The sequence below is a fragment of the Bombus fervidus genome, chromosome 12 (genome assembly GCF_041682495.2).
Source record: "Bombus fervidus isolate BK054 chromosome 12, iyBomFerv1, whole genome shotgun sequence".
Taxonomy (NCBI): domain Eukaryota; kingdom Metazoa; phylum Arthropoda; class Insecta; order Hymenoptera; family Apidae; genus Bombus; species Bombus fervidus.
The window spans coordinates 783,707-1,332,269 of NC_091528.1; the positions used below are offsets into that span (position 1 = coordinate 783,707).

Sequence of the window (548,563 nt, forward strand, 5' to 3'; positions counted from 1 at the left end):
TCAGGGGAACGCGTCTATGTAGGCAATATAGTGATTCTTTCAGAGTTACATTAAGGTGGTTTAGAGTTTAGCAAGAAAAATAATTGTAGAGAATATTAACAAAAAATCTGTAAGCCTTAATTTTGATATTAGCGTAAAGATAAATTTATCGATGGATAAAAACACGTACTTTGATTAATCAATCGGTATTAAATTTACAGTAATGATGGCCATTATGTATGGAATACGAGTTTCTAAAATATGGATGTTTACAAGAAAGCAATATACACGCACATAAAGGGTATAATCGCGCCGTGGAAAAATATGACAGAAAGGATATGACATAATATTGGAACTGTAATTATTATCGGTGAAAAACGTTGCTTCTTCCGATAGTTCTCTGATAGTTCTCTCTGAAGAAACTTTAATCTCTTATTAAGGATTCATGCAAATCCGCCTTGAAAGAATAATAACTTTTATAGTTGCAAAATTTGGAGATTTTTTAATTTTTCTATACTTGTTATTGTACGTACCACGCGTACGTTGTAATCTATGTTTCTTTAACTTTTTTTTCCGCATTCTTCGTCTTTCATACTCAGATTCTGTTATCAGGCGATGAACAATCTTTGTAAGTTTCGAGCGAGGGTTTCGCTCCTTCATCTGGAATATCTCGTCTTCTTGCATCACCGCTTTGAACCAACGGAGCATTTGAATAATGTTTATACGACACTGATTGCTCATAGAGATACCCATGGTAGATTCTTGGAAATTCTAACTTCCTGATTTATTACCGGCCAAACTTTCTTTCGAAATTAAAGTTTTCCTTGTATGCTTATTTGTAGTTGAAATCAGCAAAAAAAGTATTTCGGAACATCTCTGGCTGGTGGTTCAAAATTTATATAATTATTCTCTCTAGCTTGTTTGCTAGTGATTGATGCTGGCAAGTGTATATCTCGACATTAAAAAAATTTTCATGTAGTATCATAATTAATCATAAAGCTTCAATAAGAAATTTTTAATTCGCAGAATAAATAAATACGCTTTATGTCGACGAAGAAAGTAGAAAAAATAACGTTAGAATAACTTAATGTTTAGAATAAAAACATTCAGTCGGAAAAATTGGATATTTCACATATTTCATTCAAAAAGTAAACAAGAAAAAAAGGTTTCTATGTATATCCTTCTCTAACTAATATTTCTGCTTATTATCTAAAATAATGGAGACAGTCGATACGAATAGAATTGCTATAACACACTGCACACTTACAGCATTTGGGGGGGGGGGGGATTTAGTAATTGTAGAAGTTTTGGAACTGGATCGCATATTTTATAAGAATTTTTCTTTCGATGCAGTTAGGTATGCCGCATCTTCTTTCTTACTAAGTTGGTGAAAAGGGAGTTAATGGAAAGGGACGATGGATTCTATCGAACGTAAGCATTGGCGGGTGCGCCACTAAATCATAATGCGATTCTAAAGGGGCGGTTCAGCTCTGAATGCTGGTTATTCAGACAAAAGAGAGAGAGAGAGAGAGAGAGAGAGAGAGAGAGAGAGAGAGAGAGAGAGAGAGAGAGAGAGAGAGAGAGAGAGAGAGAGAGAGAGAGAGAGAGAGAGAGAGAGAGAGAGAGAGAGAGAGAGAGAGAGAGTAAAAAATGAAAAAGAATCATCCTATTTTTTATGCTTTTTAGTCTACTCTCTAGTTTTGATGCAGTCTTTGGTATTATTAGATGCTTTATTTCGTATCATAATTATTTAAGTATATAAATTAAGTATACACGTTGTTAAAGAAAGCCTGTAATCGGCCTTTAACATGTTCGTAATTGTTTTCCAAGTTGAAATTTTTACATCAAAACATTGACAGGAACCATTAATATGTAAATAATAGTGAAAGAATAGCAATGTCAAAAGATTTTAGATTTTCTTAAAAATTGTTAGATATTAATCAACAACCGCGTTCACAATAATGCGTGTAATTAAATTTGACAAAATGTTAAATGTACTGCGATCAAAATCATTGCATACATTTATAACATTCGTAGACAGGAGCGTATACCTAATTACGCCGGAAAGATTAACACGCGAAATTAATTGAATTTAAAATTAACATGTATGTTTATTTATCTATTTATATACGAGATTGACCACGTGGGAATAAAGTCCGTAGATGAAACGGAGAGTATTCTATTTTCTCTTGACAAAAATTTGATATTTAAGATACGCCTTGTGGCTTTTGCCAAGTTATAAGACGATCGATCATAAACATTTTAATGCATTTGTCAATGTTAATGCGCCGCAACATTGATAAATGATGATGAGGGCTGTTTTCTTCTCTTGACAGCATTTACAGTATGAGAGTTCGAACGTGTTGATGAGGTTCCAATTTCTACCGACTTAAGTGAACCATTCGTTATGGGAGGTTTAAAATAGAGAATATTTTATAACAGTATTATAATAGTTATTTAAAAGAGACTTCTTGTTGTCTCCTATTTTTTTCGTAGCAAGTATGTAAAAGTGAAAATGCGATAATTTTGATAGAATTTGGCATTTCAAGAAGTCCACTTACATATATAGGCTGTAATCGATCAATGAGCAGTAATAATGCGGATTACTGCGGTCACGTTATCTGACATTACTAACTGTAAACGTTGCGTAAAACTTTAACCAATCGATAATACATATTTACGTACCCCTATGTATATAGGTATAAAAATATTTTTTCAAGGAAGAACGCAGCAATATCGTAGGAAGGGTAGAAGTTAATGGAGTTTGAAGAGGCGAGCTGCACTGCACATGCGAATGAAAGTAATAAAGTAACAGACATCGAGATTAGGCATGAATAAGAAGTTTCATGGTGTAAGAAAGTTTCCTGGCTTTATCCACCAAGTAATCGCTTAAATTCAAACTGCGTTTCCAAGGCAGTAGATTTTACAGCGCACAGCTGCTTCATTGTCTTCCGTCCACAGTTTTCAGCTTCCTTCTTTCGGAGAGGAGTACAAAAATACGGTCACGGTCTGCACTTCATAATGCAAAGTGACGTTACATATAAGTATAATCGATGCCGCGATGAGTATCTCGCGGATGCTGCTGGCTTTCGAGGTCAATTACAAGTCGTTCTTTATCAACTGCCACCGATACAATCTTATTCCTCATTTGCATCGTGTCTCCTGATTAACATGATTTTTCGTACTAACACTGCGACCAACATTTTTAGATTGTCTATTTTATCTTATTTATGGTGTCCTTTGTTTAACTTTCCAAACACTTTTATAAATGCAAAAAAATGATTCGCGTGCCGGAAAATGTGAAAACGATGACGTGAAAATGATGATAATGAAAGATTGTTCAAGTGTTCGACAAATCGAGACAATTGTTGCACGAATTTAATCTGTCAATTCGTTACATGCGTTGTTATTATCCTGTTTCCGTCAATAATTTTATCGATTTTGGTGGTTCAATTTTTTAATGGATCGGTTCATTTCTGTTAAAATACATGATATTATAGGAGCCTTTTTATTTATTTAGAAATATTAGAAATTAGGGTTTCCAATGATTTCTATCCTACATGATAAGTTTATTGATCGCTAGATCTATTTACAATGGGTTAAACAGGAAACGATGGTTATTTAACGTGAACTAAATACAGTAATGTGCTATAACTAAGACAACTAAATAGTTAATTCACAACTCACAACAACTTGGCAACTCAACTCTCGACTCTTCATCACTCGACTCTCAACTCACGACTACTCCATTCGACTCTCAACTTACGACTACTCCATTCGACTTTCAACTTACGACTACTCCACTCGACTCTCAACTCACGACTATCTCAACTCGACTCTCACCACTCGACTCTCAACTCACAACTCCCCCACTCGACTCTTCAGGTGATGACCACTCGGTAAACGGCACTTAGGCCTTCTCGCAATATTGTTTATGGTTCATCCGATATTTCTTAGGCCATTTGTCCACGAAACTACAATATCATCACTTATATACGCAAAGATGAAATGTGACCTAATTAAACCTGATTATCATCCATCAATTTTAATTTTATAATTAAGGATACGCCTAATTAAGAAGTAGCTCAATTAATAAATTAAAATTGAAACAACTTTTAAATTAATTAAAGGAACGTTATCGCATAAAAACACGTTGGCTCGCAGCCTGGAAGTTCAATTTTTTTGTTGGAAGATACTATATTACGGACTGCAGTGTCCGTCATTAATGGAATTGCTCGGTATCCATGGCTATGTACGCCGTAATTTCGAAACTTTTGAATTTATTAAATCATCCGCCACGCAGAACAAATTTTGCATTTACACAGACCGAGTGCGACAATCATTAACCTTCGTACAGGGACCTGTCCGCGTTTGACGGTGGTTAATCACCTGCAAAAAAGATGTCTTAGACTATATGCTAATTGCTCCGTAATTAGTTAACGAGAGGGAAGATTACCAAATGGAACGTGGCAGTGTAATTTCTCGAACGTGTCGACTGTGCGAACTAATAGAATTTTGATGAGAATAAGTAATGCGCTTGGAAACAAAACGGTCTAAATTGCTCGTTGTCAGACGCTAACGCATTTCGTTAATTAACTAACGATAATTATTGTAAGCAATTAACGCGAACCATTTTCGTTACATCGCTCATCGACGTGCAGTCGTAGAATAATAATGGTATTTTTTAAATTATTATTATATTTTTCATTCATGATATGTATATTTTGATTGCTGACCAATGTAATTACTAATTTTGTTTTTACGTAGGCCGATTGTTTTGCACTTGGAATGAACTGATATAAATTGCTTCGTTAAATTCATTAATTTAATTACACATTTAAGTGAGTTCTGTTTGATGGTCTTTCTCCGTTCTTTCTCTGTTTTGATTATTTAAGAGCATCTTGGCAGAAAAGTATGGACAAAAATTCTCAAACTACCAAAGGTAAGATACGATAGTAGCAAAATTTATTTTTCTTGTAATTGCATTGTTCTCTGTTTTTGAGCATTTCGTATCGAAAGAAAGTCGAGCCGTTTAATCCCGAGACGGAGGAGGAACGAAAAACAGAGCGAGCATACGTTTTATTCTCGTTTTCTCTTTCCTTTCCTTTATACACTTTCTAGATCCTCAGTGCCATCTCACTTATTTATTCTTCTCATCCTTCTATTTTTTCTTTGATACATGACCTGAAATTTTCTAAATTTAATAAAGTAATTGATCGAAAACGTAGTACCAGAGGAATTATGGACGGACCGATCCTTCAACTTCGTCGATTTCACGATAAAATTATTGTCATAGGGTCGATTCGATTTCATGACGATTTGCACGAAATACGGATTTCAATTCAATTCAATTATTCAAGAGAAGCTTAATGTCAATTGCCCAACATTGATCAACAATTGCTCATATTGTTGTCGCTATATGTATATCTATGTGTCCGCAACAATGGTAAACATATAAAATCTAAAATCTACAGTTTTGGCGAGATCTAACATAGAATTACTCTTGTCAGGAATACAATCTACTTTTTCTAATCCAATACTATAATCTTCGGCACGAGCATAAGTTGACGTTATAAAGGTAAGGGATTAATCTTAACAACTCTGATTTTGTATCAGATTCATTATTAATAGGTGAAATTGCTTAGACGTTTAATCTTTGAGAAAGAACGTCCGCGTATTAGACGGCGTTGATAACGTCGGCGCCACGTCAGTTTGAGCGTGGGATCCCTTACTTATTTATATGTGCTCAGTTAGTTCGAAAGGACCCTTTTGACCTTACCTCGCTTCAGACCCTTCCATTCATTGTAGCTCACCAAAGACTGCATTCGTATTTCTTGGAAAACCTCGACGTTGGATTTTTGCCGACGGCAATTCGACGTTCCCTTGGCATTCGTTGTATAGCCAGATGGAGAAGAATGATCTTAAAGGAGGATAATAGGGTAGAATGAATCTCGGTTGACAAATGTTGTTAAAAATGGAATTGTACATCTGATTATCTTGGAAAAATTATCGACCTTATTAATTCCGTCAGAGGTTTCGTTAAACTTAGAATTTTACGAAAAGCATGAACGCTTCTGATATAATAAATGGAAAGAAAACGCCGTTCGGTTAAACGCGTACACTGGCGAAAGGTGGATTGTGCACATTTCTACAGTAAAATTTGCATATACGAACTTTTCTTATTATTTTGTTTAGAATACCAGTTTTAAATACACATCCTACACATACTGGGTATACATCCTATATAATATAGTGGTCATGTGAAACGTATAATCTTCGTTCGTAAAGAGCTGGGTTCTACAAGGTTGAATAGACGCATATGGCTTGAATGTTCGACAAGCATAGATATCGGTACGGGAAATTCGCAAACTACGTTCTAGGGTCACAATACCGCATAGCTGGAAAACTTGGGGGACTGGATGGAACGATACGAGTCTCATGAGAACTGTCTCGTAGTAGGTATACCGACGTTTTCCACGTCCTATTGAATAACTCAGCGTTAACATCAACCGCGTCTCGCCAGCCCTCGCTTTGCCCATGTCGCTTCGCGCCCTCTGTCATTTGGGGAATATCGGGACAGAAGCGAGGGAAAGGGAGAATCGATGGAAAAACATTCATTCCCCGACGTGTGAATGTAACGCACGCCAACATTCCTGCGTTTACTAGCCATGCAGAGAATGTTCATTCAATTTTGCGTCTTTTTTCTTCATCTAATTCCAGTAAGTACCAAAGAGATATTGTTTCCACTTGAAATTTATGTTACGATTTACGAATCTTGTGGCTTACAAATAGCGGTTTCTCTTCCCAGACGTGTCATAAATTTGCCAAAGAACGTCTTCATGTATTTTTTTCCTTTGGGTGGCACATAAATCAAGTATGAACACAAGGGTGGAATAGATTCTGTTTGACTTATTAGACTTCGACCGGATTCAGAATAGATTAAGACGGAGCAAGTACGATTAAGATATCCAAATGTGTCTGATCTTATGCTTTATTTTTGCTTCGAAGATTAATTGACGGATTCTTTTTGGGAGCAACTCTTTGTGATTAACCGTGCAATTAAATATAGTGACGATTCAACGATATCTGTATTCCAATAATACAATTGTAATTCACGATCACGAATATAAACATACCGCCTTTCTCGGTTCAAATATCTTTTTAACTAATATTTTAACATGCTTTGAAATATCTGGAGCTGCATGTGCTTTTTAATTTTTATCCAATGCAAAATTTTGTAAGAAGCTATTTTAATTTCTTGGTGACCGAACAGTGCGCGAAGCAATTATTACTTTCGATGTACGACACATAATTCATGCAGGCAGCGAAGTTTGAAGGAACGATAGAACCAGGGACAAACGTTCAATGTACTAAATTATCGTTGCGTCGCGCAAGGATCTCGCCAGCGTTTGCAGTTCCACAGTTTCATGGCTTGCGAATTGCGAATTGCGAATTCGGTGCAACTTCGTTTCCATCTCCGTTGTAACATTGTCCGATTTTCCCACGAATGAGAAAGGGAGAGAGAGAAAGAGAGAGGGAGAGAAATAGAGTGAGCCGAGATGAACGAATACATACGTGTATTACTTCTAGAAACAGGCAGTTATTTGGCTGCATTCAATGTGCACTGCATACCTCAAATGCAAATACTCGGATAGCCTATTCTGCTCTCTCACGATTCCTATTGTTCCATTACCGCCTGTCCGATCTTCTTCCAACTATTACAGTCGCCTAAGATCGATGATATTCGCTTTCCTTTGAACTTTCACAATGGTACATTGTCCGTAACAATGAGATGTTTTTTATTTGATATATCGAATTCAGTACTATCTAATTCCTGTAACACGTTTGTGAGTCGATTAGATTAAAAATATAAAGTAAATCGACATCGTGTAGTCGGTCAAAAGTTAACTTAGTACGATCGAGATTTCATGGTTAATACATGTATATTACACTTGTACGGATATTTGTTCTTCGTTAGTTTAGCACGTAGATATCATTACGTTAGAAAAGATACAGATAGTCTCTTTATTTCTCTTTCTGGCCAAGTTAATGTTCTACAACCTTTTCACTTTTCTGAGTATCCCCGTTTCCACTAATTTTCAGTCTCTATGGTCTCAGCACTTCCATTGTTATTCTCTAAAAAAGAATATTTTACTCGGTGCAAAAGAAATTATGCCTTCGGTGTCACATCGTTCTTACAAAGCGTTTTATTTCTTTCATTCTTAATCAGGAGCAATAAGGTAAATTCTTGAAACATAACGGTAGATTTCCTTCGAACGTGTTGTATATGTGTATCGTCTAATCGTCTAATATTTAAGAGGGTAATTGTAAACCTTAGCGTCAAGTTATTTATAGCTTCCGGAAGAAGTTAATGATATGTAAAAAGTTATTTAAAACCGATTTCCTGTACGTTAACTTTTCTGAAGTAGTAACAGTATGTTGTTGCGATCAGTGAAATATGGTTGTAGTTAATGGCAATCGATAAGTTTTATGAACCGGACCGTATGAAAGGAACGTAAAAAGATAAACGAAGCAACATTTATTATGAGCTTTGACATTTGAGAAAATTTATCAATGATTAATGTTGAATTGGTGGTTAGTTTTTGTTCCGTAGATTTATTTGGGCGGTAGATATCTTTTGAAATATGAGTATGAAGATAAGTAACATTTTATACTCGCAGTGCATACTCGCACTTGAAAATTTCATGACATCAGTTATATTTGTTAAAACTAATATTCGATAGTATAAAATGAAAGAATATCCTTTCTATCTAAGTGTTAACATAATTTTTACATAACTTGCGTTGATAGAAAAGAAATACCGCATTTCTGCAATTGATATACTTTTTATTGGTGCTTCTGTGTTACTTCAATTTCGTAATTTATCAAGGAAAATTGTTTCCTGGACTCACGGAGGAGTGTGATGGAAAATTGCAGGGAAAGCTTGAAGAGTCCCTTACAGTTGGTAACGGCAGCTTTCACTGTACGCTTTTCAATGTATCCTCTTATATACGCATAATATTTCGTAGCTCGGTGACTTTCACACGCAGACGGAAGTTACTTATACATATGTGGTGAAACAAATGAGGGTCTTGCGTCTTGGAGGTTTAAAGCTCGACAACGCAGCAGAGAGTTTCGACATCACGGCCACCACCTCTGTCTTCTTTCTCCTTCTTTTTTCTCTTTCTTCTTCCCTTTGTCTCGTCCTCACCTATACCCCTATTCGTCTCTGTTCTGCCACGATCCGAATCTCGACATGAAATAAGATGAGAGTAAATACTCGAAGTCGTCTCCGAGTACATGGGCGTTTGGCACTAAACCAAATTCCACCGACAGAAGGTATATCATCGCTAGGAAGCGACCCAACATACTTGTATATACAGTGTCCCTTTTGAAATCATTCTCGTAGCTTATTTCCGAGTGACGACGATAACGATATTACTTCATGGAAACGTTTAAACTGTGAAAAGTAGAACACGAAGATATTTCACTCTTCAATTAAGTCTTCCTTGTTGGCCAGGAGAATAACGTGCTTTATACTTATAAAGATGGAATAATTTGTTTTATTGTCTAATTACATTAAGAGAAAATTGATAGTTAAAATGGCAAATGATATCTTTAATGAGAAAGGATGTAATTTCGATAAAAGTTGAAGTAATAGAAATTGGTTGAAATCTTTGTTGTTAGGATTAATCGAGTTCACTGATAGTAAAAGAGCTCGGTATGTAGTCAGACGCGAATCCTTACATGGTACTTTATATAAATTACTAAAAAAGAGAAGCACAAGCTTTTTTTTATTAATTTTACGTAAAGAAGCCTTTAGTTTTCAAATTTCATTTGCTTAAAACTCGATAAAAACAAGCTGAGATACATAAATTGAATTCCATTTAACTGTAAATTTGTTATATTTAATTTTTAATAGTTTCGCGGTTAACGGAATATCATTCTAGCGAGAGATTTCGTGTAAATAATTTATACACGACGTATAACGATACTAACGAGTAATATTGTGGTTTACAATATGCAGGCAAGAGCTCGGTCGTACTGAGATGGTCACTTGCAACAGTTTGCTAATTATCGCCAATTAATCTGACTGTACAGTGTTTATTCATTTGTCATCGTAGCGTGAAATATCATCATAGCGTGGATACGAATGCTATAACGACGTGTTTCCCGTGTGTTGAATTCGTTATTGATCATTTGGCTATTGAACTTATACCCACGTGGCTATGGTATATTTTCCATTATTATAGCAATCCTTTAATTAACGAAGGGAATTACCTTTATGTTAAAATAATGTATTGAAAATGTTACTTTGTTTTTATTGAATTTTAAGATTATTTGTTTAATCAACATTTTTTGACGTAAAAATGTAAGGAGATCCGTACTTGAAAAGAATTTATCATGTGAATGATGCTTTTATTTAATTTGTATTATTTGAAATTATTTAATACTATTTAATATTAAGTTTGTGCAGTTACATATACCAAAATACTTGTACCGTTGTGTGTTGTATTTAATTCTGTAGTTGTGTTATCGGTAACTTGTTGCATATTGGTCGATCCGTAATTAAGCTGCAAATAAAAATTTAAATGATCATTCATTTCGGAAAAAGATAATTGACAAATGAGTTACTATGTATTTGTTAGTTATCGAGGTGATTTAATAATGTTTTATTATATCATGAAAATATTTTAATCCGTGATCGTATAAAGGAAATAATAAAAAAATAAAGGAAAATCTCAATTACATTCCTATTGACATTCCTACAATTGACATTTCTATTCAATATAATGTCTGTATATTTCATTAAGTAGTTATATCGTCTTTGTTTTAATATATAATTTTTTCACATTTATGGAGTTTATTGCAAACGGACAAGTAAAATACCCGAATGCCCCTTAATTTTATTTTAAAGTTAGTATCTTACATTACATTTGAATAACAATAATAACTAGTTAACTTGTAAACTTTAATAATTAGCTTTAATATTCATAATACTTGTTTGATCTTGTTATATACATCTAAAAGTCGCTCTAATTGAATAGCAGTGCAACGTTTAAAGTCTTTGGTCGTTAGGAAATGCTACTATATCTTATTCCGTCTTATATCTTTAATGTAATTTACGTAAGTAGTATCGCATGGTAATTTCGCTGGTGTATAAATTACAATGTGCTCTATGTAGTTAGGAACTCGGTTAGAAAATTGTGTTACAGTTAGTTACAGAGCATAATGCAATTTTAATTTTGATTATCGACGAGGACGAGACATTAGACGGTATAATTTAGTTTATTCCCGTAACGATAATTGAAAATCGGCTACGCGTACTTAATTATTAACTGTTAATTGGCTGAAAATTCAAACTTATTAAGCGTATTTGCATTGCGATACGTTTTATTTGTATCGCGATTAATTATGACTCAATCAAGAATTTGGCCACTTAGGCATCAAATTTAAATTCCGGGCATGAACTTTAACTTTAATTTTACTCTTAAAGAAATATTCGATTTTGAACACACAAATGCATTTGTAATTGTTTAATTTGGTTAAATAACTCGTTCACACTGAGTTGCGCTTATTCACTTTGTATGTTATTAATTCTATCCTTTACTTCATCGTGTTATTGGTGAGATTAAAATACAACGTGTTAAAAAATAATGATCTAAAACGCTTTTTTTTAATATTCTGCATATTTTCTCGAAGCATCACAACGTAGATAAATGCATTATAAAATTCGATTACATTAACTCGATCGTTTCTCTGCATCCATATCATTCACCGAGAGATCACTAACAACATATTAATTCATGCTCGTCAATTATACAGAAGGACGGAATCCTCCCGAGTATCGCCACTGCTTAAAATATTGTTAATATCATTAACGTCACTAGTAATCCATTGTTGACACATTAATTATATGACAAACAATCACATCGAAATTTCACAACAAACCGGTAATCACATGCTTGTTCATTCCTATTTCCTTTTATTTTCTCTCATCCTTCACTTTCTCATCGAAAAATCTCTTGAGCGTGTAATCTTTTGGATTTTTTGTTTCTCTCTCTTCTCGACCGTCCACAGATTTATAGCATTACACTCATTTTCTAATTACACAACCAGCATCGGTTGCTGTTTATTTTCGTCTATTTTCTTTATTCACTATCAGACGAAGAGGCATTTTCTTGTAATTTATCTTTATGTGCGTCTCCATTACTTGTATATGAAACTTTACTATATCCGTACATTAGCGAATTCCTTCTTCGCAAATACCACTTGACAGCCACGTATAGAATTATCAGGGTGATTAGGACGATGTTGATCGAGAACAAAATGGTCATGTGATAGAACCATAGGGTGGAGTGCATCGTCCACGAAAGCTCGCGAAGGATGCATACAGACTCGCCAAGGTTCATAGAAAGCTCGGCATCCTCGTGACAACTGGTGCACTCGGTATTCGAAGATCCTGAACAAGTTAGGCAGGAGTAATGGCAACTGGAGCAGACTGCCTTTGTCTCGTCAGAAATGCCGTAAGTTCCAGTTGGACACTTGTACACGCAGATTCCATTGTTGTAGTACCAGTTCAGCTTACACTCTGGAAAATTACATACGGTCTTTGACAATCTTCCATTCTTTGATTCTGTGTATGTGGGATATCTTGTTGAGTGTTGGTTCGTTTTAGTTCTGTGCGTGTGTTCTTACGATATGCCGAATAGACTCGAAGACATACGAATGATAGTGGTGAATTTATTCATGGTAGGTTTTAATTTACCTTGTAAAACATCTTGATCTTCGTTTTTTCGACTTAAACAAATTTTGATAAATATCTTTTATACAGAAAAAAGCACGAAGAGTTGGTAAATTTGGAATAAGCAATTCGTAATCACGTGAAAGCTTCTTAGTCGATCTGTAAAGTTTTCAAATTATCTTGCAATGTAATTTGAAATTTCAAGTAATATGCTCACTGAGAGTGAATTTGGAACAGTCTTCGGATAGGAGGTAGGTATGTTTAGAACATCTTGATGAAGTTAATACCAATGTTGGTAAACCTATGCTCAACGGGAAACAACCGAGAAACCTGAATTACTGTTACAATTAATGGCGATGGAAACCGGAAGCGTATCTGATTCCTTGCAGCTTGGTTTCCCACATATTACCGGAACCTACCTTCTCCGTATTTAATTAATTTCATATACAAGGCAAACATTTTTCCAACAGAATTGTCATCCATAGGTTGGTCGTGGATATTTTGATGTTACTTGTGTGTTGTTTTGTGTTCGTTGTAGTTCGAGATGTAGGTACTTTAAATGTAGCTCTTACGTTAAGGAAAGTTACGTTAGAAAATTTGTCTACTTAAATGTAAATATAGTCTACAACTAAGTACATAAGTATATGTGTGATAAGCGATGTGCTATATTATAAATAAATATACATTCACTGTGTATTAGGCCTTGGTGAATTTTATCATAAACGCAGTAAACGATTTTTTTTTAAATTTTTATGTTATGTATATTTGTTACATTTTGTAAAGATGGACATTCAAAGCATATCCAGATTTTACGAGTATATTCGCCCAGCCCTAATGTAAATCTATTTTGACATTTACTACATACATATTACTATTTGCGTTGTCTTTTAAAAAAACTAAGCACAGAAAATAAAATTATAAATTATTAATTTTGCCAATCGTTATTTGACTTAACTATAAAATAATATAAGGGTCAAGGTGCATGCTGAAGCATATATTTACTACAACATTTGAACGCCTTCCTTTAAGTTTAACAAGATACTAAATTTGTTTTCTTATGATCGAATGAAAAGAAAATACTTGCAGTTTGTAAATTTTTGAAAAGAATGAATTACTAGAACACATTGTCGAAAATATTTAAATATAAAGTTCTCGATTCAAATCTGTATCTAGATATATTTCTACAAAGATGTACATTAAAATCTCTCAGAAATAAAAATCTTTGCGTCTTGTTCAACGCTGAGCATAAAATTAATCTCGTTAATATTCAATTCATTAATAATTCAGCAAGCAATAAAGCATAAAGAAAATGTCATTACCGCAAAGAACAACTAATTCAAGCACTATACAAGGAGCAAAAAAAAAAAAAAAAGAAAACGATGGGAAAGCAAAATTATTAATAAGACTTTTAGTGGAAAAAAGAAAGTTTAATGAATCGAAGTGAGTTGAATCCAGGCAAGTAAGTAAAGTAATATAGTAAATGAATATAGTAAAGTAAGTAACATAATCAAAAGTTGAGAAAGTGTTTATCAAATTGTATATTACTAGCACACTAATTCTGGTATTTTCCATCAGTCACAAAATTAAATCTCTACACTTAGTAAAAATTTCGATTTCTGAATAAAAAAAGAAACATTGATGATCCGCGTTAATATTGCCTATGATTCGAGATACTTGATTCAAACCAGAACAATAAATTATAGCCAGAGGATATAAATAGGAACATTATAGAACGATAGAGAAGTAAGACTCACCGTGCTGGTGAAGCAATCAGGGATAGGTCTTTTTATTTTGATTGGTTGTACGTGTGTGGTTGTGGATGTGGATGTGGTTGGTGATGGTGGTTGGTGATGGTGGTAGTTGGCTGGTCTGAGAAAATCCGCACCGCAACTCGCCCACGGAGAGCCCAAGTACCTAAATACGTTTTCAGAACCTGCTATGGAGTAGAGGGATAAAGCGACACGTGACACTTTAGGACAAATAATCTTTCTTTTTTAGTTCCATCGAAGAACAGAGAATTAAATTTTGATCTCCTGGATAAGCGATTACAATAATCTTTCTGCTTTACTCGGATGGTTCATAGGATTTCTTTTCTCTTTTCTCTTTTTTTTTTCTAAGAAAACTCGATTTATCGCGTGCACATTGCTTCCAAAGTTTTCGTGAAATTTATTTTCTAAACTACGCGCGATCACGAACTCTTTTATCGATTGAATTTTGTTATCTTTTTTTCGATTTTTCGATCATCCTTCTTTAATTTTCCGATTGATATCGTAGAGTTATAAATGACCACGTTATTACAGAGATACTTTGCCGTTTACAATACCTATTTGTGGGACGTTAAAAAGTTTATCTGTCAGACAGGACTATCGCGAATATTCGTTCAGTTCGAGGAAAGTGAGCAAAATACAAAACACGTGCGAGATATGAGAAAGTAAAGTTGAAAGGATACAAAAGAAAAAGACAGTCGTAGAAATTGAACGCATTATTAGAAATTAACAAAGCGATGCTAGATTTAGAATAAAATTTTTATATGTATAAGTAATCAAGTTTTATGGAAACATATATATTGGCATACAATTGATTGACATGTAATTTATCTCAACCGTTTATGCGATAATTGCTGACGATCTTATTATTAGAAGAAACAAGAAATGAGAAAATTAATTTATGGCCGGATTAAAATTGCATTATTTCAAGAAACACTATATTTTCCTTAGTGTCAGTTATTTTTTTTATGAAAATTAGTCTAGGTAATGTGCAACTCGTTAAACATAAATCTATAAACATAGATTATTACCAGAGTTTAGAAATTTTGAATCAGTTAATATGCAGGACGAGACATTAGAAATTGTATACATATATTACACATATTTAATAGAATACCAATGTAGCATGTGCTATATATATTATAACGTAATGGCGAAATAGTCATTTGTGCAGGAAAAATCACATGCAAAATTGTGCAATGGTAAACCAATTTAACAAAACCTTTTACAGAAGCTTTGAAGATTCAGTGACGTAACAAATTTACAAAGCACGGAGTATGGACAAATTTTGTAATGAAATATCTTATTTGGAAAGAAATATTCTAGATACAATCTGACGTTTAATCATCTCTACGACAGTGTAAAATTCCAAAATGAATCTTGCCAGTGATGACAAAGAACTGAAAACTTGAAATAATTTATATGCATAGTTTTGTATGTATGTATATACAAGATTTCGTTAACCAGAGCTATTAGGTAATGTTGTTTAACTAGGCGCACTGCTAAATATTTTAATTATTCAAATGCTGGTATTATAGAGACCTTCTCAGAGTTCACGTTAAAGTTCACTGAATTATTCATGAAGTGCAAGCAGAAAACTTTCCGTACACACGAAAGTTAAATTAAAATCTATTTCTCTGTTAACTTTTAACTGATCCACCCCTTGTGTAGCGTTTCCCATCTCCTGTGTCTCCGGTACTCTCAAATCTTCCCAGATCCCTTCATTAGCATTTAGTTTTCGGCGAGGTTTATTGCAAGTGGATGTTTAAATCCGTTCTTGATAACGCAATTAGTGGAAACGTTAGTGTACCTTTGGCTAACGTATTTATTAATAATATCTTGAAACGCGTAACCAATAGTTGATTAACAGTACTACGAATTATAAGTAAAACATTAATTTCCAATGGTACACAACTTGAGTTTGCTTTGCTTATAACTAAAAAAAAAAAAAAAAAAAAAAAAAAATACATCATTGAATGCAAACCTACGAACATTCGTAATTAAATTTCATTTGAGATTTCACTTTAAAATTTCAAGAAAAGTATGATAGGATATTAAGTAATCTAGTGTAAGGTATTTCATCAAATATTTCGTACGTTTTTCTATTTTATTCTTTTGCGTATGAAATATTCAACGCTAAAGCAAAGAAACAGGTGTCATGTTACAAGTTTTTAGGTGCTCGAAGCTATCTTAGCTTTATAATACGATTCGCTTTAGCTATGAACAGTTCTTACAAAAGAATCACTTTTCATGCGACGATAAAATTCAGATCACATAACCAGATAAAATTAAACATGCAAACCAATTATAGAGCTCTAGAACGTCGTCCACCATCCATAGAAAAGTGGACGGAAGCATGCTTTATCGACACATACCTGTTTTCCAATAAATAAAAAATCAGGTTAGTGATTGCATCCTAGGGCTAATTAAATTGTCAACATATCAAAGTAAGCTTCCTTTTTCTCTTCTTTTATACAAAAATTTCGCTCGAGATGAATAATGTCTGGTAATATCTTGTTTAGGATATTCTCCTCTTTTAATTCATCCATGATATACAAATTTCAATGTCGCATATAATGGTTCATAGTAGTTGCAATTACTTATACAATATATTATGTATATGTGTACATAAATGTACGTGGCAAGCCCTGAACGCCTTTTTCACCGCCGATTCTCTTCCTTCTCGTCGTTTTTTCATTGTATCACATTGCACAAAAAGGGTGTTACGAAGCAGAGCTTCATTTTCTTTCCCGTCTAGTGACCTTTGATCGTTGTTTTACGGCTGAACAAGACGAACGAACGGGAAAGAAGAAAATGGCGCGAGGTTGTGGACAAGTCAGGCAACCTTATATCTCGTTCTTCTTGTCTCAGAACTCTATAACTTAGGATATGTCGCCTTTTCAAGCAAAGATACATTTTACATTACATACAAACATTTACAATAGATACATTAACAATATGGTGGACCAAGCCCACTGCTGGACAGTTCCGAAGATCCGATTTGATAGAAATATTCGTTTACGGAGTTTCATGGTTGGAAAATTAACCCTTGGACGGTAATGACTTGGTCATCCTTTGACCCAAACTAAGTAAAATTTCATTCTTTAAAATAATTTTCGGAAGACAAGAAGTTATGAATACGAATTCTATTCGAAAAATATATTTATCTATCATATTTTTGTTGCAAATTTACGAAAATTATAAAAGTATACATAAGTATCGCATAACAAATATTACAAAATCGAATTTCTAGCTATTAACATATCTTTTCTTTTCAATGCCATTTTGAAATATTAAAAATGCATTTCTTCGATTTTTCAAATGATCCAACTATAACCGAGCGAGGGTTAATAAAATTGGATTTCGCGATGGCAGGTTATATCTTTTAACTATAAAGTTTCGAGATACACACACACACACACACACACGCACGCACGCACGCACGCACGTGTACGTACGCACGCACGTACGCACGCACGCACGTGTACGTACGCACGCACGCACGCACGCACGCACGTGTACGTACGCACGCACGCATATATTTAAAACACGTTGTTAGTATAATTTCTACGAATCAGAAATTAAATACCGATGCGTTGGAATATTTTCTGGGAAAATTGTATCTTTTCGTTAATTAACGAATTAAGTATTTCTCATTTTTTGTAATTCGATTTACGCTAAGAAAGACATTCGTTAAGTACAAAATTACGTTATGGAAGCATTTCGAAAAATGTAATAAATGAAAACATAATTTAGGATATTATTGATTACTATAAGAAGGGTACGAGTAAAATGTAATTTGTCATTCGCGAAGCAAAATGGATCGCGGTTGTATGGAAGAATTTCATTTCTTGATTATTAAGCGAGAAATTACGAAAATTATCATTCCAGAAATAGTATTCAAACGAAGGAAATTTAATCTTCGTAGTAGTAAAAAAGTTCACAGCTTAAATTGAAATATGCCTTTTTCAAATGCAAATTATGATACGTATTTATCATTGGCTATGATCGACGTGCGTCGAGATCAGCTTAATATATCCCTTCTATCATGTGAATATTTATTTCGTTCGTAACACGTGAAATATAATTTATTATTGTCATACAAAAACCGCACACGACGATTTAGTAGCATTAAATTTATTCTTACCTCTGATCACATTGCAAAATACTAAGGATCGATTCTATCAAGCTATTAAGTACTTGAACATGATCACGATGTTAGCACTTTGTTACATTATAGCATATTACTTTCGGATCCCTCGAAATTTCTTATTCATACAGAATGAAGTTTTATTAAGAGGGAATATTTACCGTGAGACGTGTGATCTTTAATAATATATTACGAAAAATTTATACCATTTTTTCTGTTGTCACTTTACAGCTATCATCATATTCATTCGTGTTTTAGTACTATTGAAAAATTTTTTTAAGAAGAGATGTCTTCCCATAGTTTTCGGTCTTGGTTATTCTGCTTGTTCGAAACTAAGGCCTATAGTAGAATACACCTCTCAATAAAAAATTTCTGAGCCACTGAAGGTTCGATCTTTGCATTAAAAGTATGAAATCGGCACAAACGAAAGGATTTCGCAGAATATCGAAAATTCAACTGTCCAGCCGTGTCGTCCGAAGTATTGTACATCTTGGAAGATATTTTTTACACCTGAACGAATCGAAACATCCAAAATCCTACATAGTACTCACGTTTATACCATTCATATCCCTTATACATGACTATCATCAACACACCTCCACGTTGATTAGAATAATTGACTCTTATTGTAAGAACCCAATATACACGTATAGTCGAGATGTACTTTCGTTTCTTAGGATTCGAACTCGTTGAGTCCACTTAATTTAGTCCACTAATCCTTAACTCATCTATCTCATTTCTTTTGCTACCTTTTTCTTTTCTTTTCTTTCCTTTTTCTTCTTTTTTCTTTTCCTTCCTTTTCTTCCTTTTTCTTTTCTTTTTCAGGGAAGCTAGACCTTTTAATCAATTGTTTTAAAGCGTGAAACATTTTTGGTGAATCCTTGTTGCGTTAAAATTTATTTCGACGGGCTAGTTTAATTTTCCAGATCAGATCCAAGATTCTTTCACTCGATGATTTTTCGACTCGAAGCATGTCTTTTTGAGGTTCTCTCGAAAGCAGAAATTTATTTGAGATATTCTATAAAATTCTATGAAATCTTTGGAACTTTACGAAACACATAGCAAACATATATAAAATAGAATTATTGAGTTTTAATTTTGACGATTTTTCATCGATTCGGTCGCCGAAGTTTAGTACATATTCCATTTTGATCGTGATTAACGTATGATTAATGTCGGAGGAACGATAGTCGATGACTTTGTTATTAAATCATTTCGTGTATGTTTGATTCGTATCGATATTTCGTCCATTATTGCACGTATATACACAATTATTATACATTAATATATGGGTGTACACGCACACAACACACGTACACACACGCACACATACACGCATACGATTAAATCTCCATAAATCAAAATTTTTACTTGGATGGTTGTAAAGTATTATAAAACATTGAGTTTGTTATCCACGAAAAGAAATTTACATTACCATGCACGATTTGAAGCGTAAATTAAATTTACAGCGGATTATTGAGAATTTAATGAGCAGTAAATACATACGTAATGGCACAGAGGACCATTGAAAGTATCGAAAAGATAAAAAATAATTTATTGCAGATACTTATTAATTAATAATCTGGTTTATGATTGTCTGGAAGCAATTTTATAATTTTAAGAGAAATGAAATTTTTATAAATAGAATAAAATTATTACTAATCGTGTTATTAAAAAATATTTCGTATTTCGTACACTCTTATACTCATTACGTATGGCTCTCTTATCCGAATTATTGCATTATACTGCGTTGTAATACCTATACAACTAATAAATTAAAAGCTAAATATACATATTCGGAACTGTAGCTCCTATTTTTAAATGATCACGAATGGGTAAACGATTCTGAAGAACAGATTATCTTTCCTAGCTCGTTTCTAAGTACACGCGAACGAAAGCTCAACGAATATATAACGATCTCTTGCAAAAAGCGTCAATTATTAATATATATATATTTATATATGTATATGTATGGAAGCGTATTTTGTTGTTTTATTTGTTGCGATTATTTCCATGTGATCCACGACACATCGTTTATTAATTTCTTCGTACGTGAATTTTCTTTTAGACGAATGCTGTAAGAATGTTTTAAACGCGTTGCCTTCGTGTGAGAGTCCAAAGAGAGAATTTCGAGGAACTGTTTGTGCGTCTATGGTAACTATTATATTTGAAAACCTTACGGGAAGAACATGATAAACCCATTTTTGTTGATTTTCTGCATCTTATGTTAATCTGTATTACATTCCAAAATCGAATACAATTGTTTCGATAATATATGAAAACTGAACGAAAAACCTACCACGTTCTTCCTGTGATTTTCTTTTGGTATCGATGAATCGTCATAAGTACAATGTGAAGTGATTGATTCACGGAGCGTGCTTGAGCACAGGCTCGTCAGCTTATCCGGTCAAATCATTCGCTAAAAATTGTCTAACTACGAAACGCATAATAACACGAAACTAGAAATAGAGTAACATTTACACGTCAAACTGGAATTATCATTGCCTTCGTCTCGCCTTGCATCGCTCATTGTCAAATATATGTTCGATTACTTTCATCAGCATGGAATTCACCAGCGTTTCGCGAGGACAATGATAAATCTGAGACATTTAAACCGTAAATATATCCGCTCGAGAGAGTATTATATTAGGCAGAGCATTTGCCTTGACATCGTTGCGACTTCCAATAATTTTTATATGGTCAAGAAGTTTCGAAAAATCAAAGGTCAAAGCCCAACTGTTAGTTCAAAAGGTATATGATTCGAGAAACGGGACGAATCAAATGAAGTTGATTTAAAATTCCACTCATCGGCCAACATGAGGGTTCCAGTGAACAAACCAAGGTTCTGTTTTTTCTCAATGAAAGTTCACGGTCAACTCATCACCCAATTCGAAAGTTAAAATTGAAAGTAGAACTCTCGAGCGCGGATGAAAAGCTTGAATTTAATATGGCTGTACCTTCGCGATGAAAATGATATGTGCTTGATAGCGTATGTACCCGATGGATCGCGCTAGATGCTTTTGCGTTAGGTGAAAATGACGATAACAAGTCGTGCATCTCACACTGATGTTGTACAGCATCTGGTTACAATGATATGATTCGCAATATAATATAATAACAAATAACAAATAGACGCTACTACTGCTAAACAGGCGAAAAATGATAACGATCGAAGGGATTGCAGTAATAAGGGGCCAGCACCACTATACATATACTGTATAGGATCTTTCCAATTTTTCAAAAAGAATCGGACCACTCAACCGAATTGCTCAAATTGTCAGAAAGTTGACTCTCTGTGCCTACAATCCTTTCGATCAACGATTAAGCGTTGATAGAGACCTGCCTTCTTTATTATCTAGTAAAAAATATATTAACATTAGTTCGATGTAGCTTAAACGAACGAATAAAGGAACCATTGTTGATGTTAGAAAATAAAATAGGACAATAAAATGTATTTGAGAAAAAGAATCGAAGAGATTTCGTAAGGATAAGAGTACAAAGAAAATTATGGAAGAATATTGTTTTGTGTTTTCTGATGCGTTATTATTGTTATTCATGAAACTCGTTTCTTTTCTGGGATTCTTTTTGCTATATCATTATACTTCCTCGAGTCTGTAAAAGTTCTTTGTTTGTTACGAAACGGTTATTTTATACGACACTATATTTTCCAAGAATAGAGTAAAAATAAATTAAAGCTTGTGAGATAGATTTCAAGAGCGTATCTGCGGTAAGTAACAAATCTGTATGTAAAACGCGAGATTCGATCACAGACGATAATTGAATGTGACAGAATGTATTTTTGTATCATTCGATCTGTGCGTTTCAAGGTAAAAGAAATTGAAAATATTCTTTTTTGCATGATAGAAAGGAAGACAGCTAATTTTCAATATTACTTTGATTAGGATATATAGGGCGCTCTAGTTTTACCAAGCCAAATTTTTTTTCGGTATAACTTTGAAAGGAAAATTATATCGAACGAAAATTAACAAGTATGATGAATCGTTACAAAAAATTGACGATCGGTTCACTGAAGCGGAACAAATCGAAATTAAAATCGAACTTTATAGATCCTTTACTTATTTGCGTCTGTTGAATACGCTGAAAAGATTTGGATAGAAAAACGGGATCCACCCTGTGCTATAGCGAAGAGAACAAAATAATTTACACATAAATTATTACGACCTAACTTTAATAATAATTGCTATAAAGAAAATAAAATATATCGAGATTATAGATAAATTTCATTAGATTCATTATTTCGCTAGAATTTAAAGTAACAACGTTAAACTAAGTTATTACTTATTAGAAAGTTAAGATCGATATGTAATAATGAAAATAGAGGTATATATTGCCACGGTCAAGGGAAAAAGAAATTCGCTTTAGTGCGAGTCGTTCCTCCGTCGTGGATTTCTCTATTTGATGAAAGAAGGGATTGCTGGTATTTACACCATTTGATTCTTTGCGGTTGAACGCTGGCGAAGCCAATTAACGTCAAATTAGGTCGTTTCAACTTTTGTCGGGTCTGGCTCTTTTTTTATTTTATTCTCATCGTCTGAGCGGTCATTGAATTCTCTTGTCGAAAAATCTTTGTATGTCGCGTACCGCTCGTCTTTCTCGAGAGAATTTTTCCCGACAGATTTTTGGATATGTACTTCAATTTTCTCTCTCTTCGGTAACTTTTGACGGAATTCGATAACTGCTGGATCATTATGAAACACGAAGAGAAATAATCGATATCTAAACAATTAAAATTATTTCAATTTTTTAAAAAAGAAGATATGTCTTGGTTACAAAAGCACATTTTTCTTGGCACCCTATAAATATAATTTAGGATTCTCCAAGAGAAACTCACTTAATCACATCGAATTTTCAAAGAGAAAATTTCTATAGTAACATTTCATAGTTTAGCGAGTAAATATTTTTTCCAAATATATCTTCCGGTTCATTTATATGAACCACTAAAAAGATTGGTAAATTACATTAATCGTTTTACCACTTTCATTACTTTCTAACCGATATTTCTCGTATCTTCATTAACTACATGATACACGTTCCTATGTGTATATGTATTTATGAAATATCGAACTGGTAATAATAAATAAGGTTCTTATTGCAATCAAGGCAGTGTTTTAATTAAAATTTTCGCCGCTTACTCATGGAAATTAATTTCGCGAATTTCGTTCGACCAGAGCATCGATGATTTTGTATTTATTCTCTCGTCTTGGCGGAATCATGATTTCATAAAAATGAAAAGAGCATAAAGAGGTTAGTTTATGAGCATCTGCGAGCAATTGGTGTATTTCGGAACCAAAACTCCGAATTAAACGATCTCTTCTGTCTTGATTAGTGGTCCAAGCCAAGTGGTGAAACCACTTCAATGAGAAAGGACTCATTCTGATGTTAGCTCGTCTCGTGAAACGTTTGCAAGCTTGAAACCAAGAGATTACGTTCAAGGGGCATAAATGATGTCCCTTGTCAACGGTAGGGTAACTCCAGTTTCATGCAGTTAACAAAATATTTGGAACAGTCTCTGTACATTGTGGATTACTCTCCTAATACATCAAGAATGATTTTCCATGATGACAGCCCTTTTGCCATTTTAATTTTCACGCGTTATATTTGTTCAAACAAGAACGCTATACTTGATATCATTCAGAATATTAAAGATTGTAGAATATTAAAGAATATTAAACATTTTAGAATACAAATTCGGTCGAGAAATTGATTTGAAAATACACAATAGTATATTTTTAAACATTCCGCAGCCTTTTTTTCTCGTACAATTTCAACAAACAATCCGCATCTCTTTTGTTTCCATTTCCATTTATTTGATGCAGAGAATCGAATCATCGATCGTTACACAAACATCGATAGAATATAGTAAATAATTTTTCTTTTTTCGAGTGAACAAATCATAGTACGTAAAACGATCATAGGCTATATTTTTCTTCTCACGTTTTTCGCCCGAATCAGTTTTAATAATTCTCTAGAAAAAGTTTTGTTATTCGATGAATTATTCGTAATTAAATTTTCTCTTTAGCATTATTCATAGAAAGATATTGCATATTGGATAACTACTTTATCAAGTAATTTGTTAAACATCAATCCTCGTCTTGACGAACTTTTTAATCACTATTCAACTGTTTCGATATTCCAAGATGTTTGATAAATATCTTCGAGTTTTTCCCGAATTTTCCATGAAATCTAGACTCCAACGTTTACGTTGTCAGAAATAAATTGTTGTTACCTCGTGTAACTGTCTGATAATTCAGGCTGTTCAAGGGCGAAATGTTTTCGCAATGTGTAATCCCTAATCGCAGTATACATTAGTTACAAAATATCAGTGAAAGTCTGCGAAAGTACTGTTAAAGGCAATTTACACTGACGCGATGGTAATATTGAATAAATTCTACGAATTACTTTAAAAGCCTGCTACTATCACGTGACATCCATAGTACAGATTATCGTCCGAATTCAACGAAGACAAATTCAATTTATAAGAAATTCATAATTACTTTCACAACAAAATCGTTACAAAACATATATGTATCGTTCGAGTAATTAGAAGTACTAGACCTATATAGTTACCGCTAGGTCTTTGAGAGTTTCACGAAATTGTAGATATTTAGCGAAGTAACATGTAGTGTTCCGTTTAGAATCGAAACTGGGAAGGAAAGAGGGGAAAGAGAGAGAGAGAGAGAGAGAGAGAGAGAGAGAGAGAGAGAGAGAGAGAGAGAGAGAGAGAGAAGAAAGGATTTCGCTGTTACATAAATATGTACTTTACAGGCCAGCATCTAGTCTTATGTATCTTCTTCTCGGCTGTTTGCATCAGCCGGTCGTAAACACTCTGTTACCTTTTTGTTTCCGGCAGTGTTGATAGCCCCAGCTGCTGTCCCTCTCTCTTTAGGTAAGCAAAGTTGCAGAGACAGAGAGGGAGAAAATTCGACAGAAAAGAAAATGAAGTAAAGGGACAGAAGGAAGGAGTAAGATAAAAGTAGAACGTTTGGAAAAAAAACGGAGTGGTGGAAAGGAAAGAGATGAAAAAGACGTGAACAGAAACTCTTTGGAACACGTTTGGTCGTTTCATCGATCGATGTACTCAAAGAAACCAACATTACAAGCTAGCATTACCAAATTATTAAACTATATTTCCCTGTTCTCCTTTTTCGAATTTTTCTGGCAAATTTTACTCGGCTGTGCGCACCACAGGTAGAGCAAGTGATTTAGCGTTCAACTTATCAAACGATTAATATTTTCTACGCACACTCTTCGTTCGAGTGTTTAACGTTCACTGTTTCTTAGTTTTAGACTGGTTTATTAGAAGATTGATGTATACAAATCTTTGTTCTTTGAATTGAAACTAAGCGAGTCCAAATTTGTGAAGGGCAATATACGTTCGTAATAGTTGGATATTAATCGCGTACGAATCGAATCTCCGAATTTAAATAGCTAGATTATCCCCATCGAATGTTTGCGATAAACGGATTATGCAGTCGAGTAGCTTCTAATGATTAATTGGCTGTTTAGGAAATTGAGTGGGAACGATTCTGCGGAATGTGATTTTATCGATGAAGATAGAGTAACGCGATGGTTACGCGAGGTAATTTCACCAGGATCTGTCTGCGTGAAGTATCAAGTCGAACTTCACTGTATGGACGCGGTCTATCGATGTTGAATCTCTGTAGTGGCAGTTTCGCGAATTGGCTGTTTTTGCATTACGTAGAAAAGTGTCATCAGATGTTTCTGAACAATGTGGAACGTCATATCGAACGTGGTTATTTTTTTGCTGAAAGGAAATAATTTTATTTTCAATCGCACTCAGAGAAAATCGACATCGATCTCGGTGGATAGATCCTTCGTTAAAATTTATTGCTGGTAAAAGCGTAACTCCGTGTTCTTTTGAAAATAGTGGCTAAAATAATAGTTAATGAAATAGAGAAATATCAGAAAAAAGAGACTTTGGTATTTCTAAAGCTAACCTTCTTCAAGAGCAACGGTCGGAACTGAACAGTCGTCGAAGAGTAGCAGAATTCACTTTTTCCCGCGTAGTTCGATCAACAATGATTATTGAAGCGTATCGCTTTCAGAGAATATATATGACCGATTGAATATCCATTTTAAATAATTCATCGGCATGAAAAATCAAGAGGCTGCTGCATATTCAAAAGAACCGAGTTATAAATGTTCCAATTCGACGAGGTCCCGATGGTCAAATCGATTTTCTCATATGCTAGATCCGCTAGCTATCGCTCAATTACAGTCTGAACTCTTTTCTATCGAACTGTTGTTTAGTGCTTCTCTTGTACGTTCAGACAAAACTTTTTCTACACGCATACTCTTCCTACACGATGATAGAAATTCTCATACACGACACTTAATTGGACTAAATCCTAACCCTAGAACGACATACGTTAGTGAGCGAATCGGGTGTCCACTCGAGAAATCATGGTGGACAAGGCCCGTAGGACATTTTAAGCTCGATGTTCGGCACATCATCAGAGTTCTTTCTCCGGACGGGCAGAAAAAAGCGTCTAGGAGAAAGCGGAGTTGACACGACGCTCGACAATGTTTTATCATCGAACGACGATTATCTTCGACTCATGTGGTTAGGGAAATCACAAACACACAATATTGTTCGAGCGAATCGCGAGCGTCGACACTTGGCTCGAGCTCTCGTTTTCTCATTTCAAACTGTGAACCGAGAGGCCAACGCGTCGATGTAGGGATATTATCATGAGCACCATGGAAACCCTGACGACCTGTCGATCGCTAAGCTCTTGCCGAAAGTGGTCATTCTTACGCGCGACAATGTCGTCGTCGTTGAGAATGAACCCGAGGTGTTGTCAGCCACCTCGAGATCACTCTCGTTCCGAACACTCAACGAATCCTGCCAACTGGTTGCCAGGTTCCCCCAGCTGACTCCGGCGAACAGGTAGGCTAGAACGAGTAGAATGAGGCACCCACCTAGGCACCTGCCACTTCCAGGATCGATGCTACTGCAACCGCTGGTCTGGTTTTCGGTCGTCGGTCTTTGTACTTCCTGATGGGACACACATTCTACCTGCTGGCTACCTGTCCATGGATCGGTCATCACAACGTTGTGCCTTGCGCCTATTGCCGAGTTGTCCACACTCACATCCTGATGATTCACAGAGGATAGTGGTTTGTCCTTATCCAGGTCGTCGTCCAACTCCAACGACGTCTCTGTGCCGTAGAAGATTAGCTTGAATTCTTCGAGGGTGTCTGAAATGTCGTGGCATACCATTAGATTCGCTCTCGTGAGATCGCAAGTACAGAGTCGCAGGGAAATCGTCAAATGGACACATATAAGCATGCTGAAACTCAAAATGTCGAAAATTGACAAAATACCTCAAAATACCAATAGTGATATGAAAATGTAAAAGTACTTAAAAATATATGTATTTCGTTCAATCGGGTATAGTATATTACATTGTGATAAGTGTAATGGTAGTGATAATTATTCTTGACCGCGTTATTTAAGACTCAATTCCTCAACCTGTCTGCTACGCTCCTTAACAAAATCGTAGAAATGCTTTCTAGCAAATTTTGCATAAAATTCCATCATAAAGACATTTACCATCGTTAGGAAATAAATATTTTGAAACATCTTGTCCTAGAATATTTTTCTCTCCTATTAAAAAGTGTTTATGTTAAAGTTCTTTTGGTTCGAATAGGGAAAAATGCATGCTATTCGATTCTTACAATAGGGATTCGTAATTCGAAAAGGGTCGCGAAATTTTGTCTCCGAAAGTATAAAAATTTTTATACGGCTTGTCCTTTTGGCAATGATAACGAATTAGAAAAAAGGTAGAGATAAATTATATTTTAAACATGCTGTTATCAAAGAGCGTACTTATTATATTTTGACCATAATATTTTAAGCATCATGTAGAGCGAATTTTCGAACGATAAATATGTGATTTAGAAAAATAAAGAGGACTGTGTTTGAGTAAAAAAGAAGGATTTAAAGAAACTTAAAACAGTATTGTTTCAAACTTAATGGTACGTAGAAATTATTCAATGTATTGATCTTTTTTGTCTTGTACTATATGGTGTAATAGCTCCACGCGAAAAATACTTTTGAATATGTATTTCATAAAGGGTTTCATGAAAAGAGATTCCAATTAAAATTTAATTTCCGGTGTTACAGGGATTCTAATTTCAATTTTCTCCCCAGACACGCAGCGTAGAAAATAAAAGCATATTGAGCTCTATAGCTTTTGTTTTAGTATCTTTTTGTATATCGATTTTCAAACGAATCGATTAATATTTTCATTGAAATTCTATTTCAATTTTTCTTCGCAGTGAAGTAATTCAATAAAATGTCATTAATTAAGAAGGATTAATGTCCTTCCGAATCATTTATCTTCTCAACGTGATATATTTGAGTTTCGTTTGTCTATCTTGACAAATTCGGAAGAATGATAAATTATCGAAAATAATTTGCGGCAATTTTAAGTTTTAATTATCACCGTACATTTTGAAGTGACCGGATATTAATGATATTTAATAATTACAAACGACAGTTAAAAAAACATTATACGTTATAACTTGTACTAACATTTTCACTCGGATACTTTAATTTGTCATTTTATCTCGCAAATCGTACATTTAATGGGTTTTCCTTAATCAAATATTTATGTGTTGACGATATTCCCAGCAAATAATTTCATTTATAAGGTCTAGATTTCTTTTCATTTTCATTATCAATATTTTATGCCCATATTGAAATAATTATACATTCAAATAATGTATATGTGTATATGAAAAAGATTTAATTGGTAGAAGTACAAATGGAACTATTGTGGATTCGCGATGCTTGGAAGAGTCTTTCACGTTTTCTTAATGTCACTACGGTCTAACGATAGATAGATACTTCTATTTGACGTGACACAAGTGCACTTTGCATTATCCATACACATACACACAAGCGCGAATCTGCGTGAGGTTCATTCGCGTGAATCATGTTTCATACAGTAGATGTTTGATGTATTCGATGCAAGTGTCTCGAGGTGTGGTCTTGGAAAGATGATGGCAGTGAAATGAGTAAAGTGAAGAGGGTGTCAATGTTGTTGGCGCCAGGAAACTAATAAAGCGTTACGATGTTGCTTAAGGAATTTTATTCTTACCTTCAAGAACAGGAACAGGAAGTGGATTAAAATGAAGTAAATTAGGGCGATAAGAGAAATATTAATAACGGAACCTGTATTTATTATTGTACTAATGCAATTTTGTACAAATGTCTATAACGTGATTTCTTATGCAAATGTAAACCAAAAACTAAACCCGAATTTCCTTGCAAAATATTAGTTCGTTTTAATCGAACGTTTACATATTTGTTGGTTTTTCTTTCTTTTTATAACTTTTTGCCTATCGATGGTAGTAAAAATTTTGTTACGATGATAAACGATGGCCCTCGAGTATCCGAGTATCCGATGAAATGCCAACGAATGTAACTTGAGGACAAAATGAAAATATTAAAGGCCAATGAGGGGTTAGAGGCCCATAAGTGGATATCGTTATTGCTGCTATAAAAGATCAATATGATCTGTAAGACATTTCTGTACATTGACGTTTACATGATCTACATGAATATTATCTGTATAAATGTAGATTTTTGAAATATCGGGAATCGAGTAATAAAGTTTTTAATAGCTTTTCCCATTATAAAAGGCGTACCGTGTTTGTTATTTAAAAAAATAGTGAAAAATAATTAATAATTGAATAATCGTTTTAACATAGTTAACAATGTTTATGTGCTATGCAATCTGCATACTTCTAAGCATACTTCTACTAAACACACATATTCATGCATGCAAGCGAACGGCTTAGTTCAATAGCTTTAACAACTTTGTAATTGTAATACTCATTGAAAGGCTAAATTTTCATCTTAAATTTACGGAAAATAAAGTTTCGTTCAACGATACTGAAGAAGAAACGTAAGAGTACATGCAGCAAAATTAGTTAAACATTTTTATTATGAAATCAACATAAAAAGATGTTAGCAAATAACAATTTAACGAATGCAAACTGATACGCTATTCGATAATTGTAGAGTTCACATAGTAAAACCGACGTAAGTACCAGTTTCTTCGATTATCTTTTTTATGCTATAAAAAGATATCTTAGAAACATTAAAAGATATGGATTTTTATACAATAAAAAGGAATACATGAAAATAAGGAATAAATGAAAAGTACCGCTGGAAATACTTAAAAATTATCTCAGAGAATACACAGATACGAGTGATAAGGAGATACAGAGCATATGAACAAAATGAACAATAATTACACCGAAGTGCGCTTGCAATAATATAGGAACAGTAAGGATAAGAGACAAAAAACTAAATCATATAAAAGTTCACTGAATTCTGTAATTTTTCACATGGATGCACTTCTATTTTACACAATTTGACTACTTTGGCGAGATGCGACAAAAGAAACTGCACGCAACGTGCATCCGTGGATGGTGCATGCACCTTAGATACAGTTCTCAAATTTTTGTATCATCAATTTTGACACTAAAAGTGTTTTCCCAAGCAATCTCAAAAGGGAATCGCTATCCTAGTAGAGTTTTAATTCATTCTAAACCATTCACGGATTGCTCGTTACGTTAACGTAGGCCTACGTCAACTAAAGAAGAATACCCTTGTCTAAGTTCTTTGAATCGAACTGTTCGTCCTGGAGCAATTCCAGACCCTTATCCCTGGTTGCGTGCTGTTGGCCAGCTCCTCTAACTCCAGCGTAGACGGGATAGAGTGGATAGAGCTGTTGAATTTTAGGATATTGCTGGAAGATGGCTGGCACGTTGTTGATAACAGGTTTCGCTGGTGGCTCCAAGAGAATAAGGCCTCTTTGAAGGGACGAGGCCGTCGCTATGTCGACGATTTTTTGTCTGCTGGTCACTTTGGTGGTTAAAATCGTGGTAGGTGGACTGGTCTGGGTAGTAGTGATAGTGATTGGACTAGGCGTGCTTCTTCCTCTGGGTCTGGACGTGATTAAACGAATCTCCCCAGCGACGTTAGGTCCCCTGGCTACTGTCAACCCTCTTAACGTTTGCACGGTGGGTTTTGGCGTAGGTTTATTGGCTGATTTGCCATTTTTGTGCTGACCACGCGCTTTGCTCTTTCTCTGAGATTGTATCTGCGCATTGACCACATACGGCGGACTAAGGCTTCCGGATTTCTCCGACTTATGTTGAGTCTGCTTGATCTTCGAGCTCGTCAAGGAATTTTGTGCCTTCGAAAACACAGTTTCCCGTGGTTTAACGAAAGGTCTTCTCGGTATGTTCATCCCGGCAGGATTGTACAACGCGTATTCCGTGCGATCGGGCAGTGTTGACGTTCCATAGAAGATCAACGCCCATTCGTGGAGCGTTGCACGACCTGATGAATGGTTGGTCGTCGGAACAGGATGCAGCACGAAATTCCAAATTATCATTATAGTTTCAGTGATAAAATCAAATAAAAGGTAATGGTAAGGTAATGGAAAGATAAATTATACGGTAAGAAAGATAGGAGCTGTTCAATTCTTTCTAAATTCTTTTGATCATTTATAGAGTATCTTCGTACAATCTTTTCGCATCCTAACCTGAAATAGTTGATTATTTATTTATCATACGATAATTTTCGATTATTTATCAAGAACGAAACGTTTCGTCTATATAGATCCACCTTTCTTCGAATGATTCAGAAGCAGGTGATGCAAGTAATCCTACGGGAGAATATTGTACAATCGAGCTTATCAGTGGTTGGGGATTAGAAAATCATTGACGACCAACAGGTGCAATTCCGGGGCCGGCACAATATTGTTGTTGGTCGACGACGACGATGCTGAAGCGGATCTCGCTAGCAGTGTACAAGGACTCAACGCAAACGCGACGTGTAATGGTTTGAATACCTGTACTTGGAATGTATCCTGCATATTACGTGGCATAATAGAGCAAGGTTCTATCTTGCGCATGGATACATCAGACTACAAGACTGTATGGGATTACAAGCTCGCGTTAACTCAAACTTTATGCACATATCGGCTTTAACGGGCTTCTAGCTTCAAGTGGTTCTGATGATTTCACCCTTGCACAAGGTCAACTTCCCCTAGTGGTTCATGAGATCCATTGCTGGTGAATGCCACCGCGAGGGAACACGCTTCGAACTGGAAATTACGCCCTTGGGAGATAATGCAGCAGCTTACGTGGTCCCACGTGCATGGTTTACGAGAAATTCCCTTTACGTCTTCCAAGATCAGATGATAAGATAGCAGCTGGATGTTACTGCATACGCCAGGCGTTAGAACCTACGGATCTGGTCGTGTAACCCTATTAACCTACATCGCGTTTCACGGCTAATTTTATAATTTCAAGTGAAACGAATCGTTGTCCTATTACGAGAATATATACGAAAGATCGTACTTGTAATTGTTTTTCAATCCTTTCGGTACTGTTGATCCTTTGAGGTAATGAATTTTGAATACGTTTAGGATGACAAGAAAACTCAAGAAACGTTCATTTTGAGTTAGTTCGTATCGTTATTTTATACATTTTACTTTTGGTGGCCCAGCCATGACGTTGCACTGTCAGATAAGAGCATCCCTTGATGACCCATAAAAAATTCATGCCATTCTAAACATGTTAAAAGTGGTGTGGTATGTTTAACATATTTATCTACCTTGGTACTGGACTCTCGAAGATTTCAAAACTTTTGATACCTACTCAGCAGTTTTATCCTATCGCGTTACTTTAATGATGACGGCGATGATGTGCAAAACACCTCGGCCGAGAATATATCTGATATAGAGAGGATGTTTGGAAAATAAAGTTTAGACAAATAGATGTGAGAAACAGATGAAACCGATCTCTGGGTAGAGTAAATGTATTTTGGAAACACAACGAATCGTTATTAATATTAGAAAATTGAGAATATAAATTACGATTTACTATTTCGTAAGATCGTAATTTGTCTTTGTAGTTGGTCTTTGCGAAAAGCGTAACAGGATATAAGCTCTTGAAAAATTTCTGATACGAACGAGGTTACATTCGATGTATCTGGAAATGTATGCGATGAAAGGAAGGAACAAAAAGCCGGATACAATGGACTTACCTTGGTATCGACCCTCATTGTGGATTTCAAGCTTCCACGTGCCGTGTGGCCTTTCTCCCCAAGTGTGAACCGACATAAATGGCCATTGATTGAAACCAGCCTTTGAGATGTCGTGAGGCCTTTTCGCAAGAAGAGTACTCTTTGTACCTTGCGGAGATGTTAGCTGTATCTGAAGATCTCCTCTCCTCGAGGCCATCAGTGAAACCTTTGCCTAGAAAAAATGTATCGTACGATTAACAATTTATTTAATCGGTCCAGCAATGATTTTAATATCACATAAATATTCAATAATTTTAAATGTATATATTCTTTTTGAAACTATGTGAATGAAGTGCGATACGTGCGCATAGAAAAATTTAGAGTAATTCCACGTCTAAACGTGATTGAAAGCATTCCAGAGGAATACTATTAATTAGCCCTCTATTTATGTGAGTGACACAGTACTTACCTGCACGTGCTCGAGAAAATTAACGCCGCTACACTCCTTGACGTGCAATTCCAGAGATAGCTGGCTCTTTGGTGGTATTGGCCTGTACGTACATATGAAATTTAGGTCAGCTGTAGAAACGAAGACAGGGAATTCCACGACCTTATTTTTCCTTTCTTTTAAATTCTCATTTCGTCGACTAGGTTAAGAAAAATAATCATACACCTTATTTTTATCGTCGATAAAATTCGTTTCCATTTCGACAGCGAATGATCTTCGGAATCGTCTGTATTAAATCGGGTGCACGCGTTGCAGAAGCTATTTCCTGGGATCAGTTTATCGTTATCACGGTAACGCAAAGCGAACAATACGTGGCGGAAATAGTGATGGATCGAATTGCACCGTCACGTCTCAAATAGTCATTTATTTCACAAAAGTACTGGCTTCTAAATTGTATTTGATATTTTCCGGTGACTTAACTTTCAGTAAATCGTCTTTTTATTGAAGAAAGAAAGTATAATCTCGAAAGGAAATTACGTTTCTACCTTTCGTTGGATTTTTAAAATCTTTCTAAGAAAACCCATTCGAACGTTTCAAATAGTCGTACTGCATAAAATAGCTAACCTGCCCATATGTGGTGCTGAAACCTCGCATTTGTGTTGTTCCGGTACCGTTCGCCATCTTCTGGCCAAGCGAACCATGGCAGCGGCATCCATCAGCCCATAGCCAAAACTATGACTCACTAAACAAAGAGTGGACAAATTTTTAAATTAGATTACAATGCGTATTTTATACTTATATTTTTTTTTAATACTTACCGTTTCTTCCAACACCGTTGGTTACCCAATCCATAGCTTTGAGATTAGCAGGTTTCGCTGTTCTGACGACAATGTGTTGCATATCCCTCCAAGTTAGCTCTTTGTTCGCCTCGAGAGCGAGAGCGCAGATACCAGCAGCCAAGGGAGCCGATGCAGACGTGCCCGTATGACTGCTCGTGCATAAATGATGCAGGTCAGTGGTCACTACTTGTTTCTCTCCCGATGAACCGGAACTGTAGGTGGTAGCGAGAGTGGAGGAACAGGCTTCACTGTACCAAGGCACCTGACCATTCTCTGTAGCGCTGCTGATGGACAACGTCCAGATGCTGTTCGTATAACCATCGCAGTTGCAGTTGTCGTGATCCCTGCCGCCGTTTCCTGACGCCCAGACGAAAATTGACCCTTTACCGTTGCGACCCTGACGATCAAAGCATCGAATTTAGCGAGGCGTCACCAGCCGTCTGGTCAAAGAGCCTTTCATACGCTGTGAAAGGTTCGATTGATCGCTTCATCTTAAGCAAACGCTTTTAGTCTTCGACTTTCCTCGATAACGAACTTACACGTAATCGTTTTTATTAATCGAATCGCTTTTTTTATATCTAATCGTTCTGGATAAATGGATAATTGAAGATGAGTTCTTTGAGTGAAACACACGAAGGAGAAATTTATTTATAGATTTTTTTTTAACTGTTTATTTTAATGTAAAATGTATTCACGTGTATCATATACCTATACAGATTTCAAAGCAAAACGTATAACGTATAATTTTATTGTAAATCGATAACGTATGTCCTTGCTAACGAGGAAATATTAATACGAGGACAAATTCCAATGCTCCTTTTAGTTAGATATCAAGTTTGCACCACTTCCGATATCACTACAGTTATGACCATCAAAGGGCCATCCTTGAAATTATTGGAGTAGTTATGGCGGTGTGTTAAACGCAACTTCGAGATACTATATGCTCTCATTATTAATACACACAGTACATACATACCTGACGACCTCCTTTAACGTAGTTACAGTCAGTATACTAGTACGAAATGCACCTTGATTTCATGATATTTTTCCTTTAGAGATAATTTTTTATTGTCGTCAGAAAATGTATCTTTTGTATGAAATCACTTTTTTTTTAGATCGTTTTTAACTAAAAACATTGTATCGCGTCTCTAATGTATTAAATTTGAGGGAATGAGTTAGAAATTCATTCCACTGTCGTCTCGACAATTGCGTCGAAATATCCCTCGAAAATTTTAAGCTATTTCAAATATATGACATATTTCGCAAACTACCGTTAGCAGTAACTGTCTTTATGAATATTTAACGGTTAGCTTCCTATCGAGCAAAAGTGCTTTAAATTCAGAAGTAACAGTAATTATACTGGAAAGATAAATTCATATTTGGCTACGACACTACCGGGTAATATCGTTGCATTAACACGAAAATGGAAGGTAAAAAGATATATACATTCAACTATTATCGAATGCCGCAGTTCTTTCAATAGAAATTTCTTATAAAATTATTCGTGAAATAAAGCACATAAAACATGCGAGTGAAAAATGAAACATCGATACTACAAAAATAAAAAAAGAAATGAGGAAAGATAAAAATAGGACTCATATAATGTGTTTCTCTCTCACACACACATACTTTTTTTTGCAAACGAAACTTTTTGTATTAACTTGAGTACTTTGTTATAGAGATATTTCAAATAACTATAACTATGCTTGAAATACATTTTTATCGTTAAAAAGAAAAAGAATGACAAAAGGAAAAATTTTCCTCAATACGGTCGACCCGTGATGTACCGTTCTTCGAGTGTTTGCTTGCTTTCATTCTAGACAGAATTTATTTCTGCATATTTAATAACAAGCAGCTTCTGTGGAATATAAACGTTTATCCTATAAGCCCGTTGACTCCTTAAGGATTTACCAAATGAACGACAAAATGAAAACAGTTTGCTTAGGAATATTCAATGTATGTTCAACAGTCATTTTTAAAACAAGCATTTACACAGTGATTCATAATACGAACATAATATTCACAGAGAGAAAAAATTTATAATAGTATTCTTTCTCTCACAGAATTTTTGTTATACTATTATCTCTATGGTCAACGCTAGAAAATGGAGGAAATGTATGGTTTTAAGGGCTTTATATGTTTAAAGAAAATTTGTAACGTTTCTTGAGTAAAAAGCTTTTTAAAATCCTTAATGTTTCACTTTCGTAGTAAATGCACTGTAAATACTATATATGTACGTACTGATATTGTCAAATGCTTTTCTTGCTAACAATTATTATAATTTAATATATTATAATATAATTTATAATACAATATAATATAATTTAATATAGTACAAAAGACAGCTATCTTTCCTAAATATTTGTACAATTAAAAAGTTTAGAAGAAAAATTATTTGTCTTCGAATAAAGTGAAACCAAAATTCATTGAATTCAAATTGGAAAATTAAAAAACAGTGGTCAATTCTAAACACGGTAACCTTTATTATCGGTATTATGCACAGAATGGTTAATTAATCGTTCTCTTACAAGGTGCCATGACCATAACGAGTTAAGACGTTACTTTCGCAGTTTTGAAAATTTTGCCTCGAAGAATTCTATTTTCTGACTTTTCGGTACCGTTTTAACGAATTCCTCTTTCGGGCAAAAGCGACTTTCAATATTTGCATATGACTTACGGCTACTTCGCAGTGAGCAAGGATAAAATGGTAATGCGTGCAGGTACGGAAGCCGACAAGTCGCTTAAAAGCACTCAATTAGAAACTTTCCGTGGGCTGATCTCATTGACCGAGTCTGTTAAGGTAGGTCTAGGGAAAGAACTTCCTCGTTGTGATATAATTGTATCATGGTTTTTCCCGGCAACGCAAATGATTTCGAAAGAATCATTTTTCGATTAAGTTCGTAACTATCGGTACCGTTAATCTTCCTTTAGCAATGGTTTTTACCGACTAGTTTCATCTTCTTTATATTGTATTATTATATACACACGACAAAAATTATGTCTTTTATCTCGTATATAATCTAACACTATAATTTTGTAAATAAATTTGTGTTCACGTTCTAGAACAGAGGTTAGTAACGTAGGTTTCGTGGGCACCTAAGTGCACTTAGGCACTATCATGGGCAATCACCAATCGGCGATTCGATTCGGCCCAACTCAATGGTCGGCGACCGATCTTTGAGATGGTCCGCGACCGATTGCACTTTGATGTGCCGTGGGAGATAGCCCAGAAACGCGAGGCGATAGCGATTAGCGGTTTAGAAAATCTAAAATAGTCTGTAATGAACTCTTGACAAGAAAGATACAAATAAAAAAAAGAAAAATAAGAAGCCTGACAACAGTAGCCTTTTTTTCTATTTCTTCTTTATAGTGATAAAGTGATAATCAGTTTGTGTTATTTCTAATAATTTTACTATATTTTACAATTTCATAATACTTTAAAACTTATATAAATAAAAAGAAAAAGGCATATCATTTTAATATCGGGTGAGAAGAACAGTTTGGTTTTATATTTTTTTAGGGGAAGTATGCATGTTTATTGTTGTAGTTCCTAAAAAATGTAACATAATGAGACACTTCAACACTATTCATAAAAGCTGTAATAAAAATTTTCCAATAAATTCTATAATTACAAAAAAAAATTTATGTTGGGAAAATGAACTTAGCTAAACAATGAAACATTTTTACGAAACCGGCTTCACGGTCGAAGAAAGCAACCTTTTCTATCTCTTTTAAAACTCTTTATTTATCGGTAAAGAAAAAGAAATCAGTTTTAGAAGGTAATTTAATAAAACAAGCCATGTTTTTGGTTCCTGAGTCAATTCTTGATGAGTAGAAAACTAAAAATGAAATAATAACAGCAATAAATAAAATCGAATTATCAGCGGGAACAGTAATACGATGAATCGAAATTACTGCAACTGATATTGAGACAAAGTTGAAAGAGGATTTAGAAGAATACATTTACTCTTTTATATTTACTTTTTTTGCAATTAAAAGAATCTACTGATATATCGGATACTTCTCAATTAACTGTGAAGGCGACAATTATTGTTTTCGATAATTTTACTACGAAAGAAGAATTTCTTAAGATTCTTCTTTTGGTGAGGCCAACAAGGGAAGATGATATTTTAGCAGTTTTCAAAAATACGCGGAGGAAAATAATTTACCATTATAGAAGTTGACTGGGATTACAATCGACGGAGTTCCGGCAATGGGAGAAACAAAACAAGGATTTATCGCGTTATGTAAACAAGACCGTTCATTTTTCAGATTTATGTCATATCATTGCATAATACACCAAGAAATGTTATGTGCAAAGATAATACCTCTTCAACGTGTCATATAGACAATATTATAAATTATAAATTCGATAAGAACTGCATCAATGTAACACCGATTATTTAAATTACTTTTACAAGAAGAGAATGCTGAATTTAATGATTTTACTCGCATGGAAGTGCGATGGCTTTATAGAGGAAAAATACTTTGAAGATTTCTAAATTTATTAACTCAAGCTAAGAAATCTTTAATGTCGAAGAAATATCTAATGTAATGAGAAATAAATCTTGCCCACAGTTAGAAAATAAAATATCGTTTTTTTGATCTTGGATTTCGTATTGATTTTATAGAAAAATTTAACGAATTAAATTTAATATTTCAAGACAGAAATCATCACATCGCTCGAATGATAAGTGCAATAAATTCATTCAAAGAAAAATTGATACTTTGAAAATGGTATCTTTTAAAAAAGAATTTAATTCATTTTCCAAATTTGAAAAATATTGCCGAAAACTTTATTAACAGTAATGTTTTTTTTTGCTCAGTTTGCACTTCATGGAAGAATTTGGTATTAGATTTCAAAAGTTTTCTGAATTGGATTCATTTATGATAGTTTTCAAAAATTCTTTCACCTCTACAGACGAGGATGTATCTACTAAAATAGCAGCTTATTTCCAAATTAGTAACTCGGAAGATTTGGAAGTAGAAATTACAAATATAAGAAATGATATAATATTAAGATCACATCAGAATGATAAAACATTTTGGAATTTAATTAATAAAAATACTTATCCGTTGTAAGTTAATTGAAGATTTGGATTGCTAAGTATCACATTTATGTTTTTTTTTTCTTTAGTACACAAGTTTGAAAGTAGACTTTTGTATCTTGTAGTAATAAATTTATTTACAAATTTATGCAAGATAAATAGCATCAAGTACATTTTAATGTTACAACTTTCCCTTTGTCAAAATTAAGTAAAATGCTCTTTGTCATAAGTTAATCATTCGAGACTAACCGAGGGTTATCCTCTGGGATACTCTGTATAGTAAAAAGATTGTAGATTACTGTTCTAGATCGAAAGTACTTTTAATTAGTCACCAAATCATACTAGTTGGATATTGTCATACCTCCCGTCCCGCGTATCATGTCGAGTCGTTCTCCTGAATCGTCTGTCTTAATTATAGATGAATATATATCTATTCTAACGATCTATGTGTTAGTTCGATGCAAATCGGCTGACATGCTGAAATTCCTTGTTCAAGGAACAAGATAAAACATCCTCGTGTCTCCTCTAGCAAACGTAATCGAACAGAGTCTGCTTTCGAGCGACTACTAAGTATGTAGCATCGAGATAACAACGAAGTACTATCTGTCTTCCAGTTGTCGCTCTACGGAAACACGCAAGAAATGTTTCTAAGAGATAGATTCCGGGAAATTTCTATCCGAAAGACGGGCACAGGACTTTTGGTCTATTCCAAACAATGTAACGAATGTATTTCATGGGGTTTTAATGAAACGCGAGAATAAAGGATCCAATTTTACGCGCAACAAGACTTATTTATTATAACGTGGTACAGAGAATGACGCGGAAGAATTGGAGCAGAAATTGGAGTAAAAGACAACAAGGAATAATTTCGTGTCGTATGAGTTATTTATCATTTTGTAAACTTTTCGTTACCGATTCCAAGCATGGCACTAGTAGTTGAAGATCTGAAGATTTTTGTAAAGTGTAAAAAATTTACCAACCTTTGTGATTCCTTCGATGAAAGCTCTAGTAGCAAGTTCACCAGGACCATCGACGGTTTTTCCATCGTCATCCGGTCCCCAGGAGGCACTATAAATGTCGATGTGTTGGGGATTTAGACTCAGAGACCTCGCTTCGACAGCGTCTGTCACGTCTCCGTCTAACATTCTCACCCCTACGTAAATAAAAAATTAAATCCTTTTAATTAAATTACTCATCCGGAATTGGATTGGTTTATTTCTTAATATCTCGTTATTTAATATGTCAAGTTTTAGCAGAAATACACGTATTTTTTTCATTTCTCCCAAAATACTGCACCGGTTTTTCAAATAACCGAAAATAGCTGAGGTCCGTTCTTTGAATACACTTACCCCCGACGCCAGCTCCGAATGCAACTCCCACCGCGCACATGGAATTGTTAGCAGTTGCAGCCACTTCACCGGCGCATCTGGTGCCATGTCGATTACTGTCTAGAACATCATATCTTGGCATGGGATCCTCATCATGATTATTAACGTCGTAGCTCGCTTGTGGATCCTAGAAAGATCGTTCATTCGATTATTCCTGTGTGAATCATGTATTCTTTTTCTACCGTACAGGTTGTAACGATTTAAATACAAAAGAAATATATTTTCTTCGGAAAATTTATAAAATCCTTGGTTTAATATCTTGCGATATTTTTAACATTTTCGAGATCATGAACCTCAACGCTTATTTTATAGTTAAATCGTTGAGCATTGTCATTCGCTAAGCTCTCGTTGAGATTAGATGCTTTTTCTTCTTGCCAATCGATAAGATGTTTAATTAATATCAAGTGAACTACTTCTGTAATTACCGAATACAACTTGGCTGCACTTTTACGAAGTTCCCAGTGAATATCGACTTCCTACAGGGCCCGATGTAATTGCTTTTTCCTTTAGGCAGTTAGAGGATTGTTTTAAAGTTCCGAGTTTAGTATTACGGTTTTTCGTTTCCTTTCGTATATAATATTTTTCTTTACAATCGGTTAAATAATTCTCGTGACGGAGTTACAAAGCCACGAAGATTCGATATTTTACATTTATACGAATAAATAAATTTACGTTCATCTTGGATATTCTCTATCGAAATAAATTGTGCGGTTTCCAAAAAATCGAGTGCTAACCATACACATATACATACACCCATTGAATGTAAGGAAAGTAGAAAGCAGAAGTTAAAAATCAATGACAAAAATTTGCAGGAGGTAAGATCGGAAGAGCTGTGCAAACTGAAGGCACGTAGGAAAAATCAGAAAAAGAGAGAACAGAGAATATGGTGGAAATAAACCGAAGGAATTTAACTGATTAATTTGGATCGCTTGTTTTGATATGTAGGTATAAGAGCTGTTTAATTTAGCTACATAACCCAACAATTTCTAAAATATTGCGAAAGAATTTTAAACGTCGTTTCAATAAAATTGTAAAAAACGTGATATTTTAAATGATTGAAAATTTCAATTTCATTGACGAAACGTATCTCGTTCGGGTCGATATCGATTACCGCCAACTATGTCTGATTATAGGAGATCTGTATCCACTGGGAAATTGTGGAGCTCGATACACGTTTGTCCGTGGTTGCCTTATTAACCCCGGCCATTCACTAGTAAACATACGCGTTTCTCTCGTGCGGTTCAAGTCTAGTGTTTGACTCTATGGTTGGCTCCCAGCACTCCGCTGGTAACTTCGACAATTTCGGTAGCGTGGCACAAACTTGCTTCCTGCAGTCCACTAACGAGAAATAGAGAAGCAGGGGAGTTTTATATGTGTAAATAGTTAAAGAGCAGACTGCGTTTAGAGAATTTTGTGTGAATCGTTGTAGCGTAGCAGGAAGATCGTTGTATACGTTGTAATCGCGAATGCACGAATCTTATTACATTTATAGCGCACTGTCGTTCCCACGAATATCATTCGTTGTGTCTAACACGTTTCTTTACGATAATTTCTCGAGCTGCAACGTTATTCGTTGCAGTTATGTGAAAATAGACGTTTAGTATGTGGAATAGATGAGAGTTTCTAAATACAGGTATAGTTTTTGGCACCGTTCCGAAATCCGTCTGCCCTCCATTTTGTAGGGTTCGGTTCGTCCTGTCTGTTCTGTTTGCTTCGTGGAACCTGTCCATCTTTTGTGTAAATTGGAACGTACTCTGATAAATTGCTGAAAAACTGATTTTCTCCGTTACGAGCGAAAAGATTGAATATTTTCCGTTGTACCATGGTGAAATTAAATGTGACTGTAGTTGTTAAGAATTTTATTTCTAGAATTGCTTTAGAGATTATAAATTTTTATCGTGTCAAAGAATTGAGTTCTTTTCTCGAATTATCTTCTTTATCAAGCGTTTTATTGGATTAGGACAATAAGTAATGGAACTTACGTAGTTCTTATAGAGATCAGGATGATTTTTCTCCAATCCATCATCAAGGATCGTGACCACGATTCCGCGTCCTGTAATTCCTTCAGCCCAGGCTTCCTGCACGTTCATATCTAACCCCTTTCCCCTATTCTATAACCAATCATCGATAATCGTATTTTAATACGTTTGTCTTCAATTTTTCGACGTAAACAAGTTAAAAAATTTCTATTTTATGCATAATGTACGAATATTTGCATGTTACGAGATTTATGAACGAAAGTATAATTTTCTTTAACTATACATTGAATTTTTTTTAATTTACATACCTAACAAAATAAATTTATTACGTTGGTCAACAAAAATTTGGCACGAAATTGAAATTCGACCGAAAAAAAGATCGTAAAAAGAGACAAGGTAATAAAGTATTTTTATCTCATAGTATTGGCCTTTGTTTAATTTTCCGTGCACATTCGATCAATTCAGCGAGAGGAAAGAAATGAGATTTATCTGATTCAACTAACCAAGTACCACATTTGAGGCCACATCTCGTCATTGAGAACGGTTTTCAGGTTGGACGGACCGCGTTTGATTATCAGATCCCGTTTCGTTCGCGATTTCACTCGCTGCTGCTCCGCTCGGCGCACTCTGCGGTCTTCTATTAGCCTCCCTTGTACTCCGAAATGTGGTTCCGCCGACCTCTTCACCACTGACGTGTGCACCATATGGTACCAGTCGTCTACTATCTGCAACAAAGAACAATTTCACCTGAATATCTTCGTATAATAATCACGCAGCCTTTTCTACTCACAACTCTTCTCGCTTAATACACCAAACGATAACGAACGAATTTTAATACGAGATACCGTTTCCGAGTCCCGACTAGTTGCTTTATATGGAATATAATTTGTTTTATGTTTCACCCGTTTCGCGCAGTCAATGTATTTCAACGAAAATATATGAGAATACGTCTTTAGTCACTGAGATAATATTTATCGAGGTTTGTACTCTAACTTGTTCGACAACTAAAATGAAAGAGATATAAGTAAAAATCACTGAACATTTAGGATGACCGAACATTTGAAACTTTTCGATATGGACCAGAATATTTACTATTATTGTAATTTAACGGAGAATAGTTTACTTAGATTTGATCGGTGATGTTTCATTTCGTACTACATACGTGTACATCGCTTGGTTGTCGAAACGAGAAGTAGTGAACTAGTTACGACTCTATGCTCTGTGGTTGGTTACGGCACAATCATGGCACAATACATAATAATTCGGCGATAACAATAATAGATGTAGCGATTAGTTAAATTTCACGTCTGCAGCTATTTTTCGAAATTTACATATCTCGTTTATATTGTACATATCGTAAATATATTGTAAATATTTATTAATAGGAAACATCACTTAGTACATTAAATATAAAGAATATAGGATGAATAAAGTAGGTGAAAAAAGAACACAGTAAATAAGATAAAGAAAATAATAATTGATAGAGATAATTGAAAACAGTTATTACAAACAAATAATTATAAATTATAATTATGAATAATTACAAATAACTAATAAAACCAAAGTTATAAATAACAATGGGTGGCGATAGTTTGATTCGAGTCTGTTATAGATTCATGGAAAATATCAATTATGTTATCAATTAATTATTATTTTGTTCGATATGTTAGAATATAAATTTTATTATTGAACGAAACAACGAAGCCTTAATTGCAGTTTCGAGATAGTAGAGATCAATGTTCAGAAGTTAGAACTCTCGTTAAAATAAATTTTCTATTTAGCGCAAAAAGCTTTTCTTATATGCACAGCCGTTTAAAAATTTTGCTGTTTTCCTGATAATCGTTAGAAAAAGGAACGAAAAATGGGTGCGTCGTATATTTTCTACGGTTTTCATTAAGGACGAAGTATTCATCATATTTTTGTATCAGGGGAAAAATTTAAGCTGCTCGTGGAGCAAGATTATTTGATGCACAAGTTCGCTGCCCGGTATGGCGATATGCAACGGTAAAGATATATGGTGTAGGGCAATGATAAATGTGAAAAGTTGGCAACAGCTGCTGCAGGCGAGCTTCTTACTCCTTCTTTTCCGGTGACAACTTGCACTGCATTTTTTCAAGCTGAACATTCTTTGTTTGAAGAATGTAGCTTACATTCCACGATGGAACTATTATTTCGCTTGCTTTTATCGAGTTAAAAATAGACACGTTTGTATTGTTACTACCAGGTATTTATTTCATTCCTATTTTTTTATAACCCAATTTGTAATAACACGACTGTTGAAATAACATTGACATGTCATTGCAGCTATATTAAAATCGATACGGAGAATTTCTATAAGTTAAACCAAAGATTAAAAATATGCTTATTAATTACATTAATGAATATGTTTACAGAAAACTAACACACGAGAAAACTGATAATTTAGAAATAATGAGATCACGGACATTTTGTCCTCTTTGTTATTTTCCCTTTTCCTTTCTTTATACATTTCTTAATCTTGGCAATATCGTCGAGACGACAACACTTGAAATTACACGGATGTTCTAGTAACTTGGAAATTTCACGATGCACCGGGCTTAACCTTGGCCTCTTTATCTCCTCTATAAATGAACGATCGTTGCGTTGCACTTCGATCACTGTAGGTGGACATGGATCCAAGCCATTTTTCGACTTAAAAATCTTCAACCGAACTTGATATTTCTGTTTTTTCCATTCGCCACTTCCCTTGAAACACTTTCGCTTCTTTCGAATGGGCAAATATGTCTCTTCCAATCTTTTTAAAGATCTCGCTTTAACTTCGTGTGGCTTGCGATTCATGTAAGTAGTCTGCATCTCTTTTGGATTGGGACGCTTACTCAAGCCATACTTCAAACTCGATACATCACCTTTGGAATCGCTGACGTTTTCTACTTGACACGGGTTCTCTGATTTCTCACAAGAGCCACTTTTATATGCAACGAAAGATGTTTGACTTTTCGTATATTTTCTGGTGGAAAAGCACTTTTTGTCACCATCATCGTATCTCGTTTTCCGAGACAAGTAACTATCCTGCGTGGATGAATGAGCGTTACTGGACCCACGTTTCGTTCGATATTCCACGCACGAAGGCGAATCCGTTGACGAATGTTGTAATCCCTCAGCTTGCAGATCTCGAGATACTTCAGTTTTTGGCATCTTTTTACTCGATTGTTGATGGGGAATAAATACTATGGGGGAGGGACAAATAGGAGGGCTATGTTTCTTCTTGTATTGGCCTATCCTCATCTTCTCAGACCAATGAATAGATTTTGGTGGTGCTGGATCAGGCAGAATATCTTCGTGCAAATTCGATGAATTACTGCATTCGTCCTTCGAGCATCTGGAATTCTTTTGCTTTAAATTCTCTGCTTTCTTGGGTAAAACCGATTTAATTGTGTCGGAACTATGTTTCTGTACGCAAGCCATAATTCTATCCATCTTCGATAAAATTTTTGATTCTTTTTTATCCGCCTTCTGAGCTGGTGATTTTCTATCATCCTGATCATACGCATGGAAGACCTTACTGCTTCTCGTTTGATCAATTTGTCGTTGCTCGTAGTGCTCGAAATCTTTTGAGCTTCTCTGGCAATCGGTCTCTGTCAATTTTTTATGTTCGCCGAAACATTTTGTCCGCAACTTTTCGCTTTCTGCCGACTTCTTACAATCTTCGAAACCTTCCACAGATGCCTTCCCACATTTTCTCACTTTCTTACGATCGTCGGAATGTTTTGTCGGTTCTTTTCGGCAATCTTTGTATCTTTCAGGTTTATTAAAATAGGATGGACTTGTCTGTTGTATTGAGTAAGAATACTCAGAGTGTACATTTTGTGCGTCATTTTGAAGATGATTTTCCGAACCTTGCTGGAAACATGTTTGGGAACGTTCTTGTATCCGAAATTTCTGATCATTTTTGGAAACCATTTTTGGTTTTGTCAAAGGAGAACGTTGCTCTTGACAGTCCGATTTCGAGGGCTGTTTATTTCTATCGGATCCTCTTTTGACAAGTTTGAAGGATAGGTTTCTTTTCGTATAATTAATCGCAGGCATGTTGCTAAATCGTTTCAGATAAGTAGGAATCGTTTGATTTAGAATGCCAGTGGACAGGTGTGTTCTTATTGGAACAATTTGTCGTTTAATCCGAATGAGATCTTGAGGATCAATGATGATATCGATAGACTTGTTCAGAGTCGAGTATTTTTCGAAAGCAAGTTTCAACGAGTTATTCAATATCTTTATAACAGAGAATTTTCTGTTCGAAAAGAAATCGTTTACTTCCTGCAACTTGTTCCTAGGCAAATGTACTCCAACTTTCTCTTTCGAGGTATTTTCCGAATATTTTACTACGTCGGATGATATCCATTTTGACTGGATGTTTCTTATTCTTCTTACTGACAATTTTATTCTCGAAGAAATCTGTCGGTCATAATAGGTATTGGTAAATCAAAAGTTAAAAGTACAGTAAATAAAAAATAAAATAATTGTACGAACTATTCGTTTCCAAATGATTATAAATGAAAGTGAAAGTTTTCTTTACTTAAAAATAATAACACGAAAGAAAACAAAAATAAAGATACATTTTTATCTGAAGGAGGAGAAATGGTAGTATAGAATTTCTTTCCTTCTCAATAACATCCCTGTCTGTATTTTTTACTTTCATCTTTATCTTTTGATCTCAATATTCTACATAAATTGAACGAGTGCTTAGAGTAAAAATATATCTATAAAGGGAAAAGATCTTTGAACGTAATATTTCTCTGGGTAAATATTCGTTAATGATTCATCTTTTGCATAAAATGGAATATTTCAAGTAAAATAAATTGTTCCGTTTAAAATGTTGCGCAAGAACAACGTCTTTGATCTCCTTTTTTTCTACCGGTATACTTGTCGAACAAATCTGTGTTTAATTGCAAAGCATTTTCGAGCATCTCGATGGATTTGAGAGGAGATCCTGGCAAGTCGAGACGTTTCTCGCGTTCTTTGATGCGGAGAACATCTTTACCTTTCGGGATAAAAGTCTCAACATTTCCTACGATGAATCGTTGATGTATCTTACATCAAGACCTTACATCTTTCCTTTTTCTTTGTTTTATCTTGTTACGGTTGGTTCTCTTTCTAATTACTACCTTAATTTATCTACTCGCCCCTTATCATTATTACAATTCCTCGTTCGAGCCGGGGAGGATATCAGCATAGATTTTGTTGCTTTTGAGGTTAATTGCTCGTGCAATTCTCTCGAGTAACTTGTCGGACTTCACTCAGTGGTAAATGCGATGTCTTTCGTTTTTTAGCGTTACATAATGTTCAAATTTAATTACCGCAACATAATGGTCTCATGAAGGAACAAATGATTTTTGATAATTTTACTACTAAAATTTGGACACTATCATGGTGGATACGAATAGTCGAGTGGTACTTATTCGTTTATATCTTCAGATCGAAGAAAATGTTATATACACATAGTAATACGTTATCTTTGAATATTTTGTTTATTTATAGAGTTCAGTTATTTCTAGAAAGTAATTTATAATAGAATTAATTTATTACCTATATCAAACCATCACGCAGCGTATCGTGAAATTTGTGTTCCTATTTAAAACAATTTTTCGAATGAAATAAATTTAATCGATAATAAATAATTTAAAGTTTGGCCGTTTTATTCATTGGAAATTAAATAAAATTTAATTATCGAAGTCTTGACGCCGAATGCACCGAAATTCCGTGGATATACACCTGTTTTGGACGGTTAAATTCTGCTAGAACTTCCGCCGCTAGGACGTTTTGGAATCCAATGCTAGATTGCTTTAGTTCCGGGATGCAAGTTCATCTTCGATATGTGGCTCGACATACGCAGACACTGATCGATCTGATTCATTGCCAGTTTGGCTTACGTGGCTGCACAACTCTCTCTCCGTAAAGGCATTCCCCGATAAATTTCGTTTTGCAAGTTAACAGCGATAACTAGACGGCTAAGCTTGTTTTATCATGTATCTGTGGACAATTTCAATGTGCGAGATTGTACAGAATGCACTTAGTATGTAAAATATATGAAATATACAAAGTAGGGTATTCCTTGATCGAGCGAGGATCGGAAAATTTGTCTTCGTGCTTTAAAAGAAAAAGGAAGAAAAAATATTATCAAAAAATGGAAAGATATAATTAACCTTTTTAATAATTTTAGGGTACAAGATATAGATACCATGGTTAAAAAAAAAAACAAAATTATTAGGATGGGAAAGAATAATTAAGCGTTGAAACAATAGTTAACTTTATATGGAAAATTTCGAAATATAATAGCACAGATTCGTTGTATTATAATTTTTAGAGCAGCACCGAGTTGTGTCGTGACGTCATATCGACAGAATGAATTGATTACGACATTGATGGCACTGTACCAAATCAGCTTCGTTAGCGACAGTCTCGTGTTAGTGCATACAATATGGAGAGTCATGGTGACTGCTGAACTCGGAATTAACTATGCGAACCTTCGGCTACGTGCTTTCAGATTTTTTTTATCGAACCTCCGAAAAAATATTGTTTAACGCGGACATAAATCTATAATCAGATACTGTCGATAAGTTGAAAGTAGTAATGTAAATAATTTATAGCGTTATTTAAATGTCTAGTATTCTTTTCACAAATATTTCTATATTGTCTGACGGCCATTAATAATAGCCATTTTCTTATAGACTTGCACAATTTGTTAATGGCTAATTAGATTTATCCGATTTTCCGAAAATGTCCCGATACTTACGAACGCGGATGTATGTACAACATTCGATCTTGATGGCAGCAGAGCTAATTGATTAGGAATAGCTTTCTAGCCCATACCATCAGCACGATGACACTGATTAGTGGGTTCCATGTTCTATTTCCGGAAATACACGAACCATCAAGATTACTCTAACTTCTTCGTTGATTCACGATCAATAGTCGGTTGTATGCTGCAAATTTAGAACAATGCCTTCGTCTAGTATTATTTAAGTTCTGTAGTTCCTTCTATTTTTTCGTGAAAACAAAATCAATTATGAAACGACTCAGTAATTTATCAATCTGACCTTTCAATTTTCCCTACACCATTCTCCAATTTCTCTGATCTCTCCGAATATTCTCATTATTTATAGGAGATGGCCTAATTAACTAATCGAATTACTCCAAATTGGAATGTTTATCGTGGTACATCGTGGGACGTTTATCAAAAAAACTAGTCTCCGAACGCGTATGCAGCGACTCCACATCGGAGATCGACGCGGACATTGATTTTCCACGTAAATGCACCTAAATGGGTAGAGATAGTTCGAGCGAATTTTAGTGCCGGATCATTTTCAGCCCCCCCCCCCCCAATATCCATTCTAGCTTATGCGTTACCACATCCACGAGCCAATCGATCGTGATTTCGACGGGACTGCATCAAATATGATTTGCTAGGAAGAGGACTCTCTGCATGGCTTATGCGATTTACGGAACCGTGTGAAAGCATTGATTGCCGGATTTCGCCAGCGAATCGCCAGCGGATGGGTAGCGTGTGGCTGGCAGAAATTGCAGAAGGTCACGAAGGGATAATGCAGCGATGGGGCTGAGAACTCTGGTAGTAATTGTATAAAGTGGGATTCGGAGATGCAACAGTCGAAAATTGAATCTTTGATGTGCGAAAGGAAACTGAGTAGAAGAAATTAGCGACTAAAAGAAATCGGCGATGCCTCCGAAAAAAGGATAAAAGCGTCAGCAAGTTCTCCTTTTCTTTTCATGGCTTTAAAAGGGCCAATAGCAACCAATGGTGGTTCTAGACGGTTTTTCAACGGGCTCGAATCTTCTAGAGAATGGAAATTGGCGGAGAAATTGTGGTTGGTGCTGAAATATTCACGAGTGTATCGAGGGTAACAGGGTTTCTCTTACAACGGCTATAGGATTAAAGTAAATTAAAGTAGAGAAGTGGTAGGTTTTTAAGTATCGATCGTAATCGAATATTTACTTAGTGAAACGATAGTATATATTTTATGCGTAATAGACGATTCTACGTAATCGTTGATATATGACTCGCATGATACTGAACTACGCGTTAAATCACGAAGTTGTTTTGTTTTCTGATCTTCTGTTCGACTTAGAGTATCGTCCTTTTTAGACTCTGTACCAAGAATTTTCTATAATTTACTTTTGGCATCCTTTTTATTTCGTAACTTATACATGCTTTTACAAGACCTAATGAAACACAGTGGCGAAGATGCTGACGCAATACACGTATATCAAGCCGCGATGTCAGTTCGGAAAGCAATGCGTTTTCAGAACCGACCGTGTTGCCGAAGAAAACATCCAGCCGGAGCCGAAACTGATGCAAGATTACGTCTACCGTCCGTACACTCATCGCCAAGTGCAACTGTCTAAACAGTATGCGGTCCACGAAGTAAGAGCCGATCAGAGTAATCAAACGAAACTACTTTAACGATAGTGCTCTCATATTTTAGGTTAGATCCTAACGGAACGTCAGTTGTAGCTAGTAGTATAGGGTAACTCGTTTGGAATCAATGCATCTGAAATCGATCATCGTTCCTTTATACATTTTTTTTTAATATGCTAACACAGTGTATCTCGTGCTTCGTTTCAGGTACAAACGATGAGAAAGATAGAGATAAATACGGGAGTACATCATACGGAAGGTGGCTGGCCAAAGGAAGTCAATGCTCGAGATGCCGAAGTCGTTCAAAGGTTTCGTCGCCGCGTGGAGAAGGATGATAATTGGGCGATAAACATGAGATGTTTGCTTTCTGTAAGTTTCAAGAGAATTACATTAAATATTTGCATATATAGGATTTATTTATTCAGAAATATTAGAAATTAGGGTTTCCAATGATTTCTATATGATAAGGTTGTTGATAGATGGATCTATTTACAATGAATTAAACAGGAAACGATGGTTATTTAACGTAAACTAAATACAGTGATGTGTTATAATTAAGACATCTAAATAAAAATATGGATAATTCACATAAAATAATGTCATTTTGTGGGTATTTAGACAATGGAGGACTATGTACTTCAAAACAATGCCGTCGATATCTATCAGAATTTCTTCGACGATTTGATTGTAACACCTATGATCAAGGACCACAATATCAGGTACATTTCATAATAAATGTTACGAAATATTTTGACTCGATATATTTACGTACCTATTAAAAATCATATTAACATATTCGAAATTAAAGGTGCGACATATGTCTCCCGTGAACGGCTTTGAACGCATTAAATTCTAAAAACGAGTTAAGTAAATCAACAAAGCAATCGTTGATTTAACGCGTAATTCCATCAAATTCATTAACGATACAATACGATTATCCGTCCAAAACTCCAACACAAATTCGCAAGCAAAAAGTGCAGCGGGCGATCGCTATCGATTTGGCAATGAAAATCCGCAGGCTCGTAAAATTAACGATCGAACTGTGCTTTGTCGTGATAACATCGGTGTGGTGATATATGCTCGCTGTGCCCCAAAAATCCGTGATATTATTTCGTTCGTTTTTTCCTTCTTTTTATTAAATATTTGAAATCTCGATGTAATACGCATATATCATACGCGCATAACGTATCGTAAGTGTAATATGTGAAAATATGGATGGATTTTTCTTTTGCGAATGAACGTCATAATATAATAGTACTCAAATCGTTAATTAGTAGAATAATTAGTAAATTAACAAAATCTCGTATTTTTTCCTTCTTTTTTTATTCAGGGTAGTGAACTTGTACGAGGACCCGGAGACGAAGGTGAGACCAATCAAGGATATATCGTGGTCTCCGAACTACCCTTATCGATTGGCCGTTGCGTACGGGTTTCCGGAATCTGAGCAGCCTTCGGCCGACGTGAGTCCGTACTCCTACGTATGGGACCTCGGTACTGGGTTATTCCTTATGTAATTCGGTGACGAACCGCGTTCAGTCGACGTTATTTGCCATAGCACTTCGCTGAGAGGTGGTATTTCATCGATTCGATTCTGTGTATGTCCGTTCGTACATACGACCAAGTTTTAGATCATTTTGTTGAATTTAAACGGCTCACGATTTTGTTATAAACATTTTGCACACAAATTTGCTATCTCTTCCCGTTCATGAAATATTTTTGTATCATGAAGTAGCCGAGTGTTAATAGGATATTTGAAGACACCATCAGACAAATTGTATTTTATTAGTTATAGTACGTGTGCGTTTTATCCATATATATTTTTTTTATTATTTAATTTGTACTTTACAATTTGTCCAGCTGGACATTTGGTAAATAATCCATATATGAGTGATTAATTCGGTTAATATGTACAACACACGCACTGAAATTGAACCTTTTAAATTGTTTGTCGTACAATATATTACGATCCAGTTTCTATAAAAACGTATAATCTTCGTCTTATGCAGAGAATCCCAATAAAGCTCTCTACACGTTGAAACCACCCTTCCATTTAACGACAGTTAAATTCAATCCTCGCGATCCTGTGATGTTAGTCAGTGGTCTAGTATCTGGCCAAGTGTGTTACTGGGATATTCGAAGCAATGAAAAACCCATGGAAACGTCTCATCCTTACACCAGTCACAGGTATAATAGTTTGATTGAGAATTAATAACGTACACATGTATATATGTCAAACACCTTGTATACAGGATAAATATGGATTTCGTGTATCACCGCTATTTCGTAGTTTTATTTTTCGGAAAAAATGCATTTATGTCACTTTTCCAATTAAAGCTTCTTATATAGAATTTTCATAAAATGGAATGAAATCGAAACAAAGTCTTTAAGAAATTATACAAAAAGTTCGACGATATTCCACAAAATCGAGAACCGGGCTAACCGCAGTTTTCTTTTTCCCACAACGTAACGGTGCAGCGTCATCGAATTTCTGTATTTTTTCAAAATAAAATTACGATTCTTTCTTCTCGTCTGCCGTTCATTCTTAGATATCCAGTGACTCAGACCCTTTGGATCCCTTCCAAGGTTAACACCGACTTCTTCTCTTGTTCTATCGATGGCACAGTTTTGTGGTGGGATGCCAGATTTATGAAAAAGCCAACAGAAACTTTAGTGATGGACCTCGAGCAGCCACAAAGAGCAGACATTTACAAAGCGGTCGGTGTCACTGCCCTGCAGTTTGAACAGACGATGAGCAGTAAATTCCTAGCTGGTACCGAGGACGGTATGGTTGTGAATGTAAATAGGAGAACCAGCAATCTCGTGGAAAAATTGGCGATTAGATTCCAATGTTACACGGGACCGGTTATCGCGATCGACCGAAATCCCATTTATACGAAGAATTTCTTAACCATTGGCAACTGGTCGGCCAATATATGGGCAGACGACACGAAAGAAGGAAATTTGCTCTGTACTAGGTACGACCGAAGACAGTAATATTGTACCAATTGATATTTTATACGTTTCTTCGAGATAGAAATTTTTTGTATCTTTACGTATATAGTGACAAATACATTGATCTGAGCGGTGGTTGCTGGAGTAAAACCAGATGCTCCGTATTCTTCACCATAAATAAAGAAGGCTTACTGGAAGCGTATGATATATTGGCAGGTATCAAGACACCATTGACTAATATTCACGTGTGTAACGATAGCCTAACAGCGATTAGCTCCCACGAAGAGGATGGATTTCTTGCTGTCGGAAGTAGTAACGGTAATGTATACCTACTGGAGTGTACGGAAGATCTTGCAACGTTTACGAAAGAAGACAAAGCCGCTTTGAGTAGCGTAAGATTCTAGTTATACTGTCAGTTTACTTAAAGACTCTGTTACGCTTTCTTCTCGTTACCTTGTGTCACATTTTGATAATGGTCATTGAAATCATTGAGCTGAGTCTCATTAATTACCAGATGTTCTAATTAAACGGTATTCTTCCTACCGAATCTCGTTGTCTCACACTTCATGAAATTTTAGTTTAGTTCGCTCTTGCTCCTCAAAATTTTACAATGAGTTTAGCAAGGAAAGGCGGAAATTCCAAGGGCGGTCATCTCGTCAAGTAGACGAGTTCGAAAATATCGGTAACACGGTTTCGTCCTTATTGTAGTATCTGGAAAGGTGTAGTCGATACGAAAAGGCGATTGACAGCCGTTTGAAAGAAATACGCCTGGGTCATCGTGTCTCCAAAAATGTCGGTATACTGGAGTCAAAGGTGAAAAGCAAGAAGAAGGAGAAGGATAGAAAGAAAGAAAAGGTCTCCATGGAGAAAGAAAGACTGGAAGAGCGGAAGAAATCGAGAGCCTCGAAACCGAAAGGAAAGTCTTGCGTCAAGATGACCTATCCTGAACACAACAAAGCACAGATGGAATATTTCGACAAAATAAAACAGGTAAATTAGCATGTCGCGTCGTATATTCTAAATTCTATGTATTTTTCTTTTATCACCGACATTTTCATATTACACGATGAGCAAACGATCAAAAATTCGTCAAGTATCGACAAAAGTAAGTTGATCTGTTTTTCTAAAAAAGATATCCGCGCGATACATGGAACTCGACGAAGCCGACGTGCAAGCAGCGCAGGAAATATTAAAGGAAAGAATAGTAACGAAATACATGGAAATGGAGGTAGAATCCGAGAAAGAAGACGTGAAGAAACAACGATCGATCAAAAGGTTCAAAAGTAGAATAAGGACTGCAAGAAGCATATCGAAGATCGGAGAAAAGGAAGAAGAAGAAGATATTGCGGATGTCGATCTAGATTCGATAAGGATAAAGGACAAAAAGCAACGAGCGAAGAAGATCCTGAGAAGTAGTTGTGCGAAGCAAGTGTGCAAGCCGGAAATTTGTTGCGCAGATATGGAAGGTAAGACCGTTCTGATCAGAGGTATGAACAATTGCTTACACGAAATGCGATTTCTCTAAAATCATACGTTCGTTCCTTTTTTTCTGCTCTTCCTATATCGCAATGTTATTCAACACGTATCTGAAACTGATCTGGATCGCGATAAAGAGGGTTTAACTTGTCGTGTATCCAAGATCCAAATTGTTCTTTGTCTTGGAGAATGGTCATGTTTAGTTATTCTTGGTCCATGTATTTGCGCGTTAGGTTAATTTAATTAGGTTAGGTTAATTTAATTTGGGTTAATTTTAGGACTAATTAACAATAAAAGCATCTGTCGTCGTTTTAAAGGAAAATTAACTAAAAAAGGAGAAACATGTACTGGCAATAGTAGTCAGCTTTTTCTTCGATTAATTTTAATTTCTGGAAATAATCTCTTGGTAGCTGTTTCGCAATGAGTCGGGAAGCGTAACTGGTGCGCACGAAGGGGTCACTGAAGAGCCAAGGAGAACTCCTACAATTGCCTGGAAGCGACCTGCTCAATAATTTCCAGAGAATTTCATTTCATCGCTCAGCTTTCGGCGTAGTAGCGAAATTTTACAAAAGTTTCTTGAGTTGTCGCTGCGACTGTACGTCACTTGTAAATTCTACAATCGCGGTACAAGGGGAACTGCAAACAAGGTGTACGCTCTGTCGCGGCCGTATTACGGTACACTCCTAGCGAATTAATTCCGTCCCGCGTTTCCGGTATTTCGCCACTCCCAAGTCTCCCCCTCTCGTCAAGTTTCTCCGTTAGCTACAATTAACTCGGAATAACGCGTCGGAAGCCATTTAAACGATCTGGAAGTTAATAAAAGTAACGGGGTGGAGACTTGTTGGCCTCCCGGACGGTGCTACGCTATTGCTGCCGTTGCTGCGGCTCATGGAGTTAAACTCGGTGGTTCCGTTGTGTGTGGTACTTCGATTGGAAGTAACTACGCGAATAGTCGAAGAATTCAGGCTATTTGAGGCTTCTGGGTGTAAATTGTAAACTTTCAAAAACGTTACAGGTCTTTGAACGTGTTTTAGTTTTGTCAAAATCGACTGGTTCATTGATATCGGCGCGAGATTTTTACTTGCAAAGGCTCTCTCGCACGATTTGACTGATAATATCAATAAAACTTTCAGAGTGAATTTTACAAAGTGCGAATCGTATTAAATATAAATTTTTTATACGTGACATTCGATTAATTCCATGTAGCTTTGTTCGAAGGCGCAATTCCTTAATCGTTTCAATTGGTACGTTTCCCACATTCGTTGAAATCTTTAAATCCATGAGATTTAGCGCGGTTTAGCAGAAGTACACTATGCATCGTCTATGTCTTTTTTCTCTGCATTTTTTGTCGATGACAGAAAAATAGCACGACGTCGACAAATCTTGTCTCGCAAGCGCGATTAGCTTAGCACATAGAGGGAAATACTGTCTTATCGCGTGGTGGCGAATGCACTAAGCGTAGAGAAATATTCACAACCGCTGGTGTTCCAGTTAATGGCAGCGTTGGTTCTCGCACGTGCGGGATTTATTTCCATATTGACTATGTACGACGGCCGTGAAAGCAATTTTGGTATTTTTCCTCCCTTTTTTGCCACGTAAAATCTTAAGCAGTTGATCCAGTGTTTGATACGTCGATTCCTCATTTCGTTTCTGCTATGTGTGTAAATTAAGATATTTTTTACGATTTCGTATTACAATGATATCACGGCCTAAAGAATACCGTATGGGACATCGGATTTTCTTATTTCTGTTACGTCAATCAGGAATCAATTTGAGGCTATAGAAATGAAATAACATTGCGTGGTCCTCAGAATTACGAAGAACGATTGGGTCTATGCGACACTAAGCTATGCAACTATAAATTGATAGTATTAATTACAGTCCGGATGAAGAATCGCGTGCGCGGAATAGTTTGTTCTGGGTCGAAGGAATCGTGATTAGCGTCAACGTACAGTACGTCGATATACATCAATGTACAGTAGGTACAAAATACAAAGCGGTACAAAGAACGAGAATTTGTAATTTAGATTTGTTTAAGGTAATCGAGAAATTAGGTTTACGCGAGTATTTGGAGTATTACTTGTTACGGGTTACACATTGCGTCCTAATCTTCCTAGTTAATGATTAATTATTGAAAGAATGAATTTGTCATTGCAGAGAAACGAAGATTAAAAAGAAGGAAGGAAACGGACGAAGTGGTAGAAGAATCTCCCGAAAAATGCAGATCGTTCATCGTAGATAATAAGTGGTTCAGACGATTAACCGACTATATCGTTCATATTCCTCAACCTTCGCGCGCGTTCAAGAGAAAAATCTTGGCGCTGAAGAATACTCCGCCGAACGTACTTCGAAAAGAATTGGTTGAAGCCAAGAAGGAAATACGCGCTTGGCAGGAAACTGCAATCGCAAGAAAGCTCGCCTCTTGGGCCGTCGAGAGGAAACTCGAGAAGGAGCCCAAGAAACTGCCCGAAATCAAGCTGGAAACGACGGAAGAGCGACAGGAGGAAGCTGAGGAACATTTGATCAAAACGGACGAGTCGGTCGTGGAATTTGGAAAAAAAAATAACACGAAAATCCATCCAAAAAAGAGCTTGCGTAAATTCAAAAAGTTGAAATTGACGGAAGAGGAGATCGAAATGGAAAAGAAGGAGAAACAGATGGAACTGTGGAACTTGTTGAAACAAAAAGTTCAGGAGTACGACGAACAGCATAGCACGAAGGTGTTTTATCCTCGAATATCCACTGCGTTCGTGAGAATGTATTCCGAAGAGACGCTTGACGAGAAGCCCGGGAACAGAAAATATTAATCGTTTAAAAATTTCCTTTCACGTCATAGAAACATCTTGAAAACCAAGAAGAACCGGAAAAAGATTTCTCCTCCGAAGAGCTTTCCTCGGGAATCTATGAGCTAACTGTTTAATTCATCTGTACAAACGGCATTGTGTCGTTAGAATTCAAAGTGACATCTTTGTGGAAAAGGATCAGCCCGAAGCATTTGTCGCTCGTGTTCGAGATATTCCCAGCAGGTTCGGAAAGCAGACAGGAAGGACAAACAACCTCGTCGAAAAGTTTTATCGTGGAAGAAATCCAAGCTGGCTCGATCGAAGAATCTTCCTTCTTTCTTTCAACGGAAGTTCTTTCGACGTTATTACGCATTTGTTGAACGAAACCATAGTGCAAACGATGCGTTCAACGTTTCCAACAGAAACTTTTTTACGCTCGCGTAGATCTGTTCCCGTCGAGATCCATCGGTTTTTTCTTTTCGGTAACCGCATCAAATTCTGCTTAGAAACAGGTGGGTTCGCGCACACGTTTCACGCAGAAGTTACAGGAACGAGAGAGCAGCGAGAAAAAGGGATAAGGCAAAATGGAAGTTCGATAGAGTTTGTCGTTTTTCTCGTCGCTCAGGATCTCCAAGGGCCACACAGTCAGTTTTCCATTTATTGCCTGAGTTTAAGAGAATGTTCTTACAAAGTTAAGCGAACACGACGGACTGGAAAACACGGAAGATAATCCATCTGGAATTTCAACGGATGAATTGACGGACTTATGATGCACAGTTCGAAGAAAGTTTTTAGAATTCTCGTCTCTTTACAAAGGCGATTCTCCTTGTTCATTCGTTCGCTCGTTGTCCTCTTAGAACTTGGAATTTCTCAAGAGTGCACGGGATATAGGGATTTATTAATAACCGACAGATCGAACGAATAAAAACTCGGTTAGACGGCGGTACTATGGAAATCAAGTACAGTCTCCAACTTCTTGCATCTATTTCCTTGAGAAAAAGTATACGTTTTCTGGCAAGTATACTTTGTTCCGCGAGAAACTTGTTTCCTTGCAAATTTGTTACTTCCGAAAGCGCTACATGTTGCTGGTTAAATATCGTATCGTGGAAAAATATCTTTTTTATTCGAAGGCATGATCGAATCGAAAGAATCGGATTTCACGGGAAATATTCGAAAGCAGACACATCATGGGAGAAAAAGCTATGAAGAGCAACTTAGACAGGGGAAGATTAAATTAGAGGGAGAATGCACGGAAAGAGTGATGGTCGAGAGGAGATTTTGGAAGAGAGTTGCGCGTATTTTGACCAGTCATCGAGGTGATAATCTTCTGATTAATTATGCATGTCCAGACTGACGATAACGCATCGATGCAAAGTGGCCACGTAATTTGCGGCTTCCGGTTGAAAGCCTAAGTGCCTGTTAGTCTGGATATTCTCGAATCGTCTGTCACAGAGAATTGGGACGCTTCGTATTTATTATCGATTAATAATTTTTTCTCCTCGGAGACTCAAGGACTGCGCACTTGAAAAACGAATACACGAGACTTCCGTGTTTTTTTCGATAAATCGGTTACGCTTGCGCTTTACTAATATTTTACTAGCGCTTTAATAATAGCGCGCTTTTTGATAATATAATATAAGGAGTTTATTTTACGAAATTTTATGACATTTAATTATGAATTATTTAGAACAGTAAAAAGTAAGAGAGAGGAATGCAATTAATTTTTTCGTATGTTAGTGAAAACGTATTTTTTAAACTGAGATATTTTACATTTGAAAGAAACGAAGAATAACTAAAAAACAGTGACAAGTAAAAAGATGTCCTTTTGCTGTTACAACGATCGAATTTATCTTTTCTTCAACAAGTGTAATTTCTTGACAACTATCTTTCGACAATTTCACTTCCTGAAATTTTGATTCTGACTGCGAATGGTCAATGTTTAATAGCAGCGTCCTCCTGAACGCACACATTAATCTAAAAAGTTAGTTCAAAGCCTGTGATTCGATCTGAATTAACCTTTGAGCTAGTGAACACGGGAATTACCAGCCTGATACAATACTTCCAATCGACGGAATGTTGCAGCCATAAAGCTGTTTCGATGGCCGCGGCGGTACCGCGCTGTGTAAACAAGCACGAGGGGAATTCTGGGGAAAACCAAAACTCGGATACGGATTCCGATCTCTCCGTTCGGATTCCAATTTCGCTGGCTTATCCAGCCGAGTCGAGCAAAAAAGATCTGGCCGAAACAATCAGAATCCTTTTTCTCGCTTCACGGTACGCTCGATTGACGACCAGAGGAAGTCGGCAAACCGGATGTACATACGTACGTGTGCATTAGCTGATGAGAGCAACGGTTTATCAGGCTATCGCGTGCAGGGATCGTGAAGCGCCAGCGACAGAGAGAATGAGGAGGAGAGAAAGAAGTCAATCGAAAAAGGACAAACGTTAGAACGCAGAGGCCAAACAACGTTAGGAATTCCTCGGGTCAACGTGAAACATTCGCGGAAACAGTCACGGCAGAGAACTTGTAACAGCGGTAGCGGGGAGATTCGTTTTGTGGCAGCGAGAATCACCTACAACGTGTATGGGATCAAATAAACTAAAGTAAATGACATATGTTGATAAATAACAATTGGAAGTGAGGAAAATTGTGCAGGTGGTGTTATAAAACGAAAAGATATTTCGTTATTTTGTATGGCTGTGCATGATGCGGATTTAGTTTCGATGTTATGAGCATGGCGAGCCATCGGATTTTCCAGAGGGAAATTTCGGAATCGTCGCTTGTCAAACTCCAAACTAGCATGTACGTATGCTAGGATAATGTTCCGCGTCGATCTCTTCGAGCGATGTGGATTTGCGTTCCTACGGAACTCCTTTACCATTGGTACATCGGATTTCTGATACTTGGCAGTATTCTCATAATTATTCGATTTTATCGCGATCGAGTCGACACGCTAATCGGTGCTTTAATTAATAGCGACAGTGCACAGGAACAATCAAAATGGTTGGTCAAAAATGAAAATATAAGTATACTAATTGATTCTCAAATAGGATTTAAGACAAAGAAACAGTCATTGAACTCGAAGAAAAAATGTAAAAACCTGGAAAATAATTTTTTACATGTCCCCTAAATTGTAAAGATATACATTACGTAGGATTTTAATACATATTCAGACGTTGGTGAAGCAAGTTCATGTGCAAGGTTTCACGAATAATTTTAACTCTTAGAATTTTAGCTTTTTGCTGTCTTCATCTATAGCCATGTATTACTTTCATTAAAAGAATCAATTAGAATGATGTGTACTAGTTTTTACGAATTCTCTGTTTCCGAAATAAATTGGACGTGTGCCTATGGAACATCAAAGTTGCTCGATGTTCGGCCGAAGGCAATTAGAGGCAGCCTTTTGTGACGGTCTGCTTTCATGCAGGAACCCGGCAATTTTCGCTACATTGACGAGGATAAAGCCTGGTCCAAGGGAAACTCTTACGTGATTCGCACAGACGAACCGTCCGCAAATTTGATTTACGATTAAGCGGAGATCGATAGATAGAAATTACTTTCCGCGTATCACCGCGAAATTTTGATCAAACGCGCGTTCAGCTCGTTTTCCAGAAATTATTATACATTAATTGACGATAGTGAATTGTACGGTAATTTCCCTAATTATAGACGGTCAGCGACCGATAAATGGGCAAAGCTCTTGCGTAATTTTATATTACGTCGTTTTTGAAATTATCGATACTTAACGAAGTATTATTTACAAGATCACATTGCCTTTAAACTGTCCATTTCCTTAATTAGTATTTAATCTTTAATAGTGACAGATTTTAAAAAGATCGACAGGATAGTAAAAAAAATGGCACTCAAAAGCCATAATTAAGAATATTATTAATTTCATGGATAAAATTGTTTATCCGAAACGAGAGACTAGAAAGTTAACGAGTAAAATACAATTTTCGACAATTTCTTCCTTCAGCGACATATTCGAGCGTTAAGTTTGAGAGGAAAATCTTTTATCGTGGAAAGCGTGATGCGAATGCAAGGAACACGTGCAAGCAACGAAGCTCAATAATCTGAAACGATCGATTCGTTAAGACAGAATGATTGCATCAGCGGTTCTTGATGAAGTAAGTATTAGCAAAGAATCGAGGAGCCTTGATTGCAATCTTCTGTCGGCGGTCCTCCCTTTTCTCATCGATCGGGTCAGTTTTACAGATTGCTGAGTAGAAGAATCAATGGTTTTATGACTCGGCCGGAAAAATTATTGACAAAAACAAACAGGGTTCACGAATCGTATCGAGCTTTCGTTTTCATTGCTCCAACGCAACGTTTCGTTTTTTTCGATAGATGGAACCGTTATTCTATCTGAATGTGTATATGATCTGAAACTTTAATTTGTATTTAATAAATCTGTGGTTCGCAACTTGAAACGAATATAAGTAGTGTGATTTAATTTCAGAATTATAAGGTATAAAATTGACGGCCCCTACTTCAACGTTATCATCCGTACGTCGAAGGATAATTGAGGTAAAAAACGTCTTAATTACCATGCTGCATTGAAATTCGCCAACTGTCTTTACCATTCCAAATCGACAAAAAGTAGAATCGTTACGATCCAGCATTAATTCCTGAAAGAGAAGTGTTCGTAAAATTCTTCAAAATTAGACAATTTTCAAATTGTAATTGCACGCTTTTAGAGTTATCCACCGATATTTAACCTCGGAACGAAGTTTCTCCGATAAATTGTCTGAACACACTTCAGATCAGAGTCGAGATGGTACATGAGCGGTTAAACGATCAACTCGAAGGTCCACAAGATTGTGGCGATATATTCGAGCATAAAGCGACGTCAAAGCCACGCGTTTGATCCCCGTGAGATAAGTTTGATCGGACTGTTGCCTCGTCCCCGAGACCTCGCTAAGTTCTGTTTATGCTCGATTCACACGTAAAGAGGATCCTTGGCGCGAGAAAGAGAGAGAACGCCGTTCGGGGGCGTTTGCACGCGTGAATCTTCTCAGTCGAATTCTCGGGTGTTTGTCGAAACAAGGCAAATATCGTTCCGCCTGGAACTTTATTCGCTTGGTGAATTCATGAATCTTTCAGCACTTGCTGCCGCTCTTCTCTTTCGACGGTGAACCCAGTCGGCGTAGCGAGCGCCGTTATAGACCCGCGAATTATCGCGTCGCTTTTTGCCACTCTGACGCGCTCTTTCGCCAACAGAGAAAAAGGTTACGGAGCTCTTCTCGACGTATGAGTTTTCCGAAGGCTGCGTTTCTTCCGTTAAATCAGGTTAGATGCGTCACAGAATGCTGCCTTTTTTTGTTAAGTTAATACAAGCTTGAGAATCTAATGAAATGTTTGAAAACTCATTATTTAAGTAACGTTATTTTGAAACAATTAAATAATCTCGAACATATAATTTCTGAGCCTATTACGCCGATATTGTTTACCGCTTCGAAGAAACGTAAAGATTCTGCCTTTACATTTATGTACACTAAATGATCCCCGTTCATCATCATCATCATCATCATCTGTATTAATAAAGATTATATATATATATATATATAACATTATTATTATATAACGTTATATAACGTTATTATATATATGTATATAACAACTTTTCTCATAGTATCTTACATATGTAATTGAAACTGAAACAATTTTAAGAGCAAATGTTGTGAAATCGTATCGTAAAATTTTAATTTACGCAGATTTGATCATCCTGTGGGAATGGAGATCAAACGGGTGTACGTGAAAACGCGCACCCAGTTCGGAAAGCATTGCATATTCGATGTGCGTGGGCCGCAAATGGATACCATTATCCATCCAAACCCCACCGATATGAACGACTATATCAAGAGGAGTCACTGTCACGTCGAGGTGCAGCACTCGAAGCAATTGGCATTGCACGAGGTTAGGTCGACGTCATTAAAGAGATTACGGTGCTGGTCGAACTGACTTTGGTTTGATGCATTCAGCGTATTTGCATCTACGTGTGCATCGAGCTGAATCGACGTCACACACGCGAGACCTATACCTTTGTTATTGATCTCGATATAGGATTTCCTTTTTCTTTTGGAAAATGGTAACGCGACGAGCGATGTAACCTGAGCCATGATCTCATTAGTTCTTACCTTGCATGAGATGATTAACGAGCCTCGCTTCAACCGTTTTATTAACAACTTAAACGACGCCTGACATTTTGCTTAGTGTTCCGAAAATTCGGTGAAAAATCAAAATCAGTGCTAGGGGTGGAATCTGTTTGTTTTTCACGATTGAATTTGCCAATAGTTTCTGTGCCAATATTGAAAAATGAAATTTTTGGCAATGAATAGGTGAAGTTGTATAAGGTGTTTTACAAGGAATAGCCCAAAAGGGAATGAAATACTTCTGTGTATAAGAGAGAGCAAGGTAAACAGAAATCGATATCTTGAACCATGAGAATAAAAATATTTTAACGAATTATACCACGGTAAATCCGAAGTGTGAGCTCGATACGTGTTATTATGTCCGTCAGTATCCCGGGTAATTTATTCAATTTCGTTTTTACAGAGCTTAAGAACGAAGTTGAGGTAAAGCTTGACAATGTAACGCGAAAATCTCGCGAACGTTTCGCCTCTGCAAAACAGGCAATTGAATCCGTAGATCGGATATGTTTTGTGTCCGCATTTTACCGGGTTAGATATCTTTATATTCTTTATTTCACAAAAGAACCAAAGCAAGCGTAAAATGTCCGAAGGAACAAGGGAAATCCAAGGAAGCGCGAAAACTGAAGAATCAATTTTGTTTGTTACTTGGAAAGTTACAAGGAAATTTATATTTATCCCAAAAAGTCTATGCTCGTTTCCTGTTACGATAACAAAAACGGTATCAACTTGTTGAAAGCATTCAGTCAGATTGAAACGACTCAACGAAGGCGCACAAATCCACCGAAAACTTTGTTACTTAAGGCATCAAGCATGCAATTTTATTTGAGACTATAGTTTTCCCGACATCTCCAATAACACGTATAGACAAGCAGGACGCAGTTTTATCAATAGACGTTACATCGATCCAATCACAGGCGAAAAATTTCAACTCGCAATCAGTCGTTCTCCTTCTGTGCGTTTTTCAAATTCAAATATGTTTCTCCAAAGCTGACTAATCACGATAACGTTCCTTTGAAAAAGTTTCATGTGTTTATAATCGGTGCGGAGTAGCACAAGGGTAATCGTTATTCGATCGTGTCGAGCATCGTATTATGCATACTGATTAATCCGCACAAGTGTACGGTTGATAATTTACCTATTAACAAGCATGGAATACTAGAATACGCGAGTAATATCAATTAGAGTGTTGAAACGATTTTCCCGTGAAATCGCTACGTTTGCACGATACATTCGTGAAAAATCATGAAGATGCCAGATAAATTATTCGTTGGTTGGTTGTTTGGGTCGAAAGTATCTCTCGATTTGCCTTAGATTTTCTAGATTTTCTAGATTTTCTTCTCTGGCATAGCTTTCGTCGAAATGTAGGTTCAAACGGACAGTAAAACGATGAAAAAGAGCGGAATGTTTCACTTCGAGGGCGGATGGCCGAAGGATATCAATCCGCGAGACGAGGAAACCACCATGAGGTTTCGACGAAGGATCGAAAAGGATGACAATTGGGCACCGAAGCTACGTTACTTGTTTGAGGTAAATTATTAGTTCACTGAGCACACTAGAAAATCGGTGGGTTATCAGCCAATTAGCAGGAACTTCTATACTTACGAAAGTGAAAATAAAAACAAATCTTTCAATTTCATCTTATTTATTTGTTGCTGTTTTGCTCTTGAAACTCGTTTATTTGTTAGTCGCTGAAGTGATTTCATTCTCCGAAAGGCGATAAGATTTTCACATTAATTGTCCTAAGTCATCGATTCTTATTAGAATCGTAGAATCGTACAACTTTTACAACTGTATTGGTAATTAAGAGGAAGGTTAAATTAAATTTTCTTGCAGACGATGGAGCACTATGTTCTTCAGAATGGTACGGTGAACATTCACGAGTACTACTTCGATGATATGATACCAACACCTTTGGTACAGCCTTTTGGCTTTAGGTGAGTGACGTTAAAATTAAATCCGATTTAGCTTCAGCTCCTTCCACATATCACACGACTTGGTGTCTCTCACGTAATCAATAACTCTTTGTCGATCAATTTCCTTTGTACTAATCAAAAATCTTTCTAAAATTCTTTCGAAAGCAACTTATTAACTTTCTTAAAGAACCAGAAATTAATCTTCCATATTTTTATTATACGTATTATAATTCTGCAACTAAAGTTTGTTGTAAAGTTACAACTAAAGTACATTTTTAAAACTATGTTTACCAGTATAAAATTCAAGGAGAATTAATGACACAACCATTGTCAATCCTAAACACACTTTTATAAAATTACTTCTTCTTAACTTTTAATTTTAAGTTTACTGCTGGACCGCACGATATTCGCAACAGCTTAGACAAAATCTCGGAAGTTTAATAACATGGACCAACCTACGAACAAATTTATATTCCTTATAAACTTGATTAACGTATCATTGTAATAGATCATCCCCTTAAATCGATCCCTAGTCGGTGATGATCTCGATCTTTAGTTTTTGGGGGATGCAGGCTTATCTGACACGGTTTGTCATTCGACACGATCGTTGTCGTGCCAGAAATGCAAAGATGGTGTAATATTTGGAACGATCATTTTCTGGAAATCGCTTTTCAGAACCGTGAACTTGTACAATGATCCAGAGACGTCGAAGAGACCGGTGACCAATATCTCCTGGTCTCCGGATTCTGGCAGCAGGATAGTGGTATCTTACTGCTTCTTGGACTTTGGGAGGGTGCCAGATTACAGTAAAAAGCTGTACATCTGGCAGGTCGGTAGGTAGAAGAAAAGCTTCACTACGCTTTCCTATCTTAGCCCACCGGCACCATTTTCGCCGCATTAGGAAGATCGTGGGGCATTTGCATCGCTTTGCATCCCTTAGCGTAGGTCGTGTAGATTGTAGACACTCACGATAGGGAGGGAGGAACCGTGACGAGATACGAGCTCTCCCGGATTTCAACCGCTCAGATTCTTGCCTATCCGCCGGTTTTTAACTGCGAGACCATAGCTTCGACACATAATCTACCGTTGGGTATCGGTCTCTTTGTATCGCGCTATATCGTAACTAGGGATTAATTACATCATTGTATTCGTATAATCTCGATAAAATTGTTTGCAATAGTAAAAAGACGCGAGTTGAAAAAAAAACACGAAATAACATATATGTTCCATTCACAAATATCGTATCCCTCCGCATATATCGATGAAAGAGCGTAACGTGTATGAAAATCACGCTCCGACGCTTAAATCCAACTAGCTCGGTCGACGCGGCACGCAAAGATTCGTCATGATGCAACTCAAAAGAATTGATGAAAATCACTCGAGATAGCAGCCTTCTTTTTTTTCTTTCGCATAATCCGGATTATGAAACGCTTCTGTCATTCTACGAACAGACAATCCGAACGAACCTTACATGGGCCTGCAGCCTCCTACACCGTGCGTGTGTTGTGAATTTAATCCCCGAGATCCTTCCGTCCTTGCCAGCGGTCTTATGACGGGCCAAGTCTGTAATTGGGATATCAGGACCGGGAATACGCCTGTACAGTACTCTAATTTGCAATACAGTCACAGGTAAGCGACGAAAAGAGAACGCGTTTCATCTCGTGATACGTCAGACTTTGTTTCATCGAACAAAATTCCGAAGGCTTCTCCTGGACTTTTGGTGTTCGTTCGTCGGTGAATGTTTACCCGAGAGAACGCTTTACTCCGAGTCTTAATATCGAGGAATTTCTATGTCTCCATTGTTTATCCGTAAACCACCGTAACGCGAGTCCGCAGGATGTTTTTCGTAGGTTTCATTTTGCTTTGTGTCGAATGTGTTTCTAGTGCGAAGGTCCCCTTTATTGAGTTTCGCTTCTGTCTTTATACCGAGCAATATAGAGAATGTTCGCAGATACGATAGCTTCGGTACCTTAGCTAGTTCAACACGGTTTTAATGCGTCTAAGAAAACGAGATTTAAATAGAAATTCATTTAATCTCTAAATACTATAACGACGAATTTTTCAGGGAATTCGCGAACGCGGTGAAGTGGTTACCATCGAAAAGCAACACGGAATTTTTCTCCACGTCGACCGACGGTTGTGCGATGTGGTGGGACACACGACATCTCCAACAACCAACCGAAATTCTCATGATCGATTTCGAGAATCCAAACGAGCCAAACATGGACCACGCGATCGGTGTTTCATGCCTGAATTTCGGCCCGATGGTGGGCGCGAAATTTATGTTTGGTTTGGAGAACGGCGTTATTTTAACCGGATCGAGAAAAGCGAGATCGAATGCAGAGAAAATGGCGATTAGGTTCACAAGCCATTTTGGTGCGGTCAAGTCTGTCGATCGAAATGTCTTCAATCCATCGATATTTATGACCGTCGGAGATTGGAGAGCTCGAATCTGGGCAGAAGACACCAGAGAAGATTGTCTGCTTTCCACTCCGTATGTTAGTTTTCGCGTGTTATTAATTTCACCTGTTCTATTTTTGCCAGTACATAAAGAGAACATTCGTTGTCGTATTTAATCGTGGAATTTTCTACTTAATTCTTCGAATCCTGATAACGGAGACAGCGAATTTGGAAATTCACTGTACGAGCTAAATGTTCTTTCAAACGACACTATATTGGGACAATGATGCAAGATCCTTTTAAAAGATGCGATAAAATTCTTATTTCGTAAATTTTACTATTCATGTTCGACTTATGTAATTGTTCCACTAATAGATTTTTACGAGAATACCCAACGGGTGGCTGCTGGAACAAGACAAGGCACTCTGTTTTTTACGTGACGACCGCCTCTGGACAATTGTTAGTCTGGGACATTCTTCAAACTCTTCGAGAACCAGTTTTCACGCTGCAGTTATGCGATGAAAAGCTAACTTCTCTCGCGCCGTGCGAAGAAAATGCTCTTTTGGCGATTGGCAACTACGTCGGCAAGGTATTCCTGGTTGAACCAACGGATTTCTTTCAGTCGTTCGACAAAAAGGACAGAGGTGTCCTTTCAGAGGTAAACGTACAGCCTGTTCTTTTTATCATTATTCAGGCAAATGCGTCTTATCAATGACGTGATTCTTCCGAATCACGCGAAATAAACACAAGATTCACTCTTAAACTTTCAAATTGTATCTCCAAATATCTGTTGCACTTGCGATTAACGATGAAGTTCTCTTTTTCTTTTTATTTTCTATGCGGTAGTTTAATAACATGCGTAATTTTTTTTATGTCATAAACATTTTTGTCAGTTTGAGAAAAAACGGTCTTTTTACCAGTGCTTCGACAAATGCTCGAAAATTACGAAGGCAGTGGATTCACGATTAAAGGAAATCAAATTGACGCAGAAGATAGCGGCTGAGGATTATAATGCAAGCGTTAAAATCAAGGACAAATTTAAGGGGCCAAAGAAAATATCGTTGAAGGCGAAAGACAGGGAGCCGAAATCTAAAACGAACAGGAATCGAGAGAGAACTGTATATAAGGAAAAGAAAAAGATTCGAGACAATGGTTTGCAGATTTCGGAGGCCGAGAGGAGATACTTTGACGCTGTACAACAAGTAATGCAATGGATTCAATATTTCGTTGTCCGTCTCAACTTTCTATAAATTTTAGAATGTTGACGTTCGGATTTTTATTGTCTTAATATAACGAGATTTCTAAATAGCGTGATAAACGAGTAGAGACGAAATTGGTCGATCTTACTCGAATTATGGTTTTAGCGGAAAATTATCCGCGAACTGTGACCCAAATCTATTTTAAAAGTTAAAAACTATCGAACATAACTCGTGCGCGACAATTCAGAAAGATTTCGAAATGGGAAAATAAACTTTCGTCGAGTGACAAATTTATCAGCGCTAAACTTCCGGGTTAAACTCCTACTAAAATAATCAGATTCCTACCGTTTAAAAGCAAGGGGATTAAATTTATCATGTCGGAACGATGTAGTAATGAAAACCTTTTAGGAAAATGAGACCCGCATTGATAAGCGTAACGATGTCGAAACGAAACGCTTCCAAAAATATGTAAAAATGAAATTTTTACTCCATTCAAGCGAAGAATGAATGCCTTGCGTCGAAACTTGATTTAGATGAAAGCTAGAAATAGGAATCAACGTCGTTTTGCTTTTGAATCTAGCATATAAGATTAGAAAACACCAAAAGAGTGGGTCGACTATTCTTCATCGAACATTGATCTAAACGTTATTTGTTTGTTAGGGTGTAGAAGCTTACGCGCTTGAGACCAACCCAGACATAATCCCTGTTGTACATATATTTGCCACAACGAAGAAAGCCGAAAAAAAGCGAAAACCCTCGCGATCAGCTTCGGTCGGTCGCGGTCGCGGTTCTATCGCCGTCGAAGCGAAGAAGACTGCAAAAAAGATTGTGCCAAAGGAGCCCATTGAAATTCAAAAAGCGGAAAGACTAACCTGGAAAAAACCGATATCCCTATTTGAACTATCGGTACAACGTTCGATACAATCGATGAGGGAGGACGTATTACCTGATCTCAGTTTAAAGATAGACAAGAAGACAAAGAAGAGGAAAAAGCGCAAGCGACTCTTCGTGCTGCCACGGCCTTGCGAAGGGGAGATTTGCAAACCGAAAGTCTGTTGCTGGAGACCTAGCATGGCAGGGAGAAGGAAAGAGAGGCCGAAAGAAAAGAAAAAATCGACTTTGGACAAGGATTCTACCGTTTCTATTAGATCCTCGACGAATGGGCGGAGACGCCGTAGGATGAAAGGCGATGTGCTTAGGGAAATGCGGGCTCCGCCTACGCAGCTCTGGGAGGATGTCTTGAAGGCCAAGGCAGAGATTCAAGTAGCTAGAGAAATGTGGAAGAGGCCCACTATCCGATTGTCCGTGAAAGCCAGGTAAGATGCTATTGTCCAGTGTACCGTTGATACTTTTAATAAGCAAGTTACTTTCACTAAAACCGAGGTTTTCGTGTCCGATGTCACGCGATTATCAAAATTTCCAATTTTTTCTTGGGCAATCAATGTTCTACCATGATATTAGAACGTAAAAAGAAGAGATTTTGATCTGATTCGTGCATCAATTACAAATGACTCATCAACACACAAATTTTGCGTGATACGTGTAAAGATTGGCTCTTTTTGTTATGCATAGCGTGCTATTTGAATTGTTGATTTAAGAGAAACTTTTATTCATTCTTTTTTCAGGAAAGGTCGGAAACATCGATCTCGGGAAAAAGTTAATCGAAGTTTCTTTCCTGTTTTCTCTTGTGCTTTTTACGAACGAGTTTTGAAATTGCAGGATCCGTAGAAAAATACTGATTTACACTTTTCTTACATTTTTCTCGAAGTCAAGGGGAAATTAATCTTTCCGCGTAACAGATTTGCATCGACTTTACATGTAAAACAACAATTCCGAATTATAAGTGATACGCCAACTTGTTCGCAAAAAGATGTTTATCAAAATTTGTAAAATTTCGACTTCTTTTTTCTCAAAATTAGGAAACGACGTCCCAGAAAAATAAGAGTGGCAAAGAAATCTACGGGAGATAAACCAGAAGAATCAGACAAAGAAGAGAAAGGGGATATAAGAACGGAGGAATCGAAGGAAGAAATGGCGAAAGTGAGAAAAGCGGAAGTACCGGATCCTTGCAGCCCCCCGTCGGTAAAAACTACCGAAGAATTATACTCGGATATCCTTGGTACTACCCCGCCACAATTACAGAAGGAGAGAATCGTAGGCAGAGATTACCTGGAAACGTACGCTCGTAGAAAGGCCAGAGTTTATCCACGAATTTCGGAGTTCGGGCAAACGAAGTGACTGCCGCATCGGAGCGGTAGCACTCTACGTTAGTGGTAGCTGTTAGTATTTTTCCGACTGGAAAAATACGAAACGATAGTACTCGATGAGTGACGATCGATTTTCAAATTTCTTGATGACACGTTCCTCCTCGATTCGGTTCTCGATGATCGAGGATGGATCGCAGTCTTAGACCTAATTTTATCGATAACCGTAGATTTCGGTAGTCGCTGTACATTTTGACTTGGCAATTTTGCTTAGATACATTAAACAGTTTGCTCGTTAATAAACCTTGTAATTTAGGATGACATTTCTTTTGTACGGTGTAATTTATTTTGGCCGATGTGGAAACGTGCCAACCGTTGCATGGCTAGATATTTATCGCGTTACGTTTTGTTCCCCAAGAATTTGAATTAAATTCCTTGCGATTTTCCTTCGCTTTCTTTCATTCCGTGTAAACGTGGAATAGTCTCGTGCTCGGAGAAGAGTAGGGAGAAAATAATTTGTACTCCTCCTCGATCAAACGATAGACGCTGCGTTAGGGAATTTTATTATTAATAAAATAATTACGATTAAGAGCGAGAATATTAGGTTTGTGTATATACATATAATTGTAAGAATTTTATACGTGTACTGTATGCAAAGTAAAATTAAAGAACCGACTTCCAATGATATTCCTTGAATTTTTCAAATAGTTCATTGAAATGACCAAAAAACGAGAGTTATTTAGGACATCGGAGAGAAGAGTATTTATTTTCAAAGTTCGTTGAAAAGAAGAATATGTAAGAAAGACTATAGCAAAGCTTCGAAACATTTTCGAAATCATCGCGTGATAAATTCGAGAAGGAAGGTCTAACAATCAAAGCCTAGTTCCGGCCAGCAATGCAAGGAGACATTTCCTGGCGACCATGTCCAGAGACCAACTTCCGGGATACTAGGTAGTATCTTGCATACAAAGACGTGGTCGTGTGTAATGAAAAGCTACGCGAATGTTGGCGAGAATACACAGTTGAAGAGACTCCGAGTTGGCTTTAAATTCGCTTTGCAAGTTGATGCTGCGATCCGAAAATTTCGACCAATTTCACCCAAGAATTTTTAGTCGAACATCGTGAGTCGCAAAAATGAAACATAGAAACACAGAAAACTACCGTATCAAGATCATTTGTTAGAAACGAAACATCGAACAAAGGGGAAGTTTTATCCGTGTCAAGTTTCCGCCGGAATTCTTCTTTTCTCTTACCCTTTTCTACAGTATAATTCTCACTCCTTCGCAAATTTCCGCGTATGTGTTCGGCCACTCGAGGAACTCTGTTCTTTTACATTTAAATGTTACGCGAGCAATCCAATTAATCAGGATAAGAACGTTTTACACGTATTAAAAAAGGAACTCCGAAGACGGAGTAAAGATCTGAAATACGAGGTCCGCAAAGCGTTTGGCATAAGTCCAAATTCCACGATGGATTCACGATCATGCCCATCGCGCAAACCTTTCTCTCGAAACGGAGCTTCTAGTAATCACCGATTTCCCCAACGCACGGAATATTCGATTTCAATGGATACGCGACTTTAAGCGACGCCGATCGCCGGGCAACTAACTCCTATTGTTTCGTTTATTGCAACGAGTTTAGTTTCATTTCAAAAGGATCAACTCCGAGCCAAAGAACCGAAAACTTTGCTAATTTAATGTCCAACGTTCCATTTTGCTATAAGGTGCACAATTCTTTGGGTAAAGTAGGTTTTAGATTTTAGAAGACTGAAACGACGATTCGATCTTTTGATCTGAATTTCACTGTGAACTAATGGATGTTTGGCAAATGATTATTCATCGTATTCAATAATAATATTAGGTTATATATTAGGTTCAATAGTAATATTAGGTTGTCTGAAAAATTTCTTTCGTTTCATAAGATGATAATAGATGAACAACAATTTCTGTTTTATATTATTTTATTGAATTAGGTATGGTCCATTTCGTTCCATTTCTATTATTATGTTCGTGTATAATTCAATAAACTAATATAAAACAAAAAACATTATGCGTCTATTATTTCCTTATAAAACGAAAGAAACATTTCGAACAACCTAATATATTAAAAATCATTGAAATTGGGGAATTTGTCCTTCGGGATGAAATCCTAAATTGCGTGTCATCTAAATTACACGTTTCTTAATTTAAGCTTCATTTCTGAAGCTGAATTTCTTCTGATGCAGGTTCCACATCATTAAAAATTCAAATCATCTTCGATTTCTCTACCCCTGAACATTAGTCCGCTTTCTTTAAGTTAAAATCGCTGCCTCGTGAAAGTCTGTGGAACGAAGCTAATCGGATTCAATTTTGGCTTATGTATTTCCGCAATATTCCTCGATCCGTTTACGGGGTTGTGAAAATTCTCGATCGTTCGACGGCATTAGTACGACTCGAGGAACGCGCATCTTCGCAAGAAGAAGGATACCTTTTTTTTGAAGATTGAAACAAATTTCCTTCTTTGGTAAATGATGTAGCAAAGATGTGAAAAATATACTTTGTAAAATGATATTAGAAGATTATCCAGAACATTCTAACTGCAACATCATCTCGAAATCATGCGCACTTTGAAAGCGTCGTAATTGAGTTTGGATCGACGTCCAGCATCGAGATAGATCGTCAAGTAACATCGCGATTTACATAATCCACGTCTGCTATGTTACCGACGTTCGATAATCATAATTGCGCGTTCGTGCTTCATATTTAATATCTATCTTATGTTTTCGTTTTGAACCGTGGGAAAAAAGAAACAACACAGGCAACCTTGTTCCCCCATATATTTAAGAAAAATTTTGAACGAATTATTCAAACTGAAAACAAGGAAAGGAAACTGAATCTTTTGAAAGTGAAGTTTTCAATATAAAGGAATTATTGAAAATAGAAAATTACTGTGTAAAAACTGAAAGGAATTACAATCGTTCGTACTAGCAATCATTCATTCGTTATCGCTTTAGCATTTCACAATTATTTCCCTTTTATCGTTGATAGGAATTCGTTCTTCCGAGTTTTTGATCCAGCTTGGGCAGCCTCGTTCTTACTAGTGAGGAGATTACAGTGAAGAAGTGACAGTAACGAATCAAAGGGTATCGTTCTTTGTATCCTGTAATCCCGAAAGTAAAGCGGGTCGATCCTTTGCTTAACGTTTTCCTGTCTGTCCCACTGCACTGCAAGGAAATCAGAAAAATAGAGAAGCACCTGGTTTTGCCGACGATTTATATTTTAAACGTTTTCACCGATTTCTCGCATTACTTTTTTCGTCTGGATTTTCGGACTTTTTCTTAATCACCGCAATCTTTTTGTAACTAGAAGGTATTTCAAATAAACAAGAGCAAAGTTATTTTGAAAAATGTACGCAAAAGGTCCGGGAGTATTCGAATTGAAGGAAAAGGGAAATTTTTACGCTCTTTCGAGTTAACCATTTGCAATTTTATTCCACTTCTCGCTTCGATTTTGCAAATCCAGTCGCTCTTTGAAGGTAACATAAAAACAAGCAGACAACAATTTCTCTAGTACAGGCTGTGCAGCAAAATAGGACTGGAAACTAGATAGGAAAACAGAAAAGACCTCTGCCCGTAAAACAACTGGAACCGGTCGTGGGAGTTTCATTAACTTTTCTATACAACGAAATGAATAGAACGCAATATCGAGCCACAGTACGAGATACAATCGAGGCAACTCGACAATAATTTTCATCAAGGCTCGAGATTTCCATGCTTTCTATCCAGCAAATCGAACGAATCCTTTGATGCAAACGAGTTTGACCGAGTTTGCAGGTGATATAGGTGGATACGGCCGAGCCGAGCCCATACTGAAACCCAGGCAACTGTAATCGCGAAACACCACCGCGACATTAATGCAATCGATATCGAGTACATTGCTCGCTTACTGGACCGAATAGTCGCGGATTACGATGATCAATTTACCATTTAATCACAGAAGTTGATACAACGCCACGGTGTGGCACGACATCGCCTACTCGCTGCCCGATATTAGATAGTCTCATTATTTATCAGACGTCATTGATTTACCTGGAAACAGTTAACTAAACTGATTAACGATAACGTCGCAGGATAAGTATTGTGATTGTTCCTTTCACGGTGAGATATTCTAGTGCACCATTTAATTTGTCGTTGAATGATTAAAGCCTTTTTGAGGTCGATTCTCTACTAATCCGATCGAGCTCGCATGACAGAATCGAATGTTGTCCGACTTCGATTGCCGCTTTTGCGTTGTTCGGTTGTTATAGGTATATTCGATGTTCTATGACGTTTAGTTTGCGATCGCAAATAGTGCCGAGTTTCAGCTTTATCTCGTCGATACAGGGCAATTTGCGTTTTGTATTCCACATGTGGTATCGTATATCGCGAAACTATGTACCAACTGGATTTGAAACCCGGTTTCGAACTTGCTAAGAAAAGAAGAGATCCGAGAGGACAAGTTACGAAGCATTATATTTTATTCTACTATCTCTGCATGTTTGTAGTTTACACGAGGCAATCTTTATCAGCAGGCAGACTAGACCGCTGCATTAAGCAGATTCGCAATTTTTCACGAGCAGTCCGGCGTGAAAAAAAGCCCCGCGGCCGGTATTATGCAAATGGGCAAAGTATAGGACAAGCCATTAAAACGGAGAATGACGAATGAGGCGGATAGTGGCACCTGTGCTGCGTCTTTTAGGATAATGACTGGTGTCCACTGCACAAATAGATAAAAACCACGTATTCCCGAAGGGAATAATCTCACGAACATATTTGACACGCTCGACGCTTATGAACATTTAATTAAGTTATTAAAGTCATTGGCTTATTTATGACCTGGAGAAGGTAGCGAGGCAAACCTCGATACTGTGTATTCAATTTTAATTATATATTAGACCATTGATTAATATCAATATTTATCATCACCGTATTACGTCTTTTTTTAAATTTGCATGATTGAGATTCATTTCTTCTCTGTCGTATAACGTCCGTTTCAGGAAATTTTGGTTTAAGGATAATTTTACAGACTGTGCGTTAATCGTAGTCGCTCATTATCGTAATTTACTTTAATATCGCTCTATCGTATAATTCTTCGCCTGAGATTTATTCAGTTTTAGTCATTTACAGTCACGAATGCTCTATTTTAATAGTTTTAAATTTCATACTTTGTTAGAAACTGTGTTCCCTCCCGTTATTTGTACGACAAAGTGGCTTGAACTTTCACATCTATTGTGTGACAAGAGATGAACACTTGGCTCTGTTTTGATTCGTCCAACTAGATACCCGTGTTATCTTTTGCCCTAGCGTTTTCGGAAGGACAATATTCGAACAGCGTAGAATAATTTACGACATTAGATAAGATAACAGGGCGAAATATCGTAATTTCTTTAAATAATTGTTTAATGCTTACGTTAATGGATCGTGCTGTTTTATTATTTGCTGCGAAAATGAAACAGTATTCTACCTTTCTATACTGATTCACGAAAGTATTTGAAAAATCTATATATAAAAGATATCTACAAGTGTTCGAATACTTGTATATTTCATATTCTTAACTTAATGTCTAAATAAATTCCATATTATATTTTCATTATATTGGCACCAAACTATTATCATCAGAAAAACATGCTGTCGCTAACACCAGTCGTGGCTATCTAGGAAACTAAAGAAGCTTCGATTTGAAAGCATTCGATGCCATCTGCGACGGACGTCTCATCACCGGCATTACCAATAATTATCGATAATTCCCTGGTGACCCGGTGTAAGCACACACTTGACCATTCCAAGCGGGCAAGGGGCGTCGTTTTGACACGGACGTTCGTACGTTCGTCGCGCTTGAACAGGGCTGCAATAGATGCACCGACATCGAGTGCATGTCCGACCCAGCCGAGTACACCGACCGCCACTTCCTAAAGCGCTTACTTCGCACACAACGAATTCGATTTTGCCCTCCGCAATCCTGGCTCGATCGCGTTTCCTGTCCTGTGCAGCTTGTTTCCTTTTCATCCTGTACGCGGCCAAATCCACCGAGCCGGTCCAAGCGTCTGGGAATAACGATGAGCTTGCCTCGTTCCGGTTTCCCAGAAAAACCAACGAATAGATTTCACTGTTTTCACGAGAGAAAGGTATGCACTCGATGGCGAAAAATAATGATGAAACTGGAAACCATCCGTCTAGCCGTTCTGTAGCGAAAATTCCATGTAGCAAACACATTGAAATTGGCCTTAGAACGATTTCGACATGGTTAACGAATCTCCATGGATTATTGCCTAACGCGCAAAAACGAGAAGTCGCGTGTACCTTTCAATTAATATCTACCCCAGGAAATGGACAGAGTCCATCTAACTTATCTCCATTGTACAAATCTACATAAATTAAATCTAAGTTCAATGTATGCAATATAGCTCAATGTTCGACGTTCGAGATAAAATACGAGCAAAGTAGTTCGGAGTTCGAACTTGGGACTTGGTCAATCCAACTCCAAACTGTCGCTAAGAGTACGAGCTGTTCCCAATTTCAATAACACTTCCAGCATCAAGCTTTCAACTCCCGAGTCGAAATTAAGAGCACCTTGAAGCCGAGGACAGACCGGAAGTTAGCGACGTCTTACGCTCTATACGTTCGTTAACGGACTTTAATTAAAGTCCAACTGAGGTGTCCAGTCACTTGGCTGGCATTTTGATCGATGTAGCGCCGGATCACGCGCGATTTTCCCGCCCAAACAGTAGTCATATCTGAATGGCTTGCTGTGCGAAACTCGGAGGCCCGCCACGTCGCGATTCCAGCATTCCATTGTACTGGCAAAATTGGCCGTATTAAATCGCGTCCACTGACGCGTAAGAGTACTACGATTTATGGGACACGCGATAATGCGGTGCGCTGCAGGTGTTGCAAGAGGTACTACGTTCATATAAAGGGTACGATACGATTTCGTTAAAACTTTTCTATGGCGATTCGAGCCTTTGCACAAGTGCCATATAAATATAAAAAATAGCAACTCTCGGCACTCTTTCGAAAAACCGCAAATGAACTTCTTACTCGGCTCAATGCTTCAAGTTGAAATCACGTTATATTAATTATTATCGTACGCGGTTCTCTTTCTTGAAATTCGCAAAGCCTCGACGAAAAGAGAAATCTGGCGAGAGGTAGGGGCAAGCCAACAAGCTGTAAAGAGAATTTCATCAGTTTCGAAACGACTTCCTTGGTCTTCTGCGCACTCCTATTTTCTGACAAACACACCGGTTTGCAGAAATGATCGCCGCGAAATAGCAGTCGCTTGTAAAGGGGTTAACAAGCGCAGCCACGTGATGAATAAGAGGAAAATTCTAAGCTTGGCGCAGTCGCGCGAACCCTGTTTTTCATCACGTCGATTGTAAACTACCTCTCTAAACGTGCCACCTCTTTATCATTGAATCCACGATAAAAACGAAAACGCGACGCATTGTTCGACGTCTAAAGCGCTCACGCAATTTGTTTACTGAACGCTAGATTTTCCGGGCTATTAAGAATTTTACATCGGTTAAAATTCGATTAGAATTTGGAAAATCTTTCATAGATGCAACATTGTGTAAATGCCAATTGCAATTGAAAAACGGGAGTAGTCAGCATTAGGCGCTTAGCTATTAAATCCATCTTTTGGCTCCCAAACGTGGCGTAATTCTATATCGGCCGTTATTTATAATTTAGAAGAGGACGTAGTTCGTCATGTCGTTGGTTACCAATCTTAATTCGCTTAGTATTTAATTTTCTCGATTTTAGAACGTTAACGGAAACGATGGTAATTGAAAAATTCGCGGTAATTGAAAATCTCGCTATGATTCGGTCGCAACAGCAACGAAGATCGTGCTAAAATGCAACCCTCATATTTTTGAACCGTGACTGATCTCTGATTCCCCCTGGTGTGCGGCGAAACAGTTGAATTGTGTTTGGCTTGTTTCTTCGCTTTTATGCAAATGCACCTCTGCTTCGGTGGCGCGGTGAAGTATGCGACTCTGACACGACTTGGACGCGATTACTTTCAATGACGTTTGTCTCTTTCCTTCACCCATTCTCTTTCTCTCTTCGTTTTTCTCTTTGTGTGTCGTGAACGAGTTGCTTTATGGAGTGAAGAACGCTGTTACCGCTTCGGCACTTTTTCCCTTGGAAAGATTAATCTTCTCCCTGCGACGTGTACAGAGTCGATGTGCGAATGTATCCGAAGAATAGTGGAAAAATCGAAGCTCTTGTTTAGAAATCAAAGGGCGTGGAACTGTTCATTGTTAGATGGGTGAATGGAGCTATTAAGCTGATAGCCTTAGCGTTTTATGTTATTCTATATTGGAATTTGTTAGAATTTCGGAAAATAATGGGAAAATTTGAGTATTCTTGGCAATAAAGGATGGCTAAATGTTGGAATGTCAGATAGAATCAATTTTTGTAGAACTTTGTATTCAATTACGTTAACACGCCATGCCATAACGATCGAGTATTAGAATGGAATGTTTATAACTTTCCAGATGACTGCTTCTGTTTCAAAGATATCAATAATAAAAAATCTACAGGAACAAGGGTTTCAATTTAATGGTTGGCCGAAATACAGGAAAAATTTTTAAATAATCACGCACATTTTCTTCTTTTTCGTGTCTATTTACATTCTTCTGATCCACAATAAACTAAATCCTAATAAACTACTTCGCTCGTAAACTACTTCGCTTTATAAACTAATTCCTGGAGTCATCATATTTCACCAACCTCGTCAAAATATATTATCTCTTTGCAGTCATATTAGGTAAACTAAATACAACGTTTCTTTCAATTATATCACGACTAAAACTGCGTAAAACATATTTTCCCGCCTTAAAAAATGTATATGATCTAGAAGAATAGGTGTACATGGTATCATTTTGTATTGTAGAGCGATCTTCAATACTAAGATTCTGTACCAGGTAAGGCAAAAGATTAAAAGATGTTTGATAATTGAGCGGAATTCATTTGTACGTATCTTAGGTGGAACCTATCGTAGAAACTCGCTTCTTTGTCCCATTCTTGGAAACACCTTTCAGCCATTGATCACCGGAAGTCTCTTTGTACCGTGAAACAGAACACATCGAAAATTCGTGGACGCTGGGACACCGCTTTCCTCAGCCGAGCAATAATACAAATATGTCCTTGTCAACGGCATTCGCCTCAGAAGGGATTCTGGTCTTACCAGTGACAATGCTTTATGGGGGTGTACAAAGGGCGGACAAACGTGACCTCGGTTTTCTTTGCTCGCAGGGAACGCTGTTGAATTCGTGATTATTGTTGTATCGCGACATGAAATTCATAAACGCAGCGAAGCAACCTTTTCCCGCGTTTTCGAGACCGCTCGTAATGAAACACTCGTTTGTAATTTCGACATATCTTTTCATAATACTATATTACATTCAAGTTACAAGCACAAAGTATAATACGTTTCATATAGGAACTACTCCCGAAAAGTTCTGCTAACGTGGATTTATATGTATTTAAAGATCGAGAGAAAGAATTCGAGGTAGTTTCAATTTATTTCATATTGTAATTTGAAAAGGGAAAGCATTTTAAAACGTTCGATAGATTCTCAAAGTAGTACGAACATGTATAAGTATGCGTTGTTTTGACTAATTAGTATTCGTTGGTCTTCGTTATGTCCGGTTCAGATTGCAACATTACAAGGGTAGAAGATGTTGTTTTAATGGAAAGTATAATTAAATGAAGCGACCTATTATCTTTACCTTATTAACCATCGTCTCACCATCGTGTTTCATTTTCTTTAGCTCCCATTATTTCGGAACATAAATCAGCCTGATTTACGCCAAGTATCGTACGGCCACGCCAAATTAAGTTCCAAGCGCAATTTTCGCGAAAGTTTAACTTCGTTAGATCATCCAACGAACCAAAAATTATTCGGTAATTATGTTTATATCTTAATATATATTATAATGATATAAAAAATATATTAGAATGTCACGAGAGAATAAATTTTAATCGATTAACTTAAAAATTGATATAATTCACGTCTAAACACACTAAAAATAGTAATTGGATCACATATATCTGAATCTATCGTTCGACCTACATTATAATAAATTAGCAAATGAATACAGCTCTGTTTTAAAAATAATAACAGAAGCTTTAGGTGCGAGCCCGATCCTTTTAAGAGAAGCAAATGAACTCTATCTCCATATCAAAGTAGTTTCAGACTACTTTGTTCTAGCCTGGGCCAATTAACTCTCTATAAACGGAATGTTGTTTGATTATGAGGAAAAAATTCCAATATTCATAGCAATCTCTTGAAATCTTGAGATCTTGAAATCTACACATTAATAGTTTAAAAGAATGTTACATGAATAAAACACAAATACACAACAGGAAAACAATAGTCTTATAGTCGACATTTATAAGAAAAAATAACGACAAACTACTATAAGCTTCCCAACATATTCGCAACATATTTTAATTTAATTTAATTTATTTTTTTTAATTTTAATTTAAAAGTTGTCTAACTTTCGCCAAGAGTAAGTTTCGATTAATATTGCTAACGACGAAAAGGAAAATTATATGACGTTATGAAATTTTATTGGATAATCTTTATCGTTAAAAACCGACATAAGGCTGCAAACGAGAATTAAAGAATACAAAGGGGCAAGTAGTTTAAACGCTATTGGAAAAGTGCACACGAGTTTCCTTGCTTGTCTATCCTTGATAGAATTACTTCCTCGGAAACTTTCTGCCTGAAACTAGTTAGCTAAAATGTAATGCTCGTGACATTGCTTGTCCAAAGAGTATCCGAAGAACTCTCGTGGTCATGCTTTTATCCTACTTACTTTCGTAGAACTTGGGCCAGCCGCAATCAGAATTCATTGGTTTGTCAAGCAAGTTGTTCCACTCACCTGAAATACGAGAAAGAACTTTCTCTTAACGTGCTTACTCGATGTGTAATAATATAATATATATATTGTGTGCAAAATTAGGGCAAAAGAAGCTAGAATATGATTGTTGTTTTTGATAGAATAAGAATACGGAATATACAATTTAAAGTAAGAAATATAAATTTGTCTTAAAGTGTGTATAAATATTGAGATAAAGTATTTCGCACGAATATTATTGAAGTTGAGAAATTTATCTCATTTAATTCTATTCGATAAATTATTCATTATTTACCCTTATGGTATAATTAGTTCCACTAATGATCGTTAATTAATATTTCCTTTAACTACAAAAGTTGGGAAATTGCAAACGTAAAGTTGCATGTAATAATTTCTGCTCTAACTAAATATGTAATGCTAAATATGCAAACTAATTAATTTTTAATGCGCATCTTCATCAAACATGCATATTTCGATTCAAATTAATTCGATATTAAACACGCCAATACATTAATAAACTACAACATAATTTTCGAAACTTGTGTTGAATATCCAATCTCCCCAATTCTCCTTAAACAATATTATTAGTATCATCATTACCAGTGATACCAACAGTATTTCGCAAAATCAATACAAATTATATTTCCGACACAAATTAAATTACAAAAAATGTACAATACGAAATAGATCGATGCCAAAATTTCCAAAACTTCAAGCAATTGTAATTTGAGACCTAAGTATTCCGATTCGTTCAACGTGACTAACATAACTAGAAGCGAGAATTCTCCCCTCTCAAGATCACTTGTTGTTTATATCGATAAGATTTCATCGATTTTATTTTCATTATATCGATAACACAGATATCGTTTTAAACGAAACATGATTTTGGATAATTCACTGTCGTTCTCTTACATGCATGCTCGGATCTCTCACTCTCTCGTATCTTGTTACTGATCTACGATAGGCTGAACATCTGCACAATGGCCAGTGATAGATGCTGACTCAACGCTTTCTTACTACTGTCTGGTGTACGCATTACCAAGAAAAAAATGTAGGTCACCGTATCTCCAGGAATTTCGACCGCTATTTACCACTCGCGTGCAGTTCGAACGTTCCATTTTGAAACCGCATATTTTGGCAACCGATTGAGATATCCGCTTTGAATAAAGTATAATAATTCAGAGCAGCCGTTCTCTTACCCATATTATGTGAACGTATTTATTGCATCGAGACGGTAGGATTGGTAAAAATATTGTGATCTTACACCAACTCGTTAATTGGTGATTATCGATTCAAGTGGCTTTTGTAGCGTCGAATAAAATACGCGAAATTAATCGATAAAAATGCAAGGGCTTACGGGATATATGAGCAAATTGCAATTATCGAGGATCACTGCAAGATCATACACTGTTCGTTTGAATAGACATTCGTAAATCCGCTGACGTTCACAAACGTTCTCTGGTCGTTCTTGGTATCCGTTCACGGAGAGCAGACAAGCCTAGGATACATTCACGTACGTGGACAAAATTTATGGGCGGTGTGCAGTAGCTAGCGAATATTATGCCCGCCTAATGGCTGCTGTAACGATGCCACGTATACGGTTAAAGGAAAGCGATCTGCCTAAATTCGCTTATTCGTGTAGCCAGGTCGAATGAGACGCGACCTATTTGTGAAGAATTACCGGCAAATCTTTTTTTTCTGTTTTTCCATGTAGAGACAGAGATCATGCGTTGAAATATAATATAAATATGAAATTAAATAAATTAGTAAAAAAGTATTCGAGTATTTCGTATTTTGTAATTGATCTATAGAACAGAGATAGCATAGAACGAATAAGTTGATAACAAGTTTTATTATTAAAAGCGACTGGTAAGGTGCAATTCTATATTTAGAAAATCTTCTGGTTAATTTTCGATTCGTATTAAGTACACCTACGTATAACGAGATATATATCTACCCACGCGATGAAACAAATTAAAGCCTGAACTATCTGTGAGTTCGGTAGGTAGTTATGTAATTGCAATAACCGTGATCCGGAAATCATATAATGGAGATATTCTGGTCCAATCAGAAGATCGTGCAGCCTAGTTGTATTGTATTAATTCTGAAAGCCTATCATAGCAGGAACTATTGAGCCTAATGCCTACTCACGATAATTATACTCATGATTATGTGTACCCTCTATTCTCGTTTCCTCTCGCATACACATGTTTCTGCATGCTTATGTTTATGTTCCTCGATAACGTTGTTTCATCTCTCATACTACAATCGCTGATAAATGATGTACGTTTGCGAACAACGAAACTTCCTGCTAATTTTATATTCGAAGTTTAAAAAAGAAATTTTTGTTATTTTGGCAGGATATTAAATATTGGCTCCCAAATCCTTACGATTTTCCGTTCCTCGTCTCCTATTATTTTGTCCATGACACGGATAATCTAAAGGATAAGTTAACAGATACCCAATTTCAGAGATCTAATCACTGAAAATTCATCGGATATGTACAAGAAACGTATCGACGATCGTTTACAGCAATTTACGATTGTCGGGAGATTGGCTAATGTACACGATCGCGATTGTCGTGCAGCTACGATGGATTTCGAAACTCGACCGTCGCGAAGAATACATGCATCCATCGATTTCGCGTTAGCGGCGGCCAATTACAGCGCGTTTGCAAACGAACCGTGTACGTATCGATGCTCCATTGATTTTCCATTATCGAATACTGTGTAAAAAATGTCTGCGATCGGCGGCAACGACCATAGAACAACGGTGATAACGAGCCCTGTGGACAGACCGTGTTTCATACAGAATCAAGAATAAAAGTGTATAAAACTAAACTAGGAATTAAGCGTTTTGTGCGAAACTGCTTTTTGTGATTATGTCGTTATGTGACTATCTTTTTGTTATTTTATTCAATACCTTGGAATTATGTTTCCATTGCAATAAAAGTTAGCGTCAATTTTAAGACATTATCCATTGCTAGCAAATATTCCTTCTCTCCTTCCGTTTTTTTTTTTTGGAAATGTCAACAGATTACAACGCGGCAAAGATGTTTCTTCGTTTGCCTCTCCCGTTTATCTCGCGACATCTGCCACGTCCGCCCCAGCACTTGCAGAGACCGAGTCGTGGTCGCTAAACACTGGTGCGTCAGCTCGCAATTATCGCGCGTAACTCGCTGTTTCGCGAGTGAAACAGTAGAGTACCGCGTTGCTGTTTTTGTTATTAGCGGAAGGGCAACGAGACGGGCTTTGTGTGCAACAACAATAAGTACCGAAACAGCTTTGTTTTTTCAGTAGTCTTGTTTTCGATTAATCGCGCTTGCTATTTGGCCCGCTGGGAAAGAATTATTTTACCGAGTCTGCTTTGTTTAAAGGTGGCAACGCGTTATTTTAGCGCGTGCAACAACCGTCTGTGCACGCTTTCGTGCATAGGTGAGCTTTTGTTCGGCGTCTGCTCGTTCCTTGTAAGCTCGCGATCGAGCGTGACTGTTTCCCTGCGAGGTAAATACGTCTGTTTCGTATGTATGTCAAGTTTCGCGGGATCTTGGCTTTGTGGAGATTGGTTGCGAAGCATGGATCTTGTTTGCGTAAGACGAAAGTAGGCCACTTTTCTTTTTAAGGGAATTCGATGATTGAAATGGTATGTGATATTGGGTCGAATTCGAATTACGTTACAATTTTATCGGCTCGCGTTACGAAGTTCGCTTCGTTATATTTCAATCAAATTACCAAATAAAACGATAAGACGTAGTTTTAGAACGGTGGCAAGACGATCGGTGATGTTCCGAGTTTAATTTGCGACAAAGTGCCTGAAGCATTCGTCGCTGAATCGAAAATAGCCTGAATAACAATTCAGGGTAATTAGTCGAAGCTCATTTTCATAATTACGAAGCCGAGAGATACGAATGACGGCCGGCGGCGTCGCGGCGTCCTTTCCGCTTGAGATTATCACTGATTTAATATAAACGCGCACGTAATGATACGTCGCGCTTAGGAGAGATTCGCCTAGCTGTTTCCGAAATATTTGCTTCGAATAACGCCGCACAGACTTAACGTCGGTGAATTAATTAAACCGCGAGCTCGCGTGTAAAAGCGAGCGATGCACACCACGCTCGTGCTGCTTTTAATTAAGGCGGACCCGCCCACCACTCCGCGGTAAACGTAAATTTGAAAAATAACACGAAACGAAACTGAATTCGATTCTCGACAGCGTTTTTTGGGGCGTGCAATTTTGATCGAACTACGTGAAAATTTGTCCGTTTCCTTTTCCTCTTTCTTCTTTTGCTAAAAGTATTGTATTTGACGTAGGTATAGAGGAAGGGAGAAAATGGTCAAGATTTTCCGTATAAAGAGATTTCATTCGACGTGGATTGCGTGAATAACGTAAATCATTTTAAGATGTAGATTCGCGCGACTTTTTTCGTCCATTTAATCTCTCGAACGTGTATCAACTTGGCACTTAAAATTCCAAACGTTCTTCATACGAGACGACTGTTTCGTAGTGATTTAGAAGCGGAGAAGGAACGCGACGATTCAAGTACAATGGCAGTATCAGCGAAAAAGGCTGGTGGTAACGACGAAAGGATAGAGAAGAGACGCTAATTTAAATCAGTCGTTGGCTGGGTCGCAGCCGGAAATTGCCAGAGATGCGAAAGTCGCGTTGGCCATTACTCCCGCAATCGTAAAAGAACTGCCTCTGGTCGGACGGCCATGTTTACGGTGTCGGGATTCGAAGGACGTAAAAGCGTATACCGACGAAATTACACGGGACGGAACAGGGCTGCGAAATGATAGCACACCGGGGCACGTTAATTTTGCCCCTTGAAATTCCACCTCCTTTCCTTTTCTCTTCTCTCTGAGAGGAAGTTTGACACGGAGACAGCTACGCGTTTCCTCCCAGTTTCTACCACTCGACGAGGTTACATTATGCAACAGCGTCTGTAATTGACTTCCCTTCCGGCGAAATTTCTTGCAAGATGTCGAGATTTACCGGTAAGACGTATTTTTTTGCTTTTAATTCGCGAATGATATTAATGGTTTTAATGCGACAGATGTCATTGCGTTAATGACCTTTGGCTTTGAGACAAAAAATAAAAAGATTTGACCATCATATATCACAGACGACTTTAAATTCCGTAGAAAACTAAATTTTCGATCTGTTTTAAAGTTCTTATGAAATTCGTGAATTCTTAGATAAACATATGCCTAGTTGATTAATTTATCCATTAATTTATCCAGATATATATATATATATATATCATATATATATCATACATAATATATATATCATACATAAATCTCAGATTATGTTTTCTGATATATGTTATATTATATTTTCTATATTATATGTTATATTATATTTTCTGATATATATATATATCAGAAAACATAATCTGAGATTTCCTGACCGCATCAAGGAAGGAACGCAAGTCGTATAACAGAAGAAATGCTCAATTTCGTAGCACACGATACAATACATCATCGTAGAAACCGAAAGGAAATAATAAGGTTCGTGGCAATACGAGGGTCGGCTCGAATCATTCGTCCCTTAACAGCTCGGGTTTATTGCATCCTTTCTACGCTGCGAAGAAACGAGAACGAGACATCGGGGTGTGGAGGATCTGAAACGCGTAATGATGGCCAGGGTGCGTTAATGTGGGTCCACGATCGTAATAAAACTGCAAGGAGGGTGGTCCGCGTCCGTGGTCCATCGTGCACCCATTTCCTCCCTTCCAACGTCTCCTATTAGTTCCTCGAAATGGAATCCCGCGATAAAACGAAGAGAAGCGACGAGCGATGGCTTTGTAGCCACAAATATTGCAGATTGTAGATCATAGGCGTAGCCACACATACAAACGGATTCATATATTTTTTTTTCTTTCTTTTTTCGCTGAAATGGAAATGGATACTTGTACAATTTTCACTCTGTGTTGTTTCCTATTTTCGGATTTAATTGGCACGCTGTAGGTATAATTAAGAATTAAAAAGTTTGCAGTCTATATCGTTGGCTTTGTTATCTTAATGAAACTTCCTTCATACCTTCTAGCCGTAAAATGGAGCTTGAAAAATTTGAAAAATATAAGTGCCGGACCAATGTAATAAGAAATTTATCGAGAGAAAATAGCTCGTTCAAATATCCGTAATTTTATTTTCGTCGCAAAGTGAATTTCGAGAGAGTCGACGTTTCTGGCACTTAGGGCTACTTTACGAGGCCACTTGGCCTGAAAATTATCGCGACCAGTGTATGAACGGTTCGCCCTATTTGCTTTCAAAGCCATCGTGACTCGGTCATACAGCAAATGTGTTTGTACAATGGCAATGGATGCACGGAAGGATCATTAACGCTTGCACGTGTGCAACAACACCTCGGAAGCATTCGTTGTGGCCGACTGCTACTGCCATCATCGATTATATTTGTACCGACATGTTCATAAACGGAGAACTGTGGCTATCTAACTGTGTGATTGCCCAAGCGAGATCCATTGGCGCATATGAACGTTTCTTTCATTGTGTCTATTGTGTATCTCGATATCGATGCCGTTAGTCGAAGTCTTTCAGATTTTGTTACAACATTTTTTAAAAAATTTGTTAAATTTGCAAGATACGAATATTCGGAATGCCACTGAGAAATGACGAATAATATAAAGCTAGAATATTTTTCTTTTGTTGCTTTGGTTTTTGTTAATTAAGAGCATTCGTATAGAGAAAAATACAATTTTTGGAATGTTATCGAGAACTTACAGACAATAAAAAAGTAAAAACGATTCGCTTCTGTCGTTTTCGTTAAACAGACGAGTTCGATTGCATTTGTTAAATTTGGCAAGTAGGAATATTTGAAATGCTATCGATAAATTCGGAAAATAGTAAAAGAAATAGAGAGATTTCGCTTTTAGCGTAATGGTTTGGTTTAATTGAGTGAGTTCGATTGAATAAAAGTTATTGAAACGTCACATTAAAAATATACTTTTTGTTGATGCTGCAATCTCTGCTGTATGTGTTGCTAATTAATTATTAAAGTACGTATCAGATATCCTTCCGTTTCATAAGATTCGCAAATGTAACTTATAAAACCATGGATTATATATCAAGTTTGCGTTTTATATACACACATACGAGTACCTATTTGGTTTCTTTAATTCTTAGCTTAAAATCCACCACGCGGAAAACCCAATTATACTGCGCTAGAACATTTGCCAAAGTCGTCAGCGACGAGTAAATACAGAGAAATCCGCGAGGGAAAAGTAAACCACGGTTTTCCGTTTACCCAAAAAACAATTAGCCCAAAAGAAACGGGAAAAAAAGAATAATCGTGGCAACTTCCAAAACACGCTTCGGACCAGCGATCCACGAGAAGACCAGCGGCGAATTAAAAACGAGTTAAAGCGCAGCCATCGATAAAAGGCAAAAGGAAAAAAACACTCACACACACAGACCAACCAACCGACAAATAAAAGAAACGAAAAAAAGACACGTCGGGTCGAGTTTACCATGTTGATAGAGAGAAAGCCAAGGGAAAAGAACAAGATTTCCGATCGAAAATTTCCATTTTTCCCCACAATTTCTCTGACTTATTTATTTTAAATCGTCTCTTCGACAGAATCCAACGGGAAAGGTATCGACGCCTAATAACCGTGAAACACCCATTTCGTTTCATTTCTTTTCTTTCTTTTTGTCGAAAACGGACATTTCGTTAGTTAGTCGATAAATCCATAAATACAAATAAGCTAATCAGATAAAATCAGCTATTTTATTTATCCTCTCTGAGCTCCTTGCTCATCACTTTAATCATACCTTCTAATCGCATGATTTTGTGTTACATTTCCGCCCAGTTGATGGCTCTAAAACTTATCCAAGCTTTTGAAAGCATCGGTGACTCGAATATCTAGGCTTGCTTAAATTTCATCGCAGCCTCGTTCCAGTTGATGCTTCGCGCGGTTATCCAGCCAGATCGCTTTGATTAGCGGCGCGCATTATTGGCAACGCGATACATTTAGGTAATAAAGTTCCAATATTCCGATGGTGAATGCCGCACGTTCATAAAAATCTCAAACGACACTGGACCGCGTCTCTCCATGCCGCACGGCGTCGCACCGTTTAATGTTTCACAGCGGTCTTTCGCTCGTTATGGATTTTTCAGTTTGCCCCACGGCTCGCGTTTGTTCATTCGCTGCGTTTACTCTTCCACGAATTTTGGTTTTTCTTTTGCTTTATCGACGATTCGCTTCCTCCTCTTTTCGCTCTTCTCACACGTGTGATATTAGCGTTCAGAACTACGTACATATTTGAATATTTTCTTTATTACTTTTGACAGAATATAATTTAACAATTTATAATAATCTGTATTTCCACAAATTCGTTGTTGATACATCTTTTCGCTTTATTATCGACATTGAATAAAGAATTTACTTTGCTATCGGAAAATATCAAAATAACTCAAGAAATCATCGAAAGTTGCTGAAAAAAATAATTCTTCATGCTTTCAGCAGCAGAAGTCGGAACTTTACACGACGTTACCCAGACAAACTCGGGAAACTCGAAACCTGAGGGAGCAGAAATTCCGTGTTCAACGCTCAACCTTCCCATTCACCGTGGCTGGCCGATTCTATTACGATTTTTCGTAAGGGGGTAGTGGTGTGTACCCCTGGCAGCGGTCTAATTTCACGGCGAACCTAATATCTTCCGCTAGGTTAACCATGTTTCGTAGGGACCTCACCCTTACGAAATATCCGCGAGAATAGCATGGCGGAGGGAAAGAGTCGTAAAGACGTAGCGCAGGGTAACAACCCCTAAACGTTACCCTAGCTACTTAATCGAGGGACGAGCCTTGTTTTCCTCCACGGTCGAGACTTTCGCGAACTGTAGAATTTCTGAAACTGTTTTCTCTTTCTTCGCCACGTGAAAAAATAGGTTCGTAATGTTATTTTTTTCAAACTTTTTTCTTTTATTAAATGCTCAATATCGTTTATTTCTTAATTCAAGTATTTATTTTTAAATAATTAAGTTTTACATTTTACCCTTGTTCGTATGATATTTTTTGTTGAAGTGATCGATACTTCTGAGAAAACTCTACATCTGGTCTTCGGCTTTCACAAGGCGCCGATGTCGTCTATAGCGCATAGACAAAAGAATGCGTCGACGACAGACGATAAGCGGCACACGTGCGACGTTTTTTTCGGCGTTCCTTTAGTCATAGGGTAACACTGCTAGCGTGCGGATCTGGACCAGCTTACATATATATTCCTACTTGTATTTACACTTCTATATTAAATTATATTTTCTACCTTACAATCTATCCACACGTTTCTTTGTTCACACATCTAATAACCTCAACATTTTTACATACTAGAATCGAGGTATAAATTGTCAATTCATTATTTGGTATTATATTAAGCATTATTTTACCGAACAAGGGATTTTATCGTTTACCATAATCATTAATCTCGTTCATGGAAGATAATAAAACAAGACCATTTTCTGACGAAGCAGCATTGATTAATCGTAAAAATTAACTTTGCTATTGGATACCGCACCATTTTCGAAACTTCGTGCGACCAATGAATCAATATCCACTAGACGATTTGGTAAAATTTCGATGTATATGATTTTCCGGAAATGTACAGCTTCTTTACTTTGGAAATCATAAAGGGAAAGTAATCCTTTTAATATAATGAAAAGTACAACTCCGGTTTCCACAAATTTTTCCATGAAACGATATTTTGATCTAGTAGATTGTTAAATTATATACATTTATCAAAAGAATTGTCGTACATATTAAATATAAAATTTCAAAATTTTCTAGTTATTACCAGAAATGTTTCGATAAATATGCATGTTAAAAGCATCATTACAATACCACTATAATATTCGTGTAATACTTTAATACTGGTATTGTTTAATATTTATTTTGTTTTTAATGCTAATATTATATCTTTTACTGCAATTTTAATACAATTAAAACGATTGATATTAAATTGTAATACTTGTTATAATGTTATAATACAATATTCTCTTGAAATTTTTCACATATTCCTTTGTTAATATCTCAATGCATTAAAGATGTTTCTTAAAAAGAAATAGTATAACATACAAAAGTTAATTTTTATTTTGCAACAGAATATCTCAATGATTTCATGATAAAACTGAAAACTTTCCGATACCGAGCTCATAATTAATGACACTTTTTATTTTATATAGCAATTCGAATTTTTAATTTGTAAAACGAACGTATCGCAGTTTCTATTCTAGTTCGTGCAAATAAGTTAACGGAACAGAACTAACAAGAAATAATCAACTCGTTTAATTAACAAATAACACAGCAAATGGAAAAAGGGGGAAAAGCTGGCTGGCTCGAGATTTCCGATCTCCACAGCGAAAGATATGAAATTTTTTTCGGTATAACACGTTCACGAATCTCGACAAGCTTTCGACCGATCGATCGTTAGAGCGTCATGCGTTTCCAGCCCTGGCGCAGTTCCCCGGCTTTTCTTTGATGTTACACCATTGTGTTCCACAGAATTAAAATCGAAGCCGTGAAATTAGTCGATGTAACGAGTGCACCGGAAATGTTTGAATTCATTAAAAATGCTAGTTATTCGCGTGGAAATAGAACATCTCAATTTGTACAGTTTCATTTGAAGGACTCGAAATCCAAAAGTCAATTAATTATATAATTGTTTGAAATGGTCGAATAAAAGCAATATTCGCATTTGGAGAAAAAGTAAATTAGAGTTCTACTTTAGATTGATTTCGTGCACATTTATCCTAATGAATTAGAAACAGTACCGTGCGACAGTTTTAGCCCATTTACCAAATGAAAATATTTCATTTTCAAGAATAAATAGAGGGATTGTTTTACTTTAAAAAATGATTATACGTGACTTTCGTTTTACATTAAACCAAAGCGTGATCGATGCATTGGTCAATGTGGATCACTGAAGCATTCTACAGATGGAAAGAAAAGATAATGGTGAAGGCGAATCAAAGTTTTTGTCTTTGTGAGGCTTGTTCACAAACCATTATGGAAAAGACCATGTGGAGCTGATTATTAACGGCTACTAAACACGAAAACAACCTCCTTATAAAAAGGAGCTCTAACAATTGTCATCAATTAATTACAGAGATTAATTTCTTTTTAGTAATAGTCTTTACTAATTTGGCTCTCACAAGCTATACGTTTCACCTGACTTTCATATCGTTTCAATATAATTGTAAACAGTTACCTAATTTTATTTTTTAACAATAAATGAGTTTAAACATTTTTTAAGTACTAATCTTTTCAACATGTCATTCAGTCGAAAATCTGACACTTCCAACCTTTTAACGCTTTTGTTAACATAACCGTAACTTCTGTAAAGCAACGTAATAATAGATAACACGACTCGGATAAACGTGGAAAATAAATTTTAAGAGTAGTACAGACTTTCAATTCTGAAAACGTTACCCGACACAAAGCTAATGCTCTAGCGTTGCCTCGATCTTCCTTTTTCCTCGATCTATCACATTGCCCTGCAATCGTTTCGAAAGCTTTATCGCCTGTCGAACAAATAGAACAAAAGTTCATATGCGATCGCACGGCAAAGATTTTGTCGCAACTATTAACAACGAGGAGTTTGCTTCTATAAAATATTAGGCGGCTGCCATTTGCCAAGTTTATGGGGATTACATTACGGAAACTTTTGACAGTTGTTCAAAGCCAACATCTTCACATCGTGCGTAAATCGACATCAAAGATAGGCAAAAGCGACCGCTAAGCGCTTCCGCCAAGTTCGCGCTCTAAGTAGAACGAGTACGTGATGTGTCAGACCTGATTAGAGATCGCAAGCGTGAACGTAATAACCGAAATAACTATGGTTTCACGTTGTTCATGTTGCATCAAGGAACATTTACCAGGGAACAGAAATTGATTACATTGAACGAAATAATAGATGGATACGAACCGTGATTTATATGGCCACTTACGTGTATTTGTGTAGTAAAAAAAGTATCAATACGAAAGATGAAAAACCAAATTTTTGAACTGTATCATTTTCGACATTTCGCGCCAATATGAAATTTCTTTACGTTTCTTTTCAAACAATCCAACAACAGAACTTAAAATACTCCAAATATTCATCTGTATAAAAAAACATTTTTATTTGATAAATAGCGTTATACTTTGCAGTACTGGATGTCGGATATTTCAAATTGAAAATTGCTAGTGTCGAGAGAGGAGGAAGGAGGGGAAGAGTTATAAATTTCGTTAGCTTTGCGTGTTAATATAAATTTTATTTGCAGAAACATTTTTCGGTTGCAAATATTTTTTGTTATTTATGTTCCAGATATCTTTTTCCATTACAAATACTTTTCACGGGAAATAGAAACCAATAAGTTTCTTGTGAATAAAACAGTACGTAACATTTTTCACATGCCAAAAGGAGCCGAATGAATGAATGAACAGAAATTTGTAACATTTTGAAGTTAGATAATTTATAATTATTAAAATAATTTGAAGCTGTGTATAATCTATATATATATATATGTATATACATATATATATATATATATATATATATATAAATTTCAGCTGTTCACGTGTATAAACAATGTAAAAGGTTTTATGTTAAGTAACACGAACTAATAAAAGATGAAAGTTTTAGCGAAGTAGCACGAGCTTATCATAATAGAAACTTTATACCACGGAAGTAGTAGAAGTCCGTGGAATGTCAGGCATAATTACACAAGTTGCGGCCACGATAATTGTTGAGAATCTCTTACGTGGCACGATAACCTGTTGGACTTCGATAACAGGCTTCATGCCAAGTCCGATGATGGCAGTCATTAATGTTTACAACTTCTCCGAACCAACTTCTTGAGTTATAAAACATAATTTCTAAAGTTGCAACGTTGACTCGCAACGAATAATAATCTATTTTTAAGGTATTGTTAATTTTTTATATTTTAGTTCTTATTTCACTAATCTCGCTCCTTTCTTAAATTCAAATCTAATTTATTATGCAATCCTGATCTTCATCTTTTCATGGACGATACTCGGTTCCTAGCAGATCGTCGATAGTCGTCGATTTGAAAATCCAGTTTCGACTTTTATCGCGACTAAGTTTCGCTATGGCGAGCGAATGGAATGGTCGCAGTATCGAGTTGGAACGGATAGGATTTGCATGAAGATGCAGGTATTTGATACTACCGATACTATCGAGAAGTTGTCGTCGCAACATTCGACCACATGGATTCCGAAAGTCCAGGTGACGTTACCGTGGATAAGATGGTGATTCACTTGATTCCAGTTATCTAGTTTCCAAGCGAAAGTCGAGTAAAAAGTCTTAGAAAAATCTTTCCACTCTTTTTATAGTTTACGTCTCAGCTTGCTGGCACGCTTCGAAAGTTCACGAGGTTGAAATCGTCCGTTAGTTCCAATTAATGCCGTCGAGTATTGTTGGAGGTCTTGCCAAGGGTAGCTTTCACGAAGGGAAATTGTTTATACTCTTGTGTTCTTGGCTGAACAAAAGAATTGGAACTTTACATTTTTTTGCGTTTTCGCTTCAAATAGAATTATTCTACATTTTCCGTTATCTCTTCATTTTATTTATGAATTATATACAAGAGGGAATACTTTGAGAACCCGTTCCGATCACCTATCACGATACTTAAATCTAAATAATTTAAACGCGTACAATTCACGAAAACACGATGCAGTTGAAGAGTTATTTATAAAGTAATTTAATGTATGTATAATTTCATCAACATTAAATTTATATACGCATTTGGAAAAAATCTCAATCTCAAAAACTCACGGAAATAAAATTTCAGAAAAACTACGTAAACCAACAGGCTTGTATATTTAATTACGCATAAAAAAGTATTATATTAAATTATATTTTTAGAAAAGTAACGCGAAAACGTAAAATCGTTATTTCATCCGTCCGATTTAATGAACTGAGAGATCAATATAGGAACACCGATTTTCCACATCGCGACTTTTTTAAAGCATTTACTTGGATATTTTTCTACGGTATAATTTTTCCAGGTCATTATTTTCCTCCTATATATTTTCTTTTTTGAAACCAGACGTGCTCATTAACCAGAACACTGAAAAGTATACGCTAGATTCTTCTTTGACGATCTTGCTTTTGGTTGCACTTCACAATATCGTGATTCACAAATTCATCCTTGTTCGAATACGTCTGAATCTTTTTGCGAACTTGTTTGATACAAAATAAACTATTTTTCGGTACGATAAGAAAACTTCAAGCTTATTAATTTATTTATTATTAATTCTTTTCTTTAACTTTCACGGCAATATCGGCAAGTCGATTGCTTAACGAATAAAACCTAATAATTTAATACTTAGTGATTTTCGCACAAGGACATAGGTGATATACTGTATATTTTCAATAAAAATATCCCCAGTCCTTAGGTTAACACCCAACTTCAGAGCTCTAAGGAACAGAACAGGTATGTCCACTTTACTTATGTTCGCCTATCAGAGGTGTTAGAACGGGATCTGAAGCTCTCTCGCTCAGGCGTTAAAATAGGAACTATGCTTCATGAGATCGACCTCAAAAAAATTTGATAAGAAGACAGAAGTGAAAAACAGGAAACAGATTAATCCAATTAAGATCGGACGGAAAAGTTTCGTTGTCCCGAATAAAGGCAGATCGCGATACCATCAGTTACCAAAGATTCTCCCTAGCGAGTCTTCTGTTTCTCTTTCTCGTGCGACGGATAAACAGAAGCAAAGAAACGTGTGTTATTCGATTTGAGAGCACTGATTTTTGAGCTAGAGAAATTCTTCTTTCGAAATGGGATTAAAAAGAAGGTCTATCTATACTTTATCTTCTAATTCTTGTTCACTTTAGAAATCACTTTAATGCAAAGTTTCAGTTTAGAGATTAGTTTACTATCCCAGTCCTAGTTTCTTCAAGAACGCTGAAAGATTAACGATTGTTCTTTGTCATCTCTGTATCTAAATCACGTATGTTTGAAGAAACTATCGTTACGTACGGATCAATCGAAAGTGTCACTCATCTCTCATCTGACCTATTACTTCCAGCTGATCTCTTAAACACGTACTCCTAACGTTCTATCGCTTCATCTTTGCTTCTTAAATAGATTTTGAATCCCTCGAGTAGTTTTTATGGAAATGTATGAAATTATAAATATGTTTATTTTTTACGTTACATTGAAAAATGTTAAAAAAGCTCGTCAGTATTCCCTCAGTTTACGAGAACTTTTTAATAAAGTTTTAAATGATTTACGTTTATGTAACATTTTCCCCTATTTATATCCAGAGAACATACTGACAAAGTTTCATTGGATAAAACTGGAACAGCCTTATATATGGTCGAATCGTAACAAAGAATAGACTTGGTTCGCTGTCAAATGATAGTTCGTCGATGTTGCCAGATGTCGGTTATCAGACTATCAAAATAAGAAATGTGCATGAAGGAAAGCCAGCGGCGTCCTCCACGTTCCAAAGGCATCAGCGCGCATCTTCTATTCTCTTTATTGCTCAATAATTCTCTTTTGTCCAAAGAAACGCACTCAAAGTGCTCCACTGGCTCAATTTGTTAATGGCTAGGACATCGATAAAACAAATGCGACAGGGGCACCATAAACATGTAGTTTGCAACGACAATTCTAGAATAATGTTTCCATTGGCCAGTCTACCATTTGCTATTCCCTTCCTGCCTTTCTACACGCGATTTTCAGGCCACCGTGTTTATTATCCTTCCTCCTTTTTCTCCTGAGTTTGTCGCCCTTCAAAGACGAGTTCTTGACAAAATACATGATCGGCTGGTCTACATAATGAATGGTAATTGCTTGGGAGACTAATAAACTTTAGTTTCAGTTTAAGTAGTTGAGACGTTCTTTTGGCAAGATTTGTAGTAAATGGAATCGGTGGTAAAAAGGTTTTCTTGTTGTTACTCTTTGATGAGTACGCAATAGCTGTTGTTCTCAAACGTTGCTTCGCTCATTGTTGTTAAATGGTCGTACAGATATTAGTAGATCGTACCTTGATTGTATTTTGTAAGACAAATTGCATCCTTTCGAAGATATTTTTACACGATGTCAGGAGATTAAAAGCAAAAATTGGAAATTTATTACAAACTGGAGAGGATCTTAGGACGAAGGAAGGAAGGAAAATAGAAAAAAGTGGATCCCAAAGGATAGCAGGACGATATTAAAAGAAACATCGTCAGAGTCTATCTTTGCGGCGATAGCGGCGCGTGTAATCATTATACACCGGCGAAAGGTAACGCCTAGGGGATCCCATTAAGAGTTTCATAAATTGTGGCCCGAGCCTTTGGGAGTAATCTTAAATAACGAGTATGAAAACGGCCTTTAGCGGAAGCGACGAGTTCGCGCCAGTTCCTCAAGGACATTTTACGTCGCTTCTCCCAACCTTTGCCGGAACGACGATGCACTTTAGTAAACGTATCGCCGTCGGAAATACGACGCTAGGTAAAATAAGTTTCCTCCTTGGAAACGACAGCCTGTCCGCTCGTTTAGAGACGGGATCGAGTATATGCCACGTAACGTCCTGACACGATCATGTGAGGAATGTTCCGAATTTTTAGGTACGAGTATCTCAGAGAACAAAAATTATCAAAGTAGAATAATCGAGCATAATAGAATAATGCTTGGTTGAAACAACGAGTGACGCAAGTGACACGTTAATTTCTCTACTTACATTGCTTAAACGCTACAAACTCCAAACACCCTCTGTCTTTAACAGATTCGTAGGAACAATAAACATTAACACTAGAACTATCACACCAGTCAAATTGACTGGGCTTACAATTTTATTTTAAAATTCCTATTTCATGTTATATTTTTTTCCACAATGATGTAATGACTTTCGCAAAAAAACTAAAGATAACTAAAAGAATAATATAATGAATTTTATTTTTTTCTTTTTAATGTATTCAAACTCTAAATAATTTTGTATCAAGTCTACTTATACCAATACCAGTCAAAATGACTGATACTTGTCAAAGTGTAAAAAGGTTCTGCAATATGTTTATCGAACCTCAATTAACCAGTTTTCTCGTTTTCTACAACTCCCCACACATTTTTAAAATTTTTACTGCGTATTATTCAATATGATGATATCAGTTATCAGGAAAATTCCGGATCGATCGCTAGATCGCTAGATGCTAACACCAGAAATATCACACTAGTCATAATGACTGTTCTACAATTTTATAAATGTATCAACACTCGTTTAGGGATCATGGTCTCAGATGGATTAATAATATCAAAAATGTACTACATAACATGGAATTCTTTCCGTAAGAAAGTAATAAATCAATAAATATAAAAATATAAAAAGAACAATCATTTTGGCTTGTTTTGATAGAAATAGTTTCGTGTTAACTATCAGTAGTTCTAGTGTTAAATAATTGACATTTGCGATCATAACTTCGTCCTACGGTAAATCTAAAAATTAAATTAAATTATTCCATTATCCGCAACTTGTTCATTATATTGATCGTATTCTATGTGGAATTTACGTTTTCCTTTCTTAACAAAATCTTTTGTCACTTTTTCGAAATTACGTCTTTTCAATTACTCGATTATTTTTACGCTCATTTAACTCGAGTCTAACCTAAACCTAAAATTTCCCGAACCTAAAGGTTCAAGAGATTAAAAAAAGTATACAAAGGAAAATCACTCGGAACTTTAACTCTCGAACTGGATGACAAAGTTTGTCAAAGCGTCTGCCAAAGACGATCCTTCGCTTCCGGTATGATCCAAAGTCAAGTAATTCCTCTGATTATAAAGCTGAATCTCTCGATCGGTTTGCGACGTACGAGTCGTGGGGATATCGCGGTCGCGAAAGAGAAGAGAAGCTGCTCGCGCAGAAAGGAAATTGCTTTTTTATAGGGAACGCGGAGTGGCTGGATGACGGTCGAGGAGAAAACGATGGCTTTATATCGAGGACCATCAATGTGTAGGCGTCGCTTCGACCGCGATTCTAGTATCGATTCGAGCGGCCACGTGCGGAGAAAGAATATTCCTTTATCGGTTTTATTATCTGCCTTCTTTTCAGGAGCTTTTTCGAATGAACGTCGACGCGAAGAATGGAGATGGTCTGAGTTGCATATTCGCCTGCTTTTTCTTCTGTTTCTCTGCTCTTCTCCCAGTCCGTTAATCCGACTATGGTTCTAAGCAAATATATTTTCTTTTCGATGTCAAGTATTCATTTACGTCAACGAACACAACAGGATGTTGTTCCGTTTCTTTTTTTTTCGTGCGAGCGTGATTTAATTGTTCATATATGGAACGCAATACTGGGTGGCAAATGGAAAAGTGAGAAATACTATCTTAAATAATTTTCTAATTTGATTTTAGAGATTTATCAACTGTTAAGATCTCGAGAACGAAATGTGTTCAATTTTAGTACGAAGTCTCTGAATGCAACCATACTCTAAGAACTTCTTCTGCACGCCTGACGTTAATACTTCGTTTGAAATATGAATTAACGAACTTTTGAAAGAAACGATATTGACAATTACTCACAAAACTGATATTTTTTGAGATTTAATACATTATGAGATTTAAGATAAATTATTCCAAACACAAAACATTGAATTTTATGTTAGCTACTTACAACTAGAATAACTTTAGTTCGTTCCACAGCGCTGTTAAGTTTATTTACTTTTGATATAATATTCCATTAAAAAATTTTGCTTCAAAATCCTTCAAATGTTTAGGAGAGAAAATTATACACGCATGTTCAAAGCAATACTTGTCAAGAGAAATGTTAAGTGACTAGAGAAGGCAAAGGAGTGACGAAATAAAATTTCACAGTGAAGAATTACGGTGAATATGAAAAACCCCGTCATTTCTGCTTCCTCGAGAAAAACATTCTTACAAATCCCTTTCCAATTTACCACGTATTCGTAGAAGTAGAGTCTGTGATTTAAGCGTGTGTGCTTTCTAAAAGTAAGAAAATTTTGTCTCAATTATGCGGTAATTCAAGAACAATGCAGGCCATAGTATTTGTACTAAAATGTTACGCTATTCTCAAGATCATGTTTCACATTATTATTAACAACTGGCTATAACGATGCTCACATTGAAATTTCTGTGGCTGCCATAAGCTTTTCCTCGAACATTAATTAATAGCCAGGAATGCAATTTATTCGCTGGCAGTTATGTGTCTAATTTTCATTTTACCGTTACAGTGAAAGTTGATTAATCGATAGATAGATTATGTTTTGATACGATCATGTCATTTTATTGTTTTCTAATATAATAGGTAATTTATTATCAACTAAATTCTGGGAGTTGTATTAGAATTGCTTGCGTCAAAAAGATCAGTTTTAAGACGCGATGTGTACAGACAAATTTTTCTTATTTCCAGGTTCAAAATCCTCCAAGCCCCTTCAGCAGAAAGAATTTCCATCCCTTAAGAGAAACACTTTCCACCCCTCTAATATCGAGGCAGCTGCGATCGATAGCAGCAGATGGGACAGAACAATTTTTTACGATACTAAGAACTTTATCCCCTCCTTTTAAAAGCCCAGCATTCACACTTGGGCGGGTCAATATTTTTTCTCGTCTTTGCTGTGGTGAAAAACATCTAACGATAAAAGAGATTTCTAAATTTTATTCCGTAGTAGTGTTTCGTCTTTAATGTCATTGCTTTTCATCCATTGTATAAAATACTATTCTACAAATACATATACATGAACTAAACAGTCTGATTTCATTCGTAACCCCTTGAAGTAAAAAGAAAACGAAACAGACGGGAAGGCGAATACCAGGCCAACACCGAACGCGTTAAAAATTGCAATTTAATTCTGGGAGAAATGAATCTTCATAAAGCGACTCTCTGTCGACACCTTCCTAAGCGAGAAAACCGCTTTGTATAGCTGGTGGAAATGAATTCAGACAGAGAAATACAAATTAAAGGAACCCCGTAGCTGGATTATTTCCGACTTCAGGCTCAGTTCTTGCGAGCAGCTGCGACTATCGACCGTAAGATGAGCCGAGAAATTCTACGCGAAAGCTAGTTTCTGGACCCACCGCTCTTCGACTTCCTCCTTCCACAAGTTTCCTCCCTTCCTCGAAGGACACCCCAATCAGCTCGCACGCAAGCAGCCTTCAGTCCTGGCCCTGGCCATTCCTACCCCATTTTCCCCGCTTTCGATCCTTCTTTGGTATGTAGCAGAGGCCATTTTTGCGTCCAGCTGTCCGAATATCCCAAATTCCAACAGGGGATAGATAGTACTGTCCCAGCAAAATATTCTATGCAATTTCGAGAATTTTCTACGGTTTCCATTTTTCATGTTTCTGTTCCCTCTGTTATTTTATTTAATTGCAATGTTTTGCATTTTTTCCAGATCGTAGGAAAAAATTTCCAAAGAACTTTTCCAAAGAATTATAGAACTTAATAGATAATTTCAAGCAAATTGTCAACTTATTAGAGCGATTGACGCGACTGCAAACGATCAATTAAATTTATAATTCAAAATTCGTACGTATGGATTGATTTGTATGATTTGAATGAGAAGAATCCATGAATGTAAATTAAGTAAAGCAAGATACCTCGCGAAGTCTGAAATATTAATTTAAAGCACAATCGGTTTAACCAAGATCCTCATTTTACCAGGAAACCTCAAAATTAATAGATTCATCTCCAGTTGAGGGCTAGTTTCTTTGAATCAATATTGAAGCACAAACTAATACCTTCTTAAATATCTCTACTTCTAAAACTCTCGACTCTTTGATTTTCTTTTTTTCGTTATTGAAGGGAGCTGTGAATTTTTCTGTCATATTTTTTTCTATTTACTCTTACTCAAAGGAAAGTCGTACATAATTATAATTTTGATCGACTTCGTTTAAATATGGACACTGGAGCTTTATATTGTAGTACTCACTTAAGTCAAGAAATAATAATAAAAATTGACTTATGAAACCGTCTTTGAGTTGATAAAAATTATTTTGGAAATCTTTCGTTTACTTGCGTTTAAAGATTCTTTCTTCGCTCTTTCTTTCTTTTAAAGATTACAAAGAATACAGATTACTTAGAAAAGAACTCGTGTCAATGAATTAGCTAATGCCCGAGCTGTGTTTGAAACCCTTGTACTAATATAGTTGCAGTCGGAACTATCTGTCGTGTTCCAAATTTCTATATCGTGCTTCTCGTGAAAAAATGAAAAACGACACGATTGCTGGACGAAATTCTTGGATTTAGTGCTACGAGCGAATAAGAATAAAAGGGTGGAATTTCATACGTATAAACGATTCTCATGTGATAAAATTCCTAGATGGAATTATATATATTTCTCCATTATTCGTATTTAAAATTTTTGTGAGATTCAAAATCAAAGCGACGAGTTAACTCATTTTCTCTGTTTAAATGTAAAACGTTCTTTTACAACAAATTCTCTAAATTATAATTAAAGAGCTAAAGAGCACGACGATAGAGATTAATTGGCAGCAGGCGTTCACCGTGACATAAATCCGACATTGTCTTGTTCCTTCGTTCTCGTGTTCAATCGTCCGACAGATCTATCCTCGTCGAACAAGTTAAAGTGCTTTCGATGCTTACGAGCAGCTTGCATCGACTAATTGTCCACTCGATCCGTGCCGATCGAACACGATATACACACCCATACACGTGACCGTTCCACTCACAGTGTGTACAGTAGTGTACACGCTTTGAAGAAATCGATAGTGTGGCCAAGTCGACGTCGATTGTCGAAACTCGCCGATTAAATTACCGTCCGAACAATTTTCGACTCGAACTCCGGCAACTTTATCGAGGCTGACTAGTCAGCGGTGTTAGTTGCCGGAGAAATCTCGTTGTTTGTCCTTAACACCGATTAATCGATCCTAATTAAAAGTCGTTAATGACGATCGACTGCAAAACCATCAGGATAAACTGCTTTTATTTGTGAATTATCTTTATCTGTGCGATTATTTTAATGCACTAATGGAATCGACGTCATATTTTTTGTATTTAAATAAAGATTAATGACGTCTTTTAATTTCCATTCAGGTATTAATGCTAGTAATTATAAAATTATTTTGTAATAAATCATACGATACACAGAATTTGGCGTTACATAAAATATAATTTCAAACTTTAACAAATCATTATCGACGTATTTTTCCCGACGATATTCCTCATTTCGCATTCTACGTGTCGATTCATGTATCTAACTAAAAAAGGAAACACGGAGGATGTCGAAAGTAGACAAACTTCGTCGTGAGGTTTCCAGAACGTGTCTTTAATGGAATTGATTGGATGAAATAACGCAAATATAAAGTGACAGGGACGGTATTTCAGGCTTGGTCCTTAGTTTATCCAAACCTCCCTTGGTCTTACTTTAAGCCTTAGAGTCTAAGATGATCTCCGAAACGTGCATTACAGCTCCGTAATACCGGTTACATTTCCCACGATATTTAGCCGCAGCCGATGTGCACCGAAATATCGGTACTGTTTTAGATTCACCATACCAGGGTTATTATCCCGAATCCAAATTTCACTATCAGGAACGTTGAGTTTGGATTTTTGGATCAATGGACTCGATCAGCCGGATAAAATTGCCTCCTTCGTCATTTATATTCATCCAGACGCGGAAAAGAAAATGGAATTCATATTACTCAGCTGGGCTAATATAGTGTACCTGTTGGGAGTTTGAGTGTCGTGTTATTAAATTGAAAAGGAAATGTAAGTTACTAGAGATAGAACTGTGCTTTCTCTGTACGTTCTTAATATTTTTCAAAATAAATTGGATTTTAGCTGATTAGATCTTTCTTTAACTGTTATATACGTGAATTGACAACGATGTTCGATTTCCTTTCTCTTTGAAAGAAAAGGTAAGAATCGATGATCTATGGAAAAATTTCTGCTACAATTCAAAGAATCAGAGAGTCAGGGCCATAATTCATATCTTGCTCGTGAAGGGTTGATCTCGCTATTTTCTTGCAACGAACGTTTCATCAATTATTTTCTTGTTTTGTTTGTCGACTCCCTTGGGCAAATGAGTGTTCGCGAGAACCCCCTTCTTCTCGTAGAGAGATGATGGTTTACAGCAATAACTCATTACCGCGCAGAAAATGCATATATATATATTCTTCAAGCAAAATTCTTTAATAAAATCGTTCTCTACAAACGCATTCTATTAGCCGAATGAGATACCGTGTTAGAAGCGACTCGTATATTTAAAGTAAAAATAGCGTTATTGTTCTGGCGATGACCTTTACCACAGTATGTAAAATTCCACCAACCGAAGCGACGCTCTGTTAGGTCTATACCGTGCTGCCATTCATCGGCAAACGTCCCAAATCCCTTTCAGAGCTCCTACGATCACGGACTACCTGGCACGTTTCCGACTATTCAGCCTAACCGCCCAACCGACCGAGTTTTTCCACGACGCGACGGTTAATTCATCGAATTAAGGTGAACGCCGTCGAGGCGAGTAATTGCAGAGAGACGCATAAACGGCATGGCGTTTCGATTAATTATTTGAGCCGAGTCGAGGGGTTCGTGTACGCCAGGCACCCGCCGAATAACGAGATTATTAATTAGCTCGGGATTCCGAGGAGCTGAGATACTTAACAGCCATGACGCGCTGTCATAGTGCAACCTGAACATTCTCGCGATCCCGACTCTTCCGCTCTGATATTGATTCCCTGTGTGATTCCGCCTCAATTCTTAGACAAAAATTTTAATATCGTAGAAACGGCATATTATTAATGAGAAATTCTTAATGTTCCGAAACTGCAAAGATCGTATGTACTTCAGGAAAAAATATAATTATTCACAATAATGCGAACTGCGAAGAATTTGTTTCATACGAAACCCCGGGGCGTTATTAAGATCTACACATCGATCGAATAAAAACGTAAGGAACGAAAAAGCTTTTTCTAATTCCCCTTTTCATCCAGCGCCGATCTTTTGTTTTTACACAGGAAATTTAAGTTCTCTATTCCAATTTTCTACTTAAAAAAACGTACAACTAACGAAACGATATATGGTTGTATACATACAAATATTCTGAATTTACAGCTTTTTAAAGGATAAAGTATCAATACTACATCCTTCACCACCGAAATATATTAATTTGCATTAATTTAGGTTGTAACAAGCAATCGATTAATATCGGAACAAATTCCTTCAATTATAACGTAATTTAAAGGATAATTGTAACGGAAAAACTGAAAAATCGAATAACGCGAACATTTCGGAAAATCTTTTTCCAAAACATTTCGTCGATAGTATACACATAGATACAAGAATTTAAAACACGTTAAAAGATTTTCAATGCCGATAAACTGTCGGTTATTCACACTGTTGTTTTTCCCTACAATATTGCCGTACATTTTTTTTGGTTTGAATTCGCGAAACACGTAACGAGCAGGAATACGTATAGCGCGAATTTTCCGTGAACTGAAATTACAGCAGAGGTATATACGCAACGATAGTACGTGGCATGAGCCGAAAATTATCGCAACGTGAAAATTGTTCAACGAGTGTTAACGCTCGTTAACGATACCGCGCGAAAGATTAAACACGACGACATGACGCGACGCGACAAATCGTCGAATATTTCTTGTTACAGGGAAATGGATTTGCTATTTGAATTGCAGGCTGATATTTTCGAGTTGAAGATTTTCTCGAATCTACGATACAGTATTTATTACGTCGCTCCCTATTTTGAAATTAACGAATAGCATTTTTATTTATCGTTTGATTCCGTTGAAACTTGTATAGAATACTTCGACCTATGTAGTGACAAAAGTTAACGCTGTGAGGCTGAAGAAGTTTGTTGTTGAAGAAGTATCGAGCAACAACTCCAGCACACTTCCACATTGAATCTTTTTGAAAATATGTGAATTAACTTTGTGTTTTTAATGAAACTGATCGGACAGTATAAGAGTTTGTCAGAATGGCTATTCAAACAAAGTAAAATTTTTATGTATCTGATGAAAAGCAAAGCTCGATCAAACTCAATTTTCTAGTGAAATTTTTACAACTATAAATTTTGACTATGAATATTCTTTGTCCTATGAATATTTGAATATTTGGTTTGGTACGAAGTTATTGATCCATTACAGTAACCAAATGGCTCTCGCAATTTGTTCCCTAGTTGAAAATTGTGTTCTAGAAAGATGATTAAGCAGAAAATAGAATGTTTGTAAAAAGATGTTGCTTAATTTTCTCTAAATTGATTACATTTCAGCGTAAGTATATTAAACCTTTTCGTTTACATTTCGATGTACCAACATTCTCCGTTTTCTTGCCTTTAATTAATGTTTCTTGCATGGAGGAAACATCCGTGACTTAGCGCAGCAAACATAACACGCTTCGCAACAAACACCTGAATTATAAATTAATTTGAAACGTCAACGGATAACAACGTACCGGCGAAAAGTTACTACGATGCACTTAGAAGTTGTTGCAGCCCGAGTTGTATTCAGCCGAGCTAGTTAGCGTTTATTAAATTTAATTTCCAATAAGGTCCAATCTCTGGAACCTTTGTTTTTATTCGTATTCTGAAGTTTTTATAAAATTTAAAATATTCTATTCGTCTAATTTCAAGTGCTTCCTATCATAGAAGTAATTTTATTTCTATAGTTATAGTATTTAATTATAGCTTCAATCATAAGTATGAAAATTGTGCAAAAAGTCGTAATTTGCTCAAGACAACATTGCAGAAAAACATTAGGGTACTAGAGAATCAAGTAACCTTAGTTAAGGACTTTTACCAAGCATAGATAGGATACCTTGATTAATGAACAAGCAAGTTTCGTATGCTACTTGCAGACGGTGTAAGTTGCAAACTCATCGAGGTTACGAGTTTGATAAACACTCGAGAAACGATCGAAAGTTGCTATTTAATAAGTTGGCTTTATGGTATGGAGCTATAAACGGATATTCTAGTTTCTTCAGCATACATGATTATATTTGCTAGCCCTATAAATTTATCGTTATGACATAATAGCAACGTGATGCGGATTAATCAAATTTTAAATAAAAAATTACTCCACAAATTACAAAGATTTACGAAATTTACCGCTCCATCTTCGCGGCCGAAATAAATTACCCACATTTATTTTAAACGAACGTCGATGATTCGTCACCGACGATATTAATTTTCTCCTTCAGCGTTCTAATATTTTGCCTCACAACCGTTCCTGGGATTTCGTCTTAAAGCTCGTGATTCATCATTCGAGCATTCCTATCCACCTTGGGGATCGTGATTTATCGTTACGGAAGAAGACGCAAGGCCCGGCCATAGTCTCGTTGAATTATCGTTGCACGTGTCGCTGCATCTTGGTTAGTTGGCGACGTTGCATAGATTCTCATGAGAAATCGAGCGTGCGATCGAATTGATATCTCGCGGCTGACCGGAACTCAGAACTCGCTTCGAAGAAGTCTATCGATTCGCCAACGATCAATAAAACGACTTTTGTCAGCGTTTCCTGATCAGCTCGTTTTATATCTATTCGATATAAATGGAAAGCATAGGTTGCTGTATAATATCAAAAATAAAGTAATTTACCTACTGACAGGACATTTAAAATAAAGTACAAAGGTAAGTTAGTAACAAAAGAGAAAAAAGTACTTACTATCGAACATTGAAACGAAACGATAAACTATAGTTTGCGATAAGCTCAGTCGAGCAAAGCAATTTGCATTCGTTAATGTCCAACATCCACAACCCTATGTTCCCTAACGTGAAATTATTCAACCCTAAACACGACCCTTTTTAGTCGCCTCGTACAACAAACGCGGTACGTACAGTGGATGAATACTCCCTATCTACAGGGAAAGGAAGTTAATTCGACGATTAATCAATCATTTGAATGATATCCTGTTAGCTACCCCAAAATTGGCGTACAGCTTATCATACTTATAAATTTATTCATAGAGTGGAAAGGAATATTTGTCTTAAAAAAATATCTACCGTATTATTAATTATGGTGTCGAGAATATAGGCAACTTTTTAATTGTTATGATGAATAAAATCTTTCTTTCGATATATAGTAATATTATTGTTATTGTTGTTGTTATTTTATTATCAACGGGTTGGCTTCTTTTTTATACATAAACGAAATATTGGAAAGTTAATACTAATATAATAATGTTCATGCTGCTAGCGAATTGGTTTCCTAAATTTGACAATCTGTTCGTAACAGCGATTGTTCGGCATGTTCGAACCGAGAAGCGTATGGTAGAGGTGTGAACGTACGGGGAAACTGATCCTTTTGGCAAGCGTTATTGATATTAATTCCTTCAACTATTTGTAGACAGTGTAATATGACAAAAAATATGTAATTTGTAATTGAAATTAAAAAAAAACAAGGTGTTAAAACCTGTTGTCTCGTATTAGAAACAAAGACATACAAAAGTATAAAAAAGAAATTTGGAAAGCGTAAGATCCCATTCGGAAGAGCAGGTACGACTAATTCAATCGGCGTGCAATTGGAGATAGCAATAGCATTTCGCACGGATAGGATGTATCTTTATAGTCTAGGAATATAACCAACCTGTCGATTTCCTTTCGTAGAATACGTTTTTATCTCTAGCTAGAAGAAACGGATAATGCGAGACGATGTTCATAAAAGACAACTGCTGCGACCAGATGCCCGTTCGTTCGATTCTCTTCTTCGGATGAAATGGTGCGGCGCGATGAAAACAAAACTACGGTCGAACAGCGAAGAAAATTGGAAAAGTATTGTTTCTATTTTTGAACGTGGGATCGGTAGTGGGTTTATTCTTGCGAAACAACGAGTCGTTAAAAGGTTATTTCGGATCTTGGTTCGACACTGGACACTCATTACCGCGCTGCGCGGGGAGGTGCCAGCGATTACTCGGCGATTTCTGTTCAACGAACGTACAACGTTTCGACAGCTATTGCTTCACTCTGTTCGAATTAACATCGTCGAGTGTTCTCTCTCTTTCTCTGCTAATTGTGTAGCAATGACGTTTCGTTCTTCTTCCCTTGTTTCTTTTTTTAGAATGGATAGTCTCACGTTGATTCTTTGTCGAACGACTATCCTGAATTGTAATATTCTACTATCTGATTGATTTATAAAATAAGGGAATCATTTTTGAAGTCTATGTGTGTGAGTTTGTAAAGTAAAATATAGTTGAGAGGCAACGAGTCGCTCAGTCTCTATCGGTCCATATGTTTATGTTTTGCGAAACACGCTTGAGAAGGATACGCGATACGCCACGTGAAAACATCCACGTGAAATACAAATGCGTGAGATAGCAGTCAAGGAACGACGGAGGATTTTTGTATCGAATCGAATTGGAGATCGGCTGAACATATTAGAAATAGAGACAATGATAAACAGTTCAATTGTATAATTAAGAAATATAAACCATCGTAAAACGTATTACATATTTCTTAGAAGTTGCTCGTCAAAGTACAGTTTGCGCATGAAAATAACTTAAGACTGAGCGGAGATAATGAAATAAGCATGGTAATGGTAATTAATGATAATCAATGGCTATGCTATAGCACGATTAACACTGCTTTTGTGTACCTTGAACTTTCATTGGTTATTCCACAGGGAATAACCAACTTCTCTTTAACGAATTTTCAATTTACTGATAAATGGTTTAATGTATTTCAAAACTTGCATATTTTAAAATCGTGACGGTGTATCGAAGAACTATAAATAAATGTATACTGTTTTCTATTATTCGGAACGTATTTAGTTGACAATATATGTTATATTATATAAATGTGGTTATTATTGTAACAAGTTATGGTCTTTATAATACGTATGCAAACAACATAATAATTTCAGAAGGCTTGTAATAATTATATTAACAATACGTAATTATTATATTCCGATAAGCACGATTTATCGATAAAAATTTTATTATATTGGTAAAAGTTATTACCGCATGAATTACAGTGGAAATACCAAAATGAATTATATTGAAAACTAAATGCAGCACAGTAATTCTTGACATTTTTCTTTTTCGTCTGCTTTATCACGTATTGCTATGCTTGTTTCTCTGTTCCGAAATTGTAAAAGTTACCTTACCACTTCTCTTGATAAATTATAGGTACTTATACCTCTGTTCGCACAGTGACGTTGATTTAACTCTCTTGTAATGAAGAGTAGAATGAAATTTTTAATTTTCACAGTGTGGAGTTACGAATTCACTGCATTCTCGCAAGCCGAGGAATGCTATTTAATATCTTCATTCGCCTTTACTTCGTCAAGGAATATGGTTATGTTCCTTTTAGAGAGGAATATTTGCGCAATAGAACGTACTTGGCAAATATTTAATATGCAAAAAGTTTAGTAGACAAAGTTTCATCAAATGCAAAAGATCAAAATTTTTAAAAAGCCATCGACCTGATTGATACATTTCAATTCGACGAGTCTATCGAATCGCTCGCAAATTCACAAATCTGCGATCGGAGCTCGGTTATCAAAGAACCGATCTCTTTCACGTTTTTCTTGGCTCGTTCGCCGAATTCCGATCGAGCCATGCGAAACACTAAATGCACCACGTGTCTTCGAGAGATCGATCAACGTCGTGTGGCCACGTCCCACTATGTTCTACCCCGTTAAATCTCGGTAAAAACCAACTGGAAATTCAATAAGATTATCCGGCAAGCTGTATTCAGATCAAGAATGTTTCGGTATGCAGGAAGTCTGCTCAATTTCTGAACGTTCCGCCAACTATTCCCAAGATACGGTCCTGACAGGAGCTACCTGTTGATTTAACCAAGCCAGCCAGGTAACTCACGCTACCTTATGAACTACGTATAACTTACGCGGCCAGACTTGCTTATCTTATCTGTATACAGACTTTTTATTTGTCAACGTTTTTGTCTGCTACAGGGATGCGATTTTACACTACATTTAAAACCAACTTTTGTGCCATTGATCCTGATGCCACCCTACCACTTCATCTTCACGACTAAACATCAAACTTTCTGCTACACTCATGCGTTATTCAGTGGATCATCTTTCTAGCTTTTCTCTCGATCAGTTAATGACAGCGATATAGGAGGTAACGAGTGTCAGGTGATGCATCAAAGGATGCAATTTTCAATGAGAAGATTCTATTTAGCAGCGAGCATCAGGGAAGCGACGCGGCGTCTCCTTTCAAATGGATGTTTACATCGGAAAGAATGGTGTTTTTTCGATAACCTAATGAAAAGAATACTTAAAAAGATTGTTGAGAAAATGTATTTATTTCTAGTAATGTAGGAACCTCTTTTCTCACAAAGTATTAATTTTCCTAAATGCGCCCTAAATTAGGAACAGTTAATGGTTTAATTACATTTTAGTCATCGATATTCTACACATGTTGGAATACATATTCAAACGCACTGAGGATCGTGCTGCATGTAAACGCTCTTCCATCTGCTGACCTTTAGATCGTACATTCTCTATTACAAAATCGATGCACACCTTAAATGTCATCTCCCCATTAATCGAGTTTCAATCCAGCTCTGTTAGAATATCACTGGCTTTAATATCGATTGCAACAAGCGTGGAATTGAGAATGTTGCTAATTGAAACCTCTCATTTATGTCCTTTGCAATAACAGTAATTTAATAGACGAAATAAATTCTACACGAATATAAATTTAATATTTGTTAAAATTTGTAATTAGGAGAAAATAATAAAAATTTTCAAATGTAATGTATGAAACTTTGAGACTAATTAATATTTTAGATTTAAAGGAGAATTCGATGTAATATAATATGTTTTCTATCGTCTCTAAAATTATAAGAAGAACACTACAGAAATCACTGATGACTAGCAGAAAAAAATCTGTAGGAAAAAATCTATCTATTAAGGGAAAAGGAAAAGAGAAGCTGAGAACTACGAGGGAAAAGGCATCAACACTCTTACAGATTTTTAATATAGACACAGGTGTTTTACTTTTTTCGCAGAGCCTAAAGGGACACTTCGCTCGACGTCGTCACAAAGCGTTTTGCATCGGATATTTTTATCCCAGGCTAGGAACGATATTGCGCAATCGATAGTGAATCAGAGCATGCTAATGTTTCTTTCGAGAAGGTCTGACTCGCGATTAGCATGGTTAGTTTCCGAAATTTCGAGCGATTTCCTCCTCGTCTCGGCTCGTCTCCACTAGAGACTCCTAACCTCTCTATCCTTACCTTATCATCCAAACTCAATCCGGATTATTCAGGTTGCCTACGTTTGTCACTCATACCGAGTCAATGTCGTTTAATCGACTACGTCGACTGGAAGCTAACTCCATGAGAATTTCAATCGAAATCTCGATGTATCGGATAATACAGTCCTACTCTCAGCGATAGATCAAAAACCAATTAAGAGAGCAATTGCTATTCGTAAAATAGGAACGTTCGCCAAAAAATTGATAGTACTGACCAAAAAGAACGAGAATTTATAGTCTAGATGACGTTTGCAGTTTACCTATTTTGCAAAGAATGATTCTAGGTTTTGTTGATGGAAATTTGAAAAGTGTCCTATTTTCAAGCTATGCCTCGATATACAATTGATTCTTCGTGTTTCTGAGTTTGAGATGGGAAGATATTGCAAATTAGTGTTTTATAATATTTATGTTATAAGCACATAAAACGAAGGAAAGGTAATTAAAAATCTATTTAAGAGTTCCACATCATTTACGAAATTATATTATACGCCGTTAACTGCTTCGTACTTTGAAGATTAAAATGTATATGTAGTTATATATAATATACATAGTATACATAGTTGCTAATTAAAAGTTGCACTTTGTTGCTTTGAATGTGCCTTAGTGTAATTCAGAATTATCGAGTGTAGACATTAATTCAGCGCTTCTACATTAAATTATTTATGACTGGTTTTAATTGAAATATTTTCTCGCCATTTTATGATGATGCAATACCAGCCTTCACAGTTAATAAACATACGATAATAACTGATAAAAAATAAAAGGCAGTTAGCAAACACAATGGCGTCTGACAAGATTCATATTTGACATTATCTTCTGTTTGCCATTCAATTGTAAAAAGCTGCTGCCGAAGTCGTATAAATGATTTGTTCTATTTTGAGTGAAGGCGCAGTGACACATAAAACCGTTAAGAAATGGTACCGAAGATTTCGGAGCGATAAATTTGATTTTTCTTATCGAGCACGATTCGACCAACCAAAAATATTTGAGGACGAAAAAGTTGAGCTACTACCGTGTGGAAATTCCGCACAAATTCAACAAGAATTGGTAGTGCAATTTAAGGTAACACGGGAAGCAATTTGTCATCGACTGAGCAAGGTTAGGTGACATGGCCATATGAGCTCAGTTGGTGTAGCAAAGAACGACGACACGAGACGCCTTTATTGTTGTTAACAACATTCAAACGGAAAGATTTTTTATACAAAATCATAATGTGCGATGAAAAATGGATATTATATTGCAACCGTAAACGAAGAAAAGAGTTGGTTCTCTCGGAGAACTGACTAATTGGAATATGAAATCAAATATTTACGAGAAGATACTTTTGTTGTACATTTAGTGGGATATGAATGGAATAGTGTTCTACGAATTGTTCCATCCTAGCCAAACTGTTAATGCCGACTGCTACAAACAACAACTGGTTCGCGTGCATGACGAAGTTGAAAGAAACAGACCCCTTATTGGTCACGGAACACGACAAATCACCTTGCAACAAGATAACGCTTGGCTAGACGTTGCAAAAGAGGCGAAAAAATATCATTGTTCTTTGGACTGGAAAATCTTCCGGCTTACGCTATTGAGCTGTTATCCATAAACTATCATCTATTCAAATATTCCCAGACTATTTAGCAGATACACACTTCCAATTCTTGCAAGAGATGCGAGAAAGCACCGATGACTTCATTGAATCAAAATCACCATCACCTTTTCATTCAGTGATTCAGCAATTGTCTGGAAGATAGAAGAAAGTAATATTTTGAAGAATAAAGATAGGATGGTTTCTTTCTGAATAAATAATTAATTTATTTAAAAAGACATCGAATTCATTTCTACACCTAATAAATAATGGTTATTATGCTTTAATAGAACTTGCTTCTCTTTTGACGCATGATGAACATTTTCCATCGGAATAAAATAATTCCTGTTTCTCCATTCTCTTTAGATTTGATAATTTCGAAATTAAAAGATTTCGCGAAAGAAAAATTCGCGAAGATCTTATGCGATTGAACTTGTCAAATTCGATTGAAATCGAGCAGAGACTGAATCTGCCGAATTAAGGTCGCAATCATATTCCTGAGGTTACGCCATTCGATTATCTTCGTTTCTCTTCCTCCGCGTTTCCCTTAACCTTGTGATGATGGTGATTCCAAAAATTCTACTCGAGAGGTACAATGAATTTAATCTGTGCTACAATGCCGACTTCTCGTATAAAATAGTAAATAGTAAATCACTTCAATCTCGATCTATTTCAAATTTCGAATATTATGGAATATTCCGATGTTGCAACGTGCAATTAATTGTCTTTTTCACGTAAAACGCAAATTTTCTGTGTCTGTATTTCAATGAAATGTTAATGTTGTTCGACAAGAAACAAGTTCGGTGTTGCGATGCTCTGTGACATTTTTCAATTTTCTATGTTCATAATGTCCACGCGATTGCATCGGTGCCTCGTACAGAGAGAAAGTGAGAAAAAGAGAAAAGGAAACAGGAAAGGAAGGTGATGTATACAAATTGTTAAAGGTTTATCGCTATTTTTCTAGCCATTGGATTTGCTGCTATTTCTTTCATAACTTCCGCTTCCGTTGCCTATCGCATACACATCATTAAGTTTCGATTTAACGTGTCGGTACTCAATCTTATCTTGTTCCACAGAATTTCGCTTCGTATCATTTCGTATCGCATGGTAAAGACTCGTATGATAACATTGAGCTAATTAACTATAAATGACTCTTGTTGATCAATTAGAAACATTGTGCGACATTTTCTTGTGTTTAATTGCCTGTATTAAAATCGGTATTGGGCGATTCCATTTATTTGTCGGATAACTAGCACTTAATAATGGGCATCAGTAATTAATTCTGTATTGTGGCAGTTCGAGGAATATATATGTATACATACAGGATTAAACACGGAAACATAATACATAAACACATAATATATGCTTTGGTTAAGAAGGAAGATCGAAGAAAATGTCCAAGACCGAATTGCACCGTCCGAAATAGCACAGGGACATTTTTGAGATGAGACAATCGAGGCTCGATTTAATTTGGTACAAGATTGTATTGTGATACGATGAATATACTATGATTATAATACGTGCAGAAGAATTAACGTTTTCTTACGCTTCTGAACACATACCTTCGTTATCCTCTCCAAATTATTCAAAATTCGAGAACCGGAATGAGGCATTCGGTACAAGTAAAACGCCGGTGTAAGTTTTTCTTACCTGAAACAGAGAAGATTAGAACAGGTTAAAATTATGCAAAAATTAATTATTTACCTCTAAATTAAGAAGAGAATAATTTGTTACTGTTCGACGATCGAGTTAAATCTATTATTTATGGTTACGTTACTCTTCTAGTTCTTTGTTATTCGCTCTTGTCTACAAATAATTATTCGCAGTTTTAACAATTAAAACAGTAACGCGAAATTTTAACGTCGTAGTCAAGGTTCTGAAGCATAGCTAAATTATTTTACAAATAAAGCACAATTCAATTTACAGTCATTAGAAATCCGAGCAATTAATGGCTGTTTGTAGGGAAAGTTTCAAGGAAGTAAAAATTTGTTGAGTGGTTTTGTAACTTGTACTTTTCAAACTCAAAGAAATTTTAAGCGCCGCCTGGAGAAACAGACAAAGCAATAAGCGAAGAAAAGAGAGAGTTGCCACACGAAGCTAACTTTAAACTTTACTCGAGACATTGTAACATGAATACTTCATCATTCTCTTCCTTCATTCTCCTCCTTTTGCTTTTTCTTCCATCACATCCAATTGCGGCAAAATCTTACTTTATGATATAAATTATAACGTGTCTCTTACTGCTTTACGGCACTCATAATAGTCTCAATGTTTTACGGAACTATAGATTTTTCTCTGGAGAAATTACTGTTATAAAAGTTTTATAATACTACTGAAATTTCAATATCCATTTGTGAGAAATAGGTTATACTGCGCTAAAAATTTATTTGTGATCCTTAAACAAACTATTTATTCTGGCGAGGTTTCTATTTCCGAATGTACTGACATTTGTTTATAGTAACGCAGAAGAGGATCATCGGAAGTACACACAAAATTACACTTATTTTTGTATAAATGAACTTTTAAGAAATATATGACATACCAAATATTTCTGAATGTTGTACAGCGCTTGAGAACGCCAGTAGCAAAATCACACTGTAGTCAGACATGCTTATTATGTATCTATATAATAGGTACAAGAATTTTTTAATTCAAATATCTTAATTTACTGTAAACTCTGTTGCATAATTTGTAATAAAAAAGATAAAATAATTAAATATCGCAATGACTGACACATCAAACGCAACCAATGAAAATCAAAGTCCAAATCAAGTTGACAAACTGCACCGTTCCTTTACGACATCGCCTACTTATACTATTTCCATTTGTCTCGACTCTAAGAAGATGAACAGCGATCCGGAGAAACGTGAAAAAGGTATAAAATTTTTGAGAACTGCATATCACGAATACGACTACTAGATTCGAGGCTATAACTTGGAAGCCAAGCAGGCATACGCTTTTATTTCTCTGGCGGCATAAATTTCATTTTCGCGGTTCGAATTGGCAGCGTATCGGTACGAACGAAATCTCGTTTGGTTCGATTCTACGGTAACGGTTTGACTATTCCATAAAACTTGTTCGTATGGATGGCATGATAATGCGCGAGCGACACCTTGCGTAGGATCGTTCACGAAACGCCATACCTTTTTTTCCTGGAGTTTTTCGAACGGCAAGTGGAAGAGGCGGAAAAAATGCTCTCCCCTTTGAAAGGGGAGTGAAACGCGTAAAACGTTTCTCCTTCGGGCAACTTTGGATCTTGTGTCGACTTTTTTTACCTTTTTCCTACGGCTTTCTGCCTGGCAAATCGCTTCGAAAGCACTAACCGGAACTCGAGCAAGTTTACAGCCGAGAGTACGCGCGCTCAGATTTCTCAATGCGTTTCAAACTTGTATGATTCGCATGTGCTGATTTGTATCAAATTTTTGGAACGATGAAAATTATGTTTATCGCTATAGTTATACGACCTTTTGTTTGGGGGTTGGCATTACAAGAGTAAAAAATTAATACGCGACATCCCTTCATTAATTTCGAGATTTCGAAAAACGGAACTAACGTAACAAGCATAAGGCGTTCAACGTTATAATACGAGATGAGACTTTTGGTGGACGAAGCTGTCGGTAACAGTAGCAGAGGCGATGTTCGATACGCCGGGGTAGTAGAAAATCGAGGAAATGTCAATCAGTCGGAAAACGCTTGCGGATTACCGTGGGATCGGTTGGAAATGAGTCCCGTTTCCCTCAGCATCGTTGCATTCTTCAATTTCTGCCTTTCTCCACCATCCTCTCTCTTATTCAATCCCTTCCATCTTCACCACTCATCCCCTTGGTGTTCACATTCCCGCTCCTTTAGTTTTATTTCGCGTAACGGCTCCTTTATATTTCGTTCGTTTGCCTCCGCGGAAATTTCTCGTTTTGCTGTGGGGATAAAGTTTACTGTGGTAGCTCCAGGAAGACCAAGTCGCTGCAAATAAAGGAAGCTCCGTCGCGAGTAAATTTTCCGGTGTTATTCGAATGAATGGCATCGTTGCTTCGTTCGATCGTCGCGTCGGTGCATCAACTACCGCCACGCCGACTTTTATTTCTTTCCTCTTTTCTGTGCGTTTTAAGCCTCCTTTTTCTGGATACCAATCAGGATAATCGTGTTTTTACAGTGATTTCAGTTAATCGAATATCGTTGAGATTTCGCGTCAAATAGATTTGGAGAGCTTGTCACGGTAGATATTTGACTAAAGAATTTTCTAACGTAAAATAATTCTGAGAGTCTGTTTAAAATTTGTAACATTTATAAAATGTATATGGATTTGTTGACATAATTTTCTTCCTCTGAAATAGTGAGATTAAATTTGTTTATTTTAAATATTCCTCTCGATGTTCAATTTTCAACAGCATCGTAGTAGCGATTTATCAATTTTCCATGGATTTCAACGTGTTATTCCAATTTCCATCGCTGCTTGTCGAGCTTCGAGGCACTAATTAACCGATCCGGCGAAGTTGGTCTCCCCGTGAAAGAAGTTTTGACAGTATTCGTTTCGAAGATTTCAAACAAGTTCGGATGAACTCGACGCAGGGATGGTCTTTCCATGATGCTCGCGAGAAGATTCCGGGAAGATAAAGAGAGGAAATCAGCAAAATGGGATAAGTTGGGAAGGAGTACAAAAGAAAGAGCATAAATAGATAGAAAATTATGTCGGAGGTTGACTACGTTGGGAAAATCAAGTGAAGATAATGTTTATGGCAGGCTTCCATAATTTAAACGTTCTCTCCAAAAATATTTGTAATTGTTCGACCGACGAAGATTTTCCCCCAAAATCGTATCGTATTTAAGAATTTGCACTGTGTAATTCTGAAATTTTTAATTCTAAAATTATCTCTTAAAATTTACGAGATCAAGAGAACTTCTCTATTGAACTGCCATTAAATTTACGACGAAATTCAAGTAAGATAGGTTCTATGCAAGATAAGAACCAACTAAAATATGATTGGAACTCGAAACTTTTCAAGAAGTTCGCGTGCCACATTGTGGATTCTAAGAACGTAGTAGCTCTTCTTTTCCACTTTTCTGGCATGATTCTTCGGACGTCGAAAAGGAATATGATAGCTTATGGGTAGCACGGTTTGCACTGCAGTAAAAATTGCGCACGGTGAAAGGTGCATTGGGAGGAGCTGCCAACCAACACGAAATCGAACGAAAAAATGAAGAAACTCGGGGAAAAGAAAATTGCTGACGATACCGTTGTGCAATGAGAACATGTTGCAAGTAACGATCTTTTGGAGGAAAAAACTAGCGAAAAGATGGACACGATACACCCAGATGGAATCGATGAATCGATTGTATATCGCATCGGATCCAAAATTAGAAATTTAGGTAGAAATTAAGCTAATAATAAAATTTATCAAAAAATTTACTTTATGAAACTTAATTTATTAAAAAATTTATCGAGAATATTAAAAAATTATTTTAGAAGATATTCGTCAATACCTTTTTACTTTCCAATATATTTAAGGATACCTGGAAATTGAGATCCGTAGAATCCTCTGTTAAAGAACGAGGAAAAGCTATATGATAAATAAAACACCAAGCTGCTCTTACAGCAAACACCACTTTATCAAATCGATGATACAAGTTTCAGAAGTCAACGATGGAATTTTACAGTTGTAAATTTAGAGTTTAGCAGTACTCAAGAACTGAATTTTTTTAACTATCGCAGGATAAAAGTGGCTGATTTGAAAAATGGTCTTATAAATCAGTAACGATCTCCGATTCTGCTTATGCTACGGAATATAAAAATCTCTTCCAAACTTTACCTTTAAACATCTTTTACACCATCAATCATCCATCTATAAAGCTATATATCACCGAACTCGCTATGTCGGTTTCTATCGCCGTACGAAAGTCTGTTATAAATTAAATGTCATGTCCTAAAACCTTTTTTCATCGTTACTATTTCATAACTGGAATAATATTAATTTTATTTTCTCAGCCTTACTTCTCCAACTTGCAATTTCGTTCAATCTCTTTTAAAGCGTCGTTACTTTTAATTTCTAAAATCTTTTTTTCGACTTTTACGCGTTCTGAAAAAGGAGAATCGGGTAAAAACGATGAAAAAATAATATTCACGAAAGCAAGCAACGGAGCTCTTACTTATCCCATAAATTACGTACGAACGACGAAAATGCTTGTGCATCCGTTACTCGGTTGGACGGTGTTAAACGGTAAATTCCCGGAAAAAACCGTAACAAACCAAGGAACGCTTGAATGGTGACCCGGTGATTAATTCTGGACAAGTTCTGTAGAACAGCATTAATGGAACTGTCTCTCCATACGTCACCGGATCTTTCCGCATCGTAGTTTACATCGACTTGTCACCTAAAACGAGGTCCGTTTTGGCCATGCAGTTACCATTCACGCAAACATACCTATACAGTACTGTGCAAAAATTTTGTACCATTTGAGAACTGAAAATGATTCGTTTTTGCTATTACTGTTACTATTTCTATTACGACTATTTTAACTTTATCCGTAGGTGTCTTTGTCTGTGTATATCATATTACAATATATTTAATTGATGAATCGGCAATTGCCTATAGACAAATCGATTGCTTTGAAATAATTAACGATTAGTTTGGAATAATAAATTTAAAAGTAAACGTAAGCGTCTTCTAAACCTATGTTTATTCACCGCTATAAAATTAGTAATATAAAATCAAAGAATTTTGTGGAGAACTGTAGGATAAAATCAAGCGAGGAACATATAAAACGAGGAAGAAGGGAGGAAAAAAGGACTGTGTTGAGAATTTAGGTGGACGGATTCACCGACTGTCCGGATCAATTGGACAGTGGCGAATATTATTCGGAGTACGAATTCGGGTCCAGGAATTTGCTTCGAAATCCATAAATCTCGGCCGTCCTCTCGTATATGCACCCATTTCTCGTCGTCGTACAACCTCTGTCAACCGACGTTCTCGTTTTCTCCGTTTTCACCCTCGTTCCCGGACACTGTAATCTTTCGCCTCCTTCCTGTGTGTGCCAGACACGATTCCTTTTTCCATCCCCTCGCTCGTTTTTCCCTTGTATTCTTCTCTACCCCGCGTATTGTCGCGCGTACATACCCTCGCCATGCTGTGCTGTTAGCGATTCTTTTTTCTTCCTATGGTCGCTTTACGTGTCTCTCTGATCGTGGTTCAGACCTGGATAATTGAACGCTTCCCTTTTCCAGCCACGTAGGGGAAGTTCTAGGGGACTAGAAAAGAATAGCTAGGGAAAAAGCGTTCATGGTTTATTCAGAAAATTTAGTTTATGGTAATCAAGCATTTTTCCGTGTGTCAAGATAAATTACTCGGAATTACTCAAAGAGATATTTTCAATTTTTTCACTAACACATTAAGTAATAACAAACACTTCGCTTCGGATGTTTCCCATAGCATCAATTCCCTAATTTGATAATAGAAAGATAAATCTATATAAAAAACGAAGCAATAACAAAGAAGACCAGGCAAAAAAGAAAAAAACGGACAAATAACCAAACATTTCATAAATCTACACGCATCAGTGTTGAAACAACTAAAATAGAACAAACTCGTTCGATTGCGATATTTTCCACCGGTACGACGAAGAACAGCATGCGTCGATCGGGCTTTCATTATTGTGTGATGATTAAATATTTACCGATTTGACTGGCGGAAATACCGCGGAGCAAATGAAAAGCTGTTTATCGGATTCCAAGGCTCATCGATCGAAGCGGTTTTTAGATTATTAGATTAAAACACTATTTTTTGCTCATGGACGTCTGCAAATTTTCGTCGAGCCGATATTATACGTCGACATATATTGATAGATGTCTATCAACGTTCAATTTCCAGTTGGAATCCACTGTCGTTTATCGTCTCCTTAGCAAATTCTATTTAACCGATATTCGAATGCTCGCACTTTTTCTATATGATAATGAGTTTATTCAAGAGAAAGAAGATATAATATCGAATGCTATAATATTTCTACTCTTTTCTTGTACGATAACAAAAAGTTCTGTATAATTTTGTATAGTTCTATCTTCGTAGCATAATTGCAATAGCAATCGGAGTAGATTTATCAGTGCGTAACAAATGTTCTTGAAGAAAGTATGCTATAAGGAAGCTTGAAGAATAATGGGTGAAATTTCGTTTTAACCGGTTTAAAAGCGAAAGAAAAGAGTTTTGGAAGTTATTGCGGTTAGCGACAGACTTTTATTCCGTTTCGTTAAATTTATTAGCATATTCTATAACTTTTGATTGCGTGCGAAAAGACGCACGAACTGTAATAAAATGGGAGCTATATAAAGCTGGAAAAAAACAAGAAACATACCGTAACATTTAGGAATATGAAAGTAAGTAATCAGAGATGTTCTCTTGTAATATCAGGGCAAAGTGGATGGAATGGCTAGTTAGTTCTCCATCAAAATTTTTAATTAAAATCTCGGCCAATCGAGAATATAATGATGAAAGTTCGTAGAGGGAAATCGTTTCATGCAAATTATGTTTACGCGTACGCAGTCAACGCATAGCCTTTCGTTGAAATATCCTAAATTCAATTTCCCTTGTACTCGATCGATAGCATGTAAACAGAGCTGTACAAAAGCTGCTCCAAAAACCGTTCGAACTCATTGAAATAAGCGAAACACGATGGAACAAACGCGATTGTCAGAGAAAGTTTTCACGATGATTAATATCGCTTTATACCGATACCAGCCGAATGAGAATTAAATCAGTTGTAGCTCATAATGAGAACTTATAATGCGAGACATTTATTAGGTCGCACATAAATGTAATTGGAAATGCTAATTACTGGGATACTAAAAAGTTTCTAAAAATAATTAAGAAATTCATCTCGTTTAAAGTGTTTATGTACGAAAGAATTTATGAAATCGTAATCTGTAATTTTCGAGAGATTTAAGAGAATGCTCAAACTTTATAAACACTGTTTAAACCACATGAAATAGATTTACTATGTTTGTGCAATATATCCGTACTTCGTTTCGTGTTATTAACAAATTTAACACAGAAACTCGTTCGTGAATTTCAATTTCCATACAAACAAGAACTTTCCAAGATTCCCTATCTGTTAAACGCAACGTTGTACCAACATACGCAAAACTTTGCACGTCGTTGAGTAAACAATTTCCTCTATGCAAAATCAGACAGTCAACAATGCCTCCACTTTAAATTTTTATTGATTTTCGGGTATATTACAGAACGGGTGGTATTTCATAAAATTTTAAAATCTGAAAGTTGTTATTCAAAAAAATTATTAAATATTTGTAATATTTCGATCAGATTCTCTCGGCAACAATTGGAATAAATATTTGAAAAAAGTTGACCAGTACTTTATGTTACGCTTTATGGTTAATACATAAATTTACTTAAACTGATAAATGTTGCAGCGTTAAGCAAATTTGTATATTTAAAAATCCTGGTAGAAACGTGAAATATCTTTCAATGAAAATTATATTGGGATTAAATTTCCAGTTTGGCCTATTAATTGTCCAAGTAATTAAGGATAGATTACATCATCGTAACGTATGTGCATCACAAGGCGTAATCGATCAGGCAACATCAATGGCTAGAGATGGTCAATTAGCTATCAGACGATACTATAGCGATATAATGGGAAACTTGATAATCTTTTGGGCCGAGTCATTATTGCGAGCTTCGTCACCGTTCTTTAGCTTAATGAATAGATTGCATCATTCACTACTTAATGAAGGGACGAGGGAAAAGATATTGCACAAGATCCGAGATGGATCTTGAATCGAGGAGAGCCGCGTTGCTCGATTTTCTATTCATTATACGTCGTCTGTAAATCGTCGTTTTTCTTCCTCAGACAATCTTCTCCCGATTTATTTCGTACGAATGTTTTATTTCCTACAAACTGTTTCTAATCGTATTTCAAAATTAAATAAACCAGTCTAAAACAAAACGAATACATAGAATAAATTGCATTTAAAATAGATCGACGCATACATTTGGATCGCAAGAAAATAACGTACCATTTCCTTTATGCGATTTTTCTAGATCTTTCTACGTGACTGACTAAACTATCTGACAATGAGTAAGTAGTATCGAAACGTTACTAGCCAGACATAATATTACACAACCGAAAATTTCATGCAATAACAAATACTAAATTTAATAATAATTTATTAATAAATTAAACAGATTAAATAATAATGTTATCGTAACCACATGAGATTATTTCGATTATAACTCGCCCCTCTGATACTGAAATATTTAATGTCATATGATCAAATCATATACATCTATACGAATTTCTGCGAAAATCCTAGCAATCTGATTGCTAGATTCAGAATAAAGATCAATTACACAATGACCGTCATCGAGCAATGACTAAGTACGATGAATCAACGCCTATCGGCATTTTGAATATGGTGAACGTTCGAGACGTAAATTACGTAGTCAGGAAACTTATTATTATACGAACGAGTTGTTACAATTACGGAGCATGCAACTTTCTGCCGGATGCTACGTACTACTGCAACTTTCACGGGGTAACACTGTCTGCTATTACCCGTTTCTAACGAGAAACCGTTTGTGGACGTATAACGTGGCCCCTTATCGCGCTCGAGGCTTTCTCCGTGCAACGTCCAAAACTTTTTATCATTATACATATATACTTACAAACAGGTAAGCACGCCGTTCAACTTTATAGTTCACGGGAACGTCGACTAACTGTCGAGCAACTTGTGCCGACAGATCTGAACGTGGAAATCTTTGTTAATTTTCACTCTTTCCTCTTTTTTCTTTTCTACATCTTTCGACTCTGGAGAGTAGTCGACACGACGGAGTTGAAATTTTTTTGATCTATCAAAACAAAGTAGTAATATGATACGATAGGAATTATCAATCTGCTTAGGTTGTCGTTTATTATTTGATTACTAGATAGATCGTTTTAGAGCTTTTCATTTTAAAGTTCGCATACTGTTTCAAACAGGTATTAAATAGTTATATCATTAACTAATCTATAATAAACTACAGTATCTATAATATATATCTATAATAATATATCTATATATATTTATAATAATAAACTAATAGTTATATCACAAACTAATGCATAATTTTAATAAAGATATGAATAAAATCATTAAAATTGTATTATGGCAATACTGCGTATGTATGTTTATCAAATTCTTTTAACAATTAATAAACATGAATAATAAACATTGACCAGACATTAACTTTGTTCTTTTTAAACATGAATACACATTAACTATTTAATTTACATATGGATAATTAATTTCCACGAATATTTTATAACTACTATTCATCCGTTCGTTTCAATTTAATACCATTTACATAAATTGTTTGGTCTTATACATAACAGAAAATTATAATAAAGAGTTTATCAAAACATGTATTATTTTATAAATAGAAATTAATTATATAAAATATAATGAGTATGAAATATTGCATAATAAATGTCGGATTGAAATATAAACTACGTAATATAATCTTCATTACGTACTATCATTTGCCTCTTTCACATGCCCTTGATATGATCACAAATCAGTTTCACAATTTCCGTATCTACCATCCAAATAGTTACAGTACATACAGTAACGTTCTCATAGCTTGTGATTCATCAGCGAGGCAAAACACGATCAACGGTAGGGTAGATGCTTTAGAATCGTTAGTTTCTCTTCGAATGGGACAGTTACAACGCAACGATAGGTTCAACGATAATTAATTTCAGCTAGGTCGCGCGTAGTTTCTATCGTCCCTCAGGTAGGTCGCGCGTAATTTCCATCGTTCCTCGGTTTGCACTTCTCATTAGTAAGTAACATAGTTTTCGACTTAAGGCTTAACTCTCGATAAACTTCGACGTGGCTGGTCGTACCATCTGACGTCGAATTCGTTTAGAACAACGATCGGGTCGCATTTGCATTCAAGTTCCGCTGCGGAGCATCTCACGAACGACATGCCAAAGCGGAGCCGAAATTAATTATCCTCTACGCTAAGACGATACCAGATTATTCATTCTAATGATTCGCTATACATTTTATCATTTCTATATAAATATATTACGGGCCAAAGTTCCGAATATATGTTCCGTCAAATCCAAAAATTTATGAAACATGTCAGTTTAGAATTCTACTGTCTGATAAAATTTTTTGACACAAACATTATGACCAAATTTTACTTCTTTTACACTTTAGGGAGTCGGTGGTTCAAAACGATAAAATAAGGAGAATCCATTATCATCTCAGAATCGCTTACGAATTATCCATCGATATCAAAATTAGTCAGTAACTTTCATGATAGAATCGTTTATATAGTTAACCTAGGTCTTAGAATCTGGCAAAGGTATCATTCTCCATTGCTCAACACGGTCAACTACTGTCTATTATTGTACGCGTTTGAACATTCGCGGTTGTGAGCGGTCTGACGGAGGAAAGGAGTTGCAGGCCAGACAGATTGATTACAAAGTGGACTGTATGAATTAATTAGATACGTAACTATTAAGGGACTGTCTCTTTTAGATATGATACACAATATTGACTTCATGTCGTGTCCGATGGCAAGACCACGACCTTTGAACTTCATAAGACGAAGATGAACAGTACTCTACGACTGACTTTGCGTATGTGATTCTGTCTTGTCCAGAGGTTGGACCACAACCCCTGAACTTCGTGAAACGGAAGACGACCGTACTCGACGAATGACTGGTTGAATCATACCACTACCTGGGAGTGTCGTAAGACGGGGAAACAACCTACTCTTGATGACTGCTCCTTGGCGTCTCTGCCCTTCGTATGTGGCGGTCGATCCACAACATGACAACAACTCTTGAGAATTGACTCTTCGCATGTGCTCATTGTGTGCAGCGGCCAAATCCTTGGTTCTCGTAAGATGGAAAGCAACAGCTTTTGACTATTAATTTCTCGCATCTACGCGCCTGTTGTCGCTTAAGATGGAGGTGAAGGATAACGTTTGCTTCTTTTATCGGATGACTTATTACACTGTTGACTCTTCAACAATTTTCTGGCCTAGACCGCTGTTAGAGCCCAATCAGCAGTATCATAAATCATTACCTTTTCAATGGTTTTGAATAATTATCCTTTAATTAATTCCATATTAATGTAGTAGGCAACTTTCGCGATAGAATAATACGTATATATACGTTTTTATTAACCTGAGTTTTACAACCCTGTAGATGAATCTTTCTGCACAGTTCAATTAGAGGTGAATGACTATTCGAAAATTATATCCTTCGATTCAGAAGAAACCATCATTTTGTCGCGACACCCATTTTGCACTGTCGAAACCAATGAGGGATCGACCGTTGCAAAGCGGAACTACAATGTGACGTCGGTCGACATTGATTGATGAAAGTATGTACGCGTATTTCGTTTCTATGTGCACGTTATATCGTGTTTCTTTATTATGAGATTTCCTATTTTAAGCTAGGACCATACACGATGTGACTCGATATATCGAGACATTCATATTTGTTCGCAGTTTCCTTTTCTATCGTATACTTCTCTACAGTTCCTGGGATAATGTATAACATTTTTAAAAAGCGAATCGTTTCTAGGATGTTTGTTCGAATCTAAAAATAAATCTTTTAAAATCAGATTCGATAGTACGGGATTTGATAGATGAATGTAATGTGGCTTTGAACCAACACTAACTGGCAGTGTGCTGAATAAGCGATAATATAGTTTCGATACGCCGGAAGAAGATTCATGTATTTGATTTGGTTTACGTAGGCGTAAGAAATGAAATTAAAGAAAAAGAGAATGATTTATTTGGGGAAGACTTTTAGAGGACAAAAGAAGGAGGAGTTGATCTACAGAAATGTGTATAGAGTCTACTCTGAAGCATTGATAATTACTCAATATGTGTAGATCTTACCATTAACAGTTAACTGTCTATGATTTGGTGTTTTATTTTCGAAGAAGGACGACTCTAAAATATTGCCAGTTAATTCTTAAACCTGCGCTGTCCTTGAGAATGCGCTGCATAAGAACAGCCAGCATTTTGCAACACGCTCTTAAAGCCATCTATCTCGCAACAAAATAAACCAAGCTCCGCCGTGACGAAAAGCAGATTTTCTGGGTTACTGGCCTACATTGGGAAGATCACAACACCGCGTGAGCTACTACGAACCTCAAAAGAATTGCTTGGAAAAATAAAATTTCATCTCCAAGAAAAATTCACAAAAATCAGTTGCTGTTACAGCTGTTACATCCAACAAAAAATCAATCTCTAATCGTCTGCATCTCGACATACTCATTTTCCCGGTAAATTCTCCGAGCATTTTCCTTTCATAACCTTCTGAACTTTCAATATTTTCATTTTCTGTGTTTCTATGAAACGTCGTCAGAATTTGATGCGCGAAAAACAATCAGCCAAGAAAAGCATGCGACAAATGACGTCTCTGGAACGCGACGAGACGTTAGATCGGAAGTAGCGGAATCCCGTATCCCGAACGCGAGGAGGATCCTCGAGGAAGTGGCAGGGCAGGGCCGTAGCGATGTCGCGAAGGTTCGCTCGACACTGGTATAATACGTTTCTGGGCGTCGTGCCAGCACTCCCGGGAACAGCGTTCGATCCAGTTCGCATCGCCGCGAAACATTGACCTGGTTCGACGAAAATTCCTAGCAGACCAGGAAGACGAGACTGAACGGGGACGCCACGCCGCACCGTCGAGAAAAATGCTTTCCATTTTTGCTCGAATTTATAATACGCGAACACAAGTATTAGACTTCATTTGTGCAATGTCTCGGTTCCTATGAAAAATATTGGGACACCAGTCGTTTAGAGAGTCGTTTGTAACGGAAAATCGTTCATAGAAGTAGATCATTTTTGTCCTGACTCTTCGTTTGGTGGTAATGACGACAATTGATGGGGTAGATGGAGACACAACGTCCAGAAATATGATCGTATCATCGATTTACTGGAAGACTAATGGTCGTTGTTTCGGCCGAGTTTAATTTGTTACAGTTTGACAGAATCGTCCCAGAGGACGATCTTTCTTTTAAAACAGAATTACAATTACAGAAAGTACATTATTAGTAGTTCAACCGAAGATTGAGTTAGTAAAAGTTTTGTTGCAGTGCAACTCCAATGAGATCGAGTTTCAATATCGATTGTAACCTGTAATTACATCTGCACGTTTCGCACTGTGGATTAATACAGATGGGGTTTAGATCGTGCAACATTTATCATGAACTCACATTTAAAGATACATCCGTAACGAGTTGAGGAATGTTTTAAGAAAAAATCTTCTACCTATGCAGATTAACACTGAAGGAAGAAGACAACTTCACGCATTTGAAATTAACTATGATCGCCATGAAAAGGAATGTTTCACTGAAAAGATAATTAAAACGATTTAAATTCTTTGCACAAATGCCAATGACCATCTGACCGATACTAGTATTTTCTCGCGCTTAAAATCATCAGAGAGTGACGAGTTCGATCAAAAATAATTTCCCAAGTATCAGATCATCCCATAGGTCTGAATTTTCCAGTTGAATTCGCAAAAGGGACCGAGAAAAGTCGCATACACCTATAACGAGGAAGAAGAACGACGATCGAAAGGTTTTGCAGATTCAGGAGACAGCCAGAAAAAACTAGCATGGCTTGCAACAACGCAAAAACATCGCAAAATCAACTTCTGCTTAGTGGCAGTCGTGTAAATCGATGGAAGCTATGCAAAACAGATTCTACACGATTACACGTATGTATGCGTATATGTATAGACGTATACGCACAAATACACATACACATTGAAAGAGAGAGAAAGAAAGAGAGAGAGAGAGAGAGAGAGAGAGAGAGAGAGAGAGAGAAGGGAAGGGCACAACAGGAGACACACGAGCGTCGCGTGTCCTGAGTGTAATTACAGACCCAGTTGAATAACGCTTTCCCATAGCCTTGTAATCTTGTGCACAGCTCCCATAAGGGCACCAAAGTTCCTCCACATACGTTACGAAAGTGAACGCGGTGCGGAAATACGTTCTGTGCATATTAACCGGACTAAATTAAGGCCAGCTTATTACAGCTGGTGATTGAAGCCTTTACATCTGTGTAAAGGGATCCGGGTATGAACCGGGTTTTGCTTAGACAATTGTGCATCACGTGCAGTTACTTCAATTTCGAAGTCGGGGAAATCGAAGTTTATGCACGCTTCTCGTGTTTGCGAATTCTGTTATTTGATTTGCGTAAAATGAAACATTGTTTTCGACGAGTGATGATACGGGTTGTTTTGACTGAACGCAGATATTCTTGGTAGCATTTCAAATTTTTTGGCCATTATGGTTATTTGTCGTTTATTATGAGCGGAACTTCAGCTGGATTGTAGATCATAGAACCGTGTTGACAATTATCTCAAACAATTGACAGGGAAAATAATACTGATTGTTAATTCACAAAAATGAGAAAGTTGGATCGTTGGAGAACTGTAACGCCATAATAATGTGTTCCTAATACGTTCATCCTGGCGATAATAAATTTTAAAAAAACAAAAGAAACTGTCAACCGTAAAGCTTCCTTTAGTTGAAAAAATATCTACTCGCCGCTGCGTGGATTGAATTTGTTAATTGGATTTAGATTATAATACAAAGACAAAGCAAAAAGCAAAAGTTTATCCGAAGGATTATGACTTTTAATTAACTTCGCGAAAATTAGACATTTTATTGAAACTTGCTGTAATTAATTTCGATGTAATATAAATTAAATACGAATTAAAAGAAAAATGCAATAAGTATATCATCATATTTTTTAAATGGTATTGGCGAAATTGATTGCCTTGCAGACAAATTGCGTTGGAATTGGAAACTGACTGGGCTATCTCTGTCACAGTACATCGATTTCTTTTAATAATAATTGAAGCTCCGGGTAAAACGGTCATAAACAAATGACGAATCAATCGTTTCCAGTTGACAGCACGTATTGGAGCGTGCGTTTTATCCGCTCATCCTTTAATAATAAATCGCGTTTAACAATCGAGATAAATATTGCGATTGCACACTCTTTCAGGACGAAAATAAATTGCATCTCCGTACAATGAATATTTTTTAATAATGAAAAAATCACCAAGCTTTAAAAACCTTACTCAATTTGTAAGGTTAATATAAATAAAATATCGTTCAAAGTTATAAAAATGTTCTTTTCAGAAAATGATTAATTCTATATTTTGTTATTAATTACCAAAAATATCTTTTAAGAACTAATGTATTCCTAATTTTCTAGAATAATACTGTAATATATATAAGTCGTAACCCTTTCTCTGGTTTTAAAGCTTTAACCGAAACAATTTTAAATGCATTTTGTCGAGCATTTGGAGCGTGAATGATAAAGTAATAGAATAATCTTCATTAATGCTCGAATCACCGATGCATCGTTACAGGAACGATGTTACGCGAGTAATGGCAGCGCACATTATATTGCATTCCTAAAGTCCTGAACGTGATCAAAGATTCAATAATGGCTACGATGTTCCAAAGCGAGTATAAAGTTCCACGACGCAGCCAACATGGCAATAATAACTATACACACGCAACTTCTATGCGATCTTCGTGAATCAGTTTCTTATTTTTGATCCTTAAATCGAAATATTTTCAAACAGATGCTTATTATTTCAGGAAAGATGCTCGTTTATCGTAGCAAAACACTAAACTTCAATCAACATTTCTATATTTCAAATACTCCATAGTAAAAGTTTCATTCTCCAATATCCTTCTCCAATTTCATTCTGGAATTTTGTCTGCTCTTTTACTAATCGTTGGCTGATTATTTATAATACGAGTTTCGTCCAGAAAGCAATGCCCATTTTGAAATAACAATATACAAATGCATTTTGAAAAGTTTTCTTCATTTGTAGCTTTAATACATACATTAAGTTATTTTTCAATATAACCACCAGTCCTATTTGGACACTTATCGTGACGTTATACGAGTATTTGGATACCTTCGTCATACACTTCTGCCGTCAGTTCACATAACCATCGTCTTGCGCAGGTCTTTAAATCATCGTTTCTTGTGAAGCGTTATCGACCAACAAGCTCTTTAAGTTTCGTAAAAAAGAAAAAGATTGTAATCTTGCTCGTTTGATGCGTCTATCATTTACAATGATCTCGCAAACACGTTCTCGAACACCTCTGTAATGAGGGGCAGGAGGCCGGAACGCTTACGATCACACACAGTTTCTCTGTCCCTATTAAATTCCTGCACCCATAACTTATTATCGTAAACTGCTATAAGTCGGTGGTGAATTCCTTTTGAAAGAATGTTTTCAGCGTTCAAAAAGCGCGAAAGCATCGTCGTCGATGGAATTTTTAATTCACATTGCCATTTTAAAAGTGCGATACAACGACAATATTAAATATTTAAACAAAAAATTTGATATGACTTATGCCAATATATGAATGAAGCTAGATGACCTTCTATAAGTACATTCCATCGTCTTATATGGCTTCTATACGTAAACGGGTGGTACTCTAAGGATGACCCTCGTATTAAAGATATTAGCTATCGGTAGGGTCATCCTTTATTTTGTTGTTAAAGTCACGCGTAGTCTACCATATTTGCTTGTTAATTAAAGGACCAAAGACTAGTTAAAAGTGGTATATAACTATGCTACGTAAGCTGCACATGTATCAAGTTGATTTAACTTTTACACTTTGTCCTTGTCGCGTAATAAGTGATAGAAGATGCGCAAGGGATTCTACGCGTAGAACATCAAGTTCGTTAAATTATTTTGGTATTGAACAAATTTTGTTAATGAAATTAATATTGATAAAGAAGAAGTGTTTGACGGCACCCGCTATGTTATAAAAAGAAGCAGCATTACTGAAAATCAAGAAAATTTAAAAATAAATAATTAGTAATAAATGTCAAACAAAATACACATTAAATTTGTATTCAAGAAGAGATCACCAACTAATGTCAATATCAGCGAATATCACATAAATTAAAAACAATATTAATCGATGTATACATATTATCAAGCTGACTAATATCACGAATTGAAATTCCTAAGCGTTCTCGCGCATAGGTAAGCAGACGTATAGAGGAAATTTGAGAATCGATTTCGAGTATGGAGCTGGATAAAAGGGTGGCAATCAGAAATCGGCGATTTCGAATTCTTTTGTGTCATTGATAGCAGGTACGATTTGACTGGGCTCCCTTTCGCAGCCGTTCCGCTGCGGACAGTCACATTTGAATTTAAATAACGCACCCCATCGTGTCACCGTGCTGCTAGGACCGGAAACTACGTTTCGAGGTCGGAAAGGAGCCTCTGGCTATTTGTACTCCAGCAATACCCCTTTGTATCGACCGCCTCAAATATGAGAGATTTGTAATTAAACTCGCTATAACCGACAGTGAATTATTGTGTTACCGGAATTACGTTTGCTACCCCTTTCTTGCGACAAAGGACCTTTCCGACGGTGATTTCTTCACGCGTCGCTTGCGTTACACCTATTCAATGCAAGTAACAAAAAGCAATTGACATGGAAGAAAAGAACAGGGTCCTTTGCAACGATCGTATTAATAGCTTTAGTAATGTTTTGTTGTTTTCCTTTCTGGACTACAAAGTTCTTATACAATAGTTGTTATTCTGTACTTAAACCAGCTTATTTTATTTTACGTTATCTGTGTCTAGATTTAATCGTCCTATTTCTATCCTATTCTTATTTTACTTCTGTCTATACACCAGAATTTTGATCTTTACTGCACCTGCTTTACACCATTTAATCCGATGTCGTTTAGTCATTGTCCGTAGGGACAACGTATTATCCTTCTCCAGGCGTAAACAAATGGGCAACAACGGTGCGTGTACAGATGTACTTATGTATGTATGTAGTAACAATTGTCCGTCTTAAGAAGGAGAATTATGTTTCGAAGATATGTAACGGAAAACGTGGAAAAATGTTGTTTAGGTAAATATCAATATAATATAAAATATAAAATAGATAAATAAAAATTGAAGAAATTAGAAATATTGAAAGAATAACAATACAATTTATTATTATGTAATATGGAACTAAATTAATTAATTAATTAATTCTATGTACAATTCTATATACAATTATAATCTATAATTAATTACAAAATTAATTATATAATTATTACAGCAGTAAGGAATTAATTCCTTTATAACAATTATGTGCTCGAAACTGAATAGTGGACAATCCACATGGTTCTACTCTTATCGCAAGCGTCATTTCCTCACTTTGCTTGAATGTATGTGACATCACTAGCTCACGTCTTTGCCTTCAAATCTACCCGCGGGCGTCGGTGTGTTCCCTTGCCCGCCTCAAGGCTTGCTGAATGACATTGACTAACCTATTGACTGATGAATCTTTTTTTGGCTTTACTTTCATTCTGTTACTCTGCCCCTTCCTCTATCCTTCAGCCCTTTTCATTTTTTTCTTTTCCAAGTTCTCTACTGTCTATCCACTCTTCCCCTCACCTCTTTTAATATCCCCTCTATGTTTTCCTGCCATCCTCCCGATTCTTCCTCGTACCTGCCGCATATCTCCAATACGTATTCCCATGTCTCTTCCTCTTCTCCACATAGCACTTCTTTCCCTCTTTTTTTCATCAATACTTCCCTCCACTAATCTAGTTCCGTAATCTGAATCTTACGATTCTCCTCACTTTATTCTCGTTCCGTGTTTTTTCCAGATATTCTGGTATTCCTTCCGCTGTTATTCCCATGTACTATTTATTGTATTCTGATTCGCGTACTTTCATTCCTCTTTCTTTCTTCTAATTTCCTCTCTCTTCCATCTTTTCTTATTCTTCTATATTCTCCCTATTTTTATTTTCGTCTCCTCCACGATCGCACTAATATTATTAATGGAATGTATAAATTGTAAGCTTTAAATTATAAGCAATTAATAAGTTCCATTTAAAATTCCGATAATTAAACCAAAATTTAATCGAAAAAAAATTTAAAAATTTAAAAATTTAATCGAGAATTCTTCAATATTTCCGTTGATATTCCGTGAAAATATTTATTAAGTTTACGATACAATTTTTTCTGCAACCAGGGATTCATTTAATTTTCGCTGTATCAATAGCTCTCTAATGTCTGATTCCTCTTCGTTTTCACGAAAAAGAATTTACGCCTGAAACTACCACAGAATCTGGACTGTTCCTGTTATTTGCACTTTTCCCCATGAGACACGTAAACGGCAATCCCCAAAGTGCAATCGCACGCGTTACTTTTAACTCGATTTTCATTGTTTCAATGAAATACCGAAATTGCACCAAAAAATTGATTGCTTTACTGCGGCCACACTTTACGCTGATATCTCGTCGTTTTATCGCTTTATTTCAACGGATCGTAAAGCTACGTGAATTTTACCTCTTTTTTTTCAAACGGTCTGCTTCGTTTTAAGTCTGTACTCGTCGAACAAACAAAATTATTCTAAATTTCGCCGCACACGTTTAAGTGCAAAAAGCAGCGATCTTTTATTTCCGTAGTGAAATATAAAAATTTTACAAAAATTTCTCGCTTACCCGTTATTTATCTGAAATTTGTGCAACATTTGTGCGATATTATTACGTTGTCCGGAAAGTTTCTTTCATTTTATAAGGAAATAACAGATGTGCAACATTTTTTGTTTACACAATATATTTAATAACAAATATATATATTCATAACAAATTATATATTAATAATAATATATTAATAACAGATTCAATAAAATAATATAAAACAAAAAATGTGTATCTATTATTTCCTTATAAAACAAAAGAAGCTTTTAAGACAACTTAATAGATGTTAAGAAATAATTTTTGCAATCGGCAGATACGATTTTTCCTCATTTCTCTGTGGTAGAAACAGTGACTGATTGATTAATTTTCTATGAAGATCCTGTATTTTATATTGTACCGAGATTGTAACGGGAATCCAGAATCAAAATACACGTTTCATTATTACTGGTGTCTTGTGAAAAAATTTGAAGATCATTCCCTGGTTTTAAATTATGCTCTTGAATAATATTTCATCTTAAATAATATATTTCTATTATGATTGCAATAGAGGCGTGTTCATTTTTGAGTCCTTCACAGCAATATCAATGTATGTGCATTATTGAACACGTATCAACGTGTACATTTTGGAAAATATTTTCCATTCCAGTTTCTCAGAAAGAGGTATTAAAATAAATTTCAAAATATTATCGCTGGTATAAATAACTAATTCTTCATCCAAATGATGAAATATTTCTGATGATGTATTTAAGAGCGGAATGTTGGATGAAAATATTGTCTTCATATAATTTATTACTTTATAATCAAAGAAGAGGAACACGTAATATTGCAGGTATTTGTATTAACAACACACACATATAACACACAGAACGAAATAAATTATTTCGACAGATGCATTCGTGTATTCGCATTATTAATTCTTCATTAGCAAATGTGAAAAAGGAAAAGAAGTAAAAATACAAATTATATCAAGACAGCTAGAATTTACATGCACTCCAATAAATAATTTGAGACACGTTCGGCAAATTTATTTCCCCGACTACTTTCAATGAAATTCGTTTATCTGCATAAAACTAGGAAAAATCGAAATCGTAATCTACTAATTGCATTGAGCTCGTCGATTAGATCGTAAGAATTTGCAAGAACTCGGTATAAAATTTATGACAGACTAAACTGTTTCCAATTCATCGATCTAAGATATCACGAAAAGGAAAATTTATACCCCACTAACTGCACCGGAAATCGGATTTACAACTTAAGAACTGTTTGAGATGTACCGGTCCAACAAATCCCCGGAAATCGTCTCTCGTAGCTATCCAAAATACATCTTTAAACTCATCCATTTACAATCGAGTTCGTCGATGTTTTATCGAGTATCCTCGCTTCGCCTCTTTGAAATTGCGTGCCATTATACCTATATAGGTATATTATTTCACCGCCATTTTCTAGCGATCGATGACATCGGGAAATATATAACCATACGTAATCATAATTCCTAATAACAATAACGAAAGGAGGTAGTAACAATCTATCATAATCTATTACAATTATAGTATTATTATTAATTGTAATTATAGTATTAGGTTGCATATAGAAATACATATTTTCTATATTACTGAATCACGTGAATAATTTAATTTCGATAGCCAAGTCCTTCGCTTTTGATCCTCCGTATTCCATTTTCGTAGCTCGCTTTAACTGAATTACCAACTGTATCGCGAAGTGTATTGTATCCAGCACGGTTGAAAGCGACATGAGCCTCCGTGTTCCGGGCTTTTCTTTCTCTCCGCGATTTTTTCTCGTTTCACGATTCCCTGTATAGTACTGCATCCTTTCGGACGATTAACTCGTCGCTAACAGCTTGCATACGTATCACGGAGACCTCGTTTCCTCTACCGTGAAATCGGTTTAAATATAGCGATTTCGAATCCAAATATAATCGATGATCAGTAATCGATATGCAACTTCTTTCAATTCGTTGTACTTAGGCTCGTTTATGTTTCTTACATTCATGTAAAAACAAGTCATGTAAAAACAGAATTGAATGAATGATAGTGAAAAGCGAATAACAATTTTTTATCTAAGAGAATGTAAACGACCTGAGAAACTTACGATAGATCTTTCAGGAAGTTCAATAAAGATTCTCCGACAAAAATTAGCAAGCTTTGGCTTTGTTATCGGGTCAAAAACAACAGCTAAAGATTCTGCATCATAAATCCGGAAATTTAACAATCCCGTTACGTAGCAACGACGAGGGTCTACTAAATCTCAATTCTCCGTGGAAAGTGGAACATCTCCCGACGATGAACGTGTGCATCCTTCAAAACGCATCGACGAAAGGGAGCAAAACGATGGTGGCTTTTGCACGATGCCATGATTTAGAGATACGAGTGTTTCGTAGCATGTAAATCCCCCTGGTGTGTCCATGAGAAACGACGAGGAACGTCCTACATCGCTGACGCGTTAAATCGTGCGATGGAACGAAATACATTCTCGCGTTTGAAAAATTGCCTTGTCGCGAGCCACCGGATTTCCGCTCGTTTAGGCCTTCGAATGTGTTAATTGCACTGTGAGGAACAAAAAGATCCCCGAGGGAGAACATGATCCGCGGTTCAGGGTCACGTTTCGCGTTTCATTATTCGCAGCCTTGTAATTATAATTATAGACAATACAAATATATGTATGCAGTTATAGTATTAGGTTGTCCGAAAAGTTTCTTTCGTTTCATAAGGTGATAATAGATGAACAACAATTTCTGTTTTATATTATTTTATTGAATTAGGTATGATCCATTTTGTTATATTTCTATTATTACGTTCGTGCATAATTCAATAAACTAATATAAAACAAAAAACATTGTGCATCTATTATTTCTTTATAAAACAAAAGAAACTTTTCGGACAACCTAATATATAGTTATAGTATAGACTGTTATATATATAAATATTGTAGTTACATATATACAAATGTTTGATCCGTGGATATAATCGAGAATAACCTAGTTCAAGGTAATTTAATTCAAATCCCACTGTGCTCATTTATTATCCAATAATACTTGAAGATTAATCTTCGATGTCCTATCGCAAGAAACTCGCAAAACAATGTTTTGTGTATGCGATACGCTTAGAAATAATAGTTGCATCTGCGAGCCTACAATTATTGTGCAACTCGAAGCTCGTGATACTATGATATGTACAAGTACGTATATACATGTAGGTACAGTACGGTAAATACGATGTTGTTACGCGTATGCGTCGCAATAGACTGACATACGGATAAAAAGTGACACATTTTCATGACGATACGGGGTATTGGAAACGTAGAAACACTATTTTCAAACGCGACGCGAATTCGTGATCCTTGAAAATTGCTGCCCCCCTTCCCCCGAATTTTCCTATCCGTGTAACGTCGCTGAATCCGTTCTATTTTGACGCAAAGATTGATCCTTCTTATTGGATTTGGTGGGTTTGCTTCCAGGAGATAATCCTGAAATTCTTTATAAATTCGTAGACTTTTAGAATGAACTGAAATATCTTTTCTAAACTTTCGTTAAAAAAAGCAGGATTACTTTATTAATCTAAAATCGAAAGAAGATGAAAAAGAAGCTATCCACTACAAATTGAAATTCTTTACAATTAATGATCAAAACGTAATCGTGAAAAATGGTTTTAAACTTCCGCCAGAAACTTCTGTATATAATGTGATAAAAATTGCAATAATTAAAAAAAATTTCAGCGATATTTTTCAGATTGAGGTAGATTTCAGCAGAGCTGGCGGAGAGAAGTATTATCTTTCTTCACTCGTTTCCAACAGCTGCACCAAATCTAGTTATACCGGAGGTGAATGGAATTTTATCGGGAAATAGATCAGATATTACGTGGAAATCCTCTTAGTGGCACAATTAGATGTACGAAGACGTTTAAATTTTTTAGTTAGACAAGTCGTTACGGATGATCGTAATACACTCATCAAATATTTAACGACCTAAGCTTCGCTGAAATATGATTGTCATTAATTGCACTCACTTTAGTATTAAGTAACAACAAGAAGATAGATAGAGATGCTTTGACCCAATAATATGCAAAGTTTCAAGTTTATAATTTTTCAATTTTCATAAAACCAGATTCATGCAACTTACATTACGTCTAATCGTTACATTTAATATTAATTTCAAATCACTTTATGCCAAAATGAAAAATTATATAAATATTATATATATATATATATATATATCACATAAAAATAATCATACTCACAAACTACATTGTTTCCATGATACTCTATCAAAACTTTGTTTCGCTATCTCAATTAATTAACGAGCCCATTAGGTAAATTGAGAACTATTCTAGAATATGAGAAATGGCTTTTCGAGACCGTAATTATACAAGACGAGGAATCCAAAATTGTCAGTGGATTAATTAATTGAAAGTGTAGAGAGTGCACAATCGAAGAACGCAATTTTCCACGTTTCCGGGTAGTTGAGCGCTCGAGGAAGCACGAAGAAACGCAACCTAGCCAATTGACGTTTCGATTTCGAGATGCACAGAATTCCGACGCGCCGATCTACCTACTGGTTTGAAAATAGATTAACCTTGATATCCCGGCATTCCAAGAAATTCCAAAAAATCGATAAACTCTAAGGTACAATGACCAAACTTCCCTTTCTCTCTTCTCGTGTACTCTGCTCTCATCTCTTGACACAACGTAAATGTTTCAGCATCAATACCATTTCAAGCCAGGCACAATTCACTTTGGAGTATGTTCCCGTTAACATTTATCATGTATTATGATGTCAATATATGGTGTAATAATGGTATCATTGGACTGAAGTTGAGTATGTTTTAATAATGGTAATAATAACGATACAACAGAACAAACAATAACCGTAAACTGTAGTATCGTGGACCAAAGGCCTAGGAGATATCGAACGAACTATAAACAATGTTGCGAGAAAGCTGAAGTGTCGACAGGCCCAACAATATATCGTCGGTCTTCCAATCGAATAATTTCGCGGAAAAGGCCTGCGTGACCCTGGCCACGAGCGGTTGCGAAACACGTGCGTGGTGGGGCTAAGACAAAAGACAAAAGGATGCTAAGGGACAAAGACGAATTAACAGTGTTAGTTGAAAAGCCAGAGAGTGTGAATCGAGAAGTCAGGGAGTGCGAATTGTTTCGAGTGTGTTGCTAGCGTGTCGAGAGAGTGTGTGGTCCGCGTGAGAGAGAGCGTTGGATCCGTGGTGACAAGAGTTGCAAATTAACTATCTAGTTGTATTAATTATAATACGTTATTGTGATTAGTTCACGTTAAACAACCATCGTTTCCTGTTTAACCAACATCTGTTTAATCCATTTATTGTAAGTAAACTAATTGTAGTAAAGATCTTACAAAACAATGTAACCCGAAGTACTATAATATAAAATTTATACGATAATTGTCCAAAGGAAAGCCTGATTAGAATTAAAGATTCTGATTGTCTATGTAAAATCTATTGACTTCCTGGTCCTTGAACACTAAGGGTGCTTCTAATTCCACACGTGTGCAATGCACGGAGACGAATGGCTACTAGAGGTCCAAGGCAGTTATGTCCAGACATCGCTTTGGCTACAAAACGAAGCCAGCTATCTAATCCGGCTTTCATCTTTACCGCGCAAACCATTGGTGGTACCGATATTGATCAATTGACAATTTGGATTTGTGGATAAAAATATTAAATTCTTGACAATTCCTTAACAAGTATTTGCGATAAAATTATTATATAAAAATAATATCGAAAAATCGAAACTCTTGTTTAATGACTCACCGATGGAAAGGATCCAATGATTTATAACGATGGAAAAATCTACTTCTACGTGACAAATTATTATATGGTGTATCGTTATCTCGTATTTCTTCGTTAATAAACCCTTCAAAAATATAAAATATGTTTGCAACACAAAACTGATTTTGTTTTCAATTTATCGTAGAACATTAAAAAAGACGTATAACGTGTAAGGAATTTCGGTAAAAAATTTATTAACATAGAGAAATTTGGATCAATAGATCCATTCTCCAATTAAATTTACTTTCTATTCACTGAAGCGAAAGCGTAAAAATTCCATGATTCGAATCACGTTCGAAATTTGCATCTCGATCTACCATCTTAGAAAATGAATTATCCAAGCTTCTCGGTCTTGTCATTTACGACAGTCACGAAAGCACTGTTAAATGCATGTAAACTAGTCGCGGTCGAATCATCCGTAACGAGAAACGAGATTTCGGAATAAATTGTTATTAAGACGAGCTACCAGGATCGATTATAGACGTCGGATTATTGAATTAGAAATTTGCCTCTACTGCCATTCGGGGACAAACATTTGCATCGATAATTGCAACCACAACCTTATCACGTCCGTAAACAACAAGTAGGATTAAAGAAATAAACAGAAAAGCAAATTATATGGAAGAAATGGGAATCTCGCGAATATTTTTAACTTTACTAGATTTGTGAATAATGAATTTTTATTTTTTTTATTACTGATATTTTTATTATTATTTTTTTGACACTTGTATAAAAAAACCAAATAATGAACCTTTGTATTCGACGCAGACCAACAAATTAAAACATGAAGATGAAGAACAACCAAAAAACAACAATCTCGTAGCATAAGGAAGAAACAAAGAACCATGTGTATGAGATGAAATGGACTCGTAAAATGTTTGAACGAAAGTGTTAATATATAGATGGTATTTTTCAGCGAAAGCTAAATCAAGTTGCAAGACGGCGTCGCATCAGAGCCAATCGCCTAAGGCGATTCACCTTATTTCATCTGGCACCAATTGTACCGGTGTTTATCTTTACTGAAAACCGAGGGTAGGTCTCGTGGGAAAGAGAGACCGGCTCGTCAATCTACAATCACAATCGAGGGCAGTGCAATCATTAACCAGTTTATCGCAATCGATTTTGAGGTGAATGACTGGGTTTGCGAGAAATTCACGAAAGACAGATTGAGCGAAACTGAAGGTAAGCCAGACGATCGCGCATAATTTGTCTACCCAACGGGACGATTGGATTTGCCGCGGAGATCAATCGTGGACGAGTTATCTGTTTACGGAACGATTAATCCGATTGCGAATCGTCGCTCGGCCCAACACTTCTTTCGCTCGCTTAATGTTATTTTAAGTCGGTAAACTTGATGCCCCAATCGATATTAATACTGGTCAATTATTCAAAATTAATTTATTAGCGTTATGGAATCATCGAGTATCACATTTTAATTATTCAATGATTAGATTTTTGATCATTAATTCGGTTCCGAAATAACTATGTTGTATCGAGAATCGGATTGATTTTTTGCGTTATAGATACTATATTTAATGATCGATCGTTATGAGGATTAGTGTTTATTAATTGTAAATAAACAAATACAAATTGTTGAGTCAAAAATATTCTTTGTGTTATGTAAGTGAAAAATCAATGAGACATGACGTTCCATTCTTTAAAACTGTCGATTCCACAATTTCCATAAGTAGATTATTATCGAACAACACGTATTCTTGCAACGATTCAAAAGCCATCTGAATTCGCTCGGTCTCTTTTCCCGATCGAAATTCGATTCGCGCGACGGTGGAAACAAAAGAAATCGAAGTACAAACGTACGAGGATCCCTTCGTTGAAATGAAATTTTAATGCGTTCGACAGAATCCTTTGGCAATTAGCATTCGTAAAAGGGGTAATTAGCAGGCGGCGGTGGCGTTATAATTTTTCTATGCGAAATTAAGCCGTCTCTCAAACTAAACGTGCACGGGCATCCATGAGATTCATAAAGCGTGCCATAAAACGGAAACGTTGCATTAAACCGTAGCGTTCCCGTGTTTTAGAAAAGCAGCCGCGTTATGTCGTTTGGTTTTAATTAACTCAACGTCGCAGCAGAATACAGTTCTATTAAAGAAATAAAAAAAAAAAAAAAAAAAAAAGAAAAAAAGAAAATAGAAAAGATAAGCGGTCGGACGTGCGATCGAAATTAATTGAAAGCGTTTAAACGCCGTCGATTTTAACGTTGTGACGGAATTCGAGGGATAGATACCACCCTGCACGCCTGACCGCCAATCCAATTGAATTTTTTATTGTCGGCTTGCGGATGTACACACGAAATACAGAATAATTCTTTTTTAACGAACTATTCTCCAATTTTCAACTGATTGTGAGTAATAATCATGACTGTATACTTAGAATTATAAGTTCAGAAGCATATAGAATTTCATATCACGTTTTAACCTGATACAGTAAATAATAAAACTAGAAGATAATGATGATGACATTTTGAAACACCGACTGACATACCGGAAACAAGATTCTTCGTGTGACATAGATTAATCTCTAAAACCGATATGAAGAAATCGTGGATGCAGGTTAAACTTTCCCAGACGATTACGGCAATTAATTCGTTCGCCAACAATTTTCCATAAAAAGATAACACGAACCAACTTCCTACGTGCAGCCGAACTTTGCAAATTAAACCACTCCAAGATAGCTGCGTGATTGCGATTAGAGTTGCGCACGTGGCAACTTAACCTGCAACCTAATTCGAAGAACATCATGCCACCTGGCCCATGATGTACTTCTCAATAACATGGATCAAACATACGAAAAAAACATCATTCTGATTATTCCTTTAGTAATTCTACTTTACGTAAAGAAATATGCAATATTACTTTAAAAGTTACATTCAATTGTACTGTAAAACAGTAAACAATTATTGAAACGATAGAGCGTAGTGATAATATAGAAGGGGAATATTAAAGATTATTAGCATAGTCGAGTTAAGCAACTAGTATCGTCCGTGACTATTAACACGGATTTGCATGAAATCGGGCAAATTTCAAGATTATACGAGTATAGAGGGAATCGATATTGGTTCGAGTAACTTGAATCGCGATTTACACTCCAGGTAGTATCGTGCATACTCTATCTAGAAATATTTACCTAAAATGAAAATCAGTGACCTTTCTACACGCGATTTATCAGCAAGATCGACACGCTGCTACAATTAAGGGCCGAAATCCAATCGATTGCAAGCCAAATAAATATAACCGCTCCTGAAATCCTATCTCATAGAATTCGACGCGTGGCCGGTAAATAGACTTGCACCAATGGTCCAGGGTCTTTAATCCGACAACTTATCGCCTCTGTGTGCTTCCGACGAAAGTTGCCGAGATTAATGTCCATATTAATTCACTTTTTGGCGATCAGTTTATCTTTGGTAAGTAGTATTACGAAGAGAGGTCTCGCTCGATAATAATGTCTGAATTTTTAACAAAATTACGGAATTTCGATGAATTTTGAGCAGTCCGATAATCTGATGGTCAGCTTGGTAAAGATTTGACGATACACCGAAAGTAATCGAGGTTAGCAATATGTAAAATAATTTTCTAACGAAATCTGTGTTCACGTAGACCATCTAACTGCATAATTTGTGCGAGATGATAAGAATAATTTATAAGATAAAGAAAATTATACACTATTGACAATTTGAAATGATTATTAAGCGAATCAATAATTTTCAGGAAAGTCATTGACTAACCGAGATGAAATTTGGTTAATATACGTTGTATAAATAATAAGCGTGAACTAAAATTAATGAGCTATATTGCCTGATCAAAGTGATGTGATCAATATGATCTCACTTTTTACTGATTTAATGTTGATTAGGGATTTGCTGCTGCACAGCAGCAGAAAGTAATACATAATTCTGTATAACGACATAATCTCGGTAAATTCGGTGGGTACATTTTAAGTAAATTGCTTCTATGGGGGCGCATGCAAATTGCGATATTATTTAAATACAACCAGACATACAGTTTTTATCCTCTAAAGAATTAAAATATTCCATTATACGATTTGGAAGTAAAACTGAGAAACTATCGTACTTGGAGATAATTTTAGAACAAAGTACTTTATTTTTTCACGAAACTTATCTAAATAAATAAATGTATATATATCAAACTTGAGCCCAGTTACGAGTAAAACTTCCAAGCCCTATAGATAATTCAATCAGGCTTGATCTATCGATTTAGCACTCTTAACAAGCTCAAGTCCTACCAGTTTGAAGGAGATTCAGCAAAAAAGAACTGAAAATATTTCGATGATGCTTATATTCATTCAGTGTATAATTAAGCGTTATCAAGAAAGGAAAACGCATCTCATCCTAGCTAATTTGTTTAATTAAAACATTTTCTTCTTTGTCGCACACACCTATCCTTTTATTTTTCCCAAAATATTCTCATTTTCATTTATGTATCACATTTATTCTGGGATAAAAAGGATTATTTTTAAGAATTATTCTCCAACTTTATAGAAAAAAGCAAATTTCTACTCGTACCCTTCTTTATTACTATAAAAATATGGATTTGCAAGAAGATTCGCGATTTATCGATCATTAACTATGCAAACAGTTATTTTGCTTATCCATCTTGTTACCGAGGCGAAAAATAGTTATAGAAAATAAAGCGACGACTTTATGATCGGCGAAATAGGTGAAAATCGGAAAATTATCCAGCTCGGAAATAAACACGAGGAAGTTCGTTTGTTCGATGTACGGTGCACGGTAGTCAGAAGCCGATTAAACGGCTGGATAATCACCGTGTTTGAGAATAGCCTGATCGGATAATGATTTCAGTTAATTAGCTCTGAAATCCCCACGAGTGGACGACCAAAGACTAACACTTACATTCGCGCGACCTGTGCTTAAGCTCTTTTGCTGGATTAGGCCATGATGAGTGTTAAACCAGAATCGATTTTGTTTCGATTCCATTTGTTTTCTTTTTTTTTTTTTTTTCTTTGTTTGCTAAGAGTAAAAGGATTTTCTTTCTGGAATAACTGGCGTAATTTTGAGCGACTGTTAATTAACATTAATACTTAACTGTATTTCGGAGATAGATTTTTCGGAAATAGGTCGAGGAATCCAAAAATTGAACACGATATGAATGATGTAATATAATGCATCAGTCGCACAGCAAACTATATAATTTCACGCGCGCACAAAATTTCATCGAATTAAATACGTCCCTACAAAAAATGTTCTACGAATATTAATTTTAAGCTTATCAATATGAATTCTCCCTCTTCCGATCGACTGAAAAATTTTACATTCAATTCTTATATTGAAATTTTTTCAAAAATAACTGACAGATTTCATACGATATTTTACCACCGTTTTACGTTTCACGTAAAAAAGCCAAGTCGACTGGAAGCCGGAAATCGGATAAAGAAACACTCTCCGAATAATGCAATTTCCGTTTGGCCGTAATAACTAGATCAAACATCGCGAGCAAACATTAAAATATTCGTTTCCCGGCATTTCTAACTTTCGACCGTGTTAGGATGATGAAACATGTGGCTCCAACGAAAAGGAGTGTAATGAAAAAGCAATTTGATCCGTAATCTGAAATCTGTGATCGTTCGGTTCACATGTGAGTCACAGTGGCCACGTTTTACTTATTCGATCATGAAACAATCGTATGCTACAGAGCGGAGAATTCGGCTCGTAAATCTTGATCTGTGAAAGTTCGGAAGGGAATTTGATGGACTCGACAGGCGGTGAAGGAAGGAAATTGTAAAAAAATCTTAGTTAAAAAGAGAAATAGACTTGAGTAGACTTTATTGCGAATAAAAACGAAACAAGTGACAGTAAATAACGAATGGTACTTTAACTACTTTATCTATTGTTTTTCACGCATAGCTAGTATGTCCGTTTTAAATTCCTGCAAAGTATGAAACGTATGAAAAAATGTTTCAGAGGAAACTCATACGATAACGTTTATATGTAACCATTTAGAAACAACATCCGTACCGAAATAAGACGATACATTATTTAAGTAATGCCTGATTCAGAATTCTATGGATTCTGTAGAGAGTATCTACTTTCAGCACGAGCTGTTTATAAAAAACATCGCTTTCTCGAGAGGGCAATACGAATGAATATGTAATATTGAACTACACTGTTTTTTTATTTTTTTTTTTTAAGAAAGTCTGTTTAATGTTTCATCTTCCGGTATAACTACTAATTAAAGCAAGTTTCGAAATAATGTGTATCGCCACGATTTTCTTAAAGTTTTCTCTAGTGAAATTACGAACAGAACTTTCGAATTGAAAGAAAATTTAACGAAATATAGTAGACATGATATACTTATGTAGATACCATGAAAGAAAGAATTAAATTGATAGCTAGACACAAGTATTTTGTCACGAGCAGTGAATAAGTATTTGTTAAATGGGCTTTGGTAGAAATACCTAAATGTTTACGACTTACGTAATTTCCATTATTCGTTCCAACCCGATTGGATGTAAAAAATTACGACGGCATCAAAGCGCGAACAAGTCGTACTTTCAAATGACAATATCGATTGAAAACACTCGTCATGTAGCTGAAAAGCCGACCCTCGATTACCCCTTTTAATATTCGCAACAAGGAAGTTAACACTCCTTTCAAACGATCCATCGGTAACCTCCCTTGCCATTCAATGTTCGCACCTTTTCACCCAATCGAAGCTCCACCCTCTGGTAAGCTACCTCGATCCTCCTTTTATTCGAGCCTTTACAGTGACCAGGAGCAAAATCTAATCCATGGCACGTTCCTCGAGAGTGTCACGAGAGATTGATGTAAAACAAGGACTGGTAAATCCGTCGAATCGATCCCTTGTGAAAATTCGGAGAAAAGGAGAGGAAAATGGATCGAGCGGTCGATGTGGAGGGTTGCTTTCGACCACGACGAATCACATTGATCTAAATCGGATTAGCTTCATCCCTGTTCGCCACCGCGAATCGCAGGTGTGTCGAGCTGGACTTGCCACAATGTTCGCAATCGAAAAGCCCATTTCTCTTATTTCCGTGCATTTTATCCCTCTGCCACGTTGCCCCATCTACCTTACGGCCCTTTTTTTCACCAGGAGCACATCCAACCACTCGCTGCAGAGTCACTATCCCTTTTTAGATTTTCTAATCAGGTCGGTTTCCTTTGCCTCGTACGAGTGGTAAACTCCAACGAGATTTCAACGAGAAAATATTGCAACGACACTGACGGCTGTCGTATTCTAACTAAGCGTAACTAAACGATGTCTAGGTATAAAGTAACTTTTTTGCGTTACAATAGTACCAGAGTGAAGAATATCACGAGTTTGTAATTTTTCTTTTCATGCAAACGACGTATAAATTATTCGTCGATGCTGACATCATGTTTTTATCAAGTTTCGTCTGAAAATTGAGATATTAATCGGGATTATGTTGCTCGTTTGAATGAAAAAAGTATGTTGATAATTGTGGAGTGTCTGTTCGAACTTGCACGTTTTTCGGCTCTCTGCGGTTTTTCTCTCTCCGATCTGGTTTCAATCTTTCGTTTTTGATGACTGTTTGTTTGCGCAGGATTATTTCATTTCTCGGGATATCGAATTATGAAGGAAAGAATGATACGTTTGTTAAAATAGTATCTATATATGCGCAACAAAGTAATAACAATTAGTTTGAATAATAATAAATCTTTTTCGATTAAATTTGATTTGTAATTTAAAATTTTGCGGTCATCGAGTATACAACTTTGCTAACGTTTCGACTTTCGTCGATATAAAACGAAATTATTTCAGGGGGAACTAGATGATTTTCGTGACAATCACCAACCGCGTAACAAACTTTATTTATATATCGATTTTGCATTCATTTGACTCTCGACTCCTGTCATTTCGCGTCACTCGCATACACGTTTCGGTGAGCACACTTGTTTCCATGTTTATCAAACCTCGTTTCTTCCCAACGAGAGGACCTGTTAGCGTTCCTTTCATTATTTCGGGACGAGCCTGAAATAATCGGATAAATATAATTTCAGGGCTGGCTCAATAATCAAATGCGTTTCGCTGATAACATTTGCCGTCGTTTCTGGTTGACGTCGAATTATGCACCAATGGATCGCTGCAATGTCGCGAAATCATTCCCGAATTTACCCAACATTTTAATTAAACGTCCTATAAAAATGTTGGAAATAATTGGAAATACCGGGAAGAAAAACGGGAACGCCGTTAATTTGTATCAACAAAATCTCCGTATTTCAATCAAAAATTGTAATTAAAACCGTAAGCATTACAATTTTGTCAAATAACGTTGAGAACGTAGAAATATACCAGCGATTGCGAATATCAAGTACGCAGATTACATTGAAGCAGAAAATTAAATATTGTGCGTGTTTCTGTTTGAAGATTTAATTTATATGTTAAACAATTTATAGCATATAAACCTATATGTTTTAGAAATAACGGAAAGAATATTTTGATATCGTAAAATAACGATAAAGAAATACTGGGAGGAACGGAAATATGGGAGAAAATTAATGTTGAAAGCTTTTATCTTTCATCGGGCCTTTAACAGTAAAATATTTTTACGTAGAATCGTATATACGCCCGGTTATTTGTAATGCAACAAAACATTTGCGATCGAGGACAGAATTTTTTCGCGTTTATCTTGAAGTAATCATTCCATCGAATGAACAAACATTTTTTTTTGCAATGCACGTAAAATACAAATTGAGGCCGCGATCGCGATCCAGATCGATACATACGCGTTCACGTTGATAACACACGCATACACGATCTTCGTACATTGTTCGTTGTTCGTGTAAGTTAGATAACTATGCGATAATCTCAAGAATAATACCATATTTCACAAAAGTTTTTTAAAAAATTGAACAGAGCAGATGGGGTGAAAAAAGAGAAAAAGGTACGTATCAAAGCATAAAATCAGTCTACATCTATCTCTAATTAGTACAACAATTTGCTTCTCATTATTATACGTGAATGAAAAGCGTAGCATGAAATATTAATGCAAGTTTTGCAATTACCGCCATGCTTTCGCAAACATTGATTCTTCCCAGGGAATAAAATTTCCATTCATCATCTACGAAATAAAACAATAACAAGAGAAACATGGTAGAATATAGACCAACAAGAATTTGAATTTTCAACGTGTACACTTTTCTACCAACGAAAATGAATAATTAAAAACGACAAAAGTAAATGTACCAACAATCGACATATGGCAGATCTTAACGTCGTTGAAATCTTGGCTAAAAATATCCTAAAGTACATGATAAGATTATAAGAATTGCAACATAATAATCTTTTTTATGGTCGATTTAAATAGCATTTTATTTTATACTGTTAGATTAATTACTGAGAAAGTAGTTAAGTAATTGTTCGGTACGACAAAGAAATTTTGCTTCTACCAAAGTATCTACAAAAGTACCTAGGTACTTTCAATCTTTTTATTAATCTTCTTCTTTTTTGTACTGAAATTTTATTTCTACGATATTAAGTTTTTCTGTGAATTAAATTAGCAATAAATCTTTGTTGAAAATAAATACTATGAAATGGTTTTGATTTACTGAACATCATTTTTTCAAATTTTTGGCAAACAAAATATGTACCGTGCACACAGTCGAAATGTCTGCTTTGCTTTACGAGAAGGAAAAGGAAGCTATCATTCATCGACAATTTTTCAAGCACCATATTGAAAATTTCGTCGGCAATGAAATTTGCAGGTTTGTTTTACTTTCTGCTTCTACCTGTATGCCAACAACTATATCTTTTTTCAATTCCTGCATGATTACAGATGCGAGTATATTGCGAACTTTGTTGCAAACGCTCGAAACTTGATTTTCCAAATGAAATTCTGAATGCGTGTTACCTTTTGAAGGGAACTAAAATATACATAAACATGAAATATGGATATGTCATCCTATGGAATTATTTGGGCAGTGGACACAAAAATTGTCGATCCTCTTGCAAAATTGTTTATAGAAGATAATAAAAAGAGCAATCTAAAGTGTAAATCATATAGAAATGGAACTTTGAAATTGTAAAATTGAAAAAAAAAATTTGTTCCGCAAAAAGATCAGTGTGTAAGAGTATTGATTAATATACTGACTTTTTTATATTGACTAAAATAATATCCAAGTACATATATTCATAAAAATTAGGATATTCATAATCGACAGACGCACATTAAGAAATTAAAAACAAAAGACCTTCCTAAAAATATGCCTAAAAAATCTTGTGGTGAAGATGAAAAGCGTTATAACGTTATAAATGCATAATATGAGAGAAAATAATAGTGCTATTCGAACAAAATGGCGATCCGTTGCATGTCTATCAAACTATATTCTCTCAGGAGAAACGAGTTTCTACGTCATTTCCAAAGCAATGTACAATCTATTCTATCTTTAAAAAAACGGCGTTACAATGGCATATCAGAAAAATCGTCGCGAAACATAATAAATCAGCCGAGTATCGTGATACACGTTGCCCCTGTGCCTACATAAACCGCTATCATAAGTACGATATTAAGGTCAACAGGGTAATGGCGTTTACCTTGACGGGGACAGTCGGTCGTGGTTCTCTAATATAACCATTATACGGCATTACGTTGTACGGAGAACGATTTAAACTTTTCCCGTTAATACAAGTACGATCGACTTAGCCGGAAGGGACAAGTTCGTCCAAGAAAACAGAGTATTGTACTCTTAAGTAAAGGAATCGAGGTAGTCAACGGCCAGAGAACTTTGCTGGTATGATTCATTCTGGTCTCTTACCTGAAACAAACAGAGAAAACAAATATCATTATGATTGTCGTTTAAATTCTGATAACAATATCTTTTATAATTCTGACAATAACTTCGAATCTATTTCAAACTGGTTGAATCTATCTTTTGAAAATCTCTTAATTTACTACACTTTTTCTACGCTATTCCTGCTCACTTTCCTCAGTCCGCTTAACCAAGATTAGATTTTCAAATAAAGCTTTAGAAATCCTTTCGAAATATTCAATATTCTGTGAAATGTCTCGGTATTCCCTCTGATTGTGTCTTGCGGCATTCAGTAGTTTCTTCCCTTTTTTTTTCCTTTTTTTGATAGAGTATTCTGACATCTCGGCAAGCATCACAGCTTCATCAGTGGTCTGATGACGCACTAATACCAACACCAGACGATGATATCTTGATGAACGTGGCTTCCATGTCGGTGAAACGTCGGAACACTCTTCCAACAGGACACAAACTCCGGACATATTATGCCACGGAAGCCTGAGGCGATAGGTACATATTAACTCTAAGAACCGGAGGCGTGTAAGTCTGAAAAACCTGACTACCCCGTATAACAAATTACTATGTTCTAAGCTTCGTTGTTAATTCTGAAGTGTTTTATTTCGAATTCGAGTTAATACCGGCTTCTGAGCTTTCGAACTTTGAATAGAACCAATCTCCATGTAAAATTCTCTTCCCTAAACCTTCCTTGATTCGAAACTTTTCACTATTTTATATGCTTGTGTTACGTTCTCTTAGAATGTAGAATAAATTCACAAAAGGAATATTCAATATTAATTGGTTCAGTAAAAGAGATCCATTTACAAACTTGCGAAAGTTTAGCGTATTCGCTGTTAAGTATTAACAGACTTGCAAACTTTAAAAGAGTTTGAGGATTTTTCAGTTTTAAAGAACAAGAAGGGTCGATTGTCGATGGTACACCTTTGGTAATTCGTTGCAAAAGTTTATTACAGTATAAAATCTATTAGTTTTATATTGGCAGAAGGTTTCTATATTAATACGAAGAATGATATTCACAGAATTGACCTAACGATGAAATCCAACACGTTCGTTTCGCTTTTTCTATTCTCCCACAGTAATATACCAAAGAAAAATATTGTAAAAAATAAATAGGTAGCGTAACGAAACACCGCTGCATGTGTCCTAGTAACGACATAGTTAATTGTCGAAATTAATTTTCCTGTTATTAAAACTGTTATTATATAGTACACATACTACTTAATTTATGCGGATACAAGAGTTACACGAAGGCCAAACGATGATACAAGGGGGATAAAGGAGAGGGATAAATTGATATAACACAATTTATCGAGGATCATGTTAGAACAAATAATGAAATGTGTGCATCGGATTTATGTGAAAACCTAATAGACGTTTTGAGTGTTGGAAGCTCTTGTAAATTTTGCATTCATAATAATTTATTATAAAATTTATATTTTCTCTACATTTTTCATTTCTTTGGTAAAATATAGATGAATTTTAATGTTCACAGGAAATTTGCCCAAAATTGCAATCATTTGACACATACTTTTAATTCCATATTGTATCATCACAATATTTTACCATTTAATAAAATGTTTGAAATTCTGAAACGAATTAATCATTCATATTACCAATTCCCTTCCGATAGAGCGGAAAACAAACAATTCTCAAACAATATGTTGTTAAAACAGTTTCGTTCGTTTAAATTCGATACATACTGACTTTAATATTCCACATCATCTAGTACTACATTATTCCATAATTCCTAACTATAGTACTACCGTTACTATAAGTTAAAAATCTATATGTTCTAACAAGATTCCTTATTAAATAACCGATAGCGATACCTATGCTTAAATCCACGCTAAAAGCACCACTAATGAACATTCCTAAATGAGCACCAGAATAATCTAAAAACCAAAGCAAATTCTACTTCATAACTTTTTGCGATCGTACATATTCTAGGTACGACGATGCCTCCATTCGGTGCATCCAACAGAAAAAAAAAAGAAAAAAGGAAAAGAGAGGAGAAAGAAAAAGAAAGAATAAATGATTCGCGAAGTCGAACTGTAAAAAAGTTTCTTTAAAAGCGGTAACCTACTTTGATTAATTATACGGCCAAGTAGTAATTGCGTCTGGAATGAAAGGTTTGGGCCTCGTAGAGGTACAAATGGTAGGTAACCCTCATTTCTCGACTCGCGACATAATTTTTGCCATTTCGTTCAAGCAGGCTACTGCTAAAATATCCTTTCACGTTAATTTATAAAGGAAAACTCCTAGATGTGGCGCGTGCAGTCGAGTGCATCGAAGAACCCGGTCATTTGTGAGAACGATGCGAGTCGATAAATAAATAATACAAGCTCTCGATACACTCGGACCGTGCCAGCCAACTACTATTATTTCCATACAGAGTCCCATCGAGGTCATGCGTTTCTTCGATGCACTTTTACCGGTAGCCACACGCAGCATCCTCTCTAGGTTTCGTGTGCTCGAGCCACGTCGACCTAATAACAAGCCATTCCCCGTGAGAACGTTGCATTAAGGCAACAGTTCGCAGGACGACTAACCACAAGAAAAAAAGTCGCGGCGATTTACTGCGAAACTATGATCGCGCAACGGGAAATCGTTTCAACGAGCATTAGGTTACTCGTGAAATATCGAAGCAAGGCAACGAAGACATTTTTTGATAAACGAATAATTAATTTCGTACAGTATATTACAACAATGGTAATTCTAGAGCCAATCCTTAATAATTTTATAATTATGTACAATATTGAAGAAACATGCTACGAAAAAAATCAAAATTCCCAATAAGAACCGACGCTCGATGAAAAATATGGAAAACATCGCTAGTTCGATTTTTACGGAACGTTCGAGTCGCGGGACGCAGAAGCGGCGAGCAGAAAATCGCTTCCGCCATTTCAATTGCACATTTAATTATCGAAAGTCCGCGTCGTACAACGAGGTCATTGCGGTGACGGAGAAAAAAGAAAAAATCCAGAAATGCACTCGCGAATGCGGGTACGTGGCCGGACAGAAAACGAAACGCGACCCAGTTTCGTTCAAACAGCGTGTATACTCCTATACATATTTTGTTCTATATTATGGCGTTGCCCGCTGCAAACGAAACGATGCATCGCGATTTCCATGACTGCCGACGTATCCTATTTCCTTTCTCGAAATCTCAACCGAAGGAAAATCATAATCGGATGTGAGCACATCTCGATGAATCTGACAGGACATTATACTAGCATAGTATCTCTCAGGTTGAGGTTAGATATATTAGGTAATACTAGGTGATATTGGATTTTCCAAATATGATCTTACTTGAATTTTCATATCAATTTATTTCTTAATCACCTGCATACAGTTTATGATTATCTACGACTGCTTACAAAAAAATTTGTCGAAAGCAGAAGTTTTCAGTAGAATTGAGGTGTTTTTGAAAAATAATTCCATCAGAATTAAACTATAGCGAAAGAAAATATCTACGTAATGTTTAATATAAACTTACACAGATTACTAAAGTCACTATGATTTGTCCAAAATCAGTAAGCTTATTACTAGCATTTCCCACCCTTTTGCGTTAAGATATTTTTCGTTTAAAAGAATACACAAGATATCCGATGATTTTGGTTTTAGAGAGAATTTTAAACAATGGCGCACGATATCAAATTCTTGTACTATATGTAGTAGAATTATAACGTTATTCAATTGTATAATATTAAATTCTCGATTATTTGTTATACCATTTCATATGTAATATGCAACAATCTATATCGTCTGTCCGTGGGAATATCACACGTGTAATAGATAATTATTGAAAATTATTTAGCAGAACATTTATTTACATACGATTCTCTGAAATTAAGAATTTCGTCCGTTCCATTATCTTCCTTTCGAGTTCCTTGATTCCCATTTAAAATTGCGATTCGCGCGGCATGTATCTACTTATGTACTTAAAGCTACTTTGACATTCGTTGGAAACATTCGTTACAACGTCTAACTTTGTAAAGCTGAGCAAAATTGTGGGCAGAAAGTTACCGCGTTTAATCAACTCCAATATTCTACAGACCTAATTCTTGCCAAGCCGTTTTACTACCTCAAACCTGATACTGGAATTAAAAGATCGACGTTTGTATGTTGCAGTTTGCTTTGAAAAGGCCAGAACACAGCATCTGATTAGCGAAATTAAAAATTACAAAGAAATGCTTTTTCTTGATATGGAATTTTTAAGAGAATTGCTTTTAAAGTTTCCACGAATTAAAATTTCAAACGAAATGAAATTTAAAAGACTGTTCCAAACGGAGCGAAGTCGACAAAATTTTTTACGTGAAATTTTAATTTCGATTCTTGCACACATGAAACTAGAGATTCGAGTTTTAATTATAGTAAACGATCATGAAAACTATAGAATTGTGATGTACAATTTTCTAGTGCAAACATCGACCAAGTTCCCAAGAGTAAATAAGCAACTAATGCATTTTATTGATCTCAAATGCTGCATTGCGAAAGTAAATTCACGAAACAGCTGTATTGGAAAAACATATACGTAAAGTTTGTAAACTGGTGACCAATAAAACTAGCTAGAGCTTTTACGCGATAAACCTAATTTCCAAAGCCTTAAATTTGTTGATTGTATAACCTTTTCTCTGTCTCGTGATACTTAATTTAGAATTTAGACTGTTTCTTTTCGGATGAATTTCTCAAAGTTCGGTAAAGCTTCCAATATATTTTATAGACTATATTTTACATATGAAATCTTATATCAAACGATACTTGTAAACTACATCATACGTAGTGTACAATCAGCAAAGTATCGTTACTCTTTTAAGTTAAATTATATTCTGCCCAAGTTTATCCTACTAGCCCTGCAATATTTCTACGCGTAATGTATGTAAATTAATTCTGTATAACCGGAATTTTGTTTAGCCAATAGGAGAATGATTGTATGGAAATTGGATGATAACAGAACTGATAATTTCTGTACGTGAACTAATTTGTGGCAGTACAAGGTTGTGACAGCAAGATATGCCTAATAGCATAGTGACAAGTAAAAAAAAAAAAAAGAAAGGTAAGGACATTAATTTTCAAGTCATACAATGCTACAAAGGATTTAGTAGATAAAAAGTTAGAGATTCAAATTTCTAATTTAATTGCCTAATTTCCAAACTAATTTGCCAACCCTACAGAAAGCCCCCATAAATTATTCTTGTTTTATTCCAAGTTAGAGAATGATTTCGCAATGTGTGTCAGGCTTTCAACTAGTGATATTTTTAATTAAATTAAATTCGCATCGTGAGTTCTCAACTCCGCCGTAGAAAGGTTTGCACAATGATAGTTGCTGGGAAAAATTTCCGAGTTTAAAACAGATCCTAAATTTTGTATTCACGAATCCTCTGCTCAAATTGCGGTTGCACAATGCGCGCTATTATGATGCATAGAGTAGGAAAATTCACGTAGCCGGTACTCAAAATTGAATTAGCGAACGAGAAAATAAGTGAGTGGTTCAACAACGAAATCGTTTGTGTCGAAAGGCTTTTGAACAGCGGAAAAGATCGTTGGTGTATCCAAAATCTGCGTGAATAATTCGTTTTGTACTAAAGAGAATATCTCTGTAATAACGGCAGTTTTCAGTGGAGTAAAAAGCGGTATCCCGGCTATTTTCACGGAAAATATTTATCGAGAGGATAATTCCCATTTTGGTTGCTTTTCTTCCTTTTCGTTTCGTTTTTGAAAAATAGGAATAGGCTACTCGAACCCAGTTCACGTGTATTTTTGGAATATGTTGAACTTTTTCAAATGTAACCTTTCAAAAGAATTCAAAGAATTGAAATCCCGTTCGATTTTGATAGAATGATATTGGAAATTGTATTTTGATTTTGCAAAATTGATAATAAGAGAAACATCGAATAATATTTCGAAGTAATTAGAGAAATTAATAGCGCAAACTTATTCTTTCAATTTACTTTTAGGGTCTTCACAGTTTGCCAATTCGGTTAATCTCGGATCTAGTACGCGAGAAAACACATTGAATTTCTGGTAGCGGGCTCAATCTATTTAAATTCCTTGCATTTATGCAATAATAAAAATGCAAACTGTTCGCAGTTTATATAATTCTATTCTATTAGTAACTGGAAGGTACACTTCCACGCGATATAACAATGTCCACCGTTTGCGCGAGTATTAGACACAGGCGATGCGCACAAAGCCCACGGTTTGAATAACATAACAATTCCTTTATGTTTTAACAGCGTTCGTTAATTACAAAGCATAGGAATCATTGTTATCGTCTCGCGTCTCACACAATGTAAGTATAATGCATTAATAAACTAAATACCTTGCTTCCATTTCAATTTTATGAAGTTTCATGGGAGATTGGAAACTACTGCATTTATTTATTTAGTTTCTTCAAATTAATGTTAGAAGATATTAAAGAACTTGACAGTTGAGAGGTTTAAGCTCCACACATTTAGTTTTATGTTGTATAAACAAGTTGATGCATTTTTCTTACCATTATTCCCAGAAATAAAGTTTATAAAAAAGGAACTAGTCATAGTGGACATCGATGAAAGAATCATTTATGCAACAGGCATAGGAACAAAACGATGAATTTATTACAAAGTACAAAAAGGCCAAAGAAAGCCCCGTAAGATTAACGAGCGTTAGTTGACAAACCACGAACGAAAGTCTGGCGGTGAATTTCAACTACGAAAAGGGTTTTCAAGCATGTCACCGATGTCACAGGCCGTGGATTGTCCGCCGATGGACATCATGAAAAATCTACCTTTACCCGGTGAACTTCAGAAAGAGGCTGGTTTTTATTAAAACCTAATGATCGAGCGCGTATAACTTCGCCGTGGTTAAAAGGGGAAAAAAGCCATTTTTTGTTTGACGTGGCTCTAACAGCAGGGATCAGAGCCTTTGAACCTTTTGCGGCCAGTCGGAATCGGTAGAGAACGCTGGGCAGGTGAAAACCATCAACGTACTTCATGGTTTTCGTGTCTTTACGAACTTTTTAACGAAACACTGAAATAATAAAAAACACAGCTTGGTTTTAATTTCGCTGATTACAAAAATTTGCAACGAGTATTTTCTTCGTTTTATATATGTATATTGTCGTATAACTCGTATCACTAGTAAAGTCGAGTTCAATTTGAAAATAAATTTGAACCACAGATCGATAGAAAGGGAAATTTGGCAGCTCCAAATTTTCATGCAAAAGAAAGCTCACACACGTATCGACAACAAACCCTACGGTGCTATACATATATTTCCAGAAAAACGCTAGATTCCTATTTCGTTAAAATAATTTCATTTTACGAATCGAAGAAGCCTCGCCACTATTTCAAACGTAACAATTGCGGTAAAACGAATTAAAAAATCTTGCGTCACTGAAAAATTATCCAGCTTTTAAATACTAAACACGCCAGGAAATTAATTGTATTAACATGAAAAAGATACAAAGTATAATCGACTGAGAATTTCGATAACGAAGAAGCTGCTGTTTTGCAGATAATGAATCGTAGAAACGTGAAAGAGTAGCACTGGCGCACAAATTAAAAAATTACACGGATTTTGTTCACGTGTAATCAAGTATGAAAAGTATTCTGTAAATTATTAAGCCACGTTCATTTTTTCTCGTTAAACGTTGAGAAGATGTTATAAATCTTAATTGCCTGACATTTCGCCGTTGAATATCGACAACAATAAAGATTCGACTAAACACGTGAATACTAACCACGTCAACGGAAAAGTTTCGGAATGTCTATATTTTTAAATGTGAGAGAGAACAAAAGGCTACAAAGTGCTCAAAAATCGACAGAATCGCATTTTCCCTTCTTTTTTCTCTTTCCCTGCTTTTTTCTTTTTTGCCGAACATATGGAGTCAATATCGTGACGATACTACTCCAGGGAAAAGTTATTTCACGGTAAATCAGGTCGAGACTTTTAGTCGCGCACTGTGAAAGCAATCTATCGATGGGTTCAACCTTGTTTCAAATCCTTTTTTCGTTGTATTCACTTCTAAACGGGGTAAAACTTTAATAAGATGTTAACTGACACGATTGCTATTGGCGTTGCTTTTTGGTGTGTATTTATTCAAGGAAACCCGTTCATGCTGTGCAAGAGAAATTTATTTCGCAATAAAATGGTCTCGATACTTAAAGTATTTGTTATACACAGTGTTATTTCTTAGTCTTTATTAATAAAATTACTTTTGACATAATTACTTTAAAGTAGTTTCTCCGAGGTTGATATCGAATGATCGAAAATATTCAGATTAGCGCACGTAAATCTATTTAACCAGAATATTTGCCAATTACAAGCAATAATAAAGCACCTTGGAAAGCACGTGTCGCAGCATGTGTCATGCGGACTGCAAAGTGCGTGTGTTGAATTGCAGAATAGAGTTTGCAAAATCAAATCTACCCCATGCTTTGCACAAACAGAAACGTAATGTACTATCTTTAATATGCATGTCGTTCGAAACTTTCAACGAAATAACACCAATTACAAAAACACACGGATCTGCCGCGTGAATATGGAATGAAATTTTCAACGAGTATGTACATATCGTTGTATTCAGGTAATTTCGTATTCCCGTGAAAAAGTAAAAATTACACCGAATTGTCGCTGAAAATGAGTCGATATTTATCTGTTTGGCTAGAAGGAAATTAACTTTCATGATACGAATCGCATCGCGTCGTTTATCATGTCTTTTATTGCGACATTAAGCTATCATACCGATATATAGGAATCCCATCTAGTTCAATAAATTTTATGATCTTTCCACCGTTCGTTTATTATCGATATCAAGTTGTTATTCTAGAAGAACTATCGTTTCATGTTATGGACATACAATATTAATTGAATTTTAATTATTATATACCACAAGTACTAACATTAAGAGAACTATCTAATCGCGTTATCGACTGCAGATTTTAATGATAATTAATCACATTTTTGAAAGTTTAAGCATAATTATTCTACGCTGTTAAAAAGTAAGACAATACGTGTTATAAAGAATATCTGAGCATATAAAAGAAGTTCGATTGTTTTTCACTTTAACGATAAAAAGTTATCATTAAATATACATTTAATCTTCGTCTGCACTCACGCAACATTTCTTCTACACATTTAATAATCATTATCATTATCCAACACAGTGTCCGCGTAAAAACTTGCACGGTTCTACAGAAAAATATTAACCAAAAACCATTTACATAGCATTAACAGTGTGCCTTGTTTTATTCGTCACGATAACGCGACAGTACTAAGACTTTCTCTTTCTAAATTGTGACGGCAAATATCTACAGGAAGAGCATGGATTTTAGTAAAACCGGCAACGATTCTGTGTTGCATAATGTTACCGATTATGCGCCTTTCTTTCTCGTGAAAAAAAGCGTCGCAAAGGCGGCCATTGTGCCATCGATCAAAGCCGTGAAATAGCCGCTTTGATAGAAAAACGGGAGATTTAACCGGACTGGAACGGATATAATTATTTTATTTCACTTGTCAGGAACGAGCTACAGTCAATCGTTTAACTACGACGAAATCGTATCTACAAACTGGATGGTTTCGATTCGTGCGATAAATATTTAAAATATGTCTATGAGGATATACGGAAAGAAACTATAAAGTGAAGGTTCTTTCACTTATATATAATATGCAATAATAATATTATATATTATATATATAATATATATATATATAATATTATATATATTATATATTTACACACACACACACACACACACACACACACACACACACACACGTAAAGTAATTTTTACGATTGACAAAGACAAATGATCTTCAATAAACGTGAATCAAAAAACAAAAAAGAAAATGACAATGACGTTTTCGTAACAATTCATTCGAGCGGTTAATTGTGTCAAACACCTGTTAAATAACAGACACCGTACGGCAGGTAAAATGCATCAGTTGAAACGACACCCGTTAACAAGGACAATTAAAACATATTCGATTATGAAGCTCGTTTCTCCAAGCTTCTGGGCTCGTTAAAGCAATGCTATTAGAGAACGACGACGCTCCGTCATGGTTCATTAAAAAGTGAATTCATCGGTATTTCTTTTTTTTCACGGTATCCGTATTACCTTGATTAACGATCGATGCCTGTCGCTCTGATAGTATATTGGTCGACGCGCGAAGAAAAGATAAAAGGACAGAAGAAAAGGAACGAGTAGGAGCAAACAATAAAAAGGACAAGGAGAGGACAAAAAGGAAAATAGTGGCTAGAAAACGTGACGATGGAAAAAGTTGCGGAAGAAAATGACCGGAAAGTGGAACACCTGAACGATATCACACGTTCTTCCGGTCAACAAGTCCTTATCGCGCTGATAATGTACGAGCCTGCAAGTTTCAAACAGGCCTCCGGAGCTGATTTCATCGACTAATTACTGTCGACGACGCGTACGACCTACCAGAACGTATATCCCTCTTGCGGAATCGATTATAAGATGATAGCGATCGAATTTGATGAGTGATTTCGACGAGTTTCAGATTAAAGAAGACATTTATTCATGCAATTTATAACATATTTTTCTTTTCCCGATTACAAGACATTAGCGATCGAATTTGATGTATGGTTACGACGAGTTACAAGTCAAAGAAAGTACTTTTATCTAAAGTTTTAAAGATCAACAGAAAGATTACAATTGAAATATCAATATTTTAGCAGCTTAAATACACGGTAGACGCGCGTATGTATCGAACAAAACAAATTTCCAATACCACAAAGTTCCTTCTTCTTGGTGCTTTAAAATTGTAACATCTGTCGAGTCTTATCGATAAGAGAAAAATTTTCGACGGATTAATCTGAAACACTGTGAATAGTACTGTGTAAGAAATGCTGACATGGTTTAAAGTTCAACGAGAAGACGATAACGCGAATCAGCGTTAATTACTCATTTCGTCTCCTATTGATGGGTTACTGCGATGACATTTTAATTACCATTGGAGATTACGTTATACGTGGCCTTGAAATTAATCTAACATCACGTTATATAAAATTATAAATTACTAAAATTGATTTAAATGGAAATAAATATATATTTCAATGCTCAATGTACTGTTCATTATCTTCGTTGCAACGTTTTCCTGAATTCTGCATAAATCGGTACATTAATCATAAGTACATCGAGAAGGCAGTTCCGCCCGTTACAAAGACATTTGCATAAAAATTTGCAGTTGTTCTGTCACTTTACAATCACGTTCGTTAAATTCTTCTAGAAAACAATCGAGCTAAATAGATTCCATGAGAAGTGTCATAGATTTGTTGGTCTTTGTCATAGTGTCTACGGTCAGAAATCCATTCTCGCTTAGGTAACGAGTGAAATTTCCAGTTAGAGTTAGCAATAAACACGATTATTTCTTTGTTGAATTTCTAAAACCTGTGGTTATAAGTTCGCGTAATCATCCGGTTGCGATTTAACGCCGTTTGGCTTTTCGAACGATCGAGGAGAAATCGAATGGATGAGTTGCAAAACCGTCGATTTGCCCTTGCACAATCTTGGCTATTTCGGTAAATTGGTCGCGGTAAATTGAGACATCACGCGGAAGCACGCGATTTAATGCCGGAAAAATTTGAATCAAGTCTTCTGCAACCCATATATTGGCATTTCGAAATTCTCTGATATACCTAAGCTGAGAGAAATACATAATGTGTGAAATAGGATATATAGGACAGAATAAGAAACGAGAGCTACAAATTCTAAGAAGAAAATTCAGTGCTTTCTGTTGGATGATCTCAGGAGTGAATCACGATTTTAAGAGAGAATATCTATTAGATCCAGAAATATGTCTTTTAAAAATAGATGATAAATGGACAAAGTTCTACTAAAAGTCAAGGTTTCCTTTTATAGTACCGTGACATCGAAATGCAATATTAAAATGTATACATGAGAAGTTGGATAGATGGAAAACGCAGAGTGACCTATATCGTTGGAGCCTCGGGATGGTAACACCAATGGCCATTATCATTGACCTTATTATTTCACAGAGGATAGACCAGTCTTTATCAATCAACTTAAATATTCAATCTTTTCCCGTGTTTCTTTCTCTTAACCTGAATGGTATTCATGAGCACGAGTTAATCATCAATTGAACCTTTTTATTTTGACAAAGAATACTCGAGAAACTAGCTCGAAACCTTCCAATAGCCAAAACGGAATTAAAATTTATTATCATATAAAATTTGTACACGATAACTTTTATTTAGAATTTTATTTATCCTAGAAATACGCAGTGCATGCAACTATTTTATAAATGTAGATGTAAATAAGACGTATTTCAATATAAAGAAATGTTATCTAACAAGTGAAAAATTGCGAATATCGGAGTAGAGGATGAAATTTATTTTCGCGAAACATACCGAAAGGAACGAGGCTCTATTTTACCGTGGCAAACTCACCGGACAGTCTACAATCTCGCAGTGTACATTCCGCATCGGTCTTCATTTCGCGTCGTTACAGTTCCCTCGAGCACTAGAACTACTTCTTTCGCCTACGTCGGCCAATTGAATGGGAGGAATGTTCCATGAAAAACGGCCAATCAAACGCGCCAAGCTTTTCAACGCGGGCTGTATACGTCGTTTTCAAAACAAGAATAAAATACTATCGGACTGGTCGAAATTCGCGGGAACGAGATGCTATGTAACGAGGAATCCCTTCGTCGAAAACGAAGTTATACGTCGACTAAGCGCGCTGTGTACTTCGTGAATCGCGAAATTAATAGGTGAACGCTGCGTACAGCGTGGTAAGGGGCATGTTCATTTTCGAGTGACGACCGAATTACGGCGACCAACGCTGTAAAATCGGTTGTTCGACGCGAAACCAACTTACACTGGACGATGAAAGCCGGTAACATCGAGGATACAGACTATGTGTGCCTGTTATTCCAAGCTCCAGATAAAGCGCAATTCGGATTAAGGGGATAGTCGAAATTATGTTTCATTGATGAAATAAACTTGAAAAGAATTATGATCGATCGACGAAATACAAGGAGGTGGGAACCGTAGAAAGACGATCGTTGAAAGATTAATCGATGGGAATCGTCATAGGGTGTAAAATGTATATGTGTGTATACGTATACGTGTGTATTCGCTTCGACCGAACGATCGGAAATTAACCACAGATCGAATTAAAAGGAAAATCGAATAACTTTGTCAAAGATTGGAATATCATACTCGACACCGTTTCGAGAGAATCGTATAAAATCGGATGGGGAAGATTCAAATCGGTCGATAATTGCAATTAGACCGGTACGACGATCAGTCATTTCGAACGGCATGTTTCACTGTCGTGCTTTTAAGCCGATTTCTCACGGGACGAGATGTTCCGCCAGCAGTGTTGTTGACGTAACACTGGTCAATGTGTATCGGTCGATGAATTCATAACTCGTATCGCTTGTAACTGAGCGACCCGAAATGTTCAGCCTCGTGTCAGCACCATGTGTGACAACGTTCTATCATATGAAATAGAAGCGATTATTAAATCGATTTGTTTAGGGATCGCATCAACGCGTCTGAACAATGCCAATCTGCATCTATTTTTCTGCAAACTGGACTCGATGATGGAGGAAAAATATTTAGTGACAAACGATTTATTAACGAAAACCGAAACGATCGAATTACCATTTTCCTTATTTTCCACATATCGAAACGAATTCAAAGTGTAAATTAATAAACGATGTTATTTGTAAAATAGCCTGATAATTAAGTATTATAATCAGACTTGTAAGAACATCGTCAAGGATATACTTTCTAATTAATCTAATCGTCAAATCCTTCGATATTCTCAACTTTTTATTTCTAGCATCGCTTCTGTTGAGGTTGACTGATAGAAGAACGAGTGGATGAATTTGTAATAGAAAAATATATTGAAATAAATAAAGGTATAGGTATAAGTATAATGTATAAGTTTATGCTGATCCAGATCCTTATTCTCTTAGTGTTACAATACAATGGAATTGATAGGGAGCACGTTCATATATTTATAGAAAAAGGACTTTACTAAAAGAGTTAACCTTATAGCTTTGGCTAAAGGTTATAAGGAACATAAATAATAGACCTTGTAAACCAAAACATAATGTATATTGAAGAGCACAATAATATGGATCTCTCCTTATTTAGAATATTTCTGCGTAATAGCGGTCTCCAGGTCACAGATATACATAAATAGAGATGTAGAGTTTTTCTTGAAGTAGTTCAACAGCTTTCACGCTATTGCTCCTTTAATTCACCATCTGCATCCGCCATACTCGTAATTATACCTATAGCCTATAGTTCTAACATTAGCAGATTAAAAGAGTCCAGACGACCTAGGATGTCACTTGAAATATTACAGGATATAAATTATATCTGCGCTGGAATGAATGAAAGAAGGTAGAGAACCCATTTTGCACGACACAGGGTTAAACGAGTACAACCACTGTGTTTGGCGTAAGTGCATGCTATCACCCTGATGCACCGTTAGTCACGACTAGGGGGTGCAAAATGATAGCTCGTCGTAATTGCGAGCCAGACCTCAAAGAGACAAGAGTAAGCTCGAAGAACTGTAATCAAGAAACAGATATGGTCTTTATCTACCGTCTATATATATGTATATATTCACCTTTTGCTAGCATCAAACGATTGATTTTTCTCACGTGATCGAATCTATATTTCCCTTTCAACGAGGAAAGAAAACATCGTGTCAAACGATATTAAAAAATCATTTTCGTGACAATTAAAAAGTTTTACTGCAATATTTAGAATGCGTACTCAAACTTATCGTGTGTTGTCAAAAATATATTCTCCTCGTTACAATCACGTTGCAAGTTGAAAATTGAATTTCGAAACTTTCGGATAATCGAGTACACGAACTAGAAGTTATATTATACACCGTATAACAAAGCAGTATAATAATAAGCGTATTAGAGCGCTCTTGAAGAATAAATTATCAATTAACGATGTTAGTGAATAGAAAAGTTACGAGTGTAAAAAACAATTGTTACAACTTTGGATGAAATTGGTAACTATATAATATCTTGTTTTATACTCTAAAGACTGAAATTTCATATAATGTCCAGAAAATAGCCAATCGTTCTTGTTCGCAATCCGTTCATCGAAAGTTAATCATAACGTCGCGTTGTTTCTATCGAAGTCTCATCGAAACGAAATGAAATGGATACCGACCGATGGAACACGTAACAAAAATAGATGATTCTCGACGAATTGTTCGGCTGTGACAGCTGCCAGGATTTAGAATCGATGAACAAGAAACTTGGAGCTCGAATCGGCTGTAATGTAATTCAGCTTTCGGGCTAGGATGCGGAAGGATTTGCCGATGAAATGGAGGCATATGTGTTTACACTAATACGACCTGACGTGGATTGGAAATTATAACGCGCTGGACACACGTCCATAGTGGAATATTCATGAAATTATATTGATTTATACACGCGTACAACGGATTATTTAGGGAGAAACGACGAAAATCGATGGATCGCGGGTATTATCGATGCTATTCGAGCAAACCGAACGATTATTGCCTGGAATTTACGATGCGTTCAAAGGTTTGCTTGATTAACGATCACAAAGATGTACCTACTTATAACTGAAAATTTGATCTTTTTGAAGGAAATTTTCCCTACAATATATATAACATCGAAATTTTAGTATTTCATCTACAAATAATGCATGTATGCATTGCTGCAGCACAAGATCAAAGAAAGAAAAGACGAAGATACACGAAACATTATACGACTTTTTACGCACAAACATAACGTCATGAATACGTGAATATCGAACCATGATATCACTCTATTCGTGTGCTCCGTTCTAATAAAATATTCAGAACAGAATACGAGTTACATACGTGCAGGAGAACGACATTTTACCAGACTTCCATAGAAAGTATTTCATCCACGAACGAAAGTAAATTTATATTCATATACGACTTGTATTATTTAAAACTGTTCGAAGTTTTAGATTGAATAACTATTTTTTCCTTTACTCACCCACGCGCTTCGTAAATATAGAATTATTCAAGCTTTTATAACCAGGATTCAAAAATAACAATCCATGATTATCAGTTTTATCATTTCCGATCACCATAGACATATAGGAATATAGAAATGTCTGAAGAATTTATCTCGTCATTTCATATGGCCTGCGATTATTTAATCAAAGGCAAGAAATTGGAGGGAATGAGGAGAGATGAAAGGAAGTAGAGGTCTAGAGTTTCGTTTTAGGACACGGGGCAATTTCGAACGTGATCAATCGAGAACCATCCAATCGTACGAACGGCTGGTTATTCATTCGGAAATCGAGTTAGAAATGTCTTTGAAGCTTTTTTAAACAGCTTTTGACTTCGGTAGAGTCGAGCAAACAAACAAAAAAAAAAGAAAAAAAGGAAGAGAAAAAATGGCGAAAACGCAACTTCTTCACTCTTGCGGAGACAGACTATACTCTCTTTGGCATCATCTATATAATTTACGATTTAGGATAAGAAATGCTTCTCAGAAAATTAAGGGGAATGGGGTAGAAACAGTTGAAAAAATGTATTGCAGTACTAACGATACGAGAGAGTTTGAAATACGAATTTGAAATACGAATTTGAAATACGAATTTAAAATAAACGTACATAATGACACATAACCACCGAGAGGAATAAAATTCATGCATGTAAATACAAGTACTTCCAATATTTTTCATCCAAATGCCGCCGGATTTTACATTTTCGGACATATTACATTTACGTCGTTACACGCTTTTTCTTGTTTTTCATTTTATCCATCGTACGTCTAAACATTCGCGAAAAAGTTATCGAGCATCTCTGATTTTATTGCACATTTTTTGCAATTAGCTTGGTCAGCTTGAGTCCGAAACTTTGTAAATGTAAAAAGCACAATCGAAAAATGTATTACCGCGAATGGAAATATCATCGACCGGGTTCGGCTATGTCTGCTTTGCAAACTGAAATATTAAACGTAATGTATATTTGGATGTCTTATATATATATATTCGTCAGCTGTCGCTTGATAAATATTTTATACGTGTATAATTAACCTTATGACTCGCGTTAATCTGCTTCGGAAATTATACGCATATGTTACACTGCTACGAAAAGTCTGTGAAATGTATTTCTTAAAAGTTTGATTTACCTGTGATTGTTAGCATACAAACCACAAAACGAGATAACAAATGGAATGTAATATCAATTATTATCAGAATATCTATTTGTATTTGTAATAAATTAATGCTAATTATTTTCGTGTAATAATATCAGTGTCATGGCTTTCAATAACCATAATAAAAAGTATAAAATAAGAAGAAGTTGATGGGTATAATCAAAGATGTACGTAATGTGTAATCAAAGATTGATTCATTGTTTCTATAGCTTACCGATATAAACCCGAAACGTACTAAAGGGATTAACTTTGCTAGCGGGCACTGATAGAAAATGCAATGTAATAATGCTGCACGTGGTATGACCACATTCTCGCATTAGTTATTGGATACCTATTCATACGAGAGACGTATATACCACACTTCATGTACACACGGTTTAGAATTCGAACGCATGTGAGAGAACATGTGATCTCGTTTAACGTTATCGAATGAATTGTAAATGTGTGGTAAGGTATCTGTACTCTATACCCTTCTAGAGAAATGTAATTCACAGACTAAATAATACGTTGATAAAATATGTCAAACTAAAGGTCCGTGGAATATAAAAAGCGACAGATACTGCATGGCGATTCTTTTATTAGAAGATACTGCAAAATATTATATTTATTTTTAATTAAAACAACTCGTTTCATTAAAAAGCAAGTAAAGATTTAATCCTATTTAATCAGAAAAAGGAAAAACGACGCAATTCAAATCGTTGCTGATACTATACGGGACAATACAGGCACATTTGGAAAGCATTCGCGATAAAAAAAAAAAAACTGTCCGCGTCAAAATTTACCAAAAACATTATCTTCCAATCAGAAACGTGACGAGACGAGTAGATATTTTTAATTTAGACGATTGTCCCGCGCAAAACACAGATATGATCGCGAGTACGCCATTTTACAACGGTGTATCTCACGAAATCCTATCGACGAAATGACTGTCTCCTATTCTGTAAAACGATCTCACGGAGGACGCTAGTTCACTCGAAAAACAAGATTTCGCTGAAAAATGAACAGTAGTGCAATAATTACTTCCCGTAAAACTTATCTCTAAACAAAATATTCGCGATAGAATGTTTCACAATTTCCGTGCGGAAAAACCAACGATTTAAAGTAATTTATGATACGTTCAACTGTTTTATAATGGAACCTGTCACGTCATCAAATTTCCCAATTTTTATTTCTTTCCCATTCTTTTTCGTATACCTATGTATTTTTCTTCTTCTCACATTTTTTGTGGCCACATGTCGGCCAACCGAACGATCGATTTCCTGTGCGCAATTCTCGCGTGTGCACGCGTACGTTCTATCCGCGGTGAATCTGACACAGTAGCGTGTATGTATGTATACGTACGCGAGCGATGTTGGTACCTGACAAGTTTAAATACTTCACCGGATATGAATCTATCTCGGCGGGAAAAATGTTTGCAAGACGCTTAGAGGCTGCATTCCAATATATAGCCCGAATGTTTTCGTTGCACGTGGAAACCTCATCCGGCGCAATATCTTCCTTTCCCTGTTTGGTTCTTTCTTACCGTGCCTCTGCATATTTTAAATCTATTTCTCGTCTAGTAATCTATATCCCTTCTTCCCTCCCCCCTTTCTGACTTCAAAAGCGGCAGGAATCGTTTGACACGATGATTGGTCCGAACGAATATATTTCTGCCGCATCAAGCATGTCTTTGAACGAAATAATGTATTCACAGAAGGCCTCTAAAGTCTGAAGAAAAGTAGAACGGCTCTTTCCATGAATACTTATTTAACTTATTTTAAATGGATAATTCGAAGCAGCACGTGAACCAATTCGAACGTTTCTGTCTCGAGCCTCGGTGGACGGGTTTTCCCTCTAGGGAAGAATACAACGAGCTCTCCCATCGAGGTATATCGGTAGATTCTTTCAAATACTCGATACAGAATCATACATATTAAGGAGAAGGAATTTCAAGGACATGAACGTTTATTGGAATTAATGGGAATGACTTGGGTCGAGTCCTCCTTATCGAGTTTGATGAAACATAGTTCATGTTCCGTATATTTAATAGATACGTTATCTAGGACTATGTTGCACTTTACTGCTAACATTTTAATTCCATTTTCCTTACTTTATCAGTAGTAAGAAAAAATTCATAATATGTTTCTGTTGCGAACCATCAAAATTGTGATTAGAAAAGTTAACAGTTTGCAGAACCAAGGAAAATAAAAAATTGAGAAGATATACAGCGATTGCTTATGAATTCCGTATAAAGTGAAATTGGAGGACCTCGAGGTATTTGGACCAATAAACATTTGCCAGCTAAATACATGCTCAAGTTTTGTTTAACGATATTGTCTTACGTCGAAAGCAATTCGCTCGATCAATCGGCTTGATCCATTGTTTGACACACGAAAGCTGCTACTTAAGCACGGCTCTCAACGTGAAGAGTCGTTCCACTGTAAGCACGACGCTCATTTTCTAGTTTCCTTAAAACAAGAGAGCGCTGACTCTGTTTTCCCTTCGACGTCAATCACGTCTTTCGAAAGCTTGATCCTCGACTTTCCTACTCGAAGTTTGTCTTTCCTCCTTCCATTACGGTTTTTTACTAGAACGCTATGGAGATTTGCGCGAAGTTTAGTAACGGAAAATTTATAATCCACGGATGTTATAAATTTAGACATTGTAGTATTTAAACATAAATTTAAATAATTGTTCCTCCAAATTTTTACTGGTAGAAAGTTATCTTCTGATGATAGGCACGATAAAGAACTCTAAATAATTGCAACGAAACTTTTCCCCACTTGTTCTACTTAGTATTATACATTTTCCTTCCGTGAGTTAAAAGGCTAAACAACTTTTCTAAGGAGTATGAATTACTTAACGATGAAAGCGTGTTGGAAGAGTTTACCACGTTCGAACGATATTAGCTAGCAATAAATGTCCTGACTCATTGCTACGAATATACCGAAACATAGGAAGACATGTATCTCTTCTTACGTCTTACGTGATCAAAAATTTACATAAGTGTCTGCGATAAAGCCGTAATTTATATTACTTTGGCGTAAGAGATCAATATTTACTTAGTTATTACATAAATTCAGTTCCATTGGGAATGGGGAGGCCATCAAACTGGAATCTAAGTGAAACTTTAGGAGTCACATATGATACATACGATACCAGTTGACGATTAAAATTTGAAATTTGCTTTTCCAAATATCTAACCCATTTAAACTGTCGGGAACAAACATTGCGAAACTTGAATCTAATTAAACTTACACGCATCACACGCAATCTCCATGTGTAATTTTCATCCTCAAAATACCCCCTGTTGGAAAACGCATTTTCACGCGACATAACGCCAACCTATTTACAAAAATCTCATTTTCTATGTTGGAACAACTAGACAGGTGCGCCACCAAGTATTTTGGCCGCGAGGTGATAAAATGTGGCCGAACATGTAAACTAGTGCCTGGCTGTTTTTAATGGACCGCAAAGGGTTAATTAAAAAATCGTATAACCACATGGAACTGCAATATTTCTCTGTAAACGTCACCGCAGCTGCACGTGTGCATTGGGTCCCAACAGACGTGGTATTAAACACTATATGCTTCCTCGCGTGCGTACGCCCTGCGCTAACCATAAAATTAGTCTCTATGGACTAATTTTCGTGTTGTTTTCATGCTGGATACGAGGGTATGTCGTATGGAAATTGCACGTCACGGTATATTGGCGTTTTTTACATTCACGCACGCGATCACCCTTTGTTGCCATAAATTTCGATGCTGTTTAAACATGATGAAACGCGCGAACCAGTTAAAAAGACAAATAAATACAAGATTTACCTGTTTATTCGGGGAGTTATACTTAATTAAATTGAATTTCATCGTCTTAATCTTGTTATTCTACTAAATCAAATTTCAGAGATTTGGATTTTAGCGAGGTAAAGCGAGTGGAAGATTTCAGTGCTATCAGAACCATTTGCTAAAAGTAGGATATTGGTACGAAAGCTTCGGCCAATTTTTGGATCCTGTCGAACGGAAACCGTGTTCGCGAAGTAAGTACATGTGATAGGCGGATTAGCAGTATTAGGCAAATCAAATTCTTATTAGCGTTCGACTGTTATACGAACAAGAGGAAACGACCAAAAAGACATAGTCTTCTTTCTGTTCCGCGCAGCTATTACTAAGATAACAGAGTCATGCGCTAAGTAATTTCAACTTTTCTTATCATGTAAATAATAAAATGAGCATCGCATGAAATAGAGAGATTATTTCTGCGGCCAGTTTTTCTACCGCTGAACAAAAAAGTTCATCAAACACGAAAGTGCAGATCTACGAGCTTCTATCGGATGAACCAGCTCTTTACCCTATAACACGCCGTCTTATTATGCATCGACGTGCATCGGCTGCACGTATACTTCTTTCTCCTCGTCTTTTCGCCGAGTTTCCCGCGTTTTTCCCATCCGTGAATTAAGCGAATGGAAATCTTCCTCAGAGCGACGAAATTTCATTCGTTTCTCTGAATTAACGAATCGTAAATAACTCAATTTCACACTTGCATAGCTTTCAGATAGAAATTTGGTAGTTTAAAATTTTCCTTGGTAATTTTCATTCGAGTTGATAAATTAATTATAGTACACATAATACCTGGAAAATATTAATAATTAGGTAATCAAACATTAGAGAACTCTTATTCGAGAAGATTTAAAGTTAGGTTTCGCAAATTTTGCAAAATATAATTTAATATGTCGAAAATAATAAGAGCCTATGAAGCGTAAAAAATGCAAAGCCTCGCGTCAACTTTAATACCTTCTGAAATAATATAATAGGAAGAATTTTTCTCCAATCTCGCATCTCTTTTTACTCTACGCTCTACGCTCTACAATCTAGGCAGGGTTTCTCAAACTAATGGTACGCGTACCACTGGTGGAATGCAAAAACCTTCTCGATAATACGCAAGCAGGTGAATGAAGTTGGCAACTTCAAATGCGAGTTTTTGCAAAAACCAAACGGCATTCGTTTGTCCATGATTTTTTTACGTTTGTCCAACGAAAATATTCATTTGTCCACCCTTCAAAAAGATGTCATCACCAAATGGAAGTTTTAAAAAAATTGTAATCAGCGTCCCATGAACTTTTTCGTTGATTTTTAATGGGGTATGTGTGTCCACCCTCCAGAAAAAATTATCACTAAATAAAAATTTAAAGAAAATGAGAACTCTTTTTAGAAGGGTGGGCAAACGAAAATTTTGATTGCCCAAATGTGGACAAATCGCGAACAAACGAATGCCGTCCAGATTTCGTAAAAATTTGCATTTGGAAATGACATCACCCCACTTATACCACTTTTTTAAATTTGGTCAAACGAAAATTTTGTTAGGCAAATGTGAAAATATTATGACCAAACTAATGCGTTTGTTTTTGTTAGAAACTCGCATTTGTTCAATTTCACCCAGCTTACGCCAGCTACGATTGCCACGCATCCTATATACGACCGTGTTAGTAAATGCAAAATTTCCCACGAGCGTATAAGATGCGTATATCTCGACGCAACAACTAAATATCCATCGTTATCCGAAAAATTGTTGAAATTTTTACTTTCATTCTCCACTATTTATTTATGCCAAAGTGGGTTTTCTACCATGGTGTCAATGAAAAATAAATTTCGTAGTAACCTCGAGCCGAATCTTAAAACTATATTCTACTGAACCCGATATCGCATTGCTTGTGTCTAACTTAGAACACCATCCATCTCATTAATTAGCAGGTGTTTTAATGTGATTTAAGATTTGTGCAATCTTTTTTAATTTTTCGAGTACTTTTTGCGTGTAATAAATCAGTTAAGATTATATCGTCTCTTCCTTTTTTTTATGTTCTAATATTGTTGAAGAGTAGCATAAGCATGTTGCACTGAAATATTCGTCTTAATTTTAATTGGAGGTACGTCACTGTTCGTACCTATAGATATGTGAGTGGTGAAATGAAAAATAAAATTTGAGAAATCCTGCTTTACAGAGAATACTTTCCATACATGTCTATATAAATATACCCTGTGTCATAGTTAGGTCTAAACAAGTTTAAATTGAATTTTAATCGAGAATTGCGATCCGGCTGACCATAATAAAATTCATACGAAGATCTCTGCGAAATCTCGTCGAATTGCAGAACGAAGACTAAAAGAGAAATCAAACCCTTTCTCGAAGTTGTTTGCAAGGAAATGCATGATCAACCCCGTCGAACTGGAGATTATGAAAACAAGCCGTATAAATTCGACAATTCTGACAGCTTTGGAAGTTTCGGAACGCGAATATTATACCTTCTGACCACACACTCTTGTGAAAGTTGGATTTCGAGTAACGAAAGAATCGCAAGGCGACGCGACGTCGGTAAATGTGTGCACGCGCAAAACGTCCGTTTCGCTTGCATCACTTCGGAAGAAACTTTATAGAAACGTATACGGAATCGGAAGGGAGGCTTGGGAGAGGATCGAGAATCGCGTGAACGGAAGATCATGGAAAAAGTCATCGCCGGCGAATATCGAGGACAACTTTGGAACTGCAATTATGGCGTATAAGCTGTTCTTTGCGTCTTTTATTTTTCTAAGTTTCCTCTATTCTCTATCGTCTTCCGTGACTTGTTATCTATTACATGTTGTAATCCATATCGACATGAGAAGGAAAAGCATAATTAAATTAAACTAGATTGCTAAACACTGAATAACAGGACGAGTACATTGTGCAATAATGTGCCATAATGCGCATGCTAATTAGACGCGAATCATCTATTAACGTTTACAACGTAAGTTACATAGATATTCATGTACGCAATATCGACCGTAAAGATCATATCACGTCATTGACAATGAAATTTACATAGAATAATATCGAGCCTACGATATCAAACCATTACATTTATAAAATTTTATTTGAATTACGACTAATAATCGTCCAAGACAAATGACAACGACTGACACGAGAATTTTGATTAGAGGCCACATTACGATATGCAGGATTCCATCTACGATCAAAATCCGATCGAACGGAATCGCAATCAGCGGGAACACGTGTCACCGCAATTTCTCCGCGCCACTACGAATCCACACACGTCCGCAGAATCGAATTCGTACAGGAGTGTGCCCGAAATTCGTGCGTGTGTCTCGACAGATCACGTGATTGGATGTCGAAATCAGGATTACATAATGCATGAGTAACAGAATGAAGATTTTCGCGTCGAACGACGGTTTGTGCCAAACGCATCCGTCTTATAAGAAAAACTCCTTAGATTTTTATAATTAAATAAGATTTTACGTGACGATAGAGCGTGGTTGACCGAGTCGTTTAACAAAATAATATTTCCATTAAAAGTTTTTCTATTGATATTAGTTTTAAAAAAATGTTCATCCTTCCGATATTGGAAATGCAGATATTGCTAGCAGAAATCGCAAAATAAAATGATCGACCTTTTGAAGTAAAGACCGGCGTATTTGGGTTAAATATTTTGAATTGTTGCGTTTTCCCTTTTTTTTTTTTTTTTTTTTTTTATTAAAGTCCAGTACCTCTGGAGTTTCATGATTGAAAAATCGATTGTCCGTCGGCGGATTAAGGGACACGCGATGGCGCGGAGCTTGTCGATATCGAAAAGTCGCGATCGACAGGCGAGAGATCCGATACGGTGGCACAAGAAGGATGCTAATTCCATCAGCTTGCTCTCCTTAGGAAAATCGAAGGAATTCATCGAGGCCTCGATTCCCTGATGTATTGAGAATCCCGGGGAAATGGAATTCGTGACAGAATAAATTTACGTCCGCGGAAAATGATAGACCGCTTTGGTCCTCCGCTTAAAAACTGCTCCTCGCTGCGAACTCGAATTATTCCCAGTGTAGTGCGGTTTATTGATCAGAAGAAGGCTTCGATTTGGAAATGAAGTTGCGAAAAATGGAAAAGTACCCAAGGATTCCGGCGATGCTACGCTGTAATTTAAAACTGATAGAACATACAAGATAAACAAATTTTCCTCTAAAGAGGAAATAGATGGAAGATAGTACAAGGTAACGCAAACACGGTATAAATTTCGTAGGAAACCGAATATAGAATCTCGTTAGAATATACGTACGAGTATAAGTATAGTTAAACATGCTGGTAATTATTTAATGGCTCGAAAATGTACGACACATAATGGCGATAGAAACATCGATTTTCCGATTAATATAATGAAATTCAAACATATATAAATGCATCGTGCAATAACGTAACGTAAAGTACAGTAAAATCGGGCATTAACATATTATGCTTTCGTATAATGGGTTAAGCGTATTAAAGTATTATACCTTCAGGCGGACAGTGACCCAACTGTCGATGCTTAAAAAGTAATTTTATTATACATTTCAAAACGTGAAATGACCAATTTTTAGCGACTAGTTATTAAAAATTAGGACCTCAGGCAGCACTACCAGAAATACACCAACGTCGAAATACCGCATTTTCACTGGTTTAATCCCTTCGTATCAGGGATTGAACGCAAGATTCGTCTAATCAAAGAACAGACATTTCTACCAACTGAAAGAAAAGAGAAACTGTAAATGTCAAGAACTCGCGGCCATCTAATTATGTTTCTATCCGGTTGACAACGACGTGCTCGTTTAAATGGTCGGAGCTATGGGCGAAACATTTGAAAATACAATTACAGCGTTGGTGAACGGGGTGAAGCATTGTTTCCCGCTAAATCGTCGTCCGCTTGAAAACACTAGGTGTGCAGAAAACCGCGGACTCGGTGTCACCCTTTGCATGCAAAAACGACTAGCATTTTTAAATCTGAACCCACGCATACAGTTTCCCTGAGGAAAACGTTTCGCCGTTTCTTCTACCGTGATTTTTCGAGCTACAGCAACTGCACAGTCTCGAGATATCAACGTGTGCGGAAGCTATTCCCACGGCGTTATTCCGTCTTTATGAATAAATGTATTTCTATCTTTGTGTCTTTCATGAATACACGCACGAACAAAATCAAATCCACGCGTTAGACTCGCGGAGAACCTTGGCTGATGAGAAATTCCCGCGAGTCAATGCAGGTAGATGTATCTTTCCATCATTTTCTCGAACTATGAATGTTAGATACCCTCGTCTGCGATTTTATTACAAGGAAATTCAGATAAATACGTGTAGGTGGAAATATGCAATGTTCGACGTTGTCAATATTGCATATTGTTTCAGTTGTTTGTCGTAGGAGTTTCTGTATAGCTTGCAGATCGATAGAGCAAGTGCATAGCGTTCAATTAATAGAATCAACTGAAACTTGTTTACTATTTCAATCTCTTGCTTATATTTATTTCTATTATATGTTTCTTAGAACAAACACCGCTAATTTTTCATAACAAATTTTGTAGGGATATGCGGATAATTGGAAGAAGAAAAATCAGGTGGAAAATCCGAACACAAGTGTTACATAAGTAAATACATTCATTTAATTTTATAATCAGGATCGTTACTTCACTGCGTCGTTATTGAATGAAGTGGAAAAGTGATTATCCCTGTGCAACAAAATATCAGGATTTTACTTTCTTGCATCAAGTGCGATTGAATTGCCTAGTATTTTCATACTCGTTAGATTCTGGAAAATTTCCCATGATATCATACAGTTTAATATGGATTTTATTTAGCATCTGTTAAATAAGCGTGGATATTAAGATTCTTCTATTGCCCCGTTTTTACAGCTGTTGGTCAAATCGCATTGCAATTTCTAAGTTTTAATAACACGCGTGAAATTGAAACCACAAAAAATGGATGATTCCCAAAATCTTTGTGTTTGACTATCATTAGTAACCAGTTTTTTTATCATGAAGCTTCTAGTAGCAGGCGGGGAATACCAAATGTTTGCTTGCAATTACGCGCTTGCTAAGTAGTTTCATATAGTGTTTCAATGCTTCATACATTTCCAAACTTTGCTTTCAATCTTTGATATATTTTTTTAAACGCTCAAGAAAGATTGAAAGAATTCACCAAACTACATTCATCAAACTATAATATACAATTCACATAAATTATAGACAATATTAGAGAAATATTGCAAAATAAAAAATCACAGATTTTCAACCACGTTCAACGTCAGCAGAGTTCTCTACCGATTGTCTATTTCTCTGCTTGATTAATTCTCCACTTGACTAGTAATGTATCTCAATCGCGTTTCTGTTGTACAGTAACAGTCCAAGGTAAAATTGGAAAGTACGTATTTGGTTTGTGTCTATCGATTCATTTTCTAATTTTCAAGTTTACGCGCGAACGAAGCAAGGAATCGACTGGAACAACAATCGAGCTACGAACATCGAGGTGTGATTTTGAGAACGAGCCACGTATCACGAAAATCAAATATCCACGTTTTCACGCAGATGTTCGATCAACTTCGGTCAACACTAACGTATTTTCTTCCGCTCGAAGATTATTGGACACGGCATTGGATAAACAAACGAGTTCGATGATTAAACTTCCGCGAATCTTCTCGATCGATAGTCAACATATCGTATTCATGGTACTACGACTAATTTGGGAATTACGATGCGTCATTCACCAAAACGAAACAAAACATTCCTTGACGTGGCTCGCCGATGTTAGCCCCGCAAATTAGCACATCGAATACCTAACTCGAACTTGTCAAGCGGTTGAATCGCACGCATGTATGTAGCTACAGATGCTAGCGAAGAAAATGGGACGCTGCACTATTCTATGCAGCAAATTCATTTTGTTAAATCAACAGGTTGTTCGTCTCTCGACCGTTGTTGCTCCGTGTGTTCCCATTGTTAATTATGCGAAACGGACAGGAATTTCCCAGTCTCCTTAGAATCCTTTAAGAGTGAGCGGCTGCAGGCGACAGCGATAATTTTATAACAGAAATAAGTCGCAGAACGTTGCATTGCCAATTATTTTTGCCATTTTCCGATTGCATCATGTGGAAATGTCAAGAGTTTATGAATTTTTTATTTGACGGTGCTGCAGGTACATTATATAATTCTTATTCGCTCTTCATTCGATATTCGACAATTTATTACCGCGACAGGAGATCTTCCACCAAAGGACCGTCATATTTCCAGGAAAATAGCTCCGTGGACTAATTGATCTAACGTTCAAAAGGACTCGGTCGAGACTCTTCGTTCGATTTAATTAATTCTTCTTATCGTTCCGCGCAGCGTTAGCTGCTAAAAGTCAGCGAGAGGCCGAAGTAGAAAATCGAAGTGGAAGGTTCCGGTAACTGTAGTCGAACAGAGTTCGAGGAGAATATTCCCGCAAAGAGGAGGAGGGAGGCGGCCATGGTAGCCGTTCGTTCGATTTCCCCGGAGAAAAATCACTAGTCGAAGGCCGTAACGGATGCTCGATAAATGCTTGGCTTACACACTGCTCCGAGTCTCGTCGCGGCTCAACCCCGAGCACTTGCCCTGTTCCACAGCGGAAAGGATGGAATTCTATTAACGTTATCCCCTGGAATCGGCAGCAGCACGTCAAATACAGCAAACCAAATAATATTTTCTTAGAAAGGAAATCTCAGTCCTACAAACTTTTAAGATCGATGCGGGCGAATGTCCTCGCTTGCGCCGTGATCTTGTGTCATTTTTACAGATTTTATCTCGATCTACTGTTGTGGAAGATAGATCACGAACGACCCCGCGATAACCGGGATTCTTTACAGAATCTGAGCATCCAGTAATGTAATTCCTGCGGTAATGAGCCACGCGATAAAGTAAATAAAGCCAGAATAAAAGGGCTTCGCGAGAATGCGTGGATGGTTTTTCGGGTCTGTTATAATTATTACATCTTTAAATACGGTATCGATCCAGTGAATGATAAAAATCGTGACGTGAATGATGGAAGAGATCTGTGAACCTTGCGATATATGAATTATCTATAAGAACAGATTTAAAATTATCGAGTCCACTTGACTTTTAATCGGGTGAAAAGGTATTCGAAGCAGGAAGTAAAATATTCTGCTCCATTGTCTCTTTCATGGCAAAGAAATCAGGATAAACTGGTTAAAAAATATTATTGTATTTGGAGACGTTGATGGAAGATTAAGACAGTTTGGAAGTATTAAGGAAAATAAACCAAAATAAACTAAATTAATCATACAAACGAATTGGTAAATGATGGAAAAATGGAAAGAAAATTCATCATAGAACCTTTCAGTTTCACTCCTTCTTCGTGACTAATTTACCCGATTGAAACGGTTGTAATAGAACGTAATCAAGAATTTCTCGAATAAATAGCATCATTTCCGAGAAACGTAATCGTTTAAACGACGTCTTTCATTGGCAGCTAAATCGAAAGGAATAACGTTAAATGAAACATTTCTGAAAGTAGCACCTTGTATCATAGAATAAATTGGTTTGGCGTAGATGTTTTAGGTTTAATTAACATGATATAACGAGTCACTCTCGGTAGCGTTTCTTAAGACACCGGGTTAAGGAGAAACATTTGCTATTTCTGCGACTGACACTTTTATTTAGCTGAAAGGTCTGTTGGCAGGTGCTCGGCCTTAAAAACCTCACCGACCCACAAAAGACATAAAATTCCATTAAAGTTATCTCGGTGAACTGGCTACTCGACGTCAGCTACAGAACACCGGCCATTATTTCCCTTCTGAACGAATGAACGTTTCAGCCACCTTGGACAAATTAAGAATTGTTCTACTCCTCGTTTTGTCCGTCAAACAATTTTCCGTGTTACGTGTACATAAGCTTAGAAAAAAGTTTTACCATGTGTGAACATTGATTGTGATTAAAATTACAAAATTACGTCGCAGGAAAATAACATTTGAAGTTAATTTGAAGTGATCTTAGAAATAACTTTATTTTTTTATCACTAGATATTACGATTGAATATTTAAATATTATTTGTTATTTCTCAGATTCTACTTGTTTTATGTCGAAGATATCAAGGCTGTCTATTTGATGCATTAAATTTCCATATTAATTACGTATCGTAAACCAACAGCCAATATATGTAAATATTCATAACGGTGGGTCGGTACTAAACAGCCTCTGATACACCTGAATTGCCATTGGCTAGAAAATAAAAGTGATAACAAAATTTTAACGATACCAAAGAATAACGAAATCTAAAGAAAATTGAGCATTTTTAACTATCTATCTTTACGTTTTGATTATAATGCAGGGTTTGAATGCTCGTCATATAATTACATGATTAACTTAAGATAGGGATAAGTTAAAGCTGACTTGAACAGTGAATAAAAACTGATCAGTAATTAAGGTATGATAATACGCCATGGTCTTGTTACAACCCTGTAAAAAGCTCAAATTACGTTCGGACACGATTAAATTTCTCTTCGTTTGAGTTTCCATCAAAATTTGTTCTCAATGCAGTTCATACTCGTCGCTCGAGGAAATTTCAGCTCAAATGAAGTTTTCGCGTTCAACAAAAATTCCTTCACGGAAAACAACGAGTACCGGTGTGCCACGGTAAATACGGTGAATGCAAATTCTCCCTCTGCTTCCTATTATACGCTTCCGTTATTCTTGCTTAAAATTTCTTCCCTCTGCCGTTATCGCCCTTTTCAACAATACCCCTTTTCAACGTGGCAGGGTTTCTTCCATGTTGGATTTCATTCGACCCCTACAGCTTGACACGCGCGAGGCCAAGAATCTTTTACGAATTCTTACCTAGATACATATCTTGGAAAGAATGTGTGTGTATATTTGTAGGTTGAAATATTGTTTGTAAAATTGAAAGGATTGTAGCAATCCACTTTGTATGTATTTTCATACTTCTCTATCTTGTAAAGAAAAATATAACTTTCCGCTTGATGTATGAAGGGGCAAGCTTCCCCAGCAGATGGAAAAATATGAAATCATTATAGAATCGTATAAGCTATAGATTACAAAACGAGATACGATTATGAAATAGAACCAGATTGGATAAGAATTATCCATTCTAACTACCAATTTTACAATTATACAATTAGTAAAAATGGACTTGCAATCTTCACAGTCTAGAAAGACTATAGGAAAAATCTAAAAAATAAGATCTCTTGTGAAAATTTAGAGGATAATAGTAAAAATATCAATACCGCAGAATGTTATAAATAATTTGTGCCAATACTAAGGCTGGCAGCCAATGATCCAGCTAAAAATTTAAATTCCAGCTATATTTTCCATACAGATCCGAGAGGACACAATTTACAACAGAGGATTTTCTGTGCGTCGGAGAAAATATTCTGTAACCGATCCAAGCTGAAGCGCAGAGGGCGCAAATTCTCATTCAACTTACGAACATACATCGTCGTCGATTTTCCAACACACACGCATTTATCTCCTCGTATCTCTGCGCTCGTCTTCGATCGACTTCAAAACTTCCTCGTGGTTCGTAAACGCGTTCGTGAAATTTCTTCGGCTCAACGTCTAGGAAACCTCTATTATCGTCAAACAGTGATACGCGCGTATCGCGGATCCACGAATTCTTTCGTTTTGATTTCCATGATTTTATACTTCTAAATACTTTGTTGGACAGTTTTATCGTTTTATCGAAAATAGAATTTCCGAATTTAATTTAAAAACGACATACCGTTTAATTGTAACTTTGTAATGGCTATAAAGATATAAGAATTGTACCCTACATAATATTTTCTGTAACGTCTCTTTTCACTCTCGCAAATTTTCCAGTTTCCATCATCAGCCACGAATAAATTTCACGTGGTCGTGTTACCAAAGAACCCGGAGAAATCTGCAAGACAAACGCTTTCGTTTCCCCGAGAGCAAGGAAGGACCAAAACGCTATTGGAAAGTCCTGTCGTGCAGCCTCATTCAAGAAACAGCTTCAAAGGCCGATTCCTTCGATCTTATTTCCCGGCGATAGCCGCGATTCTAGGTAAAGCCACTTCAATCCCCTGTCTAATACTTGAAAATCAGCTTTACCGCGACCCATTCAAAAATTTTTCGGCCAACTTGCCGTACGGCTCTGCTTCCGGAGAAAGAACCTTTTGGGAATCCCAATGGGATAACATTCAGCAAGTTATCCTATCGGAAACGGGCGAAACCTGGGGCACAGATCAGCCATCTTCATTCAACTTGCGAACATGTATCACCGTTTCCCGTCTCTTTCTGAGCTCTGGAGTTAGCGGGCACAAACTCTCAGCCACGGCACACGTAACTTCTCACTCTCGCCCTGTACCAAAACAAAACGAGAGCTGATTCGTATCCTCGCCTCGTATACTTTTATACTGGTTGCTCGAGCTCCTCAGTGTGCAGTTCACCAATCGGCAAAATCGATCTTCATTTTTTAAACTCTTAGCAGGTTTCACGCGTCGCTTGTATCTGCCGTGATAGTCGACGTAAAAATTTGTATTAGACAACGAGAAATATTCTTTGACGCAGTGTTTCAGGGAGGCGAAAATATTGACAGCTCTGTACCACTGCTAATAGTGATCCTTAATTAAATATTTCACTTAACTGTCGTCATTTAATGCCTATTGGGTTATTTTTCGATAACGTTCAAAGGATCATAAAACAGAAGATTTTCTTCGTTTCTGCTATGAACAAAAGAAATCAGAGAGATTTGATTAGTAGATATACACAAGGAGATCGCGCTGAATTGCTGTATAGAATAAGCGATCAAAATGAAAGAGATGCGCGCTCGATAACGCGTGACCCTCACACGGTCGTGAATGTGCATGTGAACGTGATCGAGGACACGAGAGAGACTATCGAGGATGCACCCGGGGTGAGGACACTTTGAATTCAATCTAAATCAACCTACTTTCATTGTATGTGTACGCTTCTTCGAAAAACCCTCTGCTCCTATTCGAATCGTGATTTTTGACACGTTAAGCTTCTATTTTCGTAGCTATCTTTCTAATCCTTCTTTCCGCCGTTCTCCTTCGTTTCTACGTAATTCTTCATGTTGGATCTCTCTGCGGTATCTTTTATACCGAATCGAATATTGAATCGATGAGAAACATTTACTTTGAAATGATTTTTGATAATGAAAGTCCTAGTAGAGAATGAAACAAATCACCAAGGAATTGAAAATTGTTTCTACAAATTGTTGAAATTTGATTTATCTCTGAAACTCGATTCTCCAAGTTTCATACTTTTCATTTGGTTCCATGGCAATAGAATTTTCTCTTACTTCGTATCGTAATATCTTCCATCTATCAGCATTTCTCATGATTTTCTTTCGAGTCTCGTAATTGCTCCATTCTCTTTGATCAATCTTTACAGAAATGAACAAAATCTTTCAATTTTTCAGGATTTTTATCGATATCCGTTTATATAGAACCAGTCGTTGAACTTATACATGTATGTAAGTTACTAATATTCTGCTCCATAAGATGAAAAGATCACAATACATGGGTAATTTTTCTTTTTAAAGGTATCAATATGTATTTTCATTTTCATGAAAGTTATTCGAACTATGCACCGTAGGAATGAAGTAAACACGAAATCACCTTTTACCAAGTGTATCGGGGTTTGATTCTGTATTTTCCAAAAGTACGGTACCATCAAAGATGAAGCTTGAATTCAGACTGAAATGGAGCACGTAGCCCTAGATTCCACACATGCCTATATCACTCTGTCTGGACCTACTTATTCTGATTCATTCTGAAAGCCTTCTATCCTGCTAGTTCCTTTATTTCCGCTTTTCCTTTCACACGAAATCCACGTACATGTACTTGCACTCGAACGTGTTACATTCAACAATGCTTCGTCTGAATTATCATTCACTCGACTATTACGCACTATGTAATTCTCGTCAAAAATGTTACATACGAGAGAGAAAAAGATATGAAATATCTATCAAATAGCTCCATTCATCGTTTCGAATAAACAGGTATGAGAAATTGCAAGTTGCATATATATTTTCCTAACTGTATTTCATGTAAGGTATAGCTACTGAATTAGATTTCAAAAGTACTACGTCAATTGATCGTTGGCAGTGAAGGATGACCAGCACAAGAATGGCTAGTTAATTTTCCCTTATGATTTACGAAAACCTATACATAATGATTGCGTGCTTGCACGACTGTTATCATTTCTATCGAGAATCCGGTTTCTTCGATGCAAACAACCGTAACAAATAAATTGACAACTTCCGATAATCACGAAAGTGCAGTATTTGCAACTGTACGCTCTGTTAACGCATATAGAAACTCTAAGGAACATCGTGAAAGTTTTGTCAAGGAATGAAAAATCATATTCTATTTGAAACTCGGACCACCGCGTTGTAAGAATTTCAATTCTTTCGCTGATAAAACCACACCGCCGAAACCAGCGTAGAAAAGTTTAAATTTTGTCTAACAATGACACAGATATTCCATTTAACGACGCATCGGCGCGAAAGAAAGTTCACGTGCTGAGAGGTTCTAACCAAAAATTGGTCCATCGTGAGGAAATTTCGTTTGTATACCTGGCTTTTGCCAGCGGTCAAACGTCCCTGGGCGACATCACGCAGCCGTGATATTAACGAAGGACACTACAACTCCATTCTCTCTCACTCACGCTACTCTACGTTACGTTCTAGTTACGGAAGCGGCTGTTGTTATTTCTACCGCGCATACCGGGCCGTTCTGCGAAACGCACGTAACCATGGCGAACGGACAAGCGTGTTCGAGTAATTACGTGGCCGTTCTTGCACGAATATCGTGCATAACAATGTATGTGACGCATGAACGTGCAATGTAATATCGCACGCTTACTCTACAGTGAAATCAAACAACAGCGACACGTTGAGCAATTTAATTTTCTTGAGATTTGCTTGACTAACAGTCGATCGAGGATGAACCACTTACAATCGACGGTATCGTGAAAGTCTTTAGAGGAAATCTCGGCACACCTAAAGATCATTGCGCGAATTTCACTTCCAAAATCTCATGATACTGCACACAGAGCAATAGTAGGCAATTGGAAGTTTGTTCCTAATTGCTGACGCACGTGCAAATGCGATTTTGAACATTCCACGTTTTAATGATATAATAGTGCGAAGATTTTTATCTAATTTGCTTTTCATGGATAAAAATAAGGAAGCGAAGAAGGCTACTATATAAATAAATTGACAGATATTTGCAATAAAAATCATCGGAGTGCGAAGAGTTAATCAATCGGTGGTTCTTATAATTACTATCTTGTTCAGAAATCGATCGAGGGTGTGTTAAAATTAAAAAATATATCAGTGTGAGAGTACGTTTCATATTCATCAAATTCACGAATCTTTTCAGGGAAAATTGAAAAAAATTGCAATAAATAGACATAGATTCTTTACGAGAAAGTTGTTGTAGGATTACTTTAATGCTTATAAAACTAACAATAAAAAATTTAACTTTGATATAAAAGCACATTGAAATCCAATACTTAGAGAAACACGGAATCATCTCCGCATAAGTTTCTCTCATACATCAAAATTATCTTTTAAAATTTTCTTAAACCTTGAATTTGAAGAAACTTACTATTTTGAATATCATTCCGCGGTCTTACAGGATGTGCGATGAATTATGTAAAATTATGGAATACGTTACATTTAATGAGATCGATTTCCCAATACGCTATGCAGAAACTAGAAAAGTTTTCGAGAAGATGGAATTGAATATTTCCATAGCTTAAGATAATTTAATTTTTCTCTGTCCACCTTGCTGCACACCTCGAAAGGTACGAGTAGAAAATTAATCAAAACAATCCAAGTATTTAATCTCTAGAAGACAAGTGGTTTGATAGACTTAATCAAATATTATTATTTGATAATATTAAATTAATATCCTTCAAATTTCTAAGAATAAATATTTCTACATAAAAGTTTCTACGTCGCGTTAATACTAGATTTATTTTGTTGTTTGCCTTTCTAGTTCCTCCCTTGAAAATATTATTTGTCGCTGAGACGTATCTCGTCTGCTACAAGAAACAAAATCGTGCATCTAATGAACAACGGAAGGATGAATGCATCATAGGAACAAATACATACATACCGAACCCATGAACAACGGTAAGTTACATATAACGTGATAAATGATGCGCTGGGTCGCTTGCAATTCTGGAATAGTTAATACGACGAAAAGGTGTTTTCACGAAAGACGAATGAGTCTCGAGTTTTTCCGTGATTTATTATGCGTGACTGTTGTTCCCATAAAGAGAACGCATTTCTGCCGAAAATAACACAGCAACAACGAATAAAAAATTGAAGGAAACAAGAACAAACAAAAAAGGAAAATACAGTAGGAAAGTCAATGGTACTTCAACGGATCGTACACCATTTGTTTCAATAAATCTTGTCCTATCAGAATGGCAAATTTCGTGTTTTTCGGATTTTTATTTACCTCTATGCGTCGTTGAATAAAAACGAATATTCCATTCCCTCGTGAAAAGCAATTAGTGATATCTGCCTGCTGATCAACATAGAACCGACGAACACAACAACCATCGTCGCGGGAAAAACACTGATTTATTAATTTCATTTTCCGTTAATGCTACGCATGGGCTAATTACACGCCAGACCACGTCATACTTCCACTGCCGATTGAATTTTCCAACTATAAATCACAGGAATGTTGTTAGGTATGAATTTGTATAGTTTCAACGAGATTTTAAAATATTTTATGAAGTATCTAAGAATATGAAATTGATAATAACTGCTAAATATACTTCTTAGAATGGAAAACGTAGAAAAGATCTGAATGGTTGTCAAGCAATCTAATTTGCGGCACATGCATAATCCTATTCGGTTTATCTATAAATCGGAACGACTTTAGATCGTGATTTTTCAGTTACAGGTTATCCGTAGAAAAAGAAATCATTTTTAGTCTTGCGAGTAGAAAATGCAAACCGAGGACGGGCCAGCGGTGAATTTATATCGATAAGTCAGAACAGGTGTCGGATAACCTGACGAAATATTCGCAGAGAGGATTTTACACCTCCGTAAGTCGAAGGGGATTTCGGTAATACCAAAGTCGCGATGAAAATTGCTAAACCTTCGTGCATACTGCGACAAAGGAAAACCCCGGAGAAAATGAAATATGGAGAAATGCTGATGAAAAAATGCACATGTTCCACCGTATGCCTTTTAGGGAATTAGCGTATCAAATCACTAAATGTAATATTACATTTTTAATACCTTTGATACCTTTTGCCATCTAATTTACAAACGAACTATTCCACGCTTTTACTAAAACAATATCATTCAAAGAATATTGTTTTAAAGAAGCATTTTTGCATATTTTTAAAGAAGATATAACATAAAATAACCTAATTGGCATAAAATGACTTAACCCTAACCTAAGAAAAGACATTTGGCTAGAAACTTTTTGCTTCGTGCATATGACGGCACAAAAATTGGAAAATAAGGGAAACGTCATTCAACCGCACGACACGACACGAGACACATGTCTGAAGTAAAAATTCTCTTTAATTCATTTGTTAGTTGCATCTATCAACTTGTTACATGTGCCTAAAAAAAACTGCCACTAGAAACACAACTCTTCACTAGTGCTCGCGAAGACAATGATGACGGTTCGGCATAATGCGCCCTTCCCCAACGCAATAAAAAGACGAATCTTCCTCGGTGGATGCAATTACTGGAAAAAGGCGAGGCGAAGAGGATCGCAATTATGCGGGGTCGGTTGCAAAAAAAGAAAAGGAAGAGGAAGGAAGAGAAGGGAAAATGGAAAAAGCGAGCGCAAGGGTGACGACGAAGGAGAGGATTTCACTCGGCAGAACAGAGGAAAATGTTGGTGGCGCCTTATACTTCAACACGATCCTGTGGAAATATGGATGAAGATATCAAAAAGAAGGAAGTAAAAAATTAAAAATATCGAAATAAAAAAGAAGAGGAGAAAAAGATGACGGAAAGGTGGTTGACGAGAAAGATAACGGAGTGGAAAGGGAGTTTCTTCTAACGTTATCCACTGATGAAATTTCGTCGGTGTCGTCACCACATCGAGTGATTGAAGCTGTTATCCATGCAAAATCCTTCTTCGTTTCGCTGATAAACCAGCTATCTTTCATCTCTGTAAATCATGACACAGCTGCTAGAACGGGATTTATGCAAATGACAGCTGCTATGTCGAAGAGAAAAGTCGCTCGTCTACTTAATACGGTCGCCTTAATTGCTTGAGAAGCGGAATAGTTTCTCTTGCTGCGGTGACAACTTCATTGTGCGACTCGTTAAAGATTCTTTCTTCTCCCTACTCTCTTTTTTCTTAACCGATATTAAAGCAACAAGAATTCGCTGGATCTTCACAGTTGAACGTTTTAACGCGGAGCAACAAGAATTATAAATAACGAACGTTAAGGGAAGATAAGAAATTTATCCGGTGTTTGCAGAGAACGAGTTTGTTCGAGCTGATTTATTAAAGAAATATAAGTCTGGTTAATCTTTTGTCAGAGTGTCTCTTAACCGTAATGATGTACGAATTTATTATAATAAAACCATAGAAAGCCTTCTCTATGAACTTTAGGAGGAGTTTAATGAACGAAGTGAAGCAATTCAATTGCAGGAAGAAATAAGCTTGGAAGCGCAAGTAAAATTACTGCTGTCTCTCGGTATCGAGAACACAAATTACGTAGGTTAAGTAAAATTTGAAATTCACTTTGTTGTTGATGCACGTATGACTAGTCTAACAATGTAAAGACGTTAGTTATGCCACTCACGATTTTAGTTAAATTGAAAGAACTTGAAACCATACGATTAGCCGTCTGCTAAATGTTACTAAACTTCTTGGCAAAGAAAGCTCGCTGGATACGGTGTGTATCATTATTTTCCATAAAAATATACGAATCGGTGCAACTTTTGCAATTTAAATTAATATCGACACATCGTCATTTACACAAGGAAGTTTCAAAGAGAAGGGGGAGAGATAGTATTACGCACTAACTATTAAAGAATATAGAACCTGGAATACATATTCTGATAATATCGTAGAACGGCTAGTAAATTTTCAACTAATGGAGATTCTTCCATATTTTAATAAAATATATGGGAGCTACAAACATTTTCTAACGCGATTGTAATTCTTAGAAATTGTTGACATTCAATATTTTTTTATCTTCCCATTTAGACTTCTCTTTGTTACAAACGTTCTATTTGCAGAGAGTGACAGCACATTACGACTATTCCATGCCGTCGTACACGGGAAGCTGCTTTTTGAATGGACGTGGATGGTGAACAAACAAGAAATCTAAATCGCGATGGAACTTTTATTTGCGCTTGGTTTGACCCGTAGCGAATCCAAACTAATTGCTATCGATTTTATAGAAACAATGGGAAATCTTTTTCTTTCGGATTAATGCTTTACATTATTTTTACATTTCGGTCAATTGACAACACGACCAATTGAAATTATATCTTGACATTTCAGCATAAAAATAATGTAAAAGATCACACGTATCGACAATATTTTTTCATACTTTTCACAAATTTAAGAAATTGTTTAACGATAGGGAAACAAGATCGTGTCGAAAATACTCTAAGCGTGTAACAAGGTAAAATTTCCTTTAACTCTAAAAATACTAATTACCTTTTTTGAACAAAAAAGCTAACAATCAACGTAAAATATATACTTTCGTTCTTCTCTAAGCACAAAGAAGGTATTGAAACATCTATTTACATAACGTTTTACATTACGGTAACGTCTTTATTCAAAATCCTAGTGAAATCCAAATTCTACTTGTTTCGCTATAAAAATCTGATTCAACGTAGGTATATAGTACCAAATAACTGTCAGACTCCGTGAAAAATTCCTAAGTAAATATTTTTTAATATTTCAAGAAGAACAAAGGAAATATATTTTATAATTACACGTGACAGCAAATGTTTAATTTCCATGAAACGTAATTTTATCGAACGTTCTTCGGTGATACACCGAGAGGGAATAAAGCAACAATTCTGAAACGAATTGATACGATATCGCGTGTGAATTTCATTTAACCGAGAGAAATGAAGAAATCCCCTTTTCGTGACGAATTTCCCCGAGAGTTGCCCCAGGCTGCTTTTTCTAGTCGCAGAAAACACAGGAACGTGTCAGGGTATGATCGAACCTGGAAACGTGACTGGCGGACTAGAGAATTGAAGAACGTGAAAAGACCGACAGAACAATAAGGCTGGCAAAAGTTACCGAGAGATTGGACAAATCACACTTTTGATTGGCCTTTCTCCTAATCAGCAACCGCTGACGATTTCCGCGCGGATTAAAACTCACATGGCAGAATGTTTTGACTTGGAGCTGGTTCTCATGAAAGGGTAAACATTCGGTTCACGAGGAAAAAGGATGATTACAATAAGTATCCGATAGTAATTCTGAGAGTGAACACCCCAAGTAAACAGTTTGTTCGGGAAGAATATAAAAGAATGGAGAAATATTGGAAAAACGTATGTCTGAGCTTTATAAAATGGATTTTTCTCCAGCAGATTTTTATATTAAAATTACAGAACGAAGCGAAATATTTGCAAACTACTATGTATTAAATATCGTTATTTATAAATTAGAGCATTCCAGTATCGCAGAATCAACTATGTATCTCACAATGGAAAATTAACTCTCTTCGAGAGTACCCAACGTAACAAAGTAAACTCATTTAAGCAGTTCATCAACTTCCTCAACACTAGCGAATACAAGTATCTGAGATCGATACGTGTTCGAAATATTTCTACAGCGAATATATTACATCTTATTACCGATTACACTTTTTAACAAGTACCTTCGACCCTAACAACGATTGATCCCTCGATCTCTCGATTCTTCCTACTCACCTATGTACGCTGAAATAAATCTTAATGAACCTTGGATGACGAACAACTTTTCGTCGACTAATGCTATGCCAAAGAAATCCAAAGGGAAAGCATCGGAGCACACGAGCCCCCTCTTTTCCTTAGGCGCATAAATCTAAATACACCATTTCGCCGATGTGGCTCTCAAATTGGCAACGGCAGAGAGCCTTGCACTTGAAAACATACGTCCCTGTCCCGTAATTGAAGCGTTTTCAATTCTTCACTATTTAATTCTGCAATCGACGACGTTCTCCCGGAAAATAAGCAGCGGAGGCAGCGGAGGCGCAGAGCCCTCGCTCGGTCTGGCTCGTGTCTACAAGAGAATCGAGCTGAGTAATCAGCCTCATTGATCCAGCTACTCGGTACATTGACTCTCTCTCCAGCTTCGTTCGTATTTGTACCGGCTCCTCGCATGCGTATACGTGACTGGTGTACGCGTGTGCATACCAAGATGTTCCCTGTATCGTCATGTACTGGGAACGTTGCGCGTTAATGCGCCCAACAAGATGCTATCAACGCGCCCCGCGTCCGTTTCTTCGCATAGCTGAGGATTGTGCGAATCACGGAAACAGTGTCAAGCGTGATTATTAACCCCTTCTAACTCTAACAAAACACGTTAGCAGAGTCCCTAAAATCGACTCCATACTTCCTCAAATAGTTTGCTTAGTTGAACACTAGAACCTGGGCTCTAATTATACAATCGGGCTTCGGATCGTATAAGAATGATATAGTTGATTACATGTCATTCAGAGATTATGGAACGTATGGGACGATCAGCAGAAACAAGTTGATCTTTATTCGATCGCTTTTTATAATATTTTCCAAACAAATGGTTTACGCGTGTGATTTATTTCTGACAATGAATTACAAACGTCAAGTTTTCACAATTTTCATTACCGCTTCACATTTTACGATTTTATTTCTAAAACATAACAATAACGTGCTAAGCTTTTAATTTCTGATTTCTAAGTACAGAATTATCTGATTTCTAAGAAATACGATAACTTTTTGCGAAAAGAATAGGTTATCTCTTCTCAGATACTACTGCAAAACTGCAAGTATGACTAACACACAGTACTTAATGTAAATATGAAATGTGAAACAGATAAGGCTTTCGCTATATCTCTGTTACTATATGAAGTATTTTGTTCTAAACTAGATCAATCCGTCGATTGAAAAAATGGTTTTCAACCAACGCCTCTGCAACTCGATTTATTTTTAGTTATACCGGTCCTATCACAGCGTGGCTCTGGTGGTCGAAATCCAGCTAAAACTGTAGATCCAGCTTCGCTATTCTCTCACAATTCTCACGATTATTACTCCTACATTTTTATACTTCAGTCGCTAATAACCTCGCAGTCGATGCAACTTAAAACAAGAACAGAAACAGAAACATCGTCACCAAAAAAGAACTATACGAAAATTTTCTTGTAAAATTTGATAAAAATGCTCAGTTTTTACTGCGTAGTTTTCTTTACGCGCGTAAAGAATGCTGTTCATATGTACGTCTTGTTAAAAGCAGGTTATTCTTGACTATGCTTCCTAATTCGTTCGATCAAATATCAAATAAATGTGAAAGTTCCGAAGTTGCAGCAGGATGCAAATTACCCATGGGATTGTAAATGGCCTCTGGGCCTCGGAATCGTGGCAACACCGTGAATTCCATTCTCTCTGGCTCATTACGCTTTCATTAACGACTTCGTATCGCGTTCATTGTTAATTAACATTTTGTCAGGCTTAAGACGGTTCACGAGCCATATAGCGACAATTAATACGGTCGGTTCCCATGCACGGGATTACGATAGAATGGTGTGCTTGACATTGAGCTAGCGAAGTGAAGTAATAATTGAGATGACGAAGACATGCAGGTTCGCATGTGCGAGGTCCTCAGTAATTGAGGATCACGTGAGCAGCGCAATACGTGCCACGAATACGTTTTAATGTTCAATTACGATAATGCGTTCTTGGAATGATCGTTCGGTGGATTAATTTTTTAAACGATCACTTCCTAATTTATTATTTGCATTATCCTGTCGATCGATATATTTTGAAAGTTCGTTTAAAAAAAAATGAAAATTCGAAATTTTTAATTAAGGATTTGAGACAGAAAACTTATGAAACATTTGCGATTTTGTTCCTAGTTCTAGAAATTATGTATAAACATTGCACTGCTCTTCATTCAAAGAAGAGCAAGGTAAACGTCTAGAGCAGAACGAGCTAAGAAATAAACCGAGGCCATTTACGATGCACATGTTCGAAACTGCTGCTCGACGATCGCAATCACGTTCAAACAATCCCGACCCGTCGGCCATGTGACTGCAAAAGGAGTAACAAGGCAATTTCTTAATGCCACAATGAGACACCTAATCGAATTCTCTGACTGAATCGAGCGGACCGCAATTGCAATAAAGAAACAAAATGATCCGAAAGGTTCAAAGAGTCACTTAGAAGGGCGAAGAGGAGAAGGGAAAGGACGGAAAACGTAGAAAAGGGTAGAAAAATTCTGACTGGAGGAACGGCTCTCTCTCTTTCTTCCTTCCTCTCGTGTGTATCCTTTCCCTATCGTGTACCATCTAGCCTCCCTTCTCTACCTCGACCGTCTCAATGGCCGACTCTCTTCGTTACACCGAGATAAAGAAGTCAGAACAGCAGAGAGCCAAGGCATGAATCTCCCTCTCATTCTGCCTCGCACCCCTCCTCCGATGCATCTTCCTTGCTTATCCACGCCGCTATCTTCCTTCAATTATTTCTCCTTTTCCTTCCTCCTTTTCCAGTTTCTTTTTCTGTTTATCGCGCTCCACTTCTTCGACTCTTCCCCGTGTAATTCTCTCGGCCTGTACTTCGTCCAGGCTCTCCTGTGGAGCTTCTCGTTTCCCTAGCTCGTTCTCCTTTTCCTAGGCAAACCTGCTTTTAACGCTTCGTCGCATTTCAATGTCGGCTCGCCGAGGGATAGAAACACAAGGGTTCCCACCATGGGCGGGGGGGGGGGGGTGAGTGGTGGCCATTGACACTTCGAATCGGTGAAACAGAAAGAAAGAAGAGGAAAAAATTCTTCGGTGCGACTTTAATTTCTGAAGGAAATACGACGAGACGAAAAGATTGCTCGGCCGCGAACGCTTCCATTGTTCTTTAGGATACGCGTAACGATCGATGATAGACGTTCAAAGAATAGGCCGTCTTTTATGTTTCTTCCGTTTCTTCGTTCGTTTATTTGCTAATCGATAAATTACCTTCAGCCAATCAAACTTTATTATCGAAGAAAACTGAAAATAGATATTAAAAGGCGGAGTACGTAAGTGGTCGAATAACGCGTAGTAAGTATCGACGAAATATTTGGAATTACTCTAAACTTCCTATTCTCCAAATTTTGGCAAAATTTCATTAGTTTTCAACCCAGAACTCGCAATAGAATATTGAAACAGTATTTAATCTAAAGTAGAAGTCAATTCTTAAACATCATGAATGTTACGTCGCGTGAAACAATCAGCACGCCATCCTTCACTGCCTGGCTGACAACGGCCCATATACCGCTAGTCCGACCCTCCATAAACCTTAACTTTTTAGTTTAATTACTAACATATGCTTCTTAAGTTAATCTATTTACTCTGAATGAATTTCGAATCCTAGAAATATTTTCGGTTTATGGCTAGCTCTTAGAAAAGTACTTAGGTTTAAATAGGCGTCATCACAGATCGGCAGCCTCACTTTTACTGACGAAAGGCGTGAGCAAGGAATCCGCTTTCTTCGTTAGAACAACACACCCATACCGAACTTTTCTCCGTAATGGCATAAGAGCGGAGAGTCAGTCATTTCATGAAGTCAGTCAACTCCTGATCCAATAACAGGATATCATAATCTTACGACAATCCTCACTACGGTCTACGCGACATCAAGTTAATCTATTCTATACTTAGACGACTCAACTATCAAATACACAACTATCAATTGTTTATATCAAATATATCTATTATAGAACTGTTGAATACAATTTTATTCCAAAATAAACACCCCTATTATCCCACAAGAAATAAGGAGATCGACCTGTACGTGGTGTCGATTGTTATAATCGTAATGGGAATTTACGACTCCCGTTGACGCGCTTCATCGCGATCGCATCTCCCCGCGACTGGAAGAAAATACAATGAATGTACGTATCAATAGACTAGATAAGATAAGTTATACAATTCTTTAGGTCGAATAGATATGATTACAAAACTTTAAAATAAATATACTACGTATAATGTATACGTGCAGCCATGATGCCCCTAATTCTATTTAGGCTGCAGTTTCCGACCTACTTTTGGATAGAATAATCCAACACTGTGCGATAATCAGAAAAGATTTCGTAACTCAAAATGCTGCTTAAATTGAACATTATGGTTTTACTAGTTTACACTTCGCTTCTTTCTTCCGCTTTACAGCAAAATATAACGCATAAAATATACGTAAGACAAACAAAATTAAATTATTTAACAGATACGTAGCACGTACATGTGTAACTAACTCATGAATTTTCAAATCGAATAATCTCCCTTGTAGATAAGACATTAACACGTGAACGTTCTTTCCTATGTACGATCCTAAAATATATGTACAACGGATAATATACACCATTAAGCTAATTCCTTTAATCACAAGTGACGCAAATACCTGCCAATTTATCAATCAACAAAGACGAATGTAAAATTCACGCTATTGAAACGAATATAATAATTTCGCCAATCCATTCTTCCAATCTATTTAACAATTTAATCACCTCAGTCGCTCTCGTTTACTCACTGCCAGTCACTCTGATTCAACAGAAGCTTTGATCGAACAAACATAACAGCCGTTTGGACGATGTAGCTCGAAGAAAAGGCAAGAACGATTTCCGGTAGTCACGGATTTCCCGTGTTTGAACGGGTCAACGCAGCGCCGGAAAACTCATCGAATGCGAAAGAACTCGTGAGCCAGTGAAGAGAATCTTGTTCAGAAATAGGGACAATGGAAGAAATGCAGAGCGAGAACAGATAGATCTTTAAAATTGTATTGCAAAACGCCAACCTCGCTAAATGCTGAATACCATAGAAACGAGAGAATCAGAGACGTCAAGCGAGCTACGTGGCGTCCTGAAGGAAGAATGACCCATCCTATCTACCTGCGGCCAGGTATGTATTTCCGTCCTAGTTGAAATACTTAAGGAAACGTGGCTCGCCCCCGGGAAACCATCGGCGAATTCAATGGCATCATTATTGTGTGTGGTTTTATCACGCGTCTGCTACGAATTATTTACGAAATGGAGTCACAGATGTGACCTCGACCAAGTTACCAGGGATCCGCCCATGTTGCAACATGAAATGTAAATGGACCAGGAAAATGGCAAATAAATTATTGCCATTCTTTTGCGACTGTGACGAATTTTAGAGAGAGGAGATCGTTTTCAGATAGCTTTTATAATTTATAGAATTTGAGAGATCTTCCCGCAGCTTTTCGAAATTTAAATTGGGTTTTTGCGGTACTCGTGTTTTATGGCCACGCAAACGCCGATTGCTATTCATATGGAGTTCATATATATCGTGATTCTGTGAATTACCAACGGATTTAATTTATAATTTGAATTCTAATTTATGCGTTTATCGGAGATCGTTTCGACCATAGAAGCGTAATTGTACCCTGATCCAATTTCGATCTTTTTCTTTTTAATTATCCGTTAAATTTTTTTGATCGTCGATGGAATTTCACTCTTGAATGTTTCTTTAAAAAAAAAAGTATTTTACATAAAACTCCCATCTACAGCAAGACATGTTGTCCTATGAAGATTATTTAATATATTTATTTAATATTAAATTATTCTATTATCCTACAGAAAAACAAAATTTAGCGGTTAAAAAGGGATGTTTCATGAATTTTAGGGATACATTACGCGCATGTGCAAGCGCATAATACTTTATGTTACGTTTTTTGTTTCATAGCGATAAAAAAGAAAGTTCTGCTCGTTTTTGGTTCGAAATTTTTTAGCTCGTTCACCCTCGATCGTTTGATCTCGAGAAGGTATAAGAACCGAAAGACAAAGGGTGCGTTTAGCCTTGCTTGAGTGTTCTCTTAATGTGGCATAGTCACCCTTTTACGTTTAAAGTGGCAAGGGTGGAAACGACTTACAAATATCGAGGAACGATGCTCTTTTGTTCGTGCTTTTCACTCCCAACTAGGATCATTCAAAACGCAATGCTTCTCAAGAGTCCTCGAACCATTCATTCGTACGAAACACACATTACGTTCAATTCGACGTTTCACTCGGATGTGTATCTCGAACAATGCAAGAATACCTTTTGCTTGATACTATCCGATGCACTGTATCGATGCAACATGCTGCTACATACGATACGAGAAACATTACGAACGGACAGAGGTAAACATAACCACTGACGTTGTCAATAAAATATATTCGAAAAATTGATAGATTCAATACTAAAATCACAACTCTAAAGGTAATATTCCCTCTATATTTGCTGCAAAAAAATATTTCCATTCGATTAATCTACATCCGGATTAACTTGTGTTATTGCATGTACATGTATATGATAAATATCGAAAGCAGCTTTCATTTTTATCTTCATATCCGAACGTACAAATCAATATAAAGATATGTCCTTTTTTATGCAAATAGATGAAATTAAAATGAATTTTATGGAACAGGTTGCAGTTTTTCTCCGCCATACACATTCTACAAGTAAATATAGGAAAAGGAATGTTGCATTAAAACATACTAACGGATGTTTTATTGAAAAATTGTAACAAAGGTACGCGAAATATGACAACGGTTTGTTGTATTTCGTTCCATAAAGCGTACAAATGCATTGACAATATTTACGCTAACTCTGTCACAAAGTGTTGCCCAATCTTATAAATATAGAACCGACGTTTATAATATGTTAGCACATTTTGGCGGAAAAACTTGAATATATTTGAATATATTCCAAGTGTGTATGTTATATGTTTGTACGTATGTTTAAAGGGCTAGGCTATTATTTGTTCAACGAGAAACGATATTCCCTGTAGAATACAATATATTCGTGATGTGAATGAGAATTTACTGGATTATATTTTCTTTCAACTTTTATAAAGGAATTTTAACTAATTCTTAAGTTCACGACTATATGCTTCCATTCAGCAAAATCGAGCTATTGTTATATACACATCAATTAATGCAGACTGTTCTCATTGACTTCTTAATTGAAACGTAGCGTAACATAGAGAAAAGAGGAATTTACCGTGGTCTTATAAAATAACGTACACTTTAAAGCCTTTTTCTTTCCCATTGCAATTTTTACAATTTAAATCCAGATTATGAAATTCTATTTTTCATAATCTTTTCTTAACCGGACTACCTCGAAACATCCTTTATAAATTTTTGTTAATTTAAAAGAAAAAAAATGAACGACGAGAAGTGGAGTTCTATCTGTGTTGACCTAGGTTGAATGAAATTCGTTTATTATATGAAAAACACAACTAGCTTTACAACTTAACACATTCGCTGGTAATTGCACTAAATGGCACTAAAATGACAACTGAACACCTGCTTGGTTAATTTAAAAGCAATATGGCGAATAAAAGTCACGTAGAATTTGAGAGGTGTTTCGAAATATCTTTGTATTGGTTTTCCATGGCATATTATAAACCTTGAGGTGTTCGAGCACGCTTCTCGCCGACAAACAGCCGGCAATCACAAATTCGAGACACGCGAAGATTCACCGGCGAAGAGTTTTAAGGCGCATCCCGAAAGTATAATCTCCCGCGACGGTAATCCAGTGAAATGTTGGGTTTCGTAAGATCGCCCTGGAAGATTGGCTTGGAAATCCAGACTTACACGAAAGGATCTATTCTCTGCGAAACTTCCTTCTTACTTACTTCTTTCAGCGAGAATGCGGCATGCCACCACGGATGAACAGCAAACGAACAAAGAAAAATCCCAGGTAACGTAATTCAAGACAAAACGAACTGAGCTACTTTCTTCATTCTCTTTCTATCCACGATCGAAAATCGATTCAAGGAAAATCGAGAAGGGACCAAATTGTTCCATCCTCTCGTTCAAGCGAGCTGCGCTTGACGCTTTGCTGATGTTGATCATCGCGTACTAAGGTATGTGTAAAAACTATTTCAACGTTTCAGAGAGAAACGGCGTTGGGTCGGGTAACGTGTGAAACCCTTGAAATTCTAGATTTATTGAACTTAAATTATGCAACTCTTCGACCGATTTCTTCATCGAAATAAAATTCGCTTTAAGGTGTCTGTTAAGATGTCTATCGGGAGAGATTTTTATATGCGCACGCACGCATATAATGAGATATAATATAATAAAACATAAAACGAGAATGATATATCGTACCGTAGACAATTAAGGTTTATATCTACTTATCGTCATCCGGTTTTCTAAATGAATTTTAGCTCCGTGTAGTCGAATATCCGGTTTAACGTTGTTTCAGAATTAACGGTATTTAATGCAATTGGCGCTTGTCCAATCGCGTTAAATCGATTACGCGAAAGCTTTGCGTGACGATAAAATAATTCAGAATGATGAATAAATATCACAGAAAAAACGAATATATCAAAAAATTATAAATAAATAGATATAGCTTTGAAATGGAAATTCTCCTATTACCAATGTAAGTATACGTATCTGTTATAGTGATAACGCAAAGTTCTTGAATTAAAATTCAACTTTAACGAAGTTATTTGTTACTAATTTTAAACAGATCCTATATACAATAATTCCGTAATCTTTCTATCTTCAAGTCTGTGGAAGTTTCTGTTGCTAAATAGTAATACGGGAATTAATATGAGATTATGAGATCTAATCAAAGGGAACGATTTAATTAATGTTAATGTTATTTCAGTCGCGTAACGTCTTCCTTTCCAAAGTAACACCTCTAATTTCATTTTCCGCAACCGTTACCACGTGTAAAGAGGATTCAACGGCAAACCTTCTTTCGCGAGCAGGACTTCGAACACGATCTTATTGTTGCGAAAATAATCCTTTCGTCCGGAACTTTCAAGATACAAGTTACCATAGCAGAAGAGCTTCAAAACTCTTTCTACAAATCGCTTCCTCTCATTCCCCTAGAATTTTTAAAATCGCTTTACAATAACCAGACCCTTTACCGTGAATACGTCGATAAACTTCGCCACTGGAAGAACTTGAACGGTCAAAAATCTGACAACGCCTTAAAAGGAGAATCCAGTCAGCATGTAATTCGTTATCGTCTTTAAACAAGATAAAATCTACAGGCGTGAGACTGTGCCCATGCATACAATCCTTCGTAGAGAGTAATTCCACAATTTTTATTCAATGCAAATATGTGCCAAGGGACGAGTATGTGATATTTGTTATACCGATATATTTGTCAACCTTAAAAATTATAGTTCGGGAGATTAAGCATTTTCTCCGAACAGACTATGCTCCCATACGAAAACTTGGCTACTTTAAAAGTTTATAGTCTCTGACCTTTTGAAACACTACAATTATTTGCGTTCTCTGGTTCGTGGGTTGTGTTTTCTCCTAACAAAAATTTAAGAGACTCTCAGGGAAAAAGTTTACAAACTACTCACGCAAATCTGGACAGAATCGAAAAATAAGGAATATATTTTAGCTACGTATATACATTCGTAATTTCAAAGAATTACTCTGTACCGCTACATGTCCTGATAAAATTACTCTCGATTCTGAAACGATGATATATATTTTCGAAACTTTAAATGCATCTACCTATAGCACAGATAGACCGTTCCTGTTCCCATTTTTTATCGTGTGACCTCGTTTCAGACACTCCCAACACAAACCTCTCTAAAATTCGTTATATTTCCATTGTTTAAAATTTTGTAGGTGTATTAAAAAATAGAAAAATTCTAAATGCCAACAATAACGAGTTTATCACGCATGAAACATTGGGTATATTTTTTGAGCGGCGGGCATGCATCATAATGCTTGTTATTAAAACTTGAAATAACTTATAAAGAAAACAAAATGAATTCCTCGAAAGAACTTTTGAAAGCCACAAACGGAAATTAAAGTCTGACCTTCGGTGAAAAAAAAAATTTAATTCGTAAAGATTATTTCAAGCGATGACGGTAAGATAAAATAGCTTCCCCGTTTTATGAGTAGATGCTAAATAATCATAGCGTATCAGAAAATCAAAAACGGGAAGAAAAGAACACTGTGTAGAATGGAGAAGCAAGAGTATCTGACAATAAGTGAAAAGTACGCGCTACCGTTTCGATCGGTTCATTACCTAACAGACAATTACAATTTCTGTGATAGTTATGTGATCGATCGTAAATATCATTTTTATTAAAATCAATCGTCACATATGTGGCTAAAAAACTATTTACTCGTCACGCAATTTCAAAGGAATAGAAAATTACACGTTTATCGAAATAATTTTTACGTTAAGCACAATTGCTATCGAGTTTTATCTTTAATATAATGGGTTTCCAAAGGATAAGTTGTACGAGCTTCACGACATGTTCAACGTTATTTTACGTGATACACGCTTGGCTTCCTATTATGTATAATTACAGAACTCAGTTACGAAATCGCTAAAGCGAAGAACAATCGGTCGTCGTTAAGAACATGCCATATAATGCCGGAACGATAAATGCATGTAGTTATTTCCACGAAACTGCGAATTTTACTTGAATGAATAATATCGACAAAAAAAGATGTATCTTTTATGAAATGACTAAGCTTTGGGCGACTGATAAACGATGCGTTGCATCAACAAAGGAAACGATGATCTTGTGCAAACGCTTTTAGGAATCCCCGTTATCACCACGGGTCGCGGTCTCCCCTCCCCCCATCCGATCATGTAAATAGTAAGTACACAAGAAATGTGGTCATGTTATCTGCAATCAGGCATATAAAGAAATTTAACTACTTACAAGTTATATTCCATCTCTTAAACATATACGTATTTAAAATGAAAATTATTTCGAATAGTATATTAAAAATTTGTTCGTACCCTCGTGAATTAGCAAACTCAAAGAACAGTTTTCCTTTAAACAGAAGGGAATTTGGGTACAGTAGCTATCGAAAAACACTTATCTCTCTTGCAAATTGGAGGAATAAAATTGAAAAAGTAGCACAGTTACGCGAATATCCCAATTTCCCACTTCATATTTCAAACAAGTAAAAAATCTAACTCGGAAGGTAAACCATCTGGCGGAAATTTAAGGGGATGCAAATTGCTCTTGAAAACACGGTACGTAAGACAAACCTGTAAACTCGTCGGCGTGTATGCTAGCCAATGTGTTTAGCAAAAATAAGTAAATATACTCCATTACGCAGGTCACTAGAGTACAGTGAAGTTAACACAAAAGTAAGCATCAGCAAAATCAAATTTGCGGCAATATCGACGACGTGTGAAATAAGTCAATTGAATCTGAAAGTTAACAGATTTAAAAACAAAAACAGGCCAACGCTAATGGTATCAATTACCTTTGCACCTTCTCTTTAAGAAGACAAAATACGCGAATTTAGTATCTCTTACCGCAGCAGTGAAATCTTTATCGGCATAAGAACGCGATAAATTATCTTATTACTTATCGTATTGCTTTTGAAACGACTTAATATTACCAATGACCATTGTGGAATTTTACGTGACAACATCGTACTCGATCATGTTTCTCAATTCGTACATTGTAATAGCAAATATTTTTATTTACAATTGTACTGTTTGATGCGTATTAACCTTGCATCAGATGTATTCAATTCAGCGGAGCTATTACGCAATCCTTAGCGCATTCAACGCGCTCACAACCGGCTTCTATCTAACTAAAAACGAGATAAGTGGGAAAACCCGAATGAAACGATCGGCATGCAAGTAAATTTTCTTTGCTGCGCAAACAACGCTAAAAACGAGAAGCCATTGTCCGGGAAGATGCCTTGAAAGCGTGTTCAATTGTTCTAAGTGCAGTTCTAAGAATCAACTTTTACACTGCCAATAGAACGCATGTCAGACGCAAACACGTCTCATCCAGAGATTAGTCGCGACAATAATTCACAGAAGAAACCATCTTAGTCGTAATGCTTATGAATTTACATGCAATAGCTGGTTCGAATTAAATTTTCGTTTCAACGATCATATTTTCCCTTTTTTGCATCATTTTTTTTTTTTTTTTTTTTTTAATGAAATAAGTGGAAGCTACGATTACAAAGCTGAAACAAAACTAAAACGACCGTTCAGAGTTTTAGTTCATTGGATGTTTTATTCCATTGAATCGCGTGGCGGCTCAGGTTCATATTCCACGATCGAATGAGAACTGACGCGGAAAGCGAAGATAGGAAAGACGAGCTTCGATGAAAACTATTTAGGCAGAAATGTTTGTTCGAAGGTTAATTTCCGTCTTCGATGCTGACGCGAAACCAGTCGAAGCGATCTTCGCATCATTTTAACGTGCAAAGACGCGGGAGCAATTGAGTTTCTGTAATTTACAACCAACGAGAGCAATAACGATGAATAAAAAAAAGAAACGAAATATAAGATTGACGTGCAAATTACTAAATTTCCAAATTAATAAACGCTGATTCATCAAACTTCCATCGACATCGCAATAACCCATGAAGTAGTTAAAAAATGACCTAGTTGTACAGCCCCGTTTCCCAGAGATAAAAGTTACTTCGAAATAAAGCAGGATTTTTATTAAATGTGCAGGCATAATTCTACGCCCTCATTTCGGCGTCGGGAGTTTCCTTATTAGGATACTACGAATACAAACATTTTTATCCTTTAAAAATATCATCCGGCAAAGAGTTTCAAAAACGGCGAGCGGAAATGTTTTGTGAAAATTTGTAGCCTTCCTTTTTAAATAAAGAATTACATTTACGCCTATGATAACATCATTTATACCTTGTTTCTTTATTTTCTTTCTTTTTCTTTCAAACGAATATTAGCACATCGTTTTATCTCAAACGATCATCATCACTCATTTTTGGTTAAATCAGATACTTTACCTTTTGCTGTTATAATTTAAAATCTTCGAGTGTGGAACACGACCAATTGAAATTATATCATGAAATTGCAGCATAAAAATAATGTAAAAGATCACACGTATCGACAAAATTTTTTCATACTTTTCAGAAATTTAAGACGTTGTTTAACGATAGGGAAACAAGATCATGTCAAAAATACCTCTAAGCGTGTAACAGGGTAAAGTTTCCTTTAGCTCTAAAAATAATAATTACCTATTTTGAACAAAAAAAACTAACAATCAACGTAAAATATATGCTTTCGTTTTTCCCTAAACACAAAGAAGGTATTGAAACATCTACGCCTCGTTTACAAAATATTGTTTAATATTATCTCAAATGCAGGAAATGCTGAACAAATATCTTCGTGTAAAATGTTGAAAGTGTGTAAAATACTTAAAGTAAACTACCGACAAGAAACTAGTAATTTCCCACTGTGATAGTTTACAAACAGTTTCATAGAATATAACGCAAATTACGCGAACGCAGAGAAGCATCAAAATTACAGTCAAATATTCTCTGATCCTTTTTGAAGGAACCCAGAAATGTTCCTCTTCAACGAGTCAGAGCCGAGCAATATTACACGTCACGGGAAAAGATGAGCCTCGCATGATTGAGCCCACCCACCTCACAGAAATTTCTCACTTTGATCGCGAAACCACGAGAAACTTTCTGGCCGTGATATCAAGGCCGATTTGGTATTCCGAGGAACCGATCTATCCACAGAAATAAACATTAATCCGTCGTACTATCCGAGAAATCGATAACAAACCGAAACGACGATCGCAAAACGATAGAAATACAATTAAATTGAACGCAACGCATATCTGCTTACACGACGGAATGAGAGTTGCGACGATTGGAAAGATTGAGCAACTTTACTTGTCCTTGCAGATAAAGCAAGCAGAAAATTCCGCTAAAACGACTTCCTTGTATTTCTTTCATTTTTAAATTATCATTCAGGTAATTGTTGCGAATATTTCAAAAGTTTTCATATCCTACATAGCACGTAGTGTAAGCGTAATAAAATTATGAATAATTTGTTTTTGAAAGATTCCTTCTCCCTCGATTCATAGAGATTGTTAATTATAAAGCAGAGATAAGAGAACATTCGTCAATGGCTGTTTCAATGTTTTCAAGTGGTTACACAAAGAGAGATCTTTGATGCGCATTCCGAAGGACTTTGCTTATTACCTCCTTCGCTTTGCTTCATTTTATATAATACGATCGCTGAAAAGACACGGTCGCTGCATCATTCGAAGACTAATTGTCTATGTCGGAAAACTTATGGATGAACTCGAATCGACAACTAACAGAAGAATTTAGGATTTAAGATTTGCAGCGATTATAGATTTCGAGGAAATTGATACTTTGCGACAAGGGTCATATTAGATTTGCTCATCAAACAGTCGCCGGGTTAATTATATCCATCGTATTAATAATAAAAGCTAAGCGTGATACTCTGAACAGTTACAAATTAGCATACGTTCCAACGGTTGTTTGAAAGCCAACGCAAAAGTCGCAAATATAAGAAATTTCGTCAAGAAACCGAATCATGCGTTTCAAATCAAACATGCAATGCAACGCTATGCCCTCATCTTTTTAACCAAAATTATTCTTGATACTTGACTGTCTTGTCTATGAATGATTCTCAAAGATTACGAAACGTTTCAAGAGGAATTGCAACACAATCTTCCTTTTCGACAATGCTAATATTGAGTTAGAGTGCGATCGAAGCGGGAAAAAGCCTGCGTATTTCCCCGATTTGCGCAATCACAGCTGTATTTTACACAATACGTACAATATCAATAACGCTTGCACGTTTATACGTTACGTTCCTAGTAATGTGGCACATTTTTTGTCAATCACACGTTAATAAAAAATTAATAATATTGTATAATATAATATTGTATACTATCGCATAATTTATATCCATGATATGCAGTCTTCTACGAATGCGAATAATTCGAAGATATATGGGGCGATGTAATACTAACATTAGTTTCAGTAGAATTCCAAATACTTGCAGCGTGAAATAAACAAGAAATAGTTGTTTGTTAAACTGTGGTTTTTGGCATTGCTGTCAATAAGTTAATGCATTTTTGATGCATTATCAATGCCATCGTTTAATTTATATTTGTCCATATAAATTATATTATCTAGTAGCTTAAGATTAAGAGTAAAATTTTAGCACTACTACTTGATCTATTCAAAGATTGTTGTGCAACAAAGTAAATGAAAAAAATAATAAATCGTGTATCGTATCTCTTCCATAATCTTCGAATTATCGTGAAAAGTATTTCGAGGAAAAAACGCGGGATATGCTCCTACCTTATCGAGATATTGAAATCCATGTTCCCGGGCGACCTGCTTTGCGACTTCCGGTCCTCCTTCGATATGCACTGCCCACTGATTCGTATAGGCTGCCACTCGTCCACCAAGAGTCACCAGCGCGACGATGGCCAATCCGAAGATCTTCCGCGGGCACATGATAGCTCTGCCTCTCGACTGCGACTGTTACCACTAGCGGCTCCAGTTTCACACTCAACACTATTATCCACTATCCACTAAAACAGCCGCTGCTACCGGCGGAGGAGGCAACGGAGATAACAAGAACAACGACAACAAACAACGGCACCAGCACTGCCACCACGAACAACACGGCTCACTTATCTATCTATCGCACGCACGATAGAAATAAACGTCTTTTAGCGAATTGTTCAAAGGCAAGCGATAATAGACCGGATGATAGCGAAGGTGAAGGACAGAGAGACACATAAGAAGGATAGAGAAAAAACGGGAAAAGGTGAAATATGACAGTATAGCTCGCACCTGCTAACCGTCTACGGCCAACTGAACTGCCAACGGAGTATGTCACTCGTTAAGTAGCCTCCGCACTTGCGAACCGATGACTACCGACTCTCTGTTGTTCTTTTTCCCTCTACGTCCCCGTCGTCGTCGTCATCGGTGTCGTCGATGGTTGTCGTTGTCGTCGTTGTCGTCGTCGTCGTGCTCGTCGTTCCCTCGTCGGTGACGTTGCTGCCACTGTCGCCGCTTTCGCTCAACGACGAACAGCGGTAGGTGGGGCGATCGTCAAGTCATGTGGCTGTTAGTGGGGAAATCGACGTGATTGTTGTGATACCGATAATCGTGAACGTGTACGGTACACGTGGCTGTCCTCCGAATCAAGGGCAACGTACGTAGAATCGGTGAGTTCCGCGTTTATCGTCCACTTTGTCCTCATCCGCCTCGCGGACGCGGACACAACCTCCGTAGTATGTGCCCACTTACCTTCGATGTACGATTAACAAACAAAAACAAACCCACCATTCACTTCGTTTCCCTCTCCGCTTCGAGATTAACCGAACTAACCTTTTTCTATCCTCCGCTGTGTTCGAAACTTTTTGATTACGTGGATCGGCAGCGACCTTCGACAAACTGCTATTCCAAACGTTGCCGCTCGTTCCCTCGTTCCCCCGTTCCCGCGTTCCTGTCCGCTTCACGCTTCTCGCGAAACTCCAACGTGGGACTCCAATGTGCTGGTAACTCTCCCTCTCTCCTATCTCTCTTTTTCTCTTTCTCTCTTTTACTCGAACTCGATGATGGATGAGTGGAGTACGAAGAAACTTCGTAGAGAAGACGAAACGATTTCAGCCGTAAACGAACAGCATTTGGGAATGAGGCGATGGAAACGGAATATCTAGAAATGTATCAGTTACAGACGAGATTATCGTACGGTGAACCACGCGGAGGAAACGCACTTAGACACCAGCCATCCGGTCCCCATACGATGGCAAGACAGTCCTCCGACAGCAGTAGCCAAATGGTTGGCCAGCCATTCAGACGTGGCAGGCAGTTATCGACCGAAAAGTCGGTCGATTCACGTCATCGACCGTTGCATCCTCGCTGCTAGCTGCATACCTAGGAAAATTTGTCGATGACGTAGCCTCGTGCTTGGTTCTCTGTCCCTCTCTCTCTCTCTCTCTCTCTCTCTCTCTCTTTCTCTCTCTTTTGCTCTTCTTTTCTTCGTGCACCGCTTAACTCATCCTCCGTCTGTCACTAACCAAATTCGGATCTGAAAATCGTTTCGGGAATTCAGATATTTCGATAAACGAGAATGACGAAAGTAAGAACATAATTAACTACAACAAACAATTTTTATCCGTAAAATACTACAACGAAATAGAAAAATGTTAAGGAAAATAGAAGCTACAAGTAACGCGGGGAGATATTGACCAATACGTAGAGAGGTTGCATATTTCCACGCGTATGATCTTTTATATCTTCTATCGTTAATGTATTTAATAATATTTTTGTAGAGATCTTGAGTTTTAAATTATCTAGGTATTCACAGATATCGTATGTCCGAAAACAATTTGAGCATAATCGAAAACAATTTCCAAATGGACCAGCCACTTGTCCCACGAGGCACAATTACTCCGAGGACAAAATACGCCAAGTCATTTGCCTTTCCATTTCTCTTACGGAAAATTACGTATTCTCGTAAAATTGCACCATCTACGATCAAGGTTTAAATTACGGTCCAGTGAGGTAAAGAGAATAAACTAAGACATCGATGTAAAACCATTGTTTGCATATCAATGAAAACTTAACTGATGTCCAACGAGCAGCGCCTATCTCTCTGATTAGATTTTAATGGTTACGGTTTTACGTGCGACATTAAAATATCTGGTTATATTATTTCCATAGTTTTCTCCAATTACAACAAACTATCCAACAGCAGTCAAGCTTACCACGAATTAACAAACGTTGCGCCGCGTATTTTTGAGAATAATGTTGTCAGTCGGTTTTTATCGATTGCTTTTCCCAACTATCGCGTTTCCAACGGTCACGTATACGCAACTTGCATCACCCTTATGGGAGAAGAGTGCTCGAACGAGTGAGATTTTCAAATGAAAAGAAAAAGGATCGATAGATGTCGGAATAGTTACACAGCATACCAGGAAAAATGCATTCAATGTGTAACTCGCCCTAATTTCCTTCATACGGGAGATTTACTAAGGAAATGTGAATTTTCCTTTTCTTTTTTCCCTTAACGAACTTCAATAGCCACCGATGTGTTTGGAACTCTTAAGAAGAGAACTATTGCTGCTATTTCCTTTGTATTTTTATACGTCCTTCGGAAAAAAAATTACACTTTCCATTGACCGTGTTTAAAACACTACCAATGCGAGAGAACAACTTATAATGCAGCTGTTGAAATGCATTAAAAAACTTGGATAAGATTAATAACACTGTCATAATAGCTTTGCTTCTTTGAAGAGAATTGTGAGAGAAATACTTTGTAAAAGTAATTTAAAAGATACAGAAAGCTTTTTATATAAAATATATATAAAATAATAACATAAATTTATATATTAATCAATAATATAAAGGTACATTGTTTATGCTTATAGGATATATTTTTAAATATTGCAAGGAAAAAATATAAGAGGGATTTAGTGTTGCTATTAAAATCACGTGGGAAAAAACTTGAACAATCAAGTTGCATGAAAAGTATAGAAACACGCATCAGTCGTCCCGGACAGCTACGATTTCTTGGAACGAGAACCGCGTTCCCTGAGGAAATTGTACTTCTGGTGTAACACTGATCCCAATTTCTCTTTTTGGGGTGAGCTTTTATGCGACGCAACATAAATTTTCGTTGACGTCATACATTTTCTTGCATACAATGTTCAACGAGTATGATAAACTACTGCGAAATTAAAATTTCCATTTAGAAAAAATTCGAAATTCAAACATCTACGTTACTGTCTTTATTCAGTATCTCTTATTTTAAACCAACAGTATCGATAATATGTAATCGAACCGATAGTAATTCATCCTTAGTAAAAATTGAAACATTGAAATTCAAATCCATTCCTTGAAAATTGTATTCTTTTTTTTTCGTGAAAGAATAAATACACTGTAACACTGATATTCGATATTCCCTTTAAACATACTTCACATCATTCCACGATCTGCGCATATCTCAATTGCCAATTAATCGAGTCAGCTTGCTTTTTACCGAGCAGTAATTGGAGTTCGAATTTCTATTGAATATTTCTCTAGCCAAAATTGCAATTGATCCTTTTGCATATTCCATGGCAAAGGATAGAGAAGATAAATCTTCGACTTATTTAGTAATGTAAATAATTGAGAGATATCTAAATCGAACGCAAGTTGAGAAACGATATTTGTAAATTGATAAAATTGTAAAACATGTTCAAGATAGCGTGGTACGGTAGAAAGAAGTTGAAACGCACAATGTTCTATTCGCAACTAATATTTCTCGCAAATGTCCACGATCCTGCGAGGATTCGGTATTCGAGTCGTACCGTTCCCAGCAATTCTACGGTTTCAAAGGACGAAATGGAAACGACTATCGCGCCGTATTATCGATGCATTTTAAAGGTCGCTGGGTTTCGTGAAAAAGGGCTCGATTTTCAAGCTGCGGTTCGCCTGGTTACAATTCGATCGAACGTTTACACCGCGATCAAGTGAAATTGCGTTTGTGATATTCGTTCCCCTCGAGTCAGTAAATTTTAAAGGTCTATTTTAAACATGGAAATACGGAGCACAGATTGCAACTAGTACAAACATTTTCCTCGCGTAGCGGCCTTATACCTAGAGGCTGACTCTTGATAAACAGCGAAAAATAGATAAAAATAGAAGTCCTATTCTTCCTCTTTCATTTACGTTCCATCTAACAATGGTTTTACGAGATCCTATCGATCGTGAATTAATTTTTTAAATAAATAAATCTGATAGAAATCGGATAGAAATTTTTAATTAAAATGGCAGCCGGAAGTTTTTGAAATAATTGCGCAGCTGACGTAACGCTTATTGTTGGCTTTGAATAAAACTATTTTTCGCATACTTGTCCTGAATTCTACTCGGCTATATAGCATGCAGAGAAGAATCGTAAAGAAAAACTGAAGATTCGCATTATCGTCACGTTCGAGCGACGTTCCAGACGATTCAACTTCCGGGGAGAGGATATTGGTGGCCCTACAAATACACAACTTCGCGAAAGCTCTATTTTATGTCCGAAACAAGTTACATTTCCTCTCTATTTCGCTTCTGCTATTTCATCCACCAATATGAAAATGTAATTTTATTTAGTCAGAATAAAACAGCCAGTTTTTCTCTTGATTAAAATCAGAAAACGAAAAGGAAAACGAAAAGGAAAACGAAAATATAACTTTTTATTTCGTGAAAATAAACCAGCCAGCTCTTGAAAAACCAATCAGAAACAAAATTGATTCTTTGTTCGAAAGAATAGAATAAGATTCTCGTTACCGACAAATTTCAATTTTTACTTAGAACAAATAAGTTGAAAAATTCCTGGAAATTAGCCAATTAAACAAACATTTGTACACGTGCGTTACTTATGTTTCTACATGCATCGACCAGATATCCATTCAGAAAATTGTTAAAATATGAATTACCCCAAAAAGTGCATAAGTGATTCACTCGATGCCGAATACATACATAAAGGTTAAGGTCGATGCTGATGATTGAAAATTCGCATTATTATATCTTCGGTCATCGATTTTGGCAATGATATATCTCAAATACAACGGTATCTACACTCTAATATACATACATATACATTGTTCTCAAGGAACACAGTCGTACTCAAATCAATACTCGCATCTTCTTAAAGTCCGAACACAAAGATTTTCTATGTAATTTCACTTCTCCCTTTTCGTATTAACGCTCGAAAGTATCCGAATACTCGCTTGCTATCTTTGCTAATTTTATTCTTCATGATCAACTTCATAAGAAGGTAATCAGTAGAACATCTAGTCATTAATTTATCAGTAATTTACACATTTTCAAAAAAATAAAAAAAATAAAAAAAAAATAAAAATATGCATATATCGCTAGTATACATATAATTCCATAGAAGTGTTCGAATACGAATAAAAATATATATCTTAGCAAGAAAGGGAAAAAGTTTCTCTGAAAACTTTAAATCTAATTCAATTATCATTTCCAAGCATTCTTCTTTTTTCTTTTTCATCCTGTATCTCTGCCTCCATTTACAATTACTATCCCTGATCGCTAATCCGCTAATCCAGACCTACGTCCACGCAAGAATTATGAAAATTACCGCGCTATGAGAGCTGACCTGGCCAAGTATCACGACATTACGGGCTCAAAGAAGGAAGAAGCGAGCAGCAGACTTCCGGAAAAAAGAGTCCGCGATGCATTGGCTAGCCAGCGGTCCACTGGAACATCTACTTCATGCCCCGAGGAAATTGCATTCTGCGGTCTTCCTTCTCCACTTCCGCACTGGGTGCTCCAGTGATAAAGAGAGAATAAGAGCGGCTGATGTGGTAGAGGACAGCGTCAGAGAAGTGAATCAAATTTAAGCCGAGTCTCTCTCCGCTTTCGTCTCTTTCGTTCTATCTTCGACCCTTCGTTATTATCGCTTCGTCTTTCGTTCTGACCACGCCACTGTTACCCACCATTTTCCTCCACCGCCCTTTCCTTTTCTCTCTTTTTTAATTTTCAAACAAAGCACGCGAAAGCCTTTCTACTCGCAGTGGAAGCTGTTCGAACGGTCCACTGTCGCGTCGCGTCGGCCTGGCAACCAGCAAATGGAAAGAAGAGTCGAACGCGTACACATGCCATGCCAACTAAATGGAAACGGACCAGGCTGAACCTCTTTGCCAGGTAATAATCGACGACCTTTGCCCCTCAACGAGTCTCTGCCTACCTGCCTGCTACGTGACCGAGTTCTCTTTCTCCAAAGAACACCGATTTTTACGCACGGTCAATGTGTATCAGCCGGTGGTTACGACAAGGAAGCTGGCTGCAGTTGCAGTTCACAAAAATTTCTCTAGCACGACAAAGATATGCATCGGAAATAGGGATAAAGGCATAAATCGATGATTCAATCCCCTACTCCAATTGAGAAATTCTTGGTTTTCGACAAGGTGGTCCTAACATATTGTGGATAAACGACGAGGTATTTAGACTTTCATATCCTACCACTAACGACTATTGGTGAGACATATTTTCTCTTTATGTATCAAAAGCAGTTACTCGATAACAAGTGATAACAGTCACATGGTTTGTTTTGTGAATTAATTTTCCAAATCTTACTGTCCTGAATTCAAACTTTATAATACTGGCAAAGAAATTAACAAGATTACAGAAATATTTACGAGAATTTTAAGCTCTTTTTTATATAATTGTATGCACATGCAAATAGAAACAATACTAACTCGTGTATTTCCTGGTAATAAATAATGCATGGATTGTAGATTCATGATACTTATTAAATATATTTCCCAAAAATAAACGAATAAGTACATTCCAAAACATATTTTTTGAATCCTATAATTCTTCAAAACTCTCATATGATATGTTTTCTGTGTAAAAACTAGTCAATACACGTATAACAGGAATATTGTGTAACGTATTCTGTAACGCAATTATAAAACGACAAATCAAAAACTTCATATGAATAACCTCTTCGCTTGAAATATGCAAGCTCTCGTTCAATGTTTTCAAACATTCAAATATGCATGCTATGTTTTTCAACTGTCCTTCGGTACATTACATATGTATAAGTACAGATACAAACAGTTTAAAATAAAAGTGACATGTAACGCAACATACCAATCGATAACAAAGGAATCAACCACTAAAAACTCCAAATATATTTTAAAATCCTCCGTTAAATAGTAGATAACTTTCTTGCGTGTTTCGAACAGGCTAATTGTGAATCGAAAAGACTAGAATATTTAATGTGAAGAAAAATAAATACCTTTAATGCGTCGACACTTCAAAAATTTTCTGAGTGACGCCTAGTTATGCAATGTTGATTATCGCGGACAAAAGGAATGGCAACGAACCGAGGCATGCAAGGGCCTTTCTCGTAACAGGAAATACTCGGGGTCACGGACTGCCATGAAGTTTATACCGGTGTGGCTCTCGTGCAACGAGAACACGAGACGCGCAGAAAACCGGCTCGTTCGACTCACTCGTTAAGATAACACGATTCTATACTCCAAGTATAATTCGTGCGACACGGGACCAAATAAAAATTCAAACTATTACTTTATCGATAAAAGGAATCGCGGTACGGACAATGGCCGATCTCCGATTGACAATAATCGTGCGCAGTGCTTTACCACGCAGCGTCACTTTGTTAGTTTCAATAATCGCAACTGCGATATCGAACCGCGTGATCGAGATCGTGTTGCCTCCATGAAACATTGAAACGCGACGTTTGAAAGTCAAAGACGGTTGTCGAACGATCGTCGTCTCTATAGAGATAACATTAAGATCATCCGCTCTAGTACGACTTGAAATACGGTCGAGGAAACGTACTGGCTGCTTGCCGTAGCGAAAATAAAAAAAACGTAAACAAACCTGTCCGCGTGTCGACGCGAGCACGTAATAGACGCCATTGGTCTGCATCGTTTTATGTATTTAAATACACGAGGAAATCATCGTGCGATTAAAACTATACATTCGCGGAATCGTGGAGAAGAATGCAGATAGGTTGGAAACGAGACACGACTGCACGTGGGCAGAAGCACGCCCGTCCCGCCACCGGGAAGCAGCGAAAAACGACATTCGCGCAGCAAAGCTGTCAAGATACGTTCCCGTATCGTGGAAAGATGAACGCGACAAAATTGCATGCGTATACATAGTGCGTACATGCGCGCACAGTCGGTTATACATATCGAAAGACGAGCTGCTGGTTGCACTACACCATCTCAAGGTAACAGTTCCCGGACACGCGTTTCGATACCAAAACGAGGAATTTACGGAGTGTCGCTAGGACTGACAGCTAGCGAGGATGTTTATTAATAGATTTCACTCACGATTTCAGCTGGTGTTCCTGTAGCTTTCCTTCAATCGAATCGGGGACTGTGTCGCTGGTGCTATTGGTCCTCGTAGTTGTCGTGGAACCGTCGATGTCGATATACGGTCTCGTCGTGCACGGAGAGATACTCCAATCGAAGCGAGGAATGCGGAAGATGGAGAAACGGGGATAGCACCGCACAGTTGCACAGCCTGGGAAACACGCCTCTCGTACCGTCAAACGGGAATGATCCACGATTAGTTGCCACGAAACGGAACTGAATCCACGATCGTGACACGTGTAACGTGTATGTAGAACAAACCGCGTGCAGTCTTTATACCGTGTCACCGTCGACGCGCGAATGTTGGATCGTACAACGTCATTCCTCGTTGCGATCTCATCCCCACGACGAAGCACGACTGACTGACGGCTTGGTCCGCCAGTCCGTTCCGATCTTCCCCTACCACCGGCAACTTCCTCTCCGCATCTCCCCCTCTGCATCCCCACTCGCTGACTGGCTTCTCCCGCCGTCGTAACTCGCAGCCCCGCGCGTCCCAGTCACCCGCAGCGACGTTCAGTCAGTCGGCAACCGCCTGTCCGTGTATTTCTCTTTCTCTTTTCTCCTTGCCGTATCCGTCCCATGAAACTGAGCGAGAGAACCATGGACACGGCGCGAAAGGTTGAGGAGGCTACCAGTGTCGTCGTAATGTTACGGGTGTACCCGTTAGCCGTTAGCATCTCTCCCTCTATCTCCATTATATATATATCTTATCGTTTTATATATATTCAAATAAGAGCTGAATAGTTGTTAATTAATGAAATAAAATATAATATAATGTTAGTCAATTTCAAGTAAGAATCATAATATATATATAATAGTTAGTAACTAAGAGTTATTCGAGAGGTCATTAAACCTGCAATGTAAGAAAAGGAAGCACACCGAATGAACTCATTGGTTGCAACTGTTTTTAGTAACTATAGGAGAAATCGTTATACAATAAAATGCATCTAAAAATGTCTGGCCCTTTCCACTACAGACATGGGCCCGACAAGGTCCACGATCGTCCCTGGGGGTTCCAGCAGAAACTCGTCCCTCTCCATCATACTGCAACCCTCTTCTTTTCGCTCGTTCGTTTTCTAGCTTTATGCACGTAGCAGTACACCAGTGTCTTCAGCCTCCGTCAACCTGATTTCTCGGCTTGCTTCTTTCTTCTTTGGCCCCTTTCGTTCTTCTTTTTCCCCGTTGTCGGGGCCTTAGCGAGTCGAACGAATCAAGACGAAGAGGGGAACCACCAGGAATATCGAGCAGACGTTCCGATCCCTGGCAGATATTCTCGTTTACGTTCGATTCTTTTCAATCTTACCCTATCCACCTGCCTGGCTCGTACCGATTAACCTTACCAAGTTTATCCCAATGGATCTAGGGACACAGTGTATGAGACAGCTTGTTGTTTGTTGCTGGGAATCTCGCTGACTCGCCACTGGATGCATGCTAAACGAGCGTGTCGGTAACGAGCCCGGATACTCCAGATACTATCCAACGTTGGGACACATCCGGATTTCCATGCATCTCAGTCCGCCTTATTTGTACTGTACCAGAGATCAATTGCCTGCTCAAGGCCACTCAGAGATTATCCCTGTTATAGCGTACGATTCACTGCTCTTCTCGAATGGAATCCCCAACTTTTGTATTTTATTTCCTCTTATTTCGTTTACTGGACATGTATATAAGAAATATACCTATATTTTAAAATATTTTGTATTTTTCAGTTGTACAATTCCAACTTCGTTTTATCGTCGTTATTTCCAGGATGTTCATCTGATTTCCGACTCGATACAATACTATCCGTTAGCCGTCACGAAAAGGGATGAAATGGTCCTTTTACGAAGGCAAGGGTCTCCTTGCCACCCGATCAGACAAATATCCTCCACCGTTACTTGGCCACTATCTCATGCATTTGTATTCTACGTGAATGCTTTCACGCGACATATTGCATATCCTTTCCAAGCGTGTTTACCTAAGCATAAACGTATGGGCCGAAAAATATATTGTATGTTATGTACATATATTTACATTATGTATACTGGAAGATTAATATTTGTGATGACAGTGACAGTTACAGATAAGACCAAACAAGTTCTTTATACTTATAATTTTCTAAATATCTGATATGTCTCACAGTCAGTAGGTAATTTCTCGTAACAAAACCAACTATCGATTTATTAATTTTTAATATCAATTTTATTGTTCAGTGTAGTAAGAACGAGAAATCTAGGAAAGCGAAAAATCAATGACGAACGAAGATATTCAAGCGAAAGACCATATCGGGGAAGACCAAATGAGACAGAGATAATAAAGGGGGCAAGGATTTCAGGTTGAGTAAAAATCGGCACTAAAAAGAAGAAGGAATCTTGAGAGAGATTCAGATCCTGCTTTTATCGAGAATTGATGATGGATTTGTTTTCGACATGATCTACGGCATTGAGTTATCCCTTTATTCGTCCCTATTCCATCACGCTTCCGCGTGGAAGGAATTCAGGTCTTTCTCATTTTTGCGCCCGAGACGTTTTATATTTAAGCAATTGGGTATATGGTTCTGCTATTATGGATTGTCATCAAAATTTTTAGCATTTGATGGTGGTATTATTTTTTAATAATTTTCAATAGAAATTAATTAAAAGAAGAAATTAAAAAGAAAGAAAGATTCATAAATTTCAATTACTACTTTAGGTGCACCTTCTAATGAAGCGGATAACGAAGCAATTTGCACGTAGAAATTTACGATTGTACACGTGCGCTCTCTGTACACACGTTCATGCAAGACAAAGAATGATGTCATCGCGTTCAAAGACAAAGCCATACGTACCTCTGCCAACACCATAAATACTGCTATAAATAGTTACTTAATTACATTAAATAATAATAAATCAGATTTACTTAAATTATTAAACGAATATGATGAATCAGGCAGAGACAGTTGACGATCACAATTTCCTTGTCATTCTTTCTATTAAACGATATCACTTAAATGCTAAACTATATTCGCAGATACACATATTGATGACAGAAATTATAAAATTATTGCTTATTATGAAACGTTTCGACATTCATATACAGATACTAGCGCAACAGATAATATAATTTGTCGCACTATCGAAGAGTTATTACATTTATTGGTAATCCGTTAACAATGAATAATATGCTACTGTAACAGTGACATAATTAATTTCACGAAAATGCCAATTTTGTGCCGGAATAGTTCTGCATAATGAATAGTTACTGTTAGTTTTGAAATCGATAATTTTCAGAATTTCGAGATAACATGCTTTTGGTGGTGCGTCAACACTATGAAAAATTTAGTAGACTAGAAATCGGTCGAGTGTAATGAAGGTAATAGAAAAATGGGTCTCTGAATTTATCAACATGTTCATACATGGATAGCATTCTCATGTGGAGAATTCTGTTGCTGCAGAAATACAAAATGCAACAAGATTATTTTATGTATAAACCATAATCTTATTTATTCGGTATGATGGATTTTATCATGGTAAAATTAATTGAATGTAAATTTTAAAAAATGAAACTGTAATTGAACGATACAAAAGTTTCTTTCATTTGAAACTTGAAGTAAAACTAATAGAAAGTAATAGCCAGCTTCGTATTAAATTGAATTTTATAGCAGGTAATCCTTGGCTATTTCTTGTGGCACCGGAAAGAACACATATCTTAAACTCCACGTTTTAATTTTCTCGAATATCAAGTATTTCCACGTAATATTCTTCCAGTCCCTGTTTCGGTTATGTATCTACCTTAACGTTTCACCACGCTGCAAAGTAACGCGATGCAATAAAGTACGGTTATAATAAAAAAAAGCACTTCCTGACTAAACAATTACATAGTTATTCATGGAACATTTGCCGTGTTGCTTTTTCAGTTTCAACAAATGCGCCACCCAATTTTAATTAAACAAGACTTCGTATTAGAGCGTAAAAGAACGATAAATTTATTTTCATTATTCTTACTTCGTCGATATTAATTGCATGTTAAGTTTAACTTGTTGACTTCCGGCGTTCTAACTTCGTTTGTTTTTCAGACGGTATAAAAATCATTGGGTAGTTAAGGGATAAGGAATCGCGCGTTTTTCCATCGATGGACATGTTGATGACTGTGGAACGATTTGCTGAAAGACGAGATCGATTCCGGTGATCGTGCCGTGAAGCAACGGCGCCCTTATTCCACTCGTCACTTGGCAACCTCCATTAATCTCCGTCAGTCATGTCTGATGGACACGGTAGAGGCGATAACGAACGGGTTATTGAGGATGAAGGACGAAATCCCTCAGCGTTCCCACTCGTTTCTTTTCTTATCTCCGCTGATAATCGAACCATCGATAAATTTGCTAATACTTCACGCTAATACTTGCTAAATTTCCTCATGATGAATAGGAACCCTTGGCTATTCGATGCACACAATGAGTCACAAAATTATTTGCCTACGAAGCAAAAATCCGGAATGCAATTTTTTGATAGCAATGACGACATATGATCGAAATCGATGTCAATTTAATCAAAACATTTACGGAAGACAAAATGTTTTCGATGCAGTTGAACGAAATACATACATAGTGGATTATTTTCTATGCTTTTATATCAACGCATTTTTTCTTTCAGTTGTTTGCGACGGCAAGAACTGTGTGTGATGGCTTCAAAAGTTAATACAAAATCTGTTTATTCTTCCATATGGAAAAATGTCGTTGTCTTGTCGTATATCTATCGTGTCAGCAAGTCAAACTATTAGTTTGATTCTGCTTGTACCAATACCACACGGTATTTACTCGATCGATTCTGCTATACTGTTTATAAAAATATAATCGTGAAATTAAAGCTAAATGAAATATCGATTACTGTTTATTGGTACGTTTTCAAACGTTTTACAATTACTTCCCACGAATTATAGAAACCCTCGGAAAAATTTCTATTAAATACTACCACGTTGAAGCTCCCTTTACAAAAAAAAGGAAGAGAGAGAAAAGAACAAAACATTTTCCCACTACAAATTCATAAAAGAAAAACCAATTACTGGAACAATCTACATTCCCACAAACCCTCAAAATTCGCTCCGGACGAAGTTTCCAAAACTCCGGTAACCCTCGATGCTCTCAACGCAAACAGCAAGAGCAGACTGTCTAAGGAAAGTACGAGCAACGAGTTCTATTCAAAGAGGCCAATCAACAGAGAGAAAGAGAGAGAGAGAGAGAGAGAGAGAGAAAACGAAGAAGAAAAAAGAAAAAGAGAAAAGTAGAAAAGAAAAAAGAAAAAACGTAAAACTAAAGAGATCAGGGTGAATAATGATGCAAGTTTCAAGCAAATATTAATTATCATCGGGATATATTCGGTCACACAGCTGGATTTGGTAAGTAGTCAGAATAATACGATTCTGTCAAAACAGGGCGTCATCAATTATATTTCTTGCGCCTAACCGTGGTCTAGTTTTCACCCTGCGTGCATCTCATCTCTGAACAACCGTGCTGTCATAAGGAAACGAAGGAAAATCGATTGGGATAGCTTTAGAACTCTTAAATCGTGCACAGTTTCCTGGAATCGCGATTAGCTGCTTAAACTGAATAATTAACCGGGCTGGAGAGTTATCAAAGCATATGGTCGAATCGGTTCTCACGAAAGTTCTTGCCAACCAACTTACTTGGATGCTTTGTCGTAACAATTTGTGATAACTTCATTATAAAGGAATATACGGGAAATGATTAGACGAGCTTGTCAGAAACGTCAAAGATATAGAATTGCCTTTTATTTTGGCTTTCCTGACCGCTCGGACTCTTTTTTCTAACCACTCACGAGCTCTTTTTGTCAGTGTTCATAACAGATATTGAATATTTGAATACTTCGACGGTCTGAATATTCATTCCGGTATCGTTTAATGTATTCTGTTGCAGCTTCAGAATAGGGCTTTCTATGAAATCTAGAGCGAAATTGATTCTAGCTCTGTCACATTTTTCTTCCACGATAAGATAACAATTCCATTTTTTGCTTACTTAATTTATTAGACGTTAGATGTTTGGTAAATGCATTTAGGTTTTATAGAATGTATTTCCGATATGAATTTTTTTTCTTCATCCTATTATATTTTGTGTCATGCTATAAAATATTTTACATACTGCACTGTCGTTGTAAAATGCCGTTGTCAGGAATTATTCTCTTCGGTTTCTTCTTCAATATTCTTTGGACATCAGGGAGCACTCTATAATGTCATTTTGCTGTCATCTTCATTGAAGCAACGGCTGCTACTGTCGTTTGAAAGATCTAGGACGACGATACACCGACGAAGTGCCTTGTAACCAAAATTGATTGTTAATCATTGTCGCTTGTCTCCAAGTTCTATGGACACTCCGGTGCGTCGCAAGAATATTATTACTCTTTAATGCAACCTAATCAATATGCAACGCTGATATAAGATAATCAAGCTTATTTGAGTGGAATTAACTTTGTTATTAACTTCAATGTTTATTAACGAAGGAGAGCTTCTTTCGAATCCTGTCGTCCTTGGACAAAATAACTTTTAATATATTCTATACAAATTCAAGTGTGATCTAAATATTTCTAGTTCCGGGATAAGCTTTTGTTCAAAGCAAGATAGCTGGAGGAAGCTGTTCGATAAAATTTCGACAGAAATTTTTCAAGTCCGAAAGGTTAACCGAAAGGTCGTTAATCACTGTTCACGAATAGATAGCAACTAAACGAAAAGTCGTTAAAAGCCGTTGTCTTCATGGATGATGCTTAAGTTCTCTAGGCAAATTTACAAAGCTGAAGCACCAGTGACTTGGTTACTGTAAGTTTCAAACTGATAACCGCAACGATTAAGCGGATAGTAATAGGAATTCTCAAGCCGAGCAACGGCCTGAATCTCGTGGATTCGTAAACGGCAACAACTCTTCTTGTAATGGCTATATTGATGGATAATCATCTTAATGACGAACATTCAGCCAATAAAAATTATCTTCGAATTTTATATTTTACGTCTTATATCGGAATTAGAAATATTTATAGGTATATGTTAAGAGAAATTATAAAGCGTGAGTGAACGAAAACGATTCTTTACCTAGAATGAAGAGTGGCACAAACACAATATGCCAGAGTAGAAAATGTTGAATCTAAAATGTGAAATGTAATGTATAATGTGCAGGATGTAAAAGATAGTTCGTGCGTAGAATTTAAAATGAAGAATTTTTCAATTGCAGAGTGCGAGGCGATATCGTTGTATATTGTAGGTACGACGTAGAATGTTAAAATCGTAGAATGTGGAATAGATTCTGAGCAATGTAAAACGTGACACTTTCAAATCGTTGAACGTAAAATATAACATAACATAATATAAGCATGAACAGTACAAAAATATAGAAGTATAGCGATAAAGTAGTTCATAAACGATGTTATTGGTAACAAATTGTCAGCATAAGAGTGTGAAATAAATTACGCTATATCATCCTAACTGGTTGTATACCTAAAAACTTATGACCAATTTAAACAGTGTATAAGGTCAATAGGCAGGTCTCTGTTTTTTACTCTGGGAATCTACTCGTCATGGTACTTAATCTTCTTCAATTTGGAACGGACTGTATGTTAATCAGGTTCATTAGACAACTAGATTAGTGATCACTGAATATTCTACAGATTCAGATTCTATTTATATAAATGGATGAAAAGCAATTAAGAGGTATCCACTTGATCATATTGTATAATTCGCACGTGTATTGGCAGTGTAATGTGAAAATTAAACTTACCAAATAATAATCGAACAAACATATAGAAATAGTTAAATTCTCTACAAATTCACTTGGTAACTTGGTTAATTGTTTGAATTGTTTACGATCATGTTTGCAACAAGTGACTCTTTCAATACAAACTGTCGTATTTCTATTAAACGTTTGCATTTAAACAACGGATACGTGTATATTTATGTAGGTGTACATTATTTAATGTGAGCGATCATATCAATAACGTTCAAAAATTTAAGTAGATATCGTTCAAATATGACAAAACATTTCTAGAAGTAATTTTTTGTAAATAATAATTGCCAGAAACGAATCTCTGTTTATATCCTAGTTGTTTATTGGTGTCGATAAAACTATGGATTTATTTGACATCCGCAGTCTAGTTATAAATCAGGATCATGAAATGTGGTGCATATTTTGCGATTAGCATTTGGAATATCCGTGGATAGCGTAAATACGAGTCGCAGTAGAAATACCGCAAGTGTTCAAATCAAATTAGATTGTTCCTTGGTGTGTGTTTGTCGATCATTCGGTTTATCTATTGACGGGCTGTGTCGTTCACAAACGAATCTGCAGCTGTTTGCCGTACGAAGGCGGTCATTGTTTCCCAGCACGGTTAATTGATGACGCTTCCGACTGTCTCTATAACTAATAAATTAACACGACCGCAGGGGACCGAACCGGTTTTTCTTTGGTTTTCGTTAATAAAATACGAACGTACGTGTAGTACAACCTCGTTTCCGAGTTATATCGGGAGTTGAAAAAATATATTCCAAGCTATAAAAACGCAATGAAAATAAAATTTAATGAAAAATGTAGCGCGACTAGGAACCAGAAAAGTTATTTGATCTTAATTAATCCTAATTAATTTGTTACTAAATAATAGAACGAAATTACGTTTCAGGTTTTCACTATACAAGTACTTCCAAATTGCAGAACAAAATCTTTTTCTTTATTCTTGTTCGCAGAACAATTTCCTGTTCTGCGTTGCGGAATGTATTCTCAATCGCTTTTACAGCGAATTATCTGCTCGTTAATGTTCCACCCTTTCTCTAATAGTTGAGGAAAAGCGTTCGCTTCGTGGAATTTCGTTAATCCGAATCGGAACAAGTGGTCATTAACTGTTAAACATCCAATGGACGTAATCACAAGGACCCCTGGGAAAATATAGAAAACTGGAAAATTTTCGATCAGGCGTAATTATATTCCTTTGTTCCCCGGCTTCCCATTTATTGTCAATTCTTTTGTGTGCGTGTAATGAGTTCGTATAATTTCTCTAAAAAGCCAATACGCATACTACATGTATTTTATTCGCTCGTCGATCGCTCGTTTAACGAATTAAATCGTTTCCGTCCGAATAATTATTTGTTGCTTTCAACGAATGGTATTTTTAAATTTTTGGCACGAGCAAGAAATTTGGAGTTTACGTTTCGGGAATAGAGTCATCACTGGAAAATTAGGTATGCGTTCAGTAAAAGTTTGCAACTGATTGCTAACATGTTACATTTGCTACATATATTGGCTTTAAAACTTTACCTAGTTAAATGAAAGTTGTTTTGTGTTGAAATTTGGTTGCAACTGAGGCTTTTGGACAGAAGCATCTCGAGTGGTTATTTAAATACCTTTGAAAACCTACTAGAATTCAAAACACACATTACAGAAGAAATGCGAACAATAGAATATCTTTGTCTTTCTTTTCTTTTTTTAATATATAGATGTTACGCCACGAGGCTCAGTAGAGATCGTATTTCTAACCGTCGCTCGCGGACCTACAGCGTCGCAGACATATCCTCTTATCTGCCCGACGAAAAATATACATTGTATCGACGAGCGCATACTTGTCACCAGGCAGCGAGTTTTGGAACCGTCGATTTCGGACCGTTATTTCCAACAAAGAAGTCGGCCTGCGTGATCATCGGCGCGAGCGGTGGCGTGATCCGAGCATATGGGGGGTCGTCTCCCCGAAAGACAAAGAATCGGTCTAAGGAAGTTAGTCTCAATCGAACACTAACCGATCAGTTGTATTCGAAATCTGTAACCGATGAGTCTCATTCAACAACTGTAACCGCATAGTCGTATCTGAACAGTCTCATTATAGAATTCACACCGCATACATAAAAAATCGAATCGAATCTCTGTAAAACATTAACTGTACCTATCACGAAACAATTTGTGACGCTTCTATTATAATTTAATTTATTGTTCAAAATACATGCTATATTAACCTGTTAACACAGTGTTAATTTCATTTAACCACCCCTGTTATCTTAATCGAAACAAGGGGAACGACTATTTCGCGGCGTCGATTATACGAATCGTAGCGAGAATTTACGCCTCTCGCTGACGCGTTTTCCTCGCGACCGCGTCTCTCCGCGAACAGTCGTAACAATAGACGTTTGCATTCTCGGATAAAACTTTCCTTGTATCCTTCGACAACGACCTTTCATTTTTTAATTGAAACATTAGAATTATCATTTGGCCTGACGTATCTGGGTCACGGTAATATCAAAGGCGAAATCTCGAGCTCGTTAACGTTTAAGTCCTTTGTCTAATTGAATATCGTTTGCCTATTGATCCAGAAGCAGTACCTCAATGTCTTCAATTAACTATGAAGATTTCGATGGCTTTGCTATGGAAACTGTGTCCTTCTAATCTCTGACAACACGTTATATCGCATAAAACGTGCTTAATATGTAAAAGATATTTAAAAAACTTTATTGATATTTCGAAATTGTGGTATCGGCAAAGTAATTATCACAGCAAAGAAAAATGTTGTCATTACTATCGTTCGACCATTTGTGAGAGATAGATGCAAATAATTATTGATGATTAATTTGTATCGAGTTTTCTTAGATTTGTGCTTATTTTGCCCGATGCGACCGCTCATGCTGACATCGGCGGTTTTTGATCGGCCCGCATAAAGCTAAAATACCAGCAGGCAAGTCTCGACTAAAAATTGTCTGTCGAAATTGTTTGCTTTCGAGTCACAGTATATACTAAAGACGTCTTCCTATCCGACTGGATTCCATTATGCACATATCCTACGTGTTTCTGCAGACGCAGCTTTGCTCTTACGAAATCACCGATTGTCTCAAGATTCATCCGAAGATGATATTACGCCAATGAAGAAACTTCTGCTGGATATGGACTTAAATTAATTTGGTGGATAACAACAAACGAAACATTCGTGCCATTGGCTTTTATTTTTTACTCTATTTCAAAAACATTTCTGTGATATAAAGTGGCATAGCACAATGACACGAAGATGGAATACAATTCGGAAAATGTGATATGAATAATAATTTTTAAATTTTATAGAACATATTAAGGAGGTTTAATTAAAAATTCAGAGGAGTTTGAAAATTTTATATTACGCTTCTCGTTAATCCACGTATTTTAATGTGTTCGTATCAGGTTCTTATGGAACAATGAATAACAAGAACACCGTTAACGCGGAAGAACTGCGAATTTTGAAATAAGAATTTTTACTGGATGGAATTCGTAATTCGTCGTTACAAAACTTTGTCAATTAAACAGCCTTTGCGAGTGCAAGGAATTTTAGCGCAAAGAAATCTCGCGTGGAACAATCGGGACTCGTCGAACGTAAAAACGGTTTTGTTTCGGTACTAATGACCAGATTACGGTGATGAATTTTAAAAACTAGAACACAGTCTATTTTTCTATAACTCGGCGTTGAATATATTTTCGTCGGAATCGAATGTTTTAATAAAAGCTAGTTTTTCGAAAACGCGGCCTAAATCTGTCGCATATCATAATCGAGAAAATACTTCGAGAAAATATTAATAATAGTAATATACAGGTATATATATATATATATATTACTAAGAAATCTATGAGGGTACAGAAACGTCATAATATATTTCATAACTTGTAAAATTCTAATTATGAATACCAAGCACAACTATAAAAAGATTTTATAGTAACATCCGCTCCATTCTAGTTTTTGTTCTCCAGTAATATGCAGTTGATGACCAGCATAGAAAGTGTTTGAAATAGCCATTTTTTTGGCTTGAAAGCAAGCTCACAGCCGCGTTAGGTATCGTGTCTATGTAACGTACATAGTATATAGATATACGTATTTCGATGAAAAAAATATCGTTAGCCACGAATCGCAGGTGAAAAAGCTGCTGGTTGTAGTTTTTCGGCTCGGTCGATCTGAGTCGAACACGCTGGCTGGATGTTTAAATATAAAAGCGGGGCGAAAGGGCCGCGACAAAGGCTTTTTTAATAATTCGTCTCTGGCACACACGAGAACTCTGTATACGCGCCCGTGCATAGATACATTCCTTTTCTCTCTTTACAATGTATATAAAACTAAAAACGAAAAAAAAAAACAACGTACCTTTCCTTTTTTTATATTATATATACTCTCTCTTTTTTCAGCTTTTTCTTCTGTACTCTTTTTGCAGCAGCAAACGGATCGGTCGTAACAATACGCGGTGCACTCGCATCGTTTGACATAACAATAACTCCGGCCGAATTCACCACACCATGCCAACGGGATCGGGTACACAAACGTAAAACGTTATGGTATACCACGGTCGACCGCAGCAGATTGCCGATTTTCTAGAATCGGCCCGTGTCTCGAGCATTTTACGAATTGCGCGGTTATTGCTTGGTCAGAACTTTCCACCGCGCATTTTTTCACGTTTGAATACGCATACGGTGAGCGGTTATCGGATTGGGCAGGTATAGTTTCTATAAGTTGCGAAACCTTGTAGAGGAATAGGATACGCTCAGTGATAAAGTCGCGAATCGAACTTCGAATCGTTTTCGAGATCGATTCGGATGTATCATGGTTACATCGCTCGATTTTGTTGATGAGTACCGTTTGTGTTCTGGCTTAAGAAACGTATGAGACTCGTTCGACGCTGTTTGTTATCTCCTTGCTAACTGGGTTAGCCAGAAATTCCTATAATTACTAAAAAGTCTACTTTAACTCTTTCAAATACAACTGGTACAATATAATTTGTTTTAAGAGAGACAGAGACAGAGATAGATAGATAGAGAGAGAGAAAGAGAGAGAGAGAGAGAGAATGAAAGAGAGAGAAATCATTGACAACACATACTGTATCCTAAATACTATTAGATAGTTATGGGGATGTTTCATAGTTAACTAGGTTGCGAATGTTCGCGAATTTAACAGTTTCTAAAAGATAATTCTATTATCTACATTCCATCGTGGTGTTTGAAATAATTATTCCCATAGCAATCATCAAAACCGTCGGGAACAATTATTTTCGAATAAATAACGAGCTACACTCCTCACCAGAATTTATAATTATTCGCAAAGCTTTAGTTTCTTGTTAATAGCGACGATGAAAATAATTATGGAAAGATAAACATCATTCTTCATAATATTCCTTTATTTGTAAAATGCAAAATACAAGGCTACAATTCATTTACCTAATGGTTTTGTAGATAAAATCAGACAATAAGTTATTAATTAATTATTAATACATTTGATATTAACTATTTCATTTAATATTATAATATTAACTATTAATACCTTACAAATATCTTATCATCTGATCTTAATAAAATATTATTGCAAATCTTTTTTTTCCGAGATAATCCTTTTCAAGCAAGTCCTCCTTTATCTTATACTTTATCAATGACAGCTTTGCTGGTTGCGCAAATTTACTCCTCTCGTTCGGGAACTGATCTCTATGAAGATCGGTTATTTCCAAATAACCTATGATTGTATCTCTGACAGAGTTTCAACCACGCAGCTTGGCAATCCTGTCGATTTTAGGTTCGCATTAAATGCGGAATGCAGGAAATTTCACGGTAATTAATTCGAGAGCTTGTATGTACAATCCAAAAGGGAAGTTATAATAGTCTCTTTCCGACGAAGAGTTATTCAAACCGATAATTGACTATTTTTTGTTTTATTACTATCGATCTCTAAAAAAATAATATAGATCGAATATAGATCGTCGAGATTCTACATCTGACTCGGATGATCTAATTGAATTTACTAATCTGAAATTTAATGGATATATTTGTTGCAAAATTGTTCGCAACGCGAACACAGAGTGCAGTACCGCACAGCTGCTTATTCTGCACTTCTATGCGTCGATAATCATTTTCAACTTCGAAGAAAGTAGTGTTGAATTAAGTATATTGTACAGTAACCAATTACAAATCAAACTTCAAAGTACGATCGAATCGAAAACAACGCTTGTGTAACATCTGCATTTTTAAATTAATAAATATATAAGTATATTGTATCTTATTAAAAATTCCAGTAACTTTGTATGCATTGATATGTTGTACATACTGGAAGTGCAACTAAGCAACTGATATTTGTTAAAAGTTTCTAATATATATATATATTTTCATCTATAATCGATGCGAGTCCGATAAAATAAACCTAGCACGAACCAAAGCAGGTATATTTTTTAATTTAGCATTAAATCCCGTCACAGAAAAGTGTTTGCGATCATTTTTCTCGCTATCTCGAAACCCTTCAGGATCGAAAAATGATCAGCCTTTGCGTCTTTGGAAAGTCAATTTTGAGCCGAATCAAAGTTCAAAGCGATTAAAAAAGGAATAATTGAAACAGCAAAAAATCCTTTAATCTCGCGAATATTCCACCCCCGATAACCACCCTCACGCCAATGCCCCAACTTGTCCAGAATCCCTCGATAAAGTAGAACCGACTCCGCGCAGCGAGCATCTAGACTGCGCATCTGTGAAGCGTATCGCTTGTGAACAACCCTGCCCATCAACCCTTAAACTCTGAGCGTGTCGCACCCCAGTCACACGTTCCAAGTACAAACATCCACTTACTCCAGTGTGACGCCGCTTTTTCGTACATCGTGTGGAGGAAAGATCGAATTGGAAGAGAAGAAAACAGGTTCGGGCGTGGAAACCAGCGGTGTGAAAGGGTTGTTGATTAATTTCGCAAGCATGGAAGAGGGTAGGCGGCAGTGGATCGGATGGCAAGAGAGGAAATGCACTTATTGGCCAGCGTCTGCGTACTCATATTGATCTGTGGCGGTGGCTGTGGAGTATCTACGGGTGTCTACGGGTGGGACATCTGAAATTTGTCCAAAAATGTATTTTTGTTTGCGGCTCGCGCGTTTTCTCCTCATCTCTGCTGTTTTCTGCGTTGGTAAGCGTCATAAGTTCGGCAACGTGATCAGTTTTATTGTTCTTTTTGAGCTGTTTCTTGAGTATCGAGTTTGGGGTGTTGATCGTCGAATTGTTTCTCAGGTCTCTGCTCCGAAGATGAGGAGAGGTTGGTGCGAGATCTGTTCAGAGGGTACAACAAACTCATTAGACCTGTGCAGAACATGACGGAGAAGGTGCACGTGAATTTCGGCCTTGCTTTCGTGCAACTGATCAACGTGGTGAGAATCTTTGATACTCGAATATTTTAAAGATAAAATTTACTGTAAGTGAAGGTGCTTGTGACAGGCAGTATGAGTGTCGGTTTAAACTATTCTGTAAAACTTCTCAGTAATTTTTTGTAAACACCAATATCATTACTTATGACATAGTGTACGTCACGAGTCATGTAAATATTATCTATGGGTTGTAATTAGTTTATGGAATTATTCATTATATAGAAAAGGATTAATATCAGTTCTAAAATAGAAACACGAATGTGAGTCATTTTTCAGAACGAGAAAAACCAAATTATGAAATCGAACGTATGGTTGAGATTTATTTGGACGGATTATCAATTACAATGGGACGAAGCAGACTATGGTGGAATTGGAGTTCTCAGGTTACCACCTGACAAAGTATGGAAACCGGATATTGTACTGTTTAATAAGTACGTAACCTTTCAAATTTTGTACTTTTGTATTTATATATCGCTACAGTACCATAACTCATGTATCATTCGCACAAATTTTGCTTTAAAGAGACTCCCCGATTCCAAAGAGCTATCAACTTTTACAATTTCCAGCGCCGATGGCAACTACGAGGTGCGTTACAAAAGCAACGTTTTGATCTATCCAAATGGTGACGTTCTCTGGGTTCCACCAGCGATCTACCAGAGTTCCTGCACTATCGATGTAACTTATTTTCCTTTCGATCAGCAAACATGTATCATGAAATTTGGATCATGGACTTTCAATGGCGACCAAGTCTCTCTAGCCTTATACAACAATAAAAATTTCGTCGACTTGTCCGACTACTGGAAGAGCGGGACCTGGGATATCATCAACGTTCCGGCTTACCTAAACACTTATAAGGGTGATTTTCCGACGGAGACAGACATCACTTTCTATATCATCATCAGACGCAAAACTTTATTTTACACAGTGAACTTGATTCTTCCAACGGTTCTTATTTCTTTTCTCTGCGTGCTGGTATTCTATCTTCCAGCAGAGGCTGGTGAGAAAGTGACGCTGGGGATCAGCATTTTGCTCTCGTTGGTCGTTTTTCTATTATTAGTCAGCAAGATTCTGCCTCCGACGTCTCTGGTGCTTCCACTGATCGCTAAGTATCTTTTGTTTACTTTTATTATGAACACGGTCAGTATTCTCGTCACCGTGATCATCATCAACTGGAACTTCCGTGGACCGCGGACGCACAGAATGCCACAGCTAATCAGAAAAATATTCTTAAAGTATTTGCCAACGATATTATTGATGAGGAGACCGAAGAAAACTCGTCTAAGGTGGATGATGGAGATTCCGAACGTGACGTTACCAACTTCTACCTATTCAGGAAGCCCGACAGAGTTGCCGAAACATTTGCCAGCCTCGTTGACCAAATCGAAGATGGAAGTGATGGAACTATCCGATCTTCATCATCCGAACTGTAAGATCAATAGGAAGGTTCACCATACGACTAGCAGTTCTAGTGCCGCTGGTGGTGAGGGTTTGGCAGATAGAAGAGGATCCGAAAGCTCAGACTCTGTGTTGCTCAGCCCGGAAGCTAGCAAGGCAACGGAGGCTGTCGAATTTATCGCTGAACATTTAAGGAACGAAGATTTGTACATACAGGTGAGGAATCGCTCGATCGTTTCATTACAATTTTTTGGTTGTTACTTGTGAGCTAATGTAGTTGAACAGTGGGGTGTAAAAAGCACGAGAATTTCTTGTTAATATGTACACATGTTTCAGACGCGAGAAGATTGGAAGTACGTGGCGATGGTAATCGATCGACTGCAACTTTACATTTTCTTCCTTGTGACGACCGCGGGTACGATTGGGATCTTGATGGACGCACCTCACATTTTTGAGTACGTGGACCAGGATCGTATCATAGAGATCTATCGTGGAAAGTAATTCCAGGAAATCTAGTCGATTAAAGAAGGAATGGCGTGCCATTATCGCAATAATTTTCATTTTACTTCCGTCTTTCGTCATGTTCGATTCTCTCTTTTGTATACTTTACGTGTATCGTAGATCGAATCGAGCACTAAATGGAAAAGATTAATCTCGAAGCGTGGGCGAAGAATAGATATAGGAAATTTTAAAAACGTTGCTTGGATCGTTTTCACGTAGCAACTTAAAAGTTGCTGATAAAGTTATTTCCTCGTTTGCCAAAGTATAATATCGTTAATTTCTATTTATTTTATAGAAGAACAAAGGTACTTCATGAAAAGATCACGAACCGATGTTAATATTATGAAAGTGGAAACAGGAACAACACTCTCATGAATCTTTTATAATAATCAATCCTTTCTTCATTTTATACCGAGGAACGACTATCGAGGTTTCAAATATCACACTCGTGAAACTATCAAGGAACGAAGCTCAACTGCACTCGTCATACAACTACATATATATATTTCATTCATAATACATCATATACCTGATTTTGTTTCAATTTGTTTACTCAACGTGTTGAATTTTGATTTTCTTCAAGTCTTACATTACTCGCCACTTGAAATTTATATTTTGTACGACACACGTTAGTTCAAAACATTTCGTTTATTCCTTATGTTAATCATTATTGCATCCACGATTATAATTGTCTTCCTTGAAAATCTTGGTCAATGAGTATGCTGAAACGAGTGCGGAATAAATGTAAATTGCGAATCTAATATTAAAATTAATATCCCATTGACCGTGCATCCCAGATGAGTAATTGGTTAGTCGGGATTAAGAATAAGCATAGAGCGTAGACATCAAATAATTTTGATATTAATCGTGCGAATTACCGTTGCCATTATTGTAATCTAGCAGGACTCGTGTTTGATGATTCATCGCGACGCAGAACATCGAAGGGCCGTGACAACGTTTACCAACCGACAGATACCTTTTATTTTTTCTACTTTATATATTCTCATCTGATTCATATTAATTATTACTCCAAATTTTATTTGAATATCGCTGAAATTCAGAAACAGAATTTTGCAATTAATCCGTCAGTTAATTAAATAATACATAATTATACATAATTTCCACATTGATACACGCTCTAGTTCTTTGCAAATTTTTCAATGGAATTACAAAGTTGTATTCTTCGATAGAGATTTCAACAGTTTGTAAAAAAAAAAAAAAAAAAAGAAAAAGAAAAAAAGAAAAACAACGACAAAGAAGGAGAAATTGGCTGGTCAGATTCGCTGACGTCACAACGGAAGCGCACATTAAAAGCACAATGTCTCGGCCTTGCGTATTTAATCGTTATTAAAAAGGGAAGAAAAGTAAGAAATTATATCGTACGTCATATACGAAGATATGATACCCATGCTACATGTATATTGTACAGAAAACTGTTAAAACGGTCATGTTTTCTCTAATAGAAAGTTGTCTCATACACAAAGAGTGTTTATGGTTGCCGATTTAACGATCGTTGATTTTCTCATATGTATCGCTTACAGTTGTGCCTCGCGAATCGTCCCAATTGTTATATATGATGTTACTGTATATAATACGTATACGATCTTCGATTTTTATTTCACTAATCTCCATTATTCAGCGTAACGAAACACGTTTCAGTCTTATTAAGCCACGCACGATCAAAGCCGATTTCTTTCCAAATCGAAGTTATCATTTACATCGATCGAAAAAACACTTCAAGGTAATTGCATGTCCTTTTGATAATTTTATATGTAACGGTGAAAGGAGAAAGGCGTATATCGGTTTCCAACCTCCTTTCACGAGGGTTGAACGACCTGGACTTTTATAAAATTTTTAATACCTACAGCGAGGGTATACTCTGTGTGAAGGAAGGACGATCGAGGGAAAAGGATTTTGAGGTTCAGGTCAAGCGTGAAAAGAATATTGCCCGCGTTTTAACAAAATTCATCGTTGAACGTTTGTGATTCGTTGTCCTCGATGCTTGTATGGAAACCTGATGTGTATGAGTACCTATTCCCGATTAGAGTAACGAGTTGATAGGGTGACACGTGTCTTCCTTGAACGAGATACAATAACTAGAATTTAGTCCCCCCAAAAATGAAGTAATTAGATGATGCTTATTGATTTCTATACATTTTACTTCCATATATTTTATAGCGTTGTTCACTCGAGAATGCGAAGGGTGATTGTGTAATGAGAATCACAATGAGACGATTTTAATGAAAATTTTACGAACCACGCGAAATTGAAGATGCCAGTTTTAAATAGTCATCGGGTTATGGATGACTGTATTTGATAGTTCTTGTATTTTGCTTGTGAATAATTTCTTACTTATTACAATTGCAAATCAAAGTTTAAATAAGAATCGAATTTAGAAAACTTTACAACTGGCACCTTCGATTAACCCTAGAATATTAATGCAACTGATTCTTGCGTCTTTTTTTCATAGCTTTTCATATTTTAACATTTTCCAGGTTATAGCCACTCGATGATAATCCGTTAAGTTTTGATAATTTAGCGATTATTGTGAATATACACGTATATAATTATTACAAGTAAAAATAAATGCGACCATTAAAAGAAGAAGGAATGTATCTAGTGATGTCGGATATTCTGGGGTTAATGTCATTTTATGCATGTAGGAATATTTTAAAATTTATTACGCTAACATAATGTTATTGTTTGTACGTTTGTATCTTGGATTTAATGTTTTTAAACTTTTTTATCTTGCGATACTACTGAAATACGTAACTTTTGTTAATGTATATTAATATAGCGAATTCTCGTTAGATCCAGACGATTTTAATCGAAATAAATATTCGTTTAATAAATCGAAATTAAACGAAGAGAATTTTTTTAATGACAGATAACACCATAAGAGAACTATAAGTTCTGGATTCTCTCATTGTTTCTCACGTGCAGCAATTCGAAACTTATCCCACCTGAACTGTACATTTAGTTATCGTTAAAATTGAATAAGTTGAATTATTTTATCAGCGTTACAACAATCAAATGAACGTATTGGAATTTATCGCACAAAAAGAGACGTAATTAGTGTTAATTAATAAACACTTGAACAAATTTTTCATTAATTTTCTTCCATTTCAAATACACGCAAACTTGACAAATGTTGCATCATTAATTTCAAATATAACTGATATTTCTGTCATTTGATATTCAACCGATATCAACTGATATTTAAACGAAACTTGTTTTTCCTTTTTAGATAATATGTATCTTAAATTACCATAAAATCGCAGAAGCACTATCTCGAATTAAGGAATAAATTAATTAAACATTATTAACGATTTTTAGATTCTAAAACGTTCTTATGAAATTTTTAGATTGTAATATTAAACATTGCCAAACCGTTTGAGAAACACGAACGTTGAAAGAATTTTAAAAATTTCAAAAAAGTAGAAAATGATAGCGAGTTAACGTACAATCATCGTGAAAGTAGCAAAGAGAATCTTTATGAAATAGTTTTTGATACAAGGAGTTTGAAGACGAGCGTCCGAAGATGGGAAATCGTTAAAATTTAAGTGACGAAACACAGTTAAATCTCTTGTCTACTAGAGATGAAGATGATCGTACTAGCGAATGTACATTAGTCTATCTTTATGTATTACGTATAAATATATAAAGAAAAAGGTAAGAATACGAAACGAATTGTTGAGCCGAAAAATTTTGTACTTTATTATGCATGAGAAACACCGCGAATATGTTGGTTCGAAACATTGGGTTTTCATTATTAGACATAATATTAAGATAGATTCATAGGTAGTTCTTTTTACAATGAAATAAAAATTATTAAATGAATCGAGAATACATTCTTTCTAAATAAAAATGCGTTGCACCTAATAGCGATGTAAATAAGAATGAGCGATGGAAAATACGAGAAGGAAGTAAATGAAAAACGTCTATATTCATTTCATTTATTTCAACAATTTCATAATAACGTAATAATGTTAATAATATTACAATGCGGCGATTATGTGCTCACCAGTTAACAGGGATTTTCATATCGATCAACGTTTCTGCCTCGAAAAAGAGCCCAGCGTAGAAATATAACAAATTTTTTTATTATTAGTAGTATTAGTACTATTGTTATTATTATTCTTACTCTTATTATTATTAGTATTAATATCATTCATTATTATTATTATTAATATTATTATTAATATTATTATTATCTTACTTAACGTTCTTCAATATGAATTTACTATTATCAGGCCAGGCTGTTGTCGAGGCATAATTAAAAGTCAAGTGAGATCGAGGGTGAGTCAGTTCAATTGCATCGTCCCACCAGGGTCTACGGAAAAGGGAGTATCGTTTTCATCTTTTCTCTCTCTCTCTCTCTCTTTCTCCTTTTTTAAATATTTTGTTTTCTTTTTTCCTCCTATATAATATATTTGCACGGTTAACGCAAATTTTATTTCTCATTTATTTCTTGTTTACTCTTTCTCTTTCTCTCTCTCTCTCTCTCTCTCTCTCTCTCTCCCCCTCTTTCTCACCCTTTCATATTCTCCCATTCTCTCTCTCTCTCTCTCTCTCATACATTCTCTGTTTTAATTCTATTTTTCTTTCTCTCCCCCTTTCTCACCAACTTTCTCACTCGTTCACGCATTTACAGGCTCGAAATATTATTTCTGTTATCCTTCGTTAGACTCGCACGAACTTTTTTCATTTTTTTTCTATTAATCTCGTAACGACTTCGACGACTGGTGTAACGGTGGACAATAAAGAGACAATCCTTCGTTAAAATATATTATCAGGGAAGAAAAGGGCGTAGGTAGAGAAGAAATAGATCTCGTGCGTTCATATCTCAGCGATCTGTGTCGCTGTTTTGTCAACCGCAAGCTTTTTACACACCGGTCTTACTTGAATCGTTTCTCTTCTTATATTCGGTTCAATTTTAAATTCCGTTTAAGATCAATCATCCCCAGCTACGGTCCTTTATCATATTTTTCTTTTCGTTTCGCTTTGGCTTCGTTAAGTTCGATAGATTGTTCTGAGATAATTAGATATTTAGCTTTTTTTTCTGTTAGTTTAGAGAGAAAATGATCTCGATAAAAATTCGAGCCTAACTTCTAGTAGACTATCTGTTGAATCACCCCTATAATTTACTGTTCGAAGTAATATTACTACATTCTCTATTGATTACAGGCTAGCGTTTAATATTCAGTTACTCGATTATTGGTTGATTTAGTTTAGCTTTATTTAGTTCCTCTCGGTGTGTATTACGAATATTTGGCGTTTAGCATTCAAGTATCTTTTTAAATATGCGTAGAGATTATATTTTTTAATAGTACACGTTTAATTCTTCCTTTCCTTTTTTTTTTTTTTGCATTTTCCCCTTTTTCTTTTTTGACTTTAGAACGTGTTCATACTTGTTTTTTATATCTTCTTTTTTTCGCTTTTCCCTCCTTCCTTTCTTTCGTTTCCAAGTATTTGTCTTCAAGCATGAACCTTATCGCCCTGTGGTTTTCTTTGTTTGTGATCTCTTCTTTCCATTTCTTCGACTCAGTCATCGACTACTGATCGCTTAAAGAAGGAAAACAGAGGAGATTTTACAAACGGTGAATCGTTTCGTAGTGAGAGAGTGTGAGAATTATTTCGAGCTGACTAATGTTCTTCGAAATGAAGGGAACGAGAGTTACCTATTCGAAAATTACTTCGAAAGTTGACTTTTAACCCTTTGTCGTCCACGTTGCTTCTTACGGCCATACTACAAACGTCCCTTTGTAACAATTCATTTTAAATTCAGTTGGCTGTGACGCGTTTTCTTTAAGTTTATTTATTTTCTTTTATATATTATTATTATTATTTTTAATTTCCTTCTTTCTCCGTACGTTACATCGAGAGTACCGCTCGGCGACTCCTTGCACACGGAAAATCATGACAGATTGCAAAAATTTCAGTCGAACTCTTGAACGCAGTAAAAATATGTTGATTATTGGTTTTTTCCTAACAATGATACATATTTATGAACGTTTTGAGCGTTTATCTTGCTAGTCAAATTTCCAACCAAATAATTCAGGAAGATACATAAATTCGATGGTAACTTTAAGACCGTTCGAAAGGATATTCGAGCAATCATTGAACTTTCCTTAAATTAAGAAATAGCACGACAATGTTTCTACTCGATAATAACGCCAATAATATCTTTGTATCCATAACATTTCTTTTTTCGATAGACATTATTATCAGAACTGAATTGAATAAAAATCGCGAGTGAATTCAATATTTCTACCCTTTTACAAAAATAGAAAAAAATAACACGTATATTTCAATATCAGTTACTCAAAAATCCTTCGAATCATTCATAGCACATTCCATAATTACACGACTCGCGTACAAAAGGATGCGCCATATCGAAACTCCATTACTAAATCCCTTAATCGTTTTACAACGAATCTCTTAAACAGTCTCGATCTATACTATACAAATTCCTCCGACTTCAGTCGCCAATGCGAACAATTTCTCTCTTTTGTGAAATACTCTCGATTCTCTCTCTCTCTCTCTCTCTCTCTCTCTCTCTCTCACACACACACACACACATTCTCTCTCTCTCTCTCTCTCTCTCTCTCTCTCTTTCTCTCTTGCGCGCGCTAATTAAGCGTCTGCTGGGTTCGACAGGCGCGATAAATTACGTGCTAAAGATAGCTAAAAATTTGGCACTTGAACATTGCGTGTCCGCGCTAATCGTTTATCCTAATTCTGAATAATACATACTGCCATGAAGGAAGTCCGCGGCAGTGAATCGCGAGAAAAGAAACTCCGCCACTCCACGCATTTCACACCCCATCAGCAACATAATCGTCGTCAATCTTTTTACCTCTTCTGTGATCACGTTGCTCCGATGGAGGTCGATTAACTTGTTGCCTTATATGTAGACCGCGAATATTTATGCTAATTCATTTTACGAACCCATGTAAAATAGTTGATCGTGAAAGAAAACTGTTTCGCGTTTTAAATGTTTTAACAATTACTTCGTCTTGGACATGATAAATTCTATACGAATTTCAAGTCTAAGTTCTTAGTTAGTTCTCTAATTACATCTTTGAAAGTAAAAATTCTTCAAGCTCACGTCAAACATATAGACTTTTGTCGTCTACTATTTCACGTGTGAACACGTGTTAAGTGGTAAAGCAGGTTAATCGATTCCATTCAGCAAGAGGATGTGCCCACGGGTTATGCGACGATTCTTCGATGTTTCTTCGTGTTTAAAATACGTGCGGAATAACAGATATCTTATGCGCGATGAGAATATCACGTCTCGACCTCGTTCGCGGTTCATATCGTCGAAGGAAGAAGAAATCGAGCAGAAAGTAGAGAAGAAAGCAGCGGGACGATGAACGTCCTTAATGTTTTCTTCCTCAAACGACGTCGAGCGTGGGAAGGTCCGTGAAAAATCGGCACAGATTATCATTTCGCTGACAATGAGTGTAACAATGGGGACTGACTCGCGAGCAACAATTTCAATTTTTCTAGCTTTTACCTCCGTGTCTTTCTCCGCCGATTTTATTCTTTACACGCTACCTTTCGCCGTAGTTTTAATTCAATCTCTTCATAATACGTATCTAAAGAGAATATACGTACGTATATGCGTTACATATATATGTATATATTCATACGTATACACGAAGTTCAGCCGAAATGGCGAGGTGGGGCGCAAAACCGATTTTTTATCAGATTTCATCCACCTACGTGGCTTTTAGTAAGTTTTGACAAACAAAAATTTATTCGTTTGATAGTATAAATTTTGCTCCCAATCTAAAATAATTTTCGAGTTTTGCTATTGATTGATCAGAATTTTAGTAAAAACAGAATCTGTTTTGTGTATTTTCTTCAAGTTATATCCGTACCGTATTTATTGCTCAGTTTATTGCTCGTCACGCGTTTGTCTTACAGAATATTTGTAACAGAAATCAAACTGTCATTAAATTAATATAACTCGTTTTTGTCAAAAAAGCAGGTGTCGAGCAAACAACTTGATTTGACCAATAACTTAAGCATTGATTTTATGTTAGAATAAATAGAATCAGAAAGAGAATTGCAATGGTACACAAGTTTAGAAATAACGGGACTTTATATTTACAGAAGAAAGTACAAGTATGTATGAAAAGTTGCTTGCAAGTTACAGTAAATTGTAAAGAATAGTTTTTGTATTTTAATGCAATGTAACGAAACGTTCTCTTCCGAGGAACGAAGAAACTTCTTTCGATAAATACTTCGCTTAATTACATTCCAACTTGAATACAACGTTCGTCCTAGAAATGAGAAAACCGCAGACTATGTTATACATTTTCTCTCCTCGTTTTCATAATTATTACGTTTTCTATGCGAATTGCGTCAACCTTGTTCTTCGTTTATACTTCATTTCGGCTGACCTGCTGTATACTTTATGCGTATAAAGAGCGATCTAGTAAAATGGGACAAAGGGTCGTCGATCTTTCGAGTGTCTTCGTGCAACGCGCGATAAACGTCGGCAAAAATTTGTTTACTAATTACAAAGCGTAATATGCACACTTCTCTTCGCTGAAACATTTCGTAATGTTTTCTTCAACTTTGCTCGAACGTTCATAATTTCTAAGCGTTTCTACTTATCTTTCAGCGTTTCGAGATCTACAATAATAAAGCGCATTTCACAATTTATGTTACAAGACAAATTCTCGCGCTTCGTTCGCGTCTCGCTGAAAATTTCGTTAATGGCTCGATAAAGTCTGATTCTTCGCCTTCTTCTTCCTTTCATGTTTCTTTCTCGTGTTCAACTTTTTATTTTTCCTTATTCTCAGTATCCACTACAAAAACGAATCACACGACGAACGCGAGCATCTCTTAAACTTGACAAATACAATTTTGATTCTCCATCGATCACAGTACTTTCACAGTTTCGTGCTTGAAGACAAGGTACGCGACGCGATCGCTACTTTTGCGTGAAAGAAACGTTCCCTACTAAGTTGCCTTAATTAAATATCAATCAGCCGATCAATAAAACCCTGGACTCCGTATGATCGTTCAAGGGGACTTGCGTTTCTTCGAACAGTTAATCAGAGAAGCGTTCGTTCAGCAAATATACATATATCACCAGAGATTTTTAAGACGAGGAATGACGGGTGAACGTCAGTAGTAGGAAAAAAAAATAGAGAAAGGAGGGGAAAGAATATGAAAAAAATTCGTCTGGTGTGTTTTTGCGTCTTCATTTTCCCGTGTGTCTTGTAACTACTTGTTTGGAGACTAACTGCGGAAGACTTTGACGTGCTATAAGTATAATAGACCTTACACGTTAAAATTACGTCAGGCTACAGTCGTTTTTTATTTTTTTCTCTTTTTATCTTGGCTATGTAAATCGGTGTTATACCGTTCGCAACGATTAAGATCGATTTAATTTCACCTAGAAACAGTTATCGATATCTCGCGTAGTGTTAGTAGAGGTAGTATATCATACATCGAGAGAGAAGAAAAATGTTCGTTTTTCTCAACAAACGTCTCAACAATTTTCGTCGTTCGCTTTTAAGTTCCGAGGGGATTGTCTTTGTGACACTTAAACGACACGGTGTCTCGGTGAGCAATCTTATTTGTTTTATTTCTAACCGGTTACCTTAATAAGTTTCTTAAAATGCTTGGATTGAATTACGAGTCGAGTAAAAGACTACAAAGTGTAGGAGAAAGTTTCGAAGACCTAACATGGTCGATGAATCTTGCTTTCTTCCGATTTTTATTTCCTTTATTTCTTTGTTTTCTTTTTCTTTTTTTTTTTCTTTTTTTTTTATTTTCCATGATGGATTCTACGTCGTAGGACGATCGAAAGGGGCTACTTGTCGACAATCTTGCGTTCGATGTCTGACATTTCGAGCGTTGAAGGTAATCGAACCATTGTTCAGCGGAGAGCGTTTCTTTCGGACAATGGGTTAGTCTTTCGAGGATATTTTTCGAGTTAAGGCAACGTTGACGGAGGAATGTATTTGACTCTTACAGGAAGCTCTCACGAGGCTGACATTTCCCTCTTTAATCTCAAAGTAATCTATAAACCGATTTTTGTTACATGAAATTCAAATTTCGCATCATCCAGAATAATTCGATAGAACTATATTGAAAAATAAAATTTCATCTCGAGATTGCACAAGATTTTATCTAAAATTTAATCATCCGTATACTTTGTTATTTGTTATTTGAACAGCCAGTACAAAATCGCGTATGACTTAGAGTTTCATCGACACATTAGCCCCTTTCTAAGTATAATTGTTTCATAATTGATTCTACGTTCTCGATCTCGTTCTTATTTCGAGATATTTCTTTCTTTCTTTTTTAACAGTATCGTTCACATTTACTCGAATAGAACACTCGAAAAATCGTACGCCATATCGATGTCCAAATACATTTTAATCGCATCACCCTGTACATATGCGCTACTACGATCCTAATAGCGTACCAACCTTTTCAATGCATTTTTTTATTTTCTTTAAATTTCTTATTAACCATATAATATTTCCCCCCTTTTTTTTATTCGTTATTGGAAACAATTCTTCATAGAAGTCGCCTTAGTCATAGATTAATAACGTCGTAGAAAGAAAAATTTTCAACATTTTGCACAGGCGGAGAATTAATAATTAATACGTTACCGTTACGCTATTATTTATTTATTATAATTATTATTGTTACCGGTATTAATATCATTAGTACTAATATTATTATTAATATTATCATTGTTTCTCTCCTCTTTCGTGATTTTACTGTTATTATTAATTTTAATTATTATAAGATTAATAGTTTACAATGATAACCCCGCGTGTGACAAGCTGAGTTTAATACATATATGTATTCTTGTTTTTTTTTTTTTATCAAAGGCGCAAGTTGCGTTATTTCTCTGTAAATTCCGCTTCTTCGTTTCGTCCGTTTCCCTCATTTAACCCTTTCCCTCCCTTATTTCCGCTTACTTTTCCGTCTTTTTTCCTCGATTCGTTTTTAAACAAAAATCTTATTATGTCCCGATGGTAGGCTGATACTTACGTTAGACTGTTTTAAAAATCACGTTTCAAATATAATACAACTATGCCAAATATTCTATTCCGTGTAAATCGTCCAAGGTATGCTTATTAACTTTTCTTGAAAGGAAAATTCGATCGCTCTATGAAAAAGCTGACGTCTCGCTCTACGAGAAAACTTTTGAGGAATAATTTCTATCGAAAAACTCGGCAAAAAGAAATTTCCTTGTAAAGGGGATCGAGAATAAACTGGAAGAAAAATTTTGTTCTAATTCGGAAGTTTCGCTCAAAGAAAACTTGCAACCGTTACCCGTAACCGAGCTGCCAGGCAAAGATAAAAGAAAATATTACTTTGAACGGAGAAATGCTCGTCAGAAATTCAAACGATGATCGAGCCTTTAGATCGGACTCTATTTCGCTTTGAAAGCGATTTTTCAAAATGCACGACGAACCTCTGTTTTATAGCCGTGATATCGTTCGATCACGCACAAGAAAGCGTACTTTCGTCTCACTGTCGTGCAACATTTGCTGCGTGATATATTCTTATCTTTCAAAAAGAAGCTCTCGCGTCTCGTTTTCTTTCACAGAGTTCAAGAAGGTGGAAACATTTCTGCAGCACGTGCAATTAAAATCACCCTATCGTATCAGTGTAATCATCTTTACATTTAATCATTGTTACAAAAAGAGAAAAAGAACGAATGGGTCGTCACAGTCCGCTTGAATTTAAATATCATTTTTCTCTTTCCTATTTTTATCATTTAGTTTCTTCGCTTGTCGATTCGATTAGTTCAATTATAGATTAATATAGATACTCTATGCTTTTCTCATCAATACATGTTACGTAGTACGTAAATACAACGTGTAATGTTTATTTCCCTCGAAACAAAACGATCAAACGAAAAGATCCCCGAAACGTGAAAGAGAACACTCCCTTTTCCCGGTGTCTGCGCGTTTATTTATTTCTACTACTGTTTCATCCTCTTCTTGTAATTTACGAATTAGTGTTTCCATTTCTTCTGTTTTAGTTTTTACGAACGTCTCGACAATTTTTCTACTGTTTTGTCTAATTAATCTCTAAGACCCTGAATCTCGTGAACAGCTTAAATGCTTGAACGTTGAGCGTGATAGTTGAAAGTAGTACACTCGAACATTAATTATTCTCACTAAGCGGCCGGCTTACGACATCTCGTAAACACTGAAACCGCGCTGGATAAAAACAATAAATGAGCATTCGTGAGCAACGAATTTAGTTTATACTTTTCTTCGTTATTCTTCATCCTCGCCTTTTATTTTCCTTGTTTAACATTTATATCTTTAAATCATTATTGTTTTTTTTTTTTTTTGTTCAGTGAGCAACTTGTTTCGAATTCCAACTTGACTTCGATATGTGAGAACAAGTAAATTTTTTCATAGAACGAGTATATAATTTCTTAATTATCGAACAGCTTATCGCCTTTACTTTTTATTTTATTTCATTTCTCTTCGCTAGAACGTTGGAACTTCGTTTAAATACGGGCTACGTTGTGTCTCCTTCTTTCACTGCAATTCTATGCATTATTTTCTTCCTTCTCTTGCAACAACAAGTCACCCGTTGAATAATCCAACTGAGATTTCGTAGCACGCGAAAAATTCGGCGTGTGCGTTATACGATTATATTCCCGAATAGTTTTATTATTATGATTATTTTTTTCACGCTCGCGTAAAAACTAATCAATAACAAGTAATATCAATAGGCTGGATGTTAATTCTCCGTTAACAATCAATGTTTGCTCGCTTAACGTTAACGCGTTTAAATACGATTAAAATGGGAGCGTCGTTCAACGCCGCCGTCGCGACATGCAACGAATCTGAGCCGTTCGCAGGCCAATTTCATTAATTTATCGAACACATATCGTGCACCTAATTGCTTCATTTGCAACCGGTTTTTATGGGACACTTTACAGTAGGCTATAAACGGTGTACATCCACGCATAAACCGATATTAACTCTCGTGAAACGAATTATAATTATAATTGTAGAACGTATAATGCTCTTCCTCCCTTCACAGTTTGTCAATAGCAGCTTCAATCGCATCACACCATGGAAATTGTCCCGTTAATAAAAATTTCGATAGACGTCGTTATCCACTGTAATTAGATAACAATAGTGTGCTAATTCTGATTTTGCTTATTGCATATTCGCGTACTTCATGATACGTTTACATGGCGGAACAGAAGCTATAGGAATAATATTATCATGTTAATGTTATCTACTTCTGGAAGCTCTTACATCTTGTGAATCAAATAATCTAAAAATCAATAATGTTACATTCATTGCAGGGATTTCTTGAAAGTTGCTTAAAAATTCAAATTGGCTAACGAAGGGCTCGAATCGGTCGCGCTTTAACAATAAATCGTCGCCATGCGACTCTTTCCACCAACTTGAACTACAGCAAACGTGTTTGCGGAAAAGAACAAAGAACTAACAACCACGGAGAGTCGTTTCGTTTCGCGATTGGCTATCCTTGATTTTGCAGCTGTCGCTGGGAAGAAGGAAACACGTTCAAAAAAGATTCCATCGCGAAACGAAGTCGTTGAAATCGTGACATTTAAACGCATAATTCATCGCATTAATGTTATTACGTTTCCTTTTTTCTTTTTTTTTTTTTATTTCGTTTCATTTTTTACTTGACTCGACACTGTGGCATGCCGAACTATCTTCGTTAATATCTTTTCCGCGATTCTTTTGCTTCTCTAATGACACTCACTTGAGATAACCGTGTTTTTTTTAATACTTTTTTTTGTCTTCCCTACTTAGTACTGTATTCTAACAAAACCTTCCGGCGCGAACCATTAAGTGCTTTAAATTTAATTCATTAGTTTAATTAGTTAGCTGATTTAAAGATCGAGAATGGTTATTCCACCAATCGAGGCATTATCGATTATAGTTTATATCCTCTACGTACTATTATTTTTTTTTTTCATTTTAAATCGTTCCTTTAACACCGTTAACAACGTTTTTTTTTTTTTAATTATTATTTTGTAACCATTATAATAGTATTTAAAAGATAACGTGATTGGTTGTCGCGTCAATGCCAATGGCCAAAACGTGCTATAGTTTTTTTTCTTTTTTTTTCTTGTTTTCGTTTTATTATATGTTTAACAAAACCCGCCTGCGAGACTATCCGTTAACGAGATTCCGATGTTTTTTTCTTCTACTTGCGTTGACAAGCTTCTTCGTCTAAGTTAGTTGTCGAGTATTTCTCCAGTTTCTGTTTATTTAACACAGTCTACAAGATTGCGTTTGCTTATTTTTGTTTTTTTAATTCTATTTTTTGTATTTCTGAGCGTTCGTTTTTTCAGTTTTATTCTTTCGCGAAAGGAATAAATTATTCGGCTCTAAGGGAGCTAAGGTTTGGTTCTGTAACGTGCTTCGTACTCGTATTAAATACTGAGGAATGTTAGGATTAATTTCCTGCGTCTAAAGATATGCTTCTCGTATGCACTGTTTTTAATCGAGATGATCACTCGAAGTCGTGGAAATTTAGGTATATGTAGTATTTAGTTAGATGTAGATAATGCGCTAATTGAACTTCTATCACATTGGAACAACGTCGATTTGTATAATTTCAGGAAATAATAAAACTAACTTTTAAACATTCATTACTTAATACATTTAGGAGAATTGTTCTTAAATATTTAAAATGGATTGCACAAAACACGGAATATTCAAATTGCTATTACATAAAACAAACTGCAACGAGGTTTTATTAAACTGTAATAAATAAAAGAGTTTGTTACACATATAACAAAACTATGGCACCATGTTGTTCCAATGTAAGCTGATCCTGAAACGAGTCGAAGTGAAACAAAACCGTCGAGTTATCGAAATTAACGAACTATGTACAGCATGAAATCTACCGTTGCTCGAAAAACACGGTGACTTTTACAGCTCGAAAAGGAAATGCTATTTCCCGGCGACGTCGATTCGTTCGAGCATCTACGAGTCTCGAATCTCGAGTCTGGTCACGAGTCAAAATAGTAAATGGAATATCGTATTAAATACTGAGCATTCTTATGTATTGACTAAAATGTTTCCTGCTTCTAGACTCGTAGTCGACAGAAAATTCGACGAGACATTACCAGACGAACGACGGTCGCGTGTAGTACGCGTTACAACTTAACTACTACGGTAGCTTCGATTCCGAAAATACGTCAAGCCTGGCGAAGTAATTTTGTTACCTTATCGTCGAAACAAATATTCACTATGAAACTAAACGAAGCGCGACGTTCGATAAAAAATTTCATTCAGCACGATGCAATTCCTAATTAATGCGAATACCAATGCAACGAGACTAATCGTTCTTGAAAACAATTTTTTCTTGTTTATTCGTAAATTTCGATACGCATTGAATAACAATTTTTCAACTCTTTTCATAACTATCGATTTCTCATAAGTTCTCGCAATATACTTTTGTAGGAAAGGGATCCCATTTTGCGGCGACAAACAGCAAAAATCAATCGGAACTGCTGTGCGCCCGTTGACGGATAATCCGACGTGGGTACTTTCACAGACGAACTGCAAATGGTTTGGCCATTTAGGGCGAGTAGCGTGCGGTCGAAGAGCAAGAGATTATTCAAGAATCAGACTTGTGCGATCGCTCGAGACCTTGATATTCAGTTTTGCGTACAGTCAAATAGTATAGAATCGAGTCGGTTGCTGGTTCGAAGAACGAGGGGAAAGTACCCAGAACCGGACTGCGTTCGGGAATATTCGAAAGGAAGCCGCACGGTCGCTCGTCCATCGAGGATCTTCGAGATTCGCATCGTTCGAAGGCGACTCGACTTAAAAAAGTAAATATACACTAACAGCTTCGAGTTGCTTTGGAATCGCGTTGCGAATCTCGGATCCGATTGTGATAAGTAGACGCCTCGTTACCTAGATAGCGAACGTCGAGTTCGCCGGGAGTCACGCGAGAATCTCGAGGATGCGAAAGCCTGACTCCCTAGAACGTTAGATTGAAAAAGTTTTTGCTTGTGTACGCATGTCCGTCTTGTGTTAACGTAAGTGTGAGACATTTGTGGAGCGGGTGTGTAACGTGTGTGAAATTCTACGCAACGAAGTGCGTAGTGTCTATGTACGTGTTGGTGGTGGTGTGAGAGAGAGTATGTACCGTGTATGCGCTTGTACAAGCGTGTACAGAGGGACAACAACAAACGATGTCCGCCGATAGAAGGGAAAAAAACGTGAGAAAATGAAGATAGATGTTGCGCTAAGTCAATCGTCATCATCGTCATCGTTTCATTTGAAGTCATTCATATACCCGCGTTATCGCTCTTTCTCTCCCTCTCTCTCTCTCTCCCCTTTCTCTCTCTCTTTCTCTCCCTCTCTCTCTCTCTTTCTTTCTTTCTCTCTCTCTCTTTCTTTCTCTCTCACTGTTTCCGCTTGCTTACGCCGGATTTCTCTTACGAGCTAACAAAGAACAGTATTTTATTTTTTTCTTTTGTTTTAAACGCCGCGCTATCGCACGCCATCTTATAATCGTAGTATAAATCCCCCGTTTTATTTAAGTTGTCGTCGATTTTACTTACTAGTGATACGGATAATAAAATTCACTGGCATTGTTTTGAAACATTTTGGCAGTTCATTGTGTGTAGTTATTATTTTTACTTATTATTCTCTTTTTTTTTGCTTTTTTTGTTGCTTTTTCAGTTTTTCAGAATATTAACGTGTGCGCTTTGCTCTTAATCGTGTGTTCTCTTTCGTCTGTTTCCATTCTGTTTTTTTATTTCTCTCTACCTTTTTCTCTCTTTTAAGCACAATAAAAGGAGCGGTATACCCTTCTTCAGCTTCTCTCTCTTTTGTTTGTATATCTCTCTTTCCTCTCTCTCTCTCTTTTTCTCTTTCGTTTTTTATGAGATTCTCTGGCTGGTACGGTCGTACGAGAATCGAACGAAAAATCGTTTCGTAGTCGTGGACCGTACCGGACAACTCGATTTATTCTTTAACAAATTCAAACCCTTCGACGGTTCTCGGTGCTCTTTGTTTCTATGTTCTGTTTCTTGCGTGTGTATGCGTGTATATGTGCGTGTACGTGTATGCGTGTTCGTGTTTCACACGCGTGTACGCAGATTTATTTGCATCCCGTGCAACGATTACTGAAGCGTGTTTCAAAAACGAATGTTTTCGTTAAAATTTTAGTCAAACTGTTTGTCACGCCACTTCAGCGAAACAGTTTTCAAAGAATAAAATACTTTCCACAACGTGGTTAAATAGATAGCAAGTTGTGTTACTCAAAAGCGACACTTTAAGGTAACTTAACAATAAGAACAACAATAACAAAGATTTTTCTCCATTCTCGCTATCGCAAGAATTCAAGGAAAAGTAATATCCATGAAAACGAATAAAACGTAATATTTCCCAGCTACCAGGTATCGGAGTAAAATTAACACTGCGATTAATGAGAGAATTACAATTTCCAACATTCGAAAACTTAAATATATTCGTTTGACAAACCTGAAATTGAATGATTTTGATAGAAATTATGCAACGAAGAAAAAATATGAGGAAGATGTAACTACTTTTGCTTCACTAGTCAGTCCAGCGTCAGCATGTTGCACATATCCAATTTTCCGCAAAAAATTGCGTCAGCTCGAACCGAAAGGAACTCGAGGCTCGCGATCGTTCGCGTTCCATCCCTATCGCGGCACAACAAATGCCAGAGATGCACATACCTCGGCGTGGCCGGCATGTTTGTATGCGATCGTGTGTGCATGTAGGTGTGAGCGCGCGCGCGCGTGTCAGTGTTCCTTTAACGCGCCTATATAGGCGCATTTTCAACGTGTCTCGCTAAGGCGTCCTTTTCGAATGAACTACATAAAGATATATATATATGTATACATATACGCATCTTTTTTATGTATACATATATATATATATATTGTAAATAATACAGAGAGCCTAGTGTCCTCGTATCATTTTCTTCCTATGAGCAGTGCGGATCACCCGAAGCGGGGCGTAACATATGACTCTGAGGCTCGACTTCCAATAAGCTGGACATCCAAGCGTAGGAGAAACATCACTGTAAACGTTGTTCGCGTAATCCTAGCATGGACCAGATCGTGGTAGTCGTCATCGTCATTGTCATCGTCATTGTCGTCGTCATTGTCGTCATCGTCGTCGTCATGTTCGCGTTCCTCGCCGTCCGCACCGATGCGCAACGCACGATCCTCGTCGACCGCCAACGTGTAGTCGGCTATCTGTACTTTTCTAAATCACGTGACGATGATGTGCGGCGCCGACAGTAGGACGGTGATGGTTGCGATGATGGTGAACAGAGTAAAAATGATTAGGCACATTCTGTCGATCACCATCGCCGCGAACTTCCAGTCGTTCGTCACCTTGGTGTTCAACTCCTCGTTCTTCAGCTGATCCGTGATTATCTGGAACAGGGAGCCGTGTATGATGTATGACGCTCGTTTTCAGGAAGTACGGTTTTCATGAAAACGGTTGTGTTAGAGGAAATGGGATATTTGTCGTTGGAATGGATATGCTTTACGATTCTTAGACAGAGATTCTTAGGTTATGGGTCAGTGTGGCCGATTAATTTTTTCGATTCAGCAGATTAACGATCGGTATTTATTACTATCGCTTGGCGACTAATTCCACTTAAATCAATCTAGATTTTCAATAATTAGTTTTAATGGTACTCGTTAAAACGGTCTAAAAATTTTAATCGGTCAGTGCCCAACACGTGTATCTTTGTAGAGAGTAAATTAATAAATACGAAACTGATAATAAATTATATAAAAATGAATTTGCGTGTAACATCGTCGTTCGGTAAATAGAAGATGTTTATGTATGAATATTTTAAGAGACGAAGCCGTGATCTAAAACGGAAGTTACCAGTGCATCAACCCCTAAAGTCGTATCTTTCGCTCTTTATATTCGCGCGCGCGTCCCTTGAAACATTAATGTTTAATTGAGAATCCCATGTGTACGTTTGAAATTACGTCGAGCGCATTTGCTGCTCTGTCGAATGCATTAATATAAATCACGATAATAAGCACCGGAAGTCCTAATTTATCCTTTAACAGATAGACTCCCTCTTGAACTGTGATCGCTCTGTGACTTCGAAACCCTCTTACTATCCTCTTCTGGGACCAATTTATTTACTCAGCGTATAATCAGCCTCATGAAAAATTGAAAATCCTATGATTATTATACGATAATCCCCATAATCGCGTGTATAATAATTAACAAGTTAAAAAATTAATTGCATCAAAGATTTTTTGAGGCAAATACTTCTTCAAGTGTCGATAATGGCCATTTTCTTGAGAAATGCTATTTAATCTCTTTCTAACTCCAGGAAGTGCACAATAGAATTCCCGAAACTGGTCAGAATACACAATGACCACGCAATTGTCTAAAATTGTCTCTATCATGGAAGCAGGACCGAACTTGAAGTTTCCATCAAATATTCGGTTTATAATTATGAACACCGATAGATTTCGAGTGTTTGACTTTGCTGTGTCGGTTCTGAAACTCGAGAAACAGACAGGCTTTAATAATCCTGCACAAACAGTCATAGAACAGAGAATGGTTTCACGTTCGTCAGTGAACCTCGTTGGTACATGTTCTGGTATTATACTACATACGAGTTTACACGAAAGTTTCTCCACTTACGGGCAAATTAAAATGAGTGTACACTTGGTAATTAGCCGAAGCACCGTCGCGTATATTTCACAAGAACTCGCTAATTGTCATACTCATTATTATTAATGGCCGACACTTCTTTCTATTGAAAATAAAGCAGTAGCTCAAGTTTGTAAACGTTGAAGTAACTAAGAGTGTATACGCTCTACAAGAGACTTCCTAATTCGTTTTAAATTCCGCTGTACTATGCGTTGTTACTTTTAAGCATAAATAACTTGAGAAAAGAAATTGTCCTTGGAATAAATACTGTACTCGGGCTAAAAATTTTTTATCAAAATTAAGAAACAAAAATATGAAATATAAATGGAACAAATGGATTCAGCACTTTTTTAAAGAAAAACATACGATTAAAGTAATTCAACGTGAGAAAATACGAATGATGGAAACTGTTTCCGTTAACTCACAGCGACAACTTCGTGATAAACGTACCTTAATTTCTTTGAGGATCATAATGAGCTCGTTTCGGGCACAGAAACACGCGTTTTGAAGTATTGTTTCGACCTGGGGACCTGGCGTATCTGGCGGATGTGGATGATGATGCGGCGTGTGACCGATCTGAATCGCCCCCGGATAAGAGGAGTGTGCCAGTGGCGTTGAGTGTTGATGATGCGGTGTTGCAGCGTGGCTATGATGATGATGGGGCGTCGTGTGAATGTGACTGTGCCCATGACCCATCGTGTGATGGTGAGGGCCAGGGGTACTGTACACGTTATTCAGGAGATTATTATGGGACGCCAGAGCGTTGTCCTCGAGATCCAGGACATTTGCTAGGAGGGATTTGCTGCTCCTCTGACGAAGCTCCAGGTCACCGTGACTCTTGCCAGCACCTGTTTTGAGAAATAGTTATAGTAAGTGAAAGCAATAGTTGAATAATTGAATAGTAGAATTTTTATCGCATTCGGTCCACAATGAGAGATAAAATGGGGGTGATCGGGTGAATCGGGGGGTTGATTGATAAATACTATTTTATTTTAAATAACGTCTGAGAATTTCTTCGATTTTCGTACGCGAAAAACGAATAAATAATTTAGCAAGGAAATACTTGGAATGGCAATAGTATAGCGTATGTACATCGTTGGGAATCAGTTTTTGAACAGGAGTAATAGTCGTCTTTGAGAATTCTTTCGACTTTATAAGAACAGAAAATCAAAGAAAAGAAGCAATTTAAAACTACTCTAAAAAAGTAGTAACGTAGTATATGTACAACATAGCTACTAAAGGAGAGAAAGAAAAAAAGATATAAAGGAAAGAAGAAATGGATTCTGGCAACGTTTTACTTTCTTGATAGTACTTGTATATCTTCAAGTATGGTTATATACATAACCTAAAATAAGTCGGGTTCGAAGTGCTTCGTGCACAATTTAGTAGTGTGTGACTGAGATCGGTGTTTATATGACACGGAAAAACATTTATATAGATAATAGTAAATGTTGTCAGTACTTGTGTCGATGCTTTTTCGTGTCACTAAATTACCGGTGACTGGAGACGGTTTCTGAGACTTTTGTGCCTCCCTTTCTTCTTTATCACTAGGTCGTGACATACGAAGTATACAAGGCAGCCAATAAAGGAATACCACTTTCACCTGAAAGTTTGAAATATAAATAATATAATGATAAAATTATGATCGATGAAATACAGAATATGAAACAATTGGCTATTATTCCTGTATGCTTTCAACATTTCTATCGAATTTTTAAACTTCCATATTGCTTCAATTCTAAAATTAAATATTGGCTTTGATACGTGAAATATTATTTAACAAATTAGCAAATTAATAGAAAATACGATTCATGCGATTCTTATAACCCACAGGGTATAATAGACAATAAAACTCGTGTAAGGTGGAAACTTAGTGTTACTCGAAGAAGTATATCCAGTTAATAACTGAAGTAAACCTAAAGCGTATTTGAAAGCACATGAGCTCAAGTTAATTGAAGTCACATATGCGGTGAAATCAGAAGTATATACTCTTTGTACATACACAACACTTAAGTTTTCCGAAATATTCTCAATATGATGTTATAATTTTCAAAAGTTGAATAAGAGTTTCTTTATAATCCTAATTAATCTGATGAAAAACTTGCTTACCCATTCAGACATTTCATGAGTGTCAGAGTTCCGGTGATGATAATTTAAAATAAGAATGGTGCTGACTACACTGCTGGCCACCATAAACATAATACAGTTGAAGTATGTTCCTGTGAAAATATTAAATGTTTGAAGAAAGTATAACCAACGTGACAAACCACCAAATTAAAACCGATCGTTCTACTGACCAACTCGGAAACCGCACATCATTATAAACAACATATCGAAATTGTGAATTAATCATAATTCCATCAGTCTTCATCGAAATATCAACCATAATTTCAAACTCCTCCCTTCAGCTATCCCCGATCAAGGTGTCAATGGACGTTTGTTGTTCCAGCTCCGCGTCTGACCTGTACGATCTGTTACTACTGTCAAGATACTACCACTGTCAGTAGAATAGTTCTGACTGCAATAGGGAATCGTCAGTCGAGGATAAAGGACTGTGCACAACAAGCCTCACTCGTATTACGATAAAGGCATTACGAACAGATGTGTGTGTAACATGATCCAAGATCTTTGTATAAACCTCGAGTACGATAGATCTTATGCGAACAGATTTACAAAACACTAAAGAATATTCTCCGCGTTTTGGAGTACGTCATAAGAATATATTTTGACAGAAAATACGATTCGCTTTTTCCCGATCACAATATTGAATTTTTTCCGAGGGAATATATCAAACTGCAAGCGGAGATGAAATATAGAAAGATGGTTTCTGAAAATAAATTTTGGTCTCATTATCAAAATATACCTGTTACTTCCCGATATTCTAAAAAGCTTGTGTTTCGGATTTAAATACTATATTTAGGAGTACAGATGGATTTTTGAACAACAAAGTTATTAAGCGAGATCCGTGTTAAATATCTTTACATTCATTTATAAAAACAAAACGTTTGATCTCTCAATCTTCGAAACTTTTTAGTTTAAACTTAAATAGAGTTTCATACATTTATCGTTCAATGATCCGATCTATTGAAACACGTTCGGCTATCGACACTGCGCTATAAATTATTTAGTGATGAAAAAGAATGTGATATTGTGTAAGAGAAAATACATTTTCCAAACAATAAGATGTTTGGATGATCGAGCGTTCGGATAACGAACAAAGAACGAAGGGATAATCGAGATTTCGTTGTATTATATAATTCCAGCATGGGCTTCGACCCAAATTTCCAATGAAACTACGAAACCGAGTATGCACTAATCCATCTTTCAATACGCGGAACGTACACATGAACGTTAAATAGCGATAAAATTTCCTGGATTATCTCCAAAAACACCGAGGTGCCATAGAATCTTCCGAATTGTGTTTTTAAAAACGTTATCCGTCTCGCTCTAGGCACGTTCCAATATTTGAAGTCTTAGGTGAACTATAAATAAAAGATCAGCCAACTCGTGTCTTTATATCTATGAAACGCTCCATTGCCCCCTGGACGAATCGTTCAAAAAGAAAAAAAAAAAAAAAAAAGAAAGAGAGAAAAGAAGGAAAAAACTGATATTATCCCACCACGGGAACGATGTTAAAGACACCGAGTAGGTAAAAACGGAGTAGTAAAAATAGGAGTCGGAAATTGACGAACTTACCCAGCAGAGGCACGGCGTCCGAAGTCGCTGGCATTGTCTCGGCCACCATATTCAAGAACACAGTGAGGGACAAGAGAATGGTTACCCCTGCAAAAGAGGTTCGTTCGAGCAATTAATTATCACTGTAAAGCAACTCGATAACCAAACCAGATTAATCCACAACAGGCTGAAAGGTAGGCAGTTGTTGATGCTCGAGGACTCAAAAATATTACGAAGCAGGTAGTCCTGATCTTTCCTATCTTAAACTACACAGACTATGTGTTTCAAACTCCTGCGGCTTGGTCAGTTCTTATTTGTTGCATTCTATCATCGTTGAAGTATTAGACGCTTAATAAATTGACTAATGAATTTGTTTGGCTCTTTTTGTCGTATCTATCTTTTAAGTCTTTAATTTCTTGGATAAATATTTGAATTTTTGTAGATAGATAATAAAAAGACGAAAGGCAGAATCGATTTACCGCTCCCGAGCGATAGAGTATGCTCAAGACGAATTTTATTTTAAACTTTACCAATTATGGTATAAAGTTAAGGAGTGAGCTTAATGTTTCAACTATATATAATCCCTATCGTATAACTAATTTACGTTAGGGTCAAGTAACTGGAAACTAGAATTTTGCCTGTTAATTGGTATCTACAAACTGAATTTTCAACTTTCTAAGACTTAGTTACTTTCACGGGGAACGTTGAAACATAGATATGTTTATCATTTTTAAAAGAATCATTCCGCGTATATGAAACGCGAAACTACAGAAGGTGATCAATAAATTCCAGTATTTCACTGACGTATGAATGTCTGCGATCGACATCGATGCGACGGTAATTTCCCATACAATTCAATACGTTACGAGAACTCGACTGAATCTAATCACGTGAGCTGTTATAGTGTGCTTCGAAGCCTGCAAGGAATTGCAATTATGCTAGCTAGCGATTTGAACTTGCCGAGAGAGAGTAATCACCGGAATCTCGAGTAGAACTCATAACGAAATAATGCAATGACTTCGTGAACACGTTGGCGTGGTCGCACACCAATGCTGAATAACTGGTCAGAGTTTGGCGATATAATTATAATGCTCTAACGTCGTGCCATGCCAATCGACGTTCAATGTAGAATGATCAGAAAAAAAAAATAAAAATTCTTGAACCCTTTACCAGCTTCCTACTATAATCTTAATGATAGCACAGACAACGATAGATACCGTTTAATCTTCTGGCATGCAGAAGCGGTAATCTAACTTGCCTAGAGAAAGTTTCTCGCCAGAATCGGGTGGCAAGGTGAATCCCAAAACGGCCATGCTGGCAATTAGGACGCACGGCACGATGAGGTTGAAGAAATAATAAAGAGTCCGCCTTCTGATGATAACCACGAACGTTATATCTATATACGGTTCTGGGCAGCAATTGTAATAAATTTCATTCCTTTTACCAGGTACTCCTGTAACAAGAAAAGAAAGAATACAATCGTAGATTATCTATGTTACAATCGAAACAGGTTTACGCTTATGCACGCTTATTTATAAAAAATAAAAAAATAATCTGTGATCATACAGTGTTGAGTACAATACAATACAACTCGATATTCAACGCGATATAACTGTCACTTTTAAATGTACTCAATAACTATTCTGTAAATAGATGTTTCGTAGAATGTACAAAATATTCTTTAACTGTAAGGCTCTGCGTTACACATTTATAAAAAAAAAGATGTAATTTTAAAAATATTGTTTTCTTCAATTCTCGCTGATGTTTTTATTTTCTAAAAACTGTACAACTCGTCAGACAACCAGGGCAATGCAACGATGATAGTGCAACGAGCGTAAAAGTGGCAAGTGTTTAGAGACGATGGATTCACCTAGGAAGGAAAAAGCTCGTGGAAATAAAAGGCTACTAGGCTCGATAGCGATGACTCAACTATTTTACGCGACGTACACTATGCACTTGAACTATCTCGAGCAACATAGCGGAAGAGAGACCGCGACTTCATTTTCAAGTGTTTCTTCCGTTATAGCCACATTTTGCACCGGCTGAAATCACTTAAGATACATTTCTGCCTGCTTCATAAGCTCCCTATGCATGTCCCGTATGTACCGGCACTTTGCGCGTATACGTCCCAGAAATAAAACCTACGTGGCCGCAAAACGTGATAGTTTTATTTTATAATTTGCATCTTGTAAACACGTGCGTTCTCTCTAGATACAAGCAATGCTGAAATTGTTAAGAGAATCACAAACATCTTACATTCTATTTTTTACTTTTCCGCTCATATAAAATACATATTTCTTTTAATTTTGATAGTTGAGCGTTTTTAATAACGATATTGTGTTGTAATTTTTCTTGGTATCTTTATACTCTGCCTCTGTCTCGTTGCTTCTTACGTGTTTATTCTCATTCTTTTTCTTTTTTTTGTACATATGCACCTTCTGCTTCTTTTAACTTCTTTTCTTCATTTTTTTCCTGTACCTTGTTTTAATCTGTTATATCAAAGAGTTTATCACATAAATAAATAAATATATAAATAAATCAATAATACCGTAAAAGAATAGTTGACCATCAAACGCGATTATTAATGTGTTAAATGCATCGAAAATTTTGTAAAATATCCGAGAAGTATTTTAAGAGTAACTTAGAGGAAGTGTGCACCAGTTTTGAACGAGATTCATTCAAGTTAGTTATGATTGAAATAATTAGATTTCAGCGAGAACACGGACTTTGGAATTAATTTTCACCCTGGAACTCTCGAAGACGTTACAGCCACATGTAACTCTGATGAAAATCTGGATTAGATAAAGCTCCCCGGTAGTAAGATGCAGCTGGTCTAGACCTATGAAAACGATTGATCACGGGCTCCTTTGTGTCCTAGAACTTGCCGAGGATTTTAGAATTGCTAATCGTCCAAGAACTGCTTTCACGGTGAGCAAACTGCTCGCCCATGCGAGGAAACGAATCCTGATAAGGATTGTAAAAACTCACCTAACAGATCCCACTCGCCGTTAGTGATGAAACTGCTGATGTCACCTCCGCTCTCGTCTTGCAGTTGCAGGTCCAACTGTTGAAAATTTATTGCCATCGATTAGAGAGAAGTTATTATGACTGCAGTGCGCAACAGTTTTCATCGTGCAAAATACAATTTAAGAGGATACGATGAAAACAAAATCGATTTTCTCGATTTTCTGCTCTGTTAACTCGCATTAATTATTAACATTCAATATTTAAGCATCTCGCAAATTTTTCCTGTGATCAGCCCTCCTTAACGTCATGCAACCTGCAACTTATCTTTTATGTTCGAAGGTAATTTCATCATTATACATCTAATGGATATACTTGTATATACGATGTCAGACATAGCAAAAGGGAAAGTTGCATAAAACGAGATCGATGAAATCGAATATAATCTAGGAAAGCGTTATACATATATTTCACTTTCCCTCTTACCCCTCCTACCTTTGCTACTTCGTTCTGCTTATTGTCCTCCTTAATGAACCTTCGAGCATTCTCGAATTCCATCGTACCGTGTAATTCACAGTCTTAATTTTAATTATTCAGAATGATTACAGACGACAAATAAAGATAGGTCGGACGTTTTCAACGTACTATACAATTAGAAGAATTGCAAACATTTTATCCCTTATTGCGTTCCGTACTTCAACAATTGGCGAGTTTCGAAAAAATTTACAAATTTCTATATACCCTACTCATTTTATGTTGAAGTAATTACTTCAAGAAAAACTCTACACCTTTTTCTTCCGTACTGGAGGCCGCTGTTACGAAGAGAATAGAATTTAGTGAAAAAAATTCAAAATAAGGAGAAGTTCATATTATCGTGCCCTTGAATATAAATTTTGTTTTGGATTACAAGGTATAGAAACAAAAGAGCTATAAGTAGATTTCTATTGCTGTTTCTTGTAGCCTTCAGCTAGAGCTACACACCAAGGTTAACTTTTTGGTAATGTCCTTTGCTATAAGCATATGAACATGCTCCCTATCATACCTTCTTCTATTGTATTGTAACACTGAAAGAGTGAAGTTTTGGATCAGCATACACTATACCTGTACTTATACCTATACTTATTTCAATATATTTTTCTATTACGAATTCATCCACTCATTTCTCTATCAGTCAACCTCAACATTTTAGGAAACAAATTACTACTCCGCGTGTTGATAATCCGGCTGGATTCACGAAAATCTATAAACTCAGATACATTGTGTTTACTTTATACAAAAGGTAGTGTTAGTATATGTTTGGAGAATTTTCGAAGTTAGACAAAAGCTGTGAAAAAACAAATATTATATTTATATTTCGAGATACGCAGTAACATATTTTAAGAAACCCATCAAAATTGTCCATTTTGTCGCGCAATTTTACGTTTACCCTACTTTAGCGATTTAAACAGAAACACCACGTTGTAGAAATTTTGGAGCAGTCTATCCAGACATTGTATTAACCAATTGAAACAGCTAGTGAGAAACTGCATTACTGAGAATTCTCCGCACGTTACGCTGTCGCATTTATTGTTACCCGAAATGCACCTTTCACAATTCACGAATTTTCAGGATTCTCCTTGAAATAATGTTTTCCGGAAGCATCGCTGCATTTACATCAGATTGTGTTAAAAAGACGATACTGCACGAACACTTTAACGACATTAACGGCTTATAGGATTAAATGGAGTCTCGTCCAAAAAGTACATCTCGATTCTTTAAATCCTATTCATTTCATATTGTACATAGTCCTGCCACAAATTCTGTTTGCAATAAGAATAACTTTACAGGACGAGTAAATTGAAACGAAAACGATATTATGGACAAGTTTTTACGGTAAGCTTTTTGCTCTAAAGTATTCTAGAAATAATAATCGAGGATATCGAAATTGGAACATTCTGGTCGTCAGACTTCTGGAGCGATAAATTTAGGTATATAAAATCGCTTCCAATCAACAGTTGAACCTCATCGACGGATGCAAAATCTTTCTAGAACATTTAATATTTGCTAGCAAAGGTACACACAATTGAGAAATTTAATTTTTTTTATCTTTCTTATTTTTCCTCCTCGTTATGAGAACAGAACCTGTTGTATATTTCCAAGCTATTATTTTTCAACGTTTTCACGTAATGGGCAATATTCAGTTGCAACTACCTTCTCTGATACTACCTTCTCCTAAAGCAATATTCCCTGATATTTTTTGAAAACACTAGACAACAACAACAACAACAACAACAAAGAATTTCCTAACGTTTTATATACCACGTGTGGTGTCGAATCGTAAAATATCATTGTGTACTTAGAGAAATTTCTTTTCCCTCTTAAAAAGTTTGGCATGTCCGAGCTAAGTACTTCGACTATAAAAACGCAAGCGGAAGATTAAAAAGAAACGGATACGTGCTGACCCATTTCCCATGGTGCGGTATCCCCTACCTGAAAACCGTCGTACGTCCAGGAGCCGAATTTCATCTCGCAGCGCTGATCATCAAAGGGGAACCACGTAATGTCTATCTTGCAAGTGCTTTTGAATATGCCGGGCGGTACGTATAAGCAGGTCCCATTGTTCTTCACGACAACGTTCGTCGGGTAAGTGCCGTCGAAGCCTTCGTCCGCGCTGTAACCAACAATCGTTATCGTTAAACGGGTTCCGATTAATGTTTCGAACAACGTTTAGCCCTCCCATTAAAATCTTGAAGCAGAAAAGTGTTACGCAAAAGAATTTGTTAGCACCGATTACTTAAAACTGTAATATGGCAATTTTGCTGATAATATTAATAAAATCGCGTAAAAAGATCATGGTGAAAAGTAAAAGATGAATATTTTAAACACGAATGAAGTTAGAGATTTTAATGTAGTATATAGAGACAATCAAAGTTTTCGACTTAGCGTCGTAGTCTGTTGAATTTATCGCAGTTGAAAGTCTCGTGTGTTAATTGTGATTGGAATTATGGAGGATATCGGATAAAAGTCGTGATTAATGATTCGCACGATATTAAAATTTGTACGTAGATTCGTAGACATCTGTTTATATACTTCAACATCTTTTCACTAGTGAAATGCAAAACATAGAAAGAAGGGCAATTTTAACTCTTTTGTCTCTAGCGATCCTTTGCTCTCGGGGCAGGTGTTTCCTAAAATTAAAATATTGAATTACGCCGGATCTAGTTACCAATTCCGTTTCGTTGTGCGATCGATTCATTCTATTTGTTGCAAGCTAAAGAGCCCTGAATTCGTTACTTTGTTACTGATGTTAGAATCTTGCAATGACTAATGCTTGTTATGATGTTTAAAAATGATATTTAATTGCGAGATCTGAAGGGCATGCATTTCTCCGAGCACTTGCATAAAATCAAACATCACAATTTTAATAAAGTTCAGGCAGCTATGTCAAATAATAAATTTAATTTAAGATCTCTTGTATTTAACAGATATTATTCGCACGAAGTCAAATGAAATTTTTATAAAATGCAGGTAAATGTAGGAAATAACAATTTCAGAGTCTTTCGTGCAATTCTATTTATCAAAAGTTATTTTCATATATTACTACTGAACTTTTATTGCGCGTATATTTCATTATTGAACAAGAATCGAGAGTAATTTAATTATCAGAATAGCAACGTATTTGAAGAATCTTAATGAAACGGATAGCACATTGAAATATTTAAAGCGAATTGACTTACTCGATCGCTGTCCATCACGTATTATAAATTAATGAATCTCCCAGCCTACTTGTTCTTCCATCTATGGTCAAAAATTTAACGGTACGAGAGCGTCTGCCTTGAAACGGTATATATACATTGTAATTAGCAGACAGGCGTGTGATTTATTCGTCGTTTCTGCACGTAGTTATTGAACGCAATAAATTTATTACCCATTTAGAAAGCACGGTCATCGAGTGAAGACCGATACCCTTTCCTGGGAAAAAGTACGGGATGTTGCATGCAATTAAAAACTTAGTAAAGGTAGGACGTCGCGTGGTATCGGAAAAATGTTATTCATCAATTAAATTAATTAATCTTGAATGCTCGAATACGAAAGAATTCACATATAAATAATAATTTTGAAATCATAAAGAATCACAGAGAAATACATTATCGTTATACTCTACGAGTAAAAAAGATACTTCAAACTTCGACAATTAACGTGAAATTTCAAATTTCTGAACGCAATAAATTCTGCTAGACTACCTATGTTATATACTATTTTTAACTTCTTTTGATCCACATATTTTGATACAGTGTCAAGTTATTAAGCAGTAAATTATTATCGTTAGATCCGCAGTCACTACGGAATGAGTTAATTACAGAAAATTCTCTATGTTCCGTTGTATCCCAATTGTAGTAATATTGTGCCAATCTCGTCTAAAATTCTATATGAATTCGTTACTATTTTAAATCGATACTCTGCCATTTTCTGGACACAGTTACATTTGTGTTCGATGTTTCAGCTTCAAGCGACACGCTGGATAGATAGGACCATGAAGCAAGCTATGACGTTGATCTATCGACAAACGGCTTTTTGAAGCTTCCACTAAAGCTTTTTCTTATCTTAATCTCCTCGATTCTTTCCATTTCCTTATTCGTATCGTTCAAAATACTTATAATAACATCCACGTTTGCTCGAAAACTAACTTAAAAAAAATAATTAATACCCTGTTGTAATTATTATTGGAAAAATTATAGAACACGTGGAGATTTAGTTTCTTCGCATGAAGCTACAATTTATTAGATAAAGGGAGAAAAAGAGAAATACTATTTTTTATTGATCTTTTAAAAAGAAACAAGTCCATACGTCAGTGTACATAGTACGCAGATGCAACTAAAGTTCTTGTCTGGGTATCGTATGAGTCGAATTTTGGCAAATTCTCTTCGCCACTTTATAATTTAAAATTTCAAACCAAAGCAATGATTAGGGAGAACGGTAAGCATTAAACTGAGAATCATCTAACTTGTAGGTTTGATTTCCTTCGCTCTTCCAACTTGCTTCATTTAACCACAATGGCAGCAAATCGGGAATTATTGGAAAGTCAGAGAAAAGATAGATTGCTCATTCGCTATCTTTCTGCATTTTACGCCCAGACCTCCCATTTCCTTCAAATGGTTTTCAACATAGTTGTATCCACAATGCCGAAAGTACATCGACATTTGATTGATCGAAACGTCCATAAAGATGATTGAAATATTTCTGAAAACGTGTCTGCGCTTAAATGAGATCAGATCCATAGAGTAAAAGGAATTCCAATCTTTAGAAGTGAAGATGCTTCTCGTAAATTATTTTTTCTTGGTGCAGTTACTCCACCACTATTGGCCTTCTTTTTACTTCTTTTACTTTGCCGATGTCTGTTGTAGTTGGCATCGAAAAGACTCGTCACAAATAGAAGGCATCTGTTTAAACGAATGAATTTCGACTTCCTAATTCTAAAGTAGTACACATGGCCAAGTTCGTCAGGACTTTTCATTTTTCACGCGACAGTGAACTCCGTCGATGAATAACAGCTCTAAACTTAATCGCCCCGTTCTTATCGCTTAACCTATTCTTCCGTGATCCTGAAAATGGGCAGTTCCTCGACAGTCACGTAACACCCAAAAAAATACGCCAGCAATTGCAAGGAATTCGTACGGAAAATTCGCGCCTCCGCACCAGATGATCCTGCGAGAATCGCTCGAGTATCGTTAATGAACATCGGGAAGCTTCTCGCTGAAGAAGCAACGCGGTGAACCGTTCGCTCTCAATTATTGTTTCTATACTCGACTCGAAGCCCTATGTCTAAGGACGCACAGCAAACAGGGAAATATGATTTTGAATGGGATGCATCGGGACGATTCCACGGGGCACGGATATAAGGCGGGTGAATGGTATACATAATATACTCCCGCATCCAGGCGACTAAGGATTGGTTGGAAGCCGGCCAGTTGGCCGCAACCCAATCCGTTATTTCATTCTTTTTGAATCCACCCCCTGTACCACCTCGTATTCACCCTACCGCCTTGCCACACCCACTAACACGACTACCATCCTCTCAATCCCCATCATTCTGCCGTTTCACACCACACTGCACTCCCTGTGTGCTTGCACGTTTCTTTCCGCCGCATGCTAAATTCGCATAAGCGACCGTCCCCTTTGACGACGAAAATTAAATTCCCATCGGGAGCCCTCTGAGCCCCAAACTGAGGATGATAATGTGTATGCAGCCTGATGTGATGATATTTACGTGCGCCGACCGCGCTATGAATTAGTATCGATTTGCGTTTAAACCTAGTTCCTGTTAGATGTAACATTCGTTCCTGCAAACAGAGTGGCTCAAACCAGGTGTAAGTACCAATCCTCTCGGTAGGGGTGATTTTGAATTTTAATAGCTTGACCTCTCGAGCTGCCAGCCTGGTCGAGTGATGAATTCACTAGTGCGGGATAGATCAGCTTTCGGGATCAATTTGTATTTATTTAGGACAGGATAGGTTCGATGTAACATTAGATACGGCTACTTGTTAATCCTTTTGATCTTGTCAGTGTCTATATACGTTAAGTAGAATCCATTAAACGGACAGAGAAATGAATCTGAAAGGAAAGAAAAATTAAGAAAATTTTAGAATCCGTACCGACAAGCTTAATCGATAGGAGCTGAACAACGTAACTCGGGTGGCATGCTTTGTATTAATTTTTCAGTTATACAATCGGTCGATTTTCCGAGTAGTTGGTTCGAAAGAATCGCAATTCCTGCCTGTATGGTCCGATTAAAGGTACGGCGCAAGAAATAGTAGAAACCGTACTCTTCCGATAGTTAATGTTTCGATTATTAGGTCAGTGGCGTCGATCGATAGAACCTTCGTCTTCGTTTTCATTTTTAACCGAATGTCCTCGATAAAATGCCGCAAATGATATTGGCATACATTAGAGAACATTAACAATTTACCGCGATTTCATGCAACCATGACTACGCTCCGATAAAGTTCGACTCGATACGTTCCGGTGCTCTGGCTCTTGAAAGAAAAGGCAGAGGAAAAAAAGAGAGGAGAAGATTCATTTCATAAAGTTCGTCACGACTGTTCGTGCCAGTATCGTGTCGACGATCGACAGCTATCGTTCGATGCATATACATGTAAAATGCATGGTTGCATCCCAGGGCCGTATGGATTTGTACAAGCCAAGTACGACCAGGTAAATAGTTTCGGTTCATTGGCCTTCAAACCCTTTCCAACGGCGCTCGAACGGTCTCGTGTATTCGAGGTACACACAGGAAGCTGGAAAATCGAAAGGCAAGAGAGATCGTGGTCCGGGTTATAGGTACGGATAGAAAAAGGGTCGACGTTGGACGGGGAGTTGCAATTGGGTTCTTTGTGTCGCGGTATTATTTGCGAGTTTTGCGATCGCCAAAAGAGACAGTTGTGCTCGTAAACGGAACAAGATTAAGTGGAAATGAGTGCAGTTACGCGGAACCCACCAGTGAATCGCATTTCGTTCCGTTCATTTTGTGTGAATGAACTTCTCTCGTACAAAATAAGGATGAAACAGAGCCACTTGTGCTTCTTTCCTCGAATTAAATACCAGTTAAAATGATATCGTGCAATGAATAAGTACTGGTGAGGTAATTCAGAAACAGGAATTTTTAAATTACTATTATCTTAATCGAAATCGATAACACAAAAGAGAGTTGTAAACACGGTACGTAGATAAAATGTAGAAAAGGAAAAAGTTGAAATTTGGAGTTCTTCTTAAAATTTTAACGGAGCATCATTTTCAACATTTTTAGGAATCGGAAAATCTATTTTTCGAAATTCGTTCGGGATAAAAGTAGACACGTAAACGATTCTAATAAAACATAGAATACGAATGATATAAAAAAGGGATCCTTTGTCACATGCTAAAGTGGAAAATTCCTCAAGGACACGTTTGAGAAACAAAATGTCAAATGCAATACGTTAAACAGTCGACCGAGTTTCGAAACGATGGAATATTTGTGACGTTTGAAAATCGCTACGCTGGATTTTCCATTTCTCCCAAAGATCTTTGTCGTTGTAGAACATCATTGTGAATTAAATAGCTGTTTGCACCAAGACACCATTGTCGATCTGAAATTCTCTGGTGCAACTGAATCTGCAGATATAACTCCATTATTGCACGACATTTGGCAAAGCCACTACTACCAGATAATTCTCGAAAATGTTCTCGGATTCGCCGTATCAGCCGAGATTTCCCAGTCGTACCGAGTGAAAAATCACTTTGTACCTTTAGCCAAACTACTTTCCTCTCGTGTTTCTACCTGCTATGTGCTTTGGTGACGAAAGCCTTTCGATTTTCCTGATATTTCATTACGAAGTCGATGTTTGCCTTTCTATTGCGAAGATAATAGAATTGTGTCGTTCACGAAGAGCTTCATTTTGAAGAAACTGAAAGTACAAAATAAAACTCGTCTCGATAAATTTACAGCGTGTTTCGTTGCACTTACACGAGTTACCAGATCCGAGAATCGTTCCAAAAGAGATGTATAACAGTTTGAAGGGTACGAAGTTCATGAACAAGCTGTTGCAACTTCCTCGACTAAAATAAGCTGAAAAGAGCGGAGCTTAGAGCGAAAATGTTATCATGAAAGCTGATAGTTGATGATAAAGTAAGCACGTCCTTTCGAAACCGATATTCTTGAGATTTGTTCGACATACGAAGTACCAAAATACAAAATTGAATGGCAATCTAAAATATTTGGTACATACATCGTCACTTGGTGGTGTACGGCTTTTGTCGTGAAATACTGTACACCGTTGAATTCTAAAAGTGGTCACATTTGAATTCTAAAAGTGTAACCACATTTTCCGGCCTATCGGTCGACGACTATCATCTAACTGTTAAAAACAATATCTGTTTAAATACCCCTAGCTAATATCACGTAGACAATAAGACCTCTTTCGAGAACTCGCGTCAAGCATCGGTGTTTGCGGCGGTCCGAGCGCCAATAATCTAAACATTCCCCAACATCGAACCGTCGATGATCGGTTGGTTTTAGTCAGTCGCCAAGAAAACACCAAGAGGTCCAGACCCATGACTTTGGTCCACTTCGTCACATTAAACACTTAAGTAAACGAACGCAACTTTTTTTAAATCATTTAGCCCTCTTCCTAAACACAGTTTTCTTTTTAAACTTGAATTAAATTCCATGAAAAATTTTCAGGTTTACGGTTATATGTAATCCGAAAGAAATTTGGGTGCAATCGTGAATACATAAATTAAAGAGGGGTGTGGATCGATTAAGCGTTCATGTTTATTCGAAGCAAATACTATGGAGCTCGGTAGGTGGATTATTTAATTTAAGTAGACAGATCGATCGTCTGTTTTACATGAAACGTCAAGGTTCGAAACGACGATTTTCGAAGGAAGTAGAAGCCCAATAGAAACGCTAACGCGTGTCTTATACACGTTGATGAACGACTTCTTGAATAAACAGCTTGGGAAGAGCCTGCCACTGTGAAAATATATCGAGCCACGTGGGAATCACTTTGATTAAATACACGACGTTTCGAGGAGGTAAACCTAATAGTAATGCCTAAAGGAACAAGGACGTGGCAGCGGTCCTGTAATTGTCACCACAAGCTATATACGATAATTTATGAGTAATACACAACAATATACAGCAATATCAACAATATATATACAATCTATATCACATTCACAATGTACGGAATGAATTCCACCTGCTCGATTGTATCTGCGATATCTCTGGCACTGTTCACGCTCAAGAGCTTGAAAACAACTTAATCTTCGTAGAATGGAAAGGGATGAGGGTAGCAAACTGATGGATAGAGGTTGCTAGCATTCGGAATTATACGTTACCGAATCGCACTTTGCGCCACCAACTACCGATATATTGTCCAACGTCCTGGAAACGATCTCTCAATACCTAATTACTGGAAAGTCATGCGGCCATGCCTAGCCAAACTGATTTAGGCCTCAATAAACCGTGCCCGCTGCGGTCGAAACCTGGCCTCTTTCCTTTGGATCTGGTTGGCCGCATTCCACTGAAAACGGTAATTGAAGTGCTCCTAAACATTGCCGTAACCCCGTGTGGCTAAGTGCTATTTACAGTTCGGCACGCCTTGTCAGACGTTTGATGACAGGAAATTTATGGGAGCCTGAAGGAATCTCTAGTTTCGAGGATACCCAATAGAACAGAGGAATTTATGACAAGTCTAAGGTTTCTGCGTAAGACATTGCCATAATTGTGGCGAACTACAATGTGCGATACTTGCATATATTTCGATTATATTCGAATATAATATTGGTATGTATGATACTTGCTTATATTTCGATTATATTCGAATATAATATTGGTATGTATTTATATATAATATTTGCATGTAATGTAATTATGTGGTGTGCAATATAATCTTCAATAAAAGAATTTTTCAATTATAAAAATTTGTATATTCTATTGACGGATACGTAATGTTGCATTATAAAAAGGCGCTCCGCTACGGAAAAAATAGAAAGAAAGGAAACGAAAAAAGCACAAGCGACGGTAGTAGGTATGGAGTAAATAAAGGACTGGAACTTTAGATAGGAAGATGAAAGTCTTGGTTTACCACAGAACACGAGAAACCACCGTGGTAGTTGACGATTAGTAGCCAAAGCAGAACGAAATTTCGGGCCATCTGTAGCAGAAATTTGGGTGACCGCATATCGATTACCGCGGCAATCGAAACGCTATAAAAGTTCAGACATCGAGGTACCAGAGGGTTGATGTTCATTATGTATCCGCAAACAGGACAGTAGGACAGTACGGTTAAAGGAAAAATCGGCGGACGAGGCCCAACATGGGCCGAAGAGGGGTCCAGGGGTAGGATTTAATCTGCTTTGGCTTGAATTTCAAAATACGCGATGGCTAATGCATATTGCCTTTGGCTTCGTTCCAAGTTTCCTATGCAGTCGAACCTCCAGCAGTAGTACTTTCCTTCCTCTTCTCGTTTCCCGTCTAATCTCTCGCTCTGTCTTCCTATACCACCAAACGATTCAACCCCACGGTCTCTATCCTCGTCGTGAATGTAAACTCATTTTATCATACATTAAGCGGGCGTATGCTGCTAACTCTTGACCTTTTCGTATCATCGCGACATTCTCGCGTTCCTTCAAACGATATTTATGCCATATTAATCGGATATCTCCTTTATATGCGCCTACACACGAGTGTCATCCTGGACCGAACACTGTTTGTGACGGTGGCCTAATATCCAGTCGGTGACACTGGTCCGACCAATGTCGGAAGTCGGTCGTCCGAAATGAAATTCTACCCATAGATGTTCACTTGTTCACGGTTACACCCTAGATCGCAAAGTTTGCATCAGTTTTAGACTTAATATAGATCGTGTTCGATCTATCAGGATCGACTTTCGAGAGGATGCGTATATTGGATATCGACAACTAGTTCAATGGATGTATATTAGCTTTCGAAAAATTTTCTGTGCTCTCAGTTTTATGCTATATTTCGTAACTTTGGAAAAACTTTAAGATAAAACTGTGGTTTTTGCATATATAAGACTAAAAACGGCGAATTTTCTTCGAACGCCTAACATCCTACACTGATAACGAATTATGAGGTGCTACATTTCAAAAAAAGCTACTTTGTTCTTTTTCTGTTTTTACTCTTCGCGTAAAGCTATTTTTTTTAATCAAAATGTGTCATAAAATCATTTTTCATCGTAACTTTCTGAGAACATTTGTATTTAAAAACTAAATCTACAATGAATACAAATCGATAGTTCATCTCTAGATAACTTTTTTATCGAATAGAATTTGATTTATAATTGGTTAATTGATTGCTGAGTGTGGAACATTGATTATGGAGGTTGTGCAAAAATTCGATTAACAGCGATTGAATTGTCCTATCGGAACAGCTGAAACAGGTTTAATGTGTTTAGGATCATTTGTTCCGACCGGAAAACGACCGGTAATAGTCTCATCAGAGAACATTCTCATCCGGAAAATGCTTGTGATTGCGTTTTTGCACCCTATGTACTCTACATACGCATCGCAGGAATATCGCCGGAATAATCCTCAACGGAATTTTATATTCTACTTCATCGCATAACGCCATTGAACTTGCTAAGAAATTTATTTAATTTGGATATTTTATACTCCAAAAATGGCCCAAAAGTTCAAGTATAAGAAACTGATTGCAAAAAACCATGCGTAATTAATCTTACTCGATTAACTTGGACATTAAAAAAATTTATTACGAAAGCTCCGCCCTGAATTGCATCTAGATCAATAAGAGTTCAGAGTATTTATTACAATATAAGAATAGTATGACTGTTTTTTAAAAAATGCAAGAAATAAATTAAACTTATATCCCTTGTAATAACTTCATAATTACCCAGTCACAAAGTTTTTAATTTTCTTCAATGAATTAAAGCTTTTAATCCATTCGTCCGAAGATTAAAAGAAACTTTTCACTGGATATATGTTATTACCTCCCTATTTTATATCACGATTCTATTTCCTCGCTTAACACTTCAATTTTAGATAAATAGTGAGATTCTACTGCTATAAAAATCACGATTACGTTGATAAATCAATGTTCGATAAGACAGAAAACAGTAAGAAACTTTTACTGATCTATACAAATGAAAATTTATCATTGTGCGAAGATTATCCGACGGAATGAAACATCTGAAGTCAATAAATCCCGTGACTCATTAATTTCTCTTTCTCTACTCGTGTTTACTAAAGTTGCCCGTGGCCTAATTAATGAATCTCGCACTGCTCTCTGAACACAAAAGACAGCATCGTCAAACATTGGATTTGCATTGGATGGCAGAATGAAAGTAGAGCAAAAGTCGTCTAGCACTCGCTATACGGGGTGCCAATTAATAGGATCAACGAATAATTGATTAACTAAGTTGGCTGTTATTTCATAAGCTTCGCTATACGTATAAATAAATAGATATCCGTGAATCAATTTCCAGTTAATTTCCAACTCAATTGAGTTAATTTCCAAATGAATAATGATAGAGGATCTTTGAAAATGAATGCAATTTCGAAGCACGTTTCTCAAATATGATCTGTCGAGACGTGTTAGTTCGTGGCAGAAATGCAGGAACTATTTGCTTTGCCCTTAATCCCTGGTGACTAAAGGAACGCAAATGTGTATGTACGGATTGCACGACTTCCGATGCGCGAGCGCGAACGACGAAGAATAATTGAATTTAAAATAGCAAACAGTTAAGCGTAGTTAAATTAGAAAGACGTCCTAATAAATTTTCACGATTATCGCGAATGGCAATGAACATATAAATAAGAACAAAATTGCTAAACTGTTACTCGGCTAAAACAGAAGAAATTACAACAGAGATAAATGGAATGAAAAAAAGGCTCGTGTAAAGATCGAAGTTGGCAATTAACGGAAAGAGTATTTATGAAAATCGCACTACGGAATGCATAATTTCGAAACCGTTTCAAATATATGCGGGAAATATAGCGACGGTAAACACTCGTTTATTTGCTAGGCTGTGCACTCGTGAATTAAAAGTCATCGATCGAAAATGTTTATTCGAATGGAAATTAGATGGGGCGCTATGCAAATATGCAAATAGTCTGTTTATATTAACCTACATTATGTTGTATGATATAATTCATATAACCGAAATATCGTAAAAATTTTCATTTCGGGTTTTTTCATCACGCAGCTACCGAAGATATTGTATCGCGACCAAAAATTAAATCTCTTTTCTTGAACACCTCGTATATATTGAACGATATGCCAGTTGGCTGAGGATTTATTCAGTGAAATTACCAATGGCAGCAGATTCTAGAACCGCGAACGATAACGTACGTCTGCACGTGCGGCACGTATGTTCCGATCAGTAGTTCGATTCCAACTAACATACGCTGGAAAATTTGGTCACGTTACCCCGACTAAACAATGACAATTTTATTTTCGTTTTGCTTATAAATTGGTCGCCGTGTCCCCTAAATGAAATTATCGATGTGTGAAGTAGAGTTATAGAGTGACACTTGCTACGTGAGCAAGCTGTTTTACTGCTTTCTTTTACAATGAAATTATATTTGTGGAGCGTCGAACGTATATTGACTGGAGGCACTGAACTTTCTTTGCATTTCTTTTAGCTAATTTATTAAATCGTAACATGCAAAATGTTCGCTGGTACCGTAATATGAAGGAGACGTTGCTAGAGCCCGGTGAAGTGGATGATATTTATAAAACCGCAAACGATAAGTTACATGCTCACGTAAGTGTACCGTGAGCTGATGCTTTTCAACGGAACGAGGATTCATTGCAAATTGTGTTGCAAAAAATATCGTTTATTTTCTAGTTCCAGAGAAAATTACTTTATGCTATTGTACTTGGCACACAGCGGGGGTAGCCTTTCCTGATATCTTTAATGACACAGTAACATAATTGACGATCATGCAGATATAAATTTGTTTTAATTAATTACAGAGATAAACAGTTACGCTAGTGTGAAATGATGCTACTGGTATGAAAAGATGCTTGCTAAAATATTGTAGCGGTTAATAAAGTGAAATAAAAGATTATTGAAAATCCGAGAACATTCTAATTTAAAAATTAGATTAAGGATATATGTTAGTATACCATGGATCAAAAGTTAATAGACAGTACGATTTTTAGAGGTTTGACCATGAATATAATAAGGTTTGCCTGTACGTTAAAAATTTGATCGTTCGCCCTATCCTCGACTATACTACTCCGTCTGATACATCAAATTATTGTTCAGAAAACGCCACGGATACAAAACGAATGAACTCTGATAAAACTGACAGCATAGAAGTCAGTAATGGTAGTGGATAGTTGCTAGTTGCCAAGATGTCAAAGTCGTTTCAAAAGGAATCGTAGCACGCAGGATACGGAAACAATACAACGAAAAAGCATGAGAAAGTCCGGCGACTGCGTAGAAAAGTAGTTTCGACGTGTGGTTACGATTCTCCTGGAAGCGAAGCTGGCTAGATTCGTTGCTTTTAATGCGCCTTAAACTAAACTTTTTGATTCGACAAATACAATGCCGACCCGAAGCCGATACATTACCTACTTAAAAATAATAGGGGCCGCAAGCGTTTTCCGACAATATATTTCCGTGCGGGGGAGATACTTTTCCTGATTCCCTTTAAATGGTGGCGGTGGCTTTGTTTTTAATGCGACTGACCCACTTGGCCCGACGTCCCACTTTTGCCCCACATACCAGCCACCACGAACTTCTGATAGTTCGGAATCTAGATCGTTCTTAGCGGATTGACTGTCTCGATAAACTTTTTTTTTCTCTCTCCCTGACGCGTTTTTCCGACAGATACGAGGTGAAAAAGTCGCGCAAAAGAGGAGGTAAACTTTCGTGTCACCGTTTACTTTACGAAATTTGTGATTTTTATTTCGAAAGCGCGTTTGATCCATCGAGGGTAAACGTTGAACTAGCGCAATATTTTTGGTTCGGTTAACTTGAATTACTAAAAATTGTTTTTTAACGTTACGGTTATGAAAATGAGATTCAACAATTTGGATAAAGTAAGATATTTTCTTTTCCCTCTTGTTTGTTTAGTTTTGACAGCTTGATTGTTTAACAATTTCTTGATTACGTATCGGTCGGGCCTTTATCAATTTCTAATGACGAGCACTGTTCGCAGTAAGTCGGTACAAACAATTCTGCTATTCATCGCAAACAAAACTATAAGAGAGAACATTTCATCCCATTTCCCTCGCTCAACCAGTTTCTTCTAATATATCTTATTCCGGATTCAGCGTCGCGCAGAGAATTACAACGTAATAAACGAGAACGTCTAGTTTAGTTGTTGATTGGGTGAAAAGTGGAACACACGAGAAACGTGACGTGACGAAGCGACAAAGCGGCTAATTGATCGATCCTCAACGCGATTCAACCGTGCATCATCTTCGAGAGTGACCTCACGATCGACGTTGGAATTACACGCGCACCAAGATTAATATTGGTCTCTGCGTTTGAGGCCAATTGTACCAGCAGAAGTTGGCCAGCGACCATTCACTTTAAATGTATGGCGTCTACCATCCACCCATTGCGCTCGAAATGTATTGTTAAATATCGCTCTGAAATTAATAGTTTTGCGCGGTAAACGACACCGGCAGGTGAGAAATTCGCACGATTTTCCAAATAAACTCTGTCGCGTTGAAACTCATATCACAACTATTGTAAATACGTAATATATTAATTAGCGTGGTTCCGGTGTAAAAGTTGGTTCAAATTCATGAAAAAACGTAACATTAACGATAAATGTTCCTCTGCGTTCGACAAATTTCATTATCGCTTGAAAATTTGTAATTATTCACTAGTTTCTATTCTGTTGTTATATTTTTCGTTATAAATTAATGGAAAATTTACTGCGTAAATAACATTAAAAACATCTGTAATCTTTTTCTGGTATCATACAAATTTTCAGAGTTAATTGGGTCAAGATTTAAAAAATTCGAAATTATCCAAAAGGGCATCTTTGAGGGATATTAAAAAATGAATAGGACGTTACCAGGTTTCTTGTTTTCTCTAAGATTACAGGCAGTATGTAACGCTTTTTCGAGGGATTCTTCAACGGAATAAAGTAAAAATTTCCTGCAATTAGATACAATATGTTCCTTACGCGTGATCAATTAAAGCGATGTCGTATACCGAATTTTATAGGTTTTGCGAAACATTTAATAGATCGACGACATCAACAACGCTTTCTGAAAATGAAACTGAGCTGGCGCGATATTACGTAGATACCCGTTTAATATCGGTTCTGGCGTAGAAACGTAATTATGTGTTGGGAGCTCGTAAACATGTGGTAGCGCATTAAATAATGCACAGAAAATAGTGGAATGTCCACATCGATGCAATTAAAGCTGCATTCGTAGTAATGAAGGCGATTAACAATTATTACCATGTTACTATGGTCAGTTAGTAATGCCATGTCCTGAAGGTAATCATAACATAGCTTGTTGATCATTAATTTGTGTTCACTAATGTCGTTAAATTGAAAAATTTCATTGTGAAACCTTTATAGAATAATTCCGGGTTGTTTTTTTCAACGACCGTATGTATTTAATATCTACCAATAAGACTAATATCTAATTGAACTCAGCATTTGACAGAAGATCATAACAAACAGCCCTGTTGCAATATCGTTAAATACACAAAAGAATATGTCAATAAACAAGAACGCTATGAACTTTCCGAACAATCCAATATCTGTCACGATCGTTTACCAAATGAGACATCAAATAATATTTCAACGTCAAAATTAATGTTTTAACCCAGAGACCATATCACTTCGTTATCGTGCTATACTTAAAAAAGTTAATCCTGTAACCGAGGTTAAGAAGACGATTTATTTGCAACGAAGCTTTTTCAATTTTGTCATGTATATTGGACGTTGTATTAACAACCGGGCAAACCGATCGATTAGTTAATCTATTGACACATTACAGAATCCTATCGTAATTCTATATTGATGCTATGTAAGATCAATTACGAAAACATGCTTACATAATCAATATTTCCAGTTTACATATACTAGTAGCATACCAGTAGCATGCAGTGCAGCTCTCTAAATATGGTAAAAAATTTGGCGTAAGCATCAGTACGTAAACGTGTGTATGCAAAATATCATTGACTTTACGTGGAGGAGAGAATTTATGAACGTATTCGTAACACAAGTATATAGTCGTTTCTGGGTCGAGTGAAAGAGAATTGACATACAGGAATTGTTGAATCGTTTTTATTGAGTTTACTAAAATTTTTGGTAGACGGCTGGAAATTGCGAGAACAGGCGCCGGCAATAATATTTCACGAGGGGAATGACATTTTTTTGGAAAATCTAATTGTCTGGAATTCTACGTGAGTATTCAACATATCTTGTCTAATGGCTTCGTAACTGATTTATTTTTTAACAAATCTTAACAATATATATTATGCGTTTTTGTTTTTGTTTAAAAGCAAAGCTCGTGTAAATAATAACGATCATTATTTAAGAAGGATCTGCCAAAGATTCTATTGCATTAGTTATTGTATAGAAAAGTATTCAAGTAGAACATTTTTGATGTCAATCTCAGACATGATGAAAATTGAATGACAGAACAGAATTCTTATTCCGTTGAGTTGAAGTGACCGGAAATAATATTTCTTTTATTTTATTCACTTCACTCATTCGTGAAACCAATTTATTAGTTTATTGAAAAATCAATGAATACAGCAATATTTTATTATAATCGTTTCATGAATACACGTATATCATGTTTGTATATTTTAACATAAAAATAAGAAAAACTTACGTAAGTTCCGCGAAAGAAATTGTCCAAAATATTGTTAGTTATGAGCATGCACGATATAAAGTAGATTGTTCTATGAATATTAAACAGATGAAGGCAGCGTTAAATTACCTGTTATACATGAGAACGTCAGGCTTCCAAAGTCTATGTGGTGGAATCCTGAGGTCTCTCACTCCCCCGTAATCCGACGTATTCCATCTCATGTTCACATCGTTCCATTCCTGTAATTGAAAAATTTTATTTTAAAACATCCCTTGAAAATTTTCAATCAAGTCGAACCACTGATTTCATATAATCTATTATTCGACCCTTCACTTAATCATTAGTCTACATTATTGATCCTATAAATAGGATATACGTATACCTCGATATTTTTACTAAATTAATTTTTACTTTTAAATTCACTTTCTTTTTAATTTGGTCCAAAATGATACGAAATTAATTTACACGTAAAATGTATCGCAGTGAAATTTGTTTTCTCTCTTTAAGTTATTGTCAAATTATTACTTTGTTAAACTTCACACGAAACAAAAGTTCAGTACTTTATTGCGTTTCAGATTTTTTTGTAATATTAAAGGAAAAATGAAAAAACGCCGGAATGTTACGTAAAATGCATTTTTAAAATGCAGGTACCTACTACTCGCAACTTTATTTAACAGTTTAGTAACTTGCTCTCTTCGCATAGACCATGCACTGTCGATTCTACGGTGCTAATATCTTTCATGGCAGAGTTTTCGTGGAAATTTTCTAGACTTTCGCTCGGAGTTAGCGCAACTTTGCGGAAAATACGAGGCGATTTGGCAAGTTGCAAACTTTTGGCGGGATTCTTCATTTTGCTATTTCCAGTTTTCCTTGGCCAAGACAAGTAAAGATGCAAAGAGCCAATCGATAGGGCTAGCAATATACTTTCCCATACATTATGATATTTTAGTAAAATATTTATGGCTAACATTCGGATTTCCTGTATTTTAGATTCTATTATTTGTCAATTTTATCTCATAATCTACCATTTTCCGGAATAGTATAGGCTGATTTATAATTTTTATAAAATTACATTCCGTTAAACAAAACGAACATCCCTTTCCTTTCTAAAAAGGTTTATTCCGATTAATAATGATAAATGGTTATATGTATTTCAAATTGAACCATTCTTTGTCATTTATAGATACATATTTTTCGCGAATAATTAAATATTCCGAATCGTGTATAATTAAACGAAAAAATCAAACGCGAAATGATTTCAGTTTTTCGACCATTGTGGGTATTAAAGCGAAAAGAGATATCGTCGTTAATATGATGAACATGGAGTAAGAAACGAATGGATGAATCCTAACGATAGGTGGAGTTGTCACTCATCGAATACTTGTCCGCAGGAATGCTCGATCTGTTTCGTGTAGGCCATTAGATTCACACCCATTAGTCACCAACTCCCGATTGATTAGCCACTGATGGAGTACACTGGCGGATAATTAATAATGGCTACTGTGTCCGATGGTTTACGTGGCACGCATAGGCCGTTTATTATATATCCATTTCTACGCACGGATGTGGAAGCTCGATATACAGGATCAGCCTCTTGTTTGTTATAATGAAACTGGTTCACAACTCATCAGTCCAGCATAAAATTTCCTTTTGCGCTCAGATTTTGAGATTTCTACTTGATACGAAGGAAGGGAAGTAATCAAATATGGCAATAATAAAGTACAAGATGATTCGCGTAAAAATTGTATCGTTCAAATGATCGAATAATATTTAGATCTGAAATAAAAACAGCTTATAACAAATATATACACATGACATCAAAAATTCATTATACGTTTAACAGATAATACTATCCTCGCCGTACAATATCTCTCCTAATAATATTTCCACGTCTCATTCATTTATAAGGCAATATTGAGAGCCAATATTGCTTTCTCTTAGAAAGGATCCGTTACTTACGGCAGATATTACAAAGCACTGTATTCGCTATTCGTGAGAAAACTGAAAAGACTCGTTCCTTTGAAAAGAGACGAATGCTGGCAATCTCGTCGCATGGTTAGCATACAACGAAAATACATTTTCTAAGAGCGTCAGTATTCTAAGGCAAATAAGGTAAAACAAAAACTGGGAAGAGTTTCGCTAAAATGATTCTTGATTCCCCGATTAACTGAACGCTAAGTGAGAAATCTACCAATTCTCCAGCGACATAGTCAAAACATTTTTCTAGTTTTGAAGTTAAGCAATCAATTTCGCCAACTGAAATTTCCTTCGACAAACTAATCAATCTCTCCAAATTCAACTTATTTCGATTCACATCGATTTCGACCCAGCTCATTTGTGTTTCGTGATTTTGCTGTGTATCAAAAACTCATATTGCTATAACTATTTATAAAGTTGGAAGCTTATATTAAATATCCATTTGAATGCCTTACATTTTTTACCTACTTCGTGTCAAAAAATATTTATTTCGTACACAATACATATGTATTTCAATGGAAGAAAAGAAATCCTTCGTATGTTACAACCTAACATATATACAACATAACATATATATATATATATATATATATATATATATATATATATATATAAGAGAAGCATGCCAAGATGGATATATTAAATAAATCATTCCTTCATGGAAAAATTTCAAACGAGGAAAACACAACACATGTTATACCAAACATTGTATTATCATATAAAGTTTCGTATCTTGGCGAAGGATATCATACATTCTTCTTACAACGTCCCATAAAGTACCATTTCATTGGTCCACATATCACTGTTATTTGCAGACAATTCCGTATGTAAATTCCATAGCGAAGATAAGAAAAGGAGGGAAAATTCAAAATGCACGTGCTACGAATTAAGCGATATAAATGCGGCGACGCACACGCAAATGCCGAGTTTAATGATTTCCATGTCCAATTCTCTCGAAGAATAATTCCGAACTTTGCCCCAATTTTCCCTCTTTTGGAAGTGCAGCACGATTCCCGCCCTTGCAATATCCATAAACATAAAACTGAGTCGTCTCTTGGATTCAAATCGCATCACGACTGTTTTCTACTGTTTTATATTCGTTTCACTGTCAATTGATCTCCGACAAACTAATTAAAATGCTTGACCGATTTTGATCGAATGTACCGAATTCGCCGTAGGATGAGCGAAAAAGCAAGTTAACGGTACCCGTAAGATTCCATTTAATGGTAATTTGACCAAACTGTAGAGAGTGGAAATCGTCGAAAGACCTTCGACTTCTAAGGACCAATCGTAAATTCCACCTTCGGATTTTCATCTCGCCTTCTTCCTTTCTCTCGGTCGCGACACAGATTCCGTTGTTGACATTACACGAAAATCTTGCAAAGGATTCAACGGCACGTCCGTGCTAAATTTGTCGAGCGGGGAATCTTGACAATTTCAATTATCGCTCCTTCGAATCCGGGCTATTCCGATCGCTGTCCCGTTGGTACGCGAATGCGATCAACAGATTTGTCAGAGGACCTGATCTACGACGTCGCATCGGCATACCGCTTTGTCTTCCGTTTTGCTTTTGTCTTCTGCCCTGGAAAATTTGTACAATAGGTCAAGAATACCGCACGTTAATGCATTTGCTGCTACTAAAACACGGCTATCCTTTTCCTGAAACTGCGATTTTCTTTTATCAGAAATATGTCAAAGTTATTACTTAAGGAAAAGTATGTAAAAGGCAAGTTCGCTGAGCAAAAGACAATGGATTTTCTACCTCCAGAACAGGTCTTTCTTCGAAGCACGTATTATTGAATAATGAATATTTGATAAAATACCGCACCCAGGAAGCTTACAGAATGTATTAATGCTAATGTACTACGGCTGTTAATAATAACAGCCGCTTGTGTGACATGAACTAGCAGATATATTGTGCTAAAAATTCGGCGAAAATCTTCGAATCGCCACAAGAGTCGTACATAGTTAAAATTCACGGGACATTAAGCGCTCCTTCCTTCTAATTTGTGTAACATTGTGCTCTTTCTGCAATTCCTTCGAATTCGCGATCTTAAAGCCCGCCGCCGTTCCTAGCGCCAATAAAAGTTGAACTATTCAACGAACTGTAACTAACTAGCTGTACTATATTTTCGCTTGATTTAACTTCTGGCCGATTAGTAGCTTGTGCGCGCTGGTTGTCTTCCAAACTCGTCGATCGAAAACTCTGACCAAAACTTGACTTAGACTCTCAGCGGTTGCACGTGCAGGCTACAGAAGTCGAACCGACTACTAATGGCTCTTTCGATCTTCTATGATGAGAAACGTTAAACGATATTAACGAATACATTGAGCGAATCGCGAATCGAAGGCAGAAACCACTTAAAACCTTTGCTAGCTTTAAGATTTGAACGTTTGATGGAGCGTTTCGCGTATAAACTCGCGAGGCTGATTATTCGGATTCACCCTTGGAATTGGGGCAGCAGTTTCAAACTATCCAAGAAGTTCATTTAAAGTGCTGCGGGCAAGATTCTTTTGCATTTTCCACGTACAAGTTTTTATACTACCTTTTCTGAATTACCTTCGAAAGCATTAACTGCTTAACGGTACGGTCTATTTCTTACTGATGTATTAAAAAAAAAAAAATCTCTGGAACATTCCGAATTTCGTTTTACCGTCTTTTAAATAGTTTTTAAGATTTCTTTTTGTTCTCCCCTCTCTCCTCTTTTCTTCTTTCTTTTTTTTTTGTTGTTGCTTCTCTTACTTTAAATACTGCGGGATGTTAAAACCATAATTTACAACATCTGAGGATATTAAATGAAGATAAAATGTCCTGAGAATTTCGTTGCGCAGTCTCTTCAGGAGGAAACCGGATCGCTGGTTTCGCAACTAATTTTAAGTCTCCATTCTCTTCGCTGAAGGACGTAATTAGAGCGTTTCCCAAAGTTCGTCCAAACGCGAAGAGCAGAGAGCGGCTGAACAGATGATGAGAAGATTATGTTGGAATATAAAGTCGTTAAGATACTTTAGACCTTTCTTCGCTTTTGATTGGATTTCTTCTATAAAATTTATGAAATCTATGTATTCCGATTCCATGGCGGAAAGACTACGTCAACAATGACCATATCAATTTATTCAAACTTGTAATTTCTAATATTCCATAAAAATAATTGTCGGATGATAATTTTGAGTAAATTGATTATTTTCTCGACCTCGAAGATTCTGCGTTTCTCTGAAAATGCTTGCCCTGGAAATACATATATCATCGGTTTCACAGACATACTTCACTTTCCTCGGATGAGTGACTTAATTAAACCATGCCACCAAGTTCATCACAAGGCATATGGGATTGAATCGAGGGTAGTAACGAAGATGGAAACAAAGATACCATAGGTAGATCGAAAGAGATCATCGAGGGAAAAAGAATATGCGAAAGCTAGTTGATTTGACTCGCCTTTGTTCAAGATACCAATGTTTTAAAGCTATTATGAATGCTCGTTGTCTCATTGTAAACGTTTCTACTCTTTATCATTGTTATCATTACCCGTATGTGAAACAGAAATAAAAGATTATCTAATGAATCAAGCGATTCTTAATGAGCTGACTAATATTTCCCAATTTCTGGAGCATGTTAAATACAACATATCAACGTTATACACCCGTTTCGATATGTATAACCGTTTATGAAAACGATCGTTTAATCATCGGTTCTTGATAATGTATATATGCATCCTCTATTGGTTTAATTGTACTTTACAAGCTGACGCATACACACCATTGAACGTGTAGTATCGAAGATGTAACGGCCAATGCATAATTTTGTTTTTCCCTAAAATGAAATTCATCGTAACTGAAAAGCATCGAATCTCTATTTTATTAATGCAAACAAGGGACGCTGATTCAGTCGTTTTTTCGTCGAAGCTTAATTAAACCGCCACGAGCTGAAAAATCTGTTCATTGTTATCTCGAGAACAAGTCGATGAAACTACGTAACTGTCTCGATGTGATGAAAAAGACCAAAAGATAAGAGATAAAGCTAGGTATGGATAAACAACAGTTCGATCGCGTTTCGGTTATACATACATTTGCTGAGAAATTTATATCACCAGATTGTAAAATATTCTCGAATAAAGATCTTCGAATAATAGCTACGTAATTATTGAGTAATAACTTTACTTCTGTACTTCTTTCAATTACTTTACTACTTACTTTGTTACTTCTCAGTAACAAAATATGTTTCCATCTCTGTAACGGTGCAAGGATTAATATGTATGGTAGTACTCTTTGAAAATTCATATCCTGTTGATAATCACGTATCATTGTTTAACATCATGCTTTGAAATGCGAGTATTTTTCAGCTGGCTTATTCCGTTCTACTAATGGCAACATACTTTTTAGGAGTTCATCATTTATATAGTAAAACTTTATTTCGTTTTATTACTTTTATACGTAGCAAGCAATATTCTTGTATATACATATCTTTGGAAGGAAATATTTTATGTTTAAGTTTCCATACTACTGTAAAATTTTATGTAACCCGTAGCGAATTTAATTCCATATTAAAGCAGTGAATAATACTACATAATAACATTTAAAAATACAAAGTTACATTCTTTTCACGTTCGATGCAATCCATGTTTTTAGTTTCTTAGTATAATTTTGTTTTCACAGCAATTCTACTTCGCTGTTTTGATAAATATATTCATTTAATTTTAATACCAAAAAATATGATTAATGAAACTTATTTTATTTCTAATTTTACGTTTTCGTGTCTTAAAGAATTAATTTAGTCTGCCAAATAATTTTCTTGAGCAATTTTCGACAACGCATTTCTTAATTTCATTGTGCCAAAATCGATATACATAAGTTGCGAACGGCGCTGTATTAGAACTTGATGTAAACGAGTGAACGTATTTACGAATTCAGGGAAGGAGCATGAAAGAGAAGAAGAGTTGAAGGAATTCCACAACTAAAACAATCATGTTTTCGACACATGTACCAGGGCAAACATACCATGTATCTAATTTTCTACTTTTAAAATCTGCAAGATATATTTTTGTAAATATTTAAGCTAGAACTAGCTTTGAAACTTAGAGAGTATGAAATTTTTACTTCTAATTCTTACTTTCATGTAAATTTGATCTATCTTTCAGTAGGTATTACAAACTTATTGTTAGTAGATATACAAAAACATGCGTAAGAATACTTCTAACTTGTATGGTGTATTTCCATCTATATGTTAGCAACCTGTGCAATTTCTAACATGTTTGTGCATGTGTGGTACATAAAGAGAAAAAGGAAAAGAAAAATAGCGATTCGTAAAACCGCTGAGTAACTCGGGACCAATGTAAGGCACGTCAAAGTGAAATTGAGCTTGGCACGTAGAGATGGGTTGTTTCGCGCCCCAAGTTTACAATTTTTCACGGTTTCGTACCTTGACGAATACCTGGCGAATTTTATTGAATCAAACACAATTCATTTAGCGCCCTTCCTGCTTCTTATTGAATTATGCCTTACGGTAGAACACCGAAGATTGTTAAGCGATAAATTAATATCGTACATGAAAATGGACGTCAATTGAAATAATGACCCGATCGTTTCTTGCATTTAGCATAATTACGATACGATTGAATTTCAGAGGAATACAGTTTCAACGGTGAGAAGATTGTTCACATAAAAAAGGAAATATGGAGATGAAGTAATAAATACTACGCGTTAATTATTAAAATTTCGTGAAATTCATATAGATATAGTTGGTTTATCTCCGAGCAGAAAACCGGAGACATTGGAAAATCGAGAAAATTTTAGGGTAAGTTGTCAGATAGGATGATGACGAGAAATGTCCAATTGCTAAGAGTCGCTGGCTCACACAAATTTCGTGGCAGAGAGCATGAAATTTTTAGAAATTACTAGTCACAGAGGAGCCGAATCGCGTGAATTTACGGCAAATAGGGTAAAATTTTGCACCTTCCGTTTACAATACATCACTGGCTTTTGATCAGGGACCACGAACTCACGGCGTAACTCAATTCTCGTTGAGAGCTAGTTAATACACTCTCGATTGCTTGTATGACCTGAATTTACCCCAAGTGCCACCGTATATGTATAAGGAATATTTGCTCGCTTCTCTGCGGATGCCAAACCGTTTGCAGGAAACATGCTTCTCTCTGAATAAATATCAGTAATATTAGCACGCTTGGTACTTCGCGTATGTACCTAGTTCATGAATCTTTGCGTTTTTCTGATTTTCTAATAAAATTTTCGACTTGTGTCCGGTTGGATAAAAACTTAATACTTTAATTTGTTCATAAGGTAATATTGTTAATACGTTATTATATAGATCAAAGTATCATTTTATAACGCGGCTGACGGATTTTGTTTATGTATATATATGTATGTTAGATTAGGAAAATGAAGTAATTTGATTTTCCTAAAAGCTTTTTCAATATACATGTTTTTCATAAGAGTTAAATGAGTGTTTGCTTAATACTATCCTCCCAAGAGTAATAAGATGTATCAATCGAATATAAAAAGGAGAAATCCTAAAAATAGAAAGAAAAAATGGAAAAATAAAAAAGGCACAAGATTCACGTACCGTATTGAGATTTTATTATAATTAAAAGATATTATAATAATGATTGAGATTTATAATTAAAATTACTATAGAAGCAACTGTGAAAGAAGAAAAAATCATAAGAATAATCGTATGAGAAAATTACAGATAATCGCGTTCGAAATCTTTATCAATGAAAGACTATGCAATTGGGTTTAATTTAACTTTCATTTAAACGAAATTCTAAGGATGAAACTTTCTGGAACTTATCTTTGATCTCCATTTACTGATAATCCTTTTAGAAATCCCTTTTAGGATCCCTTTAAATCAAGAAAATCACTCATACTATATAGCAGCGATGCATCAATGATCATGACTTTATATTAACCGCATCTATAAACTTTAATTAATGTTAAACATGACAGAAGATTATACTGAGATTTTTGCGAAATGTTTTTTATCATTCATGAATGAATTAATAAAATAAATTTTCATCGTGTATTTTAAAACAGCTTCTCTAATATCAAATTTTTGCAGTTTCTAAAGATACCAATTACAATACATAGGGTAACATCCGAATGACAGTAGTTTTTTAATCAAATATGTATGCAATATATAAAGCGAATACACGCTGATCCGCGCCAATAACATATCAGCCCGATAAGGTGCCCTCAGCGGATTACTAGAGAATATCAGTCCGTCTCAATTGACAGTGGCAGGCACATTAACGAACCTAATCAAACGAGGATTCTAGCTGCCTGTGGTGCTTCTGACTCATCTCGTCCTGTCATTGATAGCTGTTAGTTGGCAGCAGCAATTGCATATTCGCTGTGTGCATAGTATACAAATGAAATGAACTAATTGAAAATCATCTTCGATTCGTCGCACCTTTAAAAATAGAAGGTTGACAACAATTAAGTATTTTAAAATACAAGTATCCAATACGACCGGATATTAGGAATGAAAAATCGATAACCAGCTTTTATTCGGCGTTACACGAGCCTAAACAAAAATTTAAGAAGCGTAAACAATGAATGCCGAAAATAATAAAAATTCTTAATGAATTACATCTCTAAAGCTATGATAAAACGGTAGGGTTTTGTATAAAACTGAATATCATTTACCACACATTCTGTTGGAAAATCTCTTACACGGGCTAAGCCTAGCGGATTATTCTTTTATGAAAACAAGGAAGAAGAAAGGAAAGAAAGAAGGAAAACTTGTTTTCGTCGTTATAGGGGACACTGTACGAGGCAGGTTGAGTAGCTGAACTTCTTTTTCCTCTCTCCAATCCCTCGGTCCATCTTTCCTACTCATCTCTCTTAGGTGAACGCACAAAACTGGGGTGAGAAACGGAAATAGGGACGCGATGGAGGCTAACAGAAGGGTGAAGCGAAGCGAGGGACGCATAGTGAGATAGTAAAGAGGGAAAGAGAGTGCACCTAGCGCTGACTTCGCTCATAATACCATAGAGCCGTTAAAGCTCACAGACACGCGAGCACTCCGCCTACTCGAGTCGTGCTCCACTCTTTTCTAGTGGAGGCCAAGAAGTTACACCCTACCGAGAAGTTCGTTTCTGCAATCGTGGATTTTCACGTAACTATGTATGTCCCGCTACGACTGTGTTAGGCGAATGCACTTCAGCCTTGCCTCGGAACTACTTCGTTGATGTCCCGATCGAAGCGCTTCTGAATTCTGAATTCGCTAAAGTAGGCTAGTACCTACCTCGTGAAACTAATTTGACCAGAAAACATTTTTCTACCATTGACAGCATAAGAACTAAAGAAGGTGAAGCGTTTCGTGCCGAGAAAAATGCTGCTTGTTCTATTTAAACTGAAGATCGGAGAACCCATTTTCTCTGACATATCGTGACTAGACTGCAGATGTTTATGCATTTATGGGTATCGTAAAAGTGCAGGAACGTACGGAACGTACATAAAATGCAAGCTAATAAATTATTAAAAAAAAAAAGAATTCTAAATACAAATCGAAAAAAGTAATGATAAAATATATGAAAATATAATTTGTTTCCTTTATGAAATTAGAATATGACGATTGACAAATTTCATTAGCCGTAAACTCTTGGAAATCGTGTTAAATCAAGAGACGGACGAGATATTTCTGAAATAATAAAACGGTCCTGCCGAATTCAATAATCAATTCCCCCAATCAAATTTGATGAATCTGATGTAGTATTAAAATTCCAATTACGATGGAAATTACAAGACGAGCTTCTCAAACTCTATAGCCGATAAATTCGATATCAATTAGGCCATAGTGCATCCTTGATGGTTAATTGAATTACATGCATCTTAGTACATCGTCTACAAGTGTTTTTGCTCGTTTAAGTAACAGCACTCGACTGGTTGGAATAATTGCATCGAATCCTTTTATATCTTGCCACATTTTTACTGTTAAAAATACCGAAATTTTGTGTAACGATTACATGGCTGCAATGCAAACCTTAATTGAATGCATAAATATTTGCTCTATGTATGAGTATTGTGTAATATATTGGATTTAATGGACGTGTAGTAAATGTTCAATAAGATATAACGAGTTTGTGCATATACGTTTTCTGTTGGCAAGATTTATGTCCATTTATTATATACTCGTTACAATTTTTACACTTTGCACGTTCCTGGAAATCTTCTAAGCTTCATATATATTGTTTTTGTTTGAAGTGATTTAGAATCTGAACAGCAGTAATGGAACACTGTGAAACTTTTTCTATGTACAAGGAAACACCTTTCTCTATTGTAGGATTTTAGTAAGTTTGAAAAATTGTTTCAGAAATTCATTCGACATTTGAGTATAAATAAAATAGTACTTGTTAACAATTAACATAAATGTACGAATTTTATATGTCATATTTAAGAATAAGAAAGTAATTCAAATATAATATTCTCTAAATTTTAATAAAGATAAGAGTAATAAAATAGAAATCCTATTTTTGAAATCTTATTTCAAAGATACAAGAATAAGCGAAATTTTTTCGAGTACATTTGACTTAGATATTGACTTAGATATTGACTTAGATACACAAGAAATTGCAAAATACATTAACCTATGTGAAATACATAGATGATCATTTTTCAATTTAATACATCTTATCGCTTTATATCTATTGATTCCTTTGCACTATCGATTATAAATTTGCACAGTAACAAGATTAAAACTAATAAGCAATTACAACATATGCTGTGTAACTAGCATTTAGCTTGCTAGGCTGCGATCAACTAATTTTGCCTCAAAAGTCAAACCAACATCTTTACATATGCAAATCGAATTAAGAAATGCATATTATTCAATAAAATTGTACATATAATTCATTAAAAAAATCGAAAAATTTGAAAATAAATTTATAAGCAATAATAGTTACTTGTACTTAATAAGTAATTTAAATAATATTATAATTGGTATAATTAGTGTTGTCTAAATGTCATGCATAGATGGGGAACTAGAAATAGTGCCAAACGCACTGTCGTTTCCCGCGCTTCGCGTCATAATAGTGGTGAGAGGCACTGCTTGAAAGAATCGATCAAAATAAAGAAAAAAGTAATAGTCGAAGGTCAAATAACCAAGAATTCCGAGAATGTAAATGTTTGCCTTATTAATTACGAGAAACAACGTCGTGTCGTGTTGACGTTCGCGTATCAACAAATGCCGGCGATATACTCGATTAGGCGGTTTTTCTTAACCTCGTTTTCATTGCGTGACGACGTAAACTGATGCTTCGTGTCGAATGAGTTTTTGATACGTTCGAAATTTATTTCATAGATCAGTTAAAGTCGATACTGTGGTAAAGTGCTTATATGTACAATCACGAACAATAATAACTCAAAAGATTTTTTCTATTTTTATATATACGTATAGTGTAGTGTAACCTAATGTAATATATTCTTGTCGGTCCTCGTATATTTACTGGAAATATAGAGTTTACAGGTTAAAATTGTACAGTGTCCGAATCTTTTTGTGGCCGACTGCATATATGTACTTGCGTTGATTTCGCGAATAATAATTGTAAGAAAGAAGAAAGAAACACGAAAGATGAACGCGACAGCAGCTGACCTGAAAATCTGATGATGCATTCGATCAATTAGTGAACATTATTTTGGTGAGTTATATTATTCATATCATTTGCCTATGAATTTTAAAGCTACGAAAGCACGATATTTATATGCGTGTTTTACTACGAGCTGAGATTTATATAGGTTATGTTCATATTTCCTATTTCTTATAAATCATACTTCTTTTTCATCTGCAAGGAACTGAATGATTTGGAATCTGCTTCTATAGTCAATTTCTAGATATCGATAAAATTACCACACTAGACACACAATGTTTCTTTTTTCTCTAATATCGGGGTTATCGGAAAGTCCTTCTTGTCAGCGAGATTTTTTCGCTTAATCTGTCCCCTGTGTATGATTGATTGCGATGGGAAACTCAGGGAAAGGAACTTAAACATTTCTTTGACGTCAAACGTAAAAACAGTGTAACAGATTCTGGATGATCGTTTCATTAAAAAATTGTTTTCGTATACATATTCTAAGTCAACAATTATTTTGTCGGTATTCTAGTCGTCTAAGATTGTAATTACGGTATAAATACGACATTATGGGTGTACTGTAAATGCATTCGAGTCTTTAATAACTAATCAATGTACGACCAGCTGACATGGAATCCCTTGCACATATGCAAATTACGGGACACTTGGTGCATGTTCGCTTAATACGTATTTCTCGCGTGCCAATGTGGTGAGAACTCGGGAATATGGTACGTACCTTTGCATTCCCTATCCTATGATCTCAATGAAAACTATGCAAATGCGACGTAACAGTAGTTGATATAGATTCACGGAGAATTAGCAGGATTTGAAGACGAAGTACATAATATTGTACTTAACGTTTTCACATTACCTCGCACTTTCGTCAAGTCCCTTCGTATCATATCTTTATTTGCAAAATTGAACCAGTATTGTTGTTTTAAAATGGTAATTGATTTTATTAATATCGTCTACGAAAATTGTTTCTTGTTGATTACTATCTGCGTATCCAAATTTTAATATTGAAAGTTTTTGATTGATTATATCAAGGTTTCCAATTTTTCAACATATTGATTTTTGTTTCTGAAGGGTAATAATTTAAATGGAAAATAGATAGTTTAGTTACTATTTTGTATTATTTCCCCAAGTTTTCAACGTTCATATTAAGGAAGGTATATATTAAAGCAGGTACTCTACTATTTCCACATAATTGCATAAGTCAGAAGTTATACACTGACAGAAGAGCATTTGGATTCGATCGTCCTATTCTTCTTTGCTGAAATACAAATATATTTGATAGAAATGCTATCAGGAAATATGTAGGACGTGGTTTCGATATGTGAAAACGTCAAACATATCTTGAATATCTCGAAGTCTTATCTCGGAGTTGTTGAATATCTCAGTGACTTACATTCAAAAAGATATCAGGCGCTGCAAGTCAAGTGCAGCTGTGCATTAGGTTCTCTCTTATACTACGTGCACTTGACATCCAAAGGTAGGCGAAAAAGATTAAAAAGCGACGAACAAATACTTTCCATTTGTTTATGTACGCTTGCGTTTCTTTTAGTAAAAAGAGTACGTGTAATACGCGGATTGAAAGTGAGAATTGTTCTTAAAGAGGAAAGAAATAATCTAGGTCGTTTAACTTCGTGTGGAATTTATTTAAAAAAAAATCAGAACTTGTATATTACGTTAATCTATTTGCATGTAATCATTTACATTGTGCTTTAAAATTAATGGTATATTATCTAATATACTTAATGAATGATTACAACGTTTCATGTGTCAGATATAGGGATTATTATTCCAGCGAAATAAAATCTCAAATTAAAACAGTTTCTGTTTCCAATCGTCACAATATGGTCCTGTTTTTTATTGCTATTAAGTTACAATTAAATTGCGATATGAATATGCATAAGAATTCTACTATTCCATAAACGAAGAAATCTCCAAAATTAAGTCTACGCGTGCCCTGGATATTTGTAATCATCTATTCAGTTTCAATCCATCTATCGAAAACAGCTCACGTCCGATGATGTCAAAATCATCGTTCTATTTGTAATCGTTCGTTCAATTTATCAACGTCCCAGATCATCTTAAATATTAATCTCTGAATCGTCGAACGACAATCAGTGGCAGGGGATTTGAGGATGGAACGGTGCTTCTGTCTCGTTTTAATTGTTAACATAGGTCGCGGGAATGGCCGGTCGATTTGTCAATCGGGCAAAACATCATCGTCGAATCGTTAACTGTGAATTTGGGTCATCGTAAAGCCGTTCATGGCGCAGCTTGATAGAGGTGGATGAGGGCGAGGATTGACGAGGCATAAGCCGTTGGAAATGAGCAACGACAAGCGTTTTAAAGTGCGGTTCGAAACCTCCTGAAAGGAAATATTACGGTAGTCTACCCTAATAAGGGTGCGCCACTTCAGCCACCTTAGTGAGAGTACCTGTTGCCCGTGACTCTATTAATATTGTAGTTCCAGTTGATAAGAATCTATTATGATCACGATTCGAACTTCGAAATAATGTCACGTGATATTTCCTCTATCGAATTGTAGGATATTCTCATGGAATTCACTCGTTGGTTCTAGCACTGTCGCTTTATTATATCGGTAGGAATTCGTGCGTTTTATGATAATCGAAGATAGCGATCGACTTTTGTAATCCATTATGATCAAGCATTCGAACTTTAAAACAATATCACGAGTTATTTTACCAAGTTCTAGATGTCGAAGATATTCGCGTAGAATTAACACCGTTGGAAACTTTATTAAATGGTTTGAAATTTGTGCAATGCATATATACGGTAGTCAAGGACCGTGATTAATTCGGCCAGGACTTTCTTGCACAATAATTTATTGATTAATAGTAGTAGTTTATTCATTTCAGCTCATTGGCCGAGAAATTAGGCTTGGTTACATAAATTACAATATAGACATTATCCTTATCCCACATTATGCTGAACTTGCTTTATATAATTATTTCTTTGATCACTTTTTGATTAATAGTATTAATTCAAATGTGCAGCAATGTCACATGTTTGTCTATTTGGAAAATCGATTGAAGTATTCGGCATTTCGCGTAAGTCACATGTTAAATACGAATCTTATGACTTGTATATGTTGCAATATTAAATTAATGATCTCTTCAAATTGTTATATCATTGATCAGGCTAAATTGTTTCGGGTACCCTTTAATATATTTTCCTTGTAACGTGAAATATCTTTCTTGTAATGAATTTGATTTCATTTCCGTTTGTTGAGTAACAGAAAGTTCTATTATTACGAGATCACAGAACGATCCAATTATTTCAATCTTATGAGTGGAATTTTTCCTGGATTTTCTTTATTTTCCAATTCTGCATCCACAAACGTGAGAGAAATTGTTAATTATTTCTCTATTTTCATTGTAATTATTGTGTGAAATTAGCTCGTCAAATTTCTAATTTGATAGAACCTTTCGATATGTATGTATATTTATAAATATCGATAAGTATTGGTAATATGTATGTAAAAAAAGGGCTCACCAATTTCAACCAGAGGTTTGTGATGAGCAATTGGTTCTTCTCGTCCTGAAACATAAAAAATATCAATTATACGTGATTGTTATTTTGGTACGGATAAATCATAGCAAAACATCGAATATTTCAAACTAAAACATTATTAACCATTTCATGTACAAAATTGTTTTAATTAACAGTAAGATAAAATGCTTTCAGATACATTTTGAGAGGTTTGAGAATCGTTCTAAAATACAAATGAAGTGTTTTTAGGGGTAGAAGGGACACAAAAACTAGAAAAGCAGATTTTGTAGCAAAACCTTGAAACAACAGAACTAAAGGGGGTCGTTTTAAACAACTGTTTTTGAAACTTCCACATTAATCCTATTTTTTCCATTTAAGAGAATACAAGAGAAATCTATTTTGTACCGTTGCTTCTCTATTCGCTGTAACAAACACAATCTGCTCAGAATTTCCTTAACGAACACGTTTTTCTTCCTGCCTCTGACGTCGATTTTATAAGCAGTTAAAGTATTTGCGAGAGAAGAAATAAAACTAATTATTTTGTGACGTAGAAGTTCTCTACTTTTCGGAAACGTCTTCGTTACTCGTTAGCTTATTTATCGAGCTCGGTCGGGATTACTAACTAGGTCGAGGCAATTAATAAAACGCAATAAGTTGGCTAACTCTGTCTTTATTCTTGACCAGTGATGAAAAGAAAAGAAAATCTCGACCGGTCATTAATAATGGCGGAAAATAGCTTCGCTCGTGGCTACAGGGTTTGACAATTATCTTGTAATCATTTATCGAATTTTGTACCGATTTATGATTTGGATCTTGTTGGATTTGTGAACGCCGCACTAATCGAAAGAAACAATTAAACGGTATGGTATACGCCGCAATATAATGTGTTCATAAAATCGATCAGTTCGTTAAAGCTTAGATACATGTTGGAGGTGTCTGAACAACTGAATTAACAGAAACTTGAGAAAACGACGATCTGAAACTTCCAGAGTCACTGGTGAAATCTTTTTCTTGGTAATATACGTTATTTTTCTACTTACCTTGTGTTTTATTTTTCAAATTTCTCATTCCCTGAAACATTTTCTCATTGTTATAATTTTTCTTACAATTTAGAAACAATGCCCTGTGGTAAAATTATTTTTACAGAAGTTTTTCTAAGTCCCAATTTCATCACAGTGAATTTCACGTTAGTATGATATTACCGAAGGGAAGCCCATGGAGGTATAGATTATTTTCTACCACTGCTCCATAGTAAACTCTAAAAAGTCACAAAAGTAAGTAGTTGGAACCGGAAAGGAAATATTCACAGTAGTCACAGAGTTCGAAAATGGCATCATACGAATGATTGGATCGAAACAAACAGTGTCTATTAGGTTGGATTATGGAATGGTCGAACAAAACTTAAGCTCGATTTATCGTTTGGTTTACCGCCGGATCGGTGTTTGTGATAATATTAGGCCAGACTTAAATTGACCTTAAGCTCTTTCGTGTATAGTAACGTTAGAGAAAATTAAGGACGACAAGGCTTTACCATGTAATAAATGTTTCTTTTAATCCGAAGATAATTGGTTTAAGTGGAAGCATTGGTATGTGGGAGCAAATGGAAAAGAGTTTTCATCGATGATGAGAATCTTGCAGCGGTTTCAAACTTTTGCTAACATAAACTACTCTATAACTTTCGATAACACTAAGTGCTTAAACAGGAACGTAGCTTAACGTAGCTTGACGTAGCTTAAGAGCTATGTGCTATAACTGAGGTAGATTAGTATAGTAAGTCTTGATATTTAATAAATTAGACAAACTTTGTTCATCTTGTTAGTCGATCTTAACCGAATGCTTTGGTATCATTATTAATTCGATCGATACCTCTTTATAATTACCTCACGAACTCAGTATGCTTTATCCTATTTATTTTCGTTAGCCGATTAATGATCAGTCGAGAATGATAAAATATGCTTATACTTTAAATCATACACGAATTATCTATGTATTTCTATTTTTGATGTTTTCTAATATCTGATCTAAAGCGATTTTCCAGCGTGTCTTTGCATCATATATCACAAAGGTAACAATCGGTGCTTCATCTTGCTTCTCAACGTCGCACACGGTGACAACCGGACGTTTCTCCAGTCTACTTCCATTTTCAAGAAAAGTACTGGAAGGTTAGTTTCGGGCTTATCCTTTTGCTCGGCCGTGTGATAAACTGTTTTTCGATAATTGGATCTTATCGTCTGCTCTCACCTCTTTCAAACAGCTCGTGGAAATCATTCGAAAAGTCCTCTAAATCCTTGCGGTTGTGCATTGCGCTTCCTGCATATTTAGAGTCTATTTAGAACTTTTCATTTATGCTGTAACGTTTTTATCGATTTCGAATTTTCCGAGTTACGGAGGGAACTGTATTAAGCTTAAAATGTAATTTTCCATGGATTCACAGGCTCGTAATATCTTACTTTTTATCGAATCATACAGTAAATTATTTTTCAATCCGCGAGGGCACGTTACGCCCCATATCACGATTTCGATGTCAAATCAATATGTATTTGATGTAAGTCGACGGAATAGGAAGGATAAATGAAATTTCTATCGCTTTACTAAAAATTCTTTGATGTTTTCTTTATGACCTCGTTCCTCCCCCTCGTTTTCATTTTCTCGTACTTGCAATCTGGCAAAGGGTCTTGGCCTTTTTTCGTTTTTTCCGTTGTTTTTCGAAATTTTCATGCTTTCCAAGGCAAAGTCTTGAAAGTTTAAGAAGATTATGGCTTCAACGTCACTGGACGTTTATCTTCGGATGGGGAGAGAGAGAGAAAAGAAAGAACTTTGACCACGACATAACAACACGAATAGGTCAGAATTGCCTTGGCTGGTAGGATCTTTGACTGACGAAAAACTCGTTTGTCTTTTGCTACGTTTTCTGTGCTTTTCCTGATTTCTTGGCAACGTTGGAGAAGGAAACCGTACGACGCTATTTCTGGCTGCGGATGTAAATGAATAAGGTTCTTCCGTTCGCGAAGAAGCGAGAAACCAACGTTATTTATACCGAAGTAATACCCTGAAATTTATTCGCGACCGCTTACGGAGAATTTCAGATTCTTTAACCTGTTTAATTTATCGTGGGAAAAGGTATACGATGGACAGACGAATAAATTCTAAAAAGATTCAAACTTCTTACAATCATCCACGCAGGAAAAGAAAGCAAAATTTTCGCTCGTTATAGTGCAGCAATCGTGTACGGTTATGTCTGGAATAACATTGGAAATTTATTCGTGAAGGGAAGTTCTCTGTTGTACGATTTTGTTATCGGTTATTTGATTTGATTCTGCAAAGATATATTCAGGGGGCTACTAGAAAGTTTGATTTATGTCCGCCTTCTAGAGTACAACTTATTCAGATTATTCCGATTTTATGGAACAGAACGGAGAGAACGATCAGAATCTGTTCTAGCGAACTGAACATTGCCGCAGAGCATTGCGGTCATTTCAATCACCGCCCACAAGCTCTGTAACATGTACAAGAGAATCTTGATATCGCTACTTGACACGTATACTCCTTCGTAGATTTGCCGTGACCCAAATTATTATCCTTCCGGTTAAGAGGAATTTATATTTTATCGATACGCATTGCGTATTGATCTCGAGGATGTTCCTATTATTGAAGCACATACAGGTATCCACGCGCGCACAATACAGCATATTTTGATGAATTTGGCACTTCTGAGAATCAAGAAATTATTCAATGTACTTGAAGTTACAAATATACAGAATATGAGTATAGTAATCTTTTATCTTATTAACACATTGTTGATCTGCCACGAGTTAACTCGTGTCTTCATGCCCAAATGTTGCCGACCGGCTACGAGTAAACTCGTGATGCGCCTTTTTTCGCATCAACGTTGTTTTCTCAGTGCGCTGTTGGAGATTATACAGTGCAATTGTTGGTCAGCATACCTCAAGCTGTGTCTCTCGCTTATAAGACCCGTCAAGTCTTGTCAATCAAATAGAAATCGGAAAAAAAATTATTGCATATTACATATTACAATATATGTGCATATTACAATACAGTAAGCACATGAAAGCGGTAGATCGTGCAGATCAGTAGTTAACGTATAGCAGTATTTTACGAAAAACTTTAAAGTGGTCCAAAAAATTAGCATTTTTCTGATAAACTGTACCTTGTTCAATGCATATAAAATGTACTGTACCTATCTACCAGAAAATAAAACAAGATACAAAAAATTTCTACTGGAAGTAGCTAGAGAATAGATAACTGTGGATTCCAAAGAATGCAGCATTGCACCTGACGCTTCTCGAATTTCTAATAATGCTTATAATGATGCATTCTTCAGGCTTTCCGGACAACTAAGAGACCACATCTTAGAAAAAATATTCACTGGTAGAAAAACAAATCCGACTAGAGCTTGTAGAGTATGCTCTTTAAAAGGAAAACGCAGCGAAACTAGATATATTTGCAAAAGCTGTTGTTTACCATTACACAGTAGGTGATTGTTACACTGTTTATCATACGAAAAAGAAATATTAAAAATTGAATAATAAATAAAATTTATTAATGTTTATTTATATTGTTTTACTTCCACATCCAATTACGAAATAATAGTCGGTGACATGAGATAAATTCTCAATAAAATTGCCGGTCAACAATGTGTTAAAAGTGGGAATTTGCAACAAATCGAACAAGGTTTCGTACAAAAAGCATGGTGCCTGACAATTTTAAAGTATAGAAACGAAGTCAGAGTGGTATGTAATTTCCAAATCAATGGACATTGCTTGACAAAGCTACCAAGGCGACTTTGCAAGGAATTTGCGACTCGAATCCTCAGAAACTCCTGTGGGAACATGAATCGCAAATTCGTCTTCACTGTGCCGCGTCTCTAAGTTATACTACACCTGAATATATATACTGTAACGAAATCGTCTCTAAGGATATCTTTTTACTGCGTGCGTCGTAGTCCCACTATACCTCTCTTGGAACTGAAAATCCTTCGAAAATGCGTCTTAAAAATTTCAAAGGTTTGGAAAGCTCCTCGAGAATTATATGCGATACATGTGGGACATATCTCTCGAATCGATATTATTTCGACGTGAAACTTTTTCGTTGATAGTTTCGTTTCCAGGTGTTTTCATCTACATACGAAAATATTTGAGGAATATAAGAAATTTAAAAACAAATAGAGGAATATGTTATGTAACTGAGGAATAATATTATACTTTAGGACTTTAGTAGGACTTTAGTTTCTTACAAAATTTAAACTTGCTTTAGGAATAGAATTTACAAACGCTTGGTGTTCACAAACGATTGGCAAATTTTCGAATTCTAATTGATGTTAACAAGAGAAGTGTTGAGAAGTGCGCGAAAACAATTATTAGAATTTTATTAATGCTTCCTAGGGAGCGTGAGGAAGCATCGAAGAAAAGAAAGAGGGAGATCGTTGACAAATGTACCGTGTATAAAATACATAGATGCTTCTTAAAGCTTTGTAGGTCAGAATGCATTGTTTGTCAGACTGTCGAGAGTGAGAAGCTAGAATAGTATGTACATTCATGTAACAGTCGAGCAATGGCATAACGTGTCGTAGTAGTCATTTGGAGAATGTCATAACGTCGCGTGGTCAATTTACGTGTTCGGCTATGATCACAGGGCGATCAAAGGACGTAGCGACCTCCATTCTGTGAAAAGCGATCCGTCTTCGATTGTTGTTAAAATAGTTTAAGCTTCTCGCCCTGATTTATCGCCGCATAAAGGTATGCGTAACATTCTCCTAGATAGATAACGCATTACGTAATTTCTTCATCGATCGAATATTCCGATTTAAACTGTTTCGTAGGATAATTTTTATGCAGAGTGATAACAGACCATTTAATATTCTTACGGAAATCGCGACTTTCTGATTAAATTTCGAACAAGCTAAGGAATTCTTGTTAAAAAATTCTTCGGTCGCACTATGTCAGAAACAATGATTCAGTTAAAAGATGAAATTCGCTTAAATTTTAAAGGAACTGCAACTTTAAGTCTCTTTAAGTGTGATCGAGATATTTCGTAGGTAGATACATAATATCAATGGACTAGGTTCTAGAGGGAGTAATTCTGACTTGAGAGTCGATGAAGATGTCCTGTCAATAGTCGATGTCACTATCAAATTAGTCCCCCGAGCTGGCGAACTGTGTTTCAGTTACTGTCATCGCGGATATCGTAGCAACGCCTTGCCGATAATTGCCGATGACGAAGAGTTAATCAGACAAGTGCAAACGGTATCCTTCGATTCAATTATTGTATGATAATGCTGTAAATTGACGAATATTCGTTGTTAACACTGTTACGTTAAAGCAAATATTATACAAGAAAGACAATATCAGAAATATTCTATATACTGTCGCATTTTGTCAGGTTACAAAAGAAAAATGATAGAAATTATAATTAAAACGCGTGTTGCACGCTTGGCTATAAAAATTTAATCTTACATAATAAACAGCTACGGATCATTCGAGCCAACATGAGACGCATAAAGTGAGAACCATCACAGAGCCAACTATAATCAATAGGATGAATAATAAATCCAAACTACTGAAAAGTATCGCAAAACTTTCGAGTTTAGAAGAAGATGAGATGAAAGATTGATCGTATAAAGTCATAGATATGAACAAATTACATTTGATGGCAACGCGAAATAGTTTGATAGGAAAATAGAACAAATCACGGAAATTTCATTGTACAGATCCATTGGATCTCGGAAATCCGTAAAATGGGGCAAAATTTGCACTACGTACACTCCGTAAATCACGCTCGCATTCGAATCTACGTATGTGTACAGCATCGTAGATTTGAATTTCAATTTATTGTGCAGGCGATGGGAAGTTAGTTCTCTGAACCTTCTGCCTTACATATCTCAAGTTCTGGTCACCGGATACATAGGAATGCCAACTGATTTACAGTTTTAATGGGTTCTGGAAGTTGGGAAATGCGGGTGGCGTTTGCCAGTAATGTACCAGACTGTTACGAATTATATTTAGAGAAATCGATTCCGTCAAAGTGAATTCCGAGTTGCTTGAAGCATGCTACTAGCTCATTTTCTATTAAAATGTCGTGTCGAATTCACCAAACTTATTTTAGCTACATTCCACTCCTACATACTTTGGGCGAGTTTAGAAATGCACGCATATGTCCGTTTTGCGTTCTTGTTTGACACAATTCTGTTTTAGATTTGCTCCGAAGAAAATGAATACATGTATAAATAAAAAGAATTTTCCTTAACTTCGTACTTTTACCTTTCTCTTTACCATACTTTAATTTCTCGTCACTTAGAACGTGTTTTAGCTCTTCACCCACGGCTCAACAAAGCAAAATTAAAGGCGTAACTACTTGGAAACTTTTACTTCTGAAAACCCCCCAAAGAAACATTTCTTTTTTATTATCTTCTTTTATAGGAGAACTTTTAATACAAGAAATTGCGCTAAGTTGTGATGTTTTATGAAACGTACGATTAGACGCCGTAATGATACGGCTCAAATCCTTATCGTGTGATTTATATTAACGATGTATGTGTCCACGGGCAAAACGTATCTCGCAAAGCATTCTTATTGTTAGAGAAACGTTTAACCTTTTTGAAACAGTATCGCCATGGTTAAGAGGTAAGCAGAATTTACTTCGTCGTCGACCCCGAACTTGAGTGGCGAAACCGCCGGTTGATCTCTCGTGTCTAACTAGAAGTTACACTTGTTCTACGAGAATGTGTTCGTGTTTTCTCTCCCCTTACCTTTCTACGCCCGCTATCCTTTTTCTTGTAACCACCACTTTGTTACTCGTGGTTTTCGTTAACACCTGTAGATTTCCTTTGTGTGTCACAATTAATTTGTGATTTCTGTGTTCCATGACACACAATTCCTTTTCTTATTCCTTTCGTTTGTTTTTAAATGACGAACGTGTCGAAACTTTGAAACATTTTTATTCAAGTAATTAACAATATATAGAGATTTATTTTTCTTTTACATGACTGTTATTATTAGTAATTCATCCTAAGAGTACGCACATTTTTTATGAATATTTTACTCTCTCGTTTATTGCAATAGATATTAAAGGAAACTCGTAAATGCCGCGTACAAATTGTAGGGTAAGCGCAGAACTGTCGCTGATCTTGCGTTTCCGCCAGATGAGTCAAATATTAATTTTTATTTTAGAGACCTTCTGGACAAAGAAAGTGGAATTACCATGGCAATTTCCCGGGGGAAACGTAAAAGTCTTGTAACTTGTAACCGTATGTTTTTCTCTTCCGAGTCCCTGTTTCTCTCCCCCCCCCCCCCCGCCAGGTTTTATACTTGAAAAAACTGAAACGTCGTACATAAGTGAGCAACAAGTTGAACAATTAATGCTCGCAAACTAAGTGAGGATGAAATAAGCGTGTCGCGGCTACAAATGAGTTTTAGCTGAAATAATACTTCGCTAAGCGGTATTAAGATCCCGAATCCAGTAGCATTATTTTAATTTCTTCCTTCCATTCTCCTGCATCTTCTTCTTATAGGCAAATGCAACGACGTAGTATCGAGAATAGTTCGTTTAATAGTGTTATATAGATAATTAAACGAAAGCCAGCCGTCACTTTCAAAGTTGTTTGCTTGAGAATCTATATACGTTCCGGTATCGGATTCGTTGTTCGTAAAATCTCTATAATAGAACTAGAAGCAATAATTCAATTTGTCCGAATTCAGTGCTCCGTTATTGGGCATATATTTCTAATATATATCCAGTCAGTCACATCAGTATACTCAATATTTTCTTCGAAAGTTTAGACTGAACATTTAGACAGAAAAGATTGACTTGGGGAATCTTTCTAGCGAATATCCGAGCACGTAAGATACGAGTAGATGATATTTTTCTTCGCTTCTTAATGTTAGCTGATTAAATGTTTCTCGTTTGACGGCTCGCGAGCTCGCAACGCCAACATTGCAATAAATTAAAGTACAAATAAATCTTATCTCGTTCCAGCCAGTTCCGAGTTAATTCTAGAGAACGAAATCTGCTCACGGCACTTCCATTCGATCGAGAACCCCCTTCTGAACTTGTTTCAAACTTATGTTTAGAGTTTAAGAGGAACTTTAAGCACGATATAGCAGCCAGTAAAGAGCTGTGATTGTGTGAACTTGAATTTCGTGCTTCTGCATCGGACGCAGCTTCTCTCCCCCATTCTTAAGGAACTTGAAAACATGCCCGTGCATTTGCAACTTCTTAACGAATTGATTGCACTTGATCCATTCAGACTTACCGTTGCCAGATGTCTTATGCAATAATATACAAAGTTTCGAACATCTTCAGGAGCCAATCTATAGCTCGATACCTTAAAACTTTGTATTTTCATAGGGACACGAAGAGCAGTAAATTTCAAGGGACCAAACTTTCTACGAGATTTGTTGCTTTGCTAGTCAATGGTATTTTGGTTGTTATTTGTGAATCCTATTAAAAGAAAAATTCATTTTTTTATATTGTCGTATAAGCAATTATCTAGAAAGTAATGGTGTCATTTTGATAAAACTGTAGATGAAAAGGAAGTGTGTGATAATATCTCATGTACTCTTCGCCGTTCCAAGCCGATGATGGTTTTACGTGCAAGTTGCAAAACCGTAGTTGTATTAGCAAGTTACAACATTAAGGGGTCAGTTTTCGGAGAAACGTCTGTTTGAAATTTTTTAGCAACGCGATGATGCGTTGAACTTTCCATCCCTCTAATTACAAATTAACAAACTTTGTGAACGCTTATAAACACGGTTAATGAAAACCCGATATATTTGACCGTGACACCGTCGCTGGTTAATTTTCACGAGTGACTTCTTAAAAACGATTACACTGATGGCCGTGCGATGAGAAAGCACTCGGCGAAGGTTTAATTCGAGCATGGCCACGATTTAAACTCGCGAGGTTAATCTTCCGGAATGCCCGACAGCGTTATATCCCAGTGAAATACTGCCGGCTCGAAGTGAAAGAAATTCGTTTAACGCAAAATCCAAATTTTCTCAAGATTATACACCGGAGACGGGTCACTGAAAATATCTAAAGGGGAAAATATGCGGGATCCTGGGCGCACGTTCCTTCCTTTAACCCGTCTCGATTTGGAGACGATCACAAAGCTTTCTTGGAACTCCAAAACTCAAATACGGGATCCTCTTTTATCCCCAGGAACTGTTTCTAATTTAATTCATTCAATAATACGATACATTTTAGGATCGCTACTGCTAATTTTAGCGTGTATTGGAAGTAAAATTTATCTCAATGATTTGTATCTAACCATAGTATAGGTATCGAAAGGAAATCGCGCTACCCCAGAAATTAAACTAAATATGATTACTGAATATCAACAACTTTGAAAGAAATAACGATGAAAAGTTCGTTGCTGTTTTTTATACTTTACAACGAGATGGGTCATACAAGGTTCTTCACACAGCTTAGTTTGTTTTATATTTTATACTTTATATATTATATTATTATATTGTATATTAGTTTATATATTATATTATATATTAGTCTATTATATTTTATATTTTATATCTTTCTCGTTGCTTGGTTCTATTACAACTCTTGTGACAATTTGAAAAATTACTTCTGTTTGGTGTGAAACGTACAAATCTTATAGGTTTTGCTTCGTATCATATTTCTACTAGTCACAAAGCAATGACATTTCAATTATCTGGCACATAGGCTTATTTTTAAATTTGCTAGATTCTGCTATCTTTTCTAGCTTTATAATCATGCAATACGAAGATAGTTCATTTGAATTTCAAATTTCACATCCGAAATCAAAGAAACTGCCTGAACGAATGAGATTCGTGATATCTTTGTAAGCTCATTGTCAAACAAGGACGTGCTTCCTATTTCTGTTAATGTAAAGGAAATTTTGTACGCGTTCCTTTGATCAAGCAGTCGCTCGCTAGGAATTAACATCATTTATTAGTTATGGGACAAGACTGCTTTATTTGAATTCGTGGAATCATCTTTTGGCGATTGTACTAGGATATATTGTTAATTTCTCTTCACTGTACAAAGTTTAATTACTAGATATGAAAATTTCACTATTTCCCCTTGCTAGCTTATCTATACCATATACTGTGGCTCACGAAAGTATTCTAACGCTTACACTTACATATTTCAATTAATAAAATGAGATGTACTAAACTAATTTGTTAAAACAATTTGGTATCTATAGTGACGGAAAAGTCTCAAGATTACATCAGTAAAATTTTAAAACGATTCAATAATATAGACAGGAGTTATGATACATTTATTAGAAACATTCATAATAAGTGTCTCAGAAAAGTATTCGAACGTTGTAACACTATTGATAGTTTTTCATCTTCCTTTGTATCGAATGTAAACATCATTGCTAAATGAAAATATTGGTACGTTCACTTGTTGTTAGGATATCGTTTCAGTAACAGTAACGTAAAAGTGTGCACAATAGTATTTAAAATGAATACCAAAAAGTCTGAAACAAAAGTGTGAAAGAGAAATAATATTCCGATTACATGAGAACGACAAATCATATAACGAGATTGCCGAAATTGTGAACAGAAGTAAGTCCACAATACATTATATCATAAAAAAGTCAAAGAACGAGGGAACACTTGCAAACAAAGCTCGATCAGATCGACCAAAGAAATTGACTGGAAGAGAGGAGAAAGTTATCATTCGCCAATTAAAAAAAAAAATCCTACTACATCCGCTTCTTAACTCGCAAGTATGGTAGCTGATATGTTTCATAAAGAAGTTCACCCGCAACTATGTCGACGAATCTTACGAAACAATGATTTTCATGGCAGAGTGCCGCGAAAGAAGCCATGTATTAATGCGGTAAATCATAAAAAAAGCTTGACTTTTGCAAAAACCTATATTAATAAAGATAATTCTTTTTGAGACAAGTCATCTTTTCGGACGAGTCAAAGTTTAAGATTTTTGGCTCAGATGGTCAAAATTATGTGCGGAGGAAACCAAATACGGAATTGGAAATTCGACATTTACATCAAACAGTGAAACACGGAGGTGGGTCGGTCATGGTGTGGGGGTACATTGCTGCCAGTGGCACCGGTAATTTTATATTTATTGATGGAATACTTCATAAATATAAGTATTTACAATATTTTAAAAAATAACATTAACAAAATATTAATATTAAATCATTTAATAATATATGTAGCGTTCAAATACTTTTGTGAGTAATTTACAATATGTGTTTCTAATAAATGTATCACAACTCCTACCTACGTTGTTAAATCCGTTTTAAATTTTACTGACACAATCTTAAGACTTCCATCTTCCTACTGACATCTGCCTGTCTAAGCAAATTACTTGAATGTACATTATTTTGGCCATTCAATTTTGCATATGTAAGCGTTCGAATACTTTTGTGAGCCACTGTACATGTAGTTACTATGAGGTGGTATTATTATATGTGTTAGTTTATTAAAGAGACGAGTGGTAAAATTGTAATAGTCAGTATATATTAAAATCACTTTAAATACAAGTACAGAGATATTATATGTCGGTCGTAATCGTCGCCCATTCGATGATGCTACAGTTCAACTATACGTTCTCTATTCGACTGTAAGGCTCTCTATACTGATTCGTTATACAGACTGACTGATTGATTATACTGATCCCTAGAGAGCACATTCGTCTATTTATAATTACAGTTATTATAAAAAGTTCCAATGTAATTCTGGTTGACGATTACGACTAACGGTGATAATATTTTGTCTGGAGTTCGTTGACCTTTAAACCTAGCAACAAACAACGTTGACACTCCAAGCCACAACAATATGAGTCACTCCCGATGACTCATGTACCACTACAACTATTTAGATTTTATTGTTTTTACTATATACGCATGTAAATTAAACAAAAGATACTCGCTTTTTTCGTTATTCGCTTCCTATTATTCTTAGCGCAACTTCATCTCAAGATTTTCGTGAGCTTTCGATTCTGTAACAAAAACGTTTGTGGTCTTTTGATAAGTCGATGTTTAGAAAATTCGATTGATATACACAGATTTTTGTGAGCGACATTACTGTTGATATACATCGCGTCGAGTATCATTGCTTATTCGAATTGCTATCCCCTTACACGAGCAACTTAGCGAAAGGCAAAGAGAAGCGCGTCGTTTAGATTTACTGTCTGATAAGATTCAGCAAAAAAAATTGACAGTGTACGAAGTGTTATAGCATTGTCCCAAACAAATTGCGAATGCTTGAAAATTTCGTTAACAGCCAATACACTTCCCTTTGCCGTGAAATTCTGCGTTAAAATAATTAGTTCTGAACAACGATAGATCATTTCGCGCAGTTAGTACGCAGTGTTCTAAAAGTGGAACGTAAAAAGTGCACTGAATGAATACAGCTCAGGGCTCTTCTCGCTTTCATCGATCGCATCGAGGCAATAAGATTAATCACAGGTTTGGTATTCAGCCACGGCCGGCTAAGGGAAGATGAAATTTTCGAACGATTAATTATTCGAAAGTTCGCTGGCCAATACTTCGAATTGCGGTTCAAATATTCGGGCGCGCACTTCAGCTTGGGAATGCATATGCGTGAAAGGCATTCAACTGTCGGTCGGTATTCCATGAAATTCCCTTTTCTTCTTCGTTCCTTTAAATTGGGGAAAATGTATCGACAGGTCTGTCGTTCGACGCTGTTGTAATTTGCGAAACTGTATTCACAAGTGTGGGTACTGCATTCGCTCGGTGCTACGTGACTGGAGTGAAACCCTTGAATTTTGTTTAAAATAAGAGTCTGTATACCTTTGTATTCAGTTTTTTTTTTTCACGAGATATTCATTGAAATATCATGGAATATGTAAAATAATAGGTAGCCGTTTATACAAAGGTGAATACGTCATATACAATTTTTATTTATCTCTATTGGGAATGGTGATATCATTCGTGTTTTACAATTGTAGTATGTAGATACTGTAAACGTAAGGATTTCAGTAAAAACGTAAAAGAGAAGAACTAAGTAAAACCAAGCTTCCTAATGGAAATTACGTACAATTTTTACGTAACATTTCTAACGTAAATACGTATATTGACACCTCACAGCTACTTCACTGGTTTCGCGAAATCCTGACGGGTTAAGTAGAACAGACCGTCATTAGTCGGACTGAAACACTCCAAGTGTAACAGGGGGATAGTTTTCAAGTAGTTGTTTGCACGTCGTTTGAGAAAGTTTGATCTTGAAAAGAACTCGGACACATAAATGCACAGCTATTAAATGCAAGCGAAAAAGGCGTGATATATTTAATTTATCTTTCCCATTAATACCGTTTATTCAACGTTATATCGCGTTGTACTTTGTATCTAATTAGATATAAACCACTGATATAATCTACTAAGTGTACTATATTATAACCAACTTTAATTAACAATCAAGTAATTATCGTATTGGAAATATTTGCAGCGTATCGAATATTAAATTGTCTTATAAAAAAAAAGTCGGCGGAGATTTGAGTATAATCTCCCTATACTTTTGATTCTTTCACGTCCTATTTCTTTCTTTTTCGCGATGAAATATTAGTTCTTCTTAACGAATTTTAATTAAAATGTTTAGAGGACGAGTTGTGAAGGCAGGGTTCAGGCAATAGTTTCAAAAGTAATTTGAAGGCAGGCTGTTGTTCGTTGCGGATGCAACAGCAACGTAGAGGAACTTTAGCCGGTGTGGTGTGCACGTCATAAAAAAAGCCGTTTTATTACCTCCTTTTAGAGGCATTCTGACGGAAAATCGAAACGCTCATTACAAATAGATACCCAACCATTCTGCCATCGCGCGTAAAGAGTTCTCCGTTAGAACCGAGTGATAATTAGCAAGGTGGTTGGAAGCGTCATTTCTACCAATTCTTCTTTTCAATGTTTTCAGTCGAAATATTGAATACAATCGTAAACTACGATCGATGGCATAATTCACGGGAAAGAATGGTTTGCGTCATTGAGCATTTCTACTCTTCTAATTTTCAAGTTTCACCACACGGACAACGAAGGGAATTTACCAATGAAAAGAAAAATCTGCTTAATAAGAACATAGTATAAAAAGAGCACAAAGAAGAAAAAAATAAAAAGAAAAACGATACAGACCCAACCCCCATTCCCATTTTGATCGCTGTTTATTTTATAATACTTGTTACGCCGATTTTAAAGTGGCGTGTCAATTCGTCAATTTCGTTTTGCTCATACAGGAAAGGACAATGATGAGAATAATAAAATCGAACGTATCTCTGATGCATCGATGCCCAGCGTTTCGTTGATTTAAAGTCTGTCAATCAACGTCAGGAAATTGTTCTCTCGATGGTACATCGAAAAAAAAAGAACATATATAACACGATGTATATTAGCAAATTAAAAAAAATACCGCTTCGCGGTTGATATTCATGTATAGATAAAAATCCTTATAAACTGTTCCTGTATTAACTACGAAAGATTATTAGCAGAAATTAAATCGCGCAAATTCCTTCGTCGATGTGCTTGATTTCATCTTAGGAAGAAGTTACTTTGAAGACGATGGGAAAATCAATTCCAGATTTAATTTGGTGAAGAAATTTTCTGAGAAATTCCAATCACGCGTCCGAGTACTCGCTAAACGAGCCCTGCAAAAGATCCCGGAATCATTTCTTCGAGATTTCTGTTCCAAGTTTCGAGCGAAGCGAGTTGGGCGTAAGGAAACCGCTGGTTAAATCCCTGACAAGGAATAAGTCATTACGGTGGTGTGTTGTCGGTGATAATGAAAAGAAAAATGGACAAGAGGATCGAACATTTCAGCGAAAGAATTTCCGATAGACTGTGTGATCCTCGTCGAACGTTTCCTCGAAGAAACGAGCAACGACAAATTCCAACTGAGGTGACACTCGGCTAGCTCACTTTCTACTGACACCTCCTCTGTTACCTCTTCTAATTAAAAGTTCGCGATCTAAACCGGTCGTACGTGTCTTGGGTTGCTCCTCCTTACCTTCCCTTCAAGCGATGGGCTCATGAAGTGCATATTCGTGGGACCTACGATAATTACTGTTGATGGAGGGAAAATGTGGCCGATCTCGTGTACATAGAAACTTGGTTTTGGCAGTTGACTGCGAATGGAAAACAAAGAGGTCTTTTCGTACGAAACGTTCTACCTCGAAAAATGTCAATAGCCGTGCGTGAAACGCAATAAATTACTGGCTCGTTAAATATCTACGCGTGTAATTAACGAACAGGATTAGCTTATTCACGATCGAATATTTTATCTGGATTTTAATTTTGAAATTTTATTGAAATCCTAAATTGGCGATATCCAACCTCGGAGAATAAAAACAATAAAAGATCACTATTATCAAAAGTAACCAGATATGTACGTCGAGTTAGATCAACGTGACACGAAATTCGCAGTCAGACGGATGGGATTACAAGAAGATGGTAAAATTTCGCCGATGAATTTCGTCTATTAGATCTCTGTTTCACTGCATTTTCCTTTTAACACCTTGAATTTTGTAATTAGCCGAGCGCTGGAAACTTTTCGTGTTATTAATCGCATTCGCTCGAACAGCCGACGGTGTTAATCGACTTAGCCTGGGTATTTTGTTTTAACAGACCTGACAGGGTCGCATTAATCAAAACTTCTTAGAATTAGCAATGTAATTGGTAGATATGCGGCAACTATGCTAAGCTATGGTCGGTGTTTTAGCAGGCTCATTCTACTTTCCCTAGCCGCTCATATTTCTACCGGTTACTTGATCTAGCTATACGTTATTTACTTGGAACAACGCGGCCGGTGCCGCATATACAGTAAATATAATTAGCAGCTCTACCGAGAAACTCATTTTGGAACACGATGCGAACGAAACGAAGCTGCGAGCTGTCTCTTATTACGTAGTTCGTACGCTACGCGCGTACCGCATCGTACTTAGAAAACGCTCGCAAGCGTCGTTCAATTTGGGAACAAACAGATTAAATAAAGACCGGCGACGTTGAATTAAGATGCCAAGAAATCTGGATTTATTTCTTTGAAAGACCTTTTAACGCGCCTGCAACTACAAAACTGGGTTGAGAAAGCCAGAACTATGCAGCCGCGCAACTGAAAAACGACTATTTAAATAATTTTTTGCTCGAATTGCTGTTTTTTAAACTGCATCTAGGTGCTTCGAGTCGACGGATTTAAAATCTAAAGGTTGAAAAGTAACGAATACAGACATAAGATCTTTTGAAAAAAATATGAAAAAATAAGAGATATTTGTTTTTCTGATTTATGAACAATATTTTGGTTCCGTAAATTGTAACATATGAAGCGTTAAAATTATTTCATCAATAATTAATACTGAACTTGTTCTTTTTCCAGGTAGAACAAGCCTCAGTTTTCTACGAATTATTTCGATTATTTCGCTTATATATCAATCGAAGTGATCAACCAACTTCGATGAGTTTCAGTTTATGAATTATATCTTTGCAAATTTTATTTATTTGGAACCGATAACTCCGTCCATTCGATTGATGATTCACTTTAAACCACTTTCATCCCTGATCCGCAATCGCGTTTCCATTCAAATAGAAATATAAAACGTGAATCTGATATTTTATTCGAAACTGTTATGACGAATTAGAAACGTTGGCGCACTGAATCCATTTTTTGAAACGTGACAAACAACGCGGGAAAACGTACAATTTATAGGAAGTCGTCAGCTGGGGAAATTGCCAAGAGAAGGTATCTCCGATATCTTTCGCTTCTTTTGCTTGGTGTTTCTAGCTCTTACGCGTTACACCCAATTTTCCACAACTGGAAAAAGGGAATACACCGCACCGATTGGTTCCGAGTCTAATACCGCCCTGTTTCTCTTCCTTTCTTCTTTTTTGTATAAAGGGAATAAGGTTTCGGTTGTAGTCCGCTATTTCGTCACGAAGCGGATTGATTTATGCGAGGATTCCTCCGGGTCAAAAAAATAAATTCTAGATATTAGAAATAGTTTCTCCTCCGTAAAAGTGTTCCATAAATCATTCGTAACTCCACGTTGACTTCTTTGTTCTTTCTTTCTTTATTATAGCAATTTTGGAGCATAGATAAACCTTTAAAAAAAAATTTTCTCGCATTTCGCTGCATGCCATGTAATTCTTCATACGTCGATTTAGAGAACAGTGAGAAACGTTGTGTTGTAATTTTGTAAACATTGGTATTCATACGTCGTGTCACAATAGTTTAACGAGTTTAGGTACGTAATATACTTACAGTTTGGAATTCTATATTTGACTGTGTGGATAAATACTATTTACAAATAAATAAACGTCGATATTATCCACGTACAAGTGTTGTTTACATGCGACTTACATGAAAGATATAATCGCGTGAAATTTAACGACGATCGCGTTCTCTCTCAGACTACATTCGAATGTGCAGTATATCACGTGGCAAACAGGAAGTAAACTGATTTTATATCAAATTACAAGTAACGACGTTCCACTCCCGCTATTGTACGTGAAAAATTACCTGGATTATACTCAGAAACATTGAACACGTAGCATCCAGTCCTGTGGGATTCGAGAGAGGCTTATTGAATTTTTCAATGCATTCGTCTGCTACCAGTATCTGTCTCTAACAGTCTCTCATCTATATCCTGTTTGTTTTTCTATTGATTATCTATCTCAATGAAATCCCCTACGTGGAAGAATTTAATATACCACTGCTGCAATTGGTCGAAAATTGGGAAATTCGTTTCTTCAACGCAATTTTCTTCTCGAAACCAAAAGAAAAGAAAACCAGAGGAATTATTTGCATTTCGAGGACTTTATAAGGAGGACTTTTCCATTAGACGTAGAAAAATGATGAAAATCAAAGAGTAACTTCTTCTTGTTTGTCTTGTTTCTACTGAGATATGTGTAGTTTTGTGTGCTACACTAGATTAACCGTGTAGTAATGACACACATATATGAGTATGAGAGTGTGGGAGTATGTGCGTGTACAGCGTCTCGTAAAACAGAAGAATGCAACTGTTCCGTTGGTAGTGTGGTAAAGAAGATGGTGAGACAAACAGAGTGCTGAGACGCATGCAAATGTGTATCGACGAATATCTTGTAAATCGCATATCAAATAAATCTGAAACTATTTTGATATCAATTCTAAGTGTAATTTAAGTGTTCCTATACATTTATTTCGGCGATTAAGATCCACAATTCTCAACAGTTTCACTTCACGCCAAATCTAACAAAACGAACTAAAAAGCCATTTATTTACGGAACCATTCGAACAGAGTTTACTACATGGTATAGATACGGTGTTTGTAGCGCATTGCAAGTCCTTCACAATAGCGTCACGGGGATCAGAAATAGAACCGCTGCTTGCATACAGCTATTTTGTATTCCATTGAAAATTTCGCACGGCCATTGAAGCAACTATTCTTACTTAGATTCAAAAGAAACATTCCGGAAGTAAATGGGGTAAATATATTTCTGAACAGCAACGAAGCTACCGTAATTCAAATGCTCTAAATATTCTAAATACAAAATATATGGATGTATTCTAAATAAAATCCTTCCAACGCGTTTAATAAATATAAGCGTAGATCGAGTGTCAGGAATTCAGCACAACTGTTACTGCCTTTCTTCGATCGAATATTCCAATATACCTTTTTCGTTGGAATTTAAAGTAGCATTAATACGTTTTCTTTTCTTTGTGTAAAGTGCACACGGAATGTTTTAAACCAGCTGTGTTTTATTTTCTCAGTCGTTGGAGTTTCGTAAAACCACGAGATAGCCGTGCATATTTCGGTTTCGCCGATGCGGATCACGAAGGCGTTTGAAAATATCGCAACGTGATTCGAAGCACTATTAATTTAATGCAGTTAAATGTGCTTTCTATCGTGGAGAACGCGTAACTCGTTCACGTGGAAAGCCACGGAAAACAGCTGGTTTTCTCTCTCTATTCTCCGTGTTCGTTTGTAATCGTGGCACGACCACGAGTTTCAAGCAAACTTCAGCCACGCGTCGTCGAACTGCTGATATTTTGAATTTAGATACAATCGATAATTTGCATCATTGGCGGCTTGCCAATGGACATAATTTATGGAACGGTCGTGACTCAATGCGGAACGAGTAGCCCCCTTGTTTAATGAAATTATTGATTTATTTACACTCGTGCTGTTAACGTGCGATTAATTTGACCAACTCGATTCGCTGAATTTATGTAGATTCGCAGGATTTCGGCGAAAGGGATTTGGCTTAACGCGGAAATATCTTGGCATTTCGTGTCGTTTTGTTGGAATATTACGGATATCCGACTAATTTCGGTTAGAAGGTAATCCTCGAACGACGAACCGTAGAAACACGATTTTGTTATACATATGTACATTTAGTACCTGGTTAACGAAACGTGGAAATTATTAGAATATTCCCGTTTCTGTCGGTCGATTTTAACGTTATTTTGGTTTTCTTTTATTTCGGTACATTCATGTGTCGCTGTAGTTAACGTATCAATATTGATTATCAATATCGAAGTAAGAATCTTTGGGATTGGCAAACTTTATTAAATATCTTGCATTCTCTGATTTTAATATTCCACATTCCGCCGTATTTGATGTCACCAGTATATTAATTGACATTTCTAACACGTTTGGGTTTCGCGGCGCATTGATATTTTCGGAATTCTGGTTAGGAAGCTGATGTAAAAAAATATAAACGTCACAGATATATATCCTATACGTGGAATGCATTTTTATCAACATTTATATTTCACATATTTTTGCAACTTCTTTTCCATGCTGTTTACGAAGTTCAGCATTTTTAGGGACAAACAAATTGCGTTTCCCAAGTGGAATATTCATCCCAATGAAAAACTTTTTGCCTACGCTATCTGTATTTAAGTAAATAAAAAGGCGAGAGAGGATAGGTGGAGGAAAAAAAAGTTATTTAAAAAAAAATAGCGAATCTCTGTGACTCGTGGTTCGGAATTCAAAGTTTCAACGTCGTTTTCGTTACCACCCTTAATGCCATGTGCGATAATTAAGATTTCAATAGCGACGCGTTATTATTTCATTGAATTTGATCGAAATCTTGGAATAGGAAACACGTGGAAATCATGGTGTGTAGAAAATTCGTTGCCGTGAATAAACTTACACCTTGAGGTTTGGGTTAGGAAAGTGGTGTTGGTTGCACAGACAGTGGTTTGCGGTTTAACAGAGTTAAGAATACGTGGGTGTTCTGTGTCTGTGGTAAAGACACAAGGGCGTGATTTCGGCACTTGAGCACTGCACCAAACTGTTGTCCAACTTCCTAATCATTTCTGATTGCGTTAACGTACAAAGAATAGGATCAAGAACAGAAGTATCTACAATTCTATAGAAGAACCTCTATACGAACCGCATTACCGGCAGAGATTCGTTTCGTTTCCAATGAAAATTGGGTGGTTACCTAATATCACTATCTCCAAGAGACGATGAAAACGTGCTGAAATTTGTGAAAATACTCGGTATACTCAAAGAAGATTAGTTCGATCAGCCTTTCAAACTCTGCTCGATAATAAAATTTGTAAACAATTAAACGTCTTTTTCTCAATTTTTTTATCTTGTTGCGTGTTTTCTTGTCATTTCAAATGGAAATAATTAAAATTTACTCTTATATGGGCATTGCCATATAAAATGTTATTTACAGTTGATAGTTACTGCGAGATATAAAATTGCATTAAATAGCATGTCTCAAAGGATTCCATGATTCAGATCATTAGCTCGGGTTGCATGGAGTTTCGTAACAACCGAAGGTAACAGGCTATTTCACGTTTCCATTCTGTTTGAAATTAATGGCTACAACAGTTAACAATAAGTTGCTTTTTAACTTAGTAACAAATTAAAAAGAACTCTATGAAGTATAATTATTAAATAAAAAATGTTTCCAAAAAAATATTACCGACTTTGAAATGCTTTGGAAAGTGGAAAATAATTTTCTTTGTATCTAGAAAAATGAGATGCGCTAAAAAGTATGAAATAATTTCTATTTAATTTATATCTTATTTACACACATATGCAACGTATGAAATTACTCATGTACTTACTAAACAGCATACCTTTTCCAAAAGCGGCGCAAAGTGCCGTAAATGCTAGTATGGCAATGCTTGAGCGCTGTGCTATAAACTTTCAATTGGTTTATATTTATATTATCCAAATTTCCACATATTTATGTTTACTTGTATTAATTTTCAATATTATAACACAAAGTTACCAAGAATATGTTTTGGTAGTGGGTAAATTGAAAAACGCCATTTGTATCCGTATTGATACAAATTACGCTTAATGTAATTACGTGTACATCAAGTTTCTCACTAACACAAGATACAATCGTTACAATTATTGATGTTATACAATTAGATGTAGAAACAAGCTATATATTAGTAGTATTTTTAATTTTGTGGCGCCTTCGAGAAGGTTGCACAATATTTAGCATGCTGTTTAGTAAGTAAATGAATAATCTCAACCGTTGTTGCATATGTGTGTAAATAAAATATAAATGAAATAGCATTTATTTCATACTTTTTGGCGCGCTTCGTTTCTACAAATACAAAGAAAATCACTTTTCACTTTTCAACGTATTCCTAAATAGGTAATACTTTTTTGGCGAAATGTTTTACTTCACGTCTTTAATATCGCAGCCAATATTATAGCGTCAACATAAACTAATTTTTATTATCATTAATAGTTCATTTCTATTTATTTATTATTTATTTCAATTCTTAATTCTTACTAATGAATAAACAATTGTATAGGCTATTTAGTCCCATGTGCGAATAAGGAATAAATCAGCTATACTTTGCTATCGATATCATACTTTGAACCGTGATAGAAAATGGTATTTCTAAAACTTAATAGTGTGTCGCCATATCATTTCTCGATGAAAGTGCGCTTATGTGCGAAAACGAATCCGCAGAGCAATGTTTCCTGCGACGGAAACACGAATTGCTCATGCGAAGCAAATTATTGTAGCGGCGTTCGCCCAAGCTGCTGCTTTGAATGTAATACACGAAGAAAGAATTAATAATGAATGTTCAAAAGATTCAATCATGATTTATGCCGATGAAAGGATATACGATGTCTCGCTAGATTTATATGAAGACCAACAGCAAAAGATGGTTGCAATGCCGGAAGATGTGTCCCTTAATAGCATTCGAAGTTTTAATATTCAACAGAAAGATCTATTTAAATCAGTTTCCGCAGTAATTGAGGAAGGTATTAAAAGTGATGAAAATACGGAAGAAATGTTGCTTTTTATTACCGGAGGAGCTGACAGCGGCAAGTCATTTATTTTAAAATTACTTGTTGAACACGTTAAACGCTGTTATAATCCTACAGTTGATGCGATAATAAAACTGTCTTTCAGCGAAGTAACTTCTTTGACTGGTGTTACCGCCGGTCAAATATTTGTGAAAACTTTATATTCCGTGTTCTCCTTGCTTAGTGAGAGAGGCACTGGTATGACTTAACAGCGAACGACGAGACAAAGGCGTGGACAGGACAGACGAAAGTGGCGTCATATAAGGAGGTTGATAATTGATAAAATGTCAATGGTATCTTACAAAAATTTGCGAATAATTCATTTAAGATTGCAAGAATTCAAGATTAATGAAGAAATATTTGATGGCATAAATGTGCTTCTCTTTAAAAAAAAAAAAATCTTTTCGGACAACCTAATACTATACGAGCGAAGAAGAGTTGCTCTAACCGGAGAGTTCGACGATGGTGTAGCAGTAGTTATATTTTCGACAGTAAAACTATTGGACGAACATAACGCAAAAATGATTGATGAATTAGCGAAATCTCGTCGTGCATACGAAGAACGTTCGTGATAATCCTAAGTTGGGTAGAAACCGTACATAAATTACAAGGGACTACACTAGATGGGGCTGTAATTGATCTTGAAAGAATTTGCAAAGAACCAAATCTACGTCGCTCTTAGTCTTATGCAAAGTTTAGACGGTCTAGCCATATCTGATTTAGCACCGAACATAAATTCTTAATAAACCGCATGACGAAGGAACGCTTGCAGATATGCAAAAATTACGAGGACTCCTTTCGCAAAGATATCGCTGAAGTCTACTTTCTACGACCAACGTGTAACGAAATGATCCAAGTACGCTGGAAACGACACAGGTCAAATCAGCTTTGAGTGACGAGTCTATGTACAGAAACGGACGATGTACGCTTCCAGAGGTAATTTTGTAAAGAAACTTTCCAATTTCGTCGCTTCCAGCGACAAGGCTGTGGAGAAACGATCAAACATAGTGAAACAAAATCGGCGAATAATAATAATTCATTTGTTCAATAGTTAAGAGCATAGTTAGCGGTCAATTAGTTAATTTGCTCAATAATCAAAAACGAGGAAACGGAAAAAATTTTGCAAATCAATTTGTGAACTACTCCTACAAGATGTAAAATTATCTCGATAACTTATCCAATCCAGTGGAATCGGAGAATATACACAAAACGTAGATTTTTTAAAAAAAGGATAGTTTACAGAAAACTAACTTCAAAAGATTTTGTAAACGTACCCTACGAGATGCATCTTGATTGGTCAAGCCGTTCCAGTGAAATCGGCGAATATACACAAAATCAGAAGAAAAATATTAATTTTTTTGAAAAAAGAAGTTTATGATGACTAAATCGAAATATTTTTTTAACGGAGCCAACGAGAAAACATAAAAAAGAAACCCTACAAAATATAAAAAAAGAATCATTCTGATTGGTCAATCTGTTTTGGAGAAGTCGGCGAAATTATATAAAAAAGAAAAAGAAATATATATACGCGTCTAATTGAGATGCTTTTCTTCTTTTCCGAAGTCAACACAATGGATTTTCTTATCCTTTTTCTCTTCTTCTTCTCTTTTTATTTTTTTATTTTTTTTTTTTTTTTTGTAAACTAAAAGTAAGATAAACAAGAATGTAGAAATAAATATACGATTTATTTGCTTTGAAAAAGAAGTGAAAAATATTTTATATATAGATACATCGGAGAGAACTTTGCCATGTTTTTCTTTTTTATGTTATACTTGTTTATTCTTCCCTTAGCTTGTGTCAGGCAGAACAGAGGTGATGAGATATTTAAGAGCACGAGGTATTGTTGTAAACGGCCAAATGGTTTCAATTAATGAGAAGCACCGAAGGAAATTTTTCTCTCATACATATTAATCACCGCATTGTAAAAGGCTTCACAGCGTGTTAGATTTGAAATGCAACAGAGTAATCAAAGAGTTCTGATAGCAGTGTATATTATTCATGAGCGTCGCGAAAATTTATGCAAAATTATACACGTTTGTCACGATCCTAGTGTGAAAAACGATGCTACCAAAAGGAAACTTTTGCGGCGAATGAATGTTGATTTAGCTTCAAGACAAAATTGGAATAAACGTCATTAAAGAAAATTTCTTTTCTACGCCGAGCTTGTAGCTCGGATGATGTGTATTCTTCATTTTTCCTTGAATACATCAAAGAAGGAAATAATGTTCCTTCGATAACGCTCAATCCATAATTAAATATTATCATTTTATCGTAACGTATTAATTCAAACCAATTACATCAAGAATTGTAGGTGAAATCGTTAATATCTATAACGCTGTTTGATTTTATTAAACCAATATTCTCAAATTTCAATAAGTACTGAGAAAATTTCGTCTCTCTATTGTATCGTACTTTCTTTGCTGATTATCTTTTTCTTCGCATTTTATTCATACGTCGCAGGTGTTTTCTTCTATCCTTGCTTACGGAAGATCATGATACGAACGTCGTTCCGATAATGGACCATACAAAAAGAGTCAACTAAGTCAGAAAGTAAAAAAAGTAGCTCAAACATTTTAAACAGTGTCGAAATAGGCATTGTCGGACAGATCATATGTTTTCTAATGTGGGTCCTCTTTTTCGCTAACATTAATATTCACATTTAAATGATATAAAACAGTTTTTTAATTTTTTAACAAAAAATATTAAAAACTCTATAGTTTGAAACAGATGAACGGAGTTAGAATTTTTCAAAGTTTAATTTCGGTTATGGAAAATCGCAATATTTTAGCATCGAAGAGTCAACGCCTGTTTTAGCAAGAATTACGCGTTGCAGTTGTTTGGAATTCTCGTATTACGTAAGCTGCACGGTGATTTCGCATTAGGGACACGTATTTCTGTTTCTTTTCTCTGTACTGCCCCCGTTTCACTGCCACGAAATCTTGCATCCCCAAAAGCGCGCAGTCGAAGCGAATGCCAACTTCATATTTTTCTTTGCTCGATGTTTGCCCCTTCGTACGTTCCCTTTTTCTCGTTCCCGATATCGTGGCGCAGTGCGAGCAAAGGAATAAGGGTACGATCACATCTGAACAATCAAAGGCGAAGAAATGACGCCGGTGAAATAGAAATCTTAAAGAGGGTCGCGGATAAACCGCATAAAATATTTTAGTCAACGTTATAAACGTTGAAAATAAAATTTGTTAATGTATCGTATCACTTAATAAGGATTAATCGCGCGTTGTAGTATGGCAACAAATTTGTTAATAAATTAAAGTACATTTTTTTGTAAATAAAAAAGACAGACTACTTACTGAAAGACAAGAATTTTCATAATATTTGTGTGCAACATCGATAGGTATCAAGTTTTATCGACAACGTAGATTGAATGTAGTACGACAAAGTCGTTCAGCATCGTGTTTCATTTACGATGAATGGAATTTTGCAATTCTAAATAGTCTGTAATTGCGAACGAGTTCGTCTAAAGCTGTTCATTTTCCAAAAATTTGTGATGCATATATCTACTATTATGAAAAAGAAATTTCGGCAAACGCATCCTGCTATTTTTTGATCGTAATGCGCGCATTAGTCGACGATACTCTTTTTCCCTTGAATATCTCTTTTCCCCCATGTGACACAACTTCTTCATGCCATTAATGGCCAAGCAAAAACGAAACTCGTTTCCACAGAGTTTCTCTCTCGTGATTTATATTATAAAATTTTACTAGAGTGCAGTATGGATGCGAATAGTTTCTTCCTCGTATAGAAGTTATATAAAGGTAATTATCAAGCAGGTTCTCTGTACTAATAGTTTCTCAACAATGGATACGCTGTTAATAATTAATATTAGAAGTATCAAAGTCTTTTTAAGTATTTCTTTTCTATATCAATTCACTTAGAGATCACTAAAGAGCTCGTATTTAAAATAAATTTCAAACATTAACGCGCCATGATTGGGATACGTTGAATATTTTCAATTCGATATCGTTTCGCAATAAACTTGCAGCACAAAAAAGAGGTAGCACATGCATGAATGGCGTTTGCCAATGTAAAGTGTAGCGCGTACAGGCAACGTCTGGCTGGCTTTCCTGGAAAATTTAAATACGAGTAATAGAAGTTTTATAGGCCACAAAATCCGGAGTCCGGTCTACCTACCGCCGTCCGTGTGTCGAATATGCAATAATGAAATTAAATTTTGATCGGCGGAATTTGCGGAAACTGAATCTGGTGATTTAGGCAAAAGCGGAGAGTTTGAACATGCTTTGTCATTACGTCGCATTCTTTTCTTTTTTTAACTTTCCGTGCCGATTGAAGGTGTTTGGTAGAGGAAAAAGAGGAAAGGAAAAAAGATTCCTCTTCGGAACGTTCTGGTGAAATACGAACATTTGCATATCCCGGAAACTGGCCGCGGCAGTTGAGATTTTCCGCTAGCATTTGCATTCTAATTAAACGAAAGATAAAATAACGGTGACTTTTTTAATCATCAGAAATTCATATATATATGATAGGAAAATTTAAATAAGAGCTTTGTTTTTGAAACGTATCGGTAAATGAATCGAGATGTTAAAATTGAAAACGATGTAAATACCAAAAGGAGAGATTTCCAATAGAAACAAAAAACGTGTTTATATTCGCTTCTTCGCTTATATGGTTTAACACTGAAATATAGATTTTCTAAGGAATCTGTTCCACATTTACAAGTTTAGTAACTATATTTTTGCGCTGATATAGGGTATATTTTGGAGCTGATTTGAGTAAAATGCGTGAAGACGTTAAAACAAAGATCTATATACCGTCAGGCTTCCGTAGATTATTAAATTCTATGTAATCAAACCGCAGCACGTCGCTGTCTTTCGTTTCAAAACGTGAAAGAACCTCTGACAGAGCCTGTGGGGAATACTCGTGTTGAGTAATGAGAACTCAAGGCATCAATTGCACACCAGAAATTTTTCGATAATGCTCTTTCGTGTGTTATCCTCGCGTTCATAAACGTGTCAGAATTTTCCAACAATTCATCGAGGATTCGCTTTTACCAGTTTTTACCAGTTTTCGTTACCATTGTTCCGCCCCATTTCACAATTTACGCTGGAGATGTATGAATTTTTTCGAGTGTCTCTTCTTTTAAATATTCGTCCGGGTAGGTGGTACTTAATAACATCCTCATAGTTTCCAAAAAAAAAAAAAAAAATAAATAAATCTTCTACTAGTTACGAGAAAGAATTTTCTCTAGGTGTAAGTAGTACGAACCCGTGTTTAATTAGACGCGCATCGTTTTATGCCTAATTTCGTAGATGAAAGACCCATTACGCATCTTGAATCCAAGCTAGCGCAAGGTATAAACCAGAAGATTGCTTTACTTATTAATGCGGTTGTTGTATCTTTATAACATCCATTTTGCGTAGTTGCGAAAGATTGCCAGAGTTATGAAAAATAATAAATTCTTTGCGAGGAATTTCAAACTTCTCACGCCGTAAACATCGTTTGATCGAGGTAGATGACATCGAAGTTCAAAAGCTCCTTATTTGGTATATACTTTTATATAGTAAATTGTTACGGTAAGCGCTTTATTAATCAGGACACAAGAGACGTCGATTATTTCTCACAAGTAAGTAACACTTTTTGATCCCACGATAAAAATCGCGGAAGTCGCAAAAAATACGAGACGGAGTCGCAGAGCAGCACAGCGGTACGAAAATGGTGGTAATCAAGCTGTATTTGCGGTTCTGCGGAGTTGCACGGTTCGAAAGTAACGGATCGTAAAGGACATAGCGGTAAGAAGATAAAGGAGAAAGAAAGAGAAATGCGGGGACAGGCCTGTAGGGAGTGCTGGCGCCGGTCGACTAATAAGAATTCACCCAGTAATTACACACCGGAGACCTTTTCCGCCGTGTTCTTCTTATCCGCTACCCCTTTGTTACGTTTTTTCCAGTCTCCGCGAGGTTAACGAATAGGTGTCTGCTACTACTCTAAGAAACAAGGAGGTCGTTCGAGGAGATCCACTTCCACGGATCTTCTGTCCCAACTTTATCACGATCAACTACTGCCCTCTCCATTTTAACTTGCGTTTTCGCCTGTTTTTTTTTTTTTTTTTTTTTTTTTTGTCTAAACGTTATTCTCCACTCCAAACAACTATCAACTAGCAACTACCACCGACGCGTTTTGCGCTCTAAAAACCCTGATCGAGTTCTTCTCGAGAAGACCGTGAGGTACGTTGGTCGAAGTTGAAATGAGTTTTCAGTGTTCGGCAAGCGATATCCCATTCGATAGCCGTTTTTCGTGAGCAGAGGAAACAAGAGGATAACGGTGATGGTCTGTTCTGACGCTCAGAAAAGAAATAAGAAGCGAATGCAACGAATGCTGGCGAGAATCGTACATACTCGTACTTTATCTAACATTTGCGGAGTCTCGGTGGCTAAGCTGTTCCACAAATCCTTTATTCTGGTGAATCTTATTTCTCGTGTAATCCTTGGATACTTGGAGACTGGTTGAAAATCGTGTTAGTCTCCCCTCTCCCTCTCTCTCTTCTTCTCTCCCTTTTGTTCTTTCAGAATTACTCGGAGCTGCTGCCCCAGTGTGTGAGTTTCGACCGAGCAGGGAAACCACATTCAATTCCAAATAACAACATCATCGATCGGCCACTTGGTTTAATGTGATCAATGAGCATGCGTTACTGTCTGTATCCGCGACACGAGGCGTGTGCGCTCCGACTAGGGTAGTTGACTCTTTTTTTTCGCGCGAATCAGCAGAGTTTCGTTTGAAATTAGAATTGGAAGGAAAAAGAGACGAAGAAAGGAAAAGGATGAATGGATATCGCAGAGCGACGGATCATCCCTTTCCTTTTCTCATTTGTATACCCCGCTGTTTCAGCAATACACCGGCCTAGCTTTCCGTTCGTTTCAAGGACATCACTCGAAATCCCGCGTGGATTACACAGAGTCGGCCAGAATGATATTCGCGCGCCGCTAACAACGATTTATTCATCGGTCACGACCGTATAGAATACACCACGACGCGACGTCTTTCCAGCAGCGAATTAATAGGCCGGATTAAAACACGTCAGCCGCGCCAATTTGAAGTCGCTCTACTTCCATTAGAGTTAGAAACCACCTCCAGGGACTCGTGTTGTGGATTTGTAGGCGGAAGTCTGGCTTCGATATCGTAAGACCAACTCGCTGGTAATTAAACGGTCGCCATCGTTGCTAGGCGTGATGCTTATGCTTGATTGATCTGTTGATCGTGCGAAAAGTTTGAAATTGAACTCGAGCAGCGAATAAGATTTGCTGGAGTTTACGAATGTACTTCGAAGATATGAAGTAGCTTGGTAAAGTACCGCGCAGAATGATGTATGCGAAGCTTACGTTCCTTTGACTTCGTAATTTATGACTACTGTGGATTTAGGAGTTTCCGAACATCCAGGGATTATATATGTATATTAAGTAGAAACGATAACAAGAATATTAATAGATGCGGAACAAATAAAAAATGATATCTTGGTCCTGGAGAAAATTAATTTTATATTAGGTCCTCTCGTTTTTTCTTTCTGTTCAAGCGCATTTTACATATGTAAAGATATCTTTCGTTACTTTGCTCTCGACGTCTTTTCCATTTCTTTCTTTCAAGTAAACAACGTTTCTTTGATTTACCCCGAAATTAAAGAAAACGAACAACCACGAATGGTACGGTAAATAAATAACGAGGACGAAATTATAAAACGGTTCGAACGAAGCGGGCAATTTTTAAGAGTAGCATAAACAGAATTAAAGATGCACGGTAAATTAGCCCCGAAGGAAATTAAAACCCGGCGCTGAATAGGATTTCTTCCTATCCTTTGCCCACTTAGTTGCGTGCGGAAGCAACTTCCCGATTCACGAAAGCTTGCTTTCAAGGCTTGTTAACTACATGTATCAGGAGTGCGGCCGAAAGCCGAAGAATTGCGCGTTCGTGACGCGGTGTTAATGACATAGTCAAGAATTCGCAGCTTGAACACGCACGGGAGATGATGTCTTCATAAAAGAAGAGACTACGAAGCTTTCTCGAAAAGATTCCACGAGCGAGTTTAGACGGACACGCGACATGTCGTTGAAAAAAGATTCCCTCAGCGTAGAAATATTATTTCTCAACATTATCACGATTGTATTCCCAGAGTGGACGTTTTTCTCTGCACGGATCGTCCCAGGTTTTGTTTCAGTTGCAATTCTCATGCGTCTACTTTTTTGCAATTGGACTTTGAATTTCTTAATTTAAAAAATCCCACAAGAGAATGTTGTCGACTTGTTTCCTTGTTTTCTCCGTATTCCTTTTTCTTTTCCCCCTTTTTCTTTTCCTTTTTCGAAAGATAAAATTACTTTGTCGACGGTTTCGTCGAGCTTCACAGTAAGTAGGTAAAAGACAATGGGTTGTGGAAGTGAACAGAAAGTGGAATTTAAATGATGTATAAAGAAAAAAAGTTACCCGATACAAAATTCTTTTCGTGAAAATCTTTATAGCATTGCACGTTTGCTACTGAATGCAAATAGAGCAGTGCAGATTCAGTAGTCAGTAGTCATAGACTAAACGTTCCGTAATTTACTCCATTTGTATATATTTAAATAAAGTTCATATAGATTCCTATTTTCTTAAACGAGAGTTACAACAAAATTTCATTTTCTCGCAGGATACGAAACACCTTGTCTGAAATACTTTCACAAAATTTTTCTTAAAATTGCTATTCCAGTGGCGTTACGTACATTCCTGATGATGAACGATCTAACGAAGTTTCGAAAGGCGATAGGAAGGCATTCTGCTGAAACCAGATTTGTCGTCTATTGTAGACCGAATAGGTGGCTACACACAAACATTCTTTCACACGAAACTAGATCGTTCCGTATCAAATCTGTGGTGAGATAGATGCACGACTACACATCTATAAATACACAGGGCTCGGTGAACTTGCGCCGAGATTCCGGTGAAACTTTAATGACTTTTTGTACCCTCCAGCCATCCACTTTATTTTAAGGGCACTGTAAATAACTGTAGACTGTCTGTCTCGAAAGTTTTTGTCGAATTTAATTTTCTATTCTACATTTGTCCGAGTATAGAAAAAAGCGGCGTAAATAAATAAACGCCAACTACTCTAACTAGTTGATGAACAATTACAAAAATGGCGAATTCGATGAGATAGAATACTTAAGTGGATAATTAATATCGGCGAATAGAAATATTTCAGCCCTGATGATAATTTTCCATTCAATTATGGAACTCTGGGGCTCGATATTTTATTTCTACGTTGCTGAGAGAATCTCTGTATGTGCATTACGACATAAATCGAGATTCGAGATAAAGTGAAATTCGAATAATTGATCCATGAATTAATTACGAATGTCTGCAGTTCTCTTTTTCTTGAATTGAATATGAAATCTCGATTTGCCAGTATATCGTTGAATATTCTATAAGGAAAGTGTAGAATACGAACATCTATGATCAATCGATAATTCATGTAAGAGATAGACGAAAAAAGAGGTGGTACCTGGTGTGCCATCTGCTGCTCACTAAAAAATTAAAAGGAATTAACGGAGAGCAGGTGGAGAGTATTTGATGCACAGCTGATGGCGCTACTTCGCTTATAATGTGATTTTAATTTTCTAAATCTCGAAAATCATTACGTCGGAAAGTTTCATCGGAATAACTAAATTTTTAATCGGTTCAATTTACTGGCTATATCATCGAGTGCTACCGGAAAAGTTGCGAACTGCTTTAAAACTTCCGTTCCATGCAATTGCCCTTTTCCCGCGCTGACCATTTATCGCAGAACGATTCTTGCATTTTTTAAAATACATTCTTAAAGAAGAAAAAAAAGTAGAACGTAAAAAGAATGTTCTGTGCGATTTGAATTCCTTTTTGTGTTAAAATAGAAAGCTATAATTTATAAGACTCAATCACGGTAATCATTCACGTTTAGAAGGAAATTACGCTTTTACGATATTCGTTTCGCTTTCCCGCGGATGTTGCTACAAACAGACGTAGCACCCTTAATCACGTTTATGAAAAAACGATCAGCACAAAGTCGCATTAAAAGCGTATTAAGAATTACTCACACACTTCCAATCATGGAAGCGATTTGAATTTTCCGTCGTTCGGAGCAATTAAAAGAAAAGGAAGGGAAAAAGTAGAAAAAAAGAGAAAGAATATAATTACCGAATCTAAAAGCAATCGAACGAAATTAACAAACTTTCTACTCGTACTGCTCCCAAGGAGGAACACTTTCATTGCTTCCCTCATTTTCCAGGCGATTATTCGACCAGGTCGGTTTCCATGACCCACTTGAAATTTATGCTTTTAGAGGGGAGGGAGAAGTTTCGAAGGTCCCGACCGTGGCGAATATTCAACGGGACTAACTGTTAAGTGCCCAAAGACACGATTTCTCGGTTATGCAGCGGCAATTCCTGGTACGTCCAGGATGTGTTTGACCTTGTCGTTACATCGTTAACCAGAGATATTCGCTTATCGGGGATTGCTCTCTCGTAACCGGTCAATCAAGCGCATCGTAAATAGATTTAAACTTCCGTCGACGCGATCGAACTAATCGGAAGCTTTTCCCCTTGTTCCGGCCGTCGCGTTGGCAACCTCCTAATGGAAATTAAAATGTTGTAAAAACGTCCGAGTCGAAACAAACTTCTCATTTCGAGTTTGCGATCACGTTTTTGACGAAACGTTAATTTGAAATGCCACTAATCTATTTAATTCGCGGCAGTAGTATAAAAAGCGTACTGTTGACTTTTCACTGGTCGAAATTTTAGTTAGAGTACTTCCATTTTCTAGTACTCTCGCTAGGAATTCTCATCCGAGTAAAAAAGTTTTCCAGCGGGCAACGTGATGTTCCGGCACTAAAGGCAAACGAATTACGGGGAAATTTCGTTTCGAAATGATAAGCAGCAAAATCGTGAAATATTCGATGCATATGGGAAATATTTTATAAATAATATTATTCCAGTCTCAGGAAATTATGCGTTTTAGAAGATAATTAAAAAAGTAAGTTAGAAAACGTGGAGTTGAATTGATAAATAATACAAGTACAAGAAGCAAAGATTTCCAATTGAAATAAGTGCGTACATGACAATTTTGCCAATCACATCGTTTACTTGTTTGGCGTTTTTCGACAAAGGACCGTTTCAAATTGTGACATTTTCATATAGAAAACCACGAAATCTTGTCCGAAAGTTATTATAAATACAGTTGGATGATATTTCTTAAATACATAAAGAAGACGGGGAAACGATAACTTCGGTTATCCTGCGGAACGACTGCGGTGTTCGACGTTCGTTAGACACTTCGTCTTCTGTTCTAGAACTCATTAAACTCGTTAAATCACTTAATGAAAATAAACTTGCTGGAACGTTTCACGAGTCACTATAGGTCATTCCTTATCCGAAACACGTTCAATTATAAAAGTTCCAGGCGATTATTTTGTGAAACGATAGAAAAAGTTATCTCGTCAAAACGGTATTTTACAATCGACACGAAATTGCCACAGCTACATTGTATATTTTGTACTATAAATTTGCGCAGATAAAATCACCTAATTAAAATTCATCTTAAACTAATTCATCTTTCATTTAGTAGCGACAGAAGCTAAATAGGGATATTGTCATTTGTATACAATAATATAATGATATCCGAAATTCTGTGCATCAAGACATCAAAGGTTTTACACGGAAACTTGTTTGAGGATGGTGACAGGAAGCAAACAGCGTAACGATATGACGATAAAGGATGATTAAGTGCTATTCTAGTAGAAACCTACTCCATATTGCATGTTAATTGGATCGCGGTTAATTAATCGTCAAACGTTTCGAAAGGGACAGAAAGCTTTTAAGAGACACAGGATGTCCTTTGTTGCTGTTCTATCTTTTTGTTACGTCCGTGTCCGTGAAATGCATCCTTAATAAGCTTATTAGTTTGATCTATTTTCTGAATCGCGTAATTATCTAATCATTTAATACCAATCTTCCGCGCGCGTCAGGGTACGTATAACAGTTATTTAATCGTAATCGAGAAACACGAAAATAATTTTAATTTAAATGTTAATTCAAACGTTAATTTTCATTCAACGATAAGTAAGAACACGAATCGCTCTTTACAGTACCGGTTCCACTGTATTGTAAATCACGCTTTTGTATTCTACAATGCGTTACTACCTAAGGAATTGAAAAAGTTGATGAAGATTGTTTTCGTTCTGAACTTCCTAATTATAAACTATAGGGATACCCATCGTTCAGGAACAGATAACTTTGCGAAGAGAAACAATTAAATGGAAACGGGATCAGCCTTAATTGGATCATATCGGAATTATGGTTGTCGTGCTTCGCTACAACAGACCACTGGCCGTCGATCGATGAACACACGTTTACTGCTTTTCACGCGATCGTAATTCACAGCAGATCATCCATATAGATGTGTGTGTATATAATAGTATTTGTAGCGTAAGTTGATGCGCGTATTTCCAGGAGTATAGCACCTGTCTACTAATTACTATCAGTGGGGACAGTACATTTGTCCGGGTCCTCTGGTTGGATAAGCCTGAAACCATCCACGACGAACGTAAACATGGAGAACCGTATTGAACTAAACTACCGTCGAGTTTGGCTTACGCTGTCGTACGTTCATTAGGAGCAGGTGGATCTATATATTTACGGATTTCTCTTCTGTTCGTAGTTTCTTACAAGATTACCATTATTCGTTTTGCGAAACGATTCTACGATGATCAAGCATCTCGGTTTTAATTTTTCTCGCGTTTGAGCTTGTATTTGTTAAAACTTCTGCGGCAACATTTAATATTTCATCGGAGTGCTGGTTGTCCGCTTTAGACTCAAGCTGCGATCCTATTTAAAAACTCATTAGTAACCAAACTGTACGTAATATTACGATTGTGTTGGAATTTTTTATGACGGTTCTTCAAATGAAACTTGTATTTTTGATGTTAATATTGCCCATATTAAAACTCGCTTACTTTCGTCGACTGTGCTGTGAGAAACGTTTCGCTAAGTTTAGACGAATATCCCTTGAATTTTCATCGTGCCTCTTCGTGCCTTAAGTCTCACGAAGTTATGCAAATATAAGGTATCATGTGGATGCACTTTCTAGTCAGGTATAGTCTGAACAAAGCTCTCTCTCTCTCTCTCTCTCTCTCTCTCTCTCTCTCTCGCTCTCTCTCTAGTTGTGTGCATGCATGAATATACTACCTGCCTACTAATTACTGCCGCTGGAACAGTGCCTTGGTCCAGATCCCGAGCTAAGATATCCCTCGTATGAAACCATACGTCAAACCAGCCGATTGTAATAACACATCGGTGCTATAGCGCACGCATATCTGAACGCACACATGCTAATATTCGCGGCTAGGTCTGCCTGTATATGAATAGAAATGGCACGCAACTGTCGTTAATTGCGCCAGCTTCGAAATTTCCTAGCAATTTTCGCGTTGTAAAAGCTACGTACAACTATTAGGTTGTCCGAAAAGTTTCTTTCGTTTTATCAGGAAATAAGAGACGCACAACGTTTTTTATTTTTATATTATTTTGTCGAATTACGTACGATCCATTTTGTTCTGTTGAGATAAACTCCGTGACATTTCACAGAGTTGGTTTCACGTTTGTATGAAGGTGCACTGTTGTAAAAAATGCGTTTGCGAAAGAAAGACACTTTTCGGACAACCTAATATGTACACACTTCGGTACTCAGTATTCTTCAGCAAATATTTCTATTGCAAAAATGATAACTTTTTTCGTTATGTAACTGTTTCTGTTGCGTTAAATTTTGTTTGCAAAGTGTGCGCGATTTTCGATAAATTGAGACATACATTTGGGACAGTTCTCTCTATAAGCGTATCAATCAAGCGCATCAATTGCTAGATTTTCATCTAGAGTATTGTCATTTCATTTGCACAGTTTAATCGAAGGCTTGGCGAAACTTTTTTATTCATTTACCGAAGAAAAGGTTAATCATTTGTTAAAAAGATTATACATTTGTGTAAATGAAACGTCAAATAAGAGTTGGCCGAGGGATTAAAAGATAATTATAACCGTCGAGGAACAAATGAAAAAGGGGACAAGGGGCGAAATTGAAATTTCATAAATCAAATCCGACGCAAATCGTGATTGAATCGTACATACTATCATTTCCTAGAAATTCAAGCAACACAGTAACTCTCGGTTATCTGTGGCAGCGATTCACCGGGTATTATGGAAATGTAAAGATATACATAATCGACGAACAGTTTGATTTGCCATTCCCGCTTCTTCCATTGTCCATCGTATGTGCCTTGTGCCAAAATAAGAATGCGAGGTTTATTACAAAAATTGTTCTGCACTCTTTTATTTTATATTGTCAGTCGTTAATTTATTTCCGCGCTACCCTGATTAATAGTTTCAGAACTTGTCCGGATAATTTATAGTAGATTGAAATCATATATTAGCGACTTTGTTGTAGAGTTCCGTATTCGGTAGACGTAGTATAATGAAGTTGGTATAAGTCCATAGATAAAAGAGGAAACGCAATTACCTATATCTGCAGATTTACAGATGTAGATTCAATGGTTTGTAATTGCATCGTGACTTCTCTTCGTGAGCTCGTTGGAGCTACCAGCAAGATGAGGATCTTACAATTTTAAGAACCCATAAAAAGGTTTTATCGACTGTGGTCGATGTAGGTCGTGCAAAAATACAAGCTGGTCGAGAATTACTAGGATTTACTGTCCCCGTAAGATTTATAAAACGTAATCATTAAATTTAATTTATTCTCGTTCTATCTCCAAGTCTGTTGTTAGGTTAATGTCTTTTTCGAAGAATTCAGAAGAAATAATCAAATATATAAATATATAAAATATATAAATAATAAAATAATAAAATAAATAATAATAATAAATAGGAAAAGTTTTTGTCTTTATTTGATAAATATGGTGATATTATAATTGGATACAATTAGTTTCTCATTTTATTGTTCTGCGTATGAAAATTCTCGTATTCTGGCCTTCCATTCGGAAAAATGAACTGCCGGATAAGATCTATAAATCGTCCAACTTTAATTCAGACTGATGGTGATGTAATTAGAGACAACATTCCAGGATCAAACTATCCCGGAACTACTTCAAGTTCAACAGGAAAGAATGCGTGATAGATTGTGGTGGTTTAATCGTTGCAAGAAGAACAAAATGTCGAAAGTTCATTTTCGAACCTCTTGACGGATTATCAGCGCCATTCTGTTCAACCACAAATATTTCACGTGAAACGTGAGAATTTCAAATCATTAATAACCTAGTTTCGTCGCAAGAAAATTAGTTAAAACTGTATCATATATTTTATAATTATTATTGATAACTTTATAATTATATTAGTGCGATATTAATTGGAAAAATGTATACTTTTGACAACTTCTATGTTATTTTTGTTTTTATATTTTTCTCAAATTCGCATGAATGTTCATAGCACTTTATATGCATAATATTTCTCTTAATTTCAATGCATAGCACGATGTCCAATAAAAATTATTTAACACTTCGTAAAAATTACATTTTTGGCAAACGGTAAAAAGGTGTAACGTCGTCGGAATGTACATACTCGAGCGTGAAGATCCTCGTAATTTTCTCGTTCCTGAAGGATTGCTTCAACGTACTCGTAATTCTTATATAAAGTGACAGCTTGAATATAATTTAGTTTACGTCATGTGTTACAGTGATCATGAAATACCAACGTGATAAATTATTTGACATTTCTTTCTGCCGTGACAGTGACGAATAATTGATAAAAACTCGATTGACGAATACGTAGAGGAGAAATGGAAAGTTTCGAGGAATTTGTGTCCATTGAGTTTCGACGATGCATTAATCAACAGAGGAGAACGGAAATTCGAAAAAGGAATAATTTATTGCCGCGAAATTCCAACGACAAACGAATGAGAAACTTTTTAAGGGGCAGAAAAATGGAAGTGGTAATGCAATTAGTCTTCTATATCATCTGTTTTATCGCTTTTTTTTCCTGTCCGACTCCCCATTTTGTTTTTGTCCGACAGCTTTCAGTCCTCTCTTACCTTTTGCGAAATTATTTTCCAATGTTTTCTGACTCGTCTAATTTTTCCGATGTAATTTAAGGTTATAAGCAAAAATATGAATTATGGCATTTGTTACAATTATTTGCAATACGAACTTTTATACTTTCAATTCTCAGTGCTTATCGTAGATTATTTTCTCGTAATATTAAATGTTCCTCATCACATTATAATTAAAATTCTGTTATGCAAGTAGTTGGTTTGTTTTAAGTTTCATATTAAGAAATTTTTTGAAATAAGCAATTCAATTATTTTCGATATCGTTAATAAAGTTTGAGAATTATCCGCTTTCGTTTCGATCGACTCTATTTAAAACTGATACAAAGTAGATACTCGGTGCCATTTCTTCACGGTAAAATTTTCTTTCTATCTTAGTCTACGAAGCTTTATCGCAATATCTCAAGAAGGTAAAATATTGAACGAGAGTGAGATATAATTTTATGGTAATTAAGATCGTACAACGTGCAACGTTGTTAGTTTTTCCCACTTGTGATATTTATACAAAATCCTAATCCCTGCAATGAACTAAATATTTGTTCCTTTATACGTCGATAGACTTAGAAGGTTCCTTATGTTTCTAAGAAGGAATGAAATTAAAAGTGAAATTTCTTTTTAAAACTTTTACAATGTTCGTGAGCATTCACGTTGTATGCAATTTTGCCATTTACTTTCGCAAAAATTCATAAAAAATCATTTTCGCATAAACGATTCTGTTCTTTCAAAAAAGTTACTCCTGTACCGTCAAAGACAATAAAATGAACAGTATCTTCCTTTTAAAAAATTTTCTGCGACATTTTTTGAGCGGAATTCCCATCACAAACGTTACAACGTCAAAGTCACGCATAAAAATGGTATAAAAATAATCTGGAGCAATATAAAGCGAAGTAGGTACAGCACCGTTTTAAGAAGATTCATAAGGAGCCCTTTTTAAAATTTTAACGATCATTTAGGTCTAATCGAAATTCCCATCTTACGAGTTCATATAATCCGTTTTAAGAAAAGAAGATAAAGTTGATATCGATTGATGTTTCACATATTCCGCTAAAATTTTTCCATGATAAAGTTTGTACCACCGAAGTAATTTTCGCTTAAAATATTCGCACCGGTGTAACATAGAATAGGTAACATAACATCGCGAAAACTGTGAGTTATTTTCTTTTCGCGAGCAGTTATCCACGAAACATTTCGCCGCTGCTTACAACGGCTAATGGATAAACAGGTCTATAGTACGGAAACCAGGTTAATGGTGGACGATTTAGTCATATTCAATATGAACACCCTGAACGATATCGCGTTTATCTAGAATGCCAACTTAATGCCCGATAAAATCTGTATGTGTGTCACTATTCATGAGTTACGCAATTTTTCGATGTTTTCGGAGGAAAAACTACATCCATTCGCCTCAGAAGGAATTTAAATTGAACGCGAATATCAAAATTCAGTTACACCAATTCGATATTTTTTTGTAATACGCGGCTTCAATATTTTCGCGTTTTGAAACAAGAAAATTATAAAATTGGAATTTCACGATAAAAATATTTTAAACGAAATATATCGCAGAATATATAAATCTAATTTGTATATTCCATTTCTGTGACGCAATTTCCAATATTTATATAAAATTCTTCTTCTCTGGTTAACCAGATTTAATTTTCTACAATCAACTGCTCCTAAATATTATGAGCGCGGTATATTTTATTCAAATTCAGGATCATTCCCGTTTATCTAATAACATGATAAATTATCTATCATGTGAAAATTCTGTGCAGATCCATACGGTAATTGCTACGGTATTTACATACGGGATGTTTCCGATCGATTGAATCAATGGTTGTTCGAAGTATTATCGTCTAGCGGAGAGCATTGTCGACTTCTTGACAACGTGGTAGTTGCCTCGATGAAACCTGGTCTCGTCTCCTTAAATGTGCCGTGGCGTTCCTGCATTGTTGCCGAAAGATAAACAGTTCCGAGTTACTGTGACAAAGTTAACGTCCTCCCAACAGACTCGTATCTGATCGTGGCTCTACCACCGGTGATATTGAGTTTTACCGGAGCGAACAAAACGGCCGAATGCAGAGTTAAATAACCCGGTGCGGTCGACAGGAGCGCTATTCCCGGAAACGTGAGTCCGTAATTTGAATCTGAACCCCCAAGAGGGCAGCAACTACCGGGAAAAAGGGAAACTCTTCAGCCGTATGCAACAGCATACCCGAGTTCTCTAACTTCGCTTTGATCCCAGTCCCTTTAAAACCAGGATTATTTCCTGCGGGAACAATTTCGTCAGGAACCATCCCCGAATAATTTTGATGCCACAGTAAAAATCATCAACGGCCAACCAGAGATTCACCCATGCTGGGGAATACTCAAAGTTGACGTGCCCTTTTCTTCCGGTTCTTCTTTTCTTTATTGTCCAAATATACATCCTTATTAGCATTTTAAAACTTCTACGCAGGTTGTTTTACAGAAAGTTTTCATATAAGTTCTCCGCTTTCGTGCGGGGAAAAATTGGAAAAATTTTTTGTTGCTCAAATATATGTTCCTATTAGCATGTTAGCAGTTCTTCGCTACTTCATAGGTTTTTATGTTGCCTTCCGATATTCAAACATAAAACAATTTTAACGATCCAATGATTGAAGCTTTTCTCATTTAGAGAAAACAATTTCTATTTGATTTTTGAAGCTTGATTCGTTCGAGATAAATTCGTGCTTCAAATTTACGTCGATCACCTTTAAATCGATCTCTTTTTTGGCGTAAATTAAAGTACGGAATCATGTTTTCTCTCTTGTTTTTTTCTTTTTCTACTCCTAGATTCTTATTTGCACACAGTTAAGCAATAGCAACGTAGGAAAACGGATGTCCAATCGCTTGTGACCGAACGTATTTCATTGGTTAGAACGTACGAGGTTGTTTCACCAGGAAATCCGCCTCGTTCTCTATAAAATTAAATGCAGTTTTATCACGTAGAACGAAAACCGTTATTTGGTGCTTTTTTTTTTTTATTTCGCGCCATCATACATCCGGCATAGGAATCGATCTCCGTCGCGATTATTGCCTCAAGCTAAGTACAACACTTTCCTTTGCTTTTATCAAAAATTATAGTTTCGGATCGAAGAACAAGCTCATTTCTGTCCACGTACCGTTTCACTTGCAAATTGAAATAAAATCAAAATACGTAATCGAAAAAAATCATATCTTTTATTACAATTAATATTTAACATTAATTTATCATGTATTTCCGAAACTAATTAATTGAAATAGGTAAGGAAATTTGCTTATTCTACAACGCTGATGATTATAAACTCCCCATAGTTCAACTACATAGTCTACTTTCCGGTTACAAGTTTCTCGGAGAACATCTTGAAGTAATTCTCACGCTCAGGGAATATAACTCGCGATAAGGGTAATTATAGTCTGTTGTTGATCACGTCTTCGATACAGAATGCTATCTTACTACGGATAGGAACAATTTCCACCCACTATAGTAAAGTAATACTGTGGTTTCCAATGCATGTGGACGTTACGCAAGGGTGGAAATCTAATTAGGGACACAAAAACCGGGTCCGATCGTCATGTATGTAGGTATTTTATAAGTAGATGAAGCGGAAAAAATTGCACGGGAAAGAGAAGTTGCCAACTATTTCGACACGTACCTAGAACGGGATATTGTGCAACGAACAAAATATGGTCCACACACGTGACGATGACATTAGTGGTAAATGGGTCAACGGGGCGGTGGTTATATAGGTACATCTTTCAAAAATTCGAAGGAAACACCTATCTCTGTAAAAATTGAGTTGCCGCGAAAAGAAACCACCTCGAAAACATGTTTTCGAGCCAAGAGTTCATGAGAAAATTGGAATCTTTTGTTAGATACGTCTTTCTTTATTTCCAGACTGTAAACTACACTGAGATATTTTATTTGCGATAGAAGTATAAATATTACAGCGAATCGTACGTTCTGCTTCTAATGTTAATTAAGCAATCATATGCATATATAACGAAGAACTACACAATTGACAAGAATATTGGCGAAGATACAATTGGCGGAAACGAAACCCATTGTTACGAGACCAGAATTTAGTATACGAATTTCTACAGAATAAACGATACTCCCACATGCTCGCACATTCATAAACCAAGCAAGAACTTACAATTCGTTGTGCTATCATATACCTTTCGGTTTCGTATAAATCATAATCTTCCATTCAGAACAAATTTCGTTTCACTTTTCTATCCGCTGAAGTTAGATTAAGTGTCCTCAAAAAACAAGAGAGAGAGAAGAAGAGAAAACTTATATCCGAACAGCGGTCCCATATGATTGAATCGGCCAAAACAGCGACAGCGGTCGTAATTTTACGCTCAAAACCTCTTGCTGGTAACGACGGTACCGAAATGGTTGGCGTTGTACAAATGTTAAAAATCTCGTCGTACCAGACCAATTTCCAGATAACGTGTTTATACGATTGAGTAAAAAGCAAAACTGGATCGAACAGCGTGTGTTTTTACAAGCGAAAATTCGAGTATTGAGTGCGGCTCGCGACGAGGGTAATTAATGTCGGAAAATTAAGCCGATAGGGGTGGGATCGGTTCAACGATCGGAGAACGCGATCATTAGAGGTAAGTGGAATCGAGACGGCTTGCAACGTTTCCCGATTATAACGCTAGAGCATTGACGATTCATCTCGCGGCTGCATCGTTTCGGTGATTGATAGCGATCCTCCCACACGCGCGTATGTGTGTGCATGTCTGTGTGTGTACAAACTCGGATCGAACAGCTGAGACAAACGACAACGACCTCGTTCAGTGTCCAGAGAAACGTGCACAAGAGAACTCTCGTATTCTAATCAGAAAGCGCTAAAAAGGCGTAAAAATGGTTCGTCGTATTTCTCAGATCGGAACATCGGAAATTGAAATTTCTTACTCTCGTTATATTATCGATTGGTGGTCTACGTTATTTACATGTAAAGTGGATGACTTTTGCACTAGTTCACTTCACACGTCGATGATTTTTCTTCTCTCTAAACGTGCGTTCGCATAGAAATTAAGTGCTGGATTTTTGGTAACCAAATATGTATGCGTAAAACTTAAAGTAAAATTTGAAGCTTTGGAGGATAGAAAATCGACTTGCAAAATTAAACTACAACGTCTTATTTCGATGATTTATTAAAAGATGCTTTCTTGAGGATGATAATTATGTGCATTGAATTTTAATTTTTCAGTTGTTTTACGCGGTAAAGGTAGTTGATACTGAAACACATTCATAACGAAATGTTTCAGGATAGGATTTTCTTAAAATGTTCGACACTAAAAGTGTTAAAATTATCAAAATACATCTAGTTTTAGCCTGGCCTTCATACTTCATACTAGATGTTTAATGAAATGTGGTGTTCAGTCTTTCGTACGAAAAAGGTCATCAGAGGATTGCACGCGTGAAAAGTTTACTTATACATGACGTGATCGTAAAGCTTCGTTATTCTATGATTTTACTTCTGTCGCGAAGGAACTCGGTGCATGAAATAATCGATTGTCCAATTTTATTAGTACAATTGGAAATTTATGTCGCTAAATTTTACATGTAGATATATTTACTATTAGGTTGTCCGAAAAGTTTCCTTCGTTTTATAAGGGAATAATAGGCGCACAATGTTTTTTGTTTTATATTACTTTATTGAATTATGCACGAACATAATAATAGAAATATGACGAAATGGATCATACCTAATTCAATAAAATAATATAAAACAGAAATTGTTGTTCATCTATTATCACCTTATGAAACGAAAGAAACTTTTCGGACAACCTAATACTTTACATTCGGCGATTTCCACAAATTGCAAACAGGCAAGGAATTCGCTAATCCATATGCATAAATAAGATGATCCCTCGAACAACGCGGAAGTTAGAGATCCCAACTGACCGCGTAAAGTGAAATCCGCGTAGTTGCGGAGGCACTCTTCCTTAAAGGCTGAAGCAAGTAGGTATATACTCGCATACATACGCATATTATATTTCCCCAATGCATGTGCATATATGTAGCATTTAAAATTTACGTTTGTTATATTCAGTCATTATATTCTTCGCTACAAGACGATTTGATGCGAACTGTCTTTTTGATATCATCACCATATGCATCGAACAGCATCGACTTCGAACAGTTGACAAATTGTTTGAGAAAGGAAAAGATAAGAATTTATTTCTTTTTGCGCATACATACAATGAGACTATAGCTGTGTACCTCGCAGAGACACACTGGTTGTTTAATCTTTCTTCCAAGTCCCATAACGGTTCGTTATGTGCTTGAATTTGATGCTGTTCCTTGTGTGCAAGGACAATCTGCGAGGAATCAGTTCACGCGAACGAATTCGCATTTGTTCTTTCTCGCATCTCGTATTCGCCACGATAAGGAAATTCGTAACGATATGCTAAATAAATTGATTCGAAATAAATGTAAAAAAGAAATGAAATCTGTCAAATAATTGAAACCGCATTGTTCAAGGGAGCACTGTGTACAGTAAAATAAACACATCTAGGATAAATATACAAATTGACGAACGATGGCGCAGCTGGTTCAAACGCATTTACCTTATGCAAACCAGTGTTATTTTGAAACTTCACGCAGTCCAGATCAGATGGTACAATGGGGTCGCTTAAAATTCATGTGTCGCGTTCTTCGCGTAACAACTGCGGGCTTCGATGCAGAAACTGCGGCGTTACGATGCAAGGAAAGTAATTTCCCCTCAACCGGCAGATCCACGCAATAATAATTATGCATCTGACCAAGAGAACAATGAGAAAACTCATACAACAAGTATAAAGTTTCGCGAGTATAAAGTTTGTTATATCTTGTAAAATATATCACGAGTGGAAGAAATTCTGTTTTGTAGAGTAAAGTTGCAATGAAGACGAAAGAAAGAAAATCTTTCTCGCGTGTAAATTAATCTTCTTCCCCTGAAAGTTTAATAAAATGACCTATTGTTTGATATGTTGAAATTTTCATTCGATGAACAATCTTGATTTGAAATAGAATTATAAAAAGTATTTTTTATAATAAAGTAACATTCTACTCCTTTTATTTTTTGTTATTTATTTTTTTATCCTATTTATAATTTATCCAGGAAACCACGTGTCACTAATTCTAAAGTGTACGTAATATTGCGCGCAAGAGCGAACCTTCTATGTAACGTTAAATAGTGGCAGTTGTTTTGTTTATGTAATTATGTACTTTCGTGGAAGATTTGAATGCAAGATTGTAGATAAGTCTGTGCATCAAAAGCAACAAGTGGCCACATATCACGTACAACGAAATGTCGATAAAATAGCACCCCAAATATATGATTTTGATACAGATCGGAAAAATACTTCAAGTCACTGACTATTAAACAACATTTTCGTTTATTTATTTTTGCATAAAGATTCATCTCCTATTTCATGCTTTTCATCGCACTACGTATAAACAATAAAGAACTGTATAGTTGATCTCTAAAATAAATAGAATCGTTAATAAATAAATAAATATAAAGAAAAAATGTCAAGATACAGTATCTTTTGAAAGATAACAGCAATTCTGACTGTGCTCGAAAGAAGTCAAACGAAGTCGGGGGATCGATTGGCTAGTAAAAATAAACTTGACTTGACAAGTTCGCAAGGGTACACAAAACTTTCCTGACTGAAGTTGTCGAAGACAGGCTTGGTCGTCGTTCGAACCTGGAACAGGAAACCCAACCATCGTAATTCATGACGCGGCTGCAATCACCAATACCACACAAGACTTTTCGATACAAAATGTACCTGCTGCGAGCAAATTTCTTTTCGCCACGCAGATTATTCGAAAGGGAAAAAGTTAGTCTAGCTTCGTGAAAGGAAACAATTTTCACACATCGATCGACGAAATCGTTTATCATCTACGAATTCTTGATCGAGTTTTTATTTTCCACGAATTATTTAATGCAAACGACCGACGTTATATCAACAATACAGTCGCTAGATGCGGCATGCAGCAAACACTGCATTAAACTGATTGCTTCACGAATACGAGCTAATACATTAAACCTAATTTCATTTGACGTATATATCAACAGTACAAAGAGGAATAAATGGCCTCGTTTTTCACGTGATTTTTAATATTCACTATGCTAGTATACTAGTTGAAAACTATTAGCCCTTGAAATGGTCGGATGAAATGTATGTTACATAATTGATAGGATGAAGTTAATTTAACTCGCCCGATAAGATTAATGGATTATCCTCTTCATTTATCTAAATACGCAGGTATATCAACCTTTTTGGTAGATTAATGTAAAAATATATTGATATTATTAACATCTATTTTGAAATTGAGAAGTGATCTTCAGATTTAATGACACGAGAAAACGTTTTATTTAAAGAAGTTTCATGAAGAACAGATACACGCTGCGATATCATATATACCGAGAAATTCGTTCGTTATGTAGATATTTTTTTAAAAAGCGTATACAATTAATATTATAATAAACAGTTAATATGTCACGGACGATTCGACGATTTTTCAAGCGGCTCAAACGAAAAATAACGTAATCTGAAGCCCATTTCTACCCTAATCGTGGCTGTGCGTCGGGTCATAATGAGAACTGAGCTAATATAAAAAATGTTCCATTTAAGATAAACTGAGAGCCGAGTGTTTTTATTTGAGGAATATCGGACAAAGCGAAAACTTTTGCAAAAGGATTCCACAGCATTTCAACGGCACTTCGTTGATGCGCAGTTTAATCCATTTTCGCTTTTCTTCCTGGATATTAACCGCACTCCACGGTATTGAATTCCTTTGTCGAACTTTGTGTTTGTTTTCTTCTCGGTTACTCAATGATGAGCTTCGCATTTTTCGGAGGACACAGTTAATTTACGATCTTTTCAATCTTTCTCCCATTCGGTAGATACTACCAGTAGATAGTATCGGTTAATGACATGTCCATCATTACTTAGAATATCTTCTAATATTCTTCTAATGTAATTCTTGGCCTTTCCTTTTTTTTTTTATTAATTTTTATCTCGTGATTTATAAAATATCGTACAAGAGAGGCTATGGAATGTACTAATATTTTAATTATTTTACAGAAAGTTACTTGATATTGTTTAAGTTGCACTCTTAAGTAGTTCTCGGTAGAACATACTCAATGGGTGCTTTATTTCCGATTATCGTTCAATAGCCGAGAAGATATAGGGACTAATCGATTAGCATGAAACAATAATATCACTTGAAAACTCCCTCCAGATTGCTAACGTGTAATTAGACTCTCGTACGCTTGCAAGAGCAGCTCGATATCGTCTGGCTGTTGTAACAATGCGTTCCTTACGATGCATCCGTGCGTTCCGACCTTTTCTACACAGGCTCGCGTATATTTTCACAATGACCCTGGCAAACAGCTGCATCGATTTCTTGTCCCATTGAATTTTTACGAATGGACGATTACTTTCCAATGATCCTTTCTGCAATTATCTCACCGGTATCAAATACGATTTATAATATAATAATATATAATACAGCAACGTTACACCATTCGTGCTTGTTTTAAGTATTTATAAATGGTAGAATGTCTCTATGTAGGTACTTCGTTGCGCCAGAGTTGATAACTTGGAGCATACAATTCTACTTCGATAACTGCATCACTTATAATTAATTTATCCTATGTTCTAGTTAAATACATGTATTAGGATTAAATGAAAGCCGAAACGAGCAAACAGAACGGTATTAGGAAAAAGGAAATAATTAGATATTAAATTGGTTTCGAATCCTGCTGGTTTAATTCTATAGTTTAAACTCCAATAACTACCGGCATTAATTTTCTGTTACTCCTACGGGAGCTCTGATAAAATATTGATTATCGCTAAACCATGCCGAATCATTGTAAACCGAGCGCTAACGGAAAAATTTCTATTAAAAGGGAAACGACCATGTAATTTCGTTCTATAAGAATTCTAAAATTGAAACATGATTATATAAGATTATTGGCTTGTATCGATCTCTACGCCCCAGAACGACTATCCCGCGTTCCGATCGTAAATTACTCGTTGTATTTTACCGATGGTAAAAGTATCGCAGTAAGAATGGGACCCGATTACTGTTACGACCGTTCGCGGGGAGACGCGGTCGCGAGGAAAACGCGTCAGCGAGAGGCGTAAATTCTCGCTACGATTAGGCTAATCGACGCCGCGAAGTAGTCGTTCCCCGTGTTTCGGTTAGGATAACAGGGGTGGTTAATTGAAATTAACACTGTGTTAACAGGTTAATGTGATATATTCAACGATGGATTACAATATTATGAGCGTTACAGGTATTTGACGATGAGTATAGATTTTGCGTTACAGAGATAGGACCCGATTTGACGATATGTCTCGATGCGATAGTTAGACTTTGCAAATGAATTGATTGGGGTTAGGTAGAACCGTGGTAGACTTACTGACTGTTCGGACGATGAAAACGGACTACACTGAGAGTGACGATGCTGTATCAGAGGAGAGCTAGGAAAGGGTGTGTCTAACGCATGGGATCATCGGATTCGTTAATGACAGTTTTTTGGTCAGGAAAGTGAGGGAAATAGACGTTGTTTCTATTGGCTATTACGATTGTTGGTGGACCAGGAGGGGTCTTAGCCGCCCTCGATAGAAGGTTGGTAGTGGGAAGCATCGCACGTGTGCAAATAACTAATTTTAAGTGTTTTCCGGACACAAACCAGAGATCTTAGAAATTACTTTCGTTGAAAAGATCCTTGTTCGACCTGAGACGCTTTGTTGAGATTTTCTAAGATTTATGGTCGGTCCCTGAGATTCTTTAGAGTATGCCGTAAGGAGGTGCAGACACATGGTTGCCATGTGTGATGCAAGGCCCCGTCCAGGTAGAGAGTCGGCCGACGTAACATCCTCCCCCCGTTGAGAGGTTCCCGATCAATTGATATGGTTGATGTCGTGAGGTGGGTTTCTCGTCAGACGTTGTCGCTGTTGATTGTGTCTTGATTCTGGAGGTATCGTGAAGCACCTCTGCCCAGGAAGTGTCATGGAACACCTCTGTCCATGAAGTGTCGTAGAACACCTCTGTCCATGAAGTGTCGTAGAACACCTCTGCCCAAGAAGTGTCGTTGAATGCTTCGATCCTGGAGGTGTTATGCAGCAGCTCGGCCCAGGAAGTATCATGGAACACCTCTGCCCATGAAGTGTCGTGGAATGTCTCGATCATGGAGGTGTCGTGTAGTACCTCGACCCAGGAAGTGTCATGGAACACCTCTGCCCAGGACGTGTCTTGGAACACCTCTGCCCATGAGGTGTCGTTGAACGGAATTCCTGTGTTGTCTGATGCTGAGTCGTCCAACACAATGTGGAGGTTTGTAGTTGATTGGGAGGTTGGGCTCCCCCCGATGATCCGCCCGAATCGCGCTCTCTTGGTGATGATCCTTGGCGGAGAATGAGCGTTGGGCGTCGTAACTGTGACTTGCCTTAGCGTCGGAGAATATGTTGGCGTTATTGGAGCCAGGGGTGACTCCGGTGAGATCTTCGTGGCCCGAGACTTGTCCGATGCCGCCATGGTGGTGACAGCGTGATGATTATTCCGCCTCGGATAATTCGCAGATGTGGCCCCTTTCGGAAATGGCGAAGGTGGCATCTTCGTGTTATGTTCAGGAAAAGGATTCTCCGATATGATACTCCTGCTCTCAGATGATACAGGTAACGTGCTGTAAGACAGACTGAACATTGAGATGCTGATTGAGGAGGAAATGTTCCTAGAGAATCCTATCGTGGATTTCGAAACCCCTGCTGTAGGCCCTGATTCGAAATTGACTTTGTTGTCCTGAACGGGATTCAGTTTTTTCCGGTCCAGAGGATCGCGAGAGGTTGTCTTCATGTCGCGCGTTGGCGAAGAGCTGCGAGTGTCAGAGGTTGTTTGATTCAAGGCGCTTGCTGACGTTGAATCAGATTGTTCGGATAATGATAATGCGAAATTGTTTGTCGTCGAGTCGCGTTTTGGCGCTGAGTAGCGAACGTTAGAGATTGTCTGATTCAAGCCGATTGGTAGCGTTGAATCAGATTGTTCCGATAATGATGACGCGAGCTTGGTTGCCGTCAAGTCGCGTATTGGCGCTGAGTTACGTACGTTAGAGATTGTCTGATTCAAGCCGATTGGTAGCGTTGAATCAGATTGTTCCGATAATGATGACGCGAGCTTGGTTGCCGTCAAGTCGCGTATTGGCGCTGAGTTACGAACGTTAGAGATTGTCTGATTCAAGCCGATTGGTAGCGTTGAATCAGATTGTTCCGATAATGATGACGCGAGCTTGGTTGCCGTCAAGTCGCGTATTGGCGCTGAGTTACGAACGTTAGAGATTGTCTGATTCAAGCCGATTGGTAGCGTTGAATCAGGTTGTTCCGATAATGATGACGCGAGCTTGGTTGTCTGAGCCGTAGAGCGAAATAGATCCGCAAACTCTGGCCAATCCTTGTAGAGTTCCGACAAGGTAGGTAAATGAATTTTCGGCAATGAAATGTTCGAATAGCTCGATGTAAAACTTCGGATTGTCGACCTTGATTGTTCGTTTGCGTTATTAATTATGGTAGTCGCGTGTCCGGTGAGAATATAGAACATTTGTTGTAAGTCAATGCGGTCCTGCTGTGTTTGGCCCCCCTTCCTATCGTCTAATTCCCATTGATTTTCTTTGAATGATGTGAATTCTTCCTCTAATTCCTCTAAATTTCGTTGGATAGTATATATTTGTGTCCCTTCCACATAATTGTTGAGTACTGTGCGAAATGCCTCCAACCCTTTTCTGAACCCCTCTCGTTGTCGTACCAATTTTCTCGTGCGTTCTTTCATATTGGGATCCATGACTGATTTCGATGCCTTGAGCGAGCTTACCTTGTAGTTGCGAGTTTAACTGTTGCTTGTTACCGTGTGACGGAATATTGTGATGTTCGCGAGGAAGGCGTTCTTCCCGAGGATCACTCGTGTTGTAATGAAGCTGAAGTTGTTCCGACTGCAGGTTGTCGCTTGTCCCTGTGCAGCGGAATGTCGTTGACGTACGTTTCGTGAGGAAGGTGATCCTTCCCGAAAGTGACGTGTTTTGTCGTGCGATCGAAGTTGTTGAATATCGTTATGTTCCCGATTGTCCAGTTGCGGCGGGAGGCTGCATGGTTGCGTCTTCAACCATCGAATTATGCCTCTTCCAAGGTGACGGCCCCTTGACGTTACTGACTTCGCTGGAGTGGTAAAGCTTCCGCTGCTGGTTATGTTGGATTCATGTGGCACTGTATGGTAGTGGGTGTCACTGGTGTGCACTTTTCACTTACCACTGAATCCGGCTCGAAGGACCAAATGTTACGACCGTTCGCGGGGAGACGCAGTCGCGAGGAAAACGCGTCAGCGAGAGGCGTAAATTCTCGCTACGATTAGGCTAATCGACGCCGCGAAGTAGTCGTTCCCCGTGTTTCGGTTAGGATAACAGGGGTGGTTAATTGAAATTAACACTGTGTTAACAGGTTAATGTGATATATTCAACGATGGATTACAATATTATGAGCGTTACAGGTATTTGACGATGAGTATAGATTTTGCGTTACAGAGATAGGACCCGATTTGACGATATGTCTCGATGCGATAGTTAGACTTTGCAAATGAATTGATTGGGGTTAGGTAGAACCGTGGTAGACTTACTGACTGTTCGGACGATGAAAACGGACTACACTGAGAGTGACGATGCTGTATCAGAGGAGAGCTAGGAAAGGGTGTGTCTAACGCATGGGATCATCGGATTCGTTAATGACAGTTTTTTGGTCAGGAAAGTGAGGGAAATAGACGTTGTTTCTATTGGCTATTACGATTGTTGGTGGACCAGGAGGGGTCTTAGCCGCCCTCGATAGAAGGTTGGTAGTGGGAAGCATCGCACGTGTGCAAATAACTAATTTTAAGTGTTTTCCGGACACAAACCAGAGATCTTAGAAATTACTTTCGTTGAAAAGATCCTTGTTCGACCTGAGACGCTTTGTTGAGATTTTCTAAGATTTATGGTCGGTCCCTGAGATTCTTTAGAGTATGCCGTAAGGAGGTGCAGACACATGGTTGCCATGTGTGATGCAAGGCCCCGTCCAGGTAGAGAGTCGGCCGACGTAACAATTACTATTGACTAGCCACGAAATCGTCCACGAAATCACACGAACCAGGATAGCATGGATAACGAAAATTGACCTACGAAATTTGATACAGCAAGGCAAACCAAGCCCCCATCCACAACTTTTGGTATATCCCCAACCCCTGGATATGACCCAGGATTCCAGTGATCTCTAGCTGGTACGTGTCGGCTGTGGGTCACGCGCCAACGCTTTCTAAACGCAAGACATATTCCGGTTGCATCTGTATTCGAGGAGAAAAGAGTACACGAACGATATACGAATTGGGTCTTGCAAAGATCCGCATTGCCAACTATAAATCTAGCCGCCAGTGACAGCCTTGATTCTTGGTTTAATCTTCAAATCTCACGCATCTATATATTATTCGACAACCTCGTGTTTGCATATTTTCGGCACCACGCCGGAATGGTTACTCGCTACTGATCTGATTCATAACGTAGCTTGCCCTTTCCATCGTATTGTTTGAATTTCTCTGATTTAGCGAGAAGCTTCGCGCTGTACAAATTCATTTTTCTTATGCTATCGACGCAGTACACATTCGACTACGATACACCGCAGAAGGGATGGTAATCTTGAGGTAAATTATTGTGAAATAATTCCTCGATATTTTGTAAGAATGGAAATTTATCGACCCTGAATATTTCTTTAAAAATGTGGCGCTAATATGATATTGTTATACGTTGTGCCGCGCAACGATCTGCGCTGATATTTTATTTTGATTCGTTAGCCACGAAATCGATTAGCCGACGAGGTGATCCGTGGTTTCATTTTGCGCTAAATAATTTTCAGGCGGTGCACGAGGTGGGTGTAACCGAGACAACGGCGCGGTGGTAATGGCAAGGAGGAAAATAAATTCGTGGGAACAGTTGCGGCCCTATGGGTCACACGTTCACAGCCTTCGGATGTGGAAAAAGTTACAGACGCAGTGGTAGAAAGTCGGTTTATACAGATCACGTACGGCCTGGAATGAACGGATAAAGTTTTGGGATTCACTTTCCATTCTCAACGGTAAGCCAATTTCTACTATAACAAATATTGTAAGTTAGTTAAAAGACGACGAGTTTATGGTTCGAAGAGCGGAGAGTAGTTAGCACTGACGTAAAATTTTCAAGCAGTGTGCAAAGAAGATCGTTATTTGTCATTTTGGATCTCGATTTGTATTCTGCAAAGAATCTCGAAGGAAAAATAACAAAGAAATATACAGGAAAATGTTTCGACTTAATTTCCTTAAACGACTTTAAAGCGCGGAACATTTCACAACAGCTTCCAATTGTCTTTATGCAGAATGGTAAATGGGGGATTCAGAATGAATAGATGGCACTCGTTAAGCGAAAGGAAGTCAGAAAATTAGTACTTCCAAATAAAAATAATCAAACACCCATGCATCGAACTAGTTCAAGGTCTGTGAGATTGAAAGGGTAAGTTATGAATTCTTTGTCTCTTTTCCATAATGTATTCTTCTCATAACATTACAAGTTTCCCCGCGGCATTTTCATCTTTTTCTTCAAATTCTGGCTGAGATATTTTGATGAGACAACGATATATTATATGGACCTAGGGTAGTCGGAAAGGAGGAGCCAGAAACGCCGTAAGCATACAGAAAATTAGATATCATCCAGCACAGTCGGTTAATTCGACGTATGGCTTGAAACTTTTTGCGGTACGTGACGAGGCATAGCAAGTAGAACTGCGAATGCAGTTCCCCATCGGTGCTGTTGTCGCTATTGCCGGTGCACGTTGCGCATTTCCTACTCGAACAAATCCACTTTGCAACCTCGTTTCTGTGCTGGCGCATCCTTGACGCTATGCGTCATCCGTACGTATCCGCCATGGAAATGAGAAACCGATATCAAGAGGAATCTTCTTTGCGACTTCTCGTACTTCGTCTACCATTAACAGGATTCCTTTCATGTGAAATTAGATTCTATTCCCGAGCTACTACTCGCGTTTCTGGCCCGTCTTCTTCTGGCATAAGCAATTTTTTTAGCCTATCGTATTCGATATAGATTGAACGTGCTACCTAAACTAGTTTGATTTCGTAGAACCTCTACGCCTTTAAATTTTGATAAAAATACTTTGCTTGTTGAAATGATTGAGACTAAATGATTGGTGCTTTGATTGCACTTTGATCGTCACGTTATATATAAATCTGGAATTATTTTAGGCAGGCTTTAAGATTTGAAATTCATCGTATGACTAAAGAATTACTCCTGGAAACATTTGATTTTGATCGTTAAAAAGTTTGGATGTTGAATAAAATATTAATGGTTACTATCTCCTCGTATCCAGTAGAATCGGTCCACAACTGGTCAGACACAGCTATTCCTCGTTAAACGCTTGGAACGCGATGTTAAATATAAATAGATGGAGTCTAAAAACGTTTCTAAATGCTATGCATAATTTTTTACTAATATAATAAAAATTAATAATCTACTATTTATCTATTTTCTGTGATTTACGATTACCTTTTTGTGATGATATTTTTCCGGTTTCGTTTGTTCCCACCAAGTGCTACCTTTTTCTTTCTAAAGTATCTAATCGCTTAAAAGCAATAATTTCCTGCAAAGAAATTTTTCGGATGCCTTGAGATTCAATTTCAGTACAGCTGTACATCTCTCTATGTCTGTTTCTTTGACTCTAAAACCGTCTCACGGAATTCATTCGTAATATGGCTGCTACTTTGACGCGTTCTTCCTCTCTAAAGGGTCCATCTGAGGAATTTATCTTTTCCCATTGGATTGAAAGATCTCGCACACATAATCCTGACAAAGGTCTTAATCCTTACCCGCGTACAAAACCATAAATTCCCCAAAAAAGGAAAGATATTTGAAGATATCGTAGAATTTCGCTCAACGCCGAGGCCCATCGCATTTTGATACGATTTCAAAAGTTACTGTGATGTTGCTTGTTATCAAAGCATATCATAGGTTCGCATTTGAAATTTTACCGAATTTTTTTCAGCGACGCTCTTCTTTCACGGTGTTTTTCCTTGAAACCAACAGGCAGAAGTCCCTTATTCTACAAGCTGAAAACAAGACCATTACGAAGGCGAGATCATCTTTTTTTATGAGCCAGCCAAGTTGGATTGTGAGGATGTATTTTGCGACGTTCTTGTTCCACAAGCTCTCGCCGCAGTTAAAATAGCGAGAACGTTCTGAGAAAAACGCGGGAAACTTAAGGTGTCTGTGTAGCAGAACAGTTATTCGCCTTTGTCGTATTTTCTTTCGTGTTCAAGAAAGAACTGCAGAAGACATAATGTCGTCAAAGGATTGTATAGAACAGAAGTGTACTGATGCACGACGTTGTAAGAAATAATTAACTCAAATTTTTTATTAGGCGTTTTATTTCTTTCTCTTTTTGTAAATCTTTGAGTAAACGCTACAAATGTACTTCAGCTTCGTATATTAATGGTAAAGTCGATTCTTCGGTAGAAATGGAAAAACAGATTTGTTTATTACAATTTACATTAAAAGCAATGTATGAAAAATTGACAGGGCATAGTTTTCCGAGAAGATTTCTTCAGAGACGTACTTATAATCGTATTTTTAATATTACGCATAAATATTCCGATCGCGATCGTTCTCAAACTTTTCCAAGACATTTAGCTAATGCTGTAGTATTTTTTAGAAGCTTTTAAGCGTACCCAAAAGTACCGTTTTTACGAGCGTTTTGAAAATAGATGAGTCTGAATATTAATGCAAAGTGCCTTTAATATTTCAACAAGTGAGTGCACGATAAGACCTGTCTGAAAGTCAAGACATTATACAATAATCTAACATAAGAGGAAGAAAACAAAACAACTTTTACAAAAAGTGAAAATTACAGGTCCGAATTTCAGTGTCTGATCTTCCTATTTTCTAGACTATATACTTCCGTATAATTATGAAATGATGTACTTACATTAGACCGTTTTTGCTCTTCACTCTTCACGATTAAGCACACTATTATTTGCTAGTAACCACGCCAAGTAGTCCTGTTACCATGGATTTCCATACCATAAATATTTCATTATCCAGAAGTTCAGCCCGAATACATTTAAACTTATACAAAGTGGAGCATAGTTAATTCGTATTCATTGAATATATCGTTACTATAACTTTAATTACAACTTCAATTTGTTCGGTATAATGGAACTGTAATTAGAATACGCAGAGGTATAAATTATTCAAGATTATTTAGCATATCAGTAACAATATAATCAAGGAATCAAAACGTTCATGACACTCGAAGTACAGGTTCTTTACCTAAATCAATACTATATTTTCCACAATTGAACAAATATCATTAGGACGTAGATTTAAAATAATGATGAATCAATTGCAAGATAAAGGTAGCACTTGTCAACTGATTGTATCATGAAGAAGCCTAAATTATTATACATTACAATATCATCGATCCTAAAATATTGAATTGTCCGGAAAGTTCGTTCCGATTTTTAAGGAATTTGATCGATACGAAAGATCATATTGAAAATTTGTTCACCGAAAAACCTGAGACGTCCTGGAAGGGTGGAGTATTCAAGTTGTGTGAAAGATGGAGAAAGGTTGTAAAACAACATGGTGTCTATATAATTCAATAAATGTGTATCGAATCGAAATGTAAATCGGAACAAACATAGTACAGAGATGGTAGTGTATATCTTTCTCTAATGAATGAAACGCGCTTTGATCTCTATATCCAAAACTGCCTTCAATTCCAAAGGTGGTCGGATTAGCAGCGCAATCGATGTTTCTATAAGCTACTGCACGCCTCTGCTTAATTACGTTAATGAGTAGGAGATTATTATGATTATCTTGTATTTTCTCTAGCGGAAAGCAGCGCGCGCGATCGGTTTGCGAGGTCACATTTAGCTGTGAGGCAAACTCATTGTCAGATAAGCTAACCGACCCTGAGGGAATGTTCTAAAATATATCGCAGACATCGACGGTAACGATGTAAGTTCCTCTTACTTGAGGGCAACTGTTGGTGTGTCGGTAAACGTACACAACCAAAGAAACTAGATAGTCGCTGATATTGCTGGCGAAGCTTTGAAACTCGGCTAATCTTCGGACTAAGTATTGTCCTACCGCAGAAAAGGAACGTTTCTTCGGCAATAAGGGTTTACTGACATTATGTTGCGTTACAAACATTCAATTTCACGGTACCTTGGAAATGCGCCTGATTAATTGTAATAGTTTCAGATTTTATATCCTCGTTAATGAAAATGTGCTTATAACTTTTATATAGTTGTTTCAATGGAGCTTTTTTCTGGAGACTTTCCATCTCGTCGATAGTAATCTTTTTGAGTTTCGTTAAACTATTTTTGAATCGTATAAAATTCAGATTCGGTGAGATCAGTAGAAAACGGTTAGCGTACAAGGAGCTTGTCTAAATATGTTTTGTAATCATTATTGTATCTCACGAGATTTTTATATGTACGCGAACAGTTATGTTGCTTTTATTCTCGCTGAACTTCCTTGCGCGATTATTCGAAACTACTTCATCACCTCACCATCATTTTTCCATCGATTCATCCGTATCAGATTCTTACGAAACCTTCACCGGGATTTCCACGAAAGTGGATATTTCTCGAATACAATTTATAATCGATTGATCTTAGTAACGCAACGAAGTGAAAAAGGTTAAATTCGAGGAGAACACGTCCTCCGGTATCGAAAGAACGGCGAAAATAATTTCTGGAGCAATTAAAAATGATTGTAGAAATGAACGATGCTTATGGTGTATACCGCACCTTTCTTCGCAATCGTTGTGGTATAAAAAAAATTGGAGGTCGAATCTCGGTCGCAATTGTAATGGTCCTATGGAAGAAGGTCACAAGGCGAAAGGAAGAACAAAGGGACGCTGCAAAAACGGCAGCCGCTGTCGGACACGGGAAACGATAAACGGCAAAACAGGCGCAGCGAAACAATGCGCAGGGCATATTTAGCCGTGCCGTTGTACATTATTTAGGTGCCAGTACGCGCCATTTGTATTCCCGCGCACGCGTGTGCTACGAAAATTCGCGATATTTCCTTCCACCCTGCATCCCCTCGACCAGAAGAAACCGATGCCTCGTTTCCATATTGTTGCGATCACGTCCACGTTTTCGGAAATGAAAAGTTTCCTGATCGTGGTGGACACCCCTTAAATTTGCCATTCGATCTTCGATCGCAAGGAAAATGGCTCGTTTAACGAAACGAAGGAAATGTTGCTTGAATTACGAGCATTGAAAATTCATTGAAGTTCCTTTTTCGATGATTTATAGAGAAAAGTAGAAGAAAGAAAGCGATGTTTATTTTCATATTTGAATGAGAAGATTTGAAATGAAGACTTGTAAAGTTTAAGAACGTCATCTTAGATCTCGAGAATGTCCTTTGTGCGAAGCGATTGAATTTTGACGATGTATGAAATCGTTCATTCGTGAAGCGTAACAATATATCGCAAATACGCCTTTACTAGGCCATTTGCGAGATATTCCTTAATCATTTTATGTAACGTACGATATTTGATAGAATTTTACGCGAAAACGTTATGTTTCATAAATGTTGTCATTGTCTGTTGGATTGTAAATTAACTAGAATTTAAAATTAATTCAAACTTTCTGATACAGAACGAGAAGAAGCTACAAAGAGTTGAACTACGCGTCAAAACTAAATATGTAATAGACACGAATGTCTATCGATATAAACGTCAACGGAATTATTGGTCTTCAGGATTTAATTAAACTTTTACACACTTGTCATTACACCGCATGAATATTGATGTACGCGTATCTATATATATGTGATAAATTGCAGTCGAATATATTGTTTATTAATTTGTTCAGTTTATTAGTTTGGAAGTCCGTGTATAGAATTACCGCAGTATGTACTACAGAGTATAGTTTCTCTGCTAATATATTAACCAGATACGTCTAAACTCTAAACTCATCCTCAACTACTCGACGTTTTGATACGTTAGAGAACTATCAACTTGAGAATATCGAAATTGACTGAGAGAGCTTGATTCTCGCTCTCGAGAATGATCGATGTGATTAGCTTAAAATCCTTCGGATGATCCTTCTCCCGTGGAATATACAATTTCGAACGTGAAGTGTATTTCGAACGCGAATTTATAAATTGTATATGGATGATCCGTTAAGTATTTACATACATACGATCGTGGAAAAATAAATTCCCACGAGGTTATCGATATCGAGGTTATCGAGAGTTTCAAAGGATAATAGAAATTTACCGTCTAAATAATTATACGCGTCTCGTAATAATTAGCCCTGAAAATTAATATTTTCCACAAACCTGATATTGCCCACGTTTAAAGATTATAACCATACACTGGTATTAGCAAAATCTACAAAGTAATTACAAGGCACACGCTTGAAATAGAACAACGAATCTGGGCAGAATAGACGACACTGTTAATCCGGCTTCTAATTACACATAAAACCAGCAGTTCGCCACGTGCTGTCTGAAAGGAAATTCCCCGAAGCTTCTACTAATCATTTCTAATGATGCTCGAAACATTGTCCGCACCATACTCCTACAGCTATGGTTTATCGTAAATCATCTTCGCGAGAAATGTTATATCTAAATCAACGTTACACTAAATTTATGAAAGTGTAAAATAAAATGATGTTACTAGTGTTATATTTTAATGGAACTTAACATCTTTTGGCTTTCAGTAATTGATAAAACCGAGGTTTAATCTTCCTCATATCAAGAATTCCTCTAAAATTAAACACGATTGAATCATAAAATTCAAGACTAGAGAGATTTTATTGTTGCAAGTCCAAGAAACAAATGTGCCCCTAATAAAATTGGGAACTTCTATTCGGTATAAACATTTATATACCGAATTGTAAGGACATGGAGAAAATTGAATTGGGTAAACTAACAGGATCTTCGTTCAATAATTTACAAGGGTTAACCGTGAAACTGACAGTGAGTCTAGAGTCCAGACGATGATTGATGAGAGCGTAAGTGCATCGTATGTTACATGCGGCCTCCGAGTGCAGCCAATGAACACTTCCGTTTCGTCGATGCATCCTATATACATCCAGGTTGTACACGCGAGTAGTCGTAATATCAGTGATTGGTCTTTGTTCGTTTTAATGTCATTCCTTCCGTGTGCATGTGCGGTATGTACGTGTTTTACACTGGTGCGTATAAACGTGCAGGAACGGGAGATGCATGTTGGAAAACGTGTATGCAGGGCTGCACGTAGCCCTCGTAGGTAATCACCGATCTGTGTACTTTTTTCCTATATATGCACGTGTATGTGTATGTACACGTTTATCGAAGCCCCGTTTCGTAGCAATACCAGCGCTTCGTTGGCCGGAGAAAAAAGGATACGATACGTTTCTAATTACGAACCAGGTCGCGTTTGGGTACATTGGTCTCTGGCTGTTGACACGACATTTTAAAAAAGAAATTTTATTTTTTCATATTTTCGCAAACGTGAGATATATTAGCAATTGTATACCGACAACTGATCGTTTAGTTTTCGAATGTATTTTCAAATCTAACAAAAAGAAAATTCCAGAAATACAAGAAAAATTTTAGAACCTTCGACGATTTTCAATACTGCGATATACATTTTGAAATCAGAGGTCTCGTCAGATGGATGTCTAAAAGTATATGTATGCATACCTTCTTCTTAATTACAAAATTCATGCAGGGAATAATCATAAGGCGTTACCTGTCGAACAAAATACGATAAGGTTGCATGCAAATAGGAATCTTAAGAAAACTGATCGTGCTACTCGAAGCAGAAAGCAATGCAAAAAGGACGTTCTGTCTATTGCAACTCACTTAACTCGCACCTTGATAAAACGAGCACACTTTTCGTTTCAGTATAATAGATACTTAGAATTCTGTTGGTACTGTGTGCGGTGTGCGTGTTACGTTAGAGAGAAGGTCTTTTATGCGTTTTGTACAGAGGAACTTTTAAGTTGCTGTTGAAAACTTACAACGTCGATTATTTGCATTAGTGTAAGGCCAAAGCTCAACACGAGGGGCTCGGACTCATTGCCAACCGGACGCTCCAGCACGTTGTATGTATCCAGCAGGTCGCTTAGCAGCCGTTTCTCGTGAGAACCGCCGTTTACCAGCCCTGACCAATTATCATTTTTTCAGTCATCTCTGTACAAGCACGATCTTTAAACCACTTTGAGCCCCGACTAGCCTCGTCGACTCTCGAGCTCTTCCGCGGTCCACGCTCGCATTCTTTCGAGAACACCACATTCTCCCTTTGTTCGAAATTCACCGAGAAAAAGTAATGTTTACAAGACGAAAGATATTTTTTCTTCTTTTCTTAAATATTGCAATCGTTATGTAAGAAGGTAGAAACCAATTGAAAGTCTCAGTTGGAATCGAAGATGAAGATTATCATTAGCGATCGTTGTATCGTCTTGTCTGGAAACGTGTGTCGACTAGAATTTCGTAGATATTTTGCGTACGTGGAACACGGAATGTTAGTCGTGGTTCAAAGTGTACATGTTTAAAACTACGTTGCCCCTTTTATAACAAGAATGTAAGTCTGACAAGAATTATATGCAATATAAAAACATATATAGAAGCTAATTTGAAGCAACAGTACACATTTTTGCTAAAAAGGGCACGGGTAAATGTCTCCAGGTATCCGTGAGTCGTTGAATTTCACACGCTTGCATGGGTAAATTTGCAACTGACCTGTGAATAGAAACAAGCATTGATTCCTTTTCTTTAAAACTTCGCTCTAAACGTATCTCGAACAATTTCGAAGATCACGTCGATTCTGTGTAATCACGATAATGGCCACATGTATCGACATGAAAATTAAACAGAATTAAAAGAAAAAATTTCTACATTTTTCCTTGTGTAGAAAAATTAATTGGCTTCACGGTGGTTGCACACGCGATAGGAATAAAGTGCAAGTCCATGTGTCGTGGACATTCAGCCTCGAATCGTTGAATATCAAAGGAAACTAGACAATTTTCACAGACCTGTTATCGACGACTGGCCCTCGTCCTATCGATGTCGTATCGCTTCGTGTCGACGAAAAGAAACAAAAGAAAAAGGAAAATAACGACGATACAAATTTCTGTCGAGTATCTTAAAGAACGTTTATCTTCTTTCGATTTATCCCCAAGCTCCTCTCTGTTCAGCCGCTTTTAGGAGTCACCCCACGGTGACGTTTTGCACTACTTTTTCCGAATATACAACTTCGTAATCTCTCTTTCTACCCGGATCTCTCTCCTATCCACCCAGTCTCCTCTGTCCCTTTTCTTCCTTTCTCTATCCCCTCGTATTTTTGTCTCTGTTTCTCGTTTTTCCTGTTGCTCACAAGACACCATTCGATATCTTGTTCCACGGAATAGTTTTAAGAAGTTGCTGAATCAACTTGTCGCGTCAGTATTGCCGATACTGCGCTTCGTTATGAGCATAGGATTCGAGAATAAGGAAACGTCGGAAAGTAAAATAAAACAAGATGCATTTTATTATACTTTATGACCTGGCGTAACAATGTCAACGCAAGAACTAGAATGGTAGAGATGACCAATTTATAATGGATTCATTTCGGGAATATAAACAGTTTCTTGTAAAATATATGGCTAAAGATTTACATTACGTGCTTTTTTCATGTGCCTCCCATTTCAATTTCTTTGATACACGCTTTAAACATTAGTTGCTAGTAGTTCTAAGGTTAAACGGTGATATAATCATTAATTCGAACAGAATATCCATCTTCGATTATAACAGCTTTGGCTTCCAAGCCCTTTCGGAAGCAATTCAAATCATGAGAATTCCATTCCCTAAGGGAAAATTCCGTGCATCACCGATACGTCGTTGCATTTGGCACAGTACAAACGTTATCGTTAGCATCCGCGTTCACAATTAGAATGCGGAATGATCGACATTGGAGTAATCGTGTGTGCACGCATGTTTCGCGTCTCGACATGGAACTGTAGATACCCTCTCATTGGAATGCAAAGGCAAAATATGAATTATGAATCCCCTCGACGAGAAAAAATTCGATTCACCGCCGTATGATTGTATCGTATAATACCGGTTATCTTTCTGTTTGACGTTGCAAAGCAAAATATCTGTTTCTTTGATATCGTACGGAAGATACTTAGAATTTAAAGAAATATTTGTGAAGAATAATTTATAAAAGAAATTCTTTAGCTTTTTGCAAAAGAGATTATAAATTCGAAGAACTCGTTTCGTTTAAGAGACAATCGATTAAAGAGTAGTGAGAGAAAATAAATAGTAATAAACGTTCGTAAATATATGGACTGAAAAGATATGTTCCTCCTTCACGCTCTTTTGATAATAGACCCTTTGACTTCCTTCGTTTCCACCTGCCCAAACAAAATAGGATACAGCAAAGCTAAATAGCGAAACATTTGCTGTTCATTGTTTCGAGAGAACGTACCCGGTAATTGGATTCACGAACACGAATTGAATACGTAAAGCTAGTTAAAGAGCAGAAGCTTGCTTCTAAGAATTTCATAAAATCGTTCTGCAGGACATGCTGCGACTTTGCAAATCGACGAGAGCTGTGTGAAAAGACTAGAAAAGGACTTGCTCTTTCTGTGTTATAGAGTTATTTTCTCTCGAATCGCCGTTATATTTTCAACTCTCTGCTTTTGTAACTTCTTTTTTGTTTACTTGAATGCTTATAGCCGCGACATGATCGATTGAGTTTCATAACTTTCAAGACAGGATAATTTATTTCAACAATTTTGGCGATTGCAACGTTTGACTTTAATTTTTCAAGCTATCTTCCATCGCCCTGGATTAATACTTGCATTAAGGTACGAAAACGTATAGTTGAAAACTTGTGGTGATCGTCAGCATTTATATGAAAATAAAAAACATAGAATGGATGTAAATGGGATACAAATGATGCCATGGTTTCTGCTTTTCTCTGAGAAAAACAAGAAAGGAAGAAAAAATGCCATTATCGGAATCGAACCATTTTCACGCCGATAATTTTACCGCGGAATGAAGTCCGTTCTCAGTGAATGCACCGTTCCACTGGACGAAACAATAGGGTGCAATCGACCCATTTTCATTAACACGATCATATTTCATAAGACGCATTTCATAAATACGGCATTAGTAAACAGGAAACGAATGGCAGACAAATTTTTTTCTGGATCATATATAGCAGAAAATTGGAATTGATCTTCGAGAATCATTTAACTATGGATTTGCAAAATCATCTGACAAATCTTTTTAAAAGTTTTTCACCTTGCTTTAAATATACAACAATTTTTAATAAATAATTTTGGCAGTACGTATCTAATAATTTTCAATCTATGGTGTTCCGTCTAAAACTTGCGCACGAGTTTCTAGTAATAAAGGAGTTGAATACTTTGCAAATCATCACCCATATAAATAACTAACCAGGAGTTAGTCGTTCTTTAAACTTACACCCCATCCGCAAAGTTTCATTCACCAAGTTGTGCATTAATTATACTACATAAGAAATTGCGCGAAACCCGTATGTTTCGTTAGTGCTGTTACCATGTTATTTTGTCATTGCTAAACGATGTTTATAAGTTCGATTAATAGAGAGATTGTTCCCTGGGTAGAACCTTAGGAATTCATACGTGAGTTGTTCGCACACTTTCAGATTTATGGTCTCTCGGGATCGAGGGAACCCTTTATCTTGGAGCCGCGCAAAATATCAGCCAGAGTAACTTTATGAACCAACCGTTGCTCGAGACGAAGAAAGAAATCGCTGATGCGTTCGAGGTGGCAGCGATTTTCAACGATTCTACTGTTAGTCTTCATGATTTCTTTAGCCCGCGTTCAACGAAGAATTATTTGGAAAGTTTTCCTGGGAAAATGTGAGATTTTAATCGACAGCAAACGGAGAGAAAGGTCGGGGCGAAACGCAGTGGAACGATATTTAAGTGGGAACTGGTTTGCTGACGTATAGCGCGAACAAGGTCGTGTTATAAATTGTCTAATAATTTTCACGCGAAAGAAAAATTGCACTGCTTTATACACGCGTGTGTACATTTTATTCGATACCTTCTGAGAGCAACGTGATTTTTTTAACACGCCTGTGAATTCTTGTAGTACGATACAGACTTGCGAGGATTTGAGTTATGACGCCGACAGGGACGTAACGTTCCATATTTTTCGCCGCCGGCGTAAATAAAGATCAACTGGGAAAGTTACACTGCTCTAAGCACATCAGGGAAGAGAAATGGATTCGGTGATGTTACACCGTTGGTGATGCACCAGGATTTATGCATCCGTTTTGAGATTACCCTGCATATTTTACTACAGAGTGTTAAGATATTCTCGCGTGCTGGAATTATTGTACGTTGCACCTTTGTATAGAATCGTCATTTATTTAAGCATACACAGTTTGGTAATATGAACACATCCCTAACCGATCGAGTTATGCTTTTAGTTAGATATTTCAGAATAATTAATAAATTATCTTGTACTATGAAAATATAACTGAGAGGTTGAAGTGGTAAATCTCACAAGTGCCAAAAGCGACTTGAAATCTTCTGAAATATTTTTATTTCATCCTTTTCAAGCATGGAAAAGTATAATTTTAGCTTAGTCTTGTGAAGTTTCTAAAAGCTAAAATAGATTATTCAGCCATTTAAAGTGTTTACTACCGTATTCAACATGAAATTTACATCCTTCACTGAATAAATAAACGTTTATCTTACTAACACCTCCTTTTATAGTGCAGCTTTTGAACCGCACAATTCGCGCGATAACAGAAAATATTTTCCGAATGTAAGACGAGTATATTTTGCCATTTTTCCGCAGAGACGCATTTAATAGGATTTTTTAAAACCCCGCTAGAGAAACTCTTTTTCGGTTGGAGGTCGATTAAGAATTTTTCAAGCTTTTGAACATACGTTGACCGCTTAATATCTGCGCGTACCGAATCTTTCGCAACACAACAAGTCGCCAGGAAGTGGACCTAGGTTTCTAGCAATATTTCATGTTCGGTTAGACACAAAGTAACGGCTCGTGAAAACTAGTAGTCTGTAAGGTTACGTCCTACACCAGTAGTCTATCAGGATTACGCCAGGAAAACGAGAGCATGTCTGTCAGCGATTTTCCCAGAAATCGGTTTCACTGCATCGTTTCAGACCTGCCCGTCGGTTTACAGGCCAATTTCAGATCGATTTGATTCGCTCGAGAATTTTCCGGTGTATGACAACGGACTAGCATGGAAACGTGACTTTTTCCAGGGAACTCGCCCGGAAATGTCTTTGGCTGCCTCGCTGATGTAATGTTCACCGGCGAACGTTAGGGAAACGAATAGATCTTTCCCAGGAACGAAGAATTTTATTCCTCGGAAGGTTACGGAGCGTAGACAACGTGAGTATTTCTAGTAAAAATATAATTGATCTCCTGGTCTGTGGTATTATTCGTAAAATAATTACTTTTTAAATAGTCCTTGTCAATATTTATCTTTTCCCAGGAAAATCAAAAGATAATCTTCTTTTTTTAAACTTTCTTCAATCTGTTCAAAGATTTGTGATATTTAAGAATTTAGGAATATAATCACTTTTCGAGTTCATTCTCCTAGACATTTTACAATTGGTGATTTTTTCCAGATGCGCCAGTCTCCTGGTTTCCCGAACAAGCGAGATTATTTATTACAATTCCTACGAATGGACAACTTAATGCCAAAATCCAGACACAGATGAAAAGACCCGCATTTAAACTCAATTTCGTAAGATCGTCCCGGTAATCTCGTGGACTGAATTCGGGGAAGAAGATCGGTATCAGTTAATAGACGGTCGATATCTGGCCGAAATATCGGAGACTGGTTTCGCTTTGTTAAAATTCACGCTGACTGTCGACAGAGAAATTACGGGGACGATAATCGGTATATTCACGAATTCGTTTATTAAACCTCCACGCGGTTTAAGCGGCGGGCAAAATTACTCGGCTGTATTATCGTTTTGTTATCCGTCGGCTAGCACTGCTGTAGCATGCTAATTGAGTCCGGAGCAAACGTTTTCGCGACAGAAAGCGGACCGCCCTGACGGAACCGTTCATTCACGGCCGTTTAACACGTGTTAACGGGGTAGCTTGTCACGCAACGTCACGGAAGCTCGTCACACACTGCTGACCGCCGCCTGTAATACGTTATTTCCGGTTGTTGCTTTTAATGAATCGTTAATACCACGCTCAGATCTACGATGCTTTGGTCGATTAGTCGTTAGGAAATCACGCGCTGCGTCGAAGAATTCCATTCAAGTTGACTCTAAACCAGCTGTCAGCTGACATCGATTAGAGACAAGTTTCTTAAAACATTTAACCAAACGATTAAGCGGTGCGTGAGATACAACGTTGTTGTTATGTCGATGTTTAAACGAGTTCAGTAATTCAATTTATAACGCGATACAACGAAAATAATGTTGTAAAAAGTGTAAATAGTTGCTGTCGTGTACATCGCGTCGTTTTGCGTTACGTTACAAAGTTGGATCGCTATGGGAAAAGAATTCGCTGAATATATGATGCATAAAGAGAATCCCAGAACACAAATTCCCAACGTCGTTGACAAACTTCGCTTGTTAAAGGATAATATTGCTTGATTATTTCTAGTTTGTCATCCACGATCAAAGCATTCTTCCTTAAAACGTATAAAAATTGGCAATGGTAGAATAGGTGTAGAAATTAAAAATTGGAAGGGTATTCGAAGCAGAAGATTTAATTTTGTCGCGAAATCGTACTCGGTAGAATTTAAGAAATAGGAGAAAAAGTTTCTCCAACGCTTTGTCACTATTTAAGAATTAGCAGTGTCGAGAGAACTAAAGAAACACGTCTGCCCGTGCAAGAAAGAAACCGTAAAGAACATGTATGTGCCGCAAAGTGTTCTCCACGGAGCGCACCTTTAAACTGATTACGAGGCCGCAGAACTCGTTACGGGTTGAGTTGCAGCATGAAAACCGCATTCCAAAGAAAGAAATTGATTTAAAACTTCTGTTACTTGGTATACCGACCGCGATGGCGGCCAGTTGTCTACAACGTACTTTGCGGAATGTAAGCTCAATTAAGGAACAGATGAAAGAACTCGATTACTTATCACACCTGCGTCGGCGTCGTCCTTGCTTTTGTTCCCCCTTAACACCATGACCAAAGAATGCTCTTCGCCGTCAATTCATCGAGTATCGTGTTTTATCTAAATAGGGAAGGCTCTTGAATTATCTCATTAACAACCCGCGTCTTCTTTCTCGATAATTTCCCTCGTATTCATTTCACTTTCCTCTTGGATCTTTTCTATTCCTTTAACAAACATGCGATATAAAGTTTATCCCTTTGTGAAAGATTGAATAGTTTCGAGAATCTCAAACGAAGTCGAGTTGGCTAATTTCAAGTAATTCTGCTTTGAAAATTATGCGCACGAAATATCATTAGACTATATTTCCATAACAAATAATGCTCGTAGACGGTGTTGTTACAGCAAAGGGTGTTATGAATTAAATATGTCCTCTATTAAGAAAGCGCGAAAGCTATCCTGAATCGATTATAATCTTCATCGTATAATTGGCACCGTTACAAAGTTCTTTTCCTCCTTAACCTTCTACCTTCAATTTTCTGTAAAGATATATTCAATTAACCGTACATCGTCCGTCATGGATGTCATCGAATCATTACACGCGCAAAATAGACACGCTTTGACGAAACTGTTTTATCGGATACGATGTTTCTCATTATCATCGAGTGCAATCGGTCTTCGTTCGAATCGGTTGTACAAATTTTTATTTCTTTTTACAAATATATTTCTTTTGGTCTAGATCCCTCTCTAATATTTGAGCTTCTTTAAGTAAAAAAATATCGACGACTTTATTTTTACTGGGAAATTTTCGTCGATAATGAACATTTTTGTAACAAATGAAAGAATATGTTGAACTTCTTGCATGGAGCTATGTAGGAAATAGCGAATAAATGTCTTCGAGTTATCGTAAACTCGGGAAACACAGTCTGACGTGACCGTGTTATTTTGAACACATCTAGTGCTACGATGGTCTCATGGGAACCAGAAGAATTTTCACCAAGACATCACGTACATCTCTTGGAATCTGCAGGATATTTCAAAGTTCTCGAACCTTTATTTCACCTCCTGACTCGGTAATAATACATTGGAAACGAAAAGAGTGCCAAATGTTAAAATGGTTTACCACGATTATTTTTAATTAAACATTTCCAAAAATTACATTTAAACAATCTTAAGTAACTCTTGTTAAACGTTATACATTTAACTCTATATTTTCAGAAGAATCCGTTTTATCTTTCTCTCTCTATATATATATCTTTTCTTTTAATTAAATCCATTATTGTGTTTACAACATTCGCTAGTAAAAACGAAACAGTCATCTCGTTTTTATCGAAAAAATTACATGATTTAACTTGACTCACTCGTACTGGTTCATTATTTGATTGAATGAATCGTCAAATAGTGATTGTATTATACTTCATATTCGAGAGATACGTTTCCCTTTTGTTCCTGTTAGAACGCCTGAAATAAAATGAAGAATAAAGAAATACGATTCGAGAAAAGAAATGCTAGGTTCGTTCTTGGAAATAAGTATCCATTAAGAATATTGTGAAGGATGCAGTAGAAAATCTCATGTCGTATATGGTAGAAAATCTAATTTCAGAGAGAAACGAAAAAGTGTTCCGCTATTCGTTGCTATTAGCGTTCCTTCTTCTTTGCAGAAAAAAAGAAGAGAAAATAGTAAACTTCTATTAATTATCGCAAAACGATTGAAAGTTCGCTAATTTCGATTTTGGTTTCACCTGTTATACCAAACATAATCGAACTTGTTCCAAATACTTTTAACGATGCTTTTGAATTGTTATTGGCGAACGGGAATTTATTCTATCGTGCTTGAATCAGCTATAAAAAGAAAAAGGAAATCAACTCGAGCATAAAAGAAAATGCATTTACGCGATCCATTTGACATAAATCTCGGCTGTTTCAGATGTAGATGCATACAAGGTGAAAGCGACTCGTGTCTGTGGCGATGTGCTACGTGAATGTGACAACGAAGAGCATAAAATTTCCTTGGTGCAATTGCAAAGGGAACGTTACATCTTCTTCGTGAAACTTTGTTGCGCTCAGTATTTCTTTTTGCATTCTCCAATACTAAAATATACTGTTCTTTTGATAAACATTTGCATGGAAATAAATTTTACATCGGTAACATACCTATATTTCTCCTACATGAATTATTTTAAAATTATACAGTTACAACCTATCCATAGGAAAAATATGGAATTCGTGATATATTATAAAACAATGTTTCAATCTACACTGTTGTACTTATAAAAGTAGATTATCTTTACATTTTTCTTAAATTGTGTCATGAATTTTTCGAACGACGTGATATTTCATTTTGTTTCTTAAAAGATGTAAAATCCACGAGTTCGGAGTATTCCTTGAATAAAGAAAATAATTTGATCTTCCACTGTAGGGATTTCGTTCTATAAATATGCATGAAATCTAGTTTATACGTTTCACCCGAAAAAGAATGAAATTGAGCAAATCGGCAGAAAATTTTTATATTAACTTTATTAATAAATTTCAATAAGGTAGGAGGAGGATATTATTTTTCAAATGAGAGATATTCCATTGAAAGTGATCTTTCCATTATTTAATTGGACGATAATATATCATAGAAAGCCGGTTAAATAAAATGCGCGTACAGGTTTTTGTCGCAGTTTTCGCGCATCATACATTTAATACCGAGGCAAAGAAAACAAAAGTAAACCAACCTGGATAATTTTTAATTGATAAAAGGTGTATTCAATGAGCGGAGAGAAATTCAACGAGCTTTCGCCGTGAATGAAACAACGAGGAAAAATAACAAACGAATTTTAATAATATAATTGCGAAAGTATTGTGTAGTGACTTCTCAAAGAATTATAATTCTTTCACAATTTCCGAATATCTGTTTTATAATAATTTATAGATATGAAAAGAATATCATCGTACAAAATTTTATGTGAAATATTTGGCCGATAAAATCGAAGATAAAACCGAGTTTGGTTTATTTAAAGTGTTTATCGAATCGACGACGAATGATGAGGTGACGCTACGAAAATTGCTTGTTTCAAAACCCGCACAGTGTTGCTGAGATTTAGACGACGGCTACTGGAAATTGCATCATGATTTTCCTGTCGAGTGAACGAGAGAAAGTTTATCCTCGGTCTGATCATCGTCAACTAAAATCCTTTTCCAGATATCCGCCAGTCAGAGTGATTAGGAAATTTAATTACTCCGTGAAGTTCATTAAATTAATGTCATTTTCGTCGAGCATTCATGATTTTGTGGAAACTTAATCATCGTACTTCGTTTTTCGCTCTGTAATTTCTGTTACTTTAAATTCACTTATAATTATTGCTACCTCTATTTTCGCCAATTTCTCATACCTTTTTTTTTTTTTTTTTTAATAACTCGAGTACATTATTAATTTTATTCTAGTTTAAAATTTTCAGTCTGACCGAATTTTCTGATTTTGAATTTTTTTATTTAAGACCTAAAATTTGAAAACTGATATTTTATATTAACTGGTAATGGATAGTAATTCAATTTTTTATGTTTCTATTCATACGTGATTAAAAATTCTTCTATTCTTGTCTCATGATCTATCAGTTTCTTAGCTTCCATTATACTAAATTATGCAAATTTATTCGCGTATTATCAACAACATACGGTATTTGTAATTGTAAAACAAATGTAAAACTGTTATCGTTAGGTTTCGTTTCGCGACAAAAACTTTAGCAAGATTTACTGTTGCGAAAAAGTAGCGTTCATTCTTCCTGATAATAGAAAGAGCAATTCTTCCAGGTCTGGAAAGAATTGAATTGACGTGAGCGCTCGTCTATCGCGATGCACTTTTGCAGCAGATTCTCCTTTTATTGTCCGTAAGTTTTCTAGTTTTAGGAGATTCCACCGATAGTTTCGCAAAAAAATGACTTCTTCGGCTTTAAAAAGGAATTTAACCATCCTAACAGTTGTAACAAAACGTAACAAAACAGTATCTTCCGACAAATCTGCCAACTTTTCGCTGTGCAAAATGTTCTAAAGTTTGTAGTGCTCGAAAGGGACGCTTACAAATAGTTTAGTATATTTTCTCGAAAATATAAACAAACAACAATAACAAATAACAATAAACAAAAAACAATAAATAAACGTGTAACTAACTTCAATTTGCTGGAATTCACCGTAAATCACGGTTGGACTGTCGATTTGCATCATCAAGAAACTTATATTCAACGGTGTACATACATTGAATTAAAATACGCTTAACATTCAGCAGATATTTCGTAGTTTCTGAAATATCGAATAAACAAAAATCATCATATTTCGAACAATAATGCATAAAGCAGAGCATGTATGAACGAAGCAAAATAGTATCAATTCTCGTTAATTATAGCATCGATTGTCGGGAAAATCAGTTTACCAGAAGCTAGATGCGTCGAAGTTCGAGTTATGTTTATGGTAATAGCCAGATTCGTAGCCAACAGTTTTCAATTTACTGGCTATTGACAGCAACATATTACTCGACACCCTTTTCACCCTCGTGTTTCGCTACCGGTGCTGTATCCCCGAAATTTCTTCTTCCGATGACTTCCTACTGCTGTCGTAGACACGAGTCTATCTCCGAAGCAATAAATCATCGAACGCTTTTCAACGTCGTCGTGGTGCACCGGCGAGATTTCACCCCGTGGCTACGGATATTACTTTAGAATTTTGTCAGTGACGCCACTTTACGACAATGATAGTTTCTACTATCAATCGCATTTACAAAACTGCGTGATCGATACGAAAGATATATAGCGATGATAATTTCCGAACAAAATGCTACGTTCTATTGATGAGTGACATCATCAGACAGTTCTTTAATTGACGAAACAGATACAAGATTTAAGATCGCGTAATTTCTGTAAATCATGGAATTTATTCCATGCGCAAATCATTAATCTGGATTTTCAGCTTACTTTCAGACTCCAATTTTTGTTGTACTTTTTAAATCGTATTACTTTTGACGTGAAAGGTGCACTTTATTTCGAAATCCACTGTAAATTATACATCGCGCAGGTAAATAAAAATAGAACCGTATAAAACTCGAATAGAATTTGTATTTTTCACGCTGTTTGTATCAATAAATGATATTACATGGAGCGTGTTACAGGTTGGAACGAAAGCACTATAAATAGTTGAGCTAGATACATTTTCTTGCATGGGGAAGAATAGCGTGTTGTGTGCGGGTAGAATAACCTTGCACAAAGACATAACAAAACTAAAGTGAGCGAGATAAACATCCGCAGTGTACACACTGCGCTAAATTACCATTTGATTGAGATTTACAAGGAGCAACGACTCTTCACGGTATCCTCTTAAATAAAATCGTTTCGGTTTCAATGAACCGTCGATGAAATTTCGCGAATCGATCCGGACATTTGCAACGCGGTTTGCGGAAGGTACATTCGGTTGGATCGATGCCCAAAATTGAATAGGAAAGCGTCATCGATGTGTAATCGCTTGACAAATTCCGCATCGAAGATTCTAATTTGGTACGAGACGGCAGCTGTAATGCAAATGACATTACGCAGTTTAGCGAAATGAATTTAACGATGTGTTGCGTTGCGAGATAATTACGTTGAACTTTGCAGTGCGTTCTTCCTTCCGTGCGCAATTTCCCTCCATCCTCTCTACCGCCTTATCCACGGCAACGGCGTTGCGATTATAGTAATTAAGCAAAGAAATGCAAACCTCCTTCCCGGAATTGCCAGATATGGGAGGAAATCGCGTAGTTCCAGTCGGCTAGTTAAACGTGGCAAATTAAATTCCGTAATGTTCTATCAGCGGCAAAAACAGTTTTGTACAGATATCTTCGTTGTTCTGCGTTTCTGTCTATATATATGGTGTCTGAGTTAATTCGAAACACTCAAATATTTCTTAGATGAATGAAGATAAAGAAAAAGTATTGCTGCAATAATTTGTGACGATAATCAGTGAAACACTTGATCACAACACTTTAATTCTCATTTACCAATAATACGTTTTTGGTCTTACCGACAGTGAATTTTCAGCGGATTTAATGCGGGTGAAAAAGTTTTGGTGGAAGCCTCGTACTCGAATGATTTGTGTTAGATTAGGATCATCGGATTTACATTAAATTAAGAATGGGAGAGATTTAGAGTCTCGCTAAGTCCTGAGGACTTTTTGTTGCCAATAAATTTAAAACTTCAACGTTGTCAAATAATTGTACGTAATTAGAATCAGATCATGTAGGATAATTTAAGACTATTTAGATATTTATAGGTTTCAAGGGTTTTTTGTCTTTGCTAAATTGTGTTCTTTAATTGTTTTTTTTATTTATGTTCTTAATGTATTCGCGAAACAAAAATATTTTCATAAGGTTTGTCAGCCTGTTTCCAACTCAGTCTTTTTTTTTTATTCAACAGTCTGTAAGCTGACGTAAAAGTTTTAATTGCTTCACACATTTCGATGTGTATAATTCTACTTTTATGGAAAGAGGTCTCATACCTCATAGACAGAGGTTTTCAATCTCTCTATTAATTTTAATGTTAATCCTCAACTTGTATCGTTGGATGGTGACTCGTAACAAACTGTGTTAAATTATTAAATTTTTTAATGTTTCATTTTCATTTCTATTCCCTATTTTATGCAGAAAATTAAAATGATATATCTGCTAATTAAAAGTAATATAGCGAAAATGTAATTTGGGCTATTGTGATCATCTATAACCAAACGATATCGACTTAATTAATCTGATTGTAAGCGAGTATAAACATCGGCAAATAACGCGAATTGTTCTCTAATGCAATTAGGAAAGAATTACATAAAGCGGACGTAATTTGCAAATACCTACATTTGCATTGTTTCTTTATTGTTCTCCCTCGCGAAAACATTACTCAAACTGGTCCGCCAGAGTGTTATAAATTGCAGCGGAAATCTTTGCTCATGAATAAAACATTATTAGAACGGAGGTGGCACGTTAGGTTAGGTGACAGAAACAGGTTTGCAATGAGAAATTGTGCATATAGGTAATTAGAATCTCCATATTTACCAATTCAGTCGAAAATGTATAGAAAATACGTAGCCACTCTTAATGAATAAATATCGTTGTTCGGGAGCGCACTTCAACTATATTAATCTGGTATGGTTTATAGCATTACAATTAACCGAGAATTTGCGAAACAATTTTATTACAATTTTTACTACCCCCAGAGATATATATTATCCTATTATTCTTGTATTGTTTCCTTCTGAACTGCTTATATGCTGACACGACAAATATTAACCAGAATTCTATTTGCTTGTAAGAATAGAAATTATAATTAAACGCAATTTCTCACCTTGTAATTTTCATGTCATATCGCTGCTTTGTTTTCATAATGACACAACTGAAAAAATGTAAACTTTAAAGGAGAGGCGTTTTCAAATTTACAAAGAAATCTTGGCGAGTCGTTACAACGACATTATAAGACTGTCTTAACACAAGATACGCCACTTTTCGCAAAAGCAGTACGACCGTCCACTTGTAGCGTCACGAAAACAACTGAAGGTCAGCCAGTGCTGTTAAACTAAGGCCAGGTTGATAACGGCATAAGAATAATTTTTCCTTCCAACGCAAAATTGATGAAATAATAAATATACCGTTTTACGTAATAAAAACAGAAACATAACTCTCGACCTTCTATTCGATAAAAGCAAATTTGAAATTTGTTGGGATGTGCCACTATTAAAGCAAAGCAGCGATACAGCGTTCTAAAGGGTTGAAATAACATTTACATGTGTGAATAAACGAATATCACTGCGTTGCAAATGTGAAACACGCTAAGACGCCAGATAATAGACCAACTAACTCGTTGAAGTTTACGTTTACTGCTGGATTTAATTAAAATCCGAGTTTGCTCGATACACATTCGATCCGTCTTGTATGCTACTTGCTAGAATGGGGAAAATTTCTTCTTTGCTCAACGCTCACCTCGTTATCGGTTTAAATGTCTAATCAAGAAACCACGGGTTCGCGTAGAGGGTTCTGTAAATGTCGTTCGTCGGAAGTGTGGAAATTTCGCGAACACTGTCTTCCACTCCATCGAAGCTCGCGTTTCATTTGAAAACTTGGAACAGTAACGGCTAAAGATAGTTAAACACACAAGACTATATTGCAGCGTCTAAGTGTACTGCTAAGGGCAGTAAACGAAGCTGCACAGAGGGGGATGAACGTTCGCAAAGAGTAGTCGACTCGCTAAAAGCGAATACCAGAACTCCAGGGAACAAAGTTCGCCAAATGACTAACTTAACAGACAAAAATTTCGCGTCTCATCGTAGAACGCTGCGGTTTCCATTATACGATTATAAGTGAAATATCGTAGGATTTTACGCCTATTATGTCTCCATCAAGAAAATTAATTTATTTTGCAAAGAAAAAATTGATTGATTATGATAATTTATTTAACTTAAAGGTACAAAAATCACGGTGAATATCATACGTAAAATGATTCATTCTATAAGGACGCGAATATTTAGTTCATAATTAATTGCTAATTAAATTCCTTGGTAAATTTTTAAGAAATTATTAGCAGACGAAGGAAATCATGAACATTTTGTTCCCTTAGTCCAAAAAGTTAGAAGATATAATAGGCAGTTGGTGATAAAGTACCGTTTATGGGCGAAGATTACAATCTAGCAGTCGCGAGCTTTATCCCTCTTCCTCTCCTTGCTTTTCGTGGTACGAGGCACAGAAGTTCTGTAGTTTATACCGCCTCGTAAATCCCTTATGACTCACTGTCAACGACCATCAACCACCGCATCATAATGGCTATTGATCCTCCGCAGTAATCAATATCTAAAATTATCAAGATAATAATAGCTTGTCATCAAGTTTAACGCGTAGAAGCCTCCTTGGAAGTTGATAACTACGATATATTGATAATATAATATTCGAAACAATAATACGTTCATTTAGCATAGTAACTCCACTAGTGCACTAGTCATACAAATTAAAATGTATTACTTCATATGTTTTATACTCTGAAAGCAAATATCCCCGGAGTAACTTACAGTTAGAACAATGATATTTAAGCACCCTATAGATTACACATATTACATCAAAAATATTAAAATTATCACTTGACTTTCAAATAACCGACAAAGCTTATAAAAAGAAACTATTTACCGCAAGTCCTCGGATATTTTCCACTTTCACGTCGATATTTGAATTTCCTATACTGGTATGCATGTTGTAAATTTACTGATACGTCAAGAGTTCAGATGTTTTCAACATAAACAAATTCCGTATGTTTTATCGTGCATAGGTATAATTCTTTAAAACATTTCACTCTATTCTAAAACTATTGACGATTATTGCTGCGATATTTTATTCTATTTGTTAAAAATGTTGTTATAAAATTTTTCTAAAAAAAGGATCGACCTTATCGTCGTGAAGAAATAACAGTGTTCTATGTGTGGAGACGATGGTTTCCGCCCGGCCGCGACAATACGTTCAACAAACGGACTGAAGAGGTAAAGAAGAAAAGAAGACAGCCGGTACGGTAGCTCCTTCCACGAGGTTTCGAAACGATATTAGTTGGGTTTGCCTGTTGTTACGGTCGCGTTACACCGGCACTTTTTGACCAATAACACCGAAATGTCCGGCGCAGCGGTGGTCCGCCACCGGTTACACCGGTTACACTAGAAAAATTGATCTCTCGACGCTGAACCGAGTGTGGCAGTTCGAGGGAGAACAAAAAATAGAAGAAAAAAGAGAACAGAGGGTGGAAAAACAGTACGCGATCCTCAATGGAGCAGAACGTTAATGCCATATTTCACCGTGGCTCTGAAACAGTCACCAAGAGACGCGAAACGACCGACTGGTTGGCGAGGATCGATTTTCCAACTTACCCGCGACCAGATATCCACCTTGTTCTTCGCTCTTTCCACCACTCCTAGTTCTTTTTTCTTGAGAGGCCAACAGCAGCAGCCACGAGCATCGAACGTGCAGCGACGCCTATGTGCGAAATGCAAACGGATTGCCTCGCCTGCTTCTGACGTTAATGCACGAAGTTGAATGCCGAGGCTCTCTTTATCTTAGCGGAAAGAGAATAGCACACCAGGTGGTTAGGAATGCCAAGCATTCACAGAAAAATTAGTGCGATTAGTTCCTTGCGGAAGTGAAATCGTACGAGAACTTGCATTTTTCTTTCAAACCTTCCACATGAACATAGTGGTGCTCGTCAAGATCGATTATTCCTTTTGATTGTGGTCGAGTTTGTTTTAGAGGCTCGCCATAACTGAAGGTATGAGTTATCGGTTGGAAGGATATTTTTTAAGTAATAAGTTAATGATTTTAAACTGTGTAAATTTTCTTGTCGTTTTTCTATTGTTCTTTTACAATTTAATCTAAAATTACGTGATATTTTCGCGCAAAGTTCGTAAAGCTTTGAAAAGTTATTAAATTTCTTTTAGCAACACCAAGAAACACTACGATATATCAATTAGTTTAAATCGATTGAATCTTGAAGCATAGACCATCGCGCTCGATTTGTATCACGTGATCATATCATGGCTGTTACTATATCGCCAATATCGATGAAAATACTATCTATAGTCGATGTGATTGTTGTGGTATAACTCGAATTCTGCGATTTAATTTCTGGTTCCATTAGAGATCGCTGTGTGCACGCAACCTCCACTTCCGGCACGTTGTTGCTCATTCTCTAATGTTTCATGGTTCGATAGTACTTCGGTAAGCGATGCAATAATTGTTCTCGTAACAATTGAAAGGGATTTGACTCGACCATTGTTGGTGTATATAATTTCGACGAATTTCGTGAACATAACGACGATGCTGGTACATTGTTCGAAATCGCAAAATTGTAACTTTTACATCTGTAACTACTCTTTGCCCTTTCCCTTCTTATCAAAATCAACTTAAATTACCATATCTTCTAATCTGACTGAAATTAATTCGTGTCTATTAATTTTTAATTCCACGACAGAACTTTCTGATTAAGAATTTGCTTAATATGCTACCATTTATAATCGCGTGTAACACCTACCGTAGAAAGATCTGAATTTCTTGGATCTTAAGTTGAGGGCGATTTTCAACACTTAGGTTGTGAAATGTAGCCCTGCTATATCCTAGAAAAAAGTGAACAAAAGAAAGAGAATCGATATAACATTCCCAAGATTTTTCTTTGCCAGAATTAAATTATCAAGGTAATAACCAGAAAATTTGCTCTGGATTTAATTTTATCGCTAGAGAAGAAATTCAATTATCCGTCTTGTAACAACGTTACTTACCTACTGCCTACCCATAGAATATGGATTCTAAACGGCGAAGAAGCCTAAACGCGCTTATTCCTTTGTGGTATATAACTCTATCGGTAAATAAAATGCGTCTCCGTAAAGTGGAAGCTGAAAGAAAAAGGAAGGAAGAGAAAAGGTATATTGCATCTTATGTGGTTTTAAGTCGAGCAGGCAAAACCGTCTTTAGAAGAGTTATCGCATGTAGAAAACGTATTCGATTCTTTATATAAATTCTACCGGCGCATTGAAACTTGCCGCGGCAAAGGCGGTTCGAAATAAATTTTATCGAGAGGTTTCCCCTGAAAAACATTATCGCCTTTCTAACGATTTCACGTTTGTTGCAAATAGGAATGCATGGTTTGTTCAAAATAGGAGCTTTCTTTAATAAAAATTTGGAATAAAGGAAAAATGAAATAAATATCTATGATATCCATTTGATATTTCTGGAAAATTATTCACAAATATTTCTATAACATCATCGTTAGCATTTTCAGTCTCTATACTTGAACGGTTTTAAAAATTAATTTACGTCAAACTTTTTCTCTTTTGCACATTTCTGTTTGGCCAAGTCGACAATCGCTGACCACTCAGTAATTAGCACACTATAAAAGTATACGCTATAAAGTCACTGGTGTAGTAATCGCGATAACAGCGTTATGTGCGTGATTTGTAGCGGCTAGCTGATTTTCAACGCGATCGTTTTAAACGTTATCCAAGTTATTTTACCCACGGGTGCCACTCGAGGCGTAAAAGTTACCAAATCTGGCGATCCAATATTCATCCGAACGAACGCAAGCGCGCTTGCAGGCACTTTCGGTAATTGTCGTGGGGTGGACTCTTGTTCGCCCGCGAAGAGAAGTGCTTGGAACTCTAATCCACGCTATTACAGAACTTTATCGGTTAAACCAGTCGGCTTCTGTTTGCCAACTCTCGCGACGTTGTAACCATTTCACGGCGGTGCAGGAAAAACGCCGAGGAAAAGGAACTTTTTCCCCGAATTGTTGGCGAATCTAGGGCGGTCCAAGATAAATCTTCTAGAGACCTACGACGAGATAAAAATGTAAATGTCTGTGCAGCCGTGAGATAATTTTTCTCCGACTTGTTACTCTACCTTTTTCTGATAGTTCCGGCATTATTTTAAAGCATAAAAATTCGCTGGTTCGTTAACGCAATCTGTAATAAGATTTCACTGGAATTTGCAGTTTTGTCGAAGGTAGATAAAACAACTGGAATACAAGATTGAGGGAAGGGATATACCGCGGCGATAGGGTCCAGAACAATTTTTTCCCCGAGGTTGCAGAACAATCTGACAAAGAGGATCAAATACTCTTTTGGATTTGGCTCCGGTTGAAATAAATCCCTTAGAGATCTATGCTATGATATTAAACGGTACTAGCGAAGTAGCAGTTCGAAGTTTTATCCTGTGTTACGTGATTTCTCTTTTACGTTATTCGATCGATGTGAGTTTATCTAACCATGAAACAGCCCAAAAAGCTTTTGATCGCTTACAATACAAATATTTTTATTTAGAAAGACATCTGTCTTATTGTAATAGAAATTTATTTCACCTTCTAAGTTATGACGAGTGTACTTTACTTTAGATATTTCGTATATTTTTGGTCATTTTAATTGCTCATAAATGCATAAACATCGGCAGTTTTGATAATGATGAATAAAAACACAGTTTTATGATAAATTGCAGTTTTACGATTGTCAGTCTTTGTGAAATAGAAACATCAAAGTCGAAAAATACGAGATACTAGCTAAAGAGATCTTGGAATAATCGCACGGTTTTAGTTGGTAGTTCGCAATGTCGCATCGCAACAATGCGAACAGTTGCTGTCTCCGCGAAACTACAAGAACACTAATCCATGCTATTACGAAACGTTACTTGGGAAGATATCTTCTAAGTAGCGAGACCGCGATTCCTTCGGGCCGGCAGCAGAAATACTACAAAGAGAACTACAGTTTTCGTTTCGTAAGAAGATCTGGTTCAGTCCGGACAAATATATCAGAGATGTGTGACGAAATAAAAATGCAAGAAGAGAAGCTTTCTTTCTTGATGTTTTTTTTTTCATCGTTGAGCCGGAATTTGTCGGTTTTTAAGATATATCTACACTTAGTCGCCTAACACGATTTCTCCTCTCGAGACTCTTTGAAGCTTACTTAACGTTTTTCACTCCCATCTCTATGCTATGATACTCTTAATGCCATCAAGCGGAAAGCTTAAGTAACGAAATGTCTCATCGTAAATAAACAAAATTGTTTTCTGTTAAGTTTATAAATTTGACAAAATGCAACGTATGTATAACTAAAAATGTATTAGGTTGTCCGAAAAATTTCTTTCGTTTTATAAAGAAATAACAGACACACAATTTATTTTGTTGTATATTAATTTATTGAGTTATGCACGAACATAATAATAGAAATATAACGAAATGTATCATACCTAATTCAATAAAATAATATAAAACAGTAATTGCTGATCATCTATTATCACCTTATGAAACGAAATAAACTTTTCGGACAACCTAATACATCTACAAAATAATGGGGGCTCGTTATAGTTACAATTCCTCTGATTCTCAAATTATTTATCTCTGTTAACATTAATACACCTGGGCTCCGTAAATATCCAAGCCTAACAAAATTACGCGTCTTATCAACGGTAAATACATTGCTCGTCGATTTTCACGCGCGATATGAAAATGAAAGGAAATTTCTGCATGAAGCAGAACATCGTAATACAAATCTGTAGATATCTAAAAATAAATCGCCATACATTTTCCTGCTATGAGCGATCATTTTTAAACGTTCGAAATTTACTTTTCCAGATAATTTTCTAATATGTATAAGAAAAACATATGTTTGGCATCTGCCGCAGATTTTATTTTCTTTCGTTATTTTCGTCAGAAAAAGATTATAGTAGCATGGGCGCATGAAAAGTTTCAGAGTTTTAGTACTCGTCCAAGTTATCGTGGTCTGCCGAACATCAGACCGCGACTAAGAGAAATACTCCGCTCGTGTTTCACGAAACAATTCTTTGGTGGCTCTCACACGAGATCTCGACGCACAAATAACCCGATAATCCGACAGGTTAAAATTTCCCTGATACTTAGTACATTTTCTTCGGTGCAGCAGAGAGTGGAGATTGCGAAAAGTAGCATGGTGGAAAACACGAAGTGAGAGCAGCAGCGAGTTGAGAAGGAGAGGGGGGGGGGGGTAACTGCTTGTCCATTTCACTTCGCAGTTTCTCCCGCGTCATTGCACCAGATCGAATCAATTTTCCTTGTCGACTTCCGTTCTCGTTGGCAACCCCGTTACCACGGCCACGAGATCTCCCGAGGAAAATCCGTGATACTTCAGCGTTCACGACGTTTTTCTCCGGCTATTCTCCTTTTTTCTCTCCACCGCACCGCAACGTCACCCTCTATCGTTCCACCCCGCGTGTAAAGGCGAACGTTCCTAGCAAGGGGGTAAGCTCAGGCAAGGGAGGAGGGAATCACCAAATCTGGACTGTCGCGATAAGAGCAAACGGGGACAGAGAGTGAGGGAGGGAGGAGGGAGGAGGAGGGCATGGGTTAGTCTATGGAGGATGGGAATATGCTGCGAAATGGTTTCGTTTGACTTGACAAGGTTTTGTACATTTGTTAATTAGACCTCCCTGTTACACGCGATGCTTTTTTTCTCGTTTGCTGGCCTGTCCTTTTTCTTTAACCCCTTCGTTGCTGCGCGGTGAACTACTTTTTCCGCCATTCGCCCCTCTACATGACGAATTTTTTCGGGAACAGAGAGCAAGGAACTTTTAACCTCCGCGATTGTCCGCGGCTATTCAAACTATCGTATCCCTCGTGGCTTCGTTGATACGCTGGTTTCCCGAATTGTTGACAGAGGTATCTAGATAGAGATTCGTATGTTCACAGCTCTGCGTGAAACTGGGATGTACTGTTTGTTTAGAAGAAATGTATTGTACTATTCTTCCATTTCAACTGTTCCAAATGACGTTAAAAGGTAAAGTACCTGATTAATGAACTGCAGACGTTGGAGCAATTTCATATTTTTATGAACGTAACTAAAGAAATGGTACTTGAATAGAAATTTATTCCAAACATTAAACGTTATAATGAACCACTTACTTTGCATGTCTTTTTTTTTATATTTTTGCATATTGTGTGCATTCTGTACGCTTTTACACGTTTAAATTTTCTATAAATGAATAAACACTCACGATCATTTGTTAGTCACGAAATATGCGAAAAGAAGGAAAACCAAATTTAGATAAAATAACATTATCGGCGTGTTCCCAATAAATGTGTTTCTCATCTGCTACAGCTAGTGAAACATTGACTTGTATCGATCTCCTGCAGCGCCAGGTGCAACATTTTCCAAACAAACGCGAACAGAAGGAATAGGAAAAAGCACGTGCAATGCATTATACTGACATGTAAGATCGCAAAGTGCATTAGTTCGAAGGAATCATAAGGTGCTACACCCTGCAGTTGGTATTTCTTGCCAATTTAAATGATATACTTTTTATGCGAAGAAACAGGTGCACTTCGTGTTTCCGCATACACGAATTCACCGCAGATTTCGTTTTTGCCTTTGTACTTGCAAATAGGTTCAGACCCTCCGATTTGGAAACATCAGATAAACGTATCAAAAACGAAATTCCTACTTGGTATTCCGACAAATCCTCAACGGAATTCTATGTAAACAAGCGTTTGAATCGACTCGGTATAATTTCTTTCGCAAATTCGACAACGGGAATTCGACGATCACGTACACGCAATTCCCCGGAGAAATCACTTTTAAAAATTACACCTGAGAGCTCTTTATATCTCTCGATTTGTTCGTGCAAATAAGAATTTACCACGAGACGCCGATTTTGAACGAATCTCGCTAGAAGCAACTGACTACGCAGCGGAACTAAAGCGATTGCTTTAATCGAGAACCAGTTGCACTTGCTTACCAGGTAACGAGTATCGATCTGGGTGATTGTAAAAACTCCATGAGTTAGAAAATGAGTTAAGATAGATAGATAAGTTCCAAACTAGGAACTTCTACTTGATTTAGGAGCAGTCACGTGCGTAATGATTTAATCAAGTTTTCGGTGAGCATTTAAGATAAGCGTTTAAGATAAAAGTAATTTGCTACTACTCGAAGTAAGAAACGATGTTTACGACATTTTTTACGTTTTTAGAGGACTTCCTGACGTTGAATAAAAAAAATTAAATTTTAAAGTTTTCTCCGACTAGACTTGAAATATGCTTAAATTGAAAACAAGTATGCAGAAATTTTGTGAAATGAGAATAGTAAATTCCTTATATAGTTAATTTTACATCAGAACGCTTTATTCCGAAAGAAGAGATGCAATTCGGTTTGCAATGATCTGCATGCCAGGAAAAAAAAAGTGATAAAAATTCAGTTTATTTCGTTTTCTTACGTCGACCGGTAATTCCAGGTTCCATGGAAGCCAATATATCTCACGTCGTTGCGTCTTCCGCGTCATTGGATCCGGTCGAATCATCCCCCTCTTCAACGTTCATTCGTTCCGAGCATCGAGTATGGAAACGGAATTTCGTGAGAAACCATACTTATATAAAGCACGTTTCCCCTTCAGGAGTTTTCGAGAATGTGACTCGTGTTCGTTGGGCTGGGAAATCGAATTCGTACTTTTCGTATCATACAGATCCTGCATATTTCTAATCCCAGTATCACGAAATTAGCCACGTTTTAAATAACATCGAATTTTAAGAAAATTCCCAAGTAAATCTTCACTGATAAAAAATTCCATGGAACTTGATGATTTTTATCCCGTTTTTATCCGTTCTGTAAACATTGGAAATAAAAAATTTTGAAATTGTGATAGTTTCCCAATATTGCTAATTTGGTTGATGTTGAAATAGTAATAGAATTTATCTTGCGCGTAGAAAACAAGCAAAGTTGTTTCACCGTCATCGCTTCTTAAAATTCAAAGACAAATATTCGTTCATCGATAAACATTCTCTGAAATAAAATGCTAATAGAAGTAGATAGAGGTTCCAACTTTTGTTTGAGCATTCGATACAAAGCACGAGAGCACAGCCTTTACTTGCAGTCATACAGTGAAAAGAATTAACATACTTGCACCGATGAATCTATGCATTGTTTTACATAAACTACGGAAATGAACCACACGAAGAACCGCGTCATGCATATGCAAAAATCACTGTAATTAAGAGTGTAACATATTACCACCGTGTACAAGACGTGTCGTAAAGTACAAATATTTGACACTCGCGGCTTTTTCATTCTAATATTTCCCTAACATTCTCATTCATCTAAACATCTACTTTAAAATAGTCTTTTTATTTATTCCTCGTCACATTCTCTATTCACACCCTCTAATAAGGTATTAATGACTACAATAACATGTATTCTATAAATATGTGAATATTTAAATACTATTTACATGCTTATTTTGGTGCAGTTAGTTAATGTTGTTAATTAATAAATATGTAGTTAATTATTAATTAGTTAGCGAGCTAGTACAGTTTTATATTTCTATAAGCGGTGAAAAGATCTATTTCTTTTACGAAACTTACATTGCTTTTTTACATCGTATTTCTACTTTTAATTAGAAGTTAGAAATGGTTGCATATTGTTAGATATTTTTAAGTTGCGTTTTGTACCTTCGAATTTAGCACAGTAGCAAAGCAGATGTTCGATGGTGTTGCAATATTTCCAGAGTTTAGGATTCTGTTTTTTGATAAGATGCGAATGTATACTGTTGGAGTAACCTAGCTTGAGTCTGGTTATTTGTGTCTGGTCCTGTGAGAGTCATAACCGGGCTTACTTCCTGTATGTTTCTTCCGAATTTATGTAAGAAAGCGTTGTGAGTTTGCCAGAAGTTATTCCATTCTTGTCTTACCGTTGTTCTTACGAGGCGTTTATCTTTTAAGTCTTTATTACTAGTTGGTTGTTGCACTGTAATGTTGCTTTCCTGCAGATATTGTCGAACTCTTACGTGAAATGGATTGGCAGCATGTGGTTTTGTGGTATAATGGGAAACAGTGAAGGTTTTCAGTAATATTTTATGAACCTGATTATTGAGTGTTGCAGATATAGTGGTCACATAGAACAGTGAACATTCGTAATTGTGAAATAACCTCTTCCTAATTGTAGGGAAAACATATATTCAAGGTAAAGGAAAATACCTACAATCATGTTTTAAATGAAATACGAATCCGTATGCTTAAGAAAAATGTAAAACAGCTGCATCTTGTTATCGATAGGAGTTTTGAAAATCCTCGCGTGTAATTGAAAGCTCACGTGGTACTCGTGTAAAATATACCTTTACCTCCTCAGACTTATTTTCAGCTTTAAGTTATCGTCCTCCAACATCCTGCGGAGAACTCTCGAGCTGTGTTTCCTGTGTCTCGCGGTGACCGAATACGACCGGATGTCGAGGCGAGCACGTAGAACAACTCTCGATACAAATCTCCGATTCTTTATGACCTCGTTGAGTCCATGTAAACACGCTCGTTTCGATCCGTCTTTTGGCTAGGTTGGAGGAGAACGAACGAAAGGCGGAGATAAAGCGAGATATATATATATATATATATATATATATATATATATATATATATATATATAGAGAGAGAGAGAGAGAGAGAGAGAGAGAGAGAGAGAGAGAGAGAGACATACAGAAAGCAATAACCCTTCTCTGTACTGTCACGAGAGAAAAGAGAGTGCATCGACTTCCAACCGCCGAAATATCCCTTCAATGCCCGTTTGTCCCACCTTATCCATGTCGTAGGATCAAAAGAGAGGGGTAGAGGCTAGTGGTAGAAAACGAGGGAACGGGGGAAAGAGAAAGCGAAGAAAGAGGATAAAAAAGCGGGTAGAAAATTGTAACACAGAAGAAGATACGGTTGAGATCTCGTCTGGGCCCATTGTTGGCCCTTTGTTTCGCAGAGCCAGGGGACGCGGAATACGCGGATATCGCGAAACAATGCCCGAGCCTCGAGCAACGCCGTAGAAGGGACCTCACAGCCAGTCAGAAGAAAAAAGGCAGACGCTCGTAGATAGAGAAGGATGGAGGCGGGGGAGGAGGAAAAAAGGGAGGAATAGACGCGAAACATAGATGGACAGTCGGAACGGAGGAGAGGGATGGATAAAGAGATAGGGTGGGAATATATCGTTGGCACGATGCAAACGAGTGGAAAAATGCTGGCTATCATGCAGTCTCGCGAGTTCGAATTCAATAAGAAACGGTCGACGGTGTGTAGGACGGCATTCAGTTTCGAAATCAAGCGGCGCTTCCTCTTGCCAAAACCTTCACGGCGAATCGATAGTCCAGTAGGTCACGTCGGCATGGAAAACTGTGCCAAAGCCTTTTCTTTCTCGTCCGGCTTGTATCTTTGTCGTTACGTCTGCCTGTGTCCCCCTTTCTCTCTATCACATTTCTCTTTCACCCTCTGTACGTCGTTTAGCGCGCCTTTTCACCTTGTTGTTCTCCCCTATTTTTTTTTTTCCTCCTCCTGCACCTCTTCCTCGCTCTCGCCTCCCTGTTCTCTGTTTGCTTTTTAAGTCACTCGCGACGCATCTCGAACTCTCTTTCCTGCCCGTTTATGATTGAAACACCTCGAATGACAAACATCGGAGACACACTCGGTAAATCGAGGAGCAAAGATTCGAAATTCAGCATCAACTTTGTTTGCTTTGCCTGAATCCGTCCATATTTTGCTATACGAAGACGCAATGCATTTTTGTTTCATTCGTTTGTGTTTGATTTAATCTCGACACGTGAAAATTTTAAAATTATTTACGTTCTACGTCGCGTATGAAAAAATTGTAACATTGTGAACGACAGCAAGATACGTAGAAATATGAAAAAAATATTCGCTTGCATGCTTTAATACACTTTTAGCCAGAATACCAAATTCGTAGAAATTCGAAAAATTGTAATATTCATTTTTTACAACGGGTTAATATTATTTAAAAATAGTTTTAAGTCCGCGTCTAGCGGACAGAAAGAATATTCTTGACTTGAAATTCTATTTAAAAGAAATACACGCTTCTCTATTTGCCTTTATAGAGCTTAACAAACCCTTAGCCGTGTTCCAACAAAGTAAAATAAAACTTTATCTCGTTAAGAAACTCACGAATTGTTTTGATTGACCACAAAGAGGCTTTGTGAATATGCCATTGTACAACCAAAGAAAAAAAGAATCTTGAGTCTCGAAAAAACAGAGTCTTGAAGATGGCTTTTCACGTTCATTAATCATACAACCTTTGTCTTACATATTTATTAATATCATCAGTATTCGTTGATTTATAATGACGTAGTTATCGCAGGTAAGTGAAACATTACTTTTCCTTCGATTTTACGTAATTGACGTATTTGTAACGAAACATTAATTCTTGTCCTGAAAGGTATATCTCATTATGGAAATTTCTAACAATTGGAATTAATGTTCGTATTTTCCAAACTTGTTTCAAGTTAAAATTTCATTTATAAAGAATTATGTAAAGAATATCTTTCGCCAAGTTACGAAGATATTTGAAACGCGAATGATTCTTTAAAGGGTTTAGAAATGCACGAAATAAACAGTAGCTGCAACAAAATAAACTGAAAAGAAATTCATTCTTTCGTCTCAGAAAAATGTTCATCGACCATATAACCGTTATGAGATTGTTTGTGTGATGTAATATTATATTTCGAAGTAAGTTGTGCGTGACAAAGGGCAGAAGTGAGCAATGGAAAGAAAAAAAATAGGTTACCGCGTAAAAAGAAAAAGGTCTTCGCACATATGCTAACGAGAACGGAAGGGAATAATGACTAAAATTCTTTTCTTCGCTTGAAATCGATGCGAAACCCGTGATAACTCCAGCGTTGGTCCTCTTAGTCATTTAGTAATGTAAAAGTTAATTGGGTAAACGACCGTTACGAAAGACGAACGAAAGAATTGGGGCAAATAATTGGATTAACGGTCGTTCCACTTTATGTAAACACGCTTATTGTTACATGCTGGCAAAAGAGAGAAGAATAATGAAATCGCGGAAAGAATATATTTGCATACGATTTTAAAAGTACATTAAATATTAAGTTGCTCTGAAAATTTGGTCCGCCGCGATATTTTTTCGTGACGTAAACGAGACAAATAAAGATATTTTTTTTACTTGAAAACACAAAAAAGCAGACGATATTTCATGTTTCCAGTACTATATATTGTGAAAGTAACTGAAGGGAAATTATTTATAAATTCTTCTTTTACCTTTTGTAGTTACTCTACTAGAATGATAACATTGATATCGCTCGAAGCTACCACATGTTAAGAGTTTTATAGCTGCTTGACGTATTTCGTAGTTCACAAATAAACTTTCGGCAATCGACAATGCACGCTAGTAATTGGAAATATATTGCGTTTCGTGTATGTCAGTAAAGTCATTAGGGAATTGCCATAAATAAATATCAAATAAAACGAAAATTATCAAATATCTGTGTTCGATCACTTGAATCGTCAATTTTAATTTCGTTAGATTTCCAAAATGATCCAATCAGATGTAACGAAGTTTGATAATGATGTTTAGTCAAAATTATTTGAATTAATTAGATAAAAAGATTTATTAAACGTACGATGATAAGAATTTTCATTCAATTAGCAAATTCATATGGGAAACGCGCGATAAGTCGAGATCAGAAATTGTTTTTCACGAAATTCACGTTCGTTGAAATATAGTAAAGTGTAAATTCGTCTGGAAATTCGCACTGGATTCGGTCGCAGATCAGACGAGGCTCGAAATAATTCGACTAGAAAATTCAATTTCGAAGCCATTCAGTTCGAGAGAAAAGGGAATCCAAAAATCATAGGTAGTTAAAAGAGAGAAGAACAAAGAATAATTTTTTAATTTCGTAAAAAAGACCCGAGTTGATCGAATAATCTTAATAAAAGAACTTCTAAAACTTACTATATTAGTAACTAAGTAGATTCTTCCGAGAGATATTACACTGACAGAGACAAATAATTTTTCGAAGATAGTGGACCATTTGTTGCATAAAAAGGTCAAGACAGGTGACGAAAAAAATCCAATTTCAAGCAACCCTGAAGGCTCCTAGAGCAATAGCAAAGGAGAGAGAGAGAGAGAGAGAGAGAGAAAGCGAAATAAAAGGAGAAAAAACCAAATATATGGATTTCCTTTCGAAGAACGTCTGTTCTTGAACGCTACTTTGCGGCACGTCGCTGTTCATCCTCGATTGTCTTGTTTTTGTGTGTGCTTACGGACGATATCTTTGCCCTTTCGACAACAGTCCTATCCCGTCGACAGAGTCCAACTGATTCTTCAATCTTGAGGAGAAGTCAAGCGTTTTTCTCGGACTTTCCTGAAGATCCTTGGAATCTCCTTTAGCTAGCAAAGAAAATGTGTGTCACGGTAAATGGAAATTCCTACCTAAATATACTATATTCTTTTTAGGAGATTTAAGATCCATTATACCATTATAAAAATTATACGATTTACAAGGTTTCTAAAAAAAAAATTTCCTCGGATTATTAGTGAAAATGCAAGTTCGTTCTTGTTCGTTCTTTCGTTCCATGGTTCGTACGCACTCCATCAATCGGCGTATCATCGTACAAATAAAACACGTTTATTTATAACGCAGTAAATCGCTGTCAATATCCATTTCGACATCGATAAAAAAGAGGCAAGGCAGGCAGGAATTTTGCTTCGGAACGAACGTTTGACTAAACGCGGGGCTATGGCAACAACTGCTGTTTACGACGCCTAGATATAGACATATACATTTGCCCTATAAATTTAGTTCCATCTGGCAAATAGTTGAGGACAAAAGAATCTCTCATCCTTGAAAGGAACTGATCGAGTGTGATGCAAAGACCGGGAGAGACGATGAGGCCTTTCGTCTCTTGAGTTTATACTCCCGTCGAACTTATCGGATAACCGTAAGTTTCAACAGACAAAGTCACAACCCGTTCATCGACGATGTTGCCACGCTGTAGGCACGTGAATCTAATGATGGCTCGTCATAAAGTCTGGAGACTCCTTGAAAAGATACCTTTCCCGGAAAAATGATGCACTCAACGATGAGTTTGCATCTTCTCGACAACTGCGAATAGAAGCACCTCTGCCTGACGTGTTTTCAATCGCTCCTTTAGCCTGCATTTTACGATCCACTAACCTCTTCCGTTTCTTTTTTTTTTTCTTTTTTATCTCGAATATTAATGCCATACGTTCGTCAGCCAACATTACAATTCGATTTGCATTTCTCCAACGTTAAAGTACAACGTTCCTTCGTCGATAAAAATCTACTTAGCTTTCAGAAACGAGTTGAAGCTTCCTATTCAGACTGTGGTTTGAAAAATTATAAATCCTGGAGCAACGAAGTGGAATTTCATCGAACTGTGTAACGTAAGTTCTATAGATCTTTCAAAAAGTCAGTTTTTCCTTTTCTGCAGTTTCTTCGCAATGAATGTACATCTGACTTAGTCTTAGATGTATTTACCTTTTCAATTACATCGCGTATTTCGAAATAGAAAATCTAATTCATACATTTTCGCATGTCTCACGCAAAAAGCGATACCAGACTGCCGCAAAAGCCGAATGCAGACGAGGAATGAATATTAAATATTGATACGAAGATGGAAAATATCGAAAGACGCTAGATCTTCCGTAAAAATTGCGTTTCTTTAAAAGCAAAACCTCGATTTGGACGCCGATGCCGGCAATACATACGACATTGCATACAAACGAAGAGTTCCAATGGAGAAGGAACGTTTCATCTTGGTTGATTGACACGTGTATTTCCTAGACCTGATCTTTATGATCGATCGCGCTACTGTGCGGTCTACTTGCCTCGATAGCAAAAGGTAGTCGAGTCCTTTCCTCCACGAACAGCAGAAAATTCATTTCCCGCTGATTCGGCCGACCTCGTTTCCGTGGTACGCGAATAAATTGTACTTACATTTTCGTTGGTGATCGTAGCGTACGAATACCGACAAACACCTAGGGAATCAGTCACTAAAGGAAATCGAGGGTCTTAAATGGTCATGTTATTCGATCGATGATACTAGACCGTCTTAGAAAGATCTGAATAGCAGAAACTTTTCAGCGGTTAATGACACTCGCGGGGATCGATCCACGTTCATCCACGATGGAACATCGTTATGAGGTTAACAAGAAAATTAATAAGAGGCTTGTTTCTTCGATACGGCTCGTTAAATTATTAAACGATTAACAGAACTTCAAAATTATTTCATGCAAAGTAATTTTGCTATTACGCTGTTCAGGAAAATTAAGATTACAGCAAGGTAATAGAATAATGATGTAGGCGATAACATGCGTCGTTCAAACACCGAAGTTCGTAGTCAGGTATCAATCGATATTATTTCTTCTATTCGTAATTTTTAAAATACACAAAGGAGCAAACTACAATGACAACAAAAAGATGAGTTTAACCTCCACGTAGAAGTTAATTAATTGATCAGAAAGAAGTATTTCTTCGCTGGAATTGAAGACTGAACGTGGAGGTTTGCATGGCAAATAACAGAAAACAAAGGTTTTTAACCAGATTTTTTGCGGTCCTTCGAACGACAAGACATACTGTAGTGGTCGTTACTTGGATACGCCGTAATCAAACGTAAACAACGTAACCTGTAACAATCGTGCGGAGAAGAAAAAAGAAAAGATGTATTCAGAAGGCTTGTTTGTGTTGCCAAACTTCCCTCGGAGTTTTACTTTTACAGGCATCCACTATTAGAGAACTTTCGAAGGCATGCTACCACTACGTCCTGCATGATAACGGGAATGAAGTTGTGATCTGTAGAATTCATTGCTATCCGATAGAAATTAATAGAACAAATGAAAAAAAAGTGCCTTTCTTGTCCCCTTTTGCGGTGTCTATGCTCTTTTCAAGGATGAAAGGATTCTCGTCCTTAGCTGCCGCGACGTACATCGCATTGTAGATTTCAATCGACCACTGTGATCTGGTGAAAAAGGCTGATACAAAAGGAACGGGTAGGGAATTAACGAGTCAGTCGAGAAAATATCGATATAGCTCGTGATGATTTTCTCTAACTTTCTTATTTACTTTGAAAAATTACGCTGAAATCTGTGGTCTTTCACCGTCTTTTCCAGAATCGACAAAAGATTGGCAAGAGGCTGTTCCTTCTTGATGACAGCTACATCTATAACTTACGTAATATATATTAGACTTAGAAACTTATTCGCTTCGGGAACATTGACTCCGCTCCTAGATCTCCTCGTTCTCTCATTATTCTTCGGTAGCAATCCTCGATCTCTTTGTGATTTTCCGCTAATTCAGATAATATTGTGTCTCAAATTATTCCACAACTTATTACTAAAATTTTCTCCGTATCGTGCCTGACTCTCTTTGATTTTAAGTTAACCTCTTGGATATTATGCGCCACTATAGTGGCTTTCACGGACGTCATCTTATATTACGACGCGTCACTATAGTGGCACACTCTACTGACTCATTCGTTCACCGTCTGAACTAAATAATCTATTTCATTTGTTTTGCTTTACACTTTTTTTGTCCTCGCAACATTTTATAATAGTGTTAACAATATAGCCTAGACAGAATATATAGTCTTTGTTTTTGATAGGCCAGTGTCAGATATTAATTGTTACTTTTCGTTAAAATAAATATACCATTATTAGATGCTCTTTTTAACATGCCGATCCGTATCCTTATAATTTTTTAGAATCTTCAACCTGAAAATGTCGCTTCAAAATAGAAAACGAAGAGTAATTTGAAAAACACTATCGCGCTATGAGTGTGAAAATTGTGACGTGGGTCTATATGTCGTACAGTGCTTTAAAATATATTACACTCCATTGTATTATTAATTATTAAAGTAAATTATTAAAGTTAAAGTATATCCATCATATCATTGGAATGAAGTTTTTGAATACTAAATTATAATTTTTCTAAATGTACTTGCGTTGAGAATAGCATTACCACACATTGCACCCCGCATAAAATTCAACCTAAAAGGTTAATCTAGAATAATTTGACTTTTAATTTCAATCTGTGGTATCGTAGAAGAAAGTCCTTAATTGGGTAAATCGATGCAAAAATATCTCGAGACAAGATTTCCTTCTATATCGTTTTCAAAAGTGCACAAAGAAATCTGAATCTCCACGTAAGTAACGATTATGAATATACGAGTACACGGAATGGCAAAGACATCCCTGAAATTTTAACTATACTGTCGAATTCAAAACAAAAGTTTTTCTCCCTTCTGCATCCCCTGTTTCTTACTCCGACCACGACCTCAATGACTTCCTCGATGCTGTAATATTCGGTAGCTGTCTTCGACGTCGCTCTAATTTGCGGCGTGGATCTTGTTGCTCGGCGCTTGTTGATCCGTTGTGGAAAACACGTAAGAGCCGCTCCTTCACGTCGACTGCAGTCAGGTAGATCGCGCCCATCCCCAATCAGGCTTAATTGATCCAGAATTCTGCAGATTGTCTGCAGTTAGCATGAAGTGGAACATCGGTTAGCAGGAACGGCGACATCTTCTTACAACGCGACGTACACTCGTATACTTGACTGAACCGTAGCTCGGTGTGTTTCCGCCTCGCGATGCCTACGATATATACGCGGTCGAATCGATCCATACGGCGAGCCGAGCTTCTTTCAAGGGAGCTAGAAAGAACGGTCGCCTGGGAGTCACCGACCCTTGACACTCCTGGAGACAGGAGTGGCTGCAAGTTTTATGCGCTCACCGCCTTTTCCTTTTCATCCGTGCCACGTCATATGGCTGCTTTACCGAAGGCCGTGCATTATCGACCTGTTAACTGCCTTTGGGACTCGTTTACCTTGCCTGCAGTCGTACGCACTAATTTTCGGTCATCGAGCCAGGTTTAACGGCCCGACGATATCTCTCTTTGGAAACCAGCGGCACGGGACAATTGCGCCGATCTCTGCAGTTTACGAATCAGCCGGGCCAGTTTACGAATCCAACTTACACCGTGAATTCCGCGCGCGTCCTCCTGGAAATTTCTCGGGGAATAATTGAATTTTACTCGATGGCCCTATTCAGTTTACAGTGCGGATTGTTCGTTCGTTTCTCCAAAGTGTGGCAGATTGATTTCGTTGATAAATTTGAAGATGTTTTTATGAGGTCAAGCTATCGAAGCGCAATGTTCAATATTTTTCAGTTAGTTTACTTTGTGTTATCGAATTCTGTATTTTAACATCGTAATTGTGAAATGAGGAAATCGAAAAGTTCGATTCCAAGGTCGTATAAAATTCAGATTAAGCTAAAATATTTAAATTTATTTTAACGTACGAGACATGTTTACGGAACGTATAAATTATAAACAATTTGCACGCATTTTTAAAACTGCTCTATCTCTACACAGTTTCATATTTTTATCAGGGCATTCAATTAAATATATTCAACGATGCCCGCGTTTCGGTAGAGTTTTCTAGTTCCATGAAGAGATAACACGACCACATATTCACGAACACGCAGCCATCCTCGAACCGACTAAATGACCAATATGAAATTCTAATAGCATATCGAGACGGTACACTGTAGTAAGCTTTCTGAATTACTCACTGACCCCTTTTTTACTGTTCTACTTTTTTTTCTACCTTTCTCCGCTTACTTCGCTGTAGAATCCAATACACGTACAACCATTGTTACGTATGGAATTGTAACCTTCCTACACGTTCAATATGTGAAACGCTTTTGAAAAGAATTTTGATTTCATATGTCAGGTAAGTTATTTATTAAAAGTCGTTGCGATTTCCTCTTATTTTTCTCTCTTCATTTTTTCGCTTTTCCTTTGTGTTCGAATGGATATGTACTTATATAGATAAAACGGAAACATTTCCTACAATTTCCAAATATTACCTCCCACCGTGGTTCACTTTCAATTCAGATTCGTTAAACAAAGGAAAATAAAAAAAGTGGCTAGGAAAATGCTGGAAATAGATCAATGTTCCTATACATAGCTTACAAGCAGTGGAAAGTGATATAGATCGTTTCAAACGCGTGCCGCAGGTTTAGTATCCTATGAATCTAGATTACTTTGCAGATAAAAACAAACATTTTGGTTTCACGTTGACTCTCACCGAAAGTTATATAAATATATATATAATTTATACTTTATTTTATTTATAATATATATAAAAGTATATATATATATATACATTTACATGACATATAATATGTATATATCAAATGTGTCGTTTCCGCTTCTGTTTGCTAATAATAGAATCATATAACATCGTGTTCAATAAACCGGCGAGCAAACATCATAATTTTACAGTGCGAAATTAAAGCCCACGCGTGGATAGCTAATGAATTAATTTACGACACACCAAGCACGTCGCTGAACATATTAACGAGATTGCGTTGTAACGTATCGCGAAAACAAAGCGTAAGTAGACTATTAAAGTTGATATTAAGAATAGAGAGTAACGATCGATAAAAAAAGGAAAAAACAAATTAGTGAAAAAAATGATGACGCGAGAATTTAAGGTATCAGCGAATCGTCGATCTATCGTTTCGTGAATTGCAAATTGGAAAAGTTGAGTCAATCGTATCCAATATTTTTTACTGCACAGCCAAGTCCTATGTACACCGAATGCAATTCTCGAAGCCGGTTCGAATATGCATCGGTCGTACACAGATCCAATTCCCCAGGAACGAGAGGGGTAGGAACTTGAGTCTTTTGTTTTGTCTCGACAGAGTGGAATTTCAGTAACAAGTGCCCACCCCCGAGAAACTTTTGATAAAATCTTCACGAACCGAGGCTATGGTTATCCTCTCAGCATCTATGTATTCGACATTGCCTCCTGTTATCAACATTGTCGTACTTTATCCGCACGAATTTCGCTGAGGCACGCTCGATTTGGAGGCGCATTCAAAGTCAATACGAAAAAATCAATAAAGAAATACATATCGTACTTGTCAAAGGACGCGAATGAAAGGTGCTTTGTATAATTTTTTCAGAAGAAATTAAGCTTTAAAGATAGAAGAAACCGTCAATTTTCCAATCTTTGATGTATTTCCTTTTTTATTTTACATATATTATTCTTCCATATTTTTGTATATTTACGCTGCTCGCAGTGTCACACATCCGCAGTCTATTTCTAAAAATTCATTTTAATTAAAAAATTAGCAGGTAATCTGTCAATAACAAGCGGTCCTTGAAGTTAATTAATCACATCGCGCGTTCTTGTAATTCGGATCTGAAGCCGCCCGAAGAGCCAGGCAATTAGAGAGCCAGTTAAATATTCACGGACCCTCGAATTCTGTATTGTTTCTAAATATGCAGATCGGGCGGCGTACCTCCGGTACCGGGGCGCAATTTCTCAATTCCTTCCTCCGACTCACCCTCTTAGTTTGCTCGTTGAACGCGCATAAACCTAGGCGGAAAATCTCGGTAATCGATAGTTGACTCGATATCACGGGGTAGAGAAACGTCGTCTCCTTGGGGGAACCGTGTTCGAAATATCGCATAATCTCGTATTCTCCATCTTCCTCGTCGGCATAGGCGACATACCCACAGCCCGTAATGGAAGCAATCTACCTCGAAACGATCGGATGCACGATCGCATACGACGAATTAGGAAGAGTGTGCATTGTGCCAGCCGATACACACGAACGCGTACATTTGCACATGGCCGGATCTGAAGGGGGAGAAGGAAACAGGAAAAGTGGTGAGCGTAAAAATTTGAAAACACACAGCCGGACGAACGAGCGAAGAAACTCTCGCAAAGTTCCAGAAGGGGAAAAGAGAATATCGATTGTTACAGGACTTACTTTTTTGCCGGTGAAGAAATACGTACCTTTATGCCAAAAGGAGGAATTTCTCGGAAAGAGAAAAAAAAAGAGGAAAATGAATGTAGCCTGGCATGATGAAAGACTCTCGTTGTGCGACCAGCTTTCCACGAACCGAGATAAAGAATCTTTAATATTTTCGCCAGCGCCAACAGCAATTATCGTTGTCATTAGTTGATTGTCTTTGATTAAAGTGTCGCTGACCATCGTCTGATTGCATTCCAGACGAGACAAACTCGAGACATTTTATAGTAATTGGTGTCGTTTTTAATTGGTAACGTTCTTAATTGGGTTTTACGGTCATTTTTACCTGACCATCGTGTAGATTGCGATTTCATTTTTGATTGCGGAATGATGTATCATGTAACTTACTGCACTGCCATTCGTAGCTACGGTATTTCTAGAAATTCTCTTTGCTTTCCTGTGTACCATGAATCGCTCTCGATTTATCATCGTCGCGCTTTCTTGCATTAACGATATCTCTTCGTTATTGAAGAAAGAAGACATTAGAAATGGCTCGAATTGTTCGCTGCTACGGTTAATACGCTATCGTGAGTGAGAGATAACGACACGGCTCTACGTTTAATAGAAAAACGAAGCAAAAGCTGAGCTTTGAAAAATGGATTTGTTACCTAGAAGAGAAATATCCTCGTTTCTTCTTTTTTTTTTTTAATTTTTATTACGGTACACTTCTTTTCAACTAACCTCCATAGGATTGGGATTATAGCCGGTTAATACGAAAATGATATATGAAATTGATAGATTGTTTTTATTCTGTGTCGGCAAAAATTTAATTACTGTTATCTAACGATTAAAAATCGTAGGAAACATCTAACAATGGCATCGTTGTTGCAATGTTTACATCTTGGTAAAACTTGGTAAAAGGTCGTATAACTCGCTGTTAGCAAGGGGAAAAAACCGGGCATATAACCGCGAGAAAGAAGCGAAAGGCTGATACACGAATCGCGGTGGCTGCCGCCACTAGAAGGAGACATTGACGTGGAATCGATAAACGTCAATCTCGCTCCCGTTCGCATGGCTGACAATTAAATTCTCGTATGAATGGTCAGCCCAGTGTTCTCATAACGCACAATGGAATGTTGAATCATTTTTTAGGCAGGCAGAAGCGAATGTTCGAATTTAATATTCCTTAAGCGATTTAAAAGAAGAAACAAAGACGGTGCACGAAACGGTACGTGGAGAATAACGAACAAAAGGAAATAATCTATTCGTTTGTTCAGGCAGAAGCTTTTATTCGACATACCGCTCAATTGACATGGCATTTTTATTCTAACTACGTATGCCTGCAACTGAAAACGTTACCAAGATAATTGGGAAATGGTAACGAATAATGGAAATAATTTTCTGTTATGATAGCTATATCTGCATTTTCCTAAATTGCTTTACTTTTATCTATCTCTTCGTAAAGATTGTCAAACTATCGCTTCATAGGTATCAACTCAAGAAACCTTCCGATAATTCATCTACATAATTTTGGGAAGCTTTCCACCATCGCGATGATGAACGTAAAAATTCTCAACGGCGACGTTTCAGCTGCATAAAAATTGATTCTGCACCAAATCAAATTCACCATGGAATCATCTACGTCCGTATCGTACCATTTTGTTGGTGGCAATTATCCGAAACAAAGGACACAAAACGTGGAAAAGTATGGCGCGTAACTGCCGATAAAATACAAAAAAAAGGGGAAAGAGGAAAAAATAAAGGAAGGAAAAAGGGTGGAGAACGATGAACGAAATGACAGAGTGCGATATTCGATGGATAAACCGCGGAAAAGGATTTGCGTGTGTTTCGTGTGAACTGACACAAGGGTGGAAGGGACGAATCGGGATTCCCGCGTACACGTCTACGCAAAGACGCGTGTAGCCGAAACGTGTATGCACACGAGACGCTCAGTTGATATGTAACTATGTCAGATTGTAAGCTGTTGCACCGGAAACCCAGTGATAAAGCTTGCTCCCCTCCCCGCCCCTCATTTCACTTCGAAACTAACTATTTGCTCATATTGCCTCCCATTACGACCTGAAACTTGGACAAGCAAAGCGACAGGAAGTATAGCTAGGCTACGCATTTACGTTCATGGCGAATGTTAATGGCGAGACGTTTCGTTGATAGAAACCTTTCCGTGATATTATGTGGCTTGTTCTGATAATCATAGTCGAAGGTATATTAAATTCGAAAGCTGAAATTGATGAAAGTTTCTTCGGTACTCTGGGAAATCGCTTCGATTAATTACTTCCACAAATATTGGTGCTTTTACCCTTCCCAAGATCGAATGATTTTTAGATCGTGGAGAACATACTTTCTCTTTTATAGATTATTAGTAATACAAACACATATTTTTCGAAAACGTTATCGTTATCATTAATTAACATATTACAGATCTCTTGACAGGATACAAATGTAATTTACAATTATTTAATTTGAAGAGATAAATATTAAATTCGCAAATTATTCGTTAATTATTATGTACAATATTAATTCAATAATTTTCATTTTTGTCAATATGGATCAAGCAATACATACAAAAAGGCAACTATTCAGTTCGGTTTCATATTGTAGAATATTAGTATCAAGGATTTGATCCTTGGAAGGATATCGAAAATAGAAGGTGGATGTATTAAAATTGTGAATGACTTGGCTAAATTGATAAGACGTTGGAAAATAATCCTTCAGATACGTATCGTTATCGCTAGCCTGAGATGCGAAACGGTTTTCAGTTAAAATCCGTCTTCATGGATCAATAATACCTTTCTTGAAAGCCAGCTATGAGTGGTAAATGGGACGATCTTCCGACCCTTCAAAGTACCTTCCCCTGTAAGTCACCCGAGCTTTATAATACATCATTGGCGTAAAGTTTCGTACCCTTTAACACGAAATATACGTGTAGCTATTAAAGGTTGAGAAATTCTCGTCTCTCACGCGAGCCTTCTTTTTTCGATAGTAGTATCGAGTCGATTCTTTCCCTCGTTTGTTATCCCGAGAATAGGTATAGTACACCATGTAAAAGTTTTAAGCCATCCGTCAAACGTAAATTTGAGAAACGTTTAATTTAAAAATTATTGATTAATTTCAAACAAATAAATATTTTATGTCTGTGAAAAATATGGCCTAGGACTTTTTTCACAGTACTACAGTATAATACATATTCGAAAACCAACTTTCATTATTCGCAAATCGAACAGGAAATCGACTTACAAAACGCATTAATTGCATAATAATTTAAGTGAACCGGGGAGACAGCGAAATTTTTGCGACGTTTTAAGATATTCGTTCGACGCTGATTTATCACCGAGAGATAAAAATGCGCGTTTAATGGCAACTGAATTTATGAATACTGATCACGAAATTAAGCGTTGCAGGGCCGGTGCCGCATCAAATACCGCGGTTAAGGAAAATTTAATTAACGTCTGTGCTCGACCGTGTCCCTGCTGGCGAACTTTTCTCAGCCGATATCTTTATAGGCTACAGAAAAAGAAAAATAAAAAAGAAAAGCAAATTGCAAGAAACAAAAAGCACTTCACAGCGACATCAGCCTTTCTCAAAGAAATTTTGTTTATATTTATTGCAATTTAATTGCTTTTTAATGTCCCTTGGCATTTGCGCTTCGATATTTTCATCCTGATAAAAAGTAGGGCACCGTCTTTACTTTTTTCTTCGTCGAATCATATTTCGTCGGACATCACGTCACTCATCGTGTGTTGCATTATTAAAGGAGTTACTTTAGCGGTTATACTTGGTTCGGCTGAAATTAGCCGGCTGCTAGGCCAAACAGAGTTTAATAGCGATAGCACGTGGATTATTTATACCTAAACGTCTTACAAAACCGATCGAATTGTCTGATGCTTTTTTGGTCGGTGTTATCAGACGGTTCGTGCGCCAAGTTCTTCAGACTATACCACGTAAATATTTAGCTGTTTCGTCGTCGAGAGAAGACTCGACCCTTTTTGGAGTGCGTCGTCATTCGGTCAAGATAAATCGCTAGGAGGATACTCTCTGACACAGAAGAATGAACAAGCACTTTCTTGAATCTTTTGGTACAAGTAGAGCCATGTATCAGTGTATCGCGTATGAAATTGGCTTCTTTATGTTTTTAATTTTCATAAATATATATGTAAATGCTTATTATCATAAATATGTCAATTTTTATATATTATAGATCCTTTGATAAAGTAAAAACTCAGGGAATAAAGAGTAACCATTTCAGATATCTGATGACGATATTTTTCCAGAAGTAACAGCCTGAGTAGAATCAATCAAGATTTCCTTAGCCTACTTCAACCCAACGACGTTGTAACTGTCGATAAAATTATAGGGATCTCTCTGCTCGTTCTAAGGGGTAAATAAGCTGTGTACATGGTATAAACGATGTCGATAAAGTAATATTAGCGCTATCCAATAATTCAATCCTGGCAATTTCAGCAAATTTCTTGCATTCACGCAATTTACGAAGATCCGTTAATCTACAGTAAATGTTTTCACAAGCTAATTTTATTCTTGCTCGGAAATTCGTTGTTTTGTTTTAATAAGTACGTAGTGAATATATGCATTAATAAGTTCGTATGAAAATAACAACTTAAATTCCTGTATATTTAATTATCATTTTTCATTTTCAAGCTTCTGAGGCTTTTGTACCTTTAATATATTGTCTGTGTAATATTTCCTTGGAATCCTCGTATCAATTTAAAATAATATAAGTTTGTCCATATATAAAAATTAATTAAACTCACTCTCTAATACGATTTCTTTCTTCTGATTAATTTTACAATTACGAACGTGAAAATAATTATTTCCGGAATTTTCACTGAAACGAGCTAGTACAATCTATCGCTATAACTTTCATCGTATTCGAAATTTTATGATGAATTTGGTCGAACATTGGTATTTTCTTATAAATTGAGCTCTTCGTATAACGAAATCCATAGTATAGGTAACCAAAATTCTGAGCTGCTCACCTTTCTAATGCGATCGTAACGACATCGCAATCGACGATGAAATTACAGTGATCGTTGTTCGTAACGAGAACTGAGATTATAATTCGTGGTAAAACACAATGGCGGATCGATGTGTTCGCCCGAATGCTCTAGGAGGAATAGCTTGGAACATTGTTAATTCCGAGCTGATATAGGTATATACGTAGAAGATCCGAAATGTTGTCGCAGTAACAATAACTGTGAGAGAAAGCAAAGAAGAAAATAAGAAAATAGATTGACGAGGGATTGGAGAAAAGAGGCTGGGCAAATAAGTAGGTTGCTTTGTTATATCGCGAAACCATGATTGCATTTGGATGAGCGAGCAAAAAACTGGAAGAAATCTTTTCATAAGATCATTCGGCAACTATGAGGGACTCAGAGAAAAATGATACTTGTGACAAAATCTCCAATTTGAGAAAACGCTAAGCTAAGAACGATAACGAAAAGCTAAACTTTAGAGAGAGAAACTTATATACCACAGTTCGTGTTATCAATACAAGTAGTCGATTCACGCTATTTTTATAATAGAAATATTATTACACAGCGAGTGGCATGATGAAACGAGGAAATGTCAACGTTTTTGCTTCACCTTTGAACTGATATAACATTTCCCGTTATTATTATATCATTATTCTTATTAAAGTAAATTTATATTCTTAGATAACCAAGGAACGTCTTTATTCTTTTGTATTAAAAACTTGATTTCAATTTTAACGATGTAATGAAAATGTTCATTTCAGGACTCTCTTACATAATTGAATTAATATTATTAGTGATAATTAATCCCTAACTTGGACTCCCTTGCTGGTAACTTATAATTTTTTGTTTCCATTTCTTTTATCCCTCCATGACTAAAATACTTCGTGAAAAAAGAAAATCTAACCGTGTAAGTCAAATTTTGATTCGCTACAAATGCTTCACAATTATTCAGGAATAATGAGTTTCGTCACATACACACACGCGCGCGCGCACGAGGGAAATCCAATTTTAAAGCTTCAAAAATAAGAAATCGCAACGTAACACAACAATAGTGAATACAGAACAGGGAATTGGTTCCTTTCGCGAACGTATCCAGTTCGTGAAACGAAGATCAGATAGATTGGAAAGAAAAATAAAGGGAAGAAAGAAAGGTAAAAACGAAAAAAATTGAGACACAAATTAGACAAAAAATATTCGCAGGGATAAAGGAGACAGTGCAACGTTAAGAAAAGAAAGAATAGTGAAGAATTTGGTTGACCGGCGAGGAACTAAAAGTTTAATATAAAAGCGGAAGGAACAAAGGTAAAAAAGGTTGGAGAAACCCGGTGAATTATAGAGAAACGATGCGATAGAGATAGAAAGAAGACACGAAGGAAAAAATGAAAAGGATCGGTGAGAGTTGTGAAACGAAGCTGAGGAGTAGAGGAAGAAACAGAGAAGTGAAAGAGACGAAAAATACAGGAAAATAGAGTGAGAGTATGCACGCCTACGCGCAGTTGAAACGCGCCGCGCAACGTTTGAAATTTTAACGACCCCTATTCTAAAAAAGAGATGGCTACGAAGAAATCTTGTGAGTCAAAGCTCGTTTCTCTCCGTAACATCGCGATAGCTTTCCGAGGGATTTGACCAGTGCTTCCACTATATTTACCTATTTTTTCATAATTAGACGCTCAATCTCAAAAATCACCATAGGGAAATCTTCTATCCACGGTTATATCGTGCCTTGTTTCGTTGATGCTTCGAGGTTTAAAATCAAATTTTGGCAGAAAAAACTTACAACTGGAGTAAAAGAGACAGCTTCCATTGTGGCGAACTCAAAAAATAATTATGTATGTAACATTAAATAAAATATAACATTAATCTTGTTTTTATTAAAAAGTCCAAAGTAACTGGGAAACGCTAGAGAACTTTTCCTCGATATTTTTATTTCCACCGACAAGATATTTTGGCACGATCTGTCTGTCTGTTCATGTTCCCGAAAAAGTTATTTACAGGCTTCTCAAGACATTTTTCAAGAATTGAAATTTTTCTAATGAAAAACTTGGTTATCCATAGTACATAGAACTCATTTCGCTTTCTATTTGTTTTATTTAGAAAGTATTTTCTATGGACGTAAATATTTAGTAAAATACACCTGTCGCGTTTAAGAGAATTTGGCTAAAATTATTCCTTTCGCAAAAATTCTCGAAAAGTTGGGTAAATGATTACAAAAGGAATAGAGCAGTGCACGTTTATGTGTGCGGTTTAAATAAAAAATAAAAATATCAGGTGAAAATTAGCTCTAATATATCAAGGAGAGATTTTAATGGTTCTACTTTTTGATTCTTTCTTTTTCGTTTGAATAGTTTAAAATGCAATGTGTATTTATATGCGAGGAATCTATACTACGCGCACACGTTGTTTTCCACGTCGTAAAAAATGTATTTACAAAACCAACGGGATCCGGAAAGCTTGTCATGATTACTGGATATTTTGTTTTACGTGAACGTGGGATTTTCAAATTTTCATCAAAGCATGGGCTGCTTAAATGTTTTAACGGGACGAAACCTTATATCCTTTCATACTGCTAGCTGTTACCGGACAGGTTCAAAACCAATGTATATAAAATCACGAAGCCTAACAAAACTTTTATTACCACCCGACAAAACTCCGCAACTCGAATGCTCATAAGGATAGCACGTTTCCTTGCCTCGGGGCTCGTGAAAACCACCGGAAGATTCATAAATGAACAAAAATAGGTCCTGTAGTCAAATAATTTTTTCATTCTCTTTAAAGCAAACAGAATTGTTTCTAAATTTGTCAGAAGTTTCTTCGAACGAAGATAGAAAAAATCCAAACCAAAGGCAGCCTTAACATTAAAATAAACATTTACAACACGATATTGTCCGAAGGAACGTGGAATATCAGAATTATGTTTTAAACAATTTTTCAAACACAAAAAATGAGAAGTAGAAGTGGTACTGTTTAACTATCGAAAATAAAATTTATGAGCAACAGAGAGAAACAGTAAAATATATTATACGATAAACACTGACCACGAATATCCTGAAGAAAGAGAAAATATTCATCCGTATGTTTCAAATCTAAACAAACCGACCAAAAAATATAAAAGAAATAAAAAAAAGTTGGTCAACGATGGATCCGTTAAAGACAGTGGCTGCGGTGGGAAAAGCGGGCAACAGCTGAAAGCTTGTTTTCCCGGAGCTTCTCGCAGCGTTTGGCACAGTTTTCACTCTTGACGTGCATGATCGCGCCTGTCGAAAGAGTCGTGCGCTCGACAAGCGAGGCAGAAAGAGAGGGTGAAAGACGACTCTGTGAGCGTGCGATTTCGCCCACGCGCGCTCACAGACACACACATCAACATATTCTATATACATTCATGTTCGACCTCTACATATATAGCTCATGCGCCTGTGCGTGTGTCTCGGTTGCAGCAGCAACCATGCGACCGTGTGTTAAGGCTAGCTCTCTCGTACAGTGTCCTCCGCTTTTCAAACGACCAGGCGCGCGCGTTCGATATTCCGCTGTTGTACACCCACATACGCCCACTGCCACCCACACACGTAAGTACACGCTTACGCATGCAGTCAGGCCAACAGGCTGAGAGCGCGTACTCGACGCGTGTACGAGCGGAATCTTGCATCTGCACGATGCAGAATCGAATCCGGACCAACGAAAAGCGACACATCACACGACTGCCACGTCGAATCATCGACATTTGCGGAGAGTGAGCTGTCGCTCTTTCCATGTGTCGCAAACGTCGTGACAGACGTCGGTGTATACTACATAAAGTCCAGTCGCATGTGCGCCGATTGTCGAGTCGCGAGTCGATGCTCGGAAACAGCCCCCTGAGTGCTCTGAAGCACCGATCCTCCACTCTGCTGATCGTACGGCTTCGATTGGTCACCCGGGTACTCAATGTCCCGCTGCCATTTCAAATAAAGTAGGAGATCTCTGGCTCGATCACTGTAATAATCGATGCCGATTACGTGACAGAGAAAGAATGAAATTTTATGGTATTATATAAAAAAAATTATCTCTTCTTCCTTTTCTTTCTTTTTTTTTAATTACTATTAACTTTTTATCTAGATTGCTATTAAATTTTATCGCATCGGTGTTGTGTTCTGGTTGCTTCTTTTATTAAATTTTGTCCCGTAGATCTCTATCTACTTTATGTAAGCAAAGAGTACAGTGTTCATAAAAGAATTTAAAATATTTTTCCTATATAAATTTAAAGCAGATTATAAAGCTAGAACATGTCGAAACATTAATTTAACCTTTGGGAAAGATTTTGATGAGAAGATAATCAATTTAAAAATTTAAAGGGATTGTAAAAGTATCTTTAATATAAAAAGATTTTAATAATTGTATAGTAATTGTTACTTCGAAAATATCAAATTTATTTAAAAATTGGTTCAAAAATCTCGGAAGAAATCTCCGCGATGAAATCGAAATCACGTGTGATCTAAGTGAATAGATGTACACCGATATATCTCAGAATATATATAGGTTTACAATGGGTCACGTATTTTTCCGCGTTCCGTGCAGTGCGCAAATTACGGGTGAGCTTTTACATAGTTGGTTGGAATGGTAGTGTCGTTCCTATCGTTATTGCAGACGTATTGTTACTTCCCTGGTTTTGCGTCATGGTGACGCGTTATTTAATCGCGCGATAAAGCTGTTTCGAAATTTATGTTTCATTGTTACTGGTCCATTTTTGGAACGTCTGTTCTCGTGCCGCTTGTATTTCGCGCGCTGCCAGCAATCGGCACGTGCGCCTGTCTCGTATCGGCGTATCGTGCTGAGTTACGGGTGCGATCAACGGTTTTCCCATTCTTTTCCTTCGCGATAGAACGTAAAAGAGATGAAAAGCGGCAGATGATTCCTCGTTAACTTTATGTTTTCTCTGTTTCACGCGAACGGGAAACACCGAACTCATGTTTTACGATGTTTACATAGATCGTAAAAGACGCGTCGATCGTGTCTTCGACCCATATCGGGTTATTTACGAGAAAGAACGTTCATGAGGAGAAGAACGAAATGAATCAACTGCAATTTTAATCGGTAAACTGCTTAATATTGCAACGTAATCGGCACTCGATCATCGCTCTTCTGTATCTTCTATGAGAAACTTGTCACAAATTCATTTAACGTTTGTATCCCAGTATCTTTCTTACGAGAGATCGATTAGACCGGAGAAACTATAACGCGAAGATAGAGTGCAGTATAACATGTACACAACGTAAAATATATTGGAAGTTGTTATGTGTGGAATAGAGAATGATGTTATCTTATCGAAGTTAGAGGTTTATGAAACTGGAAACAGTTGTAAATATTGATAACGTAAAAGAAAATATTTTATATGTTTTCAATATTTATCAGAATATGGAAATGGACAAAATTTCTTTTGAAAGTTTTTGATACTGAACAAGCAAATTGGAGTATTTAATGAATTATAAAGGCGATTAATTTATTTCTTCGATTTTATATCAACAATTCCCTACAAAGAGGCAGGTCTCTCGTGATATTAACCGTAACATCAAGTATAGTAACTTCAAACCAAGGAATTGAAAAGATATTTCCATATCTATTTATCGAAATACATATTCTTTATCAGTCTTGATCAAATTCTAATGGTCAAGCATTGCCATGAAATTAGTATGCTTAGTATTCGGTTGATCAACTCATGTTTCACGCAATATACATGGGTGTCTAATATGTGTACGTATATATACACAATGTATATGCATTATATACTATTCACACAGGATGTATTGGAAAGATTGTTAGGAAATTTACAGATACGTTCTTAAATCGAGATCAACTACATCCTTGTAAACATAGATTCGCAAATTCATTCTTTATGTTCTTTTTGTCACAAAAGGAACAAGATTATTTATCCTATCCTTTTATCACAAGACATTCGCATATATCTCTTGCATAAAATATCAAAACTACCAAAGAATTTCGGAACTGAAGAATTTGCAGACGTTGGTCTATCAGGAGCAATTAATTTCAATCTTTAGCTTCTTCAGGGACGAATTTAACAAAATCGGGAAAAGATAATCATCTTTTATTTTTCTAGCGAAAATATATGTATATCCAGCCATTCTGCAAAAAATCTTCTCCAGTTAGAACCTGAATTGTGTACGTCAGCATCCCTTATGAAATTAAAATTTGTTCAGAAATTTCCTGACAACATTCCAAATGCACATCAAGGAGCAAAAATAAACGTCGTTTCATAATTCCTCCCTCATTTTTGTCTATAATCGAACAGCTCCGAATAAGCAACGCAGGGACGGGTCTCTGGGAATTGTGTGGGCAAATTGTACACCGGAAAATCCTTTCCTACGCCCACACCGTCATGGTTGTACATAAACAAAGACAGAGAGGAAGACAGATGATGAAGGACGACGATCGTTCTCATCGTGGTCCCAATTAATCAAACGTTCCGCAAAACGGAATAAGGAAACGGTCACAAGTCCGGCATCGCGTCAATTAAAATTTACCGCATCGGAAGCTGATTGTTCCACCCCGTCTTCTTCTTTCTCGTTAACAGACGCTTCCAGCTTCGTAGAAGAAATTACCGTGACGAAAAAGAAACCTAGCCGCGGAACAGCGTTTGTTTATCGATGAAAATTTAACTGAAAATATCCGTCAGATTACGTGCGCAAATATTGAGACAACAATAATTTGGTTGTGAGTGTGTGTACGTTCTGTCTGCGAGCCGGAATCAGCGTACTAACGAGAGAGTGGCTGCGCGCACGTCACGCAGGAAGCGTCGCCAATGACGTCAGGCTGCCAACACGTTACGTAGCAAAGCAACACCTTCCCTCGGGCTCATTTGAAAATCGCTGCGCGTCTTGAGCACTCGCGACGATAACGAACTCGAAACAGGTCGAACGTTGAACTTGCGTTCGCGCGAATGCTCAAGTGATACGTTTGTTTGCATGGCATTGAGAGAAAACTTTCGTTAATACGTGGAAATGGTTAACGACGTTTGAATCTAGTCGAAAATTTGACGTCTGATACGTTGAAACTCTAGAGAGAAAAAAAATAATTTATTTGCCGCAAACGATTGTCAAAATTTCGAGATACGAATTGCTACTTTTTCGATATTGAGATTGGCCGATGAAATACGTGACACATCTTTTTAATTAACGTAAAGATCACGGCTCGTAAATATTTTCATTGGTCGAACGAAAGCTTAAATATCGCGATATAAATCAGCATTCCGTTTCAATCCTCCGACTGTCATTGAAAATTGGTTAACACAACAAATCGCGCGCACGAATTCGTTTCGATCGGACGTGTAAGAACTGGCTTGACAGGCGTCATTATTTGGTGATGAAGATTTATCGTTCCGGTCGCGTTTTTGATATTGCCGCAGCTTAAAGGGTTAAAAGATCGCCCCGAATACCGAAACCGTCACCGTGTGGAAATCCCTACGGCGCGACCCATGCAGAGACCCGTCTCGTGCGTTTCGAGAGCATATCGCGCTTCAGAGACAAGAGGGAGAAAAATAAAACGGGCAAGTAGACGAATGCAAAGACAGACAGAAAGAGAGACAGAGACAATAACAGGAAACAGTGAAAGTAAACCGGCAACTAGAATAAAAAGAATGAAAATAAAAGAAAAAAGAACGAAAGAAACACGGTTGAAATTTGTATAGAAAAGCACAACACCTGGTTCCGACCGTTCGCGTCGCGAGAAAAGCGATCGTCTCTAGGACGAGAGCCTAGCAGCACAATGAAAAATGTATTTATATGCCTGTGCCGCGACACAGAGTATCTAAAAGAGAGATATATCGGTTAGCTAGTGTCGCAACAACTCACCCGATGCAGCCAGGGCTATAGCCGCCATGAGAGTCCAACGTCTCATGTTTGCACGATTGAGGAACCGGAGCAGTTCGCTCCTTCCTCGATCACCACCACCTCCGCCACCACCGGCTTCTTCTCCGCCTCCTCCACCTCCTCACTATTCGGTTGTCCTCGCACGTGGCTGCAAACGCGTCGAACAGGAACGAACCAGCTGGATCCCGTAGGCACTGTGAGATTTCTTACGTTTTCGTGCAAACTTTCCACCCGAGCCTGAGGTCTTCAGTCTTCCGAGGGTCCACCTGAATTTACGTGCCTTGAACACGGCAATGGCATCGTTTTCGTTCTATAAGGGGCACGTGACAGCCTCAGTGGACCTGCAGCGTGTCCCTGCGCGTACACCTCGTACGCACTAAGCTTCAGCAGCTCGGTTGTGCCTTGGTGCGGCATCGTTGGGCATCGAGGACATTTCTCTTCTTCTCTTTTATCTACTCTCGTTGTACTCGTACTCTCGGCTCAATTTCACACAACTCTCTATTTTCCCTGTGTGCTCGCGTTTCTGCCTCCCACCCTGATATACGCACGACTTGCTCCGATTCGTATTCCGCTCGATCAGAAGCAACAGACCCGCACACGGAATAGCGAGTAGTCGCGAGTATGTACACGAAAATTACTTGCACGGCTCACAGACGCGTCGTCGTCGTCGTCGTCGTCGTCTGTCGGTGAGCCAGCTCATTCGACCGACCTCCGATCCGAGTTATTCCGCGCTGTCCGATCCCCGCCGATTCCCAGAGCGCGTCTGACTGTCAGCACCGTGACGCTACTACTACCACGGTTAACATCCTTCTGATCCGTTCGAGATCGATGGTTATCGCGGATGTTCCACCGTTTCCCCAATGTCCTCAAGTGTTCCCGTCCGAATCTTTTGTCACAGGAATGTCAGATGCGCCCTCGCCGGCGACCAACGCTGGACTGATTCTCATTTAGCTGCAGCGCCGCGCGGTATCGCCGCCTCGGCTCTCTTTGGCGCTAGCGCCCTGTGTAGCCCACCGCCACCGATGCCTTTCGTCTCTCTTCAACCAATACCGATCCTCTCGCTCGCGTGTTCCCTCTTTCTTCGATCAGTGCCACCCTCTCTCTTCCTTTCCCTTTCCTCTAGCCATCGTTCTCGTTCACTCCCGTACGGCCCACATTCGCGCATCGTGGGGTGACATGGTATACCATGCGGTACAACCCCCTTCCGCCGTTCTCTCGTCGGGCTTTCCCTCTTCGTCCCCCTGCTATAGTGCATGCCAACATCGCCGGAGAAGAGAGAATCGTTACTATGGCGAGATCAATATGATAGGACGGCGCATGCCTCGGTATCCTTATACTTGAACCCTTCGCACTCATCTCACTCGCTCCGCTTCCAACCGCGCGCTACTCGTCCTCCTCTTCGCTCGTCTTTCTCCTTCTCCATCCTTTGGCTTTCCCCTCTAACCGGACCGCAACTCTCACACATTCCGTCGTCTCGTCTCGTTCCCTCCCCACACGATCTCCACCAAGTAGAGGAGAACGTAGTGTGCCAGACCGTAGGTGAGCGCGGCGTTGACTTAAGTCGCTTCAGTCAACAGAGAACCGTATGCGGGAGAATACCGTCTCCTCTCTGAGTCCTCTTAACGCCCCGATGCTCCGATTTCTGCTTTGTGCCTATCTCCGTTCCGAGTCTACGTTTCGACTGCTTTCTTCGTGCGTGAATCATCGCTTCTTCTCGTACGAGCCAAGAAAGAGCAGCGACGAGATCCAGAAATCATTCCATCAAACCTAGCCCTTCCATCCGTCTTCTGTTAGCGATCTTGATCCTTGAGATTCGCTACTGTTTCATCCTATCTACCACCACCGCTGCTGTTGTCGTTACTGTTGCTACTGCTGCTGCTGCTGCTGCTCTCTATACCATATCTCTTGTATCGAAATCGTCCCGCGAAACTTGCTGATTGATCGACCGGATTGAATTTCGGTTTCGCTGCTTTGTTTGTATTAAGTTTACAGCATTATTTTTTAGATCGCGGGAGCTGGCTAAAGGTTTTCGTATTTATGTCGTAGGATGCCTGGAGATTGTTATTAATCCTCGTTCTAGAATAGCGTTGTTGTCATTTTAGAAACCATCGTTTTTATTCGTTAAAATGTGTTTCCTAAAAATACGATTATCGTATATTTAACCCTCAATTGGTATCGTTCTGTTGTAGTTGACAAGTACAAGACTTTAGGACTAGTTACTTAATTACAGAATATTCCACCGTAATTTCTATAGTATATTTTACGTCATAAAGTCCATCGATAACACGTATTGTATAAAATATAAAATGTACAAATTAAAATGAAATACTTTAAAATTAAATATAAGCAAACTTAAAATTAACCTTCGTTTTCTATAATCCAATTTGTAATACCAACCGAGAGTTAAAATCAATTTAGTAATTATTTACATACAAAATTATAAAATGCTATTTTTCAGTTAAAAATTTTCCTCGTTTGATAACACTAGTTATTTCTTCGAGAATATCTGTTGAAAATGTAAAATAATTTTAATATTACTAGTGAATGCAAATTCACAGTAATATTTAGCGACTTTTACGTGCCATATTTTAATTGTAATATGTAGACATACATGTTATATATTTATGAAAAGATAGGAGAAGTAAAAATTAGCAAACTTCGTTCGATTAAAGAAAGACAATTTTTCTTCGAAAGGTTCGCTTTGAAAAGATTCGCGCTATAAGGGAGACCGCCGCGTCTGTGCGGCAAATTGCGGCATTTTTGTTATTAATTTTTCAAGCTTTACCATGCTCCAATTTAGTTTCGAGCCACTTTGCTCTCGACCGGACATATTTTATTCTGTCAGTGTTCGAAGGTGCTTCGTATTATTCAACTATTCGTAATGCTTAAATCAATCGGAATTCTTCCAACTAATATCATTGAAATTGCTTAACGTTACAATATTTATACCATAACATTTTTACAAGTAATCTGCCGGCCATTTTAATAACACTTACCTTTACTTAGCTGTCTTATTTTTGCATATCTTTCCACTCTTACAATCGCAATACCTTCGTTACTTCTACTCATACCGCGATGCTCCCATTTTTATAATCTTCTTATTTTTATTCTCATACTTGTTATTCCAAGCATAATTAGCATATCTTAATTAAATCCGGACATGTTATCGCTAACGCGAATCCACTAGTTACATTTAGCTGGAACTTCGATATTTCCATGAAACTCTGTTCGAAGTCTGTTAATAGAACTTTGTAAACGCGAGCCCTCGATCTCTGCCTCATTTTATATCACATTTTTACCATTCGTTAGCCTCAAACCGGCATACTTGATTCCATTGTTCCCATTACTGATGCGCTCGCGAGTCAGCCTCGAAAGAATCAGCGGCTCCAGAACCGCTTTGCGGTTAACAGCTTCCGAGTGGCGTGCTTAGCACTTGCCGATACTCCTTAACGCTACGCTGCTCAAACTCCCTTTTGTTCCTTTCCTCTGTCGATCTTTCTACTTCGTTCTACGATTCGTACACGAGTGCAGCTACGTGAGCCTAGTGACCTGTGTTCTTCACAACAGGGATGACGCTCGATGGACGTGGTTACGTGGAAAATTGAGCATCAATCAACCGAAAGGCGATGATCTCTCACGTACGGAAAATTCTGCCAATGTTTCATTCGCCAGAGCTAATCTCACCATGAAATTAAAATCGAATGTCTTCGTCTTCCAATGAGTTTCATTCGACACGATTCTTTCCCGTATGATTAGGTGGAAAATGATTCTTCGAAAATATTTCTTCGATACGTTGACGGTAAAAGCGGATACGTATTAGAAAGTATTAAAAAGTATTTAGAAAGACAATGTATTCTAATAAAAATATTATTGTAATTCCCGGATTTCAACATTTCTTTTACAGTTGGATCACTTTCGAATCTTATCGAAGTTCGAAGCTTATCGGTAACATACTCTAAAGTTGTCTACAACTGTTTCTTCGGATTAATCGAATAAATATATTTATCGTTACCGTTAGTTTCCGAAATGTGTTTTTCAAGGATTACTCGTATTCTCGAATATCAGAAAGCAGAAGATAAAAAAAAGGACTTTCTGACTGACCTAACACGGTATGTTTCTGAATACACCTCGAATAGAGTATCCTCCTTTTATTGTTCGGATAAAATTCGTTCTATTTTTTTCCTGCCGATGAAAAATGTGGGTGGAGATGGTTTCGTTTTGTTTTAATGCGCGGCTTGAGCTCTCATTGTTCGCTAACGTTCAGATGTTGCGTCAATACGTGTTTTACGTGGATTTTGAAATTTGCACGAAATATCGATGCGCGCAGTGTAGCAAGTTTTTAAGAGAAAGAACATCGTTTTATATCTAAGAAATGGTAGCATGGCTGTTGATCTTTCTTATTCGTTAAAGCTACTTATCCCAACTTTGCTAAATTATACGCGCGTCAAATCCGATAAAATGTTACTAACAATTATACACGTAGATATATAGAACCTGGTTGAAACGTTGAAAGTTGAGAACGTCTGACAATCGGCAATCCTGATATTATTATTATTATTCGTTCGTCGTGTAGAATATAAATGTCGCAACGTTTAACTGTAAGCGTTAATAGATATTAATTACGAGATTATTTCATCGTGTGTTCCCTTTTCATCGTATTCAGTGATTTACAAGGTCGACGAATATCTCTGTTCTCTAAAATTTGTTCTCTATTTATCCAAAATTAATCATACGATGAAAGACATTGTATGTAGTTTCCTTCGGTATGCCTTTCTTTGGTTTCCATCGTAATTGATAACGCTCGTTTAATGTTACTTTACCCCATGTCGTGCCACATTATTAAACGAATAAATGTTTGTTTCTTCTGGGGGGAGTCGCACGCTATCGACGATTGTTACCGGAATATTCTCGATATTATCGATTACCCGATACTACCAGCGTCTTCATGCTTGAGACGTTCGAACGGCGTCGTAACAGCACCACAACAGAACGCTAATTAACCTGAATACTGACAGGAGATCGAGGGATGCAAACTAGCGAGCACGGATTTTCCTAATAATCCTCGATCCGAATTGTTTAAACAGAAGATTGAAATTTTCATCGCAAACTTTGCGTTCGAGCATCGAGTAATTTAGCGATCACACGAATTATTTACTTCCATAAATAATATTCGCTTCCATATATTACGAATAAAATTTTATCAACAACAGTAAACTCTCGTTCTGTGAAATAAGTTTGTCTTTAAGGAAGAATAAGAAGTATAATAGATACGCCCATTTCTCGAACGTAATGTCCTAGATTTTTCATAGCTTTTCTACCTTTGCATTCAATACGATCTCAGAACAATTTTATGTCCACATCATTGCACGTACTTGTCAAATATTTGTAAAATCATATGCTATTTCGATAAACCGTTGCATTTATGCGACATCTTGCAATTCAATAATGAACTACGTGCGCCCAAATACGAGATTATCAAATCGTTATTATACAATACTTAAATGATAAATCGTTAATAATTAAAGTTTCGTAGTTCTTCTCTATTTCGTGTACAACATTCCTATGGTAACAATACTGTTGAAGTTTATCTCGGAATAGAATAGAGAGGAAATGCATGGATGAATATATAACAGAAATATATTTAAGTAAGTATACGTAGAAGTACAGTGTATGCTAATCCAGTTCCGCACGCTGGCAGCGTTACTTTACAATAGAGCTCCGAAGCCATGGACCTATTGGTATTTATATAATTAGGAAAAGTGGTCCATCTATTTCCCACTGCATCATCTGTGCATTAAGGCATGTTTCTAGAAAAGGCTATGAGGCTGAGAGGCCCTTCAAATTGATTTAGAGCTAAACAATACTCGATGACTTCGAAGACTAAGAAAACTAAACACTAGAGAAGATGTAGAGTTCTCCTAGAAGTGAGAATCGCTTCAACAAATACGAATGCATCTTACAGATCAATATCACTACTTCCTGTGTTTTCCAAAATACTGGAGAAAATAATATACGATCGCCTAAAACCAACAATAGAAAACGAAAAATTAATACCAGATCACCAATTTGGATTCAGAAACGAACACTCCACAATAGAGCAAATGTACGGACTCGTCAACGAAATTTTACTAGCAATAGGAAAGAAACAATACTGTACAGCTCTCTTCATGGACATTAAGAAAGCATTTGACAAAGTGAACCATGAAAGCCTCTTACAAACAATCAAAAAAACTCTTCCTGGAACAAATCCACTACTTACTCAAATCATACCTAAGCAACAGAAGCTTTGTAGTAAAAATAAAGGATGTATATTCTGAAGTAAAACACATCAAGGTAGGGGTATCGCAAGGAAGCGTCTTAGGCCTAATATTACACATTATACACAGCCCACCCACTAACATCTACCAATAGCAAAATACTGACATTCACGGACGACACGGCTGTACTAGTCAGATACACTAATCCAGAAACAGCAGTCACATTACTACAAGAATACATCACAAAAGTAGAAAAATGGCTACAAGATAAACAAATAAAAGCAAACCTCAATAAATGCAACCATATTACATTTACACTAAGAAAACGAAAACCACCAAATGTCCAATTGAATGGCACGCACATAGCACAAACAAGGCAAATTAAATATCTAGGACTCGACTTAGACATTTCCATGAACAAGGACACCCATAAGCCACGTTGGCAGGAGACTTTCTCCTCATATTTTCACTTATTATCGTTGGCTGTAACCAATGGGCATCGCGGATCGTTACCCTCAGTTTGCTACCGAAAAGTGTGAACAACGAATCCGCGTTCTTAGTTCAAAAAGGCACACACACACGAAATTCCTCCGTAACAGCACGAGACGGGTCTTCATTGTTCTTTCAATCTCCGTGCAGTCAACTCAACTGTCTTATCTTTGGAGCAGTCATCTACTGTTCTTTCAATCTCGGCGCAGTCATCTACTACAAACTTATATCAGTCAATTCTAATGTTCTTATAAACTTTGTGCAGACCACTTAACTGTTCCTACAATCTTAAGACAGTCATCACTACGGTCTACATTAATTCAATCTACTCTCTGCTTATACGACTCAACTATCAAGTCCACAACTATCAATTGTTTATATCAAATATATCTTCCGATACGGCGCAATATTAAGTGTAACAAGTTGTTGAAAATATAAATATTATAGAACTGTTGATTACAGTTTTATTCCACAACAAACACCCCTATTATCCCACAAAAAATAAGGGGATCGACCTGTTCGTGGTGTCGATTGTTATAATCGTAACGGGAATTTACGACTCCCGTTGACGCGCTTCATCGCGATCGTGTCTCCCCCCGACTGGAAGAAAAAACAAAGACAAATGTAGTGGTTAACTAGACGAAATTCTAAATTCAGCATAGAAAATAAATTGAAAATATACAAAACGATAATAAAACCAATTTAAACGTACGGAATACTACTATGGGGGGGAAACAGCAATGAGCCACATAAATAAACTAGAGTCGCTACAATTGAAGATACTGAGAACAATAGTCAACGCCCCATGGTATGTCAGAAACGAGGATATACGCAAAGACTTAAAAATACCAACGGTCAAAGAAGAAATCGGCAGGTACTCAGAAAAATACAAGGAAAGAACGACAACACATCCAAACCAGCTGACTGCTGAAGCGAGCAAAACTCTCATAGAAAGAAGACTAAAAAGAAAACACCCCATTGACCTCACTAAAGAAATAAAATAGTCAAACTCAAAGATGGTATCCCGTTGGGGGTAGCCATCCACATGTTATTTAGCAATTAAGTTAGAAAAATTTACCAAATGTCCAGCTGGACAAATTGTAAAGTACAATAAAAAAAAAGAAAACAAATATGAATATGAAATTATATTTCTAATAACGATCACGCTGTATAGATCGATTTGTAATAGATTGATAAGTCGGTATTTCATATTTCGTACACGCACTTTAGATACTTAAGATTTAACGAATCTTCGGGAACATGTGACCAACTACCGTACTTTGAGGCGGAAATGGTATATTGAGAGAAATTGAAGACAACTACAGTTGAAAAGTTGTGCTTGCAGCGCAACTTGGTATTAATGGCCAACAATTCTGTCGAAGTTGGCCACAATCTCCATGATGTCTTTCGAAAGTTGCAACACCTTCTCGGATTGCAAATCTCTTTTCGGCGAAAATCGGGAAAATCATAAAATGCGGTTGTTATAAATCACGGTATCATTAACCCTCTGAGACTTGAAGCCTTTTTGTAAAAATTGTGCTATCACGCGCAGATGCTATACGACTTTTTTCTGGTAAAATAGATCGTTTTAATAGGTTCGACGTTTATTCGATAGTTTCAATAGCTTTACACGAGATGTACAAGCAACGATAAGCTTTAATTTTAGTCATCCGCTCGCTATATACGCATACGTACATAAACGAAACGATCATTTATCAAAAGAAATCATTGGCTAAGTGCGTGACAAGCAGGCACCTTTCTCGTTAGTTCGCTATAAATCAAAGTGACTTTCAATCGGCTGGACAGTTTCATTAAAAACACTCTAAACCAGGTCATCGATGAACTTCGACACCTAAGTTTGCCGCTTTGCCTTTCAACTTCCTACCGAGTGTCACGTGCAGGACGTAGCACTTAAAAGTGAACGCTATATGTGTGCCAGCCTTTTATTTTACATAGTTTCTCGGAAAAAAAAAACGTTTGACACGGTGAATTCAGGTCGACCCTCTGTAATTTGACAGCATCCGGCCTAAAAGGCTTTGCAACGTCTTCAATGATCCGTTTTCGCCGGTGTTAAATCACGAAAGACGTGGCTTCTTCGTAACATTGCCAGAGACCTTCATATTTAGGTGAAACGCGAGAAATTTTCTACGATGCCAAAGGATTTACTCAAAGGATTTCGTGAAAGCTCCAAAATTCCTTAACTTCGATTCTTCACCTTTCGTACTATCCTCTCGCGTTCGCCATTAAAATTATAACTTTTGCTTCATAGTTTTCACATAAAAATACGACAATATCACAGAACTTGTAGATTTTCGCGATCGTTCGGCAACAAATACCTTATTTTAAATAACTCGACTAAAGTTTTAAGTCTCGTAAGATTTCAAAAAACGTTCGATCGAATAACTATATCGCTGCGATCTTCCCGACATAAAATAAAGTAGTAGCCATATCTACTCAGAGTTTTATAACTCATACTCATAAATCAAACTCGTGCGTTATCACACCCTTGTCTCTCTGGCTTTCAAAGATCACATCCGTGTCTATATTTTTCTGATACACGCGGGACATATGAATTTTTAGTAGAGAAAGGATCCTTCCTTTTCCTCCCAGTACTCGTTCCTTATCTTCTTCGTAACACAATTCTTGATATTATGGATATTAATAAATATAAGAATTATAATATAATATAAGAATATTTCTGTCCATTTTTGATATATGTTCGTATATTTGAAAACTTACACTTGCCGATTCTGTATACCGAAATTGTTAGAGTACATGGAATACTTGTTATATTAAAGTAAAGACAACAGAAAATAAAGATTAGTTAAAATGCAACTATACTAATATTAAGTTAGTAATTTATAATTGTCCATTATTAGTAACAGTAAAAATGTATGTGACAGAGAACAACTTTTCAACGAGTAACTTTCATTTCGTAGTAGTGAAATGTGGAACATTTCTCGAGTCAAGAAAAGCGTATTCCTTCCCCTTGTTATCTTGTGTTATCAGGTTGACAGAGCACGTGCACCGAGTTTTGAAAACTCGGTTGGATGTCGCGAAAAAATTGCAGGGCTTCGCAATAGGCAGGAATTTTCTACTATCGGGACGATGGAGCGTAGAAGTCAAGGAATGAAGGAGAGACGTGTTCTTTAGCATTCGTCAAGCACATTTATCAGAAAAAGTCAGTCGGCAAGAAACGGCCGTTCGTATTTGTACTGTACACATGAAGCAACGACGCGACGTTCATGCTGCTGGTGGTAAATGACGAATGAACTGAAATAGATGACTCTCGTGAGCGGATTGCAGAAAAAGTTAGCACGAGGACGTTAATAACAGATCATTTTCACGCGAAAACTTTAATCGCTGGATTTAAGGTTCGAGGATTTATCAACGTTGAATGAAATTTACGATGTATACGAAGTGTGTGTCGCTTCTGTGCCGCATAGATGCGTCAAGAAAATCTCACGATAGTCGCGACTTAATACGTAACATTCGTGTTTCCGTTTAAAAGCTTCAGACTTTTCACCTAGATCAATATATCAATATTTTATATTCACAGAGCTTGATCTTTTCCATAAAACTCGATCTTTTCAGCTATTAAAACAAACTAGATTCACAAGTTTTCCGTTTGATTTTCACTTTGTCTTTTCACAAAATAATTTATTCGTTTCCTTCACAGATCGGAGTAACACACGTATGTTTCGATGAATTATTGAAAATGCAATTTTCAGCCCGCGCCCTGACATGTGACAATTCGCAGAGGATTGAAAAAGATCGCCAGGTTATGGGAAGTAAAGGCGTATTTCTTTTAAACGCGGCAAAAAAGTAGCAGGTCGAGCGAAACGAAGTAATATGGTAGCACTTCGTGCCTCTACGATGGCGATGTTACACGGGCAATCGGAGAAAAGAGATACCCGAACGATTTATCATGTCCCACATGGTCCGTGTCGTACATTTTCTTCCTTCTTCTTTCTCTCCTGCTTCTTCTTCTCCTTCCTCTTCTTCTCCTTCTTCTTCTTCTTCTCTTTCTACTTCTTCTTCTTCTTCTTCTTACCTCGGTCGATGCTATCTTTCGTTTTAAAGGGCCATATCGAACGCTTCGAAGCAGAAAATTCCACGTGAATTGCGGTCAAAATAGAACGAAGGTAACAATATATAGTAATAATCGTTTTGAAGAAAAAGTATAAAACAACAGATGAGCTATGTATGGCAATTAGAGTAAAATGGCAAAATCCGGAGGAGTGGGTATTCTCAGAGATAGCAAAAAGGAAGAATAAAATAACTTTGACGCTAGAAAGAGTCAGTCTTTGTTTTGTGAAACTTAAGATAATTTACGGATAAATTTATGGACAACATTTAACACTATAACGCTATATATGTTTCAAGATCTATGCATCTATATCTATTACATTCCACTTTATTTCTTATTTCTTTAACGTTCTACTCTATTTCCTGATAATAGACTACTTGTAACAATTATCAATTTCAAATTAAAGTGTTATATGGAAATCAAATGATAATCCTTTGTCCTCGTAGGGAAATTTCATCGATACTCGTTTAAATAAAATAAAAGCTATTACGAGAGGAGATACTAAATCCTTTTTAGTGCAACGTAGCACATAATTATTCGAAATTACGATCGATATAAAAAGTCAAAAAAGAAAAGCACCTTGCGTGGAAATATTAAATTACAAAGTATAATGTACAAGTTTACAGCTGACGACGCAATATATTCTTTTAACGAACATCTATAAGTTATTTCTTCGTGTTTCTCGGCTCATATTTAACACGTGTTCTACTGACTAATTGAATGCTTTCTCCGTTATACCCGGTGATCTCGACAGCCCAATTAACTTGAATAGTCTCGCGAGTCCTGTTTAATGAATAGAAACGAAAAATAAAGAAACTTTATATTTTCCAATCTTTTACTTTTGTATAATAATTTATTATTGCAAAAATTACCTCGAAAATTAACATTGATTATTGTACTATCATTTCGTAGAATTTCCACGTTGATTAAAATTTTACAAAAAATATTTTGAATCTAGTAATTCAATATAGAATATAGAATATGAAATAGTATAGCGAAAATTAAGAACGAACATAATTGATATGTATGTTCAACTAATAAAAATAGTCGAATCGAAATAAAATGTGTTGTTAAAAAAAAATTGAAAGATTGTTATCTTGTTAAATCTACTGCAGTCGCTCATACATCAACCAGTGTTTGCTGTAATTATTTTTATTCCTAGAGAAACTCATTCGTTTCCATCTGCTATGGCAATCCATCTACTTCTCCATGAAACCAATCTATTTTGAGATTAAAAGACAAAATTATCGGTACAAAAGCGAAATAAATTATCAGAAAATACAATTTTGCTCTTTTTGTAAGTTTTCGTAAGCGGATATTAATTTATAATAATGTTCCACATCTATAGCTGTAAATATTTTCGAGTGATGTAAATATGTATTATGTTTCTTTAGTTAACAAGAATCCTGCATCTACCAAAAGATACAACTAAAATTAGATAAATAAATATACATAAGAACCTACAAAGATTAGAGTTCCTAAAAATTAACACCGAGATAGAGAAACAGGAACGTCGAATAGAATCTCCAGGATCTAGGAAAATCATCAAATATCTTTTAGAAGCAATTAAACTTTTCCAATTTCAGGGAAAAATTCGCGCGGAAACTTTTCTTCAAGCGCTCATTCTAAACTCTGGGCTTGGCCAGCGTTTATGATGTCTGTAATTACTGCCTGTTGAATGGGAGCAACAAAAACCCAACCTTCTGTGCAGCTCATTCTTGCCTATCAAATTCCTTATTCTATTAATATTTTATCGATACTCCAGAAACATTTTATATTTTCAATGAAAATCATCTATCATCATATATCCTAAATATTAAATACGCAAATATTATAAAAATCTATTAGGAAAAAAGAATTTCTATTATTTTTCGTAGTATCTTCGATATTGAATTTCAATGATGTGATGTATTTATTTTCTGCAATGTAATTTCGGTTTTGAAAAATGAAATTCTTCTCCGTAAAGTAGGAAGCAAATACCACTTTGCGATCGTGCACACTTGTTCCTGATTGATCGGTACTATTGCCCTTGTCTAACATGAGCATATATATAAGATATATATGCATACATATATATCTATTTTTATTACACAATATTTCGCTCTTTGTACCACACGCGATATACGTCTATCCTTGCCTCACATTATTGCGCTTATTGTTTCATACACGGTATATGTCTATTTTTGTCACGCACTATCGTGTTACGTGTCTATGGACAAATCATGTGCTGCCATCTATTGGATACAAAAGTAATAGTAATTTAGAGTATATACGGATAGATAGCAATACATAATTATCGGTAGAATACGTTGTGATATCGGCCTACCGACGCCTTGTTGTTTTACCGACATAAGCATTTTTTTATCTCTCGCTTCTTCGTATATGACACCCGAGATCCAGGTATGCGAACGTGAGCCCCGTTGTCAATCTCAATATCAACATCCATCAAGAAGAAGCTACATCTTCACGTAGACCAGCATTTCACATACAGCGATGAGCAAGATATAAAAGAGCCTGTATTACTAGACCTGACTCATTCTTTCATTGCGAATTCTCGTATGTGTCGCTATTTTCATTGCGTTGTCAATTCTTAGCATTATCATTGTTAATGTATCTTATAGCATATAAGATTTGTAATAATCATATCAATTTTCGACTCTTTATTATTGAATATAAGGATTTTAATATAAGTTCTTGTTAATAGTTGAAGATTCTATTCAGGCGACAAAGTAGAGATAAATAGAAATTATAAATTTAGTGCTCGTAAATTTGAGTTGCAAAGAGGACCTCCTCGTAACTCTTGGGTGACAGAAGTGAAGAGATCCGCACGCTGTGGAAGCAATTCTGTACCTTCTTAATTTCAATTATTACTAATAGCCTAATGTCGAAGACGCGTTACATCGATCGTAAGACTCAGTTGCGGAAACCTAAACTGCGGAAGAGCCACCCAGAATAACTGAGGATATATCGTCACGCCCGTCATAGGATAAGGTAGGTAGGTAGATACGTAGTTAGACTAAAAGTAGAATCGCTCCAGACGACTGTTACATCAGAAATTCATACCGTCTTCTCCCATCTCGTGAAAACTACAGTCCATCGACGTACACCCGAGTCTTCCCGACCTCAAGGATTTCTGCATACACGATCCGGCAAACGATATAAATCTTAGGTATCGCCAAGCTATACTTCACGCCTACTATGGTGTGAATATATAGGCTCTATGCTACGTTTTTCGATAAAATAATGGTTAAATTGATCAAATAAATAAATTTTTAGGCTAAAGTCTCGATTCAAAGATGTTTTTGTCTTCGAAAACTTCTCGCATAAAATTATCAACAAAAATCATACTTTTCTTGCTTCATATGGAAATCTTCGAAATTATCATTAAAAGGTTAAATGTATATACAGAATAAATATACAATTAAATATACTATCATAATGAGAATAATAAGAATGATAATAATTAGTTTCATAGACGAGTATTAAAATGATATAACAAAATCATATTATTTCTTAGTAAGTGTACTATTTTGAGGTACATAACTTGAGAGCACTTTTGTAAAAAAAAATTTTATTCTGAATATCCATAATATGGCCCCTCATAGTATGCTTTCTCCATGTCCATTGAATTTCGTCGAAGTCGTCTTCCAATGGGTTCTAAATCATTGTAACACTTGGTAAAAACTCGCATCACAGCGTTCGTTGCTTCCTCCTTTGATATATTTTTTATAACAATTAGTGACCTAACAGCCTTGTCTATAACACAGTCCTAAAGCAAAAATATAACTATAATAACAACTGTATAATATGATTATGATATATTCTATAATATAAAATGGGATGAATATATTTTAATTGCATGACGAGGAATATTTTGTACAATATGTACAATATATGTACAATACTTACCTGATGTGCTTTTTTAATATGAAAAGGTGAAGCAGTTCCTCGATACCATGCACCAAGAAAACTACAATGACATTGATTTGCTGCTCTTATTTCCGTACAAGCTAAATGATCTACATTGTTTAGATCAAGTTTGTTACGGCAATAATCAAACATATGTATCATCTCATGACTTAAAGTACCTTGAACTTGATTTCTGCTCTTAGCAATGTTTTGGCAAATTATAATCTAAAAAATATGAAATATTTTATATTACTTATATATTGATACATACAAAGATTTTTAATAACATTTACCTGATTTGTGTCAGGATCATAACCACCAGTAACTGTATTATCACATACTTCACATGAAATATGACGAGCAAGATCAACTTCACTGAAATTATCTATCACTTAGTTACTTCTTAGAGTACAACAGAATAAGAAAGTACATAAAATCTAAATATTACTTACCATCCTGAACTTTTTAATGCTGCTAACATTAGTTTCACTAGAGGACCTAAAATATATATAATTTATTATTTATATAATTCTTTGATTAATATATAGCATATACTGTATAATATAATATTTGTTTATACAAGCAAGATTATAATATTAAATATGAGTTTTCCAATTTTGCTCCGGAGAAATTTTTTCATAATGACAGTTTTTAATTTAAAAAAAATATATAGCAAATATAGTTGACACTTGAAAAATATAATAACCATATAGTAAATTCAAAGTAGAACAAACTTATTAAAAAAATGTTTAGAAATAGATAGAAGAATCTTACTCTTTTTTACACAGTTATAAACATTAATTTCACAGTTTATTTTCTCGTTATTTTTCCTTCTTTCATTAAAAGTAATTACATCAAACCAAGTACGAGATTGTTTTTCACCACTTCGATTTTTTCTGCCTGGATAAAGATCAGAATATTCTATTCCTTCAATATTACTATATTTCTCAGAATTTGATTGTTTTTCATTTTTTTCACTTTCGACAGTCATTATTTGAAAATATTAGTCTATATTATTGCTTCGAAGAGCACGAGTTACAAAAACAATCGAAATATAGGTTATGATACGGTATTACATCATAGAACCTAGAACTAATACGTGCGCATGAACAGATGCAATGTTACGAACATATACCGGAGATGAGTAAAGTTTTTTTTTTTTTTTTTTTTTTTTTTATTTGTTTTATTAAATTTTTACAATTTGTCCAGAAGGACATTTGGTAAAATGTTATAGCTTAGAGAATAAAAGAATAAAAAATAAAAAATAAAAATAAATAGAAATAAATAAAATATAGCATGTGGATGGTTACCCCCAGCGGGGTTCCATCTTCTAGGTTTCCTATTGCATCTCTATTTCGAGGTCTGCGGGATGCTTCCTCTTCAGTCTTCTTTCTATTTTGGTTTTATTTGTTTCAGCAGCCAGCTGGTTTGGGTGTGCTGCAAGTCTTTCTTTGTACTTTTTTGCGTATCTAGCGATTTCCTCTTTGACTGTTGGAATTTTTAGATCTTTTCGTAGGTCTTCATTTCTGACGTACCATGGAGCGTTAACTATTGTCCTTAAGATTTTTGCTTGCTCTATTTCTATTTTGCTTATGTGACTCATTGCTGCCGTCCCCCATAATGGGACTCCGTATGTCCAGATTGGTTTGATTATTGTTTTGTATATATTTAGTTTATTCATTGTGCTTAATTTAGATTTTCTATTGATTAACCAGTACATCTGCTTCCTTTTTGCACTTATTCTGTTTATTATTGATTTTATATGGTGCTTCCATGTAAGGCGTGTGTCTAAATTTATTCCCAGATATTTGACTTGCTTTGATTGTGCTATGTGGGCGCCGTTCAGTTGAATATCTGGTGTTTTTCCTTTTCTAAGTGTAAATGTTATGTGGTTGCACTTGCTGGTGTTCACTTTTATTTGTTTGTTTTGCAGCCATTTTTCTATTTTTGTAGTGTGTTCTTGTAGTAGTGCGGCGGCCGTTTCTAGATTTGCATGCCTCACTAGTATGGCCGTATCGTCCGCAAACGTCAGTGTTTTACTGTTGACAGTTGTTGGTATATCTGCCGTGTATAGTGTGTATAATATTGGTCCTAAGACACTTCCTTGCGGTACTCCTGCCTTGATGTCCTTAATTTCAGAGTATGCATCATTTATTTTTACTACAAAGGTTCTGTTGTTTAAGTAGGATTTGAGTAGTTTGTAGATTTGTTCTGGAAATTGCTTTTTGATTGTTTGAAGAAGTTTTTCATGGTTAACTTTGTCGAATGCTTTTTCGATATCCATAAAGAGTGCTGTGCAGTATTGTTTTGTTTCAAGCGACTGTAAGATTTCATTGACGAGTCTATGCATTTGTTCTATTGTGGAGTGTTTATTCCTGAATCCAAATTGATGGTTCGGTATTAGTTTTTCTTTTTCTATTGTTGGTTTTAAGCGGTTATATATTATTTTCTCTAGTAATTTGGAAAACGCAGGTAGTAATGATATCGGCCTGTAGGATGCAGTTAAATGTGGGTTTTTGTTTGGTTTGGGTAACATCACTATCTGTGCTATTTTCCATAGTGTAGGAAAGTACTGTATTCTTAGAATTGCGTTAAATATTATCGTTGTTAGTCTTATTGCCTTTGGGGGAAGGTTTTTTAAGATTTTCCCATTGATCAAGTCAAATCCTGGTGCTTTACTTGTCTTTGTTGCCTCAATTAAGTTTGTAACTTCTTGCGCTGTTGTGCTGAGTATGGTGCAGCGTTTATCAGTTGTGTTGCTGGCATTTTCCACTTCTTCATTTGTTTGCCATCCAGGGATGCTGTTATCAATTTCATACGGCGAAAATATATTTTGTAGGTGCTTTGAGAATTCTTCTGCCTGTTCTTCGTTGGTTCTAGCCCATGTGTTGTCCATTTTTCTGATTGCTGGGATTGTTTTTACTGTTTTCTTAATTTTGTTAGTGACTTTCCATAGGGAGTAGTCGGTATTCTCATGCGCGGATAGTGATTCGATGAATTTTGAGAATTCGTTATTATGATGTTCCCTTATTTTATTCTTTAGTTCCTTTGCAAGTTTATTTAGGTTTTTCTTGTTTTCTCGTGTTCTCTGTTTTTGCCATTTTGCTTTCGCTTTTCTTTTTTCCCTGATTTTGTCTAGGATGTCCTGCGGAATAATTTTTGATTGCCTGCTATTTGTTTCATAGGTGGTGGTTGCCCACGCTGCTTCCTGTATTATTTCTGTCAAAGTTGCTACTGCCTGCTCAATGTGTTCAGGTGTTTTCAACGGGATATTGCAGTTGATTTTGTTTTCGATCAGTTCTTTGAAAGTTTGCCAGTTGGTGGTTTTATTGCAAAGCGACTCTGACTTGTTATAAAGTAGTGGTTTGCTTGTATATTCTATTATAATTGGTGTATGGTCGGAGTTAAGCTCGAGGCTGGTTGTTATTTTTAATTTGCTTACATTTAGCCCTTTTGTTACTGCAAAATCCAACAGGTCAGGTATTTTATTGGGGTCTGTCGGCCAGTACGTTGGTTTTCCTGTAGATAGTACGTTGAGGTTGCTGCTTCTAATGTATTTTTCCAATGTTCTACCTCTCGGTGTGCTAATTCTCGAACCCCATAATGTGTGTTTTGCATTAAAGTCTCCTGCCGCTATATATTTGTCGCCTAAGGATTGGAAGTACTCTTCCCATTTTTTAAGTGTCATTTTGTGTCTCGGAGGTGCATATACTGCTGACATCTGGAAGTAATTGTCATTGGTTTGTATTGTGACAGTGGTTGCTTGTAGGTGTTCTTGATTTGTTTGACTATGTAAGTGATGCTTGATGTCATTTTTTATTATTACTGCAGTTCCTCCATGTGCTTTACCTGAGGGATGTTTGGTATCGTATATGGTGTAGTACGGTATTTTCATGTAGTTTTTTAGGGTGAAATGTGTTTCTGAGACAAGTAGTATATCAATATTATTTTTATACAAAAATATTTTAGTTTCGTGGGCTCGCTGTTGCAAGCCATTGGAGTTCCAGACTGCTATTTTCAAAATGTCCATCTCTATTTTTTACTTAGCAAGTTAGTGAGTAGCTGTAACATGATTGTTGTTTGTTGTGCTTGTTGTCTTAGTATTGTGTTTAGATCACTTACCATTTTTCCTAACATTTCCGTACCTTTAATGGATTGTTTGAGCATTTCTTTGATGTCTGTAACGTCTTCGATGTTATTGTTTTCATTCTGATTGATTGCAAGCGTTGGTTTGCTAATGTTTTTAGTTACTTGTGCGTAGCTTCGTTTACCTTGGGGATCTATGTTTCTGCTTATAGCGTTTAGTTCCTGTTGTGCTTTCAATGTTGTTTCGTTATCCGTTATACTTTGTTGTGGTTGATGGTCATTGTGTGATCTGTTGCGAAGTGGAGGAAACAGTTTACGTTGTATTTGTTTCCTTATTTCACATCCTTTGTAGCTGGCTGGGTGGTTTCCGTTACAATTATAGCATTTAACTTGTTCTATTTTTCCTGTGTATGGGCAGTGTATTGTTAGGTGATTTTTTGCACATTTAACACATGCCGGGCTTCTGTTGCAATAATTTTTTGTGTGTCCGTATTGTTGACACCGCATGCATTGTGGTATATCTTTTTTGTAGCGTGGTGGTTCCACTGTTACAATTGTATTTAGTATTTTTTTGATTTCATAGATTTCCTTGTTATTGGTTCTGGGTTCCAGTTCTATTAAGAATAGTGGCAATGGTTGCTTCGTATCGTATCTTGTCATATTGTTTATTGCTCTTGTTTCATGGCCAATTTTTCCTAATTCTTCACTTAATTTTTTTGTGTTAGTTTTTGGATGTAAACCTCTTATAACTATTTTATAGCTCCTTTCTGTTTTGAGTTGGTACGTGTGGTATATAGCATTTTTTTCCTTTAGTTCATTTATCACTTTCCTATAAACTTCTGGGGTGTTTGTTTGAATTTTTACTTGTTCTAATTTTGTTTGTTTTATTGTGTAGTTATCCTTCCCGACTACATTGTTTAGTCGATCAATAAGCGGGTCTATTATTTGGGCCTCAACAAATATTGGTGGTGGTTTTGATATGTAAGGTGTTTTAGTTGTGGTTTTGCTTGTCGGGTCATTGTCTATTTCTTCCGTTAGTGAGCTGAAGGAGTTTCTTAAAGGTAATTCTTGCAGCCATCGCTGCTTTCCTGTATCTGGGTTTCCTGCAGCATTTGTGTCTGGAATTATTTTACGTTTTTTGCTAGTCTTTGCTAGCTTCCAGTTTTCGTCCTGGTAACTTATTTTGTTATCGTGTCTGCACTCCTCCTGTCTCCGCTGCTCTTCCATTTCTTCTATTTCCATATCATTTTGGTTGTTATTATTTTGCTGTTGTTGCTGTAAGCCTGGTAAATCTGATGACCCTTTTATGTAATATTTTTCTCCATTGGTTGCAATCTTGATCGTTGATATCTGCTGTTGCATTGTTTGTCACTAACACTATTCGTAGCACTTCTCTGAATCACTTGACTGGAGCACACGTTTGCCTACGCACATCTGTTCGCCTCGGTTGCCCGAGCGAGACTCGATGAGTAAAGTGATTGCCGGAGAGCATGGGAGAAATTCAACCAAAAGTACGAAATTGGCTAAAATCAGACGTTTAGAAAATGTGCAGCGGAAGCGCAACGCTATACTAGAATAGTTTTAAGTTATTAGATTATTATAAAGAAAATTAAGAACTCATTGTAAAATTGTACTATTATTGTAAACTTATGAATTGAATTAAATAAAACAATCTAATTTTGCAAATGGACGCCTAACCATATAAAATCTTTTCAACATCCACGATCCTCAAATCTTTTTCAATTCTCATAAGTTTAAAGAATAAGTTATAAAAAGAGACAAAAGATTTCGAGAAAATTGGTAAGTATTGATAAGTATTAAGAGAATAAAATATCATGAGAGGTATTCGAAACATTTTGAAATTCTTGGAAACAGCGTGATCTTCTCCGAGAAAATTAAAAATTAGTATAGGAGGTGGCACAATTTCGCCGATCCTTGAAAATGATATTATATTCCAGAAATTTTTCGAAGTTGAAATTTTTGGTTTAGCGATAAATTATTTATCAGAATCTCGATTTTATATCAAAAGAATATAATTTTATAAGAGGTGGCACTATTTCGATAATTCTTGGAATTTGACATCATTTCTCGGAATTTTCGAAAGCTATTTCGTGGTCTTTTTTATGTAATTCGCCTTTAAATTTCGCGTATTCTTAACTAATTCTCAATTTTTATTTTTTGATTTTTTGTAAGATTTTGTAGATTTGTATAGTGAAAAGGATAGATAATAATATTGTAAAATGCTATTAGACTAATGATTCATTGAAATTCATTGAAATTCTACCTACATACATGTTATATAATTATTTTATAATAAATAGTCTCAGTTTTTATCGTATTGTATAATCATTTCCAAGAAGGTCATTGCTGTTAGTTCCTTTTGGTATCCTGATTGTTGCTTCTATAATCAATACAAAAAAAGCAATTTATTTCTAGTGTTTAATTAAATTTTTAAGTAGTTTTTGTTTTTTCGCCCTTACCTTACGCTGATCACCGCTAGTCTAAATGCACAGTTTTCTTCATGCCGTGCATACGCACGTTTCTCTCATCAAGAGCCTCGGAAAATAAATTTGCGTATAGTTCGATTGTTCGCTACTAAAGAGTTTCATTCTCAATGCACATTTCTTGGTTGATTTTCTTAATATTGCATCGGCAATCCCCTACTCATCTGTGTATATACTACACTCCTCGTCAAAACGATAACCCAGGTGTGCTATCTCCAATTTCTCAATGACACGTGTAAAGTTTTTCATCTGTAACGTATAATATCAAATCATTATGAGCTCAGAATATGCGGCTTGCTGGAAATAAGTCACAATGTTGTAGATGTTTGTATACAACAAAAAAAAAACTGTTCCATACTAAGGTCGAAATGATAACACATTCTGTTAATATGTTTAGAAATTGCTCAGTGGTTCATGATCTATCAACGAGTAAAGATTACAGTACAACATTATAGAAATTTGTAAGTATGGGACGCGAGAAAAAACTAAACGAGTCTGAAAAAAAGCAAGTTCTTGAACTAAAATAGCAACGGTTATCAGTAGCAAAAATATGTTATGTTAAATGTTATAAATTTGCAGAAATTTCTACGCCAAACATTAGTTATTCCGGACTTCATTGAGTGACAGTAAGCCAATGCAACTTACCGAAATGATTGCTGATAGTATTATGATACGCCATTCTTAATTCTCGAACTATTGTCCAAAAACAGCGACATAGTGAGCTGATCTGTGTTACTTTTGATCTATGCTGAAGTCAGAAGATACCGAATTTTATTTTAAAACGCTTAGCATAGCATATAAGGGAAAGAACAAATGCACATATTCTATAAATTTATTACATTTTATTTATTTGTAGTTTATACAGAAAATAATATTGCATTTTATCGCATGCTGATTAACTGTTATTACAATTGGACCAAAAACATGGCTCAAAAGAAATCCGACCCGATTCAAATAGAGTTAATAAATGTTGGAATCATTACTATAATAATTTTAGGCACCCTGTTTTTACGTAGAGGAAATCTTCATAGACATCTTCCTTCAATTAGTGCCGGATCCTGGCAGATTAAATGGTGGTCTACCTTAGTGCGTTAGGGAGAGCTCTGCAAACTTTTCTCAAATTCATCTCTCCGCGCCTCGACCTTGACTCTACATACATCTACTCCTAAAATGCACTTCACTCACATGACGCTATGTAACTACACCACAGTGCCGCATCATATGCGATCGCAGTCTTCCCGAAACCCATTGAAGTAGAATGCTCATCTTTGTGTAAAAATTGCAGAACTTTTGATAGAAATAAGATAGAACAATGAATCTTGTTTAAAGTTAAAGCTAAGATATTGTAGAATAAGGAAAAAATGCAGAGGAACTATCACAAACAAGTTTTGACTTTGAAAATCTATATTAGATTTGAAATTTTTTGACAAAATTGCGAACAAAGATACAACAGACCAGCTAAGATCGTAGAAAAACATTTGCAGGAGATAATTAATACAGCCTCCTTATCACGTACAACACATCGAGATTTGCAGTCCTATACAACCAAGCTAGAATCACATTACAAGTCCTTGGAAGCACTTGGACAACCAACCGCAGATACCTTGTTATTGTATCTATGCACCTCTAAATTAGATCTGGAAACCGATTTAATATGGAAGGACAAGATAAAATCCACACCATTCCCTACGTTCAAAGAATTCCTGAAGTTTTTGAACGATCGATGTCAGGTCATGGAACCTACAAGAACGACACGCCAAACACGTGGGCATGCATTTGTCACGTCGCAACCTCCGTCACTCTGTCCAATTTGCCACACAAAATTTGGAGCTGCAATAATTTCAGGACGAAAACCATCGAAGAACGTCTGATGGCCGTCGAAGAGATATTAGCGTGTACCAATTGTCTGATCATAGGATACACGCTTTCACGCCGGATCTTGTCGTATATGCGACCAATGCCACCACACGCTTCTACATAGATCCGACATTTGAATTAAGGATCGAAACATCTCTGAACCGGAACAACTCCGCATCGGGAATTATCTATCACACCTCACGAATACCACCTTTATTAACAAAGTATCTTCATCGCGAAGCATGCATATAAAATCTCCTACTGTAATGACGGCAAACGCAAAAGAAATTACCCCCTTGGTTCGGGAACCAAGCAATCTAAACGAGCAATTCCAGTCCGTGTCAAAACTGCCCGACGGATACGAACAGTCGGACCAGCAAAAAACCTCTTAATGTCATATCGAAAATAAGTCGACGACATTCAAATACAGTTTACCATTGTCTATGAAAAGTTACTTGAGCTCTCTTTAGATCTGGATGAACGATTATCAAAACTCATCGCAATCAATCCTTCCCCAACCAAAATTCCCAAGACTATGGCGAATTCACAACCACCGGAATGCAGCGGCAAGACTTGCAGGGAAGTAACAATAATTTAAATAGCAACAACAACATTCATACTCCGCCGAAGGAAAATATCTGATTAAATTTAGCTCCGATCTCGTCGCATGACACGCGCAACTCATTGCATGACACCCGCAGCCCGGCACCTACACGCGACTTGACGACAATCAAGTTCGCGTTCTCATTATCTTGACAGTCTTATCCAACGCCATAAACCACCTGGAATCTATCAGCCTCCAACAATCCTCTAGACCAGGAGAAAGAAAATACCTCACCTGGCGACAAGTCGTCTCAGACATTGAACTCCTTTAATCTGTTACAGAACATTCATGACTCTTTAACCGTAGTTCACAACCGAGATAGTAACGAGTTAAGTCCCATCCAGAACGACAAGGTCAACATCGTTTCGAAATCCACTATGATCAAACCGCCCAGGAGCAGTCTTATCTCGATCAACACACCCACGATGAACGTCCATCACAACGTGTCGACGTTCAATGATCTCTCTTACATCACGTCACCTGTACCACCTGAGACTAAGAACATTACATTGGACAGTTATTCTCCTAGACATAATGTGAAAACTCCACCTTCGCCACCTCAGAGATAAGCCACACCTGCAATTGGCCCGAATCAGAATAATTTCCGTATTATTACTACCGTGACTAATCACTCAAATGGCATCGGTAATTTACAGAATATTCCATCGGACCTCAACGCTTCTCTACTGAGTTCGCAGATCGTTGTACCGAATAAGTCTCAGACCACAAACTTCTCCCTGAAGTCACCCTTGGCTGCAACGACGCCGCTACACTCCACAATGTCAAAACAAGTCCCAATCACGACGCCCAACGCTCCTTCTCCACCAAGGATCATCATCAAGAGAACGCGGTTCGGGCGGGTCATCGGGGGGAGCCCAGCCTCCCAACCAACTACAGGCATCTTTCACATTTCCAAGACAAGTCACCCCTCAGACAACAGTTACTACCTGCCACATCACGGCTCAATCAGGGATAAGAACCAAACCACAAAACTTCGTGAACTTCAACTAAAAATCTCTCGACGATGACAAGGACGACGGCGATCTAGATTACGAGGGAGACAACATGCCCTCAACGCAACAGTTCTTCGGCCGCGTCACCAAGCTCACCCTGGGGACGACGACATCATACGGACGGCCGCAGTTCATACAGCAATGAGCATCTTGGATCGAGATGCCAAGCGGCTCGTCACACTACCGAGCGAGCCCGATTCAGCGGAATATGGATAACCAGCAATCGAAAAGGAGTTGGATGGGACAACCAATTAATTTCTCTTTTACAGAACTTTTGATCGGTACCCTCTCAACGCGGGGAGGATGTTACGTTGGCCGACTCTCTGCCTGGACCGGGCCACACATCGCGGGCAGGATGGCAACCAGATGTCTTCACATCCTTACCGCGTAACCTCAATAGTCTCAAGTACCCTCCACCTTGACTGCAACTGTTTATATACATATGTATGTATTTATATATATGCGGATTTTATACTTCGTCTGTAATGATATAATACTCGCGATTGATAGTAAATGGTGGTTTTGTTAATAATATAAAATTGATGAAATAATATAGATAAGAGACTGAAAATTATTTTTCGAACGGACGAACAATAGATTATAAACTTAAATTTTTGGAAATTAGAAAAATATATTTTTTATACAAATTACAGCAATGAAATATAGTATAAGATAACAAACAACGAAAATATACATAATTTTTTTAAACAATAAAATTAGTGTCACATGTATGTTAGTTATACAACGTATAAATAATAAGTACAAGTATTTGGAAAATTTTTTCTTTGGAATGTCATTTACTATTAACTGTAGAGACCCATCCACAAATTAAAACAGCAAGCATTTACAAAACCTTCTATTAAATTATATGTGTCTTCTATACAACATGGGGCATTAATCATTTCTTCTGATTTACAGTAAACTGCGTACAAATCCTGAAAATAAATGAAAAATTATCAATAATTTTAATTATATGTTGCATGTGTATATAAAGTACATAAGCAATAAAAACATAAAAAATGATACAAACCCCTCGTGAGGCGTGTAAATCTATAGTTAACATCATGAAAACTTGAAAGAAACTTGGATGTAATATCAGTAGATGAGTAATATTTCCATCTGGTGTATTGAATTGTTTATGATGTTCTTGATATTTATTTTGCAAAACCTTTGATAAAGTTTGATACCAAGAAATTGGTTGATTAATAAATGGCCTCAATCTTGGATCCAAGTTTAATAAAGGTTCAACGTGAGCCAAAGAACAAAGTTCGGAGAATTCACTATAATTCATTGCAGATTTACTTTCTAATAATTTATTCCATAAAAGATGCGTTCTACATTGTAATGCTCCGCGTTTTATCATATTCATTATATGCATGCGAGCCGCATTTGCTTGAGACATTATTGTTTGTTGCATGAGTTGCTCGTGCGAGGAATAATAACCTAAGTAATTAATCGATTCTTGTCGTATTTGAATGAAGTGTGGCGATGAAGAATTCACCGAAACACTTGGAGGATTTACATTTTGAGTTAATGGAGAATTAGGTACTGGTGGTGGTGTTGGTGCTCCTGTATTATTACAATTGGTACCAAAAGTAGCACTGTATAATTTAGTATCACTCTTTTTATCATTTGAATCTTGTTTACATTCTTGAAGATCTGAAGAAGATTCGTTTATAGTATCCATAACAGCCTCAGTATAAGTACTTGGAGATTTTTCGACACTGTACACCGTACGAAACTTCCCAAGTTTATTGTTTTCTACTTCTCTCTTTGGATATAATTCTCGTTTGCTTGTTAACATTAAATAGTATTTTAAAGTAATTTCGGTTTTTTCTACTTGTGGAGGCTGTCCTAAATGTGATACAATCAGAACAACATCGAAATCATCGGTGTATCTAGTGTCTTGTGCGTCGCAGTAACTAATTAAAGGAGTACTTTTTAAGCTTACTAGAACATATTCACTTTCTTCAGAATCTTGAAGATCACTTTTCATTATAAATACACGCATATTATAAGTCTTCTCATGAGATAATAAGTAAGAATATAAGGTCCGACCTGATATAGCTAAATTGCGAATAGTCACTACATCTAAAATATAAAAATACGTTTATTGTAACTACTAATTTGTTTATTTGTGCCTTTCGCGATAATAAATCACATACAACGTATTTTAAAAGAAATATTAAAATTTAGAAGAGAGATTTACAATTACAGTTAGAAATAGTACCCGCTAAGTAAAATATTTAATAAATATGTAACAGTAACAGTTTCTGTCATTAGAAACGAGTTTCAGTGTTTGTAAATTATTCGTGGCAATATAAAGATAAATACATTATCAAATACCATTGTATTTCGTTTATTTAATAATAGATAGTATATTTTATATTCGCAAATTTCTACTAAAATTATTTTTAGAATACCTCATTCAATTGAAAATATTTCAATCCGTTGATGTTTTTTATTTACTTTTATTTCAAAGCTAATATTTTGTCTAAAGTTAATTTTCAATCAAATTATGATTATTGTGATGAAATTAATTTCGATTATGATAGATTACTAGTGATTTATTTTAAATGATTTAAAACTAGAAATATTTTATTTTATTTCACTTACCACTGTATATAAGATTTCTCGCGTAATTTGGTGCTTTGCTATAATATTTGTTGAAATCATCAAGAAAATGAATCAAGTGATAACCTTGCTGTACTAACAAAGGTCCAGTCCCAGCTATGTACGAATGGATGGAACGTAAATGAAAATCATATGTAAATGAATGTAGATGCATACTAATTTTAATTTTATCACATGCATCCACGAAACTTAGCATAAACTGTAACAAATTAAAATTTTGTTATATTCTTTAATTTAAAAAAAACAAATGAGAAGTATATAATTATTGCATATCAAAAAAATAAGAAAATTAAGATCTTATTTTTCTATGAAATTAAATTATAAATACACATGGAATCATAATTGAAGTTTGTAATAAACTTTATAACATATTTAGTTTAATATCAAAAAACAGTGTACAAGAAAATAAAAAAGTCAGATAACTTACTTGATTCACTAAAGCGCTACTGGCTTTTGTTTGAAGTCGACTGCATTCAATAATATGTAATTTAACAATGAAAAATGGCTGTGATAAGTGAATTTCAAATAGTAATACTCCTCCAAGCATTGACTTTTTGAGATAATAAGATTGTTGCTGAACTGGTTCTTCAAAACTGAAAAGTGATATTAGTTAATTATATAAATATTATTCCGTGAGATTATTTTCAGAGAGGTGAAGGGTACGTATTGAAAATTTATGGAGTTAAACTAGTGTTTCTAAAGTATATTCCTATTAGCATTGACATAATATAAATATCAACATTTTTGAAGGCAGATAGTCTGACATTATTCTGTTTTTGAAAAATTTGATTTGTTTATTGAACATTAAGATATTTAAATTTTAGCAGAGCTTTACCTATTATCAGGTGATTCTATTTGCACTGAACTAAAGCCTAATGAGTGAAGATATTGCTTGTATTCTGACAACATCAAACTGCACAATTCTTTATGCCATTTTATAAGGTTTGTTTGTTCATCTTGACCTTTTTGCATTTGTTGTGATAGTTGTTGACATACGTTGATGCCTGCATTTAAAGACGATTGTGTTGAAAGTGAGTGATCTCTTGTAGCCGCAGACTGTAAGCGCCATGAAGGTAAAAATAATAACGGTGTGTGGCAAAAGTGTATTAAACGAGAATATTGTTTAAAAGTATTTAAAGCGACGATTGAGATTGGGATATTAGGAGCAGTATTTCGATTTTGCCACATTGCATATAGCTTGTTTAAATCTTCTGAAAATTGTAAAATAATTGTATAAGTATTTAGCTCCAAAATTTAATCGTGCTGTTTTACCGTATAACATTTATTATATCGCAATATTAATATTGTAATATATTAATATTTAAATAGTAGAAAAATTAGTCATATGTAATAAATAGAATAAACTTTAATTTCATTTCTTCATTTACCTTTCACCTTTTTTTCACGTAATCGCAAGTCTTGTAAATCACAAACTGCTTTTATCGTCGGATCTATATTGCTATGAAAGTAATTATTAGGTTTTACATCACGCATTGTTTGACCAATTACTTCATTCCATGAAAATTGATTATGTTTTATATTTTGCGTTCTGTTATTCAATCTTATCCACTCTTTCCCATCGTTGTGTGGCACAGCAGAAAACTTTGTAAGACTTTCCATGTCCATAATTTGCAAATATTGTGAATTCGCATGTTCCCTTGAGAAAATTGGTCGATGGTGGAATATACCTAATTTTTGCATTATTACGTTTGTAAAAAAGTTTGATCTTGATGATAGCCACGTGCCCAAATTTGTAGTTTGCTTTATTAATTTTTCAGATTTCTCTTTTGACCAATTATACGTATAAAAAGCTATCTACGGTTGTAATTTAATTTGAAATTAATGGTACAAAGAAAAGTAATTTCACCTATTTATAAGTATTTACATATATTTCTTTTAACTTACATTATCACTTCGAACTTCCGCAAGTAATATTCGTTGTCTTGATACGAAATTAGATTCTAATATCAGTGGATTAAACTTTTGCAAAAGTTTTTGATCTGTAATAAACAATTGCTATATTTACTTGTTAACTTTTTAATATTTCTTATACTAGCAGTTTTAATGGATAGTAATCAAAAAAGACCTCTATCTTATGACTATAGAAAAATTACCTTTTGGGATAAGTAATTCTGGCTGTACTGTTTTGCTGAACGAAGCTTTCCATTGATGAAAGTTTCTAGCTATTAAAATACATTTAGTGTAGGTACCTTGTACATCCTTACTAAAATCACATGGTATGTAAACGGGCAAATCTAACTTCCCTTCATTTTCTAACACAGAATAGTTATTATTTTTTAGTTTAGTTAATAATTCCTCATTTGAAATATATTTTTCGATGAAGGGTTGCCTGTCTTTTAAGACAAAAGATCTGCTGGATGTATCCGGTGCTTGACCTTGTATAATAGCTTCTAACTCTGTAATAATCGTAGATATAGGATGTCTGTGATTAAGGATTACTTCATGCCTTTTTACCGATGGAACTCCAATTTCTAAAGCAAATCGAAACCATTGCGATAAAGTTACACAGTAGATACTATGTAATTTTCCCTCTTCACCTGACTCGAATCGATCAATTGTTAAATCATGCATTATTTTTGGCAAAGTATCAATTTTTACCGAAGTTTGATTTTCTTTACTTTCAATAGATATCTCTTGAGCATCTTTTGTAAGTGGTTCTGTCAGAGGAGTTAACAAAAATTTATATTCTGTAACTAAGTCCCAAATTGCATGTTTAACTGCGGAACATAGCTTTTGTAATAAAGATTCAAGATTAACTCTGCCTTGTTTCCAAATTTTAAATTCGATCAAAGGCGGTGATTCTGCGGAACTTTGATCATAAATTGACGTTGATACGATACTTTTAAAATCTTCTACGTTTATCGTTTCAGGGAAACTATCTATTGGGAATTCATTTTCTAATAATTTTATAGGTTCACCGTGTTCTCCTGTAATTGCCAAAGCTATACAAGCGATTCCTATACTCCCACTGGAGTGACTTTGATTACACAGAAAGATGTCTGATTCAGAAACTCTTTTGATAGATCCTTCGAGTTGTGAGTAATCTTGAAAATGATATTCTGGTCTGTTATCAGTATATTTTGGTATATACAAAAATTGAAGTATATTCTGACGCAAATAAAATTCTAAAGCAGTTATGTATAATACGCAATGCTTCTGTATATTTAAACGTATGATAGATTCTGGCGATTTTGGCGGTTGAATAAAATGAACGTCTGCAGGTGTCAATTTACACATCGGATTTCTTGCTAACATAACAGAAAGAACTTCCAGAACCGCATCGTCTAAGCGATTTTGTAAAGCTTGTACCAAATCGCGTTTAACTTCCGGTCCCGCGTCGGAAATTCCATGTACCATTAAGATGATCGAATCTTCAGTTTTATTTAAAACGTTTGATTCTTTTTCGCTAAAAGATCGAACTCTAGGTCTTGTATCATTTGCCGTGGCATTATCATTCAGCTTAACTTGTGATAACGAGACTACACTATTGCTCCGAGAAACGACAAGTTGTTCATCGCTTTCCGATAATTTGTTTTGTAAAGTTTTTCCATCGCTAATTTGTTCGTGTAATCTTAAGTAAAACACGTTTTTATTATTTTCTTGGTATACAAACATATTACTCCGGTTACTAACAGCCAATCTATTAAGCACACCGTGTAGAACTTTTATACCTCGAGAAAGGCCTGATCTCCCTGGACCAGTTTTTAATCGAGGATGCAGTCGAAAAGTAAATTTCCAAACAACACGACATCGAAACATTCCTGGGGTAAAATTTTGTATTAAATCTCTACTTTGTACAGCATTACTAAATTCACTCGTCGTCTCTGATTTCCAGTTATAATCTTCGCTTGATTCTGTTTCTAGAAGTTCCGAACATTTACTTGTTTTGTGAAGATTTTGCAGAAGTAAATATTGGTTTACTCGACGACAAGTACTCTTTATTTGAGAGACCAACATTTCTTGAGTATGCCAATAACTATTTACTTCAGGCGATATAATCTCTAAAAACCTATTGATGATAACAATTTTTATTATGGTCCATTTCTAAGATAGTTTTGATCTTTACATTTCATGTCAAACATACATAAATAAAAAGGATAATAAATTGTAGTTAGTTTAAAAATTAAAAAAAAATTGATAGTAGTAGTTTACAAAATTTTGAGCAACCAAACATATCAACCAATTTTCAATTTCATCGATTTTTAGAAAGAATTTTCAGTTGATACGTATATATATATATATATATATATAAAATTATAATCTAAAATTAGAAGCAAAGAATCGAATTTTTATTACCAAATAGTTGTTAAAAAACTTCCTATTTAAATTTGTATTATAAAATTTATGTATGTACATAGGCAAGCAGTTCATCTTAAAATATAATGAAATGAAATTATTTTATGTTTTGCTTTAAGAATATTATTACTTACCTACAATGAAAGTAGACATTGACATAATCATTTTCAACGTTTAAGATTAACCAAAAATTGGGTAAGGAACTTTTACGATTATCAAGATCTATTAACCATTGAAATCTGTTTTCCGACGTATTACTTTCTTTAAATCTGTCCTCAATATTTTGGTCTTCATATATTAAATTAATACCGTCAGAATAAGATTCCTCAGATTTAGAATGTATATTAGGGTTATTTTCTGTACAACAGCTGTTGTTTTCTTGTTGTAGCTCTTGCGGATTTTCTTGCTCCGGATTTTTTAGGGCACTATCTGAAATATTGACGATATTAAAATTGATAAGTTTTCTAACAGACTTTTCATGTTATGCGTTTTAATCAAGTTTCAAGTTCTATGTACTACTAAAAAACATTCTACAGTAAATATTATACATATTTAGTGTTATAAAACGTTTTTGAGAAAAATACATACTATCTTTTGTGTTTGATTCCTTTCTCTCGTTCTTAGACTGTTCTGGTACAATATCGCTCACTTTTTCCATATTTTTCACAAAATAAAATAAGTTTCCTTCTTGACGAATACAATATTTATCAATCTGAAGTTTCTTTAACTCACTTATAAATTTTGGTTTACTATCATCCGAGGGGAATACAAAATATAAAGGAACTTTTTCCACTTTGCAGCTAAATCTATCCGTTGATTCTGAAACGTGATTGGCTACGAAATTTAAAACGTTCTCGTTTATAACGGGTTGATCTAAGAACGCGGTTGCGGTTTCATCTTGTAACAACCACTCAATTTCATCTTTTAAATTGCTTATAGCATTGTGTTGGCTTAAAGGTAAGTGAGACATTTTTTCTTGAAAGAATTCGTTTTTAGCATTATTTTCTAAGCTACTTCCACTTTCCGTTCGCAAACTGCCTATAGGCGAACCACTACAAAAAGATGTTGCTCTTAAACCAGAATACCGTTCTAAGCTTACTTCCAATACTTCTTTTGGGAGATTCAAACAAATGATGTCCAAAGTGATTTTTAAATCAGCTAAGCTTAAGCCAGCTATATTTCCATCTTTATAGTCTTCCATCTTTTGCAAAATTTCCATGAAACACGTTGGCAGAGATTTTACAGGGATACTACTAAGACCAGATCTAGATTGGAATCTAATAGAACAGCTTAACTGTAAGAATAGTGGTTGCTCTCTTCCGAAAATGCTTTTTCGCTGGAAATCGCTGTTGACAGATTCCATAGAACCACGTCGTGAAACTTTTGGAACTTTGTTGACATTTGCGCCTGGCCACGTTACATTCCCTGATTGTACAATTACGAATCAAACATTTATTTATCTATTACCTATTTATTAGACATGTTAAAATTATATTAAGAGTATATATTTCTACGTAATATTAAGGATTATTTAATTCGAAATATTATTATGCTTGTTTATTTTAAATAATTAAATATCAGTTGTAGCATTTTTATTTTATATCGGTCAAAATTATTTTATGGTAATCAAAACCGAAAACGAAGGAATATCCTTTCCTATTAATTCCTTTTAACTCGGAAGTTTGTTTTAAAAATTATTTCGTATTTACCTTTTCCATTGAGATTGCGTGACGTACCATCAATATTTATCGAATGGAACATAAGATTCTCTATTTCATCGTCATTGTCTGATTTTTGACATTCTATAAGATCCTATTAAATATTAAGATTAATTACTTGATTAATTAATCTTATTTATTAATTACTACTACATTATTTTGGTAACAAACCGTTTCATGTTCTGACCAAGAGGGTGAACAATAATAAAATTCAGGGTGTGCAGGTACAGGCCTAAAGGCAACTGTAATTATCCTTTCAAATTTTTCTTTAATTAAATTATGTAATGGCTCAACATCGTTACACGTAGAAGGATTTAGTTCGCCCAATAAATTTTTATCCGATAATTTGCTCAAATGTCTGCATACAGATCGCAAATAATTTGTTATATTAATTTCAATTAAAGTTTCTTCGCATTGTTCCACTGCAGCTTCCATATCATTGTAAGTGAGAGGTTGTTGCAATACCAATGATTTGTAAACTGCAACTACATAGCAATGACAGTGAGCCAAACTTAATACCTTGCAATGCTCCACAAGACTTCGTTGATCTGTTATATAGAAAATTATCATTATTTTATATCAGTCGTCAAAACATTAACGTCACAACTTAACTATTTAAATATCAATTAAACTCTAATTATCCAAATATTAACATCGAACTACTATCGGTTGATTAATGGAATCAAGAGATTATTAATCAAGAAGTCAGGCGTTAAATAAACATTATTGTAAGAGTATACTGTTCAGGAAACTATACAAAAATCAATGTTATTTGCACTTTTATTTACCACTTGCAGTATTGTCGGAGTCCTCACTTTTTGGTTCCGGAGTCGGAGGTTTTGAATTATAATCAGATTTTAATTCGATGAAATCTTTACATTCCTGCTGACCAACTCTGAACGTGTGATCTTGATAAATATCCTTATTATGCGAAATTTTTAATTTATCGACCAATGTGTCGATCAACAAAGCCAGCGAACAATCATATACGTAAACTGGAATAACGAGAGATTCTTCGCAATCGTGAAATCTTTTCTGTGTATCTGTGTTTATTATACTGTCCTCGATACACTGACCATATAATATCGACTCGTTATTTTCTAACGATGGAAAATCGGTTACGTTAATATCCATTGCATTAGCTTTTGAGTACGTATCGTCTTCATTTAAATCCATATTGAATATGGTAGATTCGCCATTCCTTTCGGAGTTGTTGCTTGCTGATTGCTCTTCTGTATACGAAGGAGACGTAAATAAACGTACAACGTCTTTTTCTGATGCAGGTAATATCGTGATAATTACATGAGTTGTACTAATTCCTTTGATAAAACATTTCCAACGCGGATAAGAATTAAACTCAGCGTTGGAAGAGAGCCTCTCTAGAAATAGTTTTAAAATCAAAAGATACGTATCCATAATGTATGAGAGTTGCTAGAAAAAAGTTTGTATAATTTCGATAATAAAGATAATACCTTTTTCAGAAAAAAACGGTAAAGGTGGACCACCGACTCGACGCCTGTCAAGAAGCATTTTTGTGAATCTTTGTGATTCAGCAGAAGTTAATAAAAGTTCTTTATTGTGTAACTGTTTCATATGTTCTAAGAAATTATCCATTAGTATTTTATTTGCACTTCCCTGTCCCTTATCATTGCCAATTGTACCTTGAAATAATGTGATAATATAATATGTAATCCATTGTTGATAAGCTCATTTTAGTAATAGAAATATAATATGTATCAAGTAATAGAATACAACCGAAAAAATTTTTAAGTGAAAACAAAAGGCTTTCGTGTATGAGTATTTGTTATTTTATCTTTCTCTGTTTTACTTCTTACTTCAATTATATTACGTTTTAAACCGAGGAAAACTGTATAACTGTACGAAGTACGAATATTAAATAACTGATCGAATAAAATTTTTACCATCAGCAAACATAGAAAATAAGAGCTCGGCTTGTTGACATTTTGGCAAGATATTCAATGTGTCGAAAGAAAAATGCATCGTGTATATCCTTTCATCGATAGTTGGTAGACCTTCGCATGATTCTTCCACGGTGCAGCTATTAGTTTTGATGTTTTTGTTATATTTTTTTGGGAGTTTGACGTCATGGTGGGGGACTTGTCCATAAATAATTTCTGTATTTTTTTCGTTCGGTATTACTTGACTTAATAAGCTCAAATACTCCAAAGTTAATAACGCATTAATGCATTCCTCATCTATCCGAGCAATCTAATAACGAAATATAACATTATTAGGAAAAAGGAAAACGATTTTCAACCTGTAAATTTCATAAAATTCCGAAATTTCTAGAATTATGTCATATTTTCGTATTACATTAATATGCTTCGAAATAATATGTGAAATTAACACTAGATGCACCGACACGATCAAAATGGTCCATTTGCAATTTTCTAAAAGTAAATTTTCGATATTCATAAATACTATGGTCTGCAATTGTTTGTGTTTGTTTCTTTGCATGCTTATTTGTATTTGTGTCCATACTACAAACTTTTTATTTTTTATTTTCGAATTACATATGTTTCAAGCTACATAACACTAAGTATATCTAAAAGGATCATTTGAATCTCTGTACATAATATCATACACAAAGTATCCGATTTCAATCTATATACACATATATCTTTATACTTGTATATATATTGTAATATGCATATTACAAATTATAAATTATCTATAGTATGATGATCACGACGACAGGTATAGCATATCTAATATATTTTTTTATGGAAGGGAAGTAAAAATAGGAAATATGCTAAGAGATTGTGAGACACATGTGGTGTCAGATTATTTTTCATTTTATACAATATTGATATTACACAGACAACGTATTAAAACATCGGTAATATTTGTGAAGTATAAGATAACAGATCTTATAAAGTTTTAATATGTAATTATTAAAAAAAGATTAAATCTTTTATGCATAAAAAATATAAATAATTTAAATTTGTTAACGTTTAAAGTATATTTAAAATTTTATATAAACGATTAATTTATTTTTATTCATTTATTTATACATAATCCTTGCCCTGCGGCTTAAGATGACTCCCAGCTTATCTTATTCCTACTATATGCTCGTCTCAAATGATTAATTTATTTTCAATTACTGAAAACTTTTAAACCTTTAAATTCTTTAATACACAAGAAAAAATGGTATAACAATTTGGTGGATAATTATCCACTTGATAGATAGATGTGTAAATATTTGAACAATAATGAATATCATAAGAAATATTTATTTCAACTTTCAAATAATGCGGTTTATAAAAATTCGATTTATTTGAAAAATACAAAGGGATACAAGTGTTTTGACCGCTTAAAATAGCACGACAAATAAAACTGCAAAAACAATATTCGTAAAGAAAGTATATTTATAACGCACAAAGAATATTATCGTCTAAATTGAATCGCACGAACAATTATACGCAGTTAAACGCTTTCACGATAAGAACCGTTTTAAAAGATTTTATCGCTATTGCAACATGCCTGTCCAGCAAGGTATTAAGAAGCGCCAATAGAATGATTCCACGAAAGCTTCACTTATCTTCACTTACATTACTGATACATCTGTAGCGAAAAGATATTCTGCAGATAGAGAAGAAACAAATAAAGAAACGAGGAACTTCAGGGATCAGGATTAAGTTGGAGGAGTTGAATCTCACTTTAATTCAAAGCGTAGAGACCACTTCTCCACTTGAACCATGAACCCCTATCTTCTATATATTATTCAATTCTGATGTTTCGTTTGAATTTCGATTTGGATATCGATTTTGATATGACGAGAAATATCCATTTCTTACGAAAAGATGATAATCAACAAGACCTTGAGCTGGAAGAGTTAGATCTGGCAAGTTATCAGAGCGCTGCTGCTCACTGCCTAGATCCTCACTTCCAACTGCAAGTCATGCAGATCACAGCCCATGCAACGCCCATGCAGTATCAACGAAGGAAATCAACTTCTTTTTGCCAGTTCACCTAGAAATCTTTCAAGAGATTTCGGTAAATTTGTAATCTCTACTGGAAAAAAACCTCTTTTTATTCACCAAATATCGATTGCGTATTTGAATTTTGATAGAAAAACATTTTTTTAATAAAGTAATATGTGAAACGTTAAATAGAACTATAAATAACACAATGTACGCAAGATAACATAAAAATTTGTAAATAATTAAAAATTAAATACTAATATATTTGTTAATGGAATAAACTTACATTGTTTCTGCTACGAAATATGTATTGCAATTGTACTGTGTTTTATTCAAATCAAATTTTAATATATTTATCTTCCGATTAATTTTAAATCAATCGCATTAATTTGAAAATTAAAATACTTACTTATGTAGGATCACAATTTTATCAACATATTCCAATTCTAATCGATATGTGAAATCATATATTATGAATCTGCAACATTTTTAGCCAATTATAAAATATACACATACAGTTTCATAATTTTTTAGCTTCTCGATATTTTTGTGATATTGGACCAACATTTTCTTAACATACCTGACCCCCGCAGCAACAAAATGTAACAAAACTAAAGTTAAGAACTACTACCAAAGAATTATTTTAAAATATCACTGGTTAATTTCACCGACACTTGAGAGCTTCCCAGAAGAACCAATCGCAATTATTTTGTGGACAAATACTAAAGATCTTTATCACTCTTTAAACGTTCCACTCACATAAAACCGCAAAGATGCTTTGTGCATGTACGGTACGATACGAACGTTAGAAAACCTCCTATGTAAAAAAAAGTAATCAGAGTACTAATAAACAGTCGACTACGTGGTGAGCTTTATATATACCTGAGCTAACTGATAGAAAAATCTTGTTCTGAGTACCCTCATCGATATCGAAGCCCCACCTCAACAATGATAACGACACGTAGTGATAGACAACTTTATACACATATTGCTCCTTATTTTTGCCGGAAATATTACTTTAGTAGTCTTCTTTTACTATTTTTCTATCTAATATTACAGATAACACAAACTAAATATAAATATACAAGTTATACAAACTTATATAAATATATAAAATAAATCTAATAAATATGAAGCTATATAAAAAAATTTTTGAAAATTATTAAATTATTCTATTCTAATTCTAATTATAAATATTTCGTTTCAAATATGAAATATATGAACTATTATATCATTTTTCTACTCTATTAAATTGAAATAATTAAAAAAAAGTAAAATAGTAACATATAAAAATAAAATGATAAGACAACTATGGAATTAAATAACGAATTGTTTTATAACCATTTTTCAATATTGTTAAATAGAAAAGCCGAATTAAAGATGGTTTGACTGAATTTAAAAAAAAAAAAATGTGGGAGAAAATGAAATAAAGCCATAATATATGACCGTTACGGTTTATCAAAAGAGACTTAAAAAATAATACTATCTTTTCCTATTCGTCATTTGTCAATATATGTTTAAAAAATGTTTATCTTATTATTGAGTATATGATATCATACGGCATTTGTAATAAGGTTAACAAAATTTTTAATTTCCACACGATTTCTTTGTCATAAGCAGAAATATCGTGACGATATAATATATGTATATAATTTAGGGTAAGTACATATTCGTGTAACTTTTTGTAACATGAAAGCAACATAAAAGGTGTAACTCTGTAACGGAAAAATCATATTTAAATTTTTAATATATTTGAAAATGATCTTCAAATGTTACAAATAAATTGATTTTAGGCTAAAGATTCCTACAGATACTGATGAAATCTATTACTGTACCTAATAATAGTGTAATACCTTAGATTTTTTGGCGTTAGCTTAAGTTGATTGATTATGCTTATTATATTTAGAGAATTTACTAAAACACGATAGTAGTTTATATGCGACTATTTATACACTTCCCAAAAAGAAAAAGTATTGAAAAACAAAATATACCATTGATTCTTGTGTTTTATATATTTTAACACTGATGTGGTCATCACAAAGAATAGTAAAGAAACGTACAAGAGTAGAGTAGAACAATCAATGAAATTGTTCATACATATCAATAAATGTTATAGAAGATGAATGGTAAGCAGCATACGGAAAAAAGACATTAAATTGAAGATTTCATAGACGGTACAGAACATACAGGCTCAGAACAAGGTAAAGTAATAAACACAGGATAGGTAATAGAAATAATAGAAAAGAATGGCAAGCGAAAACATATCGACAAGTGCACCTTGAAGTTTGGTCTTTTGATGATTCGTAATCACCTTCCAAGCAACGAAACCTTAGATAACTTTTATCTTACATATAAAGTATATTTATAACAAACATAGATGAAAATTCTTACTTTCTACTTTTACTACAGATAAGGTAAGAAACTGAATTATACAATTTTATAACAAGATGTTATACGATTAAACTTGTTTATTAGTTTCGTTTGACATTAGCGAAAAATACTTTTAACCTTATATATAAAAGATATATCTTCATCAACGAATTATATAAAATGGTTTTATGTCAAAAGATTAATATCTAAATGATTAACTTCAATTGTAAAGTTTAATTGGAATTTCTTTGTTTATCCAAAAAGTTGCAACTGTATTATTATCTTAAATAGGAATAAAATTGAAAACAAAATAGATAACATCACACTGTGACCATTGGCAACCAGTTAGAATCAAATCTTATCCTGTATATTTTTGAAGAACATCATTATGGCTATATCATTTTATGTATTAACATCATAACCAAAGAGAAGATAAGATTAAAGATAAATCAAATCCATTCACGTTCAATACCAAATGTGTTTCATAAAAGAAAAAAAAAGGAGACTGAATTAAGTTTGTTCGCGTTTTTCTAAAAAAAGGCGCTAAATTTACTTATGCAATTAATGATGCATATACAATTATATTGTACTAGTCCCTATAAATGTAACGTCATTTAACTTACTTATTATTATAATATTCTTTGTCCTGTTACGGAAAAATTTAAGTATGTATACTATATTCATAATATATTTCTACCGAAATTGTTTGATAATTTCTCATACAAAAAATCTTTAATCTTTCAAAGCAGATAGTTAAAAATTAAATGCAGTAGAATCTAGTGGATATTTGAAGTATCATAAATTCCAAACAGATATTGTAACAATCATTAATACATTCTGAAAATGTACAATCTGATAAATAGTACAAACATCAAAATTATAGTATTTATTATAATATTTGGAGAATTAAAGAAATATCTATCCAGATTATATTTGTTTAGTTGTGTTTCTAAAAATATGGATTGGTGTAAAAATCAGAAGTGTAAAAAACTTGTTCGTTTTTAAATTAAGAGTATTTGCATTAATATGTATTATAATATGTATTATAGAACACAAGACTCAGGAATCTACAAAAGAAACCAAAAGTGCTAAAATTAACTCAAAATTATCAATATGTATTCAACCTTTGAACGAAGGACCTTATCATAAATCAGGATTAGCTAAAGTCAAGAATAAAATGCACAACATCAAGGTTATTTGCAGATAAATAAAAATAAAATTTTGTTCATATTTCCCTGAGAAACATATTTTTTAAGGTGGATTATACACAACAATTTTATACTATGATAAATATTTTATATTATTCACGTATCCATGAATACAGTATGAATAAAAACTTGTTCTGAAAAATAATATAACATATGTACAAAAATTATATTAAATTATGAATATCAGCATATTTACATGTACAAACCAATGATCTGATCAATCTATTTCACTGATAGCATTTCGAAATAGAAAGATAATCAAACATTCTTAACGTATCACTAAGTAAATAACGTTATGAACATGGTCTCTTTACAAGTGGAAAAGATTGGGGTCATTTTCGCCCCAAACGACATTTTTCCAAACTTCATAATTCTAATAGGTATTACTTTTTATATTGCTTAAAATGAAAAAATGAATTATTTACAATGAAAAAAAGACTGTATTATGATTTCTTACTATATCAAATACTTGATACAATCAACATTTTTGAAAAATGTCTGTTCAGCCTGCCGTTTGATTAAGGTGTTGACAAGTCAAGATATGTTTATATGATCATAGTGTGCTCTCGCGGTGTCGCGGAGTTCAACATGTCCTTAAGAGGTCGTAAAACCCACTTCCGGGCTGAGAAGCCGTGACTCGGGAAGAGTATCGGTTACGTTCATCCTTGAGCAGGTTTTTAAAACGCGGTGAGGACGGTCACCATGGTGATTTTAAGGGTAAAATTTCTATATACCATCCCGAGCCCAACCCAGAGTCATTTCATGATTTTCATCACATTAAAAATAAAATGAATCATCGATGGCCAACCTAACGCAGGATTGTTTGATTGTTTGAATTAGACGTGAATTATAGAAAAGATCTTAACGAATGTTTTATCGTTTAATACGGTCCTAATTATAATTAGTATGTTAAATGTATCCATTTTGTATTTTGTTGTGTTATATTTTTGCTACTTGCAAAGTCGATTTTTTTTATTAAATGGTAATAATGTACATGATAAGTATATGACATATACAGGTTGTACCAAAAATTGTGGTATAAGCCGAAAGGATGTGATTGCCCGTGCAAAAGTAAATCGAAAATGTAAAGTGACAATTTTTGATACAAGGTTTTGTTTTTTTTTTTTTTTTTTTTTTTTTTTAGAAATTTCACTTGAGAAGCAACAACAGTCGACTGAACGAGTTTCTTCGTACTTATGAATGAGGGTGATACCCATGCAACGGAAGTCGAAAATATAGAATAATAATTTTTGATATTAGTCTATTATCATAAAATTTCTACATATGAAGAAACGTGATTTCTTCCAGTTCTAGAACAGGTTAATTTATTTGTACATGTATGAGAGAATGATACAACGTATGGTAATAGTGCTGTAAAACTAAAAATATTTTTTTTCCGATGTATACGATCACAGATTATTAAGAGAAGTGAAAAAAGTTGGGACAATAAAAAAGCCAACAATCACACGGAGTTTCCAAGTGATCATTCATATAAGTACTCTCCGTACTCAGTGTTGCTTAAAACTTTTGTAATCAGACGAGAATGTGTGTACTCGCGGTATGAGCGTTGACTAGAATAATTAGTTTTGTTATTTGATATTAATGTATAGACGAATAGTTTAAAAAACATGTAAATATTTGTGAAGATGAACAGTATTTGTATACGTGCATTCACATGTGTAAAATTTTGCTTCACTTCATTTTCAAGAAAATGGACTACGAAGCCGTGCACTTCAGATGTAATAAGCACTTCATAATTGATTTTATCGAAAACAAAATCCTGTATTAAAAATTGTTATTTTACATTTTCGAGATATGTTGCACAGGAAACCATCCCCTTTTGGTTCGTATTATCAAACAAAGTATCTAACTCCGAAGAAACCTATTCAATTGATCGTCATTGCCTCTCAAGTGTACTTGACGAAATTACACAGTCAATTTTTTTGAAAACAAAGTCTGGTATAAAAAATTATCACTTTACATTTCCAACTTGCTTTTGCAAGGAGAATACTGTCTGACCTGTACCACAATTTTCGGAATACCCTGCATAAATACTAAAAATACAAAACAAATTTTTTATAGAGACATCGTTGTCTGAAAATGTTGCACATATTAATTTTTAAAGCCAATTTTCAGCTCAACCAGTGATGCCGTCTTAACTAAACATATCTAATTTTGTTGTTTCATTATCTACAACTATGACACGAAACATTATTCTCCACATCCGCCCAGTTCCAAGATGTAAACCGATAAGTCAAAAAAGAAGCTACTTTTTCGATTATAGCGCTTCCAATTGCTTATTGTAGAAATTCGTCTGTTACATTTAACATACCCTCATTCCTACTCATAATCAGGACCGTATTAAATGAGAAAACATTTATTAATATTTTTTTATGAAATACTGTATTTCAGGCCTGAAACCTCTTTTCCACTTGCGACTAATCGCCTGACTCGCCAAGTAATGCGACCGGGCCACGCGCGACGCCAAAATTACTGATAGACAATCTATAAATACATTATTGAGAAATATATAAACGAGGCGTAAATTGAGTAAGATACCATTCTAAAATTATCGAAGGTATCAAAATGAAATTTGCCGCAAATTAATTAAGTTGATCAAAACCGTATAGCAGAATAGAAAAGTAATGAATATGAGAAAAGATCACAATGCATCATGACCCAAATGTTTAATTATTCATACGCATAAGATTTTTAATTATGGGAATACTTTCCCAAATGGATTCTTACACCACGTTTAGCACGCAGCTGGCCTCGCTGCGCGGTGATGAGATTTGTGACCCGGTATTTGCTATTGAGGCAAGGAAAAACGAAAACAGAAAATTTGGAAATACATGTTGTTTGTCGAAATTACTGCACGGTTGTTTGAATGTTGCTACCTACGTAGTAGAAGCTACCTAGTGAGTAGAAATCTTTCTCTCAAAAATAATCAATCGTCTTTGACCGTGTTGTAAATCTCGTATCACTTTGAACCTTCGTGAATGTGTTGTGAGAATTGTTCGGGAATCAAACAAAGTTTAACTTTATTCTTCCTAATGGAACCCTTCCTAAAGCAATATTCTTATAATGGAAATGGTTATTAATCTATTTATGTCGAAAAACTATTAATATAGAAAATAAAATTTTAATAAATTAAATAATTAAATTTTTTGTTACCATTAAATATTAACAAATAAATATATGTAGTGTTACGATAGACAATTTTTCATTATTATAGTATTAATTATTTATGTTAAAGATATTATAGATTCTAGTATTATATATTATTATATAATAATAATATTATTATATAGTATTACAAGTTAATAGTGTTATATATTAACACGTCCTCAGGAAAATTTCTCACATTCTAGCAGTAAAACAACGTTCAGTTGCAACCGAGAGTCCTACGCGTGGGCACAGTGAGTATATATTCCATATACTTTGTAGTCATATACAACTGATCTGTCACGGTGAGCCTTGACTTCGCAGTCGCGCGTGGCCCGTAATCGCAGCAACGCAATTGGATATTCTGCCATATACGATAATGGATTTTGTAACTGTGCGCGACTAGTCGCAAGTGGATAAAAGACCTAATCCGGCAGGATTAGTAAAGATTTTAGCAGATACGAAACCGGCACTACTGTCTATGAAGATTTCACCCACGTAAAAGAAAGAAAAAGGTTGAGTGAAGTTTATGTACGAACATGATTATATCATACTCGCATGTTCGTAAAGCGATGCGTTTGTAAGTCTCACTTTTCAATTTGTAAACACAGAGAGATAAGAAAGGAACTCACCTTAGCTTAGCTATTCGAGAACATATACATACTTCAGTAAATATTCGAGGTTTGAAAAAGTCAGGTGATCTCAGCCCAAAGTTTTAGACTTATTCGAGACAAAGATGTCAGATGCTCAGATTAATTATACATAATAAAGTACATATACTCACTGCATCTGGAATCTCATGATATTGCAAAAGATGCATGTATGTTGCTGTGGATTGTACAGGTAGTTGAGAAAAGCCACACTGTGGTTCAATCCAAATCTCAGAAATAATTTGAAAATCGCCAGAACTCTCAGCATCTTCTACACTTATTTCGCCATCTGCAGTACCTAAAATGTATACAAATTTATTGCCAAAGAAACATTTTTTATCTAATAACTATATATACGCATTTTCATTCGTGATCGATATACTGATAAATAATAAAGCTTCGAAAATGCACATATTTCAAAAGCTTATGGAGAAACAGTCTGCTGTATATCGATCATTTTTACACAAAATGTATTTGTAAATGTAAAAGAAAACTATCTTACAAAGAATGTTTTACACGGAATGTTACCGCTTTTTTGGTTATATACTACTTATTCACAAGTATTTTCTTTATATTATAAAATAATATAATGTAATATAATAATTATTTCTACAAATATCAATATCTTTACCTTCATCAGTATCTTCTTCCGATGCACTATCGCGTTCTAATGTTGTATTTGACATAATATGCGGTGGAAATAAAATATATTGAATAATACACGGATATGATGTATCATTTTCACCAACTCCTTGCATTTGTACTTCAAGAACCATGTTTATAATACCCGCCGCTGAATATGTGAAACTGAAACCCTCAGCCAAACGCATTCTACAATAACGAAACAATAACGTTAATGTAAAACTTCTTTAAAACAAAATAAGATACGTTGTTATGAAGAATAGCAAAAAGAAGTATTAATATAAAGTACTTTGTAATTGTGGAGAGAATTCTTGCGATCGCAGTTATATTCAATCGTGGTAATACAATTCCAGGAATGGTTTGTACGAATGGCCGTTTTACATGCCAAAGCCATCGATTATGGTATAAGTATCTAGACAAACTAGTCGTCAAAGTTCCACCTAACATTGGTGTAAGTCTCGTTGAAATAGTCTGAGCCGCATCGGGGAATACAATTAAACTCAAATCAGTTGGCATTCTCTCGTATCTAATTAATATCTTCTCTAAAGATTTATGGACAATGGTGCAAGAAGGTATTTCTTTTTGTTCCGTAGGTCTATTTGGTAAAGTAAGTTTAGACAATCGATCTAAAAGATCGACAACAACATTATGTCGAACAACTCCTTCTGTTCCAGCTGCGAATGCGATATTAAGAATGACACAGAGAGCTTTACAATTAATACGAATCAGCGAGAATGAAACTGGGGGTTTATCCGCTTCTCGATAAATAAATTGTACATATGTATGATTTTCGACGAGAACGAAAGTTGCCCAATTCTTTAACATGGCATAAAGGACAGCAGCTGCCTGACGGCTTTGAACACATTGAAAACGACCACTTTGATTTGCTTGATGTAAATGCCTTGGCAACGGTCTATCGTGTGATAAAATTAACGTTACTCTTTGTGTGTGCATCCAACGAGCCCACTGTAAAGGATTTAAAGACACTACAGGTTGCCAAATCTGTCCGAATTGTGGGCATGCAGCATCGCTAAAAATAAGTATATTCCTTGCATAAATTTCTTAAATGAACTTAGCTTCCATTTACTCAAATTATATTATAGTTTAATAATGCCAAATATTCATGTGTTTATTTATTTAGTTACTAAAATTTATTTATTTAGTCACTCATAAAATCACGCTTGAAAGTCATAGATACAAAATTCAATTCACAAACATACCTAAGTTGCACCGTACTAGGTGAAGGATAAGCCGATAAATAAAAAACCGGCATACCGCTTCTGATTGTATCTGGTACATTATACCAAGTCCAACCAAAATCAGGACTCCAACTGAAGTGTGCAAGCATACTGTCACCTTCTGTTAAAGATGTTAAAGTTGCCCAAAATCGATTGACAACACTTTGTCGATATTGCGATTTCAATGGCTTTTTCGATAAACAAGTGATATCATGTAAAAATTCATAAGGAGCTGTAATAAATTTGCTTTTAACACAAAGAATGTCTTATTTTTAGTTGATTTTGTAGAATATTTGAAAACGATCAAGAAGTCCTAAAATAATATTAATATATTTTATTTTAATTTACCTTCTGTAGTAATTGTGTACTGTATTGTATTAGATGTAGATAATGATTTTGTTAACCAAGGACATGTTACTATATATTCTAATAAAACACTAGACTTCCACAATAATACAAAGCAAATTTCAAGTACTTCGTCTCTCACATTGGCACGTTTTATTAAATATCCCTCGCGGAGACGACAACACAATAAACTACTTAATGTACATGTCACTTTATCTTCAATTTGTTTCTTTTGTAAAAGTTGTGTCGATTTTTCTCCATAAAATAATAAATTCTTAGAATGCCAATTTGAATAATCTGGCACAATGTTACAACATACTTCACGATATAATTGCCAACATAAAAAGTTTTTGTGATAAACATTCATTTCGGTTTCGTTTAAATCTACCTATAAAAGTTATTTAATTTATAAAATATATACTATATATTATATGTATATATAAATGTGTATGTGTCCTTAATTACTATAAATTAAATATAAATATGCACACACACATATGTATTATCTGTAAAATTATAACAAAATATTCTTCAAAAGCTCGCAAGTTTAATAATATAGCACATTTTTTATTTAAAATACACATATTGTGTAAAATTGACTCGATATAAATTCAAATATTTCAACTACAAAATCTAGGATATATAGATTTTTCCATCTGAACCTGAACGAACATTCCGAATTAAGATATATTGTATGTGTTGAAAATTAATATGAATAAAATTTTCAAGTTAAACCATTAGTTTTTATCAAGATAGATCAGGAAATATTTGCAAGTACATAGCGTTTACTGATAATAATATATAATAACTAAATAATATATAATAACAATATACCATTAACAATTTCGAATAAAAAGTAAAGAATATTTAATAATTTTTACTTTTATGAAAGAGATTAACAATAATGCAATATTTAATATCTTTAGTATTTAAATATAAAAATAACATAATGAAATATTACGTACACGATATGGAATAAAAGACATGTAAGTACCCAATGTAGCTCTTGCAATGAAATGTAATAAATCTTGATAGGGGACTAAACCATCAGCAGAATGTGGATGATATGTACTTCCAACATGTAGAAAACTGCATGCAATTGTTGTTGCACGTAACTGTTGTATAACAGAATCTAAGACATGAACATCGGTATTTCCTACTATACCATCCGACACAATTATCATATCTAAAAAATTCAGTATCATTCTAATTAATTTTAATAATAAAAATTTTTTTATTGTTACATTACAATATTATTACGAATTCTGAAACAGTGTCACAATATTTAAAGTAATATTTTGTACTTCAGAATTAACAAAATAGTCGTAATGAATTTTTGCATCTAAAAATTATTTGTGACTGTTGTCAGAAACAATAGCAAATAGCTATTATTTCTGACCCAGGGCAATATTTTTGTTGTATCAGATGAAAAATACTAATTTAGCATTAGTGTTAATTGGGAATTAACTACAGATATACACATTGTAATGTTGCGAACTTAAATATGTTAAACAACTTTTCTGTGTATAAAATTTCTAGTTTAATAGCAATTGATATATCGTAATCTTATTCTTCTTGAATCGAGGGCTAAACGAACACATGGACAATTACATATGTATGGACAAATAGATATTTGGATAAGGATGTGTTTGAAAAATCATGAACTTTTTTGAGCAATATATTCTCCAAGTTATTTAAATTTTCTACAATATTATCTAAATCACTGCACTACATCGTCCACCCCCGCATTATACAGGACCTCTGTGCTTCTTGTAGAATTACAACGTAGAAAGCACGATATGAGGTCTTAAAAATTCATAATACAAAAAGTTCAGTAGATTTTCAACCAAATGAACTACAATTTAAAGTCCTTATACAATATACATGCTTAAATGTCACAACCGACCAATCTATGAATCAATTGGATCAATTCGGAAAATTACTCGGAAGATTTACGCGGATACATCTGAATGGATTTAAATGAATTACCTTATATTTTTATTTTTATTATTGTTTTTTATAGAACATTTAAAAAAAAATAATGCACATAGTAGTATGTCATATAGTCTGTAATTTGATTGACAAAAGCAATATACATAGTATTATGAAATTCAATGGTAGTATCGCTTACCAAAATAAGAATTTAAAAAATATCCTACATTTCTATAAATACAAGAATCATATTTCTTCTATATATTTATATTTCTGTTTATACATATATTCTCTTTTTCTATTCCAATATGTGTTAATACATATGTATATTCATAATACTTACGTGCACAACTATGTTCCGGTAGCAGAGTAAGCGCTAACATTCCATATCTCAACATATTGATAAAGCTTGATTCCGGGGAAATTATCGAAGTATTAGTAACACAAGTATTATTATTTTTATTTAGACAAGTATTGTTCTCTTCAAAAAGACCTCCGACTAAACGTTCGTTTTCAGCTTTTAAATTTTCCAATTGTTGACTAGCTACAGCGGTAACACATGCCACTTTCTCTTCTAATACATGAAGTTGGTTTTCTATGAAATTTGTAAGCTGTTTAACGTTATCCAAAGTTACAAGCCAACCTTGTACTAATACTTGCTGCGCAGGGCTTGTAAAAAAGGGTGTATGGGCTATTATGGTTACATAAATCTCTGGTTGCATTATTCTTTTACTTCCTGGTATTGTAAACTACAACAATATTAAACTCGTTTGTGCAATAATTTTATATTCATATAGATCATTCATTTGTTCTTAATTTTTTTAATTATAGGTATACCTTTTGTGAGATAAATTCAATGGAAAAGTGACACAAAGTATATAAATTATGACAATTGTTCTTAAAGAGATTCTATATAAAAATTTTGAGGTTCGATCAAAACTCGGCTTGATCATAAAATGTTTTAAACATGTATAACCTTATATGTATTTTTTAAATTTGGTTGATAACTATTACGCGTAAGGTATATCTATTGTTGGTCGAAAGTTTGGATTCACTGCACGATATAAGTAGTACATATTTCGCGATATTATATGAGTTTCAAATAATAAATTATTACTTACAGGTCTAATAATGCTTTCCAAGAAATGTTTAGTAGCCATAAATACTTCATCTATAACTATTTCACCATGTTGTATATCCTATAATAACAATAAATATACGAGAAAAGACTTTTTATATTATATAAATATTTTAATAAATATATTTTTAATTTAAAAATTTTTACACATTATAATACATATACGTTTTTTTTTTTTTAGATATATATAGTGTCAGTATATGATTGAAGTGAAAATGGAATTACAACTATCCCTTGTGATCATCGGTTAAGTAGCAAATATTTAAGTACTTTTAGTATTATTTTATATTATTTAAGTACTATTCGTATGATATATAGCGTCAACCAAGTTTTATTCGTGCAAAGATCAGAGTAAGAAATATTAAGTGTGACCGAGAAAGAAATGTTTGTCAGATGCTCCACAGTATCATTGATCTATGTACACAGCTAATCCCTATCAGTGAGTAGAGAGATCGACTATAATGCAGCAATTTACCTATTTTAAACAATCATCGTACAACAACCTATTTTAAATAATCATTGTCTCCCACAGTATGTAAACTTTATTAAGCATCAAATTTTATTACTTTGCACAATAAAAAGTTTTTTTTATAACAATACACCTATCTTTATATATTACATTGCATTTACACTTCGATATAATTAATAGCGTATCTACAATAATATATAGTTTTGGAAGTTTCTTTTTCCGCAACTCTCTGCTAGGTAAATGACACTGTGATAAGTTCGCAGAATCTGTATAACGGCGTAAGGCGAGTTATGTTTGAGAAGGGATTCCTAGCGAAAATTGAATTATTTACAACTTGAAAAAATAATCTTCAACCGATATTTTTGCATATCAACTTTCCTTTGTTCCTGATCCTTCAAAAGTGTCTACAAATTCATTAACACCCTATATAAGCTCCTACTATTAATTTTATATGCTAAATTAGTTCCTAAACTGAATCGTATATATTACGGAAGGTACTATGGCAATAGTAACGTTATTACATTTACTTATTAAAATTAAAAAGGAAAGATGTTGTTGCAGAGAAGAAAGGGATGAGTAAAGATATTAATATATTATTAACAACCGACTAACCATGTCGCTAAATAAAATCATTAAGGAACATTAATAATTAGTGTGTTTGTAAATGTTTATGGAAACTCTACTCTTACATTTTACATTTTAACGCCAATTTAATTGCATAAATTCACGTCCAAGTTATAATCTTTTATTGTTAGTAAAAATATAGAATAATATAGTACTTGATTCTTTATCTTAATTATTTTACTGAATTTAGAACTACATACTTACCACAGTTGCGAGTGATGGACTTAAGTCCAAATTAAAGACTATCCTGTACTTATGCGCCAGAAATATTACTGAAGTTGTAGAAGTTACTTTGTAAAGATACTGATGACATGTTTCAGGGGACCATGATCCAGATTTATTTTTCGGTAACACTGATACAATTTCTAGTTCTGCTGCTTCCCTCGTTTTACAACTTGAACATTGGATACTTATCACAGTATCTAAATGTTCTAACATCCATTGAGCTCTTACATTTCGAGATATAGGAAATCCTTTTTTCATTAACAAAAAAACAGTATCTGCTTCCAAAATAACTTTCTCCTGTAATATAATATTTCCTTTATATAATATAATATCAATTTAATCAAATAATGAGATTAATGCAAACACAGTGACATATTTGATGATGTGGAACCCATCTTACAGAACAGATTCATGGCCAATGATCAACAACAGACAAAGTCGATCAATGGTTATTATTAATTAAATAAATTAAAATTTGTTAATTAAATAAGCAAACAATATTACATAATATTCAACATACATAATATTACATACTATTAAATAAGTTAAATTGTATATTCTTTATCATTATACAGGGTAGAGAAGATAAAGTGTAACAAGCTGTTTTTTTCGAAGCCATTGCAGATGTAAACTTAAAATTTTCAAATATTAAATGGTGCAGAAAACCTAACATTTTAGGATGTAAGACGTTGTATGTAAGATATTGTGGGAGTAAGTTTCTTAAGAATAAAAAGAATGTTACCCCAATTTTTTTAAATGGGATGGCAGATTAATTTTTCAATATTCGGACAGATATTATTAAACCTAACAACTTTCATTTAAGACATTTTTTTTTATTTTGCATTTTATTAGTTAAGGAGTTATAACAGAAAATACATTACGGAAGAGGAGTTCCGTAAAGATGTCGAAAACTATTAACTAAAATTTATTTGAAAATTATTTTATTAGATATTCAAAGAATTGTCCATTCGCTTCCAAACACACATTTATTCTTGTGATAATAGCTTTACGAACATTTAATAACATTGCTGGAGTTATGGATTTACATGCGGTATAAATTCTTCTTTTCATATCCTCTTTCATAATTGATACCGTTACCATCACTTTTTTCTTTATGTAGTCCCCCAAAAAAGCTAACTGGTGTTAAATCAAGTGATCTATTTGAAAAATAATTTTCAAAACAGAATATATTTCTTCTGATATTTTTCGTATATATCTTTGTATAAGGTATTTTCCGCTACAACTTCTTAACTATACAAAATAAAAAAAGATATGCCATAGATAAAAATTGTCAGATTTGATACCATCTCTCCGAATATCGAAAAATTAACATGCCATCACACTTGAAGAAAATGGAAGTTACATCCTTTCCCTCCTTCAAAAAATTCACTCGCACAATATCTTACACTTTAAAATATTAGCCTCTCTGCATCATTTAATAACTGAAAATTCAAGCTGATATCTGCAATCGCATCAAAGAAAATAGCTTGTAATACTTTACCTGTCCCATCCTGCATACATAAATTTCCATTATCTGTTATATTATAAAATAGCCGCGGAAGAATCGAAGAACTTCAAATGTCGCATTCTAATATATTACGTAATCTAGTATTACCTTCGAGTAATAAAATATACTTCTAAAAAATTATAAGTTTACTATCACACTTTTTTTCTAAATACGACATTAAGAAAATAGTCAAAATAACACACTGGTGTGCGAAATTAAAGGATTGCTACCCTTTGACCGCAAAATTGTCGATATTTAAACTACCGCAACTTCTTAACAAAAAATCACAGGTACACATTTTCCTTACATCTACAAAACTATGTAAAAATCGTTTTTAAGAAACCAATACATTTAAAATTTCTTCCACCACTAGCTCTCAAAAAATATTTGTACTCTGTAAAAATATTTCTTAATTTCGTTTCACACATAAATAATTTATATGTTACACATATATTTTTTGTAAGTAACTAACATCTTTACTATCAAATTTGAAATTGTTATCTTTAAATCTATTTGCAATCAATAACATTTTGATTTGGATAGTATATATTTTTGATTTTACATAAATAAATCCTTTTATTCTTAATATCATCTTTGCTGATTATAGACCAAACAATATATAAGAAATTCTTTTCATATTAATTAAAGTACACATTTTAACTAATCTTTTTTAATTTATTCAATTTTAATTTGAAAATTGCATTTTCAAAAAAACGAAAGTAAAGCAGATATTAAATATTGATATATATTAATAAAATACTAATTTCAATTAATATTTAATTAATATTATATAATACATATTATACTATACATATAATTTATTTGTTTAACTGTATAGAATTTGATATTTGTCTAAACTTATATAAGTTGAAAAGTTATACTTTTTTTAATCATAAATCATCAAACATACAAAATAATGAGCTATATGGGGGAAGGTACTAGGTATTATCACAATATCTAATATAAATTTTTCATAATTACCTCATTTTTTGTAGAAGGCATGATGTTCATTTTTATTTACTGCATATCAATCATTATTAGTAGAAAAAATAAATTTCTCCGTACGTTCCACTAATGAGTAACACAGAATTCATGTTGACAAAATCAAATACACTAATGCACTATTATCACAATTTCCACTGTTTTCACAACTGTTCAAAGGTTACATTACTAATCATTGATTTGTATGTGCATTTATATGTTTAAAATAATAAATACAACCTCGAAAATGAAATAAATCAATATAATATCAACATAAAATTATATTACATTGAACTACGATTAAACCCACAATATTATTACTTTATGTATTATTATTGGTTCCATGTTAGTGAATATCACTATGGATACCCTATGTAATTAGAATTGAAATAACTGTTTAAAATTAGATAATATTTACACGAATCAAAAACATATAATATATCATCTTTAAAAATACGCTATATCATATTGCAATATTGACAGAATTGTGACCAAATTGCTTATAAATAATAAGGTGCATATAAACTATATTGATTAAACTCTGCAAAGATTCAATGGTATAACAAATACAATTATTTCAGATTTATTTACAAAATTATCTATGACTTATATACAATGAATAATATAACATCATAAATATGTCAATAAAAAATTAAATCATTAGCTATGATTTAATATCTTTAGTTTACGTCATAAAATCTTAAATAGGAACTGCAAATAAAAGTGAAAGTTTATGTTTTGAATATATTTTTAAATGAAATATTTATATGTATATAATATGTATATAAAATATGTGTATAAAATAACATAGCAGAATGTAAACCGAAAGTTAATGCTTTAGATATAATATTATGTGTGTATATCTCGTATAACCCATCATATTACTTTTAGGTTAGAAAAGAATGAAAGATAATACAGAATAAACTAACCTACTATCATATTGTAACCCACTATAATCACCCTATCACCAACAATCACCACAGATGAATAATTCTATACGTTACTATTAGGTGACAGCACAAACGATTTTAAAGCATGCAGATATGTAGTTGTAAACAACCTGACATGGTTATATTAAATTAACAGGTGTAGACTTCAGCTTAGTGGACGCAATCCTCGCGGTGGCAAGAGAGTAAAGTATAACAATAACCCAAATCTAACCCAATACTCACGATTCAAAATCCCGCTACAAAATGGCCACCACCCACGTGCTTCTGTCTATAGTCAGCGTCTCCATTCATTGGATGAATCATGGCGTCAATGGCGTCAAAATAACCTGTCGAATACGCTAAACATGTTCGAATTTATGTACGCATAACTTTGGAACCAGTGGATTTAGCATCTTAAAACTTGCATTTTCGAATTCTACACATTAATGACTACAAGACTAAGTAAAAAAGTTAATAATATTACGTTTTCCAAAACAAAGTTCAGTCCTAAAAGAAATTTTAAAGTAGTTTTATATTATAGAAATTTATATATAAATAATTGTAATTGAATTAATACCAATTATATGACTGAAACATTGACATTATAATGCAATTGCAATACATAAATTAAAACATTTACATTCTTTATAGTTAATATTGTAAAAGAATTATAGTATTAGAAAGAACCTGAAGATATTTTAATAAATTGCTATATTGTATAAAAATATTGTAACTGTTTAAATATAAGTAAAAATATGAGCACACAAAGAGGAAATGCTAATCGATCAAGACCACAAAAGTATCAGAATCAAACTGTTTTCAAAAACGATTTACATGACAAATCAAATAAAACAAAATATATTAATAGCATTCAAGTTGTACATGTATGTGAAAGATGTAAACAAATAATTGAATGGAAAATTAAATACAAAAAATATAAACCATTAAAAGCAGCTGCAAAATGTATCAAATGCGAACAGAAAACAATAAAACATGCTTACCATAACATTTGTATACCTTGTGCTATACAATATAAAGTTTGTCCGAAATGTGGCAATAAATGTAACATTGTTAAAGAAGAGCCTGGTATAGAAGAAACTAATAAATTAGATATAGAATTACAGAATCTGCTCAAAGGATTATCTGAAAGAAAACGTAGAACATTCATACGTTATATGAATAAAAATGGTATTTTAATTAATATTATTATATATATAATTACATAAAAAATTAATTTTATATAATATTGCATACCTGTATAAAATTAAATTTCAAATCATATACTATGTTTTAGCTGCAAGTAACAAGAATAAATGTATCAAGGAAAACAAGGAAGAAGCTACAAATGAAGAAAAGGAATCAAAAGATAATTGTATCAAACAAGAAATATTATCCAAAGAAGATTTGTTATTAAAATTAAAATCATTAATGATTGAAGATGATGATAATGACTTGGATATTGATAATGATACTGATTCAGATTCATCTATGTAGAAAAGTAAAATGTAGTTTTTACTACATCAAAAAAGAGGAAGTAATGAATTCGATAATAATTACCATAAAAATGTGCTATATATTTACAACTGATATTAAATTTTGACATTTTAAACAATTTGACAGTATGATTACTATTATTATTGTTGTTATTTCTTGTTATTTCTTGCAATATTCTGTATACCTGTCTTTTCCTTTTGCTTCCTTTAATGATGCATAATCCACAGAATGGAGATAAGATATTTTTTAATTATCTTATATACCTCTTATTCTATAGCTGGAAATAAATTTACCATAATGATTTTGAATGCAGCCCTTTTCACGACTGGTTTTTGAAAAATATACTTTCTTAATCTTCTCCTCGAGTATTATATTAAATATGTGCATATGTGACCTCAAATGGTCATTCCATACAGGTTAAAGAAATGAAAAGATAATTTCTATGGAAATGGATAGTCTATTGTTAGATGTGCAGTAAATTGATTAATTAGATCAAGTAATTCTAAAAAAAGCAATATTTCCTTCCATGTATGCATAACAAATAATTTCAAATTTCGCATATCGATATCGCTACATATGAAACCAATTTCACACGGTAGCGTAACATCACATGTAAACGGTAGTTGAATCATTTGTGTACATACGTCAAGAAAGGACGATGTGATATTGAATTTCGGTCTATTGTTTCTTCACGATAATATAAATATAATTATTATTAATCATATTTCAATTCTTAAATTTTTATAATAATTATAAATATGACCTCGGCAATAGAGTCCATGGTAGTAGATGAAAAACAATTACCAGAGAAACCCATAGACAGAGAAAAAGTACGTAACATCAAAAACTTTTAAGAAATATCGATTGAAAATTAACTCTTCCAAATGTAGAAAAAATTACTCATATATCGAATATTTTTTGGAACAAATACTTATTTTATATCTAATAAATTTTTATAATATTTAACTTTCAGACATGTCCACTTTTACTCCGGGTATTCTGTAATACAGGAAGACATCACAATATAATGGAATATAGTAGGGGAAATGTCCCCTCGAATGAATTACAAATATATACATGGTAAAATATTTTTATTACAAATATTTAAAATTACATATATATTCATATATTATAACTTGTAAAAAAGGTTAAAGACATTTAGAAATATCAAATCTAATCTTTGATAATAACCAGGATGGACGCAACCTTACGAGAGATTACAGGTTTAGTTAAAGAAGTAAATCCAGATGCTAGAAGTAAAGGAACATACTTCGATTTTTCATTAGTAACACCAGAATTACGAAATTCTGGATATCGCATGAGAGAAATCGGAGTTACTTGTTCAGGACAAAAGGGTGCAGATGATAATAAAACACTTGCTCAAGCACGGTATGCTTTTTTATAATTAACGTTAATTTTAAAATAAACAGCATAATTTTACTTATTTTTATAATTGCAGATTTACAATTGGCGATTATTTAGATATATCAATAACACCACCAAATCGACAACCAGCAATTAGGCGTGGTGCACTACGTCAATACTAATTTAAGTAACAAAGATTTTATTTTCTGAAACTTATGTTAACAATTTATTAGTTTTCTATTAATAAACAATATATAATACTGAAACTATGATATCATTATATAAATATATCATTTACTTTTCCCATTTCATGAAAGTCATGATCTGGTGATTGATTATTCCACATCAAATGTTCAGATTACATTGGTGCTGGTGTGCAAATTCATGAAGCCAATGAGGATTCTTTACTGTCCAATGATGCAATTTCTTTCAATTATTAATTTGAGACTATTTCAGTAACTATTGATTTTGGACCTTATTTCATATAAAATTTATTTCATTTTATGTAAAATTTGATGTTTTATCCAAATTCGACAGAACTGTTAAACATTCTTCTTAAAACACTGAAGATGAGCAACATATCTTGATAAGAAAACAAGTAATTTCTAAGTTATTTGAAGTCACGTTATAGGATTCATCATTGCAGAAGTAAATAAATAATATAGAATGTTTATTAATATGCATTTATTTTATTATTTAGTTTTTATAAAGTTTAGTATTTATATGCAAGAAATTCCTTTATTACAATTTATAATAATAATGTTTAATTGAATAGTATAAATGCTCTGAATGTGGTTCTTATGTCAATTTTATTCAAATTTCAGATTATTAATAGTTTTTATTTTTGTATTGTATTATGTTGTAATTTTTTAATTATTTTTTTTGTACATTCTTTATTATAAAAGATGGAGGATAAGGAAAATAAACCAAAGTTGTTGAGTTGTATGATAAAAGGTAAGATTTTATAGAATTTTGATATAAAGATATAATATTTCATTAATATTTATGTCAATAAAATAAAATTTTGATTCTCATATTTTTCGTAGCAGAGATTTATTTATAACTATGGCATATGTTAATGACTTTAACACATTTTACTTTGTTTATTAATGTATGTTATTATGTTATATTGACAAACAAAATTTATTTCTTATTAATGAAAGTAATATTATAATGATAATTATTATAGCTACTATTTTATTTACCAAATAATTCATACTACCAAAAAATTATAACAGATATTTAAAATATTCTTTATTAATTTTCAAACATTTACTCATTGCCAATTTTATACATAATAAAAATACATATATATGTGTGTTTGTGTGTGTGTAGGTCCTGCTCCTATATATAAACTGCAAACCTTAGTTGGATATGAAGGTCACTGTCTATCTCGGCCAAGAGGTCCAGCATATACTATAAGACCTCGAACAAAACTTCATGTACCAAGTATTGGACCTGGACCACAATATAATGTTTCAAAATTAACGACTTATGGAGTAGATAATCCTCCCGCATATACAATAGTTGGTCGAGTACCATTTAAAGGTAGCTATATTTATATCATCACATTTAATAAGTAATTGATAATATACTTCGTTAAATAGTAAAAAATTATATTCATGAAATTTTAAGTAAAAATGATTCAAGAATCATAATAGTTCGTGAATTAAAGTGAAAACCAAGTAATAGTAGTAGTTTAAGTTAGACAGACTTTTTTACATTTCACATCCACACATCTTCTACACAGTAATTTTTAATTACTTTTTATTTAATTTTTCTTTGAGGTTCCAATCTTATTTTAAGTTTGATACAATGAATGATAGTTTAAAAAAAATTTGATATATTTTAAGTAAATATCTGTTATAAAAAGCCATTTTTTAAATGTAGTGAGTGATTTTGGACCAGGACCAGGAGCACATTATCCAGAGTTATGTCCCCCAATGAATCACAATATTAGAGCCCCTGCTTATACTATTAAATCTAGGAGTAGAACAAAACTAGATGACAGTGGACCTGGTCCAAGTGCATATATTTTACCAACTACTATAGGACCAAAAATTCCTGACAAAGCAGCTCAAGGTGCTTTTTCTATGTACGTAATTAAATTTGGAGTTGAGACTAAATAATTATGTTTAGATTTATAGAATTGATGAAGTAAATTTACATCTTGATAATTTAATAATTTATTTATTTCACGACCGGGGTAACTTCATATACACATATACATAAAGTTATATAATTTCTGCTGTTTTAATTTCAAAGATATAAGTGAAAGTATTTTTAATGCTTTGATATTTATCATATATGAATGTTTTGAGACTTTGAGTGAACAAAAGAATAATAACAACTGTGAATAAAATATTGTTATTTAAGAATAACATGTAAATTACGCATCCTTGTGTGTATCTCATTGCTCCTGTTTCTGAAAAAAATAGTATTAATGCTGCATGAGGTACACGCAAGAAAATACACATTCAATTAATTCCTTATATATGAAATTATACTCAGAAATTATAAAATTATCTAGGGCATTGATCTCAACAACATATTGAAACCATTGAAGTCTATAAAGTGTGCTCTATTGTCTATAGGTACAAAAAATAATTATAATAAAATGTCTTAATATATTTTACTATTACAGTGCTGGGATTCACAAACTTAGAGAAGAAGATATTGGTCCTGGTCCAGCAGCTTACAGCAATATAGATGCCAATCTTACAAAACGTAGTTCTCCAGCATACAGTTTAAAATGGAGGACTGGATTACCAGATATAGATAAAAGTCCAGGACCACAATATTATCCTCAATATGATACTGGAAGACGTCCTCCTATGTATTCTTTTGGTATAAGACATAGCGAATGTGCTGGTTTACCTATCACAGGCTTAGATGAAGATTAATATGTTAATTTTGTAAATTAACATAATTTTGTACATAGTACTTTACATGCTTGTGATGTCAAGTTAATGTAATTTGTTTTACATATATATTTAAAATAAATGTTTATATTGTGCTAATTCAAATTGTCTCGTTGAGTTATATAGAAAGTTTTCCGACTTATCAAAAATCATATTTTACATTATTAAAATAAGGATATTCTATCTAGATTTAGATTATAAGCAGTATACTATATTAACAAAATATCTATTTTTCCTTATAATCATTTAATTTTCGTAAAAATGAGTAATGGTAGGAATTAATAGATATAATTTTGCAGTCTTTAAACTATATGATAGCAGCTTTCTCAGATTTGATTAAAAATCTGTGTTTTCAAGTAAAAAAAATATTTTATATGTACAAATGTATATTTACAAATTTGTTATAACAAATCTTTTTGAAGAGTGTACAAATTTTGATGAAAATAGATTATGAAAATAGAATTAATAACTTTCTTTTTCGAAAATATTATTCTAAACTTTAGTTCAGTTTTATATTTATCAAATGCAATTCTATTCGAATTCTATGAAATCATTGATGCTTGCTTCTGTTTGTACCTAATGTGGTGATTTTGAATGATTTCAAAAGTTTTATTCTCCTATAGCTCTCTGATTTCGCGTCTGGTTCGTCGTACGTAAGTATACATACATGCCACAGTCGTACGACCGTGGTACATATTCTACTTTATATATTTTACATATTTTTACATTTTATGTGCATTCTGTGCACTTTTGCGCCTTGAAATTTCTCATAAAAGCATAAAAATTTGCAATCTAATCATAACACACATACACAACTCTTAAGCAACTGTTTATATTTAAAATGGACAGACCAAAATAACATCACCCAAAATTTTTATCTAATTTAAATTTTTGTGGAAATGTAAATTATCAAGTATAAAAATGCCACCAAAGCCAGGCACACAACCAGATACACAAACACAAACTAAACCACATAAAAAAATAGGGAGTCTTATATGCGGTTTTAGAAGTAAATAATTAAATGTCATTACATTATACATCGCAGATGAACAAACATTTTTCGAATATTAAATATAAATTGTTTATATGTATACATATGCAATATTGTATATTAAATTTAATCTTATGTAAAGTTAGTTTAAAAAATGTTATATTTCAGGTCCGGGTCCAAAATATCCACTAAAAACTCTCGTGGGTTATCAAGATCATTGCCTTTCGAGGTACCGAAATCCAGCATATACATTTGGCAACAAATATCCTAGTTTACGAATATGTGAAGGACCAGGACCGAAATATTTATTAGACAAGCCCATACGTGGTGGTTTCTCATTTGGATTAGTTGGAAAGACTTTCGGTATTCTACTTATTCTTATATTCTTTGAATTACGCACGAATCATTTCGTGAATTACACGTTCATTATACATATACGTATTTAATTCTAGTCAGTATCTTATATCTAATGGATTGATTATAACATTTCTATTATAAAAACAACCTCAATATCTTAAAAATGTTATACTATTTTAATACTTCCGTTATCTTTTTAACTACGTAACTACATTACATTACATATTCCATAATAATAATTTTTAATAAAAATTTGATGTAATCTGTATAACGTATTTTGTACAAGATTATTAACATTTGACTCGAATACAAAATATCAAATCAACTGATTATATAATATTCTTATTTTCTTCTTTTCGCAGATACTTCGTGTACGCCTGGCCCAAAATATCTATTGCCATCTCCAAAAGGTCCATCTTTTACACTAAAATCCAGAACTAAACAGAGAAAATGTTCCTTTTCACCAGGTCCTTATAATGTAAAATTTCCTATACCAGGTCCAGCTTTTTTTATGTAAGTACTTCTTGTTACGCATCAGTAACCCTTGAGATATTCGTCAATATAAAGATTATTACGACTCAAATATAATACCGTCACATACCGCTAAAATATATAAAAATCCGAATGTAACGGGAATGAAAATAAGCATAGCAAAGTATTATCTTTTTCCACCATAATTTTTACAGCGTTTCGATTTATCCTACGAATCGTTGATCCGTTTGGGATCGATACTTGAAAGGAAGAGGGCCCGATTTATAGTATGTTCATCTGTTTGCGTTTTCTCTTCCAACAGCCGAGGATGATGAAGGCTAGGCAACCGTTTTAGACATTCGAACTTCACGTTTTCTTATACACATCAGAAGGGAGTTTTGCTTTTCCCATTCGGTGGCCAGATCTATTAACAGCAATGATCTAAACTTAAATTGAATTTAAATTTGATCTAAACTGAATGATGCTCGATATTTGCATGACTTCGAGTCACCAGCCATTGTCCATCGAGTGAATTACCTATTCTCGTAAACATTTTCTTCGGCTACACGTGGCCTAGTCCAATCATAAATCTTCCGAAAGCAAAGTATGTACGATCTGCCTAATTTATATTAATGTACTTTTAAAAATGCACTATGTTTATACATTATAATATAAAGAAAAATTATCATTTATTATGTAAACAAATTTCCAAATTATATCGTGTTTGGAATCATTCTAAAAATAAAAAATTGTAATAAGCATTGTTTCTTCGTCCAGTCGCGGGGAGACGCGTTTGCGTTGAAGCGCGTCAACGGGAGTCGTAAATTCCCATTACGATTATAATAATCGACATCACGAGCAGGTCGATCCCCTTATTTCTTGTGGGATAATAGGGGTGTTTGTTTTGTAATACAACTGTAGTCTACAGTTATATAATATGTATATATTTACACCAGCTTACAATACTTGTTGCGTAGACAGGAATTGTTTGACTCGACGGCCAGACCGTGAGGGACGTCGCACGGACCATCTCACGCGACGTAACAAGCATATTGATAAGAGTTTCATTGATCACAAATCAAAAATAAAAAATTTTGATTTTTGAGTTAGAGATCTCAGATTATCGCAAGCCTTCAATGTTTTCTGAATGCTTCTACTCTCGGCCCCTCTTTTTCTTTCAGCCGTGTTGTCCTTTTCTACGTTCAATACATCTAACATCTCAGTTTTGAAAAATAGAATTGTTTTTACCTCTCTATAATTGCAATACTTGGGTTCCGAATTTCTGACAATTATCGGAGGTTTCCGTATTTAAAAAAATAGTTCTAATTAACTTTTATCTTATCAAAATTAAATTGTATTAAATGTTTGTTACATGATTTTTAGAGGAGAACGTTTAGCTGCTTTAAGACGTGATCCTACACCAGGTCCCAAACTTTACAATGATGCATTGGTTGCCCAAAGAGCTCCAATGTATAGCGCAACTATCAGAAGAGACGAAAAAATAATTTGTCGTTCTCCGGGTCCGAAATATAATCCGAAACCTCCTAAACCACAGCCCATGTTTTCCTTTGGAATCAAACACAGCGAGTGTTCTCCTCCTTATATCGTTGAATGCGATGATCAATGTTAAAATTTTGGCAACTGTAAATAAAAAGTGTAAACATTTACGTATAAAATATAAAAACAGAATTTATGAATTTCTTATTTCACAACATATTCATTTATTTATTTATATATTTATAATATTATATATATAATTAATATATATTATTATATATTATATTTATAATATTATATATTTCATAACATATATTTCATACATATTGAATTCAAATGTGTAGAGATAAGACGATAATTAGCGAACGATACAGACGCAATGTATTGCTTGATCGAGTGAAAATAGACTATGAAAGAAGTTAGCATAAAAAGAATGTAGGAGACTGAGAGATTTAGAAGATATCTTTAACTATAGATCAATTGGAAGGTAAGATTTTCTATGGGCTCCGTCAGTCAGGTTATGAGAGAAAGTAAAGAAAAACAACACAGCTAAAAGTTTCACTATGTAGAACCATATGTAGAAAGATTAGAGCATCGGAGTACTCCTGTATGATAATTATGTAATAGTACTACCTATTTAAGTATTTGATCATTCATTTTTACTCAGCTAAACATTAGGTTCTTGAATTAGTTGACGAATCTTTCTTTCTGTTATATTCATTATAAGGTAAAAAGTTATACAATTAGAGGTCCACAAATGAAAAAGATTAGTAGTTGGGATTCAATACTTACTCTTTGAGTATAGTGAATGTTAATGGATAAAAGCAATATCTAAGAAAATCAGATATTAAACTCACGTAATTTTCAAATAAATACATTTTTATTAACATTTTTTATTTTACATTCAAACAATGGATACCATGAATTAACACGAATTATCCAATGAGAAGGAACTCGAAAAAATGACATTTCTGTTCTCTTCTATCAACGTTATGTACTACTAAAATTCAAAAGCTTAATGCTATAAATTTCTTTGTTGTTTATTCTCTGTGCGCTTGTTTCATCAACTCCTTCGACAAATTAAATTTATCGTTAAAAGTAACAAACCGGATGGACAAATGTAGGATGTGATAGCTGCGAATGAGTTTTGGTATGACCTGTGGGTGTAGAGTGAATAATGAATGACTGCAGACAGAATGGAAGATGTCGAATATTAGATGTCGAATTTAGAATATCGATTGCGAGTGAAGAATGACTACGTAAGTAGAGATTTGGCTGACATGATAAGAATGTGTAATGTCTTCAAAAATGTGAATTAGGAAGCGAGAGGCATTCTGTTACTGTTATATTGAAGTCGTTGCGTTATGTTAAGCTGTGCCTTGATTATAAAGAGTATTAAAGATATTTTTCGCGAATTAAACCCGATAGGATTGCTGTTTTCATCTCCGATGCTTTTTGATAAATTTTTTAACAATAGCTACGGAAGTGCTTCAAAGTAACGGCCGCATAGCGTAAGTACACAAAATGATAATACTCTTACTTATTACATTAATAATCCTGAACAGTGGTATAAATATCTAAGTTTGGCACAAAGATTTAATTTTACGCCAAGTAGATATACCAGAAGTCACGCTATTCGTAAAATGTTTGATGTAAGATACATTGTTACAAGATCTGATTGTAGAATATTAAGATAAAATATATCAAGAAAGTCGTGTTGAATTGGAAACACCAGAGGAGAAAATAATTCTAGAGATATACGAATAAAATAAGAAAATGTACAATATAAAGGGGAAAAAACATAAACCATATAAATTCGATGTCTTGGGTGCAACACAAAGAACTCAATTGGCACTGGGACAAAAATCTAGTCCGAAATTACGTATATACTAACTAATACGTATGTACTAACCAACGAATTACGAAACAATAAACTTATTATGTGTAAGATAGGAAATCAAGTTGTCAACGTTTTGACGATAGAGGATCATACGAAACCATACATTAAGTATGAGAATCATAATACAAGTAAAAATGTTTAACCTAAGGGTAGGGCAGAATGGTTAAATATAGGGCATGACATATGTAGGTGGAATTCGATAGTATCTGCGAATGGAGTGGATGATGGGTGATTGAAGGCCAAGTGAAAAATATTGAATGAAGATACTGCATTAGACCAGAGTGTCGGTCGCAAGTAAAGAGTAATTCCTAAATGTACACGAGACATGTATAGGATCACGTAGAGGCTATACGCGATGAAAATGTGTGTTGTATGTATGATGTCTGAATATGGTCTGATTACAAAGCGAGAGAATCGCTCATGCATTGTCGAAAAATTCATGTCGTCACTGTGTTGTATTAAATTCTTTGCGTTGTGTTAAGCGTCGTGATTGTAAAGAAATGTTAAGTATATCCATTTTATTTAATAAAGTCTTCACACGTTCGTTCGCCCAATCCATTGATCCTACACAAATAAATATATTTCCATGGTTGTAACCAATATGTGTAACGTCAAAGTGTAATTACACTTTCTCGGCCTGCTCCCACTCCAATCCATTTAACTGAAACAATAATAATTTCTGAATTTAATGTTATTTAATTTAATTTAATGAGTTTAATTTAATGTAATATTTAATTTTTTGTACTTGTAATACGTCTAAGTTCAAGACTTTGCATTTTTAACTAAATATGAAAGGAATTGAAAACAAAAAAATATTTTTTATATTAACAAGAAATTTTCATTATTTAAGTCAGAATCTGATTTTCATTCTATATAACGATATTCAAAAAGCTGATCAGTTTTCAAACTAAATGCATAGATGGACATTCGCAATCTAATTATAATATTGAATAGGTAATATAGAACATAGAGTTGAAAAAATTAATATGTTACTAATTTTTTACTGGAAAAGATTATTAATACGCTCTTTATTTTTAATCGGCGATACTGTACGCAAAGCCCAAAAAGCCACAAAACTGATCATGAGATTACATAATAATATAATTTTCACATATTAAAATATTACCTGGTACGCCAAGATGTTCTTCTATTAATTGTATATATTTTTTTGCATTAGGAGGTAGCTTTTCCAAGGAACGTACACCCTCTGTTTCTGACTCCCAACCATCGAGAGTCTCGTAAATTACTTCTACTTTTGCTAAATCAGAGGTGCTACTTGGAAAATAATCAATTTCTTTTCCATTTAATCGATAACCTATACCGACTTGAATTTTTGGAAGCGTATCTAGAATATCTAATTTCGTAAGACATATTGACGTATATCTGCAAAATAAATATAATTTATATTATTGATGAAGGTAAAAAATTTGAAGGTATAAAAGTGCATATAATATGCAAAAATATATAAATATCCAAAGTACAGTACTCGTTATAATATTTTGTAAATGTATAATTCTCTACGTAGATTTCTCTTTATCTAATTACATTCATAAAAATATGAATTTACTTAAAAGTCCATTTATCAGGTATATTTATTATAAAAGTATTTCTTACCCATTCACCAAGGCGGTGAATTTAAGAAGAGTTAAATCTAGCCAACCACAACGTCTCTTCCTGTTTGTCGTAACACCAAATTCGTGTCCTCTTTTTTGTAAAAGCTCGCCTGTAGCATTCAAAAGTTCAGTAGGAAATGGACCATCACCAACTCTTGTGGTATACGCTTTAACAACACCGACAACTTCTCCGATATAAGACGGCGATAATCCAAGACCGGTACAAACACCACCTATACTGCAGTTAGAACTCGTAACATAGGGATATGTACCAAAGTCGATGTCTAACATCGCAGCATTTGCACCTTCTACTAATACTTTTTTTCCTTCGCGTAATGCTTGATGTAAATACTGAACTGTTTCTTTCACTAGTGGTCTTATTCTTTCTGCATAGCTGAAAAATAGGATAAAGGAAATAGAATAAAGAAATTGTTTTTTACTAAGTATACTATTGCTTATAAGAATCCAGATATTGTAGTCGATACATAGTACATAATAATACATGAATAGTATTATTTTATTAATATATAATAATTATTCACGATTCAATATTATTTTCAATAAACTCTCCTCATACTTGTTTAGTGCTAGTATCTGAATCATATTCAGATTTAAGTGAAAAATAAATAAAAATACATACTCTTTATACCGCTGAAGCTCTGCTTTCACGTCGACCTGAAGTGCTGGAAACATTTTTTGATACGAGGTAATCAGCGCATCAAACTTTTGGGAGAATTTGTCGAAGTCGCCGAGAAGATCACCGATTCTAAGTCCATTTCTAGCAGCTTTGCTCGAGTACGTTGGACCAATTCCTTTTTTAGTAGTACCCAGGGACTGTGTACCTTTTTCTAATTCTTGGAGGCCATCGACTTGCTGATGAAAATCAAATACTATGTGCGCACGATCAGAGATTATCAATCGCTCCTGCCAATTTTTTAAACCTTTCGCTTCATTGCTTTCTAATTCCTCAAAAAGACCCGGTAGGTGTATTACTACTCCGTTTCCTGAAACAAAATTCATGACAGGATAATATTATAATTATTGTAATGCAGTATCAGCAGAAATAGGATCACGGTGATCAATTTTCTCTTTTAGACTCATATTAGTATTATAAAATCTATAGACGGCGGGAATGAATCGCATTACACGATCAACTTAAATTATATTAATATTTTATACTAATAAAGCAATTGCAAATTAGTTTGTGTCGCATAATATAATTTGAAGTACAGGTAGTACATTTTTTATCAGTTTCCTCTTTTTTTCAAGTTTCCAAGGTTATCCTCAATTTTTTTTTTTTTTTTGTTTAGAAATAAATCTATAACTTTTTTTATGCTGGATTCTTAGTGGATATTGAGAAGAGTTGAGGAAGTATCATAAAATATATTATGGGAAAGGAATATACATTTATCATAATAAAATTAAGAGTAACTTTTGAAAGAAAAAACAAACTGGTATCTGCAACGGTTTCTTACGTTTCATGTGCCTCACCTAGTATAATGTAATGAAATCGTCGTATCCGTTCCCAAGATATTTTGCGGATAGTGTAGCGAACACTATTATACAGAGTAAACCACGAAATTGGAATGGGTTATATTTGGACTTTGATTAAAGATAGAAAGAGATTAAAAATTTCATATATAAAATTATATCTAAAAATTATATATGAAATTTTTTAAGCTATACAACATTGGATTACTGTGTTTACCACAGAGCCCAGATTTAAATCCTATCAAACATTTATGAAACCATCTCTATCAAATACTAGACAATATATGAAATAACAAACTGTTATTTCAAGATGCGTTGTTGCTCATTTGCTTAAATATAGATAACAATGTTGTCAACAAACTAATATTAAGTACGATTTGAAAACGTAATTCGAAATTATAGATACCAAACTTCCTTTTGAAAGTACATCTACATCTGTATTTTCCTTATTAAATTGATAGTCAACTTAATTTCCGCAGATGATGGGGGTTTATCTTTTTTTTTTTTCTTTTCTATAAATGTAAAGACATGTTTCAATACATGAACAGTTAAGCTCATCTTAATTAATAGCTTTCTGGGTATTTTGCTCTGTACGAACAAGCTGACTGAAATAATTATCACGTCTATTATGCTAATTTTTCTTTATAACATTTGTGTATATTGCTGAAGCACGAATAACTTCATGCACAAAATATCAATGAAAAAGTTGTATAGATTCTTTCCAAAATCATGTAAAGCATAGCTTAGAAAAGAGTATCACAGCAGAATACAACTCTAACATTTTAACGTTGGATGACGTAAGGACATTTACATCAAGACGAAAACTGCTTCTTTTATGACGCAACGTTGCGTTAAATTTCTGTCTTGAGAACCAAAGATGTAGCTTTAGTTGCAATTTATATTGCGATCAGAACAGATAGATTCGTACACAATACATTAAATATGACTAATCTTCACAATATACGATTGTATTACAGTTGTTATTATAATTGTATATATATATATATATATATCTACTTCCATTATAGCTGTCGGTTAAAATTATTTCACAAATAGCTAATGCCAAAGAACTATAAAAAAACTTTCAACGAAGATGTGTCACCGACTAATTTTATAACATATTTTGTAGTCGGTATCTTCATTTTTTAATATTTTACAATTTGTTGTACACAACATAATATGTGTTATATAAACTAGTTCCACTGTATTTATGTGTTTCTATTTCCTATATTATGTAGTTAGTAAGTACAGTTTTTAATGAAATGGCCCCGACACGACCTAAAGATGATAAGTCCTTATTGTCCGTATCGCCAACAGCTTATGTAACATGTATATTGTTACATTCTATACCCAAAACAGTTACGTAGATACTTAATCTTTTTCTCTGTTTTCTTTTTTTTTTTTTTTTATGTTTAGCTAGCGTAACAGGAGATCATCGATATTCTATTAAGGGCCATCATAATCGAAAAATAATTACCTATAAGCGAAGTGCATCTAGGATTGATTATTCCACTGGGTAGAAGATGGAAGTGGAACTCCGCACCGTCTACTACTACTGTATGCCCGGCATTGCTTCCTCCCTGCAAAATTAAAATTCTCCTTTTGCTCCAATGTAAATATCTTTTTCCTTTTTCATTTTTATTTCGTACTTTTTAAACACTTCCAGTGACAGATCAGAACAGATGTTGTTCATTTTACTCAAACATCAAAATTATTATGACTTTCAATGAAACATCTAAATAATAATTACAAAACGAACAATTTAATTTACATTCTAAAATATTTTTCATATGGTTTACTAATGTTGCTGGCAGTGAATTAATGAAGTATCATTTTGTAGATAACACAATTTGAAGAGTCCAGGGTAGAGTGTCAGATTACAGTTATTTAATGATTCCTCGAATGAGGAATGATTAACATGTTAAATGAAAAATAGGAAAAATATTGAACATGTGATGTCAATAAGCAATACCTAATGAGGTACGAAATTAGCATTATTTATTAACATTAACACATTAGAGACTAGTAACGAGAATTCAAATTTTCAGATACTTGTATTACCTTTAATTTTTTCCTGATAACGAAGCTTTTCGTTCTCGACTATTATCGATTTTAATTTTAGACTTTGTTATAACAGATGTTTTCAGCTTGACGTTAGAGCAAAGGCGTATACAAGAAACATTCAAGCGTACATAGGACCAATTATAATGTTAAAAGATTAATGATCTTTAGTGAAATTATTAGAGGAAAAATATATAACGAACATCATTTGTGATAGAACAAATTAATTAAAAGATATTACTATTACTATATAAAATTATATATTCGTAAAAAAAAAAGATATGTTAAAACTTACAACGTATTATATAATACCGATCGAAACTACATATGAAACGAAATTTTTAGATTCTAGATACAAGATGTAAGAAGAATAATTTGAATAGTTTAGGGCAGAACTTTATATGTTTAGATTAACGAGATTATCTGAAAAATTAATGTCATGTTTCCCGTAAACAGTTCATTTTAATTTTCGATACGATTTTTTAATCGTTTGCAACTACGTAATAAAGAGATATTAAAGAAAATTTATTTACATTGAGCGAATAATATAACAATTACAAATATTTCGAAAATATTTTTTCATAGCAAACTCATGGTCGCCTTTTAAGTTTATTTAAAGAAAAATTTTAATTTCATTAGTAAAAAATTGCGGATGTAAACTCTCGATTATTTTTTTGCTATTATCATTTTGTGTACATCAATTACAATTTTGTTGGCATTAAAGTACTATAATAGATCAATTATAACAAAAGTTTAAACAAGTAAATATTATCTCAGAATTTATGAGAAATTGTATTGCTTAAATTCTAATGCATGGAATTACGATACAATTATAGTATCTAAATACAAAGTTGAACAAGATATTGAACCTAACAAATACCAAAGTCGTATTCTAAAGTCCTATTCAGATTAATTCAAGCAACTTGAAATTTCGTGATTTCTTTGACTATTAAATATATATTTACTTAACTTAAAATATTCTTTCAAACTACCTTCATTCTTACTAATCCACTTGACTTCAAGCAATTTGAAACACTTGATAGTTCCAAATAAAGCAAAGAAATAAGGAAACAGGAAAAAAAGCTACCTTCAGAATAAAACAACAAGCATTATATTTATGAACAATGTGAAACATCAATATCAAACACGATTTATGATAACCTTGTACAAATTAAGTCATAATTATAGTAGAAAAGTTGATTTTACTACATTTGATATTCATAAGCACCAGCAAGTCACAGATGGCAATCGCTTCCTACTAGGGAAGAACTTATGTAAGAACTAAATGTAACGAAGTTCTGCATAAATGTGCTAGGCATTAAATCTCGGACAAGCAGCGGTAGAAAATGTACCTAATCGTCTATACAGAGCTGGTTGCAACGAAATCGAAACACTGAACCATATACTAGATACACTAGATACTATATACTAGATATTTACATAAGAGTGGCCAGGCACAAAGCTATTGCAATATTTTCAGTTACCGAAAGCATTCTGAAAACAGAACTTGATGGCAAAGCTAAGAAGAACTGCGTTGGTTATAGACGCACAAATATGTAGCTAGCGAATAAACCTTACAAAAGCCTACAAGAAAAAGACTAATTACTATCAAAAACTGGAAGATGCTATTATGAGATACAACGCCACAGAAGTCAAATTCACATCTGCTTCCATACTTTGTCGGGAATATGAAATAAAAAGCAGTAGCAGAACTAACCGGTATGGAAATAGAAAGAAGGAATTGATTATTCTGTCATCTCGAGCCCTAATTGGTGAACTTAATGCATTCTGTATCTTTAATAAATCCATACTAAAAAGGATAACGGGTGTAGGTTGAATTGGACCTTGATACTCGATCTATTTATGTATTACCTGTAAACAGGTATAATGATATGCTTACTAATACATAGTAAGATGAACAAAAAACAAAAGAGAAAAAAAAATAGTTAAGCAGTAATGGTTGTGTGTAGTACGTGCTTGTTGAATAAAATTAATACTCATTAATCAACTTTTATTTACGAAATCCTTCTAGAAGGAAACCTACCAAGGATATGAAATAAGAATAATATACCGTTGTAGAAAGATACAAAATTAATTTTATAATACCCTTTATTTTATACCGTTTCTTTTACTTTATGATAATTTTTCCTATTTTCTTATTTTAAGAATATCACTCATTATATTTATGTGGGGTTAGGTATATCTTTAATGATCGTAATAATAGACGTATATTTGATTTTGTCGCATTCTCTCGTGTTTTAACTCATTATGCAGTAGATGAAGTACAGCGACGTCATATAATCGGTAGAACATTCGGGTAATTATGTTTAAATTATCTATTAGGTGATCCGAGAAGTTCGTACCATGTTACATTTACATATTTTATGAAGTGAACAAAGAACGATAAGATATATATAGTGAGCGAAAAGTTTGTATACTATCGTTTAGAAATATTTAGAATATTGTAAATGGAGAATGTAGATAGTTACTTTTCTTGACAGAATGTAATTCAGTTACAATATTATGGATAAAAGGACTCAAAACACTTCCATCTTTTATTAAAGTTATCATAGAATATTATGACAAAATATTTTATTTTGAAAAGTTAATATGTAACACAAAAATTGGCATTAAACGAAAAATTGCTAGCATAGTTAGAAGAGAGAAACAAAGATACAGGCCAGGTCACTTCGCACCCCCAGCATGGCCTGTACACATGGATATCACGTGCGCTGACCTGACTAATTCGTAAGAAGACGAAAAACAAATGTGGACGAGTGTCACGCATCTCCCTAAGAAAAACCGACCGAGCTCTGCCATGAAAGCTGGCCACAAACCTTCAATGAAATACTTACATGCGCAACCAACGGCGACCCCACCAACCCCTAAAAAGATCACCAAGCAGCACCTTGCAGGTATCGACATAAAACCACGGTTCCCCATATAGACAACAGAATTTCAAAAACTGTCCACTCCGGAATAAAACTGTAATTCGGAAAACTCAGCTATCACCAAATCTCCATCAATTATTTTGTGCGAAAACCTGATTAAATCAAAATTATTCATCTACTGCCCAAATACCTAAAAGATTTCAACATAAAATGCATCTACATGAACAAACACACAGAATATAATAACGAACAAGTATACTGTAAACACCTTGCAGCGATAATAATAATAGATAATAATACTAGTAATAATAACAGTAATATCTTATCTATATTTATCTATAATTATATTCTGTGTTAAGTATCTGTTTATAGTAATAGGAATGTTAGCAAATGTACATACATATTTTTATAAAATGTTTATATTACGTCATATCAATTGCAGTATATTGTATACCGATGAATGATATGTGAAGTATCTAAAAGCTATTAATGAGCATTGTGCGTGTGAGTGCTTAAAAAAATTAATAGTTGTGGCAATTCATAGTAGTCTAAATAAAGCTTCATTTTAAGCCAATTTATGTTTATGACAACATTCAGAGTGGATAAAATATTATGTAACGAACTGTGAACCTTGTCTCTTGTGTTAATAACCCATGTAACTCACATAAGTGGTTGATGTGACTTTAAACAATAGGAATAAAAAAGAATATTAGGTTTATTAAAAATCATTCTTTTATGTGGTATATATAAATTTTAATATTTATGCAGGTTTGCACCAGATTTTAACTGCAATATGATTGTTTAAGAATTATGTCACATTATGTCATTTATAGAGATATATTAAGGTCGTCTCATTAAAAAAGATCTTAATACACCAATGTAAAAAAATTGACTTTTAATTTATTATACATATAAAGTTATTAATGATAGTCAATTATGTATAAATTAATAAATAATTTACAAATTTTATAGAAATAACAAATTAATTAAAGCATCATTAAAATTATAACTTCATGACTATATGATTATTACAGAGAAATATACTTATATATGTGATACTAAAATTTGATCTAATAAAGTAAGTGAATTATTTTAATTAATACATAAACATGTAAATGGACATATGTCAATTGTTACATACATACACATTTACATGTCAAACGTAATTAATGCTTCATAAACTAGAATATGTGAAAATTCTGCATCAATTACAAATGACTTAGTACTATTTTATTTTTATAAAGATATTGTGTCAAGATGGGTTATAAAAACATTTAGAATATGATGGATGCTATATGTAAATTATTTACATACTTGCGTTTATCTATATGAATTTAAGAAGATTTTGATAAATATAGAACTTCTCATAAAAATGAGTACTAAACTATGTGATATTTACTAAATATGTATTATAATTTCAAAGTTCCATTATCATAAATTATACTCTTTTCAATGCTTAAATTAGCTTACAGAAGTATACAATTTTTATTTACCTCTGTAAGAGGAGGGATATCAATATAGAGAAAGAAACACTAATAATCATGTGACATATGAAAACAGTGGAGAGAAAGAGACAGAGGAGGGAAAATTTTCGTCACTGTTCAAAATAAAACGATAAAAGGGGAAACATATAACCTATTGTGTGTCTTTAAAACGATGGATCTAGTAATCTACGATATTAAATTTTCTAATAGAAAATATATTTTGGATCAAATTTAAACGTATAGAACTTTATGCCGGAAAAAAGGCGGTCGAGAATGAAAAAATGGCGGACTCACCTGACACCTGCAGACGACGTCAGCATCCATAGCGAGCATATCGACGACCTTGCCTTTACCTTCGTCGCCCCATTGTGCTCCAAGAACAACAGTAACTTTGGCTGTGTTACTATTCGACACACGTTGCTTTTTCCTCGGTGATGCAAGAACACCATCTCCATTTGCTTGTTGAACGGAACGCTGCATTTTCGGGTACTATATTCGTAACTTTCCGAGTAATTGAACAAATTACGCGCGCACGCACACACCTCGAAAACTGCCGCGCGACTGCTGAAACATAGACTGGTAGTCTACCAGTGATAGAAGAGTTTGACTGACTTATATTTCAGCGCCGAATGGAACGACATCTAGAGGGAAAAATAAAGATTATAAAAATTAAATAATCTCAAGTAAGATAAAAATTATAGAATAACACAAATATTAATTCTATGAAGATTTTCATCATTAAAAATATAACTTTACAATTAAATGAATAAACACGTTTAACGATTTATTAATAATTTTGTTATTAATTAAGGTGATTGACATTAGGCATAACTTTATTTTTTATATTAAATACATCTTAATCGGTAAAGTAAAAATATTGGCTAATCGTAAGTACATATGTACCAGTTAGTACCGAATAGACTTGATATTTAATGTTTTTTCGTGTCTCAAATTTTGCAACCTTACCATTTTCACGTCGCATACGACTTTATCGATGCCAGTATAATAGAAGGTTCAACAGTTATGTTAGTGAGCGTATTGCATACTAATGCACGTATTGCATACTAATGCATTCAGTTTCTGTTATATAGTTAAAGATAAAGCACGTGTTACTATAATTTTCTGGCCCAAGATATTATTTAATCTCGAACTAAAAATTATTATCTTCCTATTTTCTATATATTAAGTAATTTTATTTGATCAAATTAAATATAACACGTATATTAAAAGTTTTAAAAGATATTTACATTACAGATAAATTATATTAGCTCACGCTTACGTATATATTTACTTTGTTTACATAATAGAGTAATGAACGTTAAGCGGTAAGCGCTAAGCGATACGGCTTGCCACGCGGATTTTTGATAGCGAGAGGGCGGGGGATTCTCTTGCAAGTCGAGCGTGCACGAATAAGGTCTCGATTATAGAGGAGAGTGATAAGCGGTAACTGATAAGCGGTAGAGCGACAAAACAAGTGACGGCTGAGCGATAGGAAATAAATCTATAGATTTGACTTATTTTATGTTTGACTAATAATTAAAATAAATCAATCCTATGGATTTATTTTCTGTCGCTCAGCCATCACTTGTTTTGTTGTTTTTTAAGCCTAAATAATTACATCTTTCTTTATGCACAATCGATTTACAGAAGGATCCCTCCGCTCTCTTGCCATCCAAAATCGTGAGTCAAACCGCGGCGCGGGTTGTTATTCTATGGTCGAAAGTTGAAACGATTAGGTGTATCCGTGTTACTTTGCCGCAAGTGTCAATCTCTGTAATACTTCCGTAATCATTCATTCATACGCTACTATTAACCCTATATTAGCATTTAGTTGACGTACATTTTTATTCAATAATATATTACAACCTTATATAATTTATGATATTACCAATATCTCATCCACTTTACCAATTTTGGTGATTTTTCTTTCTTCACAAAAAGCTGTCGGTACTGTTACAGTGAATTCTGCCTATAATTGTGCGCCTGTGACTACTGTGTATGCATCAGTATTGGCTGCCGGCCGCTTCAGGACGCGGCGCAGCTGTCGCATAATGAATTAATTTAAGTTTATATAAGTTTTTAAAATCTAGTGATATTCAAAGAATATTAAATGTTATTAAAATATAATAATTGTACGAGAATATTATTTTGAAGAAGATAACTATATTATATTTGAAAATAAATACTCGTTATTCATACAAATTGTGTAATAGGCTTATTTTTTATTGTATTATTATATATTAATACAAAATTCACGTCGCTCCCTGGCACGTCGATTTTGAAACCAAATCTTTATCTGAAACAAATCAGCATTATGACAATAATATATGTATAAATACGTAAATACCTTTTCCGATAAATATAGGTATTATTTCCTTTAACATCTTCCGATTATTATAAAAAGTTAAGTTCTAAGTATCGTCGCTCACAATCAGAAAATTGTAGTTTAGACAAAGGGGAAACAAAAATAAAAGTTCTCAACTTCTTATTAAACAAGGAATTATAACGTATAGCTTCAATCGTATTAAAACAAGTTAGTAATAAATGTAAAAAACTTTGAAAGTACCCTGTTAGGAGGAAGATTTAAAACATTTGATATCTCCAATACGTTGTCTTTTGAAAGATAAGCATTGTTCTGAAATTGGTGCTCGAGAAAATCCAGTTGAAAAGTTGAAAATGGTATCCGAGGATGAAGACTGGGCTTTCGTCTATTTTTTCCAATCGCACGTTTTCTAGGAATTTTCGGAGGTTTATACCTTGTACATCGAAGCCATTCTAACTCTGTTGCATTTTCCATTACTTCTACATATTCTGTTTTGCTATTTAAAAGATTAATTAGCTTTTCTTTCATATTATCAAACGACGGAGATCTATTTTCTATCTTTGTCAATGTTTTTGAGAAATTGATTTTTGAATCTTTATTTTTATTTTCTAGAGAGTCACTAGATCTATAATTTATGCATTTAATTTGTTTGTTTCCAAATTTTTCTTCGTGATCTTGTTTCAGTAATTCTTCTTGAAATTTGTTGCGATGACACCTTTGGTCTATTTTCAAATTTATTATGTTATTTTGTTGTTCATTTATATTAACATTACCGTAACGTTCATTTATTTCTTCGTAGTACTCATCACCCTTCTTAGGTTTAACGTATTCAGAATTTGTTACGTGTCCTTTTTCAGTATGCGTTATTACTTTTGAGCCGCTTATTTCATTGGAATTAAATTCCTCTTGTTCAAGGGGTTTTGAAAAATGTTGATAGACTCTCATATGTTTTTTTTCATCAGCAATTAAACAGGACCTTTCCATATCAGTGGTACATTTTCCAATTATGTCAAATTTTGAAATTTTATAAAACTGGTTAACGATATTATTTTCTTCAGTATTTAGCAAACTTATACAATGTTCCTCATTCTTATATTGTTTGAAATTGATTATTTTGAAATTCACTTCGTCGTTTTCTTCTACGTTAACTTCACTTTTTCGTTGAAAATACACATCATAATCTTTTGCATCAGTAAATTCGTTATTTTTAAACACATTATTTATTCGATACGTATCTCTTGTGCCAATTCCGGAGTTTGTCGGTAAATTCTGCGCAGGATTCGGTGCAGGATTTTCCTTGATGGATGCAAAATTATTTTTTGTATTTACCGCGACATCTTTTTCTATACTAATTTCAAAGGCGGTTCTAACATTTTTTTCAAATTTTTCTTTCTGTAAATCAAATTCATGAGTTTTTGTTACACTAAATTGAGACGAGTTTATATATTGGTCATTTCTAAGAAATCTGAATTTATCGGCTAGGATACTCTCGATGCTAAAGTCTTTTGGTTTTCTAACCGATTTCATGTCGAAACTTCAACTGTGGTCGCTTAATAAAATCCTCTTTATATATGGCTCTCCATTACATGCTACTATGGCCACCCCAAATTTTCGTAACTTGCGCCTGCTGAAGCTCGGTTTCGAATTAAACGCATAGTTGAACACACGATGCTATCTTGTTGGACCAATGTTACAGCATTCAGTGACTTTCAACCTTAATTTTCTGTATCTCTATACAAACAAGGTTCTCGAAATTTTTCATTAAACGACTTTACTTTTAATCTTCACGCATTCCCCTGCCCCACTCTAGTTTTAGCTTTATTAAATATTCAAATTCGTAAATACGAAAAAATACAGAATGTTCTAGTTTTGACTTTGAATTTCATGTTAATAACTTATATCAAGTCAGATGGCTGGAATCTAAAATTTATAAGCTGAATATTTAACTGAACTTTATGAAAAAGAAACAGATTGTGTATTAAAATAACATCCTATCAATCATAGACAAAAGTTTTATGACGAGTAAAGGAAATAAAAATTAGGAATTAGGAAATTTGGATGACAGACACTGTTCGACTGCTAGTACTCAAAAACATCACATAATCCAGAACATATTATCCACGGGATATTGATCGGTGTTCTACTGTAACAATGTAATTGATACTCTTGTGGGGAGAGAAGAAAAAGATGAGTGAGGCGTAGAAACATCCCTGACACAATGATTTGTATAGGGCAGATGGGATACAGTGATGTTCATATAATTAGAAATTATAAAGTATTCAGATTATCCGATAAGTGAAGTGGACTGAAGAGAAAACGTAAATATTTAGACACCTTTGAAGCAAAGCAAAAACTTTTGAAGATCAAATACTTGCTTGCTTTCTTGGATAATTACCAGTATCGATCAAGTACAATACATTGATTTTCACAAGTGCAGTAAAAGTTGTGGATGCGAGGTATAAATAAGTATTCGATAATCGAAGTCGATTACTCGTATTTAATCAATGACGAATCATGACTATCTTGCCGTTCGTCGATGATAAGGATGGTTTCCTATAAAATCTCCAAGCAACTTCCTACAGTAGTTTCTAAGGGGCAAAAATAAATTAGCATAGTTCACTTTGAGCCTCATAGATGGTGCTATAAGTATATCAAAACAGAAGACTAAAATTGAAGACCACACGGGAAGATACAAGTAGATTTTTGTTGATTTGTGACTTTTATGTCACTTGACTGGAACGAATTAAATAAAAGTAAATAAAACTTTATAAATTTCAGGATATAGGTAATGATAGGTGACAGTTTGAAAATAGGTGACAAATCAATAATATTTTGTGAAACACCAATGATATTAGTTTAGCTTTTATGGTAGTTTATTTAATTAATATTAGTCTGTATAATTAACGTTATTAATATCTTTTCAAGAGGCTAACGAAAATACATATTTAATCTAAAAATCAAATGAAAAAATAGTTTTGATGTGGAATTGATTGATAACATTAAATTTAAAAATTAATCGTTTATGAAAGATATAAAATATAATATTTTATGATTTTCATCTGTAACCCTATACTTTATTGTCTTACATTTAAACAGGAAAAGAAAGTTTATGGACCAATGTTGCTTTTTGATTTTCTAATCTGTCCTTCCAATTTTTATCAGCTGACAAATTATAAAATTTTGTTAAAATCAATGGCTAGGACCTAATCAACCTTCTAAACTCAAAACAATCTTTTCGTTTTGTGCTTCGTAACATCTAATAGTTGCTTCTTTCGTTATGAATACTTTTAAATGCGTTATACTATACTGAATACTGTTTACAGAAGTATCATTGATTCATTGCTGTTTTGACTGCTGTCAAATCTCCCTTTAATTCTTTCAATAATTTCTTCGTTGCTTACATGTTTAACGATCAATTGAAAACAATAGTCTGATTGAGGAGTATAGAGAGACAGAGAATATAGCATAGTTAAATATTTATATTTAGAATATTTTTGTTCTTTTATTATTCGTTATTATACAGATAATCGAACGAATAGAACGAATAGAATAAGAAATGTTTGGAAAATCCTGGTTTTGCTACATTTTCATACCACTAGAAAGAAGACACTCCTTCAATTAAGTAGATCGATCGTCTCTCGTGCTGTGCAGCTTCATGCACATTTATATCTTCCTCGTGATTCTGTCTACCGAGAAGAGACAATTCTTGTATCTGACGTACATTTCTAACGGCTACATTCTAATATGTGCTACGTGCGTCCAATTGCAAGTACTGCACGCCTATATTTTCATGGCATGACGTATCGTGCGAACGAGGCCAAGTATCTATTTCGAGTCGACGCCTGACAAAATAGCAGCCTGACAAAATAGCAGCCTGACTAAGGAAACCAAAGAAGAAGATTCTCGCGGCTGGATGGCAAATGGATAGCACGGTCGACTGCAACCGCGTGCATCAATTTCAAATAAGGTCCTTAAAGCTTGATCGAGTTTCTGGAACAGAAGCCTGTTTGCCTATGTGCGACCTTTCCGTACGGTGTTCCAGTTTTCCATCGAGAGTGGTCGTTAATCCGTTCCCTAAGCCTCCACCTTTTTGAATGTTAATTATTGTTCTCATAGGGATCACGGAACTTCCAGCAGAACGGAAGTTCATTGAACCCGTGTACATCTATTCATGCGGTGCAACGATATGCGTTGAGAACGGAAGTAAGATACGTACAGTACTTTGGCAATAATTAATAGTTTAGATATTCAGAGTAAAATGATGTTAAAATTGTCAGAGAATTGACAGATTTCGGTAGAAATATGTACCGACTGGTTCCTGCTCTTGTTATTCGCGCGCTGTTAAGTAGTAAGGACTTCGCCGCTTCTTTAGAGAAACTTCGAGTGTTGGTAGCTTTATATATACATATATTCATTACATATATTCTGACATCTTTTTAATAATTAACATCGATGATGACACTGTTAAATGTACATGTCGCGTTTAACATTTTATATTTCTGAAATTTTAAGAAGTTAAACAAGGACCAAAACCACAACGACATGTTCCCTTAGAACAGCCTGACTCGTTTAGAACTTTAAGAGGCGTTACTTTTTTTCTTTTATTCCATTCGACCCTCTAGTCGCTTCAACCCTTCCTGGTCGTACAAGGGGTTCCCTTTTGCAGGACGAAAGGCGTATCCGAAAAAATAAAAGAGACTGAATTCCCATCGTCGTGCTCAACCCTTACGCGTGAATACTAAGAGAAAGGGCACGCACTATGCGTGGAATAAAGTGGACCACATTGTCGGGGGAAATTGCCTTTGCAATCTTCAGGAGGCTACTTCCATTCCGTCGCCACCTACACGAACCTGCGTTTTGTCTGGACGGAAGTTACACGTAGGAAGAAAGAAAACAGCGTTTCGCTTGACTACCCTTAACCTATGACGATACCCTCCGAGGGCAGACTGTTATCTGGGAAGCTTTCTTGTTCACCTGGGATCCAGAACTTTAGAGACGGATGAGACACAATTCCGTCAAAACTGTTTTACCTGAGTAATAGAGCATGCGGCGAGATGGTTGCAATGAACCTACGATTCTACTGATTAATGAAACGAAGGCTGTCTGTGTGATTTAAACTTTGCGCTTCGGCCTCATATATTTTTTACGTAAATGGTTGTTTTAATAATTTATAAACTTTATTCAGATTCTTCGTTGCACGATGTTGTTTTAAGACGTATGTTATAACTGCTTTTCGACGCATTTGAACATTTAGAAAAAAGAGAAAGAAATTCTGCATGATTTCATTTTATCTATTAGGAGATAAATCTTTCTTAAGAAATAAAACACTATCAAATGGTTTTTCAGTGTGTCGATGAAACAAAAGATATCCTTAGTTCGAATACTGCATATCGAACATATTCATCGTTCAAATATGTAGTTTATATTTTCGACCGATTAAGAATTGAAATACCACTCTTATTTAGAGCATTCGGAGAAACGAAGGAAATGGATTTTCTTGTATACGGTATGTGTTCATGTGCGCGTTTTCCTCACGCGAGCGACAAACGACGACCATGCTTGATGACTGCAGAACTTACGGCAGAGGAAGTTCATCATAAAGGCCCACCCTCTAGAACGCTTTCATTTCCACGGTTTTAGATTACAACACGCAGCAGTACTTTCTTCTTCGCTGCGATCGTTCCTTCCGTGAATACTAAAAATACTTGCTAACGTGCCTAGCGATACGATGTATAAGAACGTTCTGCTTTTATCTTCTTTCTTTTTTTCATCACGAATAAGCGCGAGCACTTTCTTTATTTTTTATTAATTGCCAAAATATAGGATGAATACAAAAGCATCTTCTAGGATACGTAATACTCAAGCTTAACTCAAATCTAGGATTTTATCCCCGCATGCAAATTCCTTCTAAAGTAGAATGTTTTTGTTTTTACTGATTTTCGAGGAAGAAACAAATTCTCGTGAAACGGGGTTCGTAAACGATCGGGCATTACGAAACGGGAAATAGTAAGCTGAAAGGGGTTTCGAAAGGCGCGGAGTTATGCTCTACTCGACGTTTCACAGTTCGTTGAGTTTTACAATTGGTCAATGGATTTTTATTGTCCAGCTGCTTTTGCGAGGCAGTGCCTTCGGGGAATTTATTAAAGCGCATAACTCGTGCATTTCCTATTCTATCGCGGCGAGGGAATAAACTCGATAGTGGCCAGACTGTTCTGTAAAAGCGCGTTGATCTTTTTCCTTGTGTGCTGGGTCAGTTTATGCTCTTTTGCCGCACTGTGTCTTCCCAGAGACGCGATAAGGAGGATTTATAGCTAAAGTAGAATCTCTCCATGATTTTTAGTTTCGTCCGTCCTAGAAACCAGAACCTGTTTTTCGAATTCGATAAATAGGCAGATTTATGAGTTTTGCGGTCCCATTTTGATATGATTTATTTGTTCTTTCGAGGGACGTTTTGTTAACATTTGCGAAAAGTATGATTTAGAGATTGCCTATTGACACTATGACGTAGATTCAATCCTCAACTATATCGTTGAGTTACTCATGAAACAAACATTAATATATTGCGCAACATTATCACTAGAATTCATCAAAACCTGCGTGTTACTATAAGGCAACATGGATTCTCGCTGAAATTAAGTTCTACGCTAATTTAAAAATTTTTCAATTTAAAAATCACAATTATCACACATGAATAAATCCATAATAATGTTAGCTATAACGTAAAGAGAAAAGAATTATGTGTATGTACGTAAAAAGCCATGGGTAATATTGAAAAAATCATCGAAAAATGATACTTGAGAAAAATTTTTCGTCTGATTTGATTCTTGAAACCATTTCGATGACACGAGTAACATTTCTGGTATTATTACGGATGAAGAAAATATCTAGATTTACGCTGAATATCTTGCATGTTACAATTTTTTATAAATTTCTTTTCTGTGGTTATAATTCGCAATAGTTAGTGTTCTGGTATGCGTGAATTCCTGCGTCTCGCCCACATTACATTTCCATTTTGGATGCTTATCCATCGTCCTGTTTCGTTCCACGTGTCTTTTTGTTACTCTTGATGCTCTTCTCCATATCGAGTTCATTCCTGTTTCTCTCTGTCACTCTGGTGACCTATCTTCCAGCCAAGACCATTCCATTGCAACGGGCTACGTAGTTCTCTAACGCTGTGTCGGCGTGAAATACCCTGTTGCAAAACACCCCGACCTTCCACGCCTTCGAGGTGAGACTAGAGAAGATATACGCCTGGTACACACGTACATATGTAAACTTGTTCTCTTTACTACGCGGTCCCTTCGTGTAAAGACTGTAGGAAATTTTGGTCAGGTCAGGAATAGCGGATAAGTTGCACCATACACTGCCTGAAATAAAATAAAATACCCGTGAGCCCCTTGTATTTTTTTTATTTTTTGTAATCTTTATATTTTGTAATCTGCATAGATTTTCCCTTATAAGTTGTTTGTTTTTTGCGATATGTGTGATATGAAACGTTAAGTAAGTAGCATATAAATGCTATAAATAAATTTCGTAAATAACTTTGGTAGCGACTGCATGTTTCTTTTCCACTGGGCTCCTGAATTATCGTTCCTTGGCTATCCCTCTGCATGAGACACATTAAACTCCCATTTACCTTTCTAAATTTCGTTTGTTCATTTTGTTCGTTTTGAAATGGAAGTTAAAATAACGTGCGAGAGAAAGTTCGAGATATTTAACGGTAGAATTTTCTTGGTAATTGATTTGTCTATCACGTTCGTCCCTGGAACTCGTTGTTTCGTAGCCAGTAGTAATAGACTCGATGTAATCAGACCGGGTCGTTCGGGTAAGTGGGCAAGGATTAGTTGTCCGGTTAGCAGTAATGGACTTTCCATACTCAGGCGGCGTAGTCAAGGAAATTAACGACCGTTTTCCAGGGGTGGAGACGTTGCAGAAGCCATGGATATTCGGCGATCGTTCACCAACTTCTTGAACCTCGATTATCAATAGTTTCAAACTTTTTGAAAACCTTAATTCTGCGGTTTATATTCGTAGTTCCTTCTTCAAATGTTCTATATTTTATCCTCTAAACTTGAATTTGATGTTTATTGGTTAGCTTCCTGATCATAATGCGATTATTGAGCACTCTCCGTTTTAATTGCTTTCTGAACTGCGCATTCCATTAAAAATATTGTCTAATTTTGAAAAATACGTAAGAATATTAATATGCGTTCTTCTTCGTTTGAATTTTATGCCAAGATGTAAGGGGAATGTTAACATTAATTTAATTTAATTTAGTATTCTCATGTTCGCTTTTAATTAAATTTTTCATATTGCTTAAGGAATATGTTGATACTATATATCCTTACGGATATATTGAAGTAGATTTTATTGCGAAGGAAACGCAGGAAACTACAGTGTACGAGAGAGCACTCGTCGTTATCGACTGCAAATGACTTTATCCATTAAAAACCAATAAATATTTTATATAAATATTTTAGTTTCTTGAAGCTTTACCAATTTTTAAAATGAGTGAAGCAGAAAACAGCGAAAGAAATATGAAAAATATTTATTAACAAAATATTTTTAAACGGAGATATAAATCTTTCTCATATATGTATATATGTATGTAGGTATTTCATCTTTCGAATACCTATATCATATCTACACATTAATCTTTCTGGATATTCTGAATAATACATATCTTATTTGCTATATCTTAACAATTTAATTTATTAAAAAAATATATCTTTGCCTGTGTTGTAAATACGCAAAATAGTATTTAAAAGAATTCGTAAAGATACATGTTAGGTACGTGCCAAGGCGTTACTATGCAACCATTCTAAAATTCCACTCGACCCATTAGACCTATTCAACAAAATAGGATTATGTGACTCACCTTGGAAGGAGACGAAAGAAGATATACATGTTATGTTTGTTCCGATAGCATGGTTGGTCATTCACAAAAACCAACTGAAATGATTCTCTAAGCTGATCTACATCTCCAAGCCTCTCCCCTTCGAGAGAGAGAGAATTTCTAATCTCGATTTCGAAGCGTTGCAGGCTACCATTGCTGCTCGATACTCGAAAATGCTAAAGGTAAATCCTTCAACCTTCGTTGCTTTAGCGAGCACTACTTTCTTTTCAATCCGGATTTATTCGCAATATTTGTTGCTGTTTTTTGTGAAATTAACTCTTTATTGAAGAATATACCACTGTTACAGCAATAGGAATCCAATAGCCATAATAAATATGAGTTACCATTCTGTAACATTACCAGCGATTGAAACCGCTGTGTGTCTAAAGAAGAGCAATACAAAGAACCATAACATTCATAATTGCAGACATTGCTCTACGATTCTTCTCGATCGCCTCTCGGATGATCATGGAAAAGCCGTTCGAGAGAACGATATTTCAGCGGTATCCAGTAACGTCGGACCATTTGCAGTTTCCGGTGTAAACGTAGCTTCGCGAGTTATTCGACTGGTATGGAGATATCGAGCCGCTGAAAGGGAGATCGAATGTAGCTTATAGTCGATGTAACCCGCTTCGCAGATAAGCCTTTGTAACGTTTTAATGTCTACGTTTTGCTCTTTGACGAAGAAGAAACATTATTGGTCGCGACTTCGTAAAGCGAAGACAAAACTATAAACGACGTTGCAAAGTGAAATGCGAAATACGAAATATTTCAAACTTAATATTCTGGAAAATGAAACACGAGGAACTCGGAAAAATATTTATCCCAGGTCGTAACGCATGAAATGGCTGTTTTCTTCTGTTAAAATAAACGTACTTTTGAAAGAAACTGTAATTGTTTCGTTAACGATAAAAACAACGAGAAAATAGACATCCCGTCACGTACAAAACAGATCTTCTCTTTTCATGAAGTATTTAATCGGTTGAATCCAAAAATTTCCCTTTAATTCCGACGAATATCGAGGGAAGAGTAAGTCGAACAAAGGACACGAAATCATAGGGATCTTGGCAGTGTTACGCGTAACATGAACTCTCGTCCGTTGTTCGCAGCGAAAGACATTAGCAACTGCTGTGCCGCTATTCAACATGAAGGAAAAAAGAACGGACGCGAGTCTGAGTGAGTAGCGAACACGCGAGCAAATGCACCTATTACCGGTGATCATCTCGGAGTGCAGTCAGTGCGCAAAACTGCAGTGACCAAGCCGGAGTTCTCTCAGTAGTAAAGGTCCGCATTGAAACTGGCAACAGTGAGCGCTGGGGTTTCGCGATCATCAGCTAGCTGGTGATCGCAAAAAGTACGTGAAACCAGTGCCGTTTCCTCAACTGTGGAACGCGTCCATTCGCATAATTAAAAAAAGAGAGAGGAGAGAAGGAGCAAACTCGGAAGAAGTGGCATCGAAACAAGTAAGAAACAGGAACGAACAGGGGGAAAACAAAAGTTTTCGTTACAACAAGAATTTAATTTTTCTCGCGAAACGAGACTTTTTTTTCGTCATTGTAATTCTTCATCGATCACTATTCATCTTGTAGAATCGTATACAGTGGTGAATAAGATTATTGACGCTAACCAGATTTTCCTGTGAAATCTTCCATGAATCTGGAAAATACAAAAACATATGATTTTTTGTTTAATTCTTTTTATAAAATATAACATTCGAGTCTGAAGTTTATATACACTGACTCACGAAAAAGTTAAATATATATATATATATATATATTCTGTGTGTTATATGAAACTTTTTGAAGCTTCGTTAATATTATAACGAGACACGACTGTCCTGATTACACTAGTAAAATTGGAGACCAATATAAAAAAAGTATATAGATGTTACAAGATATTTAGTGTAATGTTTAATTGCTACTGTTTGTAATGTTATGTGTAGATTTTTATGTATGTAGGTTCAATTCTTTGCATGTTACGTATGTTTTTGGAATAACTCTTGCGAATCAGATAGTAATCGCGATTAACTTTGTCTTGGTCCCACATTTGTTGTACTTCATATGCAAAATATTTCTGTGTTCTTTTTATTTTTATTAGCATTACTATGTCATTATTTTTATTATTATTAATATTTCCTGGAACGTAACTGTGGGGAAACAAAAAGATCAAATCGATCAATAGTGGACCAATTTTCAATCTCTTTATATATTGGATTCCGATTATTAAAATTTGAAAAAATTCAGTTATCATCGACGCTTTGGTGAGCAATTTCTATTCGTTTTTTTCTACGAAATTTCTTTTCATGAGGTTCAGCTAACCGTCACGCCGACACAACTTTACTATTCCATCTCGAAGCGAAACTTGGCGCGACATAAATGCGGGACCATAAAGCGCGACGTTAAATTAACTGCGGTGTATGTAACTCTTTTCACGTGAAATTACAGGTGGTTTTTGCCGCGCCCACGGGGGAAAATGTTCATCATGAAATTCATTAATTACGTCTCTTTTTTTTCCGCGTGCCTCACTAAAAGCCGAAATATTCAACGGTGGAGGAAGAGGTCGGACGTTATTAAGTCGATTACGCTGATAATACATTTTAAACTCCAGCATCCGTCGATTCCGAAGAACAGCGAATGCAGACTTAATTCTTGTTTACGTATATAAAATCTGTTGTATGTAAAATAAACTCTTGTTTATGTATGTAAAATCTGTTGCAAAACTTATTGGACGCGTCTTATTGTATTCAAGTCGTATGAAATTATTTGATATTTCTTTTGAAGTATTCGCTTTTTCAAATAAAGTGTATAAAGTAGGTATGTGTGTTCGATTTATTTTGAACTGCCATTAAAAGAGAGAATGATTAAAAATAAATTGTGTCTTTATTGGTTAATTAAGTCATTCAATTGAAAACACATATTAGGGTCATGCCAATGTACTCAATAATTACAAACGAATCGATTTATCGATTCCACTCGTTGATGTTTATACCGCCGTAATTATTCCATCTTCTTTCGAATTTTCTTTCAAACGCATTTGTAATTTAATTTTTCTACGTTACTTGGTAGTTTTAAAGATTAAAAATCAGATATATTGTACATAAAATAAATATGTATATAAAATATTTACGATCAATATTTAGGTATATAATTAAGCTGCGACGAAAAGTAACTTTATACATTTTATATTGTATATAAGAGATTTTAATCTCATCGTCAGCATTCTTTCTCAATTTATTCTTCCAACTCAATGTCATAAATTGCGTATAAACGCAATGATGTATTCTCTCGAAAGGCAGGATTCGTATAGTTTAAAATTTCTTTAAAAACAGGTATTTATTTAAAAAATGCCTTACGGTCGACCTGTATTAACAAAGAACTAAACACGAAGCTGGTCGTTCAACTTACCGTACAATTGTTATAAGTACGTTCGACAATGAATAAAACGCGTCACGTTGCAGAACATCATGTTTCGGTGTACCGTAACAATTCACAGAAAGGATCGTATGACTGCCAAGTCCGATACTCGTTGGATCGCTAACAACTCCTCAACTCGTAAAATTATTTTTGATTGGATCGCTCGAGCGTTGGAATTAGGTCGCCGTAAACTCGCTTTTCTCGAGCCTGTTCTAAGGTGGTAGATTAATCTGGAGGATTATTTCATCGGTGTTTTTGCACGTGGCTCCGCGTGCTGTCTGAATAAGCATAACACCTGCTCTGTTCTTTTCTTCTTTTTCTCTAGACGGCAACCCCTAACATGTTGGCAAATATACTTTCGTGTGTCTGAGCCAGAATCGTGCACTTTTTATTTGAAATGAAAATAATATAAAAATATTAAGTAATTAATAAAATAACACATATTCATCAATGAATTCCAAGATCTTAAAATTAAAAATTAAAAAATAAATAAAAATGCTTCCAAGTAATATATTTGTCAAATATTGGCGTGAAATGTTCGTGTTAGGAATAACTTGGTATTGAAACATTTCATTAGATCATATACCGTGAAAGTAAGGAAGTACGGAAGGGATATTCTAGATCCATAGTTAGTTACCTTGCTCTCAGCAAAAACTAGAGATGTTATACACTACATGACCATCTATCATTTATCGAAAAAAAGTTCTCGGTTCAGCAAGTTATGTTCTCGATGATACTCGTCACTAATTTCATGTTCTATGTATATCGTACATACCTACGTGGGGAATTTTTAATCGTTCGCCACGTTTCTCATGCCTCTGCGTGCTCTTCTATGATTTATCCCTGTTCTCGGTGAATTCTATTAGAACTTCCGGATAATTTATGCTGTTAATTCCTTTGCAGACACGCGTAAAATTTACCAGCGGTACTTCCAACAGCTGTTTAGTCGTTATGTTTAACATTACATGATATTAACGCATTATTAAAAGATGCATGTTTTGCTATTCGAAAGTTCCCTCATCCGAACAGTCATACCTCCCCGTTTATTCGGATATTGGAGGTTCTACTCTACAAGTAACGAAACCTGGTACCACAACGTTCCGGTTAACCCACTGCCTCCCCTGATGTAAATTGCACTGAGTCGTGTCCGTAAAAAGAACGTGAACTGATTTCATGACTACTTTCATTCCGATTATTTCGTTGATCAAGTTACACTATTATTCAGGCTCAGGGTACGTCAGCGTATGCTATAACTTGTACGAAATACGAGAAAAACGAGAAGGGTTGCCAGCAATGTTTTGAGATGGGAGAGATATAGGAAACGTGAGAGGAAGAAGCCATTGCGGTTAGCAGTAACCTGGACGTGTTTTGATTTACGCGCGAAATTTTAGCCGTATACTCGTTAAACATACATGCGGTGGCCGCAGTTTGCCCCTTAGATATCATTATTTTTGCTCTCTATTTCGAACTCGCCGCCAGTCCGAGAAAAATACGATAATTGCGCCGGATGAAAGTACGATCGTTAATCTTTGTGTGATTATTAACCCATTCGATCGTTAGGTGACTTGAAAAGATCACGGAACTTCTTTGTCTTTCAGTTCAGGAAATCTTTTTTCGACGAATTATCCAATGGCCTGAATTATTGTTTTATAATATCGAGAAGGGTAGTAGTATACGAAAAAGTATTATTTTATCTTAATTAACACCTTTTAAATATTCAAACTTATACTCCATGTACTGGCGGAATTCTGTTTCGAGAAAACAAAAAATATCTGGCAAAGTTTTGAACCTATTTGTATTTTTTATCGACCATTAAAACGACAAGTATATCATTTCAATTTATTACAGAAAACCCAACCTACAGTAGTAATATTTATGTATGTAAAAAAGCAGAAAATAGAAAATTTATTTTTATTCAGAAATGACCTTTCAAATAAAAGTAATCGAGTATTCAAGCACATAATACGGTGACTGCTTACTCGCGAAAGGAAACACGTATGCATTCTCCGTCGACCATTAAAACGACAGGTTTCACGGCATCGTTATAAACTACTTTAACCAACCCCGGACAGCGGAGTCCACGCTCGAAACGCGCGTCATATATCTTCCGTGTGCGCGTACGTGATGACTTCCGTTCACCAAAAACAGGTAGCCGAGAGATGCGCGCGGAAATTCGTGAATCACTCGCGCTCGGTCTTGTCTATCCATCAGAATTATAGGCACGTATTATCCATCGGCCGAATCTATCTGTCGGCGCATATTCAAGTGAATATGCATCGTCGCATACGTGCACTGCTATATATATATAAATAAATTAACACAGTTTTAAGTCAAAAACTAGTACCACAGAAGTGTAAGTTTAATTTTAAATCGTAAAAAATATCAAAATTATAAAACTGATTATTGCTATAGATTATTGAAGATGTCAACTTACAATAAAAATTGAAAAATTACTAAGTTTTATTGTGTTATAATGGAAAAATCACTTTTCACGATATCAGCAAATCGTCACCGCTTGATTATGCTTGCGGAATGTGGTCATCCGGTATATAGATATATAAGGAACTTCAACTCGCACGGGAGCTCATTTTTATCCGATCTGCTGCACCGTGTAGGTTGAAATAGAACTTTTACTTACTTATTAATAATCTCATTATTAATTTATGACATTTGAACTATCAATATACGACATTTAAACTATTACTGTATAACATTTACGCCATTAATTTATAACATTTAAACTATTACTTTATAACACTTAAGGCATTAATTTATAACATTTAAGCTATTAATTTACAACATTTGATCTATTAAGTCTTCACAGTTAAACTATTAATTTATAACGATAAATTAATAATTTATAATAATTATGCTATTCGTGTATAACAATTTATCATTAATCTAAAACAATTACCGCATTAATTTTTAACAATTATACAGTAATTTATAACAATATCCTCACATTAATTTAAAATAATTATGCTCTTAATTTATAACAGTTATACCATTAATCGAAAGCAATTTTATTATTCATTTAAATCAATGCCGTCAATTCGTAGCGATTAAATTATCGATTTATTTCGTTTTATTTAATATTAACGAAATTTTTTAAATCTTTGAAATGGTAGTTTATTTCTATATAGTTTTATTTTTTAATTTTAAATATAGTATTTAATTTTTTATTTAACCATTTCATATAAAATCAGTGACAATGCAAAATGTAACTATTAAGCATCATCTATGGATGAAATGTAATTCTTCGTGTCCTCTCAAAGCCAAGAAATGAAACCGTTTTCATGAACTTGAGGAAGCAAGTGCAATTTAATCGAATGCAAAGAGATCTCATCATCTATTCATGCGTGTTACAATTGGTAAATCGCATGCTTTGATTTCTTCTATTATAAGTGCAATGTTCAAATATGATTATGTGGATCCATATACTATATCTACTCTAATTAATAAATTTTAATACATACTACTTCTTTGCTATAAAATAATTTTAAATCTTCTGCTTCTGATGCTTAGAATCTCTTTAAGTAAATGGGATCCGGGCGTAGTTACCGCCCCATGGCAGATCCCGGTAATTGATATCGTTTTCCAAATAATGATACATAAAGTACTATTCTGAATATTAAAAAATTAATGCAACATTAATTTTAATATTAAAATTAGATCACTATCGGAAAACGACATATACTTATAGAATTTTTTATTTATTCAGAAATTAGGGTTTCCAATGACTTCTATCCTATATGATAAGTTTGTAGCGACACTCGACAACAATGTATGTCGCCGAAGCGAAGTGCCTAATGAGCCATTAATATCCCAACGGTCCTTCTGCCGAATGTTCGAGAAGAAGGCATACGTGGCAACGGTCGCGGACGCCTAACAAACGCGTGGATAGTGGGGATATTGAGGGGCGACAGGAAGAAAAGAATCGAATCCGATCGATAGTTAAGTTTGAACCAGGGAGCGATAAAGTCGAGTTGTAACCGCGCAACGAGATTGGCTAGCGAAATCGAGAGCGATACGCGACGCAATCAAAAGAAGACACCTGTTAATAAATATATTGTTAACCTAAACACCGAGCGATTATTTAATGCACTACTCCCAATATCACCTCAAGTTTATTGATAGATGGATGTATTTACAATGGATTAAACAGGAAACGATGGTTAACGTGAACTAAATACAGTAATTTGCTATAACAGAGGTGGTGTTATATGTAAGTGCCAAAGAAATACTCTCGATGTTCAACAAAAAGGTTTATTAAACAATTAACAGTCAATAATCAACGATTAACGATCAATAATTAACAATCACGCTTCTCGAATGTGTTTTCTTCGCTGTTACGTTAGACGCTTCGCACTTCGTAGTTCGGAACGGAATGAAACTTTTGTTTAAAACCAAACGGATTCTCTTCTTCGTTGCCCTTCGATATCCCCACTACGCACGCGTTTGTTAGATGCCGCGACCGTTGTCGCGTATGCATTCTTCCGAATATTCAGCGAAAGAACCGTAAGGATATCGATGGTACATTAGGCATGTCGGCCTTACGCTTTGAAGGTATAGCGCTCTGTGTCGCGAAGCCGTCGGAAAGTTCTGTCGTCAAGTGCCGCCACATAACTAAGACAACTAAATACTTAATTCACAACTCATAACAACAAGGCAACTCAACTCGACTCTCGACTCGCGACTCGACTCCTCACAACTCGATTCTCAACTCACGACTCCTCATAACTCACGACTCCTCACAATTCGACTCCTCACAACTCGACTCCTCACAACTCGACTCCTCACAACTCGACTCCTCACAACTCGACTCTCCGTTCGCGACTCCCCCACTCGACTCTTCACCATTCGACTCTCCAAGTAACGACTCCCCGGTAACAATTCCCAAGCCCTTTTGGCCTAACGACACTTAGGCTTTCTCGCAATATTGTTTATGGTTCACCCGATATTTCTTAGGCCATTTGTCCACGATACTACACTTGGCCATTCTGACAAATATATCTGATCTCAGATGTGCTTATCGTCACTAGTTTCGCTTGCACTACTAAGTACAACGATGTCCCACCACTTCATATGATCAGCCGCCGTGGAGGTCATTTGCGACCTCTCGTGTACGCTTTCTCGCTGCACCATGCAACGGTCATTTAGTGAAACTTTCACCACGCGGTACGGCCCAAGGAACTTCGAGTGGGGCTTTAGCCCAGGACCGGCCTGCGTCCTCTTGATCGCCACCAGAGATCCTGCCCCTCCTGTTTTCAGCTTGAATCTTTGCAACTCTTCTCTTTGCTTTCATGCGCAACTGATCTCGCTCCTCCTGGAACATCGCGGCCCACTCATCCTCAATTAGCTGCCTGATCTTCAAATCGTCCCGCATTCTCATCAGCGTTCCAAACGACAGCTGGAACGGGTAACGTTCGTACTTCTGTTGAGGATTCGTGCGTTTACTAACTTCGTAAAGGCATCAATCACTACAAAGGTATGCAGATAACTTTTCTTCGTAGAGGGCAACGGTCCAAGATAATCGACGTAATAAGTGTCAAATGGCAACTGCCCTTGTCGATAGTATTCAGCAACCCGTCCTGTTTACCTTGCTTTATGTTTACTTCGATGATATTCAGGAAGTCTGCGCCAGTAATCAACGAATGTTGCATCAAGGTATCTGCATCAAGGCAGGGTACACGATATAAGTTAAGATGGTTACTGGTCAAGAAACGTAGAGCAACTGTACTTTCTGTGACGATGATGCTGCGGAGGAAAACTGTGATGGGTGTGTCTAAGGATACGAGATAATAGGATTCGTTAAGGGAAGTTTTCGTTAAGAAAGTGAGGGAAATGGACGTCGCTGTTAATTGGTTAATCTACTAGGTTGGTGGGTGAAAAAGGATGCTAAACGCCCTCGAGAGAAAGTTGCTAGCGGGAAGCATCATACGTGAGAAAAACCAGATTTCCCATATCTTTCCGGTGTGGATAATAAATAAAGGAATGCTACGACTAAAAGATATTTGTTCGGTCTGAAGGACCTTAGCTGGAGAAGTCCTAAGATTTATGGCAGTCCTTAAGCTAGTTGAAGGTATGCGATGAAGATGTTTAGACATCTGACAATCATCTTGTCCGAGGGATAGAGTCTGCTTTGTGTAGCAAGCCACAGGACAGAAACTGTTGGTAAGTTTTATTGTCGAGTGCCACTACATACATATTAATATTTTCAAGTATTACTATTTGAAAAACGATATTAATCCAAAAGCTATCATTCACATTATCCAAAAAACATTATCCAAAACTATTCTGGTAATCTACACTGGACTAATACGCCCTCCAAGGGTACTGTAAGAGGTCACCGTGGGATATCGTAGAATGCGTGCGTTTTATTCTTAATTAAACATAAGATAAATACCTATGTTAAATCCATTGTAAGCTCATTCTATACAATAAATCTTGTTTGATTTGGATTGCAATATAAATATCTATTTTCCTTTCCCGCCGAAGTTTGGGGTTTCTGTGTACGGGAGTGCGTCGCGTGGGTTCATTGATTCTTTCGATAGATCACGAACTCATTCGTTCGCGCCGCGATTTATGTTTTATTCTTTGGTTGATTGCGGTTTCTCTTTGGGTTCCTCTATTTTTTTTATTTATCTAAATTTAGTTCAGAATCTCAGAGTTTATAATGTCTCGATATTTTCAAAAGTTTAACGTCGCGAAAATAGAATGTTAAACAGTTTACTATTGCAACTCGTATGTCCCTTTTGCAAGACACGAAATGGTATATACAGTGTCAATAGCTTTACTTTCTTTCTCTCGTTCCAAGTTAGACAAATATATCTTTGATACCGAATGTTGCCAGTAGGGCTACGAATTATTGTACGATGTTTATAAAGATCGATGTAGTCATTGTGTATGCATGCTTTGTTTGGAATTTGGAAAGATTCGTGTAAGCGCTGCATAGATGAATGTTTTTGTAGATGCACATTTTTTTTGTGTAGATCGTTAATCTGTAACTGTATGTAATCGTTAATTGTGTGTGCAACCGACTCGTGCGTCCCCTCTTTCCCCACTACTTTGGAAGTTGCTCAATGAAACTAAGGTACAAGGAGTCATTTAGTCGTCTGATTTCGTATCGATAACATGGGTCGGGTTGTGTCAGGTTTGTAACGTATTCTAACCTATTAGTGACATCGGTTCTTCATTACTATCATTACTATATTTTTTTACTATCGTTTATATCTCGTTATTAATATCGTTTAATTTTAATACACATTTATTTAACGATTCATTGATCACGAACATTAACATAATGTAATTAAGCGGTTTTCTGAAATTTTTGTTTTATTTTTTCTTCGGTCGTTTATTTATTAAATGATATTGTTACCGGTAGCTTCTATCCTAAGCTTTCGTAAAATTTGAGTTTGATTGTGTTTTCATTTAATTATTTTATATATTTGTTTTAACTTGTAGTTATTTTTGTGCAGGTTATTGATCGATAGCAGGGATAATTTAGAAAATAACAGCGATATAAATATATGGATGCAACGACGATTAACGATCGATCCGATGAATTTTCATGGAAATTTGGTAATGTTTAATTTATTTTAACTAAGACAGCTGTATATGAACGATTCTATTGTCTTTTTATTCGAGCATGGGTAACATTTGATATACAATTTATATTTAATTTAAAATATACTTGATACATATTTCATAATAGATACTAATATATATAACAATTATTGCTAAAGTTCCAAGTTTGTTATTATGTATTAACGATATTAATGACATCTTATGTTTTGTTATAGACATATCACTGCTTCAACTTTAGCTTTTTTAGAAATGTTCTAACAGTGGCTCAAAAGCCAAGAATGTAAGTATTTTTACATATCGTATTTCAATTATGTAGTATCGTGAAAAAATATAAAATAATGATTGGTGATTTATTTACGAATGAATGGATTGTACAGATGTTGATTAAACAGGAAACGATGGTTGTTTAACATGAACTAATCGCAGTAATGTATTATTATACTTTAGACAACTCAATAATTTGCAACTCTTGTCACAACGGATCCAACGCTCTCACTCTCGCGCGGACCACATTCTCTCGACAACGCTAACAACTCTATCTCGACAACGCTAACAACTCTACCTCGACAACGCAACTCGCACTCTCTGACTTCTCTACTGACACTGACTGTGAATTTGTCTTTCTGCCTTAGCATCCCTTGTCCTTTTGTCTTAGTCCCACCACGCACGTGTTACGCAATCGCTCGTGGCTAGGGTCACGTAGGCCTTTTCTACGAAACTCTTCAACTGAAGGACTGACGACACATTGATGGGCCTGTCGGCATCTCGGCTCCGTGACAATGTTTATGGTTTATCCGATACTTTTTTGGCCTTTTGTCCACGACACTACAATTATATCTATTCTGTATATTTTTCTATGATCACTATCAATTAAGAAATACAATTTGATTGAAAATTTGAGAGGTTAATATCTTCTGAGGTTATTCTTTCATTAAAATAAAATAAGCGTTAAAGTATTAATACCGAATTATGAAACAAATGACTAACATATTTCAGAAATCATTAGATTTTTAATTTTTAGATTTTAAACTTTCATATTAGAGTTTCAGTTATCAAAGTTTATTAGAATTTCAATTATTATTATTACTAAAATTACTAAAGTTAATAAACCTCCATTTGTCATTATCTCCAACTTTTCAAATAGTCAGCAATCACTCATCGTGTTTTGCTTTGTAACAGATTATTCGCAACTTCTATTTCCACAATTGGATTTTCAACTGTTCCTGCCTGATGTTAGTCTTCCTGATGATATTCGCTGGGATAGCGTAGCATCCATGGCAACGTCCTCTGTTTCTCCGCTTCGAACGGTAAATCGCATGCGTTTCTGTTCCTCCGGTCACTCAATCATGTAGGATGAAAGGTCCGAATCGGCACGAGTGACTGGTTGTATTACGTAGAATCTTTTGTGAGCATTGTGACCGCGGGTATATTTTATACCTGTGAGTAGTAACATACTTTTTTCAAATTTATTAGCTTAGAATAGGTCTTCTTGCACATCGCGGTTATAATAATTAGTCTTTTAATAGTTAGTTTAAACATATACATTTGAGAATATACTCGTGGTACTTATAAATATGTATATTAATATCCGGTATAAATATTTGTAACAGGCAAATATCGACACGAATATACCGGTATTACATAAATATATTTGATCTTAAGCAATGTATTTTAGTATAAACAAGAGATATTGAAGCGATTTCGCTTGAGTATATTGTAGTGGAGAAATAGGATGCCCTCCGATTTTGTTGCTTAGAAAAATGCAATTGTAGCTAAATGATAATTACTATTCATGCAATATACGATACAATAAACAATCTTCGGTTTAATTTTATAATATTAAATCACATTTATTTATTTCACTTTGGATCGAATTTAAAATATTAAAATTCATTTTTTCCGTACAAGAATGTGTGAAATTTTATGCGCAAGAAGAAACTTCGCGACAGGCAAATTTTTGAATCAAAGCGATAATTTTGAACGCTGCTTTTGTATTTTCGAAAATACGCTTTGACGAAAAGATCGCCTGAAATTATTTCTATCTTGGTAATACATTTAGAGTCAATTATTCCCTTTCATCGAGTCTTGTTCTTTTTTCAATTAACGCTACCATTTTTTGCAATATTAAAATTTCAATGATTTATTAAATTAATAAAGTAAAGAGTTATTACAACCTGAAACGAAGTAGTAAAATATAAAATCAAAGAACGTTAGTCCGTTAAATAAAGATTAGATAAACTAACCATCTTTTTAGATCAGGATTTTCAGATTTAATTCTTTCCGTGTTCATTGTCAGAATCTCATTCACGTGCCCAGGTGCTACTTGAATGGGAGAAGTACATTGGGCACGATGATCATAGTGCAAAAACTTCTCAGCGACTGACGATGTTAGTGTATCGTGCACGACGTATTTTCCACATTGTGTATAACTTCAAATATTAAAAATGTCGAGACATATGTTGATTCAATTTACGTATCAATACAATCACAATTTGTGATAATATCATCCACACGATTAAGTGCAACCACGCTCTTAATATTGCTGTAAATTACAATTATAATTCCAAGTTTACTTACATTTATTTTAACGATATAATTTCCTCAGACGTGTTTCATCGCGTTTTACGCAATGGTCACTAGCCTTCCTCAGTCGATTTCAGGAAAACGGTACGTAAATTAGAATGTGCATGTGTGTATTAAGCTTGTGTGTTGGAGGCGTCCCGGGACGTTCTCTCTAGTGTAGGTTATTTGCACCCGAGCGCTTGAGTGAGAACCGTGGAGCGAGTGTGTTGATGTGCCTGTTTTGCCATTTTTTAAGTATAGGGCTAGGTAGGATAGGTAGTATACTTTCTGCTGTGTCTGTTAATTATAAATAGGTAGGGCTGGGCAGATTGACATAGTCTCTGGTCGGGTAGGCGCGTTTTCGAGTGACCTGTTTCCAACCTGTTTCTAAATCTAATTTGAAAAATCGGCGGTGAAACTGGTACGAGTAGAGCATGCTTTCGTCTCTGGTTTTGCCTATCGATTTTTTGAATTTCGCGGTCACGGTCGCGAGTAGGCTCGAAACGAACGTTCATCGCTCGAGCACGCATATGCGAAGGGGAATACTGGTGTGATCGTTGGTCAGTCCATGTGCACTTGAATCAGCTTCCGCGCTTTATATTTTTATTTTATCTTTATAAGTTTCTTTTTTGTTTGCGATTAGAAAGACTTGAGTTTAGATTTAAGTTTCAGCGGGTATTGCGCCCGAAGAAAAAAGAGGCTATAAGCCGAAGAGGCCCGGCAAACTACCATAGAAGACGGCAACCACTAATGACTCCCCATCCTCTGGGTCATCCAGAGCGTGGGAAATCATTCTTGTTACTACTTTGTCACTATGCTCACTTTTAGTATTTGTAGTAGTAGTAGTAGCAGCTTTTCTTGGCCGATGTATGTATCGGTCCATCATCACATTGGGCAAATCGCGGTTTTTCTTATTAATGTCGGGAGAGATTAATTACGGGTTAAATTGGAGTGGCGAAATAATATCGCGGCTGTTTATTAGTGTAGCGACAGAATGATTACGGTTTGAATTAGAGTTGCGAATTATGATATCCCGATTGTCTTTTGTAATTTTTATTATGCATTTTTAAAACTTCTTTGAGAATTATACGTGTCAGAATTTATTCTGTTTTCTATTTCTTAAAATTAGATTATAAAAATGTTAGTTTTTAATTAATTTTATAGTATTGCAAGCTACAATATCAGAATATTTGAAGTAACTTTTCCATATAGTAAATAGTAATTTTCATTGAATTCACTTTAAGAGTTAGCGTTGCGAAATTATTCCATCGCGATTTTATAATTATTTTTCCTTTTAGAGTTGCGATAAGAAATAATAGCGTTTTGTTAAGTAGAGTTGCATTTATAAAATGCTCAAAATCCTTCGACTGCATTTGTCGGAGATTGTTCGGGATCACTCGATACAGCTACAAGAGCTGTACAAATGTGATCGTTCATCAGCAACCTCTGAAATGGTTGTACTGGGATCTCTCGCTATTGGTGTTGCGTATTGCTTAAATGTGAGTGCGTAAATTTATATTTATTATCGTTGCATATCAAATTTCGGCAATTTTCAGATTTTTTTTGTAAATGGTAGATTAATTTATATTGCGAATATAACGAAGCACTCTCCGCACTTGATTTTGAGAATTTTCTATTTCATAAATATTAATATCAAATTAGTTGTGAAACAAGAATATTTCGTTCCACTCACAGTTTGTTGATCGAATTTACATAGAGTGGAAGATGATCGAATTTTAGTAGCCCTTCTGGTCACTGCATTGTTTCTTTTTCAGCGCCCCTTATTATTATGTTTGTTATAGAAAATACTGCTATAAGACATATTTCTTTGTTGGCTTTAACATTACTATGACTAATAAAGTGCAGAATTTCATTACGAATGTAATATATATATATATATATTGAAAATATCGTGTAAGTATAATATATATATGAGGTGGTGTTTGGTGTACCATGCCAAAGAAATACTTGGCGGTGTTCAACAGTATATTAATCCTCGTTTTCGACTCTTCGTACAAATCTCGATTCCAACTGACTATTCACATATCTCGGTTACAACTCGACTGTTTTCTCGATCTGATTCGTTTCTTTTTGTCACCCCTCAATATCTCCACTATGAACGCGTTCGTAAGGCGATCGCGACCGTTGCCACGTACGCCTTCTTGGAAATATTCGGCGGAAGGATCGTAGGGATATCGATGGCTCATTAGGCATGTCGGCTTTACACTTCGGTTATATACTTTGTATCGACGAAATCGTTGGAAAGTTTCGTTGTCGAGTGTCGCTACATATATATATATTTTATTAAACATATTTTTATTAAATCGATATTATTTTTTAAACTACTTACTAATTTATTTTAAATGTCAGTTAAAAGTTAATTTATTATTATTGGAATTAATACTAGTAGTTGTTCGTTATTAGAACCATAATTTTTGGAATTTCTTCGACAACGATATTTTCAATTTTCTAACAGTAATGTAGAATTTTATAATTATTTAAATTTGGTTTGTATGAATCGAAATTTATTCGCGATTATCGTTCATTTCTAATAAAAATTATGCAAAAAATTATTTATTTCCATATCTTTCGGTTCATTATGTTGAATAAGAAATAACAGATAGTAAATGTTAAAAGACATTTAAAAGACAAAAAGAGCTGTTAAAAGACAAAAGATAAAGATTTTATAATAATCGGGTTTTCTCTCGTCTTTATATTAAAATCAAATTTTCAATTTTTAATTCAGTTCAAATTCAGTTGCTTAAAATTCTTGGCTTCAGTTTCTCTAGTGTTGACTAAAAAGATGCAAATGACTCTCCACTTTTGCTAAAATTTAATCAAGAGTAATTTAATCTAATTGATAATTAGTACTTTACTTTTCATGTATAAAATTTCAGAGGTGCCTATTTTTTTTAAGTACTAATCCATCAAATGAGTTTGTTTCAAATATAATAATTTACACAAAATATATTTCAGTTACATATTAAATATTTCATAGTATCTCAAATATGTATGTTAAAGACTCAAAAGAATGAGAGACATGAAGGAGGTGCATAAAAGAAAGGAGCTTAATATTACGAAATAATATTTGAGCCTCACCAATCAGGAAGTAATTATACATATTTCATAAAATTTTACTAACCTTTCGCAAGTTGAATTTGTTTCTGGGTCTTTCATGGTATCAGGTGAAGAATACTCATACTCCACACAATATTCCTTCCCTTTCCTTTTATTACATTTAAATTATTACGTAGATAGAATAAAAGTAAAGTAGGTAAGGTTAGGTAATAAATAGATTGATATATATAGTAGGAAGTATGGCACCGTAATAAAAGCATGGCATTGTAAAATGTATATACCATGTAGTAGTTAATTCTATGTGACACATATTTCATCTTATTCTCGTGTTCTTTTTGTTTAACTCTTAATTATAATTAATTATTATAATTCTTAATCATAATCAATTAGTTTTCACTTTCATGACAATAAAAGTCGATATATATATATATATATACATCAAAATTTTATATGTATATTATACTTATAATATATTTTAATTATGTTTATATTTTATATACATATGTATATGTGCATATATTTATATTTATATATATTATATATATGTATACATATAAAGCAGTGCCCCATATAGAATTACAATTAGATTAAAATTTAATTTAATTTTTAGATTTCAAGTTTTTATGAATCCTAATCAAGTTTCAAGTTTTCGCGTCAGTTTTTCTTCTTAAAGCTCCTGTAGTGGCACATGAGTCAATAGGAGATTCGAATCGAAGGAGACTCATATTGTTGTGCTTTGAAGTGCCAACGTTGTTTTGGTTTGCTAGGTTTAAAGGTAAACGAACTCCGGACAAAACATTATCGCCGTTATTTGTAATCGTCAACCGAAGTTACATTTCAACTTTTTACAATATCACCGGTCAATACAAATAGGCGAATGTGCTCTCTAGGATGATTATAGCGAATCATTATAGCGAGTCATACAGTCCAATAGCGATACAGTTGAACAGTTGCATTGAGCGAGCGACGATTACGACCGGCATATACTATCTCTGTACTTGTACTTAAAGTGATTTTAATATAATTGACTATTACAATTTTATCACTTGTTTCTTTATAAGCCAACCAACACGTATAATAATCCACCTCAACTCCTTTGCTGTTCGTTTTGAACATTGTGCAAACGCACACCAAAAGGAGTATTTATTTGATAAGTAAATTTTAGATTTTTTTACGTAGAAGGAGGGAGGATGGGTCGCGGATAGGGTGGGCCTCCATTCGTAGCACCTCCTCGCAATGAGACCCGGACAATCAGTATTATTTAATATATAATTATTCATTATATCACTATACAGTAAAGCAATTAACTGCATAACTGGTATAATTATTAATTATGTGCCAAATAATATGAGCTAATTAGCTGCGATCCTGACTAGGTGTTCATATCAATGCATCTATGGTATGTTATATTAGTGAAATATAATTCTGATATAATTTAGAAATATTAACGATATAAGATTATCCCAATTTCACAACACAGACAGCACATCTGCTATTTCTGGGAAGTTGGTATTTCCCACATTGCACATTATAAAGTTTGCAACTTGGATCACGTCGACAATTTAATTAGCATTTTTAAGCGCTCCACGGGTCCGCTCAATAGCAAATGACCTGTCATAAACTTTGAGCCCAGATTAGAACTCGACAATAGACCACCGGATGAGGTCGCTAGTAGGACGTTACGCTACGCACTCTCGACCAGATACGCGCAAGACGCACCACGACAGTTGGACAGTCACATGATTGAATAGACATAGATTCCCATCTGGCAGAAAACGTTGACGAAAACACTAGACTGATACTTAGAGCATAAGCATCAGGTACTTCGAAAATAGACATTCCACAGACTTCATAAGCCAGATCATTGTACAACACATCATACGAGACACTTCAAAATATTACAATCTTACAATTACAAGATAAATTACAATCATATTGGAACCCTTCAAAGAATCTATCTTGAGCGTTATTATCGTCCAAGATTCGCAACCCCAGCTGAACAGTTACAATTTAAGTGATCGCAACCTAGTTGAGAGGTCGTAACAAGAAGTGTAAGTAATAAGTACTTCTGGCACTTAACAAAGTTTAGTATGAGCTCGCCAATTATCCTTTCTTCTTTTGTAGTTGATTACTTTTAATTCTATCAACTATTATAATGAGTTAATAACGATCGAGTTCTAATTCAGTGTAGCCTTTCACATGAAATCGATTCAGAATTGCAGTGCAAATATCATGTTCCCTTATTCGATTTGCGTCTTTTTTCACGACGATCTGCAGCTTCCTTGCATTCTTGATAGATGACTAATTTTGACGTATTTGGCACATCATGTGTCTGTTCATTTGAGGATTGTAAAAGAGAGAACTGATTTTCACGAGCAGCAAGCGCGAATGCCGGACGTGAAATATCGAAAGAAACGAGAAAACGGTCGCGAAAATGGAAACCTGAAATGTTGAAGAGCTGCGTTCCAATTCGATTCAGAATTTCGCACAGGCATCGAGTTTCGATACCCGATTAATTTGCGAATTTTTTCCGCGATCGTTCACAGTTTTTCTGTCGGTTATTGATTCCATCGCGTCGCATTTCCGTTCGCCTCGTGTTCGAGAGTCCTTAACGATCACTGCCCGATTTGATTGCAAAAGAGGAAAAAGATGACGCGTGGTTTTGCGATAGCAATGACGATTTGGATATTGATGCGTGAAAGATATTTTATTCATGTATTTTTCCCCCAAGTTTTTTTTCGATATTGTTCGTTGTTCCATTTCAAGTTAACGCTTGGTTGCACGAAGAGATAATTGCACACATCATCGAAAATAAATTCGTCGATTTCAATCGCGTCGTAATTAAATTGCATTGCATGATGATTGATGTTTTTATTTACTATACCGTACGTAGCATAGATTTCCATAGCCGTGAAAGAGATGAGAACATTGAGTGAAATATTTCTTTACTACTTAACGATTACAATTTTCCATTGTTGCGAAGGGAAAACATGCTATGGGCCACAGAGTTAACATGATACGACTCCTGGTAAACTTCATGGGACACGTATTCGGTAGTCTAGTGACGAGGACATTAGTTTAGTACAAAACTTTTAGCCGTTCTGACGACGGTGAAACCACCGTCCGTTCGCTGGATTACCAGCGGATTGTCAACTAAACAACACAACAACCGAAATGCATGGGCGTTTTCAAGGTAAAACGTTTTCAATGCGCCTCTTCAAGCACGACGATTCAACTAGTCGCTGGCTCCTTTTGTCACCTGCTTCCTTCACTCTCCCCTTTCTCGTTTTAGAGAGGTTGTTCGTTTAGTTACAGATTGTAACTTCACGGTTGTCAGGGACGAAAGGACACGACGATAAGGAGCAATAGTGTTACGTACGAGATACAGATAGCGCTTACAAATGTTTAGATAGACTTTTTGCATCATTTTTTTAATAGTTATGTGGCACGTTAATTAATACATTCAAAGTGTTGTATATTACATTTGAGAAAAATCATATGCATTTGTGGATTAACACACAATCCGTACGATATATATTGAGAAGAAAAGAATATTTAGGTCAGCCTACCAAGACTTACTTTTCTTACTTTAATTACTATTATTAAGGATTTCATTAACAGTTAAAAAGAAACCTGGATGTTCATTTATTAATCTTTCTTTCAGACAAAGATAAATTTCTGCACTCTTCGTTACTTGTATTTGAAACTTCCGTTCAGTTATGTGTACTCAGTTGCTATCATTTGAAGTTTTAACGATAAACAAGCGCGATACTAATGTTGAATTTTAATCTCGTTAATTAAAGTCAGCCAAGTGTTGAAAGATAAACGCACAAGTAAAAACTTTAAATTAGAAGCATGGAAGATAATTCTACGAAGGGAACCTTGCCCTATTTAATTGTAAAACTAGCAACGAATTAGTTATGTAGTTATATGTATTTTATTGCTGTACCAATTTACGTTTTATCATTCATGTACACTGCTTTCAATGTGATAAAGTTGAATTCATAGGTAATGAATAACAATTTCATTCATTAATAACTTGTGAAACAATTTTATTTATATTTTGTTCGATATTTCCGTAACAGGTTTAAGAAAATTCTATTTGAAATAAAAAAATAATAGTTTGAAATAATGAATCATTCGAATTAGTTTATTTTTATTTTAGAAATAACGATGAATGTAACTTTATTTGAGACAAATTAAATCGATTATTTGAAGAGAATGTTCAATCTTAGTCAATTGTACCAACTGATCTAACAAATAATTTGCATGTTTAATGTCGCATAATACTTTAAATACTTTTATGAACAACATAGCTGAATTATTTCAAAGATTGATACTAGATACTCTTATTATTGATTTACTTAATGTTTAGTTTGTTAAGAGAACATTAATAGACAAAATATATCAATCAAAATAAACAGAAAGTATTTGTGTGTAGTTGTTTGAAATGACCGCGACCGATTAAAACGATTTGTTTGTCCCAAAAATTTTCAACGTTAAATACATTAAAAAGAGTAAATTTGGTTTCAAATTTTTTGTTAGATAAGCTTTTATGATATTTAAGAAAAATTGTGTCCGTTTGTAGCAGTTCCAACAAAGTTTCAAAGGGTTTGTTTCCCATTTTTTTCTTTGCCCCCCCTTTTTTTTAATTTAAATTACAAATGCCGGCAAAGTGCACAGAGCTTGATGAAAAATTTTCCATTTATTCGTTAAAACTCTGAAAACGCTTTAACAAAACTTTCAGCCGCTGCTCAGTGGTAATTAAACGTTTTCTTTTGAAGACAGCTTACGACTTGCCAACTCAGTGAAGTAAATGGTTTCTTAGCGCAAATTCGTTATTTTCTGTAAAAACGCATGGTACAAAAATGTATCGCAGGAAATCTTGAACATGCCAGTTGCAAGATATTTTCTCAATTTACTTTTCAAGACAATAAGATTTTTACAATATTTAAATTGTTCGTAAATAGTAAGTAGTTTGTGTAAATCAAGCTGACTTTCAAATGAACGATTGAAGTATTTAAACATTTTACCACTCTTTTACGTTGATTCAGAATATTGAATATCTAGAATATATTAATACGCTTGATTGTAGAACAATTTATCAATTTTAACGTTTTTATTTTATTTAAATATTACAATAATATTTCACTGTCTGTGTATGGTTTATTTTTTGGCGAATAAAATTACATAGATTTGAACTATGTAATTTTAATAACTAACTATGTGACTAATTATCTAATCAACTATTTAATTTTAATGTGATTTGTAGGATTTTGTAAATAAAGTCGTAAATATCCTCAGTAAAATCTGGCGGCAAAGTTTCTCGACCAATCTAATAATACAAAATTAAGAAAGTTTTGACAAATTTTTCGTTACTGTTTCGTAACAATTCTTTCCTTTTTTCTTTACAATTCAATTTATGTACATTTTTAATAACATCTTAAGAATAATCATGTAATATTATGGGAAGAAGTTGGTAATATTTACCTCGTCCTTCTCTTTTAACATTGGAGAGAGGAAAAAACAACTGTGAAACACCTACCAAAAGTATTTTTATTCGTTCAATTGAACAAGTCGATAAATTCTACTCTTTCGAGCTTTGCGCTGGTCGTGTAACAAGTACAGCGTCAATAAATTTCTCCGATCCACGTTTACTGAATGTGCTGAACAAACTGATTCGCAGAAAAAATAGTCTAACAAATTTACTGCGTAAATAAAAGTTCGTGCCGCGCGAAAGTTGCTGAATTTTCCATATAACAGAACTTGAAACGCCAATGATTTGATTCCACTAAAATCTCCATAGTACTCGTTCTAGACGATGATCTATTAAATATTACATTTCAAATAGATAGATTTTCGGTATGAAAAATAAATAAAAATCATTTTAATAATTTAATTAGATCAGTCAGTATGTATAATTTGTAATATAATAAAATAATTATAATTTCATAACGTATAACGTGTAATTTCGTTACACATATAAAATTCGTTGTCTAATTTCACTTGAAAACAGTCAATAACAAAAAAGTAGGGGAAGAACTTTTGCCATAGAGAATGTAATAAAATTCTTATATTTCAAAATTTATTATTCCTCCTATGCGTCTTCGTTACGATGTGGCGAGTATTTGCTTTGCTGAATTTCGAAATCCCACTTGAAATTGTCGAGGTATTTGTCCCGGCGATGGCAGAGCTCGATGCATCACCGGCGGTACGCCGTGAAACGAGGAAGTTTCGCATTTTTCACGCTGTTGCACGACGAAGCCCAGGTTTCGTCCCCATCGAATGAAAAGCCCCGACCGTAACTCATACCGCAACACTTTCCATATTTTTCCCCCTACGCACCTCTGTCCCCTTCAATTTCTCCGGGAACGAAAACTGCATCTCTGTTACGCGCAAATGTCAATATTAAATTTGTTGTCTGTCCCATTTTTCGCGGAGCATTTGTTTCGATTCAACCCTTTAAGAAACTATACAGAGTGATCCATTTAAGTAAAGTCATCTAGATTCTATACAATTTTTTTTATAATTTTACGATTTTGTATCAAATAAAATAAAATCTAGCCATCAAATTAATAAACACACACACAATACCATTGAAACGGTCGAAAAATATAAAATCACAAATCTATATAGCAATACTCGTATATACTCGTATACCAAAAACAAATTTCTATTGTCTATTAAATCACTTCCTTTCATCTTTCCGATTTATCTTTTGGCGAAAAATTAACCTCTTCTGCTCCGTAGCATTTGAATACATGCAAAAGTATCGTGCGCCTTCAAAGACACTTTTATCTAAAAATCCTCGTGAAAAGCATCGAGAATAAAGAACGAGCCAGCGCGCAATCTGACCACAAAAAAAATGCCGGAGCCAAAGTAGATATTTCGAAAATAAGCTCTTAGTTTCACGCGTCGCAACCCAATAACGCCAATCCCACAAGTGCTTCCCCGTTAACAGCCTGGAACAAAAACAACCACAAACACATTCAACTGAACGAAGAGATAGGCGCAACTCGGAAGGGGGTTGGAAAAGGGGCTGAGTTTCGTTGAGAGGAGAGAAAAAGATGGGGCGAGGAAGACAGATCGAAGGGTGGCAGGAGAAGGGTTGGCCGCGGTACAGGAATTCGCATAGAGCATTACTAGGGGAAGATGTTCACAGATTGTGCCCCGGAGCGAGACGTATTCGGGTCACTAGTACGTTTTCCTCGCTCCCTCGGGCTTCTCTTTCCGCGTCTCTTACCCTCCAGTCGGTTCCTGCAGACGCGTACCGGGCTAAATCAGCCCTCCCTCTCTTTCCATCCGTTCGCCACCCTCGGCTCGTTCACCCACTGTTCCATCGTTTCTCCTCGCAGCCAGAACCTGAGCATCCGCGATCAGCGTTGGTGTCCCTCTTTTCTATTTTCGTTTCGAGAGAAATGTCAGCCGCACGAGGCGACTTGTGGAAGGAAATCGAGGCGCGTGAACGACGTTGCCACTTCTTCGTAGAATACGAGGGTAGCAAATAGCTTGGCAAAAAGGAACTGTGGACGTGGACGTGGACGATGCTTCAGGTGCCAGTGACGGCCGCCGTTGGACCGTGCTCTGTCATTGGCTGGTTGAATGTAAACCGAAGGCCTGCGTTTTATCGGTTTCGATGGAAGATTGACCGGTGGGTGATTTTCAGGCACGGATAGAGAGCGTTATGATTCTTACGATGAGTTCGCCGCCGTCGTGGTGTCTGCGATATGGGATCTTTTTATTTCTTAGCGCGGTCGTGTGCCACGTGGATCTTTATGTCGCGTGATTTAATATCAGCACCAGAGAACGAGCGAGAATCATAGTGCACTTAACCCGTAACTAAGGTAAGGTGGGGTATATCAGATCTTAGCATTTCTTTTTTCCGAATCGATAAAAATATGAGATGACGAGTAGATGAGTATCTGAAACTTTGATCAAGCTTGTACGAGAAAATTTTTCATACAACCAATCGAAATACTTTATACATCAAATAATTTATGTATTATAATTTTTCTTTGTTGTTTTCCAATTTATTTTACCTTTACTAATTAATATTAACTATCTCTTTTGTCAATGAATAAAGACGTTTGTTAAAAACACATATGCAAACGTTCTAGTGTTAAGACGCACTGAACCAAGAGGTTTATAGGCACGGAATTTGATTTGGCCGGCTTTCACGAGTTGACTGCTAGCCAACAGCATGAGAACGGATCTTGGCCAACGCACAATAGGCCGAGGAATAGATGAAACAGTCTTTGGTTTCCATAACTAAATTTAGTAATGGACTTTCACTGCAGAACAAAGCTGCGGGAGAGTACTTATTGAGTTATTCGTCGTCCGAATTAGGTTTGGGGACACAAAATTCTGTGGTTATATAATTGAGAAATTTTCAGTACAAAAGTGATTATCGAGTCTTCGAAATACTACAAAGACGTTAGAATCTACTTAAAAAATGTTGGATAAGCGAATAAACGGTTACATCCTGTTTTATCCGAAAGCACCGCAATTATCGATTTCAATTTTTGTTAAATTAAATTATTGAATTATTGAATTTTATAGACTTTTATACATATCGAATATCATTGAATTATTAAATTAAATTGTTGGTTTAACAATTTAACCTACATATAAAGTGTCCCTAAAAAGAATAGTTCGGTAAGAAGAGAGAAAAAAAAGAAGAAATTCTACCGTAATGGTTTAAGTTTCATATTCTGTATTTTAATCTTAAAAATATTGTTGAAATCTTCTACAATTTCTTTTGCAAGAATCTTCTAACGGAGAAAGCTATTTCATAATTATAAATATTATTCTGAATAATTAAAAATTTTTGGACACATCATCGATACAATGTGTCTCAAGTAAAAGAAAGCGTCAAAGTTATTCTGTTCTTCCACATGACCTTGATATATATATACATATTTCACAGTTGAGCAATTATTTCACGCGAGATATATATGACAGGCTGTAGATTCACGAGGTTGATCGAAGCTTACGAAATAGGGGCAATGTTAGGGGCTAGCAATCTGGCACATCTTTCTTTCACCGGCATTTATTCATGGCAGAATCTGTCCATCGTCGTACCGTTTTAAAGTCTTCCAGGAGCTTTGTTCTGCCTGTCGGATCTCATGACGTGACGACCTCGATATCTTAAAAACGGTTCATTATCGAGGAAAAGGCCTGTCCCCGTAACTGATGCTGCGACGTCGTGACGCTTGAAATTAACCGACGAGGCCGACTTCGACGTTTCCTTAGCTGTTGGTTGATTTCACAGGACTTGGATTATCGAGACAGTCGGTCGAAGAAAGGAATTCGACTGTCGATTCTCGCGGTGCTTTCCTTGAAAGCTTGTTATCGGATTTCCAACGCAACGCTGGTGCTGAAAGTTATCGATTAGAATATAATGGATGGGGGTAGTTCACGGAGATTACCACCGCATCTAACTCTACAAAGACGAAATTTTATTTTCGGTGATATTCCAATTTTCCAAAAAATTTACTTCTTTGAAGTTTTTAAAAGTAATGCGTGTTTCATCTATGTAGTAAACATCCAGTCCAATCTATTATTCTCAAAACACGCTAAAGGAATTCTGCAGCAAGACTTCCGCTCGAAGCCACGTGCACAGCACGAATAGGGGACTCGAGGTTTCCTCCATAATGAGCATCGAAAGCGTTTATCTAGATTGCTTTCTACCCGGTCCTTTTCTCGCGGTCTATGGCCGACGAATTGTTTAAACGTTTACCAGTCGCGGCACACTGAAATCGCTCCTTTATTTATTCGGGCGTGTGTTTGCTCGTGACAATTCCGCCTCGCAACGCTTATCTCACAAGAGATGCGTCCTGCATGTGCATCCGTAATGTTCGACTACGTTTGCGGAGGACTGGTGAGGGGCTCTTGAAGTTGCAATATCCGCGCTTATCCTTTTCGAATCGTTGACTGAGAAACGTATTACAGGCCACGTTCATTTGTCTTCCTTTCAGATGGGAAACGACACAGGCGTAAATATTTTATTATTTAACTTCTAAAGTAAACTGCGTTGCAGAAAATTAACTAAAAGTTATTGCCAAAGGAATTATTATCGCGATTTCTTAAAACTTTAAAAAGAATTTTAACGGTGGAAAATGTTGAAAGCACATGCACTCTGTACTCTGATAAAACACTTAATACTGCTCGCGTTATAGTAGTTCTTTGTTCGAGCGAACGGAAAAAACAAGAGGCGCGGTATTTTCGAAGATAACGCGTTGTTGCTTTGCATAAAGTAATTGGAAAAGTACATGTTACATTTTCTTTCTTGGAAAGACGGTACATTATCCGGTAAAAGTGAGCATGTTTAAAACAGCGCCAGTGCTGCTTATGGTATCAGGTTAGATGCTCCCACGAGTTTGCCTATGCAAATTATATGTAACGTCACTCTCGACGATAAATTGAAAAATTGATGTTGCTATGATTAAGAAAAATTGTGAAAGACCGGTTTAATTTAATCTTCGTAAGAGAACTTTTAATCAGAATATGAAGATTTGTTAAAAAAACTTGTATACATTTAAGTCGTCTGAAACATTTTGTCATAATTAGATATTTAGCTTTAGAATTAATCAGACAGTTTTTAATTGAACTTCTAGAAAAGAACTTCTACGTTAGAGTCTGGACACGTATTAGAATTGATCAATTTTTTTAATCAAAATACAAGACAGTAGAATTGGATTAAAGTTGTTAGATATAATAATAATAATAATAAAAAAATAATAATAATAATAAAATATGTAAAATAGAAGCAAAACGATGGAGGTATTGAATACAACGAAGAAACTGATAGATAGATGATAGATATATTTATTTTTATTAAAAAAAAAAAGAGAAAGCTGCCTGTACAACTTTCTATAATATGAATAACATAATGAATATTCAATAATTTTAAACAATTAAGAATGTGACGAGATAATTTTATATTTCTATTTAATTTGCTTCTTCCAGTTTTCTAAATTACAGTATGAATCAGTTAAATTAAGTTCATAGAGTGAATAACATCATATAATAATTTAATTTTCAATCATGTCATATTAAATTATCTCAATTTAGTTACCATATAACATTAAAATTAAAAAATCAACAAAAATGGGTGTTTTGACCTGAAATATAGTACGAGTCTGAAGTTACATATCGGAAGATCAAGAGACACCGTCAATAAATTCATACATATAATATACCTCTTATGAAAGCATTAACGCGACTAGTATTCCGGACTTTACCAAATCTATCGTGCTATAGCCTTAATTGATTTCTAACGGTTTTCCTATTTCCGTCTCTTTTTATGGAATTTCCGACACCTCACCTACCACTCCTACCTTCCGCTTTTCCTTCAATATTAGATCCGCCCCATTAACGACAGTAAATCCAATACCCTTCTTACTTTCAAATCTATCTATCTACTCATCCTTTTTGAACTTTTCTGCTCGAGCCAGAAATCAGCCAAACTCTGATCTTCAACAAAACAAGTATTATCCCGAACGCTAACTAAACAACTCCAATTCTGATCTTAAATGCCACTAGTTTATAGACTGCGGATTTTTATTATAGAAAATATACAAAATTGGAAAGTGTAGAAATACATAGAATATACACGATAGACAAAAATATATAAAATATCCAAAATAAAGTATTCTCTGTAATATTCAGTAGATGGAACAATTTTTGCGTAGGTTCCATTACTTTAATTGTATTGATACAAGTATGAATAAGATATGCTCTGAGAGTAAGCAATCGATCAGTTTTTAATATAGTCAATTCTCTTTCTCTGTAGTTAATTTACTCAAGTTTAAACTCTGGCTCTTCTACAGGTCTCGTATATCAATCACAATATTCTCGTCGTGGTTCAACCTGACCACAAACAGCACGAAGACAATAATCTTATCATATTTTCACTTGTGGTTTTCGTCTTATAACACAGCTGCCATCTCTAAAATCCTCTTATCACTCTCTGCAAAATATCGCTCACGCTCATTTTCCACTAGAGACCAAACCTCCTTTCCTCCGCAAAAATGCACGAAAGAAACGTTCTGAAAGGAAAGGAAACGAAATGAAACGAAACAAAACGAAAAAGCAGGGAAACTCGAAGGTTCCACGTGAAGAGGAATTCGAGTGTGCGTGCAGACAGGATGGCGGATGGGAGCTATTGGAGCAAGCAACTCGCGACGATTTCGCTTGTGGAACAATGAGCAAAAAGGATATTTTCCGAGTGATCTCGAACCGCACGAAGAACGTGCTAAAACAGCAGTCGTTCGCCGGTTGCTCCCCGAATAATCGTATCTCGAAACAATATTTCTCCGATGATTTACCTTATCGAGAGCGAAGAATGTATCAAAAGCCCGCACGGTTCGAAAGCACGAGAGGGGTACAACGAGACGAGGAAACCTTTGAAAAGATACCCGGGACTCTCCGTAGAGAACGCAATAAATTGCGAGAAAAGACGAACCAGGAAGTCGTGGAAACCCTTTGATCCGACGTATATTCTCACCCGATACGAAATGGAGCACGTATTCCTTAGATAGACGTCAAAGGATCACGCGTGGTTATGTCATTGACTATGTCGATGATTTCCAAAACGCGGTCTGTGCGAAACAGGGAAAAGGTGTTTCTCTTTAAATTATTTTTAAATATCTCATAAATACATAAAAATCTGCAGTCTGATAATTAGAATCATAATCTATTGTAACGTTTTGATAGTATAAAAATATGTTATATTATTGCACGATAAACCGTTATATGCATATATGTTCAATGAATAATTTATTTATTGTACGAAGTCGTATGCCTCGAGAATCACAAGTAACAGATCAATCAATATATATTTATAACAAACAGTCAAATGATCTTTCTAGGTATGTAATATCTTTGAGGTTCGCTCTCAATACGTCATATATCACAACACACGCATTTAACAAAATAATTTTAACGTTTGAGATTCTGTATTTTACTCATCTCGAAAATGTATATGCGTATATGGAAATAATATAGAATAATAATAATATATGCAACATAACACACAAGTTATATAATATAATATTCTTGAAATATATTAATGGTACAACATGTTTTACGTATTCCAATTAAATAGGCGTCTCGGGAGGTTTATGACTTCAATGTCTATATTTTATACCTTATCAAACTTTACAACAAACAAATTTCCAAATTTCATTGAATTTGAAGAAAAACAACTTTCAAAATGAACGAAAATTTGTTAACGATATTTTTTTACTTGTACATATTACTTTTTTTATTAAACTGACGATATAAATGTTTTCGAATGTTCCACGATACAGTCAATATTCCTCCTGTCTGTTTTTCAGCAGCATATTTTCATCTAGATTAAGAACATTCTTCCATAAAACTAAATATGCTACGTACTTTTACAGACTACGCAACAAATATTCAAATGCTTTGAGCAAAATGATATCTCTCTATGTCTAGTGTATATCTTTGTTGCGAAATATACAGCTGAATATGCACAGCTTCTACGTTCGTTATTCCAAAAGATGCTCATTTCGATAACGAAATGAGACAGAGCCGTTGTATAAGTAACATTTTTTGTTTAAAGTAATATGCAAAACATTTGGAAAAAATTTGCATAGTTTTCTCTATCACGGAATACGTAACAACATACTGGGTATACGAATTTTTCAGTTTTTCCATGTTGCGGTTGTAAATAATTAGAAAATTAAAAATGCGGATAAACTGACACTAAAAAAGAAATAAGTTTACTTCAGATTAGTATTTTGTCAATACTATTTACAATATTATATGATAATGTTTTCTCAGTTACAATTATGTGGTAATGTAGGCAAATAATTAACCTAAAAAAGAAAAAGCCAAAAGTCTTATATATTTTTACATTTGTAATAAAATAACAGAAGATGTATATATATATGTTTGAATTTTTAAGACACACTAATGCTTACTCAGTTTACGGAATTCAAACGCTTCTAGTTACATTATGTCTTTCTGTGTATATCTATCTCTATTTTAAAATGAAAAACTTCAGCAAGGTTACAAACTCTGGAAACCAATGCTCCGGTGTTCGGTTTCAGGACGCGGCGGGCTTACTTCCTGTTCTTACCGTGTCTTATTCGGAATTCTTCCCGCGTCACCACACCTATCAGCCGTAGCAATTTTATCCGCAAATAAATAAGGACTTCTATCCGTTCTATCTGTGGCTTCGTTTCTTTCTTTTGGTCCTGATGAGTGTTCGGTGGCTGTACGAAAACATCTGTACACGCAGCTACCTAGGATTTCTCGCGGCCCTCAGGGATGTCGCATGTGGAATAGTTAAATTTACTACAATTGGTTTTATGTCGAAATCGGATATTAGGGTGATTTCGGAATGTTTCCATCTCGTTCGATACTCTGCGGGATACTATCCAAGGAAGATGGCTTCAGGTTTTATTGATGCAGTAGAGTACCAGCTGCTCGAATTAACGACTCCTGTTTTAATGGTACATCCATTTTTGTAATGGTGATTTTTACGGATAACTTCGTGATATTAATAGTTTTGATAAAAAGATCTGAATGCTTACGAATGTTAATATATGTGGCAGTACATAATCTATCTATATAATTCAATATCTGTTAGAAATCACATTTTTAAATATTTTATCACCCACAAAAAATGTAGAAATTTTTCCTTTTATTTTTTTTACATACACTTATTTGTAAAGAAGAAATTAAATACTTGAAAACTTTAGAGCTTCTTGAATCTTAAACGCTTTGCAATTCTTATTGCTTCCTATATACAAGACTTCTATTTGTCGGCATTATCTAAAATACTAAAATAAATGAAAACCTTACCGAGGCATCGGGTGTAGTGTTTCCGCTTGCTAATTTGAATTCTATTAAGCGAGAAACTTTCTCTTTGACTGCGATTACAGGAACGTTTCCGTAGCTAATTAGCTCTGAATACGTCCTAAATTAATTTGCAAAGCCAAGACTACTTTGATTCATCAGAAACTTGTAACTTCACCAAGTAACAGACTATGTTCTTACACAGTTGTTTTTAGTTTATGATAATATTTTATCAGCGTTTTATCGTTCAGCTCTATTCCAACGTTTCGTGAGGGTCCTAATTCTCTTCTTCAGGCCAGACTTGACATTTTTATCTGAATAATTATTCAAATACAAGCTTATTTCGATAATGTTCGATGCTGATTTCATGTATCGTGATCCATATCTTTTGATCTCTACTATAGTACCTATAGCTTGAACTGCCCGGATTTTGCAAATTTTATCGCGATACCGTCGTCGATGCGCTACATGCGTGCGATTTCTTGATCACAAGCAACCGTCTCTCGTGGCATCTCTTCTTCGACATCCCGTTTGAACTTAGCAGGCGGTAATTCGATGCATCGCAGGTGGAACGACGGGAAAAAGGATCGGAAAAAGGAGCAGAGGAGAGGGGATGGGGTCCAAGCCAAGAAGGGCCGCATCCTGAATAATTCTAAATATTCGCATCGTGTTACGTTTGCACTAGTGAGTCAGAAAATATGCTGTTTACGTCGGGGCAAGGTACACGTTCACTCGTCTCTGTGCTTCGACCACACGTAGGCTCAAGTCTGCACAGAGCAAGACGAAAGTGCATTGGTGTAGCCAAGATGCATTTGGTCGTATTTATGTGCGTCGTTTTTGAGTCTTGGTTGTCTTATAGATTCCTAAATTTTATGATATTGAGTTGATGATAAACTGGTAGAAAAAATAGATGGAGATATAGAGAGTTTGCAAAGAATGTACAATACCAAGCATAAGTACTAGGGCTGAGGAGCACCAAAATAATCGGAAAGGAAACGGTAAAAACTATCAGAATAATTGTATTCGAGGATTTAGTGTCAAGTATAAACTATAGCATCATAACAGAAGCGGTGTTTGTATTTACATTCCTTTGAAATCACTATTTTTTGTGCTTAAACAATTCAATGTAACTCATGTTTTTCATTTGATGTTCAAGTTCCATCAAACTCTTTCTTTAACTTTTTCTAAAGAAATTATGTCAAATAAACTTTTGAAATTTTTTCCTTAAGAAACGTTCTGCTTGAAATAATTGTTTTTTTTAAAAATATGTCTTTAAAAAGTTGCTTCAATCTTCTTCAAAGAACGCAATGAACTCAAACGAAACTAAATCAACCGTCATCGCGACCTTTGCCTTTCCATTAGCCTTTATTCGTGGAACAGCAGTGACATTTATATAACGATGACGAACAGTACGTATTAACCGGAGAATATAATTGACGGTCGCCGAGAAACTAGACGTATCTTTCTTTATTATTTATCGTTTGTCTCGTGGTAAGATGGCTCTTCTTCGCACTGAAACAGTTTTAAATACTCGGTAGTCGATTTCCAACGCAGCGCAGCCGCAGTCCTCGGGACTTGAAATTTTAATATTCCGTCGTACGTATTTGACACGAAAGTCAGCGAACCGGGCAAAGGCGGTTTAAATATGGGATTGTCTGCCTTGGAAAGAAATGTCAGGTCTTGTACACAATTTTCTACTGTTTCTTTGTTGCGCCATTTAACGATTATGTTCCGCCTTTTGTTTGATTCATTTTGACTATTCTTTATCTACGTTGAGCTCTCAAAGTATTAGTCTGTAATCTCGAAGCTTTAATAATGAATGTAACGTTCGTGATAAACTTCTGCGATATTTTTGAAATCAGACATTTTCGTGTTCGTTTGTATTCACCAGTTTGTATTTTTGTGGGGTCAGAACTATTTTCTCTACTCAGAGAATGACTATGACTTTTTTTTTAATTATAAGTGTAGTAACTAATATTATATTAAAGATGTCTTATTAAGAAGCCGAACATGTCGCAAAATGATTTAGCAACTAAACAATGCAAAACGCTCGTATAATAGCGAATATATTCTAGTGAAAGTTCAACGATCGAGATCTCATAAATAGGGTAACAATGAAATTATTTTTGCGGTAGGCATCGTACCGTCAGAAATGATGGAGTTACAACTCAAAGAAATTAGAATTTTGAATTATTTCCCGGGCGCAATAATGTTGCCATCAGATTTATGGATTCAATTTTAACAACCGGGAGCTTTACGTGCTCCCGCTACCTTTCGGTAGTTTGTAACTTTGTATGCCTGGAACACAGCTTTGAACTGGTGCACTGCTAAAATCGTGTGCCCCGTATCGTGACCTTATTCTCCTCTTTTCCTTGCTTTGGCCGCACCACGGTAATTCAAACTCTTTCTTCGCTAGAATTTCACCGGCGAATGTCGATTACTTTTTGCAAATGCTCGTTCGCTAAACGTTTTTGTTTCAATGGTTTAAATCTCGCGATTTTGTTTAAATCTCTGTGATTATGTGAATATATTTAAATCACATGTTCATGCGTGTCGTCGAAACTCCGATCTAAAAGGACAATTTAAATCGGGACTTTTTATTGTTCCACTTTAATAATAAACGAATTCGCCATAACGATAGATAGTAATTGATCGCACAAATGTTCCTTTCGACCCTCTTCTGGAAGATAAATACGCGTAAAAAAGGGTCGTTAATTAAGATAAACCTTTATTTATAGGTACGATTACCCTCGTTTCTGTAGAAGAAGGCCAAAGCGGTTGTTGAACGGTGTCGACAAGGGATACTTATTTTAACCTATGGAACTTCGCACATAAGTTAACCCACGGTTCATTCGGATCTTTAGAAGGCTCTTTTTTTTGCATGACTTTCTTTGTACTTGGCCTAGTGGTCACTTGGTCGCCATAGTTTTATTTATAAAAGTGGAACAGCCCGTTCAAAGTGTCTTTTTCTTTTTTTTTTAATTCCTTTCCTCCTTTAACGGAAAATAGAAAGACTTAATTAATTTTAAGATAAGAGAAGGTATTTAACATTTCGTTTTTTTAATAAGCAATTGGTAAAAAACTTTAATATATTCAGTAGGATTTCATTCATATATTTTCCTCATGTGGTTTTGGATATATCATGTTCTTCTGACGAATATCTAATAAAAAGTCTAAAAATATCGGTAAAGTTGTATGAACTCGTATCTGTCAGTGTTACTCTGTGCTATCGATATTTTCTAGGCTTGCATTACCTATAAAAAAAAAAAAAAACACACAAATACACATACATTTCTGGAAGGGTCACACATCTCCCAACTTAACATTACTTTAAACTTTCATACTTCAAATTTCCTATCTCATCGAATAATACGAAACTTTTTCATCCCATTTATATTCCATTTCAATAGTAATACTGTTCAAGTCATGGAAGACCAAAAATTCATAGTTCTTCAAATTTTCAAGAAAGTGACATGCAGTGACGTGTACATTTTCTATGTGGTAACATCACTGCTATTAAAATTCAATAGGATTAACGATTTCTCGCGTAGAGGGGGTGATAGAAACAAAGATACGATGACACGGCGGACACATTGCACGAGCTAATTAAGGTAATTAGTCAGGCATTTTCGGGCGCAAATAAGCCATCATAAAATGCGTTATTACGGTATACACCAGCAGTTGTTAGTTGAATTATTTCTCTAGATATATCATTGGTTTTTGGTATCTGAAGGATAATGAGATGCAGTCGCGCTGTCATGCATGTTGAATCAATATTTTCGAATCGTGGAACAATGCCTGCCGACGAACAATGATATGCAACAAGTATAGCCGGTTCTGATGTGTCCAAGTGAACGCATTTAAATAACCTGATTAATTAATCGGCCAATGGCTCGGGCTGATTAGTTGAAGTCGAATTGAAAATTCACAGTCGCAGCTGATGCAGGTAAATTCAGTGGTTTTGTGAGTCGGGCGGATGGTTTGATTTTCGGTTCGGTTAAATTAACAACTTTTTCCAAATTACTTTTTCATATTTCGCAATCATACTTAGCTAAATCAATCTCAGACTACTATCATATCGAAAAAATCGAGTTCCCATTGACTCGCCTATATTTCGTATATAAAAGAAGTGAGGTTTTATTATTTAACGAAATCAAAACAGTTTATTAATGAGCGCTCTGAATTGAACCGAGGAATTTGAACCGAAATAAATCCGATGAGACGAGATTCTCTCTGGAAGAATACTGTCAATTATCTGTAAATGTTATTCGTTTCCATTCGTTGAAATTATTCGACGAAGTCGTTCAAGCGAAATTTCATCGGGTCGAGATTTCGTCGAGCGTTTAAAACGTTTCGTCGTATTGAAACTCAAAAATGTTTCTCCACCATTACGTGTCTTTCGCATCTCTCTGATATTTATTACTTCTCGATATTCCTCTCTTGATGTCCCACGAAATTTTCCTCGCTCATTTTACCACGTCATTCTCATCCCTAGCTCGAGGAAAAGTACGTAACATCGCGTCGCAACTATTTTCCTCATTTCCAATTTCCTCTTCCCGCTTGTTCCCGCGATCCAGCTTCTTCATCCTCCATTGCTTTCGCGCTGGAGATGGCGAGGACGCTGGAAATTTATGGAAAGTGCGAATTTTAGGGGCAGTAGGAACTTAGGGGAAATTCTTGGCCAGTGACTGCTTGCTAAGAAAGCAGAGAAGAAAAAAAAACGAAAGGATTCTTTTCTTTTTTTCCCTTGCTTTTTCCATCTTTTCTTTTTCCTCTTCATTCACAAAGCAGAACTGCTGATGAAGTTTCGATGCTTTCGATCAGATACATAGCCTTCAAATATTGCCTATATTGCGTTCCTATATCCGAAGGATTTCGTTGTGGAATTCGCGTCCTCGTAACCGTCGACGAATTCGACGCCCGTAAAAATTTCGCATCTCCCCGATATGATCTTCGCGAATGGATCCTTTTTATTGGTTTAAGCGTCACAATATTTCATGGAAAATTTCGTATCAAGCGGCTCGGGATCTCGGGCTTAGTGGCTTCAGGTGTGAGGACAGAAAGTGCTATGAAATATTGTTTCACGAACATTGCGTATCTCGCTTTTTTACATGCTTTTTCCTTTATATCGCGAGAAAAGTGTATCGAAAATCAGGAATTGCGGTTAGTTTTGTTTTTTTATCGACGAATTTCGAATATTGTGTCGAAGATCGATCGATCAACGCACTATTTATGATTGTCTAATATTTACATGTAATCACGATGACTGCCATATCTTCTTTCTATTGTACAAATATAAATCATAATAGGCAGACACCTCATTCATGTGTTAGGAAACATGGAGAAAAAATAGGAAAGTATTTATAGTGCAATGAAGCAAGGTTAGTATAATAAGTAAAAATTATGAGTTGATAAGTAATGACTACATTCTGTTTTCGTCATAAAATTCACTCTTCGTTCATTCTCGTTGATAATACGTTACGTTAATATCATACACGCGAATTACGTCCAACAGTGTAATATGAAGCATTGATTATGTGGCAAACATGTGACAAAGTGATTTGCATGAGCTCATGATACGCCAGTCGGTTTAATAATAGTTTCAATAACAATAATTGCGTGTCAAATTTGCGACAGCCGAGGATAGCGTGCAGCTATTGAATTTCGACTGGTTGAGATTCACTGGTAATACGCATACGAAATTGAGTTATTCGGCCCATACGATAAAAACGTTAACTTCCATTCGCACCTTTAAATCTCTTAACAATCACGTACGTGAATGAATTTGTGGATGACAAAAAATGCTGGCATTAAATGCGTAACCAGTACCAGAAGTGTAATTTACAGAGATAGAAGTATAACTTCAATACGAATACTAAAATCGAATATTTCTTTTATTTAAATACTCGTTCGTATCATTTGCAGTCGATATTTAGTCAAATTACGGGAACATGATACATAATGAAAATCAGCTATTGCAAACTCTGGGTATTCATTATAACGAAGTTCTATCGCTTCCATAAGACACCTTGTGATCCCTGTGTCGTCACTACCATGATACATACTATCTTCGCGATCATGAACGCGTTCACGTTTCAACCGGATGGAATTTCCTTCGCGTGGTCCACGAGGAAACAATGCTCACAACAGCAGAGTCTTATGACTCTGTGGCCGGTAACACGGTTACTATGCTGCCATTTCTACGCTATTGGAAGAGACAGGTTTCAGGACGTTCGTGCGTGCATTCACGCCATTTTGTTGCTTGTGATCCTGTGGATTATTCTTTTGTCATGAATCGAAATAATTACGCCACGATTTTTCATTTTTCTTTTTCTTTTCTTTCTTTTTTTTTTTAATGAAGAAATATGAATCTCTACGAAGAGATAATTTTGCAGTATTATAAAACATCATTCATTGTATTTATTATATCAGTTACATATTAATTAATTGGCCGCAGGTATATTAAATTTTGTATTATTTAATACTACTTTTGTATGACCATACAAATTTAATACTATGAAAAGTAAGGTAAAGAATAAAAAATAATTTCTATAATTTGTTCATAAAATAGAAGGCAAGGATAAATTCACAGGATGAAGAGTATCTTATGAAATAATTTTGTACCCTTAAATACTGAAATGTACAGTAATAAGCACCTCTTTCAAGCAGAAATAGTTTCCCATTACTCCTTTTTCTCCTGGAAACGTTAAATTACGTATATGTGTTTACACTTACGTCATTCATACGCCATAATTGTTTGTTTGGCAACAATAAATGTATATTATTTCGGGTAATTTAAATGCGTGCTTCATTCAACACGCATATGCTAGCAAATTTTTCGAACCAGCCACGATATTTTACGGTTCATTGCGCAGAATTTGACTGGATCATCGAAATTTAAATGGTTCCCGAAAATCTCTTTATTCACATCGATTTTCATTCACAATGAATATTTAACGGGTTGTTTGTTGATGATTTATTATTATTCGCTTGAACTATTACGTATTCATGATTTTTACGTTTTTTAAGTATTAATTTGCGTGACCCATATAGACTCGTTTTATGCACATAGCACATTAAATTGCAAGTGGTTTATTTTACTGTTATATGCTACTCGAATACTGTATTTGCAACTTTTAATTACGTAAAGATTTCAATTTATAATTTTAAAGAAATTACGTTGAAGATCAGTTTTATCTATTTTCTTAAATTGTTGTTTAGTCTTTTGTTAAAAAAATATAGAATATTAATTAATAATTCATAACTTTCATTTCCATACGCGTTGCATCATACTTTTACAATCTTTTCTTTGCATATATTTAACTAAGCTAGTAATGGTTAAATTCATGTTTAAATGTTTTTTACATTAACGTGCATTATACATTCTTTTAGGTCGAATTGAGAATCAGATGCTTTATTTCTTACATAGGATGTTTACGTTAGAGACTCAAAAGGTTGCTGAACACTTCTATTAGTCAAGCTAGCCCATCCACGGCATGGTATGTAAAGTTTAAATTAATATCGCCGCGGGCAGCTTGCTGTCATGGCACAACAACGTTTTTCTTAAAATTAATTTAACCTTCAGCTAAAGTTAAATCGTTTTGCGGTTGAAATTACATCCGAAACTTGGACGAGCTTCCTGTTAATAATGCAATTGAGATCTTAATATTATAGAACCACTGCAGCGCTCGTCTATTTCGCAGAAAATCATCTAGTGATAGAATTTCTACATTCTAGTAGTCGAAAGAACATCTCCGCATTGATACGAGAACGCGTATGCGATTATTTTAATTATTCTTGCTTATTTCTCGCTTTAATAATATTATTGGTAAATTATTGCGTAAGAGTGGTAGTTGCCAGGTAGTAAACACATCTGGTATAAACAATTATCTGTTATCGTGTCTTTATTTTATTTCTGCTTCCAAGGAACGAACTATATTATGACTTCCTGTAAGATCTTCAACAATTGCTTCGACTGTTGATTACACACTTCAAAGATTGTTTTTAAGCGCATCTTTTGATTCTGATTAGAAAGCAGAGAGGGAAGACAGACGACGTTTAAAGCTTTTACCGTAGCCATTTAATGACTGTCTCGAATGAGCTTAGGTTTATCTAGGACGTTATATTGCTTCTTTCCGTCTCGCTATCGAGTGTAATACGAGGTTAAGAGATTATTGGACAAGACCACTCCAGGAAATTACCGAAGCGCTCAGCGAATTAAGAGTTATTCTAAACTCCCGCTTTCGGTGATTAAACTTCGTTTCGCATGAAACAGTGGCAATTGTAAGTTTAGGCAAACTAACTTAACTAACTTATAGACTCTCTGATTCTCAATTTAAATAAAATATTTAAATGTTTCAGATTAAAACGTTTTGGTCTTATTTCATGTAATAAAAAAGTAAAATGAAAAGATGAAAAGATGAAAGGAAAAAACGCTGTCCTTAAGATGATTGGGTTTGTTACGCAAGAGTTACACAAGCACATTTTTGAGAACACGTTAATTAAAAATTTTACAGCCAACGTGGAGATTGAGCCAGAAAATGGGGTCTTGAAATTGTTATATGAACGTAAATGGTCTGTGTTTCCATGGGTCGTATAAATTGCTGGACCTGGTGTCTGTATACTTCATAGCGATAGACGTGTCGTAAATCCATGACATGATGCACGTGCAACTCACAGGATCACAGGATCCGCTCTTCGGACCTAATTGATTTCCTTCGCCTGTATCCATTACTGTCGTTTTACTAATCTTTCAACTATTAATATAGGCATAATGCTTGAAATTGTAAAAGCATTATTTGTTAGATAGATTTATACGAATGTCGTTTTGTCGATTTGTATGAATTTGACAGGTCAGTATCATCCATTAGATTCTGTTTGATATTCTTTCTATCTGTTCCAAAAATATCCATTACACCATTATTTAAAAAATTAAATAAAAGAAACACATCATTTCATCCATATCACATTAAATTCCAACACAATGACTAGTAGTAAAATTTACTTTACGAAGCATTAAGAAATCTTACCCGTCAGAGAAATCCGAAACATTTCAATATTCACACAGAGTTTATCGTGGGTGTTCCCATGCTGGACCACTCGACAAAGATCGATTAATTCATTTTACTGGCGATTACGAACAATCCGATTATTTTAGCTGACTAACAGAGCAGCGCGAGCGTCCCAACACAGTCGCGATACGTCAAACGAACTGGATACCAAATGATACGGTGGTAAATCCCTTTTTAATTTCTAATTGTTTTCCCAGCTCGTGTGCAGTAGGACCTTGTAAATTATGAAACTATTGAATTTCGATAGAGAATGTTGTAACACGTGTAAATAGCGTCGCAATAATTGATATCCTAAATATTTTCTTATTCTCTCGGCCAAAATTGTTGGATATTTATTTGGAAACGCACTGGCTGAAAGGATCAGTATATTAACACTACGACTTATTCATAACTTGAAATTATTATAGAGCGCGAATCGCTTAATGCTTTTGCTACCGCCCGAGTATATACGTATTTTTACGTTTATAGTTGGATACATGTGTCTTAAATTTATCGCTTTTAATTAAATCGCTCACTATAAATCGATCATTATGAAGCAATTTTCCAAAAAACCTTTTTTTAATAACTTTTATAAGTGTTAATAAATCAACGTTAGTCACTTATCAGTATTATTACTAACGAAACAAAAATTTTCGTGCCCGACTTCGGAGTTCAAATCCTCAGAAAGAATATCAAAAGATTCAGATAGAGACGCAATGTCCCTATGAACAGAGAAACTTGTATAAAAGTTCAATGAACCGCAAGTTCGTTCTGTTTTACAAAGGAAAATATTCGCAAAGTAACATCGGTATAAAAATTGTCTGGAGATTTCTTGTTTGACTTACTAACCAACAAGAAAAAATTTCAAATTTTCTGTGTCAAATCAATTTAATATAAAATTTTATTTTTCCTTTTTTTCATTTTTCTGTCACTCCTCTAGCAAATCAACGTACATATTTCAGAAAATTTCAAGTCAGATTAAATTATTTTTGAAATCATACACATATGTATACATACATCTTGATATCTTAATACAAAATTATGCCTTAAAAAATTCTCATCTTGAAATAATCAAAATTTTCGTACACATTTCTCAAGATTTTTAATAATTTATTTCATATTGTCCCATTCTTTCTTTGCAATGCATTAGATCCATGCGAAAAGAAGTCGGTGAGTTGATCCATTGCTATACTTCACGTTTACTGAAATTGAATTTTGGCGTGCAAGTTTCGTTTACGAAGAAGTATAAATTCTACAGCGACAAATGGTTCCGTTGGGACTGGAAGGGTTAAACTAGCTTAGGCAAGCGAAACAAAAGGAAAATAAGAATATAGAGATACGAGAAGGAATTTCAACTGTTCTCAGCAATAACGCTAAAAATCCTTGAATGTTTGTTCATGTAATATCTTTCTCAAGAAAATAAATAAAAAAGCCAGACACTTTAACAGAACCTAAATATCATTTGCAGTAAAATATCATTATGTTTTTGATACACTTTCATTTTTATATGTAGGATTTCTATTACAATAATTTATCAGAGAATAAAGTTCCAGAACTATTAATTAAGAAATCTGAAATAAAAGAATTATATACGTAGAACTGAATGGAACTAAATAATACAGCTAAACGAGTAGAATCACAACAGTACAGACGCTACTAAAGTCACAACTTATTTGTAATTAACTTGAACTTTACATAGACGCTGCATATTTCGGGTATTAGAAAAATAAACTCATAGTGCATGTGTCTTTTTCCACTTTTTTTATTTTAATGTCTGTTCTTATATCGCATATTGAATTCACTCGCATGACGTGTGGGTTAAAAGCTATTGCTTTATGTTGTTCGTATCATCTTCAAACAATTTTTTTACATCCGTAGTTAAAATGTCATATACAGGTACATAGATATAGTATAATACAACCGTAAAAAAAGCGCTTCTTTATTTCTACGTGTCATGGGTGTCACTCAATTTGGAGCGTTGCATTGTTCACCTTTGTCCTCCTCTTCAAAATTCCATCCGCGTCGTATGATCAAACGAAATAATTTATTTCATTATTATAAGATATTTATTGTAAAAAGCAAGAATGCTTTTTTCCCGTTTCCCTCCTTACAAAACATTTAATCGAAAGCCACTTAATAACGATCTAATAAAAGAATGCGATGTTTCGTAAGAGAAGGAGAAGCGATCGAAAGCGACCAGCGGTTGGATCGAAGGTCAAGAACTCGCAAAAATCGGAGGAACAAGAAAATCGCGGTGCTTTATGGAAGGAGCGCCAATAAAACGGCACGCGACAAATGTCACGGTGCCTTTTCTGGCGCGAGCAGTAGAGCAGAGGATACGGCAGACACAGAAATAGTCGGCGAAAACAATGTTGTAAAAGAGAAAAGCGAACGTAGGAGAATAGAGAAGACAGAAAAAGGGAAAAAGTGGAAAGGAAGACAGAATAACGAAAATGGGATATAGAGACATAGAGAAAAGGTGCGAGGGAAAAGGGTGAGGGGTAAGCTAGACAAGCGATGAAAAAATGAAACCTTGTACGCTCGTGAGCGCGTGTAGTCGCTAAACAATGGCGTCAGAAAATGGGTTGGCGCGTTGTCGGACGTCGGGACGTGTCCTCCGCCTCTCTTGACTAGAGGACTAAAAGGGAGGCAAGAGATAAGAGAGAAGACGAAAACCAAGGGAAAGTGTTGAAGGATGTTAACCTTTTGCGATATCGTATCGATAACAGTGTATTAGCAATGTCGGACAGTTTGACAGCTACTTGTCATTCATATCGAGCAATACACGAGCTGCTCAGAATCCAAATCGATCAACTCCATTTGTGAAAATTTCAGTTTTAGTACTAAAATGAGCGATGTTCGAATGTTTAGTTTTCGAGAAACCAAATTTAATTAACTTCCGTAGAATATAATACGAAAGCAATACAAAGTACAATAGGACGGTAAAATATTGTATATTTAAGCCTTTAGGTCTTAAAAATTGTGTAATCAAAACTATCATAATAATACTCTACGACATTATTAATCATACCAGGTTTCTGTTTCCACATCCTTGCGATACAAAATTGACATAAAATTCGTGATTTGTAATTGAATTATGAAATTTTTTATATTGGTAGAATCGATGTCGCTTCCATTTGAGCGCAAAATATTACAAGCAATATTTGAGAAAGCGGTGGCATATCAGGACGAAAACAAAATAACGGATTTCGGTAAACAAAACAGTGAAGATATGGGAAAGACAGGTCCTGGTCCCTTCGTACGGTGTCGTTCCATGAGACAGCGTTATAGCAACGACAACACAATAACTCGTCCTTGTGGGAGTTCAGCGAAGATTCGCTTACGTATAGATACGGAAGATGCGCGCGAAGCTGAACGGAAAAAATTAATAGCAGCAAGCAGCATTTGAGGAAATTCGATGCAAACGTTGAATTCATTGATATGCTTATTTAATTTGCTAGTTTAATAATATTAAGAAGCATTTCACGTTTAGCATGATTTGATATAAAATAAAGAACCGCTGAAATTCCTACACATAACTCAAGCGTCTTAGATATCAGACAAAAATAATATTTAGTTCGAAGGAGTAAATATTATGATATTCATAACAGAAAAAATGTGCTTCTAATCTTAATTACTCACAATTGCCCTGAAAATAACGCGCGCGCGACTAATATTAATTATTATCAATAAAACATCAAGTAGCTTCCACAGAGAGTGACACAAAATCAATCCTTGTTCTGTTGCTTTACGAATTTCATTAAATTGTTTTCACTACTACGGAAAACCTCAGTACCGAAAGAACGATCTATCTGTCGATATCTATACAAGTTAAACAATGTTAAACAGATCGTATTAATCTCTAATGCAAAGTAACGAGTGTAGAAAGACTTCTGGTATGTTATGTGCCTGCCAAATATGTGGATGAACAGTGAGAGTCAAAAGTGAGCATACCTTGAAGGCAAAAAATTGATTCAAAAACTCTTACGCATATGTTGCATAAATTAAAAATAGACTGAAAATGATATGAAAAATATAGAGCTGTACAAATTAATATTGTGAAATATATACAAGCCTGTAATTAAATTAATATTATACGAATCTCATTTATGTAAGGTGTGTACTCGCTTTTGATTCTCACTGTATATATACATATACATATAAAAGTTATATACAGGTATGTAAATAGCAACATGTAACTAACTACACCTAATCCCTTTAGGACGAATCCATACATTCGCATGCTGGAGCATATGTACCTACTTCACGCGTACGTACGAATCGCCACATAAATTCATACACATATATCCGACTGGCGCGTAAATATCCATGCATATGCATGCATATGCATGCACATATAAATTCATATATACATACTTACGTGTACATACCGGTAGGTGTATGTATAGGGTGTTGCACAAGGATGGACCTACAAGTTGCTGAAAGATAATTACAGAAAAATTCTGAGCAAAAATCATGGTAACTGTGTGTATCTTATCGTTGTTTGTGATAAGATACAATATCTTTATTAAACACTTAGAATATTTGTTTTTAATATAAACGTATATGATTTATAAAATGTAATATTTATCATTGTTACTATTATATCATCAATATTACTTTAGAATTAGTTGAAAGTATTTCGAAATTATGAAATCCGTGTAATATGCCCTGTTCTATATAATTATGCAAAGCATTTGGTGGTTCAACCGATAGTAAACACAAACCGAACGCATAACTGAGGAGAAATTGGTTGACGCATAACTTATAGAACACCGTGTGTACTCGTAACATAAATGTACATAAAGGTCTCGGTGTTAGGGTGCGATGGGCAGGGTAGATGTAGGTTTGGAGAGGGTGTTGCGAGTCATAGGTGAATTGAGGCGATCTGCATAGGCGCGCTATCGGACGCGCGGTGGCGGTCACCTTGTTTGCTATTGGCTCGTTGACTTAAGCCGATGATGCACGGCTTCTGACTGTGCGTTGAATATAAATCCCAAGCCCGGTGCCGGTTCTGGCGGACATTAGCTGCGTCGAATAAATCTGATCGCGACCGGATAACGTCCGCGAACGAACTTCCTACCGCTCGACGGTTTAATGTAGCTCAGATGACCAGATTTTAGATCGAGTCAATTCGATGCGAAATGTGAATCAACCGCGCGTGAATTGACAGACTAATACGCCTTGCATTTCATAAAATGGATAGCGTACGTTGATTTTTACTCTGAATTGGGTCGTGAGGTTCGTTGGACATTGTGAATTTTGGAAGATGCACAATCTGCTAAGAGTTTCATACAGTTCGTGAAGCTGATTATATTGTATTTATGATTCGATTATTTGCTAATCCAAATTTTTTTAGTTTTAGTTATTAGATATTTTTATCAGTGAAGTATTATTTATTTAAGAACGTTATGTATATGATAAGAAAACAATAATTAATTAGATATATTATAATGTAAAGTATTCGATAAAGTACAATTTTTTAGAGTTTTTCAATAAATGTGACGAGTCGATGTTCTAATATTTATGGCTAACTCTATATAAACTTGAATATTATTCAAAAAACAATAAGAAAAAAGAAAAAGAAAAAAGAAAATTAAACATACGCGTATCAATATTATTAAAGAGGTCAGCTGAAATTTCATTTCATCCAATTCCGCCCTTGCTGATTCTTAATCGGCTCGAAATTCCATCCGTGCTGATTCTTAATCCATTCGAAATTCTGCCATGCAGAAAGGCAGGATAACTGATCGAAGCACCTGGCAGCTTTTTGTTATCGAGCCGTGTACTGAATTTCAGGCAAGAATTAATCCTGCGTAATACCCGCTGGTGGATGTTGCACCGCGAACCACGGAGTAAATAAATAAAGTAGAACGATAGGTAAATAAAGCATTCTACTCGGTCGTCGGTACTCCTACGTCGCGCTCCGTTCATTCTCCTTTACCTTCGTTCCTCTTGTGTCCCACTCTTTCATCTCCTCCCCTTGTCTTCTTCTTCTTCTTTTCTCTTCTTTTTCCTGTCTCCGAGCATCTCTCTCTCCGTCTTGTACACGTGCACCCCTTCTCTTGGAGCACGATTTCAACCCTTCGCTATTCCGCTCCTTGCATAGCCGTCTACAGTGTTTACCTGCGGGAAACCATCGACCTACGTCGACATTCTCATTGCCGGCGTCAGTGAGGAATACTCCAATTTGTCAACCGCGTACGAGCACTTTTTTTCCAAGACCCTCGGCTGTCGCGTTTCGAAGGGTGAGCTTTCAGGAGAGCGACACAGCAACCGCGTCAAGTGCGTCGCAGTGACGTAGCCATGAGTAGCCCTGACTGCTAAGGGCATACTGGGATGGCCTATGGTCTACGGTGTAGGATCGAACAGAGTGGAATTTGATAGTCTCAGTTAAGGTTTGCTTCGGAGACCGGAATTTACATGTATAGGAGCTACCGTTGCAGAAGGAACGTTGCACGCGTTGCGTGCGGTTTGCGGCTTTCGCTCTACTCGATGCGTCTTTCCTCGTTGATTAACCTGTTGCCTAGATATCCTTTGAGTTTTCAACTGGGTGATTAGCTAACGCGATTTCTTAACTAATGATTTAATTAAGAGCAATCCCTTTATCAATGTCGTTTTCCTATTTATTTCGTACTTTTAATTTGTCTTGGTTAGTTATTTATCTTCGCGCGTATACTACAGTGGCTTACGAAAGTATTCGAACATTCCTAGAAACTTTTTCTATATGTGTATATTATACACGACATCTTGAAATATTATTAGCGCGGTTACGAGATACGATAAAATTTCAAACTAAATTTTGAAAATATATTATTCGCGATTAGAGTCACAAACTAACTCGCGAAACTATCCGCGCGAATTCATGGGTGGATGTCTGAAACCGTTGCCATGAGCAATTGTTGCTGATTGTTGCCGCACGCTGTACGGAGCACAAAGTCGAAACTACAAACAATAAGGGCAAATCGCGCAAGTCGTCGAGAATTTCCGGTACTATCGTCGTGCTCGTGTAATGGTTAAGACAAGCTGTAATCGTCAGACTGAATCAATAATCCTGGTCTGTTAGTTTCCTTTAATTTACCGTGTAACAGAATTAGGTATAGAAGAGCAAGGGTAGATTGCGATGGTGGTGGCAGAAGTGCAATCGAAAGGCACACGTCGCTCGCTTACGAGGTTCTTGATGAATTCTGAAAGCGAGTCCGCGCGATATTATTGGAACTTCGTGCATCAAAACGCGATTAATGTAATTTATGAGGCTGGCTGGTGTGATGTTCGCGGCGGAGAATCACAGATTCGAATCACGTGTGTATATGGTTGTGAGCGTCACGCCGTGCCGGGGAGCTTGTTACCGTCGTTTCACTTTCGTTCACGTTATGTATGATTTTCTCGAGGTGTAGTTAGAGACGTGGCTGAAATTAGGGCGGGAATAAGGGAAATATTTCACAATCCGTTGATAATTACAATATCATGAAACCGGGATTATAATCTGGTTTAATAATTTATTTCAAAGATTATAGATATTATTATTATTTATAGATATTATTATATTAGATATAAGTTTCTATTGCTGGATCGTTATAATTTTTCTCTGCGATTTTTTTATCGATATGATACGATAGAAAGTATCATACATATTTTTCAAAGTTTTACAATGGAACATTGCAAAATTTACTATAGATCTTACAATTTTATATACAACGGTAAGAATATTTACTTCTTTTACTTGTATCGATGATACGCTTATGGATCCATAAAAAATCAGTGACACCACGTTGAAAATATTTTTGGCGTGCAAACCCAGTACTGATTGATCATCTCCGGTAAAATTGAGTGATGACCAACATCAATTTAATAGTATCGATTCGTGACAACATCCTCACGTACAAGTTATTCTCTCTTGTCAACCCATCATTTACAGAATTCGAAAAATTATTTAGTTTTCGTCATTCAGTGAGATTGGTCAATGAAACTGTCAACCTGTATACACCTGCTATAAATAACAAAATAACAATAGTATCTACTAACTTAATAAGATTTATACTTCGTCGTATAACTTTGTATATTATTCGTATGAAAGTATGGTATACAGAAGATTTATGTTATTTGCGAGAAGTTAAAGTAAAATACTATCTATAAAGTACTGCAAAATGCGCTGTAACAAGTATTTGAAACTATTCAAACTAAATTTGGATTCTTTTAAATTTGTAAATTTAAAGTATCCAAATTATATATTATCTAAGGAACCGGCCTCATTATTCTCATGCAACCTTAATAATAAAATCTTATTCAAAGTATCTTTACATCGCATCTTACATTACACATGAATAATATTCTTTTACGCTCTATATTCGCAACACATGTAACTGTAACTATCTATTACTTTACAAATTCGTTTTATCGAATCGGTAATACGTTTTACCATTACAATAACACGGAGATCTTCGTCTTATTGTTTTTTGCCGACGTTCTCGCTAACGATCCCCAGCATTTCTAGTCAGTACAGATTTTACACGGTCCAGAATCACGGTCTGAGACATCAGTGCACCTCAAGCTGTGGAGTTCTTGCTATATTCCAACGGCTCAAAACCACACATACCGGACGTTGCATGCAAACCCTGCATTGCAAGCAATAATCCGGGATTGTACCAGTTGCATGAGTCGCCGGCAGAATCGTAGGCTATATTGCACCGTACAGTTATATAGTAATGCATTGCGAGTTATCGTATCGGAGCGTGATAATGGTTTCGTATTATTTCTGTTCGCTCCTCCACTGTTAGCCAATGCGATTAACGTTCGAACGAGATTTCATTTTTGCTTACCTGGTCCATCATTGCCGAAAACAATTTTCCGAATGTTTGGTTGGTTTGATCGATTATATCGAGAGAATTTATGAGTTTATGTGTCTGCAGTTTATGGTTTTTAAAGAGCTTAAGAGTTAAAATGCGAAACGAAAATTCTCTCATTACTTTACTCTTCTGTACTCAATATATCTACGTAATTTCAATTTCCCTTCATCATGTTCCAATTATTTTCAATATTTTGACGCGCAACTTTTCTATTCCTCTCAATACTTTTTTGATATTCCAATTTGCTCATTTTCTTTGCGCCAAACTATCACATGTCACTACATCAATATTATCGCACGATCGTTAAAAAAAGGAAGGAGTACGTCGAATTCGTCGCGAAACTAACGCACTTAGCAGTCTTGCTAAATTCCCCGGAAATCGCAAACGAAATACGTAACTCGAAACTGGTCTCAAGCATCCCCATCTGCGTCGTTATTTGCATAACATAACTTTCACAATATCCGACGATGCTCGGACGATCGAAGCATAGTTCTTGCCACAGCCTAACCGTTCACCATCGCGGGCTATGATTCTGATACAAAAGCTGCGGCTGCAAACAATAATCCCGTATCGTACGAGTTTCGGAATGGTTGCATCCTCGTTCGATATACGAATAGTTGTTGGTCAGACGGAGGAGCGATCAGAGTAAACGGTGAATAGGGCGAAATGTAGAGAGGAAGTCGAGCATAGAGAGGCGTGTGTAAGTGGTTCGGGTTCGAATCGCAGCCGCGTTGAATTGCAAGGTGGTCCAGGAACTATTGAACGTATGCTCGCTACGTTTCTGCCGCGCTGATTCGACGATTGTTGGCATCGTGATATTGGACTGACGTTCTCTCGGTGACGTGACAATTTGCAGCCGCCAGTCGTTTCGTTCATTCATTCGTTGCTTGCTGGATGCTTAGGGCTGTCCGTTTTGTGCGATATTCCCAGGATGTAGTGAGTTGAGTGTTACAACTTTCGAACTCGTTCTTTTTTCGGCGTTTAATACCATGTTTCATATTCAGGTTACTTTTAGCGACTATACTGGATTGACATGTCAGTACACAGTGGATACAAATATATACTTTATATTTATTGTAGTATTTACAACCTAATTAATTGAGTTCAAATATAGTTGGAGACAAAGATAAGCAAATAAGCAGTGGAAGTAGGTGAAATGAAGTTTAATCGGATTAGTTATACCACTGTTATACTTAAATCTTATTTAAGCAATATAAATGAAAGTGGTACGAAGCGGCGAAGACGATAAACTCATAATCCGCTGTAAAAGCAAAAAATGACCCACACGATGAATTTATGATAAGAGTACCGATTGTTTCAATTAACTTCGTAGTTTTGAATGTAACATCAAATATAACAATTTGTACCATCAAATGGCGCTTTGAAAAGTTACAATCAGCAATTGTTTTAAGACACAATTGGCATTTTAATCAAATTTGCCGAAACGTGGCCTTGCTCCGTACAAGTTCCTCGAATGCACGCACACCTGGTCGCATTGTTCTTGTTGCGGTAGTCCGAAGGATGCAGCGGCAAGGACGTAGGAACGCTATGCCGAGTTTCTGGCCGCTGCGCGCCGCATTATAGGGCGCTGGCCATACGTCTGTATTCCATTATGTAATGGGCCATTGTACCGCGCAATTCTGCCATGGAAGAGAACAAATGCCATTGGGTGTCGTATACATCGGTCCAACGGCAGACTCGGCTCTCTTAATCAAAGCAAACGACCGCGAATTGAAATTATTGATGTCAAGAGGATAGTGCTGACCTGTCAAGTATCACCGACTTCTTGAACATTACTTTACTATGATTTCAATAATTAAAGTCCTTAAGTCATTCATTTTTTAGCAATATAATTTACAAATTGATATTCATTTGAGAATACTCTTACCGGAAATAGAATATTCTTTCAGGTAGGTACGTTCAGTGTTGTACTATGTATGGAAAGTAAAAAAAAAGGCAAAATACCGCAATTTGTGATGCAAGTGAAATCAAGGATATTCTATGATATAAAATGAAGAAACAATAATATTGTAAATAATAGTGTATATAATTACTGGTTCAATAATTTAATATAATTGTAACAAAGAACAAAATCTTCAACGTATATTAACACGTTTCAATTATCGTAGCACTATCAATTACATTGTTCTTAAGATTACACTACTTTTCTATCTTTATCAGACTTCTAAGACCATACATATGTGATATAGTTACATTTCTAAAAGTATTCATAGAATATTTCCTCTTCAAATACGTTAAAAATGAATAATCTAACCTTTATATCTCTATCGCGAACAGTTGCCTTATTATTTTCGAATACCACAGTTAAGAATGAGTTAGAATCTAATCGTTAGACGAGACGACGTTATCGGGAGGTGAAGCACATTTGCAGAAACGATTCACTCCAACTATTCATTTAGGCACGCAACAAATCCTCCTCGAGCCTCGAAACAGCTACGGAAACGCAAATCCCGACCGCGCAAATAAACATCGAGAACTAATTGATTCACTAGTAACTAACGCACACATAGAGTCAGATATATGTATATATATAGTGAGAGAGCGAGAGAGAAGAAGAGGAACGGATGGGATAGGCGGAGAAAGCAAAGTGTGCTAAGCACACGATGAACGAAGCGTCGCGTCGTGGAACCGTGACGAAAATTACGCCTTAAAACCCGATCGATTTCACCGTTGAAACACGATACACTAATTTAGCCTGATCCAGGTGATTATCTTAGTTGACTCCGGTGGTCTCTTTGGTAACCGAGTATCCAACAGCGCGATTGCCAATGAAAAACAAAAAGAGAAAGGCAGGAATAGAGGAAATAATGAATGTAAGAGATAAAAGGGTGAGATAGGGAGAGAGAAAAAGAGAATGAAAAAGGAAGACAGGGAAACTGGAGGGCAGAGCAGAGAGGTGACAATTAAAGGTAAGGGGACGTGCACGGGCGCGTAAAGTCATTAGCCTTAATTGGAGTACGCCAGTCGCCTGTCAGTCGTTGAATAGGTGACATACGTTTCGCGATATGTTCCGTCGTTCGAGAGGAAACGTCCAGCATCG

The 548,563-nt window shown here is 35.8% G+C and overlaps 14 protein-coding genes and 7 long non-coding RNA genes across 32 annotated transcripts in view; 11 read left to right on the forward strand and 10 right to left on the reverse strand.

Annotated features, from left to right (window-relative positions):
• The window catches only part of LOC139992896 (uncharacterized), a 12,484-nt gene extending 6,300 nt beyond the window's left edge, over positions 1–6,184 (reverse strand). Inside the window, exon 1 of the long non-coding RNA XR_011801238.1 lies at positions 3,667–6,184. This is a non-coding gene — a long non-coding RNA (uncharacterized lncRNA). The remainder of the gene's footprint in view (positions 1–3,666) is intronic.
• A 4,193-nt stretch (positions 6,185–10,377) lies between these two features.
• On the reverse strand, positions 10,378–365,671 carry LOC139992943 (furin-like protease 1). 7 transcript variants are annotated; one of them, XR_011801251.1, is made up of 14 exons: positions 219,381–219,794; positions 210,862–212,605; positions 43,943–44,164; positions 43,443–43,571; positions 41,422–41,587; positions 41,053–41,225; positions 35,004–35,421; positions 34,810–34,927; positions 34,207–34,288; positions 33,759–33,969; positions 31,308–32,045; positions 27,605–27,883; positions 11,932–12,571; positions 10,378–10,553 (listed from the first exon to the last, which is right to left on the reverse strand). XR_011801251.1 is itself a non-coding variant. In XM_072014261.1 (13 exons), exons 2-13 carry the CDS (start codon positions 211,018–211,020, stop codon positions 10,549–10,551), a joined length of 2,700 nt encoding a protein of 899 aa, XP_071870362.1. In that variant the 5' UTR covers positions 211,021–212,605; positions 219,381–219,794; the 3' UTR covers positions 10,378–10,548. The 7 variants fall into 7 exon arrangements, 6 of the variants coding, with proteins under 6 accessions (XP_071870362.1, XP_071870358.1, XP_071870357.1 ...); XM_072014261.1 differs by lacking the exon at positions 11,932–12,571; XM_072014257.1 differs by lacking the exons at positions 10,378–10,553; positions 219,381–219,794 and adding an exon at positions 365,661–365,671 and having other exon boundaries at positions 10,881–12,571; positions 210,862–211,362.
• Positions 45,876–47,509, reverse strand: LOC139993038 (uncharacterized). The gene has a single exon (XM_072014424.1). It carries the CDS (start codon positions 47,502–47,504, stop codon positions 45,876–45,878), a length of 1,629 nt encoding a protein of 542 aa, XP_071870525.1. The 5' UTR covers positions 47,505–47,509.
• Positions 54,601–59,567, forward strand: LOC139992945 (uncharacterized). 2 transcript variants are annotated; one of them, XM_072014265.1, is made up of 5 exons: positions 54,601–54,824; positions 54,911–55,193; positions 55,510–55,791; positions 55,934–56,267; positions 58,435–59,563. In XM_072014265.1, exons 1-5 carry the CDS (start codon positions 54,634–54,636, stop codon positions 59,082–59,084), a joined length of 1,740 nt encoding a protein of 579 aa, XP_071870366.1. In that variant the 5' UTR covers positions 54,601–54,633; the 3' UTR covers positions 59,085–59,563. The 2 variants fall into 2 exon arrangements, with proteins under 2 accessions (XP_071870366.1, XP_071870367.1); XM_072014266.1 differs by lacking the exon at positions 54,601–54,824 and having other exon boundaries at positions 54,940–55,119; positions 58,435–59,567.
• Positions 64,795–73,616, forward strand: LOC139992944 (dynein axonemal intermediate chain 2-like). The gene is made up of 10 exons (XM_072014264.1): positions 64,795–64,977; positions 66,579–66,740; positions 67,047–67,147; positions 67,802–67,959; positions 68,578–68,755; positions 69,192–69,628; positions 69,913–70,184; positions 70,447–70,728; positions 71,386–72,041; positions 72,645–73,616. The coding sequence occupies exons 1-10, from the start codon at positions 64,795–64,797 to the stop codon at positions 72,961–72,963; spliced, it is 2,748 nt and encodes a 915-aa protein (XP_071870365.1). The 3' UTR covers positions 72,964–73,616.
• LOC139993011 (uncharacterized) lies at positions 216,577–217,866 on the forward strand. Its single transcript, XR_011801264.1, has 2 exons — positions 216,577–216,896; positions 217,086–217,866. It is a non-coding gene; the product is annotated as an uncharacterized lncRNA (long non-coding RNA).
• Positions 233,878–239,510, forward strand: Nachrbeta1 (nicotinic acetylcholine receptor beta1). The gene is made up of 5 exons (XM_072014270.1): positions 233,878–234,289; positions 234,391–234,527; positions 234,801–234,955; positions 235,091–236,135; positions 236,256–239,510. Exons 1-5 carry the CDS (start codon positions 234,232–234,234, stop codon positions 236,418–236,420), a joined length of 1,560 nt encoding a protein of 519 aa, XP_071870371.1. The 5' UTR covers positions 233,878–234,231; the 3' UTR covers positions 236,421–239,510.
• On the reverse strand, positions 248,752–410,504 carry Nachra7 (nicotinic acetylcholine receptor alpha7 subunit). Of its 3 annotated transcripts, none has more exons than XM_072014267.1 (12): positions 409,520–410,504; positions 359,529–359,671; positions 297,125–297,169; positions 281,172–281,281; positions 265,211–265,391; positions 262,766–262,841; positions 261,036–261,230; positions 259,799–259,885; positions 258,212–258,321; positions 257,564–257,705; positions 256,553–256,950; positions 248,752–254,850 (listed from the first exon to the last, which is right to left on the reverse strand). In XM_072014267.1, the coding sequence occupies exons 1-12, from the start codon at positions 409,563–409,565 to the stop codon at positions 254,683–254,685; spliced, it is 1,701 nt and encodes a 566-aa protein (XP_071870368.1). In that variant the 5' UTR covers positions 409,566–410,504; the 3' UTR covers positions 248,752–254,682. The 3 variants fall into 3 exon arrangements, with proteins under 3 accessions (XP_071870368.1, XP_071870369.1, XP_071870370.1); XM_072014268.1 differs by having other exon boundaries at positions 257,597–257,705; positions 409,520–410,503; XM_072014269.1 differs by lacking the exon at positions 359,529–359,671.
• On the forward strand, positions 293,244–354,637 carry LOC139992954 (uncharacterized). Its single transcript, XR_011801253.1, has 4 exons — positions 293,244–293,668; positions 351,374–351,592; positions 351,869–352,002; positions 353,546–354,637. It is a non-coding gene; the product is annotated as an uncharacterized lncRNA (long non-coding RNA).
• LOC139992871 (uncharacterized) lies at positions 375,320–375,933 on the reverse strand. The gene is made up of 2 exons (XR_011801224.1): positions 375,759–375,933; positions 375,320–375,428 (listed from the first exon to the last, which is right to left on the reverse strand). It is a non-coding gene; the product is annotated as an uncharacterized lncRNA (long non-coding RNA).
• A 12,213-nt stretch (positions 410,505–422,717) lies between the features above and the next one.
• LOC139992773 (uncharacterized) lies at positions 422,718–425,313 on the forward strand. Its single transcript, XR_011801190.1, has 2 exons — positions 422,718–423,364; positions 423,466–425,313. It is a non-coding gene; the product is annotated as an uncharacterized lncRNA (long non-coding RNA).
• Positions 423,880–425,392, reverse strand: LOC139992772 (mitochondrial inner membrane protease ATP23 homolog). Its single transcript, XM_072013960.1, has 5 exons — positions 425,057–425,392; positions 424,735–424,780; positions 424,576–424,657; positions 424,283–424,507; positions 423,880–424,142 (listed from the first exon to the last, which is right to left on the reverse strand). Exons 1-5 carry the CDS (start codon positions 425,271–425,273, stop codon positions 423,945–423,947), a joined length of 768 nt encoding a protein of 255 aa, XP_071870061.1. The 5' UTR covers positions 425,274–425,392; the 3' UTR covers positions 423,880–423,944.
• Positions 425,393–434,957: 9,565 nt separating this feature from the next.
• LOC139992941 (KICSTOR complex protein SZT2) lies at positions 434,958–464,544 on the reverse strand. Of its 2 annotated transcripts, XM_072014254.1 has the most exons (26): positions 464,383–464,544; positions 463,454–463,693; positions 460,945–461,262; positions 459,631–459,708; positions 458,853–459,258; positions 457,543–457,763; positions 456,581–456,965; positions 456,215–456,464; positions 455,284–456,024; positions 454,984–455,183; positions 454,487–454,650; positions 444,938–445,244; positions 444,488–444,676; positions 443,804–444,394; positions 443,187–443,563; positions 443,007–443,109; positions 441,886–442,722; positions 441,432–441,726; positions 439,095–441,010; positions 438,886–438,980; positions 438,369–438,795; positions 437,816–438,191; positions 437,408–437,573; positions 436,963–437,179; positions 435,377–436,437; positions 434,958–435,281 (listed from the first exon to the last, which is right to left on the reverse strand). In XM_072014254.1, exons 2-26 carry the CDS (start codon positions 463,481–463,483, stop codon positions 435,150–435,152), a joined length of 9,882 nt encoding a protein of 3,293 aa, XP_071870355.1. In that variant the 5' UTR covers positions 463,484–463,693; positions 464,383–464,544; the 3' UTR covers positions 434,958–435,149. The 2 variants fall into 2 exon arrangements, with proteins under 2 accessions (XP_071870355.1, XP_071870356.1); XM_072014255.1 differs by lacking the exons at positions 457,543–457,763; positions 459,631–459,708; positions 460,945–461,262; positions 463,454–463,693; positions 464,383–464,544 and having other exon boundaries at positions 458,853–458,990.
• On the reverse strand, positions 446,250–448,109 carry LOC139992953 (uncharacterized). The gene is made up of 2 exons (XR_011801252.1): positions 447,540–448,109; positions 446,250–447,437 (listed from the first exon to the last, which is right to left on the reverse strand). It is a non-coding gene; the product is annotated as an uncharacterized lncRNA (long non-coding RNA).
• A 264-nt stretch (positions 464,545–464,808) lies between the features above and the next one.
• On the forward strand, positions 464,809–466,188 carry LOC139992951 (uncharacterized protein C9orf85 homolog). Its single transcript, XM_072014274.1, has 2 exons — positions 464,809–465,570; positions 465,677–466,188. Exons 1-2 carry the CDS (start codon positions 465,138–465,140, stop codon positions 465,874–465,876), a joined length of 633 nt encoding a protein of 210 aa, XP_071870375.1. The 5' UTR covers positions 464,809–465,137; the 3' UTR covers positions 465,877–466,188.
• A 220-nt stretch (positions 466,189–466,408) lies between these two features.
• Bin1 (histone deacetylase complex subunit SAP18) lies at positions 466,409–467,507 on the forward strand. Of its 2 annotated transcripts, XM_072014276.1 has the most exons (5): positions 466,409–466,536; positions 466,651–466,706; positions 466,850–466,956; positions 467,071–467,265; positions 467,336–467,507. In XM_072014276.1, exons 2-5 carry the CDS (start codon positions 466,656–466,658, stop codon positions 467,421–467,423), a joined length of 441 nt encoding a protein of 146 aa, XP_071870377.1. In that variant the 5' UTR covers positions 466,409–466,536; positions 466,651–466,655; the 3' UTR covers positions 467,424–467,507. The 2 variants fall into 2 exon arrangements, with proteins under 2 accessions (XP_071870377.1, XP_071870376.1); XM_072014275.1 differs by having other exon boundaries at positions 466,479–466,706.
• A 412-nt stretch (positions 467,508–467,919) lies between these two features.
• On the forward strand, positions 467,920–470,267 carry LOC139992949 (ciliary microtubule associated protein 1A-like). Its single transcript, XM_072014271.1, has 4 exons — positions 467,920–468,195; positions 468,577–468,789; positions 469,132–469,336; positions 469,886–470,267. Exons 1-4 carry the CDS (start codon positions 468,147–468,149, stop codon positions 470,142–470,144), a joined length of 726 nt encoding a protein of 241 aa, XP_071870372.1. The 5' UTR covers positions 467,920–468,146; the 3' UTR covers positions 470,145–470,267.
• A 415-nt stretch (positions 470,268–470,682) lies between these two features.
• On the forward strand, positions 470,683–473,684 carry LOC139992950 (uncharacterized). Its single transcript, XM_072014273.1, has 4 exons — positions 470,683–471,171; positions 471,322–471,516; positions 471,873–472,023; positions 473,365–473,684. The coding sequence occupies exons 1-4, from the start codon at positions 471,084–471,086 to the stop codon at positions 473,609–473,611; spliced, it is 681 nt and encodes a 226-aa protein (XP_071870374.1). The 5' UTR covers positions 470,683–471,083; the 3' UTR covers positions 473,612–473,684.
• Positions 473,685–474,339: 655 nt separating this feature from the next.
• Positions 474,340–485,505, reverse strand: Adss (adenylosuccinate synthetase). Its single transcript, XM_072013562.1, has 6 exons — positions 485,213–485,505; positions 479,960–480,062; positions 477,632–477,995; positions 476,993–477,385; positions 476,505–476,761; positions 474,340–476,039 (listed from the first exon to the last, which is right to left on the reverse strand). Exons 1-6 carry the CDS (start codon positions 485,396–485,398, stop codon positions 475,990–475,992), a joined length of 1,353 nt encoding a protein of 450 aa, XP_071869663.1. The 5' UTR covers positions 485,399–485,505; the 3' UTR covers positions 474,340–475,989.
• A 1,937-nt stretch (positions 485,506–487,442) lies between these two features.
• LOC141445863 (uncharacterized) lies at positions 487,443–488,768 on the reverse strand. Its single transcript, XM_074111996.1, has one exon. The coding sequence runs from the start codon at positions 488,766–488,768 to the stop codon at positions 487,443–487,445; it is 1,326 nt and encodes a 441-aa protein (XP_073968097.1).
• Positions 488,769–507,369: 18,601 nt separating this feature from the next.
• LOC139993183 (uncharacterized) lies at positions 507,370–510,636 on the forward strand. Its single transcript, XR_011801323.1, has 3 exons — positions 507,370–507,417; positions 508,317–508,444; positions 510,366–510,636. It is a non-coding gene; the product is annotated as an uncharacterized lncRNA (long non-coding RNA).
• Positions 510,637–548,563: the final 37,927 nt, after the last annotated feature.

Bases quoted from the DNA above. Each gene is read 5' to 3' on its own strand.
- LOC139993038 (XM_072014424.1), bottom strand. From the start codon at position 47,504: ATGCCTGCGATTAATTATACGAAAAGAAACCTATCCTTCAAACTTGTC.
- LOC139992945 (XM_072014265.1), top strand. From the start codon at position 54,634: ATGGTTGTGAATGTAAATAGGAGAACCAGCAATCTCGTGGAAAAATTG. The intron at 55,194-55,509 runs GTAAGATTCTAG...TCCTTATTGTAG, and splicing joins ACAAAGCCGCTTTGAGTAGC to TATCTGGAAAGGTGTAGTCG. The intron at 55,792-55,933 runs GTAAATTAGCAT...TTTCTAAAAAAG, and splicing joins ATTTCGACAAAATAAAACAG to ATATCCGCGCGATACATGGA.
- LOC139992944 (XM_072014264.1), top strand. From the start codon at position 64,795: ATGGAGATCAAACGGGTGTACGTGAAAACGCGCACCCAGTTCGGAAAG. The intron at 70,185-70,446 runs GTAAACGTACAG...TCTTTTTACCAG, and splicing joins ACAGAGGTGTCCTTTCAGAG to TGCTTCGACAAATGCTCGAA. The intron at 72,042-72,644 runs GTAAGATGCTAT...TCTCAAAATTAG, and splicing joins CGATTGTCCGTGAAAGCCAG to GAAACGACGTCCCAGAAAAA.
- LOC139992943 (XM_072014257.1), bottom strand. From the start codon at position 211,020: ATGTGCCCGCGGAAGATCTTCGGATTGGCCATCGTCGCGCTGGTGACT. The intron at 34,928-35,003 runs GTAAGTATTAAA...CTCTTTGTTTAG, and splicing joins CAACGGTGTTGGAAGAAACG to TGAGTCATAGTTTTGGCTAT. The intron at 32,046-33,758 runs GTAAGTCCATTG...ACCATTCATCAG, and splicing joins CAATGAGGGTCGATACCAAG to GTCGTGCAACGCTCCACGAA.
- Nachrbeta1 (XM_072014270.1), top strand. From the start codon at position 234,232: ATGTATTTTTGTTTGCGGCTCGCGCGTTTTCTCCTCATCTCTGCTGTT. The intron at 234,290-234,390 runs GTAAGCGTCATA...ATTGTTTCTCAG, and splicing joins CTCTGCTGTTTTCTGCGTTG to GTCTCTGCTCCGAAGATGAG. The intron at 236,136-236,255 runs GTGAGGAATCGC...CACATGTTTCAG, and splicing joins ACGAAGATTTGTACATACAG to ACGCGAGAAGATTGGAAGTA.
- Nachra7 (XM_072014267.1), bottom strand. From the start codon at position 409,565: ATGAGACGTTGGACTCTCATGGCGGCTATAGCCCTGGCTGCATCGG. The intron at 265,392-281,171 runs GTAATTTAACGC...TGTTGGTTACAG, and splicing joins GACGTTCTCATGTATAACAG to CGCGGACGAAGGCTTCGACG. The intron at 261,231-262,765 runs GTGAGTTTTTAC...TTCTTGTTACAG, and splicing joins CGGCGAGTGGGATCTGTTAG to GAGTACCTGGTAAAAGGAAT.
- LOC139992772 (XM_072013960.1), bottom strand. From the start codon at position 425,273: ATGACTGTCGAAAGTGAAAAAAATGAAAAACAATCAAATTCTGAGAAA. The intron at 424,781-425,056 runs GTAAGATTCTTC...TATATATTTTAG, and splicing joins TTATAACTGTGTAAAAAAGA to GTCCTCTAGTGAAACTAATG. The intron at 424,658-424,734 runs GTAAGTAATATT...AGATAATTTCAG, and splicing joins GCATTAAAAAGTTCAGGATG to TGAAGTTGATCTTGCTCGTC.
- LOC139992941 (XM_072014254.1), bottom strand. From the start codon at position 463,483: ATGAACATCATGCCTTCTACAAAAAATGAG. The intron at 456,966-457,542 runs GTACGTAATATT...TAACTTTTATAG, and splicing joins TGTCTTTTATTCCATATCGT to GTAGATTTAAACGAAACCGA. The intron at 438,981-439,094 runs GTAATTTTTCTA...TGTTTATTACAG, and splicing joins AGAATTACTTATCCCAAAAG to ATCAAAAACTTTTGCAAAAG.
- LOC139992951 (XM_072014274.1), top strand. From the start codon at position 465,138: ATGAGCACACAAAGAGGAAATGCTAATCGATCAAGACCACAAAAGTAT. The intron at 465,571-465,676 runs GTATTTTAATTA...ACTATGTTTTAG, and splicing joins ACGTTATATGAATAAAAATG to CTGCAAGTAACAAGAATAAA.
- Bin1 (XM_072014275.1), top strand. From the start codon at position 466,635: ATGACCTCGGCAATAGAGTCCATGGTAGTAGATGAAAAACAATTACCA. The intron at 466,707-466,849 runs GTACGTAACATC...TTTAACTTTCAG, and splicing joins AACCCATAGACAGAGAAAAA to ACATGTCCACTTTTACTCCG. The intron at 467,266-467,335 runs GTATGCTTTTTT...TTATAATTGCAG, and splicing joins AAAACACTTGCTCAAGCACG to ATTTACAATTGGCGATTATT.
- LOC139992949 (XM_072014271.1), top strand. From the start codon at position 468,147: ATGGAGGATAAGGAAAATAAACCAAAGTTGTTGAGTTGTATGATAAAA. The intron at 468,196-468,576 runs GTAAGATTTTAT...GTGTGTGTGTAG, and splicing joins GTTGAGTTGTATGATAAAAG to GTCCTGCTCCTATATATAAA. The intron at 469,337-469,885 runs GTACGTAATTAA...TTACTATTACAG, and splicing joins GCTCAAGGTGCTTTTTCTAT to TGCTGGGATTCACAAACTTA.
- LOC139992950 (XM_072014273.1), top strand. From the start codon at position 471,084: ATGCCACCAAAGCCAGGCACACAACCAGATACACAAACACAAACTAAA. The intron at 471,517-471,872 runs GTATTCTACTTA...TTCTTTTCGCAG, and splicing joins ATTAGTTGGAAAGACTTTCG to ATACTTCGTGTACGCCTGGC. The intron at 472,024-473,364 runs GTAAGTACTTCT...CATGATTTTTAG, and splicing joins CCAGGTCCAGCTTTTTTTAT to AGGAGAACGTTTAGCTGCTT.
- Adss (XM_072013562.1), bottom strand. From the start codon at position 485,398: ATGCAGCGTTCCGTTCAACAAGCAAATGGAGATGGTGTTCTTGCATCA. The intron at 477,996-479,959 runs GTAATTATTTTT...ATTTTGTTTCAG, and splicing joins TAGATGCACTTCGCTTATAG to GAAACGGAGTAGTAATACAC. The intron at 476,762-476,992 runs GTAAGAAATACT...TTTATTTTGCAG, and splicing joins TTCACCGCCTTGGTGAATGG to ATATACGTCAATATGTCTTA.
- LOC141445863 (XM_074111996.1), bottom strand. From the start codon at position 488,768: ATGAAATCGGTTAGAAAACCAAAAGACTTTAGCATCGAGAGTATCCTA.